The sequence below is a fragment of the Rhopalosiphum padi genome, chromosome 1 (genome assembly GCF_020882245.1).
Source record: "Rhopalosiphum padi isolate XX-2018 chromosome 1, ASM2088224v1, whole genome shotgun sequence".
Classification (NCBI taxonomy): Eukaryota; Metazoa; Arthropoda; class Insecta; order Hemiptera; family Aphididae; genus Rhopalosiphum; species Rhopalosiphum padi.
Genome location: NC_083597.1, coordinates 90,524,447 through 91,078,757, shown reverse-complemented (window position 1 = coordinate 91,078,757; position 554,311 = coordinate 90,524,447). Strand labels below are relative to the sequence as shown.

At 26.0% G+C, this 554,311-nt stretch overlaps 25 protein-coding genes, 2 long non-coding RNA genes and 1 pseudogene across 52 annotated transcripts; 15 read left to right on the top strand and 13 right to left on the bottom strand.

Annotated features, from left to right (window-relative positions):
* Nucleotides 1–34,215: 34,215 nt before the first annotated feature.
* Nucleotides 34,216–44,172, bottom strand: LOC132917834 (ectonucleotide pyrophosphatase/phosphodiesterase family member 5-like). The gene is made up of 6 exons (XM_060978775.1): nt 42,219–44,172; nt 37,555–37,664; nt 36,840–37,013; nt 36,294–36,475; nt 36,029–36,226; nt 34,216–34,979 (listed from the first exon to the last, which is right to left on the bottom strand). The coding sequence occupies exons 1-6, from the start codon at nt 42,654–42,656 to the stop codon at nt 34,648–34,650; spliced, it is 1,434 nt and encodes a 477-aa protein (XP_060834758.1). The 5' UTR covers nt 42,657–44,172; the 3' UTR covers nt 34,216–34,647.
* Nucleotides 44,173–45,412: 1,240 nt separating this feature from the next.
* On the bottom strand, nt 45,413–61,943 carry LOC132932202 (ectonucleotide pyrophosphatase/phosphodiesterase family member 5-like). 2 transcript variants are annotated; one of them, XM_060998466.1, is made up of 7 exons: nt 61,284–61,943; nt 53,061–53,170; nt 52,554–52,727; nt 52,160–52,341; nt 51,863–52,060; nt 51,141–51,407; nt 45,413–45,917 (listed from the first exon to the last, which is right to left on the bottom strand). In XM_060998466.1, the coding sequence occupies exons 1-7, from the start codon at nt 61,641–61,643 to the stop codon at nt 45,880–45,882; spliced, it is 1,329 nt and encodes a 442-aa protein (XP_060854449.1). In that variant the 5' UTR covers nt 61,644–61,943; the 3' UTR covers nt 45,413–45,879. The 2 variants fall into 2 exon arrangements, with proteins under 2 accessions (XP_060854449.1, XP_060854448.1); XM_060998465.1 differs by lacking the exon at nt 45,413–45,917 and having other exon boundaries at nt 50,227–51,407; nt 61,284–61,940.
* A 3,429-nt stretch (nt 61,944–65,372) lies between these two features.
* Nucleotides 65,373–69,220, bottom strand: LOC132918211 (uncharacterized). Its single transcript, XM_060979343.1, has 6 exons — nt 69,004–69,220; nt 68,559–68,916; nt 67,746–68,047; nt 66,397–66,465; nt 66,232–66,321; nt 65,373–65,474 (listed from the first exon to the last, which is right to left on the bottom strand). Exons 1-6 carry the CDS (start codon nt 69,208–69,210, stop codon nt 65,406–65,408), a joined length of 1,095 nt encoding a protein of 364 aa, XP_060835326.1. The 5' UTR covers nt 69,211–69,220; the 3' UTR covers nt 65,373–65,405.
* Nucleotides 69,221–84,750: 15,530 nt separating this feature from the next.
* LOC132917053 (uncharacterized) lies at nt 84,751–101,612 on the top strand. The gene is made up of 6 exons (XM_060977575.1): nt 84,751–84,984; nt 96,132–96,386; nt 96,509–96,812; nt 96,883–97,131; nt 98,748–99,569; nt 100,962–101,612. Coding segments are annotated over exons 1-6 (1,638 nt in total). The 5' UTR covers nt 84,751–84,978; the 3' UTR covers nt 100,964–101,612.
* A 2,965-nt stretch (nt 101,613–104,577) lies between these two features.
* LOC132927429 (neuroglian-like) lies at nt 104,578–107,422 on the bottom strand (annotated as a pseudogene).
* A 759-nt stretch (nt 107,423–108,181) lies between these two features.
* On the top strand, nt 108,182–110,143 carry LOC132918021 (uncharacterized). Its single transcript, XM_060979071.1, has 3 exons — nt 108,182–108,454; nt 109,282–110,010; nt 110,071–110,143. Exons 1-2 carry the CDS (start codon nt 108,182–108,184, stop codon nt 109,987–109,989), a joined length of 981 nt encoding a protein of 326 aa, XP_060835054.1. The 3' UTR covers nt 109,990–110,010; nt 110,071–110,143.
* A 7,078-nt stretch (nt 110,144–117,221) lies between these two features.
* Nucleotides 117,222–119,460, bottom strand: LOC132918606 (ubiquitin-like protein ATG12). Its single transcript, XM_060979954.1, has 3 exons — nt 119,011–119,460; nt 118,805–118,941; nt 117,222–117,501 (listed from the first exon to the last, which is right to left on the bottom strand). Exons 1-3 carry the CDS (start codon nt 119,072–119,074, stop codon nt 117,379–117,381), a joined length of 324 nt encoding a protein of 107 aa, XP_060835937.1. The 5' UTR covers nt 119,075–119,460; the 3' UTR covers nt 117,222–117,378.
* Nucleotides 119,461–120,871: 1,411 nt separating this feature from the next.
* LOC132918595 (neuroglian) lies at nt 120,872–131,219 on the bottom strand. Of its 2 annotated transcripts, XM_060979941.1 has the most exons (23): nt 131,028–131,219; nt 129,329–129,441; nt 128,711–128,840; nt 128,524–128,639; nt 128,262–128,455; nt 128,049–128,188; nt 127,822–127,983; nt 127,554–127,744; nt 127,191–127,466; nt 126,943–127,120; nt 126,070–126,161; nt 125,725–126,005; nt 125,290–125,658; nt 124,988–125,222; nt 124,810–124,928; nt 124,562–124,748; nt 124,135–124,402; nt 123,898–124,068; nt 123,643–123,809; nt 123,235–123,442; nt 123,070–123,158; nt 122,506–122,601; nt 122,216–122,429 (listed from the first exon to the last, which is right to left on the bottom strand). In XM_060979941.1, the coding sequence occupies exons 2-22, from the start codon at nt 129,402–129,404 to the stop codon at nt 122,510–122,512; spliced, it is 3,741 nt and encodes a 1,246-aa protein (XP_060835924.1). In that variant the 5' UTR covers nt 129,405–129,441; nt 131,028–131,219; the 3' UTR covers nt 122,216–122,429; nt 122,506–122,509. The 2 variants fall into 2 exon arrangements, with proteins under 2 accessions (XP_060835916.1, XP_060835924.1); XM_060979933.1 differs by lacking the exon at nt 122,506–122,601 and having other exon boundaries at nt 120,872–122,429.
* Nucleotides 131,220–134,976: 3,757 nt separating this feature from the next.
* On the bottom strand, nt 134,977–141,327 carry LOC132917572 (6-phosphofructo-2-kinase/fructose-2,6-bisphosphatase-like). Its single transcript, XM_060978370.1, has 9 exons — nt 140,077–141,327; nt 139,097–139,213; nt 138,039–138,199; nt 137,689–137,974; nt 137,517–137,620; nt 137,225–137,446; nt 136,920–137,157; nt 136,702–136,829; nt 134,977–136,563 (listed from the first exon to the last, which is right to left on the bottom strand). Exons 1-9 carry the CDS (start codon nt 140,195–140,197, stop codon nt 136,462–136,464), a joined length of 1,479 nt encoding a protein of 492 aa, XP_060834353.1. The 5' UTR covers nt 140,198–141,327; the 3' UTR covers nt 134,977–136,461.
* Nucleotides 141,328–173,190: 31,863 nt separating this feature from the next.
* LOC132917258 (uncharacterized) lies at nt 173,191–174,314 on the top strand. The gene has a single exon (XM_060977907.1). It carries the CDS (start codon nt 173,372–173,374, stop codon nt 173,978–173,980), a length of 609 nt encoding a protein of 202 aa, XP_060833890.1. The 5' UTR covers nt 173,191–173,371; the 3' UTR covers nt 173,981–174,314.
* A 2,707-nt stretch (nt 174,315–177,021) lies between these two features.
* Nucleotides 177,022–178,249, top strand: LOC132917212 (uncharacterized). Its single transcript, XM_060977829.1, has one exon. It carries the CDS (start codon nt 177,246–177,248, stop codon nt 177,936–177,938), a length of 693 nt encoding a protein of 230 aa, XP_060833812.1. The 5' UTR covers nt 177,022–177,245; the 3' UTR covers nt 177,939–178,249.
* Nucleotides 178,250–180,996: 2,747 nt separating this feature from the next.
* On the top strand, nt 180,997–182,441 carry LOC132917064 (uncharacterized). Its single transcript, XM_060977595.1, is given in 2 exon segments — nt 180,997–181,863; nt 181,865–182,441. Coding segments are annotated over 2 exon segments (639 nt in total). The 5' UTR covers nt 180,997–181,422; the 3' UTR covers nt 182,063–182,441.
* Nucleotides 182,442–183,464: 1,023 nt separating this feature from the next.
* Nucleotides 183,465–184,569, top strand: LOC132931781 (uncharacterized). Its single transcript, XM_060997782.1, is given in 2 exon segments — nt 183,465–184,027; nt 184,029–184,569. Coding segments are annotated over 2 exon segments (684 nt in total). The 5' UTR covers nt 183,465–183,719; the 3' UTR covers nt 184,405–184,569.
* Nucleotides 184,570–186,235: 1,666 nt separating this feature from the next.
* LOC132930639 (zinc finger protein Xfin-like) lies at nt 186,236–193,171 on the top strand. Its single transcript, XM_060996657.1, has 2 exons — nt 186,236–186,441; nt 188,919–193,171. Exon 2 carries the CDS (start codon nt 188,976–188,978, stop codon nt 192,567–192,569), a length of 3,594 nt encoding a protein of 1,197 aa, XP_060852640.1. The 5' UTR covers nt 186,236–186,441; nt 188,919–188,975; the 3' UTR covers nt 192,570–193,171.
* A 2,653-nt stretch (nt 193,172–195,824) lies between these two features.
* On the bottom strand, nt 195,825–202,657 carry LOC132930717 (tumor protein D52). 7 transcript variants are annotated; one of them, XM_060996778.1, is made up of 7 exons: nt 201,692–202,627; nt 198,198–198,459; nt 197,986–198,045; nt 197,296–197,364; nt 197,070–197,129; nt 196,311–196,473; nt 195,825–196,238 (listed from the first exon to the last, which is right to left on the bottom strand). In XM_060996778.1, the coding sequence occupies exons 1-7, from the start codon at nt 202,020–202,022 to the stop codon at nt 196,119–196,121; spliced, it is 1,065 nt and encodes a 354-aa protein (XP_060852761.1). In that variant the 5' UTR covers nt 202,023–202,627; the 3' UTR covers nt 195,825–196,118. The 7 variants fall into 7 exon arrangements, with proteins under 7 accessions (XP_060852761.1, XP_060852920.1, XP_060852842.1 ...); XM_060996937.1 differs by lacking the exon at nt 197,986–198,045 and having other exon boundaries at nt 201,692–202,657; XM_060996859.1 differs by lacking the exon at nt 197,070–197,129 and having other exon boundaries at nt 201,692–202,623.
* Nucleotides 202,658–220,257: 17,600 nt separating this feature from the next.
* On the top strand, nt 220,258–225,591 carry LOC132920429 (F-box only protein 5-like). The gene is made up of 3 exons (XM_060982827.1): nt 220,258–220,613; nt 222,763–223,548; nt 224,310–225,591. Exons 2-3 carry the CDS (start codon nt 222,781–222,783, stop codon nt 224,574–224,576), a joined length of 1,035 nt encoding a protein of 344 aa, XP_060838810.1. The 5' UTR covers nt 220,258–220,613; nt 222,763–222,780; the 3' UTR covers nt 224,577–225,591.
* A 350-nt stretch (nt 225,592–225,941) lies between these two features.
* Nucleotides 225,942–257,492, bottom strand: LOC132920409 (sphingomyelin phosphodiesterase). Of its 4 annotated transcripts, XR_009660730.1 has the most exons (13): nt 257,442–257,492; nt 232,343–232,432; nt 231,822–232,018; nt 231,034–231,351; nt 230,744–230,908; nt 229,972–230,199; nt 229,736–229,908; nt 229,199–229,567; nt 228,145–228,337; nt 227,885–228,069; nt 227,634–227,819; nt 227,373–227,454; nt 225,942–226,456 (listed from the first exon to the last, which is right to left on the bottom strand). XR_009660730.1 is itself a non-coding variant. In XM_060982794.1 (12 exons), the coding sequence occupies exons 1-12, from the start codon at nt 257,455–257,457 to the stop codon at nt 226,384–226,386; spliced, it is 2,193 nt and encodes a 730-aa protein (XP_060838777.1). In that variant the 5' UTR covers nt 257,458–257,492; the 3' UTR covers nt 225,942–226,383. The 4 variants fall into 4 exon arrangements, 3 of the variants coding, with proteins under 3 accessions (XP_060838777.1, XP_060838785.1, XP_060838794.1); XM_060982794.1 differs by lacking the exon at nt 227,373–227,454; XM_060982802.1 differs by lacking the exons at nt 227,373–227,454; nt 257,442–257,492 and adding an exon at nt 245,512–246,035.
* Nucleotides 257,493–263,739: 6,247 nt separating this feature from the next.
* On the top strand, nt 263,740–266,025 carry LOC132930311 (uncharacterized). The gene is made up of 3 exons (XM_060996110.1): nt 263,740–263,910; nt 263,968–264,053; nt 265,255–266,025. Exons 1-3 carry the CDS (start codon nt 263,819–263,821, stop codon nt 265,587–265,589), a joined length of 513 nt encoding a protein of 170 aa, XP_060852093.1. The 5' UTR covers nt 263,740–263,818; the 3' UTR covers nt 265,590–266,025.
* Nucleotides 266,026–267,498: 1,473 nt separating this feature from the next.
* On the bottom strand, nt 267,499–281,029 carry LOC132927419 (trichohyalin-like). Its single transcript, XM_060991943.1, has 9 exons — nt 280,877–281,029; nt 280,740–280,822; nt 278,889–279,584; nt 275,487–275,622; nt 275,350–275,432; nt 273,491–274,477; nt 269,514–269,613; nt 269,377–269,459; nt 267,499–268,856 (listed from the first exon to the last, which is right to left on the bottom strand). The coding sequence occupies exons 1-9, from the start codon at nt 280,948–280,950 to the stop codon at nt 267,967–267,969; spliced, it is 3,132 nt and encodes a 1,043-aa protein (XP_060847926.1). The 5' UTR covers nt 280,951–281,029; the 3' UTR covers nt 267,499–267,966.
* A 1,439-nt stretch (nt 281,030–282,468) lies between these two features.
* On the bottom strand, nt 282,469–293,311 carry LOC132918663 (putative uncharacterized protein DDB_G0271982). Of its 3 annotated transcripts, none has more exons than XM_060980070.1 (4): nt 292,683–293,311; nt 287,016–288,465; nt 284,249–284,331; nt 282,469–283,440 (listed from the first exon to the last, which is right to left on the bottom strand). In XM_060980070.1, exons 2-4 carry the CDS (start codon nt 287,039–287,041, stop codon nt 282,926–282,928), a joined length of 624 nt encoding a protein of 207 aa, XP_060836053.1. In that variant the 5' UTR covers nt 287,042–288,465; nt 292,683–293,311; the 3' UTR covers nt 282,469–282,925. The 3 variants fall into 3 exon arrangements, with proteins under 3 accessions (XP_060836053.1, XP_060836054.1, XP_060836052.1); XM_060980071.1 differs by lacking the exon at nt 292,683–293,311 and adding an exon at nt 291,718–291,797; XM_060980069.1 differs by lacking the exons at nt 287,016–288,465; nt 292,683–293,311 and adding an exon at nt 284,386–285,473.
* On the top strand, nt 288,579–291,146 carry LOC132918662 (general transcription factor II-I repeat domain-containing protein 2B-like). Its single transcript, XM_060980068.1, has one exon. The coding sequence runs from the start codon at nt 289,029–289,031 to the stop codon at nt 290,907–290,909; it is 1,881 nt and encodes a 626-aa protein (XP_060836051.1). The 5' UTR covers nt 288,579–289,028; the 3' UTR covers nt 290,910–291,146.
* Nucleotides 293,312–294,492: 1,181 nt separating the features above from the next.
* Nucleotides 294,493–297,288, top strand: LOC132918664 (Golgi-associated plant pathogenesis-related protein 1-like). Its single transcript, XM_060980072.1, has 4 exons — nt 294,493–294,687; nt 294,790–294,891; nt 295,585–295,801; nt 297,042–297,288. The coding sequence occupies exons 1-4, from the start codon at nt 294,682–294,684 to the stop codon at nt 297,200–297,202; spliced, it is 486 nt and encodes a 161-aa protein (XP_060836055.1). The 5' UTR covers nt 294,493–294,681; the 3' UTR covers nt 297,203–297,288.
* LOC132918660 (potassium channel subfamily T member 2) lies at nt 297,289–455,020 on the bottom strand. Of its 11 annotated transcripts, none has more exons than XM_060980058.1 (29): nt 454,556–455,020; nt 425,477–425,576; nt 391,586–391,762; nt 334,093–334,172; nt 332,395–332,494; nt 332,055–332,253; nt 317,266–317,340; nt 317,106–317,189; nt 316,936–317,030; nt 316,686–316,869; nt 316,429–316,593; nt 315,192–315,392; nt 314,910–315,127; nt 314,572–314,721; nt 314,303–314,511; nt 314,058–314,216; nt 313,852–314,002; nt 311,615–311,683; nt 311,354–311,459; nt 310,490–310,734; nt 308,470–308,604; nt 308,106–308,217; nt 306,468–306,653; nt 306,065–306,196; nt 305,883–305,918; nt 305,680–305,754; nt 302,658–302,863; nt 301,995–302,448; nt 297,289–300,574 (listed from the first exon to the last, which is right to left on the bottom strand). In XM_060980058.1, the coding sequence occupies exons 3-29, from the start codon at nt 391,759–391,761 to the stop codon at nt 300,362–300,364; spliced, it is 4,215 nt and encodes a 1,404-aa protein (XP_060836041.1). In that variant the 5' UTR covers nt 391,762; nt 425,477–425,576; nt 454,556–455,020; the 3' UTR covers nt 297,289–300,361. The 11 variants fall into 11 exon arrangements, with proteins under 11 accessions (XP_060836041.1, XP_060836040.1, XP_060836039.1 ...); XM_060980057.1 differs by having other exon boundaries at nt 425,477–425,541; XM_060980056.1 differs by lacking the exon at nt 425,477–425,576.
* Nucleotides 455,021–470,948: 15,928 nt separating this feature from the next.
* Nucleotides 470,949–473,135, top strand: LOC132917703 (putative uncharacterized protein DDB_G0287113). 2 transcript variants are annotated; one of them, XM_060978570.1, is made up of 4 exons: nt 470,949–471,085; nt 471,693–471,724; nt 471,844–472,119; nt 472,245–473,135. In XM_060978570.1, the coding sequence occupies exons 1-4, from the start codon at nt 471,042–471,044 to the stop codon at nt 472,703–472,705; spliced, it is 813 nt and encodes a 270-aa protein (XP_060834553.1). In that variant the 5' UTR covers nt 470,949–471,041; the 3' UTR covers nt 472,706–473,135. The 2 variants fall into 2 exon arrangements, with proteins under 2 accessions (XP_060834553.1, XP_060834550.1); XM_060978567.1 differs by having other exon boundaries at nt 471,844–472,137.
* A 2,631-nt stretch (nt 473,136–475,766) lies between these two features.
* Nucleotides 475,767–479,941, top strand: LOC132931810 (uncharacterized). Its single transcript, XM_060997832.1, has 4 exons — nt 475,767–475,857; nt 475,976–476,030; nt 476,103–476,170; nt 479,189–479,941. The coding sequence occupies exons 2-4, from the start codon at nt 475,981–475,983 to the stop codon at nt 479,656–479,658; spliced, it is 588 nt and encodes a 195-aa protein (XP_060853815.1). The 5' UTR covers nt 475,767–475,857; nt 475,976–475,980; the 3' UTR covers nt 479,659–479,941.
* An 11,237-nt stretch (nt 479,942–491,178) lies between these two features.
* Nucleotides 491,179–501,664, top strand: LOC132927410 (unconventional myosin IC). The gene is made up of 19 exons (XM_060991933.1): nt 491,179–491,295; nt 491,761–491,876; nt 492,043–492,113; nt 495,027–495,235; nt 495,779–495,988; nt 496,057–496,251; nt 496,476–496,753; nt 497,214–497,383; nt 497,459–497,622; nt 497,690–497,818; nt 497,879–498,032; nt 498,304–498,547; nt 498,715–499,032; nt 499,094–499,253; nt 499,330–499,456; nt 499,543–499,664; nt 499,728–499,946; nt 501,192–501,295; nt 501,541–501,664. The coding sequence occupies exons 1-19, from the start codon at nt 491,179–491,181 to the stop codon at nt 501,662–501,664; spliced, it is 3,231 nt and encodes a 1,076-aa protein (XP_060847916.1).
* A 10,990-nt stretch (nt 501,665–512,654) lies between these two features.
* LOC132917377 (uncharacterized) lies at nt 512,655–516,379 on the bottom strand. Its single transcript, XR_009660273.1, has 5 exons — nt 515,976–516,379; nt 514,111–514,274; nt 513,926–514,038; nt 513,189–513,358; nt 512,655–512,727 (listed from the first exon to the last, which is right to left on the bottom strand). It is a non-coding gene; the product is annotated as an uncharacterized LOC132917377 (long non-coding RNA).
* An 831-nt stretch (nt 516,380–517,210) lies between these two features.
* On the top strand, nt 517,211–522,089 carry LOC132917210 (uncharacterized). 2 transcript variants are annotated; one of them, XR_009660262.1, is made up of 6 exons: nt 517,211–517,497; nt 517,600–517,820; nt 517,928–518,082; nt 518,321–518,479; nt 521,458–521,571; nt 521,657–522,089. It is a non-coding gene; the product is annotated as an uncharacterized LOC132917210 (long non-coding RNA). The 2 variants fall into 2 exon arrangements; XR_009660261.1 differs by having other exon boundaries at nt 518,305–518,479; nt 521,657–522,087.
* Nucleotides 522,090–554,311: the final 32,222 nt, after the last annotated feature.

Sequence of the window (554,311 nt, the reverse complement as noted above, 5' to 3'; positions counted from 1 at the left end):
AATAATAATAATATGTAATATTATAAATATGTGTGTGTGTGTGTACATTAATTCAATAATATTATACTATTCGGGGTATGGCCGGGGGTGTCAAGGACAATATTATTATTATTATTGTACGACGGCTACGAGATTGACCCGATCGCCCGACCAGTCGTTTATTATTGGACACAACTTTTAATACGCGTATCTTGTGATTACCCACTCTGTGTTTAATAATATTATAATAATATTAATAATGCCGTACAATGTGTACGGGAGTGTATAGACGGAGACGGGTGGCGGCGACGGCGGCGCTTTGAATTTCGTCGAGTGTTCGCGTGTACATATTATAATATTATTATTATTTATATAATAATTATTAATCGTGATTATTTCGAAAATCTCGTGGAATTACCCGGACTCGATCGCTGGTTGCGTATTTCGGGTGGGCCGGAAGAAGGGGAAATCGAAACATAAAATATGAAAACAAAAACAAGCACCTATCTAACTACGACGTAATATAAATATAATATTATACAAAAAAACTCGGTTTTCGTACACGTTGATTAAGTTATTTGTGTATCTTGTTCAGAGGTTTTTGTTTTGGTACAGAGCCCGTTTGCAGCGAGTACGAATTTGATATAAACATTAAAAAAAAAATAAGCGTTCTGGGAAAACACGATACTGATTTTGCTCCTCCTGTTTCAATGGATAAGTTTTCGGCCGTAGTTAGTCATACACAAATTAGCCCAAAATACGTCAACGTGTCAAAGACCAAAGTTCTTCCAATTTGAGGTTTCTTCATTCAGTGAAACATGTCCCTTTTTTTCTTTTTCTTTAATCATATACATCTTCATCCTCACATTTCCTCATTTTTATATTTTGTACAGATGGTGAATTCAAAAAAATATATGTATGCAAAAGTGAAAAGAAATTGTATCGTTTTAATGCAACTACAACTCCATATCATTATTGTTTTTGTTATTATTATCGTTATTATTATTACGTGCAAATTATTTACGAATTGGAAACGATATTGTACTGCAGTGTTCCCGGTTCCGGTCTAAGTTTTGATAATAAAGCGACCTTGAGCGATACGAGCCAATCATATAACACAATGCATTATATCTAATAATTAGTTCGTATTATTAAGCTATTCATAACATATTTCACCCGATTTAATGCATTTTTATTTCAGCAGAATCGCAATGATTTGTTGCTCTTAACCTAACGGCGTATTATACATCACAGGTGTGGTTAATGGCCAGTGGGCAACAAAAATAATTCGATAAACACTTTCCGCAGTGGGTGGTGCCGATGTGTCAAGCCTGCAACTTATAGTATAAAACGCCGTTATTATATCTTTAAAAAATATAAAATAAAAATTAGTAAGTATTATTCTGTTAACAAGGTGTTAGTATAGTATTATGTTATTGTAACTGCTAAAAGCGGCTACAATATACTACTAATGAAAATATATCCTCATCAGTCATCATATAAAACACGTGAAGAAAGTCTGCTGAATAAAAAATAAAAATTAATATTTACAGTTCAGAAATAAAAAACGTATACAAATTGTGTATAAATACTACAAATATCTTTTTATGTTTTACCGACTGGTTTTTTTTCATATCAATATACAGTTACTGTATAACTACTAGTGGTATTCATATTTAAAATAAATATTCTTTTTCTAACAATTTATAATCATCATATTACGACGGCCGGACGGGTCAATTTTTGGTACCGAGACGTTGAATGGTCCACCCTGGCGCCAATGCCGTAACTAAATTACGAGTTGCGACGTCGGCGTGTCGATTTGTACGGTTTTGCACCCGGTAACTCTGTTGAATCATACTTCATAACGTTTATAATTGAGACAATTGAAGCTCACTGCAGCAAGAGTGCAAGACAGAGGTCAAAAACTTAAAAATATGAAAAACAGTCACACATTTGAAGGTGCTTAGTGTCGTAATATTCATCAACCGATATGATGATAAATTATGGTATTGTATAATTTTATTTTTAAATTTCAATACCGCATTGGGATGGTGTTTTTAATGAAATTTTCCGTTGATAAAAATACCTGTGTGTGTGGCCGCTTGTGTACAGTTTAAAATTCCGAATAAAGCACAATATAAACCACATAGCTAAAAAAATTCCATATCTCGTGGTTTTAACATTTAATCTCTTTTTCATATCTCTCTGGTTGTTTTGTATCGTCTCCGTAAAAGGATTCCTTTTGTACTCTTATTAATTCTAACTATTTTAAACATCAAGCAGCACATTAAATAAAAAACCGTCCGTGTGGCTGCTCAATATTATTATTATTATTATTTATTATTATTACGGTGTTTTTATCCATTAGTATGTAAAATATGTACATGTAGAGTGTCTCTTTGTAGTTTGTTGTCGTCAACCCTTTATAATCTTTTGGATTATTTACAAGCAGTTTCGTATTTTACGCACATTTCAAAAATGTTAAATAATATTAATGTATCTATATACAATACACATCTGGGCACGCCCTTTTGACGTTAAAGGTTCTCTAAAATATTTACACGAACACACAGGTTTTTGTACTTATTGATAGTGGCTATATTTAACTTATATACATTACTACACGTAACCTAACCTGCTGCTAGCCGGAATAATATTATAAAAGTGGTGTATAGTGTATACTGTATATCTACTACAAAACAGTACATTCGTAATGTACATATCCGTACAAAAATTATACGTCACAAATAATTTATGCTCGACGAAAATATAAATGTTAACAAACTTTTGTATAATATATAGTCAATAATATACAAAATTATACATAAGATTTAATTATTGTCTGTATAATTTATTATGTGATATATTTTTAGGTCAAGGTTACGTTAAAACCAAAGTTACGTGAGTGATAATAATATATAATGTATATCAAACTTTTAACACATATTTCGGATTTATATTCATGATATTATTATTTACATATTTTAACTTTGTATACATTAATTTCGAGATTATTTTATTACTATTTGTTGTAATTATTTAATTTTTATATTAAAACTCTCTTGTTTTAGATTTAAATTAATAACTAATATATTATATTATAGGTTATTTTCAGATTACGTCATACTTGTCAATATATAATAATCATGCAAGAGGAAATTTTAACCCTGGTGAAGCGTTTATAATAATAATATATAATAAAATAATTCATCTTCATTATAAATCTAATGTTGAAGAAATTTATAAATGTTTTTGTAAAATTATTTATTATTAGTTATATACGTATATCTGACTTGAAAACAAATATAAAAACGCACCTATTTTAATTATTGTATATTTATATAGAAAAAAAACATTGACAATATCCACCGTCACAATCATACTGCCTGATTGTCTTTTATTATGATTGTGGTGCGTGGCACGTACCTAATAGTTAATACAGATAATGACAGTAAATAACAATATATCAGCTTACCCTCTCGTAATAACCGAAACTAATTATTATAATTTTTATAATACCTACTGTATTTGTACGAGGTACTATAATTTATTGCCCATTTAAATGATTATTAGTCGTCGTAATCTAGTAATCATTTGAATATTCGTTATAATATGTTGTTACCAATTATATGAAATAACTTCAAAAACTAATTTTATTTTTTAACTAAATATAATAATATATAATTTAAATCTGATACTTTGGCATAGAATTATTTTTAGATATAATATTTAAGGCTCAACGGCGTGATAATATTACGGATGTATATTATAATTATTAAGCTATACTATAAATACCGGGGTCATCGTATATGCATTTCACCTATATCAGGCATATCAGATTGAGCTAAAATAGAGAATTATAATACCCTATCATAGCCCTATGTTTAATTTTTAAAAATAACTTCCTATTTTATATTTACACTCAATTTTAATACACCATTCTATTCAATCTATTTCAAACGTATTCTATAGCTATACAACACGACAATACGTAGGTACTCTAAATGACTTGTAAATACGCCGTACAGATAAAATGAATAAAACCTATTTCACTCCTACAAGTCCAACATATAAAATATAATACATAGTAAGTAAAATAATAATAATAATAATAATGTATCATAATATTATATTATACGGCGCCGCAACGGACTACCGGTCCATGTAAACTACAGATGTCAGCCATTATCGGCAAATTATTCATAAATGCTGTGGTTATGAAATAATGCAGTTGCGTATACATATAATAATATAATATATTATATAATGACATATAATTGTAATTAAATATCAAAGTCCTCTCAGCGTGTGTATGCATATTATTGCGTCCCTGAAATTGATGTGTGTAATATTATGTATAATATGCACATTTATAATATTTAATAATTGTAAATGACGTGCAGGTTTTGCAAGTCATCTATAATAAATAATAATATCATCTCGAATAAGTACAATATCGTTTAAAATCGATCGAACAGTAAAGTTTTTAATTTATATTAAACACTCAATAGTCAATATAATATTAAAATATTGTCATAATACTCGTAATATACGAATAGATACGACTACGCGCGGCGTACGCCAATGTGCCATAAAAACGGTATTCATGTTTGTAAATAGGGTGGGCGATTAGGATGGCTCTGCCCTCCGGGCCATCTTAAGATTGACTTAAGTCAATATTTTACTAAATTTTAATATCCATGTTTTTTATGTATAGTCTATAAAAAAAATATATATAAATGTATTTAAATGGATTATTCATTTATTAGTTGTTTTTTTAGTAATATTATCAATATTATGTCAATGTTTTGATATTGGTATAGACTTAGAGAAAGATTTTCTTTTATATACTTCTACAGTCAACAGTGGGTTAACAATCGTATTGCATTTTAAAAATTTAATTAATTCACAGGCTTTTGTATTATTATCTATCCTTAGATCGTTGTCTATTTTATATTTAGCATTTTTAGTAATAAAAAGTAAAAACTGTGAAAATTTAGCCATTGCAGAAGATAATACGTAGAAAACTGCCAACGAATACTGACAATTATTCACATGTATTTTTACAAGTATATACTAAAATGTCGTTTTCAAAGTTTATTTTATTATTTATTCGTATTAATATTATTTTCACATTTTAAATATTTCACTACCAAATCAGCTTTGAGTATTAAATTATTACTTTATAAATTTGATAAAATATAACGGTATCGAACAACGTTTCTATTAGTTATACAATATTTAATTTGTGATGGTTTTCAACTGCATCGTAGATACAATTGTATAACAAATATGGTCGTATATCGTTTGCACATCACTATTGTTAACTTTGACCTTTCTCGTTTAAGACAGTTGCGCATCATTTGTTCATAAAATTATCATACCTACTTACATTGGTTACATCATTATAGCTAGTGCATCAGTATATTTAACAATAGAAGTAATAATACAAATTTAAAATTATAACAATCATTGAAAGTCCGATCAAATTTTGGTATTAAAAATTTTTTTTATTTGCATAATATGGTGTAGTATGACTTGTGTACTTTTTAATATTTTGTATCCTCCGATTGTTTGATAATAATATGTTGGGCTGCAAATGAGTTGTGTCTCAAACATTGAATTGCGTCCCTAGGTTTTTTCAGGTTACACGAATTATTGTGTCATTTGGATTTTTTTAAGTTGTACACAAATTTCGTCTAACTAATATGAATAAAAAGTAAAAATAATTACATAAATAATTTTAATAATGACACATAAGACAACAATTTAATTGATAAAGTTTTTATAAATTCAAATCTTGAAAATCGTCGATTCTTATACTTTATACACACATGCATTACATTTTTGGCTAATAGATACATGCTTGTCATGTGTCGTCTTTGATAATTGTCTAGTTATTTTAATTTTTAATTTTAATGTAAGCATCACATTTCAAATTCTTTATCACTTCAGTAAATTGAAATATATTGGGATGTTTTGAATAGAACTTAGAATTAAATTTTGAGTGAAATTCTTCACAAGTCACAACTATTAGTTGTGCTTAACATTGAATTGGATGATTCTGTCCATACACGAGGAGGAAATAAAGCATAATTCATGACATTTAGTTATCCAAATAAGTTACAAATTTTAAAACTTTGGAATTATTGGAAACATCACAAGACATTAGATCAAACACAAATGCATATTCTACTTCATTTGGGTTGAGAAATGACAAAGACGTTCTTTAAAAATTTGCTTATTTTGGAGGATTGATCCTAATATTTTGTAAATAAACCGAGTTCTTAAGTTTTTTGCCACCAATTTTGACAATTTTGATGGAAATGACAGCCTTTAATTAATAATTTCTATTGTTAGCCATACATCAGTGAAAGTAGAATGAATTGCTATTTCAAAATTCACGTAAATACCTCCGCTGTACACTTGTACAATTAATCTTACATTTAAATCAACAAAATATTTTTTTTATAATTCAAAAGCTACGAAATATTATTCTTGTTTTTTATTTGGCAATAATATAATTCGTCGATGGGCGACTAATAGGTCGTATCTCAAAAAAGGAAAAATTTCCAGGAAAGACTAAAACGTGTTTATAAAATCAAGTTTAGCTGATAAATGCAGTTACGAGTTTACGACCATATTACCATTTAGTTTATAACCTCTTTGAAATTAAATAATGATAAGATTGCTTTTTTTGATATATAAAATATAAGATCGATTTTTTTTGAGATACGACCTATTACTTATTAGTTGCCCATCGACGATATAAATAATGGTATACGGTATACATTGTTCATTATTAATAGTTCGTATTATGGACATTTGATAAAAAAAATGTTGGGGCACTCTTAAATGTGCCATCAATGAACCAAATTTCTGATTTAACCAATAATTCTAAATTCGTAAAACAAGAAAATCCAATAATATTATTTTGACGATCGTTAACAAATGTCATGTTTTGCCCTCGGTTTGATATGATTTTTAGATTTTCAATAATTTCGTGTACTACATCTAAAACAGATTCTGGTAATTTTGACATATTATAAATAAAATAAACGCCATAAGAATTTAGGCATCATCCTTGCGTCGCTCATTATTGTGAATTAATTTGCATGGTTTTTCACACATATTATCTATAGCTTTTCTTTCTAAAATATTACTCATTTTTCGTCTATTCAAAACAGTTGTTTCAAGTTTTTCGTGATTACAGTGATACAATTAATTTGTATAAGACTTACATGACGTTTAATACATCTCCATCTCTACAATTCGGACTTTAATAATTTATGAAAACAATATTTGTAATTGTAACCATCCATTATCAACAGTATTTTGTTTTTCTCACTTGTCATTTTTTCCATATAGTGAACGGGTGGCGTACTGATGTTTGACTGACAAGCAATTAATTGCTTAATATTGACAACTTGTATTATTATTTTATTGAATATCGTCGAAAATTCGAGTGTAATATTAGAATATCCGAGTATAGTTATATAATATATAAATAACATAGTTCGTTATCTCAATATAGTAGTATAGTAGATGGTCAATAAACAAGATAGATGGGTATTGGGTAAAAAATGTAGAATGACTAGGATGACAATGATTGTAGTTCCACGCACGTCGAACACCGTATGTGCACACGATAATACTTATGGGTAGAATCGACTTTTATTCAGTAAATATCTTTTAAAATATATTTAGGTTTTTATATAGTATTGTAATGGACAAATGTCTCGATTTTAATTTATAAAAACTTTTTAATCTCAATTGGAGAAATACATATTTTATTCTTGTGTTATATATCGATTTGAATTTATCAGCACACAAATTGTGTAAAACAGTTGAGACACAACTCGTGATTATGTCGATGCGCAAACGACATACGATTTTTCACGTAGGTAAACAAACAATAAATGCGCAAAGGATGTACAGTAGGTGAAATACTGTCATTTGGCTCGCGAAACCTTTTGGGCTCAAGACGACAAGACCAATGCATTATAAAGTACCTTATTTTCACGTCTATGGCCGTTAAGGTATTATATTATTGTGTATATATCTCACGAGTTACGACGGTCGACGACGTAATACGGCCGTGTTATATTTATTACGCACGCGTAGTTGAAATTAATCGGTATTGAGCGCATTACAATATAGAAGTAGCGACGAATGCTTACATATTACATTATTATTTTAAACTGTCGGCTTAGCGGGTCTGGATTTATAAAATACATTTTGCAAACACTGCGAACGACTGTGCGATAATTACGCCTTTGTAGTTTGTACTGCATAATAATAATAATAATAATAATGTGGAAAAACGTCATTTGATCCGGGTTGTATAATATAATTCATAACCAGAGACAAATCAAAATAAAAGGACGTCAAATCTCCCGTAACAAAACCCATATAGGTTATCCCCATAGCCGTTATATTATACTGTACTATTTGTGATTGCTTATACCTAACCAGTTGTCAGTTATTATATTTCGTCATCATTCATTTAAAATTATTTATGTAATTCTGTAAACAATTGGTATCGTATATTTCGTGTATTCGCGTATAATAATTAATCGACTACCGATAAACCACATCAATGGAGAATTGGCCATCGGGCATAATACTTTATCGCACATCGTCTTGCGTTAGAACAACATTTTGCCGAAACTAAATTTAAAAGAAAACTATTTGATATTTTACAAAATGTTATACCTATAACACAATATTATGTTATTATTATCATGATTAATGTTTGAAATCAAATTATTGGATTAGGATTTTCCCAATACAATAATAATATTGAATTATAACCTGTGGCTAAGTGCATACTGTACTATATTAAAATATATTTATATCACAATAATATTATCTCATAATAATATACAGATATGCACACTGAACTGTAAAAACTTACTATTAACCTATTTTGATGAATATTCCAAAATTCTAAGTACGGACGAACGGCGATCTGGTAAGTTAAAGCTTTGATCCCCGCGATAATACATTGAAATTATATCTGCATGTTATACACACACGCGTGCGTGTATCACATATATGATATATCAAATTGACGTTCTTACATTTTTTCCACCTCAGGCCAATTGCGAGTAAAAGTTGTCCGATGAGGTGGAATTTTTTTTTTTAGATCGTGTGTATAAAGTACCCCGCGTGTACTCGTGTGCCAAATTTCACGACGTCACGGTTTCTCCGGTGGTTATCGACTATCGTGTGGGCAGATAAAATAAAGACACGCGTAGATAGTATAATATTGTTTATACGAATGTACATACAACATACTTGTAACTTGTATAATGTATACACTTTGCGAAGTGAATTTGCGTGAAATACACACATATACACACACACAAATAGCACACATCATATTAAATGTATTAACAATAATATTATTATAATTACACGACGTAATTCCGCCAGGCTTAACACTGTGCGGCGTGCGCAATAAATTAATTTATACGAGTAAGAAATATGTCCAGATCACGGTTCCGATTGGGCCTTAACCACATTTGTGTTGACTATAATTATTTATATATACAATCAAATTCTTTATCTTATCTTTACAAAAATATTCCAATTATTTTTAATGTTTCATATTGTTATCTGAAAATAAAATGTGTATCTAGAAATCCAGAACCAACTACGTAATTTTGGTGACCCATATTAGAAACAATAAAAACAAATTTTTTATTTTATTTTATTATAATTTAATTAATTCTTTAATGATTAATGATCAGTTATAAAACAAAAAAGCATTTAAATATTAATATGTTTAAAATAATCATTTTTGTTCATTAGTCATTATCAATTGACAATTACAAAATTATTAATCTGAGGAAATCAAAATAAAATGTTTTCTGTTAAAATGCAAATGTATGGGTAAATTAATTAATTTTAAAATACAACATATTATATTTGAACGAAATGTCCTTGAACAGATATGCATTAATATTATACACATTATGTTAAGAACATTATATTATTATTTATATCTTAATTAGAAAATTACTGAAAATGCTAAATAATCAATATTATATAGTACACCACTGTGGCACTGTCTACTGCACTGCATGTCTGTATAGTACGAAATTACTTTAGTTTACATAAAGTATAATAATAATAATATGTAATCCTCGAGTAGTCGAGTTGGAGAGAAATGAGAATTATATAAATTAACTCATTGGTATTAAGATAAATAATTTGTTAAATAATATTAATCACACAATGTTAAATCAAATATAATGATTTAATTTTAACTTAAATTATTGAATAATTATTATGTATAATTTTTTTTCTCAAATAAAAATCTTATATAATTTTGTAACAAAAATCATGACTTATTATCATTATAAATTTTACGTTAATCAGACTAAGTTCAAACAACTCACCTTTTATACCTACGTCATTTTTGTTTGTTATTTACATTTTTTTTTAAATTTTATTAACGCGTATTATAGAAGATCATCCGTATTACGGAGAATGAATTAGGTTACAACATTATTGTGACGAACGAATGGACGTATACTAAAATATTGACGTAAACCTACCTAGTATTTCTTAGATAAGACAAACAGTAGGTACTGATAAAAATTATTTTTGAGTGGGTTATTTATTAAAAATATTCTTCGTATCCGTCCTATCTGAGTTTGAAACTAAATCGTATCAGTTGAATGCTGAAAGAATGATAACAGTCAAGAAGCCATAAAAAATGAAATCGAATCAGTTCAGTATATTAACGTTACTAATTAGTAATTACTAATTATGTATTTATCATCAATGCACGTTTACATATTTTAGATCAGTATGATTGAGCTGCTTATAAATTTCAAAGTTTGTACAATATTGTATCTCTACTTAAAACTATATATGGGTTACCGGTTAACTTAAATTTTTACCAACTCTTACTTATTTTAAACTATATTCTATATAACAAATTTTAAAACATAATAGTATTAAAATAAAATAAAATACAATTTAAGGGTTGAACTTCACATTTTTAAATCAATTTAAGTAAAATATCAAAAATTAATTCTAAAAAGTAATATTTATATAATCACAACATGCAGAGTTAAATATCATTATAATGTAATATTGAGAATAGTATATAGCCCTTGATAAAAAAAGTCAATTTAAAATGTTTGAGTTGGAATTTTAACCTCAATATTTTTCGAACTCTTTGAATTCTTTAAAGTTTGAAGAGTTTGAGAACTCAATCCTACTAAAAACGCACAGTCATAACGTATGGGGTGTGAATTCTGAATGTTTAATGTTTTATTCTAGTAGTTCATCTGGATACTTGATAATATTAAATAATAAATATAATAAATATAATGTATAAAATGTACCTATATGCATGTATAATATAGTCATTAGATAGGTACTAACGTACTATTTTAGTTATCTGTCAAGACCGAACGGAGTATTTATCGTTTTAGTCATAATAATTTTTTATATAATATTGTAACAATATTAAATTCATCTATAATATAAACAATATCAAAATAAAAACACATGTGCTTCATAAACGAATAGCCAATAGCCATACATATACATATAATATATTATATTATTATATAATATGTGGCACATGTGTTTTTCAGTGTTTGTATAATATAATAATTTATTGGTATAATGATAATAATATGATGTATCGAACAAATCATTCGATACTTCAAGGTTCAACGACATTAGTGTCGAAACGTCGTGCGAGAACACTATATACGCCTCTAAATACTAAAGACAAAATAGTAAATACTGTGACCCGTGATCGTTGTTTGACGACAGTCACTATAATAATATTTTCGCGCGTACCCGAAACCCACCGACAGTCATTAGTCATTAATTTATTATTATAGTATCAATTATTATTATTATGGTTTACTGACGGGGACGCGAAGAACAATACCAATTGATTACTATATATTACGCTGTGCAAGCCAAATACCTACCATCCGTGTCCTAACATTGATGGCGCGTTATTTCTTTGAGGTAAATTACAAATACACGTGGTTTTCGCTGTGGTGTTATACGATACATAATATTATGATTTATAATTACACAGCACGTCGAAACTGTCGCCGCCGCCGCCGCCGATTAATGCCGATCGCACATCATACATGTTCTTATACTGTTTTAATAATATATAGGTACTTATAGATACTGTAATTATTATTTAGCGCAGTTGTCCACCGTCAGTCAGTGTAGAGCCAATTAAGTCACCGACGGCCATGTGGACCGTGTAGTTGTTGGCGACGACGGTCAAGGGGTGCGTCTGTGGCGTTCGTTGTCGTTTTGATTTTCAACTGCACGCCGCAAGAGACGTAGTTGTGTGATAACAGTATTCACCGCGACAACCTTCCACAAATCACCAGACTAGCTCTCGTTATTGCGAGATATCCGCATTTAATATTACATGTTATATTATAATAATAATATTATCATGTATATAATATAATCACAATATTCTCTGATTAGTAGATTAATCAATTTTTACTTACATAATTACATATTTTACGTATCTATATTGTACACTGCAGATACGGTAAGAAAAATATATACTATTGAAGTGTGACAAGATAATCATAATTTATAATTTATTGAAGGCCTATTACAACTGTTTAGACTTTACATCATGCACTTCAGTATTAAATGTACATGTATTTTAAGAAGCGTATGCAATGTTCACACAACATTGTCGTGACGAATTCGTAGTAATGTTCCAAGTGTGTCCAGTTTTTAATTTTTACTTTTTTCATGGCTCGAGTCAAGACAAAACTTTTAAAAGACAGAATCGAAATCGATTATTTAAGTACAAATTACAATTATATACGTAATTTTAACAGCGACTGTGGAAATGATAGGGAAATCACATTTTTATTTCAACTTCAATAATAATTGAGCACGACTACAGCTCAATTATGGTCAATTAGTGCGAGTATAGTGAATTGATGCGCGAAGTATTATAATAGACAAGTAGTTACACGTGTTTTTAATTTTCAAAACATTCAAAAAATGTACAATTTAACTATAAATAGATACTAATATATACAGTATAATAATTACTACATTCATCTGAGCTTAAAAATTAAAGTGTATAAAAATGAGTGTAGCTAATCTAAAATAATAAAATAAATAATAATCATTAATCAAACATTTTTGAGGTGTAAGCCTGCAGTTCACTTTTTCGTGGTGGTGCATTCATGGTAACTTATATAAACTGGGACGCATTCAGGCCACGTCAAAAATATTTTTTTTCTGTGGAACGCACTCGGGAAGTCAGGACATTAAATTCGGGCCATTACAGGACGTACTCAAGGTAACTCCCGAATTGTGTGATAACGTATATTATATTTTACACTGAATTATTCAAAACGGAAATATTTTTGATATCGGTGTCCGACAACAGTTTTAATTTTTACGGGCTTTCAGTTTGTAATAAACCGCAAGTCTGAAAATTGTTGCAATAATTCTATAATAAAAAAGTAATAAAGTAATTAATAATAAAAATACTACCTTTACGATAAGACAATATAGTACTACACGATACTAAACCGGAGGCAAATAAATAGGTATTATTCACACAGGAAATCATAAAGTGAATTGATTAGCCAGTTTTATAATTTGAAAGCCACTTAAAGATCTTTTATTATGACGTACCTATAATATGTACTCGTAGGTGTTAATTTAATATTAATTAAAATGTATTTAATTTAATTTATGGTTCAATAAAATACAACAAAAGTAGGCAAGTAGGTAACCACTCTGCTGTACAGTCACTACATTAAAGATGACGAGTATACCTCGTCATTAAGTAACTTTAATGCCTTTAATGCGAACGTGTTAAATTTTAATTCACTGATAAATCATTGTATACAAATAATGATTTTTAGCTGATCTAACCTATATTACTTAGTATACATATATATTATTAAATATTTATATTGCTATTATAATAATTTATTTTACTATAAGTAATTGATTTATTTTTTGCAAAAAATACAGTATTTATTATAATTTATTATCAATTATTGAAGTAGAAATATATTTTAAATACCATTGTGGCAGTGTATACTGTATAGTAAGATATTGATAAAATATTATTAAAAGCGTAAAAATGTCAAGTACCCACGAATAATATTTTTAATTACAACAAAATAACAAATCATTATTTTCCATTGTAATAACATTTTACATACTCATCAAGTCATAATATATATTAAAATTAAAATACATACTAGTACTAATATTGCTAAATATTGAATAGTAATAAATGATAATATATGATTACCCAAGATCTAACACAGTAGTCTGAAACCAATAACGTCAGTAATACATACATAATTACGATTGTGGTGAAATGGGTCTACATATTATATACCTACAATTAAAACTTATTTAGATTTTTATTATCAACGACCGACGTTGGAACCATGGATTTTTCTGAATATTGTTCCTAAATTTCTAATAAAATATTTATATTCAACTAAATATAACATTTTATCAACTTTAACATATTTCTGGGGTGTTTTGTATTATAATATTATTGTTAAATTATAACTTAAAATAATTATTTTTGTTATATTATTTTTAATTATTAATACATAGCAATTTATATTCTGAAATGGTATATTTATATATAGGTAACTCGTTACTCGTCAATAAATAATACATTATGTATATGTACCTATTTCAATTGTTTAATATAAATTTACTGTTTCCTACAAAATAAAATAAGGAAAACGGTAATTTTTATGTAAAAATAATTTTAAGTAAAATTGATTTTTTTGCTTTGTTGTTTTTACTCAAAAAATAGCAACAGAATAGACTTAAAATTTTTACCAAACATTCTTATTAGCATTTATTAGATATAATACAATTTTCAAAATATAGTTTTAACTTTTTATATTTTTTATAATTGTTGTATGATTAATTTTAATTTTTTGTATAAAATAGCATGAAAATTAAATACAAGGGTCCTCGTCAATTTCCATACTCCAATTAACAAATATCAAAAATACATATTCACAATTTACTTTTATACACATTTTAAGTTTAAGATTTTAGTGTTTTTACGAAATTGTATGTTCAAACGAAAAATTACGATAATATGATTGTAATTATTTTGTTGTAATTTTAAAAATATTATTCATATTTTCGCCATTCGCCATTCGCCATTATATAATATATTGTTATTTAATATTTAGTATTTACACAATAAAATTTAAAAAAAATATTAACATTAATTTATAATATTTTGAGCCTCTTCACACCGTTCTATGTTTATGGTGTTGCGACTTTATAAGTGAATAACATTTGTTTTTGGCAAAAATTAGTTCAACCTAAATCTTATAGTTATTATTAATAGAAAAATAAATAAATAATAGAATACTCACATTAATGCTAAATGAGTAGTAATAATTTTAATGTTCTCACGGTTAATTTTTATTTTTAAAATGAAAATTAAAAATGAAATATTACAATCTGAAAAAATAAAGGTTGATAGGCTTTAGACAACTTAAAAATATACACGAGCTAACAACGAGATAGAAAAAAACGATTTACGAGTTATGTCAATTAAAAAGTTGTATCAAGCTAATACACCCGATGATTTGAAAGTGTGGGTTTCTCGTGACCTAGAAAGACTATATAATATTTTATACATTTTATATTATAATGACGATTATTTTATACTTGTTTTTGGAATTATTTTAAAATATTAGGTGGTATTTATATTATATATAATATATACTATGTATAATAATTATAATATATTCGTAGTTATGTATACATAAATATGTACATATCTACATTTTAATCATATTATACATTTCATAGAACTGTAGGACAAATGTAACGTAATTTAAATAACTCATTAATTAAACTCGATTGGACATATGTCCAAATCCTCATCGATTGTAATTGATTTCAAAGTGGATGGTTAAAAAAACAGTGCATTTTTGAAGTATCACCTATTAGATATTGACATTGTTACAAACCGTTTTTCATTGAAATACATAAAATAAATATCACAATAAAACCATACGAACGATGAATATTTATGTATTAAAAAATTATATTTATTGTTAAATGTATAATGTTGCATTTAACATATCAGTATAGTATTATATAGTAATAGTAATTTTAAGATTTTTAATGATTTAAAAGTATTTAAGATATTATTATAATAATTAAGATTTAAACGTTTTAAAACGAATCATGCAAGTCTATAAATAAATTAAAATATCGACAGTTAAAATTATTATGCTATTATTATAATATAATATATATTAAACTCTATTTTAATACCATTGGGTGCAATTTAAATGCCATTAGTCGCAATCTTATATATAGCTTAAATTTAATATTTAAAATACTTTCCAAGAATTTTTTTTAAACTGTAAGCATTTGTTAGCTAACATTGATTACCAAATAATTCACCCGATTCTCTGTTCAGTGCTCGTGTTATATGAATAGAATAATTCATGAATCGATGTGTAGTGTAGGTCAAAACAGTTGATGAACACATATGTAATATAATACGTTATCGTCGTTATCTAAAACGATTTGTAATATTTAAATTTCTGTACTGTACGCTTTCATCCCAGGACTTTGGAACGGGCAACATACACAACACATCTGTATAAAATAAATATTAATAACGCGTTCGAGATGGGATCATAAAATATTAATATTACTACCTATGGACATAGAAAAATAATAAAATAGTTATATACTATGCTGTGTACATTTAGAACAATACAATTACTTATTGTAATACACGAAATTCAATTTTGAAACTTTAAATACTATGATGTCGATTGGACTCAGTGTTGAATCTAGACGATTTTCCTGGTGTCTGTGGAAGGGGGGTAGTTAGGGTTGTGGGGAGGCTTACTTTTTGTTTAATCGGTCATACATATCACATATTTAATAAATTATTATTTATTATGATTAATTCAATACATTTTGATATTTGATACAAAAAAAAAAAAATATTATTTATTTATCTTTTTTTTTTAATCAATATAATGCAATGATCTTTTTTTATTTCTTACAAATCGAATTGCCTCTTCAATGAACTCCTGAGATGGGTCTTCTTCGCTTTTTATACTTATTTTCATATGATATACCAATGTGTATTGTCCCATCCGATTTGAATGTCTTGACATAATTCGAATCATCGCACTGAATGATCGCTCAATCGTAGTAATGCCAATTGGTATGCATAAAACTATTGACAAGCATTGTACTTTCAAAGTTGCAATAATTACATGTTGTTTAATATTATACTTGTCAAAGGATGGGCGAATAAAATTTCTAAAGTATACCTGGATTGAACACTGATTGCGCTTATCGTTATGTAAAAAACATAAATCTCTAATACAAATAATTGAGGTATAGTCGGATAGATATTTTAACATATTGAAAAAATATTGAAGTCAATAGATGCTGTGTGTTATATAAATTATTATTGTTATAAAAATATTTGATTATTCCATACTCTACTGTCACAAATAAAAGAAGCGAATTTATGCAAAGGGGATGGTAATAACATCAATATTTTCCTTCACTGCAATCGTTATGTACAAAAACAATCATTTGAATAAATTCTTTTTTTATTTATGTACGTTTGGTCGATTATGTAGCTTGTAATGTTTTCATTTTACTATAATATTATAATATGGGCTTCACACGATCCTCAGACATAATATTTCTTTTTGGTCGATCGGGTGTACGACACTACGACATTGTTTCATAGTTATTTGTTTAATTATTTACTCAATTTCTAACGAAATATGGCCCTAAACCCAATTCGCAGCAATGCCAACTTTGCTAATATCACGTATAATATATAATATATGATATGTTTAGTAATAATAATATGATAATAATGTGCGAATACTGTGAATATAGTACGTTGTAAATTATAATGCTGTAACTACAGCCCTACAAAAGTGTAAACATGATAAAACAATGAAATATGAATCTGATTTTACAATTTACGTATACACAATATTATATTACATTATTGCCGTATTGTCTACCATTTAAAATCGATGACATCAAATTATATAATATTTAATAATATTAACCATACACATCAAAGGCACAAGCGTATCATACACGTACATTTTACTACGTTCCCATCGTGTAAAACACTCCGATACTCGACTATAATATTATGATATATATTTATATATTACCGAGAAACACAAGCAATACGTGTTAGTATTTCCAGAGTGGCTAATTATAGGTTTGCGACAATATCATTGAGCCGCGAGTTGTTGGACACTATAAAAACAATAATGAATATAATCCACTCCTTGGATTTTACAGATATCAGAATATTATCAGATAATAATAATATTTTTATGTCGTCGAACTACCGGCCGTATTATTTATAGCCCATACAATATATATATATATATATATTTAGGATATTTTTATCGGCAGTATGTGTGTACGTTTAAAGGACTAAAATAGAATACAATTTAATATTATCGAAATCTTCGAATACTATTTCCATACGTGAACGTGCGTACGATATTATACGCATGTACATTTTTATTATTTTAACACGCACTTCGGACTTGGAGAACGTTTAATTATTTATCGCATTGCGTACGATGTCCAGAAATTTTAGTGCATAGTGGTCATATTGTGTTATCAGATTTTTGATTATCAAAGTTAGTAGTTACCCAAAGAAGTCTTTCATGGTTTTGTCGATTAGATGACTAAATAAAACCTCATACAGATCGTAATTCCTTAATGTGTTAATACGAAAAGATAAAACAGTTCTTGGAATAATTCTTATAATATCTTTTGTTGGGTCTATATTAATATAATATTAATAAACTACAGCGGTCAAATTATGTACACAACAGATTGTGCTCCAGTCTAAACTCTAACTGGTCAAAGTTGGTCTAATTAAAATTTATTTATAATAGTTTAATCTTTCTAATTCGGACTGTAAAATTATTATACATTTTATATACAGAATTTAGTAGGCACTTAAAAAATAATTATAAATTGATAGTTTAAAATCTCTACTAGGAAAATAAATTATTGTACATCTAATGCGGGTTATAATGAAAATATTTCAATAGCATTCAAATTCAAGGTCGAATGCCGACGATTCCCTAGGAAATTTTAACGTAATTATTTCAACTCCAATTAGATCGTCCGTAAAAAAGCCAACTACAAGACATAATTTAAATCTTATATTCAAACGACCCTGTTCGTTAAATTACTTTTATTTGAATATCCGGTTTTTTTGTCGTTTCTATTAGAGATCCTAAGTACATATTTATTCATATTCCGTTCATAAATACACAAATGTTTTAATAAAAGTGGAATAATTGAAATATAGCTTTCGTTTGTACCGATGATACGTATAATAATAAATTATTAATCGGTCTATTTTAAGAAACGTCAACAATTTTATATTTACTACGTTACAAACGTATGAAAATATAAATTATACAATTAAATGGCACGCGCCGAATGATAAAATTAATATTGATGTCGCAGGAACTCCGTAAATAACATATTTACTTGAGAGGTTTTTAGAATATAGGTATAATTTTTTGGGTTATCATTATCACACTATCTATATATTTTATTAGATGTACACGTGTCGCCGGTCACGACCCAATGAAAATTGTGAACTTTTAATGAAAATATAAGATTGTTAGACCCCAATTAAATGAGTGTATTATCGTCGAATTTTTAACTTATGGGACAATATGGTACATTTTTGTGAAATGAGACTCAATTTTATTAATAATAATTTAATATTAAAATTTATTATGCCGTTAAAAAATAATATACTTTCTATCTGTTCCACTATCCCGCTGTATCACTCATTCTCCATCTCTTGCATCTCAAATTGTGAATGTCTGTTGTAAAATAAGCGGGCAGACGATGTACGATGATTTCAAAAGGTGGCATTTAGTTTTGGTCCCGATTACAATTCATTGAAACGTCGTGGTCCTCGAATAATAGTAACGTCAACAATCATTAGCCAAGGGGTGATAATTTTTGCAGATTTAGTAGAGCCAAATGAGTTATTTGTGTGTGCATCGTTGGCAGGTGGGTGGAGGGGGACACCTTGACGCGCGTATTCTTATTGCAGTATTGCGCAAAAAGAAAAAAAAATTAAATCTCGTTCAGCACGTTTTTAAACAACGAAATCCCGCCAAAAACTGTCTACACAAACGCAGTGAAACGCTTACGGTGTGTAACTTATAGCATTGTATTTAGGTAGATAGCCCCGAACGGCCAAAATAAGCGACGTTAAGACCTTGAATAAATTGCAAGCAGCTGTATTAATTGTCGTTTCGTTACAAAATTATTGATTATTCAAAATGTATTTAATACGAAACCGAATAAACACGTGTAAACTATACAGAGCAAATCGACGTAGTTTATTTGCGTCGGCGGGTAATCAATTAATTGAAATAATGAATTACTGTTGAAAACGTGAAATATACTGTAGGTTATAATAGGTTATAATATTATAAAGTATGATTTTACTGCGAAACAATTTTCGTTTACAATGATTTAAAGTAAATGTTTTGTATTTTTTCTTCTTATCTTCGGATTTTGGTATGTAATGGTTTCATAATTTTTATTCCAAAATTTGTAAACCTGTGATTTGGACTACTCGCGGCTGGGCGGCTAAATTTATGTCCAAAGTTTAAAATAATCGTACCTAAATTTTACATAACGTTAATATTATTTATTTATAATGTATTCTGTGATGATACAATGTATTAAATATACATTAATTGCTATTATATTTTGAAAGTAATACCTATCATGTATAGAAAATGCTAATATAACCATTTGATGAAATACCTGTCTTCGGTTATGTACGATTTTAAATTACTATTTATAACAAAATAAGAAAATTGTTTTCTATATATTAGTAAAATAGTTTTCTTTTTTCCCGATTATTTTGAAAAGTATTTGGAATTTTTAATTTTGACCTCTTTAAAGTAGGTACTACTATATTCACTTATCTACCAGAGAAAACATTGAACTTGAAAATCAAAGCATTTTTCTTCTATAAATCGTGTAGTATATATACATGCACTCTAGAAAAACCCATCATTGTAAAATCAATACATTCATCGGAGCTGCGCTTATAATATCTAAAATAAATTGACGTACTTTAAAGAATTCTCGATTTGTAGTGATTTGTATTAGGTATTGAAACAGATACTACTGATTTGTATTTGCAATCTCAATAGCATATCTCTTATAGCCGTTCAAATATTGTTATATTTTAAGTATTGAGTATCTGTATGCAATTAATATTTATTTAAATAAATATAATAATATGTTAATCTATCCCAATAACCACTACTGTTTAGGGTTATTTTAAATAGAAAAAAAATTGCAAGTCTATATTTACTATTATCGACAATGATAAAATTATAATATATAATAAAATATTATTATATAACACTAAGTTCCATCACTGGATGGCTCCTTTTTTCAAGTCCTCATTTTTTTTTAATATAAAAATAGTTTATTAACTTTAGAAAACTCATTTGTGCTTATTAGTTATTGTAAAAATAAGTCATAGGTATTCAAGTATTTTGGTAAAACTGTTAAAACTATACAATTAATAATAATAATAATAAATTATTAAATTATTATAATTGTATTGTATGTGTACATAATTAGGTACTACTGTAGGTACGGTATTATGACTGTCCATTTTGGCGAGTTTGTAATATCGTAATACCGTAGGTAATAAACTAATAATATAAGTGCTGTATATGGTATACAAGTACCTACTTTGAGTACTTAATTCAATAACTTTATTGACAAATTGAAAATGATTAAATTCTATTTTTCATATAAAGAATTATGTAATTTTTATTACTATGATCATATTATTTTCATGATAAATACTTCTTAATTTTTTTTAAACTGTCTGATATGCATTGGATAGTGTTATAAACTGCTTAGTTACTATACGTTAATTATTTTTACTTTTTATAAAACAATACTCTAAAATATATATTTCAAAGTGTACCTACCTAGAATAATAAATAATAAAATTATAATTGATAATTGAATGATAATGTAAAGTGTTCAATGCTTGAACAATGCCAATTTTGTATCAAAAATCATAAAACGAAAATATTTATTTTTAAAATTAAAATTAAATTAAAAAAATAATATTTAAAATGTTTGTGAATGCGGGATACAAGTAGGACCATTAAAAAATAAGGATACTTAGTTCTCAAAATTAGCACAATACTTAATAGCCAATGATATGAGACTTCTGGACATATTATTAACAACGCGGTAATAACATTGATAAACAACATAATATTAAATCAATGCAAAAAATAAACATTTTTACAATAGTTCACGATATATTGATATGTAATAATTAAATACTTAAAATGAGTCCATATAAAATACCTAAACGTTGATAAGAAACTCTATCGATACAGAACTATATACATTAATCATTATATTAATCTATAAATAATTAATAAATTGTTTAATATTTTATGACTGTTTTTTATTTTATCAAAAAAATTAATTAAGATATTAATTAGTAAATTATGTTTATTATATAAATTATATATTAGTCCTTGTATAGTTCCAGACGTTCCAGTAAAATATTTATATTATTAATACTGAATACTGAGTAATGTAAGGAATAATTAATTATAATTAAATTTTTTTTTATTATTTAATGTAAAATATATAACACTATAATATATATTATATATAGTGTATATTATAATTATGAAATATACTGTCAAATTTGAACTCGAAGCATTTATGCTAAACATTTTGCAATATATACCTCAGATATAAGTATCTTAGTTTTTTTATTTAAACAATTTTGTTTTATACCTGAGTGTAAATTTCAGTATTTTCAATAATAATTTGTAACCAAATTGATGCCAATATTAGTGAAATACACACAAAATATGTTGTCGAACTTTGAATAGTATATGCATTTTCCAATAATGAGATTATAATATTGTGACGTTTGTCCTTGTAAAAATATGTTAAACATTAAACTATGAGACAAATTTACTCTGAAAAAAACGTGAAATTTAAAGTTTATTTTTTTGTTATCCAATGCAGTGTTATTTTTGATAGTTTTGATTTAGTTTTACGTCTTAACACGTTTTTATTTAATCGAATCGTAATCGACTATCGGGCATCGAAGGTAAATTATAGTTTCGTGATTGCACACTATACAATTTATACCTACTAAATAACATATTTTTTTATGTCGTAATATTATTGTCAAGTCAATTAAAATAAAAACAAAATTTTGGAATTTTAAAACAAAAATTAATAAATCATAGTTATGACACCGAGAATATTACATTACACTTACGTATATTACACAATACACTACGCAGGGTTCCACCTGGACATTTAAATTAATTTAGACCGCCTGACGGCTGATAGTATATAGTCACAATTTTAATACTATGTGATATTACCTTTTTACATATTATTTGCAATTAAAAATTTTTTCGCAATGTATTGGTATTGGTATAAATAATGGCATTTAAATTACAATATACTATATTAATATATTACAATTACAAACTGTACAATTTTCACAAATCTTACTGATTTTACATGTTAGTTGGACTATAAAATTGTTTTATACTGCATACAAGTTATAAATAAGATGGTTAAATTGACATGTTACAGAATCCAGAGTTCAATAATTGCATCGAAAAATGTATGTGTTAAATTAAACACTTTTTCTGTCATATATTAAATTTTAAATTTTTATATTTTTTTTTTAAAATTATCATACTAACAAAATTGGTTTTATTTCTTTACATATAAACTATAGTTTATTTGAATTTTATTGAATACATTATTTATTAAAATTTTTATTTTGTATATAATATATTTTTAAATATACGTGTATATAGGTATACATAATATAAAAAATATAGACAATATATGTAAATTTACAATTTAATTTAAATATAGCACGTTGTACACCTGCAGATATTTATAACTATGAATTATGATGAGGGACGCCAGTGATAGAAAACTAAGGTAAGTATATTATAGTATACATTTGTATATAATTAATAAAATTTACAGAGAAATATTAGTTTTATAATTGTTTAATATTATATTGATCTATATTATTAATAAATTAGCATATAGTCTAATGAATAATATAGATGTGAGTTGGTGAATATAATATAGATTATTAATAATATTTTAATTCATTTTAAGAATGTTTGTTGAATTTTCGATACAATTTTGTCTGATATTATTTTACGTACCTAAAACTTAAATTCTATAGTCATTTTGATTTGACAATAAAAGCATGCTCTGAAATTTGACAGCCTGCAGTAGGTAATACGATTTCACCAATAGCGCACTAAATGTTTTGGAAACGAATACAATAATATTATAATTCTGTGTGATCGTGGTACTTAATATAAAATACAATTTTATAACGATTTATTCTATTCAAATTGATAAAAAAACACCAGGATAACGATAGGTCACTGGTTGGTTAAACGAATACGCAATTATAATTTAAAATTGATGTACAAAATATGTTCTATGATTACTTAGAAAGAAATTCCACAGTGAGAGTTAATACTCTATTATACTCTATATACATGTTGTTGCTACATACACACTATATAGCATCTTAAATTCTTAAATCGTTATTAATTTATAATATTTCCATTGAAAAAAAAATTGTCTTAATTTTAAGTTTTAGATTTTTATCACATTTATTTATACTAACTTTTCCATTATATTAAAACTATAATTTCAAATTATGTCATAGATCTAGATTTTTCAGGTTGTATGAGCAGAATATTGACGTGACATGTTTCTCTGTGTTCTGCATTGTATAACAATTATTGTTGGGTGTAATTGATATTGAGATGTTTATTAAAAATTATCATTTATTTTCATCTACTTGTAAAATTTACATAATACTATTTTGTTGATTATCTAAGTCCAATTTTTTTTAACCAAATACTTAATATATTTATAATAAAAATATTTGTTTATTAGTTTTTTTAATGGAAGTAAAATAGTGATAAATGGCTATTTTCAGAATTAATAGTCAATAGTATTGGTTTTGTATGCAGTGTTTTAAGCTGAATCATTTGCATTTTGTATATATACCAATATAATTATGTTCTATAATTGAAGCTAAACTAATTATCATTTTAACTTGTATATTTTGTCTAACTCTAAAAAAAGTTCGGCAAGCGGCAACTGTTGTGTTGCATATTATTGGATGTCGAGTTGGTCATTATTATGGGTGTGTTAAATTTTAATTTAATGATATATCATTATTGTATAGGAAAAACGATTTTGAGAAAATGCGCGGTATTTCAACCTTATCTCTAAGTATTTTTCATGATATAATTACTAATTAATTTTTTTTTTTTTTTTTTTTTTTTTTTTTTATTTAGAACTTTCAGTATATGACTATTATAGTTCGACAGTTATTACAATATATAATATATGTATAAAAGATTTACAATAAATAGAATCTTAATTATAGCATAATTTAGATAATTTGGTGATTAGATAACAATATAAAATGAAATGATACAATATATTATGGTGGACGTATAACGGTATATGGAATTACAAATTACCTTTATTTAATAAAGCCGTTAGGAGAGACAGGAGGGGTTTTATGATTGCACTGAATTCGGTAATAAAAGATGTAAATAAAGTTTCTATATTAGGAGATAGGTGGGAATGGTTATGATTGGAGGAAGTGGCTTCGGCATATGATGGTTTATCGGTATTGGAATTTAAGGTGGATTTAAGGAAGTTTGTATGAGATTTGGGAGTAGATATGAAATGTTTACGACGAGGTGGTCTGTAATTAAGTTTTTTATAAACGGGACAGCCTTTGTAATTGGCAGGGTGGCTACCTACTAATTAATTTTATTTTACTTTTAGTATTTATTAGGTTTATATAATTTTTTCTAAAATTTTGCATTTATCATATTATTAGTGTACAGTAATATGTATTTATTCCATATTATATCAACTTATATAATTCAAAATTTAATAATGTTTTAAAATAATAAAAATAGGTTCATATAGTATAAATATGTAGATAATATCTTAAAATAAATCAAAAATGAAATTCCTTATGATGGTAAAATTCATAATGGTATATTATACATAAAAGTTTTAAGTTCCATGAATAATGTTTTTGAACTATAACAAAATAAAGAAATCAATTAAATCAAAATCTGGTTTAGTAAAAAATTTCAGTATTTCTTGAATTTTTTGTTTGTTTTTTCAAAATACTGCGTATTTTTATTTTAACCTTTCAAAATTACAAACTAAATCTAATTTTTTATTCAAAACCACTGTCAAAGTTGAAAATCGAAGTATCTTATTGACAGCTTAACGTGTTTATTTATATATACAACAAAAAAATATCATTGTAAAATCAATACATTCATCGCTCCGCTCAGAATCTAAAATGTAAATCCTTTAATATTGTTAATTTTTTTTACTGTTTAATCAAAATTATCAAAAGATAACTCTCTACTTTATTACAAGCTAGGGTTTAAGGGTCTAGATATTATTGTATTTATAGATATATCATAATATGTGATGGCTAAGTTTATGATTTTTATTTAAATTTTTGTACTAATAACAATGCTATCAGTATGATAAGATAAAAAATAATTGCAGCGAACAATGCTTTTAGCCTCCTGAACAATTTTGGGACAAGCAACTAAAATAACAGACGTTAACGAACTGTTGCGATTTGCAGTGGTTACGGGTCGAGTCATTGGAAGATTGGGCAATTTTGTATTACTCATCTTGGTGATGGTGGATTTTTCCATAGGGCTTCTGGCAATACAGAAAACGTATAGAGCCGAGCAAGACCTTAGAGAATTTTGTGCATTATCGTTTTATTTTTAAAATGTAGACAATTGTTTTTTTCTAGCAAGGTGTGTTTTTCTAATACTATTAAACATTAATATATCAATTCGTACGACACACTGTACATTAAAATAAAAACCGTATAACCTTGTAGTACGTGTAGTAACTTTTCCGCCTGTACAACTTAAGCCGGCGCCAACAAACAAAAATAAGAATAAATTGTGTAAAAAAAAACTATGTACGGAAAATTTTCTCATTTGTCTCTCATCCGCCGGGCGCCACGGCATTTAATTTCAAAACTCTGTTACGGATGTATGTTGTATTTACGTATAAATGTATAGCTAATGTCTGCGCCGAGACAACTGTAACACACATCACTGAAATGATTATTTTTATTTTTCTATGAATATCACAGTTAGATATTATTTTTATGTGTAGAGGTATAAGTGGACAATTTTAAATAAGTTAACTTGATGATATTATTACATAGTTATGGTCATTTTTGAGCATTTATAGTATTTATAAATTAAAACATCGAATTTCATAGAATCGAATATCTTCATGTAATTGCATTTCTTACGAGCACGGAGACTGTTCTTAATAAATTATTTTGGAAAATTTGAAGATTTTATGGAGACTTTTGACACACGTCTATAGAATTTTTACTTGAGCATGAAAATTACAAAAAGCTGGTTTGTAATTTAGTAAAAATATGTGACCATAACGTTAGCCTTTAATTTATCCTGCAATGTTACGCTAAAGTTTAACACTGAATACTGATAAGTGATGGCATCTCAAATGATCCATGACAGTAGGTCAGTAGACGAGTATTTTCAATCCAATGCATAGGTTTATCGTACAACTGGGTTTTCTAAAAAATTTGATATTTAAACAGAAATCGGGTAATTATTAAAATGTATTTATTTTAATTACACTTTTATTGAATTATAATGCGTAGATGTAATTAATATCACCGAAAAGTTTATAATTGTTGTTGAAATTCCAATAATATTTTCGAAAGATTCAATGACATTAAATTATTTAAGCGATAATCCAAGTATAAAATTATAACTGAATATGGTAAAAATACGCCGGATTACTAAGAGAGCCGGACTGACGCAGTGTCTGAATATTAAGACTCTACAATATATAGATATATATATAAACTTACAGTTTATTAATATATTATATAAACTATAAATTAATATTTTTATCGCAACAAGATTGCGTTTAATATATATCAAATATTGACCATAAACATATTATAGATATTATTAATTTAGTAGTTTAATAGTCCGTATATAGAGTCAGAGTGATAGCTTTTAGAACTGATTATCAAGTATTAAGTACATAAATGATAACAAAGAATTTTAATTATTTAAATAGAAAGTTAAGCACAATTCACGATATATTTAGGTATATCAATGTATATACAAAAACTAAATACAAAATACACATCTATTATACGTCGTATTTATTAAAATAACTTAAATAAACTATTAAGAACATATTTCTAATTATGGGTCGTGTAGTCATATATATTTAACAGTACGTCGTATGCGATAACATTTTAAAATTATACCCATAATACCTAATATATATTTATACATTTTTAAATTCATTTAATTGTTGGGCTATATGCCTACGTTATATCTTAAATTAAATATTTTGCACACACATTTTTTGTTATTAATTGAATTGTGAAATAATAACTTACATTATAAAAGGAATTTATACTTTATAGTTTGCATAAAAATAAAATATGTTAAATATACAAAAAAAAAAAAAAATTAAAAGGAAATTTCAACAAAAATTCTGTGTCACAATTATTAGGTCAAGTAAACAACAATGTGTACTGTACTACTGTGCAAGTACGTCTCGTGGTTGTCAAACGAGAGCATTCATAAATCATAATTCATATTTACGTTTGAGTTAGTACCACATACAGGTTATCATAATATACACAGGGGTAGCTGTAAATGCTGTAATATTGTAATCCATTTTAGAAATTGTCAATTATGAATGCTATTGTACAATAAAGCTATTATTATTATTATTATATACAGATACTAATATACTATAATATACTATATATTATATATGCATACATAATGTTTGTGGATACTTATTTATGCGTCTGTTTCAGTAAAATGTGATTATAAGCAACTACGTTGTCTATTAATTCCCACTGTTTAGGTATATATTATATATTTTCCGTGTCTGGACGAATCTTATGATATTAATCGCAAATTATAATATATCATAATATTATATGCACCTATCGTTAAAACTTAAAACCACTGACGCATTATCTGGTGCATAATATTGTTGTAGTGCGTAATAAAATCCCATAAGAGGTCTATCGACTTCCTATTTCCATTATCTCTTTATAATAGTCCTAATTCTTATCGAACTTAAATACATAATATGTTGTAGGTACATATTTTATTTGATGACCTCGTATGATGTAAGCGCATGAAATTACTATATTGGTAAAATTAAGTTGGTTAATCGACTAATTGTAATTCGTAAATATATTTTAATTTGTATTATTGATTATGGGAATTGCTTATTAAACTTGCTTTAAAATTAGGTGTGTGACGTAGATACTCACGCTTAAAAAATATTGTTACGCTGATAACGTATAAAATCATTTATATTATAATTATTTAAAAAAAATAAGATATAATATTATTATATTATTTTAGATTTTTTTTTCAAATGTCGGTATTAAATGAATTTCGATAAATACATAAAATTATTAGATTTAAGTACTTGACCTATGTTGAACTTAATAAATTTTAAATAATAAAAAACAGTTTTTGATATAGTTGAATAGTTGATAGAGCTTTTTGATTTACATTAATAGTTTATTTATTAACTGCTTAAGATTATTCAGATTCATTGAAATGTAATAACATACCTAATGATTTAAAAATATACATCGGTATTATAAGTGTTTGATTTTTATAAAATATTCGTATAAATATTTTTAACTGTACACGAAAAATAAAAATTATACATACTATATGTTATTTGATGTGCATAAAATATAATAATTTCTATCAATAACATATATATTTGAATCACTGCACATGATGCTAAATATTATATATTTACAATATTGATTTGTATAGTTGTAACTTGTATGTATAATATATTAAAAATATTACATTATAATACGAAGGTTATCGATGTATTGTTTATTTTCAGAAACGACAATTTGATTTATGAATTGTTATCTTCTATTACATAATAATCTCATTACAGTTTACCTAGATTTATTTAATCAATGTTTTCTAAATTATTATCGTGGGTCAATTATGTTCATATACGAAATTTGTAAATGTAGTTTAAATTTTAACCAACTCAATCAAACTTACTCTAGAAAAATATAAAATTTGTGACGTTCGCATTATATAACTATGAGTAGGCATTAAAAAATATTATGTGATAACAATGTAAATTGTAATTGGAACATTGATTAATAATCATTGAAAATTAGTTAAATAAATCGTTTCAAACTAAAATTTTGATAAAATATAAAATATAATTATTTTATGTTTCTATATATTTCTATACAAGACCTCAAAAATAAAAACTGTATAGTTACATTCAATATAATATAGGTAGTTTTTATTAGGTATAAAACTAAAGTAAAAACTCTATTTCTGATTTTGTTATTATATGTAAGATGAATAAATTCTCCTAAAGTCAAAATATCATGTAAATAATGTCTAATTTTTAGTCATATTATATAATATATACGTATATATCTATTAGGCACTACAAATGTCTTGTAATGATTTTTAAGAAAATCATTAAACATAAGACAAATAAGTGAACATTTATTTTGTTTTTAATATCTTGTGTCTTAATCATACATAATACAAACATATATGGTTAACTTTCAAGGTAAATATTTTAATGCTATAGTTAATCTTTAATTGCTTAACAAAATTTGTTCTAATTATTGTTAAAACTAATAAAAAAAATGTCTTATTTGGTAAGCCACAGCCTGATTTTGAAATTTTGAATACAATCTATTAGTAATATTGTGTTTATTGATGTATTAATAAAAATATATTAATTTAGTTATTGCAATATTTATTAACGTATATAATATTATTGTATTTAATTATACTATCGAAAATTCCTTGTCAAAAGTTTACCTACACCAAGGTCATAGTGAACTAGTAAAATATTTATAAGAGATTTCACAAATATTTTAAGATATCTCATTTCATCTAAATTCTTTTATTATTTGTCAATTTCATAAGGTGTATGAAATTTACTTAGAGCGACACTTAGGCGATAAACTGTTGACATCTTACGTTAATATGTAACAATGATATTAAAAAAAAAAAATAGAAAGTTTAACTATTGGGTAATGGTTGCCTTCTTTTTCCCACTGTAAATATAAAATAAACATTATCAGTTTTTGTCATATTTATGCCTTAAGGATATCTTGCATATTTTCCTACAAAAATTAAAATAATAAAACTTAAGTTTAGTATTATATTTTATTGCATTGAAATTACAAAACCAATCAAAGTATACTCATGGACGATTATTAATGGGGGGGGGGAGAGTCTTCAATCACGCTTTCTCTGCCGGAAAAATAGTATTATCTTACAATTTAATAAATATTGCCATGGTATACCTAATCACTTAGACATAATATTATAATAAAATGAAGAAATGTGCAGTTCTTATACTTACCGATACTGGATAATACATTTTATTTTGTATTTTGTATTTTTTTCCTGTACTTATTAAAATTTATTTTAATTAACTATAATATACCAATATAAATATTAATTATATAAATAATAGGATATATTTTATATTTATATGTTCAAATAATAACATTTCACCTTTATTTAGCTTCAATTTGAATTTTTTTTGACATCTCCCTCCTTTAAAATGTTACCTCATGGGCACCCATGAGTATTCTACCATTCTACTAAAATACTTATGTAATTTAATTTATATATTTGATGACTAAAAATATATTTTAAAATAAATTGTATACCCTATTACAAATATTTTAATGATTTTTTAAAATTGTAAATTATTAAACTACACAATTATCTGATAAAACCAATGTGTCAAATTTTTAATCTATAGAAATGTACAAAAATTATTTTAACACTTTTATCTGAAAAGTAACGATTTGTTGTTGTAAAACTTTAAAACTTCTTTCTTTATTTAATATGACAATATGGTATTATTTCTTATTGTTTAATTAGAAATTAAGTGTATTTATTGATATGGTCATTTCGATCAAAGGTACAACGTGACATAACTATATCATCAGTTTATATGACTCACTTATCGTATCTACGATTAATTTATTCGGTATAACTGTATAAGACTATAGACTAATTTAAAAATAGGGTTTCTATAATGGATAATTAATTTTTTAAGACGATTTAATTACTTTTAAGGATTTATTTTTATTTAATTGGTGTAATAAATGTAACAATACTGTGGTAATATATTTTTTATCTGATTTATAATTTGTATGTAAATCGTTAACCAAAAAGGCTATAATTAATATAAATAAAAAACTAACTATCAGGTTTTTACTTCTTTGTTATAACTTATAAGTTTTCACTTTATAAATCATTTCATACATCGTTCTGATAATCGCTGTTAATTTTATTTTGTTTACTGAAATTAATCATTTTATACAGCTAAAGAGTAATATGCTAATATTATCAAATATTTTAAACATTTATTAAATGTGATCGCACGGCGTTTTTGATAGGCAATTTAGGTACACTACTGTTGTGGGTTCATTTTTCCTGTGTTTCGTAAAATTATAAACTGTATATTAATAACATTAATGACTAGGGCAAGGGTATAAATGCTCTTAAAAATACCGAAAAATGCATTTATGACTTAAATTCTAAAAAAATGTCTTAAGAATATCAAAAAATGCATTATTTTTTTATTAAATCAGTAAATTTAGATTAATATATAAAAAAAAATATAATATACAAAATAAGAAAAAAATTAAATTTCATTTGAATTACATTGTGCAATAAGAGCAATTCACAATTTCAGCCTTCTCTAAATTAAAATCAGATTATCTGATGTTAAGTTCAAAATGAAAATAATTTATATTACGTAGTGCTATGTAGTACTTACATTTCAATGAAGTCAATTTTTTTGGTCATAATGTGAGAAATAGGTCAAAAATGTCCTTAAAAATTAAAAATGCATTAAAAACATAAAAAAATACCTTTAAAAGTATAACATACGCTGAACAGCAAAAAATACCCCAAAAAAATGTTGCGGTTAGAACACGAGATACTTAAAACACATTTGTAGCTTGGAAAGCATCGTGTAAGACATTCGAAAAAAAAGATGCAAGCGTATTAAAATTCGAGCTCTACTAATGAGTATATTATCAGTATTATTCAATTTTTTTTATGTATTATAATAAATAATAATACGAATTACAATTATGATCACATAACCACAATGAATCAAGCTATTCAAAAATTAAACTATAATAACGTTCGGGCCGTTCGGGGGGTTTTTTTTTTGTTATTCATACTTGTATAAGTTGTAGAGTATATGTATACGTACAATATGATACAGAGAGGTTATAAATGATTAAGTATTGGTAATGAGTAATGACTAAACCTAATTCATTATAGATCATACCTACTACGATTCGATTGTGTATGCAATTTCAGGCAACCGAGATGAAAACAATATTATAGCAGTAGTGTTTTTCTTATAATAGCTTTACTACCTTGTTATTAAAATAACAATAGTAATATAATAAATAATAATAATTTATAAATCAATTTTGTAGACTTACATGGTATTTAATATTTATTATAATCAATATTATCACATAGGTATTTTATAAGATATTATATATCTACATCTATTTTATTAAATGCAGAATGACCAGATATTTTCTTATTACTTTGTTCATATGTGAAAAAAAAAATATAATTTATAAAACGAATGTCTTATTTAATCCAGTCTATTATAAATTCGTAAATATTAGTCGAAAATACTACCGCCGTTTCATGGCATTATTTAAGGAGTTTAATATAGGCAAATTTCATAATATTCTATGGTAGATGTAAATTTAAAATTGTAAAAAAAGTATTTATAAATATTTAAAATACCAATTCAAAGTAACTTACAACCATACAGGTTAGTAAAACAAGTTACCGTTGTTGTGAAAATTATGTCATACTCCCTTGCACCACTACAACTTCACAGTTCACACTTATTATCGCCATATCTAGTTACCTATTTATAAAAAGAAATCAATTTATCCAGATATTGTATAGATCGTTTATGTAAAGAAACAACACAAATATTAAAATGTACGTATTATATAAAATATTAATCACTCATTTTTTTTAGCATAATCGTATTGAATAGTTATAATGAAATATTTATAAACAATTATTAAAATAATGAATTTTCAAAAAATCCGTCTACAATCGTTCCATTGAGCATTCACATTACACTTTTCGTCGTATGATACACACAGAAACAACAACAACAATAATAATAATTTATAACAATGTAAATATCATAAGAGGGTATATACTTTTATAAATAAACGGTTAAAATCTTTGCTTGTACACAAAAATGTGTCAGTGGCGTGTTGCAATGTAAGTGGTTACGTCGGATACAAAAACAAATTATATTTTACCTATAATTATTATGCATCAAGCGACCTGACCGGATATTCGGTTACGGTAACAGGCGCTCTGCTATATCTATAATAGTTTCAATTACGGTCGCTGTCATGACAGCTAGGATGTGTGGCGACGATGATGTGACGTTAATTGGAGACTTGGACGACGTCAAAAGTTGTTCGACGCCGGCTATCGTCCCGTTCACTTGTTTATTGGTTGGCTGCTTTAGAGCCAACAGGTGACTGATCAGCGGGTACAGGTCCACGTTGTCGAATGGCTGTGCGGTGAAGTTGCTCTTAAACATCGGCCCCGAAGCTATGAAAAGGGCGTGCATTATAGGGTCGTCGTTGTCGTACCCGTGAGTCCCAGCTCTGAACATTTCTTTAGCTGCATGGCAGATGACAAACATTTAAAAAAATAAATTTGGTATATACGGATATATCATGGATATATCACAGGCTTTATATAAGGATATATTGACTTAGTGATGTTATTAAAGTCGATAAAATGGCCCTTATTATTTAGTTATTTAAGATAAAGGTATAATGTTACAAACAATATTTATAATGTATAAAGTAGGTATAATATAAGGTAAGCGTAAAACATATACATCTATACTAATTATATATATAGGAATGAGAATTGATTTTTCAGCTTTCCGCTGCCTTATTATGTTAGCATTAATTTTTTAAATACGGAATATTACCTATTTTATAAATTTTATTATTTTCACATTACTAATATTTTTGTACATAGTTAATAATAAACAATTTGTAATAGATAAACATATTTTTGTTTTCTTAGTTATTTTTCGATATACTTTCTGTTATTTTCAAAATTGTTTTGAAATAATTGTTTTATTTTCAATTGTTATTATCAAAATCGAATATTGCAAGGAAAAATCACTTTACAAACCAAATGTGGTAATGTCGTTTTTCTTTTTTTAATATTTTGAATATACCTATTATATTGATCGTCGGATCTACTGAAGCATCTACTCGATTAACAATGTAACTCTGATAGATTATCGTCAAATAAATAGCAAATAATATAACAATTGTAATATTTATACTAAAATAATAAATAATACGTTTCTATAATATCCGGTTTTTAAAATACACTAACTTTTTTAATTATTTTTAAACAATAACTTTTTTAATTATCTTGTAAAAATAATTAATTTAAAATATATTTTATAAAATTATTTAACATTTTACGATCAGAAAAATGTAATTTAAAATGAGGAATTTGTTAAACTTTGAAATTTAAAGAGCAGAAAAGTTGGTATCTATAACTATTTATTGATATAAGTCTATTTGTGTGTTTTTATATATAATTACTTAATTATGAAAGATAGATCTCCGACGATTCATGACAAAATTAATAATTATTTACTGAGATGGGATAATAATGTAGATTGTGTGATGTAAACTAACTTGTTTGATCCAAAATTTTTTGAAAAAAACTGTACCAAAATGCGTAACCGGGTTTGGCCAACAAATAAATGATCCCATTCAATCTAGGATTATTCTTCATATACCAACGGTCTGGTAGTTGATATTTTTTAAATACATAAAATTTATTTGATGTATTGGCTCCGTTTGAAAGATTTGTATAAACTTCGTCATATTTTCCTGAAAATTATGTTTAGTGTCTCTAATATTGTAATAAATAAGATGTCTTTTGTTTTAAATTATTTACCCATATTTGGTAGTATAAATGCATTGGGACCTGTAATAACGGATTTGTAGGTCATGTTAGATACGTAATCATCTAAAAATATAATTCTATCATATGTAACTGTATCCATTCCGTGGTCACTAAGAATTATGAGGTTTATTTTTTTTTCTAATTTTTTATATTTTATTTCATCAAGCATGTATCTATGTATATATTAAACAAAACAAAATTATGATTTTAAAAATATTTTCAATATATTTCTACTAAGTTTAGCTTAAATGGGCAGGTAAATAAAAAAAATTTAATTGAGTAAGTTAGTTAAGAACGTTAAGCTGTTATGACGTTAATAATTAAAAAACAATGTATGTAACTTTAAAAAATATTGATTTACCTTGTTTAAAATGAATTTATTGAATATTGTATTTGATTGAAAAAAAATTCGAATTATCATTAACTAATTATTAAATGCCCATTTTTGGTTTCAAATAATCATTTAAATCGTTTTTATAAGTATGTATTAAATATTAATAGATTTGATATATTATTATAAAATAATCATAAATATACTTGACTGTGTCTTCTACTCTCGTGATTTGTTTTTTTATCTCTTGTGAGTTGACTCCTTTTTTATGACCAGTTTTATCTGGTTCTTCGAAATATGCAAACACTAGATTAGCTGGTCGGTTTTCATCTTCAATCCATGTCATAATAGTGTCTATTCGGGAATTCCAATGTATTGAACTAAACAAGAAAAACAATTTTTACTTGTTCTGTATTAATTATGTAGAATGGGCATCATTGGAAATAATTGATTAGTTAGAAGTGAGTCAAATATGTAATAAGACATTAGAAACACGAGTGCTAATTTTTATGCTTTCTTTCTCTCTTTTTTATAAATGTGAAATGTTGTCAGTAAAAAATAATTTTTACACTGTAATTCAGTAAAATAGAACGTTTGACGCGAATGCTTTTGTTTTCTTGAGTTATTACTATATGGATTATGCATATTAACATTAAATTTGATCATTGTTATTAAAGTTTTTTTTTAAATTAAATTGGAAAGTAGATATATAGTTGTTTTTGAATAAATAACAAAAATAATATGAAATATTATTTCGAATTTGCTTGTTCATTTCAATGAATATTTACTACTCGTATTAACTTTATAGTTTTTCAATTTATATAGTACAAAATATCTATACGCTTTCAATTTAAGATTAAAAAAGAAAAGTTATGGTAAAACTTGATTGCTTCTGTGGTCAGGACCTAATCGTGTTATTACTTGTTGTATACTTCAGTGTAAGTTGGGTGTTTTCCTTGATATGGAAATTCGGATCCGGGCCACATCATTACACCACTATGTCGTCCTTCTCCATTATATTCGTTTTGCATCTGTAAACAAATTATTTTATAAAACATCAAATAGAAAATAAAATTCGAGGTATATCTAACAATTAAAATGGTTTAATATTATTTTTATATTTTAATTAATTAACAATAGCTTAACGTTAAAAACAAATAATCTATCTACACAATAATTTATATATTATTTTTTAAACTCATCGTCTTGTACTCAGAAATATTATCAAAATTTAATTTTATTATAGGTATATTTACTCTAGAACCAAAATTGAGTGAGTTCTACTCAGACTACGTAAATGCGTTTTATCTATATTGCGCGGAGGCTAGAGAGAGAAAACAAACAGTGCGCTGAAATCCTCTTAAGCAGAACATTCTGTTGAAAATGTCGGTGTATCTAAATTGAAATTTTAACGAGTAAGCATAGTTTCTAAATTATTAAAGTTTATGTATACTTAATAATAAGGATACTACGCCGTAGTATTTGAATAACTATTGAATATATCATAAACAAAAAAATACATATAATTATATTCTATAAATATTAAATGCATAATTTATAAAGTATAATAATATATTTAATCAGGATAGCTGATATTGTTTCAACAGATAGTTCGTGATATTAGCTCAATATTAAAAATTAGTTTATTAGTTTTATAATTTCAACTTTTCAATAGTAATTTATCAGTGTATAATTTATATAGAGTCCAACGTAGATCTGTAAAAGATATTACTAAACTGGTATGGTTAAAATCATATATACGCGTGTACAGAATTATTTCGCAGATCTTGGCAAGAGTAAATTGTTTGGTAGTTCTTAACGTAAAATAAGTTCCCTCACTATCTACCTATGAGCCAAATCGAGGACCAGACTTTTTCAAGGTCAGGGAGTTCCATTTTTGACTTAGTAAAATATGTATATAGTATACATCATATATAGCTTTATTTCTTTTTTTGTAGGTAGTTTAGTTGTTCCAAAAAAATACTGCATGAAAATAAACTATACAATTTTTCTTAATATTAAGGTTACAATAATCGTAAGTTATACGCACATATAACAGTTTTTACTATTTAATAATAATTTATAATAAGTCAAAAGCGCAAAAATAATAATAATAACAATATAACATAAGACATCATTCAAAAACTGATTATGCAATATTTTTTTTATACAACTTATAAGTAAGACCCTATTGTATATCAATAGATATATAATCTAGATATATTGAATTTTAAATTATATGTAAAAGCATAAATTAAAAAAACTAATAGGTACTTATGTGCTAATTAGTTTTTATACATCAATTATAAAAATAAACTGTTTAGTCATAAAACATTAATACATATATTTATACATTAATTCATTCACTTGAATAATATTATTAGGCCATCGGGTGTCCCTCTAAAGTTTAAAATTAAAATTAAAACTGTATAATACGAAATTTTTGATTTATGTTCCCAACTTTATTTTGATGAAACTTTTTGTGTATAATCATCAACAATAATTATAATTGGTTTAAATCCTCTAAAATAATAATGGTTTTTATACAAAATATAATAATTAAAAATGACACATATTTAAAACATAAAACAATGGATTTCAAGGTTAAAATAAATAAATTATCATCATAATAGAAAAATATACCTATGTATTTTAGATTCTGAGCGGAGTGAAGAGTGTACGATAATATATTATTTATATTATTTATATTATTAATATATTATATTATTTATTAATATATAAATTTTAAAATTGTGTTTGTGCGTGTGTTTATTTTACTATAAATAAAAATCTTTTGAAGCGGTAATAATTATTCAATTTTTACCTTTTTAAGGTAGTTTCTGGTGAAAAATTGGTCTAAAATAAAAACTTTTTCTAGTAAGTTAAAGGAAAAATTAAACACGGGAAATCAACACGATTCCAGTTTTAAAATGATTTTGTTATTTATTTGTAATTTAAAAATAAATAACTCTAAATAATTGTTGTTCATAAATATTAAAATTTCGATTTTATAAACAGAATATCATTTAAAAATCATTTGGTTGTTTCTGAGCTATTTATAGATACTTGACATTTTTGAATTTTTGGTTTTTTTTTTTGACCATGTTTATAAAATATTTGTTTACAAATAAAAAGCTAAAGAAAATGTAGTATAAGGTTTCTCAAAAGTTTTCTATATTATGTCTATTAAAATTATTAGGTAATGAAAACACATGGTCACTTTTTTCCTTATACGCATATTAGGTTAAATAATTTTGTAAAAATTACGAACATTTAAATACACATTTTATACTCTATACTAAAATATTTATACCACTTACATATTCACACCGTTCTAGGTTCTATAGTACACGGTAATGATTTATAAGTTCTAAATTCATAACAATAATATATCAATAAAAATTTAATATTATAATACGTGAAGATGTTTTTGTACATACACGTTTGTTATTTTTTATGGAGTTTTATAATGTTTTTAAAATACTTATATAAACAAAAAACATATGATAATTAAACCACAATTATTCTTATTTGTATATAGTTATCTTATCACCACGAGTAAAACAAAAACAACGACTGTGAATTTCTACCTACCAAAGTTTTTATTTTCTTTAATTATAATTGTATAAAAACCAAGGTAAAAAAATTTTGTCCTTGAATTGTCCATTAAAATTTTTTTTTTTAGCATGCATTATAGGCACACTAATAATGTGTTATTAAAGCTTTTGATGAGTTTCCATTAAGAAGAATTTCTTTATATTGGTTTTAGAAGATTTGCTTGAGTTTTTGTGTATATTTTTTTTTAAGCTTTTATAGTTTTATATAATATATAAAGAATATTAGCTATATATTAAGTTTAGTTAAGTCACACATTAAAACAAATATTTTTACAAATGCATGTAAAAAAATTGACTATACCTTCTCTTTCTTCCTAGAAATTTAAGAGAAACGAAAAATAACAACATAGTTACGTTTAAAAAATCTCTCGGCGGTGATGGATTAATTTTGTTCCATATGAAACCAGAGTTATAAAATAATTAAACATAAGTACTAAGAAACCTAAGAAATAATTATTTATATTATTTTTTAGTAGTTATTATGTTGTTCGGCGCTGTATTCAACTTACTATCAAAAAATTGTAATAAAAATGTTCAAAAGTTAAAACAATAGCGAAACGTAACAAATTTGCTAATATTTATCTACATTTTGTGAATTTGATTAAATATGATGTAAAATTGTTGTTACAAATAACCCAATAAAAAACAAAGTTTATTATAATGTTTAGTGACGAAATATACATAAACTAAAAGAGCAAAGCTCAAAAATTATTTCACAAAAAATGTATAAAACTGATAGTAATAATTTTGTAAAAATATTAACAACAGTGCCATTAAATTGAAGTAATTGAACTGAAAAACTTTTTAGGCATGTATTGATTATTTAATTATGTTTTAAATCAAATAAAATTATTTAATAATATAACAAATATCTTTGTAGAATGTCTTAAGTATTTTGGCGGAAACAGATTTTAATGAAATGTATAGTTCATACCACAAATATATATATTTTTTTTTGGCAAAATAGCTAATGCAGTAATATTTGAAAAGTGTAGGTTATTTAATTAAAAATATAGGCATCTTTATCTTCAATATTTAGACTAATATTTTATATGAAAGTATTGTTCGACGATTGAAGATTAATATTATTACCTACCTGAATACGTTTTAATCTCCGGAAACGCTGATGAAATATTATAGTAAAGGTGGTTCGTATAACTATTGATGTAGGTAATAGGTATGAGAATTGAGAATACTTACCTATTGTTTCTGCATCATCGTAATCGTTGATTACACTACACTATTAAAGCGTATAAATTATTTACTAACCACCAAGAATAAAAATAGAAACTTGTATTCAATCAATTTAAACAATAAAGTACCACGGCTGATTTGGCAATGCTAGAATCAAATAATTGTTGTCTATGGCCTAAAAAAATGCATCTCTCTATGAAAAAAAATAGAATTTGTGTATGAATTACATCTCTCCATATTATATTTTATATATTTTTACGCGCTGAGCTCATTTTTACTTATATAATATATATTAAAAATAAAGAACATAAAAATTAGATATCAACAAAAATATGAAATTATGGTCCATATTGACATTTGATATTAATTGTATGGCTCGTTTGCTAAATAATTAATAATGGTGGTATGTGGGACGTAAAATGAGTAAAATAGAAGAGAGTCTGTCTAATTAACAAGGTATCAGATGAAGAAGAAAAAGTGATGTAAAAATAAACTGAGTGTCTAAAAGTACTATAAAAAACAATGTCGGAAAAAACCCAATTTAAAAATCTTGAAGATAACCATTAAAATAGAGCAGAGATGTGTATTTTTATTTTTGAATGTTTAAAATTAAAGATATCATACGTTTAAAGATGTGAAAGGATGTAAATCGTGAGTCGCGGAGGCAAAGCTTTCTAGGTAGTCAGCAATCAAAGCGAGCTTGGGATTAGAGCACCTTAACTAGTATTAATAAAATACAGGTAATTATGTAGCGTATAGGCGGCTGGACCTTACCCAGATAGGCACCAACGAATCGTCGTAGTGGAACTGCTCGTACGTGTAGTGCATCGTCTCGTTGTTCCGGTCGAACATGGAATTGTCGAGCACGCCGTGCGTCTCGGGGTGCATTCCGGTGGCCATGGTGAAATGGTTGACGAACGTCTTCGTTGGGAACGCACTGCGCATGTACGGCGGCGCGGCGGAAGCGTCCCGGAATCGGGCCATTGTCGGCGTCGTGTCGGGCCGGATGTAATCGGGCCGGAAGCCGTCGAACGACACGACCACCGTCACCGGGTGTCGGTTGATGGCCGGAACCCCGGCCACTGCGACCGCGAAGATCGCGGCGACCCAATAGCACTGCACGGCCGCCGGTCTCCACATATGGCCAACGGTGGACGGCGGTGACGTGCCGAGCAGCGGACCAAAGAAGGAGTCGCTGACCACCCGCGGCATTGGTCTATTTGATATTATTATGTATGATAAATCGACTCGTACTTCCGGCGTGGTCGCGTGGCCGGACGTGACACGGGGAAACGGGTCAACGGCGGCGCCCCGATCGAACGGCTGCCGATGTCGCGATGCCCATGTCGGAACGTTATCGGATATAATTGTATGTTTGCAGTGCGTCAGTGTCTGCTGCAGGTCGTCGCTATTCGACCGCCACGTATTTTAATGACGTGGTGTGACCAAATGTATATTATTATGTAGTCGGTGGGTGGTAAAAACTGCAATCGCGCACCGTCGCGCGTCGTCGATACACTTCACTGACCAGACGGATTGCACGCGCGCAGTGAAACAGATTTGAATATAAAAATATAATATTATGATGACACTATTGGTCGGGCCCTTGGACGTGATGTCGGGTTAGAGGTCACGGTGCCTATTAATAATATCAGCTGCAAACGTCGAAACGAAAGAGTTCCGCCCGATTTCCGCTTTCGCGTATATTTTTGCGGAGTACGGCCGAACGAGAACGGACGGTGTACAATATTATTAATGACGTACGCGTAACTGCAGCGAAACACTCCTCAAACTCTTATGGCGACCTGGCCGTGCGGAAAATGACGCGCGGGCCGAGCGGATGACAAGACTCGTTTTGCGGTCGCGGAGTGGGAGCGGCGACGCGATGTCGCGCAACGTGAATAAATTATATTATTCCATCGTCAAACCGATTTTCCGCGCCGAGCCGAAGTGCACCACGACTGGTCATATGAAAATGCATGTACCATATATTGAGGTATGATGGTAACAAAAAATCTGGTTAAAATACAACAGTGCCAATTTATAATATGTTATTACAATTAACAAATGAAATTAACAGACTTGCTGGATAAGTATGATAAACCAAAATTCAGCATCCAGCTTGTGTTTTTGCACATTGGTCGTATTAAAATTCTGTTTGAATAAAAGTCATATTAAAAGTAATATTTTTGTAATTCCTAACAAACTATAAAGGCTAACAAAATTGTTTACAATTTTAATTAATAACGGAGTTTGATTGACAGGTTTACCACGATACACATTATGTCTCAATATTAGCTGGATTGAGTTGAAATTATGCATTTTTAAAATGATAAACGACTAAACATAATATTAAAAAAATATTAACAAAATAATAAATACGAGTACATTGACCAAAGTGCGTGTGAGTTTAAAGTTGACTGCAGATACTGTTTATCAGATACTCGACCTAATGCGTTACCCGTAAGATCGTCACATAATATAAACGAACAATACTCGTCAAAACCTTACTAGACAAATGCTTTTACATTATTTGAAACAGATGTTCTTGAAAGAGTATAAATCAATCTCACAATAAGGTGACATGTTGAACAGCCAATTTAGTATTTATTAAGCAAGCGCTGCGACAAGATTATGTAATCTCAAGCGACGAAAACTTATTTTTTCAAAAACGACCTCATTAGGTTCGTTTTACTATAGTGTATAGTTATGATGACCATTATATTGTGTTAGAACAAAAATCTATGGATATTTTAGGACATTTACTGAACGACATAATATAATACATTATACTTTCTTACACTTCTACATGAATTTTAATTTTGAATAGCTGATAATTGGCATGTTCGCCGTGGCTTTTATGTAATTAAAGTAATTGAGTGTCTATATTCAGATGCATATTCATATTCATATTGTTTGATATTATTTAATTTCAATAATAAACGTTTAAGGTCACTGCATTTGTTTACAATCCAAAGTACAAAAATACAACTTAAAATTAAAATTGTGATTATAAATTATACATTATTTTAGACGGTGGTACGCAAACACTGATAAACACAGATTTCTACTATAGTTTTAGATTCATAATTATATAAATATTTAATATACCCAATAAAATAGGCATAAGTCATAAAATCCCCACAAAAAATATTATAGATATAAATAAAAATGTACAATTTTAAAGTAATTACACAACTATTATGGAGTAGTGGGAATAAAATAAAAAAAAAATTATGTTTATTTGTTATGCGATAAATGATGTCTACAGGTAAGCAACTTTTACCATTTATTTAATACATGCAAGTGCTTGCTTTTTACATTAATAACTAGATAGGTAAGTACAAGTTTTTTTTGAAACATTTTACTTGAAAAATCGTTTTGCTGTGTATTAGGTTTTGAGTATTTAAGGTTCGTAAATTTGTCATTTAGTAGGTTACTTTAATGGATGTGTTAAATATTTGAATTAAATAATAAATCACTATCATGACAAGCGATTCTAGCCAGATATGGTTTGTCACTATATTTCTATGAATAATTTATACCAAAAATTCAAAATCTCTGTAAATAGTATTAAATTATTCTGAATAATTTTAAAATGTCAGTGAATAATTAATTGTGTGTAAAAGATGATAATTTAAGTAAAAGTGGAATGTTTAATAAAGTTTCTATGGTTAAGATTTATTTTAATTATTACAATAACATTACTAAAATTATTTATTGAAAATCGTTTTATTTAATCTTTTTCAAAGACTCCTAAAAAATGAATATGGTAAGGTCATTTATATAAAACCAGCTTGAATTTCAAGACTTACAGGTTATTAAAATTAAAAAATGTATAAATTTGTATTATTGTATTATGTTGTATTCAATTTTCAAGCTTTTTGACTAGCAAATAAAAATGTTACCATAAGACAAATGGAAATAAGGTAGTTTTGATAAAAATTATCAATTACGTAGCTTTAAAATAACTGTGTTAAAATGTATACTATATTTATGTAATTATAAACATTTGTCAATAATTAATAATTATTTTAAATTTATAATTTAAATGGTAGTTAATTTTTATATAAGATACAGTTGAAATATGTTTATTTTTGTAACACACATTTTTATTTTTTTTTTAATTTTAATAAATAAATAGTACCTAAATCCAATCCATATTATATCTGTTTTCTAATTTTTATAATAACAATTTATAAGAATTCAATAATAACGTAAGAATTGCACACGCGTGCTCACTGCTCGTTAATGGATTTAATAAAAAAAAAAAATTAATAAAATATAAAAAAAATGTTTTCTCCTCTTGCCGAGAAAAATCAAACGTTGCTAATTACTTACACCCGTAGATGTCACGTTCTTATAATAGGTTAAGTACACGTGCAAGGAGTTTTTAAACCAAATACAAATGTATACATTGCAATAGACAAGGCGCCTAACCTTTCTGTCTTTTCTCCGGAATCTTCTGCTTACCTGTAACATCATAATTCATAACATATTATATTTTGTAAGTCGATATGATTTTGTGTCACATATTAAGCTGGTTCAATAGAGAAACAATGGGCTTTTAATCCTTACAACTACTTTACGCCAAAAGCCACTGGCATAATCCTGCTGTCGCGTATACTCTTACTCGCAGCGTATATACAGGTACTACGTAGTATGGAAAACTCCGAAAAAAAAAGTGTTTCCCAATACCTAAAGTGGTTTTAAATTTTAATACAGCGCCCATTCCCAGGTATAGAGTCATATTTTGATGTAGTAAGTAGTCAAATGCCAAATGGTACCTACGATGTAATTATGAATTATGTAGTGGATACAACATGCCTCGGCTGTAGGTACATGTATACTGTATAAATGTATAATAAGGTCATGATATTAAGTTTGTTAAGTGCAATTTTAATGATTATAAGTTATCATATAAAATGTATATTATCTGTTTCTAAATATACTCCTTTGACCTAGAAGACTATAATTATACGTTCTATATCAACATATTATGAAGAGAGACAGCGCTTATTTTCTTAATTCTCGATAAACTCAAAAACTAATTAAACCAATTAGTGTATTTAAACAGTGTGACCATTATGGACATAGTATACTATTGTATTATAGTATTGAATTTAAAAGCGATATTAAACAATAAACGTACTACAGATTGGAAAATATAGTCAAATTTAAAGAAGCTAGGATTTATATTGTCACGAACATCAAAAATAGCTATAGTTGTTACTACGCCAAGTCGTATGCGTCTTAAATGCATTTTTTAATTACAGTTATTATATCATTGGTTTAAGTTACCGTTTTCGCATATCACGTAATTTTGTTGTTGAAAACTAATAGACTGTGTCTCCCTCAATGTAATGTCTCATTTATTCTGAGACGAAATAAAAAATGAAAGTTCCATGGTAAATGATAATAGGTTAGGAATTAGGTCCAAAAATCTTAATCACTAACCGACACACATCTATCAGTCTATCACTGACCACTGTTTACAATACGGTAACTAACATAAAAAATCTTTTTATATGCAAAAAAAGTGCAATTATAATTACTTAGTAGGTATATTATATAGGAAGTCTAATTCTGATCATCTTTACCATCAAATGATGATATAATGTGAATGCCTATACCTATATAGTAAGTACCTACCACTAGTACCACTTATTCTGCTCGCCCATTAATGACTTTTGTAATTTACAAATTGTATATTTATAAAGTGCATCTAATAGTTTTAGTTTTAATAATATTTATTCAAAAATCCGTGTAATCTAATATACACAATGATTGTTATTTTAAATAAAAGATACAGATGCGAATGCAGGTTAAAATTTCGGTGGGTTGAGGTGAGGGGTTGAAAAAATGTTCATAAAATAAGGGCATGTAATTTGCACCAAAATTAATATCTATTAGTATTATCGAATAGTAATTTTCATAATAATAAGACTTTTTATTTCTAGCAAAAAAAAATATACTAAATTATATTAGATAAAATGTTTGTCATGTATTATTATATTTTTATACATACGGTGTAGATTTTAAGTCAACACTGACGTAGAACGGTGTAAATAACCACTCATTATCAATAAACGGAATATTCAATATTTTTAGCTTCTCGTATCTCATATATTATACTCAAATATCGAAACTTGTATGATTATTCTTTCGATAGTACCTATCTTATAATAATCGATTTTGATTTTGGTGCAAATCATATTTCCTATTTCTTACTACTTAAGATGGTGAAAATTACATATCTTTATTTTGGTGCAAATTACACATGTTGACATGTTGTAAATATTTATGGTCAATTTTGGTGAAAATTTATTTTTTGTTCCTGATATTTCCGGAAGGGGGGGTTGAACGTCTAACCCCCCTGCGTTCGCGCCTGAAAAGATAACAAACGTTATTTTAAAAATTATTAATTTCTTTAGGAATTTTTTTTAAAAATAATATATATGCCATTTTGTATTACGTCTTTTCACTTGTGTGTATTTTTAAATAATAATCTATATTTTCAATTTTCAATTTTAATTAAACGTACTGTTTTTTTTATTTTTAGCATTTGAAATTTAGACGAGTGAAGACTTTACAAATGTTGTAACCCTATCCCACTTAAAATCACCTTCCGGCTTACATAAAATATCCCAGGTAATAAATGTAAAAACAATTAATTAAGTATTTAAGTGTATCACGTGTGTAGATTCTACTCAAAATAATCGATTAAAAAGATATCATAAAAATGCGTTTTACATATAATATTAATAAGTAAGTAAATATTTATTTTACTGAAGTCATATTATATGTTTAATATATTGTGCATTACCTTTATTATTATACATATAAATATATTTATGTATAATATGTACATAGGTGTATAAAAGATAATATTATATTTATATATTATAATGTTTGTTTTTAATATTTACCCACAAATTTAGACTATATATTAAAACATAAATATACAATCAATGAATAGGTACAAATATATTCAATAATTTATTAAAGTCTTGTAACTTAAAAGAGACATACACGGTCATAATTTATTCAACGTTTTCTCTAACCATACAGACTAGTGTTTATTTTAATAATTTATTCCGTTAATAATATTGTAATATTATTAATAGTTAATTCTATAGTGTAATATCAGTAATGTATATTCTTAACGTATATTTTATAGTAAGCAGTTATAACACCACGGTATTTCGTATAACTTTAATAATTTATAATATAGAAAATTAAAATTATAAATAAGTAATGTTTAATGAAATTGCATGCCAGTGGTTTTCTCAGAAAAATTTCAACTAAGTATGCTTGTGTTCACATCTTTGTTTTAAAAAATCCATAAAAGATTTGATTGAGTATCTATATTATTATTAGATAGTAGATAAACATGAATATATTTTGCTTCTATTGTGCTTATTTTAGGATCTATTTGTGTTCATACAAGATAATAAATATAATAATACTCTACTATAAAATTACTAAATTTTGCTTGTTAGATGTATTTTATCAAATCTGATATTTCGTGATACTTGATTTTGTATCGATTGGTATAATTTTATATTAATTATTAATTTGTAAAAAAGATCAAGTAAAAAAACATCTAATTAAGTTTCACTAGCATATTAATAATTAGACATATTTTATATCTAATAAGTAATAGGTATTTGAGAGAGGCAATTTTTAAATTTTAACAATAGAGAATAATAAATTTCAAAAACTACAAAAAATTGAAAACTTCAAAAATTCTTTGAAAAATTGTTTGCAAGTTTCTTGTTTCTACTTTCAAATTTTGTCCTGTGACGAATTAGGGTGCTGTAATTATTGTTCAGAATTTTTTTAATTCCTTCTTAGTTTATGTAAATTATTCATAGTGAAAATTGTTTATGGTGGATTTATTTACTACTGTAAAATGTTGAAACTACAAAATTAACATGTGGTCATTATCATAAATAATATTCAAATGACATTAAGTTGATTGAAGTTAAAATAAATTATATTTATTTAAATCGTATTTTAGTATTTACAAATGTTATAAATGTTTGCATAATAATTATGCAAAAAACGATTCAATAAAAATAATATTATAATTTTAATATGAAAAACACTATAATAAAAGATACTTAACTCATTTTGATCACCTCCGTGGGTTCCATTAGAATAAAGTTTCACGAGAATAGTGATTTGTCAATTTTTAAACTTTTTGTTGTATAGGTATATTAATACATGTATATATATTTTTATTTTAATAGTGTTAGTATTTGAATTTCACATAATAACTTTGATTAAAGTGTAGTATGTTGGAACTATGTTTGTAGTCATTTTTTCCCTAACAAAAAAATTATTTGATTTTTACTATGACAAAATTAATGTACAATTTTCAAGTTATTTAACAAAAAATAAATATCTTACATTCATTCATTTAAACATATTTACAATCATTAAATATTTTAAGAGATATAAAGAAATATAGTATTTCAAAGTCAATAGAACATATTATTTTTACACAGTCTTATAAAATATATTAAAAATAATTAATTAGAAACTAAGAATTTAAAAATTTAAATTTTATTTTTCGAAAATATAGAAATGATTTTTAAAATAAATATTTAACAGTAATTTTAAAGTTAAGTATTTAAAATTAGAATAAATTAGAGTACAAAATTTTTTTAATTATCAATATGTCCTAATTCAAAAAATATTTGCTCATAACTAATTGTTATTGTCATGAAATATAATTAGTATAAATGTTTATTTATAATAATCAATACAATAAAAATTCATTTTCATATATTATTATTTATTATAATATGCATTATTTTTCGCAGAACATAGTTGCATTAAAAATAAATATATACATTTTTGAAAAATAACGAATATAATTCAGACAAGTTTATTATTTAATATATTATAATTTTGTTGAAAAATATACTATAATTGCAATTACATTATAAACGCTATATAGTTAACTAAAATACGTTGTATTAGATTTAGATATACATAATTTTACTTAAAAATATAAATATGATTTTTTTTTTAAATCATATCTCTTGATTTCGCTTTGAAAATCTTATAAAGTTGTAACTTATATTTCATAAATATATGTAAAAAATTTAGTGATTAGAAAAAAAGCATAACTAACATACACATATTGTAGTATCAACTTTACTATAAATATTACATAATCGAGTAAACGATACACGATCTTGAAATAAGGCACATTGATATAACACGTAAGAATTTAATAACGCAGAGTAAAACAATATTTTAAACCCCTAAGGTATTGTGATCTCGTTAGAATAATCAAAATTGTACCTCCGGGCTCCGATACGATTGTGATAAGACACTACATGAACCGCTAACTATATTCATGTTATATATATTATGTGTAAATCGTGTGTCACATTAAAATGTACGTACGTTCTGTTGATTAATTAATCAAAAAAAATAGTTGTTTGATATTAAAATAATATATTAATGAAAAGAAATAAAGGTCGAACGACAGAACCGTAATAATAATAATTGTATTAGTTTATAGGATTCGAAAAATGTCTCGGACCCACTCGAAAATCGGAACGTCGAAATGTAACCATAACATTTTGGGTCTGACTAGTTTAGCGAGGATAGTATTCGGATTTATGGTTCACAGACTATGTGCTGTAATCACGTGTAGTAACATAGCTGACAATATACCTATGACGGGAGCCGTGGACGTGGCGGCGGCGGTACCGCCGGACTTGTTAGACAGTAGCTGTTCCACGCCTTTTATAGTTCCGTCAGGACGTCGGTGCGGCTCATTTAGCGACGCGATCCGGCAGATCAGTGAGTAAAGGTCGACGTTGTTGAACGGTTGGGCGGTGTAGTTCTTCTTGAACGCCGGGCCGGAGGCCATGAAAATGGCTCGCATCTGCGGTTCCTCGTTATCGTATCCGTGCGCCCCTACGTTGAACTTCTCTTTTGCTGAAACACGGTTGATCAATGTTTGAATGTTAAATCGTTAATATTGCGAAAAACGAACAAGTAACAATACAATTTTTCTTTAAATCATACGACGGTGCATATACATTTATAAAACAAATTGATAGAGATCGGTGTAAATTTAACTTGAAAACGTCCCCTAAACTATCGGTGGCGTATACAGTATTACTAATGCGATTTAATGTAGTATAAAATATGTAGGTATATTGTTATTTATTTAATATATAAATAAAATTTAGGATTTATAAATAAAAAATGTGTTAAGTGGATATCACTATGCTGTATGGTTAACTAAGCAGCTACTGATTGGAAGTGGTCTATTAGCTTACATCACTAATAAGTATATTTCAAGTTACACTAATGCACTATAGAAAACCTTCATTGGTCATTGGTTTATGATAGCGTAGACGTAATTTAATTGAGCTATAGGTACTAACTTGTTCTGCTCAAAATTAATTCATAATATTCATCCCAAAAGGCGTATCCAGGATTAGCCAACAAATAAATAATATTGTTTAATCTAGTATTATTTTTCATGTGCCAACGGTCCAATAATTGATCTTTTTTAAATACACTGAATGTTTTGGTAGTATTGGCTATTTTGGAAAGATTTGTATAAATTTCGTCAAATTTATCTGAAAATAATAATAACAACAAAAGTGTTTAGAACCACTTACATAGATATACTTCTTATAACGGTCGTAGTATTTAGACTACTTTATTTATTTACTTACGTTCATTTGGATGTATGAACACATTAGGACCCGATGAAACCTTTTTGTAAGTTGTATTAGTCACATATTTATCTAAATGTATCATTCGGTCATACGTTACTGTATCCATACCATGATCACTGAGAATAATGAGATTTATTTTGTTTTCTAGATTTTCAGATTTTATATGGTCGAGTAAATACCTAAAATTAAATGTTTATAAAAAAAAATGTTAACTGTGTTCAAAAATACAAAACAAATTGTTGCAAATTTAATAAAATATAACTTATACTGAAAATTATAAATAAATACATATTATGTTACTAATTTGAAAAGACATACTTTTATTTTGTAAATTGTTTACATATCTAAAAAATAAACTTATTTTTAAAATGATTTATAAGCCAATAAATACCCGAGTGCTACGTCTACTCTCACAATTTGATCTTGAATCTCTTTTGAATTTATTCCTTTTAAATGACCAGTTTTGTCCGGTTCATCAAAATACATATACACTAGATTGGCTGGTTTATTTTCATCTTTAATCCATGACATAATTTTGTCTATACGAGTATTCCAAAGCATTGAACTGGATACAAATAAATAAATTATTATTATGATTTATGGTCAAACATATTGATATGATTTAAAAATAATAATTTAAGAATAGCAATATTATTGTTACAATATATATTATTTGAAGAATAATGAGGAAAAATATTATACAATATTAAAATTTCTCATTAAATTTTAGAAACAAATATTTTGATAATAAAAAATAACGTTTTCCATTAAATTTGTTGGATTTATACTTTAAAAATATCCCATATATTATTATGTTACTTCATTAGGTTTTGAAAGTTAAAAAGTCCGAAAAAAAACTAAACTTATCGTTAAAATTACAATTACAATGTATTATTACTGGTTGTATATTTGCATATAGGTAGGTTTTTTGCCTTGATACGCAAAGTCGGATCCTGGCCACATCATTACACCGCTATATCGTCCATCTCCATTGACTTCGTTTTGTATCTGAAATTATTTTATCTCATTAAACCATGCATTGGATATCGGTATTAGTGGCGTATGGCAAAGATTTAGATGTGGGAAGGGGTCCCTAAAAACTAATCGAGAATCGATTCGAGATGCTTCGGTGGCCGCAGCTACTATATTCAATATTAAACTATAGAACTAAAAATAAAAAAAGGGTGGGCAAGTTGGTATCGCTCTGCTGTATAGTAGGTCATTATAATGGATGTGTTAAATTTGAAAGCAATGACAAGTATCATTGTATACAAAAAACGATTCTGAACGGAGGTGATTTGTCAGTCTAGGATATATTCAAGGCCTAAGTACCTAAGGGGGTGTTTTGGGGTTCAACCCCCCCTCCCACGAAATTAATTTCCAGTTACGGCCTTGGATATATTATATGATTACCTATATTTGAATTATAATTTATTTTTCTCAACTACTGGTGAAAGTTTCAAGTTTCTACGACTTATACTTTTTGAATAACAACAAATATTTTAAATCGTTTTAGGGTATATCGTCATTTTACGCGATTTCGTAAAACATTAAATTTTATACGCTCATAAAATTTTTTCTATATTGACGCTAGAGTTTTTTTTTATAGTTATTTGAAGAAAAAGTTATGGAAAACCTTGTATTGGGTTTTTTAAGCTTAGATACAAATCACAAAAAGTTAATGAATTCAAAATTCTTTGCAAATTTTCGCGATTTTGACATATTTTGTAAACATTTTAACTTTAAATGCGACTTTTGATTAATTTTTATTACAACAAACACAACTTATTATAAACCTTGTATTTAATTTTAAAGACTTTTTGGAATGCCAAAATTTTTTATCGGTATTTCAAAAAAAAAAACTTAGAAAAATCGAAAATTTCAATTGTCTATAAATAGCTTAATAAAAAATTATATTCAAAATATTTTGAAAATTTAATCGTAAATAGATAACGTTAATATAAACATTTGGTGAAAATTTCAAGTATTTACTATGATTCGTTTTTGAGTTACAGCAAAATAAAAAAAATCGATTTTGTTAAAAACTGGTTATGCGTAAGAATTCCAGTTACTTTTTCAGGATTTTTCCTGACGTTTTTGAAAACTACTGAAATATTTTTACTTTTGACTTCCCAAAGTACTAACTAGATTCATTTTCCTTTTCAAAGAGGGGCTGAAGTAAAAAATCAAAGCACTATTACTACTGTCTACTCTAAAACGTGATGATAGACACGAATAAAAAAATTAAAAAAAAAAAACATACATCATTGTAAAATCAATACATTCATCACTCCGTTCAGAATCTAAAAATCAATAGGGTGCGATACAATAGTTTTAGTTATACAATAGACACTATTGAAGTATTAACGACTATATATTATCATAATTATATTATAAATACATTATAAGCATTATGTAAAGTATGTTTATAAAACTAGTAAACGAGTAGTATTCAATTGTTATTTTACTATTATAATAAAATTAAATAAAAGTAAAATAAATTAGCGTGATAATTAAGTAGTAATCATTTATAATTATATCCAATAGGTATCGTCAATTCTTAACATTTTTAGAAAATGTTCTTTTTACATTTTTCGAACTGAAATAATAGTCACGCTAGCCAAAGATGTCTACCATCTTGGCTACCGCATACCACTTACCAGCACTGATTAAGAAAATAACACTAATACCATATATGATGAAAATGATGTCTAGCCTTTTGTTTATAATATAAATGTTTTCGACTATGTCATAGCGTATATAACATAACATAATATAGTTATCTATACAAAACACAAATCTTCTGTTAACCATGAAATCTGTGAGCAATAAATGTATGGGAAACATTACTACGAGCGTGAAAGTCAATAATAAATAATGAAAACATGTTGATAAATATATATATATCACATACACTTATAAATTATAGTAATATTTATATTTAATAGTACCTATGTTAATGTATCTAGTACAAATAGTACAGTCATACAATTTTTAAATGTTGATTTAAATTTTGTCTTACAATAAATCTTTTTTTTTGTGTTTTTGTTTGTTTTGACTTTTATTCTTGTTTATCGATAAAAGGTTCTAAAAGGAGTAGGTATTACATATAACGTCACTGTATAAAATCGATTTCAAATTAACCTATACATTGTAAGCTAGGTATAATATTTTAAAAACTTGATATTTTCTTTTAGTTTGATTATTCAACAATTTGAAATTTTAACTTTTATAACCTGAAAATTGAACGATTAGGTACAGATTTCTGATTATAAAATTAAAATAAGAGAATTAAATTTACAATTTTTTTAATAGTTTATAACAGTAAGATGGAAATATAAAAATAGTACTTCATAATTATAGTATATTATACTATGTAGCATCTTGTTCTTGGGTCTTGTTAATGATAATAGTAATTCAAACTTCAAGAGTTTCGTACTTTGTAAAATAATTATTACTTTTAAAATGATTATTAATAGAATAATGTGCGTAGATAAGATACATTGGTTGTAGTACACAGAAAAGACTAAAAAAACAAGTTATTGCACACTTGTCTTGTATCTCAGACCTTGAAATAAACCAGTAAATTACACGTATTATTTATTCTGAGTTTTATAGAAATGATAAATCATACACATTTGAAAAAATGGTAGTGCGTGGTGATTTTTTACTTATTAGAAATAAAATAATTAAATATTTATTATAACCAGAAATATTGTTAGGTATAGTAAAAATATGTAATACTATTATTTTGAATATATATTGTATAATATATATAATATTATTTAATATTATATGGTTCACGGCCCAGTACCACGCTGCTCGCGGCCCATGGGTTGGGAACCGCTGGTATATCAGATCATTTTGTCGGTAGCTTTTATTTGTACTTGGTTATTTTTAATTTACCGACAAATTATAAACATAACCTGTACACAATTTAAATTATTATAAGTACAACTGATTTAAAGAAATTTGTCAAAAATGTGTGAAACTTGTCCCACTATCCTAGTGTTTAGTATTTCGATATTTATACTGTGAAATGCAAGCATATATAAGTTATTATTTTAATTTTTTAATTTTTTAATTATTTATTTAAATAATAGTCACCCGAATTTACTTGACTTTACTATACAAAGGTAGCTGTTATTTACATATTTATAATATTATGAACATAAAATGGATAGGATTAAATGTGATGTAGAAAAAACAAAGTTGGTCCCCTATCCACTAACGATATAATTATTCAAGTATAATTCGTAATATTTAATTTAAAAATATGACAGGTAATAGTGTAATATACGCTCATTGTAGGTATTATATTATGGAAAAATCGTTATGGTTAGGTTTTGGGATTCGCGATCATACCTAATTAATATATGACCGTAATACTCGTACCTATTATCACTATAATACTTGGTGTTAAAATAGTAATTTTATGTTTTCCGAAGAAATTCATTTTTGAAAAATAATTGTTTACATATGATCGAGTATTTAGTATTTACACTTAAATATTTATTAACATCGGGATATCATTAACTAATGAATAATGAATATGATGATGTGTACGGTTTCTTTTACAAGTAAAAACATGCAAATTACCCAACTTGACCTGACTTGATCTATTATTTAAATAATACTTATCGTCTATTTATTATGAGTTTATAATACCGTGTCTAATATACGAGAATGTATTACAACTTAAACAACGGATTAAGTTAATATACGGTTTATTATATACTATTTACATTTTACTTTAAAGTTATTGGATGTTACAGTTTATGATCAAGATATACTTATCTAATTAACTACCTATTACTAATTTTTTTACAAAATCACGATTTACGTGATTTAGATTATTTCTTATTTTAAAATTGTATGTAATATAATATTATATGTTTAGTATTATATAATTGTGTCGTAATATGCTTATCATTCAAATATTCCACACGAGAACATAATTAATACAGTTATAATATTATATAGCTACTACGTAATATTTAAAAATATCAATATAAAAAACGATTTAATTTTACATATTACATTCGTTAACTGTTATATTCTAATCTATTCAGGTAAATTTTCAAATAGAAATGTGATACTTGTAGGTAAGATCACTAAGATTATTCGACATTCGTTTTAAGTTTTTGACATATATTTTTGAATTATTCGCGTGGACAAAAATGATAAAGCTCACAGGAATGTTCAATTATTCGACGTATTTTATTTTATTATTTTATATTATTTAATATATTTATATAGTATAAGTTTTACTAATATATTCCAATTTTAAATGTGTGCATGTATACATGTAACATTCATGTTTACATGAATTGGGGAAATATAGAAATATATTATTAAAATACATGGGAACAATTTATATTACACAATATACATTTATAAAGAGTGTTCACCAAAATATAAATTAATAACTGAATTAAATATAAATAATAAACTTTTATAATTTATATAATTATGGGATAATTAAATGTGTGCAATAGATTTATAGAGTATAGACTTTTACTTTTAGACGAATTAACGAAATGAACGTATTTATACATATAAACTTTGATAAAGTAACTATCAAAATAATTACTTATATATTGAATTTAAAATTATATTTTAGATTTTAAATGTATTCAATGTATTCATTATCTTACTATGTGAATTTCTGAATATTTTTTTAATATTTTACTTTATGTTGATGAATAATACCTACCAGTCTACCACTATATAATGTATGATTTATTGCAGTCTTTGGATTTTAATATTTAATATTTCAATTTGTTTTCCTTTATATAATTCAATTTCAAATAGATACCATTGTACCAATACACTTTATAGACATTTTCGATAATATGTAATTTATCGTGTTTAGTATGTTATTATTGACAATAATGTGTTTTTTACGTTACATTCGATTTTAAAAGAATTTTAATAGATTACGAGTTCGACATAAAAGTATGTACTTGATAATGTAGTATATTTCTAAATGATATACAAAGATTAAATATTTAAATCCAAAAAAATAATTTTAAAATATAAATTTAGCAATTGTATAATTTTTTGAAAAAATAATTATAACATTATGTCCTACGATGAACAAGAAACGAGTTATGACGTATAGTATAGTAATATTATTTTTATGGTAGGTACTCGTCTATTATATTTCCCTCACCAGATGAAATCGATCAATAGCAATGTATCTTGCCCCGCAACCACGTGACTTTTTCATTTTTATCAGTTAATATTACAAAATGCCAAATGTGATATATGCTATTCAAGAATTAAAAAGATATTCATAAAGCTTACCAAATCGTATAAATCGTTTATAAAATTCAAATAAGTATATTACAATAAATTTAACTCAGCTAGTCTATATTTATATTTATGAATGTATTTTGTAATACATCCAATTTATAGGCAAATTCAGGCTTCTGTGGCAGATAAAAGGAATGTATATTTTGAATATATAATTTCAGCTAACTATATCTTTTATAATAAATTGACTTTGTAGCTTACAAAATCTGAATAGCACTTGTCATCGGGAATAGAATAAAATAATTTATTATAAATTCATGTCGTATCAAACGATAATAAATTATAATCATATTAAAGTAGAAAAGTTAATAAAAACACAGAAAGTGTTTTTCGTAAAATTATATCGTCAATGTACGTTCAATTTTACCTATAAAATACCATTTAAGATAACAATCTTAATACATTGGTTTTTATTTAATCACTTAGTACCACAGTGGTGTGCTTAAGGAGAAGGGGTAATACCAAATAATTAATAAATGAAAAAGTCGTGTGGTGGGATGCATCACTTTCAACTTTGAGCGATAAATCCCGCGGAGTGGCTGGGTCGTAATATATGAGTACCATTATTATTGTTTTATTATTATTTTAATATTGTATATCCGCGCAGAATAATTACTATTCGTTTAAGGTTGTCCATCACAAATAATCGTTGTACATTGTTCGGAATATCGATTACTGAAACCAATTAGACGTGAAAATAAGAGAAGAAACTCAGTTGTTCCGAAAACCGAGAAATACTTCATACATAGTTGTACTTATACGTCAGACGTAATTTGTCACATCACAACCGTTTTACGTGCATAATTGTGTATGCAATATATGAAGACATTGACCTGATTATATATAGAATGGACACTTCATTGAATCGGTTAGGGGGGTTGTGTAATAACAGTATATTTCTAGTAATGATTAATTCGGCATTCGTTGAAATATAACTCTATCCGGTGTGAAAATATGTGCATTTTATCAGGTATCATACAAACGGGTAAAGTAGAAAACAAATTTGGCTGTATAGCGCCAGCAGGTCCTATAAAAAATTACAATCAACGAGTATAGTATGGACTGTTATAATAAAATACAGTTATTTTGTTTAATACATTGCAAAATGCAAATACGAGTAAATTAAAAATAAATAAATAGCTAAATAAGAAGGAAGCAATGATGTATATTCTTTCGTTACTACACCTATTATACCTATTTTATTTTATAAAAATTAAAAAATGTTTATGTTTAATATGGCAATATGAAATACTTTTATAAAATTGTTATGATCGAGGCCAGATGTTATTGGAATTTTTCCATTCCAAAATTATCTTGATCTACCATCACAGACCCATACTGTTTTAAAATGTAAACACAAAACACAACAATATTATAAATCGTATAAACATTATCCGGTCTGCTCGTCCTCTCTGCTAAATCGGAGTATCGTGATCATCAATACGCCATGTACTAGTTTGAGCAGTGAACGGATAAACACTTAGAATACGGTCTGACTAGAGTTATCGTAATTAATCCTTTCGTTAGACATAAAACTTTGTCCGAAGAGGGGCGATGAGTTGAAGCGACGAAACTATAAGTCTGTACAGTCGTACATCGATGGCAAATCACTAGGGAAATCGGCTTCAGCTTACCAAATTCGAGATCGAATCTTCGTAGTGGAGTACCAGTAATGGAATGTCTATCGTCTCTTCATAATCGTCTCGCATGCGCGTGGGGGTCACAATATAATAACATGATAGTTTGCAACCAGTGATGTAGTGTACTATTGTTAAAAACGTTCGTAGGTCAACAACGGTAAAAACATTATCATTAAATCAAAGACAGATTTTTGAGGTGTTACCCGGTTCCACCACAGACTTTTTCCACCATAAACGAGGTACAATTTCCATTTTCACCAAAAAGAAATTAGAACTAATGATTTTAATTTTTATGCAATATAGTACGTAAGAGGTAGGTATAACGTCATTATGCTTGTAAAAAATTGTAATGCGCGTTTTGAAGTTAGTATATAACCGTGAAGACCGTACAACAATAAACAGCATTAACCTTCTTAGTTTTTGACGGAAAAAGGTTATGCGTAAATCAGAGAACCGTTTTTTTTAGCAGAAAACAGCCATGTATAATTGTTGCTCTTATTGTGACTGTTACTTATGAGCCATGAGATATAAGTAATTAATACTTTTTAATGTAGTCTTTCGTGGATATTTATTGTAGTATTTATCCAAATAAAATTCATTGAAGTCCAATAAATATGTTAAGAAAAATGCGGCACACATAGATGATATTTTCTATTTTTGGAAACTTGAATTCCAAAAAAATGACATTCAATTGAGTATATCCATAAAGTAAAGTATTCAGTGATACTCATAAACGGTATACCTACCTATTGTAAACACAATTCCATTGGTTATCAAAATATATATATATATATATATATATATTTTTATAATTACTCGATAACTATATTGAATAACATTTGAGAATTGAAAATTACAAATAATTGCGTAAACCGAATATTTTGTTTTCGTCAACCAACACACCACTGCTGTTTGCAAACAGTGCATACAGTAGTTATGTCTACATCATAAACTATCACGGGGTGCACGCACCGATCGTTCGTGGTCTATTATTCGTAATAAATCTTAACATGTTCACCAAATGTCTCAAACCACGTGCGACACATGGCCGGAACTGACATTGCAAGTACAGAGTTAACAGTACATACGCGTCGACAAACAAAAAAAAAAAAAAATCGAATATCAAAATTTATAACTCAGTCACGTGGGCGGCGGGACCTTACCCAGATAGGCACCAACGAATCGTCGTAGTGGAACTGCTCGTACGTGTAGTGCATCGTTTTGTTGTTCCGGTCGAACATGTAATTGTCGAGCACGCCGTGCGTCTCCGGGTACATTCCGGTGGCTATGGTGAAATGGTTGACGAACGTCTTCGTGGGGAACGTCGCGCGCATGTACGGCGGCGCCGCGGAAGCGTCCCGGAACTTGGCCATTGTCGGCGTCAGGTTCTGCCGGATGTATTCGGGCCGGAAACCGTCGAACGACACGACCACCGTCACCGGGTGTCGGCTGACGGCCGCCACCCCGGCCACCGCGCAGATCGCGGTGACCAAGTAGCACTGTGCGGCGGCTGACCTGCACATGGTCAACGTGGTGACGTGCCGAGCAGCGGACCAAAGGAGGACCGAGAAGGTTTTAGTCCGCGATCTACGACTGTATATCGACAAATCGACGTTTGCTTCCGGCGTGGCCGGACGTGACACGTGTGGGACGAGTCAACGGCAGTGGGCCGGTGTCGCGATGCCTATGTCGGAATCGCACGTGTGCAATGGTCGCCTATTCGTTGGCCACGCGTTGGTCGACGGGCCGACGAGTGTTTTGCCGACGTGCGTGCGGGTCGGTGTGCGGTAAAAAACTGCAAACACACCGTCGACGATACCCTTCACTGATCAAACGAATTGCACGCGCACATCAAAACAGGTGCTTCGTCGGAGTGGGGACAACGCGTAAAGAGAGCTTCTCTCTCCGGTCGGACGCGGCCGTACTGCAGTGTGTGTGTGTGTGTGTTTTTTGTTCATATTATTATCGTTATTATTATTTCTATCGTGGTGAGTATTGAAATAATAACAATCATAATGATGATGTAGTACTACGGATAAGTACATTTGTTTGAGATCACGACTTCACGAGTTTAAACAACGACAACAAATGTTTCTATAACATCATTTATATATTATAATAGGTACCGTAGGTTAGGTACATAAATTACCCACTTTTAATTGCTATTATTTTCAAAACGTTCGCAGCGTATTTTTTTTTTTATGAAAAATGGCTTTGGTTTATTCAACGATTTTATTTGTTTTGCAAATACGCCACAGCGGCAACGCGTTATTTTAATAATTGACGCACACGCTGCTGTTGCCTATGGGTGCAAAATGTGTGCAGACTACGGAGTGTGATGTGAAATTACTTAAAATTATTTTAAGTTTTGTAATACGACACGTTAATATACAATAGTTCACAAGTATACTGTATGTGCCAAGAAATTAAAAAAAAAAAATAATTCATACAATAGTACCCGTAAAAGACTTAAAAAAAAAATACTATTCCGACTTAATTTGTGTGTACAAAGACTATAGTTTGTACTTTGTAGACGTGTTTGTGAAGTTTATATATTAGATACATGCACGTACACGCAGTTATCTGAGGGTTGTATTTAAGATTTACTCAAAGAAGAGTGGGACTTGGAACATGAACATTTTGGTAGCCCACTTAACTTGGGTAATAATATTATCAATAACAAAGGTTATAAACAGTGAAAATGTACGCGTATATTTTTAAATGTTTTATCTAGTCTAATTTACTTTAAATTGTTGACGACTTCTTCTGCACGTACTTGTTTATTCTTATCATCAGTGGCGTGATAACAAGGCTAACTCTTGAGCCTAGGAGGCTAGGAATGAACGTGAGGTTTTCATCATTACGTTTACAAGCATACATTTATTAGCGTTTCCGTTTAACGTTATCAATATAATTAATGGTAAATCGTAATCTCAAGGCAAATGTATTATGAGCGACGTGTATGAACATTGAAAAAATTTCATCCTCCGTCGTTAATCTTATTAACATATTATTTTCAAACGTCCAACCGTAACTACCTATAATCACAAATTCATAACATCACTTATCATAAATCGAATAAAAATAGGTTATGGAGTTATAGTATAATAATATATATCAGCAAGTCATAAATCATAATTCATCGGCTCATATCTACTACCGTACACTACACTATAGTAAACCCTTGTCAATGAATTCGTATATACTTGCGTAGGTCATTGTATATGAATGTGTGATGCACGATGCACTGATAGGTCTATGTGAAATATAGATATAGATACTAGGTCAATAAATATTAAATTCAAATTCAATTAAATATTTTCCAAGTATAATAATAATAATATGATTTTTGTGGTCAGAAATTACGGTCGACCGTTGTACCCATCATAGTAGTTTAGCCTTTGGTGTCCATTCGTCTATCATATGATTATTATATATGAACACTTGTGTATTATAAAGATGATGGATCACTCAGTGAACCCCAATTTTGACTGAAGGAAAACAAATCGTCATCAGAACGATTAATATTTTATACTATACTATTATTATAGCAACACTAAAATATAATACACTATGTATACATTGTTGAAAAAAATCCTTTGATTATTAATTATATTTTTACGTTAAATTATACGTACTTCTCATATAAAGATTTACAGACCTTGTTTTATATTAATATATTAATCGTATCACACATTTATTTTTATATAATAAAAAAAATAATTGTCTAACATTTTTTAATGCGATATTTATGTTGGAATGCCATATTGTTTATGTGTTATGTGTTCTCTAAAAAATAGGTAATAATGATTAAAATAAAACCATACAATAGTAGCAGAAAAAATTAATACTATATTTATAACTGTATAATCTATAAGTAAGTACAGTGAGATATATTTGATTAGCGACATTATAAGTGCACTTATATGATGTATATTGTGCACTTATGGTTTACGACCTACCTATACGAGAAATAATAATCAATCACAATGTTCAATAATACTAAATAAAACCTTAATAGAAGACAAGAGTTGACCAAGACACAATATTTGCTCAATTATTGTCTGTCAAATACATTGTGCATTTATTTTTGGCTACATAAACATATTATTATTGATTGGTGTTTTGTAGAAGTTCATATTTTGTCTTTTATACATTTGGTGGTGGATAAGCACTTAGCGTAATAAATTGCATCCATATTATATACCTTTTATTTTGCTAATAATACGTTTTAAGCACACAGACGTTATGATTAGAAAAATTATATACATAATAATATATTATACACTATTGGTGGTGATGTCAGGAATCTTAACCAAATACAGCTCACAATTTTCTAAGTGAACTATCATTAGTAGCGAAGTAGTTCTGGGGGGGGAGAGAACCGAATTTAAAATTTACAAATTTATCATTCTAATTAACATAAAAATAATTTACATTTTGTTAGTTTTAATTTCTCTAAATGTTCATACCCTTTCCATACGAAAGTTTCTAAGCACACTTCTGTTAGAACCTAACTTCTTATTTCAACAGTTTTTGTATAGATAGTTAACGTTTAAAATATTGATATAGATAATCAAGGCGTTACAACTATATATCATTAATATTTCAATGGTTGTTTATTACAATTATAAATAATAATCGTTTATATTGATGATTACAATACAGTAATGACTTCTTATCATTATAATTGGCTGGAAATTAAAAAAAAATTATCAAAATTGTATGATTTTATGTAGGTACCTTCTACCTATATATCTAATAATTTTTAAGCATTCAGTTGTACGTAATAATGTATAGTGGTGATTATCCAGAGAGAGGGGTGGGCTAATCCACCACTCCCTCCCACGATATCCGCTAGTGACTATCATTGTATGAATTGTTTTACTTTTAAACTCGTAGGAGTATAATATTGATCGTCATCGTATGCATTTTGATTGATAGGTACTATAGTTTCATCATTACAATTAATAATACTAAATGATTCAATATAGTCTCCATCGTTCAGGATATTTTTGAAATAGGTTTTTTTTACATATTTAAGTATACATACTATATATTTTATAAGATATAAAAAATGTTATATAAATACATTTTTTAAAGAAAATATATTTTTTTTTTTGTATATAAACTAAATACAACTGCTATAAAACCAGTATACATACTTTTGTCATATAATTATTAAAGTGCAATTATTTGAACAACTAAAATTATGACAATCATAAAATATTCATTATACTACGTAGGTTAAACTAGTTTTTTAAAATTTTTTTTTTTTGGTTTTGTTATTGACTGGATATTGCCAACTGAATTTGAACCAAAACTACAATATACGTGACGATGGATGCAATTATCTGAAAGAATAAATTTAGTAAATTATTATATAACATAAATCAATAATATGATTATATTAAAACTACCTATCTATATAAACACTATATTTGTTTTTTCTTTCTGACACACACATAACTTACTATATAACAGTCGCAACATCGAAATCATTCAGTAAATTTGTTTTTACAGTTTTTGAGTAATTTTAAAGTAAAATAATCTATTACAATAATAATATACAACGTTATCTAAATATTTATTTCAAAAAAATTTAATAGTTATTTATACTTATAATTTTATTATTTTTAAAGTTAAAGTTAAATATAACTTAAAATAATAAGTAAATTACAAAAATAATTTACTAAACCTTAAAAAATATTATTTTTATAGATTTTATAGATTTTATTCTAAGATTATTCAAATTTCATAAAAAACGATTTAATGTATGCGTTTTAATTGTTTCATTATTTCTGTAATTTTAAGAATAAATAAATTTTAGTTTTCTGAATGGATAATTTAATAAAAAAAAATACCTAATACATCATTATATTATATAATTATTTTTAAAATTCTTACACACTTTTTCTAACTCTGTTGAGTCAATAATATATAATGTCTATTATAGTATTATTTAATACACTAAAAACATAATAACCTATAATCTATATTTAGATAATTATTTAGTACTTTTGCCTTTTTGGTTCGTACATTTTTACATTTTGTTTTAAATTTTTGATAGTTTAATGTTTATTTTTTAAATAAATATATTCAAAAACTCACCGATTGAAGTAGTTTGTAGTCCAAATCAAAAAAATCATACACATCAAATATGATTGGGTTGTTCCAACAACTCAATACAAATACTTCAAACTATATATACAATTAATAATATTTCATAGACATTAGAATATTTTAATTTTAATAAGTTAAATAATAATATTTTACTTCTTTGATAATCCCAGTATTCGTCGTAGTACGAAGTATATCATGGGCGATCAAAACGGTTTTCTTTGACTGCATAACAATAAGCATATTATTACATTTAGTTATTGACATGCAAATACTAATTATAAGATTGTTAGTACATTATTGTATAGATTAACAATACCGTGCTATTGTAGGTATACACATAAAATCTAAATGTAAGTATTTTAAATTTTTATAAAAAATTGATTTCTAAATGAACATAGAGAATTAAAATATTAAAAATCTTTTATGTATAAAATATGTTTATATATATATCAACAAATTTGATGGGAACATCACTGCGATAGAAATAACATAAAAATGTTTTGTATTTTTTTTAGTTTAAAAACAATTTCCTAAATTACATCTTGGAAACTAATAACTGTAATGATTTACTTTGAATACAGTTTAAAGTTGTTTTATGTAGACAAAAACACCAACTATAGTAAATTTTATAGTTTATTAATGTATTGATATAAGCAGCATATATCTTACATTCTTAAATCTTAATACATTAACTTTTAATTTTTAACAAATAATTTAATTTATATAAAATTAAATTTTTCATGGTTATATAGAGAGTATTTGATATTGGTTTTCTAAAAATGTAATCTTTTAAATTAAGAATGGATTTTAATATTTCCAAGATGTTAAGAAAATGTTGTATAAAAAATAAATATAAATTATAAACAATAAGAAAGCGCATAGGGGAATTTAACTATTGGAATTTTCCAGCAGTTTTCTTCAAAAAATGTTTTAACTTATAAGTTATAACCAATATCAATTGTCTAAGAATTTGCATAAAAACAAGTAATATTTTGTCATTTTCATTTTATGGAATTAACTTTTTATTCTTGAAAAATATAAAAAAATAATTAAACTGTTAAAAAAAATAAATTAAAATAATATATCATATTTTTAAATTATATGTATTTACATTTTATTACGTTTATATTGAGTACCTAGAATTTTCTCAAATTATAACTTAACTATTTAATATTTTTATAGGTCATTTAATAATATTATTTTTGATAAAAATGTAATCATATATAACTTAATATTTTAAAATTTTCAATTAATTTAAGATGATTTTACTGTTTAATACTTTACTTACATGAAATGTTATTAAATACATTTATATTAAAATATTTCAATTATCCGAACTAACAGTGTTATTTTTTATTACAGTTTAAAATAAGATTAAATTTTTAAATTTTTAGGACAATGTTAGTTTATGGTTTTTATTAATATTCTATAAAATATAAATTATAAAATAATATAATAACTATTTAACAATAATAAATAAATAACAAATTTAAAAAACTTACTTCTTGTATAGTATTATGCGCTTCTCGAACTATGAAAAATATAAATATCATCTTCAAAATACAAAATACTAACGCTAATTTGTTGTATGTTAAGCCTGTGTCAATGTTGTTGGTGTAGTTAAATGCTAATTTTGTTACGTTTGAAGCAATAAGTAAAACTGATTCGATGATGATTAGCAATGCGTGAAAAGCATAATATGTTTTTACTTTTTCTGTCAAATTCCGTAGTTCAATGAATAAATTGTGTATTTCGGTCGGATAGAAACATTTTGTAGTAGTAGTTGCAGTTGGATTGCTTACACCTAAAAATGATAAAAACTTAAGTGTTTATCAACTAATTTACTGTATTAAAAAGAGGTTGTAATTTTAAAAATAAAAGTTTAATCTCCATAAGATACTTCTTAAGTATAGTATTAAAATTTAAAAATCTCAATTATTTTAAATACAGTCTAAGTATACTGAAAAATTCCAAAAATCAGATGTTGAATAACTATATTATTTTAAAAGAAAATGGATATAAACATGCTTGGTGAATTACTCTGTAAATATATATAAATGTTAGATTGATAAAATTTTCGCAGTTTATACAAATTTTAACAAAAATTTGATTTCATTTAAATGCAGTTTATAATAGGACTGCAAGTTGTAAGTTAGTGACTATTGTATAATATATCACGGTATATCATGGTCATAAATCATAATCCTAACCTAGGTGGATAAAACTAAATTATAAATTTAATTTCCGTGGATACTTTATTTAATAAACCGTCAAATAATATTAATGTACATTCGACTATTATAGAAGGTACTTACTGGTTTTAAATACTAAGTTGGCTAGTTTGTATCTGTTTCTTAACATTCTTATACATATAATATATGGTAATACTGTTATCATTGTCAATAAATTGATCAAACTCCACATAAATAATATGAAAAAATAATTATAATAAAAATTATATATGTAAGTTGTATGGTAAGTCCCAATTAATGAGACGTATATTAAGTAAAATCGTTGTGCCTTATAATTCGATGAACAAGGGACTTGTAGTACATGCTCATCAAAGCGATAAAATGAATCAAATATTTTAAAAAAATGTTTACTCTTGTTTGCTGAAATTGCTACGTTAACGACCATCGAAATTAAGTTAACATATGTCTCGAATAAAATAACCTGAAATCAGATAGTATGATAGTTCATTATAAATTGTATATATAATATTTAATATGGATACGTGACGAAACGAATAAAATAACTTACATATTTTAACAATCTTTGTGATGGTGCTATATTATTAGAATAATTGCGAAGTTCAGTATGGATTGATATACTTGTGAAACATAATGAAATCCATACAACTAATGAATAACAAAACGATAAGTACTTATGGTTTCCAGCAAATGGAAAGAAACCGATTAATTTTCCTGCATAATATGTTAGGTAAAAATTACTCCACGGCGAATACATATTAATTCACTTAACAGACTACGCACGCAGGAACCTAAAATACGTATAGTTTCCGTTGTTTATAAAGGCGACATTAAAATATTTTGACAGCAGATAGGTACTCGGAAAGTACTTGAATTTAGTCATCAGTTTTTTATATAAGTATTTTGAAGTATTCTGAAATCAATTAACCTGCTACCTGTAGTGATTGATTTCAATAATTAATCCATGTCTATTCTCTAATAATTTATTGTATTTCTGAATAAATAGTATAATTTAGAAGCAATGTTTTTGACAGCTCTTCAGATCGTATTTATGTCATTATGAACATAAATATTTAAGGATATACATTATGGGTACATAAGTAAATAGACATATAATCAATAATATGTATCATACTTGTATGTTGAAAAGTACAAGTTAACATAATAAAAATATACACTTCAATCAGAATTTGAATTTAAAATAATAATGTGCTGTAACAGTAATATTGGAGTTAGTTAAAGGCTATCGATAATATAGGTACTCCAATAATGTGTTTCATTTGTCCTGTAAACTGTAGTCTATAATTTAAAAAAAAAAATAATATAATGTAGCTTTTGAAAAATTATGCTCATCTTAATCTTTGCAGTTAAAACCGTGTAATAAAAAGCTTAAAAGAGTTAAAATGTTTTGAAAATTATATTATGTATTGAAAATTATAATACAGACATTCGGTAAAAATTTCAGGTATCTTCGATTATTCTTTTTTGAATTACAACAAACAATACAAATCGTTTGACGATCAGAAATAATTATATACGTGTAAATTTACAATATCGTAAAAATTTGAACTTCAAACGATCATAAAAAATTAATTTGACTTTCCGGTAGAATTTATTTTGTTTTATAATGGTAGCAAAACCTATAAAGAATCTTTTATTAAATTTTCAAATCTTATATATAAACAAGACATTTTTTTAGTGTAATAGGGTATAAGTATTTTTACTCATGATTAAATACGATAAAATACATAAATTTTAAAGGTAATTAATTTACTGTACTTTTTCCTATTTCTGACGTTTTCTGTACACTTTTACAGATATACAACTCATCGACTCGACGACTCATCTTTTTATCATATTATCGCACGCGGCCCAGTGGACGTGACAGTTAACGGAGCAAACGTTACCACTACACTAACCATTGCCAATAGATGGCGATCATCACATTGCGAGCGTCGATCTGTCGATTTTATAACTATATATTATATTTACCATTCTACCAACAACACGATTTTTCACCAGATTTGTGTTTCTGTATTGAACATAATTGATTTCCTGGAAAATAATATAATATTAATTAAATATTAATATTAATTTTACTAATGGATTTCCGTTCTATGCGTTTATATTGTATAGTATTGTATATTATTGACAGTGGCGTAACTTGGTAATTATATTCAATTATACAACAGCAGAAAAGTTAAATAAATGTAAATACTTTATACAATATTTTGAGGAAAAAAATATTTTTATCTTATAAATACGTTAAGTACATTTTTTATTATCGAGTTTAGAAGATTTAAAGATTTATACTATTCACATATCTGGGAAGAAAAATAATACTTTTTTACCTCCCCATTACAATTTATTACGTCTGTGATTTTGTGAGATATACCTAATATGAAGTCTTTTACACAGTAGGCGCTTATTATTTACGCCACTTTACTAATTTTTGAATCTAACAAATTGCAAGTTGAGAAAATTATCAATATTTCTACATTGGATTTTTACTATATTTACATTTTTACGAAAGTTGTGATAATGTAAAATATTACAATTTAAAAATACTCATATTATATCACCAAAAAAATTAAATATTATTCAAAAGTCAACGTAAAAATAAAAATAATATTTTTAAATTTAATTTCGATAATAGGTCACAATTCATTCTTATAATATAGCCATATAGGTGTTAATAACACAAGGTTGGTTCTGCCATTGATTATAGAATATATATTCTATAATCAATGGTTCTGCTGAACGTAACTTTGTTATGTCGCGTTATGTCATTATTATAGTAAAGTAGTTTTTTGTGTTAAAAATATTGGTTCTTATTAGTGTTTCATATTAGTTGTTAGGTAAGAATTAAACATTATAAATATTTTTGGAATTTGTTCAAATATATTCATAAGCATAGAAAGAAATTTCGATGACGTTATACCCGTTATAGTACCTACCTACCTATTTATTGTTTCAATGTCGTACACTCCACGGTATAGATCCGGTTTTTACTTAATCGTAAACGGCGTTTATTAAAATTGTGTAACATCTTCACAAATAATAATATGTATTTATTACTTCCTGAATTTTTTGTATACGCAGTGTATAATACATGATATTACGCAGGCGTTCTCCGGAGCTCAATAGGTATAAATTGATTTTATTGTACGCCAATCATACGCATATTGTTCGTCTTAATTAATGAATAAATCTCACAACCGTAGATATATTTTAATCGATTGTTTAAGTTCGACGGTTGAGCTTATAATGTCCCATGTAACGCGATTGCACTGTACACACACAGGTGAAAACATAATGAGTATTTTAAGTGCACATAATTGGAAATCGTAATTATTAATGTCCTACAACTTTGATGATAATATTATTATTATTATTATTATTTTTAATCTATTGAATAATTATTACTATTATTATTGATTATTTCTCTGTCATTATTCCATGACTCAGTGAAAGTATTTCCAATATGCTGTTTTCATTGAATTATCTTGAGTGTAAAAAAATCTACATAATATTATAGTATGGCATTTGATAGCGCATGCCATTATACGATAATAATCGAACGAATTTATTCCAATGTTAAATATTACATCACGGTCAATACGATAACATACGATTGCGGCTGTTTTCTAAACAATTCGCATGTTTACTCAATATTAAATATTAATTGTATATTTAAATTATAATAATAATTAATCCATTCTAAAAATAAATTATAAAAATAAGAAGAAACTTCACATAAATGGTTTAAAAAAAATATTTTGTAGTAAAGGTACATAATATATGTATTATGTATATACGAATTATTTTATATTGAAATTGTTGTACCTATTTGACAGTTTAACTATTTTTGCATTAATTTGAAAAATATCTATATTATACGTTTTATATTTTACAATCTTATTTGTATTACATTTTGTACCAAATATCAATACCTACATTATTATGTAGGCGTGTGATATAAAATATGTATATAATTTAAAAGTACTTATGTGATTCACTCCCTGATATATGCGGTCAGTTCTTGTGTAAAGAGGAATACTAGAATATAAGTAACTTGTCAAAAAGCTTGATATTCAATACCTATAACTTAACTTTGCGAGTTTTTTTTTTTTTTAAATACAGAAAGTAACTGTATAATAATATAAAGTTAACATTTTTTACAAATGTGTGTTAGCCTTATTTAATAATAATACATCAAATAAAATATAAAAGCCAATTAAATAATATAACGAAAATATTTATTTGTGTAAATAAATACTATTTTCAATAGCCGTTCTAATATAACTTATATAATACCTACTTTTTATTTTAACGTGCACGCAGTTATAATTTCGGACATTATAAACTGTATTTTATTTACTATATTACGCACAACACAACATGCAACGGACAAATTTTTTTGTGCGTTTCCGCAAGAACGGTAATCACAGACTCTGTTCAAGCACTGTGGCTGGTTATTGGATCAATACAACTATGCACATAGGCCGGATTTGTTGATCAATTTTGTATATTTTGTTGAACCTCGGCCAAAACTTGCATCGGAATGCACTCAAACTCGGTTGCTTTGGTCGCACCAAGCCCCCAAACGTCATGTAAAAATGCTCGACATCGAACTCCATGATTTACTTCCTCCGTTCGCCACATCCGGTTCGGCCGGGCCCACAGACACTTGCTGCGTCGATACCGAAGACAACGAACGGATCTCCATCATTGTATCACCTGCACCAGACATCACTGAAATATTGATCATTGATATATTATTATTATTGTTAATCTATATTATCTTATCGTCGAACTGAAAATTTCGGCATATTATTTTGGAGTTTTGGACTGACCATTTGCAGGTGGTTTTGCTGAAACCGACAGCATCACCAAGCAGGCCGACGGCGATCGAATCTCGACGTCGGACGTAATATTATTTTTTATGATTATATATGTAGTATAATATATGTTAATATATTTTTACGATAAATGTATGTATGTTATTCGTCGTATTCTATGTAAAAATAACACTGTAATAATAAACTTTGCTGCAGAAACAAATATTTCAACATAGTTGTCATTATTATCAATACCAACAGTCAGCAATAAATGAGTATAGTTTTTTAAATCTAAGATAATTTTTTATGGGATTATAATCACAGGGAATGAATTACTTCATTCATTTTATTCTAAATTAAGTATTGATAAAATCTTAACACATAATAGTTCAATTTTACTATAAAATCTATCGGTTAATAGTATAAACTATTTTGTTTAATCAAGATAGAGTTCACAGAAGTTTTAATGTTATCATTAAGAAATGTTCAACATTTTAGGTATGATTTTATAAACCATCAAAAACGAAAAATTTCAGTTAAAAAATATATTTTTGGAATATTAAACCACTTTCGCTATTTAATTTTATGATTCTTACTGTATATAAATATTATATATACTCATACCCCGGAATTAAACAGAAGAACTTTCTGACTAATGAAATAGGCATGGTTATCATTCAAAGAAATCTTGTTTAGGAAACACATTTTACAAATTTCATAAACAAGTTTCACTACTTAAACATATTATTATTATACTTAAATACATTATCTAAACACGAATTATAGGCATAAACAATGAAGTAGTAAAGTATAAGTATATAAGTAGACGTAGTATCAATCGTTTATATTTAACATATTTATAATTTGTCATTTATTTAAATAATTAACACAAATAATAACGTAAATATTTTCATAGTTGTGTCTTTTTGACTTTTTATAATATCTATTTAGAATTTTTCAACTTAATAAAAAAAAAAAAAAGATAAACATAAACATAAAGATAAATATTTTATATTTTTTTTATTTTTTATTATGTCTTCTAACATTTAATGAGGGCTAGCGGTGGGCATCCATATATAGACCAATTATATTATCAATTATTATAAAATATATTTAAACTAAATTTAAAAAAAAATCCTATGTAGTTATAATGTAAATACTATTTTGTTACTAACTTATAATCTTATAATGCATATATTAAGTAAGTAGTAAATTCGTTCTAGTTGTATCAAATTTCGAAATAATTTTTGGTATATAAAAACATAAGTGTATGAAAATATAGTATAAAAATGGTCATTATTTCTTTATTATTTTTATTTAATTTTTTATAAATTAATATCGGGCTTACCTAACTAAAAGTACATGTTATTATTTTTATAAATTTAAATTGCATCACTTAAATGGATTTTGTGAAACACATTAGTAATTTAATAAAATAATTAATATCAGATTAGATTGAAAAATTATTTTTCTATATTTTTTCAAGTTAATAAATTATGTAGGTACATAATTATAGTTGGTACTTTTAGGTCAAAATTAAAATTAAAATTTTTTATTAACAACCATATTATGAAGTACCTACACATTTTGACAAATTTAGATAATGAAACGAAGAACAACGATTTTAGTTTTTAGGTTATAGTCATAAACCTTAAGGTCTATGGTTAAAGTTTATAAAATATTATTCACTGCCTCACTGGTACTTGAATTATTTTACGTATATCACCTTTTTTTATAGGCACAATGACATTTCAAATACAATGTGTTTGGCAAAAAGTGAATTCAACTTACCGTTATAATAGTAATAATATAGGCTGTCTGGACGTCTTTGCTCAGAATCGTTTTTTGTATGCAATGATTTATCATTTAATTAAAATTTAACACTTACATTATACAGTGACTTACTCAAAGACGAAGTAACACTTGATGCCTACCGGTAGAGCGACCATGAACTTTCCCTATTTATACATAATCATAAATTAATAATAAAATAGATTCAGTTATTTCAGTTAAAAAATATAAAACGAAAAATAATATTGCGGTGTTCAGTGGTTTTAAACTTAATATAATATGTTGTCATAAAATTTGTTATCGCGTGTTTCTAAGCATTGCACAGTCGTATATTTTATGCTCTGATGGCTTAAGATTTATATTGCATCGTCATTTTTTAATTACTATGATTCTTCTATAATCTTGCTTTCGTTTTATTGAATAATAGTTGCGTCGATCCAACTTTCGGTCAGTGCAATTTTTGATTTAAATATATATAATTAAATTTCTATGTTTTATATTGTAAAATTGAATAAATCATTGTTATTTGATGAACTAATAATTAATATATTACATACCATATAGAAGAATTAATTATCTATGTATTATTCGCAGGTTTCGCTAAGATAATCTGAATTAATATAAAAGGGTCAATTTAATGAATTAATAAATAATATATACAAATATAATATAATAAATATAATACACTTTTATTTTATGAAGTTAGGTACAATCGTTTTTAATAGAGTCCATTGCCTTTCTAAATTACTTTCTGAACTAAAGTATTTTTTTTTTACTGTAGCATTGTTACTACTTACTGGTAAGAGGAAACACCTACACATTACTTCCTCCGAAGCAGGTCTAATGACAGACTACAATATTTTAATCTGTAGGTGGTGGATATTCCACAAGAATTTCCTAATAACTAGTAAACGGTTAATACAGTTGACCAATGATCGTATATTCATTATTTGTAACGTTCAGCAAAAAACCATTTAAACCTTTCGTACAAAAATAATGGTCGTTAAATTACAAACTACAAAAAAACATGAATGACAAATTGAATGTTACATTACCTATATTGTTAATTTTACTTTGAGTAAAATAATTGTTTGTTAAAATATTATGATATGTTTTTATTTAATTGTTATGATTAAACAGTGAAACTTATATTTGCACTTTCAACTAAAAATAATTATTGTATTACTTACACAGTTATACAGTTATAAATTAGAATATTATATATCAAATAAAGGCAATTTTATAGGATTTTATTAAAAAAAACAGAATTGAATGATTTCTGTAATACCGTATGTAATAAAAATGTATTGTTTATAAGAATGTATTAAGATTGGAGTACATAAAGTGTAATATAAATTGAGAATTTACTTAAAAATTGTCCTGTAGTTAAAAAAAAACATTTTTCGAATCACAATATTGCTATAACATGAGTAGGCGGAACAATTGACCGTGATAAACTGTAAACATAAAATTTAAGTTAGATGAATTAAAAGTATACTTCATTAGAATTTGTATTTGTATAATTAAAGCAGTCTTTAGTTCATATATCTTAAAATTTTAAAATTATTTATATCATTGTTAATATACTTATGCTGTGCCTAATTTTATTTAATACCTATTAACCTATAATTTGTTAAGGTAGACCTATTAAAAAAAAATAAATGTTTAAATAAAGTTTAAACTTAAATATATTATATCATTCTTGTTCTTATCTTTTCCTTATACAAATAATTTACCAAGCATGCCAACTTTCTTTTTTAATAATACAGTTATTCAAAATCTAATTTTTATAATTTTCATTAAAAACAATATTTTCAAATAATTGATATTTGTAGTACTTGTGGGGATACAAATTTTTGTTTTTAAAATTTCAAACCCCTTTGTATACAGTAAATTATTTATTGGATATTTTTTCTGAAAATTTTAACGTAAAAAAAAGCGAAATTTGAATGAGTAATTTTTGAGTTATTTTATTTTGTGTATTAAAGATAATATGTTTGGTAGGTATAGAGGCTATGGCAATTTAATGATTTTAGTAATTTTTATTAATCTACCAATATTTATAATTTATAAAAAGGGTCTAAGTATAATATATACTATATCTGATATTATATCTAATTAATATTATTGTAAAACCGTGTAAGATTATTATCCTAAAGTCTAAACATATAAATTTCAATATCTAATTGGAAAATTACTCATTCAATTAATTAATTGAATTGATTAGTTAAATTCAATCCATCTTCCCTTTTTTCTCATATTCTATCGTTAATAGTTACAATGATATAACTCAATCGTACACCAATTATTTTATTACAATAAATTTCAACGTATAATAACAATTAAAGAGTCAAAGTGAATGATTGAAATTTATATACTAAAAAAATACTCAATCAATTTTAAATTTTGACAAAAATAATTGAGAATATTTCAACTGAATTTAAACAAAAATGATAGACCGATTTTAGATTATCCATGATATCATTATAATGAATAGTCGGCTAATGCAGATATTATTAATCGGATTATAGGTACCATAAAAAAGACGCATTTACAAATCTTCGAATATTTTTACCATTTATTGGCACCAAATGTTGAACACATATTATTTGAAATCCCGGAATGGTCGTTAAAATATTAGAATAGAAGTCATAGGCCCATGGCCCATATAGGTAACAGTTATTAAATATAAAAGGAAAATTGTATAAAGCTGTGGCTTATGGAATCAAAAACTACTCGACAGATTTTGTCGATTTGAGGAAGGTTTAGATAATAAACAGAACCTAATTATGAATTTTCATCAATTAATTTTAAAAGTATTTTATTTGTTTTAATTTTAATTTTTTTTTAAATAGTAAAAATTAATAAAAATAAATCAAAACTAATACTATTATTTTGTAAATAAGAAACAAAAAAAAACCAAAATATTTAAATAAATAGTGATAATATTTTTTTATGTAATATGCGCGAATAACCCTAAAAAATCTACTATATGTCAAATATGCCTTTACACCCAAAATATGCAAAAACTTTCACTATTAAATTTTATATAATTATTACTATTATTATGAAATGGATTTGTATCTCAGTTAGCATGTTTTCCTGTATAGCAAAAAATACATGCAAATGCATGAACTTACGAGTCCTGCATATTATTATTCGACGCTTAGATGATTCCGCACATATAATGCCGATAATGCCGCCGCATGGATTATCCATATCGGTGTCATTTATCCCCCAGGCAACGCCGGGTAACTGCACGTCAGCACATCTAGTAAATTAAGAAATACAGATTATAAATGTTTTAAATAAAAATAAAATATATACAGAGTAAATGCTTAAAACCGTTAAATACTTATGTAGCATTCACATAATTCATAATTAAAATTATATTAATTATTTGAAATGATATTTTATCCAATGCCACTCCAATATAGTTTCCAAAGTTACCAAGTTTATCTAATTATCAAAATTTTAATGAAACTATCATATTAAAACAAATTTAACTAAGTATCTATAAAAACAGAAATGTAAATCATATTATAATAAAATTATTTAGGATAATATGCCTATGAAAAAACCATGTAATGATTTTTTTTATGAGAATTTTCTTATGCAATACACCTATTTGAGTTTTAATTTTAATATTATGAATCATGACTGTCCATTCTAATTTAATTTTATCGCATTTATACTTAACTAGAAATAACAATAGCTACTTTGGCAATTTTTAATATTCATTTCGTAATACATTTTCTGGGGTATAAAATATTTAATTTTTTAAATCGCTAAACGACTATCAGTAACTACCGTACAGTATATCCATATAATTAATGTTCTTACATGATTTCTTGTTTAATTGGCTTATCATGTTACATAATAATATAAATTACATACTTTTTATTAAAATGATTAAAAACAATACATTGTATTAATTTTTTTTTTTTTTGTCACAGTAAATCTTTCAAATATATTTAGAATATCATACTGGAATGAAATATATCTTTAAATCCATTCATAATAGGAAATTGTTAAAATATCATCTAAAGTTCATACAAACACTCTCTATGATCATGACTAAAAACAGGATTTAATTGATATTGCGACTTATTTGTATTATCAAATATGTACACAATCTGTATTAATTACAGTCTTTCTATTTATTTTTATGTTGCAATTTATTACAATTTTTAATGTTTTTGCAATTTTTTTAAATTTTGTATATTTTACGGAAATAATTAAGTGTACAAATCAATTTCTAATTACTTTTAAAAATTTAGTTGAAAATTTAGACGATGATGCCATTAGTGTTGGTAAATTAAAATCATTAAATTATAATGTAGTGAAATGTGGTTTGGCATTTTTAAAGTTACATTTATTCGAGTTAACCTGGTTAATCACAAAACTCACAAATTTAGAAGAACCAAACAGTCAATTACTCAATGTTTAAAAATATTTAGTGAAATTGAAAATATATTAATAAATATTCCCGCCATTCCCGGTCCTTATGGAAAAATAATAAAAGATAAATTTATTTATGTATTAGACAAAAATGATGGATTTAAAACAGTTAAAACTTACTCTGAGGTGATAGCAGGTAATTTAAATGTTAATTGTTAATTTAGATATAAACATAACACCATCTTTTTTTAATTGTTTTAAATATGCGCCAATAACCAGTGTGGATGTTGAAATATATTTTCTTTATATAAATATATTTTAAGGAACACAATTTAGAAATGTACATAATTATAAATTTTAATTCAGAAAAATACTATATTTTAATTATTGAATACTTTCAAAAACTTTTTTATTTTATAATTTGTAAATGTCTATCTTGTTTGTAAGAAAATAAATAATAATTATACATTTTGTAATATATTAAGAATAAATTTTATAATGCAATTTGTATTTTTTTTTAAGCAATTACATGATTTTATTATGCAATTATTGTATTATTTTCATTGCAATATTGACATATTTTAGTGCAATTAAATCCGGTCTTTAATCATTACGAATATAACTTTTTTTATAAATATGTAAAGAGAAATCATAATATTAATTTTTATGCATTTAAAAATAATAATTTAAAAAAATGTTTTTATCTAATAGTAACAATATTAACAAATATAATAGTAACAAATATTCACAATCGCATTTAACACATAATTATTATATATTAATAAATTATTCATATGTTTATTAATTAAATAATCAATAATATAATTTAATATTTTCCATTGTAACCATTTAAATTGGTTATTTTTTAACGTTTAACATTGTAATCATATTTTAAAACTGTAGAGGAACTAAGTATTATATTTAAATATTTTTTAATTTAAGGAGTCAAATTTTTTAATTGTTAATTATTACATATAAGTATTATCAAAAATATATCAAATTAACCGATAAACGATTAAAATGCAACGGAAATAGAGTTTTGCAGTATATGGTAATAGCAGTTTTTTATGTACATTTTATTGTATTCTGACACTGCTTGATTCTATTAAATATATATTCATGTTTGCTTAATAATTTTAAGTTATTTAATAATTTGTATTAAAAACTTTAAAAATAAATTAAAACAATTTTAATCTTAGAATAAGGGTAGTTAATTTAATTTTTACTTTATTGGTTATATAATAATTTAATTTAATTTATACTTTACCGATTGTACAATAGTTAAAGAATTAGTTATGGCCACATAGGTATGTAATATATGGCGTAGTTTAGGACACGGATTTGTTCTACGTGTGTTTATCTTTATTCACAATTTATATTTTACTTTTTCATCTTACATTACCGTATAATAATATGATGTATTGCTGTATATTACACAACGGTCAAATTGGCATGCAAAAAAATAATAATATATAATCTTTTCGATTGTATAAACTATAAACCGTATAAGTCCTTAATCCATTGTCCACAAATCCGTCAATAATAACATAAATTGATGATTTTTAACTAAAGAAAACTTCAATTATTTTGTAAAAGTGTACAATTCCACTTTTTTCTGTATAAACTATATTTATTAAAATGTTCTTACTTTATTACTTTCATTTTAATTGATTCGAATTAATAATATTATATTCTTTAAGATTAGATATTTATTAATAATATATAATTGGTAGATGTATATTACTTAGATAATAATATTTCACCATTTTCTATAAAATGATCATTTACAAAACATAAGGCACCTAATTGATAATGAAGCTTAAAGCTTCTGTTTTCTATGCGAATAAAATTATTAAAATTAATTATTTATTTTGTTCATAATTTTATACTTCCATTTTTTTTTATGCGCCTATATATATAACTTATAATATTATAAAATATTCTATATTTATGTAATTCGTAACTTTTTAGTATTTTTAATTAATAATCGATTACTTATCTTTAATTAGTTTAGTTAAATTCAAAGTTATTTTTAAAATGATTGCTAATTATTAATAACTTCATATTTTTTTTTTATATAGGTATAAAGAAAATGGGTTATCAAAATCTAAAAACTGAAATTTGTTGTGGCAGAAAATGAAAATATATTTTACCATGTCGACAGAAAATTAAAAGGTCTACTTTGGTAGAAAAGTCGAATATTCGGTTATAATAACCTATATTTATTAAATATTAATGACTTAGATGTATATATTGTCAATTGTCATATCTCTTATGTTTTAGTACGTGTATTTTTTCTATATGATACTAAATATGGTACATAAATTTAATAAAGTTACTACTATGTTATCAGTGTTATCACATGTTAGGTTAATTAACATTAGGTAGTTAAAATATATTTGTCATAATAAAATTTCAATTGAATTATTAACCAAGTATTTTAGTGATATTAATTCAATATTAATTAATAATTATTCTTCATGTATAATACAGTTTTTACATATTTATTGTAGAATCATAAATACATTTTGAATCTTATTATTATGTTACTTATGCATTCACTTTCATTATTATGTTTTATGACCATTGTCCGTAAGGTGTAATTATTAATCTGTGTGTTATATTATTAACTTTCTTCGATATAAACGTACACTATACAAAATAAATAAACATAATAAATAGATACATTACGTAGTATAAGGAAGGATGTACCTAACTTATAATTTGCATAAAACACATTATTGTTACCAGATTTATTTAACTAGATACCTACCTATCTATTACTTATACGATTTTGTTCTTCATTAGAATTTTTATTTCGTATAGGTACTTATTGTAATTTCAAGTTATTTCTAAGTAATAAGCATATAAGTGTATTTCTAATAATATGTCAGATATTCAAATATCCGCATCGGATACTTTAGCTAGATCTAGAATTTAAAATCAGTTGGGGAATTTGATGTATCTCCTAGCCATAAGTTACCAATGATTCATAATAAATAATAATAATAACACATACGTATGATAACTATTATATGTGTGAGATTTCAAATCTAGTGGAAAAAATCATTGATTGTAACTAACGCATTTATACTGTCGAGATTCAATTTCATACGGTTTGCGTGATAATTTTCCACTCGTACCACATGGAATAATGGCAACAACGAGATCAAAACACAGATAACCGTGTCCGTGATCGACATGTCATAACATCAAACTATGTTATAGGAAATCATCAACGATTCGACACAATATAATAATAATATTATTATTATTATTATTATTATTATTACCGTCCGTGCGCCATGAAGGCGGCACACGTGGTAAATAATGGTCATTTAAGCGAATATGATATATTTTACTTGAAAATATATGTGGATCACTTCGGGCGAGTTCCATGGATACATCAATTGGTCAAAAACTCAAATAAAAGAAATATTATATAATTTGCGAATTTATCGAGTATATGCTTTCCAACGATAAGTAGTCACATACTCAAATTATTTTCGTTTTCCCCGCCCTGTAAGTAGAATGATTTTCATATACAATATTTTTTTCAGCGTAGGTTTTCAGATAGTGGCATCATTTGGGGGGAGGGTGGCAGGGTGGGCATTATTATAAATAATAGGACATACATTGAGGTAAAATTCCCCTCAAAATAAGTCATCATATAGTAGCTAATAGCATTGAGTATACAATATATTATATTCAATGCTAATAGGTAATATTGGGTATCCTTCTACATATTATTTAGTCATTGTTATCTCTCAAAGAAATGTGTTATTTATGCCTAGAGTATAGATAACCGTGATAGTAACAACTAGTTACTATCTTAGTATTTGTATAAAATTATTTAAGAAGCATAGGCGGACATTTAATTGAATTTTTATAGGGAGGCTATAATAATCCAATGTAAAGTGATATGCAGGGGCTTCGGCCTCGCCACCCCTTTCTTATACAAGTATAACATATTATCTTCGATTTTTTGGGGGATAAGCCCCCCACCGATCTCCATCTATGGCAAGAAGGTTGTTTATATTGAGACAAAAATGTAATTGTTAGCGAGGGGTGTTTTTTTTTATTATGGGCCGGTCAAAACTTTTACCTCCTCCTCTCAAAAATTGACGCTACTGTTTTCAAAACTAGTTAACTTATTTACATTGAGAGACCTGGGAAAACAATATAATGCTTACGGCTTACCAAATTATTTTAAACTCTTGCGTGGTACATTTTATATTATTAAATGTTCTTTTAATACATAATATTATTAATATTGTAGCCACAGAGTAGAAATAATAATCAAAATTCATGGCGTATAGAGTTCGGAATAAGGAGGTTCAAAGTTCAAACATCTTAAATTCACAGCGGTTGTGTTCAAAATATATAGACAACAATTAAAAAAAATTAAATCACTTTCCGCAAGAGTTCTAAAATGTAATGATAAAAATGTTAAACTTTCTAGAGAACGATTGATAATAAAAATTGAGAGCCAAATAATGATAGTTAAACGTTTTTAAAAATTCGTTTTCTATAGATATATTTTTATTAAATAAATAAATTATTTAATCTTAAAACTACTTACTCAAACCAGTATGATCTAATCTTACTTAATATTACTAAAATGCCTACATTATAAGTTATAACTTAATACAAATCAATAATTATTTTATGTTATCATAATATATAATTCAATAATATAAATATTATTTGTATAATGTTAATTTCAGTGCCAATATTGAATCACCTACATTTAAAATTAAAATTTAATTTTTACGTTACACATATATTTGGCTACAAATTTCCATATAAGCTTTAAACATAAAAAATTAATAACTGGTTCAAAACATGTTTTTTAGCAGTATGTTTGCTAAAATATCTTACTCAGTTACTCCAGGTGTATGAATAAAACGGATTTTAGGAAAAAAGCCAATCTCGAATTCAAGGCTGACTGAGAAGACCACTTCTGGAAAAAAAGTCATATTTGTATTCTTGCAGTCTTTCAATTGTGTACATATGTAATTTTTTTTTTATTCATTTGAAAAACAGGTCTAGTAAATATATAATAGTCCCCTCCATCAAAGTTCCTGAATCCACATATCATGTTTTATATTTTATACTGAGCATGATTGGGTTTGAGTGCCCGGTATAAAAATAATAACAGTAATGTGTGGAGAAAGGACCTCGTGGTTGTTGTGTAAGACAATATTATTACCGTGTTCCGTGGTGGGGTCACTGCGCGGTAACCGTCCGGGTAAAAGCCTCATGTGATGATACCGAGCACTGTATGACGTACGGAGCTCGTGAGAGTGCAAGTGCTTCCCGCGCGCCTGATATAGTGAGAGTGCTTATTTAATTTATATAAATTATTTTCTACCGGTGGAAATATATTATTTTTTTATACGGGGCCGTCGATTTGGTTGTTATTGTTATTGTTTTTGTTATTGATATTGTTATAAGTATAAATACTGTGCTATTGATGTTAAATTGTTAAAATGAAGGTACGTTTATACAACTTTTTTTTTTTTACCAAGTATATATTTATTTTTCTTTACTATAATATTATGATAGCTGTTTGAATTAATTTAATTTAATTTTAAGCTGTTATCATATACCTAATATATTATTCATAGCACTTATTAATAAAATTAACACAATTAATTTAGACCAAAAACAAATAGACTTATAAACTTAATGTTACTCAATATTAAATATTAAGTATTTTAGTTTCTAGAATATTTTTCAGAAGTATACATTCTGTCCAATGTGGATTGATCATTAACTTATACTTTAAATTTCAGTAAAGTAAATTTCAATGTCTACGAAAAGATTATTATTTTTTGTTTGGTATATTTATATTATTATGTATATATTGTAGTATACTACTAAACTATTTAAACTATGGAGTAATAGTATACCATAACTGTTGACTAGTTTAATTTACTTAAGGTAATTTTAATTTCTAAAAATATTAGCCGTTTAAGTTTAAATTGTCCATAACATTTCCTTTAACGATGTATTTTCGGTCATTATTTTAATATACAATCAAATAATGTATATCTTAATTGCATTTTAATTTAACAAAATATGTTCAGTTAAGTATATCATATTTTAATGGCAGTTGATTTTGATTCTAGATAAATTTGGTAAAATGATTAAATTTGAATAAGTAAAAAAACTTTTAAAGTATTAAAGTATTTTAATATTTATATCGAATTATATTATTAAAATAATGTTCAAATAATTCATTAAGAAATCATTTATACCTTTTTTATTTTAATTAAATATACGTAGTTTTTTATAATAAATAATACATTTATTTTTTCTTATAATTATATACACAAGTTACATATGGTAAAAATTTCATAAATACATTTTCAAACGCGTATACTACATAAACATTCTAAGACCTCTGATATGGAATTTTGATACTAGAACATGGAATTATTATTTTCATAACGTAACTTTTTTTGGAATTTAAATGTTGTATTTATATACTAAATTATTCAGTTTTCTTAATAGCTACGCGTTGCCGAGGGTTATAATAATTAAAAAAAAATTTTATCTTGTTTTAATTCTAGTAAAAGTTTTCACTAATATTTATTTAAAATTGAAAATATTTAATTAAGAAAAATTATATTTACCTACTAATTAGTGTCACATTACATAATGCTTTCACTATTAGAGTATTACTGAATAATTGATGCGACATCATCTTCATGAAATCATGAACCATTGTATATTTACTTTCGCGAATCGTAGCTATTATTAATTACTCGATTTCGTTAAGAAACTTATTGTCATTTTAATCCTCGACACAAGTCCTAAACGTTAGACTGCAAGTATATTATATTGTGATATTGTCATTTGTCATTCTACGGAAATTTTTAAAAAGTACTGCTATAGTGCTATGAATTTATGGACCAAATATAACGCGTATCTATATAACGAATATCTATAGATATTTCTATAAATGTCATTATTTCGTTAGGTATACCGAGTTAGAACTCAGTGGTCGAGCCTTAAAATCGAATCAATTAATATTTGCATGAATAATGTAAAACGTAATAGTTACTATTGATCATTATGAACTTCAAAAATATCGTAAATACAAATTACCTGATGAATGGTATGTAAAATATCTATATTTGTTGCATTCGTATAGCTATATGCGTATTTGCCGCCAAAACATCAACCTGCGGCAGTGTTGACGTCTGAAGGTGAAAGTCAGTTGTAACGGCATTAAACATCTCACGCGCGCTATACAAAAAAAAATAATATTAAAAAACTGAATACAATAGTAATAATAACGATAATAGTGATAAAAATAATAGTTACAACTGTAGAATAAATGATTGTCTTTTCTGTATCGGCAACAGTACAACCAACGTGGATAAAGATAGGTACCTACGTATTTAAAGTCGTTTCAAATCGAACATGAAACGTAGTGGAAAATGTCCAAATTATTACAAATGTGACCATTTAAATTTACATGAATTATATGTTACAACTTACAATTTGACGAAACTACTCTTGTGCAGACGAAATATTTTCACTGTAATGACATAAAGTGTAATTTAAAAAAAAATGAGTAGGTACTACATTTTTCTGAATTAAATGAGAAATAATATAATTATCACTGCATTTGATCGTCACTCGTCAGATTTTAATTTTAATACACTATAGAATTGACTTTAAATCAGTATATTTAATTTAACTAAGGTACTGTGTTATTAATAATTATCTAGTTTGTGTGAATATGAAAGTACGATTTCAATGAAAAATTTATATAAATCAATATAGTATTGAATATTTTATAATTAAGAAAAAACAGTATTTTTCTTTTTTATTAGATAACAGTTTACATAAAATAATTAGTTTTTTTAGGTATGTAAAATCTAGAAAATTAAAAATAATAATTATTATGATACTCTACAGGTTACAATAAATATCTAGATGATAATATAACGATCGCTTTAAATTAAAACAATAATTAAATTGTCGGTTAGATTACAGTAAACTCTAATTTATAATTCTCCGCTATTACCACCAAGATATACGAGCAAAGTTATGACCTGGCAGGCTTATAATGTGCTGTTTTTATAACGAAACATTTCGAGTGAATTTAAACCTACCGTTGTGAAGTTAAAATACGATATACCTAATATGCACAGGAAGATAAGACACGTGGGTCTAAATAAAATATTTATTTGGTATAACTACACTAGTTTAATGTGATCACTGATCATAATATATCTACTGCAATTAACAAAATCAACATAAAATTAGTTTGCAAAACGAAAATTGGAAAAAAATTAAGTGTTGAGCGCTAAACGGCTCCGGCCGATGTTTAGGTTTGAGTTGGGGTCAACAAAAATAGCTTCCTGTCGCCACTGAGACGGTGGCAATAATAAATTATTATTAACCTTATGTACTTCGACGGTGGCAGATTTCGCCGGGCACGCGCCGTCATTGAAGCTCGACCCGTAGGCGATTATTGGATAGCGTATATATTACCATAGATTCCATATTATATACTTTGTATCGGCGATATTTCGCGTTTAGAAAGCATGAACGACTCAGCTCACCCGCGATATCAGCGCTACACACAGTGGTAATATGCCACCTTACGATATTTCATCGATTACGTCATCAACTGTCATCACTCATCACCATTGCAATTGTATATGACGAACAGTGACCATTAATCGTCTTCATATGTGTAAACATCTGTTTGCGATCTGCCTGCGGATTATCATGAAATACGTACATATTGTTACACATGATATAACAATAGTAAGTCGCAGGCTACAGTCGATCAACTGTAGCGGTAGAGAATATAGTTCGACCCATGAAGGTCGTCATTGAATGATTTCGCGCGACTGCGGACGCCGCGCCGTATAGATGTGATTTTTATTACCTGCATTAAGTACACGGTAATCTTGTAATGATCGTCAATTTAGTATTTTAAAAATAGCTCTATGGTTATGCGTGTCTTATTAAGATCCCAAGTGAAATTATTTATTATTTTTTGTTGTGTCATCAACGTTTTTTATTTTGTTAATGTTGAAAGAAGAGCGGAAAATCTATTTATATTTCTGTGAGATGGTAAACTATGAAATGATAGATAATTTCCGAGTGGGACTCCAAGTTAAATAATATAGGTTAGATAATAATATGTATATTCTTTAAAAAACAGTTTCTATACGTTAAAATATAACTACTTAGCCCACCTAACTAAGTCAGAGCAGTTTTCGAAAAAAAAGAGTACCTATACACGAATATTTTGGTTCATACTAAGCGATTTATATTAGTGAATACAACATAATAAGTATGATGTTAATACATAACAATTACATTTATATTCAATTATTTTGGAGTCACATTTACTTGTATCTATATAATAACAATATAATGCTGTAAAGTAGTGTAGCACAAATTATTATGCATATATTTTCTTTAGATACATTTTTGGAGAGCTGGTATGCACTGAATAATTATTTCATATCGATATTCGTTTATACATTTATAAAATAATATACTAATCTACATGTAAAAATGTCACTGAATTGATTTTTCGTTTTGAAAATCCATCCGATCGTCTATACTCTATAATATAGGGGCCAGTCGGTAAATATATTAAATACTACTTTACTACTAAGAGAAGTAATGGGAAAGTGGTGTCAGTTCTGCCTATTCGTGTGATTGGTGGTTCAAATACTGAATAATTGATAAACATGTTTAAATAATAATAAATTTAATCAGATTTTAATTTTTAGAACTTATAAATAAATGTATAGTTAAATCATATTTTCAAATCCTTGTGTTATTTAAGGAGTATCCTGAGACGATACAAATTTCTAGTTTTCAAAAGAGAGCCTTCTTTTTTAATATAAATTATTAAGATTTAGAAGACAATTTTTCTAAAAATATTTATGTACCTTATTCAGAATTCGAATGAATAGTTTCTCAGTTATGAAAATATGTTTATACATATATATAAAATGTTTATACAAAAATATAAATTATATATAATATTTAATTTTTACACATTATAAATACTGATACATTAAATTTATTAACTCAAAAACTGCTAGTTTGAATTTTGATTGTGATACGAAAAAATTTTTAAAAATGTATTCGCTTAATAATTTAAAGTATAATAGAGGCTTCTCATTTAAAAAATAGAAATTGGTACCTCCTCAAAACAATCGTTAATACTCTATATGTTGAGAAAGTGACACATTTATTTCGTCCGGATTTGTTAAATAATTTAAAATAAACGTATTAAACCATACGATTACGATCATCATTCATCACTTAATATAATCTATACGGACTAGGCCGTAATTGAAAAAAAATTTCTGGCGGGGGGTCCAACATTTTTTTTAAATATAAATGCTGAAAATTTATAGTCAATAAACTATATTCATCACTACATATTTATACTTTTAAAAATGTCGGGGGGGGGGGGGTCCGGATACCTGGACCCCCCAGTTATGGAATAGTAGTAAACTATAGTAAACCATTTGGAAGATTCGTACACATACCTATTTTTTTTTGTAATAAAATAATAAATACTTTTTTGTCCTCTTCGCGGGGGGGACGAAACTTACTTTTATTGGCAATACAATAATTTAAGAATTATTTGAATATTTAATTTTATAAATTAATATAATAATAATAATATATTTTACATAATTATTAAATTATGTAACTGAATTATTATTAAATTATAATATGAACTGTATAAGTACAGTTCGCCCATACGATCTCACCCATCGGAAATACACAGTTGCTTATTAGTTATTTCATACTTGCACACTTTTTTTTTTTGACTATTCAGTGATCACTACTAAATTAATTTAAAATTTGGAAGTGTAATTATCTACAACAAACTAACTTGAGTGATTGGCCAAAACCTATGGAATTGCCTGGGGTACTGCTGAAAAAATATGTACTTTCTTTGAAACTCTGAAGTTTGCTTCAAGGACACGTCTAAATATCTGATTCTCCATCTCTAATTCATAGGTTATAATTACCCGTTCAGACTACGTATGTGTATCATTATCGAGTCATACTATACCGTTAACGTTTGAGGTTTTACCAAATATACAACTTCGATCCTGTTTAAGGTGTAACAAAGGTAAACTGGTTTAAATTACCTGTGTAAATGTATAACATTTCACAATATTTAAAACCAAATAAAGATTTCACCTACTTTTGTTACGTAAGGAAATGATGATGACTATGCATAACAATACGTTTTTAATGTTTATTAGGTACTTACAGAAATATGTTACAATAAAGTAATTGGCAATGTCCCAACATACACATCAACTTATAATTTAATGGGAGCTGCACAGTCGACTAATCGAGTAAATAAACAATGATACCACCAAGATTTTTATGAGTTTTTTAAAATACGTATTTTTTTCTTTGAATTAATTAGATCACCCACATATAACTAAACACAATAACCACTAACATTTGAACATAAGTAAGTTGGTATCTAATAAAAAAAAAAATTATGCTGTAAAAATAAAAATTGAAAGGATTACGTAAAATCAGAATATTTGACTTATACAACGCCATTTTTATTAAAATTAAACTAGATAAAAGATAAAATATTCTTTTTTATTCAGAATGACTTTAATTTATTTAAAAATATACAAACATACGGTTTACGTATTATACAATATGATCTATATGGTTATAAACATATAGAATACAGCCGTATAGGCTAAGAATTTTTAATATATATATCCTGCAGTAGCGCAACTAGGGAGGGGGGGGTGCAACGTGGCAAAAAACATGCAAAAAGGTCTTCAGTACTTCCAAGTTCAAATTTAGCATCCTTTGTTTTTTTATACCTAACTATTATTATTTTAATGAAATATCATCAATTGGTAAACTGTAGTCAACTGTTTTAGCATCCCACGTTTTAGAGGTCTAGTTGCGCCTATGTATGTACCTATATACAACTTGTAACTAATTAAATTAACTATAATACATATGTGGTTAAATTATACTGGAAAAATAAATATACCTACTTATTAATTTTACAGTATTTGAATAATCATAAATAATAAATATAAACGAAAATAAATATTTATGTTTCAAAATGTGTGTCCACATTGGAGTTTGTCGTTTTTAATTGATGTAGTAATTCCAAGATATTAAATAATATGTATATATGCTTAATACAATATTAAATATATTGCGTAATTAAAAAAAATATTTAAAACAGAAAAACTAAAATTCCAAAAGCCTTTATTAATTTCCATTAGTCTTTAAAAAAATAATGTACTATTAATAAGCCAATAAAAATATACTATAATTCATAAAAACAAAAAAAAAAATTGGTTATATCACAGTTAATAATTTTAACAGTAATTAATTAATTTAATTAAGAGGACATGCTCTTTTATATTAAATAAATAAATAAATAAGTAGAAACTAATAATTGTATAACTTTATTTTATAATATTAGAATGATATTATAAACAAAAATAAATGAGATAAAATATAGTGTAATACACTTTCAATAATAATATCAATACAATTAAAAGAAATAAAATACTTCGTCGAACTCTGGTCAACCCATATCGTATTAGTTTAAATCGTAAGGAAGAAGTAACACCAAATTAAGTTTGTCATATGAGCACGTCACATAGATATCTGATCTGATGACAAGACGTTCATTCCGTTATGCCTAACATACAATGTACAAACTACAGTTAACACATTTCTGTCCTCAGTCCAAATTACTAAGAAGCTAAAAACGAATTTCACATTCCAGAAAATCAATATGAAACTATTGGTCTATTTTAAAATGTATATGAATAAATCTCTTATTAAAAAAAAAAAAATGTAACATTAATTTATGGATTGATCTAATGTAAATTCAATGTTAATCTATAATTGTTCTAATGTAACCTAAAAAAATTTGAAGTTGGTGTGCTCAAATAATGAAAAAAAAATAGTATAAATTAGTATAGTATAACAGTAATAAACTAATAAATAATACTATTAAAAATTAACTGAATTAATTAAACATTTATACTTTATGTCACATAATATTAAATGTGATACACATACAATTTTATATATGCCGAGTTTGTATTGAAAACTTTGATTAAATTTTTAAAATGATTAAATTAAAAATTTTCAAAGAAAATTTAAATAAGATTAAAAATCAATATTGATAAACATGAATTTAGGTATGAGTTTAGTTTAAAATATTAAACAATTTATAAATATACACATATATAATATATTAACTTTATATAGTAATAATTAGTTACCAATACACAATCACAAAATTACAATACTAAAATGCTTGAAGATAGAAACACAATTAAATTAAATTCATAAAACCAACATTTTTACTACCTATTTAGAATTTGAACCTAGTTTTACTCGTAAATTAAATATTATAGTATCAATGCATTTTGATAGATGTAAAGGTTAATAAATAATAACAATACTAAAACATTATAAACATAAATCGAATTAAATATGAGTATTATAATTTATAGTAAATTATACTTTTTTCATAATTTATATAGATATATCACGAAAAACAATCATAATAAAGATATTCAATATTATGTATTTTAATTTAATATTACAAACAGAGTGAAAAGTGATATGTACAACAATAAAATTAATTATAATAAAATAATGTTATTAAAATAAACTATGTGTTTCATAGTTTATTATGTATGTAGTTCTATAAATACATACCATTCGGTTCATAGTATCCATCCTTATGTTATTATTATTATGATGATTTTGACGGATGAAGTTGATTTTTCTTTATAACATAACGTAAAATTATATAACAATGTAAAGAGTTTTTAACATACCATAACTAATTAATATTTCGTTGCACTTCCCTATTAGCCGGAGACATATGTATCTAAATAGCGTGTTAAATTTTTTTTTATTATGTATAACATATTAAATAATTAATAAATTATAAAATATAAGTAAGAGTTTTGAATAATTAAACAATCAAATTCAATTTAAAACCAACAAAAAAATAAAGGGAGGGGGTTGGTGGTCATAATATGCACATTATTATTCATTGTATTGTTATACATTGTGATGATATGGAATAATACCTAATAATTATTATCAATGTATTTACTGGATACATATAGATATATTGTACAGATTAATAGTCTGTAAAATATATAAACTGACAAAAATTGTACATAAGTCTCGTTGTATTAAATAATACGTTTTATGTTTACATACGATAACATTAGCTCAAAAAACGAAATCAGAAACTAAAATTTTTTTCTAATTAAAAAATATGTTTTATTATACGATGATTACGATGTGCCACATAAAAATATAAGTGATAATTATGTAAAATTCTGTAAATCACCCATTCCGGAACCCGAAATGAAAGCATTACCACTTCATCTCGTGACGTCAACAGGAAGTATTGAATATTGTATCATTATTACTTTTTACTGACACGTCTCGATTACTTGAAACACCTCATTATTTTTGGTAATATTCGTGAACATATTTCTCCAAAAATAAATACATAATATAATCACCTTATTGACTATTATATAACTAAAAAACATACAAATAGACAGATGTACTATGGCCGTTTACACCTATGCCATGAATTACGAATAATATTCCAATCAAAAAAAATACTCAAACTAAAAACAAAATCTTGGTATAAATTCATTAAAAGCATTCTAAAATATAATAAAGTAATATTGTATTTAATTCGATTTTATTTGCTTTAACAATTATCGGCTTATACCTCTAAATTATAACTAGGAAACATTGACATTTGACACTCTGATTTTGGGTTTTTATGACTTATATAACAATATAATACAAATTAATTAAATCCAATACATTTTTTGTCATAATATTTACTTTCGTTAAATTCTTAAACAATTTCACTATATATGATAAAATAATAAATAAATATATCTTTACTGCGAAACGAAGAAAGCAAGGTCTGGGTCGTTAAGGGTCAACTATATAGTATCTACGTTACGCAACTAAAATATCTAAGCAGTTTTACTTGGAACCGGTTCAAATCATGAAATAAAAATAAATATAGGCATAAATATTACGACTAGGAATCTTACTTCTGGGGAAATCTAAAAAACTACGTAGACGACAATAATCAATATTAATAAACAACTATATTTTAATAGACTTTTATTAGACTCGTACATTTTTACTTCAAGGCTACACAAATAATAAACTTTATAATAAGAATTATTTTAATTATTTAAAAGTAAAATTAATTTATACCTTTCACTTCTACATGTCCATATTCTATTCAATAAATTAATCTTCAAGAGCTTAATTTGGAAAAATAAAGAAAAGTGTACTCGTGTTATATTATTTTTATTTCCTTTCAAATAATAACGGTTTTCTTTGTAAAAAAACCTTTTTATCTAAAGAAATGTTAAACGATAATGATAAATTTAATTAAATCACAGCCCATAATATATTTTTATATAAATTTGTATAGGTACTTGAACTATGTAAGATTTAAATGTTAATAAATAAATACTTATCAGTTATTTAACATATTATCATGATATTGTATTTTTACATACCTATAATAAAAATAAATACTATATAATTTATTTATTTTTAATATTTTATTGTTTTTTTAATATTAAATAAAATAATTAATTATTTTAATAAAATATAAATTAATCATTTATATTTTATTGAGACAATACTGAAATATTAAATTTAATTAATTTTAATTATTAAAAATTGTGTTATGAGTGTTAAGACAATAGGTGAGGTTTGTTTTAATCGATTGCTTATTATACACATATTTTGAATTAGGTATTCAAAATGTATGAATGTATGGTTTAATAAAGGATCTTAGGGTAGCTGATAAAAAATAAATCAGATTAATGGTCTGGTGAGCTAGCAAACGAAATCGGATTAGGTTTTAATATTAATATTACAATGTTGCAAAATCAATAACCGTATAAACGTAATCAATTTGAATTGTATCTTAGAATACAATTAGTCACAGTTTAGTCATTAATTACCACGTAATACCATGGTATAATAATGAAGTGTTGTTTAATGAGTAATGAGTAATTACGATAGACAATGTATTTACTATTAGATACGTAGCAAACAGTCATAACAATACGTGTAAAACAATACTTGTAATAATTATTATTTATTAAACTAAATTACATATTTTAATATGTTAATTGAGTACGCGTGCGATGAATGTTATATGAATGTTATAATAAACAACCCATATACTCGTATAAATGATATGATATCATATATATGTAAGCAGTGTCTAAATGAGGTAACGTATTACTTTCATTTCAAGATGACCGGAACTAGCTATATCAGGATAAACGGGTTCTGTAATAACAATATTAAACGAATCCAAACTTTCTCCTACTATACAGAATAATAATAATAATATTTAAACTTATCATCACATAACTTACTAATCACGCTTTAAGATTTAAGACATTAAAAATGTTTCGTAACTCTTACTATGAGCCGTTCGTTGTTCTTACAATATTTTATGAAATTAGTTCTACGATTTGATACACACACCGTCATTACAAAAATATCAACTGTTATTTATGATATTATTTTTTTACAGATCTTAGTGTTGACAATTGTCATTTTCGCCCTTAATGGTTATGTAACGAGAGCCACATCACTGGACCCTCTCGAAAACGTAGAAATTGATGAGACGAAAACCGATAGAGATGATTCGAGAACCAAGAGATCTGGAAACATATTTTCGTCACTATTGAAGAAAAAATTAGGATTACTCGGCTCATTATCCGGTACGTCATCGGGTAAATCTATTGGTCATTCGGAAAACTTTCCAGAACATTTCGAAGAACCATTGGTACGTCATATTTATAAACTTTATTTAAAGATTAAATCAAATATACGTGTCTCAAATATTAACAATAATCATTTATGAATTATTTATGAAACCAACACGAACTAAAAAATATTATATTTTAGTCTTACCACACAAAATCGTTCAATTTGTGGGGCATTAAAAAAGCGATCATGTCGTCGGTGTTTCAAGCTGCTAAAGCGATAACGGGTGGAGTGATTGCTCTCAAGGGACAATTGATCAAAGCTAAAGGGCATGTGGTCGTGGCCAAAGGTAAGCTGATGCAGACCAAAGGTGAAGCGATTTCAAACTTTGGTAAAACCATTGCAACACATGCATTCGACGTCCACCATGAACCACAGCTGGACATACATTCCAGTGTGGGCTTATTCAACCATCTACCTGTAGCGCCAATACATCAACCAACTAGTAAATATTTTCCATCGGCAGCTTTTTTTTTTCTTTACAGTATTTTAATGTACATATTTTCGATTTATAGGTTACGGAACTGCTACTGCTTTTGGATATCAAGGACAAGTGTACCCGAGCAACGGATATCAGAGTAACGCGTACTCCAGCAACGCGTATCAAGTTGCGGCCCCTAGTTACCAGACAGGATTTGGGGTGCCACAAACAGGATACGACGGTGGCGTGGCCTACAACGGATATGGCGGTAACGGCTATACGGCAAAAAGAGCTGCAGTGCAGAATGCACAGGAGTCCACTGTCAATCAAGTGCAAAATGCATGTAAGTATAAAATAATACATTTAGTGGATAAATTTTTACTAAATAAGTATTTACAAAGTAATAGGTAAGTATATTTTTCGATAATTTTAAAGATAATCTATACCAGAACTAATACGTAATAATATCAAGACCCAACATTTGTTGACCGTTTTAATTTTTAGATAGAAACACGCCTATTAGCCACTAAAATCTGAATAAATTATTTAGCTCAGCCGTAATCAGAATTATTATCAAAAAGTTTTAAATAATTAATTAAAACATTTATATGTAAGTACTTCTTACGATTAAATTAAAAGTAATAGGAAAAAAATAAACTGAGGCATTGTTTTTAGTTTAACAATTTATGGAGCTCTATATCAACTGGTAATTTGATAGTGATCAATTGTAAATTTTCTATTTTGTAATACAAAAAAAAATGATTAAAATATTTATATCTATATATTAAGTAACTATATTTTATAGGATCCATCAGGAAAAGATTATGATAATTTAATTGAATTGGCTTTAAAATTCTAAACACGTATGTTACCTATAAGAGTACATGACATTTATTTTTAAAAACTCGAATTAATCAGTATAAAATATAAGTTCGACTATAAACGGAAATGTTAAATAATCTATAGGCTATATGGGTTATAATGGTTATATAACCCGAATTTCTTTGTCACAACTGAAACTCAAAACTCGAAAGTCTTAATATATAATAGGCTCGTGGTAATAAATTTAAATATTGCCCACTTGTTGGCCAGTTATTCAATTTTGATGATATTTAAAAAATATATAAAAACAATTATGAAATCAACATAGGCAACTGTAGTTTTACAGGATGTTTTGAGTAGGTACTAAAATTAATAACTTGCAGAATACATTATTATTTGTTTGTATAGGTAGGAAGATTTTTAATTTCAGAATCATATTTATGATACAAATTTCTTAAATATCGGCATGTATAAGAAATTAAATATTTTGAAATTTAAGTACTATAACCGTCATCAATTTTGCTCATTTTACTTTTAAATTAAAATTTACATCATCTATATTTACGATGAAAACAATAATTTTCAATATTCACCTACTGCAACGTAATAATCCCTTTGTAATATAATATAGTTATTTGTATTATCAATCGATTTTGTTATTTTAATTGCAAACATGTTAAATTAAAATATTTTTGTACTTAGTAGGTATTAACCGTAACATTTTTTTTATAGACTTATGTAGTCAATTGACAACGAAGTAAAATATTACGTTATTGTGTTGTTAAATATAAACCGAGAGCCCCGCGGCATACATCCTCGTGTAGTATGCCACGGTAGTATAGTCAGTGATAGGTACTTTCTACAATTTGACCATTTTGTACGTGATTAGTGAGTATACCACGGAGTCACGTACACGGAAAATAAACATGCTAAGATGTACATCACCGCTTCGAATTTCGTAGACATATATATATATATATTAGAAGACGCTTATTGGATCATAAAAAACATGGCACGGTCGAGTCGGTCGTATATAATAGCAACAATTGGATTTTGTATTATTTTCAACACGTTATATATATATATACATATATTATAATATATATTTATTATTACTTAACGTGTATTTTTGCGCAGTCGACAAGGATTCGGTTCACGCAGGATTGTTGATCTTCAAACCAATCAAAATGCCTGTGCAGAACGTACCGACGGGCAATAATCTGGGCTTGTCTCAGGGCACAGTGAGCTCGCAACAGGTGATCGGCCAACGACCGTCGCAACAACTGGGCGTTGGATTCAATCCTACAGACCTTAAGACGCCGCAGCAAGGTTACGGATTCCAAAAACAGTTTCCCGCCGGATTCCAAGCAAACGCGCAATCCGAAGAATATTCACAGTACTTGAACCCTGGTTACCAAGCCCAGAACTTTGGTTACCAGGCGCCCAACCTAGGTTACCCATTGAACAGCGGCAGTGCCGAACAGATCGCAGGTCAAAGTTACAGCAACGGACTGCAGAACTTTGACTTCCAACAGCCGGCAAACAGTCAAGAGCTGGGTCAACAGTTGGCCGCGATCTCTGGCCAACAGCTACAGCAGCCGTCCTTTACGCAGGAAGGTTACAGCGGTGAACAACGTGACTTGGTTTCGGGAGCAGACGAGCGGGTAGCGCAGCCGTCGTACAAACGCGCTAGTCTGGTTGTTAGTCCCAAGCGAAGTGTATCGGGATCGACATTATCCGAACGACTTGCCATTGCAGCAGAACAATCGAAATCGCCGGTCTCCGCGGGCTACGACGACGGCGAAGGCGCAAAAACGAAAAAACGAAGCGCACCACTGCCGCCGTCCCACGAAGACGTAATCGTGCCGTTGAAGTACCACAACGACTCGACGGCTGACGATCAAGCCAGATTGAAGCAAACCGTCCAACGGTTCTTCAGCATGCTACAGAAACAACGCTGTAAGTATAATAATCAAAGTATACAAAGCAGTATCCGCGAAATAAAATAAAACCTCGAAAAATATTAAGCCCAACTTTGTACTACGAAAGCAAGTGAATAATAAATTATTAAACGAAAAAAATTCTCTGTATAATAATATTATGGATATATTATATAGGTAATAGATACCCAGGTACGTAATAACTAATAAGACTATATAATGATAAAATATCGTAAACAATACTGACACTGCATTGTCATAATAAAGATAATTAAACTTATAAACATTTTTTCTGAATATTTAAATCATGCAAAAATATACTATGTGTCTATGTGATACACTAAACTATTTGAGGCCTTTGCGCAAACCAAAATCTAGAGGCCCTGCAATAAGTATGAGGCCTGTCGCCCATGTGTGGTGCACATTCTGCATACACGGTTTTTACGACACCGGACCTGGCTATTATCAAATTTAACTGTAAGAACATATCTGTGTTTTTTACAATAGTTTTTTACAAGTGAATTATGAGAATTTTCAAATATTAATATTTTACATAGGTACTAATAACTCACTTAAAAATTAAAATACCGTAAAACACCGTTGAGAGAACAGTAGAACACAGATAATCTTTTCACTCTAATATTTAAGCTAAACACACAAAATTACAAAGTTGGAACTAATGAAGTATATTTTGGTATGGTATGCGTTAGTTAGACGGAGACAGTACATACGGACACGACGTCCTTCTTAAATCTTAATACATTGTTTACTAACCAATTCGTTAATCTTGTTCCAATTTTTTATTTTTTAAACCACATGCTTATTAATAATATTATATAGCTTACGAATTGCGTAATTAAAACTGGTATTTTTAACCAAATTTCGTAATAACTTTTTTTGTTAGGTTGTCAAAACCACATAAACCTTTACATGTGATCGATACTATTACTATACTATAATACTTGTACATAATAATAATGTGCTATTACTAATTAATAATTATTATTAAAGTGAGTCAATGTAAAAGTGTATACTTATAGGTCTTTGTTTTTCGTAATTATGACGATATCCGATACTTGATTAAGCATTTAATTTAACCCTTTCACACACCATGTCCCTCACTTGTCTATAATAAATTACATATTTTATGATATAATTAATCTCAATGATCATTTTTATGATTTATAAATTATTATTGTCTAAAACTATAGTGATAAAAAAATATATCAATAGAGAAAGTTTTTTAGATTTTTCTTTACCTAGATAACAACAACTTTTTCTCATATTACGACAACAACAAAGTCACTAAGTATTAAAACCTAATTAATATTGATATTTTAAGAAAACATTTACTTTACATGAACAAAAAATAAAATTATTTAATAATTATAAACTGTGATTTTTATTCTAGGAGTGTATCTACTTATGGACTTAAAAGTAATCTATGGAATCAGAATAATTGTGAGAAAAACCATTCACACAAATCAAACATAGTCGGAATCATCTACAAACGACTATGTTTACATAGCTAGTCACTTTTATGATGTATTATTTTGTATGCATGTGCTACCCATTGTTTTATATAATTTTTTTTATTACTTGATTTTATTCTTACGTTTTTATTGAAACATATAAGTTGCTCAAATTCAAATAAGATGGAACATATTTGATTAAAAAAGGTTTGTGAAGAAGTATTTAAAATTATCATAACAATTATTTATTAATAATAAATCGTGTTTTGTTTTTTTGAAGCCAAGGAAAGCAAAAATGATTTATTTTATAAACACATAATATATATTATAGTAATAGTAGTATACCTATTGTAAATTGTTAATTGTGTATTAGTATATTATGTAGTTTAGTAATAATCATTTAATACGTTCAATTTAGTTTATAATAAATTATGGGTTTAGTAATTATACACAACACGTTTAGTTTAGAAAATATAGTGTAAATATGAATTTTGTCACAAATTAATACAAATATGAAACTATTAATTGTAAACTGATTAAAATTATTGTATAAAATAATATATAAAACACCCATAATTTTAAATTATCAAGATATTTATCTATTATTTTTATTTTTAGCCGATACTATACCTAAGATTCAATTAGTCTTCTTCTCTTCCTTCTTATTATCCTATTATAATATGTATATAGTAAATATTGAAACGTTAATATATTAAGTATTAACGTTGTTGATTCCTCTGAATTGCTTGAAAGTTGGCGAATGACATGTACCTAGGTACGTATTTTCTTCTTCATTCAACATCGTGAAATTTAACATCACACTATATTTAATAATACCTATAGGTATAGGCATAACGGGGAGTGGGAGAGGTAGTAAATATCTAAAAATTAAACAGTTATAATGCCTTCCTTTGTATGTTTTATATAAAGTAGAAAAATATTAAGGAAAATGAATTTTGGATTTGTAAGTAGTTCAATTATATAATGTATCTATAATATTTTTTAACGATTAACGATAGAAATAAAAATAACAGTTTAGTCTGAAGATTTTTATTATCACGGTGAATGAATTGGATAAAAACGTGACCTAAAATTTAGTGATATCACCGGAAACGATAGGTACCGAACAGAATACTTATAACTACTGAACGTCTACGTGGTTACCTCGAAATTCGTCTTCTTCTGTTGATGAATTTCGCCTCGTAGTCCGGTACAGAGTTGATGTTGTATTGTTGTTAAATAAAATAAAACAATAAAAACAATTTATTTTTATACTCAGAAAGGCAGAACTCACACATAGTTCCGAGAGTATAGACCTACTACATAACTACATAAGGTTATCGGTGTAGAAAGGTATTAAAATAAAATAAGAAATTAAGGAGCCATAATATGACACCACCTCTAGACTATATCAGGACAGGTACCTAATTGAAGGTATAAACCCGTACCTTTACCATGTATGCGGTTACCAACGTGAATAACTGTTTAATACTTTTATACTGCGATTTATTTTTGAATGAATAAGATTTTGAACAATACTAATATAATGTATACATTTATAACAGAAACTAATTATTGAAATAACGTAAAAATGAAAGATTAAAGCTCGAGCCAGTTAAGGGTATAATCCGAATGATTTCCCAAACTTACAAGTTCTAAATAACGTTATCACTTATCAGATTCAAGTTTAATAATTCAACATTACCTTGCCCCAATATTCAGATGATCAATCCTCGAAAACACGATCTCGAGACTCGTCTGAATATTGGAAGATCGTGTAATCGAGAATCGATCAAATAACATTTATTGTACCTACCAAAACAATGTTTCGTAAAATATATAGTTTTATCTGGCTAGCAGAATGGTCATATTATTATGTAATTGTTTAGTAATATTAATATAGAAGATTTATTATCAATACATTTTTTAATATTTTATTTATTTATATTATTAAATACAAATTTGTTTTTATAATAATTATATTCACAATTCACTAATATTTCTATTTAACTAATTATACATTATTTTTTTTAGTCGACTTACATATTAATTTTTTTATTTATATCTATAATCTTATTTTTTTGTTCCACATACTTAGTAACTAATTCCATTTTTTTTTTTTTTTTTGATACAATAATGAGCATGAATTCATTCTTTATTTATTAATTTTTTTTTATACAATATAGTGTAACCATAATAATATGTTTACCCAAGTTCTGTAACATGCTGTTCTTCATAAATTTAATTTATGGGCTCATGCCACAGACTGATTCCTCAAAATAGATGTAGATCTAATATTTTTTAAAACATTATGACATACATAAAACCATATAAAAACCAATGTTAAGCATTAGGATGCAACAGGAATACTGTATATTATACGTTAATATCTTAACCTAATTTTTTTCGTTGCCTGATAATAATTGTTATTTGATAAATCCAATAGAACAGGGCAGTGTAAATAATTACCTATATAGATACAAATTTTGGTGTATAATTACTATATCATACTGAAATCTGTAGTATAAATTTAACTTATCTTCAAAAAGTAAAGATAAGTTTGAATTTACCTATTTAAAATGTGAGAATTTTGAACAGCTGTTAATTTGGTATGACACAAACTTTGATATAATATTATTTCAATCAAAACAATATTATAAAATAAATTATATGCCCATTACCAAATTGTATGTTCATCAAACAAAATAATTATTAATTGTAACATTATAAAGCTCATGTAACAAACATACATTTGATTTATACTTTATAGCAAACAAATTTATAGGTTGATATTTGTGCCATTAGACATCACTTTAAGTCGCATATAAACAAAATTCAATAATAATTCATTAATATAGTAATTTGGTACTAAAGTAACTAATAAAAAAATAAGAGATAATGGTTGGAGTAAGTTATGGTAAGTAAAGAAATTAATAAAACTTAATTTTAATAAAATTAGCCACTTCAAAAAAAGCAAATCCATAAATTTGGATAAGAATTTGATTTGAATCTATATTAGGTACATGCAAACTACTATAACTTATCCTATAATGGTTGAAAAACAAAGTAAAGAACAAGATTTAGATCTTAAGATATATGTGTGACAATTTGATGCTAATATGTTTTCCAAGTTTATAAATCCCACACAAACATATATTAATTTTATCTTTGTTGTGTCCATCTGTTGGTTACCAATAAATAGTTATGATGATTGATATTAGGATGTTTAATTACTGTACGTTGCTATGAAGTACGGAGTATTTAATATGAATTCATACTAGCAAAGTAAGCAGTTAATACTATTAATAGTAAAAGTAAATTATTTTTAAACTATGCATGGGATTATGGTTTACTGTGTGTATGAAACTATGCTAAGAAACCGGGACTTTAACATGCTTGCAGAGTGTGCTTATATTATATCAATACATAAAAAAAATAGGTTTTGGGTGTTTCTTTTATTCATTTTTATTAAAAACTTACTTATTGTTATATACTTAATATTTCTATTTAACTAATTAAACATTTTTTTTTTTTTTTTTATATAGCAAAATTACATATTAATTTTTTTATAAATGTGCTTTTAATCTACTGATATTTTTTATATATATATGTATTGTTAAACTTATACTAACTTAGATTGAATTAAAAATATGATACATTTATTGTATAATATTTGTACAATTATACTTTTTTATCTATATTAATTTAAGTAGCTTAAATAGGTATTTCATTAATCTAATGAGTATACACATATGTGTATACTGTATACTGTGTACACTTACTTGATCTAATCCACTTACATAAATTAATTTATAATTTAATTCAAAGTTCCCTTGTATAGAATCAGGTAAAACAGGTTCTCAGCTTAATATTGTACATCTACTTTAAATAACATTCAAAACAGTTAGATTTTAAGGAGTCAACAGGAACCAAAAAAAATTAAAAATTACAACTATAACCGTTACTATACTATAACTATACTCATAGGCGCCAGGTTTTCAAAAATCTATTGGGTGCTCGTACCAATGTCAAGTAATCGTGAGGGGCTTTTCCCCTCTCACTACCTATACCTATAAATATTTTCAATGTACTTGGCGCCTATGACTATACTATAACCATTGTCCAGTATTTTAATAGTACAACCATGGCAATCAGAAAATTCTTCTTTATAAGGGGGTTCAGTGATTTCAGGTACCAATGCTAATATACAAAAAATTAATGATGTAATAAAAAATTATAAAAAGTCTAGAATATTTTAATAATAACATACCCAATACATTAATGTAAACATCCTTGTACACATATCCAATACTGTTGGTTGCATTACAACCATAATTTCCAGTGTCATTTTTAGTCAATGGAGTAATTGTAATAGAATTAGAAGTAACAAATCGTCTGGGATTTGGTGATGCTTCACTTAATGGTCGACCATTATGAATCCATTTAATTGTAGGTTTTGGATTACCACCCGCTTCACATTTAATAATTGCAATACATCCTTCAGCTCTATTAACAATTTGTGGAACAATGGTAAAATATGGCACCGCTGTTAATTAAATTATAAGAAATAAATTTGTTTTAATAAGTACATTATATAAATTATAATTAATTTAAAATCAATATTATTGTACCCATAACATGGCTTAATGTTATATCATTGAGGTAATCCCACAATATTACTAACTTCACATGTGTATTTTCCCTTATCTTCAAATTTCACTTTCTGAATTACCAAACTTTTGCCAAAATTTATTGTATGTGTGCTTTATATAAATTAATTATTTTTCAAGTATTTACCCTTATAAGCCAATATACATTTGGCTTAGGCCATCCAGTTGGAGGATGACAAGCAAGTCTAAATGGATCACCTTCTTGAGCTTCAACATAGAGTTTTGGTTCATCTTTAAAGGAATTTAATTCAGCCTTCACAACCATCACAGATTTAGAAGTAGCTGTACCCCAAGGATTTTCAGCAAAGCATTGATATTGTCCTGTAAAAGAAAAATGTAGTTGGATTAATTAAAGTTGATACAATTATACAAAAACAAACATACCAAAATCTTCATCCCTGGGTTCAGTAACAGTTAATGAACCACGACCAGGTTGTTGAACTATTCTGTCATCATAGGATTGCCAATCAAAATTTTTACCATTTTTCATCCATCAATACCTATTATAAAAATTTAAAATATTGAATTGTATAAAATTAGCTTGTACATAAATTAAATATGAAATAAGTTATGTATAATACTTTGGAGCAGATACACCTTCTGCTTCACATTCAATTATAAATGGTATAACTTGTTGATTTTCAACAGTGGCCACGTGAAATAGTAATTCATCTGTGTACAGTTCTATGACAATTTTTGGCGGAGATTGAACTAAAATCATTTGATCATAAAAGTATACAAATAAATAACATGTAAAAAATAAATTATTAATGATCTGCCAAACTATAGGCATATTTAGATTCTAATTTTTCATATTAATATTTATGGAATAAGAAAATAAGTCTTTTACTCGAACTTCTCTTCAATATAATATAATATAGTCATATGTTTATTATTATTATTTTTATTTTAAATTTCACTGATATGAGTGATATGTATTCAGTTTTTAAGTGTAAAAAGTATTATTGAAGATAAAACTTAAAACAATTGTCATATTTCAAAAGTTATGAAGTGTAACAATTAAACACTACAAGAGACATCATTATAAAAAAATAATGTACTACTTAAATAAAATTTATTCTACTCACTTTAGTTTAAATTTGGAATAAAATGATAAATTTCAAAGAATAATGAAAATAAATAAATTGCATTTGCATTGTAATGAATAATGATTATTGATCATGTATTCATTTTTATACCTAATAATATTATATTATCCATACTTTTATTTTACCAACATAAATATAAGTACTTACATATAGACGAAGTTGTTACAAAAAATAATAACAATAATTCAATCGAATACAGTAAATGTTTGGAAGTTCTGTCCATTTTGATATTCCTATGTTCCAAATATATAGATTAAAAGCTAAAAAACATATGTATATGTCGTTTTTAATACTGTTATAATTATATATTTATATTTTTTAATATAGGTAACATAAACATTGCCAGTTTAATCAAATTTTATTAACAAAATACCTTCACAATTAAAATATAATTTTATTATTTTCAACTTACCGATATTTAGCAACTTAAAACAAACGTATCAACGACGCAAAATATAAAATAACCAAAAGCCCACAATCAACATGGCGCCAAAAATTACACTGTTGAATGTTTTTGTGAAATGAACAACAAGGAAGAAATTCCAACCAATAACCACAAATCCACAATACCTCGTGAGCACGATTAAAGATATACCTTTTATATCTTTAATCGTGCTCGTGAGTAATGATGAGCCATGTTGTTACAAGAATATCACACTTTACGGCGTAAATATTGTGTCCATATAAGAGATAGTTAAGTCTCTTTTATCTATTATAATATAAGGTTGTCAAAACTGTTTTGTTGAACCGCGAAAATTTTTTTTTTGTATGCATTTCAGTGAAAATACTACATATACATTTAACATTTTAACATATAATTTATGATCTGTTTGTATTTAAAATTTACATATTGATTATTCCTGGTTGCATCAACAATAACAAAATTTTAATAAATCAATAATGAGCTAATAGTTTCTTAAACATGACTTAGTGGCTCGTGATTTGTCCATTAATTCTTTTAAATTATTAAATTAATTACATTTTCATGCATATCGGTATTAAAATTTTAAATGAGAATAATGAAAAGAGATCAATATATTGGACTCTAGGTGTATGTTGTAAATAATAATAAAACGTTTTGAATATACAACAAAAAAGTCTGGGGAAATAGCAATTTTTAAGCAAAACCAGTTTAAAATAAAATTGATTTCATTATTTTTTTTTTATCATTAAAACACGATACCTTCTTGGTATTTTCATCAAATGTTTATATAAGCATTTTCTATAGGTACATGACATAATTTTTAAGATTTTTACTTTTTTACTATTTATAATTATTTAATTATATTATTTTGTTGTCAATAGTTACACATATAACTAATATTTACAAACATTTTTATATTGATCATGTCGACTAACACTAAAATACTCTAAATCACAATGAAGAAAACTCAAAACTTACGAACAAATGGGGAAAAAAAGTCCAATTATAAAATTACTACATATCCTATACGACCAAAAGTCAGTAAACGAAAAATTGATAACAACATCAAAGAAAAACTATTTCAAGCCAAAATTCACTCATACAAAGCTAAACAAAAAGTATTACTAGACAATATCAAAGAAGTGATCACAGTATACAAGAAATGTATACATATGTCTAAACAAATTTCTCAGCCAAAAAGCAAATATTTTGAAGATGTTGAGTTAGTGGTAAGTTATTTAATAAATTATATTAATATTTTGGGTAGGTATACACTTTGGTAGTCTCTAAAAAGTTTCTTCGTCATACAAGTCAAAATTAATTATTATAAAGCTGTTAAAAAGGTTAGAAGGATAATACTACTTAATATTGATAGATATTAGTTTTCATAAGAACTTATGATAAGCGTCTACACACTTTAAACAATAATAGGCATTTCAAAAATGTTTAAAAGGTCCTATTCATGTAATTTTTTTTAGTTGGTAATATATAGTAATATAATTTGTAATATATTAAGTACTAAGCTTGATCCTAAGGTTGTTCATTAATGATTAATGTTGTTGGTATGGCCAATGAGGAGGGAGGGCTATAGTGTATTAGTATAAAATATGTTTAATAGTGTACGAGTATACTTAGCTATTAATACCAATAAGTTATAATAATAAGTACCTACTTATAACAACTAATAAATTAAAAGTTTCTTTATTTGTAAAAACGTACGAAATCATAATATTTTATAAACTTTTCTACGTTGATATTATAACTAATGTGTTATTTAAAAAAAAAATATTGTGCAATTCATAATTACCTAACAATAACCATTTACTAATAATACACTTTATCACAGTAATTAACGGTGTAAACAAAAATAAGCAGTAGCCCTAATTTCCACCAAGGTCAGGCTTAGAATTTAAAAATCTCTAAATGTGCATAAATCACTAAGATTTTTTTCACCCCCTCTTAAAACAAAAAAAAACACAACGAAATTTGTTATTCGAGGCATCGTAGTGCCTAAACAATTAAACATTATTATATAATATCAGAACGTGATGATCAGGTGGCTCGGATCGTAGACGAGGCATTCGGGATGCGAGTGCAAGCGCATGACACAAACGACGAGGAAACGATCAAACGACAGGACGCGGAAGAGTCGACGGTTTCGACGATCAGGATGAGTGACATAAGGGTGTGGGACAGGCGGTCTCCGAACGACGGGGTCCTGAATTCGATTGCCGGGAGATTGTTGGTTCATAACCGGCGGTTACAGGCGGAGACAGACCGCCTGGCCGCGGATAGGGAACGGCTGCGCTGGTTGATCGCGCAATCGGTGTCCAGTGCAAGCAATCCGGTCGACGAACTTACACGGGTGTTGGACGGCGACCTTTCTGCGAGTGTACCGGCCGTTTTGCAGAAACGTGAGCTGATCGAAATCATGACGCGCGTCCGGGACGCTTTGTTGGCGAACCGAGGGAACAGGCTGTCCGTGACCGAGAATGGCGGGAACTCGTGTTGCAATCGACGGCTGCACGGCCTGACGGCGGCCCACGAGTTGCGAGAGCTCCGGAAGCGGCTGGCCCTGGTCACGGACAGACTGAGAGCGGCTGAAAAGGACAAATCTGATCTGCTAGGTATCGTGGAAAGGAGCCGATCCGACCCGACTCCGATCGAATCGCTCCGGGCCGTACTCAGCAAAGAGAAAGAAAAAAATGATCACTTGCAATCGGTCGTCGACGTCATGTTTACCGCCATCCACAAGAATGCGTGAAACAGCATCATTGCATCAACGGTACTCCTCTGATTATTTGCATGTCATATAAATAAAGTTTAAATTTTCATTTTTTTACAGCTTCAAACGTATTACACGTGAACCGATGAACCCACGGAAGTATCTATTATTATTTATTAGTATAAACAGAATAATATTCTAAATATTCTGAACTCTTCAGAGTAACTAACTCTTATGTCTTTTTCAGCTTAAAGATACACATGTTTACATTACATGAATGTCAATTACTATGACTATATATCTATATTCATAATATTCTAAAACCCCCATGTCGGCACTCGGCAGCCTGAACAGTAAATGTAAAACTTAGACGGTAAATACTCATGTTTTTGTACCACAGACTTCGTAATAGTTCGTACATCTTGGGCATAATCATAATATGTAATTTGAATACCATGAAAAGTATTAAAGAGACTTTAAACAAGCTTCCTTGTCCTACAGATACTTCGTCTATTGATACTTATTTCTTTTCGTTATAAGTTTTGACTGTTCGATGCGTCGTAGGTTATGATTGAATTGTTAGTAATTAGTTTTGTATTTAAAAACTACATTAGCATATGATTAGAAATCAAAATTGAATGTAGACCAGATTTATAAGTGTTAAATTATAATGTTTAGATTTTGTTAAGCACAATAAAGTTGACGAAACCATACCTATGAATTATGATTTATGATTTATTTGTACTATATTTAAGTATTCGATTTAATCTTGTATTGACAAGACACAATCAAGGTTAGCTTTAATTATAAGCAAGTAGTGTATGACCATATGACCTACATCTGAATTGTTTTAACTACTTAAAACAGTCTAACGACTTTCTTTGGCTGACCAGTGACCACCTTCATACTCCCTATGGCTTACATACCTATAATATTATTATGTTTATAGGTTTTTACGTCATCTGGTGAACGATCATATTGAGTCGCGTATTAATTTGTTATTCGTTTGTGGTATACCAGTTAGAAAAATGTATAATGTCCATTGTCCATCTATAATCTCTCACAATCTTGTAAAGAAACCTCAATAAACATTTTCGAGTTATCGGCGAAAAACTAAAATTTACAGAAATTGAATATACGGTTTGTAAACCATTTATGAATAATAAAAAGCAAAGGTAATAGTAGTACTCCTCGAGGGATACCCAACGATATAATAAAGATAATTGAAAATTTACCTGAAATAATAACCTATATTGCGTCCTTCCTGTTTATTTAAATAATAAGAGCTTAATTAAGATATAATTGTGGGCCACTAATACCAAAAATACTTAATTAATTAATTAATTATTAGTTTGTAGTTTATAGACCACAAATTATGTATAATAATTTAGTTTTAATATGTGCAATATTTTCAGCAAAAATTAAATTAACCTAATACTGTAATATTAATAGTAAAATAAACGACTACCTGACCTATAGCTATACCAAAAACATATCATGAAATATATTCAGTAAAATTGGTTGACAAACCTTTAGTGCTCAAAATCGTTATTCGGATGCAAATATAAGTACGTCATTTTTTTGTGGTGTGGGCGGGGCAGTGGTCAGAGTGTGCAGTTGAACACCTTACTTTTGAAATAGTTTCAATTAGTCTGTTGAAATAATGTACCATTTTTTATATAATTAAAATATGACTGTTGAAATATTAATAACTACGCCCTACGGAATACATAAACAATAATGTAATTGTAAACCATGGACTAATTCACTAATGACATTACCTAATTAATTATACCTAAGTATATTAAAGTATTTTAAACATGAAACATCATTTTTAATTCGAATATTATTATTATTTATTAAAAAGAATACAAGTCCATAACTTTTAACTTTTATAAATATTTATTATAATATGAAAAAGCCATAGCTGACCTTAGTACCTTACACAAATGAGATAACTAAAAATAAAGGAGATTATAATGAAGCAACTAAGAAAATATAAATGTCTAAAAACATAACAAAAGTCACAATTTTTCACGGAGATGCCAATGTTGCGTTGCTATCAACAATTAACAGTGCGATGGCATGATATTATGACTAATGTTTTTGTCAAAAATTAGCTTACAATATTTTTACGTATTATCAATCGTATTATTAATTACTAATATAAATAAATGATATCAAAATATATCCTTTTCAGTTGCGTAATTTGGTCATGTTTGTGGAGGAGAGAGATGAAATGTTTTTAAATTTTACCTATTACCTCCCCCCGTCAAAAAAAATTTTGTATTTTTATAAGTACATATCAGTGCAATAAATATATGGACTCAAGTGACATGGAAACAAATAATTACAAAACATTCACATTTACAAATAGATACTATACTTTATTGGTACCTTCATAACAATTAAATTCTTTAATCACAATAAAAGATAAATCTACATCTTTCTAGATAAAACAGTAGTGTAGGAAGAGTCTGGAAGACTCGTTAACGTGAACGCATGTAAACTGTGCCACAAATACCTTTTTTTACTGTAAACTTCGCCAGAAAAAAAACAGGTAAAATTGGGATCATCATAAACTCCGCCACTGAAAAATATCAGGTAAAATTGAGTTAATGAAAACTCTGCTAGTGAAGAAAATCAAGTAGTAGTATAAAATTAAAATAATATATTATTAGAAAAAAATTATAATATAATGCAATATCATATCGTTCACATTAAATATTTATATCATACTAAAAAAATCGTAATAAATAATCGTTATACCTAATCAGGGTCCTCACAAAGGGGGGGAGCTGATGAACCTTGAGTACAGGAGCCTGGCTATTTTAAGGGCCCATGGGCTCGTTGAAATTTATTTGTAATTTTTATAAAGGGCCTGGACAAACATTTAGTACAGGGGCTTGATATTGTATGTGGGGGCCCTGTACCTAATAATCCAAAAATATATAATTAATAGTTATGTCATGTATGTAAACTAAAATGATGTGATACATTTGTAAATATTCTAAGTCTTGTATTACTCCATTAGTGTACCACCTATTATCCTGTAACACTGTCATTTTTTTTTCGATTTCGATTTTTTTTGATTTGGTGGAGTTAACATATAACCATTTCAGGTAAGAAAAAAAAACTGGCAGAATTTACATTAGACTTTATTATTACCTTTTTATCTTAACCGGTATTCTGGTGGAGTTTACAATCTTACAGTCTTAGAAAAAAGCACCTTTTTACCATTTTTTAAAAAAATGACAAATATACATAATTTCATTATTAAATTCACATATAGTGTGTATAAATAAACAAAATTATACACATTTCAAAATGTATAGTAAAAATAATGTCGTTTTAAAAGTAGAATAAAAATACTACTTTCGTAGGCACATTTTGGCATTTCGTCAATTCACCACACACTTGGTACACACCAGTCACCACTGGCTAAACCTATTTAATACCTACTTATAGTACTTTAATAGTTGTTATTATTTCTTATTATTGTATGTTGGCTATAGACATAATATAAAACGTAAACTTATTTATTTCATATTTTATATTATAATTATAATTTATAATGAATGTTAATAAAATAATATGCTGGCTGAATAATATTTGTAATTAATTTTCTTTTAATAAATATAAGGAACTAATAAACTATACCTATTAATCTGTTTATTTTTTATTGTTGTTTTTAATTGTTTTTATTTCGTTAAAAAACATTTAAAATAATATACCTCAGTTTTTATTTTCATATATTATAATATTTTTGTTTCTTAATTACTGTTCTTATTTGTAATTTCTAGAAGTTTTCTCTATTTAGAACTCTTTTAAACTTTCCTTGTTTCTTTTTGTTCAAGTAGAATTTGTTTTTTTTTTATTCTAAATATAAATCATTATACTGACATAACACTTATAACTTCAAAGATGTACACATCAACAATGAATGCAATTTTAAATTAACAACGGTTCCTATTCTTCAGAACACAGATCCGGAATAGTTTTAAGTCCGCGTGATGGTAAGAAATTATTTTTATATAAGTTTTAGCAGGCTCGATGAATTATACCGAGAAAACTCGATGGGCCGCGAAAATATTGGCCGTTCAAGTTATGACGATCCGCTGACCGAAAATATATTAAGACTGTTAAGAGTTAAAAGTGGAAGAAATGAAAACTAAATGTTGGACTTAAATATACCATAGTACGTACATGGTTGTAGGTTGTTGATATTAATAAAACTATAAAACTCGGTGAGCCGAATTTATCCAACCCGGCCTTGAGTCTTGGTCAATACAGCTATGAGCTAACAGCTAAGTTAAACTAGGTAAGTACCTTATTCAAGTAGTCATATAGTTTTAGTATTAGAAAAGTGTTGATTTAAATATGTTAAAAATGCTAATTTATAATCGAACATTTTTGGTTAATAATGATTCAAAATGGCTGTTATTATTATACCAAAACGTATAATTCATAATTTCTATATTCTAAGTTCTGTCAAATTATTAATTCAGGGAGTAAAATTGGGTAACCCAAAATTTTTTTACCCTATTCCATACCTGAAACCCACCTATACACATTATACAGCGAAAGCACCTTACCCGCCTTCCTTGTAAATTTTACCCAGTTTCAGATGAAAAACTCATAAACAATTTTACCCGGTTTTGAACGCTGAACCTACAAATAATTTTACAAAGGAAGACAAAGCCCATAACATGCAAACAATTGTGTCCGGTTTTGAACACAAAACCCATAAACCCCCTCCCATTTTTTACCCGGTTTTGAACGCAGAACCCACAAGTAATTGCATCCGGATTTTAATGCAAAATCCACAACCCGTAGACGATTTGTCGCACTTTTGCACCTTAAAGGCCTAGCCCACAAACAATTGTCCCCAAATCCCCGATTACAGACGCAAAACCCGTAACCCATAACATTTTTACCCGGATTTTAATACAAAATCCAAATAATTTTTAACCTATTTTAACTCCCTGAACTTATAATACGATGTGACTATAATAATTTCTCATCACCTACAGTCTCACTTATTAAGACACACATTTAAATCCAACACTAGTAGGCTGGAAATGGGCAAATGTCGTACTACGACAAAAATAAAATTATAAATTTAAATCGATTAATACGAGTAATTGAATTTACTAATCTGGCTAGCTATATCTACGTATATCAATTATTATAGTCGATCGGCATTTGCGCGTTCTCACTTATGATGTGGATTAGGCCTACTGGGGACACCACAATAAAAAAAACGCGCCTTGTGTAATACCTCATAAATAACACGGACGATGTTTTATTGTATGTGATTTAACAATAAAGGTGGTGAGGAAAATTACACTAACCTGTTACCTATCATAGATCTTACAATAAATTCTTACATAAAGTAATTATCAATTAAATAATTATTTATATCAAGAAATGAGAAATATTGATGTTTTTTATAGTACAGTGTATTACAATAGGTACAATAGTTTTAAAAAAAAAAAAATGTATTCTTTAACTATTAGTATTATTAAAAGACTCCCAAGTTAGGTTATTAGTTATTAATATTAGCCCTTATTTTACTAACAAAAGCACAAATGAAAGTGGGTTAAATTAATATTACCAGAAGTATTGTATGTATAAAGATATTAAAACATTGATAATTTAACATAATTTATTTTATTTATTATTTATTATGTAGTAATATATTGTACTAGTATTAATGTATTTTATTAATGATTTTATTTTTATTTCATGTAAATTTGAAACTTCATATTTTACTCATTTACTGAATAATTGGTTACGTATTTGTATCGACATATGCAAATACAAATGTTTGCATGAGATTTTACTAAACATAAGCCATAATTCTTTTAAAATTATTTTTTATTCAGAATTATCGGCAATCTGCTTGACTTCTGATAGCTGGTAGATGGGTTAATGCATGGTTAAATACATTTAGCCATGGGCTAGTGCTAATATCATAAGCATAGGCAGCATTGACATCAATATTTTCATTTTAAAAATAAAATCATTAAATTTAATTCATTAGTCATCACTAGAGCGCGGATTTTTATGCACTTAAAACTATCGAAATATGCCATATAATATGCAGTAAAAATCATGAAAATATGCAAACAATATGCAGTCTAAATCATGAAAATATGCAGTCAAAATTATAAAAATATGTAAGAATTTTTTATTTATTTAAATTTTACAATAAAACTTATAATAATTAATTATTTAAATACTTAATAAAAAAAAATTTATGAATTTTTCTGAACTTAATTTATTTTTAAAATGAATAATCATATACATTTCAAGTTTTTCTTTTGTGAAGCTGTGTTGTTTATCGGTTTACATATTTTTAAAGACTGAGAACGAACGTTTGACGTCAACCGAAGTTATTGGGGCATATTTGAAGCAACTTAGTATTGTCGGGTCTTGATAAAGATCTTCGAGCTTAATGTTTTCGAAATTTATTTTTAATTTTTCTACTTGACAGAATATTATTTTATACATTTTTTAAAATTTTTGCTTCAATATGCAATAAATTTTGAATTTTGCCAAAATATGCAATAACATTTAAATATGCAGAAATATGCAAAAAAAAAACTTCACCATTAGCTTAAAATTATGATGATTCGTGAAGATAACTGACAAAAATCCAAAAATATTAAAAGGAAAAAAATATGCAATTGCATAGAAATCCGCGCTCTAGTCATCACTCATTACTTTATACATATCTACAGATTGTATTATAAAGTTGACTGTATAATGTAATGAAGTTTACATAGGCTATACTTACAAGTTATAACATTATTCAAAAGTTTAATTTTTATTTTTTACTTGACACTCGTCAAATTTTAATTTAATGATTTAATTATATATAATTATTTAATTTAATAATCATTTTAAACGAAAAACTGTTCTGAGCAGTGATGACCTGTCATAAGCTTATATTACTAAGTATATTTTATGATATATCGATATGTTTCTTAAGTTTATTTATAAAATTAATAAAAGTAATTTATTTTACTATTATTATTATGGTAAGTTAAATTAATTTTTTTCAGTAATATTCTGTGTGGTTCACTATTTTGGCTTACTTCAAAAAACATTGTAAATAGTTAAATAATAAGTGTTTTTTTTTATTGTGATTATTGATATATAATATTATAAATAAATATTATACTTGTGGTAATACAAACTTTGTAATTGAATATTGTTTACGATATCATATTTTGATCATTTGATTAAATAAGTTAAGTTAAATTATAATAAAATGGTTTTATTTTTATACACAATATACATATTTATTAATAAAAACAATTCTATAAATTATAATAACTTATAAATTTATAATACAATGTCACAAATTTAAACATTTTTAATTTCTAGGAAACAAAATGTAAGTTTGTGAAATTTATGATCTCACCCCCAAGCTTGAGTTTTACAATAATGTAATATGAGACGACCATCTGTGTTGTAACATTCATACAAATTTTTCATTGTCTGATCAGGTGATGGCGCAAATGCTTGATTCACATATAAGAACTGCAAAAAAATAAGTATATACCTATTGAATTAAAAATGTTCATAAAAATGGATTTAGGTCAATATAAAGCGAATAATTGATAGTGTTAATTTATAGAGCATAAATAGATCGTGAGTGAGTTTTGGTAGATTTATATCATACGGATTTTTGTTACAAAATATTTGAGTTTTGGCGTATATACTATCTAACAACAAATAAAGTTGTTGAAGCATTTGAAAAACTTTTAGGAACTGATTATTATGTTCAAAATGAAGAAACATTAATGCCATTAATAGATTATTTTTAAGGAAATTGGATTGGTCCCTTACATAGAAATAAAAAGAGAAAATACCTTAATTTTTTTATAAATATGTAGAACTGATATTCTTTAGTGTTTGCTGATTTATCCAGAACAAATAACTCCGAAGAAAGGTGGCACAATTTATTATTGTTTTCAACTATGTTAAGCTCCTCATTGCACTCATCAATATGGAAGTTTATAAATGCATTGCAAAAAGAGGAGCAAGTACACCAATTGACAACAGAACTAAAGTTGCAAGAATCGAAGTACTATCAAAAAATTTTTATAAAAATTGGAGTGTTAAACTTAAAAAATTTGTCTAACTTATAAATATCGTAAAATGTTTTATGTTATTTTAATAATTAAATTTTAATTTTAAATTGTAATATATTTTTTTAATTAATGCTTGACTATTGAATTCTGTACGATGCTACCAATTGTCATACTATGAAAAGTAGCTCACGATTAATTTACGCTCTATCAATTGACAGGGTACCATAAAAAATAACATTAAACTCTAAAGTTTATTTTTTGTCATGTTTTATGTATTATTGTTTTTATAACTATAAAATGATTGTAGGTATATTAATACAAGTTTATTTTAAAATTTTAAATCAAAATTTGTTTTTAAAGGAATAAAATTCTATGGTAATATGCAGAAGTTAATAGGTATGTATTTTTTTGAAAGTTTAGAAGAAATTTAAAATTAAATTTTAATAATGAAATTACAAAAATAATGATTTTTTTTCACAAATAATAAGATCTATAAATAGTAAAATATACAATGATATACTGCAACTTCATGAAAAACCCAATATATCAATATAAAAATTAAAAATGAACAATTAACCTTATCTCATTGTACCACAAAACCCATAGTTGACAGTTTATTATGTAAATTTGCGTAAGTCTTATGTTTTTTGTTGATTAACATGGTACGTATAAAATAGATTTAAAGATAATAATTTGTATTTAACATCCTTTTAAACATAATTTTACTCATGAATATTCAATATATTTACCAAACTATCAGATGGTTCTAGTTTTAATAGTTTCCGTAAAAAATCATTAATAGATGCCACTGTTTTTTCTTTTTCAACCATCCATTTTTTTATTTTGAGAATTGGTGCATTACCAGTTGCTTTCAATAATATCTCAACTGTAAAAAATATAAATATATTTTAAATAAATTAAAACAAATTAAAATTTTAATGACTTGAATATTTACTTTTCTCTTTGTTTTCAGTAACAACTTTGGAGGTATTAAATTCATTAGTAAGTTCTTCATCCATGGTAAATGTTTAATACAGATAGTTTCTATAGTTTTTTGAAAATCAAATATTTTTTTACCAAACTCACATAACTAATACTTTTATACTTTTCAACTCATAAAAAATAAATACTCATAATAGTATGAAAAAGTTTATAGAATCCAAACAATAAACATAGGTAATTAAGAGTTGTAATTTATAGCTTAGAGATTACTAGTTGTAGAAAGTTAAATAAGAACAATAATAATACAACGTATAAATTATATTACTTGACTGAGTACTTACTAGTTACATTACAGAAATTATTAGTTAACTAGTTATTAATTACTAGATAATCATGCTAGTTAGCACATTAGTATTTAGTACATTACTAGTTTGCTGATTACTACTTATTACTTAAGTTTCGAGTTCAATTTTCTGCGTTGTCAAATAGAAATGATAAGAAATATCATGATTTAAAAATTATTTATTGATAAGAACTATGTATTATTGAAACGACTCTTGTCTCTTGTAGAACGGTGATTCACTGTTGATTGTTGACTTCAACGTTATTTTTTATTATAGACAATAGACATGTAAAAATAATAAGCAACTTTTATTATTGTGAGAGGGATGAAGGAGTGAAGGATTGAAAAACTAACAAGGGAGCCCATTAACATCTAACGAATCTTCCAATAATTTGTATCACTGTAGAGATTGGCTGTTGAGTACTTGAGTAATATCATGGCTAATTAATTATTTAAACATAATTAATGTTTTATGCATGAATTAAGATATACCTGGTTATCGATTGATTTGTTTTTAGTATTAATGAATAGTCAGACGTGCAGTTTAAATAGTACCGTAGAACAATGTCCCTAGCAACCAATACATAATTATGGAATTACATTACAAAGGTAATGTCACAGCAACCACTAGTTTTTCTTTCTGTAAAACCTAATTTGGAATATTTCAAATATTTAATAAAAAATGAGGCAAATCAATTCAGTCATTCTCAAGTGAATAGCATTACGCATGTAGATAATTTTTCTAAAAACAATTTTATTCAAATAATTTTAAAAAATCAATTGAATATTTTTTTTATTCGTATAATAATTTGTACAACCCCGACTTACACTTGACCAATTAAACAATAATAGCCTGATATCAGTGGTCAGTGACAAAAGGCTTCTGAATCTAGTCTAATACTCATACTTTATACGACATATAATACTTTACATAATAATATTGCACAGTTCATAGTACAATTCTATTGGGACAATGAATAAATTGAAAGATCAACTTAGATTGACAATAAAAACATTATAAATCGTCTGACATCTTGTAATGACTAAATAATACTTTACTAACAATTGTTAACTAATCAAACATTATTTTGAAAAATGGTAGATTAAAAAATAATAACTCAACGTTTATCTCACTGAATAATATGAAAACTGAAAATCAAAACCACTCTTTACATAGCAAAAATGAGTGTTGTTATTTAAATGAAACAAAAATATAAATCAATGTACAAAAAGAGAATAATAAATAAAATATTAACATCATAAGCAATAAATAATATTTTATTGTTCGATCAATTTAGTAAATTTAGCTTGTGCAATCCTTTGATATTTTATTTGTACAATATAAATGATAATTATTATATAAACTGTAACTTAATAATATTATGTTAACTATTTGACTTGGCCGGACTAATGATTTTCAAATTGATTAGTCTATTAGTTATTTAGAAATAACAATATACTGTATAACTTCATAATTATGTTCATAGAAAAATGGAAATTATAAAGTAATTATAAAAAAAAACACATCACATTACCTTTGCCATTTAATTAGGTATTTTAGTATAACCTACAAGTTTATTAAAAATACAAAATTATACTTAGATTAATACTGCAAATGTGTAAAATATATCTTAACTTAAAAATAACAATCTGATGTGTTTAAAAAATAAAAATAAATAAATAATATCATAGGGCACTGGAAAATAATGACAAAAAAAAAAAAATAAAAATATATATTTTACATCTAAATTGACTAAACTAAATACAGGTGCAATATTTTATTTAAAATGTGATATACTAAAATATTAAGTGTCGTTTAATATATCTCTATAAGGCAAAGTAGGCATGTCACATTATAATATTTGTTTTTGAATAAAGGTAAAAATGTTTTACATTGGTTTATAGTAATATATATTTACGAACTTAACTAGGATCTATTTATAATTTATATGGAATGCATGCGTTACACAAATATGTAAAAAAAAAAAAAAACGGTTATACAAATATAATAACAAGGATTATTCTATTCTATAAAGGGCAGTGAAAGGTGGTGGTGAAAATTTGATCAAAAATATATTCTAATATATTGTTCATATTAAAAATTGGATTGACATTTACAAAAATAAAATAAATGTTTATCTTTTAATATAAATATTGTCATGAAACATAGGTCACTTTTATAATTAAATGTGATGTGAAATCATAGTTTGGCTTCATTTTAAATTTGATTTTGAGATCAAAAAAAGAAAAAGAAAATGCCATTGTTCATGAATAATACTGATTACAAAATAATAATACATACTAAACAGTAAACATATAAAATTATTAGAGGTCTATATATAACATAACAAATATTTAAAAAGGTGTTAAATGAAGCGCAGGCGTAGCGTGCATTTTAAAATTAATATAAATTAACAGAATTAATCACAACAACAACCAAACCATTCTAAGAATGACAGTGGCACAAAATAAAATGTTGCAGCAATGCCTTTAATTGGTATGGTATGAATACAAAATTCTGATATTAATTTAAATATATTTATAAATGTATGAATAGTTTTAATATATTAAAAATAATACTACTTCTTCTTTTCCAATTGAAATTAAATAGTTAAGTTAGTTAGTATTCCTAATGTAACTATTTTTTTTTTTTTTTTTTATCATGAACTTAAAAATGTTTTTATCACAGACGAGGAATTCTAATATGAAATTAATAGACACGTTACAAAAATACAACCATTAGTTACAACAAAAGACAACAATAGTCTGTATCTTTACAATTAAATTAATTTTTTTAAGCGTTATTGGTCAAATAATAAATAGTAATACTGACATAAAAAGCTTTGGTTTTAGGGCAGGGAAGATTTTTTAAAAATGCATAAAAATATTTTATGTACTATATAGGTAAATGGTAAATGAGTAAATGCCAAAAATATTTTTTGAGAATTATACATAAGTGGCAGCAGAGGACGAACCGGTGACAGCTTGAAGTGGAGATTGTGGTTGTGGTTGAGGTTGAGATTGCTGTTGCCGATTTTTTCTAGCAGTGCCATACTGACCAATAAAAGATCCGTCCTCGGTAAACTGAGCTGTTTAATTTAAACATAGATATAAATAATATGATTTTTACAAAGAATTCATTTATTTTTATGGTTATGTACTCACACATTTAGACAAGTGTAGCGAAACCGGCCGAAGTGGTTTCGCCTTGTCTTTTTTTACCATACAAGCCAATGAAAGAGCCATCTTCATTCATTCCTTCTACAAGTGAAATGGAAGAGAAAACAAAACAATAACTAACATGCAGGATATTGAAAAATAGACTAAATATAAAAATGTGTGCAATATAATAAAATATAATTATTTTACTTAATAAAATTATAATTAAATAAAAAAATATGTTTGATAAAAACTTAGATCTCTTTAGGCAATATAATATACCAGAAATGCACAATAATTTTTGTATTGTATTATCATTTACAAAACACATTTACTTTGTTATGAGCTATAGTGATTTATTTTCTACAATCAAGATTTTATCTGGTGATACTAACATGCACATAGAACAACATATTTTATACAGTTTGAATTGTGAATACTAAATGAACAATTTGTACTTTAAAGTGCTATTGTCAAACGGAATAGCAATGAGGTAGTAAACGGTGTAGTAATGGATATTATGTAAACAAAATATAATGAAATTGATGCAAAAATACTAGAAATATATACCTGTGTCTCCTTCACCATATTCTGCCATTGAATCTGTATCACTTTCTGGAGACTGTTTTTCACTTCCTAATCTTTTTGCACCACCAAGTCTAATAAAAAAAGAGAAAATACAATCGTTTAACATTAATATAAAGTAATAAAAATGTACAACATTAATAAACATACGGTTGTGAATATTCATGAAAATGAGGTTCATCAGGATAATCATGTCGACCACGGGCAGCTTCTGATTCATGTACTACATATTTTCCTCCTCTATTACGTTTTAATATACATACAATAATTAACAAGATAATGAGGAATAACAAAGCTAACAGCATTGCAATAAACCATCCTGATGTAGCCATATTTTCACTTCTTCGAATTATTGGATCTAAATAATTAAAATTAAATTAGTATTTTAAACATATTAAGTGTGGCCAAATTTATAAAAAGTAGTGAGTAAGGAATTCACCTATATATATTATTATTATTTATAACAATGTTATAAAAATAAACTTCTTATCAGTTACATGCATAAAATTAAAAAATTATAAGATAAGGAATAGTTATTTCAGTTTTGAATAAATGTACCTGAGCTTGATGCTTCAATTTCAGCAATATCCGATTCTTTCATGGTATTACCATCCACAGCAACTACAACAAATTCATATAATTCTCCTGGTTTTAAACCCTTGACATCAATAAAATTCATGTCAAGTTCAGGTTTAGTTTCTTCATACAAGTTGGCACCTTTAAGCCTATAAACAATTATTTTATAAATTAAGCAAAAATACATAAGTACATACATATGATAAAGAATGGCATTTCTTCAAATTGTATTTTTACTTGTATTTTACAAAGAAGTGAGATCCTGGGTTTCCATCAAGTTTAGGCATCCATAAAATGCGAACTGTATCAAAATTATTATTATAACCTTTATGGACATAATTGAACTCTGGCTTATCCAATTCAGTTCCTTCAGGCAAAGGAGATTTAGTTTGTTGTTCAATAAAAAATCTATAAAAGAATAACATTGTATTATCTCACATATAAAAACTTAAGTTATACAAAATCTTTACGCACGGTTCGCCAACACCAGCATTAGTAGTTGCTTTAATGTAGATTCGATAATTAGTTGATGGTCTAAGTGAAGCCAATTTAGCAGTAGTTTGTTTAGGATCAGTAATAGCAGGACGTTGTGACTTTTCTCCAACGCCTTCTTGAGTCATAGCTTCATAAGAAATCTCGTAGCCTGTCAATACTCCATTTGCTTCTTCTGGTGGTTGCCAACTTAACAAAATTGCAGAAGAACCCCATTGTTCAGCTTCAACTCCATGAACAGGTCCTGGAACTAAACATAATATTTTTCATTATTACAACCCTAAAAATTAATTTATGATCTGTCATATTAATAAAGTAATAAGCAATTTAATAAATAAGAAACATTTAGGTATTTTTTCAAATATTGAATTTTTAAATTAAATAAATTACAAATTTCTACAGTATTTACCTCCTTCAGGAGTATTAAAAGTTATTGCTTGACTAGGCGGTCCATTAAAACGACTGTTGTGTGCAAGTATACGCACATTATGTTTAGCATTTGGTAAAAATTTCTTAATTTCCACTTTTGTCATATCCGAACTAACTTGTTCTTCAATCATATTGTTTTCTCCATCTCTCTCAGTCCAAAATTGAATCTATATCAAGTAATTAATAAATATAATCCAATTATAAAATTTAGGTATTAAATAAATTTACCTTGTAGCCTTTAAAATTTCCCTTAATAGATTCTGGTGAAACAGGTTCCCAACTTAATATTGCACTTCTACTTCCAGTAACATTCAAAACAGTCAGATTTTGAGGAGTCTCGACAGGAACTATACAAATAAATAATTACAACTAAAATAGAAACAGTAAATAATGATTTATGATTTACCATCTTCGCCTGAATATCCAATAACTTCATTTTGCAGTACATTAGATTCGCCTTTTTCATTGGATGCAACTACTTTGACTTTATACCGTTGGTATGTTGGTTGATTATCTATCTTTAATTCTTTAATAGTATAGTCTGTTATTTCTTCTGAATTCCAGACTTGGCCAGGTATGTCTTGTTTCCAATAAACTCTGTATCTTAGGCCCGGAGCATTATGTTCAATTTTTGGCATTGGCTAAATATTTTTTAATATTGTTTTAATATTGTATTTCTTTAAATCAATATAATAAAATACCACTTACTGTCCAGCTAATGACAAGGTTAGACGGTGTTGTACCAGCAGCTTCAACATTTTCTGGATTTTTATATGGTACATCTGGTTGAGTGGTACAAACACTTGAATGTAAAGATGGGTTTGATCTACCAATTTTGTTTACTGCAATTACTCGAAATGTAAAATTTGCCCATGGTGTCATTGGTACAATAAATGTTTGACCAGATGCAGGTACATTATCTGATGCAACTGACCATGTATCAGGAGCAAAACTAGTATTGTATTCAATAGTGTAACGCAAGATAGGTGCACGATTATCTCCCTTAGGTTGCCATTTTACAGCAGCATCTTTTTTATTACAAGTAATTCCTAATAATTGTGGTGGATTGGGCTTATCCTAAAATTATATGTAAAAAAATGTACAGATTAACAATATAACATGTAACCAAATAAAAGCCTTTACTTGAACAATAAGCATGGCACTAGCTGTTGCTTGATCCAACTCAGTTCTAGCTAAACACGTATACATTCCAGAATCCAATTCAATAGTCTTAGTAATAGTCATAGAATAATCATTTGTTTTGACAAAACGAGGTTCAGTGTCAAAATTTATAGGTTCGTCTTTAGCTAACCAGTCAATGTTAAGATGCAAAGATTGATCAGAAGTTGCTGTACAATGAAATGTGGCTACTGCTCCAGCTACTACTTCATAATCTTCTGGTTCAGCAGTGATTTGTGTATGTTCTATGGATAAAATGTTATTATTTTAGTTATAGTTAGTTTAATATAAAAAATATTAATTGCAAACCTTTAACAGTAAGAGTTCCAGATGCATTTGCTGATCCATAGTTATTAGTAGCAATACAAGTATAGTTTCCAGCATCAGTAAAACTCACTTCACTAAAAAAAAGTTCAATATTAGTAATTACAAATAAATGAATTAATTGAGAGTAATTAGTAGGGTTAGGATGTTTATCTTTTTGCATATTTTTTTAGGTTGTCCAATAGCTTCCATTCTTATATAAAATTCATAATTTTCATGATATCTATATTTAAAATATAGACACAAAAACATTCTATTAATAATTTAATTAATCTCTATACATTTATTGCATTTTTTTTGTCCACATTTCTTTATTTTTAAATGCATATTTTTCAAAATAATCATGCATAACTGTTTTTTAGTGCATACATATTCATACATTTTTAGTGCATAAACATCTTAACCCTAGTAATCAGAATAATTTAAATTTTATCGATTATTAGAGAACTGTATTAAGATATTACCGAACATTTTAATACTATTATTTATCGCATCACAACTAAATAAATACAATTTTCAAGAAAATTAAAAAATATAAAAAAAAATTTATTTTAGTCAAAAAAACCTTTTGATATATTAATAGTAGGTGACATGTAAACCTTGTCAATTGACCTATAAATGTATTAAAGATAAAAAAAAAAATTATTATTGTTTCTACTATAAATCATCGTAAAATTAAAGTAATATAAATAAATTATAACGAGCAAAATTTTTTTGTCATGCTTAGAATGTAGAAAAATATTGTTAATTTAAAGAATTTTTAGTTGTTAAATATTGTCAATAAATTGGCCATAAAAATAAATTAAATTAAATGAATTAATTCATTAAATCATTAACCTTGAGTTATATGAAACTAACCTTATTTGTAAGTCCCCATTATCCAGTGTTGAATAACGTCCACCAGTTAATTCTATATTGTTTCTTGTCCATTTTACATGAGGTTTTGGTACTCCAAAATTTTTACATCCAATAATAATAGCACGGCCATCAACAGTTTCTACTTTATGAGGGGGTTCAGTGATTTCAGGTGCCAATGCTAATATACAAAAAATTAATGATGTAATAAAAAATTATAAAAGTTCTAGAATATTTGAATAATAACATACCTAATACATTAATATAAACATCCTTATACACATATCCAATACTGTTGGTTGCATTACAACCATAATTTCCAGTATCATTTTTAGTCAGTGGAGTAATTGTAATAGAATTAGAAGTAACAAATCGTCTGGGATTTGGTGATGCTTCACTTAATGGTCGACCATTATGAATCCATTTAATTGTAGGTTCTGGATTACCAGTGGCTTCACATTTAATAACTGCAGTTTCTCCTTCAGCTCCTTCAACGATTTGTGGAACCACAGTAAAATATGGCACAGCTGATGAATAAATTGTAATAAAAAAGTTTGTTTTAATAAATACATTTTATAAATTATAATTATTAACTAATATAAATATTATTGTACCCATAACATCCAGTTCAATGTTATATGATTGAGGTGATCCCACACCATTGCTAACTTCACAAGTGTATTTTCCCTTATCTTCAAATTTAACTTTCCGAATAATCAAACTTTTGCCATAATTTCCCTGACTTACTCTTTCGTTGGATTGTATAGGTCTGCCATCTTTAAGCCAAACAGTTTCTGGTAAGGGACTGCAAATATAAATTTAAAAAAATAAGTTAATTACCTAAAACATTACATAGATAAATGCATTTATAATATAACTTACGTTCCACCATAAATACAAAACAATTCAACTTTTTTATCCAACAACGCAACTTCATTTCTTCTAGTTACATATTGCTGAGTAGGTGGATATTTATTTTGTAAAGCTGTTTCTGCAGTTTGAATAACATTCAAATTTACAGGATTTCCTAGTTTATACTCGCTCCTAATAATTACAATGAGTTAAGTTCATATTTCTATGAGATATTTTAATATTTAAATGATACATACATTGTCAATGATTCGGCATAGCAAAAATATGTAGAGCCATCACTGGTATCATGTCTAGTTACATTTGAAAACCAGAGATTACCTTCCGGATCTAATGTCATTCTAGTGTTATTAACTGTTGTTAATCCACCTGCTTTATTCTAAAAGTAAATTAATCATAATTATTTATTGTATGTGTGCTTTATATAAATTAATTATTTTTCAAGTATTTACCCTTATAAGCCAATATACATTTGGCTTAGGCCATCCAGTTGGAGGATGACAAGCAAGTCTAAATGGATCACCTTCTTGAGCTTCAACATAGAGTTTTGGTTCATCTTTAAAGGAATTTAATTCAGCCTTCACAACCATCACAGATTTAGAAGTAGCTGTACCCCAAGGATTTTCAGCAAAGCATTGATATTGTCCTGTAAAAGAAAAATGTAGTTTGATTAATTAAAATTGATAACTAATAATTATACAAAAACAAACATACCAAGATCTTCATCCCTGGGTTCAGTAACAGTTAATGAACCACGGCCAGGTTGTTGAGCTATTCTGTCATCATAGGCCTGCCAATCAAAATTCTTACCATTTTTCATCCATCGATACCTATTATAAAAATTTAAAATATTGAATTGTATAATTTAAAAAACGAATATATATTTTATAATTTATAATACTTTGGAGCAGGTTCTCCTTCTGCTTCACAATCAATTACAAATGGTCTAACATTTTGATTTTGAACAGTGGCTACTTGAAATAGTAATTCATCTGTGTACGGTTCTTTGACAATTCTTGGTGGAGATTGAACTAGAATCATTTAATCATAACAAGAATATAAATACACAACTAATGGAATCTTGTCAAAATATTATTAATCAAACGTCTCTTCAACATAATATATTTTTTTACAATAATATGGTTTTTATTATTATTATTATTATTTTAAATTTCACTAATATTTTTAAGTTTTTATACATATATATTTGATGATTGAAACTAAAACATATAACCGTTGTCATATTTCAAAAATTAAGACAATAAAAGTGAAACCATTAAACATTAAGATATTTATATAAAAAATTATATACATATTTCTTTAGTTAAATATATTCTTTTTATTTTAGTTTAAGGTTGAAAAAAATAGCAAATTACAAATAAAAACAATAAAAATAAATTAAATGTCTTAATGATTATTAATTAATAATTAATAATAATCTACATCGTGTATTTAGGTTATGTACCTAATAAAAATACATCCATACTTTTATTTTATAAAAATAAATGTAGGTACTTACTTATAGATGAAGTTGTTACAAGAAATAAAAATAATAATTCAACTGAGTACAGTAAATGCTTGGAAATTCTGTACATTTTGATGTTTTTCTGCTCCAAATATATTGATTAAAAGCTAAAAAAAATCAATATTAAATTAAATTGTTTATTATGCTAATTATTTTAATTAAATATGAACCATACAATTTAAGATAAAGGTTTAGAAAATTAACTTTAATTATAATATATATTAATTGGATAATTAAGATAATGTCAGTTTTTTAACTATGAAACTTATTTATATAGCTACTAATTATTAATAAAGGATATTTAATTTGATAACAGTTCAAATTATTTCAGAATTTCAGATAATTCGCTATAATTGTTTTTGCTTTAAAAAAATATTTCATTATTTATAAATAGAAAAATAGAGGATTCATTTTACAATTCTTATCTTAAATTTGTATGAGCTAAGAAGACTATTTATAGAGATGAAAATATGCATGACTCATTATGACTCATAAGTGTAACAAATTTTCCAGATTTTAAAACTGAAGTTAAGTAAATAGACGACAAGTAAAAGTAACTTTTTTAAGTATTATTTTAAAATAGATTTTTATAAATAACTACACAGGTAACATTAATAAAAAAAACTCAATATAATTTTAGCGATAATAATGATTTAATATTAAATTAAATTAGCTATAGCTATAAGACAAATGGTTAATAATTTTTAACTGCTATAGGCGACAAGTGTAACAAAGGTTTTTGTGCCAACTAGGAATTTTGTTTAAAAATAATTTGTTTCTCTTTAGAAAAATTCATATTCTATAAAATAACTAAAAATTAGTAATTGTAATAGGTAAAGAAAAAGTAGATACAAGCTACACGTTTATCATATTTAAATTGCATACATAATAGTTTAAGAATTCTTTTAACCAAAATAGAAAATGGTGACCAATTCTAAGTTTATGTGAATGCTATAATTAATGATAACAAATAAATAGGAAAATGCATTATTAATCATAATTGATATTTTTAAAATTGTTATTGTAATATTACAAATATTTATGTATAAATTGTAATGAAATATAACTATTAGAATATTACTAGATTCATACCAACTAAAACTGTTACACTATTTATATTTTGCAGTATTTTTAAGTTTTATGTCAAGTAACAGTATATAGTTTAAACATTACCTTATAGCAATATTGAAATAAGTCAAAATAAAGAAAATTATTATTAGCAGTAAAGTTTATCTGATGGAAAGAACAGTCTACAGTAGTAACAGAACAACCAACACCATTATCCTAATAGGTCAATAGGACCTCAGTCATACATTGGCATTTATCTTTTGTAGCTTACGAGCACAATTTAACAGTCAATTACAGTTGAAGGATACATAGTTTATAGTTTATAATATCCAGTATCTCATAAATATTATGAATGAGTGACCCCTACCCCCATGACATTTTAAATCAATGTAACAATAGGTATACGTAGATAGAAAACGATTGGTTGGGGAAAAAAATTAATGTTAAGCTCGAATAGTGGTGCTCTGGTCACGTACTCTATAATAACTCCTACGTTGTATTTAAGGTTGCGTGTGAATTAAAACGGATAGCGTGTGTAAAAAAAAATCAATTTTGTAGTTAACTGTTAACGCCTAGGTAAACCCGAAAAATGTATAATATACAAAAATTTCAACTTTACACTTACCTATTTTAATGTTATTGAACTGAACACTAACACAATATTAAACATAATTAGGTTTCGACGGCATTTAAATTTAGTAGGTACGTCAATTTAAATTATAAATTACATATTAGAAAACAAGAACCGACGATACATACAAACTACACCTCTCGGCTGACGGCTGCTGCTGTCACTAGTCACTACTGAAGTTGCAGTTACACCCACAAATAAACAAAACACAAAAATTCCATGGAAAACATGGACACACCATGGAACATACTATTGAGGTTAGGTATATAATCAAATAAATAATTTTAAAATCGTCTTACTACAACAACAACAACCACGAACACATTAACGGTCGGCGACCGCAATAAGATAGTAAGACGATAGGCCTGCTAACAAACTACACTAGAGCGCGCTCTCGTTATCGAAAAACGTGACAAGAAGGCGAAAATCATTTGCCCGCCACTGCGGAATCGAAAACTGCACTGAATTATTTAAAATTTTAGAGCATATTATTATCCATCCGTGTAAAACATTTTCAAACTTACGTTTTGCGGTTTTCACATTTCACGTTATTAAAAAAAGTGAGACAATAATATTAAAATGTAAACATATTAAAAATTATAGCTTACCACATACACATAGTTGTGAATAATATTGTTGTATTTTAATATTTTGTCATTGTTATATCATATTTTGTTTATTTTTTTTTTTTTTGTAAATGTGTAGGTATATTATTTTTTTACGATTATAAAAAAATTAAGACTATGTAAGTTCATTTTAGTAGCGGTCAAACTGGGGGGATGAAAGGCATAGATCCCCCATGACTTTTTTACTTTAATATTTATAACAATTAAATTTATATATATCGCACTATAATGTTAATTTATTAAATTTTATTTTATTTTTACGCCCCATGACAAAATCATTTGACTGCCACAGGTTCATTTAATTGAATTTTCATCAATTTTGTTAACATGTTTGTTTAACATCGATTGATATTTTGAATCAGTTATGACATTTAAAAAAGTGAAAACAGAAGTTGCTAAAAATACTATGTTACTATGTTAGGTATATATTTTTAATAATTCTTAAATATAAAGAAAAATTTAAATGCATGCAATCACGTATCTCTGATAGTTATGAATTAAAAGTCGTATTTTAAGTGATTATGTTATACTTCTCGTGATATCGCAGTTTATCATCTGCTACAACGATCATCATTCCGGCCAGAGACGATTCAAAGGGTGTTGCACTGTTGCTTCAAAGTAGAAACCATACTACTAGAAATGTGTCACTGACTATAGTTACCATAGTAGTTATAGATTTAAGTTCAATTTATTTGTAGACCATTTTTCTTATACGACTTAAACTCTCTTCCAATATGCAATCGTAAATATTTTAACAATTTTTTAGGTAAGTCGTTAATTTCTAACAATTGATTAATATAATCGAAAATACGAAGAAAAAACAATAATTCGATGTGTTAATACGACTTCTTAGTTTTCCCGTAACATATTATATACGTAAATAATTGAGGATGGGTATAATTTTGTAGGTATTCCCACCTAAATATTTTTTATTCATACGTAACAGTGATTGATATTTTGAATCAGTTATTATAGTTAAAAAAGTGAAAAATAAAAGTTAGTAAAATTACTGTATAAAATTTTTTTTAGAATTTATTAAAATTAAAATATTTCAACATATTACATGCTATTACAAGTTTGATTACCTACCAATCACAAGTTATAAATTACAAATTTCAATAGCAGCTAGTTAGTTATTGATCTTCCTCTTCGCTTGATTCAGAAAGAAGGAGATCTTGCAGTAGACGTGATTTAAACGCCGATTTTTTATTTCGGTTCCCAGGTTATAGAACATAATTGTATATTTACAAGAAGGTTATTGAATTTGATTTTTGCCTATCTCGGAGTAAAAGGATTCTTTTATCATTATGAATTTTTCTATTTAATACATTTTAATAATGGTTAGATTTAAAGAAAAATCGTAGCACATAAAGTTTATAGAGTCGCAAATCTCTGATCGTTGTTTTTTACGAGATTATATTATATCGCAACTATAGCGATCACACTACGGCCAAAGGACAGAGACGGCTTAAAAACTGTTGCCACAAAGTTAAAACTATACTATACTATAAAGATGCGTTAGTGCGTTAGTGCGTTACTAACTACTATGTCAATTAAATAGGTTGAAGTTGAATACTATATGTATTTATATAGACCTATGTTTTTATAAGACTAAATACCAATTTAATTTAGTTCAATACTTCAATGCATTATGCAAGTGTATATTATACACTATTATACACATTTGGGGAGGGGGATTCTTAATTTTTCGCACAATTTTGAAAATTCCTGTCCACCAGTCCCATTCAACTGCTGCTACAGTAATACACTTTATAGTACCTATATATCTGGGTCGCATATTTTTCTCGTCGGTTTCAAATTGTTTTCCGGTGTAGAATACAAGTAGTGTGACAGAATAAACTTGTGCACGACCCGACTAACACTAACTGTATGTAACATTTAAAATTAATTATAAAATTACGATTTTTAACATAATATCTATAGTCTTATTATTTAATAAAACAACAATGTCATATTTGACGTTACTTGGCTATTCACTTTATACCCATGTATAATGTGTACGAGATTGTTTGATTTCTATGTTTCTAATAAGTACAAAATATAAAAATAGTTAAAATATTAATCCCGTTTTATTTATCAAAACCATAAGATGATTTTAATTTTCACACGTTTTTGTCAAAGTTGTAGACATTCATGCGGTATACTCATAGTGATTTACGAATTATTCGTAAAAATAAAATATCTTTTACAAAAATATCGTTTAATCAACAAGCATTAAGTATAGAAACGAAATATAATATTTATCATTATCTTGGTTTACGTAACAACGAGTTTACCGTGGTCCGCGAGGATGGTTGGACAGTCTAAAAGAAAGTACAACGGGGAAAAATTATAAGAATTTTGTATAGAATTTAATATGAAATGACGTTATAAAATTGAAAACTTTGTGATGAGGCGTGAGAATATTCAAATTTATTCTATTATAATAAATTTTTTTTACAGTTACTTGAAGAAAAACTTATGGATTACCTTGTATTGGGTATTTAACCTTAGGTTAGGTTAGGTATAAATCAAAAAATTTTTTATGACTTTTCAACTTTAAATTTTCGCGGTTTTAACATATTTCATAAATGTTTAAACTTTGAAGCTTATAAACAAAAATTGTGACTAATGATTTTTGATTTTTTACTTCGATAAGTAGAAATTATAATAAACCTTGTATTAAATTTTAAAGATTTTTTGGATAGCCAATTTTTTTTATTGTCATTTCAAAAAAAAAACTTAGAAAAATTGAAAATTTCAATTGTCGTCTATAAATAGCTTAAAAAAGGTTAAAATATTTTGAAAATTTAATCGTAAATAGATAACACTAATATAAACATTTGCTGAAAATTTCAAAAAAACACATCATTGTAAAATCAATACATTCCTCACTTCGTTCAGAATCTAATAATAAGTTATCACTTACCAGTTTCAGATCCACAGGTAATATAACACAAATAAGTAAAAGAGCTACCTGCCTACCAATAATATTTTTTTTTTAAATTTATATTATACTATTTATAGTGATGCAGCAGCACCCATGGTGTAGTTTAGTTTGCTAATTTTCTATTATCAATTCACAAAATTTGAATTAAGATGTATATATTAAAGCCTAAAGGCTGGTTAAGGCCAATTTTAGATTATTTTTAATATTTTATGAGATGTAAAGCAAATGAGACATATTGTTTAAACCATTAAGCATTTTTACTTTATCTATAAATAACATAAAAGCTAAAATATTTTTTAAATTAGGTATATTAAGTAAAATGTGCTAATAGAGTAATAAATAACATATTTGATTAAATACTCAAGTATTCATTTTTTTTTCCATATATTTATTAAGTTTAAATGTTTCAACATATTGTATGTTATTACAAATTTGATAAAACTATAAAAGGCTTACATTATATAACATATTGTTGTAACTGTTAGGTACAAGTTATGTTACTATATAAATACTAAATAGTACTGATTATTTGTGAGTACTGAGTACTAACTACTGATTAGTAATAAAAATAGAATTGATAAATATTAAGAGGATGTCAGCTCTCGGCGCAATATATTAATATTTGTTTTATCTCTTGGGCCCACTTGGAACATTAGGTAGATAAAACACATAATGTAAGTAATATCGTTTTTTATGACTTTTAAATAATCTTATAGTAAAATTGACCATTACAAAAATTATATGGGATATTATAATTGAGAGTTTTCTATGTGTTGTACCCTCATAAAAATCATTAATGCTGTTTAGTCTAGTGTAAGCCAGAGAGAGAAAACAGTACGCTAACATATTATTCTTAGTATATAATATTATTCCAATTCAAAATAAAATACAATAATAAATTGGAAATATTTAACTTATTTATTATCTTAATTACTGAAATCCAGACTAAACATCATAATGTTAAATGTAGATGAATCAATAAGCTACAAAAGTATGCTACGTTAACAATTTTTATCCATAATCAAAAATATTACTGATTTTTTTTTTTAACAACAATGTATATGGTTTAAAGTAAAAAACATATAATAAATCAAAAATAACTACAGTACAAAAATATTTAAACTAATAATTAAAATGGAAGAATAGAATAGTTTGTCACAAAAAAAAGTAATAATTAATATAATTATTGGATTTCATATATCTTTAATCGACATTAATATTTTTTCTGTCGCTGCTACTTAGGAACATGTTCGTATTTTAGCAGAGTTATAATGCAGTGTTTGTGCGATCATAAAATTTTGTAAATAATGTAAGAGATCAAACACATATGCTCACTCATTATGATTTTTTTTTTCTTTTTTTTTAATAACAAATGATTTTAATACTGAAACTAGCATGGGAACTAGAGACAATAAAATTTAGTTTGTTTAAAGTTAGATATAAATATAAGTTATGACAATATTCTAAATTAATGTATTAATAAACTATAGAAATCCATAACTTTTCATGTACTTATAATTTATTACACTTAATCCCTAATAAATAATATTTAATTTGTATTCTTCCGAATCTATACTTAAAAATTATTAAAATATCTCTAATATTTATCATCTCCTAACATGGTCCGTTAATGTCAAAAACAATCAAATTACTAATATTCACTTTGAATATTCTTATCATAGTACAAAGTTAATGTGAAAATTCTATACCTGAAATTAAACATTATGTTTGTTATGTTATCAAACCATTTTAAATGCCATGACGTTATAAACTTTAAAGATCTAAAATTATTGGGATATCGTATATGAATTTAAGTCTATGAAACATTAATATATCTAATTATATATTATGTTCAAAGCTGAACAATTGGCGCATGATTCCACAAAGATAAATTCTCAAAATGAGCTGGCACTGTTAGTAAGGCATCATCAGTTGAACGATTGACAGAACAGTTCTGTAATACATTTTAATTATTAAAATAATATTATTTAATAGAATTGAACAAATAGATGATCAGTAAATAATTTACTTAATAGATCATTAAATTAAAAAAAATAAATAAACAAAACTATTTTTTTTGTATTAAGTATACCTTTGGTTGCATACGATATGTGTCCACACATTCAATGTTTAGCTTAATTACTTCCATTTTGCATTTGTATCCGCTTAATGTCAGCTTAATGATGGTGTGTAAAGGTACATTAATGTACGGTAATTCTTCTGCAAGTAAAATATAATTGAGATAAATAAAATTGTAAAATACAAAATGTTTAAACCTAAATTTTAGTTTTATTAAATAGATTAAATTACCATGTTTCTTATTCAAGAAATATCCAAGTAGGCATCTTAAAACAGCTTGGTGACTGATTATCAATAAATTATCCATATCTCCTTCAAGTTCCAGCAATACTGGTTTCAATCGTGTCATAATATCTATGTAAGATTCTCCCCATGGATAACGATACTGTAACTTATCTTGATCACGCCAAGCAAACTCTTGTGGAAATTTGCATTGCATCTCTTCATAACTCAATCCTTCACATACACCCTAAAAAGTAAATAAAACATTTAACATTAGAGCTACTAAAATATAAACAAATGATATGTATACTTACAGCATATAACTCATTGAGGAAAGGTACAGGTTCTATTGGAGCTTTAATACCTTGAGCTGTTTGATGGGTGCGTTTCAATTCACTAGTCCACACACGTAGTCCTTCTAAACGATTCTCATTATTAAAATAGCGTGCTAATGCTGCAGCATAAGTGCGACCACGGACTGACAATTCTGCATCTCCACCAATACGACCCAAAACATTATTTTCACTTTCACCATGCTATAAATAAGTTATGAAGTTGTTATGAAAGTAAAAATTATAAAATTAAAAAATTATAGTTTAAACATACTCTTGAAAAATAAAATGTTTTTGCTAATGGTTTGAAATTTGAAACAAAGGCTAGCACCTCACTTTGCATAGGAGAATTCAAACGACAAACAGTTAGTGATTCTCCTGAATACAATTTTAACATTAATAAAAATAACATGTATATTTTTTCAGCTGATTGTTTTATATATTACCTGCATTTAAATATTTTATGTAGCTATAGCCATCTGATTTTGGTTTCATAGGTTCATGTTGTTCCATATAATGTTCAATCTTGTGATGAAAATCATCGAGAGCTTTCTCACTAGACATATTTCTATAGTCCTTACTGAATTGCATCACTTCTTTGACATTGTGCTCAATAAGCATCTCATCGTCACAAACACACTCAATAAATAATACCTTATATCCCATGACTTTAGCAAAATGATCGTATACTGTTTGACGGCGAGCTTGTGTTATATGAGTGCCATCCAATATCTATAACATTTAATAAACATAATAGTTTAAAATTCTATACAATATATAAAAACTTAATACGTACAGCTACATCTCCTCCATCTTGTAACCATTTGGTGGCGTCATCTTGTGCTTCTTGTGCACTTAATTGACGAATCTCAGCCGCTTCACTGTTTTCCTTACGAAATAGGTCATGGCTACTATATAACTCAATGTGTTTACGTCTGTATGAGCTCACAGAAAACACTAGAAATAATACAAAAAATAATTATTTATTTATTTGACACAAATACGTAAACACATAAACATTAAACAGGTAATAAATGTCTAATATAAATTAGTGTCGATAAATAAAAACTGATATTAAGTATATAATTCTCTTAATTGTTAAGATAACAAAGTCCAATAAGAAAAATAAAATGCACATAATTTTAATTACCTATCATAATTGTATGAACATAACTTATTTACATACTCTTATATTTTTAATTTACTAGATAATATTATTTTGCAGCTCTTGTGCGACAGAGTGAGATAAAAATTAAAAACTGCCTTTACTTAACAAAAGAAGTCAAAAATAAAAATGTATACATTTTTAAGACTATTTATATAATATTGAATTAGAATAATTTTAAATTTAATATTGAAGTTATGAGTTATGAATATTGATTAGGATATTTTTAACTAGGGGAATTATGATTATAATAGGTACATTTACACTTATAAGGTTTCAAAATAAACCAAAACATTAGCAAATTAATTGATTTTGCTATTGTGTCCTTCAACTATCTAGATTAATTTAAATAACCAAAGTATTATTGTGTAATTCATATTTAATTTTTTTGATAGAAAAATAATGCTATTTACATTAATTTTAAACAAGGAAGGCCTGGCCCTGTGTGATACACTGATATTTATAGTAGCCTGACCTCTTAGTATTACAAATTACCTAACAGCTGGATAAATGTTGGCTATAATACATTTATTTGTATAAATATTTTTCTCAGACCGGTTTTTCAATAGAATATTGTAAACATAGTGAATAACTATTACTTATTACTAGACATAATTACATTTGAATCTTTATTTTGAATCAAATTAAATGTCACGCTTAGTTTTAATGATTATAAATTTATTACATACCTTTGGCCTTATGATTTGTCCAGTTAAGATATTGTTGAATTTTATAAGCAAGAATGGTTTTGCCACGTGCTGGCAATCCTACCATTGTTATAACCAAGGGCACAAAATGTTGGCCGACTGAAAAATTATACATAAAAATGTTAATGCCCGGCAATAATATGCAATATATACAAAACTTAAACTATAGTTAATAAAAAAACATGAAAGGTACCATTTGGCCAGGTATTCTCAATAATTTATTGGCCAATGTTCAGCAAATCACTTGAAAATAGATTTTTTGGCTAGTCAACACACCATTAGATTACTTAATAAATAAGTGTTACCTATAAGTAGTTTAGTACCTACATTAAGTGGTAGGTACATACTAATATACTACCATTGAATTTTACATTTGTCTATACAAAAAAATAATTGTTTCTAAATTAATTTTAAAAAATGAACGTTAATGATACAATTTCTTAGTTACTATTTTAAACATAGTATAAATGAAAATTGAAACACTGTAGGGTACTTAGAGAAGAAATTATTCATAAGTATAACTGATGTTACAATATTGATATTTTCAATAATTGTACCTATTAATTATGCAGAAAAATAAACCCAATACCAAAAACAACTATTGATACAACAATAACATAAAGATAATATAACATAAAGATTTCTTTAAAACACACCATAATAAATATTGTAATTTTATTATTGGAGTCTGGCCAAATGTAAAAGTATTTTACTTTATCAACAGAATACTTTTTTAGCCACCCACACGGCCACAGCAACATGTCATATTTAAAAAATATAACATTTAAATGAAATAGTTTTAAAATAAACAGAACCTGTTGTTTTAATACCTAATACCTAAACAGTCTGTATTAATTCAAATTGAATTTTATGTTGATATCGTTGAGAACTTTAAGCTTTTGCATGGTTTTAACAATCTATAATATGTACTGCTAAAAGAATATGTGAAAATTTGTTTTCACCTTGGAACATTACTAGCGGCATTAAATCTTTCTTTCCAACCAAATCGTCATCCTCAGATTCAGACTGTGACTGACGTTGCCAGTCCTTTTTAGTGGGCCGCATCATGATAGTAGGCGCCATGATGTTGGAGTTTACAGTCACACTAAAAACAGGACTTTGCTCACACCAATTATATCTATTCTATACTGCTAGCGGTGTGTGGGACTAGAGCACGGCGATGGTGTCTAGCTCTGAAAAGTGATCTGAAGACGTGTGATAGATAAGCTTCTGCAGGTCTGGCCTCATGCCACCAATGGATCTTCTACGAACGACGTAGTCCACTTTGCTGGCCAGTGTGATGGTGCACAGGAAATTTGTCGAGTCCACTTTGGCCACCGGCGTGTAGAAGCGCAAACGAATGGTATAGAGGATACCGGATGTCTGCTTGTTCGTCCGTGAACACTTACGCAACGTGTGCTATCTGTGCAGCGATCGACGCTACGTGTGCAAACGCAAAGGTAGAACGCGCCGTGACGAGAGAAAGACAACAGCGGTCAGCGAACGAGTAGGAGTGGTGGAAGTGGTGGTCGGAGCGGTGTCGGAACCGGAATATGGGTAACACCGGTAAGACTAATGCGTTTTTTACGACAATGGTAAAAAAATAATCAGCCCTTGAGTTGCAGCACTCGCGTGATGAGATTGACGTCGGCGGATTTCAAACGGCAACAGAAATACAAATACATTGTCGACAGGTGCGAACGGTAGGTCGGAAATGGAGTTCTGTGCGCTCGTAAAATGATAAAACGTTCTCTTTCAGACACCGAAACTATACAGTGCGAAACAATATGAACAACAATAAAATGATAAAAAATAAAAAATAATAATATGAACCACTATAATATAATATTATTATCTATCCTACTACAGCACGACGAACTCGGAAGACGAACGAATGAACACTGTGCAGTGTGCACTGACGTCGAGTGATGACTGACGAAGGGGGGGCGATACTAAAAAGTGGCGCGACGAGCTGTGCGACGGTGCGCCGAGCGTACACGGATTATACACGGACACTCTCACGCGAGACGGATCGGCGCGCGACGAACTACGGTGCGGATGCGGCGGCGACGACGGCGACGTGCTGCGGCGGACTCTGATACTGTGTCGTCCGAGAGAAACGGACCGATCGTGTGTGCGGGGCCGGGGGGAACCGAAAACGGGACGACGTGCTCGGCGCGCGTTACTGTATAGCTGCTACTGGCCGCAAAATCGCAGTAAATCGATAGCAATCCGTCCGGGTCTCGACGGAGCCGGCGCGTAACGCGATATTATTATGATGTGAAAAATACGGTCGTCCCGACCAAGTGTGGTGGGGATGGGCACCATTCACGCGCGCGCACTGCCGCACGCCCGCATACCCTTAACCCGTCCCAGATCGTGTGGTCGGCTGCGGCGGTGGCTTGCCGCCGTCGCGCCTTAAACACCGCAAATCGCTGGCGTTGTTGTTGTTGTTGTTGTTGTTGTTATTGTTGACCTGTTACCGCTTACTATAGTCCAATACTACCACTACACCAACCATAATACTACGCAGAGTCTGGAGTATTTTATTTCTAGCGCGCCACGACTGCAGGCAGCCCTCTCGTCGAGGACTTGAACGTTTTTAGTGTTTTTAGTTTTTACGACGTAGTTTCACGGCTTCGGTCAAGGTCGTGTACCGTTCATCCCCTTATTCGTACCACCTCACACATTTTATAATTTGTTATCCCCCTTACACGTGGACTCTGCGTCCGTAAACATTGAATCGTGTTTCTTTTAGATTTCGAGCAAGCGATACACTATACGACTACGCAAATCGTCCAGTGTCGACCACACGAATTTGAAACTACAATTTATTATAAATCATAACAAATGTACACAAATATTCATGCCATTTATTCTCGCTAGATATTTCATACGTACATTGTATATACATATAATATATAATACCTATATACCTATTATATTATGATATGCCGATATATATGGTATGTCCATAATATTCATAATGTATATCTATGATAAATTGCTCTGTGTAGTCACTTCCCGACTCCCATTCCCATACCAATTGGCAATTACCAACGATAATATCTTATTCTTATATAAGATATTTTACCTATTTTTATATATCAAGTATATAGTGTGGATTTATTTTTTCTAATTCAAATGTAAAAAAATCGTATTTGATTTAGTTTGTATGTTTATGTAACATATATATTACGCAACATAAACATTAATGTATTGGTACTTAAAATTTTAAACTAATTGTATTACATATATATTATAATATATTCACGTGTCAAGTCTATGCTAGATTTAAAAGTTCATAGAGTAATTAGCACTTAACGAGTAACGACTTAACAGCTGCCCTAAGTACCTGACTATCCTTTACGAGATGCGACCATACGCACTTTCATGCTTAGGTGCTTAATGCATATTGTTAGGTATATATAATAATATGTTTTTTACATATACTCCTGTATCCGTCATTTTTCTGTCTGTCCATTCGCGAACACACCGACGTAAAAATACAAAATTGGTCAAAACATTTTATAAAGATTCTATTTTAACATCAGATATGTTGATTTAAACTTGGCTATAGATACTGTCGATATATTATTCGAAGTAATTTCAAACTGATATCCATACCTACTTTGTTTCATGCATCAACTAGAATTTTAATATTTACCTATCATCACGTCTTATTCCGACGTGTTTACTGTCTTAGTAATGTGAAATACTGAAATATTGCTTGGAACATAATATTATAGAAGCCTATTAAAAATTACGAAATGTAAGTTATAAATTTATAAAATTGATTGTTCCTAACTCATAAATTACACAAATACACCAGGAAATCATGCTCGCCGAATTCAGAGTGCGATCGATTTTTCTAAATTGTATTTTTCGTCGGCATCCAATCGATGAATCGACGACTCTCGCAATAATAATATTCAGCGGATATAGTACACATTGAATTTCCTGTTTACAGAAACCACGGTTCCCTGAATGATATAATATTATACAATCGAGTTTTTTCAGTCGTCATTGTCCCTTAATGCGTGTGTCACAGATTTCATAGTCGATAAGTGCGTAAAGCATTTTTTTTAACAAAGGCATATTTATGGAATGTATATATTGACATATTATTATTATATAAAGTCAATAAAAAGGTATTCGAACTACAGTTTAGTATATAAAATCGTTTTTGTTCGCTTCTTATACAACTAAATTAATATAAACGAATTATTATTATGTATAGTCGTATAGATAATCTAAACTCACAAAACCACAATAGTTACAAGCCACAATCTACATATTTATTTACAAAGTCTGTTGTAAGATAAATATTAAGTATGATTAACTAAATATAATGAATGTCTTATATAAACCAATTAGCGTTTATATTGTTACTTGTCGGTACAAACTACTTATTTACATTATTTTTGCTCTCTGAAGTTATATAAGTACTATCAGGCATCAATAATCCCTAAACCTATCTACCTTAAAATACAATCAGCAATCAATTGGAAAATACTGTAGGTAAATTTTTTTAATTATATCCAAATTTTAAACAACGTCAACTAATAAAACTCTACCCCAAGGCCGTACTCGGGGAATAATCGGGGGGGGGGGGGGGTTATACAAATGTTAGTAAGTATAAAATAATGATAAAATAATTTCTTTATTTGCGTAATGCAAGAAAATTTCGGGGGAAGAGAACCCCCGAGGTATGGACGTATGGTCTTGATCTATCCTTCTTAGCTCTCTTAGAAAAACCCTAGTGAAACTTCCCAAGACACTGCTCCTTCTTTATACTGTACTACATTACTCAGTAGTGAACTGGTTATTCTGATAACTTATTTTAGAAATTCTAATTTAGTATTAAATAGTTGCTATTTTGCTAATTATATACTATATGTACATAACGGTTGTTAGTATACTATTTTCTAATAAAAAAAAATGTAAAAATTATATAATGTAATAATATAATATAGGACATGGGTATTAATAGGTACTCGTGAACTATAATGAGTCGGTTAGGTCGTATGAAGTTTACCACCCTTATTGTCCCTTACAAGTGTATGCATTACCATTTTCACATGTACTCGTATATTTATTTATACCACAATGTAATACCAATACTTTTTTTTTACAATAATGTTTTATGTAATATAAGTACATAACTGATAGGTATTTACTTTTTTATGTATAAAAACCAACAGTAGAATATCCCATACCCATATTATTAACAATATTTTGAAGTATGATTGAACAAAAATAAACTGTTCAATATTAAATAGATAATATATATATATATATGTATAATCAAAACACAAATAGCGGTGTAAAAATGTTGGTTGGGTAAAAAATTGTAAAATTTACTATTTATTTTACTTCCCTGCATAGTTTAATCTTAAGTAATTACTAATAATATATAACTTCAATAATTTATATTTAGTTTTTATATCGAATATCGTGGTGTGATCGTGATTTAAATATCATAAAAAAATTAACCACATAGAAATTGTCAATGCTATTAAAATTGTAACTATCAAGTTTAAAAAAAGTACAATATAGGTAGTCAATTTAGATGATGATTCTTAATTTAAGTACCTACATAGTACATACTATAGTTATTATAGTTATTACCTATATCTTGTATAGACTTGTAGTTATAGTACCTGATATCTATATTACTTAATATACAATAACTTAATGTTATTATATTATTAATTTATAACAAAGTATACCGTATTAGGTATTTAGGTATATAAAATAATTTAATACATTTAAAATTATTACTTATGTTATTGCTTACATGAATATCTATGAGGCGTACCTACTACACTAGATGAAAAAAAAAAATTTTTTCTAGCATTTTATTTGCACTAATGCACTAATTTGTAAAACTTTGGAGTTTGAACTATATATTGCATAGTTGCATGTACTATAGTTACTAAAACACAGTATAAACATAATATTGTATTCTTTGATTTACTATTGAAAAATTAATATAATGGCATTATGTTATATTATGTTGTAGCGTAAACAGTGCAGAATAATCAATTTTTTTTAAGTTTACAGAGATAAACTTTTAAATTATATCAAAATATTGTATAGTTGTTGTGTAGTTATTACATATTGATACATATAACATATATTGATAGATTACCATTTAATAAATACTAGGTATTTTCTTTGTAGAATCTGGTTTGATTTGTTTAATATTATAGATATATTGTGTTATTAGTTATAACTCTTAAAATTTAATGTAATAATAATACATTATATAATATATTAATAAATAATAATACATAATAAACAATCATATTTATTTAGTTGGTTTACCTATAGCTACACAATATTTGAATATTATAAATTTATAAACAGCATAGGTAATGTAGGTTATTATCATAAACAGTAATTCATAATTGTATGTTATTTGATTGTATTGTGAATCTATTACGAAAACGTTTTCATTATAATAATACTAATATATAATTAGCCATTATAAGAATATATTATAGTTGTTAAATTAATAAATATTGTAATAACAACTTTAATTCGATGCAAAAAATATAATCATCTGCACCTAAATTAATTTAACAATTATACCTACGAGTATTATCGTATTATCTAAGTTATGCAAGAAATAAAAATACTGTTTAGATTGTAATTAACATAGCGCTGTATAACATAAGAACACTTAAAAAGTGAATAACCATAATATGATTGATATTGATATAATTTACTAAATTACTAAAATCTATCTTCAAAATATTTACCATTTTTACATATATTTTTTTTCTTGTTATATCATTATAATTCATGAAATTTTTATGAAAACTAAAGTTAATTCAAAATCCAAAAGTACTGTAGTTTTATTATTTTTGTTTGTTAGAAGTTATTTTTATATGCAGCATGCTACACTAGCTTTTAGATAGAAAGTTAAATGTAATCTGGTTTCTGTTTATTTTCCTATAAAATTATTACAAATCATGTTACGACGAATATTTGTGTTTTTAGAAAATCTAAAACATACCTATTATTTTTTATAATATGTATAATTCAATAATTAATATTCCAATGATTTACAGTTTTAAATTTTGATATTTGAATATTAAATCCTTGAAAGTTGTTTACTGTTGTGACAGTATACTGGTATCAATGGTACAACATTTTTTACGCAAAACTACAACTACTTTTATAAATGATAAGTAAATAAAATATCAAACAAAAAATTTTATCCCGAATTATTTTTATTTATAACTAAATGATATTTCAATTTTAGATTTTAATATTTTTTTTCTGAAATAACGACGTGTAGATACAAAATACAAATTATCAATATAATTACCTGTTAATTATGCATATTATATTGTAAACTTGAAAAATTGCTCCCGGTAATACCCAGTTATTGATTGTCTGATATTATTAAATTTATAATCAAAATATAGTAAAATGAGTAATTGTAAATTTCACCAGTATTGTTTTTATTTTATCTAAGGAAAACATAAAAATTAATAAATTTCAATTGTACTAACTTATGACTAGTAAAATAAACGTAAACTGCACTAATATTATTTTTATATTAATTATATTTTTTAATTTAAAGTTAAAACTAAATTATGTTATAATGACACATGTTTTCTTTCCTAATTTAAGGCTAAAATTAATAAAAAATGCATTCATATAATAGAATATATCATCATTTTTTTTAAATAATTGTTTTTTTTTATTATTGTGATATAAATACTTTTGTAAAGTAAACGTTTTTCTGTGATAAAACGTAATAATGACTTAAAAAATTATAGGTTGCAAAATTTAGTTTGAATTTATTTGTTTTTTTTTTTTATATATAATAGGTATATTTAATTATACAAATTTGAATTTGAATTTTTTATAATATCAGTGGAATTTGAAATTTACATTAATTTAGTACCTGTAGAGTGTGGAGTTTACATTTATTTTTGTAGATAAAATAGAATTTACATGTTATAAATCTAATTATAAAATTGACTCCTTGAAAATCGGTGAAATTGAAATACTTCCAATAAAATGTAACATATTTTAATTACTAATATATATTATTTATAAGACTCTATAATTGATATAGATATCCATACTTATATATTACAATCTTTAATGTTATAAATATGTTATCACAATAAATGTAAATGTGATGGTGTTAAAAAGTAAATAGCTGATCATGCAATAAGCAAACGTGGGTAACGCACTTTAAAATAGAAACAAGCTTCAAGACAGTGAAAATATATTTACGTAACTACTAACTAGGTACATATATTTATATATTTTGCTGTGAAAATATTATAAATTCAACAAAGAATTTTATTTTTTACTTAAAATAACAGAATAACGAGAAGTGACAACTGATGAAAACAGAAATGACATCAGAAGCTTGTTCTAAAATATTATCAATTAAAAATATTTTGTGACTATATTAATACTTATAAAAAGAAAAAGGATATTTAAGAATTACATTGAGATTAACTTCCGATAAAAAGGAATAATTTAGGAGCTTCCTTATTTTTTCATTGTTCTTTTTTTAATAAGGAATGTAATATTTTTTTAAACAGTAAGTAAATTAGATTATTTTTTATTTTACTTTTTTTAAATTATACGATACGTTATAGTATATTATGTATTAATAATTAAAAAAAAAACATGAATATACTCAGGGAAGGAGGCCTAACCAGTGTGTGCGAATATTTTCAAACTTTTAAAAGGATTAGTGAAGACTATAGTTATCTATAGAAAATATTCAATGAAATTGGTGTAGTAAATTGTTATCAGAGTATGTAGGAAATATAGTTGTCAAATCAAATTAAATGTATTATACCTAATATGTAATTAAACAGTGTTTTAATTTTGTTGTTGTCAATTGTCATCTCATATGAACTTGAATAGATATGGGGTCATTTGTTTTATTAACTAGTTGGTTAACGTTGTATGCTTTAAAAACATTGTTCATTGTTAATACATTTAATATATGTGCATCAATCACAATAATTAGATAAGTACCTTAGTAGTTAGTACCTATTGCCGTATTGGAATTTGAAATAACTATTTACGTTAATTATACGAGTACGGAGTATTTATAAACAAATGATATACTTATTAAATTGTTTAAAATAGACGTGTTTAAACTTCTCTGATCAAAAATAATTTATATATTTTTTATTTTTTAGATACGTATTTTATTAGTTGTATATAATTGAAATTTTAATAATTTTTTTTTTGGACATGTGATTGAAGAAAATTAATACTAATAAGTTAAAAAAAATAAAAACCAACTATAAAAATCATATTACCTATTATGTATGTCATGTAATCTATATCGTCATACACGAATAAACCCTAAGTTATATACTTATATAGTTATATATATGTAAAGTTATTAATTATTATAGCTTATATAGTAGGTACATATCATATTATTCGTAATTTAGATTTGTTTAACTATGACTTAAAAGATATTAATTTTAAATTAAAAAAATATATATGCATAAAAATTGTATAGTTTATTTAAAAATAAATAGCTACAATAACTAATAAGAGAATAATAAATAATAATATGATACGTTAATGGTTTAATATTGACACTTCAGATAATTAATGAATTATATTATATTATTATATTACCGAAAAATAAAAAGTTAATAAATAAAATAAACAATTAAATAGGTAAACTCTTCAACAAGTAAAATAACAAAATACCAAAAAGAATTTACTATATATCAGTGTACATTAGTAAAAAAAACATATGGAGTATTTGTGTTATTTTACTATATTATTCTATAATATGGTACACGTCAGTTAGGCATGTAAGCAATAAGCGTGTAACTATTATACTTATAGATATATTATACGTATTATGTACAGATTGTATAACATATCCCCGGTTGACTTTATTTGTCATAGATACTGCGGAAAATAACACACGTCAAATCGCGTAATGCACTAATGCATTAGCTCTAAACATTATTTTATCCATATCTACTTTACGTTTATATACTTATTGTATTGCGTTATAAGGAAATCGTCTACTTCACTAGAAATCATTTATGCAAGATATTACTTGTATGTAGATTAATTGTGTGGTTATTTAGAATTATTTGATCTTTGTGTATATAACACATAAGCGAGAAAAATTTTCACCAATTGAAAGAAGCAAGAGTGTAATTTGCACTTACATTTTAAGTAAAAAATCAGTTAAGTAGATATTTTATATTTTATTTTAACTATAAATATTAAATTATACGATCATTATTTGTTATACTTTTAATTGTTATTTTCACTTTAATCTTAAGCTGAAATGCTTACAAATACCCACTATAGGCACTTACGAGACTTATCTATATTGAAGAGCAATAATTATTAAAATATGTTTTTATTAATTTATAAGTTTTAAAATGTACTTACGTAAGTCTTATAATTTATGCTGCAGTTGGATTATGCTTGTAAGTGTTTTTAATTATGAATTAAGATTGATTCTTAAAATTGAGGCGTGAAATCGTACAATATAATAGAAAGTAATCATGAACTATGAATAAGGTATCCTGTTGTTTGTATTTTGATTTATTCTTAAACATGTGTAATGTTGGTTCTATATTTGTACTTATAATTAGTTTTATTATATTTAGTTATTATTAAATAGTTTAGTTAGTATAGGTATCGTATAAGTATGAAAAAAAAATGTAATGAATGAATGTTCTTAAAAAATAAGTAAGTTAAATAAAATATAATAAAGGTAATGGTTGTTAAATTAATTAAATATTAACGTTTTATTGATCATGAACCTATAGAGATTAAAATATGTCAGATGTTTTTGACGTTTATCAAATCTATCTTAAATTGATAATATAACCTATAACCAATTTAAAAAGATTACTTACTAAATTTCGTAATTATTTAGCAACAAAATGAAATCATGTTTTGTTAGGTACCTAATTCTGGCATAAACATTATTTTATTTATTCGAATGTTATAAAAGGGGCAGGCATGTTATGACCGTATTAGTATTTTCGACTGGTTTGTTGTTGGTGCAACCGGTTATGATGATTCTTCTGTAGATAGACATCTAACATTTTTCTTTGAAAATCAAAAGCTTGACCTCTACTGGAAGAGAAAAAACAGATATATATTTTATTTTATAAACTTTATGTATGGTATTTTGTTTATGAATCTCCTAAACAGTTTGGTATCGATATAAATCATTAGTGTATCTATAAAATGAATAACATATTAACATTTATTTAATTTAATAAATTTCTTATTAGAACTAAGATTATTTATATAGTACTATTTAGTGACTAGTAGTTAAAATTGACAATAATAATTAATATTAATAGCAAAATATATTATATGGTCAATATGTGCTTCATTGCAGCGGTACTAAGCAAAGACCTATACTTGTTCGAATATTGTAGCGTATTTTAAAATATATAGTTTGTTACCATAGACCATAATAATAATTTCTTAGAAAAATGATTTAATATCATTAAGCAGAAATGAACAGTAGGTACTGCCAGAGAAGATGATATATAATTTTTACACGGTATTCATCACCAACAACGTTGATATTTATATTGTTCATAATTTTAAATAATATTAATGTGGCGATTGTAGCAGGTAAAGTTTGTAAATGCGATATGGTCGGTTAGCTAATGAGTTTATGGGTTCCGTCCAAAAAGAAATCAACATTTAACGTAATCAACGTCTCTAGTCATCTCCACCCCCCCAAAAAAAGTTCATCAATTTTCATTCATAACTGAAATAATTCAAAATGTAACACATCTAATTACTACTTATAGATACCTAAGCAATAATATTAACCATTTTAAATTTATAACCTAATTTACTTATTTCGTGTATGATATTTAATATTCAAGTGTCTCGAGCAGATCGTTCTAAATAAAATAAATACCTATAGCTCTCATAATACATTGGTAAATCATCATCATTCATCATCATCATATACGCTAATTAATCATGAGTTATTTATTACGCATAATTTTAAAAAATGGTCACTATTTTTTTTTTGCAGTTAGTCGCATTTTAGGTACTATCGTTGATTGTGAATACCATAGTAGGTATCCGATAACATAATATTTATATTATATCGCTATCGTTCTTCTTTCATTGTCTGACGCGTATATTATCACGCGCGTATGTTGTAATCGGATACCTTTGCCATCATCGTCGGGTGTTTTGGCGAGTGTAGTTTATATAATATTTTATTGAAACGCAATTTCTACGACGACAACGGGTGAGTGGGAGAGGGATCAGGGATGCACCAAGCACGATAAAATTACAATGGTTATAGTGGATTTTTATGATATGAATGATACGAATAGGTCTACGTCTATATTACAAGTTTTTCGGTCACGCACAGGCGCAACTGCAATTATTTTAGTGTTTTTAATTATTATGCTATTTGACTTTGTTTTTGACGTAATTAATCGCGTGTCGATTATTTTGTTTTCGAACTGAATGTCACACTCGACCGAAGCTCTCTCGGTGTTTATATTATTACTCTATTTCCGCCGCGGCCGACTATATAGGTATGTTACACAATATGCGCCTCGTCTGTAGGGCGCATGCGTTTGACGTCATTTGTTTTTGCGTTTCGTGACCCGCTTTAGGGGACTACTGGGTACTGTATAATGCTATAATTTATAATATTTTTTTTTATTTGTAAATACACATGTTGTGTTCCCGACTACTCTCTCACTGTTTCTTTGCACGTGGCCGCGGTGGCGATATATAAACCCTTCGGGGCGGTTACGGGGATCTGCGTCTCGAGAAATTAATATTTAACAGCGTTCCCCGCAGCGTTTCCCATCAGATCTCTCGTTTCACGGCCTCTGCAGAGTAATCTTTGACGCGTGGTGCTGACAATACGGTCGTGTTTACTGCGTCGTAAAATAATATTATTATTATTTGTTGTTGTTGTATGTCACGACTGCGGTGGCGACTTTTGCACAAGACATGCATTACAGCCCGCCCGGCTTATTGTCACCGCAGCACATAACAAAAAAACTACATCAACGAGCACATTCCCGTCCGATACATAGTATATATATATATATATATATATATATTTGATATAATAATGCGCATTTTCAAATACCGTATACATTTTTATCGAATCCTATTGCTCCGCGGAACGTGATTTATATTTTAAGGAATTACAAAACCATTGTTTCATTATAAATCCATTAAATAGCTGTGTATAAAAAAATACAGTGATCACGATAATACTGTATAGGCGGTATAGAAAAATAAATATAAAATACGCTTTTGAGCCTTAGTATATATTCGTAGTAGCGATATTTAAATAATCTGTAATTAATAGTTATAATTAAAACGAAATAACTAAAATTGTTATTTTTCATTTTCATTTTAAATTTTGACAAAACCTGAACTTCGAATGTATATAAAAAAAATAATAATGTACGTATTAAATGTTTTGTGATATCTTTTGGGAATTTATCATTATTTTACGGGTGAATATTCAATGTAAAAATTTGAACTTTAAATACTCATAATCGATTTGTCTTTCCGGTAGAATTTTTTTTATACATAAAAAGGTTGAAAAACTTATAAAAACCATGTATTGAATTTTCAAATCTTAGATATAAAAACATACATTTTTATGAATTTCTGACTTAAAAATAATTTTCTAATTTTCGCGATTTTATGAATTTTATGGACATTTTAATTGTAATAGTATAAAAATGTCAAAAATAGTGTTCCGTAAATATTCTTGTTTTTGCATGTATTATTATTTTTTAGTTTTTCCAATTATTATTTTATAAAGTACTATGAATATTTTAATGTTGATCCCCCTCTCTCCTTTAAGCATCACCTAGATCTAATTTTATCCCAAAAACCACACTCAAATGTGAAGATTAAAATGTTTTTACTGTTACTAAGAAAAAAAGAATTGATATATTATACTATATTAATAGTGTAATCGTGTTAATAATTAAATGATTCATTATAGGTACGTTCGAAATATTTTACTTTAAAGTAATTGCTGTGTTCTAAACCTTGTATTATAATATTTTATTCTTTTATAAATTTCAATATGATAAATTGATGACTCAGACTGTATTTAGCAGTATAAAATTGTTCTGATGATATAAGATGATTTAAATAATAATGTAGATTTTATATTGTTTATGTCAATTTATTATTATTGTGAAATGATAACGTGAACAGTTTTGAATGATGAAAATACAATTATAGACAAATTTACGGCTGTTGGTCAATAAGTTTAAATTGACTATAATTAATTAACGCTTTGCTATATATTATATTTTACCAAACAATTTATATTAATGTGATGCTGGGAAGATTCATTAAAATTCTATTGTATAATTTTAGAATGACGTAAAAAGAAATTAAAAAATTGAATTATTTTATATTAGTCACAGGAATTTATTTTTAAATTAAAGTAAAAACGTTGTGATATCAATTTAAAATATTTAAATTAAGAAAAAAATTATAAAAAAAATCGTTATTTCGGTTTCTTATAAAAACATATTATTATTGTAGGTACCATACCTATCTGCTACCATATTATATTCTTTTAAGGTATTACATAATAATAAATATTATGTCACAATATACATGTCTAATCATAATATCCAGTCACCCTAAGAATGTTCGATCCCTAAGTTGAACAAACAAGATCGATTGACCCGGGTGAACAAATTAAAACATTTATCTTGATTTTATAGGTGTTACTACTGTTACATATATATTTATAATAAAATTAGAAAATTATCGAATTCTCAAAATTTAACTATATTCGCGGTGGTATAGACAAATATTATTAAGTTTATTTTTTTGAAACTATAATACTATTTAATAATTTACGCGTTCACTAATTTAATATACCTATTCAAATATTTTTAAAGACACATAGATTTAAATAAACTGTTTCATTAATTTGTGTGTATCTAATTCACAATAATACAAGTGCCGGACTATGAAAGATATCATTCGACCTGCCCTAGAATTTTTTTATATTTTAAAATACATAATGAGCGTTAATGGCATAAACAGACGATAAGAAATAAATATTATACAGTTCTTATCGTGATTAATTAGAAACATTTATTATTTCATTACGTATCTAAATCAAATTCAACTATGGTTATGTATTAAATAAAAATGAATGCTTATCATAACATATATTTTATTAACATAATATACTTAGTTTGGCTTAATTATATTATAATCTCGTGCTGATTTCGTGTCTTCAAGAAATTGGCAATAGTTAATAAAGTTTATATCTAACACAGTAAAAAATTTAAGTTTTAATTAAAATAGTTGAATTCATGAGATGAGTTTCAATATGAGAATAGATTGTGATCGAAGCGAATAAGTTATTGTGATTTAAATATTAATAGTAAAGTTAACTTCTAAATTTGTATGGGCTTATACAAAGTTATAGATGCTTTTTGAAACGTGAGTTATGTACCATTAAATTAATTATTACTAAATTAATATCGTACATACTACATTTTTTTCTGTAATTTTTTAATAAATATTTAAGTATCAAATCTTAAAATTCAATAAAAATGTATTTTTGTGTGCTGTAAACAAAATCATTTTAAAATCAAAATCGAATACATCCGTTCATCCAGGTTGTTGTATTTAGTGTTGTTTTTCAGTCATCGGTCATAGTTAAGAACCACACACTCTGAAAACAAAAAATGCATAGTTAATACATTAAAAGAATTCTACTAATAAAAAAATTAAAAAAACAGTTTAATTTAAACTAAGCATTCATTCAAGTTTTTTATGAATATTGTGATACGTTATATTGTAACACCATTAAACAATATTAGTTTTTATTGAATACAAAAAAACATTAGGTATTTAATATTGTCATCTAACACGTCTTTATTATTAATCATAATTTGAACACTTTTTTTGGTTGAAAAAGTTTTAAGTTGTGAGTAATATGAAAAGCTAAACACGCACGCTACGAATAATAACACAAGCGACTCAACACAAAAATCAACGCACTACTAACTAAATTACTAAGTTCTGAGATGAAACATTATATTACTTATTAATTAATATATACATATAACCTTCACGTGTTGCCTTTTTATATAGAATCGGATTTTTATTGATACACATTACAGTTATAAAACTAAAATGTAATAAAGTCATGGTAAATCAAATCCATAAATATTATAAAAAACCATATCAATTACATTTATTAAAACTGTGTGGTTTTGTCAAATTACAAAAAAAATAATATCTGGTTTTTGTCTGCAATAGTTTATTGACTATTTGGCGTTCAAAGTATCTAAGTATCGATTAAACTGATTAAAAAGTGTACAATATCCGGATTTTGTCTAAAATGTATTTTAATAAACATATTTTATTATATTATTTGTACACAATTCTATACAAAAATTGTATTCAACAACGGAACCTAGTACTTAATACTTAAGTTTTGATAAAATGAGCTTTTGTTTATAATCTGCACACATAATTATATATTTTTACCATTTTAAACCTTAAAATTATTTATTTAACAAGACGGCACTTAATCCTATAAGATCAGTTGTGACATATTTTAAAGAATTCAAAATAACTTACTATACCTATATTACTATATTACTATATAAAAATATAATACTATCATATTTACTTACCCAAGACCTATTGTGGTACCTAAAGGCAATATACAAAAATATATGAACTTCACTAATAAAAGATTTATATTTTATAATATGTAGTAAATATATAACAATTTATATTTGACTTACTAACTTGACTACTGTGGTTTTAAATTAAATTATTATAAGATACATTATAGATAAAGCTAATATAGGCAATATAGTTCGTGTAATATCAATTAACCTGTAAATTGTTATTTAACGAGTGTATAAGAAACACGTAGATTAAGATTAGGTATCTACACAAATTATTTTTTTAGATACAGTATATTTCAATAAATAATGCTTTTACAGTCAAGATTCGTAATACTGGTATATTTTAATATTTAGGAACGAGTAAACTGAAAATTTAAAAAATAACTGATGAGTGATAAGCCATCGGTATCTATCTGGGAGGACGTATTGCTATATTTTTTTTTATTTCTATGCATTGTCGCATCTCGAGGGATGCACAGGAGACTCAAGCACCCCCACAAACAAAAATAAGTTTCTATTAAAATTGTATTAATTTTAAGTAAATATTATCGTTAGTTAAAACCTTTTATAATCTACAGTATATTAAAAAAAATAAGTTCTAATTATGTTTATCCAACTATCTGTGAGTTCTTCACTTTTTTGTACTTACCCCAAAAATATTGGTCTAGTGACTAGTTACGCATATGTTTCTACAATTTTCTATTATCTCATTGTACACATTTAATAATATTTCGACGAATAGATAATGTGTCAAAATAAATTCAATAATATTATCCAACATTAATACATTGTTTTATAATTAAAGCTTTTAATTATTATTAAACTATTTTATAGCATCAATAGCTATTATTATTTATGAGAGCACGATAATCATTGTGTTTAAATATAATTGCAATTATAAGCTACACAAATAATACTATTATAGACACTCATTTTGTACTAAAGCACAATATTATGCAGTTATTTAATCATTTATTTATCATACTTAGAATAAGAAAAAAACAATACATTTTTACAATTACTATGTAATAGTTTGAAAAGTTCTTAAAAATTATTAATTTTATTAAAAAAATACTTAAAATGTTATACATTTTTTGGGTATTTAGACAGCAAACAAAAAATTATTTTTCAATAATTTTTCTTAAAAGATTCATGCCACTGATGATAATTATTTTACCTTAAACCATGATTTAAGTTTCAATATGCCTAAAGTTATAAGCTATAATACGAGTAATCATTGTTTTATCATTCGTTGCATACGTCTGTCACGACTTTCGTTATCAATTTTTCAGTTGTAGGTGTTGTACCAATATGGTTTTTATAAAAATATTATCTAACAATAATGTACACTCTACAAATTGGTAGGTAACACTATATACTCATAGTGGCTTATCTTTGTCTTCGTATTATTTTATTAATATGAACTAATGAAAACTTCTACAATAATTTTGTACATCTACTTTTATTTACTTTACATACGTATATTATGTTAGACAATCACGTGTTCTTTAAATGTGTTTACTGTTTTAGTAATGTTCATTTGAACAATCTTAATTTGATTAGTTAATATAATGTTAATTACTGTTTATAATTGTACATATTTAACTTAATCTCTATATTTTTGAGTTTATTATTATTATTATTATTATGATTAAATGAAGAATAATTTTTCTTAATAAATTAATCAAAATATTTAGATTTCAGCGCACTGTTTTCTCTATTTGGCCAACGTTTAATATAGAAAACACGTTCACGAAAAGCAATTTTTGTCTATGTTATTAAGTAATCTTAGAGTGAAATCAAACATTACAAAAATTATGGAGATAAAAATGTTTGAGGGCATGAGATATATCAATTTGTCTAAATAGTAAATACTGTTTCAAAACAATTTAATATATATTTAAATTATTATATAAATATTTTTTAAATAAATTCAAATAAAATAAAATATGAAACCCTCAAAAATATTGTTTTCTATAATTTTTGAAAATATTGAATTTTTAGTTGTCTACTGAATATCTAAATCTATATATTAATTAATTAAATCTTATGCATACCTAATAATACCTAGTACTTACTGACAAATATAAGTGAAATTATTCTGATTTATATCGCGTGCAATTAAATATTAAAAAAATTAATTGTATGGTAATCTATTATTTTAATCAATTATTTATACATTAAACATTAAAAAAAAACTAAGGTGATGACCGGTACTTATGTATTATATTATGATGTCATATATTTATTCCATGTTTCTAAACATAAGTATGAGTATAACCTCCAATTATAATATAAATATATACAAATTTCAAATATACAATAAATACTATATATTTAATATATTAATATTACAAAATTACAATTATAAGATTATTGAATTATTTAAGCCAAACCATTCTGTTATTTTTATATGTATTATAATCATTTTGACACACTAATACGAATTATATTTATTAAAAAAAATAACATTTTAATATTATTTTTATTCGAAAAAATACAGGTAAATCCTATGATAACATGTAGGTTAGATATAATATTTTAATGGTGTGTCGTTACAACAACATTGAAACAGAATTGTATTTTACTATACGTCTATACTTATTAAATTATTCTTTTATCTTAGATTATAATTAATTATTGGTACCACATATATTTTTATTTATATTATACCTACTTGATTTCATAGTTTCATATTTCATACTTTTCATGTTGTTGTGTTTTGTGTAGGTATCTAGTAATTAGTATCTACATTCTACTTATTTAATTAAAATATTCAGATGATGCATTGATAGCCGATAGGATTATAAATTATTTGTATATATCTCTTAAGCTTATTGTATAGTATGGTGAAATATATTTCTCTAAAAGTTGTATGTACTTATATTAACATTTTTAATTTATTCTCAATTTTTTTCGACACTATGATAATTTCATTGATAATGAAATATTTTATTTATCTTCGAAGTTTTTAATATTTTGTATTTAATATCTAACCAAAAATTATAATTAAGAAAATATAATATTTAACTTTTATATTTTGTGCTTTTACACTTTAATCTATTTTATATTGTTTTGTTGAAAAGAATCATTAATTAATTTTTATATTTCTTTATAAGTCTTCAGATTAATCTTTATTTCATGTATACTTATTACATTGTTAATTCATAAACATGCGAATTTCATTCAAAAAACACGTGCACATATTCGATCGCGATCATGATGACACTAGCTCAAATAAATCTAATTTTCTGACAAGTGTAATATGATTGTATTATTTTTAGGCTGATCCTTTAGCTAAAGTAATTATTATTTATTATTACTATTTTAACAATGAAGTTGTCAAAAAAATTATTGCAGACACTGTGTCATAAAGTGGTCTCTCGAGTAGATAGGTACCAAGCATAATATAGTGTCTAAATTTAAAATTTCAGTCTGCAGACATAGTTCTTTTAAAGTACAAAGTTTAATTGAAAAGTCAGATTGCCCTTTAAGAAGGTCCTTCTTAATTACACGTTTGTTATTATAGTCTTAGTGAGTAACCTATTTTTATGTATGTTCATGAAGTATTTTTGGATTGGCAGACTAAGTGTTTTGAAATTCATATATATTGTCAAAGGTACCTACGTGGTTACTGGCTACGTATAGACGTATAGTATATCATCATTTATCAACACTAAATATAAGTTAGGTACCTATTTATCATATTTATCACGTAAAAGATAATTACTTATTTAGCTATTACTTGTATTTTAATAAAGAGATACACTTATCAAGTTATAATAACGATGTTGTATTTTTCTTTCATTGTGTTAATGAATATAGATGAATGACAAGGACAAATTTCAGAACTATATCCAATTTTATTAGTAGATAATTATACCTATACTTTCTTTGTTTATTTGAGTAGGTATGTAATACATAAATTAATAAAAATGTAAAAGATATGTATTTATTTATAATTAATTTAATCAAATAAACAGTTTAGTTAAGCCATAATTGAGTGATAATTAATTTAAAACCAATGTCCTGTTGACTGTTGTTATGAATATATTTATAAAATATATACCTTTTTTATATAAAATTCCTACTTTTTAATAATTGTGATTTTTTTTTTATAAATTATTCAAATTTAATGATATAATTTGTATTAGTTATCTACCAAGTATGCAAGTATTTAATTACCTGTTTAAGATATTTATTTAGAATAATTAACAATTAAATTATTATAAATTTTAGATTACACACAATTGTTTACGATGTGTTTAAAATTGAAATACATATATTATACTTGCACAGTTAGATACCTAAGTTATACCTGGCTACCTAGACACATTTGACATTTTTTAAACATTAATTTAACTAAAATATTTAATAGTGCCTACGTAATAATTTTTACTGGATGATTCTTTGAAGTATCATTATATCATTTTTAAATAACTGATATTATTTGAAATCATTATAAAATATACACATTTCAAAAAAAAATAAATATATTTTATAATAAAGTATATAAATTATATACATAATAAGTATTATTATGTTTTTTAATTGTATAGTTCAAAGCTGCTTTTCTTAAAATATCGACGTAAAAACCAAATTTTTACAATTAGCTTAGTTAGATAAGTTACTAAGTTAGGTACTTAATACATACTTATAATAAGTAATTAAAGTTTTCTGTTTAAATTAGATCAACATTTTGTGTTTTATCCCGATTCCACCCAACTAAACAAATTTAAACTTAAAAGAGTTACTTAAAACTATAAAACTAACTACTCGTTCGAAATTCAATTTCTGTAAAACATCAAAATTGTCAGAAAAATATTCTATTTTGGAATATAAAATATTAAAATTCAAAATATATATTATCATTTAAATAAGTGAAAACTAAAACATAGTGAAAAATATAATTTTCCAATTATAATTAGATCCAAAAATATAATTTTAAAATAACTTTAAAGTTTAAATTATGTAAAAAGATGTTCTTAAAAATGTTGCTTTTACACTTTAGTGAGTACTTACTACTTACTATACCTTACCTACATTATTAAACATATTCCCAATGTATTAAAAACAAAATTTGTTGAAACTTGAAATAATACCATTTTGAAAAATAAATTATATGTACTATATAGGTACATATATAAGTAGGTACTTTGTGTGATATTTATAAATTTATATCCGGCAATATATTAATTCTGTTATCAATATAGCAATATCTCTCCTCTACCACTATTATTAAACTTTAAAATACAAAGCTTTAACTCGATGTAATAGTATTTATTTATTTATGTTTATATCATTTAATACTAGTCTAACATTGAATGCTTTTAACAAGCAAAATACAATTTAAAGATTCAGTTGTTAAAAGTAATTGGATTGACGTCATTATGAGATCAAAGTTCAGAAAAATTGAGTAATGTACATTAATATTATACTTAAATATTAAAAAATTATTTTTCATATTTAATCAGCTTTTTCTTAATAATATATAATTATAACTTGTACGTGTGACGCGTATCACGTATTTACAAGTAATAATAAATATATTATTGTACATATAAAATCTATTCTCATTCATTATTCGTGTATCAGTGAAAGTTCGAAAAAGCAAATGAGCATATTATTAAATTTTTATAAAACGGGATTTTATTTTTTTGAAAGTTTAAAATAGATAAAGTATATAATATTATATCCTGAATTGTTTATATTATATTTTAATAAATATAGTTTTAAAATAACACAATACAATTAGATGTAAACAGCTGTACAAAATGCCAAAATGACTAAAACAATAATAATAATAATTTATTAGATATCATCATAAATAAGTAGGTATTAGAGTAATTAGATATTTTATGTATTTTTAAAGTATAAGTGAATATAATATATAATATAAAATAATATATAGCTGATGCATTGCAATAGTAAATATAATATAATAATATATAATAATAATATAATATATCAATTATCAAAATTTTAATATAGACTGAATATTATTTAGTTTCTAAAATACTTTTAATACGGTCGAAAACTTTATACATTATACATAATATATTAATTTTGTATTTAAAATTCTTACGAGCAAGTACTTATTAGAAGTTAGGCAGTCAATGTCAAATATTATTATTATTATTAATTTGTGGTATAGGTATGCTTTAATTACAATCATATAATAATATCAATATTAAATAAAGGTTATATGCTATCGCAAATATCGGGTCAAATAAATCTGCTAACTAATGAAAAGTATAGGTAACCGCTCCGCTGTACAATAGGTATTGAGTGTATCTCGTCATTAAGTTACTGTATAAATGTATACCGTATGTGTTAAATTTGAATTCAATCATTACAAAACGCTCAATATATTACCCGTAGCCTAAAAACAAATATAACTACAAATTATAGCCTATATTACCTACTAAGAATATATTTTATGGCATTTTTTCTATGTTACTATTACAGTAATTTAAATTTTTCAAAAACATCGTATTATTATATTATTAATATTTAAAATACATACTTTTTATAATAGTGTATATTTACATATTTACATATTATAATATATTATTATCATAATTAACTTTTGAGTCAACACCAACTTACCACTTACCATAAGACGGTGTGCATAGGTTCGTGGTAGTGGTATAAATATGAAATAGAATAAAATAAATATAAATGACTAAATATTTTCAAAATGTCATTGTGTTGTTAAATAAAATATAATATTAAACGTAAACGTTTCAAATCTTCATGAATTATACTTTTTAATCTCAAAAAAATAACTAAAAACAATATTCTCTACCTTGTGTTCAATTGTCAAGCTTTTTGATTAGTCAAACATTTTTTATCAAAATTTATAGAAGAAAACTAAAAAAAAATGAAAATGTTAACTATTAATAAATAGCTGGAAAAGCACAAAAATATTCAAAAAATCATACAAAAAATTATATAAAAATACATCAACTTTTTTCGAAAATGTTAAGTACTTACGATTATTCGTTTTTCAATAACAACAAAATAAGAATAATACCCACAAGCACCTGATGAACAATAAAGAAAAATGCATTTGTACAACATGCAATGCCATAGCTATTAGGTACATTCAAACACCTGCTAACTGAATGTCTCTCAGTGAAGGATTTCAGAAACACACTGACGCTCCTCTATAATATAAGAGATATATTATTACCAAACTCAGAAATGACGTTGTTTCTTTTTTAGTTCCTTAAACAAACGGAATTTCTGCAGAAAATTTTATGTAGACACATATTTTAAATACGCGTAATTAAAATAAATAGTACACTATATATTATATTTAAACCTAATTTTAATATATCATTAAATGTTATTACAAATGTTATGTATGTATACAATGTTAATACAAAAAATTTATTTGTTAAAAATACCAATAATCGCAACAGTTGATAAAAAAAAAAAAAAAATAAGAACATCAATTTTGTCAAACACTGATTTTACGTAAATATTTCTGTTTTTTTTATTCTCAATTACTTATAGAAATACTAATAACTTTTGTATTTGACCCCTAAGTATCAACTAGATTCATTTTCCTACCAGAATTGATGTAATGATATTGAAGTTAAAAATCGAAATTTATTACTTAAGCACTTGAAATGTTTAATATAATTACATTTTCATCATTAGAAAAGTTAATCAAATTCACCACAACTTTATAAGAACAATCAGTCTACATTTAAACTAAAATTATAGCAATAATGATAAATTATTAATTAAAATCCACGGAATTAATATCAGGGATACTTAATTTAAAAAAAGTATTTAATTATTAATATGTATATCGATAAGCTAATTGTTGAAAATAATTGAATGAGACTATACATATTAAGTAGCTATAGGCTATAGTTGATAAAATATAGTTTACAATATCAGTTTTTATGTAATGGAATATAAAGGACACCGCACAATCATAAATTGTTGTTGAAAGACAATATTTTCTGTGATGTAACGAAACGGCGTTTTTAATTTATTGAAATTGTCAACATTAAAAAAAACCTACAGGTGTGTAATGTCCTATATTAACTATTCAGTTTTCCTATTTGCCATTATGGCATTATGTTATTAATCATTATTATATTTATACCTACACATTATATGTTTTAATTTATTAAAATTATAAAAGCAATGTTTAACTAATCTTTATGGATTACTTTTTAATTTTATACTTATATTTTTTTGAATTATAAATTACATTTTAAAACAGAGTTTATAGGTTCATAGATATTAACAAATATTATTTATAAAAAAATTAATTTATATTTACCTACTTTTTTCAAAACCCCTTTTATATGAAATACCTCTAAATACTGTTGTTTAATATTATATTTAAAGAAAACTTTTAAATATTAAACAAAATTAAACTCATTACATATTTTATGTGTTACTATATCCATCAACATGATGTTTCTATACTTATTTTTTAAATAAATAAGCGTACAATAATTATTTTTATTCAGCTTCACTTATTTGTATAATAGCAATTCGCGAAACTAATATACAATATAAACCTATACAATAAATAAATAAATAAATAAATGTTTATGTTAATGTAAAATAATTAAAATATAAATTAATATACTAATATTCTGTTAAGGTCATAACTTGTGTTCCTACATTATTGTTATTATTTCAATAAATTGTAATTTTATAATTAATATGATAAAACTATACATATAATGTAATAATTATAATTATAATTTTGTATAGTTTTGCAGAGTATAATGTATATACAATATACATATAAATATATTTTAAGATTTTTCATATTGGATCAATTAATTCCAACCGCTGTTATAGGTAGGTAATTTTTTAAAGTAACCATTAGGAAAATGTTATGTTATTGATAATAAATAATAGTTACTACATTAAATTATAATTATAAAAACTCACAATAAAATTAATTAAATATCAGACTGTGATCTTTTATTATAGGCACACTTATTGAAGGTTCGAGATAAGTAAGTATATTAGGTATATAGTTTGAACTTTCTGCATTAATATCTGTCTATAAGTACATATCATTGTTGATTAAATATAAACAATGTTGAATAATAATCATTTTTAATTATTTCGGTATTACAATTTTTAAAATCTATGTCATATAATAGCATAGGTATAGTGTATATTTTAAGCATTGTTCAAATTCTACACAAATATAACAATATCAGATCTATATCAATTATCGAGTTGTTACGTAAACAAGAGCATCAGGACTCGTATAAAAACATAATAATACGACCATTGTAATTATTTTAATTGATGGTTAGACTATTAATTAATTAACTCACATTATTGGTTCTCAAGGCCTAAAAGCTGTGTTTTTCAACCTTCAAACTCTGTTTGTATTATTTGTGAGTGCGATATTGATTTAGAAAAAAAACTAGTGAAATAAATTTGGGTTTTTTGTATTTTAATCCCACAGTTAATCATTCAGATCATAAAATTATAATTAAATACAATGTACTTATATTTAGGTAACTTTCTATATAGATACCCAAAATCTTCTCTCACAATTATTAGAATTTTATAATAATTTTACATAAAATGCTTCATATTTTTTTAACAAAAAATAATCTATTACTATTGTTAGAAATAATATACGTAATAAAAACGTATTTATAAATAATAAATATACCTAATAAAAAATTTTGTTTTCATAAATTTCAATTCTAATATTTATAAACTAGAATTATTATTTTCAAATTATGTTGATTCGTATATTTAAGCATTATATGGTATATTAAAATTAAATATTAAAAACATAATTTCAATATAAATTAATTAGGCTGTGTTAAAATATACCCAATAAGTTGGTAAAACATTATTGGTTCTAAATACCACATTCAACAAAATAAAAATTAACATTATAAAGAAATTACTCAAAGAACATTATGATAACGTATTTATTGGAATAGTTGGAATGCGTTATATACCTAGGTAAATAACAATATAGTACCTACCTACCTATTTATTAGGTCTAATAAAAAAATCCCTTTATTTTTTTACTAAATTTAAATATTTTATTTTCAACCAATTATAAGTTTGTATATAATTTACATTTTATTTTTAAAATAACATTATAGATGGAGTATTGAAGTTATTAACATATTATAACTATGATAAACTTAATATTATTAATTTGGTTATGCTAAAGCCAAAACGCCCAAGACCGAAAATTGTATGTATTGTGTAATTGTATACATTTTATAGTTTTTGAAGCTTTGTTAAATTATTAATTGCTATAATATTTCATAAAATGAGTTGGATGTGTTTCAAAATGTTATATTTGATTGCGTTCTTCGAGGCAAAAAACCAGATTTGAAGGTAACGTCGGTAAATATTTTACATATCATTTTACGATAATTGTTTATAAATATTTAAATAATGATATTTTTACTGTAAATCTAGCAATCAGCAATCAATCATAAAATCATTAAACGATTGAATTATTAATTAAACATTTTAAAGAACATATTATATTACTGGATTATTCTATACATTTTTCATAATTTGAATATTATTATTTATTATTGTATTATTTTTAAAAGTTAAAAAAAAATAAAGCATTCAATGTATGTATTGTATAGCCTGTTCAACAATAAAAAATAACCTTTTATATACAAATACAAATTTATATATATTATGTATTTTTTAGAAAAATATTTATCAAAATACTAAATATATTTTATATTATTCACTATTTTAATACTTTGGAATATATTTTATAAAGGAAGTCATGAAAAATAATTATTTAAGCTTTACATCTTTATGACTTTATATTAATATTATAATATGTTATTTTTAATATGTAAAATTTATTTTACTGTTTTTATTTGCTTGTGATGCCTATTATAGCCATAATGATATACTCTGGGTAGAAATTCATCAAAATCGATTTATCACGATTAATTGATATAATATAATACTATACCCACTTATGTATAATGTAAATTGTAATTAAAAAAAAACAGATGATTAAAATTAATGATAAGCAGATAATTTGTTTGTACCTACTTGATAGCAAAAAGATAACGAGTAACGAGTAATGAGTATGTGTTATGATCAGGCAACGCTCGTACACTATTAAATATTTTATGTCTTTGTAATGAATGTATTGATTGAAATTCAATGATAAATCAAAATCATTGCTTACGGAAAACGATTTTAAGCAGAGATATTTTGTTAGCAAATTTTTAAGGATATTTTAATTTATTTATAATAAAATTAATAGTTTATTTTTCTATTAGTATTACGATATCGGATATGTTGAATTAATTGTTGATAACAACATTGAATATATTATTATATTATTAATAAATATAATTAATATTAAATATTTGCAATTTGCATCGTATCTAAATTATTATTGTTAACTTATAAGTTAATATCACATTGGACCTATTATAAAACAATGTGAGTTGGTTTTTGGTATAAATGGCTTAAAATTAGTCTCGAAATCGAGAATGTTTTGAAAATGTTATTGTGTATACAAAATAATAATACAATGATAATGACAAGTTTCAAGTCTTTAGGTACCTACCTATACGATTAATATTTTTTGAATTACTTCATAACTAAAATAGTTATTTCCCATTTAAAAAATCCAAATTTGTCAAAATTAGAACTAATATCTCTAAAAATAATGTTAGTTATATATTTTTGATATTTTGTGAATGTTGAAAAACCAACTTATAAAAAACTTTATATGCAGTTTATTATTAAACCTTAATATTAAAAAATATATATCTAAACCAAGTTACATGCTGAGATACTACACATTATTCATGGTATAATGTTAATTTGCCTATGCCATCGTTTAACTGGATCTTCCAAAACTATATATGTGACGTGATTGTTGTTCTTACGGCCTTTAATTTTATTATGTTTGATAAATACGCGTAGATAATATATTCTTTTTAAAAATTTATGAAAAATACCAAATTTATCATTTATATTTGTTAAGGTATATTTAGATACTTAATAATTTAAAATATAAAAGCTATTTAAAAAAAAATTAATTTGATTTTGATTTAAATGATTTGCAATTTACACTATTAGAAGCATATCTACCTATATATCATATAATTCGTATGTAATAATAATAACACGTTTTTAAATTCAGATACTTTCAAATATCACAGACAAATTCAATTAAAATTAAAACATACCTACTATTTATTAATTTCATTATCAAGTCATATTGATTATTTAAAAAATATTTACTGATTATTAATAAATAATCAATAAACTTAATCCAAGTATACATGGGTAAAATATACATTTTTACTATAATGACAAATTTATGAATTTTTTTCTTACCACATTATATATAGTTAATAAAAAATTTTTATAAATTACTATAGACTATAGTTATTACCAAAAATAAAATTGGTATAATAAATAAGTATTTAAATAATATACAATATGTGGTATTATTAAGTATTTAAGTAGGTACATTAATAAAATGAACAAAATATCATATATAAAATTATTATTATTTAATGTATTGTATACAGCTATAGTGTTATACCAATGTGTTTTACACTACACATACATAAGCAATAAAAATGGTTTAATGCAGTGTAGTTAATTATTAGTTTTCTTCTCGTAGACTGTAGAGCTCCCCCTTCTCTCGTCTGTCTTCTTTAAATTATCCCTCTCCCAATATTCAAATTCTCGTTTTCTCCTATAAATATATTGGCGATGGCGGTAAAAGTGTTTTCTGCTCTCACGGTCATTGCCAATTTTATTTCCTTCATTAAATCATCTGGTTAAGTATTTAACTATTTTATATTCTGAGTTGAGCAATGAATGTGTTGGTTTTAAAAATTGCAATGACGTGCCATGTATGTTGGTCTTTTTTTTGTGTATCTAAAGACTTATTACAGAAAAATCTATAAAAATGTTTCAATCGTTTACATTGATAGGGAGGTATAGAAAAAATATGTAGTTTGTTCTTTGGGGAGTCAAACCACGTAAACTATTACTAATATTTTTAAAACAATCTGGGAAATAATGATTACAGGAAAATAGAAATATTTACGTAAAACTAGTTTTAAGTCAAAACCTTTGAAAATTTAATATAACAAACTTCATCAGTTATTTTTACAGAATTAAAAATTATTTTTAATAATAAATAGATAGTCAACAATTTTTTTTCGAGTTGATTTGTAGTTAAAAATGTATATAATTTTTATTTTAATATCAAATAATTAGAAATTAAATACAAGGTTCTTCATAAGTCGATTTTACAACAATTTCAAAATACAAATGCTAAATTATTCATTAGACATTTAAATAACTAACTTTTTACAAAATCGAATATTTAATTGAAAAATATAGATTTTTTTAAACGATTTAATTATATTATGTTGTAAATCAATACATTTCAATGTAGAGACTTGAAACATTCTGTTATTACGTAAATTATGTCTATAGATAGTATAGGTTATATATAATGCATTTTTCAATACATTCATAGAAAATTAATATTAAGCTATTTATACCACGAAGCCAAATAGTTAACAAAATAGAAGTTACATATATGATATAATATATAATAATATATGCGATGTTCTTGGCAAAAATTGATTTAACATAGGTACCATACTACTAATACTTATTAGAATAAGAAATAATTTTTTTTTCATTATGCATATTATATTTTATATTGTACGTATATCAAATCAAAGACTAAATCATATTATATCATTTTAATTACTAATTAACACAGAGTGATTCTGTCAATTACCTACAATTTCTTATCCATACATTTAAGTAACTAATAAGTGGTACAGCGTTTACTTATTATGACTATTGCAGTAAACATATTTAAATACCTCGTAAAGTTGTAATAACTAACAAGCTGTAAAAAACACATTTATAACTTGTAACGTAAGCATAAACGTATAGTAGATGTATACATTATGGTTATTTGCCAGGTAGTGCAAAATCATTATAAGGACACTAATAAGTATACCTAACTTACGATCCACCAAGAGGCACTATTTTGTTGAATAAATTAGTACAAACAACTATAGTTAGCAATTATTTTCAAAAACTTATTTTATTTTACATTTTAAAATAGTAAAAATAAAATTTTAATTATTTGATATTAGTTATCAGTCGCAAAAATAATATTTTGTTACACACTTATACTGAACTATTAGAGTTAACTTATTTTAAGGAATAATACTTTATTTGTTTATTCTTTATTATTTAAATTCTAAATAAATAATTTATAGAATCATAGACCAATTAGATCATAGTTATAAATTACGCTTTTCACCAGATATTATATTTTTAAATTCGTCAATCACAATCATAATCAATAAAGAATACAAATTGTGTTTTTAAATTTATCTTTCCTAGATGATAAAAACATTGGTTTTTAATAAAATCATTGACTATTCGTAATATATGGACAGTAGACACGTAGTACCTTGTAGTGACTTGTATCGTTCTATCGTACATATAATAATACAATATGTCAGTGTTTCTCAATTTGAAGTACGCGGAAAGTTCATAGTTGTTAATCGAAGGATATCTCAAAAAATAACACATAGATTTTTTGATTAAAGCAAAAATCCAAAAAAAAAATAGCTTATTAAATAAAGTGGTAGGTACTTGTAAATTTTAGAAGTGGGTAGGTGGTACTTGAAAATAAAAAGTAGCATTATATAAAATAAACCTAATATAACATTAATTTTCGAACACGGGACAATTATTGTCTGTTTATAATGTTTATATACTTAGTTCAGAGATAAACTTTTTATGAATCGTTATTTTAACATTTAACTTGAAAGCCTATGTTATAGCCTTGTTAATAACTATTACTAGTTAAAAAAAAACATTAACATTCAACTCATTTATAACTTTAAACTTCATTAATCCAGGCCTGTGAGCTCCCCCTGGAATTCCCCTATTCAAACGTTCAAACCCCTCTCTCATTTACCTTTTTTGCATCTAAATCATTAACAGTTTTCTTTTTTATTGAATTAAAAAGACATTTACTAGTGCGAGACTACTATAATGTATGAACGAAAATCTTTAATTAATAAAAACTTAAGCAAACATTTTTCATGTACATACTTAAAAATTAATATAATTAATATAATATTTTTTTATAATACTAATTTTTTTATAACCTCCTCCATGAAAAAATCTTGCGTATGGGTCTGAGTTAAACATTTAAATATGGTTATGAATGCCCATTTAAAACATTTAGTTTTAAGGGGCCACTACACCAGCATTTGTTTTCTCTGTCTATCTCCCACATAATATAGGGATAAAGATACTCTGTATATTTCGACGATTACGACTCTCTGGTTCAGTTTAGGGTAAAAGCACCTGTTATATATTTTATAAAGAAGAGCGTTTTATTTCCTATGCAATGACCGTATAGATCTTTAATATTTACATTTTTTATAAATATAATAAGTATGTTTTAATTTAAAACAATTTCGATTATTTTTAACCATTAATAATTTATTCAAAATAGCAAATATTAAAATCTATCCGGTCAATGCACAGGAAATACTCTTCTTTATAAAATATATTTTAGATACTTTTGCCCTAAACGGAACCAGAGAGTCGTAATCGTAGAAATACGGAGTATTTTTTTCCTATTTAATGTGGGAGAGAGACAGAGAAAACAAATGCTGGTGTAGCGGCCCCTTAAATATTTGGAATTTATTGAATATTTTATTCGCTTGAAAACTGTATTAGAATACAAATATCAAATATCCTACTATATTGAAGTATATGATAAATCGCTTTTATTAAAATATATTATGGAAACTTTGTATCATATTTACTTGTTATAATAAAGTCATAAATCCTAAAGATTTTGTTTATCTACTAAGAAGTCTGTAAGTAAATAGTAAATACTATTAACTATTAAGTATAGAAATTTAAGTATTGAAATAATTTTCTACACGCGTGACTGAACGGTACACGTCTATTTTATAATATTAGGGCCCAAGGTTACTCGTACGCAGTAAACTATTTATATACAGACAAATTAACTACGTAAACTAAAGAAGAACTGAAGAACCAATTTTAAAATTGTTTATAAATGATAAAAAATTTAAATTTACATACAAAATAATGTAAAAATTAACTTGTATACATGGTTTTTTTTTAATCAGTGTTTCTAAGTTTATTTTATAATTTACGGACACATAGGTCATATATCTAATATTAAACTAAATATTTAATTAAGTAGAAATTATAACAATTTAGTGGAAGAATATTATAATATATTATTAGGGAAGAAAACAAACGAATCGAAGGAATAAGAAGTTATTTTTATTTTTTATTACTTTACTTGGTATTACTTGTCTATTATAGGTCCGCAAAATTATTATAACTGCCATTTTTTTTATTGCTATATTTACATAATGTATTATTATTTTATAAACTGTTTTTTTCAATTAATAATAAATTTATAATACAATACAATAATATAATATAAAAACCGGTTATAATGTTAAGTGTAAACTATAAAAACAAAATACTAATATGGCGTAGTTATTATTTTGCAAACCTAAGAACTAAAACTGACAGTATACCATGTATTTTAATTTTTTCAATTTACATGAAACAATTTAATGGGATACAATTATAATAAATAGATTTAAATTAAACACAATATTATTCAGATCTAAAAAGTACCCAATTACTGATAAATCAATGATCATACGAAAACTATTTTTTTTGAAAATGTACCTATATACAATTATAATTGAAAACCTGTTAGATATTTTCAATAAATATATCTTAATATCTTATACAAAATATTTTCATATGTAAAAAAAACTGTATATATTTAAAAAAGAAGTTTAAAAATCCCAATCGTCATACTCAAATACAAAGACTTTGCACTATTTTATGCAAACGATTATCACATATACCAGAGGTTCCCAAACTGTGGGTCGCGATTATATTTTTGGTGGATCACGCTATATTTTTAAATAGCACATTTTTTTGTTGTAAGTACCTGATTCACTAAAAAAAAGGTCATTCATTGAAGTGATGGGTCACCAAATTTAAAAAAATCCCAAAATGGGTCGTACAATAAAAAGTTTGGGAACCTCTAGCTGATCTATACATTTTAATGGCATGCTGGAATACTACAATTTTACATTATAGATGGCTAATAATATGTCCATGCATAGGTTTGTAACAGGGAAATAAAAACGAAAACGACAACGACGTCGACGACAACAACAACAACAACAACAGAAATTGGCAAATAGACAATAACCAGTTCGTTACGAATATTATACTGATTTGTATTTATATTTTGTTTTTTATTCGAATCGTATAAATACGACTGTAAATCGAAAACCATTTAACTATAAAATCATATCGACGTGCAAACCGTGCCTGTTCGCATAAATCGCAGTATTGCTGTAATTCGAAGTCGTCTTTATTCTATTACCATCTATTATCCACAGAAAAACAACAAACAGTGACAAAAAACAATAACTGCAATACATATAGTGTTCGGCATATTATCTTCATCATGCGGTTACTCGCATTCCTCGTGCTGTTCGGCGCGGTGGCGGTGACGGTGAGCTCCGCCACCAGGTACATGCTAGCCGCTAACAAGCTCAGTCAGGGCTACGTGGACGTGACGTTTGCGCAGCGTAAATGTTTGAGCAAAAATTCCGAGTCTGTACCTGTCATACTGACGGGAGTGGCGTACGAGACGGGTTTGCCGCGCAAGAGTTTCAACAGTTTCACGCGGTTCAACAAAATGGACGGCGTAAAGGGCGACGAGAGGGGTCACCTGGTGGCATCCACGTTCGGTGGCCTAAACGACGACAGCTGGAATATGGTGCCGCAACACGTGAGCGTGAACCGAAAGATATCCAAAATGAGCAACATAATGGCCCGGTGGGATGAGTTTGAGAAGTGGGCGAGCGTGCAGCTCGGCAGAAATAAATCGGTACAGTTCAAGATCACGGTAAACTACGAGGACGCCAAAGGTTGCCGGCCGGTCAGTTTCGAAGTGGACGCCAAGTCTAGCTATTCCAAGGACAGTTTCCAGGGTAAATTCATCAACAGTCCCGACGATAATTTCGCTACTGTCGCACAGACGCAGGCCCAAATGAAACGCAAGAAGCCGTGACTGCAGCTCGGCCAAGAAAAATAGTGCACAGTGCTCCGCGATGTGATTTGCAACCATATAATTTTCTCTTATTTATGCTTTATTTTTATACTGTTTTAGTGTTTCACGCCGATAACTATACGTGTAGGATTACTTCCGGTATATCCGACGTGAAGTCTGAATTATTTTTTTTAAATTAGTTTTATTGTTCAATTTAATTTCTTAAATTTATCGTAGTTACCTACGATAATTATACTACTGATCAATTGTCAGTATAATATAATCACTGCTGTAAAACTGCCTGTTAGTTGTTATATTATACATATTAAATATAATTGTCTTGGTATTGGCAAAATTGTTTTCTTTCTTTTAAAATTGGCCGTCAAATGCTATACGAGTATTTAAACATTATAATTTATAGTATATGTTTTACTTTTTTTAATGTACATCATAATTTATAGCTTTTCGCTACTTCATACCCAGTACTTTATGTGTCACGATTCAAGATCTCTTTCGGGACAAATTGAAATTACAGTGTTTTGATTATAACTGTTCTTTGTTCAACACCATGGTTTCCTACTATACCGCGGTGCCGCGATGCGCGATTATTTAATCACACTTGTGTAATGTGTGACTGGGTGACTGGGGTGTTTTTATACTCTATGAATTATTATGATTTTATGAATGCAAAGATTGGGATGTTTATCAAAAAATTTATCTGCAGTTGATACACGCAAAGTGGACGTGATGACGTACAATATTTTAGAAAACGGAGCCGGCGAATAACTGTTGCTACTTTCGTTACTTCAGGGATAAAAATTACGAAATATTTAGTGAACGAACAGAAAGGGAGCAGAAAGGGAAACTAAATTTAGAACATATTTTACAGTGAAGTTTTCGAAATATTTGAAATATCAACAGGCTATTTAAAATTTATTAAAGGTTTACTATGAACTTATTTACATCATTTTAAGTATTAAAATATCAATATTGACTTGTAAGTTAAAATTAAGATACTAATTATATTATTTAAGATACTATTATAATAATTAATAATATAGTATATGTGACAAATTTTTCAAAAATTAATTGAAACTCAACTACCATATTATTACTAATAGGAAAATAAATTACTCAAAGTAATATCAATGTGTATATTGTTTATCATAAAAATATATTCTTAGAAATGGAAGATGATAGTCCGCAAAGAATAATTTTTCGTTATCATTGAACAAAGCCATTCAATGATCTACTCCGTTAAAAACCACACTAAAAATCTATTACTACTGGCTTACTGGAAGTATTTTACTAAGGTATTTCAGGTTGTATTTGCTGACAGAATGGGATTCCCGCAATGCCGTGCAATCCACTACTCTATGAAAACCTTTATTTTTGTCAAAGAAATTAAAAAATATTTAGGTGTACATCAAATATATATTTATATCAATATTATATGACATAGGTAGACAGTTCGTTTTATTTGACTCCAAAATTTGGCACATAGGCATGCTTTCTATTGGAAATCTTTTTCTTCCTAAATTATGTGAAATTGTTCATAAAATCATAACTATCATAAATATTTTAATAGGTTCTAAGATCAGTAAAATCGACAATTAAACCTTTAGACTTTTATTTATGAATATGAGTACCTAATTCTGCGTTGGATTACCCTACAGGCAAAATAATCAGGTGATTGGAGCGGCAAATTTGTGGTACTTGAAAAATAAAATGTTTTTATAATATTATTAAATTATAATTTGAGACGGCGGCGGCAAATGTCCTGCTTGTAGGCGGCAAATTGCTTAATTCTAATCCGCCACTGACCTAATTGAAACGTAATTGATGATTTTATAGTTTCATAATGAACTAACTACTTACAAGGAATCTTGTATTAAATTGTCAAAACTTAATTATAAAATGAAAAGTTTTTACGAATTTTTAACTATAAAATAGTTTTGTAATTTTTTGTGAATTTTATCAAAATTCTAACTTCAAATTATATAAAAAAAATCGTGCCAATACATTTTTAATATTTTTATGTAGATATAAGTATGACTTTTGTGGAATCTTGTATTAAATTTTCAAGAATTTTGACTCAATAACGAATACATTTTTAACGTAATTTATAGAAAAAAAAACTAAAATAACTTAAAATTTTGCATGCCTATAATTAATACAAAAAAAGTTAAAAAATGTTGAAAATTTTATTATAAATAAAAATAAAAATATAAACATTTGGTCAAAATAAATTTGTGGTAATTTGTTTTTGAATTAGGTCCATCAAAAAAATGAAATCGATTTTATCGGAAATTGAAATATATTGTATAAATTGAATTAAGCATTTTATTAACTTATCGTATAGGTGCTCGTACTCCTCCACAAAAAAATACATCATTGTAAAAACAATATATTCATCGCTTCGCTCTGAATCTAGAATGTTTAATTACTTCAATCGTTATAGTCGATCTATATAAATATATTAAATCATATATAATTATATTATTATAAGCATTATAGCATTATTATTTTCGCAAACTATTATCAACTAAATCTAAAAACGACCCCATACCTGCATCAGTTGTCTCCGTCTTACGTAGGTAAATACTGATATAACATAGCAAAATATCGTTCAATAGAATCCATTATGTGTTGTTAGCTTTAACTTTATCAAAGTTGAAGGTTAGATTCTTTAAAATATTACAAATTTAAAATACTCATGTCTTGTTTAAAAATAAAAATATTTAAATAAAATCCAACGCTACATCACTGATAAAGTGATAATTTTCTAACCTTTAACTTTGATAATAAGTAAAATCACTCTATTATATTAAACATAAAAACATCTAAAACTAACAACACACATAGGTTTTAATGAACGCAAATTTACAATGTTGTACTATGTTTGCAAGACGGAGACAACACTTGCAAATGTGGTATACTCTTCATGTAATTGGTGCAATAATATACTCATTGGCTAGTAGGTACAATAACCAATTCATTACAAAAGGTTATACTGATTTGTATTTATTTATTTTTCATTCGCATCGTATAAATACAACTGCAAATCGAATATCATTTTAAAGTATAATTGTATCAACATGCTTTGCTTTCACATACAATATACATAATATAGTGTTGCTATAATTTAAATTTTGAAGTTATAGTCTTATTATTTATTGATTTCTTACCTTTCTTGCCATCTGGAATCGTCCCTCACCGGAAATCTACTGCGATATTAACCGTTATCCGAACAACAATTTCAATAAATAGCGATCGAAATATCATCATGAGGTTACTCGCATTCCTCACACTGTTCGGGGTGGTGGCAGTAACATTGGTGAGCTGTGTCACCAGGTACAAGCTGGCCACCAAGGACAACCCGCAAACCAAGCAGGTTGGGGAAGTCAATCCAGTCGGCGAGGTCAGCAAAGGCTATGTGGATGTGACGTTTGCGCAGCAGGAGTGTTTGAAAGGAAATGTCGAGTCCGTACCTACCAAGCTGGTAGGTGTGGCGTACCTGAAGAGTTTGCCGCGCCAGAGTTTTAACAGTGTCACGCGGTTCAATAAAATGGATGCGGTTAAGGACGACGAGAGGGGCCACCTAGTAGCTTCCACATTCGGCGGCCCAAATGACGACCGTTGGAACTTAGTGCCGCAACATATAAGCGTGAACCGTAAGATAGCTAATATGAGTAGCATAATGGCCCGGTGGGACGAGTTCGAGAGCTATGTGACCGATCAGCTCAAGACAGAGGGAACTACGGTACGTTTCACTATCGATGTGAATTACGAGAGCAAAGGCTGCCGACCGATCAGTTTCGCGGTAAACGCCAAGTCCAGCGCAATTAAGGACACGGGTTACTGTGGCGATTTCATCAACAACCCGTACGACCGTTTCTCGGTGGACGCACTGACAAAGACCCAAATGAAACAATTGAAATGCAAGAAGCCGAGACTGCAGCGCAGACATGCAGACTAATGACAGTTCGGCGATGCAGTGACAGTGCAACTACTTTATTTTATTTTATTTTAATACTGTTTAACACCGATAAATGTATACGTTTAGTAAGTAATTTCGGTACTATGCGTGAGTTCCGAGTATAAAAATCAATATTTTTTATTATTCTTATTTTTCAATTTGATTTCTTAAATGTATTTAGGTACAATATATAAAAATACTGTTCCGTCGTTTTTTGTTCGAATAAAATGTTTAAAAAAAAAAAAATTATTATTTTATTATCACTGTTACTCTGATTATTATATACATATTATACAATTGTCACGATGTTATAGACGACAATATTATTTTCTTTTTATGTAATTAGACATAAAATGTTATCTATACGTTAGGTTACGTTGTAACTGTGTATACGTTTACAAGCTACTTCGATTACTCATAACTATCATAAATATTTAAATAGCTATTAAAACCTGTATAATCAAAATTAATTTAAGCCTATCAATTGAAATGTAAATTGTTGAAGTTTATAATTTTATAGCGTTTTAAAATTCACAAACACAATTTTTACTATAATTATAGTTTAAACTTAATATTTAATTAATTTATTTTAATTACGTAGGTAAATTAAGTCAAATGTTAAAAATGTAGAACTGAAATTATAAAATATTATACTAAAATATTTATAGTAAATGCAATGCATTATTCTAATAAATATAAATAACTAATGCAATATTTTTTATTATATCGTCTATACTCTATATAACCTTTAGAATTAATGGTCATTTTACGTCGTACTGTTATTAGTAAATCCATAGAATATAAATTACAATTGACAATATTGTTATCTTTATGATACTGTTTTTGAAAATTAACTTTTAGCGTGCAGTACTAAAAAATATAAAATAAAATGATTATTCTAGGTATCCTGTAACAATAGTTATATATTTTAAAATATAAAATATACTTTTCACAAATTTGTTTTTACGAGAACATAACAACTTTATATCTTAAAGTTACCTATATAACTATAAATGAATATTATAATAAATAATTTCAGATTTGTAATAATATTTTATCTCAATAACTCTACATGAAAACCAAAAAAATAATATTTGGTATAAATACACAATAAATTATAATTATCCAACACACTTTTTTTTTTATTTGGATATTTTCGATTTGCAATGCGAAGCAAAGAAACCAAAGACCAGTAAAGATGGGTGACAAATGTCAACCACAGAGAACTACTGGGATCATAGATGTGTTCACGGGAGTCGCAGGATATGCATCTGCAGTCTGCACCTCCTGCGATTTCAGGTGGCACCCACCACAAGTTCTTCGAATATATTATATATGTGAATAAGCATATGCGTCGTAGCCACATAGGTATAACAGAATAATATTAAGCAAACTTGCAGTTTTACTATTTGTAGCTAGTAATACATTTTGTAGTCACTGCCTTATTAGGAAGTTATTAGTGACGATTAAATGAAAAATTCGTTGTTTTCATTATGATATACCTAATGTATCTAATGGTAAATATTTCATAGGCGATGGCACTCAAATGCATCAGTCCGAAAATAATAATTATTGTACTAAACCAACTTTTGGGAAAGTCACAATATAATGTGTTCACTGTTCACCTTTCAGTATACCCTGATTACATCTCAACAATACATAACGGCGACTAGAACTTATTATTATATTTTTTATGTATACATGATTTTGACAATAACAAATATTGTTCAATATAGAGTAGGCTACAGCCCTTTAGCTTCTCTGGGTATGCATCAGACTGCACCCTCTGCGTAAAATGTCTATGGCACGCCTATGACTGAAATACTCAATAGTTACTAATGTCACCTAATACGACTGTATATTTCCGTAGCCAGATAACTATTCTTTAATTCTGTATTATATCATATAATAATAATAATAATAATAATACCTTAGTAATATTATTATGTGCAAGGTTCACAAGTCAATATGAAAATAACTTTTAATATATGTGCCGGATAGCCAGTGGCGCACATAGAATGTTTTTTGATGAAATCGTGGGGAGACAGATTATTGCAAAAATAAAGTTATGTAGATAAAATTAATTAATAGTTAATACTAATAACATATATGGTGTACAGACTACAGACGTACGTAATACACAAATATTGAAATATGTATTTTATTGTACTTATTTTGTACCTATACATTAGTTAGAAATAACATAGTGATAATCTTTTAACCGGTGTTTTTCCCATCTCAATACCTTACTAATGATCTCATTTCGATCAATTTTTACCTGTATCTCAAAGAATATTTAAAACAATTAAAACTGATTGGCGGTTCAGCCAAGGTTGTTCAGTTTTTATTTCTCAAATACCTATGTAGTTTCCGGTTTTTTTTTAACGATAATTTGTACAAAACAATATATATTTGTAATTTGTGGAGCTTATATAATATTATTATACTTGGAAAAAATTGACTTAATGTGACTTACAATTAATCAACTGATTATAGTAACTGTATATTATTATAGAAAAAAATTAACTCATTTTTTTATTGTACGATTTAAAAACAAAATTAACTTTAATTTTATTTATCTCGTCGATGTCCATCATTGTCCAATATCAAAAATCCTACTCTAATTTCTTGCATGCGCCTATGTATAATTTTAATTATTGGCAGTTGAATGTCAAATTTCATTAGATACTTAGTAATTTAAATAGATATTTACTAACATAGTAAATATATAATAAAAATAGCAATGCGTATGTTATTATTCTAATTATTATATTATTATAATATTATCACAGTTCAGTGTTCACTGATAAATGAATACGAACTTACTGTTTATTGTTTTTAACATTAATCAATGTACCTATAAATTTCATATTTAATATTATGTATTCACAACGGGATTTCCAGTCGTTAAAATATTTCAATTCATTCGAATACACCGGGAAAAAAACCCATAACGTCAACAATATATAATAATTTACCTGCAGATATTTTTGCCGCGTGATTGGCACACCAACTACCAATGTATTTCACATGAACTAGTGATTGTCGTGATTTATATACTATCGAATAGTATTCGATTTTTAGTGTTTAGTCGTTAACACAAAATATCAAATTATTCAAATTATAATTGGAACACTCAATACTCAAAATACTTTCGAATGCGCCGGACTATCGAATAATTCGATAGTAGTGTTTCGATAGTGCCCCGCGCTGCCCAACGTCAGTACGTCACTAATAATGCGATATAAATACGGCCGTGTGATGTGAGAATCATATAGTATTATAGTGTCATTGACGACTTCGTGAGGTGAACTCTAAACGAAATAAAATTTTATAGTTACCTATATTCAAGTTATTTTTTCGTCGACAAACGCATCTCCACGACATAATATTATACTTAACTAATAATACTTTTGGAAATATATTATTATAGTATAATACCACGATCGATAATATATAGGAGACGACACTCGTGACCGACGTTATGTGGCGATACAATAACGCAAATTCACAGGTGGCATTTGCCGCCATGCTGCTGTTTATTGGATCGGTGGTTGTGGACAACGTCGGGGCGTCCACCAAGTACACGCTGCTTGGCACGAACAAAATCGAAGTATCGGAGTCGAGTGTGACGTGCAAGAACGGCAAGTCCACGTCGGTGACCACCGGCGTGAAGGGCGAGTTGTACACGCTGTCGTCGACCAGGACGAATTTCTCGGGCGACAAGTGGAAGAAGCGAATGGCCGAGCTGGACAGAGAGTCGGACGACGAACAGGGGCACGTGGTGGCGTCAGTTTTCGGCGGACCCGTCGAGACATGGAACCTGGTGCCGCAGCACCGGAGCGTCAACAGGAAGATCAACGCGCAGAGCAGCTTGCTGAACCGCTGGGACGAGTTCGAGAAATGGACGCGTGAACAGTTGGGCAAAAAAAAATGGTGCACCGGTCAAGTTCACCATCAAGATCAAATACGCGACCAAAAACGGATGCAGACCCATCGGTTTCGAGATCGACGCATCCAGCAAGGCCGGCCCTGGTTTCGAGGCAAATTTCGACAACGGGCCGTACGGTTCTTTCGCTGTCACCAGCAGTGGCAGCAGACCGACCAAGAAGCAAAAGACGTGATCGAAATCGGAAGCAGACCGGACCCGAACCCTTATGTCCTGGGCCGTAAGCGATGGTTTAAACCGTGATTGATTGGTTTACGGTATCACCCATCTTTATGTATCATAATTATATTCTACTACATATTTTTTTATATTTATATAATTGAATCGACGCTAAGCATTTCAATAATATTATAATATATTAATATGAATTATACGGTAACAAATAATAAACCAATCGCGTGACAGTAATTAACATTTATAATACTAATAACACATCAAGGCTCGAGTATGGTGTTAGAATATATAATATTTTTATATAATTGCGGACTTCGAATAATAATGTATTCAGCCTTTATTTCGTCATTTATAATAAACACAACGCTGCAAAAATATTATTATGGTGTAAATATTATGTAAATGTGTTGGGTACCTACCTATTCCTGTATAATTTATTCTAGGTACGCCACTTATGGACATAATCCTGCTGATGTTGTACAAGTATGGTATTTACGATTTTCAAACAATAGCGCTTATTTGGTCTTATTTTATTTATTTATTTTTTGTCGTATCTCGTACATACAGTCGTATATATATATATATATAATATATATGTGTGTGTGTAGGCTGCAGAAGCTGTTAAAACATGCCAGATTTAGTAATTAATAATAAATTATTAATACTATTTTCTAAATACCTATAGTATATAATAATATATGATTATAATTTGTAGTGAAGTAAAGTGTAAGGTCTATCCTCTATATTCACGGTGTTCTTCATAAAGCAACTAATTCCCGCACGAGCCCAGCTTTTAAATGTAAAATTTAAAATAATAGCGTCGAGTTGTGCATTCTGCAATTGCGTACAGAATTATTTAGGTACCAAATTTAAAAACCATGATAAATGCGCGGTGCCCTTTCTGCTTTCTGTATATCGTTTTAATATACAAACACGGACATGGCCTGCTTCTATTTATATATTGAAAATATTGAATTTCAGAATAATTAATAACATGAATATTGAATATTAAAAAATTTAAAAACTATAACAATAGTTAAGTTACAAAATATTAGTATTGAAGTTATATGTAACATTATAACATTATTGTTACCAATGTATTACCATATATTATATACTATATAGTCAATATATCACCTACTCGCACAAGTACACAAGTTATGCGAATACAGAAGTAATACTTACACTAATATGTTAACTAGTTAACTCTAGCATTATAGACTATAGTAGGTATATTAGTATATTTTATACCTATTGTATAATGACTATTGTGTGACATTCCTCAAGTCTAAACCCAAGTTGTAAACCGTAATCGGATATTAAACATCAAACTATAACCAATATGTAAATACAGTTTTGAAACATTTATGAAAAATGTAAATAATTGTAGATAACTTTGTTTATTTATTTTTTATTCGCATCGTGACTCCAAATCGAAAATCATTTTAAAGTTTAATCTTATCGTTGTGTTTGGCTTACACGCATATAGTGTTGCTAGAATTTGTAGTCGTCGTCTAATTATTTATCGGTTTCTTACCATCTTATATCGCCCTGTACCGAAAATCCACTGTGATACCGACCGTCCATAGAACAACAACAACAGAAAAAAGTAACAAATAACAATAACTGTGATATACAGCGATCGGCATATCATCATCATGAGATTACTCGCAATCCTCACGCTGTTTGGGGCGGCGGCGGTGACGTTGGTGAGCTGCGTCACCAGGTACAAACTGTCCACCAAGGACAACCCGCAGAAAAAACCAATCGGCCAAGTCAACCCAGTCGGCGAGGTCAGTGAGGGCTACGTGGATGTGACGTTTACGCAGCAGAAGTGTTTGAGCGGAAAATTCGAGTCCGTGCCTGTCAAGCTGGTAGGTGTGGGAAACGAGAGTGGCTTACCGCACAAGGATTTCAATAGTTTCACCTTTCACGCGATTCAACAAAATGGATGGGGTAAAGGGTGACGAGAGAGGCCACCTGGTAGCTTCCACTTTGGGCGGTCCAAATGACGACAGTTGGAACATGGTGCTGCAACACATGAGCGTGAACCGAAAGATAGCCAATATAAGCAACATATTTGCCCGGTGGGACGAGTTCGAGAAGTATGTAATCAAGCATATCGAAGACCCGTATAATAGCACCATTATATCGGTACATTTTACAATCGATGTAAATTACGAGAACGACAAAGGCTGTCGAGAGGTTGACGCCAAGTCCAACAACATTTCCGACACGGGCTTCTGGGGCAAATTTTTTAACAACCCGGGCGGCAATTTTGGTGTAGTCGCGCAGACGAAGGCCCAAAGGGAAGAAATGGAACGCAAGAAACCGAGACTATAGCGCAGCCAAGCAGATTAATGACAGTTCCGCGATGCAGTAACAGAATAACTACTTTATTTTAATACTGTCTAACGCCGATAACTTTATCTTTTAATTGAAGCGTAAATTCTTCACATTTATAATTTTATAGCGTTTTATAATTAACAAACATATTTTTACTATAAACTTGATTTTCAGTTGATTCTATTTTTTGATTACGTAGGTTCATTAAGTAAAATGTTAAAAATGTAGAACTGGAATTATAAAATATTGTAATTTTATTTTATAATATTAATTATCAACAAAAATATAGAGTTGATTGTGATATCCACACGATCACGCAAATCGTCAAAGAGAACTATTAAGTAGTACAGGCGTATCGAAGTAATGAAGTACTTATACTGAAATATTTATAGTTAGTACATCAAACAACAATTATTGTACTAAACCAACTTTTGGAAAAGACACCAGATAGTGTGTTCACCTCCTTATATTGTGATTGTATCTCAACGATACATAATGGCGGCGCTTTGAACTTAAATTATTTTGTAACCAATCGACATATTTAATTAATTTAATATTTTATTTATTATTAATTATACATGATCTTGTTTTAATTGGTTATTATCATCCATTAGGTACCTGCATAAAATCTGAAGTTATGGTGTGGCTAATAATATTTTTAGTTCATATAAGATATCAATTTAAAATCAAGACGAATTTGAAAATAACAAAAATTGTTCAATAAAATGGCCTAAAGTCTTTTAGCTCCTCTGGGTACGCACCAAGCTGCACCCTCTGCCCAAAAAGTCTATGACTTCAGACTTGCCAATGAATGGAATACTCGATAGTTACTTATGCCTTATGGCACCTAATACGACTGACTGTATATAGCCGTAGCCAGTTAAGTATTCTGTAATTTTATAATATATTATATTATATTATAACAATAATACCTTAGTAATATTATTATGTGCAAGGTTCATAAGTTTATTATCATAATATATTATGTCGGTATCTACCGAATAATCATTGGCGCACATAGAATGTGGAGAAACAGATTATTACAAAAATATTGAGTTATATAGATAAAAATATAAAATTAATTAATAGTTAATACTATAAACTTATAACTAATATAACTTATAAACAAATGCATATACGTAGGCAAATATACAGATACGTATTTATATTTGTATTTTGTACTTATACATTAGCTAGAAATAATATAATAATTACCTTTTAACTGATGTTTTTCCCATCCAATACCTTATTGTTGAATGTTTGGTTGATCTCATTTCTCAATTTTTATCTTATCAAGTGTATCACGAATTCACGAAGAATATTTAAAACTAATTGACGGTTTAGTTAAGGTTGTTCAATTTTTAATTCTCAAACTAACCTATGTATTTTCCGGTTTTTTTTTAACGATTATTTGTAAAAACAAAAAATTATATTTTAAATTCACTGTGTTTATATATCATATATTTGGAAAATTACCGTCTATATGTGACTACAATTAAATACTAACTGATTAGTAATTGTATAATATCTAAATAAATTATTTATATTTATGTCCAACATTAATAACTTCTGGAGACCAAATGTTTTAATGATTGACGCCTGACGGCATGAAACGTCAATCGACTTGATGTTTTGTTGGGGACGAAACGGCCGCTTACCCTAACCATTGTCAATTATTTTAACTGTTTATTCCCGGTCAACACTTTTAAAATTTGCGTATATACCAAGTGATACCATACACCGTATTTGTCAGTAACCGTTCAATTGTGGCTACTATCAGTTTATCTCTAATGATAATAAACTGTTGATAAGGTATAATAATTGTATATAAAAAAAGTTGTATTTGTTTTAATATTTTACAAAAGTACTTATTGATTAATTGTTGACAAAATAATGCTAGTATTTTGTTTGTTTCTTTTTTTTAAACAAAAATAATAATAAAATGCTCAATATTACTTATTTTTGGCCACCAATATTGTCCTCCGTAGTATTAGAAATGTTTTCCTAGTGAAATCAATCAGCTATCAGATTCAAGTAAATATTTTTAATAAGTTCTTATTTTAATTATGATAATATGTCAATTATACAAAACAACAATTCTAATCTGTTGTTATATTTAATTCATATTGATTTTTATTAAATTGTAATCTCTCTTGTATTTCTGGAATTAAACCTAGAATTAAGTTGGATTAATGCAATTTCTATTAATTGATCTAAAATTGGCAATCAAAACTCATGTATTTATATTTGTAAATATTGAAAAATAAAACTAGTTACAGATAGATATTTGTTTATTTTTCATTACAAATCTATTTATATTATAGAATTAATTTATTCACTGATAGTCAATTATGTGTACAAATTATTATTTATCTTTATGATACCATTAAATAGCTTAGTGTTGAAAAAGAATATTTATAAAAGTTAAAAATTGTATAATAATAACTAATAAGTTAATTATCATCATGATTTAACATGATTTCACCTTCATCTATGCAAGTATACCTATAATTATATTACATTAACATATTACTCATATAAATTCAATTTTAAATTTTGATGCAAATTTTTATGTACACATTTAAATTTAATTTCTGTATTATATTTATTTTATCGGTTGTTATTTTATATCAAAGTTTGTTGAAACGATTAGATCAAACCATCTTTTATTATTAATTTTACATTTTTTTTTTTTAAACGTGTTATTATAGTCAATGCTTGAATAAAAAATATTTTTGTGTACCCTTTCTAATTATATCCTATCAATAAGACATTTAAATCTTCAAGTACACATAATATCTCTATATCATCCTCTTTTTAATTTTTTCTTCAAGCACTGATTGTAATATAATATTTATTATTAATTTAGAATAAATACTTAGTAAATACTTTTAGGTAGATTAGGTTAATATTATTTATTTTTTTTTATAATTTCTTTCATTAAAATACAATTTATTAATAGTACCTATAAATCCATTACCAAATTAGTTGAAAATTAAAATACATAGACGTGCCCAGGGCTTCAGGTTATGTGCAATAAACTATTTTACCAACACATTTCTTCTTACTAATGGTCAAAAAAAGTATTTTAAGTTTCATATTATTGCTACTTGCTCTGATATTCTATAACAATATAGCAAGATACCAATACTTAGGCAACACATTCCAGAATATGATACCATATTATAAATATGAAATGAGAAGTTCATACCCATTAAAATCAATAATGAATGGGTAATAAATAATAATAATATAATATTTTATTTTTATTAGTAGAATTTATTATTGTATATATTTATTTTATGTCAGAAGTTACCAAATGGTGGCCTGCGGATAAACTTGATATGGCCTGCAAACAAAAATTTTATTATTTAAATTATTACTTTTGATAGTGACATAGTAGATATTTTTACTAGTTTTCAATTTTTTTACTTTACCTTCACTCTCTTAGGATAAAAATGTATATTCAATTTTGATGTTTTAGATTTTGAAATCTTTCTGAATTCCTATAGTCATAGTGGCTCTTCTAAAATATTTATTGGTGAACCCTGGATCATATTATATGGGTAAAGTAATTTTTAATACCTATATATTTATTAAATATTGTTTAAAAAGATAAAGATAAATTTATTGACAAAAATAAACAACAATTATAAAAATATTACTAACATCATAATTTGTACAATATTAATAGGAATATTAATAACTAAAAAAATGAAATACAAATATAAGATTAATTGGTCCAATTCATCACCGAGATAATACTTCTTTGATGAAATTGTAGGTTCTAAATTCAAATTAAATAAATTAAATATAATTGATAGTTGTTATGCCATTTACATGTTGATTACAAAATATATTTATTTTTTTTTGTATCTAGTAAAAAAATCTAGAAATACAATAAAAATACTTTATAATTTAATGTGATAAAGATAGCCAAGTATTATCTTTTTATAACATACTTAATTTTATATTTAAATTTTTCATCTAGGTTAATTACTATATACAAATTATTGATATTATGTTTGAATAATATAATGTAATAATTCAAAGAAATAGTATTAATTATCAAGTATAATGTATATATATAAATTGAGACAGCCTATTTGAGTCAATAGGCGAATAAGCCCATTAACCTTGCTTGAGTCTAAGAAGTGGCGACTAACTTAACCTAACCTGAAGCCTACTGTATTATTATAACTTATTCTGTGATATAATTATTATAACATTAAAAGATTAGCCTCATCACTACAATGTTATCAAGTATTGTACAGTGGCCTAGATTGAGCTTGACTGATTCTTTCAAATGTAACGGTATCAGTCAGAGGCAGCTGGAGCACACCCTGATACCCTCATACGCACGTCTATGTTTAAATGCTATTTATTTAGTTACTTAATGTGGTGTTCTATAAGCATAGGTTTTGAAATCTGATGGTAATTGGTAATATAATTTTATCAAACTTGATATATAAATAAAATATCATTATTTTATAATAGTTTTATTATTTTAGGTTTTTGAATAAAGAGGATCAATTCGGTGGTCAAAATAAATACTGCTTACAAACAAAATGACAGAACACCTAGCAAAAACATCAGTGGTTGAAAATGTATCTTATCAAAATGCAATTAAGTCCAGACATATTGAAATGGATAAAACTGAAATAGAAACTAATTTTCCAGTAGAATATATATGCTATAAATGTAATACTGTATTCTACAAACGAACACACATAGAGAAACATCTAAAATTATCATTTTGTGATGGGAAATGTTTAGATACTGATAAAGTAGTTCCTATAATCAAGAAATTACCAGGTTTATTAAAAAATGAATCTCATTTTCAATATAAACATCACCAATGTGAACTTTGTTCAAAATCTTTTACAAACAAGAAAAAATTAATTCAACATATTCAGACACATAGTGGGGTAAAACCATTTCGTTGTGAAACTTGCTATAGAGGTTTTTCTAATTCTTACAGTTTGAAAAGTCATGAAAAAACTCATACTGGCGTAAAACCTTATAGATGTGATATTTGTCAAAAAGCCTTTTCTCATTCACATATTTTAATAAACCATAAAAGAACTCACTCCGGAGAGAAACCATTTAAATGTGAATTTTGTCAAAAATGTTTTGCTACATCTGGAACGTTAGTGGCACATACACGTACACATACTGGTGAACAGCCATATAAATGTGATATATGTCAAAAAATGTTCTCCTTATCAAGCAGTTTAAATGCTCACAAAAGAACACATACAGGTGACAAACCTCACAAATGTATTTTTTGTTCAAAAGCTTTTGTAAAGAGTGGTGACTTAGAGCGGCATTTGCGAACTCATACAGGTGTAAAACCGTTTCATTGCGATTTGTGCGATAAATCTTTTACACAGTCGTCTGGCTTGATCATTCATAAAAGAAACCACACTGGCGAAAGACCATTTGCATGCGATACATGCGACCGGTCATTTACCAATTCAGCTAGTTTAATAGCACATAAGCGAACTCATACAGGAGAAATACCTCATATGCCTCTACATGTCCTAAATGTTCAACAGATTTCTAATACTCAAAACACTATGCAGAAAAATATTTTTTCAGAAATACCTACAACAATTACAACAGGTTTATGGGACACTAGTGTTCCAACACCATCAGTTGGAGATTTTAGTTACAGTTGGTCAAATTGGTTTCAAAGTGAAACGGATCCTAATAACACTAAAGATCCAATTCAATGTCCGAATGAACTTTCGGTACCATTTATGCAGCCCGTGTATAATGGGAGAGAAAACATTAGTAGTATGAATACAATAAACAGTGTAAGTATTTCATTGGAGAATAATGTTGTACCCATCAAAAGACCCGAAGGCCGGTGGTTAGATTGTGATGTATGCCATAAGACTTTTCCTTATTCATCTAGACATAAATTGATTGAACACCAACGGACACATACCCGTGAAAAACCATTTAAATGCTACATATGTCAAAAATCATTTTCTTTATCTAGTACTTTGATTGTGCACAAAAGAATGCATACGGGAGAAAGGCCATTTAAATGTGATTTATGTCCAAAAGCATTTGCCCAAAAATCAAAGCTAAATATACATAAAAGAATTCACACTGGTGTAAAACCATTTCATTGTAATTTATGTCAAAAAACATTTGCCCATTCTTCAAATTTGTCAGACCATAAGAAAACCCACACCCAAGAAAGACCGTATAAATGCGATATTTGCCACAAGTTGTTCACGCTGGCTAACAGTTTACGGAAACATAAAATATTACACTCCGGTTACAAACCATATGTATGTGAAGTCTGCCAAAAAGCATTTGCCAAAAAAGCTAGTTTAGATCGTCACAAGGGTACACATGATGGTGTACCGCAATGGACAAAACCATTTACAAACGGCCTTAAAGAAAAGCGAATGAATAACATTGATAAGCCTTTTAAATGTCATATTTGTTTTAAGTCGTTTGCTAGTGTAAATGGAATGACTAGACATACAGCTAAACATAATGGACAAGATCAATTTCTATGTGAAATTTGTAACAAGACTTTCACGGGTTTGTCAGTACTAGCCAGACACAAACGAATACACACAGGTGAAAAACCATTTCAGTGTGACTATTGTCCTAAGGCTTTCGCTTATTCATCAATACTAGTATCTCACCGACGCACTCATACTGGAGAAAAACCTTACCAGTGTGATCTTTGTCCCAAAGCGTACACTCAATCCTCTAGTTTAATAGTTCATAAGCGAACACATTGGAACAATCATCAGCCAATTAACTCAATCGAACATCCAACGACTGAACCACTAGCTCAACCAGGGACGACAAATCAATACGAATTACCAAATACATCGGAGGCCGATGACTACACTGACAATTGGTCGGGCTGGTATCCTAGCGAGCCTGATATATCTCTTGTCACAAATGAACTAGCCACCGAAGAGCCGCCTATACAAAACACAGTAGCTCACTTTCCCGCTCAAACCGTAACCAACAACCAAAATGAGAAAATAGACATAAACATGTTGCCGCAAAAATTCAAGTGCGCCAAGTGCAAAGAAGCTTATGACGAGAGCTTTATGTTATTGAAACACATTAGAGAAGTGCACAGGTCTAGCGCAGTCAAAGTGAAAAAGACGTCCGCGTTAAAAAGCAACGACGTGGTCAAGCAGAAAAAGAAACGTGGCGAACGTCAACGACTGGAATGCGATATTTGCCAACGGCCGTTCAACGACTCGTACAAACTGAAAGTGCACCGGAGAACACATACTCGGGAGAAGCCGTTCAAATGTGACACGTGTGACAAGTCGTTCATCGACTCGTGCAACCTCAAGGAACACCAGAAGGTGCACACCGGCGAGAAGCTATTCGAGTGCGACATATGTCAGAAGACGTTTTTGCAGCTGGGCACGTTGACAACGCACCGACGCACGCACACTGGCGAAAAGCCGTACACCTGTGACGTGTGCCACATGACTTTCGCGTTGCTCAGTAGCATGAAGACGCACAAGCGGCGGGCACACACCGGTGAGAAGCCGCATAAGTGCGATTTCTGCCAAAAGGCGTTCGTCAAGCGCAACGACATGGTCCGTCACCGGAGGACGCACACGGGCGAACGGCCGTTCGTGTGCGACATTTGCTGTCAGTCGTTCACCCAATCGTACGTGCTGGTACTTCACAAGAGAAACCATCATTCGGGCGATGGGGCCGGGGCCGGGGCGAACAAGCGCCCGATCGCGCCGCCCCGAGACAAACCGTTCAAGTGCGGCGCCTGCCACAAATCGTTCGCCAGCCAGTCGACGTTGAACACGCACAACCGAACGCACACGGGCGAGAAACCATACCATTGCGGCGAGTGCAGCAAATCGTTCACGCAATCGTCGGGCCTCGTGGCCCATAAGGCCGCACACCACGCGGCGGACAAGTCGTTCGGACACGCGTACGCGCCCGACACCAGCAGTAGCGGACCTCAGTACGCCGCGGTTCCGGACGTCCACCTCCACAGGATACCTCAGTACGCGGGCGACAGGCCGTGCGAGTGTGCCGTGTGCCAGTCGTCGTTTGGCCAGCCCATTACCGTCATGAACGAGCACTTCAACCAACCAGTCGTCGCCACTGTGATGTCTGACAGCAACTTGTATTACGGTTAGGATCCATTTCACACGGCTATATGGCCCGATCCGGCGAGAGTACCCGGGATGATATTATATATATCAGCTACAGATTTCGGTCGACACTTTTGAAAATAAAATATGTTAACCAAGTACATGTGAAACGAGTCTTGCTGGGGGGGGGGCGAATATTGAAGTATAAGATATCTGTAGTCACGAGGCGCAGCGGCCGAGCTTGTGTGTGTGGTGTCTTAGTAAAACAGATGAGTTTTTCAATACTTATTACATTATTATTTATTTTCATAACTGCCATCAGATCATGTTTAAAATTAGAATAAGTTATTTTAAAAAAATAATACGATGATAAAGAGACCGTTTTAGAATCGAAGACTGTATTTTAAAGAATTAACGTAATTTTCTCTCATGTATATTGTTCACAAATCTTATTTATTTTATAATATATATCTTTTTATACATATTATGTTATCATAATATTATACTGATATACCCAGTTATAGCATATGATATAATATATATGTACCTTTATATTTTATATACCTTCATTGTACACTATACTCATAATATATTTAAAATGTTTTTTACAAATAAATTTAATAAATATATATTATATTTATATATTACTTATACATGTTTTCAATTTGTTCTACTTTATTTTCGATCTATAGATTATTTTCTTAATAAATACACAATCAATATAGGCAACTAATAATTATTTGTCTCTATTTTACAAACGTACAACGTAGGCATCAGCTAATTCGCATTCAACCCGTTCAGGAGAACCACATTTGTGTTACAGCTTTAATATTGAAGCGAATTAGCTTCTTATCAAACTTATTAAACTTGATCTCTGTTTATATGCTGGATTTTTAAAATATATTATAATCTTTAAACTAATTATAATTCATCAGTGAACATTTTACGATTTTAAAACGCTCATACCTCGCTGAAAAATTAAAAAAATTGTTAATTTCTAATGATTAACAACTTTTATCATTATTTATTAGTAAGGAATAGGAATAATGGGATTTGAAGCATTTGCATACTTGTCTTGCAGTCATAATAATAGCAGAGTACGAAACAAATAGGTATATGTTTCATGCTTTCATAAAGCTAGTTTTGAAATTTGATTTTGTATATAAATGCATATTGAGTGCTTTTTGTTTTTAGGGCCCAAACATTATCATATTTTACATTATACAATGATAAATAAACATTTCTTTTTATTTCAAAATTAATATATCAATGACTATAACCGTTGATTATAAATACTAGTACCTATTTATAATCAATGCTATAGCCTATAACTAATTAAATCTGAGCAGCTTTAGCTGCGATTTTCCTGGATCAAATTTTACTCCCAGTCCGCCCCTATAATCATATTTCGAGTAGGTCTACTTGTAAGGTATTAAACATTTAAACTTGGAAAATATTAGTCAATAGTTATGTTTTACAAGTTTTCAACACTTTTATTTACATGGTCATGTTTCTATCTTACATAGTCGCATTTACATTATTGATTATATCATATCTCGATATCTCAATACCTGTACAGTGTACATGTATTGACGTAAATAATATGTAGTCACCGCTAGCGTTAGTGGTGAATCAAATAATTCAAATATCATAATATCAATAGACAATTAATTTTGAATGGAACCTATTTAAAATAAAAAAACTTCCCAAAACAAATAGTGAAAATACTATAACTATAAGGTTATATCCGCTATCTACGATGACAAAAAAAAAAACGAATATATTACCTATATTTTTATATTGGATATTTAGATGATTGGATGGGACTGATGGGAGTTGAATCCCAAAAACTATCTGCGTGGCTGCGTAGATAGATAGAGATTTTATTTTTATATTTTGGATACCGAAAACTTAACTATAGTTGAGTACGTTCGACGTCTCAATAAATTGACAAATTTCATATTTCAATAGTCTATTACCTATTATCAAAAGATTATTATACAAGTATACACCGTTGGTTGTTATTTAAAATATAATTATACTTTTGTTTTAATTAGATATTGATGATATTCTTTAAGTCTTAACTATATTTTTAAGAAAAACATTTAATAATGTATGTTTTCACCTGCAGCATTATTTATAATTTATAAATAATCCTACCAGAAACAAGAAATTTGAAACTACTTTTGAAAAGTTAATATTTTTATTAGGAAACAAATTAAATTAATTATTTACCCCGACCAATGATCGGCCAGACAATTACTAGATAAGTAGGTAATTAAAATATATAATAAATTAATAATATACCATAATTATTATTTTTGTTAATTTATAGATTATTATTTATTATTATAAGGATATTGACTATAGTTATAGTTTAAAACTGACTACTACTTTTTAGATATAAATGTATATATATAAAATAATAATTAATTGTGTCATAGAATAAAGTCTGTAATTATAATTCGTAATTACTTATAAGGGGATTTGAAGCGGTGATTTTCTGTCTTTATCTAACACACACACAACATAGGATTATAGACTTGTTCTATTCCAACGTACTAATTGATATAATGAAGCAATAATATTTCTAAACACAAATTTGAATTTATCATTAAGTCCACTTGATATCGACTTTCCCACATTTTTTATTTTATTTCCCCAAAATTTTAAAAATTCTTATTGATTGGTTATATACTTATATGTTATATCAGTCGGAACATTGGAAATATAACACATCTATAATCTTGTGTTGCGTTAGACAAAGACAAAAAATCATATTTCCTTAAGATATTAACTATAGATTGTTATTTGTATTGGTTATTAAAATATAAACTTATATATTATAATAAGTTATGAACCCGAGACCTAATTTATCTTAATGTATCGAGATACTGATTTTCATAAATTAACTTGCTCATCCCTGACTATACGTCTATATTAGAGTATTAGACCCTAAGTATTTGAAAAACACTAATTAAAAATATTTAAAGTTTAAACTATTATAATTAATGTTGATATTAAGCACTTGCTTGAACCAACATTGGTATAAAAAAGACTTATTATTATTATCTTTTTTTAACTTGCCTGAGATTTTATTATCGTTTTACGAGTTAGTAGCTGTTAACTATTAAATAGATTAATGCTCTTTTGTATACATAATAATTAATATAGTTTAATTTATATAAATACTTAACTAAAAAAATATCTAATTTAATTACAATAATTGGAATATTTTTAAAATAAGTGTATGGTGTACAATATCGTTGTATAGGCACAAATATAATTAATATTTCAGAATTAAAGCGCTCATAAGTTTATTTTTACAAAAAAAAATATATATATATATATTATATTTATATAAATAAGATTAATAACTATTAAAAATCACAAATCAAAGATTAACATTATGGAAAAAAATGTTTTATATGATAATAAAAAACATTTCATTCAACACTAAATTCAGGAGAAAAATATTTGTGAGAAATTGAATTTTTAGTGCCTAATTTAAGGTAAATTCTGTACTTAAGTGACCAAGATTGCACGATAATGATAAATGTCGAAGTACAAGAGAGAATTTATGTTAGCAAAAACTTATTTTGTTGCTGCTTCACGTTCTTCTCGTGAACGTTTTTCTTCATTTGCCAAACGAGTTTCTTCCTCCAATATTTCATCAAAGTTCTGCATAGAGTTGGATCTAGATGCCACTTTTGTCTATAAAATAAATAAATACAATAATTTAATACATTTCAGTTTATATTATTTTATATTGTTTATAATTATTACCTTAACATTTTCCAAAGCTGAACCCACTTTTTCCTCAAAAGAACGGAATGATTCAGAATTCTTAATTTGACCAAGTTTGGTTGTAAGACCACTACCGAATCCTCCAAATATTGTTGTAGCTTTCTCAGCAGTTGTTTTTACAACAGATTCGGTTTTTTGATAACTAATAATAACACAATAATTTTAAAATATTATTAAGGACTATAGACATACCACACACATTTTAAAAACTACATACCACATTATTAGTAACTATTAATTACTGGGAATAGCTTGTAATAAGTCATTAAAGTTAGCATATTAAAGGAAGTCTTGATGGTTAAAAAAGAACATTCATAGCATTAGATAAGAACTCTGACACACACAATCATGTTTGGAAATTTAGAAACAATCATACAAAATAAATAAATCTAAGTAAAAAAAAAATTTGGAACATCCAAATAGAAATATTAGTTTTTGATGACAATTCCACACACTGAAATAATAAATTTAAAACAACCTGATTTCATTTTAAAAGACAACAAATAATCATAAAAATATAGACATACTATAATTTTATAACTTTTAAATTTAAGGCTTGATATTTAAAAAATAAATATTTTTAAATATCACATAAATACAATTCATTTAATGTATTTATAAAAAAAATATATAAAACCTAATGATTTAGAAAATTAATACAAAATACAAAGCCCAAACAAATAATATTCTAAGTCATATTGTGTGTTCATGCATTACAAATATAAGGCTAAGACTTACATAGGCGTTTCGACGACCGCTGTTCCAAACTGCTTAACCTTGCCTTCTACATTTTGGTAACTAAGTGTTTTTATAAAAATAGAAATAACTAATTAGAAGATAAAGCAAAAGTGCAAATAAGAAACATTTACAAGCAACTCAATAATGAACTGAAACAAAGCATAACATATTTTCTTCCATAGAACTCAAGAGTACATGCATGAATGTACACGTAGATTTTATATACCAGTGTTTTAGAACCATGTTCCTGGTTGGGGTGCGCATGTCGCCCGAGTCTGGTAAAGAAAAGTTGAATCTAGTAAAGAAAATACAATAATATTGTCATTGCCAAATCATGTATTATTACAATATACAAATTTAGTTTAATGTTGCTAACTAAAATTAATTAGTGCGATTTAAAGGTTTGGTTATATTATTTTTAAATATAAATGTAAAAGACATAGTTTTATGACTAAATATTTAAAATAATAATATATATATATATATATTTTTAAGTAAGAATGTCATTTCTAGAAACTATTGAAACATGATTCCAATAGTTACAAATTATTTATTAAATTTAAAAAAATTTAAAATAATATGAAATGTCTAAACAATTTTAAAAATATACAAGTATTGACTGATTAAAAAAATGTAATACAGACTACTCATTATAATTTACAATATAGTTTTTATCAAAAAATAAATATAAGAATAAGATTAAATACCTAACTAGTTCTGTGATGTAAATCGTAAATGAACTGAAAATTTACTAATGCTTTATCTTAATGGTTAAATTATATTGATAATCAAATTTTAATCGCACTAATTTAGAAGCTGTGTTGAAGATGACTTTCACTTTGGCAGTTAATAAAACACTGATACATAAAATAAACGTTAGGAAATTGAAATGCTTGTCTTTGTACAGAAGACTTACATTGGTGCGTCAACAACAGCTTTTCCAATTTGGGTAAATTTGTCTTCTACATTTTGATAACTATATAAAAATATAAAATAATAATAAAGAAAAATAAATATTTATAACAATAGAAAGATGGATAAAAATCATAATAATAATAAACCAAAAGCTAGCAAAATAAAATAAAAACTTCAGCACACGTGATAGAAAATATTCATCACTGAACTTACACATTTGACTCTTTAACGTTCCGTAAGCTCTGTGATACATCTTCACTAATCTCTTGCCAAACAGTATAACCAAGTTTACGTCTAAGCTCTTGAGATGCTTTCACCTTTGAACCCAGCACTTCACGTAATGTCTTGATTTCTTCTTCCACCTTATTCAGCTCTTGTTGCCATTCTTCTTTCTGCTTTTCCTGTTCTTCAAGGCTAAGACCTTGCAATTCATTAATTCCAGAATCTGGCGACATAATTACTGGGGGTTCTTCACCTAAAAGATGAAAAAAAAAATGTAAACAACATTATCACAAAAACATTGTCTGACCAACAGACTGGCCAAATAATTAGTGAAAAATAAACTAGTTATAAAATACAAAAAACACATTATATTATTAATAGTATTAATTAAATTATAATTTATAGTGAATGAGAATAATACAAAACCTATCAAAATCTAAGTAGGTACCTAATATTTGATTGTATACAATGTATGAACATATCACTTTAATTTTTAAATGACCCCAAGTAAATCATATTTACACGTTTCAGCATCAAACGATCAAGTAATTAAATATTGATAATTCAGATAACTGACGTCTATGTAGTTACATTTAATAACTATAATTAAAACTATAATTAACCATAATTAATTTTAACCATATAATATACACGATAGTAAGATACACGACATTACACCAAACGTGTATATTTAGTTATACATTGATATTATTTTTGTTTAGTATTTGAGCTACTAAAAAGTACAAATCTACGAATAACAAACATCAATACGATGAAAAACCTTTTTGAAACTTACAATGGGTCTGAAACTTAGACGTACAACTAAATGCATGCACGAAGATGCATTTTAGATGTATCTGAATAAAGCAAATAATCAGTCCACAATTATAGCTGTTACCAAAATGCATGTATTTATGATTATTGCTATTGCCTATTGGTTAGGTTACCAAACACGTAAATGCTTACAACAGTTTAAATGATTTCTAAACACGACATTGCACAAAGAAGTGTATAAACTGATAAAAAATTAGTACTCGTGAATATAAATCAAAACAATAACGGAATGTAGACATAACGGCAATTAAACAACTGCTATATGCCTATATCCGAGTATGTTATTTGTAGTACGAGTGTCAAATTTTCGATTTATCTGAGTTATTTGAATAATGCATCGCGATTCATAATGTTAAAGCCTTAAAGGTAATAGATAAAAAGTCACAATTTTTAACGGACACTAGTTTGTAATATTGTCACATACTATAATAGTTAACTATCTGTCATTACTGCAGCTAGCGAAATGTATTGATCTAATAAAAAATTATATTATACAAAGAAAAAGAAAATAGAAACACGAATATGTCTATAGAAGATAATATTGTTATCGGTGCAGGGAATCGAGTACATTAAGAATATAAAATACATATAGTACGTACCTAATATCTACATATTCTGCATTCTACAGTCTTTTCAATAGTTCAAATTCATTCAAAAAACTAGATTTGTTTAAAAAATACACGCAACGATTATTATAAGTATGCGTAAAAAAATTAAAAGCCGATGCTACTTTCAAACAAACATAATATTATATGGGATTATGGGAAGGGTGAAACACGCGAGGATACGAAATTAAACTTGAATAAAAAATAACAACAAATTATTCAATTTGACTAAGAGTTAATGATCGAGTTGTGTTATAATTTTATAAATAATAATTACCGAGATAATCATTAGATTTATATGTAATATGTAAATAACTAACAAGTATGTAACTGAATAAGTAAACAAGGAGTAAACCGTGTAAGTTAATAATGTAAGATCGTCATAATTCGATAAAAAAAAACATTACAATATCACAATGTAACTATGTGAGATAAGAGACGCTTACAATTGTTTTTGAAAGTTTAAATCCACATTAAAAAATGTGAACTAACAGTGTGACTAATACTATAGATTAGAATATTAGATTTAATATAAATTGTTATTATAATTGTAACATTAAATAGAAATATTATTTTAATTTTATAATACATCGACGGAATGTTTATAAATTTAAAAACATATATTATATCAATAATATAATTATATACAGTAGATATAAGATATATAAGTAAATCGTAAGTCATAACACGCATGTGGCAATGTAGAAATTGAATGCCTAAGATTTAAGCATATAACAACAATACATAATATTTTTAATCAGCAGGTTTATCAACATGTGACTCAAAGATTAAATAAGTTTGCATAATAGAATAGTTAGTAAAAATATACAACTACGTTGGAACAATAATAAAAAATAATACATTTTATGATCACACGATTTAACTTTATATATTAAATTATTTATACGATCAATAACTATAATAAATTAGTCATTTCAGACTTTAGGTAAGTACTAAGTACCTATATAAACTATTAAATCAGTGTGTCAATTTTACATTAATATGAAATATGTATAAAATACTGTCCAAAGTCTATAGAGAAAACTTATGATTGATTATTTTCAATTATAATTATTATTTATTACAATATTATTGAACAGTAATTAATATAGGAATGAACGTCTTCGTTGTATATTTAGTCAATTATTCGACGATACTCTTTTCAGTCGTAAAAAATAGTTGATAACGAAATCCTAACTACGGATATAATGTTTAATAATCTATCATTTAACCACATCTAGTTATCAAAATTCAAATACACTCAATTTATAGGCGTGACTAGAACAATTTCGCAGATATGGACAAATTATTTTTTAGAAAGCTCAATGTATGATTATAGGAAATAAATTTTCTTTTTCCACTACGTAAAAAAATCTAAAAATTAGTTTCGAATTACTCAAATTTGCAGATTTAGCCTAAGTGGCCGAACGCGTAGGTAAATTATAAACACACCTATAGTTCATTTATTATAATACTCATACCTATTATAAATTTTCGTTAATATTCTAGCATAAATTAATCAATTTTTGTTGTGATTGTATGAATCCGAAGTACTTGAATCGTATTACGTGTAACTTAACGTTACGTGTAACGTCTACTATTCACTCACTACTCATCTACCTGCCTGTCGAAACCATCAATTTCGCAAAGAGAGCTACGTAGTAATATTTTAAAAAATTGAGAATTTTAAATAAAATTAAAAATTTTCAAATTGATTTAATTGGTCCAAGACTTTCAATATCCCGACACCCACGAATAACGGTTCTCCGCGGCTATTATAATACACGCAGTTTCGTACACGTTGTACACGCGATATTGTCGATAATCAAGACTTGCCTATAAATTATACGTTTTATTTAACAACAACAAAGACTCATATTATATTATAATAATGAATAGCAACAACATAATAATTATTAACGATTATTCGTTCGCACGCGCGGAAAAATGGAACGCGAGTATACGTGACGGGGCCATCGGACGGAGAAACGGCCGTCTTATAGGTATATAATAATAATAATAATATGTGCAACACCGGTCGCAGACCTTTTTTCTTCACGATCCTCGCCAGCTTCTGGTAGCTCTTGTGCTCTCTGATCTTGTCCAAGAACTTGACCTTGCCGGCGGCCGCGGACGACGACCGCGAATCGGTGGCCGGCGGCCGTATCACCAGCGGAGAAACGTCGTCCTCTTCGCCGACCCCGTCGTCGTCGTCCAGGTCGGAGACGGTGTCCTCGTCCACGATGACGAACGTGCTGCCCAGCGTCGCGTCGTCCGCGTCGAAACTAGGCGTCTCCGTGGCCATGTAAGCGGTCTCTTCGTCGTCGTACTCCAGCGACGGCAGGTCGACGTCGTGCACGATAGCGTCGCGGGCCATCCCGTTGGACGGACAGTGGAACCGTGTCCCGTGGCTCGGTGGGCGGCGGGGTTACGTCCGACAGCGGTGGAGACGGTGAACGGTGTCGCGCATTTTCCGAACGCGAAATGGAACAGCGAGCGCCACGACGGCCGTCGGATCGCGCGCGCAGAAATAAGTAGTCCGGTCGGGCGAAACGGTGACGGCGAAGGGAGACCGCGGATAACGCGAAGACACGAAACGGTTCGGTGTAGGCACGTCACCGGCGGTGCACTGTAGGCCGTATCGCGGAGAAGACCGGTTCGGCGGCAGTCTTCTCCGCGCAGCGTTGTTCACATTTTTGTTATTCATTTCCTCTCTTTCTCACTCCATATCACTGTAGCTCCCATTCACTCGCGGTGTCTCATGATCGCTAGCTCACTATCATCCCCTCTCAATCAAACGCGTTATTTTTTTACAGCGCGATGAAAAAAATAATAACGACATTATTGCCAACTGAAATTTATAAAATACCGTACGTCCGCGACGTATGCTGTGCGGATACGTGAACAAATTTTCCATTGGGAATTGGGATTTGTGTGGGTTCATAATTTTTGCTGTGCGCATATGTTTCTTGTTGGTCTCTCGTAAATGCGTATCATAGGTAGGGACCGTGAAAACTGCGTACAATTATGTGTACCGATGTTTGACGACACTAAAAATGTAAACTACTAAATGTTTCCAAATCGAATAATATTAGTAATTATTGGCTATTGCACACAGTATTTAGTCTAATGTGTTCAATACGGTTGAACCCAAAAAGGCGATAATATATTATAACATTTATAACTGTTTTATTGTTTACACTAAAACGCGCTGCAATGGCAAAATAATGAATAAAGTCAATTTTTTTCTAAATTATGTTTACCTGTACGGCTGTACGTAACCAAAACAAAATTGTTGGTTGGCGAAATAATTTGTAAATTTTGTTGACAATTTGATAGTTTAGATAACCATATAGGTACTCGCACAATATTATCAAAGTACAAACTACAAATGAAGAATACCAATTTATAGCCAAGAACCATGGAAAATAGTATACATTTTTAAATATAAAATTCGTGCAAAACAAATTTAGCTTATGTTCTAATTGTCATTTTGAGGTAATTTTCAATTGTAAAAACACGCCCAAGAAAGAAAAACAACGAAACTGCATTAAAAAGCGATTTTAGAGTAGAAAAATATAATATTACATTTATAGAGACAAATATTTAAAAGGGAACCTTTCGATGTTTTTTGAAACACTTTTTAATACTTAAAAAATGTAAAAAATAAGATTTTAGTACCTCTTATATAAAGCTGAAGAGAATGTTCGAGAAAAATAATAATTGAGTAATATGGTCTATGACTATGTAGTGAATAATAAATCTAATTAATATCTATGAAATCAAATTTATGAACAATAATTATTACATACCATAGCTTCTTTATCACAATAAGTATAAGTCTTACATATTTTTTTGAATAACTTGAGTTTTACGTTTTATTATATTTTTTATTTTTTTTTTAATTATATTTTTATCATAATATAATATTAATATATTGAATATCAATCCCTATAACTATAAAAGATAATAAAATCTATAATCTTATCAATAATCGTGATCCCTATAGAAGTTATAACTAAAAAAATATAGTTCAAGCAAATGAAATTTATCATTACAGACATCACACCATTCACACCAGATAAAAGATGACTGTATGTCTATATAAATTTATTTATAATTAACAAATTATTTTTAGTTTATTACCAGTAAATAATATTGAATAATTATGTAGCTATAATTAAACACAAACATACCTTAATTAAAATTAAAAAGTTTCAATTAAATATCTAATTAAGGTTGTTAAATATAGATCAGCTTAATTTTTAGATATATTAAAAATAATATCATATTATATCAAATCGCTACTCAAAATGTAACAATTTAGTTTATACAAAACTGAAATCAATATGATTTATGCATTATGCGAATAATATAATTATATAAATATACTGTGAGTATTTCTACAATAATATAAGGACATTAATCGTTATATCTATCGGCATATTAATGTAACTAGTAAGTAGTTATATATTATAACCACTGATTATAACAGTTAGTTAAATATATTCATAATCAAAATTTGCCAAATCATTGAAAAGTTAAATATATTTATGTGTTATTCGGGAGAAATTACTAAATATGTTGATACTAATATAATATTTTATTTATAAGTGTTACTGTTATCATTTTTTTTTTTTTTTTTTTTTTGTAATGAACTTGCTAAAAATAGAGAACATAATAAACAAAAGAAAATTAAAATTATTTTAAATCATTGAAAAATATGCATTTGATTATGTATAATTATTTGATTTTAATTGATTTAATTTTGTTTATGTTATAAGTCAAGTTAAAAGTATTAATTTTACGCGTTCCGATTTTCAATGAAAATAGAACCAATAACATTATATCACGTATGGATTGGCGAAAAATTAAAAGTTAAAACTATATTAAATTTGTGACTCTTTAAGTCTTGAGTATTTAATTGTTCGAATGAGTGGTAACCAAACATTAACTTTTTTTACCATTTTTATTATTAAAAAACACTTCAAAATTAAATTGAAGTAAACACCAGACATCACTTATCCAAACCTCTTGCTATAGTTATAGATTTTAACTTAAAATATTAACCTGTCAGCATTTTTAATATGTTTAATCATAGTAAAAATTGTTCATTCATAAGATTAACATGCATTAACAATAAATCATGAATCACTCATATTTTTTGATTTTTTGATTTGTTTCATTTTATAATAATTTATATTTTATCAAATATCAAGTACTAAGTTAGATGTTACCAGAATTATACCTTAAACTAAGTGAAGAAAATGTTTTTTAAATTCCCCGGTTTATAATAAAAATTAGAATAAAACATTTTTACAAAAATTTCTTCTTATACTACTCCAGTATTCCATAGGTTAAAATTAGTTAAAACAAGACAAGTATAAGTTATAATAAATTAATTTATAATTAAAATAAGTTACTAATAATAAGTATATAAGTATAAAACTATAAAACAAGTAATACCTTACCATATGTTTATAGTTAAAATAATTAAAACACATATGTAAATATTAGAGACTTTTCGGTTATCATAATTTTTTCTACATAACCAAGTAATATGTGTAATTTTGTTAATAATTAAATAAATAAATTTATAATGAAGTTAATAACATTATGACTAAGTATTACTTTTTAATAAATTATTTTTAATTTTCTCCGATTGGTTGAATACTATTTTTTTACTATTAGTTTTTAAGTTTTCCAGACTTAATTATAAGGACAGTACTTTCACTAAGATTGCAATAAGTATTTTCAATATTTTATAACTAAATAATTAAAAATATTGTATAATTATATGGGTATTATGTATTATTATTATTATTATTATTTATTTATTCAAATAATTTCAATTTAAGTTAAAGACAGTACCTATATCTATGGTTTTTATAAAATAAAGTAAAATATCTAAGCCTTAATAGATGAAATACAATTCATAATTGGTTATACTCAACATAATTTAAAATAAATTGAAGCAAATTACAAGTATCTAGCGCTAGCCAATTAATGTATTACTTAATTACAAAATCCTACAAATATAATTAAATATTGTTATAAAATTGAATACTTATAATATAATACATTTGCTTTTGGATAAATTATTTTTAAAATAATAAATTATCAAAAAAGTAATAAATAAAGTACATTCAAGTACATATTATGTACTTCTTTTTAAGCAATCCAAACAGATGTCTAATAGTTATTTATATTCGTCAAATATCATACATTCATTAGAAACTATTGCAATTGGAAATTTTAGTTATTTAATAAAAACAGCACACATAATAATTTAACAATCTATTATAATACGTGAAATATATGGATATTAATGTTTGTTAATAAGTCATCACCATTAGTACTTGGGTTTTGACCCGAATAAACATAATGCAATTTATAAAATAGTTAATGCACTTACCCACTGTGAGAGTACTCATTCTTGTATAATTGAATACAACAGACTAAAGTAGATATTAGTTTTACACAGTTTTATAACACACGTTTGCACAAATATTACACTTTATGAATTTATAGTTCGAAGTCCAACTTTTTAGTTCTGTGTAGCGATTTTTCTAGTCGGCTTATCATTTATCAATGACGTCGGTGTTTTCTTCTGGGGCAACAATAGATAAAATAATAAATATATGTGTAATATTATATTATTATATACGTATATAAATACAAAAAACACCAGTGTGACCAACCAGAACGCGAGTGCTACTCCGTAAATAATTGATTAATTTTGTTCGCAACTTTTAAAAGCACGAAACAAAATATAATAACAATAATAATTATAATAGGCTCCATTGCTCATAACTATAAAAAAACAATAATCGCAAACATAGACTACTTTATAAATTTAATCTGCAAATACTGTAAATTATAGGCAAGTAAGTAGGTTACATAGTAAGTTTATTGTTTTGTAAAGTTAAATATATTGCAATTTATTATATTATTTTTAATTATTATGACAAATGCTGTAAATTGTAGTACGTTTTAGAACTATAGAATTCTATGTAAATAAATTATAGGTACTATGTACTATGATTCAGAATTGAGACATCTGATATTTAAGATCAGGAAGCAGTAATCTATAACTGATCTTCAGAACATATTTTATTTTCTCCTTGTTGCCAATACATTTAATCCATGTGTAATTAGAATTAGAAGGCACTTATTAATTATAAGCAATAGGTGTCCATTTGTAATATATATAACCATTATAACCAACCGAAAACTATTTTTTGTTTTTAATAATACTTTAGACTTACTTTATGCGACATCAATTCATCATAGTTCGACTTATTGTGGAGGAATATAAATATTATGGTAATCGGTAAAAAAGACCAAAGAAAAAAAATGTTTTTAATTTTTAAATACATTAATTTATTAAGAAAATTAAAAAAATACTTATATACATTTACACGACTTGCATGTACACATATAGAAATTGTATAAAAATAATTATCCCCCCCCCCAAAAAAAAATTGTTGATTTGCGTAATAAATATATAATATTTAGCATATTACTAGTAACATTTATTCAATTTGTCATAAAAAAAACTATAAAATAATAATATTATAAGTTAAAATGTACATTGTTGTAATAAAAAAGTATTTTACTCTATATTATACTAACTTAGGTATATTGTATTTAATATACAAAAATATACTAGGTAGTAGGTACCAATACAAAGATGAAGAATGAAAGATATTTTTACACATAATTGTATGCAATAAGAAAACAACTTTATTTAAAAGTAATATATTTTTTATGTTTCAATTTTTTTTTTAATTATATTGAATATTGTACATTTTTAGAGATTAAATACCGACCGTTTTTAAGGAGTTTAATATAGGCAATTTGGATGTATGTGTGTGTATGTGTAACTAGTAGGTAAGTGATCATTTTTTAATTTTCATAATTAATACATTTAAATATTTAATATTTTTAAAAATTGTTTTTTTTTCTTTTGTTCTTTTTTTCCGTGTTATTTTTTACCTTGGTCATTTTTCTGGGATTCAAATATTATTAATACTTGGGAAATTTGAATTCGAATGCATTAACGGTTGCTAAATAAAATTCACAATCATATTTTTGTAATACTCTGTCATTATAGTCATAGTATCATTTGTATGTTGTATCGACGTATTGCAGTATTGCAGTATTACATACAAAAAATTGGAGATTTGGAGATAACTATCAGCATGATATACATAAATTTAAAGATCCAAGTATTTTTGGTTTCCTCGGCCCTCTACTTTAATATTTATAGGCTTTGAAATAAATAAGTCATAATAAATATTATATTACAATATACATCAAAATATTTTTATGCAGAAAGAAATTATCAGATTAAACTATTTAGTAAGTTGTTCTACATATAATTGTCATAGACCTTATACTAAGCATTAAGTAGTATATTTATATTTACATAAGGTCTATCGTCTATGTAGTTGTATTCTGTACTTTTGTTACTTTATCGCTAAAAATAAATTATACATAGAATTGTTTGTCAATTAATATTTATTTAGTTTAAACTAGATGGCGCTACCGTATACAATAATAGTATTTTATTTTGCCGACTTCCCGGCTAACCGATAAGGTTGTTTGTATAAAAATTATATTATATCAAATTATTCGCTTATTTATATTTTTCTTGGAGGTTTATCTGAACGCTTAATCGATTTTCTCAAGTTATTGAACTTAGAACAGGTAGATTACCTATTTTTATCTGATTTGTCGACTAAGTGAAGTACACGATGAGGTACTAAGTCTGATTCGTACTATGACTTAAATACATAATGTTTTGTTTTATTTTTTTACTAGCGAAGATGAATAATAGAGATAATTAATATTAAAATTGAAATCAATTTCTTTTGTCATAAGCTTTCTTTTCCACTGATATCCTTATTAGATTCTATTTTAAAAGTACATTGATATTATTTATTTGTATATACAGTGTGTTTCCTTTAAAAGTAACACTAAATATTTCAGTCCAGTGGCCTCCGATTGATATGGGGATTTTGGGAGGAAATAAAGAATACCTAAAAACACATTTTTGATCATTTTTTAAATTTTTAAATCTTTCTGTGTACGTATGCGCAGTACAACCGGCATTTTTTTTTAAATAGCAGCAGGTGTTTTCAATACTAAATTCTGATAGACTGAATTTTTATAAGTATGCAGAATCGCAAGGAAATTTGTAAAATCACAGTGAATTGTCTAAAAATTCAATGATTTAAATTAAAACATTTGCTCGTTGTCAATTTGTCATTTAGTCAAAATTTTGGTTTTACAGCCACGGTTAAGAGATCAAAATGACTCAACTATTCTGAAAAAGGTTAATCATCCCCCCCCCCCCACACCACCAAAAAAATATGCACCTATTTACGTGCCTGGCCAAAAGGTACAAGTTCATTTTTTCTGTGGTTAATTGTGAACACTTTTAGATAATATAGAATATACAATACTGAAACGTCTGAAACAAAACGAAAATTACAATATTTATAGATAGCTATATATTATATCAACAGAAAATAGAGACGCGTCGAATGAACGTTTTATCTGTACGTGTATTACAATATACACTATATTATACAGTGTGTAAATGTAATCAGTCACAATTCGACATTCAGAGAATCTCTTTTCTTTATTATTTTTTTCCAAATAATGACATTAATATTAAATGTTTTCGTTGCTATCGGTTGATAAGAGACGGTTAACGGATATTATTCAATATAACTCATACATGAAATACGATAGGATTTAAAATATATACTTAATAAAATTATACAGTTATTATTTAATATTTATCTGGTAAACACTATGCAATATTAGAAATATTAATTTAAGCATAAAATGTAATTTATATTGGTAGCTAGGTCTCGATAATAGTACAATATTATTAAAAAATCAATGACACAAGATATTGTCGTCTGTCATTGTATAGGAAATATGAAATTATTAATCTAAATATCATTTCAAAGTTTTTGCACGAGACTACGAGAGTAAGACAAATTAGAGTTGGATACATGGAAAATGTAGCCATGGTGTTTGCAATGTTTGAATGAGAGTGTGTGTTTTATGCTTCCCACTTAGATTTAATTATTTAAAAGGTAGGTAAAGTATAAGTTCAGCAGTTCAGCTATTCATAAACTCATACTCGTTGCCGTATTAGTATATGGAACGGCCAGCCGGACACATTATTGCTTCGGCGGTTGAGGTAAAATGCAGCCGGACACAATTTACCACATCTGCAGTCTGCATTGACAGTGACACTACCAACTACTGAACTGCCAAAATTATAAAATATTATCACCACTGATGAAGATGCGATGAAAAAACTGGAGTTGAGTCCCACATATTTTATCATTTAAATTAAATACGAGTTGGGTTCGCGTTTATATTTTATGATTGTTATAAATAACGAAGTATAATAATAATAAGTTAAATATTATAATACCTAACTTTATGTATAAGTAAACTACCAAACATAAAATTTAATTTTTAGAAGATTTTCTATCCAACCTCCACGTGGTGTCTCCCGGATAACAATGAACATTTCCCCACCACCAACCCCATTTCAATTTTACAACTTTTTTCAACACCAATATATATTTTAAAGTATTAGGTACTACTATACTAGACTACTAGAGCCGCTCGTTTTAGAAATTAATTTTATCTAATCTAATCTTAGAAACCATTAACATGTGATAACTAATAGATGAATACAATGCCGCACCGCAGTGAACAGTTTTAAATTAATAATTTAAAATATAAACGAATTGGCATTGAGTGTACAAAAAAAAAATGTCATGAAAATAAATAAATAGTTAAGTAATATTATTATTCTTATTAAATGTCTTATTTATTTCCTAAATAAATATAATAAATGCATTTAAGTTAATAATATTGTTCGTATATATAAATATATATCGTAATATGACACACCGGAAAAAAACAGATAATTTTTGGCACGTAATGTTAAAAAATTTGCCACCCCTGACCGGCCTGACCTATATCAACACAGAATTTAAAAAATAATTATATATTTTTAAAATGTTGACATAAAATATACACGAGTTAATTATTATTTATTATCAACAACATACATAGGATATACTATATGAATGATAAACAGAAATAATGCTTTCAGAACTAATTCGGTAATTTATAGTCTACAGTTCGCTGGTTATACATTATATTATTGCTATTAGTAAATCTTTTATTAGGTACTTAAATTTGTCAGAATTTTCAATTAAACGATCAACAATAAAAATGTATGAAAATGAATAATTAGGTAATTATATGTATTACACGTGTATTGTGTAATACAAATAACGATTAAATAAAATATATTTAAATTATTGACAAATGATTATTTTTATAGCGTCTAAATGTTTGAATTTACTAAAAACGTATAAAATACTTATCTCAAATTCGAAAAATAACGTATTAACGTATAATAATAAATTATCTATTTTACACTTATTGCATTATAGACTATAATATATAGTCTACTATATACTATAGTAGGTAATAACATGCTGAATATAATCTCGCTGAATGACGTCGACAATTAACTCAAAATATTCCAACTGTCAAATTTAGCATGTAGGTATATACATTTTTGGTTATCTTTACATTTATAATAAGATTTTGTCTTGACTCCTGAGTGACAGAAAAACATCGTAAATCCTATAAACTATTATAATATAGATAGACTTGAATTTTGACTTTACATATCTTCATTTCATAATTTAAGTGCACACTACCTATATAAGAAAAAATTTTTAAAATTCATGTTTTACAGAGGGATTTTTTTTTAGGTATTTTTGATTATTTTTTTATCTAAATAAATTTACCATTAGTAATAAAAAATAGTTACTATAATAATTTATCGGATAAATTTTATAGGCATGTATTTTACATTTGATCAAAACCACTCATCAATCCGTATTTGTACACGTATGTTGCGTTTTGTTTTTTAAAAAACGCAATAAGTATGATAAAATGTACTAAAATATGTTAAAATTTATAAATAAAGTTAAATTTAAATCATTTATTTTTTTTAAGTATTGAACATTATTACACTTAGTATTAACTAGTATTTAGTAATAACGAATTTAACAAAGTGAATATTATATATTTAATCTGGTTAGTATGGTTATCATTAATATTAAATAAAATATAGAACCATTAGTACCTTTGTGTTAGTGTTTTTAAATGCATTCAATACGATTTTGTTACTATCTAAGTATATAATTAAAATGTAATAGTCATAACCTAATACAAATACTACTAATCTTAAATCACTAATAATTATTTTAGATTCTAAACGAAGTTATGAAAATTAAAGCATTGATTTTATAAAGCTTTTAATAAAGATGAGTGGTAAAATTTAAAATTCTAATTATTCTTTAAAATAAAAAACAAAAAATTTTTTTTTCTAGTTAAAAATTTAGTGTTCAATTTGTACCTATAGATACTGCTTGAAAATATAATACAATCGAGTCACGATAACTCAAAGTTAAAGGGAGATAAAAATTCACTTTGTGATATCTAACTTGAATTTATATTAATTTATATATATCATTTATATTTTTATTTTCTAGGGAATAAAAAAAAGTTCGAGTTGTCAAGTTTTTCTAGTTACGGAGGTTCGAGTTATCGCGACTCGACTGTATAAGGTTCTTCACAACTCATAAATATTTCATACAGCCAAAAAGAAAATTCGGTATAAAAAATTAAATATTATAGTCTATAGATTATGCGTTATCATGATTATTAATTAATAATATATAAATAATATAATATATAGGTACGTTTAGTCGTTTAACGTTATATATATATATATATAAGTATAGTATAGTCAGTGTTAATTATTTGATTCTATATATTATAATAAACATTTATTATTTTATTTTAGGTACTTTATAGTTTATAGTGTTTATACTATCATTTTTACTGTAAAAATACGGACAAAGGTTATACTTATAATAGTAGCTATTTTACTCATGATATATATATATGAACGGCATACCGGTACCTATATACCTACTATATAGTTAAATATTAAATGTGTAGGTATATAGTTTCACGAGGTAGGTAGTTATAGGTAATAATATTGTATAAAAAATGAAATGTTTATGCTTTATACTGAGTACTAATCACATAACATAATATTTTAGCATTTACCATTACGGTATAATATATATAAATAAAATAATAATAATACTTACGTAGTCCAATCTAATATTATTATTTAAAATTAAATAATATAGACAATATGGTATGTTAAATACCTATATATTTTCAATATTATTAAGTATTGAACATAGTTAGAAGTTACATACAGATCATGATACGTGCAATATTTTTTTTATTATTTTCTTTTCAAACTACTTTTATTATTCATTATTAACACTTATTAGTTGTATAGGTATATAATATACTATTTCTATAACATATTATTATATTTTTAAACATATTAAGAAAATAATTATGTTTATATTTGTCAATCAATGTTACTAATATAATATTATCTTATTAGTATAATAGTATAGTATAATCATATAACAATTATTATTACTATATAGATATTCATATTTACTATACGTAATATTTGATATTATTATTGTTGCTTCTACATTTTAATTCACATACATAATAAATTAATAAATAATATATAGGTAAAGGTAACTTTACATTATTTGGTTTATTTGTATAAAATGTGCTTAAGCCTTTAACATTATATCACAACATAATCTTATACATTTTTTTTTTTCATTAAACAAACTTAAATTACAAACTATTTTTCATATAGTCTATGCTTTAATATTATAAACTTAATTAAGATGCTATGAAATATTTTGTTTTGATAATAATAATAATAATAAATAACACATAATATTAGTTTAGGTAATTACTAATCAGTAATCAATAATCAGGGGTCAGGATATCTCTGTTGGAAGTGACATGGTTATCAAAAGCTGTATGCTATATAGTATATTTCCGTAATATTCCGGATATTAATTTATTACATTAGTGTACACTGTACATAGATAATATACACTAACGTATTGTCCCAATTAATGATCACAAGTCACGATGCACCAGTACACATCAGGATTAAAACGTAAATGTATACAATAATATTAAATAACAATGCACTATAACTTGTAAAAAACACGGGGAGTCGCTCTGCAAATAGTTAGTTTCGAAAGTATCTCGTCACTGTATATTGTGTAATAATTATGTAAAATTTGATTTGAATTTAATAATAAATCATAAATTATTGTAGGTACAAGAAGAACGATTCTGAGCGGAGACACAGTGTTCGTACCTACCAGTTAATAGTTCTATTAAAAAAAACTGAGCCGTCGCGGGACGCCTGGCAGATGTGAAACATCAACAATTTTCTTTTTGTAATAATGTTGAAAAGTATTATTATAATAATTATTATTATTTATTATTATTATTTTTTTTTTAAATTATTATTATTATTATTTTTTTTTGCCGAACTTCGGCGAATCGAGCCGACGAGCCACGAGTGGGGCGTCGCCACGCCACAGTCGGTCTCACTACCGTACCGCGCCATTAGATGTTTCACATCAAGAAAAAAAAAATGGTCAAATTTAATATTTTGGATTGCGACATTAACATTAACAGAATGTGACAGAATGTATAACGTTGTTTTTAACGCGTTTCACTTAATGTGAGCGATTCGAGTTATACATAGGTACGACACTACAACACTATGGTACACTTTATTATAAATTGTTGATGTAATTTTATTTCAATTTGTCAAATTACAGTTGTGACGTGACATTAGTTGCTATTTTAATTATCTTGTCTCTAATGAATATTTTTATGTAGTAATCAATTATACCTACTCACACAGTCACACACACACCTAATTACCCTAATAGTTATTATTATAGTTATAGAATAAATATGAATAGAATAGAATAGTAATAGAATAAATTGCCGTTTGGCGTAATAAATAAATAAATAAATTAGGTAGAGAAATATAAAATATAGACTTGGCTTCAGTGTAGCGTTGCCCTCGTGTAATTTTTCTATTATTGTGTATATTCAGAGATTTCTCTTATAAATAACCAGAATTTTAGTTCCCAAAAATAACACTTTATTAAAAATGATATATACCTGCCTAATACATATTCACGAGATTTTAATGTCAGTCTATGCATGATTTAAAAACAGCCAACTTTTTTGGTAATCGAAAAGAAAAGTCTTGTACCAACTATAAATACATTATTCGTTATTTTATTATGATTTATATAATTAAATATAATCATTACATTTATCTATGTAACATTTTTTTAACATATTTATAAATTATAAGTATAGCTGCAATCTGCATTGAACATTGTCAATCAGGGCCAGACTGGGCAAGCGGGAATGCGGGATACCGGGAGTTTCCCGGTGGGGCGCTTTTACTCGTAGGGACGTTATTTTTAAGGTTGTTTTTAAAGGTTACATAAGTGGGCTGATTTTTTTTATTTTCTCGGTAGAAATTTTTGACCCAGTCCGGCCTTGTTGTCAATAGACAATAAAAGGTAAAAATTTAAAATAATTGTAATTTGTCATTTGTTTTATATGTTTTATATCAATAAAAACATGTTAAATAAATTTATACAAATGACAATTAATTTATAGTTTTTAATTATTTATTTCAATTATTGACAATGTTAAATGCAGATTGCAGCTATACTTATAATGTTAAAAAAGTGCTACTCAGATAAATGTAATGAATAATGATTATATTTAATTATGTAAATCATAATAAAATAACGAATAATGTATTTCGTTGGTACGGACCTAGGTGCTTTTTTCTTATGTTGGGGCTTTTTTTTAGTCATAATAAATTTGTATTACAATATCAACAATAATAAGTAAAAAAATATATATTTTATATTAATATTTTATAATCATTTTCTTATTGAAGTATATCTTTTCATTATTATTTATTATCATTTATCAAGTATTGTCTGTTAGACATTTCATGTTTCCGAAAGAAACCACTGGAAAACGTAAAACGGTTAAACTTAAGAATGTTTTGTACATGACGTATCCGTCATTGGCGCATTTAATATGTACGGGCCCGGGGCAAAATAATTTTTCCGCCTTTCCTGGCTTCCTCCTTCTCACCCCTCCTTCTCTCCCACCCCAAAAAATATAAATAAATTCAGCTAAGCAATAAAATTTAATTTTATGAAACAAATCATAAATCAGTTGTCTTGCGATATTGTATATTTGTATTAGATAATTTTATAGTAATACCATTGAGTATATATAGTATTATATATACCCAATGGTAATACATAATATTCTAATATTAACCTAATCTTTTTTATTCAAAGTGAATATTCCTTTCTTAATTTATATATGTATATATTAAATGTTAAATGTGTTAAGTGTTACACAGTTATTGAAATATAAGTTTATTGTTTAAAAATTTAAAATTATATAATGTACAATATAATAAAAAAAGTATTATGTATTTACTATTTAGTTGGTATGGGGCTTTTTTTACCATATTTTTATATCGGGGATTTTTTTTCCGATTATTCTGATCTAATAAGGAACTAATAAATTTAAATTTCTTATTATTTCATATCCGTGGGGAAACTGAGAAAAGGGATGAGAAGTCCACTTGGAAATTTAAAAGATGACAAGATATACACCCAAAAAAGTAATAAATACTAAATAGCACTGTGCTTATTGTATATTTACATATACTAGAGAGTCATGCTCAAGCAGTCATGCGTTCACTCGGCAACAAGGCGACTTCAGCGTTTCCCTTAGTCTTGCTACCAACATATTCTATTATATTTATAATATTTTTTTTAATATTAAGTTAAACACCTTTGTTGTTGAAGCCTTAAATAAATTTAAAAATAAAATATGGTATACACTGTCTCAAAAAAATACACCTGGTAAATTTGTAATTATTTTATTTTTAGTTATTTTCTGTACGGAAATGGCTCTAAAATCCGTAAATATAATATAAATTATTGTAGTTTGTACATTTATAATTGTCATTTGTTTTTTATTTTATTTACAGTTATTTCGTAGATATTAGGCTTATATATTATATATAAAGTTGAAAATGTCTATATTTAGTATAATATTACATATTTAAATCATTTATACTCTGTTTTGAAATGATTTTCAATATATTATTTACTCCTGTGACAACATTTACTGATACGGTATGAAAATATCTGATTTCTAATTTCTATATTATTTTCTACATAATTATTGTTAGAAGATAGAAGTGAAAATATATTATAAACTATAAATGTATATATATGATGTACATAATATATTATATAATGATAACCGAGAAACTTAGTTCTTATAATACAAATTCTTGGTAACTATAGATACTATATAGATAGGTCACCTGACATAATTTATTTGTTTTTCGATTGTCAAAATTCACGGAAAAAGGTATAGAAATAAAATGTACCTGACAATTGGTACAGTCGCTAGTGAATAGGCAGTGCAAACATCATGCTGTGCGTTTATAATCATTGAACCTCTATAATAGCGCCTATTGAACGGTTGTGATGATCAATATTTTTTCAATAGTCCATACGACCAGACGAACTATTTACCAACGTCGTCGTATTCCGATTTTCAGAATTGTAGCATAGATAGGTTAGGTTGGGTTGGGTTTTATACGGAACATGCTTGAAACAGTTGTCTGTGAAAATAATGATAATATAAAGTTATTGAACATGGTCAATAATCTTTATAATAATAATTTATAAATTTATAGTTGTATACTTATCAGTTATCATTTTGATGGCATTTGGTGTTAAGCCCAGAAAGTGAAGATTTCCCAATATTTTTTTAAAATTTAAATTATGAATAGGTAAATAATATAAAATTTATATTAAATCAAATATTCTTAAAATTGTGTTACGGTCAATACAGATTTCTTTATGTGTGCGGTGTATAAAATAATTTATATAAGAGTAGACAAGTAGCTAAATTAGTCAAATTACTTTTTAATTTAAAGAATCCTTTATCGCTTTACCTAACTATAAATGAAACAATTAACTTGAGAAAAATAATCGTACTCTTCAACTACCATTATAGTACGATTATAATTTTACCAGTTTACCATAATAGAAAACGTCGAATTAGGCGTTTAAATATTTTTAGTCTTATTTATTTATAAATAAAATAAATTTGTAATATTGTGTATTTACTATTTTAAAGGTTTATAATAATATGTATATAATTGATATAATGTACAATAAGGATTATTTCTCGTCATGGGAAAAACAAACATTTTATACATGTCAGCATATTATTTTAATAAAATATAATTATATTCCTACATGCAGTTATAGCATTCAGAAATTGCGGATTTGTTCAATCGTTATCTGAATGGCGAATGTATACACTGGAATAAGTGGAATATAATGATGGCAGTGAACGAGTGAACAAGTTCGTAGAATTAAAAAGTATGTGTTTTGAAAAATACAACATACAACTATACAGTAATATTACAAAATTGATATTATAAATGTACTTATTGTGTGATTGTGATACAATAATTATCGTTGTCCAAACGAAATGCCCACCTACTGAAATAATTAATCTTATTTGTAACTATTTTTATAAACATTATTATATACTATCGACTCAGATAATTTCGTATTTTTATTCGTAAACGTTTAAGTATTTTTAAAATTATAATCCACAATTATGCTGTATTTATCGTATGTCCACAGACCACAGACATAACGTATAAATAACGTCTGTTTATAGTGTTTAAGATACCTAGACCTCAACAAATGACTAAATGTATATGTACTCGTATTATATAATACTATTACAATAGTTTTTCTTAACTACCGTAATCCGGTTCGATTGTTTTGTGGTCTGCTAACTGTCTTCAACAAAATATAACGTTAAAAGCGACGTAATTATAATAAACAATAATATTGACTTATTGTTGTAGTTTTTAACATGGGTCTACTTGAAATGGGTCGTGGGGAGCAGAACCGTTCAAGCCGTCTACAATACGATTGAAGACACATTCTGCACAGTAATGGAATGGCGGGGGACCGCGTTTAATTTATTCCGGACACTCGTCTAGCCAGCCGGGCTGGAATTTCAACGTCCATTCGTTATTTTAATTCACATTTGTTTCGCACGCACTATACGTCTATACACGTTTTGTAAAATGTAAATGCCGTGGTATGCGTTATTTTATTTACGGTCTCAAAACAGTCAAAACGATAAAACCGTCTAGCGCGTCGCATTATAATAAATATATAATATACGGGTTTTTCTACTTCGCGAACCAATACGGCAATGATTCTGTACGCGTAATATTTGTATGGGTTTGAACAATTGTTTTTGATTTTACAGAGCACGGGATGCTGTCGAACGCTTTTAAATTTTTATGGGCTTTATACTGCGGTTATGACTTATGAATATTTATGTAGGTACTTACATGGCTACATAGATACTAGACACTGACACGCGATCCGAATTCCGAATATCGTGGAAAGCGGACGGGGATAGCGAATTATTATAAAAACGTCGACATTTCCCAACAGTAATAATAATAATTAATAATATTATCAGCAATAGGTAATTCAACACACTGTTATGCATCTATATATAATTTATTCGTCGAAGTGTTGCGCGGGAATACCCTGGAGCAAAATAACAAGAAAATTGTCTGAAATTTAAACAAACCGCAACGTACAATAACGTCTCAACGGTTTACAATATTTACAACACGAGTATTATTGCCATTATTGGTACCTTTATAATAAAATAAGAAATAACGATTGACGTGATATTATTTTCAATATTATTGAATCTAAATCCATCGCGTATACATAATACATAACACTACAAACGCGGTGAATTTTGTAGTAGCTTTCTCCTAGTAAAAGTAACTTGTCAGTTACGACTTTACGAGGTCGTATCACTCGTATCAATGTATTGAAATGGCAAAAAGGCTGTCTATGTTTACCAAATAATCGTTTTAAAATCTCCGGTGCAGGGCCTGTTGACTACACGCGGGTGTGTGTGGTCGCACCTCTATCGGTGGGAGGCGCCAATAAACAAATAGACGGATGGAAATACATCGCAAACAAACTGTAAAATAATGAAATATTATGTTCGGCACACATGGGACTAGACATGCGTGCACCATACGCTATTCAATCTTTTTTTGTCTCTACGTGTTATGACTTCGTACGAATACTAACTCTCCTTCAACACAACAACTAAGCCTAACGAGTAACTAGTAAAGTAGTAACTACTACTAACAAAGTAACAACCGGTCGTCGTCGGAACCCTGAACAGCCGACGGTGTCTACGCACTACGCAGAAAACGCGTTTAGATTGTTTGGAATTTATTTTTTTCCTTTTCTTTTCGAATTTCGACCGTTGTTTTATGGTTGCGGTCGTTCGGCTCTGTTCGTGTCCGGTTGCCGCCGCCGTCGCCGACACTGCCGCCGCCGCCACCGCCGCATCCGCAGCCTCCCATTGGCCAGCCGGCCGGCTGTTACCTCGACCCCACCCGTCCGCCCGTCCACCCCACCGTGCGGGACAACGGCCCGGTACACATGTTCGCCGGTTCCCTTCATCCGAGACCGAGTTTCGAATCCTAACCGACAATCCGATCCGGCATTCCTAGTGAGTAGTGATAAAATTCGTTTTGTTGCCGCGGAAGAAACATCGCCGTCCGTCGTGTCCAGTGCACGAATTGAACATAATCGACTTATCGTCGTCCGTCGTTATCATGTGCCGCCGCCGTTGCGAACTCACGCCGGAAGGAGGCAAATCGTCGGCGTGATCCACAAAAATTCGTCGTGTTTATTACGCGATCTAGAAACGTCGTCGGCGCGACGTTTTGCGCGCGTTTCATCAACTATTCTATAAATTCGACTGTCCACCGGAACAGGTAAAGTAAATGATAGTTAATGCACGGCGACTAATTATAATATTATCGTTAAATACCGTAGTTAGTTAATGGACAATAACGATGTCCCGAGCTCAAAACGTACCGCCGCCAATTAGCGTAATAGCGCGTCGTTAGGGCTCCTCAATCGTCGTGCGTTCGACCTTCGCCGTCTATTTGCCGCTACAACAATAATAATTACACTAGTTAGGGGCACATATTATCCCTTTTAAATCGTGATTTAACCGCTGCACACGAATTTCGTCCCCTTTACTTGGGTTTGCGATTAGTCCGCCTATGCGCGTGTGTCGTATGTATGTATGTATGTATGTATGTGTGTGTGTGTGTGTGTGTGTGTGTGTGTTTGTAAAGTCATCACCGCTGGGTAAAAGCCATTAAATGTCGAGAAACTGTCGAGCGCGCCAATTCTTAGACACTGAAATAAATGGGTCAGAACGCGCGCGATCAAGGATTCTGTCCCTTTTGCCGCGGTTTTGCGCACCCCCTTTGCGTACCTTTCTGTTCTCAGTCCATTACGACTTGACTAGGTACAGTAGTACGATTTCGTAGTAATTGAGAATTAGTGGATTAAAACAATTATTAGATACGTCCTACATGGTTACATCTCGTCTTGCATCGATCGATTTATGCTTTTCCCGCCCGTTTACGATGATATCATTGAGATAAGGGTACTTACCTTTGTCCGGATCGCTGCCAAATTTTTTCCTATTGTATGTTTTGAGGTGAAAATTTTTCTCCGATCGTTCTTGGCTTGTTTTACGAGCTACATGAGCAAACAAAATTGCTTACTTGCAATGCTCGAAATTGGTTTTTTTTTCGTATTTTAAATAATAGATAATCTCTTTTCCGGCATACTAGTATACTACATTAGGTCATAAACGTATCTAGATATGGCTTTCTTAGTCAAAATATACCTAATTATAATTAATGGCGGCAAAATTATAATTCATAACACACTAATTATATTTTTAACCTGCCTAATGCTTGTAAGACGTAATAAGATTAAATTTTTTTTATTCTGATATTTAATTGCTACTTGTATAATGCAATGGTAAATATTTGTTTTTAACATTTTTTTTTTTTTAAATTAGTTTGATATTATTTTTCATACGTTACTACTGAACTTACTACTTATTATTAATTTTTAATAAAGATCTTTTCATTGACTTTTTAATAAATAATTGCTTACCTAAGTAATACAATCATTTAAATTAAAAAAAAAAAATGAAAGTTAATTCTTCATTAGCATTATTTGAGTTGAAATAAATTACCAATAATTTGTATCAACATTATTTCATTTATTTTCCTTCTCTAAACATTAGAAACAATGTAAATTAACGTATTTTTCGGTAACAACCGACAACCATTGATGTTCCTAATAGTTCAGGTGATAATAGCTTGACCCCGGTGTTAGGGTTATATAGTTGTACACAAAGATTGAATGAATAGCACTTAATTATTCTTAACTGATTGAATAAGTTGGATTTAATATTTATTTTAAAATTTATTTCAAAGAATAAGATAAAATGTTAATAACAATGTTCTAGCTACATATATAGGTATGATTGTAATAAATGAATGATACCATGTTCTGAATAATATTTAATAGTATTATCTCTATTATGTTACCGTTTATTTTATTATGTAACTACCTTTGTAAATTTGTTTAAACTTCACTAACATTTTTCTATCATATCTCAGTAATTTCTAATTTTGGTACATTTATATATATTTTTTTAAATAGATATGTAAGTTGCTTTCTAAGTGAAAACAGGCAAGGGTAAATTATAATTGTTTAATAAACAAATGTTATTGACACTTATATATTTAATTGAGGTACCTGTTTAAAGTCTAGACAATAAAAAAATATTTATAAAATATTTATTTAGATATTTATTTTATTTGTTAAATTATTAATTAGGTTGTTCTAACTTCCTAACTCTTTAGAAGGCAATTTTTAAGTACAGAGTTAAAATAAAAAATAAAAAACAAAATTTAATAGAAAATTATGACAGCTTATAATATTGGAATAATAAACATTGTGTACCTATATTTTTAGTTGTCATATTTATCAATTACTTACATACCTATTTACTTTTATTATTCTAATTTCAATTTTTATTATTTTTAGATAATCAAAAAGAAAACAATGGCAGACATATCTCTAAAAGAATCTCCTTGTTACAACAATTCTTTAGTAACTACCTCAACACCTTACAAAAGCATAAATGACAGCGGCTACAGTTCTCCAAGTTATACTATTTCCTCTAATCTCAGTCAGATATCTGAAGTATCTATTTCATTTGATCATACACCATCAGATTTTGATTCACTTCAATTATTGTCACCAACTCATGATTTTACCCTAGACAAAAATGATAGGAAATTAGAAGATATTACTAATACAGTAGAGTCTCCTACAAAAAAACTAAAATTGTGTTCTAACTTGGAATTGGGTTTTCGTTTACATGAAACTTTAAACAATGATGACAGTCAGTTCTTAAAAAGAAAAAACCATATTCCACCAAAAAATGTCAACCGTGAACGTATTTCTATAGAAGGTCGAGAAAAAGTTGACTTAATGTATTTCCTATCAGAACGTTATCATTTCCAACCAGTCATTGAAAAAATATTATCTTTTTTATCTGGTAGTGATATTATGTCAATGAGTATGGTATCTAAAATTTGGTGTACTGCTATTGAAAATTCTCCAATTGCTCAAAAAAAGAAACAAAAGTATTTTAAATTATCAAAAGAAAATCGCTGTGGATACGTTGGTCGAGACCGTTCAGCGTTTAACAACAAAGGATGCCTGGCTAATATTAGCAATGTTATGCGTTCTCCATCAAAAAGAGAATTACCTCAAAGAAGTCCACCTGTCAGTCCGAGTAAATATAGATTCCACGTATTTCAAAAAGTAAGTAAAACTGTTAAAATCTATTTAAGCATTTGTATAATTATTTATACTTATGCTTTAACATAATTCAATTAATCACTAATATGAACTATGAAAAGATTAATTTTTTAATTTGAAAAATTAAGTTATTCTTAATTATATAAATAATTAAATTAGGGCTCGGAAGTTCTAAGAGCTAAAAAAGGCAAATATATAAAAAAATATTAAATGTGTGAAAGAATTATTTGAAGTTTTGAATATAAAAAACCTAATGTTAATGATATAATTAAAAACGAATGTTAAGTATAGAAAGATTCAAAGGAATAGGTAATATTTAAAATATGATGGAAAACTGATTGATATTTTGGAAAAATAATGTAAAATGTAAATTGCGTACAATTTTTCTAACAAATTAATAACTTCAATAATAAAAATTATAGATTCACTATAAGTCGATAACTTATCGACGATAAGATAATATTCTGGAATTTTAATGTGATAAAGATTAAATGCACATCGCACCTTTGTCATCAATTTAATATTTAACTGAGATGACGACAATTATCAATAAATACTTAAATACAAGTTTTGTATTCAATATTATTTAAAATGCATGGGTTAAAAATTAAAATAAAAGCACTTTTCCTTTAAAATTGTCAAATTTGAACAATATGAAACTCCTACATCTTTTGTGCCTTAATCATAATTATTATAACAATGTTTTTACTAAAATAGTAAATTATGTATAGATAATGTTATATTGACTTATATTATTGTTTTAGGAAGCCAAAAAATTAAGTTCAGATCAGCAATTGGTTCCATGTCCACGGTGTTCAAGGCCAGCATCGTGGTCACCCTCCCAATCAACTCGAGCAGAATGTAAAGGTTTTCATTGTAAATTCATATTCTGCACAGAGTGTAAATGTGAATATTCTAACAAATTTGAACACAAATGTTTATCTATGCCAATTTTATCAATGTCATCATATAACTGTCGTCCAATGGTATATAATTTATCCAAAAGGAAACATAATTTGCGAAGACTGTAAGTAAATATAATATTTTTTCAAAACATTTTACCTCTCGACAGTGTCTTAAAATGTTACCTAAACATTTGGAGTTGTATGCTTTATTAAAAATGTATTTGTAACGGTATGAGAATCATAATTTTTTTATATGTTGTTGTTATTAATATAATTTTTTTTTTCAATGTTCTGACCAATTTGGTTTTTTATATAGTTACTTGTTTATAATTATAAATTTTTTTTTTTTTTAAATTTCAATTATGTAACTTTAATTTATTTCACATAATTATTATTTTTCAAGTCGATAATTGAAATTATTTGCTCAAAATATTAATATATAAAGAAAAAGAAAATGATTACATATAAGATTTTGAATTAAATTTTTAATCGACTGAACCTTAAAAAGTAATGTTACCAATGGCTTATTGTCATAACATGTATACTATTAAGAACATAATTTTAGATGAAAACTCATGTACAAATTGAATAAGTTTTGCTCTCTAATGTATTTTTAAGTACTTTGTTTTTATATTTTTAAATATACAATTAACAGTTCTACTTAATTTTTGTATCTTTTTTTATTTTAACTAGGTTTTTATATTAACGTAAAGTGATTTTTTTTATAATAATTTAATGTATTTAATATATTTATGTTCCCATATTTTACAACTTTACGGGTACATATTTTTGATTTTCATGACTTAATTTTACACTTGAATCTCATTTATTTTTATTTTGTATCAATCACTTTGTTTACTTATCTATTTGCCATTTAATTATATGGTTATTGCTAACCAAAATTATTTCAATAAGAATACCTTTTATATTTTATAAATATATACTTGATATTAAACATTCCTCTGCTCAATTTTTTTTTATACTGTGTGTCTTTTGTATAGTACTTAAAAGTTAAGTAATAAAAAAAATTAAATGTACTTTGTAGTTGATTAAGATTTAATTACAAATTTTTTATAACATAAGAAAATTGTATATATATATTATATACCAAATTGATTTGAATAAAAATTAATTTATTTGATATTGTTTACTGCTTTTATTTTTATTCTGTGCTATTATTTATAAATTTCATACTTAGCACTACAATTATTTTGAAGGAAATATGTTTTTTTTATAACAAGTATTATTTACATTTGGTTATAAATATTATTTATCGTTTATAGTAGTGTTATTTGGATTTTAGTATAGGTAATTATAGAAAATAACATTACATAAAAACTTGAAGTTTAATGGTCTATACATTTAAGTTTTAATGAAATTAATTTTAAGTTATTTAAAATATTTTCTTTGGTTGACTCAATAATCGTTATATTATAATATAAAGGAGTAGAAATTGACTTAATAATTAAAAATTTAAAATAATAATAGATATTTAAATACTTTTCTTTTTATTTACAATTAATTTATTTTAATTTTCTATTTTAAAATGCTGTACATAATAAATAAATAGTATCCATCAACAGACTTTTTAGCGCATAATTAATAAATATATTTACATTAATAGTTGCATAAAACATGTTAATGCTGGTAAAAATATATGTCAATTAAGTATACTCGTACACAATTGCACATACATAATAGTGTGTGTTGTGCGTATGTATATTTAAGTCCATATCATGGCCCATGGCCGCGTGTTGTTTGATTATTCTCTAAGTGTAAAAGCAACCTACTTTTAATCGCATCACTTTTGTTTGATCGTTGTAATGAGCAAATGTTTCAGAATAAATGTTTTGTCACCCAACTTATCTGATCTGACTGTGGCTGTAATTTGTACTGCATTTAATTGTTGTTTCACATCACTTCACAATTTTGCTCATCGGGCATATCCTAGTAGGTATTTAGGTATCTGGTATGTGTAGTGAGGTATGGACATGATAACAGACATCCTAATAATAACACGGTTTGTAAATTAATATAACAGTTTAAATAATAGAGTGAATAGTTATTGTTTATTGCAATATTGAATTGTTGTGTTGTACATGCCACCTACTGTGCTATTCATTTTGTTTATTAAATTGATTTTGGTTGAATACGTGGCATGTACTATACAACTACTATACAGTATTCAATAATCAATATAACTATTAACTATTAAGTAACAGTTAAATACAGCTAGTTCCAGAACCAATTGTTTAATTTATATAATTTTATCATTATTATTATTGTATTCTATTTATTTATTAATTGGATTGAACATAAAAATTTAATTTATTAAAAATCATAACTTTTTTGTGTGGAACTGGAACAGTCTGTATGAGTATGATAATTTAATAATATAATGTTTAAGACAAAATTGAATTATTTTGTGGATTTTTAAATAATAATATTGATAAATATAGTTTCAGTAAAATATTTGTTTCAAAATTATAATCAACATAATTTTATAGATTAAAAATATATATTTTTGTTTAGTCTAGAAGTATTTTATTCATTTATTTAAGTTTAATATATATATTTTTTTGTATTTTAATCTGAATTTATATAAAAAAAAGTTAATTTGTTTTTTTTTAAACTGTAAAATTGTATGCATACATTTTGGTTAAATTCATCAAATATCTCTGCTATTTATTTATTATTATTATTTAAACTTTAAAAGTTAAATAATTATTAAAATATAATTTGATTTTTTAATTATAGCTTATATATTTTGCTAATTTTGGCAGGTTAGCACTTTGATTTTAAAATATTATGTGAGTATATAAAATACTAAAATATAAATTAAAAATAGTGTACTTAAAATATTTTCTTTTCTATTTTGTCTTAGTATTACTTTTTGTTAAGTACTAAAATTAACCCACTCACCAATAAATAGAAGATTGCCGTAGGTGAATATACAGTGATAGTTACAGATGACCGTCACCTTAGAATTTAGATCATTGTCACTCTTAGAAATAGTAAAAATGAAAAATATTATTTTTTTCTTTTTGTGTTTAGTTATTAAAAAGCATGTATAGCGGTTAGTATAGCATTAGTTTTAAAGTAAAGCCCTGTGTTTTGTTGATTGGCATGTTTGGCACTATAGCGGGCAACCAATAATATTTGATAGATATCAGAGAAACATACGAGGCAGTGAATCCATTGTAAAGCCATGCACGCCAACTAATCCGTGAACCAGCATCAATACGTGACTCAATTTCTTGACATAAGATCTTTCGGTCATGTGATCGGCCTGATCTGAGATCACATATCATACGTTTTTTGCATTCTGCATCGCATGCAGGTCTTGTTGGAGAGTTTTTCCAGTAATGCCTGTAAACATCATTAATATATTTTATAATAAATTTTTATAATTTTTTATCATAGTGTAATATTACTTGTAATATAGATCAAATAAAGTTTGATCTTCAGCTAAGCTATTAATAAAAGTATCCCAGTCCTCGGGTCTTAATGAAGGTAGACTATAAGCTGCTTGTGTAGAATATAATTTTTGCCAGATAGGATAATCATATAAATTAGCTTCTTTCAAATTCATCACCCATGTTTCGTGGTCCAGCACTGCCTATAGATGAATTAATAAAAATTAGGTTCAGTTGGCACTTGTAAGTTGCAAGTTAAATAATTTAAAATGTATTACTCTAGTTGAATGTTCTCTATCACCATCTACATAGTATATTCTGTAACCTGGATTGAGATCGTAGTATGGAGTGACAGAAGGACCAACATACGCTATGCTTACTGGCCTACCAAGGTCTTGTGTATCATAGAACAATTCAAATTCATCAAAATGGGTATGGCCAAAAAATTGAGCTGTAATTGTGCTTTCGTACCTATTGGAATAAATATTTATTTTTTAATATAGTTTTATTTTTAAGAGGGCGTCATACCCGCACGTGTTGTCTCACTTGTATCCGTCTTACACTCACGACATAAAAAATTCACCAGCTTCAATAGTGTGCTGTTACTTTTGATATTAGAGAGAATTTACCTATTAAAAAAACTTTAAGGTAAGATTATTATTTAGGGCCCCACGTAGGTTTTTATTGATATTGTTTTTATGTAAGTTATAACATTTTTGTAACTACATTTTAAAACGATCACAACTTACTTAAAAATAATAATATCAATAATAGGAAAAGTAGGGCCCTAGGTAATACCTTTAAATTGTATATGATAGGTTAATTCACTAATATCAAAACTAACAGTACACTTTTGAAACTGTTGAACGAACATTTTCTCCGTCGTACGTGTGTAAGATAGAAACAATACATGCGGGTACGACATTCTCTTAATTTAATATAATAATTATATTTTTATTATTATCTGCAACGATTTTTTTAATTGGTAAAATATTGTTTTGGTATCTATTTAACTCCATTTAAATTTGAAATTGTACACAATGTTATTTTAAATTATAAAAATTGTTAATAAACGTTAACCGAGTAGTTCAAAATAGCCAATAGAAATACCTAATAAATTATTTAATTTATTTTTTAATTATTATTTGTATATAATTTAGTAAGTATCAATGTAGATTTCTATATGTTTTTTTCTGTAATAATTTATTATTAATATGTATATATACATTTGACACTCATAAATCTCATATAACCAATAAAGTAATTAGGTAGTTCTAATAGTTAATTGAACCTAGTCATAATAATTGTTGTGCTCGTCTATAAAAAACCCACCTAGAGATTATGGCGTAATAGTTTCGACTCCAGACTTTTAAACAATCCGGATGCCCAGGTGGTATGTGTCCCAATACGTGGACCTTTTCACCGTTAAATTCAGCATTCTGCAGCTCGTATATGAACCATTGGAGTTCTTTGACTGGATCAGTACTATTCATTAATAGCCACCAATTTTTGTTGTTGCAATAGTTCATGTTCAAAGATATTATACGGAACCCAGGCCGAACCAATACACTGTAGAACGCCCCACGTTTGATGGTCCTGCTGACGGAACCCGGTAGCCAACGTCGCCATTGTGTGTCCAATTCGCTGTATAGCCAGTCGATGGCAAACTCGGGTTTGTTTACCAATGAAGACGGAGGGAAACTGAAAATTTGATTAATTTTTAATAGGTAACACATACATTGATACATGTTAATTATAAATAAAATATTTTATTTTTTCAAAATTTTAATATTATATTTGCGCATAATATTAAACGCTTGGTACAATGGCACAATGGTAATATAGAAATATATATTTATAAATAAGTACCTATTCACCGGAACTGCTTCATGATTCCCAAGTGCTGGAAATATGGGAATTCCTGGAAACATTTTGAGTAACTGCGCAACAGTTTCTTTTAATATGCTTAAGTTTTCTTCTTTTGTCTGGTTCCAAATATCGTGTGCTGGTAGATCACCCGTCCAAATGATGTAATCAATGTCCTTAAATAAAACGTCAATTTTTAGTTTCTAATTTTACAACTGGTTTATTTCAAAGTTATTTACAGTGTGTGTAGAAACAATATGTTGAAGCATATTGTCAATGGTACGCTTAGGAGTATCACATTTTCTATAGTCTCCCCATCTTCCCGCTCGACTTTGAGGACTAACTGCTGGGCCATTGGTCAAACGACAACATAAAGGTTCGTTGCAATCGGCATTTGTTCCTTCTTCATAATATGGATCAAAATGAGTGTCAGACAAGTGGAGAACTTTGAATTGAGGAACTGGTTCCTGAAAAGGTTCAAGTTTAACAATTATTTTGAAATTTACTGATCAAATTACTAAGTTATATAATATTATATGAAGTATTGACTATGAATCTATGAATAGTAGCTTAAAATTTTACTTTTATGACGAAAAATTGGAGTAATAGAAGTACCTACATTTTTATTTATTTGTGATAATCTTGTCAATTTTCATAAGCTTTAAAGTTTTTAAGACATCAAAAGTGTGAAGCAATTTAAGTAAACTTTTATGACATATATACCAACAGACTTGATATATTTTAAGCCAATAATTGAAATGAAATTATATATATATTATATTGTATTTTTATTATTTTTTTTTTACAAACTATACTCAAATTGATAAAAATTGTCAATTTTAAATATTTTTAGTTCGACAAAGTTATGTTGATGACCTATAAGGCTATAAGTATTTACCTATGGCCTAATGGCCTATAGGTATTAAACTATTAAATATGTTAAGTATTTACCTACTCCATAGGTATCCTCTCTAATCTTATATATTATATACAATATATGCTATGCATTACTTTTAATATTTTAATTTCAATTGGAGTGGGTTTGGGAACAGGAGGAAAAACTACATCCCATTCATGTGTTGGGTTGTACACATCTCCACAGGCGTCACCAATAACAAAACTGCAGATTTCTTCAGGTCCGATATTAATTCTTTGCATAACGTAAACCACTTCACCCTAAAGTCAGTAAAATGTATCATAGTTAAAATTTAAATGTATAATAGATATATGATATAACTGTATAAGATGTCTTACAGTTTATACCAAATACCAATATAATATGTTATGTGAAAATGACTTACACTAAATAGTTCAGTAATACCCTCACAGACACGTGGCGTCTGTAATTTAAAGCTTGTGCAGAACTGGTAGGTAATTTTTACAATGTCATCGCGTGTTTTACCATGTTTTATGTAGTGTTGTAGAAGACCAGCGCCAGCTTTACAAGCGGTACATGACATTTTAGACATAACGCTAGTTTCCACTTCACCCACTACCTGGTTTAAATTGAGTAATTGTAATGCTTTATCCACGAATCCAGGAAGTGCAGCCCGAGAAGCTCGACTGTCTTCTTTAGTTTTTGTGCCATTAATGTCATAGAAATACTTGGTGTAATTTGCCTGAATAGAGAAAAGAAATACATTTAAACAAAATACTTAAAATATATTATGTAAATATAACTACCAAAAACTTATTTTTAAATGTTCACTATCTATAAACAATTTAATATAGTAAAACATTTTACGTGATAAATTAAATTAAAAATCCCTTCAAGCTCCAACACATGATGAAGGTTTATTTGGATACTAATTTTCGATATTCACTTAATCTATTTATATTAATATCATAGGCAGAAATCGGGGAGGGGGCTTGAGGAGAAGTTTAAAGTACAAGTCTTAGCATTATATATAGGAGTAATAAGCATATATTGCTAAGCCCCTCCCAATAATTTAACCAAATTTCCGCTTATGAATTTAATATGTAAAATATATATTAAAAATAACCGATATTTTTTATTTAAAAATTAAAAAATATATTTGTAACGTGTTACTATAGCTATTTCGTTAAAAAAATATTTTTAATAAATTACTTTTAATATGTGGAATTTGTTTAATGTCTCGTTTTCCATTTTTTCGATGTCTGGGGCAGTGTAAACACCAGTTTGGTTGATCATTAGCAACGGCTGATGATCGGAATCTGAGCTCAATAATACTACGTCTTCCCACAGAGACAAGTTGTGAGTGGTCCATTGTGGCGCTGCCGTTCGTAGTTTTTCTACTGGAACGCCTAAAATTAAAATAATATTTATGATTTTTGTGGTGAAATTTCAGTTTACAATTCATTTAGTTTCTAAAAAATTAATATTTTTCTTTTATCTATTAAAAATGCCACCAATTTGAATAAACAAAATGAAGGATATAGTAACCCTATTGAAGTCATTATATTATATTTTTAATTAAATCTTTGTCTATTGCTTTCTTCAAATTGACTGCCTCTTATTATATATACGAATAATGTGTGGGTTTTAAATATACTTTAGAATTTCAAATGCAGTGTACTGACTACTGGTGTTTATATTATGATTTGTCATCGTCATTATTGTAATATTACCTGCCGTGAAGACTGCACACACAGTAATGAACGTTACTATCTGACGTGACCATGTTGTTAACAGACTGAACTGCATAATATGTTGAGAATCTAAAGATAATAACAAAATAATAATATTATTAAAAGTTATTTCATATTTTAGTTTGTATGGAAATTAATATCGATAATAGAAGAATATCTAAATAATTAATTTGTTTGTGTTCACATAAATTTGGATACTATACGTGTCAAATAAAAAAAACCACGCGTACTATTATTAAATATATAACAGATAGTATAAAATCATTCTATAATTCTTAAGTATTAAAATTTTAATGTTATTTATAATCTATTATAATATATGTACTAAAATTAAAATTATGTTTTTACTGAAAAATTGTAGACCATTTATTTCCGATTTCTAGATAGTGTACATTTTTGATTTTATATCACTTGTTTATTAAAAGAGTTAAAAAATTAAATATATTAAACCAATTAATCAATTAATATTTTTGTTTCTAAATGATTCATTTTAAATACGAAATTGGGACTTAACGAAGTTACATTAGTGTTAATTATTATTTATTATAGAACTATAGGGTAGATACCTATAATTATACCTATAACAATGTACTACTGTATCACTACTACTATTCAAAACACTTCTTGAATTATTTAGTGTTAGAATTTAAAACATTAAGTGTCTATAATATATGGTGTATTTTGTCGATATATTTTAAGCTTATCTATAAACGTGTAAAGATAAACTATGTAAAATGTATTGATACATTTTTTTTGTTGATAAAATGACCTAATTTTTTACCTACAATGAATAACTGTATTAATTTTTACTCATATACACGCAGTAGAAAAAGTATAATTTTAATAATTGCATTAATTTCTATTTTTGAACAATTACTTAGTAAATATTTAAATACGATATTAAAATTATATTGTTTAAAATAACTGTTAAGACTATAAATGAAATATTTTTTTTTCATTGTATTTTTTCTAATAGCCATATACATACTAATAAAATCATTAAAATAATAAAATCCATATCAATATTATCTTAATTAGCAATTTATATTATAAATAACAAAAAAAATTTAATTTTATTAGCTCGCATATGCTTATAATAAGTAAAGCTATTAATTCGGGAGAAGTTTTGGTTATTATATATAATGAATTAAATTTTGACCACTAAGCATAATAAATTAAACCTGAATACCTAATAATTATTTTTAATTGGATACCTAATTGATTCCTATTTTCTAGGATAAGTTTGTGTTGCAAATCGTAGATTTTTAATATGTATATACGTAAGTTTAATGATGACCTGATAATTTCATAATTTTTTATTGGCAGGTAATACGAGTATAAAGATAACGGATATGCAGTAATTATGTAATATTAATTTTGTTTAAATAAACCGTTTAATTCAATTTTTCATTTTTGAAAAATTATAGCGGTATTTTTATTATGTGGTTACAAATACAATTGGTTTATATTTATTTTCATTGAGAATTTCGAAAACCTAGAGACAACATTTATAGTCTCAGCTAGTAGTTTTATCATCAGTTGATTTCTTTAAATGTTAACTTATATAGGTATACAGGCTATATTTCAGTAATTGGAATAATTTTAAAATCTGCTTCACGATCATTTTAACAGTTGAAATTTATTTTTGTTACAGATGTTCATCAACTGGCATTTTGATGTCGTAATTAACGGCAATAGCTTAAAAAAAATTAATACTTCACCATTCAAATATTTATATAGTTATAGGTATAATAGTTTTAATAACTTAGTTAAATGGTTTAAATGATTATAAGGATGAATAGAAACTGATATCTGCATTAATACCTTATAAGGTATAAGTATTGAGTATACATATATTTTATTCTATATGATATATTATATATTCTTTAGAAAAAATGGTCAGCAAAAAAAAAATATATTTTTTTTTAAACATGTTTTTGTACACTAAAGAGGCTTATAGCGACAAATTGACTACAATAAAATTATAAAATAAACTGAACGAATTAAATTATGCCTTATATATAGCACATCCTCCGAATTAGAAAAAAATGATTGAATAATAAAATTTCAATGCAATTTAAATTTAATATAATATAGTCAACAATAAAACAGGAAATAATATTAGTATAAAAGCATGCATAATATAAGTTTACTATTCTCTATTATTCGTATGTTATATTTTATTGTAAGTACGTAAGTGTATCATAGTGATGTACTGAAGTTTGCAATATTTGAATAGGAAGTTAAAAGATTGAAGTATTAGCGATTAAGTATGGGTACGTAGTAAGTAGTACCTAACCTACCTACAACTATGTAAAATCAATATTTGTATTTATTTAAGCTGTTTAAGATTCCGTATGATATTAGAAGTCAAGGTGAAAGCAATTACATACATATATAAACAATAAACATATATATTTTTTATTTTGGAATGCGTTTAAAATTTATAAATTGATCTATATTTGAAATTTGTTAATAGTGTTCATCACTAAACTACAATTTAAAATTTAAATACACGTAATTATATTATATTAAATTATGTTATCACGTTTTCGCATAGTATCCCTTACCTGTTTAATATCGTAAAAAATAATTGATTGACTTATTTAACTATTTCTTTGTATTTTTATTATTATTCTATTACACTTACTTAGGAATTTGAATAAAATATTTTGGTATTTTAATTTATGTACATAATTGAGATCAGGTCTAATAGAAATTTTATAAGTAGATGTGCATGTGTAAAATATTATACTAGGTGTAATATTTAATTTTTATTCATAAAAATATTTAATAGAAATTATAGCCATGTATTTTCTACTAAAGACATTTTATTAATTAGGTTGCAATAACTAATTCTTAATATGTTTTATGTGTATAACTGTCTACTGAACTATATACATTAAATCTAAATGAGTATTATCGTATATATAACTTAAATTTTCTCCTGTTATCATTATGAAACGTGTACAAACACGTATGTTTCTCTTTTTTATACCTAAGCCACTAATCATTTAAAATCGAAAACAAACAACAATCCATAATGATCTCGTCAAGTATTTTATACATGTAGGCAATACAAATAAAACTAACATTTTTCATGTCTTTCGAGTTTCACTCTTTTTTTATAATTGTTTGTGTACCTACATGAGTAACTGGTGAAAAGTAATGAATTCTATGAGTAAGTATAAGTATATTATATTATTTTCTCGTTTGATAATACGTTGTCTATATACAAATGTAAAAGTTTGATAATTTATACTTATAAATTATTAATAAACATAATTTAACGAATTTAAATTCTTAATAGATTTTATTATCTAGTTGTATTACAACATTAAAAATGTATCTCTTTAGCATTAATTCATACTTGGTTATGATTATTGCATACGAAAAAATGCAGTTTAGTTCATCTAAGAGATATTCCAATTTATGAAGAACAAATATGAATAATAAGATAAATAATATTTATTTAATTATAAGAAAAAAATTCATTGTTATTCAAGTACACATTACAAGAGAAGTAAATAAATAAATATAAATATAAAAAAAATAGGTTGTTGTTACGCCAGTGTCCTTTCTATAAAGTATAAAAAATTGATGTACTTGGTTTAAACATTTTACTTATATTTTATTAGTATTCACCAATTTATAAATGTATGTATAATAATTATTTAATATAGCACTGACTATTTTTTAAAACAGAAGGTAATTTATTATTTTTAATGTGTAATATTTTTATTTTTATATATTTAATTACGCTTTATGTTTATGTAACATACCATTTAAGCATTTTAAACCGAGATGGTAAAAATATATTACGTATATATATAATAAATCTAATATAAAACATTTTTTTTGTGTATGTATTCAGAAAAGAATAAAATATACCACCATGCAACTAATGGCCTAACTTAATGAAATAAAAAAAAATATATATTGCTTGTGTAAATTCAATACATAATGATTTTTGTCTTTTATTTTATAGTGAGTTAATAGTTTTTATATATATATTTGTTGAAATATGTAATTGTCTAAAAACGACACCATTGGAATTTTGTACAGATTTTTATATTGATAGGCACCTACCTAAATAATCTAAAAAGTTATATATTACCTAGAAATAATCAATAAACGTCCAAATAATTTTTTAGTTTTATGATGATTAAAATTGTCAGAAGTATGGGATCGTCCTTGACCATTCATAATACTTATGTTATTGGCGCCGTGCTATAATCGTCTGATCCGATCAATTGCTCGCCGTTCTCCTTTTTATATCGATAATATTTATAACGGTTTTAATGTGTATTTAATAATACGTGTTTCATTTGACCAAATAACCTTTTAAAAACATAATCAGGGTCACGCCACATACGAAAATAGTAAATATAGCTTTGTGTCTGATAATAAAAAATATTCGAAGCATAGATAATATCATGATAATAAACTATTTTACAATAATTGTTTTAATATTCACATTCTATCTCAAAAGAACAAATAATTGGAGTTTAACAAATTATTAAATTATTTTTATTAATCTTATTTATTTGAAAAAACTAGGAAACTACATACAACCAACATACATTATTTTATATATACTTATCAAGTTATAAGTTAGGTACCTGAACGTTTTAAAAATTAAAAATATAGAAATAATCAAATAACTACTAACAACTTAAATTAGTATAATTACATAATAGTGCCCATTCTTCTGACACCTTATTATCAAAGATAATTAATTATATAAAATATTGATTAACTATCAAAGTTGAAAGTATCAATTTTTACATTTTGATTTGGTACCTAAATGGTAAATGTATTTTAAATATATAGGTACCATATATATATATATGTATATGCACCTATATACTTTAATTATGAATTTCAAATATTTAAGATTTTAGAGATTTTGAATCAATTTACAACATTTCAGAATATCAAAACCATTTATATAATTTAATAATTTGAAATTTATGTGTAGGTACATTTATATGTTAGAATAGTCAAATATACTCGTATCTACTGAATAGCTAAAAATGCCACTATAATATGACATACATACTACATAGGTATGTCTGCCATGTCTCAAAATTTGCATAAATAATTTATTAGTGAAATACTGTACAATAAACTATTATGTATTGATGATTGATGTATATATAAATAAATATTAAGTACAAATTAATAATTTAGTTAATTTTTTTTTTTGAAAAATCAGACTTAAATTATAAATAGGAACATTAACTTAATAATTTAAGTATAATAATTAATAATATTCTACAAAATTTTGATTAAAATAATTAGTTAGAATATGTATTAATGGATGGAGATTAAATGGCTATAGTTTGTTTATTGTACAATACACCTAGCTAGTTTATGACATTTTTTAATTTTAAATATTTTTATACAGATATTTATACGATAGGTGAATTATATGAATTTTATTAAATAATAAAATGTTTTTCAATTATATATATATTTTACAAAATGTTAATACGTTTATAAAAATATAAATATAATTTCTGTATTTTTATGTTTTTTTATTTATAATAAATTATAAAAATAAATATTTAGTTGATGTACATACCTTATTAATACATTTAATCTATTCTGCCCATAATTTTGACTAAAAATATATAAACTACGTAAAAACACTAAGAACCTTCATACCTTACTACTTGTAACCGATCACTGAATGGTCAATGGGATTTCGTATAGATTCTACTGCATCATCATTACTCACCCCCTCTTAATAAGAATGAACGGTTAACCACTATTATTAGTGTTTACTAATTTGATAATCAGAGGTCTTATTTATTATTTTATAATACAATCATACATATAATTTATATATTTTTATACCTGATAGTCTTACCAAGTAAATAATTGAATATAAACACTATTATAGTGTAATCAAATATAATATATATATATATATATATTATATTAATACAATTTTACTAAATTTAATAAGAAAATTAAAATTACAACAATTAAACAATTAATTAATAGCAAAAAAAAAAAAAAATTAGGTAGTAACTCATTAATAATAAACAGTAAATGTTCATGTTGTATTTATTATCCATAATATTTCAATTTATTATTTTATTTGTGGAATTGTTATGGAGATAGTTTTAATTGACATGTTTTATAATTAATCTTACGATAAATAGATACTACTTTGATATACAATAATATAAATACGCATCAAAAAATTTGAAATAATCATTTTTTACTCAACTAGAAGATATGTATATAGCTAAACGCTAATTATAAATACAATTTTATGGTCTGTTTAACGGAGGTGTATTTTAATTTTTTTTCTTATAACAGTTTTGTAGTAAGAATTTTATAATCAATTAAGAAATATTTTCTTCGTGTTTAAATGTGCCCTCATTTTATAATCACTTACCTATCAGTAACCTAATCATGACATTTAAAATTTTTAAGAGTTTTTAATTATTATAAAATAAATAAGTTATGTAAAATATTATCTAATTATTTAATGTATAATATTTCAATGGGCAATTGTGATATACTGACATCCAAAGAAACACACAAAAAAAAACTTTATACATTATATAGATATAAAAAATATAAATTAATAGTTTATTTTTTAATTATATATGTACATTATATTTATTTTAACTTATTATAAATAAATAAAATTTTTATTATATAAGTCTGAGCTCTAGGAATATTTTTACCAAATTTAGTAAAATACGTTTTTGTTTTATGATTTAAAATAGTATCTGTAGGTATATTATTATTGGAAAATATTCAGCTTATGAAGGTTTTTTGTTTTAAGTTTATATGTATTAACATAGGTACTAGGTACCTTATTTATTGGAGAAATATATTTTTATATGCTTATTTTCACTTAAGTAATTTCCTGTCTGTCTTATTCAATAAAGATACTATTGGTACAAATGATGTGTAGAATTGAGTCGATTATTTTTTGTTAAGGTCATTTGTTAAAGAAGGAAATAATATTGAATGTCAAGTTTATACTACCTATATACTATTTTAGAAGCTAAACAAAATATTTTTATTTTAAAGTAGGTTTTAGGTACTGGGTATCTACTTATTTTCATTCTATATTCTATATTTTTTTAAATTTAATTTACGTCAAATAGTTGAATAAATTTTAAGAATAAATTACATGGTCTACAAAAAATTACATGTTTCATTAATCGATATCAGTATTTTTCCGGTTTATAATATATTTTATTCACTTAGGTACCTCCTTATTTATATTTCATTAGAACCTTGACTCAGTAGAAATTAATGTTTATAACGCCAATAACACAACTAGAAATTAAATATAATATCATCACAGATTTAAATATTTGAATGTAATATTGTGATACAAATTTAATGAGGATTTCGTTAGATAATTAATCCTTAAATGCATATAGGTTAAATAAAAAATATAATTAAATATCCGATGAAATGAGTACCTATGTTAGTAACTGAGACTTGAGAGACACCGAGACTATATTATATTACAAATTTACAAAGAATTTTTACAATATATTTTCCGTTAGTTGACACTCATTCATTTTTGCAAATATTATGTAAATTAGGTTATATAGGTAGGTAATATATACGGTTCCAAAGGAGTGAAAGTAAGTAAAAATTAAAATAGAATCTTAAATATAATTTAGGATTTTACAATATAAGATGAGTATTTTCCAAATAAAGTGCATTTTATTAAAAAATAACAGATACATATCACATATGAAAAATACATTATTTTATAGTTATATTTTATTTTTATCGTTTCAATCTAAGGAACATCTAAGGTCTAATATATTAAACATTGTAGACGGAATGTATTTAAATAAATAAAATAATTCTTCATTTTTATTAGAAATATTTTTTTGTTTATTTAAAATAACACGAGAATTGGAAAAAAAAACACGAAGGTATAGGTTAAAGAAAAACAAAATAATAATTCAAATGATAAGATCTTCGAGAGGGATATGTGTTAAAAATAGAAGGGAGAGAATCGTCGTGTGATTTCATTGTACAAAGAATGGTTAAAACTTAAAACTCTGTGGGGCGTCGTGGGGTGCCGAGACTCCCTACCAGTAAATTAAGATTGGGTAATTTTTGATTTCAAAATGCGTATAATTACATAAATATCTGGAGGATTTTCATTATTTTACGTATATATTATATGATAAATAAATATTATTTAAAAAATGTATATAATGTATAATGTATGTATGTATTATGTATTTTATAATTATTAATTACATTGATTCTAGGTTTGGTTGATGTTTGAGAAACATAAAAATAAAACATATTTATTTATACAAAAATTCGTCTTTATTAATTTAAATTACCTAATAGTATTTTGATTTCGTATAATTGACATACATACGCATATACCTGAAAATATAAATATAATGTGATAATCTTACGTAATTTAAAACGAAATGTTCAGTGTTATTGATATTATTATTAATTTCACTGTTCAATGAAACTATTTACTTACTAATTTAAATATTAAAAGATACAATTTGAACATATTTCACTTTAAAAATTGTGGTACCTATTAAGTAGATATTATATAAGTATATTTCTTATACAATTTAGTATGAATCAGTGAATAATAATAATAATTAATAATAATTAATTGTATTTAGTTGGTATCCAAATATTATTATGCGTAGGTACTACTGACTACTGAGCATAGCACACCTAAATATTTTAGTTGTATTGAATTTTAACGATGTTCTTGTTTATTTCATTTTTTTTAAACTGTATGATATATCATTTATCACAATAGCTATAAAGTTTTTGAATAATTATCTAAATTTAAGTAGACACACATGTGTCAGCGATAACGATTTCCGATAGTAATATTTAATCTAAGAACATGGTAACTGGTAAGACATTTCAATCTCGTTTATAGTGTTAACCAAATCACTAGTGTGGAATAGAGCATACAACCCTCATAAAATCATACCTAATTAATATTTTGAGATAAGACTATCGTTATTACATAGCTGCATTTCTTTCATTATACATACTTTTTAAATGGAATTATTTTATTTTTGTATTTTATTAAGTCGAATGATGATAGTTCTTGCTTATACTAATTATTTCATGCATAAACATAAAATATATTTTATCATAGAAATAACAATCGTTGCCTAAAGATACAATTGTTGTTATTGAGCGTATAAGTATTAAATGGTAAATAATAGATTGTTATAACTTTACAATGTAAGCCGTAAGTGTTTCCTAGATAAAATTTAAATGTAACCTAACCGATTTTAAAAAAAAGGATAAATTATTCAACTATAAAAAACATTAATGTCACATAACACTATACTATTTAATTTTAAAACAGTGATCACTAGCAATTAATAGATTAATGCAATTTATATATCATTTTTCGATATCGTTTTCCTTATGAAATAGTATTATTTCACGAATTTAATTCAAAATAAAGAAGTAGCACTATATCTTTTTACGGTTAATGATATAAATTAGTTGTTTTTGACACCTAAATCACTATATACTATATTAGATTTTTATCAAGCGTGGAATTATGAAATAGGACAGGAATATTACTCAAAGTAAGTGGCCAATTATATGTTTTGAGATAAATGGGAAGTATAAATTATTGTGAAAATAAAATAAAAACTGTGTTTTATCTGACAGAGGTACATGGCAGTTTATACAATTATTTTGAATTGAAAATATTTTTTAGTAAAAAATTGTTTTTTCTTCAATACAAATGTGTTTAAAATATATTATAATTAAAATAATGTTAGATAGAAAAATTAAAAAAAGTTTGGTGCCTACCAAATTATTTTCTGTAGTCATTATCGAATTTTAGAAATGTAGGTTTGTATCAATATTTAAAGATTATTATAAAGTTTGTTGCTATTGTAACCTTGACCTAGTCTCGATGGTCCGCTACATGACCGAATCAACCGGTTGATATACTATTTTTTTTCTTTTGGAATAGTTGTATTAAATTGTCACGGTTGTTACATGCAGGGAGTCTTGTTAAATCATAACTTAAATTATCCACATTACCTACATTATTATTATTTTTAACACTATTAGATATAATAATAAAACTATAACGAAAAACCTAGCGTACTTTAAATTTGCATACAGTCTAAAAACTTTAATTTTATAGTTATAAGTTATAATATACTTGTAAGACTTTAAGTCTGAAATCATAACGAGGACAGTAGTTTTAGGAGTTTCTCGTACAACCAAACTAAATAAATAAGTCTTTAAGATGGTATTTTATATTTCATAACATTGTAACAATAATATTATAATATTATGTCCATACTGTGAGTACTAACAAAAGAACGAAGGAGAAATAAAATAATAGTAAATAAAAAAACACGCTTATATGCGATATGCATATGCAAATGTATTGTAATAATACATGAAGAATGTAGATAAGTAATTAGACAATACATATTACATATAGTAATTAAAAAATTTATAAATATACATAATACAACTATACAAGATTCAATTAAAACATGTTGCTAACAATTATTGTTGAAAATTGAAATATAGAAAAAAAAATCTTATTCGAATAACACACCATACATTTTTGATTTAAATCATTTTTATTTGTGATTTTTATTATTACTAATAAATATTATAATAATGTAATATTATGCAAGTAACTAAGTAAGATGTCTCCATTCAAAAAGTCTTAAACGTTAATTTTAGTGTTTCGACGTGGGAACTCGAGAATGTAATATTTAATATAATACGCGAATCAGCCGCCAAATATACGAAATGATACAAAACAATTTGTTGTTACTCGATATTTATGATATAATTATTATTTTTATTATTTGTAGGTATTTCTATAAAAATTATACAATAAACATAATATCCTCTATGTTCATTAATTTCCTCTTTGACTCCTAGGTCATATTATACCTATACGACCATAGGTATATGTATCTATACACATTTTATTTCCCCTGCAGCAGATGTCGTCGGTCATACTATAGTGATAATATAATAATATTGGTACGTGACTAGTGTGTCGAGATTAACCTACTTGGAAATGACACTCACCACCGATCGACAGTCATACAACCGTTTTGACGTGCCACTCTCACTATATAATATACATTACACACACATGCCAGGTATAGCTGCATAAAACACGCGTTTACCGCAACAGACCATATCATCAATCTACACCCAGATGAAAATCATAACTAACCGCATCGTCTGATTTGTGATTGAGGATTAGAAAAAAACGACTTTCGCTCACATTTGATCACTAATAGTATTGTGGTGCGCGCACAAATATTATGGCTGAAGATGTGTGGTCAAAAGTGATAAAAACTTACACATGTGAAAAATTATTAAGTGGAAAGCGCGTCTTGTAAAACGATATTGTAGTGTTTGAAATAATATATTATTAAAAATTAAATATACATCTCAGAAAACTATATGAAACACATTTATACTATTAATTATTATACTATTATTTAACTATATAATGGCAAGTAATAATTTTCGCGGTTTATTTAAACATAATATATATATTTTATATACTTTATTTCTAATACAATAATGTAATAGAAAACAATTTAAATTCAACGATTTACAACTGATTTTTATTGATTAGTTAAAAACTATAAGAGCATACTATGGCGTATAAACAAATACAATTAATAATAAATAGGAAGAAGAACTTGAACTTTTTCAAGGTTAATGCATCATGCAGATACATCGCATATTTATCATTATCGATTTACATTTTACGTGGAATATATTTTCAGCTCTATATAATTATAAATATATATATATAACTAAAAAAATTAAATTATTGTATTAAAAATACGATTTTATTTTTGAACTAAAAGTTTTTAAAAATAATTCGATACTTATTATGTTAATATCACACTATATAATGTAATATTAATTTAATATTTTTCGTTTATTGTGAACTATATAATATGGCCAAACGACGGTGTTAGTTTTTATAGTTAATTTGATTATTATATAATAGGTAAAATTGGTGTGGTAGTGGTATTATAATAAAGTTTTCATTAAAATAGTAAAATATAATAGTTAATTTTTTAGTTCATACTACCGTGTTAACAATTTATCTTATTAAACTATTCATAAAAATAAAATGACTCAGTTTTTTATAATTTTGTATTTTTATATAATATCTGATATGACTTATTATGTGTTATAGCTGACATAGGTTACCTATACGAATACACCTAGTGAATCTGCAACTCGAGTAGTATTTTACATACCTAATTGAACGTTATACAACCGTTAATAATTTGCGTATTGGCGTATTTATTTACGTACTAATATTTTGATTGAAACACTATCGTAATATAAGCAACAACAATACATAAATTGTCAATTCTAGCAACAATAGCTAGACTAATGATATTGATATTTACTATTATGTTTTACATGGTTAAAGATGACTCCCTATAGAGACGTACCTACCTACTGTAATTATTATTAATATATAAAAAGAAAATACGATGAACCCGTTTGGCGTGTGTGCGCTGGATGATTAATTATTTTGTATCGGTAAATATTTACAGTGTTTCAAATAAAAAATTGCAAAACTTGTTTTATTCGATTGTGGTTACTAACTGAATAGTGGATAGAATTGATGTATTCGTATATGATGAATTGATGAGTCTTCTATAACTAAAATAGATATATTATATGTTTATTAGGAGACACATACAATATACGATTTCTTGTACGTCATCTCAAACGATCGAATTTAGAAATATAGGACACACATTTTTATAGCAATCGGGTTATAAATAGTTATAATTGAAATATTTTTAATAAAAACAATCTTATAGGTGTTAATATATTTTAAAGGCTGCTGTTTTTGTAAGAATTTCGTTCATCTATGTATTATACTCGTGCTCTTTTGTCCAGTGGTCGTAAAGATAAAAGTACTGCCAACGAACGGACCGTTTCCGGATCCAAAAGATTTCACCTCCGTTCCCGGAACTTTAAAAAAATGTGTTTACAATGGTCGCGTGCGCGCACTTACGACTTGGATAGGTTCGAGTGAAAGCGATATTCACATATGTGAGTGTGTCAATAAAACGTATGATTTATTAATTTCTTTTTTTTATACTCACGTGCGAGCCACTTATTTCGTGTTCAAAATAACCACCATGAATCGGCGATCAACACGCTTTTCCCTCTTTTTCCTTTTGTCGTAATTTTTTACGACGGGAAAAAAATTGCGTTTTACAGAGTCGACATACCTACTGAGATTGAACTTGTTATAACACAATGTATCGGTACAAACAAAAAAATTAATTTCGAAGAACAAATCGCGGTTCCGATAACAAATGCACTACAAATTTATATTTAGGTATGTATATCACGGGTACCTATAGTCAAAATATATACGCGCTTAGTGTATGACGAATATTGTTATGATAATATTTATAATATCGAATTTATATTCCGCGAGAACATCGAGTGAGTATAATAAATTAATAAGTTATCGTTTTAAGTAAACCGTTTATTTTTCGTAGTTTTTTATTCGAATACGGCGCGCGGCGTGGTGACGGCGACGACTGCGGTGTAGGTATATACACGAGAAAGTATCACAGTGGACACGATATTACCGACTGCACCAGTGCACCAGTGGATTTTCGTATACCGTTGGTCGCGAGAGCACACACATACACACGCGCACGCACACCGACACGTATAGATATAGTAATAATTAGCACAGTGCTGCCACGTACCGGACGCTCACTTAAGTCTCCGAGAGGTATTATTTATATTATTTATACATTATTTATACTACCTAAACATATACATATTATTATAATACGTATATGTTTACTGCGTGTTGTTAATAATTATTATTGGCGGTCGTCTTCGTAGGTTTTTTTACGCTGTCGGCACAAAAAATTGTGTATCCATATAATAATATTACTATATTGTTCATATTTTGTTCGTTTTACAATAATAATATAATTCATACTTCACGTGACGCTTGTTAGTTGGTCGTTGTTTTACGGTGACCGAGCTCGTTGTAGAACTCTCGAACTTAAGTATTTCTGCATAATAACCGTCGTTGTCGGAGACGTTTTTCGAAAATTATTATTGCGTAAATTCAAAGTGTTTTAGGACGCAATTCCAAAAGACCAAATTGTACAGGTTATGCTATTATTTTTTATCCGATTTTGCAACTGGTTTTCAAATAGGCTTTGTAAACAGGTTAAAATTTCAATAAATTTGTAATCATAGAGAATAACCGAAAACAGAATTGTTAAGTAAAATCAAAACTGAAAATGGGGATAAATTTATAACAGAATTTTATAATTAAACTTGAATAAGACAGTCAACAGAACATCATATTCTCAAAATGGAAAAATAAAGTCTATACACAAAATTTAAATTTTTGTTTTTCAATGTGGTTATCATAGTACGACAGTACGTTATCAATGTACAATTAATTAATCGTTTCTAATAGCCATATAAAGGATAGCAGTGATAGCACATAGAAAAATAAAATTGAATTGTCATGTGAATAGTTAGGTATTTAAGTATATAAATATTACAGTACAGGAATACAGGTTGTAGTAGGTAATAATAATTATTAAATTATGTAATCGATTGAAGTATACGATTATTAATTAATTGTCACTTAAACTTGATTTGAAAATATAAAAAATAATGCAACATTAAAAAATATTGATACAGACGTTAACGATCAATTAATATATATTGAATATCAATGAATATATATTCATAGGTACCCAGATGAATAGATAATATACATGAATAAATAAACAATAAATATAATATTTTGTATTGGCATCACACTATTTATGATCCATTAAATAATAATCGAATATTTTAATATTAAACTATAAAATCGCTATTATTTATACGCTTAGTGTTTATATTTTACGGCAATTCTTCTGATCATAATACAAGCATAACGCCCATGATGGAGCTGAATAAATGTGATAAATGCGATTTATGTCTTATTGTCTTGTAAATACTATAACAATTTAGTTTTGATGTAAAATATTAATTGTTAAGCTTCAAACTTTTTAATATAATAAAATTAAGGTACGAAGTTCTTTTAATATATTATTTATTATATCTAATTAGTACTACATTTGTTCTTATCGAATAAATGATATCAATTAAGTAAATAAGTGGTGTTATAAAATTCTTTACTACTTAATTTATGAAGACATAAAAACGAATTGAAATGTTCATTTTATCTTTTATTTTAATTTAGATTATAAGTAGGTACCTATAATGTTCTAATATTTATTTCTATTAATTTTCATTGAACCATATAAATGTAATGTTGATAAATTTATAAAATAATTCTATTTTAATGTATTTATACATATAATAAAATATTGACATTTATAAATCGATATCGTTTAATCAAGTAATGAATGTAAAATAAATAAGTATAGATTATAAACAGGGGCGTATTTATATGTTTCCCGTGTACAGACCTATGGAAAGGCAACTTAAATAACAAATAATAATACCGATAATATACTGCATAAACTGAATTATCATTTTATTAGCTACTATACAATATATATTAATTAAGGAAGTATGTAAAACAAATTTTATTTAAAATATAATAAAACATAATTTCTTAAGAGTTAAACTATTTTATTAATAATTAAAGACAAAATACATTCTTAAAACTTGTATACAATAATTATTGCATTTAAATTAAAGTGGTTTACGTCGACATAATATGGTAGCAGCAAATTTATACATTAAATCTTCACAATTCTATTATTTTAACATGTCATTTCCCATCAGAAGTAATGTTAAATTGTTTAATTTTTCATCAGTTTGAGTAGACCTAAACGGTTTTGAGTGAAGCTTAATTTATTTTTATATTTACTGTTTAGGTAGGTATAGGATAATTTTTAAAATTTTAATTTGATTATTAAAATAGTTCAATGGTTATTAACATTAGAACATTGTCAGTTAAATAAATTGACAATTGTTGGTATATTTTATATACTATACGTTGGTAGGTATATAGAGATGAATTTAATTCAAAAATTATATTTTTTTGCAGAGTATCTATATAAATACTTTACTCAAAGTATAACAATTTAGGTAATTGTCGGTTACAATTATGTTATATTAATGTTTATTTTTTTATTATTTATCAGGTAGTATAATGTTTTTTATTTGTTATTATAATAATATCTATTGTTAAATACGCAGAATGAAGGAAAAGGGCTAGATAATGAGTTTAGTGACTGCTGTTGCGTGATCGAGTGACAACAATACTACTTTTATTTTGTAATAATGGGAAATTTTAAACCCAGTTTACTATCGTAGCGGTTATAATTTTACAGCTGTAGGACGTGTAGGTATACATTAAATCTTTTTCCTGAAACTTTTGACTATGGATATCAATAAATAATAAGGTCGTTTGAGCGTACTTCATATTTAATTTAAATTTGGTTTTAAGCCTTAAGGTTTACCCGCACTAGTGAATTTTTCAAACTGACACCTCCCATAAAACACACAAAAGTAAGAATTTATTAATAATTCCTAAGCCCTAAGGTCTTTTAACTATTATAATAGTTTGTACATAATATATAGCTTTATTATAATAACATGATAGTAACTTATAGTCGATATATAGTTATTAACTATATTTATTTGTATAATTCTTGTTACACTATCATATTTTGAAAACGCGAATCACCAGCTAATCGAATTATTGCAAATTTACCTGTTCAAACACATTTTTGATTAATTCAAACGAATTTAATTAAGAATAATATCCATACATATTATATAAGCTCATAGTTAATATAAATGTATTGACATTTACATATTACTGTTAGCGAGTATTAAATAATGGGAAAATAGTTACATATACCTGCTTAAATAGTCTAATTAGGAAAAACATATAATTAAAAGTTACATAATATTTTATTGTAAAATTGCATATTAATTACATTTTAAATGCAGTATATAATCTCAAATAAATTTAATTAATGTATAATAAGTAATATAGGCCCTAAACATTAATTCGTTACTTATAAGTTATAACCATAAATAGAAATAGCCATTCTCAAAATATAATGTAGAATTGGAAATTAAATGAAAATCATTGAGTAGAAAGCGAGAAACTTGAAAACGTGTACCTACCAATCATTATTCAGGATTGGGTTTGTCGAATTTGGAACAAAAAAATTAAAAATTAAAAAGTCAACCATAATTAACACACAAAGACAATTCAACACGACAACACGTAGACGTAGGTACTCGTGCAAATAAGGTCACTGTGTATGCCATAATTTTGCCATTTTGGTGAGTGTGTATATTTTACTGTAGAGGTGTGTGTGTAATGCGTTTGTAAGTACATTATTATTTTAAATATTTGAAAACGATATTAATATAATATTATATTGTTATTATATACTATGCATCATTTTAGAATTGGATATGAAAAAAGATTCTATGAAAGCCAGATACATAGTTAAAGTATCTAGGTACAAAGTATATAGAATTTAGAATTATAAAAATTGTCAATTTTAACAATAAGTTTTTTTATGGGAGATGAAAGTTGAAAAAAACTTACTCCAAGTATAAAAAATAGGTATATTAAAGTATTATTTATTATGCTTTGAAAAAAAGTAAGTGTATAAAAATATAATTTTAGGTGAGGTTGTAGCCTCTAAATTCAAAAGCCTAGGTATGTACATGCAGTTATATATATTATACATATTTATCAGTGTTATCACTTATCATGATAATTTATATTATATAATTATCAGTGCCTGTCACGATTGCAACTATACTACGTTTCAGTGTTTTACTATCATTGTGTACACTCGGCTTAACCCGATCTATCGTCTATATCACTCAGTCTACTGTACTATATGTATAGTATATACTATTCGATACACTTTTAATTATTAGAATAAATATACAGTAAAAATGCATATCCTTCAAATGCATGGAGGAAAATAAAAATGAACATAAATTCATAATAATAATTAAATTACAAATTGTTCAATTTTTATACATATATATATATTTTTTGAATTGGATCGCAAAAAATAAATAATAACTAAAATATGTTTTAAGTTAGATAAGGTTGAAAACGATGATGGACTATAATTTTGAAATTGTAAAACTTGTACATTGCTATTATATGTCTATCTAGAAGTTTTTTATGGTAAAGATTGATGTTACTGTGGTTAGCGAAGGTATATTTTTTTATAAGCATAACCATCAAGGTTTCAATAATCATATTTTTTTACGTATACATACCGCAGGGTAATATTTTAAGCACGCTTCAATGCTTGTCCCTTTTTATTACATTTAAATTTTACATTTATTAAATTATTTTTTACTTATAATGCCTACAATATAGACTATATTTAGGAGATACCTACTATAATAATCGAAGGACTCAAATATGTGGTTATTTCATCAAGGCTTAACTTGGATCTTATTAAACCTGTGTGGTTATATTATGTGTCTATATCTAGGGAATAGGGATAGGCGAAATACATCACTTGATGAAAATTTCAAATACATAGATAATACAAAATATATTCAATAATTCACGAGAAAAATACAAAATATACAGTATGTATTTTAAAAATCAAAAATATGGGCAATATCATTATGTAAATAATAAAAACAATAATTGCTATAGAAGCATATGAATGACTGTCGTCTATCACTACAAGGAATCTGTGAATAATAGGCGACATGACGTATTGATAAGCTTCTTATACCTTAATCCAGAATCGAAATGCTCGACGAGCCCGGGAAAAAATGCTGACGACGAGCAAAACGACGACAGATATACGTATTATGTGATAACCGAAATCGTCGCGTGTACGCGCTTACAATTTATTATTTACTATCATGTACAGTGTGCACCGTGGCTGAAGTGATTACACCTATATAGCTGTTGTCTGTTGTTCACATTTATATATTGCAGTCATCCGCTCGCGAGTAAAGGCGTTAACAACTCGAATTCACCATCAGTGACGGATCCAGTTTTTTTTTCTGGGGGGGAGCTCCTAAAAAAATTACTGCTGGAGCCTTATACATTATGATGATATTTATGTTGTTTATTTTAATGTTAATTTATCTGTTTTCATTCCAATAACGGAAATAACATTCCCAATGGTTTCCAAAATAATATTATGTAATCAATTATAATTATTAAATTATTACATAATTTAAAATATTTGTTGCAAGTAAAAAGTATGTCAAAGAGGTCTGGGGGGAGGGGCGAGGCCCCTAGCCCCCCCCCCGGGATCCGCCACTGCTCACCATGTTAATGTGCTATGCCGAGTTGAATACATTCATCTCGTTGGTAACGAGTTAGTGTGTTATTAACATTGTATATCGTACTCAATTTAACCGAAATATTCATCGTTGGTCGGTACTAGGAAAAACTCCGTCCGATTCGTCTCTTTCACTAGAACGGTATTCCACTATCGGCATTATCATACCGTGTTTCACGTAAACCACTTGATTAATTTATTATACCTATGTTTCCACAATTTATATACGTATGTACTAGGTATACGGTTGAAAATATTCAACTACTTCACCGAATGGATTAAGTAGTTACAGATCGTAATAAATATTATAATATAAGTTATTAATGATCAGAGAAATCGTTTTACATAAACGTTATGATTTAATTTGAAGAATTAAATAAAATACAGAACACGGTTTACACGGAACACGGAGTTAGTGGAATACTGACCCGCAACGGAAAATATTATATTATGCATACGGTATATTTGCGAGCGGGGTAACCGCGATATTTCCGTGGTCGATCAGTCAGTTAAATGAAAATGCGGTCGACGCGCCGTCCCGTTCGATAATTTAACCAAATTGTTTTCGCGAATGCGCGTGAATTGTTGTGCAGTGCGGCGACATCTTGGCGAAACGAGTCTTTAATATATCATAATATATATTTGTTAGTCTTTTCCGGTCCGTCGAAAACCCGTTTTTTTCGGAGGATTTGCCGTGGGCGGCGCGTCAATTTGAGTCGCTCACCGGTCGACGATCACCCTCGTGTTATTATTTACAGTCGGTTACTCACACCCACAAATCACGATTTATGATTATCCACTAATTCCATCGCTTTATGGTAAAATGCTTTCAAAATTAATTTACAATATTTCTGTATAAAGTAGCTGTAAACAAAAAAAAAGATATTAGCGCTTACATGACTATATTTCGAACTAATTTTATATTTATGTAATATATAGGTCTATAATCGTATTATTGTAAGTTTACGGTTCATTAATAACGAATCATTATGAATTATGATTTTACCGTTTGGAAACATATATAAGTACTTACCGCTATCGATTATTTTTTCCTTTTAGTTTTGTAATACATTACCTTATCAAAATTCAGAAGCTGATGGATTTATAAATTATAATTAACTAGTATAATCTTAAAAGGATGTCAGTGCAATATTTGTATTTTTTCTTAGACTCAGGGGCGTCATTTCAATTTTTTTTTGGTACGCATAAATATTGAGCGGGGCACTATTTTTTTTTCGACACATTTGACATTATTGTGATGTGGCCGAGCGGGCCATGTGGATATGCCTTGCGAGCCAAAATTTATAATTTATAATTTTAGATACGCAAATGTATACCCTGCTTAGACTCGTGAGACGTATTCAAGTATTAAACACATTCATATAAAATTGTTTAGGTACCTACATACCTATTTGATATTTTAGTAATTTAATAGTTAAAAATAATCTATTAAAAAAATTAAAGAGAATAATATTTTTGAGGATTTGACTGTCATTTAGATGCACACGGTGCAGTGTGAGAAGTGTGACCTTTTATGTTTGTAGTTTATATAATCTAAGTCGATCATTAAGCCGTAAGTAATTGAAATACACGTATGTGATGTCAAATATAGGTGGCTACTATAGTTGCGTACCGAGGTAAAAGTTTTTTTCGATTTGCGGCCAGAGTTTTTTTTGGGGGATATATACTATATACAAATAAAAGTATATTGTTTAATAACTGACTACTGAGTGAAAACCATTTTATTTTTGTGTGAAGGTTATTAATTAATTTTACTTACTCGTAATATTTAATATTAATTTTGAAGAGTATTTATATGGATGGAATAAAAGCTACTCATTGTTAGGCTTCGTTTGCGTTACGCATAAAATATTATTATAAAGCATAAACGATTGTTGTCTGAAATTGTTTCCGTTCCTTATCGTCAGAACGAAAGCTTGATTGTGTTTTTGCGCGCGCGTTATGATAAACATCACCTGTTGTGATATAACGGTATCGGCGCGAAGCAATACTGTGGAATTCTGTCTGGAAGGAGAGTACATACCTATTTTTTTTTCTACAAGTTCGGTGTAGATCTCATTATTATTATTATTTGTAATACTATTATTTTTGGTATACTTATCAGTTATCGCGACTACCTTTCTTTAAAACCTTACGCGGGGTAATTTAAAGAAATTAATTAAAAGTTATTAAAACTATAATAAAAACTAGAAATAAAAATAATTATCCTCGATGAGGAAAATGTTCAGCCACGCAATTTAAAATTTTAAAATGCTTTTACATGGATTATCAAATACCGTGTACACATATTATCATTTATCGAATTTAACGAGTTGTTGTTTCTATAGTTCAATGCATCTGTCGTATAATTATATACTTGTAATAAGCAAATAACCGGCAACTGAAATAATTATACCTATCGAAAATGTTTGGAGCAACACAACGCTCAAAGTGTTGGTGCCGGACCAGTCGTCAACCGTTTCCGCAGCTGAAGTAAGCTGTAAGTCTGCAGTGGATAGAACGAGTTGATAATATTATGCTAAGGCTTGGATCACACTATGCGTTTTGTCGGTTGCTGAAAAATACTATCCCGATCAACCGCAATCGGACAACTGATCATACTACGCGTATATGCATCCGGTTAAAAAGCGCTCGAATGTTTTTGAAATATATTATTGAGTAAATTATAAATAATAAACTATTTTTGATTATAATGAAATATATATAATATATATATTATCGGATGGATAGATATGTAAGTATGTAAGTATGTACGATTGCACCAGTGTGATATAATCCACAGAACAGTACAGTAGTTGATTATTTTTTCATCGTCTGTTTACTCAGCGTTAAACTTTATCAGTTTGAGGCATATTTAAAATTTTAGTAAGTAGGTACTTATTGACATTTATCGGTTTACGAGTAATTGCGATACATTTTCCGTTAACAGACAACATTGCAATATTATGTCGAATGACAATATTAAGTAAATAATAATCATAGAGTAGAACATGTTTAGTTATTGGCACTTTTAGAAAAATTCGTGTTTCATATTATTTTATTTTGTGTTAAACCTGATAAAATTTATCAAATTATCTTTGATTTGCTTTAAAATGTTCTTATTTATATATTTTCGTTATCAGAAGTAGTGTGAGAAAAACGTTTTCTTTTATATTAGGTAATCGTGCTACGTGCGTATATTATGTTATAATAGTGAGAACAGCAAACGAATACAGAGATAACATCGATAATTCCGTGGTGTACATTAATTAATTTTTAATCTTTTTAATTTAAATGGAAAATGCCGATGACTATTTATTACGTAGAAAATTACGATCATATATAATATAATTCAAAATAGTAGGCATAGATACTTTGTCACTTTGATGACTTACAAGTGTGTGTTCTTCGGGTGACTACTATAGTTGCGTTTTCATTCACCATTATGAAAAAAATGTAAAACACGAATAAAATTAGAAAATAAACCTGTTAGTGAAAACGTTAATATTATATAGGTATGATAGATGTAGAAAATATTGATCGGGCCGGAACTAGGATATAACGTAAAAAAAACCCCGGGCAGTATATACCCCATAGACTAGCGGAAATTTCATTATATACAAAATAATACTATACTTTAACGGAATTGATAAAATAGATATTTTAAACTCAGTAAATAAAAGTCTTTCTTTTTATTTCAATATTTTTTAAAAATATTATATTATTTATATTGTATAGATTTCAATTAGTGTTGCTTAATTTGACTGATTCTATAAGTATATTAATTAACTAATATTCAAAATTATATTTTTGAAGAATATAAAAAGAGGAATAATCACACTATTAATTAAAATAGTTTATACCATCGAGTAAATATAGGAACGCTAAAATATCTGAAAAATAAGTTTATGTACTCTGTACCCCTGCATTCTTCCTTGTCAAGCACTGATTACTCTATATATATGTGTGTGTGTGTGTGTGTGTGTGTGTTATGTTGTTACAGTCCGTTAAATTTCTGAGCACCGTCAATTAATGAGTTATCGTAACATTATATTGTGATTTTTAAGAATGTTTAAACATCATGAAGGTCCGGTGCTGCTATTACGATTTACGAGTATATTGATATTATTCGCGGCTCGTTGCGGTTGTTGCAGTTGCATTTGTTGTGCATAGCAACGAATTCCTTGAGGTGACGTTGGCATTGTGGTCATTAATCATTATTGTGTAATCTATTGGTGACAGGATGAGTAGTGTGGCTTATTGCACTTTGTTTTAGCGGTATTATAAAATAGCGGTTCAGGTTAGGTTCAGTTAATAAAAATTAAGTTAATCTTTTGCGCATTGTATATAGGTTAGTGTTTGAACACTGAACAATAATATAAATAGCTAATTAGATACCTAGATAATATATTATAGTATCTTGTCTTGTCAAATAATAGTATTATACTTTGCCCTACTTAAAAGCTTATTATGTTTTATATTTATATTTTGTAATATTGGGATAAAGAATGGTAATTTTCGAATTGCACTAGTGCCCAAAAATTTGGAAATATTAAATAATAATATTAAACATTGTCGAAATACTAGCCTTAAATTTTATATTTTATCGACGGAAATAATATAAATTTTATTTTAGCTATTACTTAATGTTAAACCGACTTGTACCCGTTTTCACAATTTTAAACTGTTCTTTACTTTTACTTTGTAGGGAAGTTTAATGAATTTTGGTACGATATTTTATAATATTCTTTGAATTTTATGTATTAGATTCGAATTTTTTTTTTGTACTATATTATATTATTGAATTATAAAATGACGAAGTGAAGATGAAACACATATATTACATAGAAAAATATGTTTTTAAACAATATAGCGATACGCAAACGAATGTCATCACTTATGGATTTATGCGTGGATTTTATGATGTCGTAATGTTTGTTATATTGGTGTCAAATTATTTATTCAGACAACACACTTATCTAATTTTGTAAATTATAAATTAATTAAAATAATTTATTGTTAGAGTTGTTTATATCGAGTTGTGATCTCCCACAGTACAATATCTATTATAGTATAATTAGTATATAGGTAATAGGTATTTATTATTCATGTCATCGATTTATGAATGTTTTGCGATTTATATTTTTTACAACATCCCGAATGACAACAAAATATAACAATATTGTAAATAATTAATTCTTATACGTTCCCAAGATTTATATAAACAACGATGACGGTCTTGTCCCACTCAATGAATATAATCTATAGCTTATTGGTTATCACGGCGCGATAACGGCACTGGTAATTGGTAAATATGAAATTTCATATAGTTAAAATGTGTGATTGTGCTATAATAGTATATTGCAATAAAAAAAATATAAAATACCGTTATTTTTTTACCAAATTGATACTGATTATTTTTTTGTAATTCAATTAATAATTGTCCTTATGTCTATAACTTGTTTTCAATTAATTATTTATTTATGTATTACAATAAAACATAAGTATAATACATGTAATCAGATTAAAAAATGAAATTTTTATTAGTTACCTATAATAGTATGTTTATGTTCAACCTAGGATTTTTGAAACAGACATTTAGTTATGTTGTCAACCAAAAAAATTGTACACAATATTAACCTAATCATCGGGATAATTTTGACCAGATAGCATAGACAATAATTATTATTTATACAACAAATCAAGAATAATACTATAATACTTACAGATTAAGTTCGCCATGGTAGTGTTGTGTTCCTTTGTTCGTTCACTGTCTGTCAACTACTGAGTGGCTAACTGAATATTATCACTCACCGTACATCATTTTAATAATGTATATTGTATACGATTATTGATTACCTTTAATCATATTATAGGTTTTTAGCGATTCAGTTGCGTCATAACAATTTAATATTTAAAATTTTTGAATTTTCAAAATTAAACTTATTATATAAATAATTAAGTATACCTACTTAAAAAGTATTGTTTGTAATTTTATTTAATTGTTCCTGTTTTTATTCTAAGAAATTGCTTATTTAATTAGTTTTGTTTTTATCGTTATTTTATAACATTCACTATAATTTATAAGTTACAATTTTCTTGCTGTCCCCAGAAAACATTTTTTAATTAACGGTCTTAGCTATTTTCGTTTATTATAACTAATAATTGGTATCTATTAAATATTAAAACATCTAAAATATGTTAGTATTCTTTTCAATATTATTAATTATACTAACAAAAGTTTTAAACTATGGCCGACTTTCTGATTTTTGCGTCTCCCACATTTCAGGTTATCATAATATTATTATTTATTACTACCTATACATTTCTTAATTTATTGTCCTCTGTGATACTATTCTTATAATTTACTCTTTGTTTATATTCTATCGACTAAATAGACAATAGTTATTAATAATTATAGGCACTTATTGAAATCAATAAACGTCATTTAATTACTATGATACAGCTATCGCATAACTACACAGTCTTAGTATTAGTATTTTTCAAGTGCAGTATTTATAATATAATTGTTGGCAATGCAACGTTTATAATTTATTAAAATGTCAAAAATTTACCAATATGGACTACAAATTACAAAACAACAGAATGCTTAACTTTATATGTACTATTTTATTAATTTCCCAATTTTCTTGCCTACAGTTATTATACTCGTAGTTATATTATTTTAACATCTTCAGACGTTTAACGTTTTGTACGTGAGTAATGAGACAATTGAGTTAAATGCTCACTGAACGAACAATAACTATTATTTGGTAAAAGGTGAATGCCGTTTTTTTTATAATATGCAGTAAGTTATAATGATCCTAATATAATGTAAATTTAACACATTCACAGTAAGTTACATAATATTGATTTTATTATTATTATGATAGTGTCATAAGCCATAACCATTATTTTCCTTTAATTAGGTAAACATAATGGTGTAATTGATTGAAAATTGTGCATTACTATCCATAGGTGTTAAAAATTTAACATTTTAATTATAGGCAGGCACTTGTTATAGTGTTATACTACAGTTATACTTATAAGTTATAAGTACCTATACAATAAGCGTTCGATAGTTCAATTGGTACAGGACGACCTGTACTACAGGTGTAGTCGTATATTATATAATATTGACGGAGAAGACAATAAAATATAATCTGGACGTTGGTAATATAATATTTACAATTAGTAAATATTTTTTACTCTTTTAATGTGTTATTAAATTGTCTATTATTTAAAAATATCAACGCGTGTTTTATTTAGTATAATATATAATAATGTGTAATAATCTGTATAATATGTATAGGTACCTAATTACCTAATACCTATACATAGTTTTTATTATCCACGTATTGACTGTATATTAAACGTACGTTGCACTAATTATAATAAATAATAATACGGTTCATTTGACAATATAATTGAATTACGTCGTAATAATAATTGTCTTGTCATAACTGTTTTTTCTAAAATATTTTGAACGTATTACGTGTTTAAAATTGTTTTTGTACAAAAAATACAAGGTTATCAGCCTTGGCTATTTTGTATTAATGATGCAATTTATTTTTTTATACAATATATCTTTTAGATTCTAATCGAATTGAAAAAAGTATTAGAAGTATAAGAACAATACCTATGAATTATTTAAATTAGTTTTGTTGTGAATACTTAGTCAACTGGTGTTAAAAAAGTTTATTTAAAATACTTTAAAGACAAGAAATCTAGTCATGTATAGGTGGTGAATGGCACTTAACTAATTTTCTCAATATTTCTCTAAGGATAATGAAATAACAGTTAAAAATAATCAGAAATTGTATTAAAATGGTAACTTAATATAACTAATGTTTTAATATATTGTATATTTAATGCGTAAAAATACTAAGTAATACATTTTACATTAATCGTGCTTTAAAAAAATATTATGCTTAAGTTGAAAAATATAATATTTTCTTTCAAATCTAATAGTTCTTTACTTTCAAATTCATTTTAATACCGAACCACTGACTCATCCATTCCATCAGTTGACCCACTTGCAATGTGTCTTGCTACTATTTCAAACGATATGAATAAAATGTAGGTATAAAATTACATTTAGAAATTGTATATTCATCGATTAAGTTTGATTTGATCATATAATCTTGACGATTTCGTCAAAATCCGAAATCGAAAATGTTAATCGGGTTTTAATGTGCTATAAGCAGCGGTTTTATTAAAAATGTTAGGCATAACATTGTGAAAACGATTTAAAGATAGTAATAATTTCTTTTTCTCAACTATATATGATATTTCTGATTGACTATAAACATACCTAGTATAATACTATATTATTAATATGTGTTTAGAATTTAAACTAGCTAAGTTTATTTACTGACGTAATTATATATACATGATTATTGATTATAAATAGTATTATGTATTAGATATAATAGGTATAACCTTTTAATAATATTTTAGCCAATCTATAAAATGTGTGCAAATTACATGAAATTGTTACATAATAGTCTTAAATAAGTTATACAAAATGCAGTATATAAATTATATGATTTATAATTTATTATAAACGATCGTTAAAGATATTTTATATCGCCGAATGGGCATACATTTATAAATTAATATGTTTATTAAATGTAACGCATAAAATGGGCTTTTCACATTCAAAACATGTTTTGTGGCTTGGTGCTAATACAAATCAGTAATCACACATCTTGGTAATAGTTAAATAGTTCACATACATTTGTTGTGTATAATTCATTTCGACCTCAGAATAATATGTAATAGTTATCTATGTATCTGCGTGGGGCAGCGGTAAGATATAAATATTATTATGTTAATATTTCCTAAATACCGTATGTTTATCAAAACCGAAGGCTTTGACCTCGAAGAAAAAAGTACATACAGCTCATAATAAAAATTCTACGAGTTGAGATAATTGTGCTTTTGTTTTTATATTTTATCTTACGTTTTTCATTAACTCGGATAATATGATCTACTATATAACAGAACGTAGATTCGAGGTGGAAAACTATATAGAATAAATGTAATAATAATCATATAAAATGAGATTTAAAGAAAATAACAGGTTGTTAGATTTTATTATATAGTGATATTTTAATACGAAACTAAATGAGGAATATTCTTATGTTAAAAGCGGTAGTTTTATTTATTATACGTATATTGGAATATTCCTTAATATTTTTATATTTTGGAGTGAATATTACTAATTTAATGTAAATATTAAACTTATAAATGATTCACTAATTCGATTAATACCTTATTACGGCCTATATTTATTATTAATGTGACCAATACTAGTTCGTAACTGCAGGTAACTTGTTAGGAACAATCATTTATTCGGTCCTTGACAGATTCTTTCGAAATTTTCACTGTACACAATATTATTTGGTATATGCGTTATAGTAATAAAAATAAGATTACGTTGATTATGAATCTCTGATTAATAAAGACGTATTTTAATACGTCAGATTATTGATTACAATTTAATATTACAACATACCACTTGGGCACCGGGCTTAACGTATAGTCTGTATATTTTTGATTTATTTTAATTATGTAATGCTATTACATATAAAAATAATTATTGACCTTTGTAGACTTTTGCTAAGCGCGATGACGCAAATTGAGTTGGTTGATTATATTGTTAATGTTAACTTTATCGTTGACGGATATATTATCTTAACTTATTGTTTTAATGTTTCACTGATAGGTATAAGATATTTTTAATAACATCATTCAATATTTGGTAAGTTATCAATTTATTTATTACATAAGTATGATAATATTGTTCTTATTATGATGTATATATAAAAATATGTTTATAATTATTACTCAATGTTGTGATTTACTTTAAAATATAATTTTTAATAGGTATTAAGTACTTATTATTATTATATTTTTTGTATAAACAGAATGTGAAAAGTTAATTTTAAATGTAATAAGTTAAATAAATTAATAATATATAGTTAAAAGAACTTTTTGTTGATTTTTTAGATTTATAATAAAACAATAAAAAATTGGTTTTGATTATTAATTTATTAATTTATAATGAAATTATTTGTTTTATTTATTGTATAGCAATTGATGTATACATATAAAGCAAAAAAGTTGAACATGGTGTTGGCCATTGCCCTTATGGCACTTGTGTCACTTTACTCACCTTGGCCCAGAATATTGTTGCATAAATACACTAGAAAGCAATGGTACATCATCGATTACTGATAAATCTTGTATATTTTTAGAGTTGTAATTTCAAAATAAAAATGAACAATAATAAATAATATGTAATGTTGCCTCTATTTAATAAATACAATGAGTCCGAAAAACTTTTTAAAAATAATTAATTTAACAAAATTACTGATGTATGTCCATTTTACAAAATAAAATAAATTATTGACAATTATCAAAAATTGTTATATTGTATATATATAATTTGGAGATTTTTGTTTAAATAAATTGATAACGAATAATATGATTGTTTTATATTTTGTTTTACACAAAACTGAAATATTTAGGAAGTTTTTAAATTTTTAGCCATTGAATATAATATGAAAGCGGTTAGATCACTCTCAAATCAAATTAGGAACAATTATTAATTTCATTTTTTTTTGTGAACACAATAAACAATAAACAATATTAAAAATATAAATAATAATATTGTTATTGATAAAAACATTTTGTACGACGGCGGTTTATATATGCAATTCTCACGCAATGCATGCGTGAAAGCAAAAATATGTCATAATACGTACATTATATCATGTTGTAACTTATTACTGTAAATTAATATACTATATGTATAGTTATCTCAATAATTATACCCATTATTTATTGAAGTGCAGTTAGGTTAGGTTGTGTTGTTTGTTGCGATATTTTTTTAAATCACGAATTTACATGAATAGTGTGCACTGAAGACTCTTGTTTGTAACCGACAAATTTCGATCACGAGATCTTTCATGTTATAATATGTAGCTACATTTATATTATTATATTTTACAATAATATAGGAATACTATATTATATATATATTGTATATAGAATATAGTTCTGTAACCAATTTAATGGTATGAATAAATTACTCGTATTATACTCCAATTTTAACATAAAATACTATAAACGATTACCGAGTGTTCCATAATGAATAAAAGAATGATTATCATTTTCATACTCGAAAAGTAAATAAGACTCAATAGTAGTACCTATTGCCATGGGATCATTAAATATTTTTTAATTGGTTCACTAATTATAAAACAAACAATACACTATTATTTTGTGTTTACTAAGCAATCGCAAATAACACTTTCGGTCAATTAGCCGTGTTAGATCTAAATAGGCTTACGGCGTACGTTATACGTACGTATGTATAATTTAGACATTTTTATTGCATGGTTATCTAAAAGCTTCAATAAACTAACTAGTCGTCCGTGTTATAATAAAAACCTGCAAATGTGCACTGTAAAACGAATTTTCTTTGTGTGTCATCCAATAAAGGTAGATGTAGGCCGTTGGGCGTGGGTATAGTATTTACTTTTAGAAACACTGCAATCTACAAATATACTACTGTAATATACTATTTCTATAATGCGTTTCGTCACCTGATAAAATATCAAAATATAAGTATATGGATGTATAATGTTTTAAGTTAATCGGTATTCACAATTTTCATAACGATAATTAGACTATATAATATATTGTTATAGTTAAAAATGGTTTGTTGAAAGCTACCAATATATATAAATGTATAAATGCGATACACAATAATTATAGTAATTATACAATGAAAATGAATATTAACTACACGGTGTACAGTATACAGGATCGATATGGTTCTATTAGTCATTTATGGTTATTTGCTCATGAAATGTTGGAATATAATAGTAATGCATTGCATTGTATAAACATATTTTTTGTTAAACGAAGACAAAATTTACTAAAATTGAATATAATTATTTAGAATCGTTCATATTTAATTTCAAACATTTGTAGGAATAATTATTCAAAAATACTATAATTCTATATATTGGGATTTAATAGTGAATATATATTTTTGTGAAACTACTGACGCTGGTAAACTTATTCCTTAATGCTTTTATTTAGTTGTATTGAAATTATTTACAAAATGTTAGCGGTATACTTATGCTTAATTAGTGTTTTAACCCCATTAGTATCCTCGAAGTGAGTAACAATATATTATTTTCATAACATAAGAGTTAAAATTATTTTAAATTTTAGAATTTCTCTACTATCTTTTGGAGGAAAAACATATTTGAATGGCCAGTATATAGTAGAAGCACCCGATAATGGCAATATAAAAGATGGTATCTATATAGAATTTTATTTATTTGATATTTAAACTATAATTTAATAAATGAGTACTGCATAGGTACCTTCTGTAGAAGATTAATTATTTACTAAACAAATATCATTTGTGTATAATATATTTAATATATCATCAATAGTGTTATAACTGTTATAAGTATTATTAGTATACATTATACATAATATTATGCATAACTTAATATTGTTAAGATTATTGTTTCAAATACCACTAATCAACATACATTTCATTTTTTCATAGATATCATATTTTTAACACTCAAAATGTTTGTATACAAACAACAAAATAAATTATAATTGAAAAGTATTTGAGATGAATTTTTTTTATTTTATACAATTGTTAAGTGAATAATTGGTCAGATTACAGATATTTCTATACTTAAATCACTTCTGCATTGAAAGTCTTAGTTATAGTTTATATAAATTAATACATTTTGAACAAAAATTAAATAATTGCATTTAAAGACTTTTTAAAATAAGTATAAAATCTAGAATAGGTAGAATAGGTTAATAAAATAAAAAAAACTATATATTTTAACTTAATAAATATAATAAAACAGTATTAAAAATGTCTATTCAAACATTTTTTTTAAATTTAATTTGTATTTGATTTATTTATTAATTATATTCTTTATTTTTTTTGTTACCCTTTCTACTGTAATATTGTATATTTTGCTTAATATTTTGAATGAATTTTAATAATTATTCGTGTGTACTATGAGTATGTAGGTATATTTACTCAAATTATGGATTAAATACTTTTCAGAAGAATCTATGTAAAAGTATTTTTCTATTGCGATATTAACAAAATGCTTTCCATAAATGCATTCGTTTTTATTAACTGTGACCGTACTATTAATGATTTCAATATAATGAAACACTTGAAATTTGTATGATAAAATTTATTTATCTTAATTATATTTTAGTATAATAATAAGTAAAACATACACTTAAAGGGTAACGATACAATTTATACATTACTTTTAATAAGTTGGCCTAGAACAAAAATCCAAAAAATAATAATATACCAAAATCATTACACTTAGTAATATAGTGCTCTTTAAGTTTATTTTTTAGTCTTTATTATAAATATTCTTTTATAATGAGGTATTTAGTAATGAAATGTATTAATTTCTAACCAATGGTAAACTAAATTGTTTTTTTTTTTCTATATATTGATAGGAATTGTGAATGGCTATACTCAAAAATTGAAATTAAACATTATAAGATCATTGACGCTTCCTGAAAGATTAATTCTAGGAGAGCAATTAAAAAAATCGAATGATATATTATCTCAACGGGAGGCGGAAAATGTGAAAAGATTAGAGGACCGTGAAAATGAATTGGATAAATTGTTCAAAGGAGAAGAAAAGCAACAATTCAAAAAATTAACAAACGATGAAGTCCCACAAGAAGCTATAAGCCATGGGAAATTTGAAGAAATGCGGGGGCAAAATAAAATTACAGAGGCTAAAGGCGTTGAAGGTAACTCACGAATGATGCGGTACGCTGTGTAACAGAACGACGAAAGTGCCCATATTATGATAGTTAATAGTAAAATAACTAGGATAATAATCAATGAATGAAGATTCATATCTAATATTAAGTTATAACTGTCAATTTTTTATGAAATATACAATTTTATCAGAAAATAGAATACCTATTATTGTCATTTTTATTATTGGAAGTCGTGACAAGCTTTCCTCATCAGGTTTTTTTAATATTTCAAAATAATAAACTATTTGTATATTATGTTCTAGTATGTTTTAAAATGCGTACAATTTTTAAAATACTTTCTCGCATCTAATGACAAATAATTGCAATTTTAGTGTATTATAATATGTATTAATATTGAATTTGAAGTGATATTATGTGCTCAAACATTTAAATTTGAAATAATTGTAATAATTAAAATTATAAATGTTAATAAAATAAAATATAATTATTGTTAAATATTTGTTATGATCCTAGTGTAATAATATCAATGATCAGAATTCGAATAAATACATAATTTAAAAATAATAACATTAGGTTGTTCGTACTTAAAAAGTTACCCTTTTGATTCGGGAACCTGAAAGTATTATGATTATGTTTCTCGATAGTAAAATGTGCTATTAATTTTTTTAAAATTCATTAAGAAATACACACATACACATTACACATACAAACGCTTTTGAGTTCAAAATTTCAAATACAATTTAAAAAATATACATCTCTGCTGATACCCTTGCTAAGGAGTCTAATCGCCATTATTGCCTATGAAATACCTGTCTATATATAATATTACTTAGGTATGTATATCATCAAATACCTGTACATAATATATAACAGTATAGATGAACGACGACCGCTGAAATTATTATTATTTAATAGTAATTTAATAAAAAAGACATTTAGAGTCCACATGTGTGATTTTTGTCGGTAAATCTATTGATTAATAGTATTTTAATTTGGACATCAAATTCGTTTAGTCATTTAGTCACAACGACATCATTAAGCAGTTAGAAATTATACGTATACAATATATTATAAATTGTCACGTAATCTAATAGCGATATGTTGCGCTGCGAAAGGTAGGCAATTATATGTGCATGTATGGCATTTAAAAAAAAATTCTAGAAGACAAGGGGAATATGATTGTTCTAGATCTTAGATGATTACTAAGTATTAATTATTAACCATCGTCACTTGCGATAATTTTAGCGTAATATTATTATATTATAGAAAAGTGACACGTCACCCGATTAAACGGATCAGTGTTAATTTAGTTCGACGTCTGTGCCAGTGGAACGCGATGACTAAAATATGTAACAATGTTATAGTCAGTCGTGCATATGTCACGTTTGATATCTATATTTTAATGGTTTAAATATTATTAAACTAAATCCTAAGTTTCAATAAAGTGACTTTTGTAAATTAATATATTTTTTCAACATTGTATAATCGACATAATCGGGCACTTAGGAATTAAGTAGTATTTAGTTAGTTTACAAACCTAACACTGTCGGTGCACAATAAATACGACGACTGATCACGTCCCCGTTCTTGGTTTTTTTCTTTTTACTTATAATATAATGAAAAAGTATAAATGATTGTTATATTATTTAGTGTATTTACTGACCATGAAAAATAATATTTAAATTAGGTACATTATTTTCCCATACTCCTTTCTTATTCATTTTTGTACAGAAATTTACGAGTATACACACAGTACCTATCTTTGGATGGGTTTTCTATGGATTCTTTGATAACAGGTTTCTCTGTGGATTTTCCGTAATGTGGTGTTAATACCAGTCGTATAGAGTATACCGGAGCAAAAAAAAAAAAAAAAAAGTAAGGAATAGTAAAGTAACTAAGGAATAAGAATATAATGTGTCAGTCTGGCTTAAGGATATAAGTATAATAAAACATAAATATTATGATGTATTGCTTTTTGAAGTTATTATCGTTTTTTATATATTCGCAAAGAAATATAGGTAGGTATTATATAATATAATAATTGTAAGATATTATGTAGTAAAACATATTATATTATATTATTTTAAATATTGCAACGTTGTCGCCCGTCACAGCTGTATATCAAACGTTTATTATACCGTATGGTTACAATTTCGTGTATAAATTATGTGACTACAATACAAAAAGCGTTATAAGTATTGGTACTAATTAGTTTAAACGGTAATATTCACTATGACGTTTATAGTATACGTTTACCCTAACCCAGTCATATATATATATATATATATGACTATGTTATAGATTAAGCATTATTTCGTATTGAGCAGGAGTGACCATCGCGATTAATAAATAACGATACAAAATTGAACTATTTGTTAAAACTATGGTATTGAAATTAATACATATTTTGACGTAAGAATTTTGAGTCGTAGTCATTTAAAAGCTAATCTCGTTACCCCTAAAACTTATTTTATTTTGGTTATTCACTCTTACGTTTCCAGCTCCACGGTTGCCATAAGACGTATTTTTGCGGCCAATCTGTCTCTTCGGCGCATCCGCCTCGCTCTCGGAGTTCTCAGAGTTCTCGGAGCTCTCGGCGCGTCGTTTCTTGTTGTTCCCGCCGTTTCTCGATGATCGCCCATCATTGGGTTGGACTCTTTCCAGTTTGCGATGTATTTGTATTCCTTCTCTGAGTTCGAGATCGCGTCTTCGCTGTTGCTGTGTCGTTTCCGCTATGGTTTGTGCTTTTTCGGCATACCGATTTGATCGGTTCATTTCTTTCTGCGCCTCGAGCATCGCACGATTTTCCTCGCGTGTTTTCAGGTCCGCCGCTCTGTTTTCTTCACGCTGTTGTTGCTCTCGCAGTCTTGCCAATCCACGCTGTGACCATTCGGCCCCGCGCTGTAACCATTTGGCCCCCCGCTGTGACCATTCGGTCGCGCGCTGTTGTTGTTCCTTTTCTCTTTGCGCGTCGCGCATTTGTCGCTCCTCGTCACGTCGTCTTAGCTGCTCATTCCTATCCTCTTCTCGTAAATATTGATCTCTCTGTCTCTGCAAATCGCGTTGTATCCTATCTTCATCTCGTTGTTGTCGGAACATCTCTCTTTCCTTATCACGCATTTCCCGTTCGAATTCGCGTTGTTTCCTATGCCTCTCCCTTTCGGCATCGCGCAATTTTCGTTCCTTTTCTCTTTCTTCGTCCCTGATTTGCCTGTCCTTTTCCTCCTGTATGTCTATTATTTTCTTTTTCTCCTGTATAATTATTTTTTCATCGTCAGATAATGGTCTATAGCTTTTCAATCCTGTAATCGTATTTTGATTTATATCTGAAATAATATTCAATTGAAAAAAAATAGTTAAAAAAATATAGTACAATATAACACTAGGTGTAATTCGTGTTTGAGTGTTAAGATTTTATTATTATAGCTAAATATAACTAAGGTAGTTTTATCGTACAAGTGCCTTAATGTGATAGAAGAAATGGAATATGAGAATTATTAATAAAAATAATGTATTTATACATAATCCAACGTTATGAATAATTTTATGAATATGACATTTTAACCGATAATTGACAGTTATTTCATCTTATTATTTTTATAGTATCAAAAAAAAAAAAAAAAAAAAAACATTAACAGAACTGACAGAAAACGGTAATTTTACAACGTGTATAGACTGGCATCGAAAATTTAACTTTCAGTGTAGGTGTGAAAGAAACTTTTAAAATTTTTATGAAGTCACAAAATAAATAAATTGAATTTAACCACCATAATAGTATAATACTCTGATACCAATACAAAAATAATATATTCTAATAATTGCTTATTTCTAATTATTTATATTTACTTAAAACATTGCGTCCTCCAAAAATTATTTCATATTCTGAATCTAAATATGTTTTTCCATCAATTGTAAAAATTGATATTGAACTGAAATAAAATGTTATCAAAAGACATGTAATTTATAATTAATTTTGAACTTACGAGGATAATGCCACGAAAAAAATCACCAATATAAGTGACGTGTACATTGGTTTTATAATGTAGAGCTTCATGTTTACCAGTGAAAGTAGTCGCAATTGGACTATTTGTCAGCAAAATTTGTTTCGCTGTATTATTTTGATGGTTATTTTTGCACACTATGAAGACAACAACTATTTTAATTTAATTATAGGCATGAAATGTGTTATATATAGTAAATAGAGTATAAATTAATATTGTTTTAAATAAAATAAGTAAAATTTGAATATATTTAGAGAATTTAATTATTTAAAAATACTAAAAGTTAGCACATCAGTCATCGATTGTTTAGCATATTATGTGAAATTGCGAAATCTCGAACAGTATTCATTGAAGAGCAATTATAACCAGTCGTTGTAATACTAAAGCAATTATTATTGTTTTGAATATTGCATTTCTGGTGCTACACTTTGTTAGTGGATCTCTCTCATCTAGTATTATATTCAAATAGTTTTGAAAACATTTCTATTAAATTTTTTGTTTTAAAATTTAGTTTTAGAGTTACGGGTGCTAAAATATTTTTTTCCACGACCTATAAAAGGGATGGTATAGGTAAGCCCTTCTTTTTAAGAGGAATTTTTAAACATTTAATATATGCTCAATTTTTTTTTTAATTTGTTTTACTAAATCAATTAGACAAGTGGTTAATATTTTTATAAAATATTGAAAAAAATGTTAGTAGTTATAAAAATACTTAGATTTTATACCTGTGTCGCTGTCGTTCTCCCTCAACCGAAACATCCGAGACGTCTAACAAACCATATTTCTATTATAAACTGTTCGTTATCCGTCGAATAAGATTTATTTGATACAAAAAGTGATGGATAACTTATCTGAAACAATATCCGTCTGATAAAGTTTATTCCGACATTGAAAAACCGAAATTGATCAATTTTTGTGAATGAAAAACCGGGTCTAAAACGTATAACACGTATCAAACGTCCGAAACGTCGGACTTTATTCCTAGGTGTAATTATAATAAAAAAGGGTCGTTTCTTCTCCTGCCGAAATACCACCAATACATAATAATACAGCTGTAGTCAAGTTGCACCAAAATTGACCCAAAATAAACACAGTGTAATTTGCACCATTTTTTTTTTAAAATGCGTTTGTAATTTACACCAAAATAAGGATATGTAATTTGCACCATCTTCAGGTAGTAAGAAACAAGAATTGTAATTTGCACCAAAATTAAAATCGATTATTTTTTCGATAGTAATTGATAGTACCAACTTACAAGTTTCAATATTCTCTAGTATAAATTTAGCTTAGCTTTTATTTATAAAATAGCTGAGCTTATTTACACATATTGTTGTAAGTTTATAAAAAATCGTGTATTACAGTAAAATAGTCGCACCTAGTATTTTATTCTATTCATCGCAATAAGATAATTTGTGTGGCATGTTTTGAGGTTTCACTAGAATACTTTCAGAATTAAATAATAAGAATTAAATACGGCTAGTTTTGCCGTCGTTCTGCCGATGTCTTTGGCTGGAGTGGAGGGGGTGTTGTCTGCGGACGCCTTATCATCGCTCCCAACAGCAGCACAAGTCCAGCGGGTCCAGCTCACCTGCCAGATCACCCACCTGTGTCCTCTCCCTCAACCGAAACGTCTAAAACGTATAACACCGTCCGAAACGTCAGACTCTATCATCCCTAGATGTAATTGTAACAAATAATAATAATAATACTTAACTTGTTTTGCGTGTCATTATTTTTCTTTCCATTTCATGGAAAGCGATTTGTCAAAGAAGATTCCTTGGAGAAACTATGAGTAATGGCTCCGGGCGTGCTTATCATAAATCTACGTATGTGCATTATACATCTATAATCTAGTTCAGCTTAATATAGTTTAAGCTGTGAACACATTTATTTCATCTCATATTTTTATACACTGCACGCAATCTTAATTTGATATTATTTAAACGTGTATTTGATCTGTTTAATTATTTTCTTTGCAGATATTAGATATCATTAATTCTTATTCCTTATAATAGTATCTATTGTTTTCTTATGCATTATGGTAAGATGTAATAACTTAAGTGTAATTTTATTAGAATTATAATTAATAAAATTATATATTAATGAAGTGGAAAATGAATGTATTATAAAAAAAAAATAATATTCAACAAATTAATTTTTATTTTTTATTTTCCTATGATTTTGTTTATTGAGTGATATTTTACATTTAAATAACTGCATACAACTAGTTTGGTAACATGGCATGTTGAGGAAGTTGAAACTGTTTAGCTTTAACAAGCAATTGTTGTCAATATAAATTACTCCAGCTTGTAGGGTAGAGATGCTTTAAAATGATTTATATTAAATTACAAATAAATTATAATATAATATTACCCCTATACGTATAAATATATCATATATGTGCATAAATATTTAATACTAACATTTTAAAACCCAAAATTAATTATTTGTAATATATATTATATATTATGTATATATTTTATTTATGAAATAAATATTATATTAATATAATTTATTATAATTAATATTATATATTTATGAATTATTTTTTTTTATTTACTATTAATAAATAATACCCATTTTAAAAATCAATGTACCAAGCCGTTTTATATAGGTAATAAAAATGTCTAATGACTTAAACTTGTATAATAGTTGACTTTACTTCAGTTAATTCGCAAGATTGATTAACTGATACATTTCGGGAATGAGTATACAATTATTCACAGTCAAAATATTATGTTCCTAATTTGTTTGGAATAATTTGTAGGAATGGGATGGGAAGAAGCTTTGTCACCCGAACGTCAGCAGCTCCCATAGATATAGTTCCAAATTCTGGGAATAATAAATTATTTACAATTATACGGATTTGATTTACAATTTGTTTCGGATAATTTAATCATGGTATCATTCAAAAGCTACTTCTTTCAATAACTTCGGAATGATTAACTTAAGAATTCTGGATTTCATAAGGCATAAAAATAAAATGAAAGATTTTTGTTTTATTTTTCATAAATATTTTATTGTTTATTTTAAATATTTACTTTAGAACCTAACAATATAATCATTTTTGATTTAGCTTTTAATATTTTCTTCTATGATATAAACATATAATTAAAATCTATTTTTAATTATTCAAATCTTAACAAGAATTTTTAAAAAATGTTGATAATATAATATATAACTTATTGATAGGTGTTGAAAATTATTTAAAAAATTGGTTAATGTAAATAGCCTGGGGGTCAATTTTTTTTTATGAAAATTTTGCTAAGGTTTGAACATATTATTTAACATATTTATGGTTGGGAATTTGGTGATATTTTTTATAAAAATAAATAAAATCATTTCCTTTGTGACAATTATTTTTAGTATAATATTCATTTATTAGTTTATTGGAACCTACTTATAAAAAATTTAAATATTCTCTAATTAGCTTAAAAATATTGGATACATTGAGTTGATAACCAATATGGAGTACTAGATACATTTTAATTATTAAATTGAATTAATGATTAATTGGCAAATTGTTGGTATTAATTTTAATTTTGATAATATGAAATTGTTGTTGTTTTTCATTTATTCGAAAATAAATAGAGGTACTTATTGTAAAGTGTCGAACTTTTACATTACAGTTTTACATCAAATATATAAATGTTTGCTGTATTCTGTATGATTTAAATTTTATGTATAAATTATGTGACTATAATACAATGAAATGTTGTGTGTACTTAAATATTTTTTTATGTTTACATTATGGATGATAATATTGTGTACTATGTTATTATAGATTACTACAATGTATTAAAAGTAGTTTGTTGAAGTGACCAACATAATGCAATTATAACAGTATAATTATTAATTTAACTATATTATGATCAAACTACAATTGAAATTAATACTTTTAATATAATCTCGTTTTAGTCATGTGTGTATGTCAATATTTATAATATTTTATTTGCTTTAAACATAAAAATTGTTTATCCCTATTCTCCCTACTCCACGGTTGCCAGATGTAATTTGCATATTATTACGATTACGCCGAATTCGTGGATTAAATTGATCACTTTTCATTCCACGCTGTCCTCTTTCGACACCGCGCACTTGTTGGTCAATCGATCTTCCCATATCGCGCATTTTAATGTCCATATCGCGCATTTGCTTGTCCATATCTCTTTCCATTTTTTTTCCCATTTCAAGTTGCGCTGTTTCCATATCGCGCATTTGCTTGTCCATATCTCTTTCCATATTTCTTTCCATTTCAAGTTGTGCTGTTTCCATATCGCGCATTTGCTTGTCCATATCTCTTTCTATATTTCTTTCCATATCACGCGTTTGTTGGCCCATTGATATTTCCATTTCAAGTTGTGATGCATTCAATTCACGGTTTAATACTTCGTCATCATAAACTTGACGGCCTTTGGTTGCTCTTCCCTTTTTATTTTTTCTTGTTATTCCATACTGTTGGTCTTTTTCTCTTGGTGGATCGATAATTTTTAGCAGTTCTCTACGACGTTTTTGTTCAATTATATATTCATCGCTTTTTTTTTGTTCACTCTGCGTTTTCAATTCAGGCATTTCCCTTTCAACTTTAAGTTGTGCTTCCCGTACTTGTTCCTCATTTCTCCTTTTTATTTCACTCATTTTTCGGTCTTCTTTTCGTTGATTTTGCTCTATAATTTTCTTTTCCTCGCGTTCTTTTCGTTCTCTCTGCATTTTCAATTCACTCATTTCCCTTTCAACCTTACGTTGTGCTTCGCGTTCTTGTTCCTTTCTTTTCCTTTCTTCTGCTTGCATTCGTTGCTCTCTTTCCCTTTCTTTTTCTTCTTGTTTCCACTGATTTTTATTCTTCGTATCTAATATTAGTTGTTTATTTTTTATTTCTAAAATTTCGTCAGGCGTTAATTTTCTAACCTTTTTCACTCCTCCATAATCGGCGCCATCTATTTTCGCTGAAATAAAAGATATGTGAAAAACATAATTAAAACATTGAATATAATATACCAGATTTGTGTTTAAACGTTACAATATAAGTATAGAGTTGAATAAAAAATATTATAGGTATACGCATGACTTTGGATATGCGAATACGATTTATTAAATTGAAATTAACAAGCGTTTTGAATACATTTTATTATAATCAATAGTATTAGTTACAATAATTTTATCTTTTTAAAATAGTATACTACGTATACATTATATGTAACTCGACATTATTTTTTATTTTTACATTATTTTTATATACACTATATTTATTAAAATAAAAAAAGAATAATAGGTAAAAATAAATATAAAAAATACAACGAATTTTTGTTTATATATTGTAGTAAACTTTTCATATTGTCCATTAGAAATTTTTGATAATAATAAGTTATATAGTTAATAATCAATTCTACACTAGTTTAAAATACATTTACTATTGCCGATTATCAATTAGACTGAATTAGATTAGATTGTATTACTATATTAGAGGAATCAAAATGGTTAGCTATCAGATATATTGTAAGTAAAAATATAAAACAATAATCCTTTACACTATGCATAATTTTTATTTAACGTGGATAAAAAAATAAGCATTAGTACCTTCAATAAATTACTAATAAATATGTAATATTAACTAATATTAACTAATATTTATTATGTTTATAATTTTCTATTTAAATTTTATTTAAAGATTAAAAATATTTAAAGTTAATCAATAAATATATGAATAAAATTGTTTTTATAATTTAATAATAATGTAGGTCAGTAAACGATATGTATGAATGTTGAATATATGAATGTATGTAGTATTATATTTTAATTTATAATCATTTATATTTACTTATGACATCGGGCGATCCTCCAAAAGTTATTTCATATTTATCATTTAAATATGATTTTCCATCAATTGTGTAAAATGATATTCTGAAATAAAATTTTATCAAATAACAAGAAATTTAAAATTAATTTATAACTTACGAAGATACATATGCTGAGATAACAATCACCAAAAAAAGAGACGTGTACATTGGATTTATAATATAGAGCTTCATGTTTACGATTAAAAAATGTGCAATTTTATAGTGTGTACCATTTGTTAGAACAATTTGTTCCACTGTTTAATACTGGTGGTTAACTTTTGCTCTCTATGATGAGTGATGACAATGACTGATTTTATATAACTATAGGTATGACATGTGTTTTATATTGTAATTGGATTGTAGATTAATATTGTTCTACATAAAATAAATAAAATTTAAATATGTTTAGAAAATTTAAATATTTAAATAAATGAAAATGTGTACATCAGTCATCAAGTGTTTTGTATATTATGTGAAGTATTTCGAAATCTCGAACACAATTCACCAAAGAATAATTATAACCAGTCATTGTAATATTAAAGCAATTATTATGATTGGATTTTTGGTGCTACAGTATGGTAATGGATCTCTGTAATTTAGTATTAAATTAAAATATTTTTGCACAGCATTTTTGTAAAGTTGTCTTTTTTTCTCTAGTTTTTGAAATGACATATGATAGGCGCATATTGGTGTAGAAGGTTACTAAAATAATTTGTTCCTTAAACATTTTGAGATTATCCTTTACATACAATATTATTCTTATTTTATTGAATTGAACTTCTGTGATATATTTTAGTCATTCATAGATTCTGTTAATCCATTTATCTCATATTAATATATTATAAACGCTGCACCTTGATTTTTATATGAAAACGTGTATTTAACCTGTTTAACCTATTTAATAATTTTTTCCGAGATTTCAGATATTATATAATTTAAATAATTTATATTCCTCGTGCACGTTTGTACAAACATCCTGAAATTTAGATATTTTTAGATATGGATTGGTATGTATAACTATAAACATTGTCATTGATTGTAATAATATGATACGAATAATGTAAAATTATCGATAGCAACGATTTCAGTGGAAACATTACGGTCATTACATATATTTTATAAGTATTTTATTTTAGTAAAACTCACGAAATTTAAATAATAATTTTACCTAGATAACAATGTATCAATATAATGGCGGCTCGTGTATATGTGTGATGGTGCGGTCGCACTCCCTACATAAATGAATAATTTATAGTACAAATATATTTACAAAATAAATAGGTATATATTTCAGTATATATTATTCATTAACAAATTAACAATTAAATATATTTTTAATTATTATTAAAATTATTTTCATAGTTTGACGGTTTTTATAAGTCATTTTTTGACATTTTTTTTATACGTTAATTTTGTGTGCAATTTTACGCCCGATCGAATGGTAGCACTGCCGTGGTCGCACGAAGATTTGTTATTACAGTATTTTAAAATGTGATAGGGCACAAGTCAAAGTTAACTATTTTTTTTTATAATAAAAAGGGCACAAGTCATGTATTAAATTTTAAATTTTTATAAAAGTGTATGAAAAAGGACATAGGTCAAAATCTTTTTTTTATTAAATGTACAATAGGGCACAAGATCACAAGTCATATATTGTATGTGCAATTGGTCACAAGTCATTAATAACTAAATAATAATGTAATTTCTTTAATAAAAGTAGGTTGAAAAAACGTGGAAAATTATAAATAAAACATAAACAAAAAAATAATTTAGATTAAGTAGAGAATAAACATTTTGGAATGTTGTATGCCCTCTCCTGAAAACCAACGAAAAATTACTTGTTCTGTGTTGTATCCCTTCTCATAAAAACCATCCAGTTTATTATAATATCATTACAAACTCTCGATGTTATTTTACAGGTACCTATATGGATGAATATTGTGAATCGCACAAAAAATACCATAAATAAATTATAATAAAATTAATAATGGGTATCATATCAAACAAATTAATGTTCGTATATAAAATAATTCTCACTAACGGAATGCTTTACATCCGAAAAATTTAGAAAGAAAGCCAATTATCTAGAGTCTAGAGTCTAGACCATATCTAAGCAACTAGTAACTACCAAGATGCAACAAATTCAACAGTCGATTTCATCAACACTTCAAAGTCAATAAATAAGTTATACAATTAATCGCAGTAATAGTTTTTTATAATATCTTTTTTGTATATTTTATATTAGAAATACTTTTTCATAAATCTCAATGGCTTTTGCTTTCGTGGGTAATTACTTGAAAGTTATAATAATAATAATAATAATAATAATAATAATACCGATGTTGTTATTCCTATTATCTATTTTCCTTATCTAATATTGATAGCATGGTGACGCAGGGGGATGCGCAGAGTCGGCGCGTTCTCTCGCTGGACAGACTATAGATAATTGATATTATACAATATACATAATCAGTTCATCTATGTTCGTTGCGTGTCGTTGTGTAATGTGTTTATCTAATTGTACGATTTATTTGTATGTATTCGTAAAGAAAGAAGAACTCTTGCATTTTTGCAGTTGTAAGTCTAATGATATCGGATAGTGGGACATTGAGACAATAATTTGTATAAAGTGTCAAGGTAAGACCCTAATCTATATTAGAAAAAATATATTACATTCGGGTGTAGTACCCGTGAGATGTACAGTTTGGGGGTGTCAAATCTATCAGTTCATCCGAAAATCAAATCATTTTTTCACAAAAATTGATTTAAATAATCGATACAATTCAAATTTTAAATTTATCTTTGAGTGAAATTCTTAAAATGGTTTGTTTTTTATTAGTGTGAAGATTTGCCAACAACAGTATCTAACTTTATCGATTGGTTGATCGATTAGCACTTGATAAAACTATGTTATACACACAAATTTATAAAAATAATGATTGATTTTTACATTTTTTAACAATATAAAAAACTGTCAATATTTTTTTTAGTATTATTTAGTATTTTTTAACTTCTTATTTCATATTTACGTAAAAACTATTAGAAAATCAGACGTATAATTTATTTTTTATATATATAACAATACATATGAAATGCATCTATTATTTTTTATTTATTACGTGTCGGTCACCATTGATTCGTAAGTCACACATTGTAAGAAAAGCCATATATGTGTGTACTAGTAGGTCGTATAATATAATATATCCTATATGATAGCTATTTTGTATATAATTTATGTGATTAGTGATTATAGCACAATATAACGTGTTGGTATAAATATACATTTACACATTTAATATACATTTTAACAGTAATTCGTTATGTTTACACAATAGACAATACTATAGGTATACAATGCGATTTTTAGATTATTTTAATGAATTAATAATAGTTAAACACAATGTGAAATTATATAAATATAATTGAACAATACACAAAATATAATTTAAATTATTTATTTTGATATAATCTCTGACTGAGTAATATTTGAATTTAAGCTTTAATATTATTTAATTTTTTTAATCAAAGACGTTTTTTCTTCTGGGTAAACGGCCGAGAGGTGTATTTTGTTTATTACTAAGTGTACGCCGAATCTGTTGCCCAGTATTGGATTTTACTATTTCCGCTTTATATTGTGATGATGGTTTCGCTTTATGCTGTGCTTTTTTGGTATCGCGCCTTGGTCCTTTTATTTCTCGTGTTTCACCAATTTTTCGCTCCCTTCGTCTTTCTTCTTCTTCCTGTTTCCTCTCCCTTTCTTTTTCTTCTTCTTCCTGTTGCCTTTCCCTTTCTTTTTCTTCTTGCTCCCTTTGCCTTTCTTCTTCTTCCTGTTTCCTCTCCCTTCGTCTTTCTTCTTCTTCCTGTTTCCTCTCCCTTTCTTTTTCTTCTTCTTCCTGTTGCTTTTCCCTTTCTTTTTCTTCTTCCTCCCTTCGTCTTTCTTCTTCTTCCTGTTTCCTCTCCCTTTCTTTTTCTTCTTCTTCCTGTTTCCTCTCCCTTTCTTTTTCTTCTTCTTCCTGTTTCCTCTCCCTTTCTTTTTCTTCTTCTTCCTGTTGCCTTTCCCTTTCTTTTTCTTCTTGCTCTCTTTTTCTTTCTTCTTCTTCTTGTTTCTTTTGAATTACTTTCTGTTTATTCCGTATTATCTTGAGTTCTAATATTTCTTTCGGTGTTAATCTTCTAATCCTTTTCACTCCTGCAAAGTCAGCACCATCTATTTTCGCTGAAATAAAAGACACTTGTAAAACATAAATAGATCATTGGATATAATATATTAGATAAGTGTTTAATCGTTAAAATCGAAATACATATAGAGTTGAATAAAATATATTATATCATGATGTATATCGTACGAGTGTATGATTTCGGTATGTGAATTCGGAATAAGGAAATTATTACTAAAATATAATATAATTTTATAATTTATTGATACTAACAAGTGTTTTGAATATCTTTCATTATAATTAACAGTGTACACAAATTCCATTTTATAATTTTAAATAATTCTCTACACATAAATTATATACAACACGGAAGTCCAGATTATTTTATTTGTATACACACCATATCTATTAAAATTAAAATAAATATTATAAGTAACAAAAAAAATACAATCACTTTTTGTTCATGTATATCTGCTGGTAGTATCTCTGATTAATACCCAAGTTGAGCCTCGCCAGGGAAACAGGGATTCCCCTCCACCATAACTATTAGAAGAATTGTAACCGATAGGACGCGTCCTGCTCTAACGCACCTGTACACGGTTATAGTTGATAATCTTAAAATTGATTTAGTTAAAAGACATGGAATATTGTCGATTATCAGTAAGATTGAACTAGATAGGACTCTATTAGAAGAATCAAAATGGTATGTTATCAGATATTTTATAATAACAATAAATAATAATAAAACCATAGCTGTAAACCTATAAACAATAATACTTGATACTATTAAAGTAAACTAATTTTGTTGCAGGACACATTACATATAATAAACTGTCGTCTATCATTTATATTCGTAATTAACTATCATTAATATTGTAATAATATCATTTTATTTTGCTATTTTTTTTTTTTTTTTGATTACAAGATTAATAATTTTATTATTTGTAACTTATAAGGTATGTATGGATGTATTCAACAAGGTAAGCTGAGTCGTAAGGCAACTCACAAAGTGAGTAGTCCGCTATATTTATATTAATAAGGTGGTTTATGTATATAATTTTAATATAACACAGATAAAAAAATATGGATTAATAAATTTAATCAGTTTCTTATTGAAAAATTCTATAATTCTATAATTTAATATTGTAGGTCAGTAACGCAGTACAATTTATGTATGCAATAATAAATTCTAATTTATTATAATTTTTATTTACTCATGACATTGGGGGATCCTCCATAAATAATTTCAAATTGATTATTTAAATATGTTCTTCCACCGGTTATGTAAAGTGATAGTCTGAAACAAAATTTTATCAAGTAATAAGAAATTTAAAATTAATTTATAACTTACGAAGATACATATGCTGAGAGAACAATAACCAAAAAAAGAGACGTGTACATTGGATTTATAATACAGAGCTTCATGTTTATGATTAAAAAGTGTGCAATTTTATAGTATGTATTATTTGTTTCACTATATACTGCAGGTGGTTAACTTTTGCTCTCCATGATAACTACGACTGATTTTATATAATTTTAGGCATGACACGTGTTATATTATATTGTAAATGAATTGTAAATTAATATTGTTCTAAATAAAATAAATACAATTTGAATATATTTGAAAAAAAAAAAATATTTAAATAACTGAAAATATGTACATCAGTCATCAAGTGTTTGGTATATTATGTGAAATATTGCGAAATCTCAAACACAATTCACCGAAGAATAATTATAATCAGTCGTTTCAGTCGTTGTAATATTAAGGTAATTATTATTGTTATGAATATTGGATATCTGGCGCTACAATATAATAATAGATCTCTCTCATTTAGTTTTATACCTAGTAAAATATTTTTGTAAATGATTTTTGTAAAACTGTCTTTTTAGATTTTAAAATTATATATAGCCCATAGGGGTACATCAGGTTTAGAGTTAAGGTTACTAAAATGAGTTGTTCCTCATTTACAATATTATTTTTATTTTTATTAAAAAAAAAAAAAATACGTTTTGTTGAATAAATAGGATAAATGGTTTGAATTTATTATTAAATGAATGAAAAAATGTTAAAACAATTTAAATCCAGACCACAGAAGTTTAAAATTTAAAAGTGATTTTTGAAATAAATTACTTTGAGTAATAATGTGTATTGATTGAAAATCTGGAGTATTTAGGAAACTTCTATATGGTCCTATGATTTATTTAAGCCATTTATTGAACCTGTCGATCTATTTATTTCATATTATTAATATATTTTAAACACTGCAACTATATTTTGATATGATAATTTTATAAACGTGTATTTAACCGATTTAATCATGAGATTTTTAGATATTGTATAATTCATATTTCTCCATATACGTATGTATACAAATCCTGAGATTATAATATTTTCAAACATGTTTCGGTATGTATGGTTAAAAAATTGTCATTGATTGTAATAATATGATCCGAATACTATTCGAATCATGTAAAATTATTGATAATAACGATTTTAGTGGAAACATTATAGTCATTACGTCTTATATTTTATAAAAATTTTATTTTTATTGCACTCGTGAAATTTAAATAATAATTTTACCTTGATAACAATGTATCAAAAATATTTTAATTATAAGTTCAAATTCTACATTTGTTGATTAGATTGATTCATTTCTTCATAATATTTCTTATGAATTATGTGCCTATGTGTGCCTCATATTGAAATAAGATAAAAATGACGTAAATAATAAAAAAAATAGAAGCTTTATTGACTGTTTGATCGTTTAGTACTTGATCAAACTATATATTATAGATACAAATTAATAAAAATAAGTATTTATTTTTACATTTTTTTTTAACAATATATAAAAAACTGTCGATATTTTTTAGTATAACCTATTTAAAATATTTTTTAAATTTTTATCTCATATCTACGTAAAAATTATTATAAATTTAAAGATTAAAAACTATTAGAAAATTAATACGTTTAATTTAGTATTTATATACACATGAAATGCATTTATTATTTTGTGTTTATTACGTGTAGATCACCATTGATTTGTAAGTCACGCATTGTAAGAATGCCCATATATGTATATGTACACGGGTATATCACAATATATCATATATGATTGCTATTTTGTATATAATTTATGTAATTAAAATACAATAAAATGTTAGTATAAATACTAATTAATTTAAACAATAATTCATTATGTTCACACAACAGACAATAATGTAGGTATAGTAGGTGATTTTTAGATAATTGTAATGTATTAATAATAGATGAACACAATGTGAAACTATATAAATATAATTGAACTATATTCAAACTATAATTTAAATTATTTATTTTGATATAATATCTGTTTGAGTAATAAATGAATATAATTTTTAATATTATTTAATTTGTTTAAGCTTATACGTTTTTTCTTCTCGGTGAACGGCCGAGTTGTGTATTTTGTTTATTACTAAGTGTACGTCGAATCTGTTGATCAATATTAGATTTTAATATTTCTACTTCATATTGTGATGCTTTCCTTATATGCTGTGATTTTTTGGTATCGCGTCTTGTTCCTTTTATTCCACGTGCTTCGCCCATTTTTCGCTCTCTTCGTCTTTCTTCTTCATCCTGTTTCCTTTCCCTTTGTCTTTCTTTTTCTTCTTGTTTCCGTTCTCTTTGTCTTTCTTTTTCTTCCTGTTTTCGCTCCCTTTCTTTTTCTTTTTCTTCCTGTTTCCTCTCCTTTTCTCTTTCTTTTTTTTCCTGTCTCTTCTCCCTTTCTTTTTCTTTTTGCTCCCTTCTTTTTTCTTCTTCTTCTTGTTTCTTTTCAATTTCTTTCTGTTTATTCCTTCTTTCCTTGAGTTCTAATATTTCTTTAGATGTTAGTCTTCGAACCCTTTTCACTCCTGCAAAATCAGCACCATCTATTTTCGCTGAAATAAAAGACATTTAAAAAGATAATTAAAAAATTTGATATAATATACCGGATAAGTGTAATCGTTATAACCGAAATACGTATAGTGTTGAATAAAAAAAGCAATAGGTATATCGTATGACATAGGATATAGAATAAGGGAATTATTAATTAAATATAATATAATTTTTAATTTATTAAATCTATCAAGCGTTTTGAATACATTTCATTATAATCAATATTGTCAGTTACAACAATTCCATTTTATAATTTAAAATAGTGCTTTATACATAAATTATATGCAAGTCCAGATAATTTTTATTTTTATACACACTTCATTTAGTGTAAAATAAAGTAAAATAAATACAAATGGGTAAAAATAAATATAAAAAAATACAATCATTTTTTGTTTATACTAATCGCGTGGTAAGTATCCTCCGATTATTACCTGAGTTGAGTAGTTGACCCCCGCGAGGAAAATAGGGGTTCCTCACCATCATAGGTTAAAATTATTTTGATATTGTGATTAGAATCAAAATGGTATGTTAACAGATATTTTATAATAAGTCATAATATAATCACAGCTGTAAACAATAATACTTATACTATTAAAGTAAATTAATTTTTGTTGCAGGACACATTACATACAAACTTTCATTTATACACGTAATTAACAATCATTATTTATTGTAAATTTAAATAATAATTATTTTATTATTTATATTTATTTTTATTTTATATATATTTATATTTATAGGTATATATAGTAGGCCAGTAAATGTTATTTATGCAATAAGAAATTCTAATTTATAATCATTTATATTTACTCATGACTTTGGGTGATCCTCCATAAATAATTTCAAATTCATTATTTAAATATGTTTTTCCACCATTTATGTAAAGTGATAGTCTGAAACAAAATTTTATCAAATAACAAGAAATTTAAAATTAATTTATAACTTACGAAGATACATATGCTGAGAGAACAATCACTAAAAAAAGAGACGTGTACATTGGATTTATAATACAGAGCTTCATGTTTATGATTAAAAAGTGTGCAATTTTATAGTGTATACTATTTGTTAGAACAATTTGTTTTACTGTATTCTGGTGGTTATCTTTTGCTTTCCATGATGACAACGACTGATTTTATAAAATTTTAGGTATGACATGTGTTATATTATATTGTAAATGGATTGTAAATAAATATTGTTCAAATAAAATAAATACAATTTGAATATATTTAAATAACTGAAAATGTGTACATCAGTCATCAAGTGTTTGGTATATTATGTGAAATATTGCGAAATCTCGAACACAATTCGTCGAATTACCAAAGAACAATTATAAGCAGTCATTGTAATATTAAGGCAATAATTATTGTTATGAATATCGGATATCTGGTGCTACAATATGGAAATTGATCTCTCCTATTTAGTTTTATATTAAAATATTTTTACACAACATTCTGCATTATTGTAAAATTGTCTTTTGCTTTAGATTTTAAAATGATACATAGTCCATAGGGGCATATTAGGCGTAGAATCAAGGTTACTAAAATAATTTGTTTGTCATATATAATGTAATTTGATTTGAATACTATTCAAATAATGTAAAATTATTGATAACAACGATTTCAGTGGAAACATTATAGTCAACATAAACAAGGGGTATTAATAAATTATTTTGATATAGTGATATAATAAAATTGTATTTTTGAAATTTAAATATATATTAATATTTAATATCATATCTATTATAGATATGATATAGAAAAAAATATTTAAAAAAAAGTAGTATAATACTACTTCTTATTGTAGTATTATAGTATAATACTACTTTTTTTATAAATATTTTTTGCTCATTACATCTGTTTAGTCACTTGATTTGACAATTTATTGTGGAATGAGTACGAGCGTTTTTCTCTTAATATGCACCTAATGTTAGATAAAGTGACTTTAATATTTGATAAATAAGTATCTCTTACATTTTTTAGAACTCGTAATTTATGTCGTTCTTTATACAGTTTGTCTTGATAGTAGTAGACCTGGATTATTTTTATTTAAAATTAAATAATAAGGTATGAGGATTGAATTTTTAACAAATTAGACGATGATTATTATAATTAACATAGATATGTAATACCATAATTTAAATAAAAACATGTTTAATGGTTGGGTATGATATAGAACGATACGGAATAATATGGAATCTGATCTAAGATTGTATCCTTTGTATATAATGAAATTTTAGATTTTGGTTTGATTCAACCGTATGATTATTATTATATTAGTTTATTGAATTAATGGTTATTACAGTAACTGGTTTGTTTGATATATCGTAATGTGTAAATCATGACAATATTAATAATAATTATGTCATGTTTTTCATCTACTAAAGACCATTATGTGATATTGTTACTTATGTTTCTATTCTGACGTGGCCAATACACGATGATACAAATAATAAGTAATACCCGGATTTAGAGGATATATGACCATAATATTTTTGTGTTAATAACATAAGTTATGATACTATTAATGTTATAAACACTACGAAAACCTTTGGCATATAATAATGATAAATAAATCAGCAGGGCATGTATAAAATTAGAGTTCTTATTTTATATTTACATAAAGCATGAAACATATTTCTTATAATTGATATGAAAAATGTATTCGATTAATATTGGCCAATAAGCAAATAAATAAATAAATTAATAATCAATTTAATTTTTATATTATTTATGTAAAATAGACGAAAAAATATTTTGAACAACATCAAGATATAAACTAATGGGCAATATAGATATAAACTAATGGCACGGTTTGTGTTTAAACAAACAAAAGTTGTTCTTTGTTGTTAAAACAAATTAATGTTCTGTACATAAAATTATTCTAATATTACCGACATTTTTATTCTTGTTATTTATTTTCCTTCTGCTACAAAACATTAAACTATAAACTTAGCTACGTATGTATTTTTAAGTAATTAAAGTTCACAATGACAATTTAAATACTATATAGAGCATACAATTAAGATATAATTTGTATATCAGCACGGTATAGATTTGGTGTTGTCATCACTGATAATTTTTGGATTCCTAGTATGATTTTAAATATATGTAGGATGTTTACTAAATCGATTCCACTAATTACAGATTGATTACATTATAATCAATTATAGATCCAGGAGATTTAATACTTAATATCAGCAACATTATTTCCAAATTCAATGATGTGTACACAATTTGGAGATTGAAAAATGTTGTTTCTTTATAAATGGACATGTTTAATTTATAACATATTAATATTTTTAAGGCTACTAAAGTAAGTCATTTTTGTTCAATACTGCTCTGCTAATATGTGATGCAAAATTGTTGTGTTTATTTAATTAGCCATTTTTTCTTAAAGCTTTTTTTAATTATTAAATGTCGTTTAAATAAAAATTCCTTCCGTACTAGTCAATAGCACGAAATTATTTACAGCATGTTTTTCACATAATTTGCAAAAAGCACCATCACGTTTAACATCAAAACAAAGTCATGGAAAATCATTTTCCTATTTTTTTTATTATAAAATACTTTTTTTTTACCTTTTTTTGAAGAGTAGGGAATTCATCTAAATCCGTATCATGATGAGAATCTCGGGGCTCTGAAGTTTTATTTTTTTATTTTGTGAAAAATAATCTGTTATACTTCTTTTAGACATTTTTGTTACAAAACAACACTCAGGTGCAAACAACTAAGTATAACTGATTTAACTTATTATTCGAGTTTTCGCGGATCGCGACTTTAGTAGGTACCTATATAGTTTTAGATTATTTCGTAATTTAGCTGTCATCATAAATTGTAATTCGTAATCATTATTTTTCGTTATCTTATAACTATTCTAACTTTGGGAAAGTCGTAAATAGTATTTATAAGTTTAAACGATAAAAATTAATTATATTATTTATATTTTATTAAACACTATTTGGTACGATAATTGTAACGAATATTGTATATTTATAAATACATTTTGTTGAAAGTTGAACTTGTTAGGAGGGTCAATGAAATAGCAGGAGGAACATTTACATCCTCCTATCCTAGAAACATGCCTAAATTCAACATTGATAATAATGTAATTATATTATATGGTTTTAGATTATTCAATAATCGGCAATATATTATAATAATTATTATTGCATTGTACTTATGTATTGAAAATAGTTAAGCCTATTGTGCAGTTATATCAAAACATAGGCGTAACTAGGTTTTTAAATTAGGGGGGGGGGCTAAATGTTTTGTAACAATTTTTTTTAATTACATTATTATTTATTGTTTCTATTGATGTTTATAACTGACTTGAATGATTATTTGTTTACATGAAACATTATATATTTTTTGTATTGTAGGAAAAAATAAAGTTAATACTAATGCGTTTATAAGCAAATACATTTTCAAAAATATCTGGGGGGGTGGAGCCCACCCAAGTCCTTCCAGGACCCTCCTAGTTACGCCTACGATATATCAAAATAATTTAACTATATTTGAACTATAATTTAAATTTATTTTAATATAATATCTGTTTGAGTCCTATTTGAATTTAAACTTCAATATTTATTATTATTATTTCATTTTTTTAAGCGTTAACGTTTTTTTTTCTCGGCAAACGGTTGAGTGGTGTATTTTGTTTGTTATTAAGCGTACGTCGAATCTGTGGCTCAGCATTGGATTTTACTGTTTCCATTTTACATTGCGCTGATTCCTCTTCACGCTGTGCTTTTTTGGCATCGCGTTCTTGTTGCTCTTTTATTCTTTGTGTTGTACGTACTTGTTGCTCCTCATTACGTTGTTTTTTCCCCATTTCAATTTCCGCTTGTCGTGTTTGACTCTTTCTTTTTCGTTCTTCTTCTTCTTGTTTCTTCTTTTCTTTTTCTTCTTCTTGTTGTTTCTTTTCAATTTCTTTCTGTTTATTCCTCTTTTCTCTTAATTCTAATATTTCGTCAGGCGTTAATGTTCTAACCCTTTTTACTCCCCCTAAAGTAGCTCCATCTATCTTCACTGAAATAGTATATATTCGTATAACATAATTAAAAATATGAAATAATATATTGGATTTGTGTTTAATTGTTAAAACTTAAATATAGAGTTCAATAAAAAAGACCATAGGTATATCGTATGATTTCATTTATGCGAATACCGGAAAAAAGAACTATCAATAAAAATAATACATTTATAAATCAAGCTTTCCTTGACAAAATTTAAATCGTCAAAACATGTTATTGTATATACATATGACTTCCTACTTTTCCCGTAACTTGTATATTATATACACCAGGGGTGGCCAACATGACTATGTACGCGAGCCACATGTATTAATAAAATTATATCAAGAGCCAAATTATCTAATGTGTACTTTTATACCACAAAAGTAATAAAGATAGCAAACAGCCGATAAACATATCAAATTACGAAATATGAAATTATATCGTTTTTAATATAGTCTGTAGTCTGTGTTGAATAGTCCTATTGTAAACACCTCAATTTGTTTTGTAAAATATTTGTAATATTTAATAATTATATTTGTAATATTTTACCGATACTTATTGCGAAAGTTAGTTACGATGTCAATTTCTAATAAAGCGGTTAAACGTAAATATGAAGAAGAAAAACGGGAATTTAAATTAGAATGGGAAGAACTATACTTTTTCATACAGAAAAACGATAAACCATTTTGTCTCATATGTCAAGTTACATTATCACAGTTTAAGGTTAGTAATTTAAAACGGCATTACGAAACCAATCACAGCACATTTAGTCGAGAATTTCCTATTGGTTCTGATTCGAGGAAAAATAAGCTATGTTCGATGAAATTAAAATTTGCTAAACAAACTAATGTTATGACAATGTTTACGAACGAGGCAGACGACTGTGTAGAAGCAAGTTTTGTAATTGCCTTTAATATTGCTCAAGCAAAACGTCCGTATACGGACGGCGAGTATATAAAAAAAAATATTTTAGATGTAATTTCTGTTTTAAATCCTGAAAATCAAAAACTTTTAAAAATGGTTGAAAATGTACCAGTATCACGACATACAATAGAAAGGCGTATTTCAACAATTAGCTTTGATATTTTCACCAATTTAAAAAACAACATTGCTAATTGTTTATCTCTTAGTCTAGCTTTAGATGAATCTACCGATATCCAAGATAAACCTCAGTTAGCCATATTTGTTCGTTATGTTACGAGTGATGTAGATGTGAAAGAAGAGTTGTTAGATCTAATTTCATTGAAGGAAACTACTCGGGGTATTGACATTAAGATTGCTCTCGATGAAACTCTACAAAAAGCTGAAATTCCACTAAACAAAATTATAAGCATTTCAACTGATGGAGCTCCTAGTATGGTGGGTTGTAAAAATGGATTAATAGGACTTTTAAAAAATGATACTAATTTCCCAGATTTTATACCTATTCATTGTATTCTACATAGAGAACACCTAACTGCTAAATATTTTAAATATGATCATGTGATGGATGTTGTTTTAAAAATTGTAAATTACATACGTTCAAGTGCAAAAACACATCGGCAGTTTAAAAACTTCCTAGAAGACATAGAAGATGATATTCCTAATGATGTCCCATGGTATTGTCTAGTTAGATGGTTGTCGGTCAATAACATTTTAACTAAATTTTTTCAATTAATAGAACCAATCAAAGTATTTTTAATAGAAAAAAATAAAAGTTTTCCTCAACTTTCAAATTCAAATTGGTTAAGAGATTTGGCATTTTTTACCGACATCATGCAACATTTATCAACATTAAATGTATCTCTTCAAGGTCAAAATAAATTAGTTAATGACCTAGGGCAAAAAGTATTTAGTTTTCAAAATAAACTAAAACTTTTCATACGAGATTTACAATCAAACAATTTTACTCACTTTTCATGTTTAGAAAAAATAGAAGCGTTCCTGATAGAATCAGAAATAAAAATTAATTGTGACGACTATGTACTTAAACTTGAATTTTTATTTACTGACTTCGAAGAACGATTTCGAGACCTAAAGGCATTAAAACCCTCATTCGGATTTTTAGAAAATCCATTTTTAGTTAATGTCATTGAAAAGGGATGTCCATTATCACATCCTATCATCACAAATAAAGCGGATCTCGAAATAGAACTCTTGGAGTTATTAGAAGATGAAGGTCTTAAGCAGTTTATAAACAATTGTCCCTCTATATTGGAATTTTGGAAGCATATTTCTATATTAAAATACCCAAATATTAAAAACTGTGCGGTAAAATTGATATCAATTTTTGGAACGACGTATTCATGTGAATCACTTTATTCAACAATGAAAATAATTAAGTCAAAATATCGTTCAAATTTGACTGATGATCATCTTACAGAATTACTAAGAACTGCTCTTACATCAATTCAACCAGATCTTAAGAAGCTTACTAAAAAAGTAGACACGAAAAAAATACCACGCAAACAAAATTAGCTTAATGTTTAATTTTTTAATTTATTATTCATATTAATTAAATTAATTTTTTTTTTGTTTGATTTAATCTATATTCTATCCACTATAATACTAAAGCCTTAAATAAATACAATAAAAACATTTTTTTATAAATGTATACAAAAAAAATTAAAATATTTTGGTTTTTGTAAATAAGACCGCGAGCCGCATACGACTGTGACGAGAGCCGCATGCGGCTCGCGAGCCGTGATTTGGCCACCCCTGATATACACTATACACCGTACTTATTAAAAAAAATATATAAAAAATACAATCAATTTTTGTTTAAAAAGTTTATCTTTTATGATGATATTATCTACATTCTACATCTATTATCTACATTCTACATCATCTGGTTAATATTTTGGTAAACATTTCAAAATGTTACATATTATCAATTGAAAGTTTTTAATATTGAAAAGTTATAGTTTATTATCAATTCTAGATTAATTGATAAGGCATGAATATAAACTAGTATGAGTATGGGATAGATTGAATTAGACTAAACTATATTAGAGAAATAAAAATGATATGCTATAAGATATTTTTTAGTAAAAATATAACCACAGCTGTAGAAAATAATAATTTATACCATGTATAATAATTATATAATAATTAATAATATAATACTATAAAATACTATAATTTTAATTATTTTGTATTTACAGATTTATGTACAGTTTTTATATTTTATAAGTGAAAAACCAGCCATGTTTATAATTTGGTATCGAAGGTCAATAAACTTAATGTAAATAATAGTATACTAAAATTTTTAATTATTTATATTTACTTAGAACTTGGGGTCCTCCAAAAATTATTTCATATTTATAATTTAAATATTGTTTTCCATCAAGTACAAAAAGTTCTATCCTGAAATTAAATTGTATTAAGTAACAAGAAACTTAAAACTTATTTCTAACTTACGATGATACGTATACCGCGAAAACAATTACCAAATAAAGAGACGTATAAAACGGATTTATAGTACCTATGTCTAAGGTATAGAGCTTCATGTTCACCTATATAAAAAGTCACAATGTTATTGTGTATTATTAGCAAATTTCGTTTCGTTGTATACTAATGGTTATTTTTTACTTACTATGAAGACAACAACTGATTTGATAAAATTACTGTCATGAAATGAGTTATATATTGTAAATGGCGTGCAGATTAATATTGTTTTAAATAAAATAAGTACAATTTGAAAATGTTTAGAAAAATAACTGACGATTTGTACATCAGTCATTACGTGTTTTGTATATTATATTAGGTATATGAAGTTGCGAAATCTCGAACACTATTTATTGATGAACAATTATATAACCAGTCGTTATTGTAATACTAAAGCAATTATTTTTGTTTGAATATTGCATATCTGGTGCCACACTATTTTAATGTATCTAACTCGTCTAGTATTATATACAAATAGTTGGCAGAGAATTTTCGTTAAATTTCCTTTTACATATTATTATAATAGTTCAAAGGCGTATATTATAGGTGTAGAGTTAAGGTTGCTAAAATAATTGTTACATAACCTCCTGGAATGTATCGCTCACATGTAATGTATACATCATATTTGTATTTCGTTCGTTATTTTATAATTGATGATCTTTTTAATATATCATTTTCTGCTGTACTAACGTGTTCAAACAATTATTTTGGTTCATGTACATTAAACATAGTAATATATTTTGTTTCTACTTACAGCTTTAACATGCAGGTTAGGTTAGGTTAGGTGTACTATTAACTACTTACACATTTTTTTTTAGGTGGACGTGTTGATGAACATAAGTCGTGGTACAGGACAACCGTTAGAACAGAACACTGTTCGACCGTCGACACTCGTAAACTTTGATCGCCGGAATGATCGACATGGTCAGGATATCTGGTCTCGGCAATACTGGACGTTGGACCTAGACCTGGATTCTTGGTATACCCATGACGGGAACTATGGTAGTGGCGGAGATTCGAGTAAGTGACAACTGAACGAATGCCAGAACTATAGACATGGAGACGTTATGTTTGTAAATTGTAAGTGACCAAACCGTTTCTGAGAGCTGTGGCACGATATATTATCGGTGCGGGCTAGCCACTCAAATTTGACCGATGCAACAATGCACCAGTCAAATATTTCGTATCAGATTAACAAGTGCGCCGTTTCACCGATATTTCAACCTGTAATCCTATCGGTAGAGCAATATCTGTCAGCTTCCACCGTTCCTGCCATTACACTTACAGTCGTGCGAGTCTTTATCGTGACGACTGTCGACGTTTAAGCGCATGACATCACCACTGACCGTTCGTTGCAGGCGGGCGTTACCAGTTAAACATTTTTTTTTTAAACAATTATAAAATATTATGCTTATTTAGAGGTATTTAAATTTGTTTTTATTTACCTCGTAAAAAAACAATGATATCAATAATAAATATCAATAAACATAACCATAACAGTATAAAGATCAATTAAAAATCATTTTTAAAAAGTGCATACAATAAATTATGGTAATTTATGTCATTATTATTATCTAATATCTATCGGTCAATTTCAGGCTCATTCATATGGTGAACTTTGGTCAATAGGTTAGAAAAACGCAACGTTGAGTAAGGTAATTAATATTTTTGATTTATCGAGTTACTGTATATAGAAAAAAGAAAGTTAAGAGTTATAATAAAATAAAAACTAACTTAAAAGTTAATATTTGACATTATTTATTAAAATAATCGAATAGTTCACTTTAAAAAGCTGATCAGAAAGTATACCTCAATACATTATTATCAATACCCAATTTAATTGAACAAATACTTTTAAATATTTATTTACATAATATATTATAAAGTTGTTGATAGTTAATGTTATTGAATATTTTAGTAAAAATAGTTTTTAAATCGAACGTTTTTCTTGCAATTCAGTAGCATATAAACAACCTTAGTCATAACAATATATATGCTTTAACAGTGATAGTTTGTAATCATCATTTACTATACTAAGATAGATAGATATCCATACAATTATATACAAATTCTAAATAATGTTTTATTTACCAAAAGTTTTTCGAAATTTTGGTAGCACAGGTGTGGATTTATTGTAGTATTAAATGTGTGCCGTATATATTAAAACCGTAGTCCTAAGTGTACTTTTTTTTCTACAAAAATATAGCGTGCTAAAAGTATGTTCAACTACACAACTTAATGATTTATTAAAGAAAACTTCTCATTTTATTGATTTTATCCGGCGCAACTATTTGTTTTGACAATAATATAATTTATTTGTTCTTAAACAATGAAACATATTCATGTATAAGTTGCAAAAGATGAGTCATAATATAGTTCATATATTGAGAGGTTATCTAATTTTATATATCTTAATATATTACTTCCTTTCTTTAACACTATACACACTCCATAAATTTAATTTTTAGCCGTTAGCAAATATTATTTTTGACTATAATAAAAAAAGTTTATAGTGCAAATCACTTAAAATATGATAAATGTGTAAAGTACTATTAGTAAACCTATCATTAAGTAGTTAGATAAAACAAGGCAGAATAAAATAAAAGCACACAGGTTAATATAGTTTAGTTCATTTGATATTACCTATAGTCAAATAATATTTAAAAGTTTTCTAAGAGTTTGCAATTAGCAACATTTTTTGTTGGCTTGAATATTTTATACTAGTTTACTAATCTTATTATTTTGTTGACAATTATAAATAAGTCTATCGACGTTTAAGATATTTATTATATAATAATTTAATATGGCGGTAAATATAAGTCATCATATTTTGAATTTTTTCAGAAATATTATAAGTTTTAACTTAAAATATTTAACTAAATTTGTAAATTTTTTAAAATTCTACTTACAGAAAGATGCCAGTGAGACAAAAAATGTTATTGCAGATGCCTTGGATAGGCATAACTTCTACAGAAAAAAACACAATGTGCCTCCTTTAAAAATTAATTCAAAGGTTTGTAATTATAAATGATTAAATTTTAGCAATTAAATTATTAATTATCTACATAAATAAAATTTGAAATATATTTTTATTTTTTACAATTTTAATAGTATTGTGGTGAATAACAAAAATGTGTTTTTATAATTTTTGTTTGTATTGGGAATGGTGTTTTACGATGACTATGTTTTTAAGGTGTTTTAAATTTAATATTAAAAAATTTGTTTGCAAAAGATAACATTTATGTATATATTTAAAGTAATCCGTATCACTATTGGTTTGTTGAGTAGTTTCGAAATGATACCTAACTTAATATAACTTGGTAACACATATTCATAACATAATAATCAAATTTCATTATAAATAGAAAATAACTTTATATTAAACGAATTGAAAATAATAATTAGTTTTTGACGAACGTAGTTTTATATAATTATCTATGTTTAACATCATTAATTATACATATTACTATGTGTCTATGTATAATTAATGATAATAAATACATATAACCTATAACATATTAACATAATATATTTTTTTTAACTTCATCATTTAAAATTATTTTATGATTGCTTTAAAACGCTTAATCATTGAAAAACTTTCATTGGCAATACGATTCTATTGTAAAATATCAGTAACTAAAACTTACTTAATAAAGTTTTAACAACTTCTTAAAATATCTAATTAATAATTAAATTTTGTTTTCAGTTGAATGAAATTAGTCAAAATTGGGCTGACGAGCTTGCTAAAACTGACAAAGCGTCTCATCGTCCAAAAAATGCTTACGGTGAAAATATTTATACTATATGGTCAACAGAAGAAGTGACACAATTGGGCATTAAAGCAGTAGACAGCTGGTATAGTGAAATAAAATATTTTAATTTTCAAGGAACAAACGATGACATGGCTGCTTCTACAAAAGCATGTAATTTTAAAATCATTTTTAACTATTGCCTATTTTAAATATTTTTTCATAAAACCTTATATTTGAATCCTTTAGAAATGTATTTATTAAACGTTTAAATAATTGGTTATTCTATAATTTAAATTTATTTTTAATATTAGTAATTTGAATATAATTTGAATTATTTTTGTTTAAACTATACACTTAATTGACCATAAATATACAGTTATTAGTTATCTGTTTGGTATACCTATCATTGCGATGTATATTTTCATCATAGACATTTTTAGCATAAACTGCAGTGTTTGATCAATCGGTGTGTAACCTGGTAAGTCCAAACGTGTCACGGGAAGTACTAATATTAAAATATATATGAACCCTGTTGACACTATATTTACAAAAATTAATAGGTATTATTCTTATTTTTTTTTTATTGTGTGTCACAAAGTATGATCATTTTTAATAGTGTGTCACCATAATACGAAGGTTGAGAAATACTATAAAGTATTAATGTCTAAGGCAGGGGTTTTCAACTCGCGATCCGCCCTGTTATAATATGCGACCCTCGATCACATTTGAAATTTCGGATGTATATTTTTTATTTCGATAAAATTATAACGGCTAAGTCATCGCTATCGAAAATATGCGATAAGATAAATTAAATTACCTACCAAGAGATAAATGTTGCCTATTAGTTCGTAATCGACTGTGGAATGAGCATAATACTCGTTTATGTATAAAAGTTTCAAAAGAACGTCAGTTATCACACTAAAAATCAAATAAAAAATTTGTAATTAAAAAAAAGGTTTATCTATAAATGTTTTAATAATAATAATAATAATTTGTAATTTAAAATGTAATCATAAAAATTGTAATAATAAAACTTAATTTTTGTATTATAAAATACATGTTTTTGCTACGAATGGGGCCCGCAAGATTATTAAAAAATAATACGTGGCTCGCTGAATAAAAAGGTTGAAGACCCGTGGTTTATGGTTTTCATTTATATATTTTGTACATATTAAATTAAGTTATTTAAGTTATTTTGTTAAAGTCTAGTACATTTATAATGTACAAATATATAAATAAACATTGTTAACAACATTTTGATTGATACATTTAAATATTGTATAATATAAGTATTTTTTATAACGAGATTCAAAAGTATAAAATTAATGTATAAAAATATAAACGTTTTTCTATTACTTACTTTTAATTACTAATAACTGATGAGTGGAACTAATTTCGTTCTTTTTTTCAGTTCACTTTACTCAATTAATTTGGAAAGACAGTGAAGAGCTTGGTGTTGGTGCATCCAAAAGTCCTAAATCCGGTAAATTATACGTAGTATGTAATTATGACCCGCACGGAAATGTTAGATCGCAATTTAAAGAACAAGTATTGGAATCTGATGCTTCATAATCAGAGTCACTACTAAATTAATATTTTCGAAAATATTATATTCATATCGATATTTGGCTTTGGGATTAAAAACACGTACAACAATATTGTTTGAATTCATTTTTAAATTTTTATTTCATATAATAATTATTCAATAAAGATAACTTTATGCTAATAAGGCTTTTAGTTATGTCAATACAAAAGATACAAGGGTTCGAGAGTAAGATAATTAGTCTCTATTATTTATCATTGTTCCCACAGTTGAACAATATCGCATGTACCAAAATGTCAGCGTGTGATATTGTACTCGTAGTATAAGAAAATAATGCTATCACATTAATACATTTAATAATACGACAAATAGTCTACGATTTAAAATATAAATATACATGTACATACAATTATCGGTCAAGTCTACTTTGTATGATTTCCATACATTTTTATATAAATAGAATCATAAATATATAGGAACTAAAGTCTAGACAAATTGTATCACCACGGCGATGTCCTATATAAAATGTCTACATTTTTAGTTAATTTTTTACTTTGAGTTAACCGAACAATATATCAAGATGTACTTATTGGTATATTTTTAACGTTTTCTTTCATTTAAAACTACCATACTATAACATTCAAATCAATCGCGTATTGATAAATCAAATGGTCCCAGGTTCGCGTGTTCATCAACGACACAAAAACGTGCGATTTACAACATTAAGTATACATTTTTATGGGCATCAACAAGAACGTAAAATTGGGTCACGGTCTAAAACATAACTATAATAATACAATAAAGCGTGCAAGTAAGAAAATATGTATATAATAATATTTTAGTATATAACAAGTAACATAATATAGAGCGACAACAAGATTTTTTTGATTTTTTGGTTTTAGGATAACGAAAATCGCGTACCCTATATTATTTTAATTTGCATCTGTCTTTAATATACACTCTACATTGACAATTAAACCTCTCGTTTGATCAAACGATTGAGTTTATATTGTTTTTAAATAATACGCAAAATAAATGTACAATAGTTAATAATATTATTATCGTTTCATCGTCTAAGACAATGTTTTAAAATTCTAATTCCACCATTGAATTTATAACAGTAATGTACGAACTCATAACACAGATAGGTAGCAATTTAATTCATCAAATGTATAAATATTGTCTATGGATTTTGAAACACATAAATAATAATAGTAATAGAACATTGTATTTTAATTTTATTTCGGTGTATTGTAAACGCCCGTGTTTCTATTATTTCATTTAAAGCAAAAACAGAATAAACTTTATGGAAAAAAATACTTTTCCCTGTTTTCAGTAGATATGTTATCTAAAAGTTTTTTTAATGTAATAATTTTATATTTAAACTCGATACAGTAAAACAAATAAATAAATAATGTACAAATTATAAATATTTATAAATATATAAATAAATAGATGTTGATCAATTTTTGTAAATTGTAATAGAAATCGGAAAATCGGAATCAATAAGACATGTTTATTCTTATGAATTGTCTACATCGTTGTATTGTAATGTAAATTGAATTATAATTACTTGTAGTTACAATAAGATGTTTACCAACACGGAGAATATTATGATGCAAAATAAACACGGTGTACATGATATCAGTAATGTCAGTAATGATATGGTTGTTGTTCAGTGAATAATACAATTTATAAAAAATAAAACAAAATTAAATAAATTGTACATGATAGATAAGCCATGTCGTCGACAACTAATTGTTTGAAATACATCAAATATCGAAATATTTGATTGATATGTGTTTTAATGGTAGGTATATGTATTTTTATAGTGTAATGGTGGAAATAGTGGCCGGGAAAGGTTTGGTTTTATAAAGTGATGGACTTAAAAAAAGTAAGAGCGTATCTTAGAACCATTTATTAAAAAAAAAAAATGTACATATCGCATGGTGCAGTTACCGCTGTGGTCATGGACAATTTCGCTCGATAACAATATCGCATGAAACCCTGTTCGTTGGTAATAAAGGTCGTCTCAGATAAAAGAAAAACCGTTTCGCCGCCAACCGACGCGTCGTATGTACACCTATCTACCACTGTATTCATTACCCTATGAGGTCCATAAGTTCCCTATCCTAACCAAATGACGTTTATTCTCCTCGCGGATTTCACACACCTATATAATATCATTATTACACACACACATAATATTTTACATAGAAGTTATGTGCATAATATTTACTTTGGCACATAATCGTTTTGATTTCCCCCGTGACGGTGCCGTATATACTTAGCAGAAAAGAAAAATATCGACCACGTTCGCAAACTTTACATACAAATAAATATATATATATATCTATACATGTGTATATAGAATAACGGCGAACGCGAAGGCGGCGTAGAACGCGTAAGGATGTGATGATATTTTGTCACAGATATGTTGATTTTTCATTTTCTACATATATACAATATTATACATACACATAATAGTAAAATATTGCAATATGCAACTGCGTACGCTTTGCGCGTGTGGTCTGTGTGTGTGCAGATGTATACAACTTGTAGTAGAGTCACCCGTGAAATGTTAAGCCGGGATTTTATTCGACACGGATTGTTGAATATTACGAGTACATAACACATTTCGTAACGATTACGTAAACATTTTTCTCCTCGAAAAGTCGAAAAATTCTGTTGAATCATTCGTACTATATAATATTATTGTCTTTATTTACGTATTTTAAATTCTAAAATCGATGGAAAAAATTCAATTCTATCTCTCAATGTCCCGAAATTCGAGTTTTAATTATCTCGGAAAAAATTGTGAAGTTGATTCAGTTTAGCTGCTCGTGGCATTTTCAATACCGACGCATCGCAATAAAGTGCGCGTATTGTGTATGTGTTTGTGTATGTGAGTGTGTGTGTGTGTGTGTGTGTGTGTGTATCATAAAATATTATTTTAAACGATAACAACCGTCGTGGTGACCGACGTCGTTGTCGCGCGCGCGTGCGAGATGACATGTTTTATTATTACGTATCATATTATTATTATAAACAATTATAGAAAAAAAAAATGTAATATAATATCGGTGGACGGATGTGGAAGCAATCGGGAAGAACGTGAGTGACGTGCGCGTTCACAGCCACTTGTTGCGAGCGTTGTTGCTCTTCCGTTTGCCCCACATCAAGTTGTATCATACAATCGTGCCCTGCAAGTGTTCGTGCGACGAGTGCGGCGACATGACCGGCGACGGCAACGGCGGATGGTGCAGCGACGGTACCGTCACCATGCTCGTGTTGCTGGACATGCCGGGCGAGGACACCTCTTCAGGCGGAGTCACCTCCAGCCCGATGCTGCCGTTCAGCGCGATCTTTATGGCACTGCCACTCATCTCGCTCGGGTGCAGCTGCGAACAGACAACGGTGACCGGCATGAGCGTCGTCGGGCCGGAGACATTTGTCGCGGCCGGATCGGGGGTCGGTGGATGCGTGGTGGGTGCGGTGGGTGGGTGGGTGGGTGGGTGTTAGGGGCAGTAGTTTTGACGGTACGGGTGGTGGTTGGGGATGGTTGATTGCAGAGTGAAGGGTTGTGGCCTGAACGTGCGCTGTGCATCATGATATATCACGGAATGATTATGAGTGGCGGTGTTGGTGGTGGAGTTAGTGGAGACGAAGGTTAGGTACCTACTCATTAAAGTTTTATTATTTCGTGTGGTATGGGCTATTTTTTTTTGTTTTTTTTTTTTTTTTGACGCAAGACACTCGTTTTCTTAGTCAATTTTTCTTTTATGTAATTGTAATAATAATATATACGAGTCTGAAGTACATAACTAAACTAAGTTTTTTTTCGCCCGAGGTGGTATTTATGTTTGAAAGGAACGGGTAATAATAATTGCCTTCGTCGAGAGATTTCGAGATTGGTACACTAAAAATTTGTCAAGCTTTTTTTGTTTTGTTTTAATTATGCACTTTAAGTCAATCATCATAGTAGTAAAAATAGACAAAGTTGGTTTTTTTTCGGAAAAACATGTAGGGATGACTATCATATTATTATAATGCCATGATAAATTAAATATTTACAAATATAAAATATAATAAATATTGTACAAAATTGACTGTGAAAACGAATGCAGTATACGTCAAATGGTTAATACCAGCTGATAATTAATATAATAATATACTCTACTTAGTATTGTTATTTTGTAAAATAATACTCATTCGCTATATAATAATAATTATAAAACAGTACGTCTCGAAAATCGGACATAATGATTTGGTCGTCTACTTATTATAATCGTCGAGTGTGTAATTAATAACATGGTATCTTATACAACGTATACTGAATGACAATATCAACTATATGTAGACTATAGATTACAATATACGCATGCGTCGGTGGCGATGAAATCAAAAGGTCCCTTATCCCGGGTCGATTGTGTGCTTCCGCATAATGACCTTACACGCATTTGATGAAAACCACTGTGGAAACTAATTGATGGTCGTCTCAAAGTAGTTGTGTGGGAGGGAAGGTTTTGGTACGAACATCCCAGAGACAGAATTTAAATTTAACACAGCGGACGGCATCAAAGTCGCACGCGGTTCGAAACGCAGATAAAAGATTAAATTAAACCGCTATTACAATAATTTGGCACGGGTACACGACAACGTCGAACAAAAAAAAAAGAAAAAAAATCCCAAATGTAACCGATGTGATCTACCCATAACCGAGTTACAAGTGCAATCTCTATTATAGTTCTAATTTCAAGCTGTTGTGCATAATATCATAATAACCATTATCAAGGCTAGCTGAAATAACTACAAAGTTACCTCAGACCGCCTTCGCGCAGTGACGATATTTCTCATTGATCGAGCACTTAGGCTTACTTGCATGCTGGGTCTACGTTCGTGAGCAATTGACCCGATAGGGAAGTGCGACACTCCTAACTCTTCGAGGCTGCTCTTCCGGTTACACATGGAAAGTCCCTGTCTAAGCGAATTCGACCGTCTCAACAGTATGTCGTCGACTACACGCAGAGAGTTGGACCGAGCGCGTAGGGCGCTGCCCACGGTCGGGCTGTCCGGTAACGACAAGCTATTTGCTTTGGTGGTGACTAACGGCGGCGGCCTGGTCATGAACGGAGGGAACGCCATGCTCGATCCCCTCCTCGAACCAAAGCCCAGTTGTCCGATTGTCGAGTTGAAACTTATGTTAGACTTTCGACGACTGTTGTGCCTTTCGAACGTCTTTTGAGCCGAAAACGGGCTTGGCCGTAGAATATATCTGAAAAATTAGAGGACAGTCAGAACGGAACGATGTCGTTTAATTGTTTTACATAATATTATATGAATAGTACTCCGTGCGAGTGTAAATCAATATTAGCGTTTGTTAAAGAATACGACAAAACAAAATACAATATTAACGTTTAATTATTATTATAAAAACGAGAGGAAATCGCGGCGTTTAGAATTTGAATTTAAAGCGTGTCTTACACAATGTCACCCTCTTCGAGTTTGAGATCGCAGCTAGGGTTGATGATGACGTATGACAGACTGCTCCGTTTCTCGCTGACTTCTTCGTGATCGACGGCAGGTAAATTCAAACTGTCCATTCGGGATCTAACCAGGTTCACTATTTCCGCTCGCTCGATCAAGTTGTCATGGTTATCGCGGGCGTCGTCGTGCATGTTAATTGAAAACTGTGTAAATAGTTCAATCAAAGTATTTTATTATTAAAAATATAACAATGGCGTAGTTGTGATAATAATTGCATTGTGACATTGAGTAAATTACAACTGTGCGTGATTGCAATCTATATATATATATCTATAATGTAGTCCAATAACACGAATATTCGCTGGGCGAAACAGAATCGTGGATTATTTTTCTGGAACTTGTGTTTATTTTCGTGAAATACCTTTACGACATCGCAACTATATATTTTTATAATATAACTTGATGATTTTAATTCTACACAAGTTTATATAAAATTTAATATTGATGATGATTTGTTTAATAGGTACAAGACACTAAAATCACAGATTTTTCATTATTTGTCAACGAATAGAAAAAGTCTGTGTTGAAATACGCAATATGTCATATACGTACTAATTAAACTAATAATTTTTAAGTTTTAATTCTTTTAAATTTATTATTTATTTACTATAGTTATTCTGATAAAAATCAATTTTGTAAATATTAATATCTTTGACGTTAAAAACATTTTTCACTTGATTTTTTAGTTTACTATATTATATTCATTATAATATGTAGAAAATACATACCTATCTATCTTTCATTGCTATATTTTAAATTTGGAAAACATCATTCAAACACTTTGGTAAACTGAGATTTATTCAGATTCCTATTTCAAATGTGATTATTTATTATTGATTTAAAATTAAAAAAAAGAAGTGTATTACGCTGTCATTTACCGCGATTAATGAAATGAGACACGCGTCTAACTTGTCCAACTTTTTAGTATAAAAACTTTAAGAGATTAAAAAATTTAACGAAGGGCTTTTATTTGGATTTTCAATACATATTTTATTTTTTTTGCACCATTTTATAATATTAAATACCAATATGTGTGTTTTTAATCTAAACGACTTAATAAATTTGGATATTGTTGTTTTTATGACTTTAACAGATATTTAAAATGTTTACTTAATTTGTCAAAGCGACTTTATCAATTTGGATATTGATTTTTTCATGGCTTTAACAGATATTTAAAATATATACTTAATTTGTTATTGTTTTAATAATACACAATTTACTGATGGGTATTGAAAAACATTTAAAAATTGAGCCCATGTACATTGTACATAACTGGTGATCAATATAATATATATATTATTATAATAATAATATAGGATGATTGATGCTATATTACAATTGATGGTTGGTAATAATCTATAGAAAAATTAAAATAAATATAATATTTTCCTTCTTGACTGTTATTTTTTAGAAAAATCTTCATTCCTTTGCTACTTTTTAAAACAAAATAATTAAATAATCATTTATCAGCATGACAATAATATTATTAAATAAATTATGATAATTAAATTACATTAACAATTAATTGGCACACCTTTGAGTTAAGGGTAAAAGAAAAGAATAAGAATAAGAAGATCTTTGAGTTAATTTTAATTATAATTGAAGGCAGAAATTATGTGTGACGCGTGTAACTTTTATCTAGTAAAATTTTTGTGCGCTTTTTCCACTTTTTATACAATTTAATTTTAAATTCATATTTATAAATAACCGAACTTTATAATTATTAGTAAAAAAAAAAAAAAAGGTTAATTTAAATTGCACTTTAGAATCTGTCATGGTCAATTGATATTGACTACTAATTATTTTCACGCTATCAACTGATTGTCAACAATTAATAAATGGTATATTTATCAATATTAACACACTTTTTATGAATAAAAACAAAATAGTTGTTTTTCAAAACAATTGACAGTGTACTATTAGATAAATACTTACAGTATACATTTATTTCTCTATCTAGTGTCTACTATAGTTAATGAACAATGTTGTAATATAATCTACTTATTATCAGACTAAACTGTATAACATTTTAGCACAAATGTATACATAAAGCACATTCGAGATAAGATTTGAAGTACAAAATATATAAAAAATATCATATAATTATGTGCGATTGTATTTAATTTGTCATTATGTTTGGTTAAATGCATAATCCTGGAAAGGAATCCTTAATAAGATGCATTAAAAGAAGTTCATGACATGCATTACTTTTTGTTATTCAACATTCAAATTAGTGACTTACAAAATTAACATAATATAATATTTAATGTTATGTGAAGTACAATACTAAATATATTACAATATTACGAGTATTATACTATATTATAAGAATATACAATTGTAATATGAAATATATTTCTAGGTTTTATTTTAAAATTAGCATTTGGGAATTTATGGTTTTGTGTTAAACAGGTCAAACAGTTTTGGTTATTTTTTTTAATGTATAGAATACAAATAAACATCTTTATTTTTGATGCTTTTGAACTTTGACTGAAAAGTGAACATGCATATTATAAAAGTCAAACCTCAGGATCATTTTTTTCTCATATCTCTTCATATTAACTACATATTGTATTCTTAGAATTTGAGTTTATAGTAGGTAAATAATATTTAAATTCATGAAGTGACTATTAAGTTTGAGCTCTTTTCCAATTGTTCATTTTAATGTAGGTACCTTTTTAATTGAAATTTTAAGTGTTTTTTTAAAGTTGAAACTTGCATTTGTTAATAATGTATGTAAATAAAACGTCGAGTTACATTTATGACTAAACCAAACTTTTTAGTACATCAGACACCTATGATTAATTAAATTCGATTTCCAAGAAATAGTTGATATATAATTATTATAGTAGATTTATTGTAACGAATTATTATGTCAGATGTTGGGTATATTAATAATGGATTTCTCGTTATAATTTTTAAACGCTGCTAATTTATTACTATTTATTCAGGTACTCACTACAGAATTTTGGTTCCTGTGGCAATTAGGCAGACAGTTAGTCGGAATGGGCATGTAAGCTTCGTGATCCGAACCCTATTTTAAGGAAATAATAAGCAAGCGAAATGAGTTTAGGACTAAAGTTTAGGACTAGGTGAGAATATAAAGCATTAGTGAAATAAATAAACGTAATGATTTGATAGATGTTAGTTATAGATGCATACCTCAGATATTTTATCGCAGTCTGTACCACATGCATCCTGTAAGTTACAGAAGAATAAACTGGTAATTAGAAAGTTGATAGTCTCAACGTGTACATTGGTTGGCATTCAGTGAAGAAATTAGTTTAAAGATCAAACAAATTATTGAAAAATCTACTAGTATTAATTGAGTAAAATGCACATACCGGTGGTGATTCTATGTTCGATAAATCTTGAGTTCTGTAAATGCCTAAAGGTATCTCACAAGTAGTAGAACAAAGTTTTTGGTAAAGACGACCGTAAGTTCGTATCCACATATCATCTTTTGTAATTTTCATCTATATTAAAAACATTGATATCATGTTAAATTACGCTAAACATAGTTTGTCTAAATTTACATTATTTTTATTTTTATAAATAACTCTAAGCAGAAAAAAACATCTATAGTAGTTAGCCTAATTCATGATCTATATCATCATGTTTTGTATTTAATAAGTATAATTTTTCTAAATTATTCTGTTAATAACTGTTTGTAATTAATAATTATTTAGGCTTGTGAATACTTAAAAATATTAAATTGGGAATATTATTTTGGTAATGGGTACTTACTGAAGTTAGAAAACCAGAACCTGGAGCCTGATCCACGCCCAACAATAGTCTTACAAAAGTGATGACATAGTCTTTTACAAATGCTTGGTATAACAATGTATCTAACATGCTAGCACTGAATACGGAACCAGCCGCAAATGGTAGTCGAAACATGTATGATATATGTGAGCCTCTTTCCTTTTCATGCTATTTTAGAAAAAAAAAACATAAGTCAAAATTATAATCAGTCATATGCATAACTTACAGGGCTTCTAATGCTTCTACATTTGAAATAATAAAATAACGTATTCAGTTATATTTTGTATCTATAATATTGGTATTTATTTGGTTTTTCTTTATAAATAGGAAACGAAAATTGCCAATTATGAGGGATTTGTTATAAGTAGGTATTAATAAATATAAGCGTTTTAAATTTGAGTATTTATATTTTAATTTTTTAAGACAAGATCATTACTATATTTAATATATTTTGAAGTGTTTATTAATTAATTATTTATGTAATCAACTTTCAATTCAAAAAACACGTCATTTAAGGACTATAATTGGTCGAGTTCCGTTTAGAATATAATTTTAAAACTCAATTTCTTGCCATTGCTGCCAAATCTATGAGTTTAATACTCTGCGCCTATTGCTGATTTTAAAGTGAATCGAAATGAGTGAATGGTGAGTAATTATATTATATGCCTATTCATAGAAGTTCATAAGTAATATTTTAAGGGGTGGGGGCAAATTAAAAAAAATCTCAAATTTAAGCTAAATAAAAATTTAATGTTATTTTAGCATATAAAATATATGCTATTATGTATATAATTAATATTTGGATTGGTATGTTATAGTTAATTACAATACATTTTAATGAGTACAGGAAAAAATAGAAAATAAAAAAATAAAATATGATCAAATGTATTATTCGGTATCGGTAAATAAGAATCATTTCTTCGTTTTGTGATGTCTAAGTCATTAGGGAATAATGTCATGGTAATATTTGTTAAATTATAAGTTAATATTATTTTTACAGAATGGGGGGGGGAGTGTCTCGTCTTGCTCCCTTCAGCGAGCGCTCATATGTCTATTGTATTAAAATAATCATAAATATAAAATAAAATATGTTTACCCTTTTGAGAAGGTTATGAGTGAAAATATTTATACAACCAAAAATGTTTACGTGCTTAGTTCATGTAGTTACATAATAAATATTATTAAAATAATATTGTGTTATGATCAGTTATATATTAATTCGGGTGAGTAATATTTCCAACATAATTAACATAATATTATGTTAATTTTATTATTGTACGAACGCTGTCAATGTTCAATCATTAATAATGATGAAAACTTTAAATAATCATTACTGATTTTTATAAAATATGTAATAAATAACACGACTATTTGTTCATACATAGGTCATGATACAAACACACGTTGCACGTGAGGTGCAGTGGACTCATTTTTTAGAATTTGAAAGTTTGCTATGCACATGTTTATTGCATCCCATGACTTTTTTATTATTATTTGCTTATACGCGAAAGTACGTATTTTCATATCGTGGCAAAGTTATTTGTTTTGGTATTTGATTATTTGTAATTTAATCTACACCCTGAGAAATGAAGCTACCGATTTCTAGAACATTGTACTTACTTTTTCCATTTTGGACAAGTGTAGCGCATAGGTGTCTTGTGCTCTGAATTGCATGAATCTCATGTTGGACGACTGAGATAACTCAGTTATACTACGAATGTTGGGAAAGAACCTATATTTTTTTTCAAATCATACAATTACATGTATGTTAAATATATTTAGGTATGTATTATGCATCATACAAGTAGCAACTTTATGCATTCAATACAAACAAAGTTTTTATAGTCAATTTCTAAATTGAATATGTTTAATGTACATATTATTGAACGATCAAAAACAATTTGATATAACTGGAACAAGTTTCTATAGTATACCTAAGAAATTACTTTGAAATATTAATGTTTTTCAAAAGGAAAATACTTACTTAAACATTGTTTGGACTGCTACAATGGTATTACAGTCTGCTAATGTTTCCTCTTCAGCTGAATTTGATAGTTCTTTATTTACTACTACTACGTTTTCTGCTAATAATATTCCAGCTCTCAAGAGATCATCCAAACTGAAAATCATATTATTGCAACTATAAGTAATTCGTATAAATATGCTGCAGAATAACACGATATATTTTATGTAAACAGTACAAGTAAAATATAATTTCATTATAGACTGTTCCATGTATTCATCAATCTGAAACATTTATTCTTGTATTTTTGGAAAATGTCTCATGTGGTATGATAATAATTATAGAAAGGTACCTATAATGCGTTTAACAATCCATCACATTATATATTTTTTTCCAGCACTTTTTAAATTAATTTTACTATTTTTATTGAATTAAACATAAAATAACACGCGTTGCTTCACTAAATTAAACAGTTATGCAAAGCTGCGTGGTACTTCATTAAGTTCTGCACTTCGCGGCTTACAATAAAATTAAAAGATTAGGTACCTATTTTGTAATTTTATTTTTTTTATTGTGGTTTTCGTTTATTTATTTTCGCGGATAGGTAATAACTTGAGACAATTTGCAATGATATTATTTCGATCACGGTATTATGGCTAACTAAAAATCTAAATGTCGATATAATAATGTTAAAATTACAGGCGTTTTCGATTTATAAAGAAATCATGATAACGAAAATATACTTTATAAATCTATCGAAAGCGAAACAGAAAATTGATTTTTTTTTTAAGGTATTTTTTAAGTCTTACTGATAACCAAATGTTCACGCTTGACCCATATTAGATTTTTACTATTGCCTTAGGATCGTCAAAATCCGATTACAGAAGTTTTCAAATTGAAATAAAATGATGATAACACACTATTCTTTTCCAAGTAAATCATACAACCTACGCATAGTTTGTATTTATATTTTGTGATAAAAATGTATTTGATTTAATTTTTTTCTCCTTGTGAACTCAATTTTCTTGTCTTACACTCAAATTTAATAATACTCATAACGTATCTATATTACTAGTAATTTATTAATATCCGTCAATGCAATATATATTATGTTTGAATAAAACGTTTTATATTTATCGAATCATATATTTTATTTTAAACTCAACCAAAGAATTAATACATGTTTTAAGATTTTTACGTTACGTTTTTTCTAAAACTTTTATAATATATTCAGGCACCTAATATATTATAACAAATAGGAGGTACTAGTAAGTTTGTTTATCAATAATTCATCAAGCTGTCAGATTATTCACGTATTGAATATCCTGTCAGTATCAGACACGGCAAACATAATATATATTATAATAATAAGTTTTGTTAAAATCATTTTTTTGGAAACTAAACAATGTATCTATACTGTATAATATACGATATGACGTATGTGCGTTTCTCATAAATGCATATATTTATTACCTAAATATTATTATATTTATCTCCGCACAGTATAATAATATAGTACTAGTTTATCATTAGTTTATCTGATTGATGACACAATTTACAGTAAGCAAATATACAGACTAAATAAAAATTATAAACAATGTACAGTTCCTATAGTTTGTGGTTAAGAGGTCATATATACATTAATACACTGTACATCAGGAATGTCAAATGCGCGGCTCTCGACTCTTTTTGTTTATATATACGGACCGCAGCCACGAGGATCACTGGACAATTAAATGAAAATAAAGAGAAAAAAATATTTTTCATTTGTGTCACAATGATGTCGGAGAGACATAATATATTTGGTTTACATATTATGTACTTTTTTAACAAAACTTGTACAAATGTGTTTTTTTTTTTTGAAGAGTGTATTAAATTTGCACAATCCATGTAATATTATTCTAATCAATAATATTTTTAGTTCAGCTGATACTTTACGTTTGACTTGCATGCTGAACATTATATTTTCAAATATTTATAAATATTTTAAACACGTTATAACTATTTTTTTTCTATGTTAATAATTGTTGCACAGTCTTACCAATCTATGGATCCCAGCATCCAATATACAAGGGGGAAGTATGAAATTGCGTCTAGAAACGCAATATCCGGACGTCGCTCTAATAGTATGATGATCGGATTTAAGGACGTTTTCGGATGAAAGTGTGCCCTTAGTGGTATGATGAAATTGTAAATTCCATTCGATGCATAATCGGCAGCTAAAATTATGGTTTTATTTTGCCAATTGTAGTCATTGGCGTTTCGGTAAGCGCAATGCTCACATACCTGTTATTATTAAAATTTGCTCAATTTTATTAATTTTAATTTGATAATTGTGCACACAATATTATATAATTAGTAAATTAATTTTTGATATATAATTTAATAATTGTATACAGTTTTTATGTTTCTTTTTATGATGCTGTATAAAAATTCCGAACTAATAAATTAATTTATACGTGAATTATAAAAATTATTGTAGCATGTATAAGTATATACCATACTTGGTACTTAATTTTTTTTATACCCCACTTTATTTTTAATTAAATAATTTAATAATAATATATTTTGGTTTTAGTAATTTATTAATTATATAATTTAGAAGAATCAAGAGCTTTAATAATATTATAAAAGTGTATAAATGATGTAACATTATTGGAAGATATTGTATCATAGCTATCAATGACTTCTAACATTTAGGACCACAACTAAAATTGCATTTAGGTTTTGAAATAATACGCCGAGTATTTTTAACATTTAAATTTCAACAAAACTTTATAAAAATCAGGCTAATATAATATTAAATACAATATCTGTATTAATAATCTAAACTTATACATTAAATGACGAAACGATAAATATAATATGTGTCAATGTGTCATATTATAAAAATAATAATATTTACCTGGGCGAGCTGTAGACAACACAGTGGTTTTTTTTCTTTTAACAAATAACACAATGTGGGACTGACACCTATGTACGGTGACACTGGTGGAAATCCTTTGACTATTCTATATAAATAAAAAATAAATAAAAAAATAGTAAAAAAAAGAAGAAAAAAAACGTGTAACCGAAAAATAACACGTTTTACATTTATGACGTTTTGGATCGTCTGTATTAAATTTTTTTTTTTAACAGAATAGCATCACGTTGCATAAACACTTGCCTGGTCCACTCAGCATGCCAAACAGGCTGTGTGTAAACGTCTTCCTCACCATCCGCTGTAACGCGGAATCTGAGTTTATAACAAACATGCGAAAAAAAATAATGTACAAACGAAATCGACATGCAAAATATTACTAAGTCAAAGATTTTATCTTACTAAAATAGAATATAGAAGGTAAGGTGAGATATTAATTTTATGTTTTTTAGAAATTACTTAAAAGCTCGATATATAATATATATAGTACCTATAATGCATGACGTATTGAAAATATTTTGATTATTTTTTAATTTAAATGTCATACATTTGTGTTGTTAAAAAGCTTGACTACGTTTTGTAAGCGATACAAGAAAATATACTGAAGATAGAATACAAATCTCATGACTTGTAAACGTTACTCGAATTAAATTACCTAATTAATTTAATAAATTCATAAGAATTTTGATTATTATTTCAATCAAATATTAGTAAAATTGAATTATTTTTGGCACAAATCAAATGTAAAAGTCTTATCATTAGGCTTAAATATCAATAAAATATAATGTTATTTCTTTCGTATAATTTATTTTTATTTATGTGTTTACAGCAAGAAAAAGAGTTATAATTGTTATAGGATTATTGCTATATGTTGTTAAATATATTAATGACAATGTTTTATCCTAATATTTAACATTTATGAATAACATTAAAATAATGAGAGATATCGTACAATGCTATTACATTATACTGTGAATATCGTTATTGAATATAATTATTTTCAAATATTTCGGTTTGCAATAGGAATATAATCTAAACATTTATGCATAATGCATGTACTACAGATCTTCTACCATACGGATTATATAGTATAAATGCGTATTAGTTATGCATTATGGCCTAATAATTAATTACAAATATATGTATTTAAAAAATTGCTGATTTATATGATAATCTAAAAAAAGATTAGTTGTAAAAATATCCTAAGTGTCATTTCAAATTATTTTAAAAGCGTGGTGTAATTATAATTCTTGCACAGTACCTATGTATAAGATAATTGTGTTACTGTAAAAGAGTTAAAGATGATATTTTTGTCAAAAATGAAATTTGGTAGACATTATTAATAACGACTTTTATAATTATTAGATAATGTTGAAAAATTATGTAAAACTAATAATCATTAATGCATGTTTGTACATTATATATTAATTACAAACATAACTTGTTATTTATGTCGTACATATGTCGTTTGGTCATTTAAATGTTAACCTAAATTTTTTTCTACTAAGTATTATACTAATATAAGATAAGAAAAAACTAAAAGTGAGAAAATAATTGTATACTTTACACATTTTTATTCTGATTTTAAGAAATTTAAATTCTTTTAACTATCATAATATTAGTACGATATGATGGTATTTAATGTCACAAATTGACATTTAATTATGAGTATCTATTAGAAACAATAATAATAATCGGTAAGAAACTACACTTTTATCGAAACATTGTTCAAAATTAAAACAAAAATAGTTTTCATTTCTTTAAATTTAAAAAATATCAATAACTGTATTTTGCCAAGAAACTTAATATTATGTAGTAACTTAAATTAATAGTCGCATGTATATTTGACGTAGGTTTAAATTTGAATGTACCTACCTACATATTATATTCTTCATTTTTTTTTAGACTTCAAAGTATTTTAAAATATTTGTTTTACAAGTATAATAAGGAGCATAAAAATATTTTCTTCCAGTTTTTTTCAACCACTATATTTTTATACACGGGGGACACTTTATTTCGTTCTAAAGAAAAAAAAATAAAGATAAGGAATTTGTACTATATTGTTTCAATGGGTTCATCAAACTTTATATGCCTTACACAAGAATTTATTATGCTTATTTACTGAGATAATGTTTACGTTTTCTACTAAATTATAAACTTCTATACTAAACTACTTTTGAAATTGTATTTTTGATTGTATGACTCAGTCAGTTATATTGTATGTTTTTTTAAAAACTAATCAAAACTACAAATAAATAATATTTGACTTCAATATATTGGTCTGATACTTTAATAAAATAAAATATATTTTATAGTTAACTGTGAATTTGAGTTTCAGGACTTATTAATACACGGTCAGTTTATTATTAAAATCACCCTCAAGCAAGGATACAGCACATACTAATAACCACACAAAATCAAAATGCATGAAAATTGTCATTATATCATACATTTTTAACTTGTATTATTTTGTATATTCTTACGCTATTTTTTCACTTGGTGATCTCCACGGGACCTCGTCTTCTAGCTCATCTTCGCTTTCATCTCCGTCTTCTTCTGGCTGAGGTACAGATATGTTTAATGACGAACCTGTTATATTTTCAGCCACTGGTAATATACTTGGACGGCGACTACCTAAATATAGAATAGTTTAATTTTTTCCTTTATGAATTTAGCAAATCAGCATCACCTCTTCTTTGACCCAGTACTTCAGGACTCAATAAATTCGGGTTCATATCCATTGGCTTAGGAATATTTAAATGATTACCTACGATTGTCGGTTCTTCTGTTTGTTTGTTTTGGAAAGTGTAACTTTCTCTAATAGTTTTTTGAACTTCTGTGGGCTTATCTGAAATTTAAGTTTATTATAATTTAAAATACTACATGACGCGTTGTACGTATTATATTGATAAAATGTAAATATAATCTACTCACCATTATTTAACATACTATCAAGATGTTTTGAAGGCGCTGAACCATTATTTGAAACAACAAACGATGAATTTTCCTCCTTATTAACGCTAATGTAATAACATATATCGGATTTTTTCATTATATGCCTAGGCCCAGGATTTAAAAGTATTGTGTCTTCGTAAAACTCTGGTAAATCGGCAGGTCGTACGCCCACTAGTGATACACCGAACCTAAGATTGGAATTAATATTTCAGTTTAAATTAATTTTTATGTCGATTGCGATGATATACTTCCGATGTGAATGAAAACTTGCGTATGTGAAACTTTTGCCTTCGTATTCACCAAAAAATCTACTGTCACCTAAAAGTATGTGGTAGATTTCATTTCCTGAACATCTACCATACAGTCTATGCCATTCTTCAGGCGAAGTCTGGCCTTCCCTGCACACAAGTTATACAAAATATAAATAACACTTAGCAGTTAATACGCCTTGCAAATTATTGAACATTATTGAACGTAGTTTATGTTGACTCATAATACAGTGAGACTTTTATTTTTAAGCCGTCGCAAGTAGCAGTTTCATTAGATTACTTAAAATAGTTATTATTTAAAAAAAAGTAATACTCACTGTCCTCTACTTGTATGTAGTAGAAGTGTAACTAGCGTTGAAGCTCCAGGGCATGTGCAGTTATTAGCAAGCAGAGCATATTTAAGCTCATCTTCACATACAACAAACTCTGCAAATTTCACGTGTAATTTATTTTCTGGTCGAAATATTTGAACATATTGGGGAACAGTTGGGGCGTAGTCTTTGACGGCCCACGACCGTAGAATCGTGTGTTCATCCTTTCAATATACAGTGTGCATTATTATTTTATTTTATATAAATAAATTAATAGAAAATATTTACTGCTGCAGTTTTGTCAGCATAATTTCTGGCAGCCAAAACGAAACAAGCTTTAGCGTCACTCATTCTAGCTCTGGATAGATCTCCGTCTTTTAAACACGACCCTTGAATATAAATTACTCTTTGTGCCCAAATAGGTACTTGGAGAATCATTCTCATTGTTGTGTCCAGTTCCATTGGTGATAAAAGGACCACAAAATAATCCTAATAATGATAATTGAATAATTGAGTTCGTGTAAATGAACAATATAATACAATATAAGTTTTAGTTTATTTTTCAGATTTTTTTTTTAATTACAGACTTAAAAATATCTAATTGAATTATTTTTATTTCTTTCTACAAATGTAAAAGGAATACTTGATTATATGAAATAAATAAATGTTGTATCTCAACTTTGTATATATTTAGTATTTACGATGGATATGTTATTTAAATAAAGTATTTGTTTAATTTAAACGACATGTATATATGTTTTTAGTATTAAAGAAGTGCGTTTTAATTAACTTTAGACGTCAACCCATTAATACAATTTATCGTGGTTAATATTACTAAATATATAATTAAAACTAGATTAACAAGGTATAATGTGGAACATCGAACAAAACTTTAACTATAGAATAAATTTGTAAATTTTAATTGTGTCATGTATATGCGATAGTGCGTGTTATTAAATTGTAAATCGATGAAATTAATATGCTTAAAAATTCAAAGTTATTTTTACCCAGAAAATTCCAACTAGTCCATAATTTTAATAATTAAAATAATAAAGCGAATGTAATAAGATATTATTATTAATAATAACATTATGACAGAATTTAATAACATGTATGGTTCTTCTATATAAGTACTGAAGTGAATAAAATAATCCTGACCAGACTATAAATCAACGCCTGTAAACAATGTGCACTTTTAAATCCCATTTACATAATATCATAACTAAACATAAAAAAAATACATTTACTTTATTGATTATAATTAGAATGATTACACTATGTATAATGTTAAAATGCATAATATGGTTTAGAATTTTTATTTTCTTCTAACTTTCACCGTGACAGTAAATTTTACTTCTCATTACAGTTTAGTAGTTCAACCAATTTAATTTCCCACCTTGAAGCTTTAAACTTTTGAAATGTAGTTAATATATTATGTTACCTATTACAGCTACATACTATGTAGCTATTTCTATGGATTTTTAATTAAAACTAGAGCCGATTAATATTATGACTATACACCAACTTGGAGTAATGGATGTGCGTAAAATTCATTAAGAAAATCCATAATTGTGTCAGCTTGAAGCGTTGTACTACAGACGACTACATGTTTTTCAGAATGTGCTCTATGAGATGAATAAGAACCGCCAAGTTTCTGTCTTTCCATCCATGTAAACGCTAACTGTTCAAACTATAAATTAAAATAATAAAAAAATATATTTATGACAATTCAATTTAGTTGAACATCAACACGGGAATTGATTGAATGTGTTTAAATTGTACTTGTGTTGGAAGAACGATGAGTGCTATGCATATCATAACAACCATATAGAGTTGGGAAGGCCAAATGTCTGGCACGAAGTCGCCGTAACCGACTGTAGAAAACGTGACCACTACATAATAAGTAGCTTGAAAGAGGCTCAGATGCCGATGGCCAGCTCTTTGGAAATGTTGTATACCACATACACTACAAGATCAACATAACAATGAGTGATTATTATACATTGGCCTGTACTCGTAACTCAGCACTCACCTAGTAAATACTAAACAGAGAAGGGTGGCTGAAAGTATCATCAACTGTTGGGACAGCGCTGATTGAGATTTTTGCATAGCACGGTGAAGATCGTTCTGAAACATAACGGAAAAACGAGTGTTATATTATTACATTTATCATTGATGACGAATTTAATAATATTCACTGACAAACATATTTTCTAAGGATTTTTTTGCCAACCAACAATTTAAAAATACTGGTATGAAAAGGTTGATCAATGTTGGTTGGAAAATCTGTAAAATAATAAAATAATAATTACGTTAATGACTAATTCGTTATTATTAAAAATAAAATTGAATAGATACTAACTGTGAAAATAAAGGGTACAGTTGTGATCAACTCTAAAAGGAAGTGGAATGATAGTAGTTGCTGCATTACATTTCCCTGGAATGAAAAAAAAAATGCAAACATATATATTTGACTTATATAATATAAGTAGGTACTAAGTATTATAATAAATGTTGATAACTATTTATAATGTTTTTAATCAAAACCATCCAAAATGACACGTCAATACATTTTTCACTATAGCAATATGAGAAAACCAAATTCACTATTTTACCGGTCCCCGTCGCTTAATATTATCTTGTAGTTTCACAGGGTGAAAAATATTAAGTTTTAGACATTTTTGCAAGTATACTAAAATAAAAGGTATATTATCGCACCTTTTTATTTGGGTGGCTATTATTCTTTCGACGTTTTAATATTGTCTTCATAGTAACAAAAATAATCAATATCGATATGTTATGAACCAAAAATATAGGTCATGACTCTGTTTTATAAATACTGGTTATTTAAATAAATTATAATTATATATTTATTATAATAATATTGTTTTTCTTTAAAAGTGCACGTAGGTGGTAGGTACCAAATAAATTAATTCTTCATATTCTATCCAAGGCGACGTTAAATATTAACGGCCGATACTTAATTCACACGTAAGCATAACCCAACTCTGTACGCACTATAGTCGAGTTACGCAAATTGCCGCTAATAGCACAGTCTACTACCAAAGACCGTCTCGGGTCTTCAAGACCATCCGAATAATATGTATAGCGCCTGGCTGGCATTCTAAATGAGTAGAATCAGGCCACTTTTCGAGGATTACCTGCCACTTACCTACTCTACCTTTCTACATTTTTCTTCTATTTTTTTTTTTGCTTTAAAAATAAAAATGCTCTCTGCTGTGAATATTTAATAGTATTTTCGTTTGGAAAATATTAACGGATCATTGTTTGAATTTTGATAGAAACCGATTTACGAAAGAAAGCGTTTTTATACTTGTGTATAAAAGTGTACGCAATGTTGAAGTTAAATATAGTTCAAAGGATATATTATAACGCATGCTGTTATATAATTATATATTATTATACAAAATAAATTTCTACCCAATCAAAGCACTTACAAAAATACGTTTGAAGTAGGTAAATAATTAGTGTAATACGAACTAATAATATTAATAATTATTTTTTTCTTTATTGAGATTTTCCTTCAGCGTGTTTATCGTGGTGCTATCATTTTCAAAGTCAATCTTTGTAATTTAAATTCTTTCAAAGAAATCTAACTTTTCGAAACTTTTATGTTAAAGTAATTTTGTATTGATTTAATTTATTTTATATTTTATAAACTCGTATTTTTTAGAATATAAATTCTCAAGAAAAATATTTCGTTGTATTATTTTTATATTTGGACTACCTACTGATATTTAAACTATTTATTAGTAATTTCTTAGAATGATAATTTACTGCTAGCATAAAATTCGATAGGAGTAAATAATATATTATATGCACTAAAAATAGTTATCAAAATTAATAATTATGATTTATGTAAAAATAGGATTTTTTTTGAGGAAGTAACAAAAGGAATATGAAAATTTAGTAAGTCACAGCAATGTAGCCATTTATAACTATTAGGTATAATATTTTTGAAATGCAATGCTGTCTAGCTTAGATAATATACTGAATAAAATATTTATGAAATACCTAGTTTAATATGTAAATCGTGTAATTCTTTTAATAAAAACAATTAATTATTCAGATTTGAATTTTAAACGAATTTACATGACGTGTATATTTCCAAAAGCTTATAGCACTTAAAACAATATTGTCTTAATATTTCAAGTTGAAAAATAAAGTAGGGTATATTGTAGAGGTTCAATTTCAACATATACAGTTAACAAAATATATGTAAATAATATAATAGCTACTTCATAACGGAAGAAGAAAAACATTAATATTAATACTATTTTTGGATACACCATATATATGTATAACCGAAGTATATCATTCGAATACATTTTAAGAATATAACACTACAAAAGAAACGTACTCACAAAAAAATAATCTATAATTTACAATCATAAAAATATATAAATTTAAATTTGTGTATATTATGTATATTACTTAAATCTTCGGATTATAACAATCTAAATTTGATTAATTGTATTATAAAATTAATCAACTACTTACATTATCATAAAATGTATTTTTTTAAATATTTATATTCAGAGATATCTTTTTAAATAAACTTTTGGTTTTCCGGAAAGACATAATTAAAAAACTATACAATATTGAGGAAGTAAAAATCCAATTTCCATAATACGTAGTTGATGTAATAATATATTATGTTTTAATTTTTCGATATAATATGGATTTTTATTTTATTATTATATTTAAGAAACCAATATTAAACTACTTTCGTAATAGGTATATCTAATAAATTAAAATATATAAGTGTCATGAAATTAACAAATACAAAGGGTTTGATATTATTAACTAGTTTCGGCTTAAGGTAGAGCCAGTGATCTACAATTAATTTAAAATTAAAACTTTTAAAAACTGATTTTAAGTAATGTTCACTTAAGTAAAATTAATTAAATTAATTTTTATATAAATACGTTGAAAAATTAGAATTTCACCCAGAGGTGTTTTATTATGCAAAAATAAACCATTGATTCATATTCATAATGATTTTAATAGGTTCATTTTATTATGCTTTGAGGTCAATGAAGCAACAGCCGGTTTTTGTGATCAACCCAAAAGGTAAATTATTTTCATGAACACGATTGTACGGCGTATCGTGTAAATAATAAATATACATTCTTGCGATCATAGACTCAATTTAAAATATTCAATTTCAGTAATTTTATTAACTCTTTGAATTTTGAATGCTTTTAATGTTAACAAACTTAAAAAAAAAAATATCATATGGTGTTAACAATATAGATGTTGAAATCGATGTTGTAGGGTGAAAATTACTTTTATTTTATAGTATTCTATAATAATAAATGATAACCTAAGAAATCTTGATAACTGAAATTATAATATTGCCATTAAAATGTCAAATCTTAATTCGTTAAGTAGGTTCATAAAATTAGTCAAATAAACATGAAAATTAAATGATAATATATATTTTATGTTATTTTTGATTAGCACAATGTCTTTATTTATACATATAATTTTGTTTAAAAAACTTTATTAATAAAATTTAAACCTACTGTTAATGATAGCTTTAATATTTCTGTTTGTAGCAATTATATATAAATAAAACCATATAAATATTATAAATTTAGTTCTAGCACTTAACCACTAATTATGTAACATACACAAAAACTAATAACCTTTGCTGTTGATGTTTTTTTAAGTTCAATAAAAATAAAAAACTTTATTAATATTGCACTACCAATTTTTGGGAATGATTATTGAAAAATTTCACTTAATAATTGATAATTCATTGTGATTTATTGTACGTACAATTTAGGTAAAATATACACGTAGAACAAAATAAAAAAAAAATAATGTATTGATAATACGATTTAGTTGGTAGACAATTATTTATAATTTTTATTAAAAATAAAGTGAAATTTCAAATGAATATTTTTTATAAAAAATATTATTTAATTTGTATAACCTCACGCCTAATACGAGTATATCCTCAATTAAAATGTGTGTCTATTTTTATTCGAACACAATCTCGTTTTACGTCAGCCGAAACTAATCAGTTTATTTGATCACACGTGATTAGCTAAAATAATATGTATATCTACCATTAGATATCGATTCGATACTATACCTACAATTTAATGTTATGTTCATGACATAATATAACGTATAGAAAATCGTAGTTTAGCTGCACAATTATTGAAAGTCAATAAAGTATTAGCAACTATATATGCATTTGAAGTGCTTGTGTTGATTACTCTGGGAGTATTGATTCACCCTCAGTGCAGTTCATTAACATTAACATAAGCGTGTAAACTTATACAAGCAATACCGAGAAGTATGCGGTGTTAGCATTGGTATTCATTTTTAATTGAAATTATTTTTTTAGTTTTGTTTTTAAGCAGTGTATAGATTCAGTGTGCGTACAACGTAGTGCAAGGAACTTATTGGATTTCTATAATATTTATTTTTATTTATTTCTGTCGGCCCTATTTTTTTTTTTATTTATTATTATTTGTACTGTAAGTTTGCCAAGGAAGTTTTAAGTAGTTATTTTATCGATATTGTATCTAGTCTAGATGTTATTCTAAAGAAATAATTGTTTTATTTTAATTTTTACTCCTCGATATGTTGCGATTATTAGCGACTTCGATCATTCAAAAATGAAAATGGAAATACGATAATTGCCGGTAAGTTTATTCTGATGTATAATTAACTTGTACCTATGGTTTGTTTAAAACAAGAATTAGTTAATACCATTAATCATGATACCAATATTAATTATCAGTTTAATAAATGCTGAATCAAATAAGTAACTCCAGATTAGTCATTATATATTTTTGACGTATAATAAATGATTTATTATATTTTTCAATGAACAGTGTACTGCATGGGTAGGAAAATGGAAACAAAGCTCACAATTGTTACTTTTATAATGTTGTATATGAGAACCTGATTTTTAAATGAATACATTTGCCAATTCTACATTTTTTTCATAAATTAAAAACTGTTTATTTGTGTTTATATTTCCGGAAATATACATGCACGTTGGTACGTGTAATATAAATTAATCCATTGAAAATTATTTAATAGTGATCAAATTTAACAGACATTTAAAAAATAAAATTACTCTAAATTTATTAATATAATCTAATAGTAATAGTAATTTAAATTGTATATGCAACACCTCGGAGGTAATATGATCTGAATAATTATATTATTATGGTTTTCATAGTTCATTATAGTGAAAATTCTACAATTTATTTTAGTTAAAAAAATGTCTAGAATATAATTCAAGACAATCTTAAAACTAAGTATAATATTAATTAATGGTTATAATTATAATAATAATAATAATTACGAAAATATATATGATATAATATGGAGTTCTGAAAAATAATTATATATTTAGGTAATAGCTGACAGTTTGTTGTTTGAAATTGTTATGTAGGTTTTTATCTTAAGTTTATAATTATAAGTGTTTTAATTTATTTTGTTTTTTTTTTAGTTATAAAACTAAAAACCTATTGGTCTTTGTGATAACAAACAATTGCGTAAGAATATATAAACTGCCAAGTCAATGAATTACAATTGAATAATAAAATATTCTTATCGAACATATTATTTAAAATATTTGGGAAATATAATCATAGTATGTTTACAGTTGGGTATAGAATTGGTTTTATAAATTAAAAATAACATATACTAATAACAACAGTCATAGTATAAGAAATATATTACAGCATGTGATTTAAGGCTGATAAGCTGTTTTTCAATCCTGGGATACAAGCGCAGATACTTATGTAATATATTGTATAATCTGTAGAAAAAACTAAGAAAAAATTGTTGTTATATAATTCCTAGGAAACGCGTCCAATTGTCGTATTTTATCTAGCCATTTTTGGTATTTTTATTATCTATACGTAAGATTCAAATATGATGCCTAAATTTGATATTCTTCCGTATGATTGAAGCGGTAATAGTATGATATTTGTTATTATAAGTATTCGGCACTTGCGAATTTGTATTTTTATTGGGAAAGTAAAAAAGAGAAACCTGAATCGAAGTGAATTTCTTTCGTTGATGGTATGGATTTCAAATTCAAAAATGTTCAATGTATATTTTTGCACATTTTAGTTTTTATTTCTATAAAATATGTTCATTGTATTTTGTGTCTTTATATACCAATGTTCTATACAATTCAGCGTAAAAAAAGTACAAAAAGGTTACTAAAATGATAAAAAAAATATATATATGTTTATTTTTATTCTATATATATTATTGTAACTTTGTAATATTTGAAGTAGTTTAAAATATGGGAAATCGGTTTTTGAATAAAAACAAAAAAAACTAAAACTTTTATTTTTACATGATCTAAAAATATATCATTTAACATTCTCAAAATTTTTTCAAAATAGTCCATGTAAAAATATTATGTCTGCTAATAACACATTTTTTCAAATTAATTCAATAAATTATCGATGGGGATGCATACCCACATATTGTTGTTCTCACACAGTTGAAAAGGTTTACGTTTTTTTTTCAGCCCGAACACTACTTTTTACGTTTTCGTTATAGCTCATTATTACATTCCACGGGGAATATTATAATATTACGTGGTCACGTGTATAACGACGACATCGACGCAGATTGTCGAACTTCATAAGCTGAACGTCGCGGACGGGGAGGGACACGTTACAAAGAGATCAAGCTGTGTGTTTGGAGTGCCATTCGCACGCCAGGCAGAGACATAGGTACCGGAAAGGCTGAGGACTAGACGAGCACATTATTATTATTACTATTATTATCATAATAGAGGTAAATTTTATTTGTTCGGAAATTAACCGTATGCGGATCAATGGGAATTTAATTACCATACCGGTGAAACAACAGACGGCGTTGTTGCTGCAAAGCGCTGTTGACGTGCACTGTTTTTTTCTTACCGATTTTCCAATTTGATTCCGCGTGGTTGATATTATTATTATTATTGTATAACACTGTGGACCGGTGCTCAATTCACTGTAATACTACGGGTCATCGTCGTCGTCGTCATCGTCGTCGTTTGTAAATTACGCACTGTTTCGTGTGACCTGCAATCTCGTTTTTCTTCCGGTTTTTATTTTTTTGCTTCTTTATTCTCTAGCTATGGTATTACGCCAAGCCCATTTATTGCTTACAACCACTGATCTGTTTTGATCCGCTAATGGATCCGTTCACTATTGTGTTCTCGTCCGATCCGTTGGATCTTAACGACATGGTTTGTACGAACAACGTTGTAAGACCGATAACGATAGCGTTTACGAAACGGAAGTACGACTACCCTATGGGTACTGGCTCTGACCATTATCTTAGTGTTTAACACTTGTTCGACCCTTTGAATCGCGCGCACAAAATTAACATACATAACCACAGCATATAATATAATATTATACGTAGGTATACGATTATTGATCAATTCACTTATTTTGTGGCTAATATTTTCATATCGATTGACGAAATAATACAATTCCGGTGTAAGCGCTTGGGTTATTATCATTATTAAGCGTAATTTTTGCATTCGTCAATTATTATTATCCAAAGTTTTAACTTGATTAATGCATAAAACCTGTTATTACCCCGTTGCGGCGTCAAATTTAAACAAACAAATAAATAAATTAAATGACTATAATAATTTATATGCCAAAATGTATTTTCTTTTGAATATTAATGTAATGAAAAGTTAATTGCAAAATAATTTACAATGTACGAACTTAAGACGATATAATTTGGTGTGTGTGAGAGAGGTCAATTTAGAATAAACAAAAGTGGTTCTTTAAAACTAAGTTTTACCACAAAGAAAAAGTTTTTATAGAAGGGTTTATAAACACTTTTCGCGTATAGAAATCATACATTTTAAAACTATTAATTTTGTAGAGTTTAGCTGCTTATAAATAGCTACTACTTATACAAGGAAAATTAGTTATTTGACTTTATAAACAAACATTTTACAGATTTAAATTAAAGTTTCACAGTTACGGACTATAACTACGCCTTAACACTATATTATTTCTCAACATAAGCTTCTATCGATGTCTTTACTCTAGGGATTTGTGTTTAATCGTACGACCACAATCTACGGTTATCTCACTGCAACTTACACGCTTTGTGGTTTCTATTTATTATATTAACTTTCTTAATCATGATAATATCTAAACATCCAATAAGTTCTTCGTAATCAATTATCTTATAAATATATGGCCACATTATTATCACATTGATATGAACAAACCGTTGTTATACTTATAAATGTTATTATGAATAATATTTTAACGTCTAACCAATTTGTATAATATTTGTAAATATTGTAATGTTAAAACTTGTACTCTTTAATTTTATTCTCTTCCAATAACATACAATTCAACATGTACAAAAGGATAAAAACCTCAGATGCCGAAGCATCTTTTCTTTTCAATAAAAAAAAAAAAATATATTTTAATTTTCTAAGAGATATCTTTGTATTTGTAAAAGCAACAGGGTTTTTGATTGTCTGATATAGAGTTTTATTTTTCAGGTTCAAAGTAAATCGATAAACTTAACTCAAATTTAATGATCTGATGAACATATTTTTTAACACGATAAAGCCATTTTATAATTTGACCATTCGGATCAACGTCGTATCAGTTACCTATATAAAAATACCAAGTTCTTTCTAAACGACGATTGCTTATATATTTTAATCTGTTTAGAGACGACATTTTAATAATTTCTGAGTTTTAATATTGACATTTACGTTTCATCTAGTGTGTTGTTGAATATTATACTCCGATTTATAACTGTTTTGGTTGAGAGTCGGGTCGATGGTGGCCAGCGGGAAAGCGTGTTGGGGCTTTACTGGGTCACAGGGTGAATGTAATTCGAAAAGATTTTCCAGGATTTGTCAAGACGCTTAATTTAGAAAACAATTTTCCACAAAATTAAAATGGAGTTTTCAATACAAATACCCGTTTTGGAGATATTCAACCGTTTACATAGTGTTTTATGTGATTTCATAGTGAATCTGAAGATATTTAATTATTATTTATATTAAACTAACTACATTTTGTATGAATAAAACTTTATTGATGTATAGATGATAGGTTTAATGCTCAAAATATATTTTAAGATAAATTGAAATGAATATATAGTGAAAAAATAAATACGATTAAGAGGTATAATACATCAATAAAATCCACGTCCGTGTGAAAAATATGTGCAAATATGATAAAAGTACGTTGTCTTAGAGCTTAAATACATATTTCCTAGAAAGCTAGTTATCCAATAAATTTCATTTTATATTTTATTTTGAATTTTTCATTAGCCTGTTATTCATTATTTTTTATTTTTAGAAGTATAATTTAAATTTTATAATATATCAATATTAGTACTCTAAAATAGTTTTAAACAAATTCAACAAATTATAATTAACTTATGTCGGGTTGTATGAACAATCACTAAACATTAAATGAATTAATAGTGAGCTAATAGTCCCTTAAATATTGTTTAGTGGCCCATGGTTGGTCTATTAAATTTTAGTGAACCAGTAAATTAATACATTTTTTGACGACCCATTATTAATACATTTGAATTATACACTTTTTGAAAATAAATTAACAATAAAATAAAAATGAATAATAATTATTTTAATTCATGATAGTTAAACAATTAGAACAGTAAAAACTATTTACTAAATTGCATAATAATAATTTATTTTTATTAATAAATTGAGCAAAAACTCTATAAGCAATAACACGTAATATACTTAAAAATTCTAATAAGTTATATTAAACTAAACAAAATAAATATAAAAGTGGAGTATGTAAAATATATTAAAAAGGAAAATAAAACGGCAGTATAGGTAAATCGTAATAATATAATATATTATATTGATAACAAACCATATTATAATGGTTTTGATTATAGAAAACAATAAAGTGTATAGAACTTTAAGTGACTCTTAGTTATCGTATTTAATGGATTATAAAATAAATCAAAGTAGTAATAATTATCATTGCATAGGGACATAACTCTAGATAGGGGTGAGTTTTTTGTGAAATTAGTATTATGAGATGATGCGTAGAGAAGCCCCTCGCTGTAAATTGTAATGATGAAGGGAGAGACTTTAAACTGGGTAATATAATAGGTAATGAAAAATGATATTGTTACTTATATAATGGTAATAAGCTATAATTTAACTTAACATTAAAGACAAAATAATGGTTGTTATTTTAAGTTTGAATTATGCGTTATGTATCGATATAAATACCATAATATTTCATTTTGTTAAAATAAGCCTTTATAAAATACAGTTAAAACATAACATAATTTTATAATTTGAATAAAATAATGTAAATTCATATTTTTCATTATTTTCGTTTATTCGATGTTTGCTGTTAACATGGCAATGTTTACTTACGATATTTTAATTACTGTACAATATCACATCCTCTTCAACATATAAAATGTATACATTTATTCCCATCCAACCAATAAATTCATTTTTAGTGATTTTAAAGTTAATAATATTATTATAAATATTGACCAAAAGCATTTTTAAACCTCAGTAAAATATTAATAAAAGTTATTTTATAGTTACCAATTGTATTTTAATATTTATTTTTGTATAATCTCGTTCACCGTTAAACCCATTTTATTTATTGATCTTTATTAACATACAGGTAATGCTAATACGTTAGTTAGTATTTAATAATCAAATAAAATGTCATACTTTCGACAGCCTCAAAATAGTTTTATGAATTTCTTTTATAAATTTAGTCACGATTTAATATCCTCGGGCATTGTATGGACATCATTTCAAAATAATAGCATACTATTTTTATTATAGAACGGCAAATGCCCACAGTAGTGAATAGTCGTGTATTCCTGCGGGTGTAATTCTAGATTTTGCAACGAGTAAACATTCTTACTAGTAGATCACATTTCAAATGGTCATTTCGATGAATGGCATGAAAGTTACTCCAGATTTATCCAATTCTAAGCACATAAAAACACAGCCAAACAATTGACGACAAGAACTACCTATCGAGTTTTGACACCATATATTATTATTATTTCCATTGTCTTGAGCTTGTATAACAATGTATTAATTTGTTTGAACGCGAATTATTTTGCCACGTTCTATATAGTAAACGTAGCATACACGTTATTGTTCTATAGGTACGCGTTCATTCGTGATAATTGAAATTGTTGATTTCATACATTTATATTCTCAAGGTTTTTTAAAAATAGTCACTATTTTTTTTTAAATATCAAAAAAAAAAAATAAGCATTCTGAGAATCGATGATATAAAAATAAGTTTTAAATATTAAAAAATATTTTTCATAGTAAATAAAAAAAAATAATGTTATTTATTTGTCAGGTGGCTTATATTTTAACTATATTTCAAATAATACTATCTTTTCTACTATCTATAATTTTACATTTACTAGCATTTTCGATATATTATGTATGAAACATGAATTCAATACATTGAATAGTACTGATTGAATAATCTACAAGTGCCAATATTATAATGACACTGAGTAATATAATATATTATTCACTTATTACGTGCATATTTATATTTTAGTAAATGATATTATACAGTAGTAATATAGTTATAATTTTATATCGAATAAGTATTAATAACTATAAGCAGTGGAAATTACGACTGTATAATAAAAAATATAAAACGCGTTGATGTGTGCTTTAAAAATTGACAAAGAGAATAAAATAGATTTATTTATTTTATTTGTATACCTTGAATATTCATAGATAATGTCGTATATATTTAATACACAAACCTAAATCATCAAAATGTCTACTTTTATTTTAGTAAATGGGTGTTTCAACAACCCTGTTGTTGTTATCTTCAGCACTAAACAATGATTTATAACGTTTAATGCATGTAAAATGTACATTTTTCCTCGTATATAAAAACATCAGATTCCACCTATCGATTGGCCAAGTTACTCGGTTGCGTTTATAATTATTTTACGTTGATACTGTTTTAAAGCAATATTTTAATACTTTTATACTATAATATGTATTGGAATTAAAATATAATAACGATTCAATAAATAATACTTATCACATGTACCCATTACCTACTTGACTTAGTAGCTTATAATTTTAATGACAAAGGTATAGATATGATTTTTTTATAATGGCTGCTTTGACAGTCGTGTTTCAACGGTCAGTGTTACAGAAATGTATTCAATATGTGGTTGTCATTAGTGCACTGGGGCTTGAGCTAACCCCAACGTCCCATGGTTTATGGTTAAACCTGGATAATATCATGATATTATAATATACATCCAAATGTTATGTTTATAATATGTATGTCGCATTTTATACTAGAGTCAAGGCCTTAATATAAAAAGTTATATTACTCAAGAAAATGTTTGACATATATAAAATATATATTTTTTAAAAGTTGTTAATATATATGGCATCAAAACTATTGAAAAATGTATGCGGCATTGGTTAAAATATTTTTTTTTTCAAAAATATATTTAAAATTAACGCTAACTTCAATTTATTTACTTTGTTCATATTAGTACTTAATATGAAATCTATACGATACAATTATAATTCATTGATTCCTAGATTTTTGTATACCATCATAAAATATTATTCATCATAATATAACAAGAAATGTCAAATTAAGTTATTAAAATCAGTATAAAATATAAATACTTGGTATTTACTTGTCATGTAAATATTTTATAATGTTTTAAAATAACTTATTTAAATATATATTATAAAAAAGATATATATTTAATTTATAAACATAATTAAAATTTGCTTGTGTAATAATTTATAACAGTAAATCGGTAAATGTTATTTGTTAAAAAGCTATTATAATATTATAACGACGTATTATAATGTATAAAAATAAATATATATAATTATGACGCTGAGTTTAGTGATTTTTTTGCATGCCTGTCTATATGGTTTATCTAATAATACTTTCAAAAATAATCTATTGGATTATTTTAGAACATTTTTAAGACTATATAAGAAGATTAGATAAGCTACCCACAGTCAGTTGTTACTTAGTTATTATGTGATTAACTAATGGTAATTGTATTTTTATTCATTCTGGATTTGTTTTTTTGTCTAAAGGTTATGTGAAATAACCTTTAACTAATTATACATAACATACGTCATATATATTTTCTAAGCATTTATGTTTTGAATTGCCAGTTGGGTTATTGTTGCAATATAATAATAATAGAAATAAAAAATTAATATGATATATAATTGTATAAATCAAGTTGCAATAATAATATAATTTAAAAAAAATGTATTTTATAAAAGAAAAATGAATGCAGTGATTACAACTTTAATTTTTTTTAACTTCCGATAGAATTCTTTAAAAAAGATGCAGAAGTATAGTTGTTATTGTTATACAGACTGTGAAACAAATTTAATTCCTGTGTTAATATATGTATATTAAAACGAATTATTGAATGTAATTCAAGAGAATCAAAAATTGCATTTAATAAATTATATGAAAAAATATTAATATCTTAACTAACTTTCCTCCTAACCACAAGTATTTTGGGTATTACTCTGGTAATACTTTTACACTTTTGAATAATAAAAAAAAACAAAGACAGCTAGGAAATATAAATCTACATTTTTATATTTTTGGTGACTTTTATCTTTTTCTTAATTTGATGCACGAACATTTTTTTGTAGCGTAACTAAATTTTAAAGAAACGAACATCAAGTTATTCGATAATTGATTCAGAGTTAATCACGATAAACTAATAAAATATATTCAAGATTTGGTCAAAAATAAGTACTATTTTACATTTTTTTTTTTTTGCATTTTTAGTTTATTATTGTTTCTAAAAATAATACATTTCACCAAAACGATTGAAATAAATGATAAGACATTTCTTAAACAAAATAAAAAATAATTATCGACTGACTGTTACTATGTTACATTTGTTTAATAGTAACACGTAAATTAAAAATTTTATAAAAGTATTATATTATATATTTATAGTTCTACTCAATATCTGTCAAATATAATAAAAAATTAAAGATTGAAAAATACACATATGCAAATTTTTAATAAAAAAAAAAAAAAAAAATTAATAGAAATTCTATAATATCGAAAATTATCTATAGTATGACGTATGTAGTATGTGGCAATACAATTTATATAAAATTGTTTATTTTTTAACAAAATTTTAGGTTATATTTTGAAAATAAAACCCCTAAGATGGAAAGATGTCTATTTAATACAAGCAGTAGACACTATTAAATAAGATATTAAATATCGATGAAACCCGCTTCATTAGAACATGTTATATAATACTTAACGTTAATGTATTCTCTGGTAAATAAATCTTTATATATATTAAATAATAAATAATTTTATCAGTATAAAAAAAGGTTTAATAAAGAGTAAACATTCTTTAAAAATATTTATTTAAATAAACTAAAATAGAGCATAAACTGTGTTTATATGCATTCATAAAAATATCCTTTTATGCTCCTATATTGATACCAGTGAATAGTAAATAGTAGAATGCATTTTACTGCAGTAAAATAATACATTGCGTATGATTCTGCTAAATATAAAAACGTATTATATTAAATTTAATTAAATTGATCATCACGGTAATACCAAAATTAGAATTTTGCGCTTAAGGCATAAGTGAAATTTGAATTGTTTACTATAGGATGGGATATCCGTATTATATAGAATATTACCTATCTCACTGTCTATTCTACTGCCACCTAACTTTATAAAATAGTTTATTTATACATTTGCTTGTTTATTGTTTAAATATTAATTTAATTAATTAATAGACGATTTAATACTTCAACTAGAATATGATAAGCTAATTCCGAGTCCCCTCCAAACTGCTTCTTTGGCATAAGGTACATAACATTATCAATGACTTATCATATACCTAACCCACAACTGTATAGGTGCACTAGGTAGTGTAAACATTTTTGTACTTAGGAAGACCACAGAAATCCATAAAAATATATGAATGTATTTAGCTATTAAAAATAGCGTTACTAAATTTTTACAATACACAACGATTGTGTTTACTATCGTAAATTATTAATTAATATTAATGAGCATATACATATTAATTAATGCAATCAATTACCTTGTAACCGATGTACGTGAGGAGTAGTGATTCGCAGAGTGCGAAAATCGCCAGTCCGCACTGTATCACCCACAGCTCTACCGGTCGTTTTACCCATTGGATTGCATCCCAATTGATTATGGGTCTCGCTTGAAACGCCTCGTCCGTCAAATTTCGGCTCCATAGGAATTCGGTTTTGTTTCCCATTTTGCATCCATAACTGTGGATAATGTAAACGGACGAGTTTAAGAGATGACAATAAGGTAGGGATACGTGAAGCACATTTTACGACATTACCAAATTAAATTATTCGATTTAATATATTTTTATATGATAGGTATTATAAAAGTTTTTCGCTTACCAAGTCGCGGACGTGGGATCTTGATCGAGTACGACGCGGACGATGTATAAAACACATGTTAGTAGTTTGAAAAATAAATTTGCGATACGAATACGAAGACCTATAACCAAAAACCATAGTTGAATATTAATTTCCATGAATTTCAATAAAACTGAAAATATATCAATAATCTTGGAAAAAAAAACCTTATCAATATCAATAATATTGGGGGGAAAAAATAGAATAGGAATTAATCACGAAACGTATTAGAATCGATGAACGCATATGATATATATTTTAAGACTGCATAAATATCAAAGGTATGTTGTAATTTAAAATATTAAATTAATGATATAAACAAAAACTACTACGTATGAAGTGCAAATAATTATTCATAAATCATATTTAGAGAAGAAAACTTTGTTTATAGACTGTAAATTACCTTGAGACATAAATATTTGTTTTTAACGACATTTTGATTAAAACTAGGATAACATTAAATAGACATAAAATGAAAAGCATTTCAAAACCCTTTTGGCATATATGTATGTGATTATAATACACACATAAAATAAGTCTTCAATTAAAATTTTAGCTCTGAGGATATCTATAAAACTAATTATTTTATATTATTTTTTAAATAATAATAATAGTTACAGTCTATGACATTAAAATATGAATATATATATCAATTATTTTAAAAGGATATACTGAATATTTCGAATCGTAATAATATTTTTTTTTCGAATACGTGTATAATTTTAATATTTTGCATCGTCTATATTTTGCGCATTCTTGTTTGCTGTTAAAATCACTACAAATATAAGCTTTTATTTTTTAAATGGAACCTGTATTTTTAATTTATATATTTGAAAAATGTTTTTTCACGAGTATAAATATTAAATATTAAACCAAATCATTTTGTTTTTTTATTAATACGTTTTTATAGTTCAGATGCATGGAGTAGCGTACTATATATTTCGAGAGTATCCCTTGCCACTTTACTCTTCTTTTATACTAGCTAGAATACTTATAAATAAAAAAAAAAAATGTTATTAGTTCTTATGTATTAAAATTTTTAAATAAGTATTCTGCTTCAGATTATAGAACTAAAAAAATAATATGGATTATAGCATGCAATTTTAGAATCAACCGTATCTTATATATATATTTTAAAGAAAATGACCAAAATTAATATTTTTTGATGAATATTGTTTACTGTTTAAAGGACAAAGTTGTCTTATATTATATAATATCATATGCGAATACATTATACAATAATAAATGCATATGAAGTAAAAACTGTAAAAAAATATGCAATCACCGTTATAATGTTTTTGGTTTAATAGTTTATCGCTGGATATTTTAAGTCTGTACAGTAAAATGTGATAACCTATATTGGTATTATATTTTACGAGCATTTGAAAAATGCTTACAATTGATTTAAAAAAAAATGTTATGAAAAATTAATTATTGATTCTTTAAAAGAAAAAGAATCATTGTGTGAAAAATAAGTTTTTCACAGAAAGGTAAAAAAAAAAAATAAAGTTATTGACTATTGTTATCAAAGAATTATTCTTTAAATACTTTCTTTTAAAACTGTCTACAATTTTTTATCACTACTTTTGTTTTAGAATTTGCTAAATAGTTATAACGAAGTATACTTTACATTCATATTTTATATTTGTTTTCAAATATTTTCTTTTCTTTAATACTTACTTGAGCGTTGGTTTTTAATAAAATATATTTGTAAACGTTCTTTGAATGTATTTTCGTTAACGTAATATTCCACTCGTACCCTGAAAAAAATATAGAGTTATTATTAAATTATAATTCAATTATTAATGTATTACTATTAGTATATAATTATTAAATTAATATTTGATTTAAAGGAAAAATATATTTATATATTTGTTGAAAGTTGAAATAACCTTATAATATCTGAAAATATATACGTCATATTTTTCATTCAATAGCATATTTGATAATTATTAAATAAAACACAAATACATTTTTGTTGTACCAATAGACACCTAATCATATATTTACAAATAGAATTTTAAATTGTATAAGTGTATTAATACTATTTCGATATAAACTCAAAAAATTTTCCGCAGATAATTTAAAAATTATCTAATAGGATTAAATAAGAAATAAGTGATTTTACTCTATTTTTTTTTTAAAATCCCACTAAAAAAAAATTCAATCATAATATTTTCATTAAAATATTTGGCTTTGGAATATAAAACTAAAAATATACCGTGTCGTTCAAAAAATAAAAACTTAAATATTATATTTATAATTATTTATTTATTATTATAACAATACAAATAGAAAAAATATATTTTATTTTGAAGCGAATTAAAATTAGTTAAAAAAAAAAAATTTCTAAAAATGGTAAAACTTTTTAAATAAAATATAGTCTATATTGATAAAACCTAAATAAAAGCACATAGATTCGATTTTATTGTATAACATTCATTTTTAAATTGCATAATTTCGTACTTTATGATATATAAAAAAAAGTGTTTAAGTAACTAAAATACTTTCTCTGCGATATGGAAAAAATGTATCATAGGAAACATAAATATTCAACTAACATTAGCATTTTTACTATTGTGCTATATGCAAACAAATATTATAATAAAGGTAAAAACATTTAATCTCGAGGTTTTTAAAATTATATTATGTTTTAAGATATATCTATTACCTAAACTTAATTTAAAATTATTTATTATTTTTCGAATATCTTCTGAAAAGGACAAAAGCCTATATCATTATACCAATCTACAAATCTACAAGTTATTATAATTAAGTACCTATTTGGGTTACTAAGTATCATGTGTATAACTATAGTTTTGCGTGCATTGAGTAAATTATATTTTATAATTATTTTCACAATTTATAAGACGTATAATTCTTATAAGAATGAAATAATAATAATAATCTGATTTGTTTAAATTTAAAAATTATAAGTATCCAGTGGTTCTTATTTTATTGCAATCTATCTTATTGCACATATTCTACGTATTATATTATTTTGAAATACGATTTATATGATTTAATATTATCGATTAATATATACTGTTGTTTAGAATCAATTGAAATATTAAGTTTAAATTAATCGTACCAATTAAAAACCAAATAAAGTTCCATATTAATCAAACGTATATTTACTGCCAAAGTTTATATGAAATGTTGTAATTCTGTTTTAAAATATTTTAATACTGTTCACTCTGTTCAGCTTCAGTTAAATATGATATTATGGGCCTACTAATTACTTTAAAAAATTTTTTTTCGATTTTTCGGAGGAAATATTGGTTTGAGAGTTAATCTTCATTTTTAATAAATATACCTGTTTAAAAATTATACGCACACATACAATAATCTAACCTTATAAGGTTACTAAAATTAAATTATTTATTAATTTAAAATCAAAATTTTTTGAAGTCCTTTGTTTTTTTTTTTTAAGAAGTCAAAAAAGTTATTGTTTCAAAGAAAAAGATCACAGTTTATGGGTAAGGTAATGTATTATCTTAATTGCATTTCAAAAACAATGATTGATCATAGCTTGAAAATTTAAAGAAATTCTCTTTGTACTAAACTAAACTTCTGTGTTATACTTTTTTCTATACTTAACTTGTGTTATATTTTTGTGCATGATTCAAAAACTATAATTAGTTTATCTAAAGTATATCAAGAAAGTTTGTTATATAAGCATGTAGTAGAATACTAAACGTTTCCAAATTTTCTTGATGCCTTGTACCTATATATTATTTATACTTTACATTTTCAATTTTCCTATTTAACACATCACAATAAAATATAATTGTATAAAATAAAATAATTGAATGATATAGTATTGCGATTAAATGTATTTATTTATAAAGGTAATTGTATTTAAATATTTTGCAATTATGCAAAACACTATTTTTCCAATCTAATAAAAAATATATAATACATTTTATATTGTATTAGAAATTTTAAATAACAGGTAAAAACATTTTTATGGTGATTAAACTATGATTCAGGAAATCCTACAGTGATTGTAGTATGGCCTATATCCGCATATTATATTGTATTTGTCTTACAATTTCTACAAAACTGTAAATTTGCGTTTTTCAGAACCAATTTTTAATTTTTAGATGTAATATTAGATTCATCACAAATTTATTGGATAATTGATTTATTATTAAACTATCCAAACTTAAAGCTAAGAACACAAGCTGTATTTTGAACATGTTCATTGGTTATTACGATATTTAAATATTTTTTACGCAAGATATGAGTATGTTAGATATTATTATTTAAAAATGTCTTTAACTTGATTTAAAATTAATAAATAACCATAGTTCTGCTAAATGCAAATTTGCTGTTAAGCGTTTTTAAATGAAAAAAAAAATGTGGGTGTCCCCTGAGCTTTAGAAAGTTGATAATATAATATAAATTGTTTATATTTTTCTCGGAAGATTGATTTTCTGTTTCTGCGCTTATAGTATTTATACTTTATTTTATTTTTTTGTTAAATGTTTTTTAATCTTTTTCGTTTTTGAAACTTCTATTTCACATAAATGTATGAATTAATCTAAACTTTTTTAAATTTATTTTTCCTAATTTGATGATTAAATTTAACACTTTTAACTTTTGATTTAGTCACTTTTATTTGAATATTTTTCATTGAAAATTAAACTAGTCTTGTAATAAATAATTAATTAGGTAATTTACGTTATACTGCTAGAGCTGTTACAATTTTATAATATCCTTTGATATCATAAATGCATTTAATTCAATTAATTAGTTCTAAGGAATGTTAAATAATATTAGTTGTACATTAAATTTTATAAAATTTAACGAAATTAATTAATATTTTTTCCTCTATTTTTAAATTTATATAAATTATGAGTAATAATTATTTTTCCCATAAAAATAGAATAAATAAATATTATTAGTATAGTGTTATGCATCAAAATAAACTATTGTCTATTAGGTTATTATTTTTATTTCTGTTGTCCATTACTCAAACTTATTATAATAGTTTTTTTTTATTATTTTAGAATTGTTCATCATATTCCATTGTTGTTTTATCTTTATTAATTTAATTTTAAATACTTTTCTAACAATTGAAAATTATGTTTAAATATTTTTTTCAATCACAATTCCTTTATATAATGTGGTGCTACACCACATGGGTGATCTTTGTTTGAGCACTAAAGTTAAATATTTGCGGTAATATCATACGCGTAGTTTGAAAGTAAAATACATTTTCTGCAGTGTAGATAAATATTTATATATTTTCTACATTATCATATTATAGTTACTATACTTTTCATTTTCTAATATCAAATTACGTACAGTTATTAAAAAATAAAATTTCCTTAAAAGTTTTCTTGAATAAAATACAACTTATTTGCATAAAGTACGTATATTGTATAGGTACATATAAATTATTAGTAAAATAAGTTGTTCTAAAAACCACTACTTCAGCTATTATTCTACATAAATAATAGTTATTTTTATGAAAATAGAAGAATTTGACTTTTTTATAATTATTAACTATATCTATATCATTACAATTTATTAGAACAACTTTTAAACTTTTGTGAGGTTATTTATTGATATAATAAACAACTTGTAAGAAGTAATGTTTTTTCCTGAATATAGAAGATGTTTATTCAATTTAGGTGCAAGACCAATAATGATATACATAAAAAAAAACTTTCATCAAAGACTTTGGTAAGAAAATAGTTATTAGACATTATTTTCCGAAATCATAATATGTAAATATGTTGATCAATAATTCTGATATTTAAACAAATATATCCTATTTTTATTTTAATTTTATATTTCATAATATTGGAAGTTTGCTTAACAGTTGGGAAAACTTTTTCCTTCCTAGAAAACAATCAATATGTATTGAAATAATATTAAATGTGTATAAAGTAGGCGTATATACTGCTTAAATAAGTGAACAAAACAAAAACATAGGATAAATATAAATGGTTAACTTATAAGTAAATTAGTTGGTACATATTATTTTTGTGTTACAAGGTAAACACAATTATTAAATTTGAAGAACGGTTTTTTATAAGATTTTGTTATTTTTTCAAGATATAAATACCTACAAAGTTTTACAATGAGCTTATTTTAAAATATAATGTTTTGGATAATTATTAAAATTAAACAAGTCAAATGTATGTAATATTGTTATTGCAAAAAATAATCAGTACCCATATCTAGCTAATATATTTCTAAATATAAATACAATTTGATATTAAAATGAAATAGCTAAAAAAAGAATTAAGTTTATTTCTGTTTTATATTACTGAAACATATGAGTGTGATTTAAAAAAAAAAAAACATTAATACATATGTGTAATTTGACCGACAAAAATGTTTCAGAGAGAAGGTTGAAAGTACACCCCAGGGCCATGTATGTTAAATGTACAGTGATGAATACCAATACATTATTTTGAGTTTGTTTATTTCGTTTTTATATTTAAATTTATTATAAACACTCCAAATTAAAATTAATAATATATGGGTGATGCTTAATTTAGAAATAAATTAAAATACAAATATTCATAAAACTGTATGATTTTGATACGATTTTAATAAGACTGATTTTAGATTATAATTATAATAATAATTTTTTGTTAACGGAATAAATTCAAATTATAAATATTTTGTATAGTATAGTGATTTTGTAGAGTAATGCAATTGTATATATAATTTCTTTTAAATGATATAAAGTAAAATATAACATATTTATGTTATAATTTATTAGTATAAATCAAAAATAAATTATTTCTTTTAGCAAGCTACTTTTTTTTGATAAAACGTTATCAAACAGAATATTTTTAAATTACAAGTACCTATTGCTACGTAATAGTATGTTCATAATCAATCAAAGTTTATTTTATTTACTGTAAAAAGTAGATATTATTGTTATATCGACTAAAGCATTATGTTTTTTTTTCATTCCCTTAAAAAAATAAAATGTAATATACAAATAAATATATTAAATGGATTTAGTATATTATTATATGTATTTCTGTGAAATACGATAATAATATGGCATACGCGGTATTTGCCAAAGATGATTATTGTATAAACCTTTACCTATGCCTACATCTACTGATTTTTTTAAAAATCAGAAGTGTGGAAAAAATGTTCTACTTAAAAAAAAAATAATGATCCATCCCGATTATATCGTGTTATATCGTATAATTTTTCATGATTTTGAATTTGTTGCACAAACACACGTAAATACGTATACATTTAACGATTTAAAAAAATGCCTTTATAAATTATAGCACAGAATTAAAATACCACAGACGTCTGTTGGTTTCAAAGCACTACGTCAATTTGAAATTTAAGTGCACATTAATACATAATACAGTAAACTATAGCTGACAGTTTTGAGGACGAATTATTTAATCGTTCACGGTTAATCGATAAAGTTTAACCTATTTCACAGACAACTAAATTATTGAATAATACTAAATAATAATAATAATAATAATAATAATAATGATATATGCATAATATATGCTAATGTATGGAATCGTATTTGTTGATTAATCTATTCCACTGCAAAATACAAGATTATAATACCTAATATGTATTGTTGGAGATCTTAAATCACTTGAGTGTATCACAATATCCTCAACGGAGTATATTATTATTTTATTGATATCAAATTTATTGCCTAGATTATTTGGATTAATTTATAAATTAATTTTTATTTAATATAATAGATACTAGTACTATTGCGGCCATAACTGACTCCAGTGTGTCATATAATATTATCATTAATGGACTTTAATAATTTAATACAGTTTGATTGTTTGATATGATGACATAGATATGCTTATTGGAATTCGTATATACGCGGTTTCCGGGCGCATCGTTAGTATTATATAGCTATTGTAAATTAATATGCTATTATTAATATATTATTATATTATGATTCTAATACTGGTGCGGTGATTATATTTAAAATTTAAAATTATAGGTAATTTATTAAGTTCCCTTACCCCGTAATTTATAGTTATGTACGCTGTTATGTTAACATTACAAAGAGTAACATTAATATTATTATAGCGTATACACTATAAGCATTTTTACATTTATAACTACTATATCGATTCCCCCGTCACCACGCCCTTATATTAAAACTATTAAATTAGAGACACGCTTCCTTAAGTAGTTGGATGCTGAAAATCAATCGATATTCGATTTATATTCATTAAAAACATTATAAAAATCATCCGAGATTAAGATACATTTATACTATGACAAAATATTATGTCAACAATGATTTTACAATTTATATATTATTATAATGTATATTGCATACCTATTAAGTATTTAATTAAAATGTGATGATATGTTCTACTTTTATTAATATTATAAGTGGTATTTTTACTATGATGATAATTACTAGGACTAGGACTTATAGGAGTTTGCATGTTTTTCAATAATCATTCAAAACATGAGTTTAGTAATGTATAGAAATTTGTTTTATATTATTATAAGTTTAAAGCGATAATTTTCATTTTGCATGCTCAGCTCTCTATAAGTGCATATTTTGTTATATTTGTATTTTAAGCACATATTTCACATATTTTATTTAAAAAGATTTTAAACAATATTATATGACATGGAGAATACTATTTTATACATGCTATATAATATTTAATATGAATTTTCTAGGAATTGGAAAAAATATATTAAAATGATTAAGTATAAATTATTAAATAATCCGAGTAATTTCCCAATTGTATGTGTGTTGTGAAAAAAACATGAAATCGGTCAATAAGGAATACGCCGAATACGGTCAGTTGGAGTCAATTCGTCTGGTTGTATTGTATACGTTTTGTCTTGCGTAAATATAGTTAATACAATTTTCTAAACTTAGTACAGTATTATTTTTTTTTTTGTGAAAATTAAATTAAAAATGCCTTAAAAATTTGTAATTTTTGTATTCTAATAAAAATTAAATTATTTTTAAGACCATATTTTAGTAGTTTTAGAGCATATATTATGATAATTTTTAAGGGCATGAATTCATGCATATTTCAAAGTTTTTAGAGCACAAAGTCACTAGCCGTAATAATTACTATGATAATTTTTTTTCGCTTATGAATAAATATATAATTTCTTGAGAAATGAGTTGGTATAGGCACCTACCTATGTAGTATGATAGTATTTCATAATTTTTGTTTAATTCTAGTTTAAAACCATTATAAATGTTGAAAATAAATGCTGATCACAATATTTCTATGAAATAATAATTGATATAATATATATCAGGGGTGGCCAACATGACTATGTACGCGAGCCATGTGTATTAATAAGATTATATTAAGAACCAATTATCTAATCTGTACTTTTATACCACAGAAGTAATAAAGATAGCTAACAGCCGATAAACATATCAATTTACAAAATATAAAATTATATCGTTGTTAAAATAGTCTGTGTTGAATAGTCCTATTGTAAACATCTCAATTTTTTTGTAACTCTTGGAGTTATTAGAAGATGAAGGTCTAAAATAGTTTATAAACAATTGTCCCTCTATATTGGAATTTTGGAAGCATATTTCTATATTAAAATACCCAAATATTAAAAACTGTGCGGTAAAATTGATATCATTTTTTGGAACGACGTATTCATGTGAATCACTTTATTCAACAATGAAAATAATTAAGTCAAAATATCGGTCAAATTTGACTGATGATCATCTCACAGAATTACTAAGAACTGCTCTTACATCAATTCAACCAGATCCGGTTTTTGTTTATTAATCTGTACAATATAGCTTTATATCTATACAATAAAACTTTTTTTTTTATAAATGTATACAAAAAAAATTAAAATATTTTGGTTTTTGTAAATAAGACCGCGAGCCGAAATTTGATCAACCCTGATATATATATATATCTAAATAAAGACTATTTTTCAACGGCTACATTGTCCGAACAGTTGTACTCTTCACCGGTGACACGCGCGTGAGACAAAGCCACTGTCTGGTCCACCGGAGTTCATTAGTGATGGTCATATAGTCGGACGCTGCGCTATCAGATCGATGTCAACGGACGTTGTTCGCTATACCGCACATCCATAGGCATACCGACGCCCCTATATTGGCCGGCGCTGCCTTTCAGAGTACGTGTCGTGTACGGCGATCGCCATCCGTAAAAAGACTTTGGTCGCCACCGAAAAACCGACGGAAACGGAAGAAGAGGTATCGTTGCCGTTCGATCGTTTCCTGGCCACTTTTGACATTCTCACTTTTTCTCGTCCGCGTGTATTCTATCTGCCTGTCCATCCGGCCCGTTATCCACACGACGTCGGCTGTGACGACCTAGCTCAACACTTTTGTGCCGGCATTGTCAATGATGTATATCACTGTCTACCGCCGCAGATGCAGGCGTGTCACGGGCGCACCAATCGCGCTTTCGCATCAGTCGCACGGCCGATGTTCATGGCGAGAACTTTATAGGTAGGCAGTTCACAAATTAATTTTCTTTGTGTTCGTCCTCTAAACGGTTATTTTCTTAATATATATTACATTAGGTATATAATCGCTATGTGAAATGATTCAATTTTTACCGTGTCTTTAGTTCAATACTTACAGCGCTTATAATAATAAATCATTTTAATGAGTCCGAACAAATGTTCGAAATTCTACAAATACTACGTATATACCATTACATTAATTAAAATCGATTTTTTTTATGACCGATGTTTCTAAAAGCTCAGCTATTCAGCATTTTTTTTTCATCTATTTTCCGAGAAAATAAAAGAATTTTATTTTATCCTTTATTTAATTTCTATTAACTATATATGTTATTATTTATCGACATAATAAAATAAAAACTTATGGAAAGAAAAGTTGTATCTCGTTTATTAATGATTATAAAATGCTAAATTTATATGAAATAAACAACAATATATATAGTATAGTATATAACCAACGACTGTGCACAATATTATTGCACAAAAATGATTTAATTTAACGAATTATTCAGTTTGTATGTGCCTATAAATAATTATTTAATTATGCAGTCTTTTGTGAAAATATTATGTATAACAAAACCAATATTTTATGAATGTGTGTGTAGTAACACTTTCCTAACATGCAAAGAAGAGTTTCAAACTAATTTTAAAAATGTGGTGATAATGTTTCAATCATCGCATTGACAACGCTTAGTAACCAGCCTTCAGAGAATTACTAAATGTAGTTGTTGTGCTCAAATGATTCAAACCGTTAACTTAAAACTGAATAATCAACCACATTTTGTTAAAAGCTAAAATATTTAGGAAATACTCATGGAGTTTAACCCTTTTTATTTTCATTCCCATATATGTATTATAATATCAAAAGTTTTCATTTGAATAAAATTGTATTACAATAAGTAAGATAATATGTAAATATTAGAATCAAAAGGATTATATTAGATTACTATTGCTAGTATTTTAAAATAACTTACAGTGAAACAATTGAACCGAAAACGTGCAAAAGGAAACCCAGGACCTTGTTTTATTCGATGAATAATAATGTTTTGTAAAGGTTCAGAGGAAAAAAGTAGTTTTTAAAAATGTGTATTTGAATACGACATGTCAGTTGATCGTAAAATTGTGCGATAACATGAACTCATTTTTATATGAACAATTTTAAGTTCTATATAATATGTTTTATAAAATAGTATTAAAGGCCATACTCCATTCTGTTCTTTAATATAATCGAAACTTATCGATTTATATTACATCGAAAGATATAATGTATGAAATTATACTTTGATTGGTATAATTTTGCAAGAATTTTTATACGACAAAATTCGGAAAAGAGATTATACTTAAAAATATTATTTTGTTTTTAATTTATGCAACTATTTAACGGTGGATTTTATGTTTAAGTACGTAAAATGTAGATTCGTGACCATAACAATTATTGTTAATTTGGTACACAAATTGAGCAACCTATAATCTATTTGGAAATCATAATCTAATAGTTAATTAAATACCACTCAGTTAATTTATGCATGTTTATTTATTTTATTTAATTATTAGAATATTTTCTAATAAATGTACCTAAATACCTTATTAGCTTATATAGGATATTTCCTATAATATATATTTTTTACTACAGTATTGACATGTTCTTCTACTAGTGAGAAATATTAAAAGTGTACAATCATTAAACTAATTCGTTTAAAAACTGTAAATATTTTTATAATGTGTTGACAAATATCCATGTCTAGGAATATATTTTACATAAAAAAATGTAATTTATTATACTGTATAAATTAATTATACCAGACTTGTAGTATTTTCATCCCTAAACCTTAATTAAACATATTTTATTTAAATATTATTTAATATAGATTTAGCGAAGACAACTTTTTGTTTTATAATTTGGTATATTTAATATGTATGGTATACATATAGGTATTTATATTGGATTGTAAATATGATTCAATAAGTTTCATTAACAATTTTCAATAATGACAGCAGCTTAAAACCGTGATCGTTTTCCCCATAATAATTTGAGGATGTGGATGCGGTTATTGTCTAGTAATTACAATATAAGTCATTCTCTTGTACCGATGTGTGTGAATTGAGACGAGCCGGTACTTAAGCTAGTTCCCCAATGTTCTTAGATGTATTGTTATGTTTTAATCTACACATACACACATACATGATACATCTATATATAAACTGTGTTTATGATTTAATACAAACTGATAAATAGACTATACTCACAATAATTAATATAATACATAATGGTGTCCTCTATTATTAGATTTTATTAGTACAAAAATGTTTTAACTACTCACGTATATGTGTATTAGCTTGTTTAGATATATAATTTTTAAATAATTTAGATATTTTTTAGTGAGTTTATATTTATCTCACAGATGCCAATACGGTATTAAAATATTTTATTAGTTTTTAAAATGTTTATATAATAAAATGCATCGAATGAACAAAAATCCCACAAAAACATTTATTCTTCATTGCAAGTGTTATAGCCTATTGGGATATGCTTCAAATGCTATAGATAAACAGTGCGTGCGTAGGTTGTGGCATAAATATTACTATTCAATTTAAACTTTGGTAATATAGATTTAGTGTGATACATTTTGCACGATCTAAGACTATTGCAATAACAAAACTACACAGTTGTTGGATAGCTTAAGATTATAGTAAAGGTATTTTATGAAAAAGCGGCGATATATGATGAGACAATTTTCGTTAATATTTAAGTTAAACATTATCTACCAAAAAAAAAAAAGAAAAATAAATTAAATTCAACAAATATAAATACTAAAACTAAGTTTCTTAAAATAATATTATATTTCATTTTTTAATGTATATAAAATACAAATGCAACGACAACAATATGACTTTAATGAAATGAATGTTAATTGAATTTATGATAAAAATAATTAGTATTTAAAATTAAAAACTGAATACCTATTTCATGAAGAATATTTTTGCAAGTTGTATATATTACAATAAAATGGTTCTGTCTTTTTATTTGAATTTCTAGTAAAAACCCACTGCTTAAAAATATTCTGAAGTTACTTATATGTTTTATTTTAATATTTATTACTTATGTATGGTTTTTTATATCGTTTAGAATTTGTACAATTTACAATAATTATTATTGTAATGGGTAAATATTAGTTTGATAAAAACTAGAGGTGAAAAAGAAAACAGTTTATAAACGTGCAATGTAACAGTTTATATTTACTTAAATTGTTCATACTAAAACATAATTTTATACGTACAGATTAATACAGTTTATATTTATTTAATTTTATCATAATAAAACATAATTTAATACGTGCAGATGTCCTATACAGCTAAAATCCAATTAAATATCTTCAAATAGACAATACCACTAAAAATTTGAAGTATATCAATAGCACATAATAATTTTTTTTGTGCTTAATGTCAACAAAACCATAATATATAGTATGTACAAAATATTTATGCCTCCGGAAGTGTTTTCAAAATGCAGTTTAATAGTACATCATCCACTAGTCGTGTGAAATACTCAACGGTGTTGGTATAGAATACAATGTAAGTGTCAATGAATATTTATACAGATGAACACATTATAAGACATGTTATAAAATGTATATACATAGACGATGGTCGATGTATGATTTAAATTAGCATAGTTACAGTATAGTTTATATTATTGTCTTTTGAGGCATAATAATTATTGTACTTATACTTTATACTAATATATATATGTATATATAAACTTTCGAGTAATATTATATTATATCGAAATAAAATTAAAAACTATTTATAACGACATAATGCATAATATATTTTACATCTATTAACAAGTTTAATTTTAATATGTTTCGATTATTGATCCAACACAAAATACACGTTACATAAATCCATAATATTGCTATTCATATTATATTAAATTCTAGATATGGTTAATTTTCGAGTGTATAGGTAAATATTTTAGTGTTTGACATGCTATCACGCACAAATTTACCGATCATCAAACAAATCAACAAACTTTAATAAGATTTTCAATTTTGATTTTCACTAACAAAGATAATTTATATAATTTATATACCTCTATAATTAAACAACAATAGAAACACCATAAAAATCAATTACAATCCTATTTTATAAAGTACTTATTATAATGTATCAAGATAATGTTATGTTGAGGTGATTTGAAAACATTTTTTTAGTCAGGTCTTGCTTATATAGATGTTAATAATGTTTTAATATTTATAAATTAATAAAAAAATATGTCATTGAACAACGTCACTAAAGTGTATTTTTATAAAACATGAAATTATATTTTAATTTTAACTCCACACTAATAACACAGCAAAAGATTAACCATTAATTTAAAACTGTCTAATGCTAAAATGCCGGAAGAGTGAATAATAATATTATGATAATATTGTAATATAATAAAAATAAACAGAGTCAAGTGTCACCAGTACAACACATTGATTCGTACATATTATAATAATATAGTATATTGTCCAGTTATGATTAATGTCGTTTTTGAAGTTAAAGAAATCAGCAAAGGTTAATAATTGTTTTGATAGCTAAAGACTTTGCTTTGTTGGCTTTTGGCTTTTCGTATAAACAATGTTTATACGAAATAGATATATATATATATATATATATATATATATATAACATTTTAAAATAGAAAATATTTAAAATCATCTCCATTGTATAATGTTATGAATAAAATGTAAGGTAATATGTAAAATCTACTATAAATAAATCCACATATACAATACATGTATACAAAATAAATATGATGCATAAATCAATCTAAACAATTTCTTAGCATTCATGGTAAAGTAATATTATTCTATTATCAATCGGATTTTTATTTGTATTCGGATATATTGGTGTACATTACATATAATAGTTATTTTTTTTTTCTCTAAGGATACTATAGTTTTATTCTGGTCACGACGTTCTAAACCATAATATTCAGGTTAAAATAAAATGGGTCTTATATAACTGTAATACCATAGCTCTCTCGTAGCCACGAGTGACCGGAAACGACTACCTACAACACCGGTGGCGCTAGACAGAAATCAATTTCGCCCGGCCGCGGCAAGCCGGTTTGAGACCGTACCGTTTTTCTTCTTCTCCGTTAACAGTTATAGGAAAAGCACCGGAACATTGATTGCTTGAAGTAGATTAATAGCTCCAGGGTAATGGGATAACATCGGGACTATCTCATTCGGGGGGTGTGACATCTGCGCGTGTGTTTCTGCGTGTCGTATGATAAAAGATTTAAACTTTAAATTCCGGCCAAACCAATATTATGTGGATCGAATTCATGTACTTGAGAGTTGAGATTTATGTCGGTAAATATTTAGCACATTACCGTACTCAATACAATAAATCCATCGAGAATATTTTTGACGGTGCGCGTCTTAAATAATATGCAGTAATAACGTTAACGAAATTCTCATAGAGGAAAAGATTAGTATGAGTCACATCTCTCCACAAAATCTGTATGCATGAGATAAAAATGTATTCGATTTACTTTACTAGAGAGATACAAATTGTTTATAAGTTGTTTAACAAACCATAGGATAATTATAATCTAAAACAGTTAAGTGACATCTGTAATATTATAATATATTTCATCAAATAATTTATAGTTTTAAATGTTTAGATTATACTTATATTAAGTACTTGGATATGTTAATAGTTAATATTACACCGGATGTGTGCAAATTAAACGTGTTGATTTAATATGACACCTTTAAAGTTAACACGATTAATATGTATTGCATGTATCAATATTAATTGGTAAGATACCAAAACTTTTAGAGTAACAAAATATAAGGGAGAAGAAAATCATTTTTAAATTGATCAGCAGCCATAAATTCCATTAGATTTTGGATTAAAACAAATCCCTATAGACATACTAGATTAGTGAAATCTGGCGACGATCCATTCCACTAAGTTGTCAACGTCAAAGCACATTTCATCTCAGTTTAATTATAAGAATTTTATATTAGTCTGTTATTTACAAAGTACACACTGTGGTGTTCGAAAATACATGTGATCAGCACCATTATCCTATATATACTCAGTCAATCCAAAACGTTAAAAAAGATCCTGGTACAATTGGCTATTGGCCAAATCTAACTTTAATTGTGTTTTTTTACTAAATTACAAATGTTTTGTTTACCACCAAAGTTGTAGATTTATAATTAGGTATTTTAATTGTTTCTAAACTGCTAATTATGAGAGTGAGAGCGAACAACTTTTATTTTAGGAAAAAAACTGGCTGTATTACGGCAGCACTAATGACAAATAATAAAATACCTACTGTTAGTTACTTAATATTATTATAGATTATTTTATTAATTTTAAATTATAAACTCTAAACATGGAATGATTATAAATAAGTTTAATTTAAACAAAGTTTTACTTTTAAATATGTTTTATATAGTACATAATATATTATATATATATATGTATATTTTAAACAAAGACTAATTATATATGGTGTATATTTTAAATTTTATTATATTCAAAAATATTGAAGATTAAATGCGTGAACTCTTATAAACCTATAACATGCCATTAGGCTGATAAAACGTTTAACCCTCTAACAGGGTTACCTTACGTCACGCACATAAAATTGCTTATCATAGTTTATGGCAACACGCACTCGAAAATTTTGACCGGATACATAATTTATTCACAGTTATACAATTTAACATATTTCATACGTCGACAGACTAATTATTAACAATTTGTATTATTATAATTGTTGTTGGTTCAAATTTGAATATCGTACTAACATTATAAATAAATAAAAAATGCACTGAACTGCACACAATACTAATGAGTAATTACTAGAGTACTAGACTTTTCTTATTTACAAATAATATAAGTAGGTACCTACGTAATACTATAAATATTTGTCTCATTAAGTTGAAAACAATTTAATATTTTAAATGAATAAGTATTTTGACGCCAATACAATATATTCGATTTTTCACAAAATAGATAAATAGATAACTAAATGTATTAGTGATATTAAAGACTTACAATATTAAAAATAATAATATAATTTAAATTTATTTTCAGTTATTCAAAATTTATCACGGAATTATGTAGTGCTACCTAGGTATATAGATACATAATATTGTAATAAATTTATTTTTCACTTGTAATAAAAATAATTATTATACATGAAAAATAAAAAAACTAGAATTTAAATTAGTTTGTTGTTAACACTGTAATTTATTATATTTAAATACCATCATCCTACGATAAACATATAACAGTGTAAATTGTGTCAAAATTAAAGATACTTATATTTTGTTTTCTTCTATTTACAAAAATAGACAAAGTATAAAAATTAAAATATACATTTAAATTTGAATTTTTAAAAACCCAACTATTAGTTGCATAATAACGAACGCGAGTTATACCAAATTATAGTTTAAATAAAATGTTTAATTCATAGTGATGTATACGGATTAGTAAAGGTATATCAGTATTGTCAAAGTTAATTTGAGTTTTTCCCAAACTTCTCCTATCGCTCATCTCAAGTTTCAACGTCATGCACAAGCATAAATGTCCGTGTGTGTGTATATATGTATACTATATATTGTCATGACTGCACTTAATTAAAACTAATTCTTTTACCGTAAATTAGCGTTCCAAGTTTCCAATCCAAATGTTTGCGCACAACACAACCACGATTTTCATAATATCATGCTTAATTAAGTTTACGACCGCAATAATCGATACCAATTGGCAAATACCGATAGATTAGTGAAAACTATATATAATAAATAAATTGATTAATGAATCGATAGAAATTAAGTTGTATTTACAAAAGCTAATATACAATATTATTCAAATACAGTACCTATAATATATTTAAAAAAAAATTATATTAAAATTATTTATCTAACAACAAAACGTCGAAAACACTTTAATAGAACAAATGTTGTATTTGATTGAATAATAATATAATTGTATTCTTAAAATGTGTAGTAATGATTACAACGTTTATAGATATAGTAGAATAGGATTTCTTATTATATTTACTTATATTATGATAATATTATTATCGTATTACAATAAACATTATTTTACACAAATCATATTATTTTATAAATTCTTGAAAAACTGTTATGTATGAATATAAATAATAATGTATAATGCAAATTAAAGCAAAGTATAATGTGTATATAAATATTATAATAAATTAATAAGAGTTTAATTTCACTGACTAATTGATTACCGTTATTTTACTCTAATGTAATTAAAGAGTAGTCAGTGGCTAAGAATAATAGAACATAGATTTCTGCCTTTCAATCGTCACATTTATGAATGTTATTAATATTATTGTATTATTTTTTTTTTAATATAATTTTTCACAATTTATATAGTTATTTGTAAAATTTGTTTCACATAATTATATATGTTTGAGATATTATAAGATGTCAATGAATATTTTCAATGTAAGTAAATCAAACAAGGGATTCTGTCCAATCCCTCGGGTAAAAATGTCCTAGATTCAAATAAAACATTGTCAAATATTGATTAGGGTTCTAAAGTTTGTTATAAAGTAATTTTGTTTTTATTATTACTATTTATTTTTTAGATTTATAACTATAAATACAAGCTGGATCCATCAACATCATTTTCATAGGTTAAAATAATATTGTCAGTTAATTAAGAATTCCTTTAAGGACTTGAAATTAGTGCTAAATAAGACTTTATGTCATTTAAGTATTTTTAAGCCTATTTTTTTATAATTTTAATGTTTTACTTTATTCATTATATTCACTTTTAAAGTTTTGAAATTAAGCTATCAGACAGTAAGTTGTCCTACTATATAATTCTCTCTTATTTATAATTTAATTTTTGGAATTTGTAAGACATTATTACTTTTGCGGTATTTATAAACCATTATGATCTATATAATTTTAATAATATATAATATTAAGATGTTTTATGTAGGTATCTAAAAAAAATATATTAAAAGATTTGTCATAACGTCAAAATGTATAACTAATTTATAACAAAATCCTTATGAGGTGGTAACTGGTAATAAAAACTTAAGTACCCAACGTATATAAATATATATACCTATATATATAAACATTGTATAATATAGATTAGGTAAATATAATGTCTATACTTACATAGTTACATCGATATTTTTTAAATATCACACAAAAATGTTTGATGACAAATATATACGTCTTATTTGTAAAGCGCAGAATTAAATACAAATTGTTTTTTTCTTACTTGTTTTTGCTCTTAAAGCATTTTTACAACATTTAGTTTATTTTTGATATACTTTATAAAAATAGATAACATTTCATCAAAATTTACCATAAACTACACCACTAAAAAAAAAAATTAATACAGGCTAATTAACTAACTTTGATATATTTTTTTTTTTATCTGTGTACCAGATAAATGTGTAAATTGCTGTTCAATGGACTGACAAACAAAGTTTTTATCATATGCAAGCAAATATTGGCAATTCATAGAATATAAATAAATAATTTTATTTACGAATTGCATCAATTACTATAAAACCAAATTATGAAAATTAAAATACCTAATACTAATTAATTTTTGTTTCATATTAAATTAAATAAAATTTTTAAAAGAATATACATATTATTAAAGGCATTATTAAAAACATCGTAATATTACTAATAGGTTGTATTTTTAAAAATAATTTTTCTTGTTTTTTGGTATATTTACATACAAGTCCTACTTATTATTTATTATACATATATATTTAAAGTGAATAGGAGAAAAATATTTCTAACTTTGTGTTTTATTGCTTTGGGTACAACAGGTTTTATTATCTATTTATTCAAAATGCCTTTGTTACTTATCATTATTTTTTGTTTAGGAAACAGTTACACGAACAAAATATTTGTCAAAGTTATTTTTAATTATTATTTGACGATCATGATAAGTTCTGTATTATGCATTAAGTCATATTTACATAGTTTGTAAAATGATAAAATATTTTGTACCTTTCAAGTAATTAATGTAAATAATCATGTGGATCGTATTTATGAATTTATTTATAGATTTTAGATTTGTATGCACATAACAAACAATTTTTACAATTTATAGTATATTATAATAATTAGTTTATACATTTAAATTAAATAATATAAGCAAAATGCACTTATGTATAATATATAAATGTACCTACATTAAGCAACATTTATATAATATTTTAACATTAATCATAACAACATTATACTAGACTTTTGTCTCAAAAAAATATTACAACATATATACGTATACACATAGTCCTTGGAAGGTCATACATTTCCATTTCGATTGACTAAACCCCCATATTCCCTCAGAAGGCTTTTGTTTATATGCAGTGGCGCAACTTGGGGGCGGTGCTCCAAATGTCTAGATATCCTTTGAACTGTATTTATGGGAATTTTATTCAATTTGAAATTCTAAAAAATAAGTGGAACTCCCCATTTCTGTAAAAGTCAGTAAACCACTAATAATACATATCATAGTTCTTGTCAATTGATTTATATCAAATTTATATCAAACATTTTGTTTGAAGTTAATATAATATGATAATCAGATAGGTTAGATTTATTAGAGTAGAAAATAGAAATTAAAAGCAAAATAGTCTTATTAGAGAATTATGTAAGTATCGTCCAATATTAAAAGTTAATAAAAAAAAAACACTAAAATTATAACTAAGTTTTAACAATTATTTTCAAAATAAATCTGCAGCCAAAGATCAAAATAAGTTTTTTTATTGCATTCAATAAAGTCAGATCCCATGCGCAAAAAAATATGCATTGCTTGTTAGTTTACTTACAATAATTCGAGATGGGAATTTTATCGTAAAAATGTTTTGGAAAATTGTATGTAATTATTTTTATAAATAATAACTAATAGTGTATAATATTTTTGTTTATTAAATGCTTTATAAAACTCAATAATATTTTTATCGCTAATAAACTATCCATTTTACCTAACCTTACCCCAAATATTAGGTATTTTTAAAATATGTATAAGATTGATTAAAAAGTGTTGTGAATTTGAAATATTATTTGAGCTAAGGTATAAATAACAAAAATTAATTTATTATAAATATATTTATACTTATTTTTATTATTATTTATTATACCTTCAGTAAATATAATATAATTTGACTAGTTATCTATTTAATGTGTGATTTATAAAATGCATAGTTACTTAAAATATTACGTTCATATTAAGTTATTAGATTCAACCAAATCATCTATTTTATAAAATTATTTTTCATATACCATTAGTGGAGGATTTATGGTGGGGGTCTAAGGGTTAGGTTAGACACAGATAATTTGTATAATTCACTATTCACAGGGTCTAACCCAGTAGGTATACATATACCGTATACAATATATTTATATATTTCAAATATAACTTATAAGTAGGTGAATTATCAAGAATCTATTGAAATAATATTTTGAAATACATAATATTATTGTAAGGACTCCCACCAGAAAATTTTTGAAAATCCACCACTGTATTATTTCACTAACATTATTATATAAATAAATTATTAATTATACCACTTATACCATATATTATGTATATAGTACTCGGTACTCGGTATGTAGTACCCGCTGTGCTTTGAGTACATTGAGTTTAAGATATTTATCGTAATAATATGCCAATATTAATTACAAATAATAATAATATAGCACTATTTAGTATTATAAAATTAGATATTAAATTACTTGGAAGTTTCATAAATAGTATTTTTCAATTTTTTTATTATCATACTCAATTTTTATAGTAATATGTTGTCATAAAGATTAATGAATGCAAGAGATTGTTTTGAGTTTTATTAAGATATTTAACTATTTAAATATTATATACATTATACAAATTATATAATATATATTAAACAATAACTTTTAATAAACATTATAGAAATATTTAAATCTTTTTATTTGATAATAATATTTCTATTTTATCTAAATTAAGTTTTTACTATATAGATGCATTAAATCGTGTATAATATGTATTTTTATTTAAAATAATTATGATTTAATTTGTATAACTTTAGTAATTAGTAATATTAATAATCACTTAATAGTAAATACGAATTTAAAATGATACATCTTACTTTGACTTGGTCTTAAAATAGAGATGTTTAAATGCATTTATCTACAAATCTATATTTATAGGATACGCTGTCGAAAATAAAACTTAAGTAAGTATTCTATTCTTACTACCAACGTCATACAGTTATAGATTTTTATTTGAAAGCGGTTCGATAGCTATAAAAATGATTTAAAATATTGGATAGTAATGACGTATGGTCCATCAATAGTATGAAGATAATATAGTATCATAATATAGATTAAACGGCGCCGGTGAAAGATTTTTTAGTGTCCAGCCCTCAGTGACCTAGACGTCCAGTTGATTCGTTGAAATTAATTTGTATTTTATATTTCAACAACTTTATTTTTCTTCGAGTATTTTTTTATACAATCGTGATTATTGCATCATATTTCATGTTTATATTTAGTCTTTTTTAAACGTGTTTAAATAATTAATTTTTCATTCTTTTTTTTGAAAAAAATTGTGTATAATATATAAATAAGCTTTCAAATAAGTTTAATATAAGCTTTCTGATAAAACTTTGCATAAGCAGTGTACTCATATAAGGTTGAGTATTACCACGAATATAGATTACTAATAAACTAATATAAGTAATAATTATGTAATATTTAAGAATTCGAGATTTTTTTTTTAGATTGGCATGATGAGGTTCAATAATTGATAACCTGAAATTTGAATACCGGGCTTAATATTTTTTTGATTTTCTTGAATAATATGCGGTACTACTGAATAATTGGTTGAGATTATAATTTATGTACAACGTGTAGTACATTTAAATTCGAAGATTGAAGTACCTACGGCGATAGGAAAGTAGTCTCGTTGGGGGTTAACACAGTTGCGCTAATTGCCTTCATATAAAAGCCACGTTTAAGGTAGAAAGATTTTTCATGATAAAGATGAAATATAGTTTTGAATTTTACGAGTATTGTACTAAAACTAAATACTAATGCTCTAATGCATATGCATTGTACGACGAATACCTATTAATTGCTGTTTAGTGTTTACGTAATACATATATGAGTTAGTTAAAAAAATCTACACGTAATTTCATTGTTCCGTAGATAAAGATCAACGGCAAACAATTTATTTTGTTTATTAGTTGATAAACATATAATATTTGTTTACTGTAAATAAATTATAATTGAATAATAATTAACTATTTACAAAATGTTATCTATTCAAATTATATAAAATGTTTTATTTTAGTCTAAGATTATATTGCATATTATCATTCTTCGAATATGTTGATTTTGTGTATACAGATAAACAAAAAATAAATAGGGAATATCATAAACATAACATACAACCAGGTCAAGTAAAATAAAAATATTAGTTACGCTATATAATACTCGTATATTTACTAAATATTATTAATAAGATAAAAAAAATAATATTATTTTTGGTAATGCCGGTAAAACCAACATTATAATTTATTTTTAATTGGATCAGCTCCACCCCAAAGTATTTAACAATACTATTTTGTTTATTTTCTGGGAAATTCTGTCATACCAATAATAATACATTTTTAATGAACTCAGTTGTGTTTTAATGTTGGGTTTGTTTAACCAACGTTAAAAAAAGAATTTGTATTATTCGAATAATCAATAGCTATAGTTCATAGATATATGAATTACAGGTCAATAAAAATAAATAAATAGATTAAAACTATTTTTAAAAACTTAAAAAGCTACCTAATCAACTAATTAAACTCGAATGCTAAAATATATTTTTAAAACATCGAACAAAACTTGAAATATATGGTTTTTAGAATATATTTCATGTTCAAAATAGTTATTATTTTTTTTATCATTACTTTTAATTATTAATTTTAATTTAATTTAAAATCTGAATGTATTTATTAATGTTGTTTAATCGTAGAGACTTCAAAAGTTAATCAAAATGGCAAGAGTAATGAAAATAATTTGTAGCAAACAGTTAATTCTCATTAACTAAGTATAATTATAAGTAATATGCACACTATTCATACAAAGCAAGAGCTACGATATAGTCTTCAAAAATAATTCATATAAAAGTTAAAATTATTATACGGATTACTGGTATTTATTGTATGAAAGTTTTACTCTTTATATGCAATTTTTCCCAGCAATTATATAATATAAACCTTGTAATTAGAAATATAAAACATTGAAAAAAAGCATAGTTGGCTTTAATTTATGTTAAGGTTTTATAAATTAAATTCTAGTAATAAAAACTTAAAAACATTTTATTCGTAACTTATTGATCATAATTTGTGGTGAGTCACGACAAATCAGTTTATTTTACGAAATTACTACTAATGTACGCTAACTAACTTGTACGGTGTTAATTTTGTGAAATTAAAGAATAGTTTAAAATAGTGTTGCTTTAACCATTGATTTTTAATAAGAGCGTAAAATTATATAATTTAAAAGACAGCCTATCGCTCGTTAGGTTGACGTATACAGACTGATTATCAAAGCGTTATTTAATATATTATTTTTGGAGTATTTAAGTATACTTATGGATCCATATTTTAAAACCCTAGTGTAGCGAATTTTTTTTTCAAATTACCATCCCCGTTTTCTACAGACATAATATAAATAAGTCATCTAACTATTGATTAAGTAAATTAGGTATTCAATAAGTTGAGTTACACTAACTACAGTATGAATTTTTTTTTTAAAGTAATATATAATATATAGTGTGATAAAAAAAAAACTTATTAATCCTTTGTACGATAATTTATTCAAAGTCATTTTGACACAACGACTTAGAGTTTATTAAATAAATAACTAATATATTAAACTTAAAACGTATGCAAGGAAATCATTTAGATAACACTATTATGTAGATTTTCACTGATTAAGTTCGCCAAAAAAAAGATATTTGATAATATTATTCATTTATCGTCAATAAACTAGATAATATCAATTAAATGTCAGTAGAACACAATATATGCATTTTATATTCCTATCACTATAAAACAGGTAAAAAAACTCCGTAGAAATAATTAACGTAAATAAAATTAACAGCAATATGCTATATTATGCTACATAGTACATACAAATGTCTATAGCTAGAGATTAAATCATATTTTGTGTAATATTTTATAAGACCAAACGTATTAGACGTCTGGAATACGACAAACGTATTACATCCAATTTAATGCATACCCAACTACTTAAGGAATGAATAAATTATTTTTCATTTGAACCGGAAAATTTAAATATTCTAATTATTCATCTGTACATTTTAGTAAACAACGCGCTAACGAGTTATTATAAGCTTACAACGATTTGTATAAAATGTATTTAATAATTAATAATTAGGATAAATTAAATATATTTTTTCTTTAAAATTGAAAAAGATTAGTATTAACGACTATATAATATATTGTGATTTATTTATTTTTGTAGTGCTTATTGATGTGTAGAATATACAAAAGTGGATTTCAACAATTCATTGTATTTTATAACGGTTTTAAAATACGACGTTTGATTGAAAAACAAGTAAGTGGTTGTAAAACGGCGATGTTTAATGGGCCAATAATTAACATCGAAATGTTAAATAACGATATTATAGCACAAAACCAGATTGTTTTCATTGTTAAAATGTACAAAGGCATAGGCAGAACAACATCAACAGTCCATTATATGAGCAGATTAACGGTCCTGTGTAAAAGGAATTAACAATTCGTGTTAAAGGACAATTTTATTTACGGCATTTTAAATACTTAAATAGTTAAATAGGTATTTTATTTTATATTAAATTATTATAATACCAACGAGCATACAAACACAGCTTAACTTTATAATATTTTATATTGGTTGTATAAAATCGTAAGTTTCTTTTTCTGTTCTTTATTTGGCTGAAATATTAAAATGCGTAATGTCTATTGACTAACAATTTAATTTTTATAACCATATTTTAAGCTTATTAAAAATTGTTTTAACAAAAAAAATAAATTATTTTGATCAATATATTATACAGCTATACGGCACTAAGTTAACGGAGTCAAATACAAAAAATAAATATATTTTATTTCACTGGGTTGCAGCGTATGAAAGTGTTGGGAACATTTGACTGCAATGTTTGAATAATACGTAATCGAATAACTCAATGTTAAAAATGTGTATGTACCTAGTCCCTTCGACCAGTCCTGTCCACTTAAATGTGTTGGATAAGAATTTGGATGACATTATTTGTGTTTGAATAATACATTTGTGTACCCCGTTCGAACATTTAAATAAAAACTTATCCGGAAGGTTTTAATAATTCTGTTCAAAGCTAAGTTGTACCTATAGGTATGCATATTATGTATAGGTATGTACAAAATTAATAATAATTATTGTTCTTTAAGTCTTGAGTTCAACACTGTGACATTGGACTAAAATATCGTTATTTGTATGTGTAATACAATTTTATATTATCCGAGTCATAATGTTGTCTATAAATCGGTACCTACGCGTTATATTTTTCTCACTCTATTACGTTTTTTTTTGCTTAAACGAAATTCATTATAATCAATTGGCAACGTCTTGTTGCCCACAAAATACACACTAAAGTATACACATGCATAAAGCTATCGATTTTGCTTGACAACTACAACTATGGCACGGCAGTCGAGCAGGGAATGTATTTTACCTTTTGTGCGAGCCGTACATAATACATCGGTTATGGTTAATGCAAAACGAAAATGCATTTCGAACGTCGAACAAGCCACGAATAGACGAACGGCCTTAAGTGCCACCGCAATAACACATTACCTACCCACTGTGCCGATAAGTACATACTAATATCTTTTAATATTATTATTGTCGGTCATTACAAACGTGTGGCGTTCGTAACTTCGTTTCATTGCGTATATTATTATTACGCCGGCCGAGTAAACGCTTAAGTTGTACCACACGTAACCTAACCTAATGCATTCATAAGATTTCGGTTGCTTATTTCAGTATATTATGTACAGGCGTTTCACATGTCGTATAATTTGATGTGCCTTATACGCCTATGTCATGTCGTATTGAAAACGTAACGGACTGTCTGCAATTTACACTAAATGACAATGTTTTTCGTGTTTTTGTTTTCCATCGATTCACTTTTACGTGCCCGGAATGCACAACGCGAGGTGGTGGGCAGTGGTTATTGTGGTTTCGTGACTTTTGCAACGTCCCGCCCGCGTGTTTCCGATGCGCTTCCGTTATGTTTTTCGTGCTCGTATCACACGATACGCAATCACATATAGACCGGCAGCGGACAGTGGTGTAAAACGCTATATAATTGCTTTTGGTTCGCCGGTAATAGCATTCGACCACTAAAAGTATTATATGTCTGCGATTGCATGCCCATCGTATCCACCCGCCCGTCGTCTAAACGCGGTATCGGAATTTTATAATTATGACATGGTATATGGTGTGCGTGGTAATAGGTACGTACCATATAGGGTTTCTGGATTCGTGCATTTTTCGTATACGTTTGGAATCCGAATTCGTTATAGAGACGATAAGAGTCACATAACAGAGTCACATTATTTTTCTGGGGATTAAAAACGTTCGAATAAGAGTTTAGGACGTTAAGGTGAATTGAGCAAAAAGGATATTTTGTGAGAAATTATAGAACGCTAAGCACGCTGTACACATAAATGTATAATAATGTATAGGAGAGACTAACCTCGTGCGTTATGAATATATTTGTATTTTATGGTAATGTCAAAATATATCTCGTTATCCCACCCGTGGTTCACCCATGCAGATTCAACTCATGAGTAAAAATAATCCTATTTGAATAATGTATCAATCATAAAATAATATTGTATTATACCGAGAAGCTGCAGTTTTCAAATAAACATTGCCTATATTTTATATAATATTATGCTATTATAATTTTAAATGATCTTCAAAATTATGTCGATAAACAAAACAAAGTGGATTTGATGTTTTTGTTTGGTTCATCGAAGGTTGTTATGGTGACCTAAACATTTTGTTATTATTTTTTATAATTCTTCATTATTAGTCATTATTAATATTATAGACAAAAAAATAATATATTATACCAAATAACCCTTTTATGTTAAAATACTTATAACAAAAACTACGATTAATTTTAATTTTTTATTTTGTACAGCGAGCTACAAAATAAATGTAGGTATGTTTTTTAATAATTTTCACACTAGATAAGTTTTATAACATTATTTTTATAAAAGTATAGAACACAAATATACAAATTTAGTACCTTTATTAATGTGTAATAAATGAAGTATAAATTAAGTAAAAGTATAAAGTTCCTATTCACATTTTTGAAAATAAAAAAAAAACAAATTTATAATCGGATTTTCAATAATTTAGTTGTGTATTTTTTTATTTATCATAGGGTATATTAATAATGTTATATGAATAATGTATGCTTTCGCATTAAAAATATTTATAAAAAACATGTTTCCACTTTGAAATTAAATGTTATCTAAGGAATAATGATAGCTATAATATTACCAAATTTTAATTTTTAAAGATCTCGTATATTACTTATTTATACAACAATAATACACATATTAAGTGGCTTTGAATGATTTTCAAATAGTTTAAACTAATTTGTTATTTTTTTTTAAATAAATTATATAATTATAAATTTGGTTCATTTTTTGATACGAAAGTTGACTCTAGTAAATATTTATTAAGTTAGCTTATTCTCATAAATCAAAATATTTTTTACTAAAATTATACCACTATAAGAAGCTTGATAAAGCTAAACCAAATGCATTTTAATACGAATTTATTAATTATCTATTCAAACAAATCTGATGGAAGTCAGAATTTAATATAATGGATTCAATAGACTAAAGGGTACACTAGGCTGAGAATACTGTACCCTTTATTAAACCACAGCTCAACCATACAGATGAAATGCTCTCTACTTTTATACACAGCAATAATAAGACCACTAACAACCTACACATGTCCGGTATGAGCAGCAGCTTCACAAACAAAAATTAAAAAACTACAAAGTCTTTGAATACATTTTTAAGAATAACCCTAAAGGCCCCATGGTTCATGAGGAACCAACAACTACACAATGATACGGGTCTATCATACGCAATGGTACAACGCAACAATTCAGAAATTTCCACGAAAAACTTCACAAAGCTGATGGAGCACTCTACTATAAAATTGGCAGAAGATCTGCCAATGTAAGATTAAAAACGCGGCTACCACAGGATATTCTACTTGAATCTAAAGAAGACACTTCAGATTCAGGTTTGGACTTATAAGCTAATCAAAATTAAAAATTATTGTAATTATTGTAAATATTGTTGTAAACATATTTGTAAACATATTAATTGTAAATTGTAATTAAAATTGAATAAATACCTGATGTATTGATACAATTAAATTAATAAAAAAATAAAAAAATATAAAAATTAAATAGAACAGAATAGAACAAATTATTTATATATATATATATATATATTTAATAGAGTAATATAGTAAATTGAAAAAATACAACGAACAGATAATTAGTAATTAAAGATATTAACGAAATAGCGATAATAAATGATTTAATGATAAAGAAAAAATTATTGATTTAGTGACACTTTTACTATATTTAATGGGTCTGTAAAGAAATTAAAATCAAAATAATAATCGAATAAGGAGATAGCTTTAAATAGGGGCAAATTTTTTTGGGAAATTATTACTATGAGATGAAGAAAAGTGTATGCGATTTATGATGACGAAAGGTGACTTTAAACTGGAATAAATACGGAAAGTAAATATTTTGTGACAATTGGCTTATAAATAAGTTTGTTTAACTTCCGTATTCCGTTTAGAACCATTTTTTGTCAGTGACGTTTTATCGTCGATTTATAATAAATTTATCTAAAATCACATCACGCACGGAATTACAGAGAGAATCAAGACGAGCGCACAACAATTCTGACAGTCTATTCAAATTCGAATTTTACGTACCTAACTATATATTCAATGTATTAAATATGATAATGTTTGCTATTACGTCTTTAAATAAAGTAAACGTTTTTATTATACATGCCTTATATCAACTAAAATACAATTATTAACCAATTAGACTATGATAATAATAATTTATTTATTTTTGCAACATTAGAATATCTTAAAATGATTTTACAAAATTTAGCTTAATATATTGCAGTACTCGTTTTAAGCAAAGCTTGTGCTGGAGGTACAGTTCTTATAAATTAATAAATATATAACAAGGTTTTTATTGATTACTAATTAATTAATAGAAAAAGGATTATCAAAAATGTATAATAATGTTAACATAATTGATAATTGATAATTTAAACATAAGTACGAAGAGAGGAAAACAAATATTATAAATTTACAATAATAATAATAATATTTTACATAACTAATTGGTAATATTTTTAAAAGAAATAAAATTTACAATTTTTATAAATTTTATTGTTTTATATATTTTTTGAACAGTTTAACATCTTTATAATTTTTTTACATTGATATTTAGTGAACGACATAAATATAAACCCATTTATAAAATGCTTCTTTGACCAAATACTTTGTTAAGATTTGGTACAAGTATATTAATATTTTGTTTATATCTAGTGTTATGCTCATGGTCTAATGTAGGAGTTACATTTTTATGTTTATACACATCAACTAGAACCGATAAGTTATAGTTAAAATTAACATTTTTTACATTAAATTAATTATAAATCAATTTATTACTAGTATTCATTGGTAAATTTAGCAAGAATTTTATAGCACAATTTATAGTGTCAATAAGTTTGTTAAAATATATTTTACTATAATACTTCACATATCGATGCTTCTCTTATGCACCTCTATTATAACAAAAAATTAAAACTAAATTTTTTTGTATTTTGAAAGTTGTGAACGAAGTAAGATATAAATAAAAATACTAGCATGTTGTGTAGCTTAGCTTATACTCGTATTATTATTATTTCTATATTATACATAATATCTATTATAATAAATAATAATATTTGTATTGTTTTATTAATAATTAAAGTTCCTGTTAATTTTTAATGGTGAAAAATATATATTTTTTTTAATTTAGTAACGCCATAAATATTTCATAGCTGAATTTATTAAAACTCGTATACCTAATATAATAATATAGGTTTATCGTGTATCGTATCTATATTAAATATTATGTTACCCAGAATAATAAAATCACTAATATTTTTACGTAAAATGTAATAAATTATATTTAAGTATCAAGATTATTATCATTTTTAATATTTATGTTAGATATAAAAGCAAGATAATCTTTACGTTTATTTTAGGATAGGCTATGACGGATTAAAGTTGGATGTATCGTAATTAAGATCGATTATAAATTGATTTTTAATAATATTTTAGCAATATTTTACGATCTTTTTAAATATTTTAAATTTAAATTTAAACTAAAATATACTTTAATTTACTGTAAGTACTTGAAGGATAGAATACTTTTAATTCACCTACTAAAACATATAATATGAAAAAAAAATGCTCTTTTTGATTTTAAACTTTTACTTTGGCTCAATAAGGTACAACTTTAAAATAAGGCTAAACAATTGTTAAATTAGTGTTTTATTTATATTTTTAATATTTTTAAAAATAAAATGTTAAACAATTATATTTTAATTATAGATCACCTTACATAAATTAGGGTAATAAATAATTCCACCATGGTATTTTTATACCAAGTGTAATATCATTCTGTTTTAAACGAACAAATTTGCTATTATTGTTGTTTTTAATAGTTTCTAAATTAAATATCATCATTTAAGGTTATAATAATAATAATCATTATAATTTGTGTGCCACATTGTCATAAATAAGGGAAAACAATCAAATATTCTGAGTAAGTACCTAGTGAGTGTGTTATTAATATTTAATTACATTTATTTTTGTTAATTCAAAATTTTGAAGCCATCTTATGAGAAGCTTAATAACATGCACGGCAATCTAAATAGCAAAGCATTTAATTTATACTTAATGAATTTTAATTTCTGTACTCTAGAAAATTAAAGTAAGATAATAATCTAATTTTTAAAAAGTAGGCACCACTCTGCTTTACAGTGGAAGTCGAGTACCTTGTTATTGAGTAGATTATTGTAATTGAGTTGTAAAATTTGTAATCAATCAACTAATACATACGAATAACAATATTTGACTTTGGACGAAATCAGTTTATCAACCTATACTTGTATTTACTAACTATATTTTAATATTTATATTTGTACCATGGTAATTTATTTTAGTATGATCAGAAAAACAGTAGGTTAAATTAATTTTGCTAAAAACATTAAATTTATTACAATTATATTTATTATATTATAATATATTATTGTTAATGATTTTTAAGTAAGTATCGACTAATCATATTTCTGTGTAAATAAGTTCATGATATACATTGGCAATAGCATACAATTAAACTAAATATATTGAATGTCATTGTAATATAGTATAATATAATATTAATTAAATTAATAAAATACTAATTTTTAATTACAACAATCTAAATATATTTTCTTCTTTTAATAGTATATAATTTTTTCATGTTTTAAAATTAAATTAAATTAATAAATATAATATATTCGTTTAAATTTTTGAGTTTTACTAATTTTAGTATCAAATACTTATGCGAAACTCAAGTTTTTGCTATATGTATATTAAACATTTTATAAATGTTTTACTAAAAAATTAATTTACAAATTTTCAAGATTTTGAAAAAATATCAGGCCATGTATTTATAATATTTTAAAATTGCTTTACATGCTACGTAGTATTATGTAGGATATTTTATAAAGTTTTTATACTTCTTGGCTGAAAATATATATCAAGCCTTTGTTTGTGGTAAGAAAAACATTCGACGAACCTATTGTACTGTATTTTCAAGATTTTTATTTGCAAAAAAAGTTTTGTCATACAAAATTTAAAAAAATAGAACTAAACAAAGTCGATGCTTTGAATTGTCTATTCATAGTACAAAAAGAATGAAAATATTTTTAAAATAATTTTGTGTCTTTTAATTGTTAATATGGATATTTAATGAAAATTTTAAATCCATACGATTATTTATTTCTAAATTACTATAAAAAATAAAATCGATTTTATTAAAAACTGATTTTGAGTAATAGTTCTCATTTTTTCATTTTTTCTTTTTTTTTTTTTCTAATTATTTGAATAGCACTGATTATTTCCTATTTCAACCTCTCAAATTTACCGTCTAGATAAAATTTTCTACCAAAATCACCCTTTAAGTTGAGCCATTTTTTTAATTTTAAAACGTATACATAAAAAAAAAACTACATTATTGTAAAAAATCAATACTTTAGTTCCGCTAAGAATCTAAAATATATTGAGTATAGATTATAAATGATCTTATAATAATTCTTTTAAGTGCATAAGAACTTTAATTTATGACTAATGAGTATATTTAGTATGATATATAATAGTAAATGACAAAAAATAATAATAATCAGATATTTTCAGCATAACATCGAAATTGTAGTCATCGTTTTTAATAAGCTAATAATAGTACTATGTTTGTGACGTTTTAAAAGAAATCAAAAATATTATTATTATAACATTTTTTTTTTTGTTTGAAAAGGTCTTCAATGGGTTCACACGCAGGATTAGGAACGTTGAGTAGAGCGATAACGACTTACGTCATTTAGAATGAATGAAATACAATGGATACGCGGTGAAGTGCACCAAAAAACGTTTTAGATGATTTCGTGATCTTACAGCCAAGTACATTATTTATTTGATAGAAAACAAAACTATTAACTAAGTAACTATTTTAAATCATCTAATGATAATCAAATTATATTTTGTTTTCTTATTTTACGACGTCTAGCACTAAATAATTCAAATATTTTGTAGCATGTTTATAATAATCTAAAAATGTATTTATAGCTTTAATTAATTTTATATTTATATAATATAGAAGTAATATTAGTAATACTATAATGTTTATGATTATATCATACCATATTATATTAAATTTGTTTATACTGTTATAGTTAGAGTTAGCGCCAAAGAAACGTACTCCTCTTTTTTAAAAAAAAATTAATTTGCGATTTAAATATTTACATTTAATTGACTTATTATTTTTTATATGCTTTAGTTACTTAATTATAGTTATATCTTTTATATTATTAATATATATTATATACATATATTTTTAAATAAAACATTATGTTTAAACTAAACTGTTTTCTGAACAATTTGTCAATTGTTTAAAAATATTTAAAATAAAAATTGAATTAACAACCAAAATGTATTATTTGATATGATATGAATGATAAACTAACTGAACTGTCTTACATAAAATATATAATATGTTTATATTTATATGTTAATAGAGAAGGAGAAAACAAGAAGAAGGCCTGAATCGAATCATAAAATTTAGTCATCCCCTCTACAAAGAAAAAAATGCATCTGTTAAATATATTAATTATGTAGGTAGCATCCTTCTGCTTGAATTAAATCAATTACCTGCTATGGAAAAGCTTATGGATGTACGATGTTACATTGTGTAATTAGGACTAAAAATATAAAATATAACTGCGTAACCGAATTATCAGTATTATCGTATTTGTTAGTTGGCGAACTTAGATCATCAGACGCGGTAACTCCTGTGCTTAGTATAAATAATTCTTTATGAATGAACGAAGGTTTTCCACAAAAGTTTCATTTTAGGTAATTGAACGAATCATGATTTACTGTCTCCGGATTACGGACCGAATTCATTGAGAATTTTTTTCGTAAAATTTAATATACATGTACACATTTGTAAAACTTTCACGGTTTCTCCGATACAGAAACCTTATTTGGTAAGCGAATTGCTTATTTTTTTTTTATTTTTCTCTTTTAATAACAACATAACTTGATTGGTTTCTTTATAGAACTTTTAATTTGAACTTATCATTTTGCGGCCACCTATATAGAATTGCAACGCAATGTGCAAAACAATAAATATGATATCAATATTATTATTATTTTTTTGACGTCATAAAAAGCAATTATTAATACAATTTGATTGTGTCACATTAAAAAAATATACTGACGTTGATATAAATTATCTGATTCGTAATGTTACTTTGAATTTAACTCAATTCAATTACGGTAAATATAATATAATAAATACAAAACAATAGTATATTATTAAGTACAATATATCATATAAAAAATGTAATGAACATAATATATACCCACTCCCTAAACCAATAATATGTTGTGAAACTAATAAAAAATAATGTAGTTTTTAATCACCATACTATAACACATCAGATATAATATATTTGGATTTTTTTTTATAAATAAAAAAATTACCTTCACGTCTAGTTTTGATTTTAATAATACGTTTGGGACACATAAATATAACATAATATGATTGAAAAAATACATCGCATGGACAATAAATAAATGGATAAAAATAATTGCGTATCCTTCAACTCGTGTATACCTAGCCGCATCGTTGTGATTTCGTAACGAACACACGTGTTCAAAAGCCGTCGTTTGCGTGTACATATTTTATGATTAGCTGTTACAAATAGCCAATCACTAATTCATCGGTATGTACAGTATTTATTTATCACTTGCCGGACCTGACCTAACCTAACTTAACATTTTGAGATGGAATCTACCAATAGTCTGTGTTCTCTAAAATTCAAAATCTAACCAAAAAGCTTCGAGCTATTCGTCCAATCAAACAATAAGAGAGTATTAAAAAATACGTTTTCAGGATACGATGGTGGGTGGAGAGTAGGAAGCAAAGATATTTTAGGTAAAGCGATCAGTTGGGATGGATAAAACGATAAATAAACATATTTTAAAATATTAATGGAGAAAAAAACAAATGTCGTATATTGAACACAATTACGGAAATAATACGGGAGCCGCTTTTAATAAGATGAAAATAAATTGCTTCGAGGATGAAGTATTTTATGGCATTATAATTTATAGCGTACGGCTTTATGATATTATTATTACGGCTATATTATTATAGGTAGGTCTTTCAAAAACGTATTGAGACAAACGTTTGTGGATTTACATGTTATTATTATTTATGAAGAGTATTCTGAAGGAAATTTGTCTTTAAATGATTTTTGTTAATATTTGTAATGAGTCAGTATAAAATTAAAAATTCATTGTATTACCTATTTATACAAATATTATTCTTAATTTATTCTTATAATTTATGTAAAATGTTTATCGATTGTTCTATATATACCTGTACCTTATAATAGTTTTGAAGTATTTATTTTAATTTATTGAATGACTATTGCCAAGATAAAATCAATGTAAGTGCAAAACATTTTATTCGTTAGATAGTAAAAACGCTAACTTTAACGAGAAAATACTATTAAAAAGATTTTTATAAATATAAAATATTTTCAAGAAACGTTTTTTTTTTTTTATAACCTAAAAACATTATATTTTATTAATTATATCTTTATTCTTTACCATATAAAAATAAAAAAAATAAAGAAAAATACGATCCCTAATAAATTCCTTATTAAACACAATATTAACCAGTTACAAAACGAGTATACGTTTTTACAATAGTACGTGCGTTCAAAACACATATAGGAAAATGTTATCCCATTTGAAACCAAATAATGAAAGTTTAACAATATTTTGCTTAAATTTAAATAAAATAAGAAAATTAGACATATCGTAGAAATAAAATGACATTTTTATTATTTTGTTAAATGTATAATTGAGTTATATGTGGCACCCACATAGTTGTGACACTTGGGTACTATTATTATAGTTAAAATAATATAAATTACTTTAGTTCAACATTAGACGTCAATAACGCATGTGTTTATGGTAAAATTGACGTTTAACATGAAGTGTTTCAAAATATTCGAAGCAACTGTTTGAAAAAAAAAAATAATAAATACAAAAAATAGAAAGAAAGGTACGTCTTGGATAACTCATTTATCATAACAATGTTATGTTGAAGAGAATCGCACGTACCTCTGCACACGCGATGAAATTCGACAGGAAACATATATTATAAAGATTAAAAGATCCGAGAGTGAGGACAGAGTATACTTATATGGTAATAATAATAATAATAAAAAAAAATAAAAATCCGTGCAAAAGTTCCATTAATTCCGAATAACTTCGTTAGTCATTTTCAATAATATATAATATTGAAATAATTAAAATCGTAAAATACGCATACACGACGTTACGCGTAATATTATTTCAAATTTTCAACGATTTAAAAATTTATCCTGATGCATAATGATACAACTAAGTGCCAAATCCGAACAACGGCGGACGACTAAAATAACTTACTACAATATAACAATAATAAATAATATACAAATATTATACCGTTTGCTAGGCGCACACCATTACCTGGGTATCCTATCGTAGCTGTCCCAACTCGTCAAACAGTTGTATGAACTGTAGTTGGACGAACCCATGTGGCGTCCGTCCTGTTCCCATTTCACGCACTGTGCGCCACGTTTCGCCAGCGAACCGCCCGAGTCGCGCGCCGCGGCCGGTCGCGCCGGCGTCAGCATGACGTCACGCGGTCGGAGTCGCGCGCGCGAACGTTACGCCGCTACCGGCCGCGGGTCACGTCCTACCTATGCGCAGACTGCCCGCGGCGACACCAGCCCCCTCTCGCCGAGACCAACCGCGTGCGCCCCTCCCCGACCCCCCCCCCCCCCCTAACCGTCCTACACCCACGCCGCCCAAAAACTATTCGCGAAATGTTTATATCCGATATATTGTCCGCGTACGACGTGTGTATATATCGCGTGTGTCGTACGCGTGTATGTGTACTTAACCCGAACTACCTCCCCTCCGGCGCCGACACTGACTGCTGCGACACACGTCCGTAAATTTTTTTTTGTTAAAAAAAAAAAACGCGAAAAAAAAATTTAAACGAGACTGCTGCGAGTTCGTAACGTCGGTGATTGGTAATGGTGGGGGGGGGGGGGGTGACGGACGACGTAAATGTGTGTAATTGTGAATGTGCCAATGCTACACGGACACACAGTCGAAAGTTCGAAACGGATTAATGCTTTTCGCCGCGCGTACGACGGAGACCGCCGCGATATTTCGGACGTTAATTTTGTTTCCTCCCGTAACGGTATATATAGGTACACTCGTAAAAAAAAGATATATATATATATATATATATATATACTTAGGAAAATCTAAGTAATATTAAAGTGTACACGACCGTGGAAGATTTTCCTCTACCGCGTGCGTAATATCATAAAATATTCGAAATTGATTTTTTCACCTTAACGTACGTCGTTTCTATATAATATATTATATAGTATAGAGCACATTTTCATTTACCAATCAAATTTAACAATATATTTTTGTAACCGTATAGATCGCGTATCTTTAACGCTCTTGTGTTTTTCCGCGGCGAACGTTCAAATTACTTCATTCGATGGGCGATGAGAACACGTAACATATTTTGTTTTTAATCGTTTAAATAATCTGGGGCGATTGTGAAAAAAAAATCCATTTTGAAATTTTATATCCAACAATTTTCCGCGACCGCACTTATTTCCGGTTCTTCGACATTATTTTTACGTTTTTGTGGTCCCTTCCGCCTAAAAACACCGAGTAAAAGCGATCTCTATAAATATTAAACACCATATGTGTGCTTTATTTTCAATCTATCATTGATACGCGCAGAGTGAAACTTTTTGAGCTTTTTTACTACCCCAAAAAAACCCAATGCAACTGAAACACATATAATAAAACCGCTCGCCGTTATAGATTGAACGGCATAAAAAATATATTTTCGATACATCTTACAATGATACTCGCTCTGGTCGTAGAATATAATCGTTGGCTACTTAATATTCATATCGAACTTACGAACTACACACACACACACACACACACAAATCGAGCAACAGAACTGGGTCGTCGGAAACACTATATATAGACGTATATAATGCGAGATAAAAGGTTTTTTAGTTATTAATTCACAACTATGTACTTGGAACTGCAACCTGTATTTCTGCTGATTATATTATTATGTTTCGAAACGAATTACAACTCCAGCTCGGATCGGATAAAACGTTTTATAATGTATAACTTTTATCGGAAGCTTGATTTCAATGGGCCGTGAAGCTGAATAAGCAAAAACTAGGTGACGCTAATGAAATAATATATGCACGTAAACGAACAAGAGCTATAATACAAATAATTAATCAGCCGCGAGTACGATACACAGGCCAACATAATATTTGAAATATCATCTTGTATTGTATACCTGCGGGTTTAATATTATGATCGTATACTAATATCTTGTTAAAACATTTTTATGATGAGGTAGTGAAAATATATAGAACCTACCTACACTGTGTTATGTGGTTTAGCGATCCACGTCATTACACCTTATGGACGAAAGATATAATAATTATTGTACGTAATATATTACCGTGCACTTAAAGGTTTTTCCAGAGGAATAAACAAATTTAATAAAACAGTTAAATCTACGCCAAACATCATGGATTTGAAATCTCCATATTTTTGTAATAATTCAAACAACGGTGGAGGGCGCCTACAGGTTTTCGTAATAATTGGAATAAAGATTTATCTAATTTTTTTCCACCTCTTAAAGTTGAAAGTTGTAAGCTGTTTTTTTTAGTTTTTGGCTATTATAATAAATTTAGCGTGGCGTAGAATTTACATAAGAGATAAATCAATCTATGTTCAATGTAATTGCCATTAAAAAAAAACTCGAAAATCGTTAGTAAAATGTTTAAATTCGGTCCGATGAGTTATCATATTTATTTTTGTGCTTAGGTATAAAAATGTTTGCTCTAATCTACATACAATAATGATGTAGTGTACTGCATATACATATAATTGTATTATTAATTATATTGATTATAAACATATCATAATATTATTGTTCTCACATTTTATTTTTAAAGTTACACTATGGAAATTAATTTGTAATTAATTTGAAATATCAAAAATTTAACTAGATATACAGTATTGATACTTTTAGGATGAACAAAGATCAATTATTGTACAGAAATGTTTAAAGGTAATTCGTTTAATTTATTTAAATAAATACAATGATATTAGGTTTAAAATTAATGTATCACAATAAATTATTTATTTTTAATATTATATCATGAAATACAAAATTTATTTTTCTATACCTATATCTTTTGAAACTAGCCTTATAATTTAATTTGTAATTTACAAATATTAAGTTTTGTTGAAAGCTGCACATCAAAAACTTATACTATGGCAAGTCTCAGTTTTCTTAAGCCAATTAAAGTTTAGATTACATACTTAGCTACTTCTTATAAATACAAAAAGAATATCAATATACAAGAGGAAAATAAAATTTATATTTTGAATAACATTAAGTTTGATAAGATATTAAATACCGGTACTTAAAGTCACAACAATTATTTTATTTTCGATTTATAAAACTTGCATATTGAGGGTGTAATGTGTATATTATTGTATACTCCGTAGGTATTTATTATAACAAAATAACATAGAAATATATACTTTACAAACATATTCTACTGACAAAGAAACATACCACTCAATGCAGTTTTAACTATTTATACTTTTGTATTCGTGTTTATTGATTATTATTTAAAGGGGGTGGAATCAGATTATTTGAGGTCTAGAAAAACTTAGCTAATTTATGTGTCTACACAACTAGGTATAGTTTAAAGGACAGCAATATTAATATATATTAAAGCTATTGTAATATGGTTACATTGACCTATTAAGTTTTAAGCTTTAACCATTGTTATGCATTTATTTTGAACATATACATTAAACATAGTGCTAACAAACGATATAAATTATTAATTGCTAAAACTACACTAAGCCTACTGCAAACAACTGGTTATTGCCTATTGGATATTACATATTATTTCGTTTAGTTATGTATCAAATATAATGTTGTTATATTATTTTAAATTTTAAACTTTTAAAGTAACGCAAACAATATATTTTCTTAAACTACCCACGTTTATAGTTCGATGACAATATAAGTACTTACCTACCTAATCTATTTGATTCATACAATATAAGTTTATTCTGCAATCGCGTTGTAGTAGGCAAGTTAATACATTTGACTGTATTTAAATGGTAAGTACATAGATAGTCGCATAAAATGGATACAATAAAACATCATGAATTTATCAACGATAATCGTTAATAGTTATAATATAATAACAATAATAATAAATATTAGCAATGCCATTATACTTTATAATACAAATGTTTAGCAACTTTTTAACTTAGTTTAAAAAAAAGTATTTTTTTTTTATTATTGTGTATTATTTTGTTCATTATTCAGATTTTTAAATTTTTAAAAGTTAAAAATATAAATGTATAATGCCTGACTTCCTTGCCTAATTCACAATTAAAAAAAAAAAAATCACCCCATATATGAGTATAGTTAATGCTGGTTTATGATTAATTAAATTGTTTAGGACCTCACCAAATGATTACCATATAAATATATACATATATAAATAATAGTGTTATGAGAATAATATAGAAGCGTGATAATTTATTCACAGTTATAACAAAGACAACTAATTAAAGCGTCACTTTTACTTCTGAACTGTGACATAATACATAGATTAAAGATTAGAAGAAAAAAACTATATATAGTTGCAATTGAAAAATGTATATTATAAAAAAGTATATTCACAAATTGATTATTTTAATAGTAAATTCTTACTATATCAAAAAGCATTAGCTTATAAGTTTATAAAATTATTGTATTTTACATAATAAGAAATCATTACAAAACAACTAAAAAATGTATGTTTATACTTTTTTTTTTTTTTTGAATGACAACATGATTAATTTCACATTTGCTAATATTTTTCTGAACATTTTGATGGGTAAAAATCGAATTTTGAACGAGTAGTTAATTAGTTAAGTATTCAACGTTTAAACAACCGCAGTGGTGTGGTACCCCGCAAAATGTTGATCTACAGTCCATTACTCCGCTCATCAAAACTTTAAATAATTATTAGTTTTAAGTTATAATTAATTATTTATTCAATCAAAATTTCAATTTCATACATCGCAATTAAACATTTTTTTTGCAATTCAAAAAAATATTATTTTAACGATTCGAAATGATATAATTTCTTTTCGAAAATGTAGTTTAGTTATAGATTGAAATTATGTAACAAAAACATCTTTAAAAACATCAAAACGTTTTGAAATAATGAGTGTTAAATATTAATAGAATCACGCAGTATTAAAATATGTAACACGGATACATACAACAATTGTACATCATAAACTATCAAAATGTTTAATCCTCAAAACAATTAAAATATACGCATCTATTATCCCAAGGGATAGTTAACATGTAGCTATCCAATTTCCAACTACGCTACGAATTATTCTGAGATAAATGTTAATATCTATCTTGACGAAGTACCTCCAATGGGAGATCTCTTCAGTCCGTTATTCCTTTGCTATTATTTATTATTGTAACAATTAAGCTTATTACTGTTGAAATTTGTAACAGATTGCTAAATAAAGAATTATGTAAAAAAAAAAAAATGTTTATATTTTTTTTTTTTCAATACAATAATGTACTATCGTGTTTGAGATATTTTAATATAAATTGCTATTGATATTTATATTTAAATCGTTAAAAACTTCAAACTATGTTTATAAATAAACTGCCTGGTAACTAAGTAAAGGTAAGTGAGATGCGAGAACGCTTTAACATTATTGTATAAATATTGTTCTAATGCAGCAAATAGTATTTATTCCACTGAGATTGTTAAACAAATACTTTTAATCCGAATTGCAGGTAAATAACATCGTTGTAACTTGTTAGTAATTGTACAGTTGTAAAAGCATCAAAATATCAAAATATTTAAGAAGTACAAAATCTATCTGCGATAAGGTGAATACGGGTCGTGACTTATGGGGCAAATGTATTAATGTTTAATATAAAGTTGTCGTGTGTGAACCCACGCAAATTGTGACTCGCGGAGATGTGCTGACGTTTAGATGTGTTGTGTGTTATTTTTCTTATTTATTTATACATTACAGTGATTTTTCTGTTCGATAGTTTGTTTTCATTTTTATTTTTTTATTCATTCGTTTTTTGGCGGAGTCTGGAAAATGGAATCGATTGACTGATAGCCGTAAACAGTTTAGTTATTGTAAAACTGTACGTGCTGCAATAACGCATTGTACTGCGAATTTGTAGTAGTGATAAAGATTACAGTTGTTTTGATTGCAAACATAATAAATCTCAATTAAAATTTAACCACCGCCACTTTTAAGGAAAAAAAACATCATAACGTACAAGACTGCGCACCTGCAAAGATTCGTACAAATTATATTTTATACGGCATATATATAATGTAAGTAACCGAGTGTCTGCGGGCGTTCGTCGTTTCCAGAGTAGAAAATCGTGTTTCACTTGTCGGCAGTGATGCCAGTGGCAGGCTGCGAGGTGTTGGTGTTTGTGTGGCGTGCGTCAGCGCTAACAAATGCTGACAATCCAACGTGGTACATTTATTATTTATTTATATAAATAAATAATATGTTCTACATAGTTGTTGTGTACCTACTGATTATTATGGAACTCCTGTCGAGAGACTGAAATACGAAAGTACGTGATATATTAACATTTACTGTCTCTAGCGAGTAATAAAAAAAAAACCCCTTTTTAAACGATATTTCACCGTTAGGCGTTAACCAATTGGATTTAAACCACACAATTTTTTTTCGACATATTAATTCTCACTAAAAACAAAAAAAAATAAGATGATTCTCAGAAGTTACGAATTTACTTACTACGTGCCGGAGAGGCGGACACAGTGAAATGTCAATGTAGTTTTCTCTTATGATCAACACGCATGTTCAGACGACGCATGCGATGAAGATTTAATTACCAACCATAAACTACACGCTTTATGTACGGATTTGATTCAGTGTTAACGGTGCGATGCGATGAAAAGTCTCGAAAAAAAAAATATAATATAATTTTAACTTTTTTACTCTTACATCATAATATTATTAATATCTGTCGTGTTGGTTGGGTTGTTTCTTATTTTTAATAAACGGATAATGGGAAATCAACGGCTTCGGACGGTGATATCGTTACACAAAACAACTATTTAGTACTTAATAGGTATTATATCAGCGATATTCGAGGTTTTAATATTCTGAAATTTGAAAACATATTTTTTTTTAAGAATAACAAATTACAATTAATATACTACAAGTTGTATCTATTATAATATTTAGATTTCACAATCACCTCAAATAATAAATTTGTACACGTTATTCTAAATTATAATAATCTTTTCCTTATTTTTATTATTATAAGTAAATAAAAAAAAAAAAAAATAGTAATAATAATGTGTAATAAACTATTTTGGACTGAAATATTTTATTAGGTATGCATGCCACTCGTTTTTAAATAAAGTTGTAGAAATAACAGATAAGTAAATCATATTATATAATTTTTTTTTAAATGGATATAATTTAAAATTTTTAGAATTTCATAATTATCATTAATTATACACAACTATAATTTTGTTCACAAAGTCTAATTTTCCTGACATAATAAAATAATACTTTAGTATAAAAATAATTTCATTTAAACATTTTTACACGAAACTTCATGTTAAAATACTGTAAATTGAAAGTAAATATTAAAATGAACGATAGTTATCTAAAGTCTTTTGAAATATTTTATTGAATATTATTGATGGCAGACGCCATTTTTTTTAGTAGTTTTTTCGTATTATACATAGTAATAATATTTAATATATTATGATGTAAACCCCACTATGTACCTCATACTAACATAATCACGACTAATGGCTAAATAGATAATATTAAATATACATCATACATTATCATCTAAAGTTATAATGATATAATATATTACTGTGACACTATGGGTTATTATGATATTTATTTTATAACAGAAAATATGTTACCTATGTCAGACCAGGAAAATGAAGAAAGAAAATACTAATAGCGGAAACATTACTCATTAGGTGAAGGTATAATACAGTATGCCTCCCATAACATTTGTAGAAATTGAACTCAATTTTGTAGTAGATATTGAATTAATAATTTTAGTTTTACAAATTACAATTATTTAATGGTAAAATAATATTAATATCGAGATTAAGTATGGAGTGTAGTTATTATTTTTAAAGGAACATTTTAAAAACTTTTCAAATTTAGAACGCAAATAAAATAATAAACTAAAAGTTGGAAAACTGTCAATTGAATAACTAAAGAAAAGTAATTACATTTTTAATTTTATATATAGGTATGTGAACAATTAGATACTGAGAAAAATAAGTATTTTGAATTTTATTAGTTTATATATGTTAAAATAAAATATTCAAACCATTTGAAAACATTTTAAGTTACATTAACAAACATATCGATCTTGGTTCATTTTAAATTTGTACAATTTTAATTATTTTCTGTTATTGAATAAATATTAATACAAAATATAAATAATTATGTTGTTTCAAATAAATATTATATATCTAAACCATTTAAAATTAAGTTATTTTTTATAAATATACTGTTTGAATGGTTTGAATTTATCATGGTTTGAAATAATTTGTTGATAGTAAAATTTAATTCTGTGTAAAATAAAAATTATTTGTACAAAAATAATTATAGAATTACAAACATAAAATAATTTTAATTGAAAGTGAATTTTATATTTTATCAAATATATATTTGAATATTTATAAGGGGTGGTTTTTCAAAATGACACACCTTGTGTTTTTTTTTTTTATTTAATCGCGTGTGTTGTTACCATAACGAAACACTCGAATTTTAATTTTAAAAAATGTTTAGATAAATATTTCTAAAAAAGTATAATATCACGTACACTTTCTAGCTAATTAGTATTTAGTGGAATTATACCAAGTCCACACATATCTATTTTATTATTATTATTGTAGTTCTTTCGAATAAGTACTTAAAAAGAATAAGAACATAAAGCAATGTGGGTATTAAATGATGGTCCGTTATAAAATAAAATAAATAAATAGAAAAAAAACTAATTTGTAAAATTATGGTAATTTACGTATGTATATAATGTGCATTTCTCTTAGTCATTATTTAGATTGTAAGAACGAACTGATTTCGGCAAATTTCCGGTTAAATATTGTTTTGAAATGTAAATACAAATTATTATATTAGTGTTAAAGCAGATTTTGTCGTTTAAAAAATTAAGAATAACACAAAAACTGTAGGTGTTATACAATCAATGGTACTATTTTTTAGTGTTTTTTTAAACTTGAAAAATGGCAAATTATTTATTTTCCTTTTAATCTCAAAGAATTTAAACATAAATTTTAAACGCTATAATTAAAATAAAAAATGTCATTATAATAAACATATTGATACCTACGAATCCAATAAACGCGTGTTAGTAAAAACAAAGGAAAATTTCCTTATTTTTAGATAATGGTTGCACATAATTGAAAATTAAAATATTTTGTTGTATACAAGACATTTTATCTTATCATTATGTTCAAAAATTTGAATTTGGAATTTTATAAAAGAATTTTATGTTTCTAAAATTGTATTTTTAAAGTAACATGTTTTACCATTTTTAATTTTTTTAAAAAAACAATTTATATGTAAGCATCAAACTCATTACGTAATAATTAGTAAAGAATAATAAAAAAAAGAATAACACTTAAAAGAATAAATTGTACAGAAAGTCCTTGAAAAAATTCTAAACACTTCACAAGGAAAGAAGAAATACATATATTATTCTGGAATGCTCTTATATTCTTTACTCTCTGTCTATGCATTATAAAAAATAAGGCTCTTCGATATAAGTAGTCATGCGGAAATTCTAATTTATAGAATATATTTTAATTAGAATTATTACAAAAAAATATGTAAAGAATATCGTTTATAGTTAATAAATATTAAATAGTAAAATTATACATAATATTCAATTATATAATTATCTCGAATAAAGATAAACAGATGTTGTTTAAAAATGATTAACTATTGATATAGTCGGCAATCGCAACATTCCGTTCCAGTGGGATTCCAGTAGCATACTTTATTTTTCAGAATTATTTAAAATGTAATTTAGTTTAATTTAATTATTATTATATTTATTTGAACGTAAAACAATCTGTACAATTATTTATCTAAAATTTAGTACATTAAGTAAAAACCTATAGGATATATTTTATGCTAATAAAAATATATAATATAATTAACATAATAAAAACGTTGTTTGAAAAAGTTGTTGTCTTAGAATAAATATTTAATCTATCATTTTAAACTTTTCTTTAAACGTTAGCCATATAATCAAACAAGACATACATATACTATTCATTACTATTTAACGAATTACATTAAAACATTGTTTATTAATATTCTTTATTTTTCCAAATAGCACCATATTATTATCATAACATTGCCCTGCAAAAAAAAGGTCTATCCCTTAAAAAAGGTAAGTACCACTCTGCTAACCCGTAAATTAGGTATCGAATGGGTCAAATTGGTGTTCAATTTGAATTCAATGTTATACCATTGTATACGAAAAACGGTTCTGAGCGGATACGGTTTGTCAGTTTATATCCCAAAAAATATTTCATGATAATATATATATATTATACATATTATGTAGCTATTAAAATCATTTATTTTACTTTTAGTATTACAGTAGGTTGAAATGTTTTTTTTTTCAAAACTATTGAATTTATTATACTATATTAGTATTATATAATATAGTTATTATAATATAATTTTAAAATATATATTTATAGTTTATAAATACTATTTAGTATATGAGATTTAGTTATTTATATTTTAAAAATAATGACTTTATGGTTGTTATTATATTAAGTATAATTATTTAGCTTACATTTTATCATACAAGTTTAAGATCGTTAATCTGGATTGTTTAAATATTTATAAAAATCCAAAAAAATACTTGATAATCAATAAATTAGAAAAACAAGTTCCGTAAAATAAAAATGTTATTACTGAACAATAATAATAAATATTGTAAAATATAAAACACTAAGCTCTATCTAGTGGTATACTTGTGTACGAAATATCTACTCAAACAACTTGTGGTTAATTTTTCAACTTAAATTAATGATAATATTATAACTTATAGCTTGGTAATAATTAGTTAATTTTGGTTTATATTTATTCAATAGGTACATAAAAATGGAATATTTAATGACGGTACTGATAATAGTTGTAATAATTAAAGTAAATAATTTTATAAAAAACCAAATCCATAATAATAAATTAATAATCAAGAAGTTTAGTTCCGATAATAATATTGTGTAATAGATCAAAATGTACCTACTATTGATTATGATAGTAATTAAAATATTTCATATAAAATTGTGAGTTACCTATTTCAGATAAATGAATCTCTTTACCTACTTAAAAAGAATTTAAAATAATAATCTTACAATATCAATACCAATTTATACAAAGAAAAAATATTAAATTTCAAACGTTTTGACGATCGATTTTGATATTAGAGGATCCAATCGTTCAATAATATTACTGACAGTAAGATGACTGACAAGTGACAAGAAATAGATATTTTATACAATAGGTTTATTTTTCCCTTTAACATTTCTACTTTTCTTACTTATCAACCTGCTTATCTGACTCAATATTTAAATTTTTATGAAATCTAGAAACTGTATATTCTATTATGATTTATGACTATTTGTGAAATAATAATTATAGATGTTTGAAAAGGTGTATTTATTCATATTATTATGTAACGTTCTAACAAATATTACAATGCTATCGGACTATGTATGAACAATGTACAGTATAGGTATACGTATAGAACAATTTTCTCCAATAAAGTGGTCGCTATTTGGTATTTAACAAATCTAATTCAACCGATATGGATAAACGATAAGATACTATTCAAGTATTTTAACACAATAATAGTAATATTTAATCGTCTTCAAATGTTCTTATCAACACTAACAACATAAACATTCAAATCTTAGTTAAGGAAAGCAGCGAATTTTTTGGCGACAATCCATCGGAGTCAATTATCTTACTATTTTTTTTTTCTTATATATTATGTGGTATTTCATTAAGTCAAATGAAAAGAGATAATTAGCATAGTTACCTGTTTTTTTTTTTACAAATTTTAGTGTTATAAAATGTATTTAACTATGCATTAACATTTTGAATAAAATATATGTGACCATTTTAAAATACTAATTTGTATATTTTATCTATTATAAAAATATAGTTATTACATTTATTATTACATTAATTAGTTACTCGTCAACCAGAGAGGACCATTTTCTGACAGGACGTTCCACGGTGGTTCTATAGTTTTAATCAAATACTCAATTTTTTAAAATGAAATATAAAATTTAATAAGTCTCATCAGCTTCTTTTTTCCCAGGTCAACAAGTTACGGAACTTAAATTACAATAATTTGTTCAATCTCTTTGTACTTAGCTTCTTTATAATAATTGATGATTTTAATACCAAGAATCCCCGACAAAGTAATAAATACACTAACACGAGAGGTGGATTATTTCATAATAAAATATTTAAAAACAAACTTCCCTTTATATCCGCATGTGAAGAAAATTACTTACATACATATTCAAACAAATTCCCAACATACTTGATTTATTTATAGTATTTATCCCATGCAAAATTACAATCATGTTTCACATCACAAAAGTAGTCAATATATTATATACATATTTTTTAATTAAAAAAAAACAACATGTCAAAAACAATTTTTGTATAAACTATTAATGAATATACGAAAAGTACTGATTTTACTTACTCAAAGTATTAACAAATTGCTACCAAATACCACCCTCGATGTTAATGTCTAAAGTATTAATCGTACTGCTCCAAAGTTATCAAATCACTCCAACACTTTTATTCATAAGATATGTCTCCCTTAAATGTTTATGTTAATCATTAAATTAATTTATTTTATTACATTTTTACTTTAAAAACACGTGATGTGTATAAAAAAAATACTGTAATTTTTATTTTGTTTTTTTTTTTCATTTTTTAGTGTTAATCTCGAGTCATTCAGCTTAAATTCCTTTTTTGGTCAAGCAGTTGATTAATTTAGTGACCACGTAATTTAGGTTTGTGAACAGGTCCATCCATTCGTATTGAGTTTCTGTTATTGTATATTCCGATAAATGTATTTCGTCCTGTACGCTTAACATTTACATAATAATATATCATTATATTATTTTCTTAGTTTCATTAAGTTCTTATTAGTTTTAATTAGCGCTGCTTTCAGTTGATTGAGTGTTTTTAAGCCTCATTTTTTTATATTTTGTACTGACGATTGGCTTTCTATTTCTCATGAATCTGCATTCACAACTGTATTCATATTGGTTCTTCATTTTGTGATATTGTAAGTATTCCTTCCTTCACACATATTTTGTATTCCTTATGTGGTTATCAAATGATCTACTTTCGAACTATGCATAAAACTATTTCTCGATTTCAGGCAATTTTTCACAGCGATATACTCGTAAAGTGGATGTGTATTGCATCATATGGTTGAATTTGTATCTTTTATTTTCGGTTGTTGTTGACATACGTAAGTCTGGAGTTGCTATTCCATTTAAAGCTTGAATTTTAAATCGAATAATTTCAATAAGAAATTTGGTTACGTATCACCATTATTAAATTATTTTTAATTGAAATAAAATACGTATATTATGAACTGACGAACTCTAAGTATAAGTTTATATCACTACAAATAATCGAAGTACTTGATGAAAATACGTTCCATACATATATAATACATATACATACACAATAAGTATTAACTCTAAAAATCAGAATTTATAAAACTAAATTTATTAATAAGGAATAATTCGATTTAACCAATAACACGTTAAGCATTAATTATAATATTATCTAAATCCTATTATTTGATGAATTTTTTTTTTATCTCTTTACATACCAAGTGATTCATTTAATATCTCAACTCATTATTCTGAAAAGTTTTAACTTATTTGAAACAATTTTTTTACCTAACTTTAAATCATTATAAACAACATTTCTGAAAAAAAAAAAAATATTTCTTATTATTTGTTATCATTATAATTTTTATTTTTTTGAATGACAAAATATTTTTAATTTTTAATTTCATATTCCTAATCAGAAATATTATTTGGTGTATTTCAATTTACAAAACTCAAATTTTGGACAAGTAATTAGTGAACTAAGTATTTCACTATTTATTTAAAATTAATTTTTTTGTATCGAAATACTCCAAAAAATATTTTGTTTCAAAATATGAAATTAAAAATATGTGCAATCTTTCAAAAAAGGTAAGACATAAAAATTGATATCAAATATTGTAAAAATATTTTATTTAGAACTTTTCAAAATAATGAGCATAGAGTATACTATTAACACTTAAATAGATCACCCCGTACTTAAAAAACAAAAACAGTTAACCTATATATAAATTATAAACATGATTAGAAATACAATTTTTTTATCATTTTCATAAACACAGTCATCATAGTATATTATAATTAAATCATATGTAAGCAAATAAGGTTTATTAAATATAGTATATTAGTACGTAATATGTACAACAATAATATTATAATATATTGTATAGTATAATATATGAAATAGACATATTTCAGGTACTAAGTTATTGATAACATACTTATTTTTATGATTATCTATCATTAAGTGTCATATATTTATATCCTCAGGAAACTTAAAATATAAGTAGTAGGACAAAAGACAATACATATGACAAAAAAAAAAAAAATAAATAATATTAATAATCAAAGCCATCATTAAAATAACGACGCTGTCATGAAAAAAAAAAAATCATCGTCGTATTCACTATGTAAAAGACTTCGGAACACAATTATTTACGATCATCTTTATTTTATACTAACATTAATTTTCTCTTTTAAGTATGAAATATATATATATATATATATAAAATGTTCCTATTCACATTATTTTCTCACATTAATGTTTTAAAAAGAAGTTATCAAAATAACTTATAGACTTTGTGAAGTAGACATCAATATTAAAGTTTTTAATTTTTTTATTCTATATTCAAATGTTAAAAGATGTTGACTAGATAAACGATATTAAAACGTAACGCTGAAAAGTAATTTGAGTCCCGTGACATGTCATGTACGCAGAGACATGAAAAAGTAGGTTACAGAGAAATGCTTTCAAAAGAGTGTCGCTGACTTAAAAACAAGGATTAACAGTGAGGATTAATAATTGACAGTATCTGACAATATTAACACATACTTATGGAAATACTATACAATTTCAAATCCAATTTAATTGGAGAATACTCTTTGTTATAAATAAAGCAAAATTTTTTGTTATGAAATTATTGTTACAAATAGTCAAAATGTATTTTGATATTTATACTAATTTAATTGATTAAAAGATGTTTGTAGCTATGGTGGGGGAGGGGGGTAGTGGGACATGACCGCCTCCCCCAATCGGCTGAATTAATCTATAAACATATAGAAGACCGCCCGTATTCACTCATCAATGCCAAGACCGAACCACTGGGTCTAGAGACTTGACATTTTGTACAGAGGTTCCTTAAGCAATGTAGGGCGCACTAAGAAAAGATTTTTCAAAATTCGACCTCTGAGGGGATAAAAGGGGGGTTTACTAATAAACAGGCAACGCCGTGACGGGACAGCTAGTTTAATATAAAAATCAACTGTTATTGTTAATTGTTAATTATGTTTTTTAGTATTTTGGATTTGCCCCTCCCCCCCATTTTAAAATACTGGCTACGCTATTGGTTAATACTAGTTTATAAAGTTACATAAAGGAATGTCTATATTGTATTGCTATCTCTATATAATAATATGTGACATATGTCTAGAGAGTTTAGAAATTATTTATACGGTTCATAGACCGTGATCAAAGTTTCTATTAATATTTTTATACCTTTGTAAATGACATTATTTTACGTCTGACTGAATCTCAGTGGTGTGATTATTAAAATAAAACAATTTTAATTTGCTGGCTATAACTGTACATAAATTGTTATTAAATTAATTTGAAAAGTTTCAGTCATTCAAGGTCAAAATTATTAAAACTAATGAAATTCTATTAACTACACAAGGTACCTGTATAACATTGCGAGCAATTGTATAATAGTAGTATTTACAATATTATGTATGTTGTATATATATTAAAAATAAAAACTAAGTATTGTATAAGTGTTATTTTTAAATCATGAGGTCAACAATATTCTGCTTCTGCGATACGACTGTACTATACGTATTGACTAAATTATTTTATATATTGTGTCGTATTAAAAGAAAAAAATCCGGTGTGAACTTGATTACCTTTATTACATCTTTCGGAAAACGAGTTTGTATTTAATACAAGTAGTACACTTGTACAGGTACCTAAACCTCAGTAATCCAGAAATGTTTGTCTTGCATAAAATCGAAATGTCTGTGAAATAAAGTTCAAGCGTTTTTTAACGATGATAATGTATGCAGCTACTTTTATATTTTGAGAAACATATTATGGTTATTAAAATAGTGCTGTTAATCTTTTTATTATACTTTTTTTTTATGAAAACTTAGTAGTTTTATTTTTAACTTTGTAAAAAGTAAAAGAAAAAATTTAGATATTGTTTTGAAAATAATATTTCTATAAAATATGAAAAGTTTACAATACTATAATTTATCAAATGAATTGTCAAAATTAATTAGTTTTGTACTCAAGACTTGTTAAGATTACGTTAAATATAATTTGAAGCTCAAGTTTTAAGTTCTATGTTTTATTATTGATTTTTTTTAAAAGTCTCAACTAGGTAAAAACAACTTTTTAAATCTTTGAAATGAATAAATAATTAGTTCATTAATATTTGAAATGATTGTCTCAAACATATTAATATAGCCTATAGGGCTATAGATATGTCATATGTAGACCATATTATTTGTATATTTAAATGCATACACTCTAAAAATAATAAAATTTAATGAAATTAACAATCAAAATTGAATATTTTAATTATTTTTTTCAGATAATAAATCTATTAATGTAATACATTTATTAAATTGTATACATTTTTATATTATATATATATATATAAGTTAATTTTATATGTTTTAATTTTTCCACGATAATCCACGGACTATAGATATTGGACATACATACATAAAAGTTCCTAATGTAAATATACAAAACATTGTAAATTATAATCGAATCGTATTTTAAATTAAATAACACATGCTTTAACTATATTGCAAAGTTAAGATCATTTTTCGAGTAAAAACTAAGTATGAAGTCCCAATAAACGATAGGTATTAAATTTACAGTAGATATATGAAAAACATGGTAACTCATCCTAAAATATTTTTTCTTACAAAATAACCAATTATAAAATAAGAGTTTGGAATTTACATATTTGCATAATATTTGTTTTAAAATCGTATATTTAAAATTGTACACATATAACAAGTTCATTTCATGATGTTTAGATTTATTTTTTTTAATTTTACTTTGCATAATATAGAGAATTTTCGTTTTAAATTGCATATAAAATGTATTTTATATATGTATCGTGCATATAAACACGATTGTTTATAAAAAATTAAAGTCTAATTTATATTAAACAACTAGAAAAATAATCCTTTTTTGTTTTCAAGTATTACTAAATTAATGTTATAAGGTGCAGGATTATATATTAATTGCTTCATCAAAAAGCGTTTATAATTTATTTATAGGTACCTATGTATGAGTAAAGGATAATAAATATTAAATTAACTCTGTTAAACGCTTGACTTGGTATTTGCTGATGGTCACATATTGTTTTGTATCTAAGAATGTTATGTGTACCTATTGTGACTAATATGTATATAATACAATATATATATTAATATGATATAATTGAGATACCTTCAAAATGTTTTATACATTACTTCAACTGGTTATATAAAAAGTGTTAACTATAATAAACTACAATACCAAAACACATAAATTTTGTCAAAAAATAAAAATGTTAAATTATGTAAAAACAGTTCAAATGTCTTATATAAAGCAGACCAACATATTTTTCCCAAGAGTGTCTTCAATTGTGAATTTACATTTACGATCTTTTCTATTTTTTTGGTATGCAAACGTAAAACATGTTTATTTTTAGAGGCTTATAAATAAAATATCTCAACATTTGAGAATACCATTCAAAATAATGTACACAATTGTAGATAACATTATATAATAATACGTAGTAAAAGTGTCAATGATAAACATAATATTAGAAATTATACATGGATAATATTTTGTTATTTCAGTTCATAACTTATAAATGGTAAGAAACAATTATACTGTTGACTAGTGAGAATTACATAAAAAAAAATATTATTTTAGACCATAAATTAGAACAATATAAAAGTAAAAATAAAACGAATTATTATAACTTAACACTTCTTATCCTATAATATTTGTATTTTTTAATTCGTATTTTAAAGGAAACTAAAACAGGTAGGTAATTATCACATAGTTTACAATTTACTATAAAATAAATTTAATGAAAAAAAAACAAACAAATTAAAACTGAAATTAAATTCTATACCAAATAAATATTAAATAATATTGGTCTAATACAATTATGTTACCAAAAACAGTAGAAAATATAATTTATTTATTTATTGTATAATAAATGGGCAGAAACCTTTTAAAAAGTATAAGAATACAAAAAAAAAACCAGCAACCAAGATACATATTCAAATAACAACAATACAACATTTCAATAATATTTTAGAAATTTAAATGTTTAAGACTAATAATAAATTTAGGTGACAACAACTAAACTAATAGCGATATTTAATTACAATAAAGTATTTATATTAAAATGCTTACGTGTAGAATTAAAATAATTAACTGAATAAGAGATTTTATTGGCCCGAACTTCGAATATTTCTAGAAAAAAAAGGACTTTTCACCAGTATTTGTCCTATAATGTAAAATAACAATCAAATATAAATTGCGTGTTTAAAGTCAAAGAATCTGGAATCCTATCAAAACTAATAATTCATGACAAAGAACATACCCAATGAGAATATCAAAAATAAACACAATGTCAGCCAAATTAAATTTTAAGTAGAGGCAATCAAGACCCAAAGTTACCTTTATTTAAATAATGGAGTCTCTAGAGACGGAAATGTGTAATTTATAGGATATACTTTTTAAAAACTTATTTTGAATATTGTTAAGTTCAGTGTAATATGTAGACAAATTTGGTGACCAAATAAGTGAATCAAATTCAAGATTGGATCCTAACTAACTGATAAATTATAAACGATTTCTAAACTACCAGTAAGTTATTTTTATTAAATATGTCAATGATAATATTATTTATATTATATACAGTATACAAGAATCGTTGAAAAAAACAATGAAAGAAACTAAATATGTGTAATGGAGTGCATTTCATTTTGTTTTTGTAGTTTTTATGTAGTTAAGTTTTTTGCAGAATTTTTAAAAACAGTTCACAATATTTTGAAAATTATCCATCTTATTACGTTGTAAAAATTATTATAAAACATATACAACAATATCATATACTTTGTATGTATCTTAACTTATTACATTTTTAAGTTAAATTTATTTTGTGGTTATTTCAGGAATGATTTTAAGGAATTTAAATCAAGAATGTACGAGAATAAAATTTCAATACCTCCTGTATAGTATACACTGTATCAAAATATAACACTTCAAATTAAATGATTCTTACAGGCTAAAGTTGTACTTATAAATAGTGAAATCACTTTTGATCTTATCGTCTTGTATAGTGTAAGTCTAAACTTCACAAACAGAAATGAATAAAATACAAATTCTTCAAAATAAACTCTTATAAGTATCTTTGTAAAGTTTTCTGACAAATAATTTGCCTACAATAAATGACTAAACAGAGAACAAAGACATTGGAATACCATACTTGTTATCCCGAATAAAGGAATGATTCGTAACACTTTAAAATTAACCTATAGAAGAATTTTCTCCTACAAACTTAAAAAAGCAATCAAGAACCAGCTGAGACTTGCAAACTAACACGAATAACTGAATAATACACAATTAATTTTCTAAATTTAATGTAGATTTTGTAATAACCCACGCATATGTTGACACAATATAAAACAATAATTATGTTCATTACATTTGTATAAAAAAAACCTACACATGTTTTCGGATTTTAAACAGAGTAACAATGATATTTCCAAGTATAATGTTTTTGGTAAAATATATTTCAAAATACTGTATTGCTATAATAATAAAATAAAGTACTTTACTCAATTGTAGAATATCAAAAAACATATTATGAAATTTACAGTGATATAGGCTAATACCGTCTACTTTCAGAATCGTTTTTCGTAAAAATGTTTTATCATTGGATTAAAATTAAACATATCCATTAAACAGTAATCCACTCAAAACCTAACGTACAGTAAAGTGCTATCTACTTGCTCACCTTGTTTATTTTTATGTCTAAAGAAACTTTTTATAGCAAAATAAAATCGAAAATTTTCAAACTTAAATATCTTTTTAGGTAAAAAAATTAATCTAGTTGATGCTTTAGAAATCAAAAGTAAAACATTTTTTCTAAATTTCTTAATAATTGGAAAAATAAAAATAAAAAGACCTAGGTAAAAAAAAAATTTTTAATCAAAACTAGTTTAAACAAAATAAATTTTTTTATTTTGTTGTAATTTAAAAATAAAATAAATATATATAATATATATCTACTAGAAATTTTCACAAAATATCTAAATTGGCATGTTTTGTATGTAGAATTGATAATATTATGCATTACAGTTCATAATATTTTCGAAATTATATATAAGTTTATAACTATAATTATATTGAAATTATTAATTTAACATTTTTTTTTTTAAATATTTAAAATTTTAAAAACAATAAATGGAATTTATTAAAATATTATCCTTAATCAGAAACATTTAAAACTAGTACTTATAATATTTATTTTTTATAAATTTCTAATTAAAAATGCCTTTCACTTAAATCAAATTTGTAAATTAATTTAAAATAAAGTATGCATTTTTAATAGTAAAATATAATGAATAAGATGAAAAACCAATAGACTTTTTTTGAAATATAGTTTATTCACGAGACTATATAATATAACTACTATAAAATATTGCAAATTATGTCTATAATAATAACTGTAAAACGTTTAACCTTGAAATAAAATATTATTTAATTTAAAATGTTTTTTTATTTAAGTAAAATATGTTTTGTTATACTACTTTTTTGATTAATTGAATTACGAAATGGTTGTATAATATTATATAAATATATATAAATATTATACTATTAAACCCACTCTTGACTGTGGGGTTTTAAGTTTATTACTCAAATTTAATATGAATACATGCAACGCAGATTTTTAGTGCTTCAAATAATAGTACTTTTAAACTGTTATCATTTATATTACGAATAATTATAATTAACTGCAATAAATAACATCTTACCTGGGAATTTGCAAGGCTACCGCGTCTAGGCTATCAGATGGTGTTAGTGGTGGTTTCTCAAACAACCGGCTGGGGGCCAGTGTTAGCTGATGCCTGTGCCTCATGCCTCGTTTCCGGCGTTTTTTTATTTCCTCCTCACGGCGAAGGTTGTGCAAACGAAAAAAGAACATTGACATTCTGAAATAATTTTATATATTTTAATATCGATTGCAAAAATTTTTATCACCGAGGTTATTTCATTTGAAATAGGTAAGTATTATGGTATTATGAATACGAATGAGTTAAAATGAACAGTGGAAGCGATTTGTATAAACTACTTTATTAACTTTTTTAATGACTTCAATTTATTTAATTAAAGTTGAACGAACTTTATTTGAATTTTATCGGAATTTTGTGTAAATGTTACGGACCTATTTTTTTTAGATATTTATTTAATTGTTTTAAATTATTCACTTGAATAAGTTATAAAAAGATTTATAGCCATTCAATTTCATATAGTTACCAACCTCCTCAAATTTAAGAACAAAAAATTGTCATAGGTTCGAATTTTAAATTAAAACCTAGTTATTATTTATAATTCTATAAATACTAAGCAATATAATAGTATTATTATAATTTAGCTATAAAAAATTACTAAACTTAATCTTTTAGGTAATTAAAACAATAACATTTAAATAATAACTGAATTCAATTGTTAATTAAAGCATTTATTTGTCTATATAAATCATAACATATTACTTAGTGTATTACAGCTAATTCAGATACAACTATCAAAATATATAATATACTATCAAAAAACACTTATCTACTTTGTAAAATCAAATCTATATTTGATTTTATAATAACAATAAGTATATATTGACACCAATATGAAAATATAATGTTTTGTAGAATATCTATTATGTATAATAGTGCAATACTTAATTTGTTATTGAAAATCACTTAATTATTCAAATAGTTAATCGTTTCATAAAATTTAAATTAAATGTATTACGTAAATTTGTTTTTGAAAAATATATCTTATTATTATGTTTTAAATATATTAGATAAATTCTTAATCTGAAGATTTGAACATACCCAACACATTTATACCAATTAACCTACTATAATGTAAATTAGTTATATTATAGTTAAAAAAAATGTGTACAATACATACAATTTTTACTAAGTGTATGTATATTTTCATAAAATGAAACATCTGTACAATTTATTATTTAATTGTACGAAAATCTAAACCAAATGATTGATATTTATGGATAAATATCATATATAATATTATTATTAAATAGGATTGACGGGGTTATTATCTCAGTTTATCAAACATTGTATACTTTGAATTATTTTTAAGACTCAAAATAGTCAAATATTATATTTTAACTATATATAAGTAAATATTTTTGTGGTTAGATAAGTAAATTTAGATTTAGTTGTGAAAAATTAATTATATCCATTTTATAACTTGAAAGTACACTACGAATGTGACGAAAATACAGGTTGAGTCTGTATTATGTACACCGAATATGGTAATGTGTAACATTATCATACGAATATTAATTGAGACTAAAAGCATATCAAGTACTATAATACATTTTTTAAATATCATCCATTATGCAACATTACACTTGAAAGTTGTAAGACATTTTATATATTAAGCGGAATTGATATATTAGGAAGTTATTTGTACATTTTTTAGTTGAAATATCAGTTATAGAATAATATTTAAGCATCGAAATCAATTTAAATCATGAATGTGCTCTTATTAAGTTCATTAAACTAATATTTATATTAATACTTCAGATTACTACAAAGGACTGTTGTATTTCAGATCCAAAAATAATAATATCTGATATGACACGCGGGCGGCAAATCCGTAAACATTTTCAAAGAAATATAATAAAATCTAAGGTCCTATGGAAAAATGTATTTTATTGAAGGTCTACCGTAAATACTATAGGGAATCAAATATTAGTTCCCATCCATCGATTTTGTCAAAATTGTATGTGCACAAAATGACATATCAAATCGAGTTAACACTTTTTTCGTAATAAAGCAAGGCTAATAAAAAAAGTTTACTTGGTAAATTATAACACTAAAATCAAACAGCTATTTCTGTTAACTTTAGCTTAAACCTATGAAATTCTCGCGAGAATAAAACTATACCTCACCTTATTTAATAATAATAAATCTCCTATGTATCTAATTCAATTCTTGAATAAAAAATCTATTTTACTTTTCTATTTTTCTATATTATGTAACAAAGTACTTTTTTACTTATTTAATTTAATTTTATAAAAAAAAAAATAGTATACAATAATTCAAAATATAATATAATGCTATGTAAGAAACCTAAAATTAAAATTAATAAGTAGAACATATCGAATGGGGTTTTACAAAGGATTTATTTTAGTTTTCATTGCTAGGATACTAATAAAATAACGTAGTTTTACTATTATAAATTAAGATATATGTATGAAGCGTAAGATAACAAATGTATCCCTTTTAAGGCTTTATTAATTATTATTTATTGCTAAAGGTCTGAATTAGGGTGGTTACATTAGGTACATTTTTAAGAAATAAAGAAAGAAATAGTCCAAGCCGATTAAACGTTTGAATGTGAAATTAGAATTTAAATTATTAGAGTAAAATACTATTTAAATTATTGATTAATATTGTATGGATATAATATTATAATATATATTTGTAAAAATCTGGTGAATTTTAGTGTTTTATTTTTTTTTATAATTTTGGCAACATAAATTGTACTTAACCATCTGCATTTATAAATTCTATAAATAATATATAAATTAAGTTTTAACTGTTATTTTTTACTTTTTACGTCTTCTTTTATTTTTTAACCATATAAAAGTCGTAACTAAGAATAATCGCTAATATTTTGTGTAAATTTGTTAATTATGCTTAATTATAAGGATTATTATTGGTACTGTATTCATGTAATTACACGATGAATCATATTGGATCGTTTCATTTCGTGGAATATTTTTATATCTATATGTAGAAGTTTTCAAATATCCGTAAAAAAATTACAAGTAACAAATATAAACAATAATTAAATATCATAGTATTTGTTTTTAATTTGCAACATATTATATAATAAGACGTGTTTTTCAGTTAATGAAAAGTAAATATTTATTTAATTATTTGTTTTAATATTTTCCAGCTGTATCAATACAATAAAATTTTTTGTCATCAATAGTTATGGCATCAAACGACACTCATTGCATTAGACTATTGTCTAAAATCCTGTACACCAAAGTAATTCACCAAAAATTAACAATTTTTTTTTAGTGTTTTAAGAATTGAAACTTAAAATTCAAGATGAGCATTTTTTATGTAAAAAACACGTACTCTGTTGAGCAAAAATAGTTTTTAAATCGAACATCAAAAATATAAATGTTATTAAATATTATAAGAACTTGTCAATAATCATTATTATACTATCTCATTTTTTTTTTAAACCAAAAACGAATAAATTTCCAAATATTATATGGGAATCTAATAACTTTAGTCCTTGCGTGTACGTTGTACGTGCATAAAATAACTATATGGTTAGTGGTTGGTAACTTGTTAACTTTTCATATATTAGATAAATTATGATTTAGTCACATTTACCATTCAGAAAAGCAGGGTAACAAGAAATTATATTTAGCCAATTTTTTTAATGTATTATGGTTAACGGTCAATTAACTATTAAATAATCAACATGTTGTGAGCATAATTAAAATTATATCAAATTGCCAGTTTAAAATTGTTATTATTTATTATCTGATACATATTTTATTGGCTTTATTTTCATATTTTTTCTTAGAATAGACCTTAATACCAATGGGTACTGCATTATTCTATTTTATTTTTATATTTATTTTTGTTCTGGAAGTCAATTTATTCTCGTAAAAATAAAAATTATTATATGATAAAATTATTAAAATGTGTTTTAAAAAAATATTTATGATACAATATGTCTTTTTATGCGATTAATTTAATTTTCATAACGGTATATGAAACTTTTAATTTTTAGTAATTGTATTTTTACACACACATAAATTTTTATAATTAAATCAAAAGGAAAAACAATAATTAATGTAATTTAAATTAGTGGGAGATGGTTGCTTTGCGTTAAATTTATAATTTTTTATTTCCAAATATCGGAAATTCAATCTAAATAAAATGTACATGGTCCATAATAAATTAAATTATTACACTGAAAATACGATGTCAATGGTTAAAATAAAAATGTACCTACAAGTGTGATGTAAAAATACAAATGCGTTATGTACGAGTACAATACGTTTATTAATATTTATAAAATCGTTAGTCAATGCTCGATCAACAGGTTGTTTAAGGTTAACTTGTTAAACTGTTAAACTGTACAACGGATCAAATAGTTTAAAAGAATTACCGTCGTATTCGTTTCATGCAATCGGTGGTGTGTTACAATCGAAGAAAAATATTACATTGATTTTTCTTTTAATATATAGGGCAAAAAAATGTGTGTTTTTATGTTGTTTGCCACGTATTCCTGTACAAAATCTATAAATTGCCATTGTGCGGTGCGATCGTGACAATGAATCCGAAAAACGAAAGTCTGTTTTCTGTCGCCCTTTGCAAGTTGCCACCCGGAGTTATCGGTCCCCAAGGGCCTGACCGTAAGTCATAATGCGTGTAAAAAACGTATAAAAAGAAAAACTCATTTCCGTTTAGATTTTTATATCCAATCATTCGTCTGCTCGTATTGGCTGCTGCTATCTATTCTCTTCTCCGATATTAAATCCATCTCGTTATGCCCGATATGTTATTCCACATCGTTAGCCTTTTTTCTCCACTCATTTCTACGTTTTCTCTATCCATCATCCCCAGAGACCCGTCCGATGTATATAGAGATGTACATATTTTACCAAAAGTTTTTGTAGTCTATTTTTTTTTCTATTATTTCCACATTATCCTTCCAAACGTACAACGACCAGAGATGACCGTTACTCGACGTCAGTCATTTACACTCATCGGTGTTATTGAATTTCAGCTAAACCTTTCTCGACTCGTTTCACGTGAATTTGTATGTCGAAGATCAAAAAAGAACAACTTTGTTGATAAAAAAAAAAAAAAATAATAATAATGAAATCATAAATTGTATATCCAATGCTAGATTAGGACAGTGCAAACTATGCCGTTGCGTTGCATGGAGACATCTTCTCATTATTCACATTTGACGGCTCACAGGCAGTTTGTAAAAACGAACTACCTAACTTAACATTTATGTTTATGGTTGCTACTTCTTAGATATTTTGAACTTAATTTGTAACAATTAGTTAGCCAATAATTGTTAATTATATTAGTATAATATCAGTTGTATTATCTACATAATGTAGACTAAATTATGTAAATTGGCCATTGAGAGGTAGTGTTAGTAAACGGCGTTAAATTTATGAACATAACAAAAAAGCTATTATATCATAGTCAGATTTGTTTAATTTTTAATTTTTAAAGCGGTGATTTTCTATTTTTGTTTAATACACGCGAAACGTAGGATTATATAGACGAGTTTTTCTTTTAAAAGTACCGATTTTAATATAATGAAGCAATGAGAATTCTGGAAACAGATTTGAATTTGTCGTCAAGTCTAATTGATATCGACTTACCCACATTGTTTATATTATCTCCCTAAAATCTTAAAAACGTTATAATAAAAATTGACATATTTGAATTTTTGGATAATTTAAAATAAAAAATAAAAAACACCGGAAAGTCGATCTTAAGAAGACTTGACGACAAATTCAAATCTGTTTTTAAGATACTTAACACTTCATCATATTAATCTGTACCTTTGAAATAGAAAACGTCTATAATTCTATGTTGCTCGTGTGTTAGACAAAAACAAAAAAAAAATCACCGTTTTCCAGTCCCCTTAAACACAATAATTGTAATATAAGAAAATATTAGGTTATACGATGTATAGAAGTTTAGTGGAAATACAAAGAAGGTTTGTTAGAAAATAAGTTAATTCAATTCTAGCTGTAAATATATTATATTAGTTAAAGAAACAATACATCACCCCCGGAATGATACAATTAAAGAGGAAAATATTGAGATACAAAATACGAGTATGTACATTATTTGAGTTATTTATTATTATTTATTTACTAGTAATTTTTTTTAACTAAGGATTTATCATTTGAATGTTGTTTTTTTTAAGCCAAAAATTTAATTAGAAAACAATACCACCATAATATCATTGTTATTATTTGTTATGATTATCTATAAGCGTTATAAAATGTATTAAATACATTTTGTCCACGATCATTCTAAATTGCTAAAACAATTTTATTCGATTTATGTATAGATTAAGGTTAAATTTCTGCAATGTTGCAAAATATAAATATTTATTTATTAATATAAACTTTGAAAATGTAAAATATTGGTATGATTGAATGATATATTAAGCAAAATTAAACACAGGTACGAAAAATTAAATAAAAGGTCTCATAAAAACCATAACTTACTCAAGAAAGCATAAGTAATAATTCATATAAGGCGATTGATTGGTATGTTATAATTAGATACATTAAATTAAACGAGAAAGAGTTCCGAAGAGTGAGTATTGTGTAACGGGACATTAAAACTTTTAAAGTTTTATAACGAGAGGACTGAAAGGAGGTTGGATAGTAAATTTTGCGTGAAATAAGATTTTATTAATTTATATTCAATTCAAATAGCATCTACAATTAACAATAAATTACAATTATTAGTAAAACTTAAGTAGGATCTAATTTAAAGCTTAATATGTATATGAAATATTTTGCACTATGCAAGATCCTTTAATATACAGTTTGTATACAGAAATTATATTATAAGCTAAAATGCCTTAATTTTAACTAAGCTTAATCTATACTTAAACCTCGTGATTGTTTATCTAACCGTTTTAGGCTTAAGTATAGAAATTTTAATTATCTAGCGTGATATTAAACATTTATTGCGTATTGCAAATTAAAAATGAGATTAACACCAAATAAATTGCATTCTATGAATTAATAGGTGTGTTTACAAAAAATATAATTCATAATATTTCTAATAAATTATTGAAATCAAAAGTATATAACCTTAAAATATGAAACAATAAATATGTAAATAATATAAGAAGGCATAATATGTAATGTGATCATGTACTTATGTGTTTCTATTAAAAAATAAACCATAATATTATCAACTAATATTTTTATTATAACTGTTTTTATCGCATATAAAAATAATTTAAAATATTATGGAATTTTTCTCGATAAAGTGCAATAAATCCACTTATATTTTGAAATTATTACGGTCCTTTTTTTCGCAGGTAAACATATTTTAAAACATTGTTTTGTATAATTATTTTACCGTTTCTATTAAACTGCTTAATAGTCTATTTTTTAGTTGACACGTATTCATACAATAGCGACCTCTGGTAGTACTATATTTTAAGGGGCGTTGAAACCCTTTAATTTTACGAGTGGCATACGTGTGCATTATTCATTTGGGGGAAGACAACAATAAAGTAAAAAAATAAAAATGCTTTCAAGGTATTTTTACGCTTTATAAAAAATGTCCTGTTTATAAATGGGTCGAAAGGTTGAATAGATATGTCATTTATGTATTAAGTACCCAGGTTATTGTTAGACGGAGATGGAATAAAATTAATTTTACATATTGTGATACAATTTGTGTAATTTTTCCAATAGCCAATAAAAAATTGAAACGTATGACACAATATTACACTAAAAACGTTCGGCATATGAGAAAAATGCCCACCAAAGTAAAACATTACCTAAAATCGAATAAATAATCAACTACAGGAGTGTATATATAGTGTATAGTTACAAATTATTTATTCATATCCGGCTCCATTTCCACGCACAATGGTAATATACAAACGATAATGACCTTTTATCATTTGTTATAATGCGAACTAGTCGTATAAGTAATGGATGTAGGTTGACGATCATTAGGATCGCGGATAAACGTACAGTCGATGTCACGGTATAAGAGTATTTAAGGTGAGACGTATGAAGTTTATCTGTGACAGACGTAGTAGTAGATTTATATTACTCGGCAATGATTACACTGCTGTGCTCTCAACATAACGCAACGTGTACATCGAGGGTTTGGATTAAGATTAATGTTGAATTCGTTCAAATAATTCACACTGATAATTTATATTTATGTAAATTAATTTGTAATGTGAGTTTTATATTTATAATCAATCAATTTAAAATGTAAGTTTTATATTTTACTGACCTATCTAATATTGATGGACTATATGACGTTTAAAAGTAATAATGTTGATACGAAAAAAAAAAAATTTTAAATTCTAATATAGGAAATATTCTGCCGAAGATGTATACTTGGCATAAACGATTAAATGTAAGGAAAAAAAATTAGCCAGCCGAGTAATCAATATCCGGTTAATATAAGTGTGTAGTTTATTTACGATATAATAATATCGATTTGTTCAACACATAAACGAATTATTGTGGGCCTAAGGAAGCTAGGTCAGCTATATATATATAACGGAGTTCAATTATTTAATACAGGTAGTCTGTTAAAATTTATGTCTGTATCAAATGTAGGTATACCGTATTATGGTATTATGTTAATATCACATAATTCTACCATATTATTATGGTGATAGATACATATAAAAGCTTTATATTACGCTTATATTATGTTAAATATTTTAAACAAATTACAAGACGTCTTTTTTGATTTATGTTTTTAGAAGTTAAACGCGTATAACCGCAATTTTTGATTAATATTGTCACACAGATGATGTTTTGAAGTTATAATAGTGTATTTTCTTGAGTCATTAAAACTACTGATCATGATTTATAATTATAATATTATACATAATTATTACTATTATTTAATATTAGATTATTAGAACGATACGTATTAAATCTGTAACTATATTTTTACAATAAGAATAAATGCTAGTTATGCAATTAATACAGTAAAATAAAGGACAATTTAAATTTGTATTCATAACACTTATAGGCAGTTTGTTAATCGATTTGTGCATCGTGAATTATTTATATGCTCCGGTTCTGCTCTATAAAAGTTTGGCCTACATAAAACGGTAACATATCATAACGAATAACGACAGTAATTAATAATTGAATCTTTTAATTTATTAAAAATGTATAGCATCTATTAAAGTATTAAAATACTTTTAAATAAAATATGAAATTTACTCAATAAATCTGATCATGTTAAATTTTAAAAGTTGAGATAATTAAATTCTACATATATGTGAACGTTTTTACAAAACAATCATTGTTCATTAAATGTGGGTATTTTAAAATAGGTACCTAATGTATTACATTACTCAACCGTGATTGTCATGTTTTGTAAAATAAGACGTATATAAAATAATGTAAAATAGAAAATTAAGACAAAATAAATTTTTTTAAATAAGTTTTCTATATTTTTTCATTTCATTCTTGAATGCATATTATAGTATATAGTTTATGGTTTAAAAAAAATATATATATTTCTACAGTAAATTAGTACATTTTCATTGAAAATTTTACAATAATCTAGATATGATAATATTAATTGTATATACAATCATGTGTTGTCTGTTTTAAAATAATAAAATAATATTAACATAATTGTTTTATAACCTAAATATTTATATTTATTAAGTTTATCTTCGAGGGGGTTAAAACTTAAAAAAAAAATTTTCACTTATATTTCCTTGTCTAAATCAGAGTTTTTAAATTACCTATAATATACAGCTTACTTGTACATCGAAAATAATATAGTGAATTTAATTTTTATAATGTATTATCCGTTTTTACAGTAAAATTAATGGTATAGTAAACGCCACGTAAACAAAAATAATAATACATAATAGTTGTTGGTATTTGTAATGGTGTAGGACGAAGGTGGAAACATTTATACTATTTTATCGAACGTAATATTTTTGTATAAAAAATGATGATCTACATAGTGTCTTCGGATATAATAGAAACGCACGGATGTACATATATTTTTATCGGACGTTTAGTACGAGGTCGTGTTAAAGAATAATAAATTAAGATAGTTGATACGCATTGTGCGAATAGCAGCTTGCTATAGGGATGACGTTAGTGTTTTCCTTTTTACTGTCATGTTGTTCTTTTATATACTTAAATACAAAATGTGTTTGTGCGTATATACGTATGTTTTTTATCGAACAATGTTATCTTCCTTAGTGTACGGGATATCTGGTACCTAGTGAACCAAATCGTGTGCCTCTGGCAAATGCTGGTGTGATATAATGATACTAAACCACGCACGCTTGGAAAATGTATTCGCCTCCACTGGAAATATATTTTAATTGACATTATTCAGTAACAATAGCCTTGAAGTGTGTTTTATTTTCATCCCCACGTATTAAACGTATATATTTAAACAAAATATTATTGTCTGCGAACAATTTCAAAGTGTTCCACACAGCTTTTATAACAGTTGTTACAACTATCGAAATTAATATAATTATTATACCGTTTTTTTTTTGTATTTAAAACACGCGGTTACAATTATATGATTATTATTTTAAAAATAATTAATAGACATATTTTACTAAGTTGGCGCTAGAGTAAAGTATTTTTTACCATTTTAAATGGGTATCAAACCAAATTGTTTTAATAATATCCCAATTTTTATATTTCACTTAAAAAATATATATATATAAGAACTACTTTGCTTTAAGAATTATAGATTGTATGAATTGGTCAGAAAATATAGTCTATTGAATTGAATTGTTCATAAAATATTTTAAATCCATTTAAAATGTATATTTAAATGCATTGGAAAATATAAAGTATTTCGTGTGAAGTAAAATTTATAACCATCGTTAATTCGCATGCATTTAAATACGAATAGCATTACAATATAATAATCAGCAATTCAATTTCTATTTTGATGTTATAACATGGCTAAAATCAGTTTTTATTTGAAAAAAAAAAACTAAAATTCAGTAAATTGTAACAAAATAATATCCAGTATTCATAGTTAAAAATATTGAATAAATTTCTAAAACATCACAAAAATGAATAGTAATATTAAAACTTTTAGCCCAGTGCTATTAAACACATAATATTTTATAATGAAAATATCATAATATGTTGAAATAATAAAAGGAAAAAAATCACTAAAAATAATGGAATAAACAAGAAATAATATGATTGTGCAGATTCTCTGAATTTATGTGTTTGGTGTCAATAATTATTGAACCATAAATTATTGTACAATTTAAATATATAATATAAATATTAATGAAATATTGTAAAAGAAAAAAAAAACGATGTTCTATAATTAAAATATTTGTTATTCATTGAGTAGTTAACAACGTTTTAATGAACAATGTAACCGGATAATTAAACTTGAATAATTACTAACACAGTACATTTTCTGATCGTTTGGTTGTACTATTGATATATAGTTCCATTATGTTTGGAATAATGCATTATTTTTATATAACAAGATTTCAACGATAGCTTTTACATAAATAAAAATCTAATCAAAAATGAATTTACTTTTAATTTGACATAATCGTAATTATTATGCTTTGTCGTATTCGACCTTATGGATTTTAATGAATACGATTTCTAGCTAAAACATTTTGTTACTTGCTTATTAAACTATGGAAAAATTTGTAAATATTATTTTAGATAAATAAAAATTTAAATTCTGTTATGTATTAGTTCTATGATTGTATTTGTAAATTTTAATATTATCAAAATATAAGCTTAAATACACCGCTATTTTATTTCTAATTACATAATATAATTAATTAAATATATATTATTATTATTACTGTGAGAATATTTTATCATATAATATTCTATATTATTATATTATTTATTTTTATTTTATACACATAAATATGTGTTTATATTGTAGCAATAATATTCCCTACATATTATTTATACAACATTTATAATAATATTACAATCGAAGGAACGGCGATATATATAGGCAATTTAGCTACATTTCCGTCGTGTGTAGTGTTTTCAAGTTATTTATTTTATAGACAATTATTATACCTTTTGTCATAAAACTTATTTTATCGATCTTTTTTTTATTTATAAAACATAATTTATTCAATAGAAAAAAAATATGCAGAATAAAAAGGTATGATAAAAAATAAAATTATATTGTTAGGTTATGATTATTATTGGAAATTAACAAAATCAAATCAAAATATTATTTATATTCGTAATTACTAATACTAAAATTAATGTTTAATATCTACCTAGTTATAAGATTTTAATTAATTTACCAATAAAATTATATTTTATATTATTTTAATATTAAATATCTTAATACTAAATTTATGTAGGTGTATGTGAAATGTGATTTTTGTATGTTGAACTATACTATCATAAACTATTTTCTATATATTATTTTTTTCAAGTATTTCTATATTTTTGCTAAATGGGCAAACACGAATTAAAAAATCCAATAATTTATAAATAATAAATGTAAATAATGTAATACAATCTTACGTGTTCTAGATATTTGTTTAAAATGTAAAAAAGTTACATGACTAATCTAATAAAATTTAAAATCAGAGTTATTTGCATATGATTATCTATAAAATATCTATAAATAGTCTACACCGATATAGTAGTTAATATAGATCAGTTACTCTGGGCACTATAATACTAAGTGCACACAAAACATTTTTCGTATTTTACGTTTTATTTTAAAACTAATTTATATTAAATTTAAACCGAAATGTTTTATAATATACTCTAATGGTATACATGTTTAGCGTTTACTTCAGAAATCTAATTTAATAAATAAATTGATAATATTTTTTTTTAGTTAACTGTTTGTTAGGTATATTTTAATAGTGTTTATATTAAGATATATATTTTTTGTTAACCATACATTTATTTTTTAGTAAATTACTTTTAATAATATTACAAAAATGATTAATGCGTATATTTCAAAATTATAATAATGCTGTTTTTGTATATTTTTCTCCAAATTTAATTCAAAACGAACAATGTTATCATTATTCAGATAATAAAATCGAATACTGTATATTTTTATATCTTCGAGGACAATAGGTTTTTAACAGTCTCGACCCAAATATAAATTCTTCTATCCACCTGGAAAATACGTTGTATAATATGATTCACTTCTCATTTCCTCCAAAAAATAATTGAATTACGAACTTTTTGATTGAAATGTATTCCCTCAGATAATGTCTGATCTAAATCAATAGTAGGTATATATTAAATATAGACGATATTACTTCTTGGTCATCAACTTGATTTTGATTTAATTTCGTCAAGAGATTTATACGTGTGATGGTGTATAAATAGGTTATTTTTCGCTAGAAAATTATTTATCAATGTTGTAAATTATATTTAACTAAGTATATTGTGTTAAGTTATTTTTTTTTAGCATAATATTTGAAAACTTTACTCTCTTTTTGACTAACAATTTGTAGTTGGAAAACTCAATAAAGAAATCAATCTTTTTATATAATTTAAATAATTCACACTCCGCGAAGAATAGAAAAAAATATTCAAGACATGGAATGAGTGAATGACATAAAAATATTCAACCATAATAATGATTAATAAATAATAGATTGACAATATACATGATTCTTATTTTAACATGGACGAATGAGACACACTTAGTTTTACATCTATGCTAAAAATGAACGGCTAGTTAGAAATATTTTAAAGTTGCACAATTTATAATATGTGTATGACCTACCTAGTAATAGAAATAATAATTTACTTCACTTTACCTTAAAGTAAATATATTTTTTTTCATATTAATTACCTGTAAACTTTTAGAATTAAATATATTGTTTATAAACTATCGATGACTACTTATAATTTATAACGTTGACTTAATTTAATCACTCTAAGTTGATATATTTAATAACTTTTAGGATAGACTATAGTTAATTATTACGAGTATATTTAATAAATACATAGATACATATCATAATTCAAGCATATGTGATCTCACTATCTAAGGAATACACAATCACACTTTAAAGCCAACAAACTGAACATAATCAATGTGATTCTTATTTTATTTTTTATTTTTTATTTTCAAATTTTAAGATGTTAATTTGTATTGTATTATACTGATGTCGTTATTGAAACTCATTTGGATATATGACGTACGCATCTGGAAAGGTGCCAAAGAATATCAGAATCATACCATCCAGAATTTCAGATCAATTCCCTTCTACCTCACCGCTTGGCCTCGAACTTAGGTTGTATTTACTAATAGTTAAATCCGAAATATAACATAATTAGTATCGAAAATTTCATTAATGACTAAAATCACAATTTATTTATGTTTTTTATACTCTCGACTATATATTTATTTATTTATAATAAAAATATTAGAAGTTAAAAAAATAAAAATTTTAAATACTATACAATATTTTTTTTTTACTCAAAATAAATGTTTAAATGCTACCATATTATACCACATTGAATAAACTATACATTGAAAAATTATTGACGTACACACATTTTAATACGTACAATATAATTATTAAATTTAGAATGTTTGTAAGTTACTAGCATCTGCGTGTATGTAATTATCTAAAATTAATTGCAATCAACAACCAACTCATATAACAAAACAAAGTGTTTTTGTTTTTTCGCGATCTATAATTTGTTCATTATTATTATTATTATTATTATTTTCGTTTCGAAATAATTTTTTGTAGTCATAATATGTTATTTTTAATTTATTTGCTGACAGAACATTATGTCATTGAAGTGATAAAAACCAATGACAATTGTGTGTACATTTTATATAAAAATTTGAATAGTTTTTACATAAATTTATACAATAAAAATAGAAAACGTTAATAGTGCAGTTATACTTTATTAAAAGTTTTAAGAAATATAAAAAAAGCTATTAAAATTAAAAATAAAAATGGGTAAATAAAACTTAGCGTGTAAATTCTAATATAATTTTAATAAAAAGTCTTTCAAGTATAAACATTTCTTGGATTCAAAATTATTAAATGGTTTTAAATAATATTTTATTTATTACACTTTTCTGAAATTATTTAAATAACCAAAATATTTTACAAAGTTTATAAATAATAATAATGGTATACGTTATTCTAAGTTTTAATATCAAAGACTTAAAGTGTTTATTTTAAGAAAGAAGAATGTTGCAATTTAAAATAAAATAATAATCTAAACCTACCTCACGGTCAGGTTAGTTAATAGAAAATTTTAAGCATTAATTTATTCAATTCATCACATATCTAAAAAAAGACAATATCACATATTATATTATTAAAATAATACGTAGTAATAAATGTTTTTGGATGGAATTTAAAATATCAAAAATAACAACCACTCCAAAATTATAATTATTACTAAAATGTTTATTTAATTTAAGTATGTATATAATTGTACAGTATGCAATTTTCAATAATAATATTAAACATATTATAATCTTATTATTATATAGGTACGTTGTTTTAAGCTTTTGCAGGTTTTGATTGCTTCGTTGGAAATTTGAGATACTAAAAACTTTACTTTTTTAATAATACCTATATATAGGTAAAATTTTTAAGTTACTCATAAAAAATTAATACAAAGTCTAATTCAATTATTTTGTATTAAATAATTCATTAGGAATGCAGTGGTACAATATAATAAAAATAAATATGTTTTTTATCTTTTAGTAGTTGCAGTATTAAGTATTGACATGTTATTATTAGACTTTATGAATATGCATATTCTCTAAATATGAATAACATTCGAAGAGAAACACTAAAACTGTTTTAATGTTTCCAATTAATTTTTTTCTTGCATATCAACACAGTGAAACCATGGATTACCATAATAGTTACTATTGGAGTTTCGTGAAAAAAAAAATATCACGTAGGAGGACAGCCTATCGATTAATCCATCATCGGTTCAACACAATAACATATACGCTCGTAACCCCATCGAGTAATCAATTATCTGCAAATAATCCAGCAAACTGTAGTTCCCTCGGCCATCACTTTAGTTTTATGTATAATCTATCTATGTATGCATTACGGACAATACAATTTAAGGATAATTTGCTTTATTTATTTCAAATCTTTTAAAATATAAATTTGAAAATTTGATTTAATCGATATTGCATACAAACCAACAAAACAATAAAAATATATAAAAATATTTTATAAACTGTGAATTGTTGATGATAAATTATATTGATTGTAATTATTTCAGTATTTTACAAGCTTTATTTGTTTATCAGGTAATACTATAAATAAATAAATATGGTTTTTATTACTAAACGTTTATTTGTAAAATATCAAATGTTAAAAAAACATCTTCAAATTGTTTTGTTTTTTATAAACATTCTAGTTTCTGAAGTGTACGAATTATAAACTGCCAAGTAATCAGGTAGATACAATTAAATTCCGTTTAAATCCTGATTGAGAGTTAAATTATTTACAATTAAAGCTCATTGTTTTTTAATTTAAACACACGTGTACTCTCGTCCTCCGTACCGTGATCTACTATTACAACGAAATAATTGTACTGAAACTGGTATTTACAATGTAAGATATTAAAATATATAAACATTAGAATCCTTTTTTTTATTTTCAAATTATATAAAATAAAAAATTATAATTTATTGTACAATTAAATTGTATAGTTCATAAAAAAAATATAGATTAAATTATTATCAATCGACTGATTGTTAAATAATATGACAAATAATTTTCTTTCTTTGAAAATATCATGCAATAATATTAAACAATAAATTGTATTGTAGTATTTATGTATTTTGCATTAAATATAATAAAAGTATAAACGACTATGTACATTTTGTATTGTAGGGAAGACGACTTTTATAAATGGAGTCTTAGTGTTTTACAGATATAAACCTCTGTTATTTTTTTTATATATCTTTAAATAGAATGCGCCATTATTTTATGAACGTTTAAAACCATTTTGGTTTTTGTTGTTTATAATTTACAAGCACTCGCTACAGACGAACATAGTTACATGATTTTATGCATACATCATATTTCACTCATTTCCTTGTAGGACTATGTGTTGTATTATGCGTATAGATATTGTTAATTTCAAACAATCAAAAAACTGATAACTTTTTTTTTGAACCTTTATATTTTGATCTATCTGTAGTTGATTTTTCACTACACTACACTACATTTTTAGTGTGCAAATATTTTATATTATTCCTTTAAAAGTACAACTTTATCTAATTTGTTACCAAAAACCATCCTCAATAGATAAAATTAAAAATCCAAGCATTTTTTGGCCACAAAAAACTACGTATTCATCATTTTAAAACGGATACATTCATCGCTCCACTCAGAATCTAAAAAACACAATTTTTAACGTAATATTCTAAAGTTAAACGTGAATAAAAACATCATTATTCATAAATAATAACTATATATATACATGTATACTATAAAGAAAAAAAAGATTTTGATAAGGTAAAAATGAATTTTAAATATAAATAAAAAAATAAAAATCTGGTTTATGGTAGAGATTGTTGAAAGTTTCTAAGTTAAATTTCTGGATACAAAAATAATGATAAATATTATAAAACAATAAATTTACTTGAAAAAATGTAATTGTTTTTGTAATGTTATTAAAAAATAAAGTTTATACCTTAAATAAATAGTTTAAACGGCTATTTAAAAACCTTTTGCAAAATATCTAAATCATAAAATTTAAATTTAAACTAGAATAAAAGAAAAAGTAAAAAATTAAAATATTTGATCAATAGGTTTATTTTGATGGACGCCATAATATGATGGTTATAAAATTAATTGAAAATCATCAAAAATCGGAAAAATATAAATTACAGAATCTTATAATTGAACATCCAAGCTTTGCTTACTTTAGAAGAAACAAAATTGTATTATTATACTAAATGTATAACAAATTTAAAAAACTTTTAAAAAGACAGATTGGTTATTTCAGTATTAGGAGTATAATATTACATTCATATCGAAAGAATGGATTATCATATGTAAAAAATGATCATCATTTTGTAGACAATCTAAAAGTTTAAAATAAAAAGTCAAAAAGTTTAGAACAAAAAACTCCATTTGTCTTATTTACATTGTAAAGTAGAAAACGGTGCAATCTATCTGTAACGAAATTAACTATTTCGCAATTTTAAGTTTAAATAATAATTTTGATACTTTTTACTTTTTATAGTTGTTCGTGTTAAATTAAGAATAACAGCTTTATTATAACAATATTTCAAATAGAATTAATGCATTTATCGATTGAAAATGGGTAAAAAAAAAAGATAAAATAAACGTGGTTCTTAACACCTGTATAGAACTGTCTTTTAACAGCAAATCTGATATAATAAGTTCTGTATTTATGGTAATTACTAGAGTCAATTGAGTTTATATTTGCATTATTTAAATGCGTTTACCTAACTCTGGATACGAATCATTTTTAAACGTTTTAGAGATACTGGTATGCTTAAAATGTAATGATTTTTACGACAATTAGCTATTTTTAAAATTAAAACCTCTTGTTTTGGTGTATAATGTTTTAATAGTTAATACATTTTTATATACGATAAATACTAATAATATTGAACAGTAACATGAACATGGTCTATTAATATATATATATTTGCACTGGGAAAACATTATTCTATCAAAAAATTATTATGCAATGTAAATAATGTATATTGTATAAAGAAAATAATTTTAACATTGCCAATGTAGATTATATTACTATATTTTGTAGTTTATTATTTTTTTATATTAAATTCAATTAAACATAACTAAATATTAATAGAATTTGGCTATTACTGTATTAATAAGGTTCTATCTGTACATTTTCGTCATCAAAATACAAAAAATAATAAACATGAATCTTTATTATTATGATATTCAGAATTTTAAATCATTAGTTGGATATTTATAAAAATCTTACATTCTACATTAATTGATTACTTATTTATATTATTAAATAGTTAATCAAATCGGGCGTTGAACATCAAGCTAACCATCAATTAATCGCTATGTACACAACATTTTTATAGCTATAAACGATGATTAAAAACTAAATAAATAGTAAGAAAATTAAATATTCATAAGATATTACATTGACAATGTTCAATAATAAGAAAAAATATATATTTTTTTATATTTCAGTAACGAACAGAAATCTAATCAAAAAACAAGTAAATTGTGACTCAAACTCAACTTGTGTACTTATTGTTGACGTCTACAATGGCTCTTCAAAAGTATACAAATGACAACTTTTGAAGTGTTTTAAAATTTTCAGCTTTTACATTGATTTTTTTTTTTAAGCGACATCTGTTTTACTATAAAGTTCTGTTAGGTATCTAGTTAGTCAACATTCGGTCATATATGGAAATATATAAATGAATTTGAGTAGGTTTATTACATGTGTTGTAGATTCTGGGTGAAAAAAATTCATTTATTGGTTTTTTATAATGATGTGCATGTTGTTTTTATTATTTTTGTAACCAAACACACTTTTAAAATATGAGAGTGAGTTTGGAAAATTGAGCTATTTGTATAGGAGGGGAGAGGGAGATAAAAGTACATAACCGTGATAATTATTGAGAAAAACAAATTATGAAAATATACAATAATAAATAATTATATACTCTGATTTCTATATTCTAATGATTTTTTTGTTGTTTTGTTTATTCAAAAAATAATATTCATAGAGACTTGAAATTGTACGTTACTGCATATATTATTATTTTCTAAACTTGCGAAATTTTTAAAAGTAATACAATTTAATTCAAGTTATTTTTATTCTAAATCTTTGATATCATTATACAGTGATACTCGTAGCAATTTAAATTTAACAACTCTATAATATTAATCTGACTAGGTACATCTGTCACAATATATATTGCATAATAAGCTTCTTGTTTTTTTAAAAATATTTATAGTTATTTAAAATATATTTGGTTGATTGGGTTGAAAATAATTATTATCATCTTACTAAACATAATAATAATTTATAAATATGTAGTACGTAATGCACAGATACATGTATAAAATGATAAATACTAACATTTTTGACGAACAATGATATTAAATAAAGAAAGTCTGAACAGTTATAAATTAGATATTTAAAAAAAATAAAATAATTCAATGCATTTATCAAATATTAATAATGAAATTAAATATTTTATTTAACTAAAAATATAAATTAAATGTCACGTTAAAATAAGAAACAATAATTACATTTCAGTTTTTTATTATTATTATATTTAAATTTATCTATCACTATTACTGAAATGTATTGTATGCAATGTTATTTTACAAATATCTCAATTTAAAATAAAAAACAATTTAACAAGATAAACTTTAAAGCATTGATTTTTTTTTCGTATCCGTCCCATATTTTTAAGAATATTTTTTTCAGATTCAGATATTTTTAATAACGATCAACCAACATTTTGACGTTTTACATTTGTTGCACTATAATTATTATTTGCATATAGTTGGTACACTAAATCATTATTTCTTAATCTGAGTTTCTTCCACTATCTGATCCGTTACTAATTTGTTATAAGCTGTACTGATATTTTTAGTTGATAATTTTATCACTAAATATATTTTACGGCAAGTATAACGAGTTAATGAAAAAATGAAAAATGAATTATTTCAAAAGGTTGCTCTTCTGTGTTATTTTAATACAAGCCAAGACAATTTTAGATTTAGTCGCAGTCGACTTTGGTAAACGATAAATGAGTGGTATATTACGTATGATGAAAATACTATTTTTTTTTTACTAATTTTAAATCTAACATAGTTTTTGTTTTTGAAAGAGTTATTGGTAATGTTATTATATAACTGGGAATATGCAAATTTAAAAATGCATTACATATAATATGTAGATTAGGTTCTTAGTTTTGGTACCTAGGAGTCAACCTAAAAGTTTTCGAGAAATAATTTATGGGTGTTCGTAATACTTTATTTAAAACAAAATTTATGAAGATTTTTTTCAATCAGTTATTTTATAATTTATTCCTTTTAATTTATATTTTTCCATCTGCCCACGCGGCCGTGCATTTCGTTGTCCGTACAAAATGCACGCGTGTTAAACTTGCCAACATTTAACGTATCCAAAATTTGTGAATAAATAATTATTTTGGTTTTCTGATTTGATGTATAAATGATATTTCTGACATACGACTTTACATACCTATCCTGCCCGCAGTTATTTGTTCAATTTTATTTATTAAACCATTTAATACATAATTGTTTTAAATTTATTTTTCGCTTGAGTGGCCGGTATCGGACAAAATATTATTTTAAAAGTATACTTCAAAGTTTCCATAGATTTTCTAATATTTCTTTGTAAACTAAATTATTCGTTTTTATGATCGGCGGCATAAATACACAAATTGTTTTCTGAGCTTACGCGAGAGCCAGCAACATAATAGTTATCCTCGTACACTTGGTTGCTCATTAAAATTACCACTCTTTTGTGGTTCAAACTTTGTTAAATTCGTTATTTATACTCGTCGTGCACAAACGACACGGCGTTCCTTTTATACCTTTATGTGAATATCCGATTATTTTAAAAATTAATAACTTGATTTTTAATTAACTTATAAACTCGGGAATGGGATTAAGTCCTTCTCCGTCTGAACGAATGCGCGATATTACATTGTTGTATGTCCGTTTTAGTGTACCTATCAGTTAACTGGAAAATCGTTAATTTTTTATATTAAATTAAAATTTTATTTTCCTGAACATATTATAGAGATACTGATATATTCATATTTTATCGCTCAATATTCCGTGAACAAGTGTTGGGTCTATAAAACTATGCTTAAAATCTAATCAACAGTGTATTCTTTCATTTAAAAAAAACACATGACGATCGGATGAGTTATTCTCGAGATCATTGACATCTAATATTTATAGATGTATTATTTAAGACATGTGCATTTCAAAATTTCCTGGAACCCAATTACAGCGACACCTACTGGCTCATATTTTTAATTTAAACCGTTCAGGGACTCACACGTATACAATAAAATGTCATCAAAATCAGTCCAGCCGTTCAGGAGGAGCTCAGTGCCACACATACATACAGAAGAATTATATATAAATATAGTTGTATTGATAACCTATAGATTATTAAATATCAACGAAAAGAAAATGATTTTATTGCAAGCAAAAAACTAATTTTATTTGTAATAATAGTTTTACTACCTAAAAAACCGTACAACACAACTAGTCACCTACCACGAAACTCCATTAACCCCCTCCCCCCCCAAAAAAAAATTCGTATTTTCCAGTTGTATATAATATACAATTGCTATTTAACTAACTCTGTGAGTAACAAGGTTTATTTTTTTTTATTATTATTATTCGATCGATAAAAATATATTAAAGTGAAAATATAACTATGTATATATAAAAACCAATTTATAGTTTAACTTATATTTTTCTTTCTATAATATAATGGTAAAATGTGGTTATTTTATTCATTAGAAGTTTAAGATTAAGTAGATAAATATTTTTTTCGATTTACAAAAAACCATTGAAATAAATCAAAGTTTTTTTAAATTAAATAATATTCAAAATATTTACCAATGTGAGTAATAAGACTGCGTAATATGAAACTTTATATTGTATTATTGAATTCATGAAATCGAATTAATTAAAAAAATATATAAATAAATTCATAGGGATACGTTAAACATACTATTAATACTTTGGCTTTAGGTTACATAAAATCGAAAATGATCAAATTACTTTTGATTTTAATTTTGGAGATTCAATGTCGTGTGTGATACAAAATAAATAACGATAATATGTATAGATAATTTCTCACTTGGAATTCGCAAACATTTTCGTCTGATAAATTGCTCAATTTAAAACTATCTGAAAATGATGTTCAGGATGTTAAAGGGAAACGCTTTTTTTTATAGCGTACCTAACTTAAATACTTTTACAAACTTTACGATGTTTAGATAACATTTTGTGACATACCTATATGTATATAACTATTTTCGGTATTTATTGTTAGAAATATCATATGTCTTGAAAATTTAACCAATTCTATGCAGTTAAACAACTTTTCGACAAATTATACCAAAACTTAATTTAATGCAAAATACTTCATTTGTATTATATATTTAAACAAATATTACTAAATAGTTTATACTTTTTATTGGTAATATTAGTTTTTTTTAATTGAGTCTAATTATATTAAATAAATTCTAAATACCATAAAATGATAGTACATAATACAATAGAATAAGATTTATTTTTATATTATTTTATATTTATATACGTACAAGTTTATAATAAATAATAATATAAGTCCTATATTTTTTCAAGTATTGCAATTATATAATAATATGCATTGTGATTTTTAATAAAAGTTTATGTCAACTGAAAAAAAAATTATTAAGACTGTACGGCTGTCCAGGATGCAGATGTTATAAAAACAGAATAATATTACGATTAAAAAAAAAAAATTAAGGATTAATATTAAAATGTAAAAAAAAATGTCTTGGTATAATGCATTTATAAGCAAATGTTTTTTTACTATCATAATATGTTTCTAAATAATATACATACTGTTTAAGGAATAACAAAATTATTATTATAATACAAACAATAGTATGGTACCCACAATTTTAATATTTTGTTTTTTTTTTTTTTTTTTGTATAAATCTCTTACAATTTCAAAAATTGTTCTCTGAACTAAAAATAAATATTTATAATGTTGATATGAATTTCAAATAAGAAAAAAATTATAACAACGAGTCTATAAATAATGTTATACAAATTGGTATTATCAAGGCGCACATTATGTAAACTTACCGTTTATGTAAAGGCCATTTTTCTAGGATATTGTTACCATGTGCGTATAATGACGTAAATTCACTTAAGTTTTGGATACGACTGAATTTAGATTAGGCACATGTTTAACGAAAAAAGTTTAAGGTGTAAAAAAAAAGAGCGATGATTACGTACAAGCATATCGTTGAAACAATGCCACGAATAGATGCCAAAGAATTTTCTCATCCACCAGTAAAGTATCTATAAAATGCAATCAGAACCACCTAACCTAACCGAATATCGTACGACCAGAGTACTGTTTTTGAATGGAAATACTATTAAGTTCACTGTACAATATCCAATACACAATATTATGTTTAAGTAGTTTTTTTTTATTTTACGTAATTTGTATAATTTTAACATTAAAAAGAAAATCTGGTTTTCTATAATTTTAGCATTATTTGCAGTGATCCAGTGAGTTAAATTTAATGTAAGTGAAGATCATTTTCATAGGTATTTTGCACCTAACGCATTTGTATCATATTAGCCATGTCAAAATTGTTAAATGTAATAAAAAAAAAACGAACAATGAAGTATATTTTTTAAAATGTATGATATTGATACCTGACTTATAGTAATCATTTTCAAACTTTAAAACGTACACTACCATATTTTTAAAAAGTTATTCCGTACAATATATATTTTTTATTACATAAGCCCCGAACAAAGATTTAAGCATATCATAATATTAACTCTATGTTAATTTATCAGTATAATATTTTGTGAAATAATAACAAATGCGTGAGTGAAATATTCACCATAATAATATAATATGTTTTTGTTGATCTAACTGTGTTCAATTAACTACGCATAGCGTGCACGTATTTTATATTTTTAACTAACCTTTAGTGAAATTGGAGTTAAAAATGTAATATGCATAAACATCATATTATAATTGACGGACCGTTGGGTACATTTTAAGTGTTATTAAAACTGAGAATTAGTAATTTTAACAAAGTAGTCATAATATAGTTATATAAAGAATACATAAAACCTATAATATTAAATATTGAACATATTATATTAGCTTAATAACTTGTGAATAACGAACTATTTATAATTGTTCAGTTTATTCGGGAGTAAACTATTTTCTTTGTTGTATAATTATGTGTAGCGTAGGTATATTGTTCTAAAGTTAATATTGATAATATTATGTTAAAACGGGCAACTCGTAAAACGTGGTGTGTTTTGTTGAAAACATTTTATAATTAAACCACGAAAGTGTTTTACTCCAACGTTGTCAGTTTTGATCATTGCAAAGTAAAAAGTTTCTCGGTTTTAAAGTCCCGAACCTTTGACTATCATATTGAAAGGCTTGTATAGCGAATGCATATTCGACTAATCAATTAAGTCACACGTTATCGAAAGAGTAGAAAATAATATAAAATATCGAATACAGATTTATAAAAACAATAGTATTATATCGATTACGTTGTGTGTATAAAATATTAATAAAAAATTTATATGTTAATAAATAACAATACTTTCATTTAGGTACATTTAACTGTATCTAAAAAAAACTTAGTAAAAATTTTTCATGAAAATGTTTATTTAGATATACATATATTTTTCCAGAAGATACATACTTGCAGATTATTTGCCGCGTATACTAAAATAAATTAATCGAAATGTAAAATAAATATTTAATTATATAAATTAAATAAATAACAGATACGTATTATTATTTATTTCGATACAAAAACACAATACCTATGGGTATATTATAAATATATAACTAATAAAATAATAGATTTCTTCTTATATAATTTTACTTTTGGACGAGCATTTAGTTAGTTATTTAGTAATGCTTCTTTATAAATTAACAGGAGCATTAATAATGATAATTCTACTGTAAAATGTCGAAGAAAAATAATTATGTTTAATTTATTGTTTTCAATATGGCTAACTAACTTTATTATTTATAAATTGAAAATCAAAGTAAGTATGAGATTAATATGACTAAAATTGTAAAAGTAAAAAAAACAATTGTATTATGATTAATAATAGTTTAATATATTATTTATTAACTCTATATACCATAATATAAAAAAAAAAAAACTATATAAAAATAAAAAATTGTTTAGATTAATTTGAAATAAAATAATGTTAAATCTAAATTTCCCCATAGTAAGTTTTTCTTAGTATATGCAGGAAAGCGAATAATAACTCCAGGTACTTAATTATTACTAAAATAGCAAGACGCATAATTAATCTCATTTAAATTTAATGCCCCCGCCTTAAGTGCCCCATTTAATGTAGTTGTCTATTCAAATTCAAAGTTATTACAAACCTTTATGGGTTAGATATACACAATATATTTTTATTGGTACCAAAAACATATTTGCTTGAAGTTTTATTTTTACAAAAAAAAAAAAAATGAAAAATTTTCGTATATACCGTGATGAAAGTGCAAACATAAAATAAAAAATAGGAAGAATATGACCGATTTACTTTTTATGGAGCATTACTTTTGACCTCTATAAGAACTTTTACTGAAATTGTTTTACCCATTTATTCCAAAATCGATAAATCGTAAATAGTTTTTGTTAGTCGTATATATGTTGCGTCTTGATCAGATTGAACTTATTTTGAAATAGGCTACAAGTGCTCGTCTTTAATATTTTGATCATCGTGATTAATTTTTTATAATTATTAGTTTTTACTTATATTTTTTTTTGTTTTTAAATTAAAACTTTCGCTGCTACTACTGCTATAGTTAGAGATTACAATAACTTAAAAATATTTAATAATAATTGATCACAAGCATTATTTTCAGTTAAGAGTAACAATAAATAGTTGTGTTACTGATTTTGGCGTGTAAGTAATATTTGACTGTGTTTAAAATGCGCGATATACTTAAGTACGATGTAATATAACAAATTTTGTTTAATAATTTTCCCTGAAAACGACTGTTCTTAAATTATAAATTGCATTTACGCACACAATTACAAATCGTTTTAACAATTCTAATATTCAACTAATATAAATAAGATTTTCACGGGTCAATAAGCTCTACCGTTGTATATCGAGAACTTGATAATATTCTTCGTCTATGAATGTCGAGAAATTAAAAATGACGCAGTTAACGTGTTGTGTCCCGACGGAATTTTTCGTACACGAGTTGTGTCCCAATGATAAAAGTGAGGTACACGAATTGTGTTCCAACTATTTTATGAAGTTCTACATAGTACATAAGTTGTGTGCTTACACAAGAATAAAATATGTATAAAATGTATAAAAACGGTATCTTTTAAATGTTTGCCTAATATGTAATATTATTAAAATTATATATGTAGTTATATTTACTTTTTATTTATACTAATTAGACGAAATCACATTGATTATTGTTAGATTAGGTTAATATTTTTACTATAATAATATAACGAACTTCTCATTTTTTGTGTACAATATAATATTATATAACATACCTTAAATATTGTAATAGACAAATTTCTCAATGTTAATTTATGAAAATTGTTTTATATACATTTTTGCCTGGTATGTAATATTAAAATTATTTGTGTAGTTTTTTTAATTTTTGTAAATATTAGTTAGACCAAACTTGAGTGTAATCCGAAAAAAACCGAGGGCACAATTTGTGTAATCTGAAAAAAAACTAAGGACGCAATTCAGTATTTGGGACACAACTCGTAGCCAAAAACGATACGCACGACCGTCTCTTCTCTTCGAAAGTCTCTTTCGTCGTTCAAAAATAAATCCGGGCCTTCGTTTTTTGCGACTGATTGGACATATTACGTACTCGAACACGAATATTCGAAGTAAACTATTAAATAAAACGGTGTGGCTTATCGTGACAACGCCACAGTGCATCTTATGAATGCAATAACTGATGAATAAACGTAAAGTCGATTTACACGATACGGTAACATAATTTCAACGCGTACGACGTTCAAGTTTCGAGCGACGGGAGGTATGCGTATATTATATTATATGTTTTCGTTTAACTCGTACGACTGAGGCGTATAAGAAAACATCGTCTCTGTGAAGCGAAATCGATAAAAAAAAAATCACCGACTACGTACATAATATAATATTATTATTGTTATTTAATTGTAAGTACATATTTCGTAAATATAATTTTCAATATCGTGAACAACAACGATAATAGTTATATTTACTATGGCGATATAAAGGGGTACGCGTATCAATTTGTCGGACGTAGCTGAGGGACGTCGCGATTACAATGGACCAGTCCCCCCACGTGCCGTACTCGGTTGTACACGCACTATACGGTACCCGCCGTACACAACGCACAAAGGGACGGACAAAAGTGTTATCTTCCGTTCGTATTGTAGAGCGTCGCGATTGTCCGTCGGATTCGATTTTTATTGTTGTCCGATCGAAGGCTTCGTCATTCCGTCAACGATAATGTACTTCATTTCACGGCTATTTCGCCGTACGGCGTGTGTGTGTGTGTGTGTGTGTGTGTGTGTGCGATGTACTACAATATTATAATCCGCCGAGTGTGTTATCACTTATGAACGAACGCGACCGAGCAACCGAGTGTGAGATTAGTGAGGTATTATCGTTGACCGGTCGGCAAACACACTCGTACACAATAATTATGCATCGTGTTGTATACATATATATATATATATATATAGGCAGAATAATAGTGCATAATATTGTCGTTACCCGCGTAGTAACGGTGTGTTCAATACACTGTGATGTATCGCGCATCACTCGGACTAAATTTCGCATACGGTTTGGTCGCTGCGGTGCACATTGCGAAGTATTTCCGATATTTATCGTACGCAATGCAATTACGTCATTATACTAATGGACGCGATTTGGAAACGACAAAGGTAGGCGATCGTGTGTAACGTCAGTCAACTCTGCCGTAATTCTGGCAATTCTGGTAGTGGCCCGTGTCCGACGACGGCTCGCGGTGTCACTGTGTCAAACTACTCCACGAAGTGGTACACCCGCCGTCAGATTCTATTCATAATATTCTATGTACATTGTATAGCCTCGGGCGTAGGAATTTACCACACCGAAACGTTATACCCAGGTACAAATAACCGGTGTTTATAACCTTGGTTAGTTTAAACATCGTTAATCCGACGTGGCCATCGAGTGAACGCGTTTTGTAAAATATGAGATAACGTATTTAAAAACTACACGGCTATTACAATTAATAATATGTATAATATAATAACCAAAATAATTGTTAAAATATATAGTACTTTAAGTATTTAAGCGTTATCATCGTAAGATAATTAGTATATGGTAAGTATAGACATTAATATCCATTGATGCTGCTAAAAATAATTCATAATATGAAAAAAAAATATATTTATTCGTTAATAATATAATGTGGGTACCACACAGGGGCGGATCCAGACCAAGATAACAAGGGGGGGGAGTGATTTTTAAAGTGCACACATTAATTTTGATAAAGAATTTATTTGGGTACATACATGTGTTAATTTCCACAGTCTCATACAGACAAAAAAAAAACATTTTTTATAATAATAGTAATAAAAAAATATATCACTATAACTTTGTTACCCTTGAAGTATAATTACGTCAAAAACTAAAATCGGGGATTTCAAACTACTTTTTTTGAGAGAGAACGGGAAGGGGGCGATCGCCCCGATCGCCCCCCCCCCCCTGGATCCGCCTCTGGTACCACTATTATAATAGTTCTATTATAGTTATAGACTTTTCTCATAAAATACAACGTAAACTACTAGGAAAGGGCTAATCGGAAAACTTTGTGTCGTCGACTAAATACCCAGGGTCTTAACAACTTGTTGATCTCATTAAAAAACCAACATACTAATATATGAGGCTATACGCGAACAAAACGTCTGCCGTTGACGACCATTATTGTTTCTTGGCAACTGTTCTCCGTCGCAAAGTCACTATGTTCCGTATTTTTCAATACTTAAATTTTACCCGGCTAAACGGTCGCTCTGTCACTGGCACTTGAGTAAAATTAAAGATCGATAGATTGTGGGTAACTAGGTCACTCATATTTTTTAGTGGCTTTGAAGTGACATGTTTACTAGACGCTTAGTTGATGTGATAACATTGTTCGAAATGTTCGAATACCTGTACTATATATACTATTATTATTTGATGGATCGACGAAGGATTCATCGAATGGTTTTGGCTGTTTCTCTACATGCGACCATTTATCGTGATATTATTTTGTTGAAAATATTGGAATTATTTCCACGAAGCCGTTCCTTTTGGCTAGAGATTGCAATATTTTTTTTCTTATTCTTTCAATAAATATAATAGTACATTAAATTAATCAAAATAATATATATCAGATTTATAAATTAAAAAAAAAATTAAAAAAAAAAAAACTTAAAATTGATTAGTTTAATTTACAGTTTTACTTAGATAAATTATTATTTATTACTGTTATTACCTTTTATTATTTGGTACATACACGTATTATAAGCGGCTATATATATAAAAGCAGATAAACTGTACTAAACTCATACAACATTCATATTAATTATATATTTATATTATGTATAGGTACCTACAAGGTACATAAGTAAAATTAAATTTAAAGTACGTATTGTCTTAGTTGATGATTAACTATTGAATGGTCTGAATGTTGTATTACACTTTATTAAATTGTTTATATGTGTTGTAATTATGTATGTATATAATATACTAATTATAGTCTTACTAAGTATCCTTAAAGTACTAATAAGTACCATACACATGATTTTATATTGATTAGGCAGATGAATAGTAGTTATACTCAATAAACCTAAGTATATCACTGAATATTTTACTGTTGAATATAAGTAATACTTTTGGGACTTATGCATAAATTCGTTTTAAAGTACTCGTATTAGTTGTAAATTGTTATATGGAATTGTATTGAAATCATCTACTTACATTCTCTAAAATGTATATAAAAATGTACACTGTAGATAATATAATATATTACCTATATAAAAACTTTTAAATGTATTGATATTTATTTATACTTTTTAAATATTAATTTATTTTCATACTTATTAGTATTCATATTAATATTGTTAATTTATGTAGATAATTTAAATAACAATATTTATATTATTATTATTATTATGGCTAAACCAATTTTTCCTTAGATCATTGTATGGATGTATATCTTCTGATGGGACATGGACCAATTGCGCTCCTTATATTTTAGGATTAGTATGTAAATTGAATTTGTATAACATGTCATACTAAAATGCATGAAAATCAAAACTTATTTACTGATCAACTGATTGTTGGTTAAAATTATCGGGTATAATATATTTTCTAACCGTATCGGGAATTTTATGAAATGAATCATGACGTAAATTAACTAGTATTTAATTTTGAATAATTGACAATAAAAAACATAACTTGTAAAATGCAAAAATAATTATTTATTTATATTATAATATTATGTATTATTAATACTCATAAAAAAATTATAGTGTTTTCATTTATTATGTAATAATTTTAACTAACTAATACATTTTCTTAGATATTGTAAAATATTTTGAGCGCAATTGGTATATAAAAAAGTAATTTTAGACGCAATTGGTAAATTGCCTAACTGATAACTAAACACTCATTATCAGCTTTCAACTTTTACTTTTTATTATCACGAAAACGCCAGACATGTAGTACCGGAGTGCTATATCTAAGGGTACGTCCAAACTTATTTTCGCCCAGACATGGTTGATACTCGAAATTAGGTGCCGAGGAGTAAAAAGGAGTAATTTTGACACCCACGTCAAGATGTATCATAGGTTATACATTAGCTGTGCTAGCTTTACACGAGAATTTTTTTTTACGCGGAAAATAATATAAATAGTAAAACGTATTTAGTAAGCACACACCTAAACTTTTATTTTGGATAACAAATTATTTGTGAAATACAAATTTTAAAACTCAATAATTACTTTCTCAAATATTGACGAATGATGAGTATCTTATCTTTACACTAAATAGTTGTATTATATCTTATTCATATAATCATAATAATAAATATATAATTTATAACTATACAATTTAAATATTTGATTTAAACTAAGTTGAATGCAATCTAAACATAACAATGTGTTATAAGGTAATATATTTCCAATAATACATTTTACCGATAAATAAGTTTTACATTTGTGTTTGACTTAATAATGAAAAATTGTCATCTGATAAATTAAAAAACTTTTTTTATAAATAACTACAACAATATAATATTACAGAGAGGATACAGGAACTCGTTTTCGAGTATTAATTTTACGTCGCTCATATTGATGCATGTCAATGTAATATATTATACTATCAAAAGGAAGTTAATGTAAATCATTGAGTTTAGAATATAGTTTTAAAATATTTTTGGCATCAGTAGCATTTAATATTTATATTTTGAATAAGTATTCTCAAAACTAGTTTTAATTTACGAAAAAAAAAAACAAATCAACCAATATAAACTAGTTAAATATAATTTACTGAATTTACAGTTGTAAATGTTTGTATCCCACAAATTACCTTTTATCAATATATATCATACGAATAGCGAAATAGACCATTTCCATTACTCATATATTATTTGATGTGTGTACTCGTATAATATGATAGTTATTTGATTCTTGTCACTTTACCGACGATACTCGGGGAAGTGCAGGTGAATAACGAATACCCAATAGGTATCGAATAGTAGTACAAATTATGCGTTTGTTCCAACTACATGGTGTTAATTTCATTGCATATATTCATAAAATACATGAGTCGTGGAAACCCGAGTTTAATATGAGCATTAATACCTAACTATTTCATTTAAATAATTATTCGTAAATTGATTTTGAAAAATATGCTGCTCATAAAACATTTTATCATTCAACAGTACATACAATACTGTGGGGCATTGATATAAAATAATTCTAAAGCTTTCAATTTTAGTTTTCTAAAAATTAAAAAATATTTTATGCCAAAAGTCTTTGGCTAAACAAATGGATTGTGTAATGACAACCAAGTGTATCTACATCAATAATAATGTATATGTATGTATAATATTTATTCATTGTTGTGGTACCAATCATTGTATTCTCCAGGAAAATCCATTTGCAACCACATGAAATATTACTATGAATTGAACTCCCCTATGATTACGCAATATTATACACTTGTATACGTCATAATAGTGTACATATGCTTAATAATAGATAGTTTTAACATAAACTCCCACGACCGAAACTCATTTTGAAAAATCTTCATTGAAAGGTAACTAATTTTGGAGTGTACGTACCTAAACAATGACTATCCTAACTTAGTTGTGGTTTATCTGTCCTATTTTCGTTGACTAGTCAAACAATGATGAATCGAAGTTTATATTTCCTTTATACTTAGATGTGTGCGCTGCGCCTTTCCACTTTACACTTAACTCTCAAGTTTAGTAATTTAGTCAAATATACATTAATCATAACTAATTCTTATCCATCTAACAAAACAATTTTTTTATAACAATTAAGTTTACATAAAACTGGTCGTCGCTTTATTTTTTACAAACTGATTTATAGTTTTTATTGTTACATTCAATAAAGAACTAAAAAATTAAATCTATAATGTAAAATATGTAGTGAGTACCTATATAATATTATACTAAATTAACTACATTTTAAGGAATAGTGTAGATACTTACTTTATTATTTAAATATAAAATTTAACTATTCTTAATTGTATATAATATACTTAATGATTAATATTAAATTAAACTCAAGATCATATTTTAAAATTTTAAAATGTATATTGTGTTCTAATTTGACTATATGTACCTCTAAAAATATATAAAATAAATACGTTTAAATCTAATAATAGACAATCTAACTTAACAAAGAGATACTACATAGAATATGTCTAAACATTTTTCGAAATTAAATGGTCTACCTTAGAGTCATTGACCCATGCGAACGCTATTGGCCTTAATGCATCTATGTGTAACATTCTACTGGGCGTCTACAAGCATTTTTGAAATGTACACTTACTAATGGCAGTAGAGTAGACACATATTGTAATTTGCCAATTTTTTCCCATAACTCGTCGTGTGATTCTGGGGAAAATAAACTGTGTGTACAATTGATATTTCTAAAAATAATAACACTGTAAACAATACAATAAAATTGTACATTTTTGAAAATTAAATTTAAGTATAATCGTATAGACGATAACGACACTTTATTAGAAAAGTTATTGTATTTAATATTGAATGGTAAATGGAAACGAACGTCCGTCATTTTAACATTATATTGAAATTATTATTGGATATTAGCTAGGTACCTATTGAAACATACGCATATTATTTTTTAGATACCTATTTATTTACCATATAATATATGTATACTAGGCGTCTAGGCGTCTGAGATACCTTTTGAAGATAGCACTTTAAACATAAATACTTTAAAATTTGAAATGAATTTTATATTCAATTTGTTTTCGCATACCTTTCAGTTAAAGTAACGTGAATATGATACATTTAATATTATTATAAAAAAAAAAAAAAATTCAGAATGTTTTAAGTTGAGAATAATTATCTATCAATTATTTTAAAATAAATAACAATGGAATTTAATCATTTATTTAAAAAATAATTGAACTATCTTCAACAATTTTGATTAATATTTCTGGAATACAATTTAAAACGTACGCGTCCAAAGTTGATCAACGTTATTGCACGAAATATCTATTAGGTACCGACATTATAAACTAATAATATAACATGATTACTTTAGTTCACCATCGTTTATATCAATATAAAATATTCTGTATTTATTTACAAATAGACAGAGATAATTATAATACTTGTGGAATACAAGTTACTCGGTTTTCAAATTCTAACTGACCCAAATACCATATGTTTACATTCACATGGATCAGACTCGAGCATAATACATTTACAGCCCTTGCCAATCATCTCAATCTAAATGTTCCCTCTAATATTCATTGCCATCCCTTGGGCAGTAAGTTATGGAACTAAAACCACGTACTACTTAAATGCCCGATACATCAAACCATATGTTCTTCATATGACGTGCTTATACAAAGTATACCCCAAAGTGTAAAATATTCAATATGATATTAAACTGTTTCCTCGCCACGGATGTTACTAGCTATAACGAATGATAATTTATTTTATTATTTAGTTTTTGTAATCCAATTCTAACATTTTTTTTTTTCATTATTAAAATTAAATAATCAAATTAATACCATTATTTATTATCATTGAAAAATTAAGTATAATTTAATACAGCACATGCTATGTTTATATTACGAAAATTATTATGTCTTGTTTTAATAAGTACCTAAGTAGGTGGGTATTATAATATAATTTGTGTATTAAAATTTTTATCTCTACTTATCAATGTAATTAAACACCTATAAAATAAATTTCAACAAGTACATTCAATTATAATGATAACAACATATTAATTTAATGGAAAGTTCCTACTTTTATTATAACCATTATTTTAATTACTCAATGAAATAATAATGCATAATAATCAACAAGATATTATTCAAATTAAACCTATTTAGTGTTTAAATGTATTAGACTGTTATTTGAATAGTTCCAATGGTTAATATATATCTCCCCATACTATTTTAGGAATAAACAATGGAATTAAAAATATAATATATAAATAATACAATTTAGGTAATAACAACGTGAAAAATTAAAATGAATTACAATAGTTTAATGTTTCTAATTGATTTGATAGGTAGTTATTATTGTATATTATAAATAATGGAATAACCACATTTTATTATTGTTGTTTTTATAACGGTCTTGGTTGCACACGTTAAAAATATTTTTATTTTGTTTACTTCACGAAGGTACCTACTGCAGGTATAACCGATATTAGTTTTGTGAAATATAAATAGTTCTTTTTTTATGTTGATATTGCGATCATTTTAAGTAACGATTACATGTCCTACTTAAGAAACAAATTTACCGAGTTGCAAAAATTAAAATATTTTACAAAAAAAATAATAATATAAAGTGTAAAAAAATATGTTAATATCCCATTTTTATCAAGGAATCTATCATAGCGTATATCGAAAGAAAATCAAGTATTGATGAATAAAGTAAAAATAATCAACTCAAATTATTTATCTAAATACTAAATATTATAATATACAAGTATTATACTTACTACAAGTTAGTAGTATTATACTACTTGACTATATTGTTCTTATTCAATAATTTAAAATATTTTATTTTTAATTATAATGATTATTATGATTATTTTTTTTTTAGATGAATGATGTTTTTATGTTTTTCAATGCTATGTGTTTCTTCTGTCATTCGCCGTCTTTTGGGGCAGATATTTTTTTTTTATATTTAACTTTATGGTTGGTTGGTTTATGATAAAAAATGTAATCTAGTTGGTACACTTTGTAGGAGGGTGTCATAAATTAAAGGTACAATTTATTGTAAAAAGAAAAATGAGGGTAAGCATGCTTGGTGAACCAATCCGTATAAATATTTGAAATTTTAATTTTTTTTTTTTATCGATTTTATAAATATAACGCAAATTATCATACTTAACAAATGTTTTTAGGAATTCGATAAAAATGCGAACATTTTAAAATCATTTTTTAGTTAAAAATGTATAGAATTTTTAATATTTAACCCTGCGATTTTAACATTTTGTACAAGATAGGTATGTACTTCATAAATTGTAAATATATAGTTGAGCATAATTTCACAAATATTTTATAACTGCAGTTTGTATGTAGGTGTTTTAAATTAGCACCAAATTGTTTTATTTCATTTCATATATTATATTGTATAATATTATCTAAATGTTGACTCTTTTCAATCTATTTTTTTAGTCTTTTCTATAAATATCGATAAAAATATTAAAAATAATTAAGCACGTTTTTATATATATGTGCATTTGAAATTCATATTTTGAAAATTGTTTAAATAATTTTGCAGTTTTCAATTTTTTAGATTTTAAATTTTATTAATAAGGATTTAAAATGCAATTAAAAATTATTTATAAATAGTTCATTTTGCAACCAAAAAGTTTAAGCAATATATAAACACATTTTTTTTCTTTATATATTATTTTAGTTTAAATGTGAAAAAAATTAGATATTTAAACAAAGAATAATGATTTTAGTAATTTTATTGTAATTTAAAATATGATTCGTAGATAAATGAAACTTTTAACGTATTTTAATATATTGTTTTTAAATGCAATGTTTTTGGCAAATATTAATTCAACTTATCATATTACTAACAATAAAATAAATTACTACAATAGAAATAGAAATATATCATAAAATGTACTTAATAATATATGCTGACAAGTTCATCTTCACTCAAAATCATTTTCATAAGCAATGATTTATCATTGAATTATAATTAAATACATTCATAACAGTAACCAGTCGGCCCCTCATGCACAACAGATTGGTATATATTTTCTTCTTTATTCGGTTTACATTTTTCTATCAAAATTGTATATATATTATATAATATATATATATTTATGTGTGTAATTCAAAAACAACAAATAAAATTTATACATTTTGTATTAATTAAAATTCGTTAGATATATACATACGCAATATATAATTTATATATAAATAAACAATATATTCCTCTAAGCCTAAGTATATGTTGAAGTTAAAAGTACTCAATCGAATTGTATAATATGAAAAATACAAAAAAAAAGAGAAATAAGTTTCCAATGAAATATATAATTACATGTAAATCAATTGACGATTCACAAAAAAAAAAATAATAATAATAATTAGATACGTTTATACGTTTATATGGTTTTCTTTTCTATTCATTCTCTATTATTTTATTATTATTTTATAATTATTTTTTATTTAATAAAATATTATTAAACAACATTATAGAAAATGGATTTTTATTATAATGCTCGTTTTTTTTCTTGTATTATTAAAAATTGTACACATATAAAATTAAATGTATAATATAATATTATACTACTTACAGAGTAATACAAAATTAATAAACATAGTATTATAATAATAATATTATAAGCATTATTCAATTTAAGATTTTATAAAGCTTTTAAAACAACTACATAGAACATTATTATACTGTTTAAATAAATATAAAAAAAAAATCAACATCATTGTAAACCAATAACTTCCGCCTGCTCAGACTCTAAAAACATTATTTTCTGAGTTAATGATTTTGTTTAACGCAAAGGGCTGCGATGCGTGTGTATTCAACCTGAATGATAGGCACGTGTTTCGTTTTTGGCCCTCACTCAAAAAGTCTGTTCATGCGTATTATTTGAAACTAATAACGTTTTCTCTGAAAATTGTTTTGTTGGTCCCAGATGACATAAATCAGCAAAACATACGACACGCGTTCACGGTGTATTTTTCATAAATTTAATTTCTAAATTAATCTTTAAACAATTTAAATATTTCGTATAGACCGTATAGAGTTTACAATTAACAATATTCTTAAATTGTATTACATAGTATTTTTTTTTATTTTTTAATGAGATAATTGTGATTGGGATTTCAATCAACTTTATTGTGCATTTAACAAAAATAGAATATTACAGTATTACATTGTAACTAACAAATGTATACCTATTTGGCGTTTTCCCTCAGTATTTCATATATTATTTGTAACGTAACTTAAACTATAAATCATTTTGATACAATTTGAACAACATTAAACAATTTATTGAACGATTATTTAATAAAATATAGCTAATACGAAATTGTAAAATAATTTGTGGTATTCATTATTGACTATTACTTTAAAATAGAAAAATGAAAAATGTAATATATCAAAACGAAATGGATATTTTTTGATTCAGAACTTGGATGACAAGTCTATTTGAATTAGCTTCCTATAAGAAATATTTAAAAAAACATGACTCGCGAGTGTTTGTAACTGTATGTAGAATATTAAAATTTAAAAGTAATGTGTAGTGTATTGAATATAAATTTACGGCTGTGTGATTGTGCGCTTAAAAATTAAAATATTCTGTATAGTGTTGGTATTAGTATTAAATATTGATATGTATACGATATTAAATATTTGAATACAACCAACAACATACTGAATTTAATAATTGTTGAAAATCGTATCTCATGAATTAATTTTAAGAGTTTCGCGAAACTGCAGATACCTTCCATAAACACTGTCGTGCACTATGATCTAATTTTAGAATCGTTTTGAATAATTATTACAGGTTTTTAATATATAATTAATTTTAACATGCTAATAACACGTTCCGAGGTGAAACGAGTACCATCATGAAGTGTTTGTGTCTAACATGCTAATACATATTTTCTTGTTAATTCATTGTATGAGTTACAATACTCTCTTTCCGAGAACGTCGCCAATGTTTGTACATGTGTTTGCTTATGTACTGAGTATATTTTGTGGCCTGTACCAAGAATACAGTGAACTCAGTATCTACACTTAATAGTGAATAAAGTGTATAGTAAATATAATACTGAACATAATTTCTAATATCATTTTTTATACAAGTATTTTCGATTAAAAATGAAAGATACTTGAAATTATAATGATGATCTTTTGATTCATTCATTTGAAATAATAATAAAAAAAATATTATTTAGGTATTATATAAATTTTAAATTAAAAATATATTACACCATCTCTAAATGATAATTTAACAACACAAATCGCAAGTAATGGATTTGTAACTTATACATATTATAATACCTATTAAAAATAAACAAGATGATTATTTGCGTGTTATAAGTTCGATTACATAAATCTTCCCCCCCCCCGTAAGATCTTTGCTCTGAATCTGTCCTTGAATACAGTTATCGCGTAATATCAATATATAATATTGTAACTTTATTTTATTTTATTTTTAACAAATTATTATGGGTTATTAATTTCGGCGAAAGCCTTAAAACTATGTGAATTTAATTAATTTAAATTATACAAAACAAAATATTGTACAGCAAACGTTTAAAAAAACTTCGTGTTCTTAAAATGATTTGAACTGTGAACAATAAAAATTATTCACGTTAAACTGTGTATCAATAAGTTATTCAATTTTCGGAACTTTCGTAAATGCAGTTTAACAACTTGAGATTTCATTTATTATAAATAAAATAATCTTTTATATATTTTGTTGTGCATAAAAAAAAATCAATACGTTTAGTATCATCAATACCTATATTATATACATAATAATATATGTATGGGTATAGTTCTTTGTTGTATTCAATCGTTTAAATGTGTAAAATAAATCATTATTTTTACGTTATCCTTATAAAAATACATAAGTGTTTTATTCAAAAATATAATTTCGCGAGGAAATACTCATGTTTAGCATAAATCAGAGCTGGATATCAAATCGAAAACGGATTACTGAAAAAGCTTTGATGGTGAACTTTGATATATGCATACTAGTATTGAAATTATTTTCCATTAAGTTTTCTGTACACGAAGAATAGACTTACACATAAACCTATATTGGGCTTTATTTTGTGTGTGTGTGTGTTTTTTTTTATTGGAAAATATAATTTATATATGAATACATAAATACGAATCCATACAATATGTTATAGCCAAATCAATGAAATAAAATATTTTGATTTTATAATATAATGTCAGCTGTACTTACAGTTAAATAATAATAAAATATTTATTGTATGTTTAAATTATGTTTCTAGTTCCTCTATTTTCAAAATAGTTGTTGAAATACAAAACAGTGTAACATCATACGTGTATAATTCGTGTGATTATAAGTAATTAAATAAAGTCTGGAATATTTTCCGGAATTTATTAGTAATTTATATATAATTATGTATACATTCGTTGAATTAATTAAATTGTCTATAAAATGTAAAGAATATTATAGGGTTTCGACTTTTATGGGTGTCAATTATTTTAAAGGTGTAAAAAGTAAATAAAATAGATATTTAAAATGGTTTATTCAATTTTTAAAAATTTGATGAAAGCTATAAGTAACCCAAATAACTTGTAAGTTACAATTTCAAATTTCTATGGCATTGTAAAGTTCATTTTATTATTCTCATAACATATATAGCTAATAGTATAGCCACAGGGCCTGTTTTTCAGAAAAGCCCTTTAATGGTTTCGAAGCAATCAGTAACTTAATTTTAAAATGAACGATTGTATTGGCTATTTACACAATATAACAATTTTCCAATATCTCAACACTATGGCAAAGAATTTTAATTGTAATATTTATTAAAAGTATTTATATTTCAATTTTTAATTTATGTCTATTAAATACATAAAAGTAAGTACTAGAAACAAAATTTAATTTTTCATGCCAATTTAAGTATTTTTTAGTTAATAATAATCAGAATATAATATAAATGATATAATACTTTACTATTTCCTACCCAATTATAATTCTATTATTTTTCTATTTTCTATTAAAAATATTATAGTAACGACGTAATGTTAAATATATACCTTAAATAAATAATTTTACTTAATAAATCAAATTATAGTTTATTAAAATTATATTGAATATTTAAAAATGTATAATTATCTAAAATTTAATTTAATTATGTGTGTGATTTTATTCTAATTATTTAGAACTATTTTCGTTCTCAAATACACATGTAATAGCATATTGCTTTAGAACGGTAAAAAGGGCGTTGTCTTACTTATTTCTTAAAAGATAAATTACACACCCACAGCGATAATACTAGAAGTCAAATAGTTTATATTTTACTAATTATTTTTATTTTAAGCAATATAGTTGAACTTAAATAATTATATTAATTTTTAATAAGTCAATAAATATTATACGAAATTATATTTTGAAATGTACTTCAGTATGAAAAATATAACAATTTTGACGAAAAATAAAACCCCCGGAGATGTAACATTTATGTTACTATCAGTTTTTGTTGTAATAACGTTTTGGTATTCTATGAAGGAAATGGATGTAGTTTTTTATATCCTTAAGTACCTACCAATTTTTGTTTCTTCGTAGGAATTTTGATATGAAAATTGTTGAAAAATAAAAATATATATCAAGTGATAAATTTTTATAAAAAAAATATCGATTGAAATTCAAAACTGTAAAACTCTTATTTTATCATTTGTTTATAGTTAGATTACACGCATGTATAAATAAATCTCGTAAAATTAATAATAAATTTGATCGTTCATCGATATTATTTATTTATAGACAAATTTGAAATAAATACCATATGAAAATTGTATACAGTAAATAAATTATTATTTTAAAACAATTAAAAATGTACATTTTTAATCTATTCACTAGTTCACTGCATTTGATTTTTAAGTCAAAATTATATGCAACCAAAATATGTAATATGTGAAAATCAATTTTGTTTTTAACATATAAGTTAAATTAAATATACATATTTATCCTAGGTAATTATTTTTTTTAATCCTGGCACAAAATGCTTTTTACTAAAAAAAGGTTACATCAAATTATGTAATACTGTATATCACTAATAGATATTACCCATACATATATAATATAGGCAGTATACATAACATCAATTAGGTTTGTTCTTAAACAATAATCAAACAATTATAGATTGAAAATATGATATATTATAAATAAAAAAAACAAAACAGAACAAAAAAATAATTTATACTCATATCTGGTTAATAAATCATCAAAAATGTTTCATCGTCACGCACTGTCTGTGTAAATGCATAAATAGTAATACGTACCAACGTGCATTACATTAGTAACAATACATTTGATTATATAATGGTTTCCATGCATAATGTAGGTAGATTTCTGTAAGCCCTTTCTAAATACATATATCCAAAAAGTAAAAATATGATGATGAAATGAACAAAATTATTAAATCGGTGTTAATTTTATTTTTAAATGCTCATAATCGTACTAAAGACTACGTAGAAATTTGGAATTTTCACCAAATATTTATATTAGTGTATTTAGAACATGAGATAATTTTCAAAATATTTTAGCTTGTTTTATGCTATTTATATACCTTTGGAATTGTTGAAATTTTTCAGATTTTTTTTTCGATTTTGTACAAAAAAATGTAATTCGTGACTAAAAAAGCTCGATTATAAATACGAAATTGTTCATACATTTTAAACGAAAATTAAAAAGTTACGCGTAATGTTGTGTTCATTTTTCATGCGCGATTGAAGGTTTATGGCATATTCAAATCGTCAAAATGTAACGATTTATACTTAAATTATTATTATTATTTTGTTAATTAAAAAAAAATGTATTAATCGTAGTTGCACGTATCACTAAAATTATTATTTTATAAATTATGTTTCAAGTACGAGTAACCTCGGATAACGACCGATTTTTATACAGTCTGGCCAAATCACGGCCCTCAATTAAATTGGTTTTTTCTTTAGTTTTAAGTTATATAACCTACATGAACATTGGACGTATTTATATTGTTATATTGTACGTTTTACTGACTTATGAGTTATGACTTAAGTTGTTAACAATAATATTACAAAAATTATTATTAAGCATATATATTTATATATAATGTATTTGATTTATTTTTGGAAAAAATTAGTTCAACTTACTGTATTACTAAAAAAAAAATAATAATAATAACCTATGAAGTTATAACTTAACTAATATATAAATATATTCATAGCAATATAGGCTGACTAACCGTTTTCATTCAGAAGCTTTTATGGTATGCAACGATTTATAATTATATTAAAATTTAACTCATCCAGTGACCTACATAATAACCGCGTACACTGGGCACCTAACATATAGCTAATATAGCTACTTCCTCGGTTTATTATTATTATATAAGTTTCCTATTAAGATGGGATACGGTTATATACCTATACAATTATATCTTTTATTATTGAAATAATATACGAGTTCGAAATTTCCAACAATATGTTTATTTATTTATTTATTTGTGTTAGTAAAATATATATTTGCTAATAACCTATAGTATTTTAATTATGTATTTAAAATAAAAATTCAAAAGTAAATATAAAATATAAAAAGTTATGTGCTTATTATTGTATTTTAATAAACCTAAATAAAACTAAACTATAGGTCTTGCTGATAAATACAGGCCCATTGGCCATTGATAAGACTTATCATATAGCTACTATAAATTTTATTTAATTAGTTATATTATATACATCAGTTGTGCGTATATTTATTCCGATTAGAGTATATTTATAGGAACTAGTAAGTAAATTGATTATCATAATTTTTTTGTATTTATGATTTCCACACGTGTTATATATTTTTCTAGCTAATTTTAGTTTTTAAAATCAATACAACCTAACATAATGAAGCGACATGTATAATATACACGTGAGAATAAATATAGGTAAGCAATTACTATTCAGCTTTAGGGAAAGCTGAATAGAGCACCAGCACATACAGTACATGGGCGGAGTTATTACAATTTATCGACAAACGGCCCGAATGTATGAATAATTTAAGTATAATAGTATATTATGTATACATATAAATATATTATATATAATATTTATATATATATAAATAGATGAATAGATAGGGAAATATAAATATAATATTACATTATACGAATGATTTAGCCACGTTCATTATGTAAAGATGGAAATTAATGAGTAAATATGATACAAAATATAATTTGCCATTAGTTATTATACACGTACAATGTGGGGGATTTATTATAATTGTCTCAGACGTTTTCTTGAGCGTGTAGGACGCGTTGGCGCGTATCGTGTTTAGGCTAAGAAATAATGCCGAAACATAACGTGCATTTTAATAAACATACTTACCTCGTAGACCATAAATTTGAAGTGTAACAGTATGGTCGTATAGATGAATAGTTATATTGATTTCCTTTTTCAGGTCGTTTGGGAATTATTTATACGAGCTTATCGACGATCGGACGTCAAGGGGTGTGCTCGGAAAAATACCACTTTCAGTCTAGTTCATCACGGCGCACGTGTGTTTAGTAAATGTGTTTGTGTGACTAGGCCGATAGAAGCACATTAAAAAATGTCTTTATTCTTAAATAATCGAAAAAAAAATATATTATTAATTATATATATTATATTACGCAAAATAAAGGTACCAGTATAATACGATATCGTATATTGTATATGGCAATAAAAATTGTTATATATAATTTTGTATTAAGGAAATCAATTACATTTTTACTGGAATCATATTATATAGGTAAATTAACAAAATATTACAGAATTAAAATAAATAATCAGAAAATAATTATAGCCATAATAGAGTTGTAATATCAAAAAAGTGTTAATAATAATAATAATAAACTTTTTAACACAAGTTAAAGATTTTTAAGATACTGCGTGAAGAGAGAAATGGATTTGTTTTGCAGTGATGTTTTTTTATTTACTTTATTTCTGGAGCACACTTTTGGTTTAAAAAAGTACTCCAAAACTTTCAAGTAGTCCTATCTATCGATCGGAAATCGAGTCTAGTCGTTACTTTTGAAAAGTAATTTTTCGATTATCTAAGTAACTTTCCTGAGCTACGAGCTAAGAAAACTAAAGCAAAGTTTTGAAGAAATACAGAAATTTAAGCAAGCGTGGTTATATAATAGCAAGCATTTTTCTGAATCGTTTTTCAAGTACGATGATTTATCAGTAGTTATAGAGTTAATATCAAAACATAAACCCCACACGTCCGCATCAAAATATTGAGTGTTGAAAAATTCAAAAATTTGAATAACAAATTATGTTTACTTTTACAAAACTGGAAAATAATTTTTATTTAGAAAGCCAATAGTTTTTTATTTTATAATTATAGCAAAAATTCATTGAACAGACATATATTTTTTTAATTCATTTTTTAATTAAAACGAAGTAAATATTATTCATCTCAGATATATAATTCATTGTTTTTGTAGAAAATAATGTACAAAAAATAGTGGATATATAAATTATAATATAACTTTTGTTCAAAATGTACATATTCGAACAACAAAACATTTTTTTAGTAAATTGTAAATATCACAATAAAATATAAATCCTCGAGTTTTATATCAAAGAAATGTTAATTTCATTAAATCCATAAACAGTATAAACTTAAAAAAAAATATATTTGTTGAGAAAAGTTATTGAATTAAAAGTGATTTAAGAACTAAAAATTAATAATGTAATTAATCTTCTTCAGTCAGCTTTTGTATTCTGTAAGACGATTAGTTTATACATTTAAATAATTACTAGATCAAAAAGAATCTGTAGCTATTCTAAAGTTAACAACTTTTTCTTTTCGTTTAAAAGTAAAAATATTAATTAATGCATTACTTTTTTTTCATCTAGAGCTATTTTTTTCAGAATATATTGTTAACATTTAGTACTTACGAGTACAATTATGCTTATTTCATATCAACTAGAAATTGAATTAATAATTTCTCAAATACACACTATAACGAAAGACAATTTAATAAATTAAAAATAATATCTAACAATTAATAATAATTAATAAACATTATTTTTTATTTTGAATTCGTATTGACAGCAAAATAAATTAAAAAGCTAATAATGAAGTTGATTTTCATTATTTTTTAATAATTCTAGCAAAATCAATTATTTAATTAAGGTGACTTTCAGTCTTATACATTATGTTATGTTTAAATTTTATAAAATATACTCTATATTATTTTAAATTATCTCAGAAAAATTTGTAGTTTTCGATTTTTATTATTTCAGTTATATAATAGTTAGTTACTTAAATGTATTACATAACTCAAACTAGGTAATTCCAAGAATCTTTCCTCAAACATTTTTCCGAATGATTATAAATTAAATAGTATTATAAATATTTAAGAATACCACGATTTGCTCGAAATAATTTTTAAACGTGATGATTTATCATTAATTTCAAAGCCAAACAAATAATATACAAATTTAAATTGAGCTTACGTAAGTGAAATAAAATGAGAGCCCACTCCTAATATTTTTCGTATGTTATTCGTGTTAATATAATATAAATAGTGTTAAATATTTGTATTTACAATTTATTATCCCACAAAAAAAAATTAAACTTTGCTATTTGTGTATAAGTCATATATGAATATCATAATTTGTAATTTTAATAAACGAAATTTACATTGCCTACAGTAGATTTTTTCTTATATTTTCAACAGCAATGATTAAAGTTTGGTTTTTTTTCATAGTTACTTAACCTATTACCCAACCAAAGACTGTAAATGGGTAAAAATAATAGATGGTGTGTTTTATTCTTATTGGAATTCGAGTAAAGACAGTCATCTAATTATATATTTTCCAGTAAATTATTTCATTTTCTAAATTTTATTCATCTACAGTGGACGTTATTTCTACATAGAATACCTATTTTATGCTAAATAACAGCATATTTATTTAAGGCAAAAGTTTTTAATTACTTGTTTAATGCAGGTAGTTGTGAGTGTGTTCACAATGATAAAATATAATATACCAGAATACATTACATAACCGTTTGCATGAACTAACTCGTGCAAGAATAAAATAATATCACATAATTTCGATCATTATCATAATATTATAAGTTAAAACTAACTTAAACGCGTTTTTTTGTCGTTTAAAATTGTTCTGCAAAATTGGATAAACAAAATTTTAAATATTATTCACAAAGTTATATGTTGCTTAAAAACAAATTACCTTTAAAATGTAATAAAACTATTTAAGTTCAATTTTATCTTATTAGCTATAGTGGCGGACAGGTTTATACACTACTTATTAGACCGAATAACTCAATAAAGAACCTCATCAACGAAAGACAGAGATATACGAAAGTACATTTTAGTTCTGGGAGTTCAAGGAAATTTAAATTAATTTAAATAACATTAATCCTGGAGAAAAATGTTTTTAGTTTTTAACGTTACATATTATACTGCCTACTGCCACGTCTTCCACACAAGCTTCAAATAAATTACCTTATGAAATTCAATTTTTTACGATTCATTATTTTTTTTTTGATTTAAATTCATGATTTTCATTTAATATCGATTTATGTGACGTGTACAATTTAAATATTTGACACAAACTAGTTCAGTAGGGCTCATTAGTTATTTATTTCAAAGATTAATAAAATAGAATAATATTTTTACTAACTTAAATGGATATTCAATAATAAAATTATAGTGTTTCAACTTTTCAAGGTTTGAATTCTACGAATTCTACGAATTAAACACGCAAATGTCATTTTGTTCGTATATTAGATACTAAAATATGTATAGTATAATATAATATATTATATATTTACTGTCATTACGTTATTTTCAATAGAACCTATGCCTAGAATTATGTGATTGTCTTAATATTTATTTTGTATTTACTTTGTTGTACTTCATTGCTTAAAAGACAACGTGTCAAATACCTATTATAGTATTATGTGAGTTCGGTAATTAATGAAAACAGTTATTTTGACATTTTCCAAACGTATAAAATAGGTACGTATAGTTTGACGTAAGTTTGATACCTCGTAAGTTAATATCATAGTAAAAAAGAAAATTCTTTATAATCAATGTGGATTCTTTATTTTGTTTCGGCAAAAATGTAATAATATGTTTTCTGAACTCCCGATAATAAACAGATTCCTTTTGATAATTAACACATTTTTTTAGGGCTAATTTTATGGCTGCTTGATGTTGCAATTATTTTTATATTATAATGACACAATTATTTCTATTATTAAAAAGTTCTTCAAATTCAAATAAAATCAATAATGAAAATATTTTTAATTCGTTATATCGATTTTTCAAAAATTAACTATTTAAATTTCTTTTTTTTTAATGAATTATAAGTATCACTTAACATATCTCATAAAATGAACCTAATAATAAATAATAAAACACACACTATGTTAACACACAGTATAAGTTTAGTAAGGTAAAGTGAGGTCATATCCTGTTTTGCTACCAAAGATTAGGTTAGGTCGCTACCACCTCATTTTGTCGCCTGCTGTTTACTTCCCAAATTATTTTTGTTTATTATGTGTATATTATTTGTTTGTTTGTATTATTATTGTTATTATTATTATTCAATTGTAAATTGTTCATTCATTTACAACGTAAATATGATTTAATGTTTCGGTGTACCTAAATCTTAGAATAAATGCAATTATTTAAAATTATAATAATTACTATCAATAATTTTGATTATAGTTATAATTTTAATGTAATACTCATATATTGATTTGTAATTTTATTTTGAATTATTTTTACTTATAATTTAGTAATAGGTACTTAATTATGTATGCCATTTTATAATGCATTTTGTTGGCTGAAAACTGTTTTGTATACGAAGAAGTGAAACAAGAGCTTCTGAACTGGAAGAAGGAAATGGCGTGAGAGTTCTTTGAGGAAAACGTCAAAAAACTTGTAGCACGGTTCAGCTCACCTTCCTATAATGAGAAAATGACTAGGTGCGTTGCAAAATAACTATATATTAATAAAACCATATAATGTATTTTTCTTTTTAATACAATTCTTTTAAAAATTAGAAAAATTGAATAAGTATTCTTATTTTCTAGAAATTCCTTATGATTAAATAATATCGTTAATTAATAAAAAAACATCGGTGAAATGGGATGCAAAAAATTTAATTCACCAAATTGGGAACTGACCTACAGTAAGAATTTTACCTACACACACCTATTAGGTCACCTTTGGTTGGGCTTATGTATTTTTGAATTAGGTATAGAATTACCTATGTAAAAATAACTCAAATATTGTATACACAAATATTTTTCCTAAAACAAGTATAATAAAAATGTAAAGTGTTAATTTTAAGTTATATAAGTAGGTAACTATTAATGTTCGTAGTATTTATTATTACTTTTTTATTACTTTTTAGTTGGTTGCATATTTTTATGAATGAAAACCCAATTTGTTGTAGACATTAACAATTTTATATTATAAAAAAATGCACAACTCTTATAATTAATTATTTTAAATTTTATATAATAATATTATTAAAAATGGTATTAATTATTTTTTCTAATCCTATTTCAGATATTTTTTTTAGTATACTAAATATTTATTAAATTATAAAATTATCAACAACTTTTTTTAAACTGATATTTTTAATATATTTTTACTTAAATTATATGTATATGATTTACATCGCGTTAATAAAGGACCAAACAATGTTTTAGTTTAACGATAGAAATTGGAAATCAAACTTTTAAAGTCTGACACACCCATCTTGTGACCTTTTCTGGTGCATTAGTTAAAATGTATTTAAAAAAAAAAATCACCACTTCTACTGAAATTGCAATAAAACACTGTCGTTGGTTTGACGTTATACTCTATGTGTTGTGGATATATATATATATATATAAGTTTTATAGTCTCGAATCCCGAGTCTGCCATTTTCCGCAAGTAACTGAGTACAAATCGACTTCATATCATAAATCCATTAACAATTTCATATGTTCATTAAAAAAAAAATAATAATAATAATAATAATACGATTTTTTTAATGATTTATTCAAAATTAACTTTAATAAATTATATTAAGACCTATTTTTATAGATTCCAGAAAAGGATCTTATGCCCAAAATGACCTTACCCAATATGGTTAAGGACGTGATAATATTTCGCAACTGTAATTCTAGCATCGTTGTTCAGATGCCGTACACTTTACTCTGCGCGTAGTATATAATATCCGGTCGAACAACAGAAATAATGATTGAATACCTCTTGCCTCTTCTATATTCACTTGTAACTGATTACATTTCACTGGAGCTGCACACACGTCAAATAGCTGCGGAATGTTGTAGGAAACTTTACATTTATTATGACCAATATAATTATCTCCTATAATAATTAGACTCCTGATGTCTCACTCTCGTCGCCATCAGAGAAAAATAAAATGTTTATAGAAGTAAATTATAATTTTTCAACGTACTTTTAATTCTTTACGTTCATTAATTTCTATACGAATATTGCGCCGTGTAATACTATTTTTACTCTTCATTAAACCATTTTATAATCTGTTTGGCTGTTTTTTAAATACATACAATAATATTACTGAATGAAAAAAAATGTACTCAGAAACAGGAATAATTTTGTTTGAAAACTACGTAAAAAAATATATTTTTTAAAGAAAAAAATGCGTTCTGCCTTTATTTCTCTCTCGACGAAAGTATGATGCCTGAGGATGACATAAAACGGTAGGTATTGGTTCAGTTGGGACCCCCAAGGTAGATTCGGTAAACCTCTAGAGAACATGAATTGACGCTCACTCGAATTTCGGTGGAATCCCCGACCAATATTGATTCAAAAAACGCATTATACTTTACGAAATCGAAAACAATCTTATGTATGATAAACTATGTTCGAATAAGGTATTACTCTGTAACACTCAATTATATAAATGCATGTTTTGAATTTTGTAAATCTGTATGATTTGATTTGTTTCATTTTTTAAAAATAACATGTTTATCACCCATAACATTCAAAATTATTTAGATAATAGTGTAATAATTTCTGTTTTAGTATAGTAAGTTAAGGAAGATAATTTTGATTATTTTTTTTTTCATATAAAAATATTTTATTTAATTCATATTATAAAAACCATTAAAGAATTTGTATTTCTTAAAATATAATTTAAACATTATACTACAGTACGAGAACAATATTTTAAGATAGTGTAATTCACATATTAAACGTTTAAAAACAAATTATTTTAAATGAAATGTACTAGAGATTTAAACATACTATTTATAAATCCATATTGAGTAATATTCTTGAGGTAAACAATTTGATAATAGTTTCTGATGTAAATTTTGATAAAAATGCCTCTTTAAAAATATATTATTTTTAGGCAAAAAATATCAAAAAATATTATATATTGATATATTTATATTAAAGGTCAGAAGTAGATACCACTAAAAATGTCTTATCAATACGTTTATTATACAAAATTAAAATGTAACGTCACGGAAAGTTATAAATAAAAATGGGGATTTTAAAAATAGGTAAAATAAAATGTCTTAAGTGTGTGTGTGTGTCTGTGTGTGTATTACGCATTGCAATTTATTATTATACTTATACATAATATGTGAATATATGAAAATTATTATAATCTAATGACTAATACCCGAAGCCAAGGACTAGTCACGCAATCTCAACAAATTACTATAATATCGTTTTACCTCATCGTTCAATTTTCTACCACGAAGACAATAATTAAGGGTCACCATTTTATTCATTGAATATAATATTATGTTCTCACAAATAAAACATATAATTAACTGAAAATGTCCAAACCATAAAATTGAATTAAGAAAAAAAATGTAGGTAATATGAACTACATACAGTTCGTCAATCGTAAGAAATATACGGATTTGAATGTAAAATATGATATACAAATTATAGGGAACCTTTGCAATATTTTAAATAATACTTCAATATCAGACACAACTTTATATCATAATAATTAAAAAATTACGCTAATAAAATATATTCAAACCAAATACATTTTAAGCAACAAGTTGTGTACACTTTTATGGAATTAAAATACAACTTTTACAGATTTCTAAAGTTAAATTCTAAGCTAGTCCATGGTAAAGTTTATCATAGGTTAAAATAATATGATTATTCAATCATAGTTTATCGATTTTGTTGGGATAATATGTTCCTGTCTATTGAGTATCGATTTCAGTATAAGGTCAAGAGTTGATTCGTCCTAAAACAAACAATAGTCTTGGTTTATGTTATAATAAAACGATGAACGCAGGACCTACAACATGTCCTTATTCCCATGAGTCACTGTGTGTTACACTGTAAATATTTTTATGTAACAATTATTTTATTGACTGTGATACGAGTTATAAAAAAATACATAATATGTTAAATATGTTATTATTAATTTATTACTATTATATTAAAGTACTATTTTATTATTATTAGATATTCCGGACTGTAAAAAAAATATTGATGAATTTAAATAATATTAAAACTATTATTTTTAATTTAAGATTTAATTTTTATATGCCTATTATATGAAAAATTGTTGGCTAAAAAAATTAAGCTGATAATAAATTAGATTAAAAAAATCTATAAGCTGTTAAAAATATCTAAATCAAATTTTTAAAATACTTATTGATTAGTTTTTTAAAAGTAATTAGTAATTGATGCGTTTTTTAACTTTGAAGATTATATCGTTATTTATTTAAACAACAAATATTATATATAAAATAATGTTAAAAATCATCTATTTTCCACTGAAATATTTAATGCGTAGTGAATATTGACTACAGGATACACGATGGACATATATTATATTAAAATATTATTATGCTAATACTCGTAATATATTAAATTCTTTATAATATATAATATTTTTATAGTGGCATGTGTTAATTATTGAATTATTTTAAAATCGCCACGTTAATTACTATTATATGACTAAAACAGTGCTAGTTAAGTGCAGTAATTTATGTAGAACGATCGAAGTATTTTTGATGAACAATTAACTGTCAGAGCTACAAAATGTTTATCTAAAAGACCCAAACTCATTACTTTTACGCATCATAAAACAAGCTTATAACAAAATAATTAAACCAAAATACCTTTTACATTATGCAATGTCCAATGGTGCAAGAATATTTGATTTTAATTTATTGCTACTTTTTTTTTATGTTAAAATTTGAATAATATTCCACTTTTTTGAAAATGCGATAATATTTTCATAGAGAATTAAATGTATTATACATTTTTATTTAATCTTCACGATCCTTCATACTTTTTTTTGAAATTATAAATAAATATTGCTCGATGTACTTAATAATATATAGCTTAAGTTATAATAATTAATTACCTACCTACAATATAAAAAATACAATATTAACACTAAACATTCAAACTAAATATACGATTATTCGAAAACCTATTAAAACAACAACTGAGAAGGGTATATGTATAATTTTTTCATGATATGATAATACTTAAATAATTAAATAAATGCTACTGAAAAACATACCCATTTTTTACTGTCAATCGTCGTCTTAATATGTAGCTTAAAATTTTAATCAAATACGGTTACGCCAACACGCACTAAAAATCTATCACACTCGCAAACCACGAATTAACGCGTTAAATTTCTATTGCACTTCCATAAGGTACCGCAACTAACTTATAAACAGACTAATATTAATCGTGACATCAAATTTAATTGTTTATTTCCATCACAGCTCCAATATGCCATACAGAGTGTTCGGAAAACGAAAGAATCGACTAAAAACATACCTACCATTTCAACTGGAAATTAACTACTACAAACACTATTTGATCTGTAATAGCTGAATTTATTGATTGGTTTTAAGATTTATTTTGTCGTGCGAGTATCATATACAACGTATTTTTTATATTTAATCGTAATTTCTCATTTCTCGATTAAACTTGATGATATTACTAACCATTCGATATTGAGTATACTTATTACAGTAATATTGTTAATATGCAGTTATGAATATTGTTTTATATTCCAATAATATCGTAATTGTAAATCAAATCGATCAAAACATGAACGTTGATCAAACAAATGAAAATCAACTTACTATCGCCCCGTATGAAGGTAGAAAGTAACGCAACGCGTAGAGTAATGACAGTGTGCGTATAATTTTATAGTGTATGTGTACGTTTATTCTACGAAATAGGAACGAAGGACTTACAACGGATTTTACTTTCAAACGCCTTACTCTGCCGTCGCTGTGCTGTCAGCGTCGGCTGTTATGAATGAAAATTAGCTTGCCGTTGTTTTGTAGGACGCCGCGCGCCGGTTGAATATAATATTACGATATTGTGGCATTTCGCTACCACTATGATATATATATATAATATAATGAAAAACCTTCACCGACAGTTATGAAAAGGAAATATTTTGTTAGTGTAATAATAATAATATAATACATTATAAACTCAGAGTAATCCTATACGTACATTAACATGTAAAGATTTATTTACAGCAATTTCCTCGTCAATAAATAAATAATTATAAGTCAGCTAAGGGTCGCGTCCTTGGGTATATTCCTCCATCTGTAATTTATGTCGTTTTACCTACTCTAACTGCTGAGCATAATGTCACTCTAAACATTGTAAAAGGAGGCTGGTTTTTCACAGTAGTTTCTCTTCAAAACAGAAACAACAAATTATTTAAACTATGATCATACAACAATACTTTATTTGCAGTTGTATAACAATGCAATTCAACACTCCTTTTTAACATTCATCAGAAGTAAATGAAAGAAAAAAATATATAAAATATTAACAGAATTTCAGTCATTAAACAGTATTCGTTATAGTTAATTATATCGCGGAATGATGAAGTTATTTGTTTAACCACGGCCGGTGAATGTTTGATATTTTACTATTAACTGAAATACTATATATTTCAAAAATAATACTCACAGTTTAAAATATCTATAAGCGGAAATGGCAGGTAATCATTACAATGAAACTTGCTAATGACAAACAGAGTGATTATCTTATAAAGTTATTACTTATAGTATAAGTTATCTTTTATATGGCCTGTTTAAGTACAGTAAATAAATTGCAAGACCCTTCGAACTCCACAGTTAATTTTTCTTTGCGTATTTTATTGTTTTTATCGAATAGCAATAAATGATTATTTCGTTATTTTTTTTTTTTTTAATTGTTTTGGTGAATTTTGTGTGTAGTTTTTTTATTTTAATAAACAATATAAATATTTAATTTTAATTTTAAATTAGATTCCCGTTGAATCAAATCGAATTTGATTTAATAACGTGTAAATAAATACGTTAAAAATTGTTTTTTGAATCAAATGATAACTTTAAATTATTGTATAAAAAAAATAGTCACATAACATGATTGGTTAAATATAAAAAAAAAATAATATTTTCATAAACATTATTGTACTTTATATAATAATATGTAAAGAAAAAAACATAAAAATAATAAAAACTATAAATCTAATATTACTTTACTAACAATACTGACATCGGAGTTAAAATTAAAAATATATAGCTTATAGTATAAAAATAAAATAAAATAACAAAGTATTCACCAATATTTGTTCTGATAAGATTTTTATTTATTTTTAAGTAACTGAAGATTGAATTTGAATAAATTTTAATTTAGTTATTAAATATTCTTTTGTAAAACATTTTAAATATAAAAAATTTTAAACTGTCAATTAAATAGATTGAGTTATGAGCCATATAAATTTATTATAAATCGAAAGTTATGCATATATATTCTTGTATAATAATATAACTCAATGCTCACAGTAGCTCATTATATTGTTTTTTAATAACTAATTTATTACTATTTAAGTGAAATTAATGCAAATCTGCTTCAATATTGGATTAGAAATAAAATAGCGATTTTGTGAATAATTAGGACAGTCTCGAAGAAAAGTAAATATGTGTTGAAATCGAGAATATCAACTGGTGAGGAAGACAGTAGATATATGAGTTAAGCTCCAAATTAAAGGCATGAGCTGGTAAACGGTTGTGTATCATCCTTAAGCCGGGCAAATGAGATATTATAAAATACCACGGGAGAGATTACAGTTAAGAAAACAAGGAGCCCGAGGAATATCAGTCGTAATTAATTTATACCAACCAGACGAAGTAAAGTTGACCGTCCATTAGAGCTTTAATTACAAATTCTTGATCTTAATTATATAGAGGACAATTCACCAAGCATACTTACCAATAATGAATTAATAAACTTCTAATTTTTGTAAAATATAAGTGTTTATAAATCAATTTTGAACGTGTATCTTATTAATTATAAAACTATAATTTTTTATTAAAAATTATAGTTTATAAGATATAGGTTCTGTGATAATTTGAAACATATAGGTAATAATAAATGTGAATTTATTATCATTTTATACTATCTGAGTATAATAAGTAATAGACTAAATTTTATAAATACTTTATAGCTTATACTAAATATTATTAAGATCTAAAATTATTCTTAGTGCATATACATTAATAACCCAAAAACTATTCGTTAAAATATAGATTTATACATGTCAAAATTTTATAAAAATAAAATCGTATGATAAATAAAATTAATAGTAAAAAAGGCTGATATTTAATTGAGGAAAAAACTAAGTTTTTGTTTACACAGGATTATCTTTAAATTAAGTAAAAATTCTAAGAATTTGAAAATATTGTGTTAATTAAAAATTCCAAACATCAGAATATATATAAATACAATATCAAAGTATAAAATAAATGTGAACAATTTGACGAATATGTTGTAATACTCGTAATATCCATATATAGTTTGTATGTATAAAAATATTTTCCAGTAACTTATATCTACGATCTACCTACTTTGGATATCTTTGGTCCAGAGATCAGTTTTTAACTTTTTATTTATGAATATATTTGTGTCCATAGAAATCATACGATAATTGTAAAGCAATTATTGACTATTGATTTTCCAATTCAAAAATATAATTGATGATTTTTTTAATAAAGAAAATGTCTTTATAGGATTTAAATAAACCAACATTTTACTTAGAATTCCTATCGCAGTTCAAATAAATACAGATAATAATAATAATAATAATAATAATAAAGTGTATAATTATATAATTTTAATGTTCTGGTACACTAGCATTTAATGAAGAAAATATAGTCGATCATTATTTTTCAGCGTTTTCAAAGCATTTGTAGATGCTGTAATTCATATTATTATGTATTTTATTAAACAAATGATGTCTAATGTACACATTTGTATAGTTCGTTTGTCCTTTGATACAATATTTCCTATAAATATCTTATAAAAATCATAATATGGACATTTCATTTTCAAATTCAACGTACTATATAAATATAAAATATGCTTGTAAGAATCGCCTTAAATCAACATGATTATTGTATGTATGCTCCAGGTATATAATTGAAAAGAAAATTATTTTATATGATTGTACATAAGTGTCCTTGAGATATACGACGTGCAGTGAATGCGAATGCTTGACACATCTCATTATACGGACACTTCCGGTCAACGGTCTTTATTAGCGAGCGAGAACTGAGAAACACTAGAAAATAGGAAATAACGTATACCAACAGATACATCAGATGAAAATAAGTATACAGCTGTATAGAAACACGTATTTTCAGACGTTTCCGCTGTGTTTATACTTTAATACCCGAGTTGAAAAATATGTCACAAACACATAACATTGTCGTCCCGTGGCTATTCCGTCAAAAAATGATCCTATACAATTTTCACATATTATACTAAGGTACACCTTACTCAAAGGCTATACTCCAAAGCTATACTTATCATCGGGTATTTGAAAACTCAAAAGACTGTATTTATGATTTCACTATAATATTTTGGCACGTGCTTTAGGTTAGAGAATCACATTATAATATCTAAATTGAATATGTAATGAACTGTTACAATTATTTGAAAAAAAATATACTTTATCGTTAAGCAGATAATACGATTGGACGTCAAATGATAATATAGTATTATGTTTAACTATTTTTCTAAAACTCATTACTTACGTCACAAAAGTATAATGCAGTGTGAAGTGTAAATACAAAAAATAATTGTTTTCTTTGACTCTTGATTCCCCAAAATCGAAATTAAGATAAAAAAAAATATATAACCTCGTAAATCTTAATAAATTAATTAAATGTCCAATACAATTCGACATCGAAAGTGGTGTAGTAGTGTAGGGATAAAAATAATCCTGAATAAATACCTACCTGTCCAAGTTAATAAATATTAGTAGACTGTAGGGGTTTATTCGGAGATAGTACTAAGCGAATCGGAGGGAATATTAACACGAAATAAAACAACTAATTGCCAACAGTTTACTCTCATATTTATTAAATAAATTAACCCTAAACATTTTTTGTTTTCATTAAACAGTTTTTAAAAATGTAATTAAAAGTTTATTCATTTAAAAAAAAAAATTATAAATGGTTAGTGGTTCGTTTTTTAGATTTAGTTACTGACATTCAATGAAAACGAATTAAAGTTCAAGAAGAGAATGTTTTTTTTTAATTGGCTCTAGACTATAATTTTTCAAAAAATAATTAATATTTTCATACATAAAAAAATCGATGAACTTGCTTGTTTCATATAGTAATATATTGTCCTATTAATGATATGGTTAGTTGAACTATTTTTTACTAAAATCATATGGCATAATATTTTATAGTAATTTATTATTATAATATTATTAGTTATTATTAACCAATAAGTTATTAATCAATATCGACATACTGTATACCAATGTAAATAAAATCGTGATTTAAATAACTAAAAATAAATTTAAATATTTTGAAAAATTTGTTATGTTAATTGTTAAATAAATAATAATAAAATATTTTGTAGTGAAAATACTTAAATTTCTATGATAAATATGTTTGAATTTAAACAAAATAACGTTTGAATAATAATATTTTGTCTAATTTTAAACTATAAATATTTATATGAAAAAAAATAAAAATATTTCTGGTAGATATTGACCATTTTGATGTATTTAAGTAATTTGATTGTAACAGTATAGCAGTAGGATTCAGGCTGTCGATTGCTTGAAGGTGAGTAGAGGAGAGGGTTTATTCTCGCTCTTGTTGGAAATTGCGGCATTTGATTAGTGTAAGTACTATTTATACGGAACCTTGGATTATATACTCTAGGCGTCAGATTTTAAAATTATAAATTTTAAAAATTTTTAGCTTTCAAATAATTATAAATTTTTTATGACTTTGCAACTTAAAACTCTTTAAAAAAAAAAAATTGTGCCTTTTTAATACTTTTGAATCGCTATAATAACATTTTACGTTGGATCTTGTATTAATTTTTCGAACTTTTCGATCATAGTCTAAAAATATATCATCACTAATTTGAAGTCTCTACAGTTGTTCATTTTTGAGTTGTAACAATAAAAATCAAAATCAATATATTTTCAAAAATTGGTTTGCTTAAAAATGTCTATTTTTCTCTAATATTTATTTTCTTAATCATTTGTACAATGACTGGGAATACTTTACTTTTGATTTTCCTTTCTTCCTCTTCAAAAATACCAACTAGATCTTATTTTTGCCATGAACCACACTCAAAGTGTAAAATTGAAGCATTTTTATTGCTCCTAAAGGAGACGTTATATATTAGAAAAACAAAACACCCATCTTTGTAAATCTAAAACATTTATAGCTCCTTTCAGAATCTAAAATATATAAATATAATTATACGATGATTTTTCACAATAGTCAATGGACAATAAAATGTATTAAGTATGACAATTTTAAACATGTCTTAAACCATTTAATTGTATAAATTATAAGGCCAAAACAAATAACAACTGTGAATAGTCATCGAGCTATTACGTAAAAATAAATTATAAATAAATATAATATTAAATCATAAACAGTTTCAAAGTTTACTCGAATTACTTAAATAATATATTTTACACGGATGAGATTGTGGAGCTTTTACTAACTCGATGTTATCGATTTTTTTTGTATAAATTACAAGACGGGTTTTCCTTGATAACAAGAAAACATCAAGCATCTTACATTTCCTATAGGTACTTATCTCTTATGCTTTTTAATTAAAATAAGGAATTTGAATACTTAGTTACATTGTTATCTGATTAAAGATTACATTTAAATCATTTTTTTTCATTATATTTCTAAAGGATGATAATATAATGTGATACTAAAAAATTGAATGATATAAAAAATTATTAGTATAATGTTTATTTCATTGATATATTTTATACTATAAAATTATATTTTCTTGATTAATAAAAAATAATTAACTTTTAAACTTATATAAGAATATGACACTTTTATTTATACACTATATTATTTCACTTGATTTGTGGATATTATGTTTTATTTTGTTCCACATATCATTTTGTAACTATACTAAAAATAAACTGCATATTTAATTTTTGTTCATTGATTTTATAGTTTACCACCTTTAATATTAAGTGTTATTTAAAGTAATTATCTAAAAATTGAATTAATATCTATGTGAGTTAATAAGGATTTGGGTCTTGTGTCATGGTAATACTATCAAGGTTAATTAATTTATAATCTATAGCGAACCTCTCATTATTATTGTAGAATCGGTAATGTTGTTACACTTTAACAGGATCTATTAATTATGTGATCCTTTTAAATGTATTTATAATTTTCAGGTACAGGTTGAAAATAATCGTATTTAACACTAATTTAGACTTTTAGAATTTAATTTATTATTAGTTATTTGAAAAGTTAATTTATAAAACTGATATGAAAAAACAATTAAAAACAGTTTAAAAAGTTTTATCATTTAAATCTACAAATAAATAAAGTATGATACCTCACTTGTAATGATACGATCACAATGAGTTAATGGCTTTTAAAATATAAGTAGTTGAATTTAAGTACCTATGTGAAACTTATGACGTATTTCTAAAATAATATAATACATAGTTTTAAAATCAAAATAGTCTAAAGTATTTCAGTGTATTTACCTACTAAAGATTATTTTTTTTGCTATAAATTTAAAACTACAAGATTAAAAAAAAATGGTAATAATTTATTTTTTTATTTAATAATTTGATAAAATTAAACCAGTAAGATTTTATTTCAAATTTAAGCAGTGCTTTATAACAATTATAAATGTAAGGACATTATTATCAGTGAAAAGTTATACCTTTCGTACTTTCGCAGTATGAATGGTATTTAGTTTTGCAATGATTATTATATAGTTTCAGTAGTTATTCAATATTAATTTATGGGATAAAATTTAATAATATTGCACTAAAATATTATGTTTAACCATTTATTCGTCAAAAAATGTATTTTTAAACTCCAGTAAACTATTAATTGAAAAATGATACATATTATGCTTTGCATTTTAAGATCTGATTGATTATATCAAAGTTTGAATTGGCGCAATAACTATTGCGAGAAAAAATACATTTTATCATAAAAGTATCAGCATTTAATAGTTTTGTTGTAAAATGTAAGGTATCAACTTTAAACTTAAACAAAGTTGATGCATCATAATATGTTTAAAATCAAAACCACTTCAATAAGGTTTAACATTCCGAGAAAACTCATTAAAGCTGTTGTTGTTTTGAATTCATTATTTCCAAAGCAATATGGAATCGATAAAGTTCAAACTAAAACGCGTTTTTCACTCGATCGAATAAACGATTGACGAACTTTCGGTAACCTCGTACGATATTTTCAATAGTTAATAATATTATGTCGTACATTTTTACGCAATGAAGACGTTCGTATCGACCGACCGATTGGTTCCCCTCGATCGTTGTATGTATTATTACTTACATATTATTAATACATCGTCGTAAAACTCTAAATTACGTATTCAATTTTAATTGTATCATAATATTATTGATGTCACTACAATATTATTGTTAGGTACCTACCGATATTTTTCTACGAAGGACGAAGACACCTTCACGGGGTGCGCGAGAAAGACAGTAGACACTCAGACAAAGTAGGATACCAGGAAGGCCACCTCACTAGGGACTACGTGTTTTATCGTCAGCTTAAAACCGTATAAAGTGGTCGTGTTTAGTAGGTGCAAACATTGATCATAATTTATACAATTTTATTGGTTTTATTATTATCATCATACTTTAGTTAGATAGTTATTATTTTTTAATATTTTTTATACTGCTGGTTCCTATATACCTAGATACTTCATTTTTGAATAATTATTTATAAATGCATTATTATTTTGATAATAATTTTGGTATTTATCTTAGAATTCGATATAGTATACGGATGATTGTATTAATTAAGTTTGATATAAAGTCGCGTCTCGAATGCCATACGCGACGTTCAAATGTTCGACTTGTAATAAGGCGGACGTATATCACGTATAATATTATTTTATTTCCCGTCATCGGAAAAAGCTCACAACCGTTTAAATCGGCGGCCCCCCGGGGGGGGGGCTTCCGTCGGACTTGTTCTCGCGCGGTCGAGCTGCCAAAAACGCGTTTGTTTTCCGGCGGACGTCCGTCGGGGATGCGCCCGGACCGGAAACGGCGTGTATCGTGGCGGTTCGCCATACGCGCGGGTACCTCTACATTGCGGTGGTCACAGACCTTGTTGTCTTACCTGTGTCGTGCGTAGTCGGCTACACGGCGGTCGTGGGCGCTCGCGCCGACATTCGGACGTCCCGGGTCAACGGGCGACGATCATGCCGTGACGGGGACGGGTTCGACACTGACACGGCGGCGGCGGAACAGCAGATGACGACGACGGACACCGCGCGGGCCGGACCGAACGATCGGAGGACGGACAGAGGACGACGACGACGACGACGAAACGGTTATATCGTCAATAATACATAACGGCGACGGAAATACAAAAACTTATACATTATATATATATATAAGTGATTAATCGTCGAGTCGTGCGTAATATAATATACCGTATAATATATTATAGTGTTCGGCGTGTTCGAATTTTATTTGCACATGATGCGCGGCCACATGGTACGCGTCGCGACCGGCTCGGCGAATAAGGAGAGACCGCACCGCGCGGCAGTCAGCGGGTTTCTCACGTGTTCCACGGGTAGTATGGTAGTAACAGGCCACGCTGGGGCGAAACACGCCGGCGGAGGTTTTTCGCGTAAACGCGCCCGATCGGACGTGGCAAACGTTTTATTATTGCGATCACCACCGCGCCAACATCGCCACCGCGCGCCGCCGCCGCCGCCACCGCAGTCGTCGTCATTCGAAAAACCCGTCACGTCACCGTAAAACATACGCGCCGTCTCTTCCGGACGGTATATATCGCGGACGGACGTCTCGTCGTCGCGAGCTCATCGACAGGAAAGTCTGCTACTTAGCCCCGTGTTGGAGGCCACAAAACGAATACAATAATACAGTGATACGACGAGACTAATACGAGCAAAAGACGCGACGTCGGTGGCGTATGTAGAAAATAATTTCGGGGGAGGTTAAATAAAATTTCCAATCTTAAATCCCAATTAATTATTATACAATCGAAATCAATGCCTGTACCAACCACACATTTCGGGAGATTCGTCGATTCGCGATAATAATTTGGTTTCTTCTTACTGATCGAAGACGAATCTTATTTATTTAACCCTATACACACACATAATATATTATACAGCCGAGTCACGATAACTCGAAGTTGAAGGGAGATAAAAATTCGCTTCGAGATACGTAGTATTATTCGAGATATCTAACTCGAATCTATATTAATTTATATTTTTTGGGGAATAGAAAAAAAATTTGAACTGTCCATTCTTTCGAGTTATCGAGGTTCGGGTTATCGCGTCTCGACCGAATACACCAAATGAGAAGTAATGTAGTATAAGATATAATATAATTATACAGAATGATTCTTTTATCATTAAACACTCATTATCTCGTTGAGTATTGACTTTTTTTCATGCTTTTCCCAAACTGTATCAAACTTTTATTTTTTTTCAACCTTTTATTTAATAATGATACTACTATAAACTTTTGATTTTCAAATAACAACCTATATTTAAAATGTACTAAATAAATATTTCTATTTTTTTATGAATTTTAAAGTTAAAATTATTATTTTTGTTAATTTTTTAGCGAGATATAACTTTTCAAAGTTGGGTGATTTTCGGTTTTTTTAATACTTCTTGTATTATATCGTATATATCATACGCAGTAATACATTTTGTAGTTGCCAACGCCTCCAGCCGTAATAACTTGTAGGACACCTAAAATCCTCAAACATAATAATTGTAACGATAAGATTTATAAAAAAAAAAATAGCTCAGAATTTTAAGACATTTTAAATATAGGTTGAAATTTGAAAATCAAATTAATAGTGATTTCACTATTGAATATAAAGTTGAAAAAAATAAAAATTTTATATAGTTTAAGAAAAGCATGAAACAAAAATTTTGAAAAAAGTCAACACTTTTTTTAAATAATGAGTGTTTAATGATAAAAGAATCGCCCTGTGTGTACAGCGCGGGCCAGCGGGTCTTACACACTTATTATCAGGTGTCAAGTATGTTTTCGGAAAATGGCGAAACACGAAGTCTGTGTACAACTGAAACAGAAAGGACAATAAAAAAGTGATATACTGATGAGTAAAATGGATTGACATAACATCAAACTATCAGACATTATTCAACGATCGTACCTACGTATTTAGGAATTCGAAATTTCAAACACCCTGTACACGCGATATAGAAGCATATTATCGTACGACGAACGTTCGGTTTTCTAAAGTCAAGTCGTTTACATCGGATCGGTGACAGTCAGGGATAGATCAACGTGTAAACAGTAAACGCCAAAAATAATACTTTATCGTCGTGACCCATTTTACAATGGCATTAAATAATAATGGGCTAATAATATTATGTCGTACTAAAAACTGTAAAAAAAACACCATGAAAGTCGTGTTCGCAGTATAGTATGTATACGATGAATATTTGTCGACTTTTTCTTTTTATTCGAAAAAAAAAATGATACATTTTTACAATGATATTTTACTGTATTCTAATTTAAAATCAAATGTAATAAAATATTTTATGCATGCTTTTGTCATAACATATAATGAATTACGTAGTTATTATACGATTTATTTTTGAATTCGCGTCGCTCTCAGTTATAATATGCCGTATCATCTCGTAAAACATAAATAAAAAAAGATATTATTATTGCGCGTACTATAGTAGACAGCAACTTAGTGTGTTAAACATACGTATTAAATTTAAAACTTCACTGTTAAATATTATCCATTTATCCTTGCCAATAATATAATATTATGTACAGCGTAGTACTTACTTTGAATAACTCTCAATTAAAATTTTTAAAGTTTAAGTAATATTATAAATAAAAAACTAATTTGTGTGTTATTATTTAATTATACATATTATAATAAAATGTATTTATAAATTGTAAGAGTTGTGAGTTGAACATTTTTTTTTTTTAAATATTCAATCTTGGTATACATTCGTTATAGTGTTATAATAACCGCGTGGTAAATGAGCATACTTCGGGATAAGAATTTATCACTTTACCAGTGATGTACACACTATACGTATCGGTGATTAATGTTGTTTCGTTCGACTATATAATTTAAATAATTCTCTGATAATATGATTATATCCAGAAATAGGTACAATACTCGTGTGCATCAGCTCAAAATATCTAATACTATTGAGTGTATATACTCAACGCCAATACGCGAATAACGATCTAGTTCAATAGCTCTACGCACGATAACACTAACAAATACTAACAGAGTAATAGAATAATTTGGTCTAGACTACAGTGATTTGTTTTTTTTAGCTATCAACTATATACGAGTATATAAGATATAATTTGCATGCAAATGTGAGAGTATATCACGTTTGGCATTTGGTAATAATTGTTAAACTAGATGACGATAGCGTGATTGTCATTCTTTTAGGAATAATTAAAAAATATTGTATTCTTTTGAAAGGGTTCGAGGACTTTGTTATTATTAGTCTATATGTTATTGTAAATTTATCAATTGCCATTTCGAATTGTTGTCTACAGAGTAATGAGTTTTCTATTAAATTGATGCATTTTGTGTTGGCTTCTCTAATAAAAAATATACCTCTTCCAGTGATATATTTTTAATGTCTGTCATTTTAAATGTTTTTATTAGAGTCTGAGTGGTGTGTCCGATTTATTCACCCTAAAAAAAAGTGATCGTGTCTTTCAAAATAGAATATATTCCTTAAGTGTTGCTTCATTCAAATTTACTGCTATTAAAGTATTAAATTTTCAATCTTAATATTTTTTTTCCTGATTAACTCTTTCAAGATGTGGTTTGGCATGGTGAACATTAATTTAAATAGAAGCGTACAATATTCGGCCGTTAAGATCAATTTTAGTAGCCTTCGTTTGACTGAGATTAAGCCATAATCTTTTCCCATAGTCTCATCTCACGCTTCTTTTTTAAACTTTAATTTTCTTCCATTTTGTACCCATCACAGCAAGTCTACTGCATTTTTTAACATATTGTGTAGGTAAAGAATAGAATAAGATGGTAGTAATTTTGTAAAATGGGTAATGGCAAGGGAGATCGTCAGTGAATATTCTTATTTCCCGTGATCCAAGTACCTATTATTCCAAATTTATTTTAATTTACTTTTATTGAAAGGTATTAAAATGAAATAGAGAATAATCAAAAATAACTGTTTTGAGTAAAGAAGAAAAATGAGGCTGAGCCTTATGGATATTTAGGGCAAGAATGGCCAACCCAATGGTTGTGTTGAAGATTGTAGTCTTTTTTTTTTATAGAAATACAGAATATATACATTTAAAGTCGTGTTAGTTTTGTATAATATGACAGCGGTTCTTAAACTTTTGTAAAACGCGGACCCTCCGATGAAAGATTTTTAGAAATCGAGGACCCTTTTACCATTTTTTTTTCAAATACGTTGTTTTCCACAAATATATAGAATTGAAGTATATTATATGTTAAGGTTACCATGTACCAGTTTCAGAATCACTAGCACTTTTAAAAACAGTTGTTTAAAAAAAAAAACCTGATCAATTAATAGGATACGCCTATATTGAATACTGGTGACTTGTACGGTTTTCAAACGATATTTCATCTCTTGTACATTATTCCGTAATCCATATAAAAAACTTATTTTATATAATAATGATAATAATTTATTATTCTTTTATCTCCATTTAATGTAATTAAATGATAATTTTTATAATTTTAATATTACAGGTAGATACTTCATTTCAATATGTATATTATAGTATGCTGACTAATCAACAACTTGATGTTATTTATAATTTTAAAAACTATAATTTCTTCATTAAATCTTATACTATATTCTTAATAATAAATGGTTTTTACTTTTAAGCGTGAACTTAATCTTTCGAATTTAAACAACGATATTTTATGCATTTTTTTCAAATTATTCAACAGAATATTAAAAACTCTACTGGTCACTTCTTTTAGAACTTTTTCTTGTAACTTGCCTGATTGAAATACACAACAGACTATATTTAGAGCTAATGGACTTTCTACATATATTTCAGTGTCATTAGAGCATAAATATTATGAAAACATTCATTCTGGCAGTCATTTTACATGATATTATGCTCAGGATGGGTCACATGATTAAAGAATGAGAAAAACGTACTAAAGTTTATTACATATTTATACATTTTTAATAAAACGTAAAAGAAACTATTTATATCTAGTGGAATTATTTTACATTTTTAATGTTAAAACAGTTTTGATATTTTTATTTGTATAAATATTGTTCAGTTTATAATTGTATTCTAATTATACAAGTGATTTCTGAAATATGATTTGTGGCTCACATCTAAATTTTGAATATTATGAAGTGTATTTTTATAACATTACGACTTACTATGAATATGCACACTTAATGAACTTAAAAATGCATTTAATTCAATATTATTCTTAATTTGTTCTATGGAAAATAATTTTTATGTATTTTTACATTTTTATTTAATGTTAACTATTTATAAATGAGTAAATAGCTCTCAGTATGGAATGACAGGTATGTCAGAGACACTCTAAAAATACCAAGATTAGAGAAAATTGAAAATAACCCGGAATGTTAAGTGAAATCTTATTTCCATGACAATATATAGATTGTAAGTACTATCTGTCTGTTATGGAAGATTTATTTTATTATATATTTATTCAAAAAAAAATAATAATAATAATAATAATACTAAAAATATTCTTCGTAAATCGAAATGCGTTTGACTTTGACAAGATTTATACTCAACGTATTTATTGTAATACTATATCAAAAGATAATTGATATATGTATACTATATCAACAGTGTATGGTAGATAGAAATAAAATAATACATTAAAAATAACTTGCAGTTAGTGACTGTTTTTAAATGTGTATAAAAAATATTAATTTTATTAAGTCTTTCAGTTTTTGATGATAGCCATAAAACGATAAAACGGATTTTTGTACCGGATTAACCAATGAATCGGATGTAATAGATTTTTACCAACTCTTTTCATTCCGAAATATTGAAGATAAGTGGTGATGTTGATATTATATCAATCTACGCATAATAATGCTTAATATACATTCACTTTCATACATTTTCGTGAAAATAGATAATATTTTTAAGGTGAATTGCCTGTAAGCAACTGTATAATAAATAATATAATTTGTCTGGAAATAAATTGAATGTGATAAAAACCCACCCAGTGTGTAATACGCACATTTTTCGAGTAGCGATAATATCTTACAATATTTTCTATACATAATTCAAATACTACCTAATACATCAGCAGTACCTTTTACCTATAACAGAATAATAATTTACTTACTGAAAACGTTATTTTTCATATTTTTTTTCGACTTCCGTAATTGTATATATAGTATATTTTGAAAATTCCAAAAACACTCTCAGCTCCTACAGCTTTAAAAATAATAAGTCAAGTATTGCTCAAACATATTTACTATCAATAATAACACATAAAATACTTTACTCTTATATTTGGTAGAAAACTGGATTTTTTTCTGTTCACCGTCAGACCAAAAATGAATAAATTTTCGTATTTTTCAAAAATATTACAGAATAACAGGAATATTTACGCAATACCATTTTTCAAAAAAAGTTCGATTTTGTTGTTTTATTGTAATTTAAAAATTAATAACCTGAATATTAAAAATACACGATGACTATTTTTTTATGGGTGTTTAAAGCTCAAATGTTGACGAAATTAAATATTAATACGAAAAATAACGATATTTTCTCAAACAATTTTTATTATTTAAAGTATACAGAAAATATTAATCGTAAAAACATGAAACATTTCACTACTATCATTTTTTATTTATAAAAATCATGTCCATATAATGTATATTATGACGTTAATGCTCACTTAGTCAAATGATCACCGGCTTGCGCCGTAAAGTTACATTTAATACATTAAGTAGGTACTTTTTACGTACGTCGTTCTATACTACATTATATTCTTTTTGTACAAAATATCTATGTGAATTTCTTTTTTTGAACTTTTGATATAAGTTTAATTTTACTGTTGTGCACATTGTCACTTATTTATGGGCGACACCTTATACCATCTATAAATTTATGGTCACCAGGAAAATCCAATTTAAAAACAAAAATCCCATGGAATGTGCCACCGCTTCATTTAAACGTCGTCGTCAGTCTTACTCACACTCGTAGTGACTAATATTTTATAGAAGCCTCTTGTGTAGTGATATTTCAATCTCTCCAGGTGAGCTTAAGTTCAATTTTTGTTTTTCCAATAACAATAATTGAGTTTTATGAATTGGAAATCAACGTATAGTAGCATACATTTATCTTACGTACAATTATTGACATGTTGTGAGTATTTCAACGTTTGAAACTACTTTGTATCTACACATATTTAAAATAATTATTGGTCAATATTTCTTTGCATTTATAATAATCTACTTCACACCAATATTTTAATTTAATTTAAAAAAATTCAAATTATTTTAATTATTTTTCATAAAATGCTTTATTACAAAAATTATTATTTTTTATCATTATTACATACGTTTTACACTATAAACACGAGATGGAATGATAAAATCTTGATTTTTTGATGAGTATGTTTTATATAAATTCATAATATTTTAAAATGTACTTAGATCAATATAAATTAAATACATGTTGAAATATAATTATTATTAATCGTTAGATTCGTTCAAATTGTTTCGTATACAATAACTGTTAAAATAATATATTATAGTCAATAGTTGAATTTCATCTTACACTGCGTATTGCGTATATAACTATTGAACACTATTCAATGTATCGGATTTCCAATTAGTAATTTGAATATTGAATTTCTTAAAATATATGAGATATGTGTGTTGGATACTTATTGTATATACAAAATATCTATGCAACAGATAACGTCTTTTATAAGTTATAAACTCTATCCGCGATTGAAATTTGATACTATTCCATCATTTTTAAATATTAACAAAATAAAAAACCATCGTAACTAAACAATAAGGTGCCGTTGTTTTATTTCAAGTAGGTAGGTATAACCTACCTCAGGTATTTATGTGTTGTTTTCCAGTTTATATGAAAAATACATACGTTCAGTATCCAACTGTCTATGCTGTTGTTACTCATAACAATTTACAAAAAAAAAAGATTTTAAGTTTGTATTTAAAATATTTTTTTAGTATATAGGTACTTTAATATGAACAATTCTAGTTATTATAACTAATCAACAAAATTAAAATTTTCAGTGATTTCAGGAATCGCAATACAATAAATTTATTTATTAATAACAATGATGTGTATTACTAAATTAATCAGTTCATCCCGATTTTTATATAAATTAAATACATTTTATTTACATCGCTAATTTTCATTCAAAAATTCAAGTCACGAATATCTTTAATATCATGAAATTCAAGATAGATTATTTTATAACGATACAAGTTAGGAACGTGGTACACATTTTGATTTTTGAAAAGTGTCACGATATTCGATACTACACTATTGAGTATAATTTTATGTATGTAGTTCTTAATATATATAATATATTCTCAACTAAAATAAATCATTTTTATTCTTAATATAATATGATAGGATTAAAATAATAACTTAGAAAACATGTTTTGTTATTTTATCATTAAAAATTGTACATGGTATAAAAGTTCAAATATTTTTATTTGATCATTAGTTTTGAAAACCTTAGAGTAAAATATGTCAAAGACGCCTATATTTTAAGTTATAGTGTGTTCTGTTTAGATAACTTTAATACTATATAATATAATACTAAATATATATACTTTATTATCATCAATAGTTAGTATTATACTGCACTATAAAACTATAAAATTTATTATTTTATTTATTGAAGTCCAATCAAATCTTAATATATATATATATATATATACATATATATTTAATTGAATTAAATATAATACATTTATCATCCTTCCACCGTTCTTAATTTAATAACTAATTTACTTCTTTCACAATATCGAGTTATTTCAGTTTTTCATTATTTTTTATTTGGTTTCAAACCTTTATTCGTGATTTACAGTATGGTGTCAGCTGTTAGTTGCGATAAAGTTGATCAAGACAAACAATTTTAAGTACAAAACAATTTTTCTTTTTTCTAGTGTGTACTTCGTGAAAAGAAACTATACTATTCCATCTACATCAAATAACCACTCTAGGAAACATGTGAGATTAATAGTTAACTTTTATTAACGCCTTTCGACATATATCAACTTCCATCAAATGTAATCAACTATACCAGCTGTAATTAAATTTATATTTATTTTCAAAATTACTCGAATATAAATTAAATCGAAGTAATTAGAATTTTAATAAAAAATATTTACAAATATAATGACATACAACTAATGCATTTTAATTCAGTATTTATTAATATTTAATTTATTATGATGTTAATTAATTTATAACTTTCAGTTTTTATTTTATTTTACCGTTGCCAATATTATTGTTAGATGTCTTACAACTTTATATGTCTACGAATTCAAAAGTATTTATTAATAAAATATGAATAATATTATATTGACAACTCGAAGTAATAATGATTTTGGAAAGAATTTTCATTAAGCGGTTTTAACTATTTAACGAATCAATTATCTAAATATTATAAAATATTAAACATATTAACAAAAATTTTTATTGTATCTGCAAATTAAATCTATTATATATTTTTATATTAACATAGATTTAATTGGAGTTATAATACATCTCTATTAATACAGAAAATAAGGAAATCAGTTCAGTCTCATTTTCTCTGATATCTAATGAATATATTTATTTTATATGGAGTGAATATGATAAAAACACTCATTTAAATTTCAGGGTGAATTCCATAAGCATTTCTATATTTTACAGCGTACAGTGAAAGATTCCATCATTTTTTCTATATTAGCTATTTTTCTTATATGTAATAAAACTAATAAGTGTGATTTTACATTATAATTGACTTAATAATACATTTGAACGACTAAATATTTTATTTAGAACAAAGTTTTTTGTTTTGATATTGAGAATATCAGTCAAAATACCATCATAATAATATGATATTCGAACTCTTTATCATTTTTTATTATAGAATTAACAGTGAATAAATTTGAAGATATTTTTAATAAATAACTTTGATTGAAAATCAATCTTTTATCTGTAACTGTTAAAAATTGACATAAAAGTGTCATATATCACAAAAAAAAAATTGAAGCAAAGAAATCTTGTCATTGAAACATTACAAAAGATAAATTATGATTATTATTCTATTTTCTAAGGTCCAACATAAAAAGATTGGATACTCTTTAGTTCATTAAGTTTTATTTTGTAATTCAATTTATTACCGGCTTAATAAATGTACGAATAAACTTTAAAAATATATTTACATTCATAAGTTTTATACCTACATTTACTATAAGCATAGTAAATTAAGGCTCTGTTTCTATTTACTTAAGCAGCTGATTCTTAGAATAACAAGTTAATGAAAATAAATATATTTTGTTGATTTTAAATATAAAAATGTTTTTAAAAATATCCAAAAGGACTCGATACAATAGTTAGGTAATTCATTTTCCATTAATCCAATGCAAATTTAATAAATTTTAAGATTAAAAATTACAAACTATGAGATAAATTTATTTTGGCCTTCAGAAACTGACATCAATTAAGTGCCATAAAAATTGTATTTTATTTATTATGTATTATGTACAATTTACCATAAAATGTATACATATTTTTGCATGAATATAAGAAAAATTAAAATTAATTTATGGAGAAGATATGAGATAATATGTATAGAATAAATATTATGAAAAGCCTATCCGTAGGTGCAAATAATCCATACGATATTAAAGGTGCTTTAGCAACATGTACAATTTGCAGTACACAGAAACTTGTAAACATTATAATTTTATTACTAAAGAAACTGAAAATTCAATACGCTTATATCAAAATATTTCAAAAAGTATTCGACTGCAAACTGAAAAATTAAAATATTCGTCATGATCTAAAAACTAAGGAAAAAATAAATACATTTTAGAGGGAATGTATGTCATTTACATTTGCCAAACAATCTAAAAGGTACTTTATATAATGAAGGTAAAGGTCATATTAGTATTGTACACACTCATATGTTTTATACATGGCACATGCGTTCATGCTTGTAATGTTTTTATAACAACTAATGCTTGTTTTATGCCGATTGATAGAATGTATAAAATAAAACTTAACGTAATAAAATATATAAAATATAGTAATTAATACAGTAAATATTTATGATTATTTAACATGACCTATAATAAGTAAGAATAACGAGTGTTCGCTATTAAAACAATCGCCTTGTTGGCACTATGCAATATTATGATGTTATACACCTTGTAGTATTATTTATGATTATTTTCCGATGTGAAAATTGATAGTACTTTAAACGCATTAATCAGGACGACGTTATTATATGGTTATACGTACAATATGATGTTATGCGATTAATGATTATATTTTAGATCTATAGGATTCAGTCGATTCAGAGTATTCAAAGTGGGTTAGAGTGGTTACGAATTTCGTATATGAGTCACCGCTTGAAGAGGTATGTTTAAAAGTGATGATTGTTAGTAGGTATTGCACAATGATAACGTTTTTCAGTAGAGCCAAAAATTGAGTATAATTGTTTTTTTATTTTATATACGTTTCTAACGTTTTATCGCCTAACAATTTAATATACTTACGTTACGTTTTAATTGTTTGATGAATCGCACACTAACTTACGTTTCATTCAGTAATTTACACAACGATAAAATATATCGAACTTATAAATTCATACCATTAAAATATAGTTTAAAAACATTATGTTTTTGAGTTTTTATTTTTCATCAGCATTATTGAAAATGTGTATAGAAATATATGTTTACTGTCAAAAAAAAAAAGTATTGGCTATAGAAAACCAAGGTCTAATTTAGAGAGACTGACGGTACCCATTTGGCGCCATGTAATATTGTTAGTGGTTTAGAAAAAGTCCACGTTGTATTAACACGACTTGGGTACTTAAATCCAGTTTATAATAACTATTAAAAAGCTGCGTTTTAGGTTGTGTTTTTTTAACGTTCATGATATTGCTGGTCATGGAAAAAAGGCATTATTACCAAATCCGAAGTAATATATTTACATATAAATCCTTCTTTTAATAAAAAATCCTACTCACCCTCGGGCCACTGCCTGTCTTATAATTTCAAAAAGTTGTGCTTTATAGCCCAATGTTAGTTAATTTATACCCCTTCCCTAGCTTGAAATATGATTACGTTAATTAAATTAATTTAAAATAAAATAACTATTGTTGTACATTTAGCAGTAGGTTAAGTCTAGTTGCACAAAAAAAGTGAATACAAGATATAATATCGATATTCTCGTTTTATTTAATTGGTAAAATATTGAAATATTTCACATTTTATCGAACATATTAAATATTAATTCCATACGAAATAATAACACATTTATATTTAAATTTCGGTAATCAGTATTGTGTATTTCAAAATTTTAAACACATAAAAAAAAATGTTAAATTAGTTTACAACTGAACGTATTCATTTTCGTATTTTCTATTAAATTTTAATTTGTATTTATCTGTTAAATTATAATCTGTAATAAGCCGTGTGTTGATAATAATTACTCAAAAGACAACTAAATATACATATTCTATTTGCGTCACATTGTCTTAAAATATAAACGCCGATATAGCATATAACATGCGAAAATAATACAAAAGCAATGCGTCATATTCAAATAAGAAAAAAAATTTATTTTAATATTAAAATATATACTTCCCTAAGAAGTGTGTAACTTTAACTTTTATTAAAATGTTTTAATTCAATTTAATCGTGGTTGAAAATTTTGTATTTAGTGTTTATACAAAAATAATACGTATTATAGGTGTTATACTCTAATAATATAACATTTTCCCCACTTTTATTTTTTATTTTTTTATTTCCTTAGAAACCCAGACACTTCTGATATTTGGCGTTTGATACTTATTTAAATATATAAACTATAATATTCAAAGTTAAATAATTTATTTTTAAATATTTAAAATATGTTATCTTTTATTAGATATCATAGTAAATTTAAGTTTTTTGGTCTCAAATAGATTACTACTCCGATATACAGATAAGTGCAATATCTATACCTCTTTTATGTCATTAATATAATATTTAGATAAGTTTATCAATCTCAAAATGAATAGGAAATTTATTATACATATTAATCGGATTAGTATAGATCAGATATACAAACTGTAATTTACAAACTGTTAATTTTGGTCGATAATTATTCTCGTCTTCGATCAACTTTTTAAGCTATACGCGTTAATACATTAATATGATTTCTTCATTTAAAAATAAATGTTGATGAATAAAAAATGTGTGTTCATTAATAACAAATATAACACGATTACGCATAGCAGGGAATTACAATTACAGATAGGTACAAATCAAATAACGTTTTGTATGTTAAATTGATGAGGTAAAATTATTTTACTGACCTTGTGCACATCCACTGAAATGTTATTATTATAGTTTTTATTACAATCGCGTTTTACATTTACGCATAATTTCATTAAATAATGAATTATTAAGAGATACGTTTTTATTTTATACTTTTTTTTCAGCGTTAATATTTAATATTAATATCATTCATCTCGTAATATATATTTTTCTCTTCCGTTATACTCGTAAGCCTACTTGATTTGAGTATTATAGTGACGGATGACATGAAATGAAATTAACTTTTTTCAGGTTTCTTGTAAATAGCATTCTAGATCCACCGGTACTACTATCTCACATATACGTATAGTCCTACAATTGCACGTCTGTCGTACGTATCCATTTTTCATACATATTTTATACTTATATGCGACACCAAACATTCAAGAAATCAGAAAATAATTGAAATTATTTGTACATCGTTACGGTTAATAGGGAGAACTTATATAATATTATGTACATATAATAGTACTAAAGGATAGGTCCCAACGTTGTAAATATAAATGTAAGAACTTTAATAGCTGATTTTATTTCGACCATAATTTTATTATGTTCATACATTTTTGTTAAATATTTATTACAATGTACAATAAATAGCATAAGACGTAAGTTACAATATATGCGTAGCATATACATGAAATATAAAACTAAATTGGCAAATATAATAAATAACATTATTATTGAAAACTAGCTCCGATAATCTACACGTTGAGAACTTTAAATATTTACTTATATAGAATATTCAAATATTAATTATATATATTTTGTTAGACAATTTCAAAAATACGATTATCTATATAGGTATACAATGTATACTACACATGAAAAATCTTACTTTTTCACGCTATTTCCACTTACTTACAACATCTAAGTAAAGATATACCTACTATCGAATCGTATAACTATATATTCATATTATTATTTTTTTAAGTTTTAAATTATTAAACTGTGTACGTATGTTCATTGTTGAGCAGAGCAATAAATATATTCCAGGTTAAACAATGATGTATGATTTGTATTTATTTATTTTGTTTGTCTGCCATCACTTTTTAGAGTAGTAAAAGTGGTTCAATTTTCAACTTTGAGAGAGGTAAAAACAAAATCTATTTTTTGCTTTTGTTATTTTAAATCAAAAATAAATAATCGTATATAGGTACCTGATATAGAATATGTATATGGTGTAATATATTTTTTCTAAACATGATATAATTTTCAAAACATTTTGGCCTTTTTTATATAATATTTAAATAATATTGATATTTTTTATACGATTTACATAAAATTACAATTTTTCCTTTAATTTGTATGTGATTTAAAAAATATTAGATAATTATAGAAACTTGTTACATTTTTAAAATTACTGAAATTATTTTATTCTATACAATTAAATTTTAAAATTTATATTATGAATCTATTTGCATCGTTTTGTCAGTATGTCAATTTTGACTTAAGTAAATAACAATAATATTTAAGCAATGTTTTTGATAAAAAAATAAATTCAATCTACCGTATGACTAATAGAAAAATAAATTACTTATACTTATATGAATTAATATATTTTAAGATTTCATTAGATATAAAAGCTGACACGCCGTTTCAGTTCAAAATCGTTTTTCTGATGCAGCGATTTATCATTGAATTTCAATTTAACGCATCCATTACTGTGACCTATAATACTCAATTACGAGGTATAATCAAAATCTTCTATAAAGTGATCTAGACCATTTTGGTGTGCCTGTTCTGGCGTTAAGTTATTTTGGTTTGTCCATTTCATCGTAAACGACTTAAGTTAATTAAAAATTATATTTATTTTTTAAAAAAAATACAACTAATCAAAAAATACTATTGAAAATGTATAGTAGTATTAGAAAAGTATTATAATAAATTTAAAATTAATATTTAAAATAATTATTATGTGCTATTTTTCTCATATAATATGTTGGAATGTATCTGGTTCTTGAATTTACTTTAATAATATTTTGTCCGAGTCGAAATATTTTTAAATATAATTTTAATATATACATATTTTCTTGATTTAAAAAAAAGACTTTTTCCTGATTTTGTAATAAAACAAATATGTATTCGTTCCAGATTATATTTTTCTTATGCTCATTACGAATAGCTATGGACAATATAATGAGCCATTTCGTTTTAACAATTTATCTTTGGTTGATAGTCACTTCAAGGTTATTTGTTTTATGTATTATATTATATAATATTATTGTATAACTCACTCGTTTAAATTAGTAATTTATTTAATGATGGAAATATAACAAGTCTACGTTGATTTCGATTTAATTTTCCGATATAATTATTCTCAAACCATTTTGTAACGGTTAAAATCCTTCTAGTCATCTAGTGAATATGCATTCAACGCGTCGATTGCATACTAATATATTTTATGCAAAGAAATTTAATTGTAATTATAAAGATATTTAAGATACTTGGGATGCCGTCACTTGGTGACTTTCTCACTCGTGCTTTTTGATTCCTTACCTCTTAAATATGTGTGTATTTTACTCATTGTTTACTGCACAGATTTTAAATAAATTGATATATTTAAAATATTTTTTTAATAAATACATCTAATTCATCAATTTTTTTTCCAGTGTTTTGTAAGATGATAAGGATACAACCATAAAAAATAATTAAAACAATATTTACGCCAAAAATTTTTATTTCGTCTACAAAACAGCTTAGTCACTCTGCCTGTTTTTATTTTATATTTTTCACTTATTAGAAATACCTAATATCATTGATATTAATAATATATACATTATAATATTATATACTTATGTTATTATGGAACAAAAATATGTGTTTAAAATAATAACAGAACACTACTTTTTATTTGTCAAAGTTAATTACTAACATTTGTGAGCTCAATATTTTGGCATATATTATTTACCTATATAAATATAACGCACATCATATTGCACAATGCACATCACATTAAAAGTGTCATAGTGTAAATTATATATGGTTTTGGTACTGTTTTTGAAAGCACATATTTATTTGAAATAAATAATAATGTTTTTAACCTCAGTTGTTTTATCTGTCTGTTTGACTATTGTGTAAGTACTCTTAAAATTATATTATTCCAAGAAAAATGCATTCCCATTTCAAAACATTATTATAAGCTTTGGTTTTATATGATAGATACTTATACTATTATATTTTATTTAAGTTTTGAGCCATTCTGTATTTTTATATAAACGATTTTACCTAAGATAATAAGATACATATTTTGACATAAAGTAAATATTTATTTTACTTATTTTTTTTATCTTATTTTTTTACGAAAAATAATTTTTTGTAACAGATAATTTTAGTTATAAAATAAACAATTATTAACAATGCCTGCCATGAAGCTTTGGATTCTTATCGATATTTTTGCATTGAAGTGATTCATAGTTCATTAATAATTAAAATACTAACGGTGCTTTATAAAATTAATTTTCAACAAATATAGGTATTATACCTTAGGTTATATTATACTAAATTTTGAATAGTAAAATGTAACTTTAATCTAGTATCCCGATTTTGGTTAAATGAAAATTATATTTATTTTATTGTGAAATGTGCATAATATTGAAATCCAATAAAATATCTAACACATTTATTTAAAACGATCGTTGGGGTATTATTGAAAACATTTTAATTTGGTATAATTTTTTTTAGATTTGCAGAGCCATTTTTTCCAAATGTTCAAGGTAATTTTAATATTATTATAAAACTGTAAATAAATACTTTTTTTTTGATAAGAGCACAAACATAAATAAAATTAATTTTTTTTTTATTTCTGTGATACCTACCCAATTATTTATTTTAGCAAATCCTAACTTTGTTTCTCAACAAGTGCCATCGATGACACGAGAAGATCAACGTTTTTCTCCGAATATGCCATTTTCACCAATGGAAGGAAATCAAAATATGTATCCGATTTCACAAGTACCAGTGATGCAAGGATTCCAACCTCCATTTCCGTTTAATCCCATAAATCAACAACAATTATCTATATTATTAATGTCAACGTATGCCAGAATGATCTCATTAATTCAACTGATGAACATGCAAAACAGATATCAACCTTACAATCAATACAGTGGTATTTTGTTAAACTTTTGTAATTATATCACTTAAATTAAAATCATTTTTCAATTCTTCGTAAAAACTGAAATTATTAATTATTATTTTAATCCAATTTTAATAGTATTTAATAATGTTTTTAAGATCCAGCCGTAAATAATTTCGTTCAATCTGCAGTTCCCTTGCCATACGTTCAACAACCTCAAGTAGAAACACAAAACAATTTGCAAAATGAATTGTTGCAACAACAACAACAACAAGCAGAAGCACAGCATAAAGCGATTTTAGATGAACGAAAAATACAACGTGAATATGACATGGAAATTCAAAGACGTGAAGAGCTTATAAAAAGACAAGCGGAGGAAGAAGAAATAGAAAATAAACAAAAAGAAATAGAACGTCAATTACTTGATGAAGAAGAAATAGAAAGGCAAAGACAAGAAGCTCAACAACAAATTTTTGAAGAAGAACAAGAAGAAATAAGAAGAAAAGAAGAAGAATTAAGACTTCAACAAATTGAAAATGAAAAATTGAAAGAAAAGAAACTAAAAACGAGACCACCGACAAAAGTAATTAGAAAATCACGTAAATCATCAGTAAATTAAAGAAGATATTATTTTAAGACTATAGCCAAAATACAATAAGCATAATTTAACCAATTAAATATAATATAATAAAAAAAGACGTTTAAGATTATTTAAATAAATATATATTATATTATATATACGTATATATTTAAAAAAGTAAATAATGAATGTACTTTAAATCACAAAATATTATATAAATTAGGTGTTTAAATAATATAACATTTTAAAACCTGAATTATCTATTTATGAAATTAAAAGAAAGTCGTTAGAGCTATAAATAATACTATCAATTAGATAACCTAACTTGATACAAATATTTTTGTACACAATAATCTGATTGATAAAATGTATTTTAAAAAAACTATTTGCACATAATGTATTATAAAATGTTATAATGTAAGACAAATGTTGTAAATTTCAAAATAAAATATACCTATTCGCTTAGCTATTTGTTACCTAATATTTAATAAATAAATTATATTAGAAAATTATTTACTAAATTGATAAGTGTAAAAAAAAATCTTTAACTTAATCTTTACAATTTTTGTAATATAGTGGTTTGCTGAATATCACACTTCCAATTAAAATTATTTGAAAACCAAATTGAGGTAAAACTAACTTGAAATGCACTGTTTACAAAGAATAAGATATATTATATTTCATGAAAATCGTTTCATATTGAAATTTAAAACAGCATACAGAAACCTGTTTTTAGTCACTCGGCTTTTACTACAAGTCACGCGCATTTAATTTGTAGTAAATATTTTGTGATATCGATTTTAAATTTCTTTTCTCAACAAACTGTTAAGAAAATCAAAAAAAAATTCTAAAATCAAAATCACGTCTGGATTTTAAAGTATTCTATACTTGATTTACAATCTCTTACGATCTCTTGAGATTTCATGTATCTTAATTTATTAAACTTTTCAAAGATTCATATTTCCTTTTTAATTATTCAGTTGAATAAAGATATCTTCTGTTCGTACACAAATATCCAGTAAGAATATGAATGAGAATATGAGATCAATTAATATTATAAGTATTAAAGGCGATTTAATGAGTCTACGCGTTGGTTGATTACAAATAAAGCAATAATTTAAAAGAAAAAACGATAAAATTCACATAAATTAACGCTTCACTCAGAATAAATTCCTGTATTAAAGGACTTTTCTATAATCTCACATATAAAATTTAATACTACATAATAATGATAATGTATAACGACATTATATTATTATGAATGCAATTATTATTACAACTACGATATTATTTTTTGGTTTATGACCTACGAGGTATAACTAAGTACTAACACATCTAAACAAAATAATGGACATCGTTACAATGTAAATATACTACAATATGGCAAAAATCAACCAATAATTTTATTCTATATCAAAATGACATAAAACTATCTCAACTATGCACTATTTATTTTTAAATATCGTCAGTGATAATTGATAACTTATAGTCGCTATCAGATTTATATTAATAAAATAAATTTAGTATTATAAATTTAAAAACTTCACTGACAACTACTCTCGATCATAATCATTATTTGAAAGTAATGTATAATAAAAAAATACTAGAAACAAAAATAATTACCTATTATTAAAAAAAATAATTATAACATTCGCATTTCGGATTGAATAATAAATTATTACTGCAGTATACAAAGGTCCAATTAATAATTATAAACGTGTATCGTTTATAATTGAAAATATTACCTATGAATATTTTATTATGTTTCTTGCTAAAAATATCACATTTCCAAACTTAAGTATGCTACATGATTTTAAATAGTGCATATAATAATGTTTATAATGTCCAATAGACGCCAAAGATGTAATTATAATAGAAAAATATATATGAGTGTTTACTGTTTAAACATATAAAATATAACTAACTTATTACCTATAGTCGTATTATACAAAAAATTATTACGCTTATTCCGTATAATAATCGAGCTCTTTGTTTTATTTCATAAGACTACACTTTCTATTCAATTTTGAAATATTATTCCTTATTGATTCAGTACTCTTGACAACTTATGTTATATTATTCAAATTTCTTTTCAGATAATTAAAATTATATAATTATTCATTGTTCTAAACTTGTAACAATAAATACATAATGTTATAGTTTTTAATTGCAGATAAATGTTCTTTAAAATATTTTATAACGATATTTAGAAATCTAGGATTACTTGTACGGAAATAATTATATAGTATTTTACCTTAGACTATACTTTAAAGTCCTTTTAATCATTAAAATTAAAATAATTAATCAACAACAGTTCTTATTTTTTCTCGTTACATAATATATAAACGAATACAACCATTGAGTCTGAAAAGTTTTCCATTTTTAATCCAATAACTTAAAAAAACTGTCTTGTATAGTATTTAATTTAATGTTGATTTAAGTAAAATTGTGTTATGGCTAGAAATTATAATTATTATTTTTAACTGTATTAAATTTATACACAGATTTTTTAATGGCGATATGTTCAGTTAGACATCTGAAAAAAAATTAGTTTGGAAATATTTATAAATTATAGTGCATAATGATTCGTAAGTTTATATTTTAATGATTCTGAATCCAGACCAACCTCTATTTGGTCCTTTAACCCAATCAATCATTATAATAATACAATTAAAATTTATAAGTAATTCACAGTATGTATTAGGTATATATTTTAATTGATTTTTTCATTTTTGTAATGTATCTCAAGTAACCTAATTATTCTAAACAATAAGTTTTATATATATTTATAGAATTGAATTGTTAATTTTTTGTTTTTAAATATAGATTTAATATAAATCAAGATTTAATTAAACACATCAAAATCACTATCAATAATAATTATTATTAGTCATTAGTTATAACTTTTACTTATTAGTCATTTTTATAATATTATTCTTAAAGTAAACATGTTTATTATTTTTTTTCGTGCCGACAAAAATTAATATACATTTGAATTATGAAAAATTAAATACAAAACTAATTAACGTAATACTGTTAATAATAACCAAAAATATACACTTATAATGGTAGCTATACATTATTTAACTAAGCGCAACATGTTTTGGAATATGAATAGAACACATTGGTATTGTCACTTGCAAATTTTAACACTTGTAGTCTTCATTATATTAATGAATTTGAGTTTTATGGTAATATATTCAACATAATACTAATAATAATTCTATATGTATATACTAAAAATAAGCATTGATTGTAAACTAATGGAAAAATAATTTTAAAAAGTAATTAATATTTATTTTCTTATAGAGGAGATGATTTCGAAGTACATGTTATTAATGGGCTTAATTTCACATAACATAGTGTAAGTTTTAAATTTAATTATTTTAAACATATGTATTAGATGTTAATATAGGTATATATTTTTTTATTTTAGTTATTCAATCAATATGTATTTTGAAAGGCCATTCATTCCATACTATTATTCGATTCCAAACAACAATGGTAAAATATTTTTAGTTTAAAATCATTATATTTTTGAATTCAGAATAAAGTTTGGACTATAATTCAATTTTTAAATTTCTATAATCTGTATAAATATTTAGTTTAATTAAAAATACTTGGTGTAATTTTATTATGTAGGTTATATAAAAAACACATTTTCTATACATTAAGTAGGTGAAAGGTTCATAGAAAATTTAAATATTATAATATATTTATTAACTGTATAAATTAAAAATCATTGTAATAAATTTGTTTTATTTTTAATTATTTTTAATTGGTATATTACTTAAATGACCAGACATCGTATTGAAATCTCTCATGGATATTTCTGGTAAATACTAATTAAATGTTTATTCTAATAATAACAAGTTCAATTTATAAAAAAACTTTTTTATTTCGTGTTTTTATATAAAAGAAAATATATACAATCTGTATAAGTGCGTAAATACAATAAGCAAAAGTTATTAAGTTATAAATTTGTAACAAGATGACACGTTGGAAAAAGGTGTCCAATGAAATCACTTCAAAAACTCCCAACTTATACTTGTATTATTATTATTCATAACATATACACAATCTATACAACATAAACATTGACGATAAGCATGTATGGTGAATGATGAGAGTAATTTTGAATTTTAATTATATACAAAAGTAAAGTACAATATATTTTATTATTAGTGTAAAAGATTACCTCACTAGCATATCTAAAAATGGTTGTATAGCTTTAATGTTATAGATCCTACTTTCTGAAATTAATTTTTCAATTAAAATATTAGGAACATTTCGAACTTAACTTTTCATTTTAGCGACAATATAAGTGACTATCTATAAAATATAATATACATATTATGCGCATAGGATTTGATTGTTTGCTTTGTGACAAAATATAGGACATTGAAAATAAAATGATAATTTTTGAATTTTAGATAAGTTTCAAGTTGTCACGGAAAGCCTTTATGTTTGTATACCATAATCTTGTAATTATTTACTTAGCTGTGAATGTCTACTTAGTTTTGAAGATGAAGATATTAGATTTAAAGTAATTAGCGTTTTATATTTTTAAGCAATTATCATCTTTTGTGTATAATATAAGAAATTCAAGAAAGTAATTTCTAAAACGGTTAAATATACAAAATGATTCACCAAACATGCTCACTCCCATTTTTTTTTTAAATAATGCAGTTATTCAAAATCGGATTTTTGGAAATTTAAAATACACTTTTTTTAAAGAAATAATATACGATTTTTACAATATGACACAATAAGACATAAGCATATGTGAAAAAGTAAAAAAAAAAATACTTGTTTAAAAATTCATCCAATAATAGGACTCTACACTTAGCCTGAAGGTCTTTTAAATATACCTACTTAAAGAACATATATTAATTATTCAAATACTTGAGCTGTTTTGTTCTACATAAGGAATATCTTGTGAATATACAAGTTTATATTTTTTAACGAGAACCTGTCTTTTCTTCTGAAAATTGTTTAATGGATAATAATCTTATTTATTAGAAAAATTTATGATACAAGATATTTATGATTATCACTTATCATTATATTCAAATAATAGGAATTCAAGAATAATTTTGAATTCCTGCTAATCAATTTAAAATATGTTTCATTTTTTTGGAAATTAGAATAAAAAAATTATTATTATTCCAAAACTTAATACTATAATATTATTCTAAGAAAACATACTTAATCAAATTATTATAATTTATTATTTACTTATTAGTAGTTAGTTAATATTTAGTATCCTATATTAAAGTCATATTTAATTTAATATAATATATAATGTTATTAGAAAATTCATATTCAAACCTATTAAAAAAAGGAGCCTGTAGTTATAACACCGCCACAAATCATAGGTATGACAAAGGCTGCGTGTTATATCAAAATAAATGAAATGCATTAATTAAATTTAACAGATTTTCTTGCATCGAAAATCAAGTAACGCTTGATATTCGTAAACACAACTTAACTTTGGGTATAGCCGATTAATTATCAGACATGATTGGAGAATTAATTACTAAATCTATCGTTATGTTTCGGTGGATACAACTATAGATGTATCACAGGGGAATATCGGAAAGCTAGTGCCAAATACTTAAACATAAGTACATCATAATATATTCCTATATGGCCAATTTAATGGTAGTAATACTAATAATATCTATCTTTGTAACCACAAACATCTAGCAACATTCATTAACAAAATAGCAACTATTAATTGTATATTAATTACAATCCACATCACATAATATTTTCTCCCTCGTCCACTATCAAATAGGACAGTGTCACGTCAAAATGTAATTAACCTGTTAAATTTTTTTTAATTTAGAAAAAACAGGATTCCCACACTCCAATTTATCTTTAAAAAAGTTTGTAAAGTTTTTTTTATATTTTTAAAGTAATTATTTTCTAAAAAATATAAATTGCTAAATTGAAACAAAAATCTGTTCTGCTGTTATAATAATAATTATTAATGATAACGTAATCATGAAAATATTATAATAACTAAATTTCATTCATTCCTTTTAAATATTATGTAAAAATTTCAAAAATATTTAAATAACACCATTCATTAACTTATTTTTTTATTTTTACAATTTTATTATGCACATATTGCTATTCAATTTTATAACCTAAGTTAAAATTCATTGAATAAACGTTTTCTTAAGTATTCCAATATTTAAAGGAAATAAATGTAATTTGTTCGATAAATACTTTAATATGGCGTAAATCATATTAAAATTTAGAAATGTATAGAAATTGTGTTTTATAGTTATATTTATATACATATTAAATTACAGTCTTTATTATATTACTATTTTAATAGCCTAAAAACGAATAAATCTTAAGCTGTATTATATGAATATACTGGATTACGATAAGATTATAAAAATAAAATAAATATATATAATCTGTCATAAAATAAAAATGTAAAAATAACAGTATCATTATTATTATTATTGCCGCTAAGTTCCTTAAAATTAATTTAAATATATATAGTATTTCAGACCTTACAAAACAGCTTTGGAACTTTCAACAACTTCGGTAATTTTTACAAGAAACAAGACGTTCAATGGAATCAAGGAAATAGGTTATCGCAACTACCAGAAATAGTAAAACAAAATAATGAAGAGCATAATATACGTCAAAGTACTTTTGGGGATAGACAACTTGAACCACGGCGTGAATATTTAATAAATCACCACCTTTGGAACATCCATGCACAACAAGCCCTTTTGCAACGTCATCATTTAGAAAAACAAAAACAATATCAACAATATTTACAAAAACAAGAAGAAATTAAAAAACATCTTGACCATCAAGAAAAACTGACAAAAGAAAAAACGTTGAAGAAAAAGTTTTCACAACGTTCAAAGTTTTTACAACGACTTTACTATGAAAATTTGCTGCATCGTGAATTTGATGAAAATGAACTTGAAATGCATAAAAAAACATCTGACGAAACCTAATATAATTAAATTAAATAATCGTTTAATACAAAATAAAGTTATGTAGAATTGAATGCATGAACTGTGTGTTACAATCATATTATAATTTAAAAATAGGCACTGTACTTTTATTTATCATGCAATTTTAATTATAAAAATCGTTTTAATAAAATTTAAATTAATATCACTATATTATAATAGAACATTTTTATAAACCGAAATAGATTAGAAACAATATATTTTTATTGGAGTTGTATTTACATAAACCATAATATTATTAACCTCGTCAATATTTCACAGTAATCTTAAAATATATTTTTGTGTTAATAAATTAAAATAAAATATATACAAAATAATTTAATTTAATTTCAAATTGTGACAATTCGTATAAATAAGTTAATAAGATTTTTGTAAATATATGATATTTTATATATTTTTTTACGGTACAAAGTAGTTGTATAATATATAATATATGTAACATATATTATTACATATCATACATATTACATTTAAGCAACATTTTATAAGTACCACTATAGTTAATTACTAATTACCTAATTTTACTGTTGTTTTTCAAATGACATCAGCATTCGCACTTAATTGTGTACAACTTTGAAACCAGTAACCAAAATTATCTTTTGAAAATTAATTTTTAAAAAACAATGGTAAGAATACTATTTTTCTTTCTTTCTTCTTCTTTTTTTTCCAAATTAACCAGTACTTAAAACCCCTTAAAAAATTGTTATCTTATTTTCAAAATATTATTTTGTTTATTTTGTATTCAAACACGAATAACCGTAAATACTTCAAAATTTTAATTGGCATTTTAGAAATGTAAAGCTTTTAACCTTTTCAGTTTTTTTTTCTTTATAAATGTTGATACAATCTTTTATGCCCTGCCAAATAACATAAAAATTTAATATAAGATTCCTCTTAATCAATTTAAGAAATATTTAAAATAGGTAAATAATATTAATAATAAAATATTCAAGTTCAAATTGTTTTTTTTTGTAATTGAAAAACGACAAAAAGTCCCATATTATATAGTTGAGTCTTGAGAATTTATTGAATTATTCATCATAAGTTTTTCTTACAGAAGCCTAAAAATTTCAAAATACGTTCATAAAAATATTTTTTATCAGTTTATATTATATTCAAAAAAATAATATAATTTAGTTAAAATAAAATAGGTACATATATTCAGGTTATATATTTTATATACATTACTAGCTTTTCTTGAACTACTTAACACTCGTATAGCCCATATCAACCCGAATCGTAACGTTTATGTTATGCAACTATGAGAAGTTTGCCTACATTTTTATTCCAGTGTTTGAGCATCTAAAAACATTCATCACTAAAAACTCGAAACTCAAATAAATAATTTAGGTGCAACTCCTGTTTTTTGTATTGCTTACGTTCTACAGACGTGTTGTAGTATTGTAAGACGGCGCCTTAGGTATACAATACAATAGCAGTTATGTGTAGAATTGAAACAGAATTTTTAGTTGTAAAATGATTTTTAACTATCAATAATAATTAATAACATATAAATAATAGTATCAGAATTATTGTATTAAACATTTTTATTAAAAAAAATAATTATTTATTCATTCAATAAATTTTACACATGTTTAAAAATATAAGTTTATGAAAAAAATTGTTTGCTTCATAGGCGGAATCACCTAAAAAACCACATCACCGAAAAACCAATACATTTATCACTCTACATAAATCTAAAAAAAATGTTTATGAATTAATACATTTATATGATATAATTCAATTGTACATTTATATATTTGTATTGAAATACATTGAACCGTTCTGTTTCTCTTTAAAAAAAAAACTATGAAAATCGTTTCTATGTACATAACTTTATAATATTATACTTGTTAATTAATAATTTAAGGACATCTGCAATAACTAACTTTTTAATTTTTATACTTAACTATACTTCACAGTTCACACCCATGTATGAAAATGAGATCTGCTTCATTTTTTTTTTCTTATTTTGCGTAATTACACATTGATATGACATGACATGACGCGTTTGTTTATATTATGAGTAGGTATGTGAATAAAACAATAGTCAATATCCCCGCTTATACGTTACACTCTAATCAGTATTCAGTCTATTCTATTGTTATTCTACGGGGCATTATATTAATTTATACATACCTTATAAAACGACAACACAGGTATAAAATATGATATTATGTTATCGATAATAATAGTATTGCCCATGCTGAATAATTAATCCTTTAATAACCCGCGGTCGTAACGCACTTGCGTACCGGTATGATATTAACTACACGGAGGATGTCTAGATGTCTAGATATAACAGCAAATGCTATTTTTCACAGCGACTTACGAAGTATAAAAAACATTACCTATTTGGTTATATAACTTTAGAAAATAGCCTGTTTAATACATTTTTGTATGCATTCCTAATTTGTATAACTACATAAAATTGTTTTCATATTATAATACGATAAATATTATCATGTAGTTATCAAATGTATTTTGAAAAAGTAAAACGTTTTAAATGAATGTTTAATTTAAAATGTCGATTTCACATAGTCTGGACCGTAATCTTATACCTAAATGGGCAATGTAAATTTTACTCATAAATTAATCATGCGTGCATGTGTTCATGTTATAATTATAATACTCTATATGTATGAGATAAATCAATAAATGCGATATGCATTGATGCATTATTCAAAATTACATTCGTTAATAATGACTTTATAATATAACTATTCATTTACACATATTATGCAAAATATTAAATAATAAAATATTAGTATAATATTTGTATAGTTGCATACACATGTATTGGTATTAGTAGACATAGTTTAAAAGTTAAAAAAAAAATATTAATAATAATGACAACTTAATCTCGTTTTTGATGATTGCTCAATTTTTGGATGGATCAGGACCTTGATTTTACAATGAGTCGATCTTTACATAAAAATTTAAATCCACTAAATCAAAGTGAATATTAAAATATTATGATGCCTTTAAAAAACAGCATTAATTTGTTTAATTATTTAATTATTATATTATAATTTGATCTGTTGTTAGGTATATGATATTATTATAATATTTTGCAATAGGAACAATCTATATAACGTATAAATTGAACGTTAAATGTAAAACTTTTACTTGCAATGTTAGATATTATAGTAGCGCTAGATTGACAAATTCGCGTTCATAATTGCTTTGTCCTCAATATAATTATTAATATTACACAAATATAAATTTCAAATATGGTCTACGCTATAATAAAACTTGTGAGTTGTTTCATTTTTTCAATATCTTATAGTTTGATATTTTATTTAGAAAATTTAGAAAATTTAGAACAAAATATTTAATTTTACTAAAACAAAAAATACAGTCTTAACTTTTAATATAAATTATTCGATCATAAATCAGCATGGAAAGTCATAAACTTAATTATTAACCTCGAAAAATATTACATTTTATCACCGAATAGATATTAGTACGAATAAGAATATTAAACTTTGTAATAAAAAAAATAATGTCGAAGGGCGTGGATACTCTTTTTTTAAGGAATAAAACATTGGCCATGAAAATACATGAAACCAACCACTATACGCATCGCATAACTAATGAACGTTGTCATTGTCATTATGTTGCTTTTACACATTGACAAAAATACTCCATTATACTATTTTGACAATGAATATATTAAAAATATGATTTTCATTTTATAAATAGGTATATTATTATCGATACGGCAGTTAGAAGTTGTACAATTACCAAAGTTCAATTAAATTGTCAAACTTTTCTGTAATCGGTAATTCTAAACACGTGAAAACGTTAGTTATATTTATCTAAACAATTACAATTAATAAGCATTAGACAATATTTCAAAAAAAATATATTTTGATTAAAGTCTATTTTTGCTACGAATACTAAACCAATGAGGTTTTTACTGAATTCTGGTTAAAATGTGTTATGATAAATTTAAAACATAAAAAATATATTAGTTTCGCAATTTTTTTGATGGTAAGACAATATTTCGGAGTTAAATATTGCATATAACATACTAACGCAGGAATGTTCAACCGTCGGTTCTCTTCAATTTCAAAACAATCAATTAATTTTATATTCAATATTAAAGTACTATTTTTAAAATGTATGTAGCCCATGACAACATGATGCGGCTCAGTCTTCACTAAAGGTTGAACACCTCTGTATTAACGTATTGTCTATCGGTAAGGTATTTTGACCATCACATTTTAGGCACATTGAGTAGGTATTGGTTTACATCTGCACCACTTAGAACTGTAAATGCTTTTTTTTCTATGGTTTAACATTACTTCATATTGGTATACATCACGATCCTTCACAGAGGAGCCAAAGCAAAATCAATACGTAAACTGCAACTTCCAAATTAAAATACCAAAAATTGATTTAATTTAATCCTTAAAGCTGTTATACTGTATTACTGTATAATAATTCTATAAAAATATTTGGAATTTATACTTTTTATCGTAAGAATTTGTTTGTATGATTATTTAATAAGTAAAATAAAGTGTTAATAATAACATGACAACTATATCGGTTATACATAATATACATTTGATAGACAGACCGAAAAAAATCTATTTTTCCTGATCGAATAATTGACGAACGATTGACCTAGAAATTGTGTTTTTACTTTCTACTATAACATTACAAGTGTGGTTTTATCCGAGCCAAGTATATATTATTTACTTTTAGTTTAAATCAATTTCATACGAACAAAAAAATTGAAGGTGTGATTGTATTAACAATTATCTGAAATGTTTATAATGTTTATTGTTTGTACTCTACTAATAAAGACACAGTATATTATGTAAATTTAATCAAAATCAAAAATACTATAGATACATAACTAAAAAACCCTATTTAATTAATATTTCTTATGTACATCTATTTGTATGTGTTTATGTTTTCAATGTTTTCATTATCAATAACTGAATGACGTCAGTATCAGTAATCAATATATTATTTTACATACATTTTGTTCAATATATTATCATACAATATCACAAACCAACAGGGTTGATACTTTTTGTATGTCTTAAGCTGTACAAATAATATGCGTACATGTAATTAAAATTTAATATAAGATGCAAATTATTCAGTTTAAAGTAAAAATATATTCTATTTATTTATATTTATTGATAAAAAAAAGTTTTAGCGAAAAAGTTTCTGAAAAGGTAATTTATATTTTAAAACCAATATAAATTAGTCATCATGAATTTGATATTTTTGCTTTACTAAACTGTACCTACTCGACTAAAAAAAATGTAATTTTAGAATCAACCCATTTGTATTATTAAAACAATATAATGTGAACGAAATATCATGACAGTGTACGTACAATAAAAACGTGCTATCGTGTTTACAAGTTATACAACAAATATATCTACTTCTTTCCATTACATAATTAAATAAATTGTATTGTTGCCTAAAAATTATGCATTATATAAATGGAGATGTATTCAGTTTATATATTACACAAACCATTAATAAAAACGGAAATACTATTGATAGGTTAATTTGTATGACATTTATATTTATAATAAAGCTATAGGCATATTCGTTTTTAAAAAAGGAATATTATATTATAAGAACTCCAATAGGTACGCTAAGTCTTCTACACAATATGATTTCTGATAAAATAACGAAAGGGAAAGATAGATCAATCTGGATTCAAACGAAAAAAAAAATGTAATACCCATCTAATATAATATTGGATAATCAGGGATTTTTTTCATTTTCAAAGAATTATTATTGCTTACTATCGTCCCTGTCCATCTATTCGGTTCATGTATTTTTATGTGAACATAAGTCCTTTTTCATTTCGATAAAATATATATTGAAACAGCCTATGCTATATATAAATTACCTTTCCGTTATTCAAGAGAACAAAAAAAGATCTCTTTTCGATATAATACATTGTTCTATCTATATCCGAAGATCGCTATTCAATTAGAACTATTTTTTTAATGATATGTCAACAGTTATAAAACACGTCAAACGTTTAACTCCATTAAAGCTATTTCAATTTTTTTTTCATTTTTCTTATAAATAATAAATTTTCAACAATGGAAAAAAAGGACGCATTAATGTTTAACGAATACGAATAAGTTTTAAATATAGTTTTTTTTGTTTTTACAATGTTAAAAAGTATGAAAATCCAGCGATTATTCTTTCAAAGTTTAAAATATAATGTTAAAAACATTATTTAAATGCTCTTAAGCCGTGTCAACACTGTGAGTTTCGTAATAACTACTCTCACGCTATCATATGCATAGTGCAATAGTTACTTCGCCATACTTTGATAGTACTATCGGAGATCTGTCTACACGATGATACTCTCATGATAGTGACTTTACTATAAGACCCATCGCGTTTTACTATCATGTTTAGAACGTGTAAATATACCGTTTTCACGAATATTTTGAATATTTTGCGATAAACCTTTTTAAAAATTAAAACAGTTTGCTTTATTGTGTTTATCGAATATTTAAATAGGTACAGCTTTAAATATTTAAAATAAGAGTATTAGTATAAGTACAACGTATTTTGTATTAATTTTAAACTAATTTTGGTTACTATGCGTACCTTCTTACTTACCAAAAAAAAAAAAATTTCTGCTTTTTTGTGTACAATCAAACATCAGTAAATACATTGGTCATTCAATTGTTTTCATTATTTTCGTTTAAAACATATTATATCACCACATTTTGTCATGTTATATTTCATATAAGTAGAACGATTTAAGTGTTCAGGATCATCTCCTGGTTAAATTTACATATACACTCATAGCATCTCTGTATAGGCAACACACATGATTTGTAGAGTAAAATTTTTGTATCTAATATTAGATTAGGTTTAAACCTCGATCTTTTATTACCTAATTTCTTTCCGTGGTTAACCACAGTTTACCAACCTATGACGCATACTTTATTGTAACCTATCTGGATATGACAATAATAAGAGCTCAGTCATTCCGAACAGCGAAGAGACGTTTATTTTGTTTTTTAAAACTATTACCACTTACATACTAACAACTAATAACTCTATCGACCATTCCCGTTTCATGCAATGTAAAATTTAAAATAGAAGTGTTCCAGAATCCTTTACGAGTATATCACCCTACTCATATTTTATAAATAGATATGGATAGGTAGGTATTATAATGTGTATATTTAAAATTTTAAAAGTTATAAAATATAATAATATAATAACTATTTAAAAGTGATTTATGTACAAATAAATTTCAATATATTTAAAACTCATCCAGTAATAATAATACTAAAACCGTTGACGACCAGCAGGATATATTTAAAATGCATTAGTTGACGATACATTATCATTTACAGTATAGATTAGATAGATGACGATGGTGAATAATAATCCTCAATTATGTAGTGTTATTATACGTACCATCAGCTACGTATCAATCAACTCATATACCTACTCATAGATTTCTATTTAACCAAAATACACTCAAATACACTTAGGTAACTTATACATTGCACTCAATTTTCATTCAACACAAACGGTTTAATATTATTAGAGAAATGAAAATGATCATAAACAAATAACGTCCTTTGTTTAAAACAATACGTATCACCTATATTTAATACTTAATAAATCATAATATTTCAGTAACAACAATACAATACAAAAATTTGATCAAATATTTAAATATAAAATTACATAAAAAAAAAAAAACACTATATTATTTATAATAATTAGTATTTAGTTTCACTAGTTATTTTGTTGATGGGCCTTACAACAATGTCTTTTTTAAACATTTAATTGTAAACGTAAATCATAATAGGCATATCAAACACAGACACACGCCCATGTTGTACCTACACTTAAAATGCCAATTGAAATCTAACTACTGAGCATCGAATAATTATCCATCAATAAATAGTTCTACCGTAACTTTAAATTAAAGGCAGTGATTAATATTTCAATATCACGAAATGTGGATTGTATTTTATATAATTTAGACCATAGAGTATATAGACGTTGAAACGTAAAATGTCAAAATCAATAATGTTCAGGTACTATATATATATATATTTATATGACTACTAGTACCATATACTTACTTGAAAGTTGACACATGAAATTAAATTTAGCTTAATTTTCTCAATGGACATATTAATTAAACACGTGATTTTGAGCGCGTAGTAATGTACGGTATCTCTTGGAAATTATCATTCAATTTATATATTACTCACCTTGTGGTAAGGTTATAGCCATGTTAGATAATCATTTTCTCGGTCTTGTATAATTATACGCTGTAACCAGAATATTCAACGAAAACCATTCCAGCGTAGTCATTTAGCAAGATGTGTATATTTGTTTTATTATAGCATTCGTATTATAGTGATTAGGTATTTTAATGTATACTTTTTTAAACTTAGATTTCCTATTTTTTTTTTTTTTTTTGGTTTACTAATGTTTAATATTAAATAGCTATTCGTCTATATATTTTTACGATGTATTCATCTTATAAATTATAATTTAATAAGAAATAAATTCAATTTATAATACTATTACTTCGTAATGTATTTTTTGTTTAGAAAATATTAGATGACTATAGTTATTAATGATACTAATGTTAAAATAATTAAAGAACTTCCATTGTGGACCTTTAACATTTAACTTATTTTAAATACCTACAATTTATAATTTGTATATAATAACGTAAATATTATTATCTAAATAACTCTTTTCATATCTACACAATGCAAATGATAATTTTCCGTTATTGTATCTAAATAAGTAGGTAGATTCTCTTATTAAGAACTCCTAAATTCTCAACTGTTATAGAGTTTAATTAGTTAAAAAGATATTTTAACCTTTAGTTCTACTGTACCAGTTTCATTTGGAAAATTTTGTTAGCAAAAGAGCGAGAAAACAATTAACAATTCATAATGAAGTTCGAAAAGCATATTTATAGTTTTCAGATAATTAAAAGTTAAAAACTATATTATATGAAAACAAAGGTAGCCAACGTGTTCCAAAACTCGTGTAGAATTCCCAAACAATATTTATAAATAATTAAATTATAGTAAAGTATGAAATATAATAATTATTTATATTTACTTCTGATTTTCAATTTAAATATATTACTATAACAATTAAATACAAATTATTCTTTTTAAACATTTATATAAACGTATATTTTAAGTTCAATTATATTAATAAATAATAATAACTAACCTCGTCCTAAAATAAGCTATATTTATATTATAAATTAATAATGTAAACTATATTATTATTATGTTGTAGTTCGTAGAGCTCTTAAATTCAAAAGGGCACAATAAATATAATATTATTATTATTATTACAATGATGTATTTTGTGTGTGACCTCACCTTTCGTGCAACAAAAAAAAACAATTTGATTCTTAACTTTGAAAGTAAAATGGCTCCTGTTTTTACATTGTGTATTTCTTTGGGAGTTAAAAATAGACAATTTCCACAGTATTTTTCAACATAGGGAGAAACAAAATAGGGGAAAACGAAAATTTTTTATACAAAACAAATTTTTGACAAAATACAGTGTTTTTTTTTTTTGTAATTCTTGAAATAATTATTTACTAAACATAATTTTAAAAATAATTTAGTTTTTTTTTTTGCGCTATTTATAATGAAAATATTTAATATTTGAAATTATCTTAATATATTAATTTTTATAATACATTTTTTTTTGTTTTTGGATAAAACATATTGAAAATATAATATAAGATTCCACATAAGTCTTTTATAATATATAAATAATATGAATTGTTATACATAAATGATTGAATCAAGACATTTTAACGATTTTGGATGTTTAAACATATTAATAGAATTTATCTTCTGATCGCCTATTACATAAATTAACATTTTCTACTACGACGAGTCACGAGTACAATGAAACATTTAAAATATTTACACTAATTTTAAACTATTTATTGGAAATTAAAATTTTAAAATGGTTTTAGTTACTTTAAAAAAAAAAAAGTTAATGAAAATTGTATGATTGGTTAAAAAGCTAGAAAATGAATTAAAAGATCCTATATTCCTATTAAAGTTGTTTTTATAGCAGTTTAAAAAAACATTACACGATTCTTTTTTATAATCTTTTGAAGTTTATATTTTCACAATATTAAAATTAATTAAAATAATAAATTGTTCATAAGTACCTATATCTTACAGTAACCTAAAAATCTAAACAATCTATGTGTGATCTTTCATAAACATTTGAAGTTAAATACTTAAACGAAAATAACAATTAAAGTAATTTTGTTTTAATTTAAATATTTTATGTGTAGCGATTTGAAACTAATTTATTTTAGAATTAAAATTTAACACTCTATTACAGTAATGAGATACGCTCAAAATCTATTATACCTATTGTCGAACGAATTTATTTTATCTTAATTACGTAGTATTATACAATAATCATAAAAAAAATATATTAATATAGAATGTTCAAATTAAATTATAAACTTTAAATTGTATGTATTAAAAACAAAAAAAAAAATGTTATTTTGTTATCCTAAAAAATTAGTATTAAGTTATGTTATAATAATGCAACATCAGATGAATAATTATGTAAAACTTAAAACTGTTTTATATTATCAAATTATAAAACAAAGGAAAATATATAATTTAATTTGAACAATAATTTATGTGCCTATATAAATACGTCTTATCATATTTTGTATACCTTTGACATACCTAAAATTTATATTAAAAAATCTAAATATATATTTATAAAAATTTGATTATAACAGTAATGTTAGATATGCATATTGTATATTATATATATTTTAATATTAAAACACTCTAAGTTAATTAATCAGAAACATTTTATTTTATGATTTACATAGGTAATTTATCTTAGTTAAGGTAAATAAAAAATATTTATTATCGACGATCTAATAAGTATACGATTAACACCAAATAAATGCATTTTAATCAAATTCTTAGCAATGCACCGTAGTACAAATAATTATTTATGGGTCATAGTAAAATAACTGATCAGTAAAATTCCATATTTTTGAAGTTATGTATGACAGTAGACCGTATACTTGCCTACATTGTATGGTCGTGCATACACACCTTGTGTGTGATTTAAAAACTTTCGCAGTAACGGTACTTGTTTAGTATAGCAACAACAATAATAAACCTATTTAATTATTACACACATTTAATAAATATAAAATGAAATTCTAAAATCACAACGTCACCGTAAACACAGGTAGGTAATCTATTAGAAAAAATTACATAAACACTAGAAATCGCTATCATAAATCGATAAATATTTGATTAATATTATAACATAATAGCTGGTATTTTATGTCCTCGGAAATTACTACGTTATTATAGTTTACTATAAAACACAGAGTTATAATAAATTTCTTTTCAGACGCTTTTAACAAACTTAAATTACTGATTAAGCAAAAAAAGTTATAATCAATCAAAATTTTAATAAGTATAAATTATGACGGCGTACTTTGAAGAGACAACTGGTATTGCGGACATGGTATTGCTAGAAAACTCCGACGAAAAGATATTAATCGAAAACCTAAAGAAGCGACTACGTAAAAACATAATATACGTAAGACTAGATATATACGTATCTATGTATATATATATATATATTATACATTTATAGAAATTAAGAACTAAATAAAATGTAAGTAACTACCTATGTATTTACTATTGTGATATAACGAATAACTTATAAAAATGTAAATGTTTGACTTTATAATTTAAAACTATAGTTTGAATGTTATGATAATATATTTAGTACAATTAATTAATATAATTTTATATCTATTTATTAAAGCACCAACTCAAACTAAAACGTTTAATTATCAACATATAAATTTAAAAGTATTAATATATTATAGTATAATATTTTTGATTAAACAAATTGTAAGACATATTATCTTTTATTGATATCGTGAGCAGTATATTATAATAAATTAATGATGAATAATTTGTAAATCAAAAATTGTGGATATATTTTTTACCTATGATCTCAAAGCTATTGAAATCGTCCTATAAAATATGTTCACAGACCTGTATCGGTGAAGTTCTAATAAGTGTTAATCCGTACAAGACTCTGTCAATATACAGTGATAAATTGATGCTCAAGTATTACAACAAACACTATGTTGAAGAAATGCCACATATGTGAGTTATTAATACAGTTTATTAGTTATACTCAAATAGTTTATGGTTTAAATATAAAATAATATCTAAGTAAACTAAAAATATTTTGCTCTTTTCTATAAAAATAGGTAGATTTGGAGCATTTATATTGTTGTCATTTATATATGTTTAAATTTATATTTTATAGATTTGCAACATCCGCAAAAGTCTTTAAGTCTTTAAAGGAATACCGACGAGAACAATGCATTTTAATATCAGGTAAAAATTGCATTCATCAAACGTAAAAAAAACACACATTATACCGATAATATAGTTAATAAAGTTTACTTGTATTGGTATTTACTGGTTTAGTTATGTAATTTATTAAATAATATATATGTATAAAAAAAAATCATTGTAAAAACAAAGATTTTGTTGAAAGTTAATAAAAAAAAATCTTGTTTAGTTGTTTTGTATACAATTGAAAAGCCAATATTACTATTATTACAAATTAAAAAATAATAATAATAATGAATCAATATATTCGAAAATTAATTTTGACTAGTTAGCAGTTTACTAATAACCTACTATAATACAGTACATAGACTATATAGTATAAACGGTTTTTAATTTTATTTTTCTAATATTTTAACTGATTACTTCCAATGTGTATTTCACTCATATGTCCACAAAACCATAGTAATAATTTGTTATCACAGATTTAAAATATATAATATCAAATATTTTATTTTTAAGCCAATTTTATATATACTTGTCAATTTTTGATAATATATTATATTATCTTTAAAGTTTTTCATTTGTAAAGTTTTGAACAATCTGTTTTTTATCAAACTTTATAATGTATACCCTATGCAATACTTTGTATTTTTATTAAATTGCTTTAATTTAAAAAATAAATTTTCTACTATCGTTAGAAGAAATTTATCAACATTCAATTCATAATTTCATAAAATATTTATTAATATTTTATAAAATTGTATATAATATTAAATTTAGATGTTTCTAATCTCTGATCAAAAAACAAACGAGAATATCGTAATCTTCAATGGTTTATAATATAATATAGTACCAAAATATAATAATATATTATATATAGTTTTAGTACGTTATTAAAGTTATCATAATATTGAAGATTAGTATCTTGAATATAATTTGATAAAAATCATTTGATAATTGATTGTCTAGATAGTTTATTAATATAATTTTAAACAAAACTTTAGGAATTATAGCCATCAAACGAAAAAATTGTATTTGGATTATCAAATGGATAACTATCCATAAATTAATCAATGCAATTCTTTTTTAATTTACCTAAAATGTAGTAAAAAAACCTCTTATGTTTACTGTACAACAAAATGCAAGTAAGTACCTGTAACCTTCCATTCTAATATTTCCAACCACAGATGTATTCATCACGTTTAAGTAGGTATCAACCTTTCTCGTTCCTAGAATTACTAAAATCAATACAACCCGATACTGCTACAGTATTTATATATTTCGAAAAGTTCTGAGTTGTGACACAATTAAACGGACAGCTCCATTATCCTTGATAGCATAATTAAATATTTAAAAAAAAGAGATCTCACATTTGTTTTTCAAATAATTAAAAAATAATTTTTTAGCAAACATTCATTATACACACATTATCAATAAAATATATTATTATTAGAAATTTTATAAATATTTATCTGTAGATACTCAAACTTTAATTGCTTAATATTTTATATTTTATAAATTTATAATTTACTTTTATTTTTAATGTTATGTTTAAAGTACTATCTTGTATTGACTTTATCACTTACTTATTAAATTGAAATGTCTGGTTTTTATATCATATTCATTTAGTTTACTTGAAGCTATAATAATATGCTAATAAAAACAATATTTGAACTATGAATTTTTGACCAATAAAATATCACTACGATTATCTTTACTAAGGAATATACCAATGTAAAAAAAATTATTTAAACCAAATTACCTACACTATAATATCAAAATTACAAAAAAAAAAAACGTTTTTATAATTTTTCAATTTAATAACTTATTTTATTCTTTGTGAAAAATGTCAAAACATGCCATGAATATATTAAACATTTATTATATATTTTTAATTTTCTTAAAATATTAAATGTTGAATATACCTACTATATTATGTACCGTCTATATCATTATTAATTAGTAATTACATCAGGTTATCAGCAAAAACTGAAATCACCATTTGACAACAACCGGACCACGAATAATATCCAACCATCCAATTTAAGGCACTAATATATTTGTTTTCAATATTATTAAATTATAATAAAAATTGCTTAAACTACTTAATTAACTAGGTATCTAATAAGTTAATAATATTATACAGTATGATTACTTTGTAGGTTTTACAATAAATATTTCAGCTGGATGACTTTTAATTTTATTCGGGGTTTTGATTACCTACATAAATGATTTAATACTACACTTATTTTTAAAATTTTAAAATTTTATCCTTTTTGAGTTCGATTTTAAATACGTTAACAGCCAAAAGTTGTTCCAATTGATCTTTAATTAGACCAGGCTAAAATAAACCATCTATACAAATCGATAATGTTAAAATAAACCATGAAAATTTAATATTTGTTAAAATAAACCGGTAACATTAAATCCGTTATAAAAATAATATTGTCCAAGGCGTGTTACGTAGTTCCATGTCACATATTATACGTGACATCGGTCTAATTAAAGACCCACCCATGTCACATATATGTGACACGTGGCTGTGAACGTGTGAATTAAATTAATTTTTATTCAACTTTGACTTATAATGTTTTTTAAATTCTGAGTGGAGCAATGAATGTATTGATTTAACTATGAAATGTGTTTTTTGTATATACAATCAAATATATGATATTAAATTATAATACATGGAACATACTATATATTAACATATAAAAATAAATATAAATATATTATAAATATTGATAATTGTAAATAAAATTAATTTTTTTTAATGAAATTACGCATTAAAAGCTATTATAATAATTACTTAGAGTTGAATCTACCAATAATTATTACACACCTATATATTATTATGTTATTTTACTAAACTTAATAATGCATATATTTCTAAAATGTAGATACATGAATACAAAATTAATTTGTTATGTGCACAAATTTGATTTTACATTTCAGGTGAGTCTGGATCAGGAAAAACAGAAGCATCCAAAAAAGTTCTAGAATTTATTGCGAAGGCGACACACGGTGACCATATTGTTCAGATGATAAAAGATAAACTGCTTGTAGCAAATTTAGTTTTAGAGGCATTTGGTAATGCCAAAACTTGTAATAACGATAATTCTAGTCGGTTTGGAAAGTATATGGACGTGGAATTCAACCCCATGGCAAGTTAAAAATAATAAAAATGTTTTTATACATTAACACATTCATGGATATGTACTGCTATAATAATAGAATATAAATCGTTAAAAAAATACTCTACTGTTATAGCAGTATTATTTTAATTGGTTTCATTTATGAAATATTATGTTTTACTCTCTGACTGCAGTCTGCAACATTTGATAAAATGGGGCACTCTATCATTTATACTTCATTTTTTATAAAATATTATTATTTATAGATATTTTCAAGTAAATTTCTGAGAGTACCTATATAATATTTCTTACAAAATATTTTACTGTCCACGAACGTGTTAAGAATATGTTAACGGATATTAACATAATTATACATACATTTTATACGCAAATCGTAATAATGATAATTTTATAAACAAAAGTAGGGTATTAATATCTATTCCATTAGCCGTATACAAAAATAATAAATTGTAATGCTTAATCGTTCATACATTTATAACCATTATCAATATATACATATTATATTATATACTTACTTCATTTTTAAAAAAACTACTATTGGATTTCTTATAGGGTCAGCCAATAGGTGGTAATATTTTAAACTATCTGCTTGAAAAGTCTCGAGTTGTTAAGCAGGCTGAAAATGAAAGGAACTATCATATATTCTATCAGCTGATCAATGGAGCTGATAAATGGTTAGCCGAACTCTTAGAGATTGACAAAGACGTTGATTATTTGTACGTGAGAACAGAGAAGAATGACAGTGACGGTTTCGAAAATGAAGTTTGTCGGGCCTATTCTAAATGCATAATTTCATTTTATTTTCATTTTGGCTTTCATTTTTTTTATAGCCTATAAATAATGAAGATTCCAATAAATATAAAGAAACTTTAAATGCTCTTCAAATCCTAGAATTTAACTTGGAAGAAAAAATGGATATACTGAAAATTGTCGCTAGTATTTTACATTTGGGTAATGTTAAAGTTCTTGAACGTGACCAAATGAGCAAAATTGAAAATATAAGTGCAATCCGTATAGTGGCTGATGTAATATAACATTTTTTATTAATATAATAAATCTCAGAATAGTGGTTATTGGGAGATCATATTTGATATTTAGTTTTAAATAATATTATAATATTATAATAATTGAATTATAATATAATTATTTACCTGTATCAAATACTTGAAATGATACAATTAAATTATGAATTGTTATTATCATAATTGTTTATATTAACTAATTTTGTATATTATAATAATTTATTCAGCTGTTAGGAGTTCCGAAAAATGATTTGATATTCGCATTGACAAACAAAACAATAAGAGCCCACGGAGAAGTGATTCAGTCACGTCTGGACGTAGAAATGTCGATTTTTGCAAAAGACGCATTAGCTAAAGCCATTTACAGTAGACTGTTTGAATGGTTGGTAATGCATATAAACAAAACGCTTAAAACTACTGTTCGTAAAAACAGTAGTCGCATAAGCAAAAATAAATCAATTGGAATATTGGATATTTATGGTTTTGAAATTTTACAAATTAATGGGTAAGTGATGTATTTATATTTTACACTGCGATAATATACCCATAAAATATATTTATGTATAAATAAATAATAAATAATATTTTTTTCTTTTTTATTTAATATTATTGTTTTAACTTAATATGAGTAATGTATTCCATAAAATCACATGTATGCAAAATATTATTTATTCACAAATTACACAAAAAAATTACAAGATTATAAGTACTAATCTAGGTATCGACGTTAAATCATTATTAATTATAAATGTATAGATACAATTATTAATATTTAATTTTTATAACTGTTATATTAGAATATAATTTTTTACACATAATCATATTTCTAACTTAAAATACCTAAATAATGTTGCGTAATGTGTCATTTAGTGTTATATTTAAAACTTAAATAAAAATTCTCTAGTATAAATAATACTATAATTAAAAATTATTTCCAAACATATTAAAACTTAATTTAATTTTAGATTTGAACAGTTTTGCATCAATTATTGTAATGAAAAGTTGCAAAAGTTATTCCTCGACTTAACACTAAAGTCGGAACAACAAGAATATTTAAGCGAGGGCATCGAGTGGACTGTTGTTGAGTACTTTGACAACGGTATAATATGTGACATGATTGAAGAAAGGCACAAAGGTATGGTACCTCCTATTTACGTATATATATTTGATTTATTTTCAAATAACTAACTCCTCGTCATATTTTTCTAAGGGATCATTTCGTGTCTCGATGACGAGTCTCTTAAACAAACTGATGTGTGTAATAATTTAATTTTACTCAACGAGTTGGCGAGACGTTTCAGAGAACATGAACACTTTTCATGTTATCAAACTGTAAGTGATCCACTGATCAAGAAGACAATAATTTTACCTACAGTAAGTATAATATTAAAACATTAACTACCACAAAAATATATATATTAAAATGTTTAAATATTAAAAGGAATTCGTAATCAAACATTTTGCTGGTGCAGTGACGTACGATGCTTCCAGTTTTTTAGAGAAAAACAATGACTTTCTATTTGGAAATCTGAGCCAAATAATGTCCCGCTCAACTAACGCGATCATAAAGGTAATTCAATACATAATAATGTATACACATTCTACTATATATCTCACCAGGAAATTTTAGTCTATTTTTTCAGATTGCCAGACGCCTAACAAGAAAATACCAGAGACTACAATAAAGCAATTCAAAAATAGTTTGAATCGACTCATAAACACATTATCGTCAAAAGAGCCTTCGTACATTAGATGTATCAAACCAAATAACTACAAAGAATCCGGTAGGTATAATATTAATAATTAATCAGTGGTCCAGTCAAACATGGGGATTAAGTTCCTTTTTTGCATGAGTTTTTTTTATGATTGAATTGATTTAATAGTATAAATATTTTTAACACATATTGTAATTTATAAATATAATATTTGGTGATATTATTACAATCGTAATTAATTAAAAATCACCTCTAAAGGAACTGTTTTACTATTATGGTACTACGTCAGTTATAATATAGTTACAGTTTCAATTGCATCTTCATTATATTTAAATTGCAGACAATTTTGATGAAGAAGTGATCAGTAAACAAGTGAAGTACATGGGCTTAGTCGAGATACTCCGTATCAGGAAAGCTGGTTTTGCATACCGTGGTCAATTTGAAGTATTTTTAAATAGATATAAAAGCTTGTGCCCAGACACTTGGCCCGATTGGAAACAACGGTATAACGGGGTGGCTGTCGAGGCAGTAAAACGATTGATTGAACATTTGCAGTACACGAACGATGATTATAAAATCGGAAAGTACGTGAACAGTAGCAGCAAGTGCCAAGCATTTTTTTTTTTTATTAAAATTAATTTAAAAAAATACTTAGCGCGACTATTGAAGTTTTAGTCATTTTTTGATAACATTATTTAGCGCCGAATTATTGTAAATTCGTGACATACCAATTATTCGATATTTGTTACAGGACTAAAATAATGATAAAAAACCCACAGACGGTTTTTGAAATCGAAAACCGATTTCAGGCGTCCAAGCACACGTTGGCTACGATTATTCAATCGCTGTGGCGTGGATACGTGGCCCGTAAACGATACACGCGGACCAGGACATTGGTGATATGCTGTCAGAGGTTAGCAAGACAACGTTTGCAGTACAGGCGGTCGATGAAACTTAGAGCATTCAATGCCGTCACTCAAAAGATAGTTTTTGTCCAGAAAAACATAAGGAGACTGTTGGCCGTGCGCGCTTACAATAGAACTCGCAATGCCGGGCTGACGATTATAAAGTATTGTCATTTGTGGTAATCGTTATTCGGCGCCTATTTAAAAACAAACAACAATTTTCAGCTTTGTCAAGGGGTTCTTGTCGAGAAACGATCCGCCAAACGCGTACAACCGTCGATTTGTAGTGTACAAGCAGACGAGATATCTGATCGAGCTGTCTGAAGCGTTACCAAAAAGTCTGATTGATGACTGTTGGCCTAGTCCGCCCAATTGCTGTGTCGAAGTAAATACGAAATCAACAGTTAAAATATCGTATCATGAATTTTTGTGTATTATGAACGAAATATATTTGTTCAAAGGTATCTGCCTACTTAAAGGCCTTGCACCGTGGTTGGTTGTCAAGAATATATCGAGCAAATTTAGCTAAATGTCCAGAGACGTACGAGCGCCTAAAATTTAAACTAACTGCATCTGAAATATTCAAAGGTATAAGAATACAGTATTTTACTTGTGTTATAATAATACACACAATAATAGCATCATAAAACATCAAAGTATAATTTATTTTTTAGGAAAAAAGTCGATATACCCAGAAAGCTTAAGATTGGATTTCAATATCGATCGTGCTGGAATTATTCAAAAACTGATAAATACTAACCTGCAGAACAACGAAAATTCAAAAACTGTTTATCTTGTCAGTTTTTAAATACGAGTTATTATTTATTATTATTTTTTTTTTAATTTTTAATTTGTTTAGTATGCTTCAGAAGTCACGAAATTTGATCGCCGAGGTTATCGGCCAAGGGTTAGGATTTTGATAATAACTACAGAAAACATTTTAATTATCAAAAAATCGGATAAAAACCAAACTATCAAAGATCAACTTCCGTTGGAACACATTACGAACCTGCAGATGACTTCTGGAATGGACAACTTTTTGCTTATCAAAGTATCTGAAAAACTTGAAAAATCTAAGGTAAAGTCAATATTTCAACATACAACCATAGTACCTATTTAATAATTATAACGTTATTTCATTAATTATACTTACAATTTATTCTAAATGACAATCGGAGACGTATTTAGATTTTGATCATTTTAAATATTTGATGCCATCTCCATTTAGCCACAAATGCCCAAATTAAGTACATAAAAAAAAAACGATGGAAGTTATTTGAATACAAAAAGCTTACAAAAACTTACTTATTCAATATTCTCAACATTTGGTACATACAAGTCAAATCTTCAGATTTCTTCATAATTGCATAATATAATTGTCTAATTTAGGATTTTAGAATAATATTATATTTTTTTTTTTTAAATTTTTAAATTTTTCTATACGTTACACTACTCAGTTTATTATTATGCCCCTAATTTTAATATTCTATTGTTTTTATAATATTATAAAATCATCAGATAGGTTCTACCAAATGTTCAAGACAATTGATACAATAATAATGTACCTACATGTACCTATAATTCATTATAAACCATAACGACAATGGAAAAAAGTTTTAAAAGTAATATTGAAATAATTCACTCGGTTAGGTACTTAGTATATCTATTTGATTTTTTAATAAAATAATTTAAAAAAGGGTAAAATATAAAATAATTAGGTATAAACTATAAATAAATTAGCGCAGTTAACGAGTTGTGTCCCGATAATATAAGTGGGGTATACGAGTTGTGTCCCAAATGTTTTATAAAGTTTTACACAAGTTATGTGCTCATAAATTCAAATCGATATTTTTCACAAGAATAAAATATGTCGTTTCGTTAATTAAAATAAAAAGGTTTTTATAAATTTAAATCGAGAAATCTGTTTCAACATAATAATATAACTTTTTATACGAACTTTTTCAACTTTCGTGTAAAATATTATAATATATAACAAGTATCTTAATACAATTTTATTATTGCATTTCAATACTAGGATAATAAAACTATATTTTGTAAATAAAATAATCTTGATTTTCTTATAAATTTGCGATATGATGAAAATGCTCATGTCTCTTAATTGACGAATGGCGAAGGACGATGGTTGTAAATTGTAGAGAGTACCTTGTATAGTATATAACAGTATAATATATGCTGTCGTCCCTGAACCACTAAATAGTTTGCCGCCCGGTACAGGGGCACCGTCTTTCCCTACCCTAAATACGTCTCTGATAACAACGGAACATTGACATAATACCTATATGTTGTGTTGTTATAAACTTAGGGAGACGTTCTATTAGAAGTTCCTTACTTGGTCGAATGTGTGACGGCTCTTTCGAAACAAGCACCTGGGATAGTAGAATTCATCAATATGCAAGAGAATTCATGGTACATATTATTAGAATAAAATAAACTAAGCCTAATTTATATGCATATCATCACATAACTAAGAACAGTGTAGCGCAGAATATATTAGTATAAGTATAAATAGCAATATCTTATATCCGCATCATACTCGTAATAACTATAAATATTATAGATGATTGTTCTTTGTGAATATGGATAATGATTTTTTTTTTTTAATGTCTATAAGTACCTACGCCTAATGTATATATTTAATATATAATATTTAGCATGAAACATGACATGAAAAACTCGAAAAATCCTGGATTCATCGAATTCATACCTGTTGCCGTCTCAAAACGCAAAGGAGAAATCCGCAAAGGAAACAATGGGAATTTAACGATTACCGGTTGAACGTAACAAATGTGTTTTTAACCATCGCTGATTTCAAATAAATTAGATTCGTAACTAGCAACTGTCAAACACATCGTGGCTAATGTCAGTGTTGTATCAAAGGACAAAAGTCAATATCACAATATTTTCGCCCGACGGCATATTATAATATATTCCACATAGAAAACAAAATACACACGTAATAGTTCGCGACATAATAATATTTGCATTGTACACGTCATTATATTATAACATTTTAAAATAAACTAAAACTCAAAAATATTTCTTTCGTGAGCAGTGTTAATATTCTACACTATACAGTCTATAATCTTATATTATGCTGCCTATATATTTTAACAACGTATACGCTATACCTATGCATACACAATTCGATATAATATTTACATTGAATAATTATTACTTTTGCTGTAGTAGAGTTACTGATTAGATATTAAATTATGTATTCCTATAATTATCATTTCCACCCCTATCCATAATATATAATTTAATTAACGATAATAATATTATAAGATTGATACAATTTTTACTTAGATATATCAACAGCATAGTTATTAACGAACGAAATTAATATTTTATTAAACGTTTCATTTTTTTAAAAATGTATACCTATATTTTAATAAGATAACATTTATTTTCTAAGGATTCACAGTCTAACTGCCAGTTATTTGATTAATGACGAACTATGTGAGATATTAATTATAAAATATGATGCGCAAAACGAGCGCGTTGAGCGATTGGACACATATACATACCTACTACAATATTTTGTACACACTATTTCGTACCTACTATATTAAATGTAATAATGATGAGGATAAAGGATTTTGAGATTACGTATTTGTGTGTTTTTATTGAATGGATCAAACCACTTTTTGGTTAATAAAATTTAAATCAAATACTAATCAAATCAAATTTTATTTTTAATAATTTAGCTATGCAAGACATCATATTTTTTGTTGCCTAAATAAAGTGCACTCACAATAAGTAATTTTTTAATATATATAGTAGTATAATATTATTATTAATAAATTATTTTTTCCAAACTTATTACAAGTTTAATGTTTCATCGACATCTGGTTATTGTATTTTTAATTTTGCAGATTCATAAAAGTTCTTGATGTACAATGAATATTAAAAAAATGTCGTTCAATGCATATTTTTTTTTATAATATCATATTTATATAGTTATATAGATTATGTATAATCTATATAACTTATGATGTATTACATTTAAACATCTGTTTTTTTTAAGAACAATACAAGACTTTAATAATTATATGTTTACGTGTAAAGGTTTATTAAAAAAAACATAAATGTATTTTAATTTATTAAATCTCACGTTTACGTTCATTCCATATAATGAATATTATACGTTTATTAATGTGTGCATATACATTATTAAATCCCACTCGATTCTCATATAATTGTAATTTGTGGTACGGTAAAACCTGATTTCACAAACACTTCCCTCGACGAACAAAAGGATAAAAATAAGTGAAATGTATTCAATAAATTATATATAATATATAATATTATGTTCTCTAATATACTGCAATATGTCTAAAACGGAATCATCAGAAACGCAATTACAATTATTATTGCATAATTATATATTTGTAGTGTACATACTACAGTGTCATCGGTTAGGTGATTACACTTTAAAACACGGAATGCGGCCGATAACACAAGGCATGTAAAACTTCGCAGCTATAGCCTATACAGGTCCATGATTATTGTGTAAATAAAAATCTATAAAAAAGTTAATCAGGTGAGTACTTCTCAGATGTACAATAGGTGTCAAATGGTTGGTCACTGTAATGGACGTGTTATATATGAATTCAATGTTTTTTGGTATTTCTATAAAAGTCATTTATTTCACTATTGGCATTACGGTAAGAGGATTTGATTTTTGTCGAAGACGTTGCATTTGTTATTTGATTAATATTTTAATAATTATTATAACAATATTATTCCATGATATTATATTATTGTGATTAACTTTTGAGTCTATACCACCTGATCGTAAAACAGTGTAAATAAGTTAAAGGTATAAAAATGTAATATCTCAAAATAAATCTACATATTTGGAAAATGCCATTGCATATTATAATGAAGTTTATAATATGCGTAAAAGTCGAAGTTCCCACGAATAATGTTTTTAAAATAAAACAAGATAATTAAAATATTGTTATTTATCGTTTAAATAAGTAATTTCATCCAAATTTTAAATTTTCTATAAAATAATTATGTATATATTATATTGTTTTTTAGATTTTTTGGTTTTAGTATGAATTAATTATTTTGGTCATTAAAAATGCTTAGATTTTCAACTTTGTTGTTGGTTTCTGATAGCAAATTAGATACAGTTGGTAGGTACTTTTGGAGTCAAAAGTAAAAATACTATAAATAGTAGGTACTCTTGAATAATCGAAAAAAAAATTGAAAAAAACTTAAACATAAATTACGAAGATTAACAAGCTACCTACCAGTATTTAGTAGTTGAAAGTGTATAAACATCTGTATAGCTAATGTTTGAGAATATTATAATACAATATTCTTCATTACTTGTGATAGATACAAAAAAATATACACCATAAAATAGGTACAATTTTCATTTTATATCACACATATTATTATGTTAGAAAATAGAGATATGTATATATTTGATATAAATATTATATTATTTTATTATGTACTCAGCGAAATGTATATAAAGTTTTTTTTGACAAGTTATTTGAGTGTATTTTATTCAATACTTTTGCCCCGCTGATAATTTATGTTTGACATGCTTGACATACTCCTACATCGCCGATAAAGATAACGTTAATTCATGCTTTTTTTCATAAATATACAGAATGTTTATTAAATAGGTATGTATGTTTAACAAAACAAATATTAAATCCTGTCTATAACGGACATATTTTATGTTCCTTCGGCTGTCTACTATATATTATACAGGTTTCATTGTATTAATATTTTTTAACAGTGTTTTTTTTTGTTATCAAACATTTTTCGTATTAGGCACTCATATTAAGGTCTTAGTGTGAAGTATCGTGCTAAAATTATACCTACCGGCATCGGGCATATGATGTTTTTACCTTACGCACAATACGAAATCGTAAATCTAAGAATACAAAATATACAGAGAAACACGTTTGAGTGAATAGTTATTTTTTTCATCATCATTTAAGTTTTAAAATAATAAAGGCAGGTACCAGAGTACCGCTGTGATGTACATTATTGAGTGTACGAAAAACGATTCTGAGCGGAAATGGTCTATCAGCATAATATAACCAATTTTATTTTACATAGCTATTAAAGTCATTTATTTTATTTTTAGTATTGTATTATAGTAGGATGATGGCACTTTTACCCGGGAACTAATTTCTTATGCTTATAAATAGCTCAAAAGTAGTCTATTAGATAACAATAATACAGTGACTATTAAATAACTATTCACTGAAACATAGTTTATATTCTCCTTTAAACATACAATAATATGTAAATTTGATAACGAGAAATAAAATGAGAATCCAATACGCGTATATTTGCGTAAGTTATAGCATACGCATATGTAAGACATAGACAACACAAGTCATGGAGATCTGACGTCCTCAAATATATTATTATTTATAAGTGTTATAACTTATAATAGATCTATAATCTATCTATAATCTATTATAGTTTCTAATCTAGGATATCTACTATTGAGATGGTAACCTATTACACGCATAACTATCCAAAACAAAAGTCATCAAATGAGTGGACATATAGAGAAAATAAATCCCAACCAAAATGTTGTAGTATTTCTGATCAACCCTATACTACTATACCGTCTATACCCTATAGTAGTATCGTCAAATTTATCGATTTATCACGAAAAGATTTAGAAATAGGAATCTCGTTATGATTGTTATGAATTATAATTAGTCATTATAGTTACACTCGAATAGTGTTATAAATCGTTTTTTTTTTTAATCTTGTTATGAAATTTAAGTACATTTTAGTACGTTGTTTTATATTTAACTATTAAAAAAACTATAGACACTAGACAGCTTGCTTTGATATAAGTTAACAGTTTTATCTTATTATTTTATAATATTATAAATTAAAAGACTATTTAAAATATTTAAATATTTCTTTGAACAGTAGATTTTAGAAATATTTCAATTTCTGTTAAAATAATTTCTTCTGAATATTTGAAATTCTCAACTTGAATACATGTTTATAATATATTTTTTAAAAGAGGTATACTTATGGGTATCCGTTATAGGTAATAGCAATAAGTTACATATTACTTTGTGCGTATAGTCGCATAGATATATTATAGATTAGTTTATACAAACAAGTTACAATAGGTACTAATGTACTATACTACACAATTATCGACATAAGTTTTGTATTTGAAAAGCATCACCAAGGCCAACTGTTGTTTAAGTGACTCAATAAATTGCGTGAAATAAAATATACCTGTATACGTAACCTACACAAAAACCATAAAAACTGTTCAAACGACTTCTATATAAAACGAGTACCTACATAAAATTCCATATAAAGTATAATTAAAAAAAAATTGCTTTGTGAAGTTAGAATAGACTTTTTTTATCATTTTTGTTTTTTAAATAAAAAACGATTTAAATATTATTTACTTTCAGCTTCATTTAGGTTACCAACATATTATAAGTTTGTTTTAGTGCATCACTATATAATGGTATAATGATAACAAATCAATGCTTTTCGATATACCAATACTTAATGTTATTTATTTTAATATTTATAGGTAATAATAGGTTCTTCTCAAACGGATTGTCGTGAGTTCACGACACATGACGGTGTTTGCAAATCACCTCAAACGCAATTCGGTTGTCGATCAACTCTTTTCTGGGTCCATAATTAGGATGTGTATTGTGTGCTCGCGATACACTACTGTGTCACAATAATATAATTTACAGAGTGTCCCGTGAGGATTTACCCATTGCAATATCTCTTGAAATAATGGAGATATCATAATTCAGGTTTTTCAATAAGATTCACAGGGACAAGAACTACAAATATTTCATGTTTTAATTAATTTTAATGTTTTGATAAAAAAGTTTTTTTTTTATTTATTTAATTAAAAAAAAAATTAAGGTAGTTATTTTGTGTTTTATTTTTCTGAAAATATTAACGTTTCAACATTTTAATTTCATTAATCTCCTGATTTGTTATGTTTTTTTCTAGTTTCGAAAACACTGAATAAACGTTCGCCGGCCATACGAGCACGCGGCCACATGTTTCAATGCTTGATAAGTACAATGATACCCAACTATCGTTTTAAATAATTTGCAGTTTTTTTTCGAAACTAAAAAATTAATGCTTATACTAATATAATAATATAATATATTTTTAGAGATAATGGTAAAAAATGAACCAGTCTTTACAGTAATTTGAAATATTTTCTTAACGTATTGGGAACATTGCCGAATTACCTGTAGAGTACCTAATGTTTTTCTAAAACCATTATTAATGTAGGTTTATTAGAAACTTTTCATTCAATGAATGAAATTCATTTTAATGTTTACATTGAAACTTAAAATGTATATTTTTGGAACGTTTGTAACAGTTTATTGTAAGGTGGGTATAGAACCATGATGTGTCAACATTTTTTTTTTTAAATTCATATGTTATTTATTATATTCTTTGGTATTAATTATTTAAATTTGCCGTTTTTTATTTGGATTTCAGTTAGGGTGTCGTCGTGAATAAAAGATTAAGAACCATCGCGTAGTACCATTGTTTAATCGTTTATATGTATACCTCATCAATATGAAAAACGTATTCTCTTTTACTTTAGTTTTTATTTTTATTTGATTTAACTTAAAACTACAGTTTAACACAATAACACTATGAATAAAACATTATCATGATGGAAACTGACCTACTTAATATTTACAATACATTTCTATATTAAGATATTATATTAAATCAATTATCTATATTTTATTACAGACATAAAAAGAGTTATTTATATTTTAAAAATATCAGAAAAAAAATATAAGAACGATCAATCAACAATTACATATTATATTAGGTAGGTATGTTAGCTACAATTATTATTAATTAGTCCCGATTTTCCTAAGTCATAACAATTAAAAATATTATCATGTGTGTAAATAAACTGGGATCATACAATTTGATGTACTTGATTTCATTTACTTTATGGACAAAATAGAGAGACAATACAAAATTAATCATTTATAATTATTATTTACCGTCTGAAAATTCCACGGAGGCGAGATTCATTTCAGTATAGGTTCCTAAGTACCTTATTGGATCCGTATAATTGTATAAAAGTGCGATAGGTAGGTATAGATCCTAGATGAACGTTCCAGTACCTCATAGAAGACCGAAGATATTCTCGAATCGATAACACCATCACCTTCTCGCCAACATATTATATTTTTTAGTTTGTGCAAATTCACCGATTAAAAGTGTTTTTAAATTTACTTAAAATATATTTATTTATTTATTTATTTATTTTGATTTATGTAATTGCAAGTGCTGTGAATATAAAATGGTATACATATTGAATTTTTTTTTATTATTAAATTTTTACTATCAATAATATATATTATAACGATGGATATAGCAAATGATAAACAACTTATTGTATATACGCACTATACGATCGTAGCTTTGCCAGCAATCGACTCGACTATTGGATGGCCTAACTTGTACACATTACACAATATCGTTGGATACCCACAAATACTTATTCAGAAAAACAAAAAGGTGCCTACCTATCTACTTAGAGCTACCTGTAGTGAGCCATACCCTCGTTTAATCGACAATCGCTCGTTGAACGATGTTTGCAGACCGATCAACCTGCACGCGCCAATTACTGAATAACACGTATAAGTGAACACTGCAGTATTATACGTAAATATACGCGTAGGTATACAATACATGACTATTTCATATAATATATTTAGTGTGTTATACCAGACACGGACAAATAAAAATAATGAATAATTCGTATCGTGTACGAATATATTATACAAAATGCTTTCTGTCTGTATCAATTATGATAGTAATTCAATATTGAAACATTTTTATGGAATTCCACAAGTAATGAGTACAACACAAAATGTATATTCATATATCAGTCAAATAAAATTAAACCGTTAAACACGTGTATTCCAGTTACATATTACATATTGTATTTTATGCCCGTAATAGCATAACAGTGTTACGGTGGCATAATTATCTGTGTATAATATGCGTGTCATATTCCATCCCACATGACCTTTTTTTGTTGTGTATAATAATACGTGCATTACTATGAATGTTCTATCGTTCTATGTTTGTAAAATTAAAACTAAAAGTTTCATGGGCACTTACTACCTATATTAAATAATATTATTATTATTTTGTGTTTGATGAACGAATATTTTTACTCTGAAAGTATTGAAATAGGTAGGTACCTATACCTATATATATATTTGCGAAATACCTGAATGTTACTTACTATACTTAGTACTTTTTTATTAGTACCAACCAATAGTATAATATTGTAAAACTTTTAATAGCAGGCTGATACATATATAGTCCTAATACCTGTTTTTAGTTGTATAGAGTAACCAGTGCCGCAACTATTAACTCTGAGGTCGATGTGCAACATTTATATTATGGAGACCTCAGACCCCAAATAAATATTATTTTTTACTTGATTTTTGTATTATTACAACAATTAATCAGTACTTTTTTAGTATTTTAACTTGTATGGAATCATTTTTGATCTTATACGTACATTATACTATTTATTTTATACTAATTAGACAAGAATTTTACCTTATTATTAAATATATATGGTTGTTACTTATTAATTATTATATTATTAATATGAAACTTTGAACCAAAATTAATTTTAATAATGTTATCTCTAAATTAAATACATGCCCGTATTTTTTTAGATTTAAAGTTTATTGAAACACATAATTTTTAATTTAAGATTTTGGTTTTAGAAGCACCTTAGAGCACAATAAGGCCCGTATGCATTGTAGACCTTACATAGGTATACCTATTCATTAGGTATATAATTGCAACACTAGTGGTAACTGGTTAGAAAAATTTGTGTTACATTTCTAAGCTTTTTAATCACTCTTGATTTTCTTATAAGAATATATTATATAGACAAAATATAAAATAGTATGCAATTTTAAATGTCTATAAATAACAGGGAACATGAGAACATTGTTATTTTACTAGACATATTTTTGTTGTAATCTATGTAATTAACTAGGTACCTATATTTAAAAAATGGCGGTGGTCGAACTTAATTTTGAAGTAGGCATTAACTGTTTAAAGTTTGCTGGTTTTACAGTAAAGTATAAATGTTGTGTTTATACAATTAGTAGTACAAAGTCGTGACATAATGGAAAACACAAAAAACGGATGTTGGATAATTAATTTATGTTATTTTTTCTTTAAGCTACGCTCATTCTATTGGTTTAGAATTTAGATAAAAAACGATTTAATCAACAAATCTACGTCGAACACAGGTTCAAATTAAACATTATTTTAAAATTATTGATAGTTATTTAAATATTATACTGAAATAATTAATCTCAGTCAATAATTTTGTATACCTACCTATTAAAACCCAATTATTATTCTAAGATTAGTAATATAAGTATAAATATTATGCATATTATGCAGCCTAATTCTATATTTTATTTTATAATAGCTAGGTACCTATATTCTAATAGGTAGATAGGTAGGTAGGTACTTGTTTGTTATCAGCTATTATAATTCTGCCATCAGGTGACTTTACGTCAGCAGTCTTTAATCCAAAATTTCAATACCTATTCACTATGGATATTTGTTTGTAGGCTGGATGACTCTATACTCCATATCTTAAAAGTACCTGGGTTAGTCTAGTATGTGATTTATTTATGGAAAAAGGGGTAGGTAAATATTAAATATAATATTTTAAATTGTAATTTAAAGTCTATAATCTATATATCTATGTAGGTAGGTACATATCTATTATAAACGATATCAGCTTAGGTATTATTTTAAATATTATTAAAAACTAATCTTAATGTCTTAGGTATTCCCCACAATATTTAATACTGCCATTATATTAATACAACAAACATAGTCGTTAAAATAGATAGGTAGGTAATTAAAATGCGACACTTAAGAATCTTTTCAGTCTTATCTTAGATTCAAAGCAGAGCGTTGAATCTATTGATTTACAACGATGTGTGTAGGTATCTATGTGGCTATGTGTACCTATATAGTGTGCAGAGTATGAACAACCGTCGAATGTCGATAGAATGAATCGTGATAAAATAAAAATAGTAAATTTTTCTAAGTGTTTTTATTTGAAATTATTTCTAATTAATTAAATTCTGATATAGACTGACGTGAAGGTGCCCACTCTAACTCTGGTAAGTCGCGTTTGAAAAAGTCCTATCCAGGGATTTCTTATACTTATACAAATAGTCGTCCCCTCAATCACCTACCATACCTCTGCAGTACTTTCTCATCAAAAGATACTCGTCGTCGTATTTTCACTTTTCCATTGTCCTCCGGTTCATGCGTAGGTAAGTGCAATGATCCCATCATTTTATATTCTTATGGCATCCGGATGACGTTTATCCTATCTATAGGTACTTATACAGTAGTCTTGCTAATCCGGACAATTTATATTTCGTACTTTAGTATTCATATATAATTTTTTTTTTAATTTTCTATAAATTTGTATTGATATAATATATACTAATTACTAATATACATATATAATATATAATATATTACAATAATAATGTGTAATGTAAAACTGTAAATCAATAAATTTTGAATTTGTATAAATACATAAGGTGTTTTTTGAAAAATATTTATTATTAAATTTAAAAAAAACGTCATTCTGTTTAATCCAGATTTTAGATAATCCTGATAGAGTCCGATCCCATCTAGTCTAGATTAGCGAGACTCTACTATACGTCTATACCTAAATGTGTCTATCTAGTCAACGCTATTCTGCGTAGATCGTTTAAACCACTACATATAGTCGCTTACGTCTATGATTTGTATTATTTCGATGCACATTCGAAAGTACCTATTTATCATTTTTTATTTTATTGACACAAATCCATAAGTGCAGGAAATATTAGGCCATAAATATGTAGGTATAAGAAAGGGTACAAGGTCTTACTGAATTTTACTCTCCCTCGCTAAATTATGGAATATATTACTTATGTTTTGGTACACATAGATACGTGTATTATTATTATAAGATATTAGAGTAAAACAGTAGTATATCTACAGCAGGTGCAAACGTAGAAAAAAATTTCAGGGGGGGATTTTTGAAAAAAATGTACATAAATATCATTCTCTTCATTTTTGGATTAGGTAATTTTGAGGGTAATTTATTTTTTGTTCCTGATATTTTGGAGGGAGTTCAAATCCAATTTTTGACAATTCAATTTTGTTTTTTTTTGGTAGAACTCAAATTATATACTTGAAATTTTCACCAAATGTTTATATACTCATTTTCTATGTGCGATAAAGTTTTAAAAAGATTTTGACTATTTTTGAGCTATTTATAGGCATAAGAAATTTTCAATTTTCTTCGACTATTTCTTTAAATTTCGATTAAAAATTATTCGTTGGTTATCAGTAATAACTAATAAGTACTTTCTAAAAAATTGAATACGAAGCACCTCACAACTTTTTAATTTCTAGATAAAATTTTGGTCACAATGTTTTTTATAAGCATTTAAAGTTAAAATTTTAAAATAATTAATTATGAATAATCAATTTTGAAAATGTAATAAAAAGATCCTACATAAGTTATTCATATATCTGTAAAAATGTATTAAGATTCCATTAGCATAATTTTTTTTTTTTTATATGCTTCTGAAGTTATAAATGTGACAAATTTCACCAGTCACAAAAACTTGCAAAATATTTTGTAGTTAGAAATGCATAAAAACTTCTTTTTATAATTATTATCTATGTTTTGAAAATGTATACAATACATGATTCCTCATTAGTTCATTTTGAAGCCATTAAATCTAAAAAATATAAATATACAATTATTTTTTATTGTTATTATAATAAGTTCAATAAGTTAAAATTTGTTCAAAATTACATACTTATTTAAACAATTAATTTAATATTTAATTATTTTGGTGTAATTAAACTGATAATAAAAATGTAATGTACAGTATATTATTCAAATTTTACTTTATCCGCTATGGTATTTTTTATTTATTAATTTTAAGATGATATCTTATTATACTATGAATTTATTTTTACTGTTTTACGCTATTTATAGAAAGATATTAAATTACATTTTGTATTATATAAGTTAATATAATATTAGAATTAAATAAAAATTACCAAATTTAATTTTAGTAAAATAAAATAAAACTTATCTTGGTCTTTAAATAATATTTAAGTAATGACTTATCTTATTATCTTATTATTTTCTTTATTCTCTACCAAATAATTGGTTAAGTTGAAACTTGTTTACCTTTCCTATTTCTTTAACAAGTTTATACCAGTTGTGGAGATGATAAATAGCAGTATTAAATTTTTCATTGAATATGTCAGATTAGCAGCAGACTGATGTAAATTGAGACCATTTTTTGAAGTCATCAAGTTGTATTCATCACTTGTTACTTCTGCAATTTTTATTTGAATCTGTAATACATCACATTTATGACATTTATAAACAAATTGGTATTTTAAAACAAATTTTAGTTTGTGAAACCCTCTTTTATAAATTACTTTACAAGTCCATCAATAGTTAGTTTACACATTTTTTATAAATTTAATTATTGGGTAAATATTTCTTACCATTTAAATTCTTTGTGTAATGATTTTCATACGATGAGAATTAATTTATATTTTTAACAATAACTTTAGATAAACTATCATCCAAGATTGTGTTTTTGAGTGATTATTTACCTTTTATCCATATTTACAATTTTAGAAATATTAAGAGCTACATTTTTAGCAACAGACCTGATGAAAAAAGTAATTTAATGTTTTAAAGTTCTATATTTATTACTATCAAACTTTCTAGAAAGAGAAAATTTTTTCTTTGTTGAGATTATTAAGCCAGATAAAAAAGACAGTCTTCTATCATGGGGATCTAAACCCCAATTCTCTCTAATAATTTTATTTCTTACATCATTTGTTAAAATATTTGACAGATTTTTAAACATTTTTACAGTGGCTGAATTTGTCTTCCAGCTATAGACATACCATAAGAGCTAACAAATAGTAATCCTTTATGTAAATTTAATTTTCTCTCTTTTCTTACAAATCTAGACCATTTTTTTTCATTTGATGTTCAAATTCATCTTCAATATCCATATCTAATAAATAAATTTAAAAAAGGATATATATTATTTATTTTAAAATGTTCTATTTAAATTAATTTTTCTTACTTTCTGATCCAGATAAAAATGTTTTGTTATTTTCCTCATCAAATACTAAAAGTTTCCTGTAATCAACGACTAATGACTATACTTGGTTCATAAACTTCATCGGACTCAACAAAGACTTCAATTTATTTGTTCTGAATTATTGTTTGTAATTTACTCTTCTAAATCTATTTAAAAAAAAGTATTACATTACCTATTCATGTACAACTTGAATAACTTGTGATACTTAGAATTTTTTTCACTTTGATTGAAATTAGCTGATTTAATACTATTATTAATGGGTACATTATTATCAATATTATAATACTCAATGTCTTAAAAATTATTTTCTAGCAATTTTTAAAATTCAAGTTCAAGATATTCGTAAAGTCTTAAATTGAAGATATTTTCCACCGAAGGATTGCTTAGAGGTGGTACTTTATTACCACTATAATTCAGTTGTATAACTACAAAGCCAAATATTCAATGGCCCCTCTTAATCTAGGCATTATATAGGGAGGTTTGAGGAGTGAGAGGGTACATTCATGTTACTAAAATTATTTTATACATTTTTTACAAATATTATTGTATGTTTTATTAATTTAAAATTGTATAGTTATTAAAAACAAATTAATAGTTTAATAGTTTATTAGAAAATATTAAGAGAATGTAGCAAATTATGTATAAGCAACCATCATACATGGAGCTATGCAGTAGCTGGCATGAAGATGATTCTATCATTTTATGACGCCCTGTTGATGTACCTCTCACAACCAAATTCTTTAGATTAATGTACCTATCTGGTTAAAATATTTACTGTGTAGTTTCTTGTACCTAACAAGGTGCAATATTCCTGAATAAAATGTATTTTATAATATATGAAAATATAAATTATTACTTATAATATGATTGATATATATTGATGAGTATAAATAGGACATATCAGGCCTACTTATAGTTGTATATAAGTACTATTGTACTTTATTTATCCCCAATGTAATAAACTGGAATTTTTTGTCTACATCGCGGAATCTTAATACATTGTTAAAAGGAAAGGGGTCACCAACTAATTTCTATGGAGGTCCGTTTTGAAACTTACTATTCTGGCCGCGGTCCCTATTAGTTTTAATAATTTACACACGTTAATAAATACATTTTTTTTTTTTTAAATTAGTATTTATATTGATTTATTTATGCATTTGTTCAATACAGATTAATTTTATTTTTTTGTAGTAGTATAAATTGTATATGACACTTATAATTTTTATTTATTTATATAATAACTATTTTAAAATCTACTCCGCGAATAAAGGTCAATAAAAAGTTTTTGCGATCTGGATGTGGACCACGGTCCGCCAGTTGGTGACCCCTGTTATAGGATATCCGAAACACATAGCAAGAAAAACATAGTATTAATTTGGGCTCCTTAAGCGAACAAACTCAGGTGCACCCACTCTTCCTGAACCCTCTTAGTTATGCTACTGCTCTAATTATAAGAAACTAATAGCAAATCTTTAATTTAAAAAATGTCTTTGGTTTAATTTGGTTGAGTTAGTTGAGTTTCTTAAAATATAAATACAATAACTATTTCTATAAGGATATAATAATACCATTTCAGTACAATTATGATTCATAACATGATAATAATTTAAAATAAATAACTAAAATATCATATTTACTAGCAACATTTAAATAGTAGTTGTGCGCACATTTTCAAATGTACTTTTTGGTTAATGAAATTCAGTTTGATAACCTATTTCAGTAATTAACAGTGAGTTTTCATTAAGTACTTAAAAATTAAAAATTATTTACCATTCAAAAATATTTATATTCATTTTTATTAAATTTATGAAATATATATTATTATTAATGTATAAAAAAATACTTACTTGACTATTTGAAGGTTCAGAATTTGGTTTTTATATTATTGTAATTTGATACTAAGTTCAGAAGTTTTTTTGCTTTAGTCATCATTTTTGTCCAAAACATATTACATAAGGATAAAGTACCAATGTTAAAACAGTAAAACTTTGTTAGTAGGTTCAAATTAAAAATTTTGTATTAATGGCCATAATATTAACTTTTTAATTTTTATAGGAATTCTTTTGTCATATGATACAACATTAAATTGCTTCGATGCAAAACATTAAACATATTTTATTTATCAATTAATGGATCAATAAATGGATTAATAAACGCTTCATCGCAGAACAACCAGAAGGTTCACTTTTCTACTTTTCTACTATTACATTTTACATTGGTCCTTCTTATAAGGGAAGATTTGCTATTTTGCTTATAATATTGGTCTACCAATCAGTATCACAGAATACGACAATATAGCCGGTATAAAGATAATATATAATAAATACAATGCAACAATCAAAACAACTTATTGATACAATAAATATCGTACATAATATTGTATTGTATAATAATTTAAATAATTCTAGTAAAAATAAAAATGTCGTAGTAAAACTTCATTAATAAAATATAATAATATTGTAGTTGCGGAAAGAACCGTGAAAACTGAAAATAGTGAAAATGTTTCACACCAGCATACAGCGCTCTCTAGGTGATAAATTTAATTTCCGATTATAGAGAAGTAATATGAGAATATAAGATAGTAACACAATAATAATATGTATTGTATAGTTTATAATATTTTTATTTATGCTGTATAGTGTATAGGAATAGGTATGCGATAAATAAATTGGAAATAGCCAGGTTTACGGTTCTTGCTCAAGTAGGTATTTTTATTTATTAATCAATTATTTTTTATATTAATAATATTAATTGTTATATTATAAGTTATACATTTGAAATTTAAATTTAAGAAGTGATCAATTTTGGTATTTTTTCTATCGTTTTATTTAATTGTTTAGCTTCAAAATTTTTTTGAATAACTGTATTGACACATTCTCGTCGTTATATACATAACAAATATATCTGTGAGTATTTCATTTTTGTGATCATTACAATTTCATGTTAGAAATTAAATCAATCTTCAAACAGTTCAAACACTGTTGGAAAATCCACATATACTTCTCAAAACACAATTTAAATGATTTTATAATTAAGAAAAGACGATGAATATTGAATATTCAATATGGTGAGTGAGATAATCTTGTTTAAAAATAGTATTATCAAAAGTAGGCGTGAGATAGTTGTACCAAACGATAATCCGACTACTCAAAAATACTACTATAATACCGCAGAATAGAGATAACTGTTATCAACGCAACTAACGAGTATTGTATCAAAAAAATCTACATGCTTTTTCTAATTTTTTTAACGTATTAATCCAAAAAATGGTCATTTATAACTCAAGCCGTTCGTACCAAGCATCAGAGAATTATTTATTTTGTTGTTCTTATCATAATCGTAATTGGTTTTATCGCTAATAGTAAAATGGTAATATAAAGTTTCATTACATGGATTTCAAAATTTACTCATCTAGTCAATTATAATATATATTACTTTATCCTTTTCAAAAAATTATTTTTTATTTGGTAGGCCGAAAAAAAAGTGTTTTGTTAAAAGTTGTGAACGATCTAACAATATGTTCATGATTCCAATGAAAAACAAGCATTTCTTTAGTTGGAAAAGAGTGCAAGCATTACGTTGAATGAACTAAGATGAGTGCTATACAAATACATCTATGTAGTTTTCAATTGAATGAAGATGATATAGTTCAAAAATCTAACCTAAACTCGGAAATAGTTTTTTTCGGTGTTGTACGTATTTAATACATTACTATGGTTTATAAGTTTATAACAATTAATTAAAATATATATTTTCTTATCTTTATTTCATTGATGTGCTTTTTTATTTATTATTTCAGTTTCCATATGGTCTAGAAAGTAGATTATTTTGATATAAGTTTACCAGCCACTCCATTATGTCACGATGTATTTATAAGTCGGTTGTTGATGTATACTGATTCATCTGCGTTTAACATTCCATTGAGGTTGGCAATTTGGCTATAACTGTAACTCTGTAAGTATTTAAGAGAGTGACCATACCAAAATCAGATTTTAATTATAAGATTTATACTATTAAGTAAAAAATATAGATTAAAAGCTGTGGGTGCATGGGCGATCAAATGGTTTGCCTCAGGACTGAAAATTGTTCAACATACCACTGGCAGGAAATATAGTGTTTCCGTCTGTTTCCTATTATTTAACTTACTCAAATAATTAATTATATAATTGTTAATAGTTTTATGTTGTACCAGACTAATGCAGAAATGCCATACCAATTAACCAAACCCTGACAATATTATGACTGAAACATTTGAGATGTATTGGAAATGTTAAATATTGCTATCTAACCAATTTCAACTTCTACCTTTTAAAAATTACAACAATTTAAAGTCAACATCGATTATTTTTGGGTAAATTTTATATTATGTTTTTAAAATTATTTATTTATTATATATTATTTAAAATTCAATAAGTTTAAAATTGTCTTGGTACATATTCATTAAATAAAACCTAAAATGTGTTAGAAAAAGGGCAGAATTATAAATTATTTTGTTAAATACAAAGAAATGCCTTAAGCAAAAATGGGACATATTGTATTATTTAATAATTATAACTTACAAGTACCTAAAAGGCAAGTATTAATTCATTATTATATTTTTCCTTTTAATTGTACTATAGAAAATTATTACATGACCTTAATCATTAAAATTGATTCACATTTTATATAGCTAAGGTATATTATATATAAATGATTATTTGTACTTATTGGCTTTACTTTAAAAATAATTTTTTTTTTATTTATTTGCCTAAATGAATATTTTTTTATATTACTTAATTTAGGAGCTCAATTTTTTCTTATAAACTATAAAAATACTAAATATGTAAGAATTTCATTTATTTTTATTTATACCAAGTTCCTTTTATTTGTTTATGATTCAGAATAATTATATTGAATATATTTAAAATTTTAAAAATAAATACAGTGGATTCCACTTAATATGGACACATTGGGACCAAACTTATTTGCCCACATTTAGCAGTTGGCTGTATAAACTGAAATTACATACGTTAGCAATAAAATTAAAAAAAAGTGTTAAATTAATAGACAATAAAAATATAAAATAATAATGAATTAACAAATACTAAATAAAATATTATTTGGATGTAGAAGGTGTACAATATGTTGTAATAGCTCATTGTCTAAGCTGTTTAGTGTGAATCTAGTTGACAAAATTTGCACATGCTTCAAGTTTATCAGGCAGACTATTTTCTTTACCCTCTTGTGTGAAAAACTTCTATAACAATTCAATGTATGTTATAGTTTCTCTAGCTGTAACTAATGGATCTTCTTCATTTGAATCCAATTTCTTTCTTTTAGGAACATTTTGTACTACAAGTTCACTAATGTCTTCATTATCTTCATAGTAAGTAGGATTTTCATCAATATTTTTGGAGTCGATATGGTTTTGAACAAGTAAAAATTGTTCATTCAATTTTGAAGTTTACTCAGGCTGGTGGACCAACAAAAATATAAAATCCACAATGAGCAAAATTTTCATCAGCTTTTAGATACAAATTGTATAGTTTGCAATATGTTTATTTTCCTCTTATTTTGTTAGCAGTTGTAGATGAATCAAATATGTTTTCCTCAATCTTTTCAAGAATAAAATTAACCAGCTTCATTCTATACCTCACATTGAGGTTTTTGATGATACCCATATGGCCACATCTAAAGATTGGTCAGATTGGATAAGGGTAATGATTTTTATTACTTTTGACAAATACAATCTCACAGATATGACAAAACCCATATATATTAGTCGTTTTTAAATACATACACAATATATTCTAACGTTATAATTAGGGCTAGGATTTTAATGTGCTTAAAAGTCACAAAAAATGACTTCTCAAAAAACTCAAAAATGCATTAAAAATATGTCTTCTAAATTTATTTAAAATAGCTTAAAATTTAAAAAAATTTCATTACATGTATATAAATATTTTATTTTACTTCATATATTAATAATATAATAACAAATAAATAATTATTTTTTATTGTTACACTGAGTCACGAGAGCGTGCTTCACATTTTCAAATAGAAATGCCCTCCTGTTGTCCGCCAATAAGCTTTAATAGATAAAAAAGCTCCTTTTCATACATATATGTTAGCATATAAATATTTTATATTATAAACAGGGCTCGGAAGTTATAGCACTAAAAAAATTAATTTTTAGAGCTTAAATATGCAAAAACATTAATATCAGTGCTATAAATAGCACTAAAAATTGGAAAATATGCAAAATAACATTTTCAACATATTTTTTTAAAACATGATATTTAAGATATATTTAATTTTATAGATTTTTAATGTTTTTCATAGAATATGATGGTAGGCATCGACAGGTTAAGGTTAGGTTATTGTTATCGGAGACGAATGGAATTGTCTGATTTAATCGACGATAACAACGGTCTAAGGCCGTTTATTTCGGGTGCTTACCATTTTAAAATAAAAAAATTTTTTTCGTTCACATATTCGTAGGCGGCTGTTTGGTAGGTTAATTAAATTTAGTTTTTAAAAATATGCCCATAAACAGCATTTATAACTCCAAATTATCAATATAGCTCCTATATATGTATTTATGTGAAAATATACCCAAAAATAGCACTAAAAACCTTAAATTAGCAAAATAGCAGTAAAAACCGAAAAAATATGCAAAAAATACCAAAATAAAATTTTGTGTATGACATCAGAGAAGTGTGAAACATATTTGCATCTTACTTTGGATGTTCTAGGACGAACCAAGAAAAATATGCATTTGCTAGAACTTCCGAGCCCTGATTATAAATCTATAGTCTATAATCTTTAATTTTAAATTCAAAAACACCAAAAATGACTTAAAAACCCCTAAATACCCTAAAATATTAGAAAAATGACCTTAAATTTAAAAAATGCAAAATAAAATTTCTTATTCCAATTTAAAAATACCTAAAGCATATTTGTAACAAAACGAGCATCGTACAGAAAGCTTCAGAAAAAAATGCAAAGTGCATCGAAATCCCAGCCCTAGCTATAATAAATAAATATTGCACCCATAAATTGAACTGAATGCCCATATTATGCAGTTTTTTTTAACCTTGTTAGTATACATTGAAATTGTGACCAGATCATTTTTCCCATATTAACCTGTGCCTTCATTAAACGGAATTCATTGTATTAAATCAATCAATAAATAATAAATTATATAATTTGATTACAAATAATAATATTTTGAAATTTTTGATGACTGAAGACTTTGTATAACATAAAACACATGTAAATATTCCAAATACAAAACAATACTATTGTGAAATTTATTATTTTATATTAATTTTTAAAATTTGGTTTTAGATATTCATTTGGCAATTACCAAAATAGTTATCATTTATGATTCTAATCATTTAAAATCCTCACAATAATGCACACGCTATTTCAAGTGTTCATTGTATTAGTCAAGTAAATAAGGTAATAACTTGTTTTGTAAATAATATATAGCTTTATAAAACTTAAATATTTTGATGACATAGACAAACTTAATTATTATTTTTAGTTTGTGATATATTGTTTTATGACAAGGATTTTGGTTGAACAATGAATTACCTATGTGGTCAAGAGAAATATGATGTCAATTAAATTAAATGTTGGACCTGGTAAGCGATGAAAACTCACTAATTTTAATTGACAAATATGGGATTATATATAATCATTTGTTTCTAAATAACTATTAAAATAAGGTTATTTATTCTAATGACAAAGCAGTTGGAGAACTATGAGACTTCTAAAATTGGTTGGTACCTATTGAAAAAAAAAAATTAATTGGTCATATCAGTATTTGGCATCCATCAAAGTGAAATCTCTATTTCTAGTTTAAATATTAAAGGATATTATGAAGAAATGAATAGTCACACATAGGACAAAAATTGGTGCAAGGCTTAAAATAGCAGTTCCCAAACCATGAGTTTCAAATATTTAATTTGGGAATTGCAAGATTGATATTGTATACACTATACTGTCTATACTACTATACTGCCTTGTTCAGCAAATGTGCAGTAAAAACCAATATATATATTAGTTTTGAGAAAAATGCAGTTTTGTATTTTTCATTTTATTATACCTTTATAATTATTTTTTAGTCTATTTGATTTAGTAAAGTTACTTTTATGTTATTATACTTAGCAATATAAGCTATTAAGAATGTTAGGTAATGATGCCATATCTATAAACATATAGTGTAAGATGTGGTGTTCTTACTTAGTACTTCTAATTTTTTTTGTTACCTACGGCGTTTTCTAAGAAAAATAATTGAGTTTATAGCTTATTCAATGTAATTTCAGAGGAATTTTTTCTACAAATATTTTGTAAAACTTTTAAACCAATTAGATGTCGTATCGAACACATTTTTTAATTTTTTTCGAGTTATTACACTTTAGCTTATCAGGGCAGTATAGTACTCTTACTAATAAAAATACAATTTCATTTATTTAAGGAAGGCGTAATTAAATTTTCCATTTTTGGGGATAAGTTAAAAAAGTTTGGGAACCACTGACCTCCAAGGATAGTTTTTAATTTGATAAATTATGAATATTATATATAATTTTTTTTAAATAAGAATATTTTTCAGTATTTCTTTAATATGTTATCAATAAAAACTCAGAAGTAATTTAATCAATGTTTGGCAAGTTCTTTATAAAAATGAATTCATTCCGGTTCTTAAAAAAAGATTTGTTCCTTGGTCGTTCCTTAAGAAAATTAACTAGTTTCTTTTTTAGTTTCAAATAAAATAAAAATTATTATTTAATCATCAACATTTTTTTCTTCGTGCATTTACACTTATGCTTTATTGTCTTTATACAAATACTGATTAAATGAAAAAATAAAAATATTCATATAATAACCAATTAACTAGCGTTGTAATTTGTTAATTTTTGAGTTTACTTTTATACATATACATACTTAGAAGTACATCTTTTTATACCTAACTTACTATTTAGTTATTTTAGTTAAAGCATATATAATAAATAATAATTATTGTAGTTTTTTTATTTTATTGATATTTTTTAAAAAACGATTTCAAAAAGTTCATAATTTAGTCTACCTTGTCTATATTGAAGTAACCATTAATGTCGATAATCGATGATCCAACAATCACTAATATTGGGAATACACAAACTAAGAAAAAATATATTTTAATTTTAATTATTTAAACTTCTGTATGAAATTTAAACTCGAAAAGAAAGAACAATTTCGTTCTTTTTCTATCAAAAGGATTTGTTTCCAGGAATCCGTTAATTCCAAACACTGAATCTAATCATTACTTAAAAAAAAATTTATTGACGCATTTATCAGTTATATGAATATTATTATATTTATTTTTTTTACATTCTTTTTTTTTTTTGGTACTCATTCATAATTAAATAGATGATTCACAATGCATTTGATTAATTCTTATGTCGCTAGATCTGATGATTAATAGTATTATTACTTTTATAAATATTATTTGTTAAATTATTTAAAATTTTAATCAACAGTAAAGACCATAGACTTATAATATTATAAGTCTATGGTAAAGACCTATACAAAACGTTAAAAAAAAAATTATTTGGATTATCAACAGGCTATACGTAGCACATTCGTTGAGTAAGTAGTGAGTAAAGAAGTTGGATCTGTTCGCCGAATTTGTATATACTATTTTTTTTTTTATTCTTGACTTGAAGAAACTGAAGAAGAATTGGATTTTCATAATGTGTCTATTGCGGGGTGTCAGCTGTAGATAAACATTCGAGAATGATGCAATGATGCATTATGACTATGAACCCGGAACCGACTGTAGAGAGAGAGAGAGAGAGAGAGAGAAATCGTATGTTCATATACAGTAAATAAAAAAGTTAGTTATTGGTGTTATCTTTATTAAAAAATACGAAATAATTTTATTCCATGAAACATTGATGTTCTCTTCCATATGTCAACAAACGTTATTTCTATCTCATAGTATCCCTAAATACTAAAATGTGTAAGTGCAATAGTCTGGTTGTTTGGAATGTGGTCGCAGGGTAATCTGTTCTTCATTTCCAATGTTTATGGACCACGATTGGCACATATATGAACGGCGGCAAATCTGAGGCGTCTGTCTTTGTTCTTCAAAATGTTTCACGTGGTTTGGAATAGTGTAAAACTTTTTTAAGGTTATTTAACGGATGAAAACACAACATGCAGGTTAAGATGCGTCGATTACTGAGGGTTCCACTGTTTCTCTCTTCTCCGAAATAATCAGTCACAGATTGGAAAACAATCCAAGTCTTTATTCTTCACTCGACTTGGGTGCTAATATGGTAAGTTTCACTAAAATCTGTTCAGGGCTGTATGTTATATTTTAATGAAATTACTGCATGATAATGTGTAATCTGATGATAATCAATATAATAGTTATTATCCTAGTAAATGTGTTTTAAAATATTGAGCTATCCCTTGAATGAATGTTATACGTATGAGTTTCTTTATTTAATCTTGTGACGCTTTATTGTTTTAATAGACCTATGTTTGTTGACATCCAACAACTTCAGAGGTGCAATGATTTCAAGCGTTTGGAGGGTTGTAAGAGGGACAAAGGTATTAAGTGTTACTGGATTGCTCAATAATTTTGTATTTTTTTTTATAAATAAGAAGATCTGTAAGGCCTGTACTGTGGTGTTTAATAGGTACAGGTCTTATTTTTTTTCCGGTTTATGAAAAAACAATTAACAGCATTTATAGCCTATAAGGTTGACGAAAGCTTCACTCTGGCTTTCTAGATAGCTCGACGGTACGGTGAGTTGTTCAATATAACTGTTATGTGCTTATGGCTATAAGTTATTATTCGCCCATCTACAGGAATGTATTATATTCCTTTGATTGCTGAACTGTGCCATATTAATAAGTGATAATATTAGTATTGTAAAATATTGTTGTTTAAGCACACCTTATAAGATTTTCATATCAGAAGTGATGACATAATTATTTGTATATTGCAATGAATTAAATTGATGAATTTGCTGCTAGATAGTATCTGATCTGATGATAATCAAAATAAAAGTTATTATCGTAATAAACGTTTTTTAAACTATTAATCCAACCTTTAAAAACATGTTATAAATATATGTTTTTTAATTTAATGTTGTGACGCTTTGCTGTTTTTTAATAGACCTATGTTTTATGACATCCAATTGCTTCTGAGTTGCAGCGATTTCAAGCGTTTGGAGGATTGTCTGATAGATGAAAGTACTAAATGTGGCTGGTTGCATGATAATTTTGTATTTTTTTGAAAATACGAAAATTTATAAGACATGTACTGTGATGTTTAATAAAGTCCATGTCTTACATTTTTCCGGTTTCTGAAAAAAAAATTCACAGCTCTTATGTCCTCCAAGGTTAATGAAATTTTCACTCTCTGGATTTATAGATACCTCATAGTCACGGTGAGTTTTTCAATATATCTATTCTGTTGCTTATGGCTTTTATAAGTGATTGTTTGGTCTTCTACAAGAATGTATTATTTTCCCTTGATTGCTGAACTGTGCCATGTTAAGAAGTAATGATATTAGTATTGTAAAATATTGTTGTTTAAACACACCCCATTAGAGTTTCATATCAGAATTGATGACAGTTTTTTTATATTGCAATGAATTAAGTTGATGTATTTGCTGCTAGATAGTATCTGATCTGATGATAACCAATATAAAAGTTAATATCCTATTAAATGTTTTTTAAACTATTATGCTTTCCTTAGTATAGATGTCATAAGTATTAGTTAATTTATTTAATCTTGTGATAATAAGTAATAATATTAGTATTGAAAAATATTGTAGTTTAAACACACCCCATTAGAGTTTCATATCAGAATTGATGACAGTTTTTTTATATTGCAATGAATTAAGTTGATGTATTTGCTGCTAGATAGTATCTGATCTGATGATAACCAATATAAAAGTTATTATTCTATTAAATGTGTATTAAACTATTAATCTATACCTTTAAAAAGATGTCATAAGTATATTTATTTAATCTCGCAATAATTAGTAATAATATTAGTATTGAAAAATATTGTTGTTTAAACACACCTCATTAGAGTTTTATATCAGAATTGATGACAGTTTTTTTATATTGCAATGAATTAAGTTGATGTATTTGCTGCTAGATAGTATCTGATCTGATGATAACCAATACAAAAGTTATTATTCTATTAAATATGTTTTAAACTATTAATCTATACCTTTAAAAAGATATCATAAGTATTAGTTTATTTATTTAATCTTGTGATAATAAGTAATAATCTTAGTATTGAAAAATATTGTTGTTTAAACACACCCCATTAGAGTTTCATATCAGAATTGATGACAGTTTTTTTATATTGCAATGAATTAAGTTGATGTATTTGCTGCTAGATAGTATCTGATCTGATGATAACCATTACAAAAGTTATTATTCTATTAAATGTGTTTTAAACTATTAATCTATACCTTTAAAAAGATGACATAAGTATAAGTTTATTTATTTAATCTCGCGATAATAAGTAATAATATTAGTATTGAAAAATATTGTTGTTTAAACACACCCCATTAGAGTTTCATATCAGAATTGATGACAGTTTTTTTATATTGCAATGAATTATGTTGATGTATTTGCTGCTAGATAGTATCTGATCTGATGATAACCAATATAAAAGTTATTATCCTATTAAATGTTTTTTAAACTATTATGCTTTCCTTAGTATAGATGTCATAAGTATTAGTTTATTTATTTAATCTTGTGATAATAAGTAATAATATTAGTATTGTAAAATATTGTTGTTTGAGCAAACTTCATTTGAGTTTTATATCAGAATTGATGACAGTTTTTATATATTGCAATGAATTAAGTTGATGTATTTGCTGCTAGATAGTATCTGATCTGATGATAACCAATACAAAAGTTATTATTCTATTAAATATGTTTTAAACTATTAATCTATACCTTTAAAAAGATATCATAAGTATTAGTTTATTTATTTAATCTTGTGATAATAAGTAATAATCTTAGTATTGAAAAATATTGTTGTTTAAACACACCCCATTAGAGTTTCATATCAGAATTGATGACAGTTTTTTTATATTGCAATGAATTAAGTTGATGTATTTGCTGCTAGATAGTATCTGATCTGATGATAACCATTACAAAAGTTATTATTCTATTAAATGTGTTTTAAACTATTAATCTATACCTTTAAAAAGATGTCATAAGTATAAGTTTATTTATTTAATCTCGCGATAATAAGTAATAATATTAGTATTGAAAAATATTGTTGTTTAAACACACCCCATTAGAGTTTCATATCAGAATTGATGACAGTTTTTTTATATTGCAATGAATTATGTTGATGTATTTGCTGCTAGATAGTATCTGATCTGATGATAACCAATATAAAAGTTATTATCCTATTAAATGTTTTTTAAACTATTATGCTTTCCTTAGTATAGATGTCATAAGTATTAGTTAATTTATTTAATCTTGTGATAATAAGTAATAATATTAGTATTGAAAAATATTGTTGTTTAAACACACCCCATTAGAGTTTCATATCAGAATTGATGACAGTTTTTTTATATTGCAATGAATTAAGTTGATGTATTTGCTGCTAGATAGTATCTGATCTGATGATAACCAATATAAAAGTTATTATTCTATTAAATGTGTTTTAAACTATTAAGCTTTCCTTAGTATGGATGTCATAAGTATTAGTTTATTTATTTAATCTTGTGATAATAAGTAATAATATTAGTATTGTAAAATATTGTTGTTTGAGCAAACTTCATTTGAGTTTTATATCAGAATTGATGACAGTTTTTATATATTGCAATGAATTAAGTTGATGTATTTGCTGCTAGATAGTATCTGATCTGATGATAACCAATATAAAAGTTATTATTCTATTAAATATGTTTTAAACTATTAATCTATACCTTTAAAAAGATGTCATAAGTATTAGTTTATTTATTTAATCTTGTGATAATAAGTAATAATATTAGTATTGAAAAATATTGTTGTTTAAACACACCCCATTAGAGTTTCATATCAGAATTGATGACAGTTTTTTTATATTGCAATGAATTAAGTTGATGTATTTGCTGCTAGATAGTATCTGATCTGATGATAACCAATATAAAAGTTATTATCCTATTAAATGTTTTTTAAACTATTATGCTTTCCTTAGTATAGATGTCATAAGTATTAGTTAATTTATTTAATCTTGTGATAATAAGTAATAATATTAGTATTGAAAAATATTGTTGTTTAAACACACCCCATTAGAGTTTCATATCAGAATTGATGACAGTTTTTTTATATTGCAATGAATTAAGTTGATGTATTTGCTGCTAGATAGTATCTGATCTGATGATAACCAATATAAAAGTTATTATTCTATTAAATGTGTTTTAAACTATTAAGCTTTCCTTAGTATGGATGTCATAAGTATTAGTTTATTTATTTAATCTTGTGATAATAAGTAATAATATTAGTATTGTAAAATATTGTTGTTTGAGCAAACTTCATTTGAGTTTTATATCAGAATTGATGACAGTTTTTATATATTGCAATGAATTAAGTTGATGTATTTGCTGCTAGATAGTATCTGATCTGATGATAACCAATATAAAAGTTATTATTCTATTAAATGTGTATTAAACTATTAATCTATACCTTTAAAAAGATGTCATAAGTATAAGTTTATTTATTTAATCTCGCGAGAATAAGTAATAATATTAGTATTGAAAAATATTGTTGTTTAAACACACCCCATTAGAGTTTCATATCAGAATTGATGACAGTTTTTTTATATTGCAATGAATTAAGTTGATGTATTTGCTGCTAGATAGTATCTGATCTGATGATAACCAATATAAAAGTTATTATTCTATTAAATGTGTTTTAAACTATTAAGCTTTCCTTAGTATGGATGTCATAAGTATTAGTTTATTTATTTAATCTTGTGATAATAAGTAATAATATTAGTATTGTAAAATATTGTTGTTTGAGCAAACTTCATTTGAGTTTTATATCAGAATTGATGACAGTTTTTATATATTGCAATGAATTAAGTTGATGTATTTGCTGCTAGATAGTATCTGATCTGATGATAACCAATATAAAAGTTATTATTCTATTAAATATGTATTAAACTATTAATCTATACCTTTAATAAGATGTCATAAGTATATTTATTTAATCTCGCAATAATTAGTAATAATATTAGTATTGAAAAATATTGTTGTTTAAGCACACCTCATAAGATTTTCATATCAGAAGTGATGACACAATTATTGGTATATTGCAATGAATTAAGTTGATGTATTTGCTGCTAGATAGTATCTGATCTGATGATAATCAATATTTTTTTTTTTCTAATTAATGTTTTTGAAACAATTTTGCTTTCATTAAATTGTTATTATAATTGTTAATTAATTAATTAATTTAATCTTTTAATGTTTTTATTTTTTATAGACCTATGGTATTGCCTAAATGCAGTTGCAGAGCTGTAGTGATGTAAATTTGTGTATGTTTATCACATTGTCATGCACTTTATCACTATTGTTCGCCGGTTTTCATTGTCATTTTGTATTTTTTTGAAAATTAGAGGATCTGTGTAATCTGCACTGTGATGTTTATGTTGGTACAGGTACCATAAATCCTCTCTTTTTCAAAATAATTAGCGTCACTTTTTTAAGGCACTCATGTCGAGTGAAGTGTATTTTACTTGCTTTCCTGTTAGCTCATTGTTGTATTGAGTTGCTCCAATATTTGTTTTGTTGCTATTAGCTGTTATATGTGATAAATTCTTTAATTGATATGTATTTTTTATTTCATTTGTTATTTAAACTTTACCATAATATTTATAGTTAATTAAAATTGATATAAATAATGTTGCCGAAGCATGTGACATAACATCAGAATTGCCAATTGTATTGTTTTTTTAGTGTAATGATTTAAATGATTAATTTTCTGTTAGATAGTATATGAAATGAATATAGTTTATAATGGCACTCTTGTCGAGTGAATTATCTTTCACTACCTTGGCGTTCAATTTCCTATTTACGGTTTTTTCTTGTATTACAACATTTATATAACAACATATTTCATGTGTGAATATATCCAATTTTTTGTATATATTTTAATTTCAAACGTTCATAATGTATTTGACTTTTCGGTAATTTTTTTTTTTAAGGTAAGGTTAGGAAGAACTAATAATGAGTTTCACATAAAATGTTCTAACCTTAATTGTATGATAAAATTTGTTAAATTTAGACATTTTGGATATTTTGAAAAATATTGTTATAATTCTGATATTTAATTGCTTAATGCTAAAGTTTTATTAATATAATTATTTAATATTTTTCATTTTTTAAATAAATAGCTTATTGTATTAATTTCAACATTCATATCGTATTATAAATGTTTTATTTGCCTTTATTTAAATAATAATGTTTTTAATTATCTTAAATTGATTAAAACTATTTTAACAAATTTATTATGTACCTTTTTATTGTTACAATATAATTATTTAGTAAACATTTCAAGTATCTACTGTTATTTCTTTTTGAATTGTAACTAAATCATATAATTATAATTTTTTCAAGTAATGATTTTGCGTTAAAATTTCGATTTTTCTTATTGTTTATTTTTTCGATACCATGTAAACTTACGAGTAATTTAAATGTTTTTAGAATCCTTTTTGCATCACTATGTTTTTTAACACTATATATCCGAATTTCTTTATTATTTTACGCATATTATACAAAAATAGAAAATCACCACTTCAATCTTTTTAATATTAATATTTTAAAATGTTGATAGGGTGTTATTGAAAATGTATACTCTGAATTTTTATACTGATGTTTTGAATGTTTTTCTAATTCATATTAAGATTCTGATTTGCCAATATATTTTTATTATTAGATTTACTTACCTATGTGTAAATAAGTTAATATCTACTACGTTATTTAATATGTTATTCCAGGTATATGAATGTTTAATAATTTCAAGTTCGTTTATTTTGATAATTTATGGTCAGATCATTTGCGTTTTATGTAAATATTATATACATTTCTATTATAGTTACTATAATATATACGTATACGCTTTTTATACACGGTCCATATTAATATATTATTATAGTTTTTAATTTTATAATAATTTTATTGTATTTTAAAATATATTAAATCAGTAAAATGTACAATATAATACATTTTCTTATCTACGTTAAAAATCTAAATAAAAATAGAATCGTGACACTTCACTGTTTTTATTTAACTATGGTAGGTAACCACCTATGACTCAACTAATAAAGGAGTTTACCGTCATCACCCATCCATCCCTCAAATATATGACATTGAAATAAAATGCTTTTTAATAAGCTTAGAAAATACAAAATAATATTTGAGAATATTTTTCACTTAAAATTTCATGAAATAATTGTAACGAATAATTAATTGGCTATAAAACAACAATATAATATAATACAATAACGAGAACGGTTTATTATTACCTTCCTTTATATAATTAAATTTGAATCGTATTTAACATTTTAACTGTGACCTAGTCAATGCTCCAAAAATAATGACATTTTATAAATTCAACTGATATTTATATTCTATGTTTAATTAATATATCTTAGTATAAAATAAACGATTGCAACGGTTACATATAAAACGTATAAACCATATAAAAATGTATAATTGGATCGAATAAGAATTTTTCAACTTCTGTAATATTCCATTTAATTCCAATAATATAATATAGCGGATTAAATTCCACGATCATCAGCTAGTATAATAGATAAAATACTTTTTCAATTTCATAATTAACATAACATTTTGATTTAACCGCTTATGTCATAATTGATTTTAAAAACAATATTTTCAAAGTTAACTGTCACACAAATACACAACCACACTGTAATGAATTATTGATGATAAAAACAAAATAATATTGATTCATATATTATTATTGGCCTAATACAAATATTTTTGAACACTGACTGGGTAAACCATGTAATGTTTATTTTGATACATGTGTATTGTGCAGTGTACCATTTCTAGTGAACACATTCTATACGCGTACCAATCGGTTACAGTTGTCAGTAATGTATTTATTTATTATCGTTGTGTATTAATAATAAATTATATAAATACAGTTTATATTAACGTATAAACTGCACTTTGATTTTAAAATAAATTGTGTAGTTGCATTGTGCAAAATGTTAAACGAATTTGTATGTTAGGTACTATATAGCATAATATAGATAATTATTAGTTATCAATTACCATAATTTATATTTTATCTATGGTCTACACACTTAACACTATACAGAAAGTACCAAAATAATATTATATTTAATGTTTATAGTGATTTTTAACTATTGCAAAGTTTAACTTGATACGTATTTTCAGACAAATTTAGTAGACGATCCATGCAAAAAGTATATTATTTATCGTCGTCCTGTTGAAAAATATTACTGATATTTTATCATGTAAATGTACGCAAAGCTCAAAAATTGGCCAATTTCCAAACATTTTTCCTCTACATGGATGAGCATTACACTTTACATATTCTTCGTTTGAACCTACAACGCGCAACCCTTATCAAAATAATAATAATATATTATTATCGATTGAATTCAAAATAGGTATTCGACAGTCGTGACCACGAAAACTCAACTACAATTTTAAAGTTTTGTATATTATCTATTATATAATATGTTTATTATACATTAGTACCTGTATTATGTACGTGTATACTAGTATACTATTAAAGAGAAAATTAATAATAGTAGTATACCGTATACCTACCTTTCTATCTATAATACAATTGAAACAGTATTTTACCGCAGTTCTATAGTTCTATACTATACATTAATTTATTTAACATAAATAGGTAGTAATTTATTTATATAGTGAAGTTGTATGTACCTATTGTATAAACTTTTTATGTTCGGACTGTTCTGGATAGTTGAAGTATTTTAAACATTTTTAAATATAAATATATTCAATTGGACCAGTAACCATCAGCGATATAAACACGTTTTGAAGACTCTTTCTTTGACATGGGTATAAAAAAAGATTTTAGTCTTGTACCTACTTAATACTGCTAATAGGTACGTTCTGAAAATTTAAAACAAATAGGTAGGCACAATAATTTGTATGACAAAAGTTTTATACTTTCATTTCTCATCCCTATAATATTCTATCAATACACATTATTGTAAGTATTTCATTTCGGCTTTTATACTACAATATAAAAAAAAAAATCTTCGTACCTACTATTATAATTACCGTTAAAATTAAAAAGTAGCCATGTACAGAATACAGATATAACCACGCGATTTTAATGAAAAATAGCAATAATAAAATACAATACAACAAATCTAAACTGTTTTCTGTTTTATTTATTTATTATTTTATTAAATATATATGTATAATTTTTATGGGAAAATTATAACCATTTTTTAACTATCTATAAATTATACTGTGCAAAACAAAAACTATGTTATTTTGCTTATAATTAAATTGAAACTAACCGTACTGACAATTATTAAAAGAGTTAATTTATAAAGCTAATCATTAGGTATGTATAATGATTTGGGTGGTGAAACGTCAAAATATTCCCCGTAAATATAAATTCAAAATGTATACTTCTTTATAAAAGTTACATATACATACCTAATAGTATAATGATTATACTATTAGGTACTTTTACTTCATAAGTGAAAGGACTCGCATGGAAACATTTTTTTTTTATTTAAAAATATTTTCTTCTTTTATTAAACTTTCATTAATTAATAAGTTTGGTATGTTTTGAGTATTTTTGGCTCTTGCACTACCATTAAATTTGTTTCTTGGAAAAAATTTAATATTGAGTTTAATATATTGTATTATCTTCTATAGTGAATATAAAATAGTGATAGTTTGTGTATTAATACAATTTTTACCTATTTATATATATTTTTTATTATTATTGTTCACAATTGACTTTATATAAATAATTTATTTTTATTGAAAAAAAAACAAGTTTATATAAATCATAAACTTATAATATTTACTATATGTGATTTAATTATTATTGGTTTTATTAGTATATTGTAAATATAATCAGAATGTTATTTTATTATTTGATTTTTGATTTCATATTAATTATGATAGTATGATAAAAACAAAATATCATTTTATGTTACCTATCATTATTTAAAATTAAAAATTAATTAAAAATATTATTTGAAAACCGATTATTTAATACAAAATGAATGCTTTTATATAATATGGTTATTTAAATAAAATATCGTATTAGATTAATATGTTATTATTATGTCATCTTCGATTATAAATTGATTTTTTTTTATTTACACATTTAAATCATGGATTTCTGGCCTTTCTATTGTCGAAATCATACATTTAATTACCTATTTTGAAAATGCCATTCTTTTTTTTATACAGGTACATATTATATAAATAATATATATACGATTTGTCTGTCTAAAATGTTTATAATAATATACAAATAATAATATATAATAATATACTTACAAGTAATTTTTTGTCTAAGCCTTTTTGTATTAATTGTCTTACCGTGGTATTTAGTTCTTATAATACCTATCTGTTATAGATTTGTATACAAATAGTTTTTCGAAATATTCGTTTAATAAGAACTGAAGAGTATAAATTCTCATAATATTTACTATTTAATAATAATATTATAGGAATAATTATAAGGCATTAGGTATATTTTTTTATGAATCATAATTCATAATATTTTTCTAAAATTTCATAATATTATGTAGGCAGTAGCTAAGTATCATAAAATCGAAGGCAGCATTCATTTATAATTTGTATAGAAATATTTGAACTCCATCAGATGGCGCCTGCTATAGTATTTTCGTCATCGCCAGTATCTAACTAACATAATTTATTGTTATTGATAATATAATAAAATTAATATAAGCTTATTACTATTTAATAAATACATTAATTAAAAACTTCAAAAGGGTAGACAATTTAATAAATAGGTACTTAAAATAGTATAACATATTTTTCTCTCGATCAAGTTTGTGAATCTAATTTTAAACAAATTTAGATGGTAAAAACATTTATTTAAGTCCAGTGGCTGATTTTTTACAGTTTTTTTAAATATCAATATTCACGTTAAGTAAATTACGATCTAGTTTATGTAAAACAATAAAGAAATAGTTAGATTTTAACATGTACCTATTTAAAAATATTTTTTGAAATTATAATGTTTCTAATATAAACTAGATCGTAATTTACCTAACAAGAATATTGACATTTAAAAAATTGTGAAAAATCAGCCACTGGACTTAAATAAATGTTTTTACCATCTACATTTTTTTTAAAAATCAGATTTACAAATTGGCTATTTTGAAATTTTTTTAATCAATTTTTAAGTTTTTTATTTTCTGTATTAAAAAATAAAAATGTATACTAAAAATGTAGCACAAGTTGCCTATATATATATATATATATATTATAACAATAATATTTAGAAGAGACATATATTAATAAATATCAGGTTTAAAAAAAATAACGAATAATGACCAAAGTGTTTAATATACTAAGTGATATTGTAATATTAATATGTTATTGATGATATATATTTACTGCATGTTCAACAGCATCATAACCATGTCGATGGTTACAAAGATATTAAAATTCGATTGAAAGAAACAAATTAGGTAAATAGGTATAATATGAATTTCTAGAAATGCGTACCTATATAATTAGAAATTGACTGTGTAAACGAGTTTATTGTGTTTAAGAAATCACTACATTGTATAATATATTATTTCTGCAACACCAGATAATATGACACACAGTGAGAGGAAAAAATTGAATGCCAAAAAACTGTTCTGGGCTTAATCCTCGTAACTTTTCAAGCGACTATCGTCATCATCGTGATCGGGATTACAGACGTCATAATATTGAGGAATATTCTCGATTAAATGTTCGTGCTCTTTACGAATATTTCGTTTCGGTGCGCTGTCTCTGTTACGATTGCTGAGGATCGCATACATCTATATAGCCATATAGATATAGCTAGGCAACAACATCTACCGTGAACGGCAAAAAGACACCATCACACTCATAAAATAGTTCATATACATAATAGAATATTTGATTTATACTCCGCGATGACCAAAATTAAACGCTGATGTTTTATGATAATATATTGTAAAAAATTCTCATATTATGAAATATCAAATAAGACGTCTTGGTACCTACGTACTTTTTTACTATGTCATGTTGAGTGAAGTTATAATAAGCCCGCAGCTAAATAGTTTTTAATTTTTTAAGTTTATACGCCTAGCTGTATAGGTTATAATATCAGATCAGATATCGAAAGTACTTAATATACAATAATATCATAATTCAATGTTCTCGTTTAAATGATAAATTCACTTTTTTTTTTTTTTTTTTTTTTTTTTTTTTTAGAAAATCGTTATTATATTTCATATAATTTTGAAAGGTTGTATAAGTTGGAAGTTTATAAATTATATTACCTACTACCAGCAACTACGTTCAGAATGTTATTAAATTTAAAATAAAAATGATAAATTGAAAACTTGAGGTAGCCTTAAATAATATACTTAATGCGTTTTAGACGTTTGAAATTTTTGTTTTAGTTATTCTAAAACTAGAAAACACAATCTACCTATAAGTAATTAAAAATCTACACAATAAATTATTTGTCTCAGTTTTTTATATTTATTACAATTTTAACACTGAAGGTTATTATAATATATAATAATAATAATATACCCAATGTATATTCACTCAGATTTAATAGCAATTTCGCACGCAAAGTATAATAGAATCATCTGCGTGCTTAATAACTAATATTAATTTACATATTATTTATTACGATCTAGATTATTAGTTTATGATAATTTGGTTGAACGTTCTTATAATTAAACGTTGTATCTTAACTAAACGTTTTAAAGTTCAAATGTAATTTTTTGAGATGACGTTAATCGCTATAGTACTACAGTTTTAGTTCCTACTAAAAAAAATAGTAGACAATCATTAAATTATTGACCAACAATAGATAATGTTTAACAACAATAAACAAATAAAATAATTATTGATCCTGAATATTTTATTATATTATCCCTACCTGTTTAATTTGCTCATAGCATTGTTATAATACAATTAGTCCATAATACACATACATTATACTTAAATTATTATATTGTACACGTATAAATAACTAGGTAACATTATCTTCGTAAAAGTTTCATTAATGTGATTAGAAAAAAATAAGTTAGGTATTAAAAATTATATAAAAATTAATTTAACGTATTTTAGGCAATCAAATCAAGATGCAACTTAGACAAAACAATACAATTTGTTATTGAATTATACTGTAATTACGATCCAACAACACAGCATACGGCCGATTTTTTTTAATGTTTCAAATATTGTATACTTAGGCTAAAAAAAATTCGATTAATTTGGAAATTAGAATATTTTAATATCGAGAATAATAATGTGCTCTGCTCACATACACATCACTAATTATAATTATTACGAATAATTTTAACTATTCATTTCCATCAGATGATAACAATTCATTCTTATGGACAGGCATAGCTAGATATAAACAGTTTATTTGGTTTGAAATTTATATATTATTTTAAATTATTGAAGCAATGTTTAAACACTTTAAAAAACATCAATAAAAAAAAAGTTATATCCACGAGAGTACCCACCAGTGATCACGAGCAGGTTTCAACAAAAGTCATTGAAATATTGGTTAATTTAGGTAGTAATATTGAGATACATTTATTAGGTAGTTTTTTTTCCGTGAACTTACTTATTGGATTGCGACAAACATATTTTTTAGTTTATTTGTTAATACAGATTTACCAGTAAATTCATTTACTTTGACATTTAAACGTTAATCAATGTCAAATCTGAGTTTGGATTTTCTTTCATCGCACATATTATTTATTGTTATAACCCTCTAAATTCGAAAAAAAAATACTTGTTCTATATCCATATTATTTTCGTACACATAATTTAAAATGTCAAATATTCACAACATGTCAATATACCTATGCGTAGTCATTCAGTATTAAGTATCGAACATTAAATAAATAGCTGATTGATGTTGATTGCCATTTAGTGAGAAAAAAATATATTTTTCAAAAATTCTGTAGATTATAAAATAGAAATAAACGGAAAAGCAAGAGTAGGATTTTGTGTACAAGTTTGAAAATTAAAATTAGCTCACATATTTAATTGAATAGTAAAATAATTTAGTACTATAGTCTGATAATTGATACTCAACATAATAGTATAAAACTTAGGTAATAATCTAATAATAATATTAAGAATATGCACATATTATTATAATATTGTACTCGTACTTAATCGTATTTAATATGGATAATATTTAAAATTTGGATTTTTTTATTGGATATTCAAATACAAATCTGCTACATACCTTATACATCTAAAAGTAAAAAAACCGTTGAAGTCTGTTAGTAAAAAAAAAAAATTCTCACATTTATAAGCTCAACAAAAACCTATCCAATGTTCTGTGACAATATTATAAAAATAAATCTGGATGGATAGATAAACCCAGTGGTAGCGAAAGAATCGTTTGTATTTACATGACCTGAAGTCAGTGGTGGGTATAAGTAGGGTTGGATTTAAATTAAGGCCAATAATTATACGGTAAGGCTTTTATGATTTAAATTGTGTTTTAGTCAGGCTTAGATTAAGACTTACGGTAACCGTAGGCTGTAAACAATTTGGTGCTTCTATTTTACTAGCATTTGTGAAAATAATTGATTTGTGTTTATATAAGTTTAAAATAAATGTACTAAATCTATTAATCAACCATTCAACTCGAATATAAATGTTAAAATAATATTTTTAACTAATTGGACATATTATATTATGCAAAAAAAAAAAAAGAAGGCAAGTGGGATTACTGTACATTAGATGTTGAGTGAGTGAGTCACTGTTATGGGTGTGTTAAATTTGAATTCAATGATAGGTTTTTTTTATTGTTTACAAAGTACAATTATTCATAGCGGAGACAGTCTGTCATCAATATGTATATTTCATCATGTATTTATTGCTATAGATATTAGTCATTTATTTTACTTTTAATTTAAAAAACGGTATGTTGATATAATTTGTTTTTGAATAATGATGATAATGTAGTATTTTTATTTATTTTATTATAATAGTATGCAGTTATTCTATATTGTAAAAATGTATATAACCGTAATTTAATTTTATCTTTTTATAAACACCGCAAAAATAGATTCATAATATAAATAAAAATTTTATTATAAAATAAATAAAAATATTATTGCATATAATACAATTTATAATAATATAATATATATACGTAAACGTTTTAAGTTTCCTCAAGTAATGTTTTTAATTATAACAAAATAATAAATATCGTTATTTATCATTTAAATAAGTATTTCGTTCAAATTTGAATTGCTTAAAATGTCTATGAAAAGTAATGGTATTAATACATTTTTAGTTTTTACGGTATCATTATGAAAAACTTATGAGTTATTATAACTTAAATAACATTTGCTAAACATAAATATATAAAGAAAAATTTGTAATAATTTTCAACTACAAAATAGTATGAAATCTTTTGCAATTTTGATAAATTTTGTCAAATATCTGACTTCAAATGCATAAAAAAAAAAATTGTGCCAATGCGTTATTAATAATTTTTTTACAGACATAAAAATTACATTTGTAGAATTTTATATTAAATTTTCAAGAATTTTGACCCGAAGAAAATATTTTTCATCGATATTTATAGAACAAAAAAGAAAAAAAAATAGAAATTTTTCATATAAATATATTTTAAAAAAAGTTAAATGAAAATGATGACAAAAAATTTAGGGATCTATTGTTATTTTTTTTATTTATTAAAATACAATAAACTATTAAAAATTATTTAATGAAAAATAATTATTTTACTGGTGAATATCGAATGTCGTAAACATTTCAACTTGAAACGATCATAAAAAATTAATTTAGCTTTTCAGTAATTTTTTTTTTTTAATTCATAGGTTAAAAAGCTTATAAAAAACCTTGTATAAGTTTTAAAATCTTAGGTTTAAATATACAATGAATTTCTAAATACTATGTAGGTACTAGTATGTACTGTAGCATGCCGCCGACGCTATCTTTTTTTTTAAGCTCCACACATGACATACACTCCATAGCAGTCTGCTACATTTTAAGTCAATCCATAAAAATAATCAAATGCTTTAAGTCACGAGCCTTGGTTATTAGTGTACCTACCTATAATTTTTAATCATATATTGAAATATTTTCTTCTTAAGAAAGTAGAAACCTATAGGTAGTATTATGTATATATTCAAAGAATACTATTCATAATATTATATTCAATAAAATGTACAAATAATTAAGTGTTGACTGATATATACAATAATTGTAATTATTACTATAAATGTGTAAAAATTTAAACACAATATTAAAATATGATACTTTAAATTCATTGTATTATCAATCCTCATACTAATATAAACTAATTTTTCAATTTTTCAATTTTCTCATGAACGAGAAATATATTCCAAATCATAATCATAGTCAGAGTCAATAATATTATTATTTATTAGCGATATATTCTAATAAATAATTGTACAGATACAATACAACATATTATTTTATAAGTGCTTCTAAAAAATTAATGTTTTAATACACATATAAAATATAATATAATAAATATTTTTAAACAGTTTATTAACATTAACATATTTTGCAAGATAGTTACATAGATAAATAGATACATTTAATTTCATATTTTGATATATTATTATACGATTATTGTACGGCACAAGATGAACCACCCGAAAGTTTTTTGGGGCTTGTAGACGACATGATATCCAATGAATTTTTTAAATTATAAGCTTACAAAAACAATGTGAAAAATAATAAATTACAAAAGTCGCAAAAACGCAAGTGTAAACCATATGCAAACAATATTGTAGTCTCCTACGGATGACGTGACGGTCCGATTTCTCGCACTCCCGTTGTTTCATATTTTCGATATGAGGCAACCTTTATAATCTATAAACCTTTGTCTGGAACGCACGCAGCAACACAAATGTAAAACAGAGCGTTTAATCCGCTTCCACGTAGATGCTAAACGCCTTCTACGTGGCAGCGGATTGACGCTTACGTTTGCAACCTCTACGTGCGGATCATCAGATAAACCGGCCAGATCATCGACCTCCACAGCCAGTTCTCCTCTATCGCCATCACCGGGCAGTCCACGACATCACCGATTCCAACGTCTTCGACCTGCAGTGGCAGTTGAATATTCCTCCTGTTGTCCAACTGCCCTGTCTCTACCTTATTCGATGTATTGGCAACGACCTCTGGCTGATTTATGTTGATTTGTATTTGAATTTCGTCGATTATCAACGACGTGTGCGAGTCTGATCTACCGCGGTGACGTTCTCCACACGTCGTTGCATTATTCTGTGAGCCATATTTATATCACGAAATAAACGAGATATGTAGAGCGGCAGTTGGATATTTTGTTCGCTGACACGCTGCCACTGTCTCTATGTCTGGTGTTGTATTGACTTTTGGCCGACTCATTCAAATTTTGAAAATTTTGTTAATTGTATTTACGGATGATTCACTGTCGTCGTCCTCTACGCATAGAACCGTCCCGCGAATTAATTCTATAGCGGGTGCCAAATCGACCACCCTGGATGACGCCAAAGCCGTTCTGAAGTAAATTGTATTTGGTAAAACAAATTTCTGTATAAAAAGACATTTTTTGTTTAATATTGATATGTGACTTTATTATGTGAAGAAAATATAGATATGCTATTAAACGTCTAGGACTGTCGAAATGCAAATGAACCTCGTCGCCGAGAATTTCGAACATTTTCCAGACGACGGTTATTGCGATGTTTTTATTACTCGCCAGCGAGTACCAACGTGTATCAATCTAATCGGTTAGTATAGGTATAATATTTTAAAACGACCATTTCGATTTGTTCTATACTTTTAGGTGTTTTATTTTTTAATTAAAATATATTAATATTTCATATCTTCCGATTGAACTCTATATGGAAACAATTTAAATAACACTAATTATACTTAAATTAACTTAACAAATATTAACTTTGTAAAGTCAGTTAGTATAATATATTATACGCCAGTCAGTGGCGGTCAAATGATTTTGTCATGGGGAAGGAAGTGGCTGATTTTTTTAATATGCACTACTATTAATCATTAAAATATAATTTATGGTTATGCCTGATATCAATTTTTTCAAATTAAGGTAAATTGGTACTTTATTTATAACAATGTAATATTAACAATATTTGTATTGTATTATTAAATCAATATTTTGTTTTTTTGCCAATTCATCCAGTACTTTATTAGAGGTTGTATTTATAATTCCACGATATGAATAACCATAGTGGAAAAGCCATTTAGACGACATAAATAAAACATTTTACACTAAATATTATCGACAAGTCCACAACTTCATTTTCTGTAATGATCTTAGGGATCATACTATTTTTTTCATCCGAGTCCTAGTATTTAGTGGTAAAGCAAGTAAAATAGGTGGTAATATTTTTTTTATTAGACATTATAAAATAGACTATAGACAATATTATAATATATTAAAATTTACAGCTGGCAGTTTAAATATGTATAATGCGCGACACAGTATGACTGTTCGAGACACGAGTGACGAGAGTACGAAAGCCAAAACACTGTGGTCTGTGTAACAAAATATTGTGACAAATTGAAAATTCTAACATAAAATGCTCGTTAAAAATATTGTGACAATAAACTTTCGATATTTTTTAATTAAGCAATTAGCAACTTATGAGAAACTGTAATAAACTTTCAAGAATTTCTAGAAAATAATATTTAATCGATATTTATAATTATAAAATTAAGTACTTGGAATTTTTAGTTTTGACCACTAAAGTAGAAACTAGATCAAATTTTTCCTTCAAAACTACCCCCATTTTTAAAAATACAAATATTTTATCAACAATTTTTGCGGACTATTGTACTCATAAACAAAAAAAGTATACTTGGTAAAATCAATAGATTAATAGCTTCGCTCAGAATCTAAAACAAAATGAAATAAAGATATATGGGGTAGTATTCATTTAATGAAGTACGTACCTAATACCTTACACATGAAAAATTAAAAATAGTTTGTACCACGGTGGTACAACACGGTGTTGTGACTTAGGGTCTTACTGAAATAAACAATTTCAATTAATCGACAGTACCTATGATAACTACATTGTATTAAGCACGCAACAGCATACATAAAAGCGTTTGTAAATGAAAAACGAAAATGAAAAAAAAAATCATATTTTATATCAAAAAAATATTATTTAAAAAAAAAAATATTACTGTCGGTGTTCCTAAATCTGTGGTCAATCGTGGTATTCTTGGCTGTTGCTTACACTTTAATATGGGCCTGGTCTTAGCTATTTTTGTTAAGAATAAAAGATGTATATAAGCTGAGGTCGTAATTTTGATTTTTTTAAAAGCTATGTGTAGGATTTTCCGTCACCTAGAAAAAATAACATTTCATCGAAATATATAACGAGAGCAATAATTCAGTAAAGTATCTTAGTGTTTATCAATTGATTCTCTTTCTGTGTAGAATTTACGGACTACCTACTAGCAATTATAATGCCCCATTCTTATTGCACACCGGGTATATTATGACGATAATAACACTTAAATACACGATAATTGCGTTTTCCAGACATCTAAGGGTGATAATAAATTGAAAACGAGAATGGGGTCTGTTAAATCAACTATAGTTCAGTAATTCTATGTGGTAGGTGTAACTATTATATTAACTACAGTATTCTAACTTGTAACGTAAAGGGCCGTTCAATACAATGTGTTTATATAGATTGATTAAAGGATATTCAGAATTTCAGTTTTAGATTAATATTATGTTGAATATTTATTATTATTAAAATAACAGTTTTTTTTTTGTTGATACAGTAGATATCATTGTCATATTAAAGTAATTGTTAAAGTGATTTGGATGACTATATTTCAATTTTTACGGAAAAATTAAATTAATTGTTCTAAATGTATTTTAAAGGACCACATTTTAGTCGGTCTAACATATCTAGTTAAAGGATATGAAATGTAAAAATGATGTCACCGCAAAAATTGCACCTCTAATTATTATTTATATTATAACATTTAATTATTTAAACTCCCAAATTTACAAAAATAATAATTATTTTGAACAGAAAAAATAAGTGTAGTGTGGATTTATAATGCGCCATTGAATTTCTCGAGAACGCGATTGGGTATAATATAATGTCGTGTAGGGGCTTAGAGCTGTATATGATTTTTATGTAATCGAAAATGGTTAATTGCATGTGCTGTAATTTCTAATCAACGAGAGGGATTTTTCAAAAGATTATGTGCCGTAACTCTTCAGACTGGACTCAGTGGATTTTCATGTTACACAACACGGTAATTTTGACAATGTGTTTAGAGTTTTCAGCAGAACTGTACCCGTTTAATTCACATAATGTAAATTTAAGCTGTTTTCGATATGCTTGTGCATTGATCACTTAAAAAAATATTTTTCGTTCCTTTGTTTTTTTAATCAGCTTTATTTATATGATAATATTTCGCGTCTGCAGAATGACCGTAGTATAGGTAGTCCGTATTTATAAAAAAAATTAACTGAATTTTGTGTCCCAGTTATTTTTATATTAATGTTTTTAGTATTTTAAGAAACGAATAAGATATAATTTATAATGAATAAATTATACTAGAATTTTTTTATTAATTATTAAATAATAAAGTATATTATGTGAGGCGAAATTACAAAATTATGTTTGTTGGAAATTCTGATAATGTAGTACGTAATAGTCGTAACCGGTGCATGGACTACAGTTATTGGCGAATTCGGTGGACATTTTTTGGATTGACTAATCAGCTTAGTCAATATAATTTATTAGTATTTTCTAAGTTGGTTACCAATTTATCATCCACGAAAATATTTTATTATATTACCATTTTTAATAGGCGAAAGGCGGAAATCGCGTACGTGTTTATTAATTTTAATATGCCAAGCAGTTTGCCTTATGCAAATAATTAAAATAAAATATATATATACTTATTTTTGTATTAATATTTTGAGTTATTTTCATTTAAATTTTTAGTAATAATATATAATACCAACAAAGTAACAACTAATAATTATAATTATTATGTTGCATATCTGACGATTTTGTAGATTAAAATAATATATAATATATTATAATAAATAAATAAAATATAGCTATCTTATTGATTTCGGTAATTTTATGTAATTGTAATGTCTAATATTGTTATTCCAAACTAATTTAGCCGTTGCCAATAATAATTATTAACATTACTAAAAAGGTGGGCAACCTCTCTGCTGTACATTAGGTGTCGAGTGAGTCACTGTAATGGATGTGATAAATTTAAATTCAATGATATAGTATAATTATATATATCTACCATTGTATACACTATACGAACAACGATTTCGAGCGAAGACGGTCTGTTAGACTTTTTTTACTAAGTATAGCGTTTGAATAGCTTTGCTTAGAATCTAAAACGACTAATTCTTGATATTAGATGAACATACCTATAAAATGAATAAACATTGTTTTTTTTTTGTTCAAATAATCAAAGGTGAAAACGCGAAACATAATTAAAATAGTTGTTTAAAAAAAATCAATGTTGTATATTATATTATATATAATCTATTATTATTTAGAAAATAATTTTTTTTTTTTTATAAGAAATTTACAATTTTTTCTTAACTACGAGAACAATAAGCAAATGCGCACAGAGTATAATTTACATATATGAATCTTTTGAGGGAAGAAGCCACCTATTAGTGACACTACCTATTTTTTATTTTTATTTTTTATTTTTTGGTTTATTAAGTTGAGCTATTTTAAATTTGAGATAGAAGGTCGCGACACCATCTTCACTTAAGCCGTTTTGGGGGATTACCTGGAATGGACAAGGTAGATAGAAAATAAAAATAATACCGATTTTCGCACAATCAGGAAAATGGCTAGATTTCATTGTAATATAAGAATTTAAACATTATTTGATTTTTGTATTGTTAAACTGTTGTAAATGTTCTACATATACACAATTCTAGAAATTTGTTTTTTAGCTAGAAAAATCAAAAAGGGTTGTACATATCAAGGTCTGGCTGCTAGTCTAAAAAATACAAGATAAATTCAAATCATGTAAATAACTTAGAATATATTATATTTTAAGAAAAAAATTATGAAGATGTATATAGATATATTATTGTAATATGTAGTTAAAGTACCGCATTATTATTTGGATGGATGTTATTATTCCTATTTCTATTTTAACTATTTTATAAAAACATATTACTCTTTTTATAATAAAAAAATTATAATGTTGTCAATAAATTAGAATTCTGATATTTATATATCAAATAAAAGCGAATTAAAAAAGGAAAATAATAATATAAAATAGGTTTATCATTTAAAAACGAAAAGTTGACGGTTGTAATTATAACAATAATATATTTGGGAGAAAAAAAATGAAAGTAAAATAAAATGTTATAATTGTTTTAATTTTTTTTTAATTATTAAGTATTTTTTTAAATATAATACTTTTAGAAAGAATGATAGTACCTATCTAATCTTCATTGTTAAAATAATAGTGTATTATATTTTATTTTATTTTAACGTTGAGCTTTAAATTATTATTTATCATTTTAACAAAATCTCTTCAACAGTTTTAACAGTTTAGAGTCTTATCAATAGACATCTGACAAATAAATTTTTTATATGATTACTTGAAAGTTGCTGTAAAAATGAAAAAAATTGTAGTTTACTATGAAATAGAATTTAATTATTTTATTTAAAAATTGCACATTAATCATGATGTAATTTTTCCAATAAACCTAAATTGATATATTTTTTATAAATATTTCGTTAGTCGTATTAAAAATTGATTGTATTATGGATATACTTTTGGAGAAGAATGGCTATTTCAAGTAAGCTAAAAAATATCTCTTTAAACTACTCTTCTATATTATAAAGATTAGTAGTTTTAAGCTGATCTAGTATATTGTCTTTATTGATTTTTTACTGCATTTCTTTTTTAGAAGATATCAATCTTTGTTTTTGTGTCTTTCGCTGTTCGGTTACAGTTCATTAATGAAAACTAAGGTTCCTTCCGTTTTTTGTCTTTTTTATTTCTCCGCCCCCTTTTCTACTGTTGTTTAACACGGATATCATTATATCAATAATATTTCAATTTAGTGTAACAAAAATATAGCATGTCCAAATGAATGCTTAGTAATTGTAGGTATAGCCAGTAAAGTTTTTCAATTATTTAAGGGTTGAACATATTAATTTCTTAAGCTAGGCATACACTGCAGCACAAGGTATACAGTATAGGCAATACTAAAAGTTCAAGATGACGAAAATACATTTAGATAATTAATTATTATTTTATTCGACTCTAAAGGTGGAATTAAACTAGTGTGAAAAAGTGAATTATTGTGTTTTTACGGCAACATTAAAATAAACCTATAGATTCTTTTGTGGTTTTGTAGTTCGTAAAAATGAATACAAAGTGTATTTATGGGACGGTGCTTGGGCAAAAGTAATAATAAGTTAAAATCACTACTTTATAGAAAATGTAAACTACGTCTTATTTATGTATTAATTGTAATGGCTTTTTCACTTTAGCAAAGTAGTAAAGATAAAAAAAAATACAAATATTAAATCCTTAGATAATACTACGCACTTTAAAAATATTTGTCTACATTAAAGCGTGATAATCGAAAATGGCCAATTGTCCAAATCACTTTTATCTACACACTGCCCACATTTAAACACATTCAACATGGTCGTTATTTGAGTTTAACAATTTAATGTCATTAAGAGTATAATACATATTATATTATCTGCTTGAAGAATATATTATTATAATATTAAGGAACCGGAAGTGTTTTTTGGTTTTAGGGTTTTCGTTTCAATAACTTCATCACAAAAAAACTGCGCATCACGATGCAACAGCTTGTACATATGGTATTAATTGATAAATAATAAGGTTTCCGGATAATTAGTTAATATCAAATAGTGATAGTCCAAAAAAATACTTACCCGTATGCTAATAACGACTTAGCCAACAGAAAATGTAATTTTTAGGTCAAGTAATTTATTTTGAGAAGCAATTTCGATGAAATAAAATCTTAGATTTACAGCTGATAGTTATATAAGAGACAAAAATGAGTTGTCATGAATACAAAAAGAGTAACTTATTTTAACTATTTTTTTTAAAAAACTTGGTTTATTTAATTTCTTGTGGCATTGCAATTGGTTCTTATTGTATGATATAAATAAACCTAGGAATGAATTACATGGTTTCTATTATTGAATATATAGTATACAATATTTTGATGGACATCTCATGATTTGTTCATCATTTTATAAAACTTTTAATTCATAATAAATAATTTGAAAAAAAAAACAAATCTAGAAATTGTTTATTTGTAAACTTCATATTAACGCCATTGTAAATATTTAAAATAAATTTTAATTGAATGTAAGGTTGAAATTTGTTATATTTGAGCACTAAAAACGTGTTCAGAATTCAAATCACATTTCCGAAAAAAAAGTACCTACAAAAAATAAATAAATAGATTTTAGTGCTCCAAATGTTAATTAAACTCTAAATTGTTTATGTACATTGAATTCAACTTCTATGACTAAGAAATGTTTTGTTTACTCACGAAACACAAATTATTAATATTTAATTAAGTTATTACTTTTATTATTTAATGTTTTTAGGTTGTAATAAATAATATTTTATAACAAATACGTGATTCACGAAATAATTTCGACGGAATTTAAATATATTTTATGAGTTATAACCTTATATTACTTAATTCATACAATATAATTATTTTTCAATCTTGTAGCTACAAGGGAAAAATTATATTAAGATAAATTTCCAATCAACTACATTAGATAAGTTCGTAAAAAGTACAGAGTTCTCTTAAAACCTTTTGGTGATTAATTTTTTTATTGTTGTATTCATTTTTTATAATATAGTCCATGCTATATATGTATTATATAGGTATACATATATCATAAAATATGTATAAATCTTTCTAATAATATGCATAAGAGTTTTTCATGAAAATCATATAATAAGCTAATATACGAAGAATAATATTATAAATGTACTCATTTTCCATTAAATTTATATTCTATTCCATACAAATATGTTCATGTACCAGTCTACTTGATAATTATAAGCAAATAAAAGTGCATAATTAAGTCTAATAATTGACTTTTGATATAAAGGTAACCATAATTTTATAAATTGGTTATATTATACACTCCGAGGACAATAATTTACTTAATGTCACAAGGTCACAACAATAAATGAAAAATAAGATATAGTTAAATATTAAATACTATTTTATGACGATTAGGTAGTATTCTTTGATCTTCTGTGTTCGCAATAAGTATGATTTACCATGAATGTATGTTTTTAAACAAATTAATCAGTAAGTTTATACAATTAAATTGCCTTAAAATATCTTAAATCTTTCTTTGTTTGTATAACTCAGGAAATGATTATAACAAATTGTTTTATACTTTTGAAAATGTAATTAGTTAAAGAAGTTTTTATGTAGTATATATACAATTATTTTTACCCAACTATATATATAATTATTGTCTTATAAAATTTGATTATAAATTATAATTTTAGATTTCACTGGCTTATAGACAATTTTTCGAGAAACTAAAGTTATAAAATAAATTAATATAATTTAATTCTAGGAATATGTTTATGATTTTTATAGATGGCTATAATAATTTACAGGTTTATTCATTTTTTGTCCCTTCCTCTGTATTTATAAAAAAAATCGTGTAACCTAACCTAACTGGAAAAATTGTGTTTTAATATTACGAATTACATAGTTCTTAGTGATTTTTTTTAACTAAGCTCTGGTCGATAATAAAAATAACTATACGAATACAATATTATAATATTATTTTCATGTTAATAGTAAAGTTACGGTGTGTAAGTTTAATATTATGATAAAAGAAAAGTTTTACATTCAAAAAATACGTTTTGTTTGTAATATAAATTTCAAACTGTTGTCGTTATTAAATCGGGTTTGCTTGGAATACAATATACATAAGTACAGTTAATAGGACGTTTTTAAGAACCATTTATCCAAGACAGTTTAAATCAATTAGAGTTCAATTACAGTATAGTTTGGACGTAAAGCTTTCTTTTTCATTGAGTTTAATCAAATAACTACGTAACGCGAGATAAAATTCGGTACATTAGTGAAATTAGTCAATCGACAGAAACAAAATCAGCACCAAAACTTGATCCTTTCACTGGGTAAAACAAGGTCTACACGACGGTGGATAAAAGTAGTCCCCGGGGTCGAGGATCGCCGCTATAAAGGTAATAGATTTTTTTTCTTTACTCGTACACGCAAGCGGGCCGGGGTGAAAGAACATTTTATTTGTAAGTCTGAGGGAAACAAATTACACAAACTCTGAGAATCAAAGCATCAGAAAACAACAACAAAAGATTTACGTATATGTATACGTGCATAATATACATATTTAATAATCTTTGAACACGTAATTTGCAAATTATTATTTCTTTTACGTAAACCGAGAAAAATGGTTGTATTTTTTAAACATATTTTTTTACAATTCAAATGAAATTGGTACTCTATACCTAACTATAAGTTAAGCTGTACTTACGTATATATTGCATAAATATAGGTATCTACAATTTATACCTGGTGGCTGGTATATATATAGTTTATTTTCTATACAAATAATAATGGATTTCACAATGCGAAAATTATATTTTTTGTATGAATGATTTTGGACGATTGTTATTGCGGGTCAATCTTTAGGTGGACGCACTAGCGTAAAAAGAAGAATCAGTAGAATGTCGCGAACGAAGGACTGACTGAAATGGAAAATATATAGCATGCACACGGTTAGAGAATACAAATTGCAATTTAAAAGGAATAAAAACATAGTATATACTATATATATATGACGGTATGGGAAAAGTAATAATAATGTCTATATGAATAGAATATCACGATAATAGTAATAATGTAATATTATATATTTGTAAATTCACATGTATTACGCGTAGGAATATGAGTGGAGTATAATAATATAATATTCGTATAGCTTTCGTCGATAAAAGTAGGTATAATACTAAAAAATAATATCAGAGATGAGAACGATTTTGAGTAAAAAAAGAAAAGTTATTATTGAAATGTTAAGAGTTAAATTAAGGATCCATTAACAATTATTAAAATATGAACAGTGACACGATATTTTACGATATTGGTTTTTTTAAACGACATCTATATACAATATACAAGCAATATTTATATAAATACACTCAGTATAAATTAAATGAATTATAAATTATTCGTATTGACTATGAAGCTAAAACATTTCATGACAAAATCTAAAGTATTTTCAATTTCCAACATTTCAATTATTTTAATTAATTAAAATATTAAATGTATAATATGTGTGCGATATGAGTGATATGACAAAAATGATCTGCTTAAATGTTTAAATCTCTGTATTAAAAAACAAAAACAGTAACACTATCTCCACAACTTAAACAAACAATCTCAAAGAACTGTGAATCTATAGTATTGTGGTCTTTCGTAGGTTACCAAATAGAACTGGAAAATAACAAAATATGATAAATTATACGTTTATTTAATTTTATTTATTTGTAATTATTATTATTATTGTTTGCTTTAAATTGTAAATATAATTTGAATATAAAATAATATTTTTTCGTTAATTTTGTGGTTTTGTGATTTTAATAAATAATAAAAATATACTGTTTAGATAATTTAATATCCGGATATACCTATTGGCTGTATTTATTGTGAGTGATTTTTTTTTTAAAGTTTTGTTTATTTTTCTAAATGTATTCAATTTTACTTTGTTTAACATGCGCCATGCAGCATTGCTTTCGTAACTTTTAGAGAGAAAATTGATTTATATATATATATATTATGTTAATTATTATTTTTGTTGAAATTAAAATAATTATTATTTTTTATGTTCCTTAGTTGTTTTCTTGTTCATAAACGAAATCGAAATCTATGAAGTCAAAGCCGTTTTCACAAGAGCAAAACCTTGAAACCTAATTAATATTAAATCAATTGCGGTGAAATTTAAACGGTATCGCGGTATTTACATTTAAGGAAAAAAATCGTACAAATAATTTTATTAGTGAAATGTTTTTCTTAATCGAACAATTGTTTTATTAATAACTTAAATATCAGAAACGACGCTCCGTTTCCTCCGTATTACAGAAGAATAATTATTTTTCCATAAGTTATTATTGCTATGTATGAAGCACTGACAGCACTGCATAGGTTGTTTTTTTTATCATAGACAACTTTTGATGATATTTGTTCGTTTGTGAACGTTTTGATGAAAACTTTTAATGGCACCTACCTAAATATTATATTATTTGTTTTGAGATTTTCACATGTCACATAAATTGTGGACAGCCAAATACGACGACCCTTTTAAAATTTGTTCCGACGAAACCTAACACTCGCAAGTAGTGACAAGTGCTAATAATCGTATGCAGTGACGTTAAGTACAGATAGGTGTTTAAAACGATGGCCCTTAAAAGACCACGAGTACTCGCATACATTATATTATTAAAAAATTGATAAAAATAAAATTTGAATATCTGCAGTATACAATTATACGGCGTGGGTGGACGTGAACGCTTTTTGAATCGCTCTGTACAAAAGTATATAATATGTGAACAACGGATGACGTATTATTTACGTACGCTCACGTCGATCGTCGACTATCCCTTAAATGTAATTTTTTGGAATAAAAAAAATAAAAAAAAAAGGCTAAAAACACAACAAAGTAACGGCGGACGAGAGAGCAAAAAGAAAAATGGTGTTGACCTGATCAATACAGCAAGTGGATGGAAACGAAACAAAAGGGTGACATTAATTGTCTTTATATACGGTTTGGTAAATATGAAATAGGTAGGTAGTAATAATATAATACAAGTAGGTATATGTGCGTGCCAAAAATAAGTCGTGAAACCTGCACCTCTCGTGGGCGACCATTCTTTTATTCAATTACGGTGGATTCACAATACGATTATAAAAATATTATTATATTAAAAGCGACGGGAAAATGTTAAATAACTATACCGTTACGATTTTTACGGTGGTATTGTTTTCTAAGTCGTTAGATGTTTACGCTCGAAATTATATTACTCTCGGTCAGACGCGAGATATTGCGTTGTTGAGTTACTCGAACAATATAAAAATATTATATACAATCTCAATAATTTACCATCCGACGATATGCCATCGACAGTAATAAACAATATATTATACTATGATGGACGTATAGCTATTTGTTGTGGTTTTTTTTTTGGGGGGGGGGGGTGGTTTTGATAAATATTTTTAATTGCCCACCAATCATATATAGGTATTTTGACACGTGATTGACTTATAAATAGCACAACACGCCACTTTGAGGGAACGCGTGACACGAGATAGACAGCCGCAGTAGGCACCCTCGATGCTAATGACTTAGAATTTAATGTATAGTTTATTTATTCGTGTTGTGCATTTAAACAAATACCGAAATAACTAATTCACGATCATTATGTAGAAAACAAAAACAAAAGGCACTTATTTTATTACGATCGGTATATTATTATTTTGTGCGCGCACGTTAATATCGAATGTAAATTCCGCAGAAAAATAAACAAACAATCCGTCAACGGGAACAAAAAGATCGCAACAATATAGTAAAAATAATATTGGTTCAATTGCTTTCAATAAAATAGGTTTAGTTATTGTTTTCTCTAAAGTTTAAAAAAAATATATCCAGAGTGCCCATTCGAAATCACCGAAACAAACGGTGCGATCGAATTATACTTTTAAAATTGTTTCATTTAATTTAAATTATTCTGTTCTCGTTGAGCGACAGTGTACTGCGATGTAACAACGAATAATATAATAATACAATATTACAACA

Excerpts from the sequence above, each read along its gene's own strand:
- LOC132917834 (XM_060978775.1), bottom strand. The coding sequence starts at position 42,656 with ATGCCGCGGGTGGTCAGCGACTCCTTCTTTGGTCCGCTGCTCGGCACG. Across the intron at positions 37,665-42,218 it reads ATTCGTTGGTGCCTATCTGG|ATGCAAAACGAATATAATGG; the intron begins GTAAGGTCCAGC and ends ATTTGTTTACAG. Across the intron at positions 36,227-36,293 it reads ATTTATACTACCAAATATGG|GAAAATATGACGAAGTTTAT; the intron begins GTAAATAATTTA and ends CATAATTTTCAG.
- LOC132932202 (XM_060998465.1), bottom strand. The coding sequence starts at position 61,643 with ATGTGCAGGTCAGCCGCCGCACAGTGCTACTTGGTCACCGCGATCTGC. Across the intron at positions 53,171-61,283 it reads ATTCGTTGGTGCCTATCTGG|ATACAAAACGAAGTCAATGG; the intron begins GTAAGGTCCCGC and ends AAATAATTTCAG. Across the intron at positions 52,061-52,159 it reads GTTCATACATCCAAATGAAC|ATAAATTTGACGAAATTTAT; the intron begins GTAAGTAAATAA and ends TATTATTTTCAG.
- LOC132918211 (XM_060979343.1), bottom strand. The coding sequence starts at position 69,210 with ATGTATTCGCCGTGGAGTAATTTTTACCTAACATATTATGCAGGAAAA. Across the intron at positions 68,917-69,003 it reads CACAAAGATTGTTAAAATAT|GTTATTTTATTCGAGACATA; the intron begins GTAAGTTATTTT and ends ATCTGATTTCAG. Across the intron at positions 66,466-67,745 it reads CGCATAATACTATACAAGAA|TCAAAGAAAACCGTTTTGAT; the intron begins GTAAGTTTTTTA and ends ATTGTTATGCAG.
- LOC132917053 (XM_060977575.1), top strand. Across the intron at positions 96,387-96,508 it reads AACATTTCGAAGAACCATTG|TCTTACCACACAAAATCGTT; the intron begins GTACGTCATATT and ends ATTATATTTTAG. Across the intron at positions 97,132-98,747 it reads CAATCAAGTGCAAAATGCAT|TCGACAAGGATTCGGTTCAC; the intron begins GTAAGTATAAAA and ends ATTTTTGCGCAG.
- LOC132918021 (XM_060979071.1), top strand. The coding sequence starts at position 108,182 with ATGAAGAAAACTCAAAACTTACGAACAAATGGGGAAAAAAAGTCCAAT. Across the intron at positions 108,455-109,281 it reads TTGAAGATGTTGAGTTAGTG|GTGGCTCGGATCGTAGACGA; the intron begins GTAAGTTATTTA and ends CGTGATGATCAG.
- LOC132918606 (XM_060979954.1), bottom strand. The coding sequence starts at position 119,074 with ATGGATGAAGAACTTACTAATGAATTTAATACCTCCAAAGTTGTTACT. Across the intron at positions 118,942-119,010 it reads TACTGAAAACAAAGAGAAAA|TTGAGATATTATTGAAAGCA; the intron begins GTAAATATTCAA and ends TATTTTTTACAG. Across the intron at positions 117,502-118,804 it reads TAGAACCATCTGATAGTTTG|TTCTTATATGTGAATCAAGC; the intron begins GTAAATATATTG and ends ATTTTTTTGCAG.
- LOC132918595 (XM_060979933.1), bottom strand. The coding sequence starts at position 129,404 with ATGTACAGAATTTCCAAGCATTTACTGTACTCAGTTGAATTATTATTT. Across the intron at positions 126,162-126,942 it reads AATGGGGACTTACAAATAAG|TGAAGTGAGTTTTACTGATG; the intron begins GTTAGTTTCATA and ends ACTTTTTTTTAG. Across the intron at positions 125,223-125,289 it reads ACCTTGTCATTAGCTGGACA|CCAATGCCAAAAATTGAACA; the intron begins GTAAGTGGTATT and ends AAAAATATTTAG.
- LOC132917572 (XM_060978370.1), bottom strand. The coding sequence starts at position 140,197 with ATGGCGCCTACTATCATGATGCGGCCCACTAAAAAGGACTGGCAACGT. Across the intron at positions 139,214-140,076 it reads GCCGCTAGTAATGTTCCAAG|TCGGCCAACATTTTGTGCCC; the intron begins GTGAAAACAAAT and ends ATAATTTTTCAG. Across the intron at positions 137,158-137,224 it reads TCCTCAATGAGTTATATGCT|GGTGTATGTGAAGGATTGAG; the intron begins GTAAGTATACAT and ends TTTACTTTTTAG.
- LOC132917258 (XM_060977907.1), top strand. The coding sequence starts at position 173,372 with ATGCGGTTACTCGCATTCCTCGTGCTGTTCGGCGCGGTGGCGGTGACG.
- LOC132917212 (XM_060977829.1), top strand. The coding sequence starts at position 177,246 with ATGAGGTTACTCGCATTCCTCACACTGTTCGGGGTGGTGGCAGTAACA.
- LOC132930639 (XM_060996657.1), top strand. The coding sequence starts at position 188,976 with ATGACAGAACACCTAGCAAAAACATCAGTGGTTGAAAATGTATCTTAT.
- LOC132930717 (XM_060996778.1), bottom strand. The coding sequence starts at position 202,022 with ATGGCCCGCGACGCTATCGTGCACGACGTCGACCTGCCGTCGCTGGAG. Across the intron at positions 198,046-198,197 it reads AACGTTAAAGAGTCAAATGT|TTATCAAAATGTAGAAGACA; the intron begins GTAAGTTCAGTG and ends ATTTTTATATAG. Across the intron at positions 196,474-197,069 it reads GCGGTCGTCGAAACGCCTAT|TTATCAAAAAACCGAATCTG; the intron begins GTAAGTCTTAGC and ends TGTTATTATTAG.
- LOC132920429 (XM_060982827.1), top strand. The coding sequence starts at position 222,781 with ATGGCAGACATATCTCTAAAAGAATCTCCTTGTTACAACAATTCTTTA. Across the intron at positions 223,549-224,309 it reads GATTCCACGTATTTCAAAAA|GAAGCCAAAAAATTAAGTTC; the intron begins GTAAGTAAAACT and ends TTATTGTTTTAG.
- LOC132920409 (XM_060982794.1), bottom strand. Across the intron at positions 228,338-229,198 it reads TATTACGCCATAATCTCTAG|GTACGAAAGCACAATTACAG; the intron begins GTGGGTTTTTTA and ends TTATTCCAATAG. Across the intron at positions 228,070-228,144 it reads ATAGAGAACATTCAACTAGA|GCAGTGCTGGACCACGAAAC; the intron begins GTAATACATTTT and ends ATTCATCTATAG.
- LOC132930311 (XM_060996110.1), top strand. The coding sequence starts at position 263,819 with ATGCTTTTATTTAGTTGTATTGAAATTATTTACAAAATGTTAGCGGTA. Across the intron at positions 263,911-263,967 it reads ACCCCATTAGTATCCTCGAA|AATTTCTCTACTATCTTTTG; the intron begins GTGAGTAACAAT and ends TTTAAATTTTAG. Across the intron at positions 264,054-265,254 it reads TAATGGCAATATAAAAGATG|GAATTGTGAATGGCTATACT; the intron begins GTATCTATATAG and ends ATATATTGATAG.
- LOC132927419 (XM_060991943.1), bottom strand. The coding sequence starts at position 280,950 with ATGAAGCTCTGTATTATAAATCCAATGTACACGTCTCTTTTTTTGGTT. Across the intron at positions 275,623-278,888 it reads AAGAAAAAACGTCTTTGATT|TGGAACAAATTGTTCTAACA; the intron begins AAAAAAATTAAA and ends AGTATTAAACAG. Across the intron at positions 269,460-269,513 it reads TTTTTCGTGGCATTATCCTC|TTCAATATCAATTTTTACAA; the intron begins GTAAGTTCAAAA and ends ATTTTATTTCAG.
- LOC132918663 (XM_060980069.1), bottom strand. The coding sequence starts at position 284,459 with ATGAAGCTCTGTATTATAAATCCAATGTACACGTCTCTTTTTTTAGTG. Across the intron at positions 284,332-284,385 it reads CTCTCAGCATATGTATCTTC|ACTATCACTTTACATAAATG; the intron begins GTAAGTTATAAA and ends ATTTTGTTTCAG. Across the intron at positions 283,441-284,248 it reads AGGATCACCCAAAGTCATGA|CGAAAATAGATGGTGCTGAT; the intron begins GTAAATATAAAT and ends CTTTTATTTCAG.
- LOC132918662 (XM_060980068.1), top strand. The coding sequence starts at position 289,029 with ATGTCAATTTCTAATAAAGCGGTTAAACGTAAATATGAAGAAGAAAAA.
- LOC132918664 (XM_060980072.1), top strand. Across the intron at positions 294,892-295,584 it reads CTTTAAAAATTAATTCAAAG|TTGAATGAAATTAGTCAAAA; the intron begins GTTTGTAATTAT and ends TTTTGTTTTCAG. Across the intron at positions 295,802-297,041 it reads GGCTGCTTCTACAAAAGCAT|TTCACTTTACTCAATTAATT; the intron begins GTAATTTTAAAA and ends TCTTTTTTTCAG.
- LOC132918660 (XM_060980058.1), bottom strand. The coding sequence starts at position 391,761 with ATGTCAATGTTCTTTTTTCGTTTGCACAACCTTCGCCGTGAGGAGGAA. Across the intron at positions 316,870-316,935 it reads CTCTGTTTAGTATTTACTAG|TGTATGTGGTATACAACATT; the intron begins GTGAGTGCTGAG and ends TTGATCTTGTAG. Across the intron at positions 302,449-302,657 it reads CTCGAAGAGGGTGACATTGT|ATATATTCTACGGCCAAGCC; the intron begins GTAAGACACGCT and ends CTAATTTTTCAG.
- LOC132917703 (XM_060978567.1), top strand. The coding sequence starts at position 471,042 with ATGTTTTTAACCTCAGTTGTTTTATCTGTCTGTTTGACTATTGT. Across the intron at positions 471,725-471,843 it reads ATTTTTTCCAAATGTTCAAG|CAAATCCTAACTTTGTTTCT; the intron begins GTAATTTTAATA and ends TATTTATTTTAG. Across the intron at positions 472,138-472,244 it reads TGGTATTTTGTTAAACTTTT|ATCCAGCCGTAAATAATTTC; the intron begins GTAATTATATCA and ends AATGTTTTTAAG.
- LOC132931810 (XM_060997832.1), top strand. The coding sequence starts at position 475,981 with ATGATTTCGAAGTACATGTTATTAATGGGCTTAATTTCACATAACATA. Across the intron at positions 476,031-476,102 it reads TTAATTTCACATAACATAGT|TTATTCAATCAATATGTATT; the intron begins GTAAGTTTTAAA and ends TTTTTATTTTAG. Across the intron at positions 476,171-479,188 it reads TTCGATTCCAAACAACAATG|TATTTCAGACCTTACAAAAC; the intron begins GTAAAATATTTT and ends AAATATATATAG.
- LOC132927410 (XM_060991933.1), top strand. The coding sequence starts at position 491,179 with ATGACGGCGTACTTTGAAGAGACAACTGGTATTGCGGACATGGTATTG. Across the intron at positions 491,877-492,042 it reads GTTGAAGAAATGCCACATAT|ATTTGCAACATCCGCAAAAG; the intron begins GTGAGTTATTAA and ends TATATTTTATAG. Across the intron at positions 495,236-495,778 it reads ACGTGGAATTCAACCCCATG|GGTCAGCCAATAGGTGGTAA; the intron begins GCAAGTTAAAAA and ends GATTTCTTATAG.